The 576716-nt window shown below is 40.1% G+C and overlaps 1 protein-coding gene across 2 annotated transcripts; it reads right to left on the bottom strand.

Moving 5' to 3' along the window:
• Positions 1-277772: 277772 nt before the first annotated feature.
• Positions 277773-505160, bottom strand: LOC100774625 (angiopoietin-1). 2 transcript variants are annotated; one of them, XM_027431451.2, is made up of 9 exons: positions 504864-505160; positions 371534-371689; positions 360972-361093; positions 344559-344791; positions 326110-326237; positions 317774-317875; positions 310182-310348; positions 288541-288671; positions 277773-277933 (listed from the first exon to the last, which is right to left on the bottom strand). In XM_027431451.2, the coding sequence occupies exons 1-9, from the start codon at positions 505158-505160 to the stop codon at positions 277773-277775; spliced, it is 1497 nt and encodes a 498-aa protein (XP_027287252.1). The 2 variants fall into 2 exon arrangements, with proteins under 2 accessions (XP_027287252.1, XP_027287253.1); XM_027431452.2 differs by having other exon boundaries at positions 344562-344791.
• Between the last annotated feature and the right edge of the window lie 71556 nt (positions 505161-576716).

The following is a 576716-nucleotide window of genomic DNA, read 5'->3' as shown; positions in this document are numbered from 1 at the left end:
CAGGGCTTATAGGGCTAACAGAGACTGAAGCCACAAACGTGACCCTGTATGGATCTGAACTAAGTCCTCTGCTTATATGTTACAGTTGTGTAGCTTTGTGTTCTGTGCGGGACTCCTGACAAGGGAAGTAGAGGGTATCTCTGACTCCTCTGCCTACTCGTGAGGCTCTTTTCCCTCTACGCAGTTACCTTGTCCAGCCTGGATATTAAGTATGTGCCTAGTCTTATTATAACTTATTGTGCTGTATTAGGTTGATATCCCTAGGGGACATGATCTTTTTGGAGGGGAAAATGGAGGAGGAGTGGATTTGGGGGAGAGGGAAGGTAAAGGGAAGGGACTAGAAGGAGTGGAGGGAGGAGAATTGTGATTGGGATGTAATCTATGAGAGACGAATAGATAAATAAAAATAAATAAAAAATTATAAAGATTCTAGAAAAAAAAAGAAAAATGCTCACAGACTTGAGGCAGGTGGATCTCTGTGAGCTTTAGGCCAGACTGGTTTACAGAATGAGTTCCAGGACAGCCTGGTCTACACAGAGAAATCCTGCCTTGAAAAAACAAAACAAAACAACAAAAAAGTATTTTTTTGTAGTGAGATATCCATCCCGCCTGACCAGAGTGTGGGATGGATATCTCACTGCAATTTCTCAATTACAATTCCCTCTTTCCAGAAATGTCTAGGTTTGTGTCAAGTTGAGAAAAAAAACCCAACCAACCAACCAACCAAACAAACAAAAGCAACCAGCATAGCATCCAAATCAATAAAATGAAGGCCAGAGAAAAAGAAACAAAAAATTTCCTGCTGTGAAAGTACAAATATGATAGAAATGATTTAAACAGTTATCTATAATTAATGTAAATTATAAATGAAATGTAGTGTATAATTAAAACACAACAATTATGACTAAATTTAAAGGTCAACTTTATGGTATTTCTACAAGTGGCTAAAACAATTTTAGTGAAAGGGTAATATAAAATGTGGTTATATGTGAACTAAAAATGAGCAGCTAGACTAATATCAGACAAAATGCACTTTTTTAAAAATTATTTTTTAATGTTTACTACATGTAAACATGGGTGTCTTGTGTACACACATGTCTATGCACATGTGAGTGCCTGTTTCCCATCAAGGCCAGGAGAGGGCATCAGTTTCCCTGGAGGAACTGGAATTACAGATGGTTGTGAGCTGCCTTGTAGGTACTCAAAATCAAGCTGGGGTCTTCTTCAAGAGCAGCCAGTGCTCTTAACTGCTTAGCTATTTCTCCAGTCCCCAGAATAGACTCAAAGGAAAAATGGTTTCACTTGTAACTCAAGATGAATTTGTTCTTTTATGACATCATTCCATCACGACCAAAACCTTTGATTTACTTTGAACAAAGAACAATTCTCAATGGCAAACATGGTCCCCAAATATGTACAAATATAACATTACAGGATCATAAAGAGAAACAGAAAAAATTATCATGTAGCAGTGAATGAATCATGCTTTGGTATACAGTGTATGGGTTAAAGCAGCAACTGAAACACTAAATACTTCATGGATTTTCATGGCAGGAGAAAACAACATTGTACTGGACAATTTTAGCCGACAACATTGCCTGTGAGCACAACCTTTAAGATACTGCTGTTAGTTTCTGGTTAATTAATTAATTGATTGATTGGTAATTCTTAGACAAAAGCTTACCCCTGCTTCTAACCTTAAGAGTGTTCTCTTCTGGACTCCAAACATTTATACATGGTGAAGTTAGCTGTGTTTGACATGAAAGTCTGAAGAGTGAGGGCCTGTTTCCTTCAGTCTGTAAGAGTCAGATTTCTGTTCTCCATTGTCTTCTTGGTAGACCAAAGCTTTTCTACAGCAAAGCCAACTGAAAATTCCCGTTCATATTCGCCCTATGCCTATGTATACATAAAAAAAACTTGCTTACCTTATGATACCTATGAAATCTTTCACGGGTTTATGAGCATGTGGTCCAGTTTCAGAGGATCTGGTCTCCCTGGACAAGGCATGCATGTGGTATACACACATACATGCCAGAAAAATACCCATACACATAAAATAAAAAATTAACTAAAAATATATTTTAGCTTAATATCCATGATTCAGTGCCAGAAATTATTTTAGAAAAGGCTTCCAGGAAATGTGTAATGGAGGTAAGGATTAAAGTTATAGCTCCCTTTTTTCCCCTCTAGAGAGCTGCAAGTCCTTTGGCCTGTTCTCCTGACCAGGCTCTTGAGCTTTAAGGTGATTTATTTTATTTTTAGTTATGTGTATGTGTGTCTGCGTTTATGAGCATTAGTGGAGATGCCCATAGAGTCCAGGAAACAGCAGCAGACCTGGAGCTGGAGCATCGGTCAGCTGTTAGCCGCCCAACCCAAGTCCTGGAAACTAAACTGTCGTCCTCTGGATTAGCAGTAAGTTTTCTTAACCCTTGAGCCATAGCTTCATCCCCGGGCTCTTAATTTTTCAATTCAATATATTTCAGCCCCTCCTTTTTTTCCTGGTCTCATTCTCCACAAAAATCTTAGGAAATATTCTTGGCTCTTTGTTGACACAAAGGATAGGTTCTTACATAGACTACGGGGTGCAAGTCACTCCCCTTCACTGCAATGTCACTGACACACAAGCAGGAGGCACCAAGTTGGTTGAGAATATGAATTCCTTTCACTTGGTTGACTGGGCCAACAGCAGAGGTTGTCGGTGGTGCAGATTGGGAGACTCTACATTTTAAAGAAGTCCCGGGGGGATGCTGCTGCTACTTATCTTGGGACCACACTGTAAATAGCCAGGGCATGGAATGGCACATTGACACCAACTTCTCTTTGTGGCTGAATCGAATAGGAGTGACCACTGTACAGATGAAGAAACAAACACTACTCTGACTCAACCTTTTATTTTCTTATATTTTGACTTCAGTGCTCTTATAAATCATCACGTCTTCTTTGAGTTCTTGGATTGCTATATTTGTGTATTTGGTTTTCATATAGTAGTAATTTCTGGCTTTTCCTCAGGAATTTTAAGTCTTTGTAATTCCTTTCCCAAATAATGATTTTCAAGTATACCATAGCATGTGCCAACACTGAGTTTTGGGCATATTAACTTGTCCATTCCCTCAGAAATGACAACTCCACTGTATTCTATATATCTGACCTCAGTACAGCTCATATTGATGGATGTACAGAATACACTATGTTCTGCCAACATATGGCTGGGGAACTGATGTCTTCATAGTGTGTTTTGCTAAAGGAGAGTTTGGGATCTCCCATAAGTTTTGGAGATATCATTCTATGAGAGGTTCCTAACGTCAGCTCCCAGCTAGAAATGAGCTCTCTCTCTCTCTCTCTCTCTCTCTCTCTCTCTCTCTCTCTCTCTCTCTCTCTCTCTGTGTGTGTGTGTGTGTGTGTGTGCATGCGTGGCTTGCTTGTGTAGGACAATAGTAAGTTCCAGGGTCTATTCTCAATTGTTCTTGACTTGATTTTTTTGAAATCAAGTCTTTTACTAAACCTGAATCTATTCTGAATGGCTAGACTGGCTGGTGAGTGAGCTCCCAGCTTCTGCCTGCCTCTGTTTCCCAGCACTGGGACCACAGATGTCTGCCACCACTCTAGCTTTTATGGAGATGCTGAGAATCCAAGCTCCAGTCCTTATGTGTATGTGGCACGTACTTACCTGACCGAACCACCTTCCCTCTCCCTGCCACCACATGAAAGCTTTTTACAAACAATGAGGATGAAATATCATTCCCAGAGTCAGCTTGGCAGTAGGCTTGCTGTTCCATGGCTTAACCATTCATTATGAGATTCTGTTATATAAACTAGGGGCTGCGACCAATGGCTTGAAAGCACTAGTATTTCAGCAACTATTTACAAGACTAAGTACATCAAATGTCTGTGTAGAATCTAAACATGGTTTTGTTGTTGTTGCTGCTCACATGTTTTACATGTTCAAGTGACTTTAGTGTGCTATATGCCTGAAACCTGTACAGCAGTTCATTCTCCTAAGGAATTAGTTAACTGTGAGGTGTTTGAGTTCATTACTAGTGCCGTGATAAAGAGACCATTATTTCTCCCAAGAAGAATAATGAGAATTGGATAGAGGTAGCTTTCGTTGAAAAGGTGACATTAATTGAGCTCATTCAGTAAGAGAAGGGTATCAGGGACCTCAAGTCAGCTTCAACATGTTTTGACTCTATTTTCTAAACAAGGATGTGGCACTTATTTGTTGTATAATTGTCAGATAATCCCATGTGCGCTAGTCTTAATGTGTGTTTGCTGTACATTTTATCACTAAGAGTAATAAAACACCAATGGGAGATAAATATGTTCAATGCACAAAATATACCCACATGGCATGCCCTTTTGTAGCACAGTGCCCTATAAACTGATGACAGATACTGGAAAACCTTAAAAAGGATGGAAAAACAAGAGCAGCATAAATCAATTAAAAAGAATTCTCCTAGATCATTAAGTTACAGGAATTATGAAGTAAATTCATCATGCTGAAAGTCCGTTTCTGTAGTACTTTGGTCATGTCATTTTAAAGCTTATCCTGTGTTCATTTTCTTAGGATGTGGAGTTTTGCTGCTTTTCATCTAAGTAATTGCAGTACAGTGTTCTTGGTTTCTTATCACGTGGGTGCTACATGGTTTAAAAATGGCAGTTTCAACAAAACTATCATGGAGAGTGTCTTTGTTAAGTATCTATTCCTGTGAAGAGACACCATGGCCGAGGCAACTCTTACAAAGGAACATTTAATTGGAATGGTTCACTTACAGTTTCAAGAGGTTCAGTCCATTATCAACATAGTGGGGCGAGCATGATAGCGTGCAGGCAGACATGGTGCTGGAGCCGAGCATCTTGACTCAGCCGCAGCAGGAAGTTGACTGACTTACTAGGTGGTACCCTGAACATAGGAAACCTCAAAGCCCGCCCCCACAGTGACACACTTCCTCCAACAAGGACATATCACTCCATCAAAACCACATCTCCTAATAGTGCCACTCCCTATGAGCTTGTGGGGGCCAATTACATTCAAACTACCACAGAGGGTTTCTGGTTAAAATACACTGTGATTTTAATTCATTGCTCAAATTCACAGAGGTTGCATGCAAGGGAATAAGATACCTTTATGTTATAATACAATCTTCACTTTTCCATATGTGAAGCAGCCCTCAATTTAGTCCCTGCTTATCACTTTTGTTTAGAGGAAATTGAGCTTGTTTCTCTTTTTGCAGTAAGTTTAGTAAGTAACACAGTCCTTGCTCAAATAAAGACAAGTCAAGATATCGGAAGTTGCTTATCTTATAAATGCTTTAAATCATTTTATATGGTTTGAATCAAGTGGTAGGTGAATTTTAATCCCACCTATTTTAACAATGCTCAGATTACTGAACAACCACAAACATTTCTGTCCCACTCAACCACTCATCTTTCAGTAAGACTGCAGAAGTCTGAACTTCTGCATATTATTGCAGAATTGAGAAAGAACAGGCAAAAGGTTCTTCTAAATATTTTATTATAATTGTTATTTTTCTTTAACTGTCATTCTTCCAGTAATGTCACCTCGTCACAAAGGGACGCTGACAAAAATAGGTTTAATTCAAAAAAGATAAAAAATGGAAGGCTTTCATGGTGGAGGAGATGCCCAAGTTCCTGAAAGTGTTTCCTCACATTGAGAGATGTTTCCTCCAATTCTTTCCGTGTCTTTTCACCTAAAGAACTCCCCTCGTCCTATTTTGTGTTTACCCTAAATTTCCTTTCAGTTTTCAAGTTAGGGTTACATCATTTTTCATCTGTGAACTTTTATTGCTTTCTTTGCACAGACCGGTGATTCTCAAGCAGTTCTTTTCAGGCTCCCTTTACATACAAAAATGCCTGAGCTTTGTTGCCTCCTGCCGACCATAGGTGAGCCTTTGACCACAGGCTCCCACCATGATGTACTGCTTTTACCACGATCTCAGAAGTCACAGGTCCAGGAGACCACAGACTGAAACCTTTGAAATAACCGTTTCCTCTTTTAAAACCTCAAGCCCGGGTGTTTTTCTTTCATATGACAAAAAGCTGACAAAGAACAGTGGTATAAGGAGTGAGTATGTTCCTATGGCTAGTGTGGCTCAGAAGTTCATAGACCTTGTATACATGAGGTACTTGGAGCAGTCTAAGGAGGAGGCTGTGGAAAGAAAAAACATAGACTGTTGTAAGCATAGCATCGTGGGAATTTGCTGAGCGGTCAGAGAAGGAAGTGGGTAGAGGAGACGCACACAGTAGGTGTTCTGCTCATGAGTTTGCACAGGGGAACCAGCAAACTCAACTGGGAGCTGGAATAGAGACCCTTTGTGTTGCATTTTGATGAGAAGCTTGTGCGTACTTGGTCCATGTCTTGACAGTTTGTGTGAGGCTTAGGCAAATTGGGGGAAATAGCAACATGATGAAGTTTTTTTTTTTTTTTTAAGAAAGATTAAAATAGTACTTGGGTTCACACTGGATATTGTACACTATGTGAGAATTTATTCAGTAGTTTCTCTCTCTCTCTCTCCCTCTCTCTCCCTCTCTCTCTCTCTCTCTCTCTCTCTCTCTCTCTCTCTCTCTCTCTAAGACAGGGTTTCTCTGTATAACAACAGCTCTAGCTGTCCTGGAACTCATTCTGTAGACCAGGCTGGTGTTGGACTCATGGTTTTCTGTATGCCTCTGCCTCCTGAGTGCTGGGATTAGATGTGTGTGCCACCATTGCGCAGCTAATTAATTTCTTGACTGAATAATGATTCTATGTGTTCTCTTAAGCTTTAGCTGTGTTGTCATCTGCCACCTCTGGCTTTTGTCTTTCTCTTCTGCAATGATCACTGAGCTCTAGGAGGAGGTGTTGATGTAGATATCCCGTTTATGGCTGATTGTCCCACAGTCTATTATCTTCTGGCCTGTAGTGTGCATCTTTGTTAGAAAGCATCTTCAGCAAGAAGGTTCAAGCTGGTCTTTACTTGGAAGACTTACTCTTATTGGCTAGCTTTCACAGTGCAGGAAGGTGCTATGCATGGTACTGAAGAATCATCAGCCTTACCCTGCTTAGTTGGAGTGTTAGGAGAGACTGGAGTTCCTCTAAGTCATTGGTACCATAACATCACAAGGGGAGTGGAACAGTCTAGACTGGGGATGTCGAGGATCACCTGGAATCAGTGGACCTCCTTTCCCATGCTGTGTTGTTCTGATATGCTATGGGGAAAAGAAATTAAAAAGTCAAATAATTACCAAAGCCCAACTCTGTTTGCAAAACACTCTTTAGAAACCAAACACGTTTCTCCAGACATCAGCAATTCTATTTACTCTGCAAACTCCACTTATAAATGGGAAAATAGTTCAATAGTGGTAGATAATTTGATTACAGTAAATAAAATAAACTTTCTTTTACACTGAAGTAAATCTACTTAAATGGCCAGATAGTAAATTAACCTCTCAAGAATGTGGTTACAGTGGCATTTGATTGGTTATATTGCATCAGTTTCTGTGTTGACATGAGTGTGACATGGTGGCCTTTATGCATTTAAAAATACTTTCCTCAGGTCTTCTGTATCTGTAATGATACCCAGATGACATATACATCTGCTGCCGCCTATAGCAAAGTTTCTCAGCCTGCGGGTTATGTCCCTTATGTAACTGAATGTGGGAATGATGAAAAATTGGCAACAGTAAAGGTTTCTTAATGAAAAACAACCAAACATAATTTAAAAATAAATGCACAATTGGTCTGAGATGTTTCTGCCACTGGTGACCATTGTTGCATTGTCTGACTTCACCGCAGCCTTGGTTCTGAATGTGTGGCATGCATACTCCATAGTGTGTATGTGGTCACACCACGTATGTAAATGATGGTGTAGGGATGCTGTAGCCATGCCTGCTTAGGGGCTGGCTATAGGTGTGCCTGATCACACCTTCGAGGTAACTTCCCACATTATGATGGTGCCTGATACTTTGGCTCAGACTCAATACTATTGAACATTATGAGTTATAGTATGTTTTCCTAAAGATTTATTTATTATGTGTTTTGTATGCATGTATTCCTGCACACCAGAAGAGGGCATCAGACCTCATAACAGACAGTTGTGAGCCACCATGTGGTTGCTGGGAATTGAACTCATGGCCTCTGGAAGAGCAGCCCTGAGTTATGGTATGTTTTACTGAAGTAAAAACTTTCTGTTCCTATAGCAATGTAAAGGCTTCATTATGGAAAGCAAAGACTTCTAACACGTTCCTACCACAATTCCTCTGTGTAGTTATCAAAATAGTTAAACTTTGTAATGTATTGTGTTAGACAGATGAGCCCATGCATCTCAACAGAATGTGAAATAATTACTTTTGGACTTCAATGAATGGTAAGATTGTTTGTGTACGAAAGGATAGAATTTTGAATATGCACCTTTACGTTATTAGCAAACATTTGAAGAGCATAGCTCTTTCATATACATGAGTAAGAAAAGCCTCATTGAATTTTATAAGATCAGGAATGGAAATGTTTAAGGAGGCTTGAGAATTAGCTGAATTAATGGGAGTGTATGTGAGAAATGCCTATTGGATGTGACCAGATAGAAAAATAAGATGCTCTCAAAGATTAAACACTTTTTAATCTAGCAACTTGTGAAAACTGCATTGCCCTGGAAAGACGTCTCTCTTGGGCATTTCATGTATCCAGCGAAGGTTTGTTGCTGTGTATGCAGCATCTACCTGTTTGGGATGCGTTGGTGAACCATATGCATTAATGAACAAAACATAGGAGCAGTAAGCCATCTTTGGTTCCACGGAGATTTCATTGGAGTTTGAGAAAGTAGGTAAGAGATGAACTATGCAACCAATGCACATTGTATGTTACATTTCTAATGCCAGCAACCATCAGAGATAGAGGATCAGAGAGTCAGGGTTAGGGAGCAGGGAAGACATGTTAAACAGAGTAATAGGGATGTCTTCCACGGCAGCATGATATTTGAGGTCTGGGAGATGTATCAGTGGGGAGAATACTTACACTACACTGTGAGAGCCTGAGGGTGCACTTTGGTTATCCTTACTGAAGATGTAGAGGTAGGAGGAACTCTGGGGTTCCTTGGCCTGGCAGCCTAGCCTGGTGAGTGAGTTGCAGGAAGCAAGCCGTTCTCACAAGAGTGCATGGTTCCTGACCAAGGAATGACACCTGAGACATATAGCCTCCCCATGCTTATGTATACATACGTACACGTACACGCATACACACACACACACACACACACACACACACACACACACACACCATGCACACATGTGCACACACAACACATGAGTGCATACATGTCTACACACATGTGCACGCAAAAAAGAGAAGGTATTGGTGGTGATTAGGAATGGGTTCATGTGAGTATTTTGGGGAAAAACAACTTTACCTGTTGGGTTTTCAAAATTAACTTAATTGATGCACAGTTTGAGTATAGTACAACGAAGCCACTGTACCAGTAAAGCTGGAAAATTTGCGAATGTGTGTCCATTGCTGCACTGTTAATCTCATTTACCCTCCAAATACAAAGCATCTTTGCCAACTCCCAAGGCTCCTGCATCATTGCATTGCAGTTCATTCTGACTTTTTACAAGCCTCAGACAACTCTTGCTCTACTGTATACCTATGTTGCATTTACCTTCCTAGCATTTTGTAAAAATGAACTTATACTATATCTATTCTTATGTGTCTATTTATTTTTCTCAGTATGGATTTGGTTGTGATTGATTATCTCCTTAGTTATGAATCTCAGCAGTTAATTCCTCTTTTCATAGCTATTCACTTTTTCCATTGTATATGTACATAGTATTTTATATAAACAGGGGTGTATATTTCTGCTGACTTGTTGATGGAAATTTGAGTGATTCATTTCCAGTTTTTTCTGCTAATACATATAGGACAAGACTTCATGAAGGCATATACCCCTCCTCCTCTTACTGATACATAGATGCTAAATCTTGTTTGTTCATACATAAATGTATGTTTTATTTTACAAGAACCTATCAAACTGTTCCCAAAGTTTTGGCACTATTTTAAATTGCTACCATCAAAGTATGGATACTTCAGTAACTGTATCTTGGTAACCACAGGCAATTATAGTCTTAAATTTTTAGCTATTCTATTGAGTATGACATGATATATCAATGTGTTTTAATTATAATTTTCTTGACCATGGTTTGTACTGCCTAGTAGTAATATTTTAATTATTTTTTTTGAGTCATGATCTCATGTAGCTCAAACTGACCTTAAATTTTCTGGGTCGTGAGGACAACCTTTAACCCCTGATGCATTCTACTTCCTATTCCATAGGCTGGGATATGTACAGTACACTGTGTGATTGTTTCTCATAATATCTTTAAGTAATTTCCCTATTTTAAATATTCATTAGGAAGTCTTTTTGTTCTCAAGACATAAATACTTTGACAGACTGTGATTTTTCCTCCTCAGCCTGTGACTTGAATTTTTATTCTCTTTTCCCCCTCAACTTTTATTGATTCTCTATGGATTTCACATCATGCATCCTTATCATACTTATTTCCCTGTCCCCTCATGTCTACCCTCTGTCCATCAAACCTCCCCCTCCTCCCAACAAAAATCAAATTTAAAAGAAAAAACCAAACCAAGAGAGAGCAGCAGGGGTCGGGGGAGAATCTCCTCATAGAAGCTGCATTGTGGCCCATTGAGTCACACAGTTTACCCTTTAGTACACCCATCTTTACCCAAGTGATCGTTGCTGTAAGTCATTGGTGTGGTTCAAGTCCTCTAGTGTCTGCTCTACTATTGGTAATGTGTCCTGACCTGCAGGATGTCAACCTGGGGCAAGAGAGTCAGGGATAGAGAATGGGGACAAGAGACGCAGAAAGAACCACCACAAGACAGGATTCTGATCAAGTGGCAATCTTTACTTTTCTCAGGCTAGCTTATATAGTCAGTAGAGCAGGATATGGGGAGGGGTAGAATGGGTTGTTTGTGAGCCAGGTGTTAGTGTACAAAGGATATTAGGAAGCCACAAAGAGGATGTTTGGCAGAGTAAAGAGTTCATGAGTAAGAGGTCCAGGAAGGGTTGCCTAGGTGACTGAGCCTGTGGGTGGAGGGCTGGGTCAAGTTGTTTCTTTTCTTGAGCTGAGGTTCTAAGGAGCTGCTCTGTAAAGGTTAACTATATGACCTGCCTAGCATGGCCTAGGATCTCATGCCAAGCCCTGAGATTTGGCTCCCAACAGTAATGGACTTTCTCTGGGGCTCCTCTTGGATGTCCTGTTGTTGACCCGTGCTGTGGAGATCCTGCAGTTTTGGATCTGTAGGTTCAATTCCTTCACTTGCTCCTGCAGGTCAGAGATGGGGTGGTTGTTGGGGTGGGATAACTCATAGCCCTGGTTCTGGGCCTGGGTGGTAGCTTGGTTGATTAGTCCACTAGCATACTCATCCGTCACTACCTGGGAGAGCGCTCCAGCGTGGCCTCACCCAATGCAGCCTGCAGCAAGACATGGGACCAGTTCTTCTGCTCTCAGGTCCCCAGATCTGGATCATCCACATTTACATTAGTAGGACCAACTCTACTGTTTAGCCTAGATGAGATGGGTATAGGACCCTCTCTCCTGATTGGTACAGGAGAAGGCAGGGCTTGTGTCAGGAGCTGAGAACAATTCCATTAGAGAATTTCTCAGGGTCCACCTGTATATGGCAGCTCTGGTCTGCATTGTATTGCAGATGCTAGCTGATTTGCTGGTGAATGGCATAGCCTCAGTGTAGAGTATCCCCTAGTTTTGCATCTCTACAGAACTAAGCATTTGAATAGGCCTGCACCAGGAGGGCTAGGTCTTGAGGAGAGGCAGATTGGAGGTATCTGCTGAGAGGGTCTAGAGAGGCTGAAGAGAAAGGGTCTCTGGGTCAGAGAGAACTATGAGAAAGCAGTTAAGGAAAATGCTGGAATAAAGGAGAGACTCCAGTCTCTCCAGTCTCAGCCAGGGACTGAGAGTTCTTCAAAGATGACCAGATGCTTGTGTCTGGTCCTTATTGCCATTGGGTTGCTAGGAATTTCCAAGTTCATGCTCCCTCACTCAGGCTGAACCTCATGGCTTCTGTGGTTTGGGACTGAGACATGCTGGGCCATGACAGGCTTGGGTCAGTTTTCCTGCTCTGTTGCCCTATAGGCTGGCTCACCTGTGCCCCAGACAACAGGGTTAGCTCCAGTGTGTTGTCTAGGTGGGAGATTTTTCATTCTGTTATCATATGATAGACATGACTCAGATATTTGGATTTCAAGAGCACAAAAAATGGAATAAGATATGAAGATGTGAAATATTTGCATTTTATAAGCCCACATTAATGTCGATCAACCTAAATCATCTTTATACACTGAAGGAATTATTTACACCTTTCACTGTTTACCACTTGGTTGTATTTCTTCGCACAATTGCTGCTTTTTCTTTTTTTTTTTTCTTGTTTTCTTTTTTTATTTTTTTTATTAGTTCAAATTAGGAACAAGCTTGTTTCACATATCAATCCCTCTTTTTCTTTACTTATCTATAGAAGTTTCATTTTTCCTAAGCTAGAAAGTAAGCCCTCGTTTCTCTGGCTAGACTGCTGTGTTTGACATCTTTGCCCTTGAAACTCCTCTATTCAATAGATATTTAGGAACTTATTTATTTGTTCAATTAGTCAAAACTTTGCAAGTATCGGTGGTTTTATCATTGTTTTGGATGCTTTCTTTGTGTGGATATCAAGGATATCCAGAGAAAGGAGATGAAGAGCAAATCTCCATTACAAGTTCCTGGCTTACTTTAATAATAAAGAATGACGTGTCAATAGCAACAGCCAAGGACCTGCAGACTTAAGAGAATATGTGCAATGTTCCTGCCTGAATTTCAATGCTTGCGAGGCAATAGAGTGAATGGATGCCCCAGTCCTGTCTCAAGCCAAAAAAGGGTCTGTTTCATTTCATGTTGGAAGGGCAGACAAGCCCTTCATTGCAGCCCCCCTAAAGGCATCCTTTCTTACAAGATGTTAGTCTTTCTTTTCTAGTTGGTCCTTCAGCATTTTGGATGATAGCCATTGGCACTGGGGAAGACAGTCTGATTTATACGCTGTGTGAATTAAATGTTAGTCTCATTAGACAACAACTGTCTTCTCGGGTCGTTGGTGGGGCACGCCTTTAATCCTAGTACTTGGGAGGCAGAGGCAGGTGGATCTCTGTGAGTTTGAGGCCAGCCTGGTCTCCAGAGTGAGTGCCAGGATAGGCTCCAAAGCCACACAGAGAAACCCTGTCTAGAAAAACCAAAAAAAAAATAAAAAATAAAAAAATAAAAAAAAATAAAAAGGAAAATAACTGTCCTCATTGTGTCTAGAATGGTATTTGGCCCAATCTACCTGGCAGCTAAGTTGACTACAGTGAAAAACTCAGTCTCTGTTTGCATTACAGCATAGTGAACCAAAGTATTAGTCTATGAGAAGGAACACTGCAGCTATCTGAGGACATTGTACTTCATACCTATTTACACAGATGCATTTTAAATTAACTACTTGACGTTCGTTAATGCCTACTTCTAGCTATGACTCAGTAACACTGTTCCTACTTTTTGTAAAGAATGTTTTAGAATTGCCTTTGTTTTCAAGATAGCTTCAAATAGCCACATGCCACTTTGAAATCACCCAAAGTGAGGAGAAATATATTTATTCCTAATGCAGCCACTAGAATCTAAACATTTTGTAAATTTCACTTAAGCTTACTAAAGCAGATGTTTAGTAAGCAGATGTGGCTCTGTGAGGTGCCACAGTAAAGCCCCAAATGTTGTTTTTATAAACAAAGGTATTTAACTTGTTTCTCCTTCATGAATGGTGTAATTGGTGAACTCAAGCTTTCATGGGAAGTAGCTTTTGTTTTGATGTGTTAGTGGTTCCGGGTGATAGTTCAGGTGACAGAAAGGATGGGCATGTCATCTCTCAAAACCCATACACTATGAAAGAGAGTAGCATTTGTTAACAGAATCGAAAGCAGAGCTGCTTAACAGTGTGGACAACTATAGAAGATTCCAGAACTATCGAACTTAGAGTTGGCATTGTTTACAACCGTGCTTGCGTGCTCATGAATAGCATAATGAACCTGTCCTTAGAACTTCCAGAGAGATAGCCTCGTATCAATGGCAGCTGCAAGTATAAGCAGGATATGGTTTTGTGTAATAAAAATTTCAATTTCTTGGCACCAGCTTCAACACTAGGGAGAGCTGACTTAGTCTATCATGTCATAACTTTCTCTGAACTTAGCTGAGTCTCTGTTGTACCAGGTGAATACATTCTGAGAGGGATTCATTGGGATTTGGGCTTAGGGGTGGGAACTGGGCTAAAGTGTGTTCCCAGCTCTTGTTCTACATAATCACATTCTTTAGCCAAATGAAAACCACTCATTCCTTTGAGCTTGACACACAGTTGGGTTTTGTTGCATTTGGTGAGATTGAGTTTTGAATAAGGAGTGTGTCCCCATGGGCCATTTATGGCTGGACTTCCCTTCATGTCAAGCTGCAGGATGCCTGCCTCAGTGAGCCCACCAGCACTTTCAGCAGAACGAGGGGCATTTGACATTTTTGTAGCATGGGCGCTTTTGCTTGAGAGTGTTTCCCCTTCTAGAATATAGAGTTGAATGCCTTTCTTTCCTTAACAGAATCCTTTCAACAAGAGGGTTTTTATTCCTTAAATTAGGTGGATTCTGGTGGTATTTACCTAACCCTTACTGGCATCAGATATCCACATTAATTCAATTTACTTAAAGCTCTAGCAACTTTCTAAAAGAAAAGAGTTTCTCTGAGGAGATTTTCACATGATAAAACGTCTTTCTCCTTAGCATGTTTTTCCATAATTATAAATGCAGAGATAAAACAGATATCTCCATTGCTTTCTAGTCGTACTTACTACTATGCTATGTTTATAAATTTGGGGCCGAATCTCTTTTGTTGAGTTTCTCATTACCTAAGAGTTCTGCCTCACTAAGATTAAATCCATTGTTGTGGCTCTCTTATTTAATGTTAGATTCTCAATAACGCTGTGTTTCTATTGAATTATTATTTACTGCATCTTGACCATCATGGAAAAATATATTTGCTTACATTGTTATGTTTATGTACTCTTACTGCACTGAGGATACACATAGCAAAACACAGCAAACATTTTACCATTTAAAACATGCGTCTATTGACATTTGGTGGCAGAACAGAAATTTCTACAAGGTATTTCCTTAGTGGGAATCACAAAGTTAGTCTGGTAATCTGAAATAGGAATTCTGGGAATCTGAATTCCTAAAGATGTTGCCTCTGTTCAGAGATCAGGTGTTTTGGGTGGTGTAAGGGCAATATTGTGATTAATATTACAATGTTTAATCAAAGTGATTAATCATAAAGTTGACATAGAACCACTGCTTTCTCCTAAAATACAGTGTAGACAGAAAATGGTTTGTTTTCAATGACCCAGTCCCATTGTGCCTCCTCGGTAAACATCTGCTCTAGGGAAGTCTTAGTTCCTGTCTGTGGGAAGGACTCTGAATATCATTTGATCATTGCCATTCTTCAACTGCTGGAAAGATTGGCTATGCTTGGCTTGAGTTCCTTTAAGAAAATGTGGTCAGTGGCATTATGGGATGTGCGCCTTGTATTCAGCATTCTTGATTCATTTTTATGGCAAGCATAAAGATCGTTATTCAAAATTTAGCACCAAAACTTGTAATAATTCCACCTAGAGGGTACACGGTAAGACCACTCTCCTCTCTCAACAGTAGTTTATCCTACCTATAATGGTAGAGATGGGATTTCTTCAGCCTGTGTCCAGTGACATTGATTGACAGAAGCAATGTTGTTGTGTCATGTGTGAATTAGATGACCTTATAAATGTCAGAACACCAAGACTAACACAAGAGAAAACTCCAGATTGTGGCCAGTTGCTCCTAAGAACTTGCTTTAAGGAAACTTGGCTGTAGATGCACAGATTAAGATACATGGGATTTGGTTAGATATATTATTAGATAGAATATATTAGATATATTAGATAGAATATAGTTATATATATTCGGGGAGAAGTCATTTACACAAGAAACCAGTGACCCAAAAGTTCCAGCTCCAAGGATCCACACCCAGCTGCTCGCTGTTACTTGACAGGAACCAAGAGAGAGAAAGCCTGTCCTGGACCCCAGATCAAATCTCACATGCTAACATAAGCACCCATGACCACACTTGTTTGGGTGTGGTCAGTGCTACAGGTGAGGCTGGTTAGATCTCTCAATACACATGGCTTTGTTTAATCTTCTAAATTAATATTTTCTGAAATTTTGCAAAAACTAAGGAACACTTTCTGGAAGAGTGCGTGCACACGTCAGCTTTCAGGGGAGCCTCGGTTTTAATGAAGCCACTATAAAAACATGGATCCTGAATGTGCAAGTCATTCCGTAACTATGAAATATTCTTTCATTTTATTGAAGTCTTACAATAAACTTAGGAGGTTACACCCTGTGGAATTTATTGAATTAGATTCCATCAAAACTATTGTGAATTTGGCATTATAAAATGAATCTGAATCTAATTTCTCAGTGGACTCTCAAGTTCATTTTAGTAAATAATGTATTTCTGGTTGACTGTTCCATCAGTTTGACACCATACCGGAAATCATCCAAACTCAGTAATGCCTTAATTGCAAGAAGAACATGCCAACAAGGGCATTTCATGTAGGCAGTCCTCATTAGTTGATAGTAGTTCATAGTTATAGTTGGCAGTTCCTATAGGAAAAGGAACAAATTGAAAACAAAATCTGCTGTGTACTTGCTCTGGACCAAGTATAGACCACTGATTTTATAGTTAAGATCTCAGTTGTCTCAAGATAAATCTAAAAGCTATACTTTGTTACAAGTTAGGCTCCATGGCTCCATGACATGTCTTCCCAGGTTGCCTGGTGATAAGACTTGAACCCTCAATTTGTATTCAGTCTAGATCATTATTCTTGAGTACCACCACTCAATTAATATTATGGGATTACAGCCCTATTTTGGAGTAAGAAAAAAACATGGCAACACATGGTAGAGTTTTTTTTTTTTTTAATGGCAGGATCCAATTTCACTCACATGTTATGACAGAGCTATACCGGGAGAAAAGAGAGGAGAGACTTGGAAAACTGTCTCAGGGTAGTTTTGATAACGATAAAGAAAATGAAGAGAAAGATTTGTCATGCATATTAGTTAAATAAATCCTTATTTATTAATTACCTCATTGGACCTATCAGCTACCTTTTATCCCAGCTGCCTCTTTCACTTTTTGGTACCCTGTCTTGTCGGGTCCTTTTATGATGCTATATGTCTTTTGTTGTTGTTAACGTTTATTGATTCTTTGTAGATTTCATATCATGCTTCCTGATCCTTCATAGTCCCCTGTTCCCCAAACAAGCAGGAGAAGAATCTCCTTGTGGAAGCTGTAGTGTGGTTTATTGAGTCACACAGTTTACCCTTTAGTCCATTCATCTTTACTTGTAAATGTTCGCTGCCATGTGTCATTGGTTTGGTTCAAGGCTTCTGCTAGGCCACAGGTAATGGGTTCTCACTGGGGCTCCTCTTGATACCCTGTTCTTGTCCTGTGTTTTAGAGAACCTGCTGTTTTGGGTCTGTAGGTCTGTCCCCTTCGTCCTCTCCAACAGTTCATAGATGAGGTAGATGTTAGGATGGGCCGACTCACAGTGCTGGCTCTGGGCCTGTGTGGTAGTTGGGTCAGCCAGCTCGATAGCTTTCCCTCATCATCACTACCCAGGGGAACTCTCCAGCACTGCCTTGGCCAGCTCACCCAATGCTGTGTGCAGCAAGGCGTGGGGCCAGTTCTCCTGCTCGAAGGTCCCCAGGTCCAGATCACCCACACTCACACCACCAGGGCCAGTTCTGTTTTTCTGCCCAGCAGGTTTAAAGTGTGTGTGTGTGTATGGCAAGGAGGCATGTTAGCTTTCCTGCTCTACTGCCTTCTGGATTTGCTCACCCGTTCCCCAGACCACAGGATCAGCTCTAGTGTGCTGTGCTCTAGTGTCCAGGTTCCGTGCAGGGTTCTGCTCTCCTGTGTGTTGCAGCTGGTGAGGGGCAGGACTAGTTTTCTCACTTGCCTGACCACTCTCCTTAGCAAAGGGTAGGGGGCATCTTTTCCTCACCTCTGGCAAACACCTTTTTACTTCCTGTAAGATTAAGTTTTGTGGATTCTTCATATGAGTAACACCACATATTTTTTTCTTTCTGGTTATCATGAAAGAAGCCTAATGTATATTTGTCTTTTATTTTTCAAGTTTTTTCTTCATTTTTTTTTTCAAGACAGGGTTTCTCTGTATAGTCCTGGCAGTCCTGAAACTTGATCTGTAGACCAGGCTGGCCTTAAATTCACTGAGATCCACCTCCTCTGCCTCCTGAGTGCTGGGATTAAAGGAGTGCACCCCCACTGGTTGATGTTTTTTAATTTTATTCATGATTTTATTCTAAAGCTGACATTTTACACATGAATATTAGCATTAAGGTTATAATATCATAAAAAACTTGACTCCCTCCTCTTTCTTTATAAACACTTAGGAAGACTTTAATAAATTCTTCACTGTTTTAGTACGCTTCATTTAGAATATAGTCTCAAATGTGTTGGGATACCTAACTAGATTTTCACTTAACAGGGTAATTTCATATATATATATATATATAAAGAAACAATCTTATTTTACATATCAAATCCAGTTTCCTTTCCTCCCACCCTCCCTCATACATGGATATTAGACAGTGTAATTTTTTGTGGTTTAAAAATACTTACTGGGTTGTGTGATTGTGTCAGTGGGTAAAAGGCTTGCCTTGCAAGCATGTGGAACTGAGTTCAGATCCCAGAACCCACATAAAAGTTCTGTGGCTCCTCCTGACACTCCAGCATTGGGCATGCAGAGATCAGTGGATCGTGGGATAGTGTTGGTCAACTAGCCAAGCCAAAAAGAGAACGGAAGAGGAAATTAACTGATGTCCACCTCTGGCCTCCAGAGGTGCAGGAGCAGTTTATTGAGCCAGTACACACACACACACACACACACACACACACACGCACGCACGCACGCACGCACGCACGCACGCACGCACGCATGTACGTGCTCACTTGTGTACACACACACACACACACACACACACACACACACACACACACACCTATACACCTATGCTACACACTAGAATATTGATGTTTTCTGCCTTTTCTTGAGAGACCTTATTCTAAGTATGCATTTCCAGGAAATAAAGTTAAACTATTAAGCTTGTTAACATAATGACGCTTATTTTATTGCTTTTCCAATGAGAAAATATTTTCTGGGAAGTATGTAAATCAGTCTCCTGTTTGTTGAAAGCTATAAATATATGTTCACATTCAAATATGAAACCCACCCAGAGGAGGCTTTCATGTCTTAGCAGTACACTTCTGCAAAGAAACACAGATTGACATATGACAGACACAACAGGCATATTTTGAGAAAGTTGTTCTTTAAATTCTAGCCTTGGTAGAAGCTAAGTGATCTGATCATGAAAAGGATTACTTCACTCTCACACATTGACAGAGGTGTTTGTGTGTATACATTACATTGAAACATTATGAGAATATATACAAAAGAAGTCATAAGTATATAACCTCCCAGAAACAATTGGTTGGTTTGGACATTCATTTATTGAGCTGTAACTTACTAAATGCTTTGAAGGTTCCAGGCAAGATTCCAGGCATCCATATCATGAGACATCGCTTCTGCCTGGACAGTTTCCACAATGCCTTTGCAGACGAGAGATACACTGCTGTTAGAATCCTACCAAAAAGTGTAGAGTGATTCTACCGCCAAGATCAGCAACAGGATGAAAACAACGTGTCAAATGTTTGATGAAGACTAAAATGCTGGGCTTCCTCTCAGCCTCTGTTAGGTCTAAGACCTTGTGACGGGAATATGTTTAGACGTGGCCCTCTCCTGGTGCTGCTATTGCTTCTGTCAGATTGATGTCACCTAGTGGGAGGCTCATTTGTTTCATACCACTTAAATTGCAGGTGGAATCCGAGTAGCACACATATTTCTTTAGCTGTGTTATTCTTTTATTTGATTACTGTCACTTCTAATACATTGTGAGAGAGTTTTCATTACATAGCTACAGTCACTCGCACAAGGCAAAGCATAGTTTTGGTTTGCAGGAGTAATAGTCTGCAATAATATTGCCAAATCCGAGTTAATGGCCAGGGAGATGTGACTCCTCAGAGTTCCATTGTAACTGGTTTTGTGGTGTTCCTATTGTCCTTTGGTGGACTTCAGACATTTGTCCCTCTTTCTCCATTCTGAAAATAAGGAGAATTATCTGAGTATGCTTTGAACAAAATTCCTACCTTAATGCACAGATGAATTTGTCCTTTTGTGGAATTTCAGAAGTTGTTAAACATATAAGTATTGAAGTTTTTTTTCTTGTATATTCATTAAAAAATTATTAAACCATAATTCACTTTATGCATAGCAATATAATTTACATGCTTAACAACACTAATAGAATGATTTAATATAGTCTTCAGTAGAAGAAGAAAGGGAAATCTTTCAGGTGAGTCTTTTCTCAATGTAGTTGCTACACTAACACAACCAACCAATTCTAGGTATTTCTATCAGAAAGTAAGGTGCTTGTCAGGGGTTTGTGGGCAGGACAGCTTTGTAAAGTCTATGGAAGGCACAGTGGTCATCAGTTAGTTTGGGCATCATGGCAGTGTGGAGTCTATAGAAGGTAATGTACTCCTCATTGCTTTGTTTTGTCCTGATGAACATGTAAACTTCATACAAGTTTATACTCGTTAGTGTGTTTGTTTGGGCATGATGACAGTGTGGAGTCTATTGAAACCTCAAAGGCATCTTATTTCTGATGAGCACCACTCTTTCTTTCTTTCTTTCTTTCTTTCTTTCTTTCTTTCTTTCTTTCTTTCTTTCTTTCTTTCTTTCTTTTGGTTTTTCAAGACATGGTTTCTCTGTGTAGCTTTGGAGCCTATCCTGCCACTTGCTCTGGAGACCAGGCTGGCCTCGAACTCACAGAGATCCGCCTGCCTGGGATTAAAGGTGTGCTCCACCAACACCAGGCTCACACTTTATTTGAATACCCTTTTATACTTAAATATACTATTTTAGCTCCTAAAGATACAAAGTTGATTAAGATACAGCTTTGGTCAAGATTGTTGTCCTCTTTAAGTAGTTTTATTATCAGTGACTTTATCAGATAATTTCATTACAGAACAGGTTTTATGGAGGTGAGCATGGAGCAGGTGAAATGTACAGAACTTAAGCTGGAAATTAAAAGAAAGCATTCTAGAATTCGTTATCACTCTGCTAAAACATGAACAAGTACTTTGCTGGGTTAAACATGGTCCAGGTTATTAGCTGGTGGCTGGGACGAAACATCAGAAAAATTCAATCTTGTGAATGGGCCAGTGATGTGGGAGGTCCTTCTGTATGCTCTATGTATTGACTTTATTGGTTGATGAAGAAGGCTGCCTTGGCCTATGAGAGGGCAGAATATAGCTAGGTGGGAAATCCATGCAGAGACACTGGGAAAAGAAGACAGAGTTGGAAGAAAACCCCGGCAGCTGCTGAGGAAGCAAGACATATAGAAAATGAGGTAATGCCATAGCCACGTAGCAATACCCAGATCAACAGAAATGGTTTAATTTAAATGTAGGAACTAGCTAGTAATAAGCCTGAGTCATTGGCCACTTATAATAAATATTAAACCTCCGGGTGATTATTTTATAATCGGCTGTGGGACTTGTCGGTCACTCTTCTACCTTCTCTATGCTGCCAGTTGAAGTAAGTCAGTAAAGCCTGCATAATTTCCAGGATGCTACCCTCTCAGTCCCTTGCTACTTTCTTTGACTTAGAAGGCCTGCTGAACCATCATGTGTGCATGTTTCCCAGCATGATTGGATGAATCATTGGCTGCTGCTCACTCTGTCAGTCTCCATCCTTTTCCTTCCTAGAGTTCAGGACGGGAACCGACTCTGCCTTGTCTCGCTGGCAGCAATCTCCAGTCCCGAAGCTGTCCTGTGTCTGTCTTACCACTCATCTTATTATCATACAAGAGGCATCTTCCTCAGAAGTTTTGAGGTGCTTATTATCTAAACTGGGAACAACGATGAAACCAATACTTATACTCAATTTCCCTTTGATTCAACACAACAGAATCTTTTAATGATATATACTGGTTATGTTTATTACAATAACTGAAATATTTGGAATTATCTCTACCATTTTAAAATATTTGCCCATGGTTTTATTTTGCTGCTTTTTGGCCTAGTAGGCTTTTTTCCATCCTCCTTTGTTTAGTTTCTTGGGTCTCTGCTATATAGATTTTATCTAGGTTGCTCCTGTTTTATAGGGCTTTTTTTTTTTTTAATCTTAGTACACATTTTACTCCATAGAGCTTTAAGTCTGAACAGAGCCTTGACTTCTTTCCTGTATGATAAAAACACGTTTTGAGCTTTCCTTACCTACTTCCTTTAGTGCTGTCTATGTGTTTTATCATACAAGACCTTAAATAGCTAATGTGTAAATTAGAAACTCCTAGACCAGCATTATCAAGGTGTTTTATTCTTGAAATATGTTCTTTATAGTTTTAAAATTGGAGATCTCAGGGAGGCATGTTTGTGATTAGATATAAAATTATTCTTTCTTCTCATACTGCAGTAATCCAGTAGACAGTCAACATCTGCCACTTGGAAGTTATCTCTTTGTTTCAGTTTTATTTATTTATTTAGTTTTTTTTTTGAGACAGGGTTTATCTATGTAGTTCTGACTGTCCTGGAACCTCTAAGTAGGCCAGGCTGGCCCCAAACTCACAGAGATCACCTGCTTCTTTCTGTCTCCCAAGTGTTGGGATTAAAGATGTGTACCATCACTTCCTGGCTTAGTTTTATTTATTTATTTATTTATTTTTAGTTGTAAATTCTCAGTTTTTCTGATAATATTCTTTTGGGAAGGAAGATAATGTATGAATTTTGTCTGGTTATTAAGTTATTTTTAATAATTTATTACATGTAAAGTAAGGCATCTTCATACTACATATGTGAATTGTTATTTTATAAAATTTTCGGTCTAAGAATGTTTCAGACATTACTAATTTCAAATACACATTCATTTTACAGTTCATTTTTAGAGTAAAAGATAATGGGTTTCTCTATGCATTGTACTTTGCTCTTACTTGATGTTACTCTTTTTCCATCCCTCCATTTCTGATGGTCTCTTTGCTTTCCCTGCTGCCTTCGTGCCATGTCTGTAATGTAGTCATGTATGTGCATTTCGTGATTCAATCTAAACTGTGAATACAAGATAAAATGTTTATGTTTCTTCTCTTTTAGTGCTTTCTGTCGGCCCCCTCATCCCTTCTTCACACTCGCAGAGATTAAGCTCTCTGTTTGTGTTTCTGAATATGGCTTGCTTGCTTAATAGCTCTGAAGTGTTTTTCTTTTCCTGTACGTATTGTAAGTTCCTCATTTTATGGTTGAACAAGACTCCACTGTATGCATTTGTAGGGCGTTTTCTCTCCTCATCCATCCATCTACTGAGGGATACCTAGGCTGGCTCTGTAGCTGGAGTATTGTGAATGGTGCAGCAGTAAAGAAAGATGGCTTCTTTTCATCCTCAGAAAGAATATGTCTGAAACAACTGGAAATGCTTTCTTTGCCAAGAAAACAGAAGTAAACGCCAAGGCCAGTTCAGGACAAGTTTCCCATTTCCAAGTGAGGGCTTTCATTATTGTGTCCTGGGAACAACTCAGGGATGGATGAACAGGCTCTTTGGGAATGAGTTCAGTGGAGACCAAGAAATGAAAACAAAAGCAAACACATATTTGCTTTTATATAGACCTTTAACACAAAGCTTTAAATTTTAAAGAGACATTATTGATAAAAAGTCTTTTGGTTCTTGCATTATTGAAATGTTTGGAATTTCGTACCTATACATTTTTATGTGTGATATATATGATTTATATATGGATATAACTCATGAACTCTCAGCAGCTGTGGCTGCTTGTATAAGACCTGTACTAGATGAAGCCAGTTAACACTCTAGCCTTGAATGGGGGTGGGTTTACGAGCCTCTTCATTGTATCTGAGGAGCTATGGGCAGTTGGTTTCTGGAGGAAGGTGGTCAACTTACTTTAAGGGTGTGGCTATTAACAGGTCAACTGTGCCGTGTGGATGGCTCCACACTCAGAAGCATATGAGCAGCACAAATTAGAGTCAATGAAATATTTCTTTTTTTTTTTAAGATTTTATTTATTTATTATGTATACAACATTCTGCTTCCATGTATATCTGCACACCAGAAGAGGGCACCAGATCCCATTACGGATGGTTGTCAGCCACCATGTGGGTGCTGCGAATTGAACTCAGGACCTCTGGAAGAGCAGTTGTTGCTCTTAACCTCTGAGCCATCTCTCCAGCCCCGAAATATTTCTTAAAAGAACAACACAAAGTTGGGGGGGGGATAGAGAGGTAGTCACAGGTCTGGGAGGAATTCAGGGTGAATATGATGAAGATTCATTATATGAAATTCCCAAAGAATTGATAAAAGCATAGAAGGTACAATTTTACTATGAAAAATAATTGATACTTACATAGGTAGACCTAGATTCAGGAAACTCTGTAGCCTGCCCGAGTTATTGCAGAATCTCTACATGCACAGCAATGTGATGTGTCCATGGTAAACCATATTATTATTTAGGGACACAAGAGCCTATGTTGCTTCCATATAGCCATCACATTTAATCAATTGCCTAGCCAGTGATGAATTTTCAAAGCGAAGAAGAGCTTCAGAGAATCCAAGTCAGAAAAAACTATGGAATTGGACATGACAAGAGAAAAGCGAAGTGTCAACAGTAACAGATGTATAGACTGTCACACTGAATAAAGGAATATGATCGTGGGGACTTAAAATTCTTTCACAGATAAACCAGAATGCTGTCCTAATACCTAGGCATCAAGAAATTGCAATGCACACACCGTGAAACATCTGTAACAATGAGTAAAGTTTCCATCTTCATTTATTTATGTTTGGTGTTTGGTTCGGAATGTCACATGGAATACTGTACATGAACTTGATGTTGCCTAAATGACTACACACATTCAATGTAACGACGTAACTGGGGAGAGCTTACAGCCTTAGACTGGCCGTTCCCTCTCGGCATAAGATGAAACACAACTCTCAATAGAATGCAGAGTGGGAAGTCTTTTTCTGACTTTGGCTGTCATACTTGTAGAACTATTGATAAGGATGTTGCTAAGGATGCTATCTTACTGTTCCCCTTTGTGTAGAGTCACAGAAGAAACACCTTACAGGATTTTACAGCATGAAATGTTGTGCTCTCCATGAATGACTGACTTTAAAATTTTTTGGACGTTATATATATGATAAGTCATTTCGTTTCTACCATTTCTTTGGATATCAGGAACTTCAAAGCAAAAACTTAAAACAGATTTTAATAGCCATATAGTCTCTTATCATCAGATTCCAAGTTATGCACTCAGTTGAACTGACAGGAGGCCTGATTTCATTCTATTTTTCAGTCATTCCATGATTTGCTTTTGGCTCTGTGTTTCTTGAGCTATCTAAATTATTTTGAAGGCATGCAGGGTGTAATTACCTGAACAAATTACATGCTTTTTTCCTATCGAAGTATGATAAGCAGCAATAAAGAATGAATTATCAACTATGCCAAAATGACATACCGGAAAATCATATACCATTTTTTTTTCATTATGTTCTCCCAAGTATGAAAAAGATCAGAAACAGGAGAGTCCTAATTTCACACTGTTTCAGTTATGGAAAGGGATAAAATAGGTGATAATAAAGTATTTCTAATAATAATAATAATAAAAAATTCTGTATTACTGCTATTGTAGAAATTTAAAGTTTGGGTGTTTTTGTCTTATTTGTTTTTTTTTTTTTTTGTCCGTGTGTTTTGTTTTTATTATTTGGCTGGAAGAGAAACAGCATGAAGTTTGGTAGGTAGGGACCGGGGAGGAGGTGGGTTGGATTGGGGGAGGTGAAAACATCCTCAAAGTGAACTGTATAAAAAACTAAAGATAACTTAGAGTTTAAAATTTACAAACTGCCTCTGTATCTCAGAGCAAATTTAAAAACATTTTGAGATATATTAACTTTATAATATGTTTTACCTAATTATAAGTCAGCCTACTTGGGTTCCAGCATGAGCCTTGAGTGTTCATGGCACATAATGACATTCTTTTTGTTTAAAACTAAGTTTATTAGTGTAAACATCAGTGGTGGTGGTTCTGAGTCCGGGCAGTTTGGTGATGATCTCATTTTTTTTTCTTTCAGATTTGTTTTTTTATTTGAATTAGGAACAAGATTGGTTTACATGACAATCCCAGTTCCCTTCTCCCTCCCGTCCTCCCCTACCACCCCCCCCATCTAAAACCCTACCTATCACATATTCTTTCTGCTCCCCTGAGACCTTCCATAGGGGGTCATCAGAGTCTGTCATATCCTTTGGGACAGGGCCTAGGCCCACCCCTGTGTGTCTTGGCTCAGGGAGTATTCCTCTATGTGGAATGGGCTCCCAAAGTCCACACCTATGCTAGGGATAAGTACTGAACTCCTACAGGAGGTCCCGTAGATTTCCAAGGTTTCCTCACTGAAACCCATGTTCCTGGGGTCTGGATCAGTCCCATGCTGAACTGGAATCCAGATGCAGAGAAGGACGAGTGAAGAGCAAAGGGGTTCACACCAGGCTGATGATCTCATTTTTAAGAACACTGACTGGTATTGTTCGTATCTGGTGAGGCGGAGAAGTTAGTGTGAAGGAATAAATCCACGGCAAACTTAGGAGATTGAAACACCAAAGGTTTATTTCTCACTCTCATTCTCGTGGTTGCAGAGGGTAGCTGGGGCTTTGCAAGAAGTTGCCTCAATTCTTGGGCCTGGGAGGAGAGAAGAAAAGGGCCTGTGTAGGGGTTGTACCTCGGCTCATGAGGGAAATGAGCACACGGTAGCTCAAACTGAATCCAGTGCTTTGCTATATGTGGGTTTCCCTCTTCGCTGATCAAGGTGATATGGTTGCTTAAGCCTGTTGTGTAGTAGCATCTCCTTGCCCGGGAATTAGTGGTAGTGGCCACACCCCTTTGGGCGTGGCTTCAGGTGATCTGAATGTGGAGAAGTCTCTCCCTCTCTTTGCTCTCTCTGTTGTTAGTGAAGTGGAGATGTACAGAAATGGTAACGTTAAAATATGAATTATTATATATTTGAGAAGAAGGCCATATTTTACATTTTCATTTTGCTTTGTTGGGTCTTATACATTGTTTAGTGTGTAGTTTAAAAGTTCCAGGATGTCTGGTTTTGACCTTGACCTAAATAAGTCACATGCTTTGTAGGATGCCTAATTTTGAGATAATTTTGAGATGTTAGTGCGTGTATATGCTCGTGTGTGTGTGTGTGTGTGTGTGTGTGTGTGTGTGTGTGTGTGTGTGCTACAGATGTTCTTATTTGTGACTGAACACTCTACATTTATTAATCAGTTACAAGTCTCTGCATTAACTGTCCACTGCACAAAATCTTCTCTGAGGAGGTGGGTCTTAGAGTGGTATTAATTAATGGGTATAGACAGAGATACAAATTTAGAGGGCAGTTTGATATTTTATCTGTTTAGCAAAATAATAGTGTTAGGTTCATCCCTGGGGCCAATGGTTTCTGGGCCTGATTAATGGTACCAGGTGAGTATTATCTCTCATGGAGTGGACCTTGAATCCAACCAGAAAGCAACTGGCTACCCAGTGACATTTATGCATCTATTTCACTGATGGGTATATCTTTCTAAGATGACAGTGATTGTAGTGTGCAGGAGTCACAGCTGTATAAGACTGCTAATAGCCCCTGCCTTCATCCTCATAGCACCTTTTGATAGTATAGAATAGCTAGCAGGAAAAGCTTTCTAGTCAGTACCAACTTGATTTTTCCATGTCCATTGAACACTTTTAAATATGGACCATTCCTGGAATCAACTAAAACCCAAGCAAGCACCTGGGTATAACAATGAGGGACTCTCTTGATTGGATCATTTTAGGTGAGAGGACCCACCCTAAGTCTGGGCTGAACTTTCTGCTAGCAGTCCACAGAAAAGGGTACAGAAAAAGGAAGCTTTTGCCTGTTTGCATGCATGCCTGGTGCCCAAAGAAGACAAAGTAGGGTGTTGTAGCCTCTGTAACTCCAATTACAGGTACTTGTTAGCTGCCATGTGGGTGCTAAGGATCAGATATGGCTCCTCTAGAAGAGCAGCCAGTGTTCTTAACTGCTGAGCCATTTCTCTGCACGTGGTTTTAAAAAAGAAGTGCCAACATATCCCACATAATTTTTAAATTCAGTAAATCCAAATTATCAGAAGTTAGGATACCAAAAACATCAATATATATGCCAAAGATTAGCTTTTCTGGTTACCAGTAATGACATTTGTGTGCGGGTTTTTTAACTTAAAATGTTGTAGAACTATAATAAAAGAGACTCTTGCTTTAGCACTTGAAGGCTGAATATACAGGTGAGTTTACTTTGTTACATATTCCAAATACCTTGGCATAGTCCTTTTGCTTGTTTTTTTCCCTGTAGGTTGAGTTTTCCTGTCCTGACCAACTACTCCCAAATAACCACTTAGAGAGTCTTAATATTGATTATAAATGCTTGGCCAATAGCTCAGGCTTATTACTAACTAGCTCTCACAACTTAAATGAACCCATTTCTATTAATCTATGTGCTGCCCTAAGGCTTGTGGCATTTACCTCTCTGGCAAGTCTTGCTTACTCTCTGTCTGTCCTTCTTCCCAGTGTCCTTAGTTTGGTTGTCCCTCCTATACTTCCTGCCTGGCCACTCACTGGCCAATTGGCTTGTAAGTAAACAAGAGTGTTATTCCACAGCACTTAACCTCTCAAAAAATATTTTCCTACGGTAGAAATCCAATTATTTCTTTTCTGGAAAATTTTTAAAAATTGACTAACCTGGGTGCTTTGCATGAGTGTACCATGTAAATATGAATACCTATAGAAGCTAGAAGTGGGCATTTGATCCCCTGGAGCTCACATTACAAGTTATGTGGGTGTTGGAAACTGAACTTGAGTCCTCTAGAAGAGCAGAAAGTGATGTTTAATTTTCTTCTTTATTTGTCATATTTTGTGTGTGTGTGTGTGTGTGTGTGTGTGTGTGTGTGTTTTCCTATGTGTATTTCTGTGTACCATATACATGCCTGGTGCTCGTAGAAGTCAGAAGAGGGATTTGGATCTACCTGGAACTAGATTAACATTTGTGTGACACCAGGTGAATGCTGGGCCTTCTGGAATAGTAACAAGTGCTGTTAACCACTGAGCCATCTCTAGCCCTGATTTCTTTTCTTTGAGTTGACATTTCTCAGTTAACCTTGGGCCGAAACAAAGAAATACAGCTGAAATAGAAAAGGATAAGACACACTATGGAGGTATAGAAGAATATATAAGAGTTCTTCCCTTGAATATAAGGACTTTAGGCATGGGTGCCTATGTTCAGATACACCAACCCCACTGTAAACAAGCATTCTAACTGAAGTACTGTGTGCATTACTTTCTAAAACTGGAATAATGCTTTCCTTATGCTGTATAAGTAAAAGTATTTGATTTTTGCTTTTGATCACTTTTTTGCACTACTCTGTTTTGAAATGGTCTATCTTGTGTGGGGGACCTAAGGAATGGGAAGTGCATGTTTTAGAGCCGAGAGGCTTTTGAAGAATTAAATCAAGCAATTCGGTGACAGCAGTTAACCTTCAGCTGATCCCTCTAATAAGCTGTTCTTTGAATATTTGCAACATGCGGTGCTTCCTGAAGACAAGAGTCCAACATGAATATTCTGTAAGGAAAATATCATCAACCTGCGATGTTCTTTTGTGTGAGGGTCTGGGGAACAGTACAGGTTAAATGGAAATATGGAATGGACTAATAGGCTGAGTCAGAGGACTTTGCCAAAATAGCAGGCTCTTGGCATTGGTGGAGCTCAGAGCTCTGTAGCCTCATGCGTTTTGTATAAGGGAGACTTTTCACCTTGATGTGCCCTGGTTTCCATGGTGACTTGGTATACTATCGGTCTTTGGCATAACAGTGGAATAGAAGCATATCGTGTTAAGTAAGACACCACAGCTCAGCTACAAACCCTTTGCTCCCTGATTTATGAGACACAGCATGATTGAGGGAAAGAATTTGTAAGTGGCAATTAGTGGTGCAGAGGTAAAGAATTACACCAAGATTGATTTTTTTTTTTCAGCGAAGTGCAGTTAATGGAGCATGTAAATGAAAAGGATTTTCCATTCTTTGCCTGGCTGGCGTATCTTCTGATTTAATCAAATAAGATTGCGACATGCCTTTCGCTTTCTACACAGGCTGACAAAGGTAATTTAGAATGGAGCTTTCAGATGAATGTCTGCTACCACTGCCAGGGTTTCTGTCTTCATGAAGGAAACACAACTACAAGTGTCTTTTCGAGGTGATTGATAGGTTACAAGGAAGCTGGAACAATCTCCTAGAAACAAGAAAAAGTTGTGTTTGTTAAATGGGCCAGAAAGATATCTGTTATCCTCTTGTGAGTTTTGTGTCTAATTTAGTGTCTGTGAAGAACCATGTGTGGTACAAGAAACCAGATACATATTACCAATGTAATATGCTTCATTTGAATGGTAACATTTTCATTGAACTGCACCCACCACACTCCATGGCCAACCTACAAATTCTTCCTGATTAGAATCATCTCCGATTGTAAATCATTGATATTGAACCTGGAAAGGAAAGGGCTTTTTCTGGTCTAAGGGCTGTAGTACACACTGTGATTAACAGAAGAATTGGATTTCAGATCCTTGTTCTTATTCTTGAATGATTCCCATTTCATTATGTAAGCCTCTCTCCACCAAAAGCTGAAGGCAAATGCTGCGTGGGACAGAATATAGAGCCAGTGTTTATTACCCAGTACATTCCTCCTGCCATTCCTTCTGTTCTTAGAAATACTCTAGGCATAAGTAATGAACAGTGATAGAAAGACTTGAAGAGGTACGATACTTACAGTTGATTAGCTATGCCCAAAACTTCAAGGAAGACTAAAGGCACAGTGCGATGACATTCACCTTAGCACACTGTTGAGCTCTCTCCTGGCCTTGCTGACTTGATGCTGTGAAAGTGGATGGACTTGCAGGACAAAAGCTACCAAGAGAAGCAAGTCGTTGATATTAAAGTTCTCCTTGGAAAAATTCTCAGGTACCTCGATGATGACGTGTGCTGATAAAGAATCTCCCAGTATTTGCTGTGGAGCCAAAGCAGGTTCTTAAGTTTGGAGCGGGGAGATACTCCAATCATAAAGGGCTAGGCAGGCTGAGGTTATTGTCTTGGGGTCCTGACAACATGTCCTCAGGTCCTAGATAATCTTAAGTGTGAAGTATGGGCTGAACCAAAGCAGTTCTCTCACAATTAGAAGTTTGGGTTTCCAAAAAGAAATTGAGACTGCAGGTAGAAATTTGAGAGTGTTGATCACATAGCTGCTAGCTAAAGTTTGGGGAGTAGGTTGAAATATCCCAAACATGAAACTGTAGAAGGTCACAGAGTGTGATCCACGGTAGGGGAAAAGAGCTGAGGCTAGTAATGCCTGCCACTCGTGTGTATCAACCAAAAGCTGTTTCTCAGCTCCTCTTCATGACAGCACCTTGCTGGGAATCGTTATACATTTCCCTATCACGTTGCTGATGTGTTTTCTATGAAACCCATTCAAACCCACCTTCAGGTTTGATGAACTGGCATGATAATGGAAGGTAATGTTATCCTTTTGTAGTAAGGGTTGATTCAAGTCTCAGCATAATCAGAATGTGGCATTTTCAGGATGATGGGATTTGTTTAGGAAGGGGCAGAGACCTAACTTAATATAATTAGGCATGATGGGAAGTTTGCTGGAGGTTTCTCTGGGAAAATCTCCCGAATGACAGTCTTCATGTTTAGAAAGGCGATGGAGGTAAAGTTACAACGTGAGGTGAAATTGAGCAGGGAAGCAGAAGACAAGGGATAGAAGTTGGTTGTTGATGAGCTGCCTGATGAAATCAAATCTGAAATCAGCCTTAACTCACACATCTTTCTTACATAGGCCAAGTTGCGTTTTCTTTTGTTGGAAAGAGACTGCGTCCTGACTGATAAAAATGTAATTGGTGATCCAGTACCAAGTGGTCAGGTCTGAAATCATGTTCATACAAACATCAATCAACGCAGCAGGTTTTATTTATATATTTGTATTTATATATTTGTAAAATTAATAGAGGGAGAGGATATAGATTTGACAGGGAGTAAGGGAGGTATGGGAAGGGATGGAGGAAGGAAAGGAAGGTTCCTATATAATTATTTTGAATTAAAATATTAGAAATTAAAATTGAAGATATCTAGGATGAAGACTATAGATAATTTCATCATATTGCATAATTCATGGAATGACAGTTGATATTACCACAATAAAAGTTACTGTGGAAGTTGACAAATGGGTAATCTGCTTGACTATGGAAATGATTTCACTTTGTACGTTGTCTTATTTACAGTTTCTATTGCTGTTGTGAAACACCATGAACAAAAAGCAGGCAAGGAAGGAAAGGGCTTATTTGACTTACACTTCCACATTGGTGTTCATCACTGAAGGGAGTCAGGACAAGAACTCAATCAGGGCAAGAACCAGGCTGGTGTCAGGGGCTGATGCAGAGGCCACAGAAGGTTGCTGCTTACTGTCTTGCTTCCCTTGCTTGCTCAGCCTGCTTTCTTGTAGAACCCAGGACCGCCAGCCCAGGGATGCACCAGCCACAATGGGCTGGACCCACACATATCGCTCGCTAATTGAGAAAATGCCTTACAGCTGGATCTCATGGAGGCGTTTCCTCAGCTGAGGTTCCTTCCTCTCCAATGACTCTAGCTTGTGTCAACTTGAAATACGAAGAGCACATCTTTTTGTGGCCGACTTTGGAGATATAAAAGAAGGTAAGGTGCAATGAAAAAGACGTCAAGCACAGAGAACAGAGGTCGGCATGGGTTCAAGGATTGTGGTTCACTCCTGGTATTTGCTGGGACAGACCCAGGGATCCAAGTATATTTCGGTGGAAGGACAAATGAAGAGAGGGAAGAAAATGAAGACAGCTGGTACAACAAGAGCAGAAAGTTTTATTTTTAAAAATAAAGGTTGAGTTGGGAGTCGGTGGCACACGCCTTTAATTCCAGCACTCGGGAGGCAGAGGTAGGCGGATCTCTGTGGGTTCGAGGCCAGCCTGGTCTACAAGAGTTAGTTCCCAGGACAGCCTCCGAAGCCACAGAGAACCCCTGTCTCAGAAAAAACAAACAAACAAACAAACAAACAAACAATAAAGTTTGAATCATGAAAACCTAGAAGAGCTGCTGATGTGTACATTTTTTGTACCCCCCACATACGAGAGACGGAGTAAACAAGCAAACATTTAATACATGCTTCTTTTAATAAGTTCATAAAGTTGGGTGTGGTGGCTCATGCTTATCTCAGTGCTCCGAGGGCCGAGGCAGGAGGTTTGCTGTGACTTCATGGACTGATTTGCACAGAGAGTTTCAGACCATCTTAGGCTAAAGAGTGAGATCCTATTTGAAAACAAAATAATGGAGAGAGTGTAGCCACCTGTTGAGGGTATAGATGAGTAAACCATGATGATTTTAACATAGACATGGACTTTAGAAGAAGGAGCCTTACTTGAGGAATTACCTCTCTCTGATTGGCATGTGGGGCAGTTTCTTGGTTAATAATTCTTGTGGAGGACTCTTCTCACTGCCGGTAGTGCCACCCCTGGGCAGTTGTATAAGAATGTAACCCGAGCAGTTCTTGGGGAGCAAGCGTGAAGAAGAGTTCCTCCATGGCGTCTGCTGCCCTCCTTCCTTAGTTTCTGTCTTTGAGTTCCTGTTCTGGTTTCCCTTGATGGATGGTGGACTGGATCCAGTAGGCCAGAAAAAAATTTTTCATCCCCTAGCTTGCTTTGAGGCAGCATTTTATCACAGCAGCAGAAAACAAACTAAGACAATTCTATATGCCTTACACAGAAAAAAGAAAGTTAGCATTTTAAAATGAAAGTTGAGAGCAGGCACTTAATTTCAGTCACACTTCTCTGATTATCTGCTTCTATAAATCGGGTTTTTTAAGGAGTTCTAGATGAATTGCTACTAAGATGTGCCATTAAGTCACTTTTAAGTTCTCGAACTGTAAGGGTAGCATGCCTCACATTCTGGCATTGAGATGTAACTGCACAACTGGACCACTGCCTGTAGGACTTAGACTCCTCTGACATTTCCTATTGAATGTGTTTAGAACAAGGTGGCCACGTACAGGGAACCTACCCCACTTTTAATTTCCATTATTATGTAAATTTTTGGTGATTTTGGATTTTTCCGCATTTCAAGGCCTAATAAATGTGATCATAATTATCAGAAGGCAGGCAAGTTCTCCAAGCGTAGCTTGAGAGATAAATCTTTCATGAAAAAATCATGACTAATTCTATGCTATTTTTGATTAATGTGTCAGAGTTGAGATTAAATTTTTCTTTCCGTAGCTACAGGAGGAGGCAAGCTGGAATCTTCTCAGCTTAAGAGACCCTAAGAAAAATGGCAGTGCTTCTTTTAAAGAATGTTTCACAGTCCAAGCAGTTATCAAAAGCCTCTAGGTTGGAAGTTGCATTCTTTGTGATTAGAAAGAAAGATTAGTTAAGCAATTGAGTATTAGAGAGAGATGCTTTGATCACACTGATGAGAAACAGAGTTAGTATTGACTTCAGCTCAGGGAAACTAACTGCTCATTTGGGGCTAAATTCTATGTCCCAGAGTCCTTGGCCATGCACAATCAGAACATGGAAGTTAAGAAGACAATGAGTTTGTCTTTCATTCACACCCTACTCCCTGTTGTTCAAGATGACTGAAATTTGTCAAGGTCACCTTTCAGATGTCCTTTTAAACAAACTCTCTCTGGAGTCCAGCACCCATACTTCAGCCTGGGCATAGTGATGACTCCCCTGCAGGCACACTGCCCCAGTTTTCTATGAACATTGCTTGTCCAGCGTCTGCCAATGTCTCCTTACTACCCAGCTTGACTCTACTCTGTGAGTTTGTTAAGATCCAGACTGGCACCAAGTACCACAGTGTTCACTAGTGTGATTCCGACAAAGGGTGTTTTAAAAGATACATCAGCAGGACAATGGCTTTAATAAAATAAAATTGTATGCTACATTTCCACAATCAAGTCCGCCACCCACACGGGGTGAAACTGACTTATCAAAATTTCCACAGCAATATCCAATTTTAACACTTTAATAATCAGGGGTCATCCATTCATTCTGCGGATATTATTCTGGGCATTTCATTACTTATTTCTAGGTTTTTACTTTAGCTCTTTAGACTGTGGGGTGCATGTTTAGACATTTTTCCCCCTGGCAATAATATCTCTTTAAGAAAATCCTGAACAAGGCTGAGTGAAAATGATTTGTCATTTTTTTTGAGACAAAAAGGATGTCTCTTAGGATACACAATAAGGTACATATTCTTGCCACACTCTCACACCAATATTTCTGAAGCAGACATATATAAACCTATGGGTTGGAGGTGGCAATAAAGAGTAGTTCTGTCCATCCACGCATGCGTTCACCGAAGGCTTCATACACAAGAGAAATTTGAGTCCACAGATCACGACCTGGGATTTTCTCCTGACCAGACCCACAATTTCACTGATGACAGCAAGGTATTTCTTAAACTGGGAAAATCCCGAAGAGGTTGATGGAAGACAAACCTGGCAGCCCCAACACATGCAAATTGCCGCAGAGTTCTTGTAAGTCTTAGTCCTCGAGTTTGGCCTGTGTGTAGCAGCAACGATTGCCAGCACAACATGTTGACTGCGTTGCAGTTGGCAAGTAGCCTTCTTCTTGATGGGAAGCAGATGGTGGGTTTTCTGGATGTGATTTTGAGCACCTGATTAGCGTCGTACTGTTCAGTGCGGGCCTGTTCTGCAGAGAGCCTGCATACACACATAGGAACAGTAAAAAAATAAAGAAGATGTCCCAGCTAGAGACTTGGCTCTATTCAGTGGTGTCCTTGGGAGGAGGATGATGTGAAGAACAGAAGAAATTTGGAGCCCTCTGGGTAAAAAAGAAACGAGAGCTATTTTGGAAGACAGGAGGGCAGTTTCTCAACACGGTTTGACGGATTCTTCAATTTGTACTTTGTTTTTTATCCAGTGAGTTGAAAACTTACATCTTCATGAAGACTCATCTGCATCTGCACACAGCTTTTATAGCAGATTTACTTTTAATTAAATCAACATGGGAATTACCATGATGTCCTCCCACAAGTGAGCGCTGTGATACTTCTAGGTTATAGGATAGTATTCTACATTAAAATGAATGAGTGGTATGGCAATGAAAGGAAATGGAGGAATATGAAATTGATATTTAGGTGAATACAGCCAATATGTAAAGAGTCTATACTGTATGACTCCAGCTCCATGACCTTCTGGAAAAGAAAAGCTTTGGAAACAGGGAATGGATCTGTGGTTGCTAAGGGTTCGTAAGGACGAACAGACTTTTTTTCTAAAGCATTCTAGGGAACTAAAACTATTGTATGTAATAATGTAATTGTGGGGATATTTAATTAATCCATTTCTCTAAACACATAGAGTGTACAAAGACCAAGAGTGATTTTCAGTACCAGTTACAGATTTTGGACAATAATAGAGTGTCCCTGTAGGTTTATGGAATGTAACAAAAGTGTCCTTTGGTGTAGGGTGTTGACATTGAGAAAGACTGTGTTTTCTCAGTGATGACAGAAGATGGAGATACCGAGGGGTTCCATTCTTCCAGCATGCAATGCCGTTGAACTTAAAATGTCTCTAAAACTAATCTCCACAAGAAAGAAAAGAAATGAGGTCTCCACTTCAATTTTAATTGAGCAAGTGAAGCTGTGTATCCATTGGACATTTTTGTCACCTATCAGGTATTTGCATAGCCTTTGAGTGCTGTTATGAGTTATGGAACAAAGGTAACAGTAACAGAAGGAATCAGGGATACGAGTGAGCAGACATGGGTCATTATTTTTCTTGTCAATGTTCTTTCAAATGAGAATTCCCATGGCCAATGGAATCAAAGCCTGCTGATTTGGAGGTTCACAGAACACCTCCAATCTGCTTCTAAAAGTACTATTTATTTGAAATCCCTTGATTTTTTTTTTGATTTTTAAAACTACTGTCCAAATAATGACTTATGGTCCTCAAGACTTAGAAGTGATCTGTTCCTAAAGAGAGAATCCACCATGCACAGGGCCTTCCCAGGTGACCACGAGAAAAATAATTTGTTTTCATACCAAGACCCCCAAATAAAGTATTCTGTTGGATATCTTTGAAACAATGGGGTTTGGGGACAGTATTTTCTAGAGCCACTCAATAGCTGTGTACTGGCTAATAAAGAAAACAATAGTAGGAAATATTTCTACAGATTATTATAGCTAAATTCTGTAGCAGATAGTATATAGTTAGTCACCCCATCTTTGCAGAGGATTAAGATGGTTTTATAATGGTCAAGTTGAACAGGTTGACTACTAGATACTCCCAGTGCTGTGGTAGCTGCTACAACTTCTAGCAAAGCTTGCCTTGTTTGCACTGACAATTCGCTTTAGGAATGGAGGAAAATACAGGCAGCGTAAGTCTGGAACAAAGATGTTCCAACATCATGTCTCAAGCTGTACAGTAATTTGTGTCTCCTGGCCACTCACCCTATACCATTAACCCATTAGTGGTTGGAGAAAAAATCCGGTTACCATTCAGTCGACATGGTGTGTGTTAGTGTACTGAAACAGAGAAACAGAGGTAGTGATGACGTCTTTGCTTGTGCTGCACATATGTTTGAGAATCTTTGAACTCTGAGAACAGTTGTATGACAAACAGCTGAATCTTTCCTACTAGCTACTATTCAGAGGATTTTCTAATTTAAGATAAATTTAATGCAAACTGAAGAACGTAGAGGTAGATTATGTCAAAAAATTTGACTTTATGATGTTTCCTTTAAGTTTAAAACACTCTTATTGTGCATGCACCCACCCACCCACCCACCCACACACACACACACACACACACACACACACACACACACACACTATCCAATTGGTGTAAAAAAAGATGATGGATTTAAAGGAAAGAGGAGGGGATATATGAGAAGGTTTAGAGGAAGGAAAGGGAAGGGAGTAATGATGTAATTATATAATAATCCCCCAAATAAAAATTTAAAAAGTAAAACCCCCAAACATCCCAAAATCCCACGCAAAGACCTTCTCTGTTGAAATAATGTTGCCTGAACTCCCTCACCTCATTGTCTCAAGTGTGTTAAAGAAGCAAAACTCCTCAGTGCAGTTATACCATGCAATCTGTGTTTAGTGTTCAGCAAACAGGAGACATTAGAATATTCCTTTATATTAGTCCTAGGTTCCTAGGAGCAGAAGGCCTAGAATTGAACACAAGTGGCAAGGTGGGTATAGTTGTTTATACAGCACCAATAATGGGACCTAATCCTCTGAGCCAGTGAACATAAAGTTGGAAATTGAAAAACAAAATACACTTTGATGTTGAGAAACGACCAAATGTGGTCTGAATTATAATCATAAATTGCACACGCATGTATTTTCATGCAAGTTGGAGCTTGCAAAAACTTATGGGGCATGTGTTCATAGCATGTTTAAGGAGCGAAAATAAGGTTTTGGTTTTTAGGAAATTAATACTTCAGTGATTTCCTACTAATTGCAAATAGTTCAAGTCTTCTTGGCTTTCTCAAGGCAGGCAGTCATAGTGGCTACCTACTGGCATACAGCTGGTTGTGATAAAACTTAGTGGCTGAGAGCACTGAGTGCTTATTCTCTTAGAGCAAGCACTGAGTCTTTCTTCAATTAGAACACTGAGTGGTTATTCTCTTAGAGCACTGAGTGTTTATTCTCTTAGAACACTGAATGTTTATTCTCTTAGAACACTGTTTATTCTCTTAGAGCACTGGATATTTATTCTCTTAGAGCACTGGATGTTCATTCTCTTAGAACACTGAATGTTTATTCTCTTTGAACACTGAATGTTTATTCTCTTAAAACACTGAGTGTTCATTTCTTAGAACACTGAGTGTTTATTCTCTTAGGGCACTGGATGTTTACTCTTAGAACACTGAGTGTTTATTCTCTTAGAACACTGAGTATTTATTCTTTTAGAACACTGAGTGTTTATTCTCTTAGAACACTGAGTGTTTACTCTCTTAGAACACTGAGTATTTATTCTTTTAGAACACTGAGTGTTTATTCTCTTAGAACACTGAGTGTTTACTTTTAGAGCACTTATTGTTTACTCTCTGAGAATGTTGAGTGTTTACTCTTGGAGAGGTTCTGTGTTGAGGAGCTACACAGCTGACCTAGGTTGTTGTCATTCCAGATTTGTCAGGACAGTGTTGTCAGGTCTCAGCCTAGGGTCCTGAAAAAGAAAGCGTGTACGTTTATTATGCATTTAGTGTTCTGTCTGCATGTCTGGCTGCACACCAGAAGAGGGTACCAGCTCTCATCATAGATGGTTGTGACCCACCATGTGGTTGCAGGGAATTGAACTCAGGACCTATGGAAGAACAGCCAACACTCTTAAGCTCTGAGCCATCTCTCTAGCTTGAAAGTGGGTAAATTAAAAAACCAGTTTTCTCTAAAGTACAGCAATTGTTCTATACTCAAATCTCTGAAATTACAAAATACATTGAATTCTTAGGAAATGGATAGAAAACTCCAAACAATTCTTAGAGAATATTGAAATGTCTTGTCTGGACTATTGTTTTTTTTTTTATTCTCTGGCTCCAATCTTTGGTATAAATGCTTAGTTTTTAAGTTATTAAAGCCAGAAGAGATTTTATTTGATATATAAAACAGTTGATAGAGAATTAGGGTTGTAGTTAATGATTGTAATAATAATTTATCAACTGTCTCTTTTGACCTAAACAGACATTAGGCAAGAAAGACACAACTCACAGCTATGAAATGAGGAATGGAGAGCGCTTATTTCTGGGATACAGCTATTTACAGACTGTCGGGGTGCCTTAGGTTTGGGGGACTAGGCTGTCAGGAAAATTTGTCCTGCCGGAGATCACATTCTAATTAGAGAGGAAGACAGTGTACACCATGTTAAAGAGAAAATGGGGTTCAGGGAATTGTTAGAAGCGAAGAAAGCTGAATGCTTAGAGAGCAAGAGTTGTGAAGGGTTCATGGGGAAGATGCCCTCTGAGTGGGAACATCTTGGAGGAAAGAACGATCCCCCGAGAGACATGAGGATATTTTCAAGGAAACAAGGGTGCTGAGGTCCTGGTGATGGAGCCTTCCTGAATGACAGTGAAATAGATGTTAGGAGGGCCACCGTGGTTAGAGAAGAGTAAGAGGGTGGGTTTAGGGTTGTGGTAACCTATGCGGTGGGAATAGGAGACAGACACTGCAGAGTTCACACCAGAGTACCTAGGACTGTGTCTATACCTCTCAGAGTTTTCAAACCAAGGCGGTTTTCAAATTGCCCTCTAATTGCAGAGCTGTTTTGCACTAGTGAGTGCATATAGCCTCTATCCATTAGGTCATAGCCATGCTTCCCCAGTGTAAAGTTAAATCTGTTTTCCAGAACGCCCCAGGTGGAAAAGTCACCTCCACTGTGATCCGCTGCTTGAGTGATATGAGGAAAATCACCTCCAGTGTGATCCACGGCTCTAATGATGGGAGGATTATCACCTCCAGTGTGATCCATGGCTCTAATGATGGGAGAAATATCACCTCCAGTGTGATCCATGGCTCTAATGATGGGAGGATTATCACCTCCAGTGTGATCCACAGCTCTAATGATGGGAGAAATATCACCTCCAGTGTGATCCACAGCTCTAATGATGGGAGAAATATCACCTCCAGTGTGATCCATGGCTCTAATGATGGGAGAAATATCACCTCCAGTGTGATCCATCGCTCTAATGATGGGAGGATTATCACCTCCAGTGTGATCCATCGCTCTAGTGATTTGAGAAACATGGAACAAAAATGGGAGGGATGGAGCATAATCTAATTTAAAATTGACTAAGATCACCCAGGCCCCCAGGCCGCTATTTGAACTATAACCTGAAAAAAGGAAGATTGGTCATATAATCATTCTCATTAGATCCTGAATTTTAAGGTGGGTGTTGCCAATTTCGAATCCTGTAGCCATAAATCAATCAAGCCTTCTCCCTGTATAATGCATAATTTATGCAAAGAAACCAACATTAAAGAACATTGGGAGCAATCATGGATAATTCAAATAAGCTTATCTGTTCCTCATTCTAAAATAGAAAATTAAAAATTGTGCCCCTTGAGCCGTGCGTGTTGGTGCATTCAAGCATGTGGGAGGTGGAGGCAGGAAAGGGAAGAGTTAGAAGCTATCTTCGTCTATGTAATGAGACCCTGTCTCAAAACAACAATAACAATAGCAAGTCCTGAATTTTTATAACTTGTTATAGAAGTCTGCAATTAGTAGTATTCTACCCTACTGATATTGGAAGGATTTTTATTTAACATAAAAAATATATCCAAGAACTATAGTCTACAGTCAGGTAAACATTATATATATATATATATATATATATATATATATATATATATATATATGATCTTTGAATTCTTACTGACTTCTGATTTTTTTTGGCACATACGATTTTATATATCTCTGTGTTTTATATATCTCTGTATTTTATATATCTCTGTATTTTATATATCTCTACAAAGCATTCATTTACACATTTCTTCAATGCTAGCAAAAAGGAGCAAGACTTCGAAATGAAAAAAAAAAAGACCAGTTGTATAAATTAGAAGTCTATAAAATATTGATGAGTGACATAGAGAAGTTGTTAGAAATGCATGCTTAACGTCACTCAGAGTCATTAAGATGTCATTTGTTAACTGTCACAATGGCAGGGAGAAAAAGGACCTTGTTTGATAGCTGTGGGAAGCAGGCACTCCACTTGCATCACTTGGTAAAGAATCGACTGTTAAACAGTCATGAGCCACAAGTATTTTACCCCTGGGGATTTTCCTATGGAAGTAATTAGACAAGAGACCAATGACCCAGTATGTATTTTGTGGTTGCCACTTGGGGCTAGGATCAACCCCTCTCCCAAAATCGTTTCAGATGTGGAGATGGATGAAGCCACACACACCGAGATGGCATGAAAAGGTCTGCAATTCACATAACGAGACCCGCAGAGGAGGTGAGGGCAGACACCCACACTTGTGTGCACAGGCTTTGCTGAGGAAAGAGGTGATAGTTAGAAAGAGATGGAGAGCTAGGGGCTAGGGCTGGGACCAGTGTAGTGAGCAGGACCAGTCACATGCATGGTTTGAATTTCATGCCCACACTGAGAGGCTTTCCTCCTCAGACCTGCCCAACTGTGGGGTAAAAGTATTGAGAGGTGTGTGTGTCTTGATAGATGCCTGGATCAACATCAAAAATTGAGTCAGGCCATACCTCAGCTCACTCCTGTGATCCGATCAATGATGGAAAAAACTGTGCCATGCTCACCCTTCCACAAGCCTGATCTTGTCTTCAAGATGAAGCACACTGTCATCTTGGGAGGCCTGAACCCCTAGGCTTGTGAAAAAAAATGAAAGTTCCTTTAAATGCCTTCTTGGCATGGCTGGTGTTGACTCAGTTGAGAAGTAAAATGAGCACCTTGGTCCCTGTCGACAGTATCTAAACCTAAGGAACGAGAACGGGGCAAGCTTTGGTGAGGTCTGGAACTGTGGTGTTGGTTGATGTAACATGTGTGGTCTGACTGACGCTTTGATAATCTGCCAAGAAAATAGTTTCTAGAAATCTTTAGTCCAGTAGATAATCCTTGGAGGGCAACTGCTTCTGCCATCATTGATTGGAACACATAGCCTAGGAGTCTATAAAAAAAGTGTAGAAAGAGCCTATAGTTATCGTGGCCACCTTCAACTGTGGTGACAATTGCCTAAAGACTGATCAATTTGTGGAAATGAACTGATTCATATGTCTTGTCTTATCAGTGATGTTTATTTCTGGGTAGAAATAGCACCTGGGGAAGTCAGCATACATGTAAAGTGTATTACCCCCCTACCCTTTGTCTTCTAAGGACTTCCCATGTAGCCAGGGGGTGCAAAGCTGCACTCTGGAAGATCAGAAGGTTCTGACATCATAAAAAATCTTTCAGAAGAGAAATCCTTGAGCTAATCACTGTCAAAGTCAGATAAGTATTATGTCTTGGATTACGAGGGCAAAAATCTGATAGACAAATGAGGGCCAAAACCTCCTTAAAATGGAAATGGTACTTCAGCACCAAATCTGGACACTCATGTATGTTCTACCTGTCTAAGGCCTTTGTGGTATACAGTGACACTAGTGGAAAGCTCTGCTTAAATACCCTTGTATTTCTAGCTGACTCCGTATTGGTAATTTCCCACTTTACAACACTCTGCAGTCTATCTCAATTGTCTACATTAGGACGCATCAGGTACCGCCATCGGCAACTCCATAGACTGCTTCACCCTTGATGATGAATCCTTTGGTAACCCCTTCTCTTGCCTCCTGGAGATGGTAGGCTAGCTGCTGTGTAGCAGTTGGCCCTGACTGTGGATGAGGCAAGAGAAGTGTTGTACCTTAACTTAGAGACCATTCTAGAATCAAGAGACAGTACTTCTTTTGAGACATACAGATAGCACCCAGTCAAAACAACAGGGTCAAGGTGGAGCCCCTTCCGTGCATCTGAGTCTAATTACACACTCCTGAAACGTAAGACTCAGGTGAGATACATCTGTAACACAAGACGGGCTACAGATGCATCAGGGCACAGGGCAGTTGAAATGAAAGCTGTCAGCAGACAGTGCCATGGCTCAGAGCCCACTGTACACGCCTGCTCACAGCAGGCGGATGGGCCCGTTAGCGAGCCAAGGTCAACAGGCAGCGCAAGTGTGGCCCAGGCTATCCAACTTACTCTGCTAATTCTGCTGTTGTTGCCCCTCCTGGAGAGCCAAGTTAAACTGTCACTCACAATTGGTTCTGATTCGGAAATAGAAGATCCCAGACATGCTCAAGGAGGGCAGGAAGAAGTTTGACATCCAAATAACAGGACTGCATGGAATAGTCCAAACAAAAGAAGGGACAGGCAGGTGTCTTTGTGGTTGGGGATTGGGAACAGGGTGTGAGGGTTCCTGAACTTTGTGTGGTTTCTCAAGTTTTTTCTTTGCTGTCCAAAGAACCAGCATCCAGATTTTCTAGTTGGATTGTCCAGATGTGGGGAGACAAGGGAGGGAGGGAGGGGAGGGAGAGAGAGAGAGAAGAGAGAGAGAGAGAGAGAGAGAGAGAGAGAGAGAGAGAGAGAGAGAGAGAGAGAATTTGAGAGCAGCTGAATATCAAGAACAAAGTTGGATTTTATGTTCTAGAATATTTATCGTTGTTATATTTACATGAAGAATTCCAAACAACCCACATAGACATTGGTTGTGTAAATAAACCTTGTAACACTGTTGGTGATAGAGGTTGTTGGGTAGGAAAATTCAGCTATGCAAAGCAACTGCAGAACCGTATCATGCACATAAAATTACAGAGGAGCATGCACAGATGACAGCGGTGGTGTTGTTTCTGGTGGTAGAATTAGAATGATTTTCATTCTGATGTCTGTTATTTGTATTTTTTTAATGTCTGTTGAAAAGATATGTTTGTTGTTGTTGTTGTTTTTTAAGCCCGTCCCCCCCCCCTTTTTTTTTGTGAAAACCTAGTCATTCCTTAAAACCTTTGTTTTATGGCATTTCCATTACTGGAGCCATGCAGAGAGCTTGGGTAAACACTGGAGACTGACGATTGTAGCTTTGGTCCTGGCTGTGTGCATTTCACTGTTTTGCCTGGTTGGGTTTAAAGACGATCCAGATGGCCCCAAGTGATCTGCTGAGTGAATGGCTTTGTTGCATGGTCTGCTTGATTCTGATTTACCATGCTGCAGAACATCTTGAATTACTTTTGCATTTATTTTGTAATTTTATAGCCCCCTCACCACCGACAGAGGTAGGTAACAATTTTCAGTTCCTATAGTAAATTATCTTCTCTCTACTTTTCAATTCCTTGCCTAAAAAAAAAAATCATAACATCTTTGTAATACAACTATGGAATTCTGGCAGTTGACTAGGGTAATTAATTAATCACTTCATTAATTAATACAGCAGATGTTATTTAGAGGCCAGGAATATTTCAGTGCACAAATGAAAGATAACAAATGAAGCACATTAGAAGTGCTTTGCAATTTCAAAATAGCAGTTCTTTCTACTCAAAATGAAACACCATTGCTTAAAAATTAAAAATCATGAATCATTGTTTATGCTTCTCAAAGTGTTAGTACTGCTTTCTCAATCATAGTCACTAAGCAAATTAGTGTTTAAAACATGGATTCGAAAGAATTTAAAATGTTATCTGTAATACATTTAACAGCCAAATAATAATTAAAGGGGGATTGGGAGGCACTCATTATGTAGTAGGAAATTTAGCATCACAATATTAATTAAACATGTAAAAAATAATGCCAAAAGCATAATATGTAGAGGTTACTATATGTGGAAAATATTCATAAAATTAAACTCTGGCAATAATTGTACACCTTCCCCTCTGTGCTTATGCTGATATAATATGACGTATAGTTGCTACTTAAAATATCATAAAACTTATATTCTCATTGCCAGATAATAGAGAACCAATGGAAATTAATTTCTGGCATGACTGATAGGAGGCAAAGCACTCTCAACTCCTCCATCATGCGTACATAGAATAAGGGTTTTTAGTTGTGTGTTTCTCCATTCCTTGCCTTGAAATAGGCATTGCCAGCAGCTCTTACTCAACATCCATTATGGCCAGCCTTAGGTTAAAAGGACATTAGACTAAAAATCTCTTCTTTCTGTCTAAAGATCAAAGTCATCAGTCTTTCTCCAAGGAGGAAACCAAATCAGGTAAGTTATACCCAGGTCCCTTCCTGGCTACAATTGACACCAATATAATGTCAATATCACTGTGCCTGTTGAACACTGACCTCCTCCTTGACTTTCTCAGTCCTCTCAAAACTAAAATGTGGGCACCGGAACATACATGGTGGCATGATGCCTAAGAAACAGAGGTGTGGAAAACAATTTATTCAGGGGAATGATGGAAGCAGAATGGATAGAAGGAATGACCATTTTCCAGAGGTGGCCATGGTATCTAAGCAACAAATGTGGATATCTGCATGTGGTGGTTATTGCAGAGTTGGATAATCAGTAAATTTCACCCTCTATTGGTCCTGAAATTGTGTGAGCAGTTATCCTCTAAATGAAACATTTTTAAAATTAAAAATCAATGTCTCTTGCTAAAGACCTAAGTCATTAATCTTTCACCAAAGAGGAAATGAAATGAACAGATCTTAAATTCAGTTAAGATCCGTTTGCCTGTAAAACTCATACTCACTGTGTGTGTGTGTGTGTGTGTGTGTGTGTGTGTGTGTGTGTGTGTGTGTGTGATATGTGCTGCAGAGATGGAAGTCTCTTCATAAGCCAAACAGACCCTGCGTTCAATTTATTACCTGCTGGAAAAGTCATCCATAGCTAATTATAACCTATACATCCTCCTACCACGGCATCCCCAATGAGAGCAGGACAGGCTAAATCCTCCTAAATCAGCTCATATTCTGTCTAGGTTATGGAGACAATCTTCAGTTTCTTTAGTGTGCTGAGAAATTCAAAAGGTTGCTAGCTCAAAATATGGAGATTAAAAAAAAAAACCCAGCATTTTCAAAGTGGCCGATTGATGTAGTTGATACTTTAGATTTCAGGTCACTGTTTTGTCATTAAGTCTAAAATAACAGCTCTGAAGTCAGCCTGGTTATCTTCTAGTAGAGAGAGCAAAGGCATTTGAAATGTTACAGAGCTGATGCTGGGAGCACAATGGAACGTTCCACTCACTGATGCTGGAGTGTCTAGGACATGCCCTCAAGATTTATGTTCGTTTGGAAGTTAATTAGCCCAATGGAAACCTTATGGTCTTTTGATTAATTGGTTTCATACTAGCTGAGTAGGATTTACATGTATGACGTCATATCGACAGGGAAACGGGGCAGCATGTTTCTGTACTTGTGTGAAGGCAAAAGATGGGAAGTCTCCCGACGGGGATAATTCCATAACATTGCCTCTGAGGGGAAAAGACATATTTTAACTCCTCACAAGTTTCACACTGTATTTTGAGTCAGTCTTGCTGCTTTAGAAAAGGCCACAATAATGGTCCAGATGCAACAAAACAGTTGGGTCATTAAAGAGATGTTCCCAGATTTGTGTGTGTGTGTGTGTGTGTGTGTGTGTGTGTGTGTGTGTGTGTGGATGTGTACACACACATGTGTTTTCAGGCAGCTCTTCGGTAACTGGATATGTACATATTCTTCTGTACTTCATAGTTATACAGTGTCTCCTGACACCCTTTGATGGGGAAAGTAATCTGTGTATGTTTACCTTATTGATTGTTAAATAAAATACTGTTTGGCCAATGAGACAGCAAGTTAGACAGGACTAGGAGTCCAAGAGGATTCTGGGAAATGTAGTTAAGAAGTGGTGATCCAGGCCCAAAGTGACATAGCAAGGAGACTCAGATTTGAGCGAAGAGAAACAGGAAGTGCCCCTCTTTTCCCCTCCGCTCTTGCTCCAGCGGCGGGATGTGATCCACTGGCAAGGAGGGACGCCAATAAGGTGTCCGATAAAATAAGTCTTATAAAATATATAGGTTTATGATAGTTAACACTGAGCTAGCAGATGAGAATCCTAGTCATTGGCCAAGCAGCTTTGAACCTAATCCAAGTTTCTGTGTATTCATTTGGGCCCTAACTCAGGCAGGCGGCTGGCATAAAGCTCACACGTGGCGTTGGGGCTCGGCGGCTTTTGGCAGAAAGATTTATCGTAACAACCCTTTCTTTTGCAAAACATGCATTATGAGCACTTTCTAGGAAAGAGAGAGTGAGGAAAATGAGGACAAGGAGCCATGAGGGAAAGCTATATTCACCAGCTTCCCCCTGTCCTGTCCCCCAATGGGAACCATTTTTTAACTCTTTGTACAGTTTCTGGCCACATTTAATGGTCTCTAGATCCCTAAACAACAACAACAACAACAAAAACCACATCATTTTGAAAATGAAAGCTGTCAACTTGCAAGGAAGTGTGCCTCACCCAAAGGCGAGTCCAGCACCCTGTGGCGAGGAGGTGAGGAGTCGTTTCCACAATCTCTATGTAAACCGAGAGCCATCCATTCCTTATTAAGGGCTGATTACATACTAAATGGATGAGTACAGTTCTATTGACTGTGGTATGCGCGTTAGGCGTACGTAATTACTTTCAGATGTCTTCAAATACGGAACCACAGTGTTTATAATGAAGATTACATACATACAGTAAGTATGTGTGCATCACTGATAAACTACATGCTCGAGGCTTGTGATTCATGATTTGCCTTTCAGTTTCCCTTTCAACTTCATGGAGAGGGGAAGAATTTCTTCAGCTTCTTAATAGGAATAATGATAATAGATAGTCCTGGGCTGGGTTTGTGTGACAAAGCACAGCCACAATACACAAATTGGCATCATGTGTCCCAAACTAATAAGCAACACTTAAGCTTTTGCTGAATTGCATGACTTATTACATCCCAGGTAAGGGCTGGTCATATGGACCCCACTCTTCTTACTCCACTCTCAAGTGTCTATTCTTGCCCCCAACACGATGAGGCATACAGAGACAAGACAGTTAAGGGGAACACTGGACTGGATGGTTCTGTGGCTATTGGGCTTTGAATATTTGCAGTCCACTCTTTTTTTTTTTTTTTGGTTTTTCGAGACAGGGTTTCTCTGTGGCTTTGGAGGCTGTCCTGGAACTAGCTCTTGTAAACCAGGCTGGTCTCGAACTCACAGAGATCGCCTGCCTCTACCTCCCGAGTACTGGGATTAAAAGCATGCACCACCACCACCCGGCCACTGCAGTCCACTCTTTTTTTGTGTCTTGTTCTAGGCAGTTTTAATTGGTGGCTCTCTTAGTTTCCCTTCTTTTGACTCAAGGGACAAACTGTCCATTGGACTGACGACTCTGAGCCTCCTTGAACACAACGGACTCTGTGAATACTTTGACTTTTTGCTGTAAGATCTCCTCCTTGAGAACTTCCAATAAGCCTTCACACTAACTCTTTCTTGCTTAAGACATACAGGATGGGAAGATCATCTTGTATGGATGCAGATATGATATACATTCTTTGTTACAATAAATGCAATAATAGTGGAGAGCTAGTATCCAGGATCTGCAACCAGAGTGCCTAACCAGATGGTCCTCCTTTTACAGTACTCAGCCAAACCTACCTTTACAGAATATCATCTTTTCTCACTGGCATCATCCCATTTTGCCATTATTTCAACCCCAGTGGCCAAAGGTTAAGCTTTCTGTGGGACCCCTTGTTATAGGAATGTGTTCCACAGGATTTCCCCTTGGAGATGAGGTCTTCAAGCATTCTGTGGTCGTCTCTGAACATTCTCTTCCCAAAACGATTCAGTTTTTACAACTTGACCTTTTCTAGCCTTCATCTCTTTATGGATTCTTAAGAGTTATGAACTAGATCATGACATGGAATTTCACCTATGTACTTTATGGTTAATATTTAAATGTAAATAGAGTATCTTGTTGCATGTCTTGCTCACAGAGGTTGCTTGTCCTTTCTCTCCCACTTGAGTATAGCTTATGCCTGGTAGTTTTATCTATAAGGTTCAACCACTCTTGTCCCATGCTTCTCTTTTGTCTACTGTCATTAGGACCTTTGGTATTTTAACTAAGAGAAACCACCTGAAATTGGCTTGTGTGACTGTTCACTGATAAAAACTTTTCATGGGAGTGAAAGGCAGGAATGCAACTTGGCTGTACGGAAGAGTTGAGAACTAGGCATTAGGGAGCCTGGGGATTCTCCTTCTGTCTTCTCCATTCCTATCTTCTCTCTTTCTCATGTGTGCATAAATAAACAAATAACTCTCTATATATACATATGTATGTATGTATATGCATATATGTCCACCATTCATTTCTTACAATGCCATAACAAAGAGAAAATACTCATTTCTAGGAAATAGGTCCCATTAATCAATTTTTGGGAAGGCCTTATTTTTTGCTTTAGTAAGGGACAGTAGGTAATGTAGTAGCTGAAGCTTGTTACTAGAGAGCTTGTTTGGTGCTCTTGGTGTTTTATCCCCATCATAACCAAAATATTCAAGTAAATTAAATTTAAATTCAAAGCGTAAAATAGTGCAAGCATGGGCTGCCAGAAGGTCCACACAGTGGGTAGGAATGGGATCAGCAAACTCACTACAGATGGCTCAGGTAAGGGCTCTATCAGTTGTTGAATTGGCCACCATCTTAGTGTCACCATTGTTATTGGTTACTAGAATGTGTCTCCTTACAATCAGAAAGTCCCAAGTCTGAAATGAGGTTTTCTGGGCTATGAAGTCAAGGCATCACATGGCTATGGTGGTGTTCCTTCTAGAGGCTGCAGCATGGAATGTTTCCTTGATGTTTATTTTCTACCTTCCAGCTGCCCATGTCATTGAATTTATGGTTCCCTTCCACCCAAGGGATTTGGTTGAGTGTGGGTCGTGCTGTATCACTCTGCTGGCATCTGCTGTTTTGCCTCTCCTTTCCCCAGTTAGAACTCCTGTGATTAAATGGCATCTATTTGATCCTACAAGATAATCTTCCCATCCCAAGATGCTTACCCATACCTGCAAGGTCTGTTTGCCATGAAAGCAACAAACTCATCAGACTCATCAGTTCAAAGTCCTGTCATACAGGCATCCCCAGTGGAAGGGTGATCATTATTCTTACCACAGCTTTCATTTATGAACTTGCTTCTCCTTTCTGCTTTGCTTTATGTGAAGCTGATACTTCATGCTTCTTTCTTCTTCATTTCACGGCTACTTACCTTTGGCTGGTCACTGAACTTGGATACTGACAGAAATCATATTCTAGTCCACCATGCCCCTCATGTTATTGAAGATTTTCTATGCCCCAGGGCCTTGAAATATGGAGCTGGCAAGATTCATACAAGAGCATATTGTCACTTCAGAAGGAGGTGCTGGGATTTTCCTGTCATGTTCCTGCATGGATTATGCAGAATCTGATTTCACTTCTTCTATGGGATGCTTCATAATTTGGAGAGAATGTTATGATAGTCTAGTGCCTTAGGGTTTTAGAAACTCTGCAAGATCTTCTCCATCCTCTCTCTCTCTCTATTTCTCTCTCTCTCTCTCTCTCTCTCTCTCTCTCTCTCATACACACACACACAAACATATACAACATATACATAACACACACACACACACATGCAGAGAGAGAGAGAGAGAGAGAGAGAGAGAGAGAGAGAGAGAGAGAGAGAATATTCGATTCAATTTTTCTTTTTGAGATAGTCTTATACTATAGCTCAGGCTTTCTTAGACTCATGGTGATCACTCTGGCCAAGACTGTGTGTTCCTGAGCTAGCCTGACTGGCTTGGCTAGAGTGTGCCTTTTCTGCTATTTATGCTGCCCCTTGCAAAGCCCCTAAGAAAGGAGAGTCTGCTTTGTAGGTTGAAGTAGTCTTTCTAGGCTAAGTCTGTGGTCATGGAAAGCAGATAATTTCACAGCCCCAGCAATGTCCAAGAGCAAAAGGGTTTGATAACCCTAAACAACACAAATACAGCTAGCGAATGCAAAACAATCCAAGAGGCAATGATAATTCAATTCTGAGTTATATGTATTGGATATAACTTGAAAAAATAGGTTAGGTTCACGGGTGGCGTTATGATAAACACAGGCAACCCAGCCTCACCTCCTTCAGTGGCCCTGGAGAGTGTCACATACTGCAACCTGGAAGCAATCTTGAGGAAAAGAGAAAAATGGAAATGACTGAGTTTTTGCCACTGGGTGGGATCGGAATGGAACCACAAATTGACACAGAGAAACAGTACCGGGCTACACAGTAACAAAAGCCACAAGTTTTGTGAATTAAAACATCTACTTGATGCCTAGTTCTTGGAGCCAGAAGCCAGGCAGGGTGTGCCTTCTGTAGTTGTGGGCGAAATCTAGCTCATCTTTTTTTTTTTTTTTTTTTTTTTTTTTTTTTTTTTTTTTAATTGAAGGTTCTGGAGGGAAAATTCATTTGGAAGTTCATTCTTACTATGACAAAATTCAGTTCCTTTTGACTATGTAACCAAGGTTACCCTTTCCCTTGCTGTCTTTATCTAGGTGCTGTTTCCTCTGTTAAAGAATGTCTGACCGTGGGGCCCCTTTCCTCCTACTGGGTGCCTCATCCAGCCTTGATATGAGGCTTTGTGCCTAGTCTTACTGTAACTTATTATGTCATATTTGGTTGCTGTCTCTGGGTGGCCTGCTCTTTTCTGAAGGGAAATGAGGAGGCGTGAATCTGGGGGTAGTAGAGGTGGGTGGTGGGTGGGTGGGGACCGGGAGGAGTGCAGAGAGGAGAAACTGCAGTTGGGATGTAAAGTATGAGAGAAGAATCTTAAAAAAGAGAATGCTCACATATCTTCCACTCCATCCAACCTCAGGTCCTTCTTTTGTGACTCCAATTTGTGACTTCCTTGTTTCAGACATTTAGGTACTACTTTGGAGGACTGGTGTGATGAGGAGACCCCACGTGTACCAACTGAAACAAGCAAAGGGCATCTGAATTGTCTAAGACCAACATGGGGGGGGAGCAAGATGGATAGCAAGCCCTATAAGATGCTACCTCATCTACCCAAACCTACTAAAGTCAGAGAAAGGAACATTTGCCGGCAAGCATAGTCTTGCTCACGGTATTCTGGAGTCTTTAGCAATAGGATTCTCTCGGTATCTGTTATGTTTCTTAATCAGATCTTAGTCAACAGAACTTTATCACTGAAGGAAATGTTGATTCCTCAGCTCTATATTTTCCAGTTTGGAATAAATACATTATAATCTGAAGCCTCAGTAAGTAGAACATACTTGAGAATTCTATTTTGTAAAATGTGGTTGTTTGATTCGCCCCATAAGAATCAGTCATTTCCAGGAATACACATTGGAAGTAAAATAGCAACATACCTGTTTCCCCTGGATTACAGCTCAAAGTTAAGTTTGACTTATAGCAAAACGTGGAACCTAATTCTCTGATGGATATCTCTGAGGTGGCTATAATCAGTGGGATGTTGTAACCATCCTACTTAGATGTGGCAAATTTCAATTCTAACTCCAGCATCAGGCTTTCTTCTCTATTGGGCTGAAATCTAAGGCGTTTTCTCATGAACTGTTGTTAATGACCTAGTTGCATGATTAGATAGAGGGTTGGATTATCAAGGGCACACCCATAAGAGATGTCTGCTGGTATGGACTGGAGTTTGATTAAAGATAATTAATAGTTAAGAACTTAGATGCTGTTTGCTATGGGATAACATCTAGCAGAATTACAAATCACTGGAGCAATGTTCTTCCTTTGCAATTTGATAATGCATAGGTCACACAAACTTGCTTCTAAAAACTGTCCCAAGCAGTGGCTGAGAGAAAAAAATGCCAGAAAAGTTGAAAATGTTCTACATCTACTGGGTGAGAAAGTCTAAAATGAATGAGTTGCTTTAAGGAGAAAAGGACTGGAGTATCTCTCAGAGGACTTTTTATGAGCCAGTGATTTCGCAATTGGCTGTTTCTTTGTGACCTACACAAAGAATGGGCATTGGGCAATGGGCATTAGGGGACAATGCTTCTCATGACAGCATGGGTAGACAAGATGGCCATCTCCACAGACTCTGGGCATCCGAGGACAATTCTTTTCATACTTGCGTGAACAGACAAGATGGCCATATGCAGCTCCATTGTAAATTCACGACAAATCTGCAATCCAGTTCCTCATTCAGAAGCATTGTCCACAATGTGTCTGTCACTAAAGATCCAGTCCTCTCCATGGGTGGAGAGGCACAAGGATATCATAGGTTTATTTATCCACTGACTCCAAGTTTCTTGTGTGTTTGTCTTCACATGTGGTTGGACAAGCATCTTGTAATCTTGTTTTTCTCCTTCTTTTATTAGAAAGACAATTATTTTACATGTCAATCCCAGGTCCCTCTCTCTCCCCTCCTCCCCTGCCCCCCCCCAACTAATGCCCTACCTAACCCATAACCTTTCTGCTCCCCAGGGAGAGTGAGGCCTTCCATGGGGCGCAGGGGGGGTCTTCAAAGTCTCTCATATCCTTTGGGATCGGGCCTTGGCCTACCCCCTTTTGTCTAGGCTCAGGGAGTGTCCCTTCATGTGGGATGGGCTCCTAAAGTCCATTCCTATGGTATCGATAAGTACTGATCCACTACAAGAGGCCCCAGGTCTCCTCACTGACACCCACATTCAGGTGTGTGGATCAGTCCCATGCTGGTTTCCCAGGGATCAGTCTGGGGACCAAGAGCTCCCCCTTGTTCAGGTCAGCAATTTCTGTGGGTTTCACCAGCCTGGTCTGGACCCCTTTGCTCATCAGTCCTCCTTCTCTGCAACTGGATTCCAGTTCAGTTCAAGGTTTAGCTGTGGGTGTCTGCTTCTACTTCCATCAGCTACTGGATGAAGGCAATAGGATAGCATATAAGTCAGTCATCAATCTCATTATCAGGGGAGGGCATTTAAGGTAGCCTCTCCTGTTGCTTAGATTGTTAGTTGGTGTCATCTTTGTAGATCTCCAGACATTTCCCCAGTGCCTGATTTCTCTTTAAACCTATAATGTCTCCCTCTATTATATTGTCTCTTTTCTTGCTCTCTTCTGCTCTTCCCCCAACACAACCTCCCTGTCCCATCCTGTCTTCCTCACCCCTCCTCTTCTCCCCTTCTCCTTAATCTTTTAAAATCTGTCTCTGGAATGTGAAAACACAGCCTTTTTCAAATTGTGATCCCCAAAAGAAATAGGTCTGGGATCCGTTTGAAATTCTCCATATTTCGTTCTTACTTTGCTGAATTTTATCTTTCCAAAATCCAAATGATCCTTGTATGGTCTAGTTGGGGCAAGGCCAAGGGAAGGGCAGTTGGGAAGACATGGTGTTACACATAATAACCTGCTTCTAAGGCAAACTGACCAGGGCTTTCAAGTAGAAGCATCAGCGATAAGCATGTACTGTTTCAATTTTCGTTGAAATTTGACATCGTTCAAAAATGAGAATATGTTGCATGCAAATCTAATTGTGGGATTTCTCTATTTCTTTAAAACATTTTAAGCTGATCTTGATGGTACACACTTTATAAGCCTAACATTTGGATGGTGGAGTTAGGAGAGTCACCATATTCAATGGCAGGGACTGGAGAGTTGTCTCAGTGGTTGAGAGTACTGAGTGCTCTTCCAAAGGACCTGGGGTTGATTCTGAGAACCCACATGTTGGCTTACAATAGTTAGTAACTCATGTTCCTGGAGATCTGATGCCTTCTGGCTTCTACAGGCACACATGGTACACATGCATACATTTAGACAAAACTCCCACACATACAACAAATAAAACAATAAATAAAAGAATTCAAGGTTGTCCCCAACTATATAACAAGTTAAAGGCCAACCTGGGGCTTCATGGCACCTTATATGACAAACACAAACTTTTCTTTTTTCCTCTGCCTGCCTTCGTACCAACCCTTCTTCACACACACACACACACACACACACACACACACACACACACACACACACTCACTCTTACTTTTTGGTGTGTCAGTCACTTAGTGGCAATAATTGATTGTAACCAAAAATGGAACATATCCTCTCCCCTCAGCAAGATGTGAGTCAGATTCTAAATGCCATTATACATGCCCTACAAGTTTTCTTCTACAATATAAACACAAGCCTTTATACTTTGGCTATAGTTATAATACGGATGTGGTTGTTTCCCATGTTTCACTGGGTTTTTATAAAGATCAACGAACTGATTAGATGTTGGAAATGGATTTGTCCAAATAAAGGTAAGCTGATTGCACGTACCTATGATGAGTGGTGACATAGTCATTTATGTCTGCTCGCAGGCAGTACACTGAGCTCTCTACTACAAATGAAAAGTATCTCCCACTGCTAAAGCCCTTTTTGATGTTTTTCCTTTGAGCCAGCGACAAAGTGCGCATGAGAAATGCCTGAAGTCCCTTTCTCAGACTGTGGCATGACACATTTCATCATTCCTTTAAGCCTTTGCCCATCCATCATCTTGCTGTTGTCAAAGCCTCCCTGACCACCTTACATAAATTACAATGGTTCCCACTAGTCAGTCTCTTTCTGGTTTCTCTGCTTCATCCTCACCCCCCCACACACAAAATTATCACCTTTGCAAATGGTCATAGCTTAAAAAGATATTTATGTATTTCTTACCCTTTCTCCAATCACTACAATGTAGTATCTTTGAGGGTAGAAGGTTGAGTTTGTTTCCTTCTCCTGACCCAGAAAGGTGCCTGTGGTTTAGTGCATGTGTTTCAAATGGATAGTTGTTAAATGAAAACAAATACTTGTTGAGTCAGTGCCCGCTGCACAGATGAAGAGGGTGTACCAAAATATTCAGGATAGTTAGAATTATTTTCCACAGCAGATTTCTAAATTTGAGAGGTGTAAACTATTTAGATTAAGAAGAAAGCTATGTTGACTGATACATGTGAATCTCTAGATTCTACTCCTGACACAGGAAAACAAACAACAAACAAAACAACAACAAAAACTAAAATCAAATATTGATCAGCAATTTTCCTGTGTTTTTTTTTAATAATCTTTTTTCGTGTTGTTGTCCTTTGGATTTGGTTTGTCTTATTTAATAATGTTTAAATGAAATCGGGGTTACTTCAAAGGGGATTACAAAAGAATTCACTGTTCCTGCCATGTTTTTAAATGCAGAAAATTTAAAGAAAGATATGCTATTTTGTGGTCAGGGTTATAAATTTTTTTTTATACTTCCCTTTAATGGTTGTCATATTAATATCTGGAGTAAGAATGAGTTTTAAAGCCTGTTAACAAAGGCTGTATCGATTACATCTAAGTCGGCATCACCTAGAAACTCAGTATTTTTGTTTTTTTCTTCATTTTTTTCTATGTTTGTATCACAGCCTTCTCTGCCCATAACAATGGAAGCCAAATCCAGAAATCATCATCAACCCAGGGAAATTTTGTGTGCATCCTCGAAGATCATTACAAGCAAAACTAAACTAGTTATAATGGAAAGAAAGCAGCACAATTAAATTTTGTTCCCATTTTCCTTAATTCAGAGATTTTGTTGTTTTCTTTCTAAATTGATTTTGGCATGCAGTAATTTTATTTTTTTTTCCCTGTGGCTAATATTACTGAGAACATTGCTTGTGACTTATGCTGATTTGTATAGGTTTCTTTTATAATTGTTTTTATTTTATTAAAGAAGGAAAATGTTAAGATAACACATTCAATAATTTATATGTGGCCCCTTTCGAAAGGATACTGTGGTTATTTACAAAAATTGGCCTAACAGTGTGTGTGTGTGTGTGTATGTGTATGATTTTTGGTACATTTTAGTTGTGCTTATTTCCATTCTTCATTCAGTGAGTTCAGTCCTTCCATATACTTTATGTGACCCATACTCTACTGAAATCATTAGGAGAGCTTGCTGTGTGATAATTTAGGCATCGACTCTTTAGAAATACATGGCAGAGAACAAGAGAAGAGGCTGCTCCTCTTGGCTGTTAGTTGCTCACCTTTAATTCTCAATTCACTTCTATGGATGTGTTGGTAGGTGTGTTGCATCTGTGACTTTTTAATTATGGATATGGAGGAATGCAAACATCTGTCCCTGCAGTTATTAAAGGCCCCATTCAAGTATTAGACCACTGTGTCACATCAGTGTATCCTCAGCCTTAATTTCTCTGTGAATCAATTAGGGTTGCTATTTTATATGTATCTACCCGTTTGTCTGGACACTGGGTTTGTAAATCATATATTATGTTTAAACCATATAGATGAGACACTAGCTCTGACTTCATGGTGATGATCAGAGAAATCTAATGATCCCCAGACCTTAAAACTGGTTAGTGGGAGAGTCTGGTTAAGGCCAATGCTGTTTCCAACACTACCAATCAGCCAATGCTAGCTAACACATGTTAGAGATGACTTTTGTAGAATTAATGTAAATGTTTTTATGGATTAGACTAATTTCTGCAAAATATATTATTATTCATAGATTTGTGCCAACCCTTTCTGCAGAATGCACAAAGACTTGAAGGAGACTGAAGTAGATAGATTTTATACCAACACTCTTGTAAGTCTGTTGATTTCTACTTTGCTTATATTTTTGTAGTTTGCATACTCTGTTCCCCAGTGTCACACTAATTTCTTACCCAGGAAAGCCAGCTCTAGAAACTGGTGTATCTGAAATAGGCTCTCTACAACTTACATTGAAAACAACCCCATCTTGAAAATGATCTGCTCAGAAAAAACCTGAATAACTTACCCATTGTAATGCTTTGAAAGACTTGGAGGAAACGCGCCATCAAAATGCAAATATGTTTTCGTTTAAAAAGGAAAAGAATGTTTCTCTGTAGAAACTGGTTTACATAGGATTTGGAGCTAGCATTCCAGTTTTCCAACTGATTGAAACCATTGGCTATTTCATTTGCCGATGTTCTTTGAGCTTAGTACTGTCTGCTGTTCATTGTTGGAGCATGCAGAATTTCTGTGTGTGTTTCCTCCAGCAGATTTCTTTGTTATTTTTTTTTTTTTTCTGGGTAGGACCAGTATCGTTTTTTGCTGAGGTCTGTGTTTTGGTGTAGATCTTCCATGACCTGAGCTACAAATTCCTAATTTTGAAAAGAAATAACAAAGCACATGTAAAACATTATAGTTTAAAATTATTCTGACCCTGTTCTTAAGCTAACATTTTCACTGTTGATAAACACATTTGTTTTCCTTCCTCTCATTTTGTAATTTTCTCTTGAACTCAGACCACCTAATTTAAGCAGTTATCTGGTACTATTAGGCAGTACTTACTCTACTGGCCCAAACAATAGAGCTGTCACTCATCTGTGAGATGGAATATTGGAGTCTTAGTCTGTGGTGACTCAGCTTGTGACCATGGATATAATCAAGTTCTAATGAGGTCATTAGTATAGACCCTAAGCCAAGATGACCAGTGCCCTTATTATAAAAGGTAAATATTGGGAATCAGAGATACACACAGGGAAAATGTCATGTGGAGACTGAAGATACCTTGGCACAAGCGGAGACACCAAGAGAATCTGGAAGAGAAGTGGGGACCAGGGTTTCTTCCTTAGTGCTTGCTTGGAAGGCACCATGGCCCTGCTGCTGCTTTCATTTTAAATTTGTAGCTTCTGCGGCTGGACACTCGTGTGTTTAAACACATTTCTGGATCTTAGTTATTAGAACTGTAACTCTCTCTCTCTCTCTCTCTCTCTCTCTCTCTCTCTCTCTCTCTCTCTGTGTGTGTGTGTGTGTGTCTTTCCTTTTCTCCTATCTTCTTTTTCAATATCTCTTTCCTATCTAAAACAGGCTGGTCTTGAAATCACTACATAGCAGAAGGTGACCTTGAATTCATGACCCTCCTGGCTCCACGTCCAAATTCTAGCATTACAGGCTCATGCTACAAAACCCAGCCCATTCTATCTCTTGATGTCTGTCCCTGATTCTTTAGCAGGTAGGAAATTGACATTCAAGGGATGGTGAATAGTGGGTGGCATTCACTTAGTGGCTGTCCTAGTTAGTCTTCCTTGCCAATGTGACACAACCAAGACACACTTTGGGCAGGGCAATGGTGGCACACACCTTTAATCCCAGCAGCCAGGAGGCAGAGGCAGGTAGATCTCTGTGAGTTGGAGGACAGGCTCCAAAGCTACACAGAGAAACCCTGTCTTGAAAAACACGAGAGAGAGAGAGAGAGAGAGAGAGAGAGAGAGAGAGAGAGAGAGAGAGAGAGAGAGAGAGAGAGAGAGTTTGGATGAGGGAGTCTCAATTGAGATAATACCCAGATCAGATTGGCCTTTGGTCCTGTATGATTGTTGATTGACGTCAGAGGGCCAACCCCGTCACTGAGAGCAGCACCTTTAGGCAGATGGTAGATAGGGCAAATATAAGAAAGCTGGCTGAGCACAAGTCAGAGGAAGCAAGTCAGTAAACAACAGCAGTCCTCCATGGCTTCTGCTTCAGTTCCTGCTCGAGTCCTTGTCCTGACTAACCTCTGTGGTGTTATCTTTCTTGTCTCGACTACAGCGTCATTACTAGAATACTGTGCCAGATCTTGAATCCCACTCACGAACTGTTTATTTTCAAGACAGAAGGCTTTGCCGGTGTCAATCATTGCAATACAAAGCGTCAGGAGCTTATCAAGTTTTAGTTCATTTCTGCCACATTGCCCTCTAGTTCTTCCAAAGCAGCCTGTGTGAAAAATTTTCAATTCTTGAAGACTGTCAGAAAACCTGGTCAAACTTGCTTATATCTTTTTGTTGTTGTTTTTTTTTTTTTTTGGTTTTTCGAGACAGGGTTTCTTTGTGGCTTTGGAACCTGTCCTGGAACTTGCTCTTGTAGACCAGGCTGGTCTCGAACTCACAGAGATCCACCTGCCTCACCGCCCGGCGAAACTTGCTTTTATCTTTCTTGCACAAATAAAGCCTGTCTGGGGGGTGAGAGAACGGAGCTGGCCACTAGCTAACCATAGAGGTCTGGAGGTCTGTACAGACAGACAGGAAGTGAGGTACCTGGGTAGAAACAGGATGTAAGCAGGGAGAAACAGGAACTTGCTCTCTTCTCTGCTGAGACGCTAAGGAGGTAAGGCGTGCTGTGGCTTGCTCCTTCTCTGATCTCTCAGCATTTCCCTCAGTATCTGACTCTGGCTTTTTATTATCTAGACCACTTACGAACTCCTTTTGCATATGGTGAAACTTTGCATCAGATACAACTGTTAGTATTGGGTTCTGACAGGATTCACCCTCAGCTGCAGCCACTAATTGCACCCCCTGTGCACAGTCACTGTGTTCCCTTTAAAAGGGCCCCGCCCACCTCCTGTCTTTCCTCTCCCTTTCCCTTTCCCTCTCCCTCTCTTCCTCTGCCTCTCTCTTCTCTTCTTCTGCCTCTGTCCCTAGAGGCTGGTCTCCCCTCTCCCCTCCCTCCTTTCCCATTCACTTCCCCCCCCCAAAAAGAACCCCTCCACCCAAGCTCTGTTGCATGTCAACTTTCCCTTTCGTGTGTTTTTTTACAACATCAACCAAGTGGGAAACTCGGCTGTGGGTCTCAGGTGTTACCTGAGAACATTCTTGGCTTTCAGATGAGGGGAATCTAATGGTCTGTGAAGATATCTCAAAAGTTTTCACCTGATAATCCGAGGCCAAACACAGGGCTGGAGAGTAAATACTACTGAAGGGGATGAGCAAAGCCCAACATATAGATAATCAATCTTCAGGATTCCAACTCTTCACGATCATTGAAGTCCTCACCAATGAGCCAGCACTTTAGATCCTTTAGGATAGGTGTGCCCAGTTTTCTGGGGGCGAGGGGGGAAATCTGAAAACTTCAGTTGACACAATCTTACTAAAATTTCTCATTAACTATTATTAATTTATTTAGAAACTTTTGTTCTTGATATTGGATAATATTACCCATAAGGAAAACTTTGATTGTCTCCACCGTGATTTACAGCTTACTTAACCATTATTATTTAGAGTTGTAACACCACATTAAGCAATACTGTTGCTGGGGGATATTCTGGCTTGATTTTGAAGTATAGGTCTGTCTGATGCAAATGCCTTTTGCTTTCTCTTGTGTATTATTGCTCTTGTTACAACTTCCGCACAACGTTAAACAAAAGTGATGAAATGCAACACACTGTCTTTGTTTCTCATCTTGGAATAAAGCTTTCATTCATTCGTTCATTCATTCATTCATTCATTCGTTTTGTTTTTAAGTTTTCTGTGAGGTTTCCATAGATATTCTTTATCTGAGAAACTCTATCTATTGAGAGTTTTGTCAATAAAGGACAGTGTTTTTCTTTTTTTCTTTTTCAAAAAATTCCCTAAGTCTAGTAAGTGTTTTTTTGTTTGTTTGTTTTGTTTTTGGTCCCCTAAGCTATTTTTATGGTATGCTATCCTGTTGATTTCTCATATATTGAATCAATTCAATCAAACATTCATCAATGGTGTATATTGCATTTTAGATGTTGCTGAAATTGCTTTGCTCGTTGAAGGCTTTAATGTCTGTATTTATAAGATACTGAATGGTAGTTTTCTTGAGATGGCTTTGGGCTGTGTGGGGTCAGCCTGATAGTACCCCTCCTCTTCAAGTTTTGGAAGAGTTTCAGAAGGGATGGTATTGGTTCCCTTTCATCACTGGAGAGGTTGCTACTCTGGAACAAAGTCCTGATGGTTCTTCAGAGAATCTCAGTGGGGAACATTTGCGTTTAGCCTGTGATTCGAACTGTCTGCACCTAGTACTCCTTAAGCTTCACCTGAGAGAGTTCCCCCATCAGACTGGCCTGTAGACATGCACACGTGCCATTTTCTTGATAAACAGTCAAGTTGGGAAGGCTCAACTTTTTGGCAGGTAGTCCTGGGTCTTAAGATGAAAACCGAGCTGGTCACGGAGAACAAATGTGATCTCTGCTTCAGTTCCTGCTCCCAGATTTCTGCTTGATCGCCCGTTACAGCTCTCCTCTATGATGGACCTAAATCTGCCTGCCAAAAAAATCAAATAAACAAACAAACAAAAAACCTTTCTTCTTCAAGTTGGGTGTGGGTCATGGTGGATATCACAATAGGAAGAAAACTAGGACAACTGCCATGCCCAACGTCTGTCTGTCATGCTAAGTGTCCCTTACTGCTTGTTAACAGCTTTGCTATCCCAGCTCTGGGCAGCTGCTGTTAAGCTCTGTAGTGGTTTTATAAAGCCACCCTAAAGTAAGAAGGGAGTTTTCTAAATTTATATAGGGTGAGGAGGCAAGTGCTGCAGAACTGTTGAAAGGTTCTCAGTGGAGTTCCACGTCACCTCTTTAGCCTGGACTCATTTTTCTGCATGTAGTTATTATTCCCAAATATCTCCAGATTTTTTTTGTGGTAAATTTATAAATTTTATTTATTTATTTTTTGATTTTATTTTTTATATATTTGAATTACAATATCTCCAGATATTTAGTGGCCGTTTCACAGATAACTAGCCCATCACACTTTGAAATAGACTCTACCATTTTATTCTAAGCCTCTGAGAATCTTGTCATAGACCAGCTTCTGCCTTCCACTGCAAACTCAACCTAATAATCATATTCTCTAGGGACAAGGAAGTGAAGTTGGAGGGGAAAATGGAACTCAGTTTAAAGTTGATCCATGACACTTATGGGAAGGGTTATGTGTAGCTAAAATCATCAAGGCCTGTTAGCATAGATAAATAGATGAGTAGTTATAAAGCTAAGAAGCAGATGAACTATGGTACAAGGGCACTTTAAGTTAGTGAACTGAGAATTACGAATGTCCCTGGACTACTGATTGTTCAAAAGTGTAAAACATTAAATTTTTATCATTCAATTCCAAAAATTGAAATCAAGGTGAGCTAAGGAACAATTTTTCAAAATCACAACTCTAGATTCTGAGAAATACTTAACAGAGGATATTTATGACCCCAGGATAGGAAACCTTTTTAGTCATGACCCTGATTTTCTCTACTACTTAGAGAAAAGTGGTAATGTTAAATAATTTTAAATACTTACTTATATAAAAGCCATCTTCATAGAATTGGAGATAAATCAGTAGACAAAGAATATGAAAAGATATCTGTCTGAAGAGAAATGAGTAACTCATATGCTTCATATTATTCATGAAAGGAAATAAATTGAAAAAATATTATATTTAATATTCTGATTGACAGCCATCAAAATTGGAAAATACCAGGCACTCAGGTACTTTTAGGGTGTTCGTCACAAAGTATAAGAAATTGGGTGCCTTGGACGACAGAAATTTGTTCTACAGTTCTATAACCCAGAACTCTAGGATCTGGGTTATAGAACTTTGAGGGTTCTTTATCTTGACGGTCATTATGGGATCTTCTCACACCTCTATTCTTGCTGCAGGGGGTTTATTGCCATCAACAGAACTCTGCATGACTGTGAGGTCTGCTGTCTTCTTCACATGGATTTCCCTCTGCAAATCTGTGTTCAAATTTCCCTTTCCCCAAGAACGCAGTTAACTGGCCTGAAAGCCAAGCCTCTTCCAATGTCACCATCTACTTCTACCTGCTATTGAGTATTTCGTGCGCTCAAAGATGATCTGTAGTCCATAAGGCTAAGATTTCTTTATTCAGATAAACACCAGCCCAAATGCAAGCCAGAGTGTGCCCAGAGGCCGCAAGCTAGCGTGGCCAGAGAGAAGGGGATATCTACATGTGCTTGGTCCCTTAAGAATTGTCATCTTTGACCTCCCCTGACCACGCCCTTACAGGCGTGGCCAGGCACACCTGTAGGGGCTACTAGGAGGCGGGGCTACAGTGTCTCCCTACAACCTACTCTGACTCTTATTTCTGAGCACCACCACATTGTCAGGAGCTGTGGAATGGGACACCAGCATTGTGTTTGGAGGGACTTTCTAATTCAGTCTGTGCCATCATCTATCCCCATCGATGCAGCAACCTCCCGTACGTACTTGATGGGAACATAGGTTATTAAGATTGCTTTGAAAACAACCGCTGGTATGATTTCAGATGATCTGTGATCGTAACCCAGAAGTTTTATTGCTTGCTGTCTTCCTTTGAGCTGGTGTTATGCATGGACTTTTAAGATGCTATGTGTAAGACACATGCTGGGTGTCTGGGGGGTTAGAACTAGACAAGACTGATACAGTGGAGAGGAATTTACTGCTTCATGTTTCAACAAGGGTAAGTGGCAGAGATAAAAGATAAGTCACTTTTTAAGAAGTCGTAAGTTACAGGACTCAGATACGCACATGTTTTCATGGTTTATGCTACATGCAATCTGTCCATAGCAGCATTTGTGGGGTGAGGCATTGACAGTAGGCTGGAGAAGGTACATGAGAGAAAGGAGGAAGAACTTGAGATTTGAGCTGTCGATAGGCTGCAAGTATAGGCGATGTTTGCTTTTCTAAAAAAGTTAAAATTAAAGAAAATATAATATAATGTTAATATTTATTAAATCTGGAATATGGGCTTTCATTGCATTAGTCTCTAATTTTTCCATATGTTTGAAATATTTTATAACAAAATATTTTTTCAAAAAGCTCAGCAGGGCAGAACAATGTGCTGACAATAATCCGATAAAGTTTTCGAGGGAAGAATTTTAAAATCCTTAGTCTTGAGTCAAATGGAACTCTCACTAGTTGGATACGTACACAGTAGGGGGTATATGGGTTAAAATAAGAATTTGTTTAAATTTCTAGATTTGATTTGACTATAATTCCTTGTATCAATACTACGACAGCCTGCCAACAAGCCTAATTCATACCAAAGTTGAACGGGCTCCACAAGAGAAAATGATAGCACTTGCAACTCTGCAGAAGTCAGGAAGTGTTGCTCAAGACTGGAGGTCCTGGAAACTGTGTGAGGACAATGGTAGGAGCAGTTAGAGGAGTTCAGAGTTATAGGATAGGCTTAGGAGAAGGCTCAGGAGGGCTGGGGAAGCCTTCACTGAGGTGTTGGGTTTGACTCGTTTCATATAGCCTGAAGAGAATAGATGGCAAGGGATAAAACACAGATTTCTGGTATTCTGTGTTATCTAAATATAAAGATCTTTCCAAGGATGGGCAGACCTCGGGTTGGCTAAATTTGGCATGCTCTTCCCCTGAGATCAGTGGGCTTCTCACTACTAATACTTGATGATGACAGACATCTCCTATAAAGATGGTTGTTATTATCTAGATTCTGCTAAGGAAGATGGCTACCATCAAACAACCGAGATAGAAGTAGGTATTGCCGATTCCCACCGCCATGGAGAACAGGGCATTTTAATACCAAGATGATGAAATACATTAACACAGAGTTGTTTTTCCACTCTTCAGTGAAAGTTGGCCACTTTAAACTGACACTTTTTAAGAGTGTACACATTTAGGATTGGTGCCATAACTCAGTGAATAAAGGCACTGGCCACGAAGCCTGATGACCCGAGTTTGATTCCTGGAACTGACGTGGTAGAATAAGAAAACCAACTCCTGCAGGTTATCCTCTGACTTTGACACAGGCATAGAGACACCCCTGTACACAAGTGCACCCCTCCCACCCACAGAAATAAAAGTTTTAAAGTATATGCTGAGATACTTTAAAAGTCAGGTAAAATAAAGAGACTTTTATCAAGTTCTGCATTTTGATATATGGTAATTTTTCTTAATTTATCACTGTGGCAATGCATAAATGAAGCAGTATAAGGTGGAAGAAAAATTAAGTGTCTACACTATATTTGAAACTTATTTTCTGTGTTCTTCAGGCATACTTGTCAGTGCCTTAGAGGAAGCAGCACATTTCAGATAGAATTTCACTTCACTTTAAATGTCCCAGGTAGGTTGAAAGTCAGAGAACAACTTCAAAAACAGCTTTTGCTGAACCTTTGCCTTTCTTTTTTGGGCAGAACAGGTCAATATCTGAGAACAGAGCATTTTAGAAGAAAGGAACGAGGGGCTCCAAATATTTGCTTATGTGTAGTAACTCCAAGCTTAAAATAGGGGGAAAAACAAACAAACAAAGAAACAAACAAACAAAAAAACAAGCCCACAATGGTGAGATGGCTGCATGGTAGGTTCAGTGTAGCTCCTGATTACAGCTCATGTTACAGGACCCATAGGGTCAAAATCCATCTGCTCAGTGGACCATTCTCTCTTATATTGACCTGACTTGAGATTTTTCTAGAATATTCTCAACCCCTCCATTTGTCCTTTGTACAGAATTCTTTCCTGTACAGGATGGATTGCATTGTTCCCAGCTTATTCTTCCTGTAATTCCAATCTCATGCTTCTGATAATTCCAATTCAAGTTGCCACCATCACAAACAGTCTCTGGATGTGTAACATATTCCCTCTTGGTTATGAGCCCCTTTGGGGGACGGTCTTTACAGTCACTGGGATCAGTCTACCTAAGTGTCCGGATGGGTTGCCATTTGCCTGTCTTTGCCATCCCTAAGCACAGAGGACCGGAAGGCATGAGGGTGGCCTCGTTTACAGCTTGCCTTCCACTTAGAGAGCTTTGATCTTTGGGACATGGATAAAAATATATGGGAACAAATTTCAAACCAGTGAACCTCTAAATGCCATAGCTGCCCTTTTTGCATTAATCAGTTCTGATGAATGCTGGGTCTCTTTTATCTTGCTGTTTCTTCTTTCTTGGAAATTACCTCAAGGTATTTGAGAATACATTTAAAGTTTTTACTCTGACCATTACATTTCCATCATCCACCAAGAGCCCTCAAAACATTAACTTGATTATTTGGGGGAAAATCCTTACTTACGTAGACGACTTTCTCTCGAACGCATACATATGCATTCTCTTATTTGGGGTTTGGCTTTCTGCCTGGATAAAAAGCAGGAACTGATTTGTATTTTCCTTTGAGAAAAGGATCTGTGACCCTTTTGTTTTACATTGTTGTTTAAAAAAGAAAAACTGCACCCAACCACACAGATGTAAATACTCCCGTTTAGCTCATTGTAAAGGAAAGTGAATGATTTGTATGGGAAGGGTGGGACCCAGAACTGTGTTTGCCAACCTTGGGACTTGTGAGAAAAGCAAAACAGATTATGCACTCATCAGTTTAGTTAGTACTCTGAGGATTTGCTTTAATGAAGAAGAGGACAGAGGACCCAGATGCTGGGACAAAGCACTGTTGTGTGAAAGTAACTGTTACTCGAGCTTAGAATAAGTAAGTAGGTACTGCGATTTAGTTATGTGTCCAGGAATTCATGCACTGAAACTATTCCTTGGTGTCATACATTAATGGTAGTTAGAGTCAAGCCATTTGGGAAGGAATTATGTTACATGAGGTCATGAAGGCTGTGTCCCGCCATGATTGCATGGGTGGCTTTATAAGAGGAAAGGGACCTGAGGTAGCAAGCTTGTTTTTGTCACTTTTCACCAAATGATGCCCTGGCTGCCTTGGCATCTGTAGGATCCCTTCTAGCAGGGTACTCAACAGATAGAGCTTCTTAATCTGGGGCATCTAACCCTCTGAAACTTAAACAAAAACAATAGCACAATAGCTAAACCTTTTCTTGTAGTATTTTTCAGAAAAAGTTATACATGCTATTAAAGATTTTTTAGTAGGAGAGGGTCTAGTATGCAGACTTTTTAAACCGATAAACAATTATGCACTAGAATGCCACTGTTGTATTTGGAAATACAGCATATTTCCTGGACTATCTCTGTCTCTGTCTCACTCTCCCACTTTCTCTCTCCCTCTTATTCTACTCTTAACAGTGACCACTTTTATCATTTGCATGCATGCTTTCTCATAGGGAATCTCTGATGACACACCACAAGGTTCCTTAAGGTGCCTTCAGTGGATGGGCTCTAAGAGCACCGTTAGATGGGCAAGGTCCTTCAGGTCTTAGAATCCCTTCTACAGTCTAGTGTAGACTCTAGTTAAACGTGTTAGTTTAGATCATAGTTCCACCTTGGCCATAGAGATTTGCTTTTTGTTCGTCTTTGTAATTTGATGATAGTTGTGTTGTAATTCTTTCTTTGTGTTTTTGTATATAGGTGTGAGTATTTGTGTGTGCTGTATGTACATGCTTTTGTGGGTCTGGGAACACTCATATACATGTGTGGAGGCCAGAAGAGGATGTGTGTCCTCCTTCATTGATCTCCACACTATTCCTTTGAGCCAGGGTCTCTCACTGAGCCTGGAGCTAGGCTGTTGGATAGATAGACGCTGTGTGAACATCCTCGGTTCATCTTGTTATTTTAGGTGGCTGTAGGTATTTGTTCTGGTGTTCTTGTGTAGCACAACAAACTCACTTACCCCTTGAGTCATTTCCCTAGCCCCAATACTTGTGGTTGTTAACAATATTTAAAGACTTTTGTTTTACAAAAAAAAAAAAAAAATCTAGTCATTGCAATTCAATTGTAAGCAGCAACAACAACAACAAAAAACCAGATTATAAAGGCAAATTCCCTACAGGCGAGATCATCTTCCTGTTTGACAAAGCTCTTTATTGTGTCTGGATCTCATATTCTCCAGGATGCTGAGCCTAACTTGTGATTAAACCATTTATTTTGATAAAGGAAAGTAATGCAAGGCTCTAACCACAGTGGCAGAATGTCCATTGGTTTGCTCATTGGGCACGGGATACTCAAGAACCCAAATCGAGCAGCATTGGTATTTCTATGACTGTCTAACCCCCTGGGTTTGAAACCATTAACTGCTTAAGAGTGGGGTCATGGGTTAGAACGGAGTGATGGTTTGTTTGTTCATTTGCTTATGTATTTTATCTGTGACAGCAAGAATTATTTCAGACTCAAGGTATTGTAGAAACAACAATGAAATGAAACAGAAAACTCAAATGAAAAGACCAAATAAGTAATAATCAAAACCCAGCTGTCGGTGTTTAAAAATTCCGCAGTCGTTCAATTATCTGGTTCATTTACTTTTTCAGTATTTAAGACAATTGAGATCTCCCCTGTGTTTTTTGGCTAAAAGAATGCTATCTTTCTTAGTCTCTTTTTCTAGTCAATTAAGTAATCAAGATTCATCTTTTGTTTATGCTTTTCTATCTACAGCTGTCTAAATATAAAGCCAAATCTCATTGTGTTACTTTGATCACAGAAGGAGGAAATTTCTCAGCTATTGCTTATTTATAATATCCTCAAATTTAAAAGTTTCTCTTCTTTTACAAAGTTCTTTTCAGAGGCTAAGAATTTAATTATTATGAATTTCTTCTATATTTTAATTCATCTCATTCAAGTGTCCTTACCTAGAAATTTACCTTTGGCTTCTAGCTGACCAGTTTTTGTTTATAAAATCTATCTTTTACGGCTTTAGTAGCATTCATATAAAACTAGCATACCTAAGTTTCATATTCTTAAAAAAAATGTGTGTTAGGTGTATGAGTATTTTCCTGAATGTATGTGTGCACACCATGTGTGTGTGCTTGGTGCCTGTGGAGGCCGGAAGAGGGTATCCAATCCCCTAGAAATGGAGTTGTAGGTAGTTGTGAGATACCACATGGGTCCAGGGACTCAAACCCAGGTCTTCTGGAAGAGCAGCCAGTGCTCTTAACCATGGAGCCGGCTCTCCAGTCCTAGTTTTGTATTCTTAATAACTTACCATTATTAGTTTAGCATATTTCCTCAGGGTGTTTGTAAATGTGTTAATTTCACAGAAATGTGACCAAGTTTACCTGTCAGAAACAACTTAAGAGGGTAAGGTTTATCCCGGCTCATGGATTCAGAGAACTTTCAATTCCTCATAACAGCAAAGGCATGGCGGGAGACGTAGTCCTCGGTGTGTGTGTGTGTTTTGGGGGGTGGGGGTTGTTTCGGAGATGGTGCAGCTGCTTATTTATTTACTAGCTGACATGAAGCAAAGAAAGCTAAACCAGAATAAGAGAGGAAGAGAACCTTTAAGGCCGCTCTGAAGATCTGTCATCTTGGCCCCCACGTCCCATAGAGTCTACCATCTTCCAAAGCAGTGCTATCAGCTAACGATTTAAGTTCTCACACAGGAGCCATGAGACATGTTCCATAGTCAAACCCTAACAGTAGATGAGGATGTACGTCCTTGTTGCTCTCATTTTGGTCACATGACCTATCACATCTGATGTTCATGAGCATGGATGTGTTTTTGGTAAGCCACAGAGCATCTGTATCAGTGGTCTCGTTACTGCTTCCATATCTAAGAATTCATTAGAGTTGTCCCAGTAAAAGAAAGAGGCCTATAAAGAAAGACAAGGGTATAAGAGTAGAAGTAAAGTGAATTCTTTACTTTTGGTGATGCTTGGTAAGGCTGAAGAGGGTTATGAAGGTTAAGTTTGATTGCCAACTTGACAGTAAAGCTTGAAGAATATGTTTTATTATGGCACTGAGATCATGATACTGCAATCAAACTAAATTGATTTAAGATGACATTTTTATATTGATTTGTGTCAGTCTTGAGAATGTATGTTTCCTGTTATATTTATATCTTTGAAAAACAGCTATTACAGCAATTTCTATCTTTTCTCTGTTTCTTATAATTCCTCATTCAAAATAGGCATCTGACAGTGGAAATGTTTGCTATCAAGTATTGTTTAAAATTGTTTTCTAAGTTCATAGCCACTATCAGCACATTGGTTTTTGAATAGTGTTATTTAACCAAGGTAAGCACTCAATTCTAGTTATCTGTACATGTTTATATTTTTATGTGCATAATAATACCATCTTAAAAATAATCATATCTTTTGCCAGGCGTTGGTGGCACACGCCTTTAATCCCAGTACTCGGGAGGCAGAGGCAGGTGGATCTCTGTGAGTTCGAGGCCAGCCTGGTCTCCAGAGTGATTGCCAGGATAGGCTCCAAAGCTACACAGAGAAAACCTGTCTCGAAAAACCAAAAAAAATAAAAAATCATATCTTTTAATTGTGACAACTTAATTTCTTTCCATATTTATAATTCTCTTTGACAGTGACCAGAACCTGGAATAGAATATGTAATCAAGCGGTATATGTAATCGTAAGATATAAATGAATGCCTTCAGTGTCCCACCACTGATACAATAATGTTTGCTAACTTTGATTTGTACATATATTTTTATCAGTTAAATAACACCATGTATTCTATCCCCCCTTTTATGTAGAATGCTATTTAATTTGGTTTCTAAAAGTCTTGTATAATTTCAACCACTTTTTTGACTTTTAATAATCCTACCACATAAATTTTCTCATTTAACCTTAAAATACAGTGATTTAAATTTTCAGGTTTTGATGTTAAATCTCCTTTCACTTATTTACTTTTAGTTAATTTTCTCTGACGTTTAAATCAGTACATTTTGCTTTTTAAAAATACTTCAATTGACAGATACAGAAGTTGTATGTTATCACATCATCATAGGGTTCCTTTGGCTGTGAAACAAACACCATGACCCAAAACAAGTTGGGTAAGATTTGTTGACTTTATTTACACTTCACTTTAACAGTCCATCACTGACAGATTGTCAGGGCAGGAACCCGGAGCAGGTGCTGATGTACCTGCTCCATGGAGGGGAGCTGCTTACTAGCTTGTTCCTTATGGCTTGCTCAGCCAACTCTTTTATACCTAATGACCACCTGCCTGTGACTACAAACTTATGTAAGTTTGGGTCCTCCACATCCATCATTAAATAAGAAAATCCCTCTTGGGCTTGCCTACAGGCTGATTTTCTGGAGGCATTTTGTCAACCTACTATCTGTTTTTTAAGACAAATATAGTTTGTGTTATGGTGACATAAACTAACACACACACACACACACACACACACACACACACACACACACACACACACACACACACTTGTTTTAAGATGACTTACAGCTAACCAAAACACACATAGAGCATAATGTTTGACCCAGATGTACCTGGCGGACTGGCTCAATTGAGCTCACTAACACTTGGAGCACTTCTTATGCTTACCATTATTATTTTTGTGAGTTGAGAAACACAAATTTCAAAGACTCCTCCCTGCTACTAACTAAAGTTACTGAATTATGAACTAGATCTCTTGAGCTTTCTATTACACTGGGAGTACATTCTCTGACCAACATTGTCCCCTTCTCTCCATCTCCAGTCCCTTGTCAGTACTATTATTTTTTTCCCTGATTACACGAGCTCATCTTTTGTAGACTCCATATCAAAGTCACATCCTCTGGCATTTGTTCTTCAGTAAACCTGGGGATACATATGGCTCTCTGATGCACTGACTTAACTTTCACTGTGGGACTGCAACTGGATTATTAGCATTTTCTTTGGAGTTTTAAACTGACGCTTACAACACTGCAGTTGGCCTATACTTGTAGTAAGAGTGTGTTGTGGAATATTTGTACACTGTAAAGATGTGTCTTTGCCAAGGCGCCTTCTGATTGGTTTAATGAAGAGCTGAATGGCTAGTAGCTAGGCAGGTAGAGGCTAGGTGGGTTCTCCAGAGACAGAGAGGACACTGGAAGAAGAAAGGCAGAGTTGCCAGCCAGATAAAAACAGGAGGTGCAAAATGGAAGAGAGGTAATACCATGGAAGAATGTATATTAATATAAAGTTACTAGTTGAGACAACTCTAAGCTAATGGCTAAGCTTTTATAATTAATATGTCACAGTGTCATTGTTTGGGAGCTGGCTGTACAGAGAAAGACTCATTACAAATGGTGCCCAAATGTTTTGAGATATTTGATTACACTATATAAAGATTACAGTTACACTGTGATCAGTTTAATGAAAAGCTCAGCAGCCAATCGCTAGGCTGGACAGAGAGCGCTCTGGGGAAAAGAAAGGCAGTCTCCAGCTGGATGCAGAGGAAACATGATGAGCACAATGGAACATAGATGTAAAAATATGGGTTAATTTAAGTTATAAGATCTAGTTAGAAGCCAGGCTATGCCAAGGCTGAGTTTTCATAATTAATAGTAAATCTCCAAGTCTTTTTTTTTTTTTTTTTGTGAGCTGGCAGCCCAAAAGAAAATCAGGCTACAAGAGTGTATGTGCGGCCTGGTGTTGGTGGTGCACACCTTTAATCCCAGCGCTCAGGAGGCAAATCTCTGTGAGTTCAAGGCTAGCCTGGTTTCCATAGTGAGGATAGGCTCCAAAGCTACACAGAGAAACCCTGTCTCGAAAAACCAAAAAAAAAAAAAAAAAAAAAAAGTGTGGGGTGTGTGTGTGTGTGTGTGTGTGTGTGTGTGTGTGTGTGTGTGTGTGTGTAAGGTAAACTTAAAAGAACAGAAATCGATCCATTCTTTCCTAGTTTCAGAAGGATTTTGTAAGTGATTGAAATTTGCAGAAGTCGGTATTTTCCAAAAATGGTCAGAGCAGTTTCAGTACCACTTTCTGCAGAGTATTGTTTTACCTATCTTCAAGAAGTGACATTGATTTAAATTTCCCTTAAAACTTGATGGAACTTGTGGCTGTGTGGCTAAGTAGCAAGATGCCAAGTGACTTTTGTCTGACTGTTTCTCTGGGGGATGCTTACTCTTGCGCCTTTGCCATCTTGTTGAAGTCTGAGCCACATGAAGAAGTCACAGCAGGTGTGCTGGCTGACAGTTGGCTTCAACCAAGGTCTCACTTCAATAAGCCAGGTGCGTGAGTAACTGAGCTTTTGGAAGGTTCTTGGCTTCCTGCTAACTGAGTGTTTCAAGTGATGAATAGTGAGTGCTGAGAGGAACTGTCCCCACAGAGCCCCGCTCCAACCAGAGAGCTGGAGCAATGTGGATGCTGCTATTTTAAACCCCAAGCTTCTGGCATGGTTCATTCCTCAGCATTAAATAATTCATAATCCAAAACTTGTCTTGTTAATATTCCTCCTCAGAAAATATTTGGTTCTTCATAGTTTCACTCAAACTTTGTATTTTTAATAGTCTTTAAAAGGGTTTGTTTATAAAAACATTACCATTGAGAGCATGCTTACATTTGATTATCCTTTTATTTTAACCAAAACATCTTAATGTAAAAGGATAATAACTTTTATTCCTTACTGCCAGATCCATTTACGTCTTGCCGTGGTTACAGATGTTTGGGGGCTTGTTTCTCAGGATTTGTGTTCTGCTTTCGTTTGCTTCTGTTTTCTTAGTTGGGTTTTATTCCTGTGTTTGAGTTCTCCCCACTTTGCCATTTTAATTTTACTGTTTATAAAAATCTCACCAGCCATATTTAGCAATTTTAAAAAAAATCTAAAGATAGCTGGTCTCCTAAAAAGTATTCTGAAGAATACAGGGCTGTAAGTAACCTGACTCCTGTGAGCCCCCTTCAAAGAAACATTGGGTAACTTTGGGTGGGGGGTATCTATTTCTTTGTATTCTTTTTCCATTGCTGCTATTAATGATGAAAGAACAGACATGTGGCCAGAGTGACTTAAAAGCAGAAAATCATAGTTAATTTTACTTAAATTTAAATAGCATTTTGTACCTAGTAGACACCGTACAGTACAGTGTAAGGCTTAAATTTTTGTTGGTTTTTATAAACCTAGCAGCTCATTTTTATTGTTATTTTTGTTATTTCTGTTTAACGTGCACATTTAATTAAGTGCCCCAGCAACATTTCTGGTCATACTTCAGAATTTTCTAGAAACCCCTTCCCTTTTAGAATGACAATGAAGGTCTATATATGTTTGACTTTGATAGTATGTTATTGGAGGAAGCTCTTGGGGGTAGGGTCGATGTGTTTGGGAAGGTTTGTGTTCACTGGTGTGTGTGCATGCGGAGGCCACAAGAGGACATTAGATGGTGTCCTCTGTCACTCACTGCTTCTCTGTGTGTGTGTCCTTGTGGTTCTTGTTGAACCTAAAGCTCATCAATTTGGGCAGACTGAATGGCCAGCAAGCTCCTAGGATCTATCCTCCTCTGCCCCACCATTGCTGAGGCCACAGGCCATGTGCCCATGCCCAGCTGTTATGTGCTGGAGATTTGAACTTGGATCTTCAAGCTTGCAGAACAAACATCCTCACCCACCAGGCCATCTCCCAGCTCTAAACAATAAAATTGAGTGAATTCCTCTTTTATTCAGTTTCTTAGGACTCTTGGTTTCCAGAGAAGAGGCTGAAAATCTGCTTTCAGACTGCATCAGTTCTCTTGAAGGGCTTTAAAGATGGAGTTTCTGCAGCTGACCTGAACAAGGGGGAGCACATAGATCCCAGCATGGGACTGATTCAGACCCCTGAACATGGATGTCAATGAGGAGACCTCGGCACTCTATGGGGCCCCTGGTTAAGAAGGGACTTTGAGAGCCCATCCCACGTGAAGGGATGCTCTCTCGGCCTGGACACATGGGGAAGGGCCTAGGCCCTGCCCAGGATGATGTGGTGGACTTTGGGGACCCCCATGGAGGGGCTTACCCTCCCTGGGGAGCAGAGGATGGGTGGGGTGGGGGCTGGGGGAGGTGGGGGAGGGGAGAGAGAGGGAGAAGGGATTGACATGTGAAGCAAGCTTGTTCCTAATTTGAACTAATAAGAAAAAAGGAAGAAAAAAGAAGAAAATATATATTAAAAAAAAAAAAGATGGAGTTTCTGTCCTGCCTGGTCCCATAGCCATTGGGTCCCAAATAAACACCCAGAGGCTTATATTAATTATATTTGGCTGATGGCTCAGGATTCTTATTGTCTATCTCTCTCTTAATTGTTAATCAAATTTCTATTAAACTACGTATTGCCACAAGGCTCTGACTTACCTGTAATGCTCTAGCGTGCTACTCCTTCAGCAGCTCCATGGTGTCTCTTCAGAGTCTCACCCTTTCTGTGTCCTCTCCCCAGAACTCTCCTCATTTATTGGGGACTAAACAGCTGCAGGACCTGGTGGGACAGAAACTCCATCTTCAGGACTCCGATTTTCTAGACTGCATCAGCTTTCTCAAAGGGGCTCTGATTTTCTCTGTGCTTTGTTTTGGATACATTATCTTCAATTTCCTGAAGTTTTTTCATGCTTTCCCATTAGAGTTCTCCTTGTGTGTTAGGTTTCTTTGCAAAATATCTGACAAAAATAACTTCAGGATTTCATGGTGGAAAGAGGAAGAGAAATATAAGGATGCAGGAAGTAGCAAGGGCAAGATAAAGCTCAAACAACATATTCCTAGTGACCTACACCCTCCAGCCAGGAAGTAAGTTTCACCACTGCCCCATAATGCCATCATATCATGACCCCAGCAAGGACTAAAACGCTCACCACGCTAGAGCCTTCACAATATAATAGTCTTGGGATGTTTGCTGTGGGTGTCCCAGGTCTTTCTTTATCCAGTCAAGTTGACAGTGAAGACTGCCATGTTTTGCTTTCTCTGTTCACTATATACCGTGCATTCTCTACCTCTGGATTTTCTCCATCAGAAGTGATAATGCACTTCTCAGTCTAATTCTTAACCTTCCGCTATTGTCTCCCTTTTGTTCTCTTGGTATTGTTTTTAAGAATTATTATATTAGATGTAAGCTGGAGCTTATCATTTTATTCTGTCTTCCATACATGTGAACTCTCATATTGTCCTTCCCTTGTTATATTACCTTCAGTTTGGGAGTATGATTTGGTTTCATTGTCCTTGGTGGTTCTCTTTGATGGCAACGTATTAATTCATTGTTGGATGATTTAAAATGTTGTGCGTTTGTTTTACTTTAGTTATACTTCATCCCTGTTCCAAAGCCTTCAGATCTTATTGTCTAGTTTTTGTTTCCCTGGTTGTGTCAAATATATTACTCAGTGTATCCACTGAGTGTTTCATTTCAGTGAACCTATTTTTACATCCAATATTTGATATTTTAAGCATCAGAGATTTCTCATTTTTAAGTATTTGATTTTTATTTATTGTTACTGGAGTTTTACAATTCCTTAGGCATTTCAGAATGGGATCTTCTTCTGTTTTCTGTTAGTTATATTACCTTCAGTTTGGGAGTATGATTTGGTTTCATTGTCCTTGGTTGTTCTGTTTGATGGCAATGTATTAATTCATTGTTGGATGATTTAAAATGTTGTGAGTTTGTTTTACTTTAGTTATACTTCATCCCTGTTATTCTGAAGGCTTGATATAGTGTGTCTCACTACTAGATATGGTTTGCCACAGAGACAAAAATCTATAAGCATTTTTGTTCCTGAGTACGGTTTTGGGAGATTCTGACCTTGAAGAATTATCTACCTAGATGTGTCTTGAACCCAAGACTGTGTTAGAACTGGGAATCTTGATACTCATGTTGGTTTACTGGAATCACTCAGGTTTTAGGTCTCTGTGCTGTTTCTTCTTCCTCTCTGCCAACTTCTTCCTTTTGATCCTGAATGTTTTTATTTTTTTTTTATCTTTGGAAGTTTCCTAAGACCCTTTTAGTCCCAAACTCTACTTTTAAGCATGTTTGGTGATGTTACAGAGATCAGGTTGCACTGTGAGATCTGGACCATTTGGAACTTTATCCCACAATACCCCTGACATGGAGAGTAAGTCATGCCCTGTCCATAGCACCACGTTCCTTAGAGTTCTGCAACATGTCTGGAATATAAAGTGCCTATTACAGAGCCTCCAGCATTGGAATTAGATTGGTTCCATTCCTTTCCTTCATATGCTAGGCTTCTGATGGCTTCTAGAAAATTCAATTATGTTATCAGATAATTAAACTATTTTAATAAAATACGAGCAAAAACACTAAGGTGTGTTTGAAAACGAGACTAAGTTTTACATTATAAACCTCCTTGGAGAAATGGTTTCCAAGCAGGTTATACACATGTCAATTTCTCTTTTTCAAATTCATCCTCCTGGCCTATATTGGCTGAAATTGAAAGAAAAAGCAGTCCGTGGAAAGAATAGTGATTTTGGTGTCCAAAAGACTAGATGTAATTAATTTCTCTGGGCCTGTATCACCTCATGTGTATGCTGGAAATAATTTTGAGTTCACAGTTAATTATGAGAATTCAAATAAAATAAAATAACACACATGTAATTATTCATTGTGTTGTCCAACACATAGTAGACACTTGGGTACTACTCGTTTTTTTCCCTGCTTACAACACCTTTGAGTTAATATGACTAAATATATATAATTACTCATCATGATGTCCAGTACATAGTAGATACAGGATAGTATTCATTTTTCTCTTCCTTATATCTTTGAGTTAGTAAGACTAAATATATAATTTCCAGTGATATTTCTTGAAATTTTATTTGATTTCCATTCATTACTGGTGCAACCTATCAATTTTATCTCTATATTAAGAATTCTTTAAAAAATACTCTAAATGATAACCCCTACCTATACAAATTAAGCTCCTTTCTAGGTAAGGGAAGCCAGGGCTGATTGCAGTTAAAAATGTGAGCATTGCCTGTGTAGCTTTAGTCAGCATCTGGAATTGATCTTCAGAACTTTGATTAGCAGAACCAGCGTGATTAATCCCATATGTTTAAACATGGCTGAGCTTCTTAGACTGACTGGATCATGAGACTGAAGAAATGGTAGGAGAGTAAACATATAAAAGAACTAGGTGTCAAAATGGCCCAGGAGGTATTTGGTTATTGGCTTAGTTGTGGGGGATGGTCTCTTCCTCTTTAATTTAACACCCCCTCTAAGTTTTATGAATATTTTGAAAATGAAGGTCTGATACCCACTGAGTTACTGAGAAAGGCAGGCATGTGAACCAAGTCTAGAGTCAGTTATGTAGGCGGTGGTAGCCTAGAAAGGAACCACCTCTTCCAGTGAAGACTTTACAGAGGAGACATGAGGCTCACTGTTTCTGGTCTTTCTAGGAGTTGCACTTAGTTGTGCTGATATGAGGTAGAATATTATAAGATCCATATATAATGAGATGATTTTCCATATAATAAATTTGTATTTTAAAAAGTTTCCAAAAAAAGAATAATTTGAAGAATAAGGAAAAGAAGATGATGAGGAAGATGGAGCAGAGGAAGAAGGCAGGGAGGAGGGAGGGAAGGAGGAGGAGGAGGAGGAGGAGGAGGAGGAGGAGGAGGAGACGATGACGACGACGACGATGACGACGACGACGAGGAGTATCTGGACAATCCATTCCAATGTCACAGTGGCAAAAATCAGATTAGTTTTCATATGGGTGTTGCTTCCTTTAGTAAAACTTCCAGAAAGACAATAAGTATTTTATTCATTCTTTCAAACCAAACTTTCAGTCTTAGGAATGCGTTTGATTTTGCAAACTCTCTGCTTACTTTCATGCATGACCTCTGCTGTAGGCAGGATGTCAGAGGTGTTCTTAATTCAGTTACTTGAGTACCTCAGGGAAATGATCTATTGTTGCTTTGTGATAAATCTGATCCCTGTTTTCCCCCAGGAAATCAACACTGTGTAAAAAATAAGAAATGGTGCACCCTAAAAGAAAATTTCAAATGTCCCATTATTAACAGTTTTCTAAAGAATTAAAACGTGTCGTAAATAATGTATTTACAAAGGAATGAAATACTAAGATAATGGCATGTATTACATCTCTAATATTTTTAATTTTTATTACTCGTGTGTGTGTGTGTGTGTGTGTGTGTGTGTGTGTGTGTGTGTGTGTGTGTGTATGTGTTTCATGATTTAGGTGCAGTGGTTAGAGAAGAATCTTGTAGAATTGGTTTTATTCTCCTGCCTTACTAGGTATGGCATTTGGAATAAGGATGATCCCTATTGGCTCATATGTTAATGCCTGATCCCCAGTTGGTAGAATGAGAAGGATTAGGAGGTGTGGCCTTCTAGGAAAAGGTGTGGCCTTGTTGGAGGAGGTGTGTCACTGGGCTTTGAGTTTTCAAAAGCCCTTATCATGCCCAGTCTCTGTCTCTGTCTGTTCTTTCTCTCTCTGCCTGCAACTTGTGGAGCTGACATGGGTTCTCTGCTACTCCAGTGCTGTGTTTGACTGCCATGTTTGACTGCCTGCCACCTCATTCCCTATGATGGTGGCCATGAACAAACCCTCTGAAACTGTAAGCAAGCTTCCAACTAAATGCCTTTCTTTGTAAGTTGCCTCAGTTGTGGTGTCTGTTCATAGCAATAAAATAGTAGCTAAGACACTGGAACTGAGTTCCAGGTTACCAGTCTTGTGTGGGAGACAGCTTTGCTGCTGAGTTACTTTGCCAGCTAATAAAATTCTTATAAAACCTTTGCATGTTTGAGCCTCTTCCTTCCTTTTTCTAGTCTTTCATTTCATATTCAGTATGGTAGCCCCTCTGTGTCTATCACGTGTCAAATGTAAACCACTTATAAAATTCTGCACATTACTTCTTTGAAATTACAGATTTTCCTATCCACACATGTAGAAACTGTCCACCAGAAAGTTCTGGCCATTATGTTGGCAAGGAACCCTCTGACTTTTTATCCTTTCTAATTTGGGCTTGAATATCAATCCTGATGAAGAAATTGCTATTTCTTCCTAATGTTTCTGAATCCACTTGCTCCTTACATTTACTTTACAGAATCACAAGCTTCTCATCACAGGAGTAAGTTCCTATTTCCAGGTCTGTATCTCTCATCTTACTGTGAGATCCAGGTCAGAACCTGAGCTATAGATATATACCCACTCCTGCATTCCCAGCTTACTGTACTCATCCCAGTACCTGGTGAAGAGAACACATTCAAATATTTTCCTCATTGTGACATCCTAAGATTTCATAATGTCTGCCTGGCTATTCTTATTTTAGAGTCGTCATCACACTGTTTTTTTTTTTTTTTTTCTCAGAACCAAGATTAAAGTGTGATTCTTTGTGTGGCTGTCAGCTAAAACCTCCTCCCTTCATGGAGATATCCTTCTCCTAGCCCACTGTGCCAAGCTGACATAAAACTCTGCAGCACAGAGAGTAATGGTGACTGTGTTCATCTTTGGTGGATCTGAACTTCAGGGAGGAAGGGAATCTTCAGGAAAGAGTCCCATCTGGCTTCTGATGTTGCTCAGTACTTTTTAACTTAAATTGTCGTCGTAACTGTCAGTGTGGTATGGCAGGAATTTATATGGATGCTTTCAATGTCATGGACAGAGTAGCTCTGGTTGTTCAGGGCCACCATTCTCACAGCTCCACTCCTATAGGTATGGATGAATGGATATATAATATAACTTTTATTTAATAAATTTCAGTATTCAGTATGCAAAGTGCTGGCAAATACCTAAGGAAGAGACAGACCACCCACTGAAACGGTTTTATTATTGTGGCCCTTCCTTCAGTCTTTTAGTGTGTTATCCATTCAAAAATTTAGATGATTGAATGGACCTTGGGACATGAATAGTTAGTTACCTAGTCTAAGTTCCCAAGAGTGCGAGGGTCAGTATCCTCCTGATGCTCCCCTGTAGGGTTTGTGGGAAACTTTGAGCCCACAGGCTGGCCTGTTCTTGGAGTTCCTCTGGTTTTCTCACCACAGATCAGCTTTGGCAAGGATTAGGGCCGTTCTGAGTATCCACCAGGTCTGTAAGCTTCAGACTGACTCTCTCAATCAGCTTGTAACTTCCTGGAACTTTCTGGAACTGCCCAGAACTGCTCTTGTGAGTTTGAACTAAGAAATAGAAACAGCTTTGCTGTCTCTGTTCTTTCCCGAGACAAGGAGCCATTAGTCACCCCAATCTTTTAGTTAGCTAATGCAATTTTTAGCGATTGCCAGTGTGTTTCTTTCCGGAAGACATGGGAACTGTGTTGGTGTTTCTAGACTATGCAGTTCTGACCGCAGTCATCCACACTCAGCTATTTCAAATGGTGATGAGTCTCATCTTTTCCATCCCTTTAAACCCTTTACCAGTGGAAGCCAAAAGATCTCAAGTTCATGTAGCTGGACAATCCAAACATAGAAGTATCAGGCAAAGTTATGTAGTTGCAGACACTCAGAAATGTGTCTTGGTACTGAACAGCACAGGAATGTAGGTCTTGACAAAACAGGCCTCTGTGATATAGGGATCATTTTGTGCTAAATGCCATTGACATTTGGCATAAGTGAGCAAAGCCCTAAAAGGAGGACACTCATTTTCCTGTGTAAAGAAATTTTCCACGTATGGGATGTCTTCTCCTTAGCAACCAAGTAAAACTTGTTTACCATGCTGTCTTAGGACTTTCCTCCTTTGACTGTATGTTCTCAAACTCCCTTCTTTTGTTAAGACAACCCTGTCTAATGGCCTTGCTTTTTTAATGCTTAATAAAGATGTAAATACAGTCACTTGTTTATCCCTTGGCTTTGCCCAGTGCCATCCCTAGGATGCTAAGTTAGAAGATCTAGATGGAGTAAATGGAATTGCTTTTTCTTTTTTCTTTTTGTGATGTGACTAGAGGCTATTAGTAACAACAGGAGGCATAAGCCTTGCAGGTGAAAGAATCCACCTTCGCTTTTTGGAATCGGGGAGAAAGCTGTAAAACTGGTCTGAGATGTCCCCTCAACAAAACTTGCATCTGTGGAAATGAGGCTGGAACCTGCAGTTAGGTGGAATAGAGTACTTAAAAGCCCAGGTGAGGGGCAGGATGCTGTATGGCCCGGGGAAGGAAATGGCACTTGATTGCTGCAATCCGCTCTCGACATCCTTGACTGTCAAATGGAAGACTTGCTGAGTGAGTCATAGAAATTTGAGCAGGGCTATGATACTGAATAGGAAAGGTGTAACATAGCTGCATACTACAAAAAAAAATGTCCCCAAAGAGAAGCTTTTCGTTGCTTAAGGGCAATGAAAAAGGAAGGAGACGTTGGCCTGGAGTAGCAGAGGTTCATCGACTGTGTGGGGTGTGGCCTGGGTTGGATTAGGGTCAAACAGGCCTCTGGTTCCTGATGCAGAGGTCAGTGGGGACCACAGCGTGTTGTGTCCAATCCCTGGGATTAAGGTTCCTGTGATGTCATAGAGAGCAATGTTTTCTGTCTTCTAAGAGTTCTTGGAGTTCTTTCGAGACTTAGAAGACAATCTTTACAAAACAGCTCTTGCCTGCTCAGAGGACTTGGGGGGCTTTTCTCTCTCTGTCACTTGCACAGTTTTGCATGACCAGAAGGAGTTTCCTTTGGGGCATGCATCTATTCTTTAGAATCACATTTACCTTTTAGTTAGGAAAATAATACCTCTTCACCCAAGGCAGGTGTGAGGAGGGAACAGCACTTTACAAGTGGTTTTCAGTTTCTTTTTCTTATATTATCCTCTTCCAAACATCGTGAGAAAGACTCTCTTTTTGTTGTTTACGTTAGTATTCAGGCATCTGGACTGGCCTGCCCTTGGGGTTCTGACAGGATACGTCCTCAGCTGCAGCCACTAAGAGCACCACCTGTGCACATTCACCATAAAAGGTCACTGCCCACCTCCCATTCCCCGCCCCCCCCCCCCCCCCGCCTCTCTGCCTTGTGGCCTCTCTTTTCTCTCCTACTCTTGTCCCCAGAGGCCAGTCTCCCCACTCCTCCCCCCCTTTTCCCATTCCCCTAATTAAAAAAAAAAGAAAACAAAAACCCCTTCATGTTCCTCCATGTGAGCTCTGTCAACAAGGTGTTTTTCTCTCTTGCCCTGCTTTTAAAATGTAATTTTTTTTCCTGGGCAGGGTTTCTCTGTTTAACAGTTCTGGCAGTCCTAGAACTCATCTGTCAACCACACAAGTTGTGAACCCAGAGATCCGCCTGCCTCTGCCTCCCTAGTGCTGGGATTAAAGGCATGCGCCACCACCGTCTGGCAACTCTTACGCTTTCATAGGTGAAAGCTAGGGTGCCTTGTATGTCCTTATCAAAATTATATATAGGAAACTAATTGACTATAAAGGGCAATTACCCCTTACAGACTCAAGGCAGTGAAGCCCGTGGGTGCATATGGAATGCAAGAAACCACATTTGAACATTCTGTGTCAGAATCCAGATTTGGCAAAAAGACAAGAAAGAAAGCCTTTTGCTTCTGCAGCCAACTAATGCCTGTGCAGTGAGAGCAAATTACTCAGATTTTCTTAGCTCTTCTCTGTATGGTAGAGCTGAGTGATAGTCCTCATCAATGAAGATTCGAACTGCCACCAGTAAGAACCTTGTGAGCCCAGGAGATGGCACAATGGGTTAAGGCATTTTCTTCTAAGGCTGACTGTCCAGGTTCATCCATGGAACCCATGTGGAAGATAGAGAAAACAGACACCTACAGGCTGTCCTCTGATTTACACACACACACACACACACACACACACACACACACACACACACACACACACACACAAAATTGTTTTAAACTGGATTTGCTGTTTTACACATGTCACCTCAGTTAATTCTTAAAGTGGCTCTAGGGTAGAAACTAATAGCAGTTGTCTTTTTAAAGAGAAAATTGAAAGTTCTTTCATAGTCATTTGTCCAATTTAAAAACTGTTCATACTGTTCAATATGTTCATACTGAGGTCCATACCCATTGACTCATGTTAGATGCTCTTCTCCACACTTTATGCCCTTTTTGTGCAAATAAAGCACCTACTATGGGACCTGGAATGTACTAAATGCCAAATACAAAGTAATGTTACCACTTTTCTCTTTGGTCTCACATTACATCTTCACTCATATGCCAAACATACTTGATGAACTGTTGGTGGACCTAGCATTTAAGTAAGTGTTGCACAGTGTCGGATCAGAATAGGGGTATAGTTATATATTAATATACATATATATTATATATATATTTATATGTTAAAGAGCAACATGTACTTGACAATAGATAAGAAGATTAGGTAAGAAACCCGATGAGGAGGAGTCAGGAAGGTCGTTAGTTCCAGGTCCAGCTGGTACAATGTAGTAAATCCCTGTTCCAAACAAAGGAAATTAAAGGGTTGGGGAAGCTCCTCCTGCCTATGGGAGCCTTTCCTGCCTGTGGGAGCCCCTGATTTTGATTCCACAATGGGAAAAAGACCAACAACAAAACCAAATAAAGCAACAACGATGATGATGATGATGATGATGATGATGATGATGATGATGATGATATTAAATAGAAGAGGTGCCATCATGTTACATTTTTTGCCATCTTTTCCAGTGCTCTGGGAAGGCAGCGGTTGCCAGGGACTGGACTTGAGGCACACGAGTTTCTATTATAAGCAAGACATGAGTATGCTGCTGTCTTACTGTGCACACTCATTGCGGAGATGTTGTAAATCCTGTAGCAGACACAAGGGCTACCTGAGCCCTGGCAGGGATTCAAGGGAGACAAAACATCTAGACTTTTAAACCAGAGGCTTAAGGACTCAAGCCAAGTTATTTTTACTCACAGGGATGTCTGTAGCAGGCTACAACTTCTAGGGAACTGTGAATCCATCTACCGTGATGCTGGCTGGCAGGAAAGAATCCTTGAATTAAGAAAAGCAGAGGACTTTGTTTCCCTGGAGATGAGTTACCGCCAATGGCAGGAAGTTCTTAGGAGCCTTGACCAGGTGTTACTAAGTACCACGGGATGATAGATAAGGCTGGCATCTCAAAAGGCTCATCTCCATTATGAACTCAACTTCATTTAGCATCTCCATGGAAACATGGAGACAAGTGTAACTGAGGAGGAATGGCTGACCCTGAATGAAGGAGGAACCATTTGTTGGGCTGGGGTCCCCAGCTGAACAAGAGAACCAGCTGGGTACCAGGGCTTGTATTTCTCTGCTTCATGACTGAGGTTGCAGCTTGTTGATGCACCTGTACTGATGCTTAGACTAGACCCTCAAACTAAACTGTTAGACGGGGATTTGGTCAAAGTGAGAAGTAACTAACGGGGCATGAAAAAGTAGAGGGGCTTTTGTAACACCTCCATGTTGTCTCGAGAAGATCATGGATCCTGAGTGCCAGTAAGCAGGCACTCAAGGCCATGTTGTTCAGTGTGAACTTCCTAGTCTCCTGCTTCCTATTCTCTTGAAGATCCATGAAATGGTATTCTAAATTAAGCTGGGCCTCCAAATTACATCCATCTCACTGTGTTGGTTGCTGGTCTCTGTTAAAATGTCCAGAGCTCAGAGTTTCACAGAGACCCCTGGAGTTCTGAGCCAAGCTCCAGACAGTTGTATTGCTCAGACTTTCTTCTGTCCAATTAATGCTAACTTTCTTAAAGACAAATGTCACTGGATGAAGATAAAATGTCACCACACATGGTTAGCCGTTCCTAAACATCTGGTTGAGTCTGCATTTAAAGGTTTTATAAAAAGGATGCACACGTCATACTATTTTGACATGGTCTTTAGAAAGGTGGAAATTAAATTACCTAGGAAATTAATTACCTACTCAAGCTTGATTTCCATGGTAGAATCATTGCGGTGTTTTCTTGCACTGAACTCACCAATGTTTGGAGACTAAACTAGGTGAGCCAGTTATTTTCATGCTTTATTGGCTACAGAAGTTGTATCTGTATTTAGTGTAGACATGGTGCACATTAAATCACTCTAGCAAAAATAAGCTGAGAGCATGGTTTCCTTACCCGGGAAGTTCACATTTTAAGGTGTGATAGTTTCGTTCATATTCAAACTTTTAAGAGACCAGAGACTTCATCTAGCAACTGATGGGAGCAGATGCAGAGTCCTGTAGGCAAACATTAGGAGGAGGTAGGGAGTCCTTTAGAGGAGGAGAAAGAATTGCAGGAACCAGAGGGGTCAGTGATACATTGAGAACACAGAACACGGCCCACAGAATCAACGGACCTGGACTCCCAGGGACTCAGAGATCAGACCTAGGTCCTCTGCATATATGTTATGGCTGAGTGATTTGGAGTTCTTGTGGGATTCCTAACCCACAAGTGGCAGGGGCAGTCACTGACTCTTTTGCCTCCATGGGATCCCTTTTCTCCTATTGGGTTGCATCATCCAGTCTTCATGTGTGTGCCTGGTCTTATAGCAGCATACAGTGACATTCTTGGTACATGTCCCTGGGAGGCCTGATCTTTTCTGAGGGGAGATGGAGGAAGGGGGAGGGGGGAGGGAGGAAGAAACTGGCGGGGGGGGGAAGGGAGGGGAAATTGTGGGTGGGGTGTAAATATGTGAGAGGAGAATTTAAAAAAAAGAAAACCCTTCACTGGACCCTTGCCTGTGATTAAACTCAGTGCAAAAATGAATAGCATGGGTAATATAACACGGCTTTTAATTTTTTTATTTTTTTAAAATAAATTATATTTAAATATTTACATCATTTTCACTTCTCCTCCAACATACTGCAATATCTGTGTGTGTACCTATGTGTAAAAACCATATATATATATATATTATATATATGCATATATATTAAATGTATGGTATATATGAAACGAATATACTTATAAAGATAGCAATACTACTTACTCAGTCTGCTTAGGGTCACTTTTGTATATTTGAGTTTCAGGCTGACCTCTTGGTATTGGAGAAACAGGGAACCCAGCCCTAGAGAAGACTATTTCTCCAAGTCTCTGAATTCTTTCATTACCTGTAGTTCTTTTTTTTTTTTTTTTTTTTTTTTTTTTTTGGTTTTTCGAGACAGGGTTTCCCTGTGTACCTTTGGAGCCTATCCTGGCACTCGCTCTGGAGACCAGACTGGCCTTGAACTCACAGAGATCCACCTGCCTCTGCCTCCTGAGTGCTGGGATTAAAAGTGTGCACCACCAGTGCCCGGCACCTGTAGTTCTTTGTGTAGGGCATGGAACCCCATGAGATTTTTCCCTTCCATAACATTGCTAATTTTTTATGGAAAGCATCTTTTTATTTTGTGTCTCTTCTTCCACCCCTCACATTCTAGTAACAAATACATAGCTCCTCTGAATGATATCCTAAACAATTTGAGCTATAGAAAATACTGCATTGTTTGACCCTCACAAGGAAAACTATTGGCAACATTGGAGTGAAAACAGAATTATAATAGGAACCATCCCACACTCCGGAGCTGTTGCAAGCTGCTGCAGTCACCTGATGTTAGCCCAGCAGGAGAGCCTGGCTGAGATCCCAATGGCCCTGGACCACTTTGTGTCTTTCCTTCTCACCATAGGAAAATATTTCCTTTCCCTATGTCCCAGGGCTCACGAGGCAGCATTAGTCCTTCTGGTTCTATTTCTAGCTATGTATCTTTTCACATTCCTGTGTTTCAGTTCTAGTATTTCATTCTTTCTGCTTCTGTGTTTATTTTAAAGGTGGCAGTGGGCACTAAATTAAAAGCTGAGGGTCTAGTTGAGGCTTTTGAACACACATCATGCTCTACTATAGAGACTTTGCACATGTTATTTCTAATAAAGAGTCCTTGCATGTATAGTGTGAACATGCACATTTTAAAACCATGCGCATTGAGCCGAGGAGACTAAAGAGCATGTCCAATGCTATGTAGCCAGTCTGTAGCACAGTTGACAGAAGACTTCTAGGTGGTAACCTTCCTTCTCGGGTCTCCACTGTCCTTGCTAAGCTCTCTGCCATGGTCTGGCTTGCCATGGATTACAAACAAAGGCCTGAAACACTGATCTCTCATTGATGACCAGGGAGCTGAGAAGTTTCTTCTTTGATTTACTTGCTTTTTCCTAGACTGTCCAGAAACTGTTCCCTAACTAGGAAGCCAGTAGACTGTGTACCCCTGCCTCACTTCAAAGACTCAGCTCTCTGCACCCTGCAGCATTCCCCTATCAGCGTGATTAATCAGCTATTGCCTCCCCAACAGACACAGCAGGCTACAGCAAAGTTTGATCTTCGATGGCTGTGTTTCTTGGAAGTGGTTTCAAACTTCCAATTCAAGATTCCTGATTGACCCCAGCGATTCCTAAGCTGTTCTTTTTCAAGATGTTCTTTCTGTTAGCTGGAATACAGTTGCAGGAATCCTTGCTGTCTGGAGCAGAAAAAGATTGAAAAGAAGGCTTGTATCCCTCTAGATAAGTACCTTGAGCATGACACGCAGAAAGACAACGATGGATTGGATTTGCTGACCTGAAGACTACAGCTCACTGCCATAGTTAAGTGACTTGAAGTCATCATGCCACCTCATGGTGAAGCTGTGACTAAAATACGTGAGGGAACAACTTAAAGTGGAAAGGGCTAGCTTGGCTCACAGAAATTTCAGTCCAGTTTTGCCGTTATTGATTCCAAGTCAATGGTAAGGAGGGTTGTGAACATGGTGGGATGTTGGTGAGGAAAAGTCTGAGTCCAGAAGCAGGAAGAGGCCAAGACAAGGTGTGCCCCCTTGACAGCATGCCCACAGAAAACAGGAATGAAATAGGTCATGGGCCTCCCCATGCTGCTTTCAACTTCTAGATCTTTCATAGATCCCTCTTATTTACAAAACTTGAATTGCAAGGCCGGGTGGTGGTGGTGGTGGCGCACGCCTTTAATCCTAGTACTTGGGAGGCACAGGAAGGCCGATCTCTGTGAGTTCGAGGCTAGCCTGGTCTACAAGAGCTATTTCCAGGACAGCCTCCAAAGCCACAGAGAAACCCTGTATTAAAACAACAACAACAACAACAACAAAAAAACAAAACCTGAATTGCATTTAGAATCTTATCTGCAAGATAGAACAAGAACCTCTCAGGTGTATGTTACTGGTTACACAGAAACCCAGGCAGGAATGCAGGTGGAGTTGCAGCGAACTAGAGCAACTTTCTATACTAAGTGGAAAGGGTGTTTGGTAAACCCTGGATCTTTTGGTTTTTGAAGTACAGTGTAGAATTTTCATGACATATGCATCCCTCAATTATCACTATGATTGGTGTCTTATCCTATCGGGTGGGCCAGGTATTTTTTCCATATTGATTTTATAGCTTGAGAAAAGATTTTTCTTTGTCCAGTAGCAAGTGATCTGGAATATAGCCATTGTCATGCTGACTCCAGAAGATTTAAGATCTTTTTATGGTAAAGAAGCTGCGACAGGGGAGAAAGATAACTCCTGTTGGAAAATGCTGGACTTATGTGATAGTTCATAAGAATCCATCTGTAATGCAGGGGATTTGATCACTTTGTTAGTTATTGTAGAGGAGACAAATTAACCGTATAATAACCAAATAGCTTTAAAAAAGGTTTCAGAAGTTTCAGAAATATTAACCCTAATTATATAAATTAAACTAACAGTAGCATGAAGATTAACATAGAAGATGTTTTATGTTTAATGCTAATTATATAAATTAAACTAGCAGTAGCATGAAGATTAACATGTGAGATGTTTTATGTTTTAAAATGAGGACTGAGATTCATTGTCTGCCGAGGCATGGATAATGATTCATGGGACTAGGCTCAAATATAGGTTAAATATAATTTATTTTGGGGAGAAGTCACTTACACAAGTAACAGGTAGCCACCACAGGTTCCCGCTCTAAGGATCCACACAGGCTGCTCTCTGTGACCCGACCGGCTGCAAGAGAGAGCTACCTGCTCAGACCCCAGGCCTAAAACTCACTCTCCACCACCTGTGATCATGCTCAAATGGGTACGGGCAGGGTGAATATCTCATTACAAGTGACCCTTAATCAAAAGATTTTAGGGAAAGTTGTTTATAGAATAAGAAGGCACAGGGACTCCATATAAAAGAATTTTTGTCCTGGAATTATTTTCTTAACTGGGCTCTACATCAGTTACCTGAAACAGCTTTTTAAATGACTCAGATGTAGCTCTTACAGCATGTTTCAAATCCTGAAATGTTTTAATCTCTGAAAAATAGTTTTGTTTTAAGAATTGAATCTAAATACAACACCAGATTCTGGTAGATATATAAAGTAAATTTATGTTTTGGTTTCTTTTACTCCCTGTCTACTGTTTCTAAATGGAAAATATCACTATCCAACTCTGGTATATAGAGTCAATTTAAGAATGTTATGTTTTCATTTTATTTCCAGCTGAACTCGCAGTTCAAGGCTCCGAGTCTTGGAAATATTTTAAAAGTGAGTGGTTAGTATAAATGAGTTGTTAAGCTAGTTATAGTTCATTTAATTTCCTTCCCCAAGGGTTTTTTTGTGGCAGATTTCTCTTTCAAAATGAATTTTGCAGTTATTCCTTACCCTTTGGATGCCACTGTGTTTACCATCAAAATAGAGACTACGTTCGGGACTTGAAAACACACATGCTAAGTAAGTATTACTTCCATCAAATGTAGCTAGATGATTACTTCTTTCCAAGAGAGTCATGAGGGAGCTTGGCTTACTCAACAGCTTTCCTGAGTTACGTTTCCTTCAAACAGAACCTGACACAAGACAGAAGAACAGATTAACTGAGGTAATGCTATTGCAAAAAAAAAAAAATTATAAAGGAGAAATTTAAGCAAGAAAAAAAATTGATGACTGGAGAAACAGTGGTGCTCTGTGGGATAAGGCGGGTCCATGAACAGGAAGAGAACTCTGCATCTTTAGCATCCTCATAGGAGCTGGTGGATGGGCGTCTGAGGATGGGGGCTTTGGAGTCTCACATTATTGCATTCGACAGGAAAAAAGCAGCAAAAATCTCTTTGATTGCGATTGTTCCCCACTTCTTGTCCAGTCTACTGAGTGGAAAGCATTCAGAAAGAAGAGTAGAAGGGGCCAGTGTAGATGGGCATCTTTATAGTGACGCAGTGAAATGCATATGAGGGTTATCCTCAGGCAAAAACAAATCAAGCGGTGTGTTGACCAGTGATCCATATGACAAGACCATGGTTGAGAGTTGATCTGGTCAGGTTTCTTAGTTGTGGTATTCGAAACAGGCAGAGAGAAAGAAAAACAAAAAAAGACAGTAGGAAGGAAATGAGGATGGATGTAGAGGCTAAAGAGAAAAGCAGACACAGTGAGTGAGTGGCACCCATAAAGTAGAATCAAGGCAAATGACAAGAGCTGGGTGAACAAGAAATTGGAGAAATGGAGATAGCAGATACTCAAGGAACAGGTTACCAAAGCAGACGTTCGAATCGGAGACTGAAGAACTAAAAAGTCCTCCTCCTGGCATGCATCGTTTTCCTTTGTGGTGTGTTTGCAAAGATTGGGAAGAACAAGCTCAGAGAAGACAAAGCTAGACCAATTATCAGATTTCTATTGAGAAAGTGTAAGCATTGTTACTTGTATTGCCTTGTTTTATCCACCACTGATGGTGCCCATTATTTCTGGAAGTTCCGTGATAATGGAGTTGAAGACTCCTGGAGACCAAAACACTTTCCAAAGTGCAATTTTATGTTAATAGTTTAGTATGGTCTCTGAGCCTACTTAGTCTGATTGTTCCCCTCAGAAACATGATTAAACTATAGGACAAGGGAATAGCTGATGTCTGAAACACATGATGTCATTTGGTAAATATTTTGAAGAGAAGGATAGAGGATATGTGTGAAGGATTCCACACAAAGAACAAGGAAGATCCTTGTCAGCCAGTCGGGAATTTCTATAGGATCAGAAACCATCATGTTGGACAGAGGAGAGATCTGGTTAGTACCAAGGAGGAAGAGCTTTCTTGCCTTCTCCCCTGTAGAAGAGTACTTTTTGTTATGTTGCTAAGATTTCTAAAACTTGCCATTTAGAAGAGGGGAGAGTCTTGTTAATCATAATTTGTCCCTCTTTATTCATTGGGATCTTCTATCAAAGGTAGTAAATACATGAACTTTGTACTTCTTTTTTCTTTTGGTTAAGCAGAATGTCCATCTATCCAGGAGTTACAGTATCTTCTTTGTCATTTAAATGCTCAGCTCTTTGGCTCTGCAAGCATTCAGCACACTCAGGTTAATGTGTAAGAACACATCTAGGAACCCACTCTTGTGAGGTCAAGAGAAACTTAGGCAAATTGCTTCTGCTTATTTCAGAGTTCATCAGCTGATTTCCTTCACACGGCATCAAAACACGTCTCATGATACTGAGCAGCCTGCAAACAGACAACAAAATAAGTAAAATAACAACCAGCAAAGATGGAATGGACAGATTGAGAACAGGATAGTATAGTGACCTTCGGTACTCTCAATGGGAGTACCTTTGAGGATACAGTTCTGTGTTTAGAGAGGGCTTCCTTCTGATGAGCAGAGACATCAGTAGTATGCTCTGGTTTTCCAGCTCTTTGAATCACCTGGGCTCTGTGAATGTCTAGGAGAAATTTGCACATTCCTTCATGCTGTTATTGCTAACTGCGGAGTTACAGACCTGTAATTCGAAATGGAAAGTTTTCCCTGTCCTCACTGAGTTTTGTCTGAAACAAAATATGACCACTACTAGAAAAAGCACTAATCTTATCAATTCAAGATCTGGACTTCAGTGGAATTCTCTAAAAATCAAAACAGTGCCCCCTGATGCGGTAATGTGTGCTTACAAACAGAGCTCTGTGGCTGATGCCATGGACCACTTTCCGACATCTTGCCACTAACTTGATTGCCATGAAAATTGGAGAGCTGATTCGTGTGTTACTTAAAACTGTAATCCTAGCTTTTAGTGGATTTATTTAAATCTAATTTTAAAAGGTTCTTAATATTTATTTTAACAAAAGTTTACTTAGTAATTTAAGACTAGAAAACAGTTTCAAGCATTTCTGCAACTAAAAGTGATTGGGTCTAGGGCTTTCCCCAAGGTAGCTGTATTTCCCTCAAGACCAATTTGTCATCGAACAAGCATCTATCTGAAGCCATCCTTCTGATTGTGAAAGCCTAGAATAAATAAAGCTCAATTTGGATAGTCAGCTGTCATTTTTTAAGTAATGCTGGATGATGATAAGTGAGTATAATATTTTTTAGGCTTAACTTTAATGATGTCTATTTTTCTTGAAATTGGAAAAATAACAGGGTGGTATTTTGGGCCAGTGCCTTATCTCCTCTTTGAGTGCTTACCGGAAACTCAAGAAAAGAAACAGTTGAGGGGGATTTAGAAGTCTCCTGATTTTTCTTTTCATTTTGTGCTAATTGAACTTCCTTATGTAACAGTTCAAAGAAACTGCAGTGGATGGGACTGGATATTTATCAAAGTAAGTCAGTGAAGATTTTTTTTTTCTACTTTGAAATCCTCTATTTCCCTTTTCTAAGCAATAAAACCATGTTGTCATTTTAAAATTTGAGTCTTCATAATCTTTGCCATCTCCACATTTCCTTCCTTCCCCCATGGTAGCCTCAGATATAAATGAAGTATAGTGTGACAATATGAATATAAATATATGCAAACAGGAAATGTCTCCTCACACCAGGATGGGATAAAGGATAACCTTAAACTGGCATCTCTAGGAGACTAAGCATCTCACCTGGTCCCTTGCTGAATCCGTTGTTAGACATTGATTGAACATCTGCCCTTAGGGTATTTTAGATTGCACTGGTTGTTTAGTGAGACATCTCTTTTATCAGACTGTCTCTGTGGATAAGTCAGTGATTGCCATGTAGTCCTGAATGATATTTAGCAATAAAAGTAAAAGAGATACTTATAATGTACCTTAGTGTCTGCCTTATGAATAATTTTAAGTAATAATTATCTTAGAGGAAGTAGAGGTTAGAATAAAATAGGAGACTCAGTGTCTTGGCCTGTAAAGTTGAAGGTAGGAGCTGAATTCATATGTGCTTGATTTTAGTTTTCATATGTGTTTAACTAGTTACCTTCTGATTTGCCCAGAAGAGTAAGAAGATAAATTATTTTATTCTAGTATTATGTGAAAAAAAAAGGAAATGCCCTGGACCCCTCTGGCTCCTACAATCCTTTCCCCTCCTCTTCTGCACGATTCCCTGAACTCAAACTAAGGTTTGGGTGTGGGTCTGCATCTGTTTCCATCAGTTACTGGATGAAGCCTCTCTGATGAAAATTGGGCTAGGTACCAGTCTGGTTACAGGAGATGACCAGATCAGGCTGTGTATCTGCTATTGCTAGGAGTCTAACCTGGGGGGGGGGGGCATCTTTGTAGAGTTCTGGGAGATTTCCTTGTGCCTTATTTTTACCTGACCCCAAAATGCTCCCCTCCAGTAGTCTTTTTCAGTATTCTCCCTTTCTCTTCCCCCACCAGCCTGACCACTTATGTTCTTATCCTGACTCACCGTCTCTCTACTCACAAACTGTCTTCTATTTCTCCTTCCCAGGGAGACCTGGGTGTCCCACCATAAACTCCCCTTGCTACCTAGCCTCTCTGAATCTGTAGATTGTAGCATGTTTATCCTTTATTTTACAATTTATACATATATACCATGTTTGTAATTCTGTCTGTGTTATGTCACCCAGGATGATATTTTTCTAGTTCCATTGATTTGCCTTCCAGTTTCCTGGTGTCCTCATTTTTAATAACTGAGGAATTCTTCATTGGGTAAATGTGCCGCAATTTCTTTATCCATTCCTTGGTTGAGGGACATCTTGGTTGTTCTGATTAGTACAAATAAAGCTGCTATGAATGTAGTTGAGCAAGTGTCCTTGTACTATGGTTGAGCATCATTTGGGTGTATGCCCAAGAGTGGTACAGCTCAGTCTTGAGGTGGATTGATTGCCAATTTTCTGAGAAACTGCTGCACTGACTTCCAAAGTGACCAAACAAGTTTGCACGGAAGGAGTGTTCCCTTATTCCACATCCTCTCCAGCCTGAGCTGCCACTTGCGCTTTTGATCTTAGCCATTCTGACAGGTATAAAGATGGAGTGAGTCTCAGAGTCATTTTAACTTGCATTTCCCTGATGGCTAAGGATGTTGAACATCTCCTTAGGTGTTTCTCAGCCATTTGAGATTCTTCTGTTGAGAATTCTGTTTTTGTTGTTTAAGCCACACAGTCTCTGGTATTTTGTTATGGTAGCCCAAGGAGGTCCTGGCAGAAAAGATATTGGATATTTGAGAAGGTATGTAAAAATAACATAAAGTGAACTGACTCAGCAAATGGAATAGTAGTTTGGCAGCCAAACGCTTGTTGGATTTGTTGGGACTTTTACTTTTAAATTTAGAGTGAGATTACTTAGTACGGTTTCAGACTATATTCTAGGCATTTTCATGTAGGCATATTCATCAATTCATTTAGCAGTATCTAGGCATGAATTACAATAATATGCATACTGTATGAGGGGGAGTAAGAGCCTTTTTATTTTTTATTTTTATTTATTTACTTATTTATTTATTTATTTGGTTTTTTGAGACAGGGTTTCTCTGTGGCTTTGGAGGCTGTCCTGGAACTAGCTCTTGTAGACCAGGCTGGTCTCGAACTCACAGAGATCCGTCTGCCTCTGCCTCCCGAGTGCTGGGATTAAAGGCGTGCACCACCAACGCCCAGCTATAAAAGACCTCATCGGTGTTGGCCACATCTACTAACAGTTCTGAGTTTGACATGTACATGATTCATTTAAAAGTGCTGAGATGTTGGTGGGGTGTCTGTCTGGCCAGGTTGAACTAAATTTCCCAGAATTTCTTTTCCTGTGTGTTTCCAATTACTCTGAGCCCATTGGGATATGCTTAGGAAATTTTGAAATGGTCTCTAGGCAGAAACCACTATGCCATTCATACACCATGGTACTGTTGCAAAACCCCTGGGGACAGTGGCTTTCTAGGACCTTCTCGGATCCCTTCCCGCTCCTGTCACAGCTTTGCATCCCACTCCGTGAGGTAGGGTGCCCATGTACTGTGTCAGACACTCACCTCATCCAGATGACAGGTAGTGAACATTAACATGGGTTTTATTCTGTTTTACTTTTGGGGATTCCCGCTTGTTCCCTCTGTGATACGTCTTCACTTCCCAACACCGAAGATGGAGGTTTCTGCCTTGTCCTGTGGCCATATATTCATTTTAAACTGGTTTGGCCTATGGCTCAGGCTTTTTGTTGGCTAGTTCTGTCTTAATTATTAACCTATTTCTATTAAACTATGTTTTGCCATGAGGGAAGCTGTGGCTGACCTGTAATACTCAGGAATGTTGCTGTTTTGGTGGCTATAGGGCGTCTCCCTCTGGCTACAGCTCTCTCTGCCTGCCTCTCCCCAGAATTCTCCTTGTCTGGAAGCCCCACCTATACTTCCTGCCTGGCTACTGGGCAATCAGCATTTATTCATCAACCAATAAGAGAAACATATATTCCCAGCGTAGAGAAGGACACCCCCCATCACAACTTCCTGCTTTACTGACTTCAAGCTCTAACGTTGGAAGGAAGACAGAACAACACACATAAGGACACCACGATTCAGCAAGACTCAGTTCAGAAACAAATGTTGAGTTGCATGTAGTACTCCGGCTTCCCTCTGAGAATCTGCTCTGACACCACAGATCTGGAGCACGGCTCATGTCATAAAGCAGAGAGGATTAACTATCATACAGGTGTCCACTTTCGCCCAACTCACTCGGGTATTAATCAGTGCTAATATAAATCCAGCTGGCTAGGTCTTAGAATACAGACGATCAGGGAAGATCGCTGAGAAGGAGGCTAAGGCTCTTTGCTGAGACTTTGAAGGTCTGATGGGAGAGGAAGAACAGTACTTAGAATGGTGCCATATTCTGTATCATGACGTAGTTAATTTGTACAAAAGGTCTACAGAGAGAACCTATAAAGGAGCGTACAAGACGTTCATTCCAGATGGCAAGAATTCAGTAGAATTAAGTTATAATTAAGGCTAGAACAAATGGTACATGTGTAAAATGTGTTTTCTGTGCACAGAACAGCTCATGTCATCGTTACACTACCCTATTGAAGGAGGCAGTGATATTTTTCAGGTCAGAAAATGGAGTTATTTAGGAAAGATGTCTAAGGTCACAGTCGGATGATTAGGGAAATGTGAACTGGCTCATCTGGCTGTTTATAGTGCGTTTTCCATGAACCTTACCCTAGAGGAGCAAGTGTAGGTGATGGAGTGGCTAATGCCTCTGAGACTCTCTTCCAAAGAAAAAAGAAAAAGCAACCAACTGAAACAAACAAACAAACAAAACAGTAGCAATTTGATGTCACTGACTAAATCTCCATAGATAGCTGAAGATCAAAAGAGTCAGCTCCCAAAGAAAGCCCAATGCTAAGAAATGATGAAATGACTCCTTAGGACACTCTTTCAATAAAATATTAAGCACCAGTAAAAATGTTCACAAAATTGTAAGACAATGCTAATGCCATAATAGTAAGCAAAACAGAAAGTCATAAGTCACAAGACTTTTATAGAAAGATATTTATAGGAAGATAAAAAGTGAATTTTGAAGTGCATTTAGTTTTTAACCAAAGTCTTTAGAAGACAAAAACTAAGATTATTATTATTTTTTAAATAGATGAAAATAGCCAGGCAATATCTGGTTTGCTTCTACTGGTGTGAATTTTCAAATTTCTGTTTATTGAATATTTCAAATATAAAAAGAAATTGTATGAACTCACAATAGTATAAATTTAATTGTCAGGAAAGAAAAGTATAATGAACAAGGCTGATTCCTCACAATCTAGCATCAAGCCCAAAGGGAAGTTCCAGAAATAAAAAGAGTTAATTCAGTGCCCTTCATTCTTCTGTCACATTTGTTGTGGGATGGCTTTCAAAATAAAATACACAATGGAAATGAATGTTCTGTCTACATGATAGAGCTTGGTGTAATTTTAATCCACTGACTAACACACTTTGTCATGACTGGACAAACAGGGCATTAGCCTCACTCTTGTGTTATACTGCCTCCATCTTGCCTTAGTCTACCGGCAAAGCGTATCTATTGGGAAAGAATGGAGGTGTAGAGTATAGAGAAATTACAGACAAATGCATTTCAGGTTGGGGGTTTTTCTAGACTATGGCCCCCAGGTGGAATCTCTTATTGGCACTGACACCCCTTTTCTAAACTGTTTATGGGGCAGAATCTGTGGTTGGTTTATGTGCAAACAGGCCGACTGTTCTCATGCTCTTTCACGTTTTTGTAGTCACTTAACTGGGGCTGGATTGGAGATTGTTACCAGAACTTTTAATTTGTGACCTACTAGCATACTTTCTTTAATTATTTCTGAAGGACTGGTAGTTGTTATTGCTTAGTGTTTTAGAAATGTTGCAAAGTCCAGTAGATTGTATTTCTTGTTGATTCTCTTGAGTGTAAGTTGTTGGTATATTTTAAATAAATAGTAAGAAAATAAAACTGTGCTTTTGAATATATGAAGCTTAATTTTCTGAATGTGTTCAAGAGATAGCATGTAAAATTTTACTTCTACTTGAAAGTATCCTTTGTAATTATAAGAAATAAGAACCAAAAAAACATAACAGTATCTTTTTGGAAACTTTTTTCTTGTAGATGTAAAATGGGTCACTGCATGTGTGGTTCTTCTTGCTCTGTGAGGTAACGACATTGCAAGGGTTTGTACATTCTGTCTACCCAAATCCTACTATTTTTAGTTTCTGAGGTCCATGTTCAGCATTGTGCAATATCCGGTTGGCTGTGTCAGGAATTTCTTGTTGCTATAGACTTTTTGTTATTGATTCCAGATATGATTTTATATTGTTGTTTTTCTCAGTTTCTGGGGATTCTTCTGCCCAGCATCTTTCTTTTTCTTATAGAAAAGAACCCAGGAATCCTTACAAATCTGGAAGAGAAAGCTGTCAAAACAAGTGAGGACCAGTTGCATGGGGTCTTCGGAGAGAAATCTATCTACACAGTTGCTCAAAGGTAAATTTTGGTTAGCTATAAAATTTTCTGACAAACCGAGACATTGTCTTATGTATGTTCCCTCATCATGATTGCTGAATATCAAACGTTTTAAAAGAGAGTGTTCAGTGACAGGCTCCTAAATGGGTCAAAGAACCTTGGTGCACAAGGTAAGCTTGTGAGGGTGTAAATAACTCTGTATTTGCTGTCAAGAGAGTTTCAGTATGGCAGCAGTGGCCAGGACAGGAGCTGCAGCAGTTTGGCTACAAATAATGACAAGACTTATTTATATTGAAAGGCCACTTCTTTCTCATCTTGGCCAGAAGAAGTGAATTTTTTATCCCTCCCTCAATATAAGCAATATGTGACTATACACAAATCATGGGATGCAATATGTGACTATACACAAATCATGGGATACAATATAATTAGTTTTAACCTGTAATCCTAGGGAGGATGAATTATGGAGGGTTGTCATGAGCTTGAGCAAACCTTGGCTACATAGTGAAATTCTGGGTCAGAAAACAAGAATATAATAAAACCAACAACAACAACAACAACAAAAAACCTCAAGTAAGCAAACAAACAAAAGAACAGCAAGATCTAGTGTTTAGCCAGAAAAGTTTAGCACTTTTCCCTGTTAGTAGGATACCAATTTCACAGACCCCGCCAAGCCTTTTCTCACACAGATGTGGTCACTCTAAGAAACAAGACAGTTTTAGTATATCATTATAAAGTAACAACACAGGATATTAATAATTTAGTTGAGAGTAAAGCAGTGACTGAAACCTGCAGATGGCGGCAGGCTAAAGCTTGGGGAAGAAACCCTTATCAGGAGCTTTTCTTGAATGTGGGTTCCCCACTGTAATTCTGGATCTCACCCCATTGAAGAACAAAGCGGGGCTTGGGAAGTTTCTATGGTCCAATGAGAAGCACTGTCAAGCACATGGCCTCTCGCTGTAGCCCATTGTTTTTAGGGAATGCATCAAAAATACGTGTCTGGTAGCAGATTTCAAAACACGGGAAATATTTCTACCAACCTTAGTTCTGACACTAAAGCATCAGGTCAGCTCTCTTCCTCATACCCCAACATCTAGTACATGGGAAATGTACATGGTCTGTCTCTCTGTCTCTCTCTGTCTCTCTCTTTCTCTTTGTCTCTGTCTCTCTGTCTCTCTCTCTCTGTCTCTCTCTCTCTGTCTCTCTCTCTCTCTCTCTCTCTCTCTCTCTCTCTCTCTCTCTCTCTCTCACCTCTCTCACACTCATTAATTAAAATGTAGTTGTGCCTTGAACACGACCATCTCTTGTCTCTACTGTTCCTGCCTCGGCCACTCTGACTTTCTTAGTCAACCACTCGTGTTGCAGAGGAAATCTGCCCCCATGTTCCTGATTTGACAGTGGAGGAAGAACAGAGAACTCTCCTCCGACTGGGAGCCGGAAGTGAGATTAAACCCACCCAGTTTTATTCTCAGAAATCCTTCTCATCATCTCCTGCTCTATTGTCTTTAGATGATGTCACCATTTGTGTTCCTCATCTGAGGCCTGAGGAAGCCGAGGCCCAGATTCTGAGACTGGGACTTTGGCAGGGAGCCTCTTCGGTGTGTCAGGCGGACCTTCATGAGAAGCCGATTCTAAACCACAGCACTGTGGTGTTTGGGACTTGAAGCTCCAGGAGTGAGGAAACAGCAGAAACAGGACGCTCCCTTCTGCCTTTGACCATATCGTCCTTCCTGAGATCACAGCGTAAAACCCTGGAAGGATTTCCTGACCACCCCGCAAACAGGTAAGAACTTTCTGAAGGCGTTACCCAAGGACAACCGAGGGAGGAACATCCTCATCCATGAACACCCAGGGACACTGAGGAGTATCTGAGGAGATATTGGTGAGTCCTCCATTTGTTATGATTTTTGTTTGTTTGCTTTTGGGTGTTTTTTTGTTTTGTTTTGCTTGCTATAATTTTCTGCAACTTTATATTTCCCAGCAAACCTGTAAAAATGTAGGCTTACCTGTTTACAGAGGTGTTCATTTCCTTATGAAGGCTCTCGTATCACACTCAAACTACATAAATTTATGTGCCTCCAGTTTAGGATGTTAAAAGGAAACCTATTTTTTTCTTCTCTCAAGTAGCCTGAACACAAAATTTCAGCTAATTCTCTATTACTGATAAGGAATTTGATGAAATTAATGTCTTCAATCTTAGCCTAAGATTACCAAAATTAAAGAAAAAAACAGATGCACAGAAAAAATGAGTATCAAGTACTGTTTTAATATTTGTCTCCTGTCCATTTTAAAATGCGTTAAGTATTAAAATTGACTAATGGGGTTTCTAAATGTCTGATTTAAATGGGCATTGGTGCTTTATTTGCTAGGCGGGGCTGGCACCGCTGTTTTAGCTGTTTAAGGACGACAGAAAGACATTGCAAATATGGTAGATAGGTAACAGGATTCTATTCAGCTTTAAGTGAAAATGGAATCACAAAACTTTCAATAATTCAAAAAAGCTTTCATACGGACTTTGGTCCATTCTTGGTATTTTCTAACTACAGCTCTGGGACAGTAGAATGAAAACCTCGGATGTACGTTGTGCCTTCTGTGATGTAGTATTGCAACCCGTAGTTTGAATGCGATGCTAGTGATGCTTGACAACTAATACTGGTTGTCTTACAGAGAACTAGGGTTAGACCTCTTTAACTGCGAATGCCGTATCCACAGTTTTTTTTTTTTTTTCATGTCACTAAATTGTGAGGTAGACATTTCTTTCAAATGCAAGCACAAAAGTAGTATGTCTCATGCTAATAATTCTACATTCAGTGCACCTTTCTTCCTGTTTCTTACAGTTTAAAGAATGTGAATATATATATATATATATATATATATATATATATATATATATATATATATATATATAAACTCCACAGTAAATCACGATATGAATTGTAGTTCTGTTTAGATATTGTTCTTTCCCTACAAAGTAGCACTTCTGGGTTCATCCAAGGCAGTAATAGGAGGTTGATGAGTGCATTGAGACAGACCTTGCAATTTCAAATTCCGAGCATTAGTAAAATATATTAAATGCTCTGGATATCTTCTTTTGTGCTTTCTCCCTGCTTAAAAAAAAAAAAAAGTGTTTTCAATGTTGATTTGGTTCTTCTTGAAAAGACAAATTTCAGTAAAAAGTAATCAGTGTAGTTTGTTGAACTGATGTTGCTATATGTCTATTTTTGCTGATAACCACATCTTGTTAAAGTAAAAAGTTAGGCTTAAGTAAAGCGATGGATAACAGAAATATGGAGTCTAATTGACTTAAAAAATCTCTTTCTACGTAATTGGATTGTCAGTTTAAAAAACGAGTATGATAAAGGGTACGTCTGTGGTTAGAATTACGCTGAGGAGAATTTGATGTTTGGTAATTTCTACATTTGTGAGAATTTTAAATTAGGCTATCACCACTGATGGCTTTTGTACTGTGGATATTTTGAAGTTTATTTGTCGACACCATGGATACAGGGCTATCAATATGACTCAGTGGGCAAATGCGCCAAGCATTAAGGACGTCAGTTCCACTCCTGTTTTTCACATAGTGGAGGCAACTGCCCCCCCCACCTGCCCCGGCTAAAGCTGTCCTTTGACCTCAACTCTCTTGGCCTTTCAAATTAAATAAATAAATGTTATTTTTAAAATGAAGACTATTAGAGCTGGGAGAGCATAAAGACTTGACAGTCAAACTAACTAACTTCCTGGAGTGAGGTAAGTTCAGTCACACAGAGAACTAAGACCTGGTATCTGACTTAGTCCATGGATTTTCTTACAACTACACAATGATGAGCTCCTTCTGATTCGTAATCTTGACCTAGGATTAGCTTAATCAGAATCCTACCCAGAGCTAAGAGCAGCTATATAATCTTTGATGTCTTGAGGAGGTGATCAAATTGATATCAGATTCCTATGAATTTCAAATGCCAATGTTATTAATATAATTGTTCACTTAAGTTATAGACAACCAGAACAAGTTCGTCATCACACGAAGGGTATTCTGTTACTAAACTGAGAAAGGGTAACTGTGTGTGTTGGGTTTAAAAATATGACTACTCATACAGATGTCTGTGTTTCAACTTGCTTCCTATCATATGCAGCTGAATTTCTGTGGGTTTCTCTCCTGTGCATGTCCTTCCTAAACAGTGACAAGGCCTCTGAACTGATGCCTATATAACAAGTAACAATACAGGCAGGGAAGGTAGAAAGTCTACCTAGGTTATAAATCTCTGATGTCAAAAGCCAGAGATCACGGGGAAACTGGAGTCCATGGCAGGAATGTCATGGCTCAGCTTTTTCTACCTACATGTAGCCATTGAGTTTGTCAGTGGGACTTCTATCTGGTGTAGTGTAGTGATACTCAATCCTGAAGTTTCCTGGCAAACACTACTTGAGTTTTGTAAACATGAGTTTTGCATTATCATCATTTCCAGCCCTTGTCTTCTCACCAACTCCTCCAATGCCCACCCGTCCCCTCTTGAATGACCTCTTGTATTCTACAATTATTGTTACAGGATTTTAATAGATATTTACATTGAAACCTCAGGGTAGTTTATCATCTCTTTTCTTGCTACCAGTAAAACCCCTAATTGGGCATGGTTTGGCAGGAAGTGTCTCTTTAAGTCTTGGTCCATCATGCATGTTTTTCTAAGTTCCTTGCCTATCTCTGACCCAGTTGGTTATCTTAGATATCCTGTGTCTAGAGAGCAGCAGATACTTGCCACCAGTTGCTCAGGACATAGCCAGCTAAGGGTGCATGGTTTCCCTTTCAGCTCTTTGTGTTATATTAATTACAACTCCACTGCCTTTGGTCTCTGTCTAATGTAAAAGGGGGTTGCAGAAAGTACAGGTCTCTTATGCAGCTCCTTGTTAATTCTCTCAAGAAATAAGAATGGCTGAAACATTTTTAAAGAAGTTTTGTTAGAAAATACATTATTGTCTGGACTGAACTATTGGGAGCCCTTCCATCATGATTGAAATCTTTTAAAAGTCTTCTCTCTCTCCTAGTCATGGCTGCTTTTCACTTAAAAACACAACAGAAACAAAAACAAACCCATGATCAACAGTAATAAACTGTCACCTTGTGGTCTGATCTGTAAGTGCTCATAGGTTTGAGTTTTCCTTTTAGGTGAGTCACGTTTTGTCTCAAAATAGTTTTTGATGGATTTTATTCTCTTTGCTCTATGCACAGAGAAGAGACTCTCCAGAGGTGGAACAAGCTATTATAGTAGGGTCAGGCAACTCCGTGATACTTCTCAAACATTGCTATTTCTTGAGCTAAATGGATTCTAAGAGAAAGGCAGGAAAACAAGGAAGAGTATTGGCTTTTATAGGGGGACACAGATATAATTTTCCCAAGTTTAAGTTTCTTCCATCTGCTTTTGTGATTTTTAAGAAAATTTAAAAATTTGGGTATTTGTTTCTTTTGGAGAGTAGCAGATAAAGATAATAACATCTGGGAATTCTGGATTGCAGGAGGTGGGTTTTATATTTTTAAGAAGTAGAAACTGAAGTCTTCAGAGCAGACAATTATTACCATAAAAATCAGTCCTGTGTTTGCAGTCTTGACAAAGTTTGTCTAAATTAGACTGAGCAGGACAATAGTGAGGAAGTCCCAGGCATGGGTCTCTGCACTTGTGCTATATATGCATGCCACCGTCTCTGTGAGTTCACATGTGTGTCAGTCATGCTGTCTGGAAGACACACTTTCCTTGGAGTCATTGGATGTTTAGAGTATTTCTGCTTCCTCTTCCGCATGGATCCCTGAGCATTGAGAAGAGGGGTATCATAGGGACACCCCATTATGGGATGAGTGTCCCAAAGTCTCCCACTCTCTACACACTGTCCACATGTGGGTCTGTGTTAATTACTATCTACTAAAAGAAGAAGCTTCTCAGTGAGTGTTTTAGACAAGGAGGTATGGGTATATCAGTATATCATTAGACATTGTTTTATTGTCATGTTCATTTAGTAGAATGATAGTAGCTTTTTTTTCCTCTAGGGTCCTTGATTTATCTAGTCCCAGTTTTTGGCCTCATTGACTGTGTCAGATATGGGGTCCAGATCATGGAGCAGGCCTTAAATTTAATTTTAAAATGTTTGGTTATTCCCATGACGTTTGTGCCAGGATTGCAACAGTGGATATATTTTCAGCCCAGTTGTTATTGAAGCTCATGTGCTTCATAGCTGAGTACAATCGATGGCCGTACTTTTATTTTCCTATAGTGTGTATAATACCTTTCAGAACTGTGGATGCTAGATAGCTGATGTGAACCTTGTAGTTAGGCACTGGCTCAATTTCTCCATGTTCAACAACATAAGTATTTGGTGTTATCAACAATAGTGTCTTACAGTAATAGTGTTATGGGAGTAGCCAATAGCATGTAATGCCAAGGGGGAGCCTTATAGGACTATTTGGCTAACAACTCAAAATGATGTAACCTGATCCTGATCCTGGGTGATGGCATATGGTGTCTCCTGATCCTGGGTGTTTTATTTGATGGTATTATGGTGTCTAGTGGAAGTATTCGCTTTCCTATTATGTGTAAATCCTTTTAAATTAATTCATCAACATTTCTTTATTCATTTATGTAATGTGTATGCCTGACTGTGTGTATGTGCACCATATGTGTGCGGGAGCCAGAGGAAGTTAGAAGATTTCAAATTCTCTGGAACTAGAGTTACGTGTGGTTGTGTGCTGCCGTGTAGATACCGGAATTTGAATCTAAGGTCTCAGCACGAGACCCCCTGAGCCCTCTCTACAGGCTCTCTGCCAAAATCCTTGAAAAATTTTTATATTTTGTAATAGACCCTAGGTAACAATCAGGCAGACATAGCATCCATGAAGTATCTATACTGAGATTAGTAATCAAGTAATTACATTCCACTTAACAATTACAGACAGTCTTTCATTTCTGCACCCAGCCCCAAATAATGGCATGGGGACTTCTTATTAATTATGAAAGTTTGGTCTTTAGCTTAGGCTTGTCTCAACTAACTCTCCCAACTTAAAATAACCCATTTTTAAAATCTTCTGTCATGTGTCATTGCCTCTCTTTCATCTTGCTGGTGACTCTGCCCTTCTTCCCAGAGTCCTCTCTGTCCCTGGAAGTCCTGCCTAATTACTTTTTTTGGGTTTTTTTTGTTTTGTTTTTCAAGACAGGGCTTCTCTGTAGCTTTGGAGCCTGTCCTAGAACTCAGTCTGTATTCCAGGCTGGCCTTGAACTCGAAGAGACCCACCTTCCTTTGCCTCCTGAGTGCTGGGATTAAGGGTGTGCACCACAGCCTCCAGCTGTCTACCTTCTTTCTAGCTGTTGACTGTTTAACTTTTATTACACTAATCACAGCTATGTTTTTACACTGTGTACAAATATCGCACAACAAACAATAAGCTCAATGCTTTGTTGATTTTTGTTTTGCTTTTTTTTTTTTTTTTTAAAGCAGTGTTTCACTCTGTATGCCAGGCTGGCCTGGCTCTCATGACAACATTTCTGCCTCAGTTGCCTGAGATTTGGAATCAAATGCATGGATTACTGCACCTGGTTTGAATGCTCATGTTTTCAAGTTCATTCCAGAATTCTACTGTTTGTTTTGTTTTGCCACAAAGGATTTGAGGCCTGGGTTTATAATTAGGGTAGGCTTAGCTTTTAGACATTTAGAAACACAGATTACAATTTTCTCTGTACTTTTCTTATGTCAGCAAGGCTTTTGCTTTTTTTTTTTTTTTAACCATTTCCTTGCCAGCATGGACCTGTTTGCTAAGCATGGTTAGAGAACTATAGAATGATGAAGGTTCCAAACAAGGGGTTGCCTTCTGATGGTTGACGGGAAAGTGTTCAGGCTTCTGGGTGTCAGAGGTGGACAGGATAAACATTGATTCATGACAAATATGTCACTCATAGCACATGTGTGTATACATGTATAGAATGTTTGCCTATCAGTATGTCAGTCACAATTATTTCTCTTCACATGTGACTTTCCTCTGGCTTCCTTCCTTAGAGCTGTCACTCGGCCTTGAATGTGTCTTGGATCAGTCACTGCTTTGGGTTCTTTGGCTGTGAAATTCTCGTTTTTACCTTTAGATTGATGATAGGCCTTTCAAACCTTGCCACGACTTAGTTCCCATCATCTTGACTTACCTTCAGTGTGACATGGTGTCTAATTATGTGCTGTTGCTTCTGTGATGTTGCCCTGCTGGTCTCCTGTCAACACTGGCGCTGAAGCTGAATTCCTCTGGCAGCCGCGCCTCTGAAATTTATAGGATTTTTGACCTGGAGTTTGGACATGGACTTTAACATCTGGGTTTTCATCAAGATTTTAATTGTGTTTTCCTGGTGACTGCCAATAGCAAATTTACTACTTTCCTTGGACAGCAATTTAAAAAAAATATGATACATGAAGATAATTTTCTTTTTCTTATTAGCAGACATATTATTAATGTAATATATGCGACTAACAGGTATTTTGAGGGGACAGGGCCTCATTGTGTAGCACCAGTTACTCTGGAGCTCAAAGATCTACCCATCTCTGCTTCCTGAGTGCATGGTTCCCATGCACAATGGTTGTCACCATGCACAACTTAATATAGGTACTTTTTATCACATCATAACTTGATGGTTAAACTTCAGGTATAATTGAGAGGATCACCTTTTCAAAAAGTATTCCCCCTCATCTTATGGTTATAAATAAGTTTTCCTCAGTTGGGGCACAAAGAAATCATAGCTGAAATATTAATACAGTCCTTTCACGATGCTTTTGTATGCTTGCTTTTTAATTTTGTACTGTTTGTGAATTTGATTAAAAACAGTGGTCTACAAATTATTTTTCAGTCTTTTCCAGAAAAAAAAAAAACCCTTGATCTTATTTACAGAGGGATTTACCATTTTCATTGCTGACAAATAATGTTTCATGCTTAAAAGTCACCACTCAATCAATGACACTTTGACATTTTCACCATGTGCCATCATGCTCATTCCTAAGAATATAAAACTGAAAAAGAAAGTAACATCACAATGATGGCTGCATAGAGAGTGCCAGCTCTCCTCTCCTTCAAGGACAACAAGCACAGAGAACTCATTATAAATCTCACAGGAGACTGAAGGGTCTAATAAAATATCTTTATACATGCCCAGGAGGAGGATATTCTTTTTTGTTGTTGTTGTTGTTTGAGATAGGGTTTCTCTTTGTAGCTTTGGGGCCTATCCTGGCACTCACTCTGGAGACCAGGCTAGCCTCAAACTCACAGAGATCTGCCTGCCTCTGCCTCCTGAGGGCTGGGATTAAAGGCATACGCCACCAGCATTTGCTTTATATGTTTATATGCATTCCTTTCTATATTTACACAAATAGATATTCTAATGTATTTCTTTACACAGTCTTCCTTTTCTTGTTCCACAGTAGATAAATATAGCTGCCATGCTCTTGTTTGAGTCTCATTTATGTAGTGTGTATTTCTCTATTGTTTCAGTACCAGAATGCAAAAATGGATGCCTCTGAGGTACCACAGAATCAAAGACCTATTCATGACGTTAGCATGGCTCCAGTGTTGGGCCTTTCGCCCCTACCCAAGCCATCATCTCACATTTCAGATGTGTTTTTTTTTCTTACACAGAGAAACCCTATCTCACAAAACCAAAAAAAAAAAAAAAAGAAAAAAGAAAAAAAAAAAGAAATGAAAGGGTAACATGCACTAAAATAGTAGGATTCTCTCACCTTGCTGTCAACAGAGAGTCAGAGAATCATAAGGAAAAAAATACACACCATACTAAAATTCGTAGAATACAGAAAAAAAAATAGGTCTAAGTAGGCTGCTTGTAGCAATAAATCCCTACAACAAAGAGAATAAAGATTTTTAAGTAAAGAGGCTAATAGAAAATTTTAAGGAATTAGAAAAAGGAGCACAAACTTAGCTCACTTAAAAGACAATAAGAATGAAAGACCAGGTCAGTGACAAAGTAGAGAACAGAAAACCAATAGAAGTTGGGCAGATTAGTCTATGCAGTTAGAGGGTAGAACCCCAGCAAGTACAGCACAGGCTTAGGATGCTTCAGGTCTTCAAATAATACAGTTTGTCACACTGGTTTACAGAATGTCTTCATAACATGTGAGATTATATTAGCACATTTGACACTCTGTAAAACTTCCTTAAATATTGGGTTGTATCCTCTCAAACCCCGCTTGGTACTTTACCAGCTAAGCTTATATAAATGTCCTAAATCCTTCCTTGTTGTTTCACCAGTATTCACAGCCTCTTCGGGAGTAGATCTCATCTCCAGGGGCATTGTCTCTGTTCATCTATAAGAAGTAACTTATAAATATTTGATTTTAAGTTTAATTATGTGTATTTGCATAAACAGGTTTGTGGGTATGTGTGCGGGAGCCCGTGGGAGTAAGTAGAGGATGTCAAATCCTCTGGAGTTAGAGCTACAAGTGGTTGTGAGTTGCCTGAAACAAGAGCTGGGAACTTACCCGGAGACCTCTGCAAGTATAGCGTGTATTCTCACTGAGTCATCACTCAAGGCCCGGAAAGTAACTCTTCATCCTTTGAAGCTTTCCTGAGATGGCAGCAATTCAGGCAAATATTAAATCTCTAGGTCCACTCCTGTGTCTGCAGCTACTTCTTCCACTGAAGTCACGGGACCATCACAGTTGCCCATAAAGGTTAAATCAACTTACTCTGAACTTGTTAATGTTGGACTTTTGCATCCTTTCCTGAAGGTCCTCATTTTTCTTTTGCTCAGATCATTGAAAGAATGACTATCTGTGGTGTGCAGGGACTCAGTAGTCTATTCAATAGAGTAGTCAGAATTTTCTTTTCCATTTAATTTCTGAATGCTCATTGCTTTAGTCCTTGAGGAAGAGAGAAGAAAAAAAAAAAACTAGAAGCATACTAAACTAGACAATCATACTACAGAATATTACATAGGCAGACACATTTTGAGACTTTCTCCATGTAGTAATGAATTGAGGCTATTATTTACTTTCCTTTTTCCTCTGGAAATATTTCCATACTATCATCTTTTCTCTGAACTAAGTCTTCACAACTTTATTTTACATCTTTTGGAAAACAACCATATTGATCTATTCAGATGCTTTACTTTGCTGTGAAGATGAGGAAATCTATCCTCACCATTGGAGACTACTTGAGGACATGAACATCACATATTACAATCTCTACCTATCATAGCTACTAGCACTAGCCAAAAAGTCATTAGGGTTATAGATAATAGAAGGAAAACTGAACTAGGATTTTCAAAGAAAATGATTGCTTCCTGCTGAAAGGCCGAGTATTTCACAACAAAGATGGAATCCGAGCCAATCCCCTGTAGAATGGGTAGAATCTGGTCATGCTTAGATGGAAGAGCTGGAGGGCATAGAGGATTCTAGGCTGAGGGAGTAATGCATTCCAGCATCAAGACAGAAAACACCAACGCGTATGGACATTTTAAAGTTCCATGCAGAACAGGGAAGTTGTTGGAAACAGCACAATGAAAGTGTTTGCAGGCAGAGCATCCAAGAGTGACTGACAGGGTCAGAGTCAGAATATTATTCTCTGCCTAGAATCATGTCCGTTTTTAGACAAGACAGTGAATGCTTAGAGCTCAGCCCCGTGAGAACTGAGATGGTTTTGCTACTTTGATTCTGTTGCTGTGACAAATACTATTACCAAAGCAACTTATGGGAGGAAGAGGTACATTTCACTTTGCAGGTTACAGCCCATCCTGGAGGAAAGTCAGGGCATAAATGCAAGCACAACCTTAGAGCAGATACCATGGAGGAATGTTCCTTGCTGGCTAACTCTACAGATCCATACCCATTAGCTTTCTTGTATAGTCCAAAACTACTACTCAGAGGATGGCACTGTCAACAATGGACTTATAATCAAGACACAACCGACATAAACATGCCCATAATAAGCGATCTGGGCAATTCCTCATTCAGTTGGGTCTAGGCTAGCTATCATCTGTAAACTGTATGAGAGAGGAGGTCGTTAAAGATGGAGAAGGAGAGAGGAACCCGAGAAAGAGAGAATTAGAGAATCTCGGCTCTCAAATCTTCACGTCTTGTGATAGGCAAGGGTGAAAATGTGATAGAGTCCTGGGGTTTTTAAGCTTGAGAATATTAAAGCTTTAGTGATCTAAAGATGAGTATGAGTGACAGGAGCTGAGTGAGTTCAAGGGTCACCTATGATGCATTTTGTTTCCAGGCCACACAGGTAAAGAAATGCAGTTAGAAGGTTGCTAAATCCTGGAGTTCAGTACAGATGTCAGCTTGGATATACAGTGTGGGAGCTATCTATTTAGAAATGACAGTCATAATTATATTTACTGATCAAGATTTCTCCAGGTAAATGTGTGTAGAAAGACAGATGTGTAGAGAAAAAGAGCATAAAGGTCCAAGGCAATCTTTGGACAATATCTATTGACATCTCCTGGGGTAGACAAAATAAACAAGGAAAGAAAAGTATAGAGAAATTGACAGATATGCAAGTGCATTTGGGGTGAGAGACTGTGAAAATGGTATCTGAGGCCATATTCTCTGTCGTTTACCAGGGAATGAGTAGTGATGGAATCAAAAGAGACATGGACATTTGTCTTTCAAGGCTTTCAAGGCTCTGGGATTGAATCGAAAGAATGTGATTTAGGCCACCCAAGGTCAGAAGGTTCTGATTTGTGCTTCTTTACTCTTGAATGGGGTCTGATCTTAATCATTCAATGGTTGAGTGGAAGGATTCAGTGCAAAGAATGAAATTGGAGCTACAGAAAGAGTAGAAAACACTCCAAACAAGACTGTGTTTGACAGGCTCTCCCCACAGGCCATCAAGGCCATTATGGGTAAGCGCTAGATTTGGTCAGGAAACTAACGCAAATCTCTGAGTGAGGACAGCAAACATTGCCATTGAGATGTTAGTTATATGAGTTCAGTCATGAGTGGCTTTTGCAGATACCCTTGCTTTTCGATTTTTTTTACTGGCCTGTTTGGGAAGATATTCTTATAAACACAAGTTCATTTCCCAAGTCTTTGAAGTGGATTTTTATCAAGTCCTGGGCAATTCTAACGAGTAATCGGGAATTTGAATTCTCTGTGTGACGTGGTTAGTGGTGTGTCGCTGGGCATGGGCTTTGAGGTTTCAAAAGCGCACACTGTATCCAGACAGTTCTCTCTCTGCCTCTTACTTGCCAAGCAGATGGCGAGCTCTCAGGTACTGCCTTAGCCCCATGCTGCCCGCCATTGCCATGCTCCCTACCATGATGGTCATGGGCTCTATCCCACTGGAACTGTAAGCCCCTAATAAATTCTACCTTTTGTAAGTTGTCCAGGTCATGTTGCTTTGTTATATCAATAGAAAAGTAGCCAAGATACCACTGGGGCATCTCTCTAGCCTTTTGCCCGTATATAATTTGATATGCACTTTAGAAACTTCAAAATGCTGTGTTAGTTAATCGTTCTTTTTCCATGATAGAAATACCTGAGAAATGAAATTTCAGGAAGAAATGATTGCTTTTTCCTAACAGCTTGAGAGTGAAGTCTATCGTATTGAAGAAGGCATCGTGACAGGGAAGCAACACAGTTTGTTAAATCCCACATAGTTGGGAAGCTCCGACGGACTCCTGAGGTTCAGCTTACTTTCTTCTTTTTATTTTCCTTTTTCTTTATTGTTTGATCCCTGCTTATGTGATGGATGCATGCTCACTGTGGTTCTTCCTTTCTCATCTAAACTTTTCTGAAAATACCCTCATAGAGGTGTATTTTCCAAGAAATTCTTAATCTAATCAAGTTAACATTTAAGAGTTATCATCAAAGCTTACTCCTGGTCAACTTGACACAACAAGAGTGTCACTTTAACTGCTAAGTTATGTATACCTCTGGCTCCCGAGTTCTCATTTTTATCTCACAATTCAAAATGTCCTTAATGTCCCCCTCTCTAGAGTCCCCAGAGTCTTCAACACTTTCAATATTGTTTCGAAGTCCAAAGTATCATCTGAAAATAAAGACATCCTCTTAATTGCATGCCCCTAAAATGAAAAGCAAAACCAAAAACAAGAAACGTCGTACATATTCTTTCAATGAAGAATTGTAGGTAACAAAGATCCCTAGGCAAATAAGGAGGAATAGTGAATGATGTAAGAAAGACAAAGCAAGATCAAAATCTGGCAGGGAAAACAGCAAAGTCAGCAGTTACATGTTGGGCATCTGGGGCACGTGACAGAATCATCCAGTCTCCAGGGGACTTGGTTAGCCCCACCCCTCCAGCTCTGCCACCTTTAGCACATACAGCGTCATTCTTGGCTAAGCTCTACTTTGAGCACGCATCCTTCCTTTGTCTCATAGTCCAGGCATCCTTAACATCCTAGCATCATTATCACAATTTAGGCTTTACCTTAACCGCTTCATGCCGTGGTCTTCCAAGGCCGTTTTGAAGAGCTGTGTCTCACATTGCCTGTGGAATTCTGGAACTTTGCCACAAGCCTTCATGATCCCCTCCCTCTTGATTTTTGCCTGCCTGCAGAACATCAGTGCTTGCCTGATGATGCGGCTGAGGTCCCTTGCAAGATCAAGATGCAACCTGGCTCATTTGGGCCTCAGTTGTACTTTCTGCCATTGTGTGACGAACCAGGCAAAACACTTCCTGAGTGGTTGACTTTGAGCAGAGAAACCCTTCAGTGAAATTTCAATTTATGCTAGATCCTCTCAAATGGCATTTGTATTTCCACACTGTGGAGCCTTCCATGAGACATCAGTCTCAAGACATCTTTTCAAGTATAAAGCATGAGGTTTCTTGACAGTAAAATTGAGCCATTGTTGAGACATCTGCTGTTGGACCCATTGTGCTTGTTGGCAGCTTTAAATTTATATACATTCCTTTCCTGGACAGCTGCATACGTTCAGTGTTTCTGAACATATTTCCCATACTGCAGAATTGGGGAAAAGAAGTAAATGATAACCATCACCTAGACTGAATGATACCATTTCTTGAAATGACTTCCAACAATTGAATTGGCCCATTAACTTTTGAATTCAGCCTCAGGTTCCCAGGACACAGGAAGAATGCAGCTAGATTGTTTTCCAGATTGCAGTAGCAATACCCTATGGCTCAGTTCTAAGAGAGACCTTGACTTAGGGTTTCAGTTGCTGTGAAGAGACACCATGCTCATGACAATTCCTATAAAGGAAAATATTTAATTGGGGTGGCTCACAGTTTCATTGGCTTCGTCCATTATCATCGTGATGGGCGGTTCTAAGGCAGACAGGGTGCTGTAGAAAGAGCTGAGAGTTCTACATTTGGATCTGTTGGCAACAGGAAGTGAACTGTGTCTATACTAAGCATAGCTTGAGCATAGGAGATGTCAAAGCCCACCCCCACAATGACACACTTCCTTCAACAAGGCCAGGACTACTCCAACAAAGCCATAACTCCTAACAGTGCCACTCCCTATGAGCTTATGGGGGCCAATCATATTCAAATGACCACAATCAACTAGGTTTCCACTGCTCGTGAGTCTCTCAGCATTATAGTCTTTCAAATCCCACAGGGTGGCCCATGAGTAATTCTCATAGAATTATAAGCTTTTCCAACCCCGAAGTCCCATATATTTCCACATTCCTCCTACAAACCAGTTCTGAAGGCCCATGAACCACATGGTAAGGTAGGTTGCAGCAACAGCCCTAATTCAGCATATCTTTTTTTTTCTTTCCGTTAGTTACTTTTCTTATTGCCGTGAAAAAGTACCTAATAAAGGCAACTAAATGAAGATACAATTTATTTTGTCTCGTGGTTTATGAATGAATAAAATCATATCAGGAGAGGCAAGGCAGTGGGAGCATGAGGTACCTTGTCACATCACATCTGTGGTCCAGAATCAGGCTCAGAAAGAGATGAATACTGGTACTTAGCTTACTTTCATCTTTTTTTTTTTTTCACTAAGTCTAAGTTCCAGCCAAAATAGTGTGCTGCTCGTACTTACGGACACTTTCTTTCTAAGAATACCTTCATAGACGTACTTAGAGGTGTGGTGAAGTGCTGTGACCTGCATAGCTTTGAGATGACTCAGGAATGAAAGAAAATGACAGACACACAGAAAAGCTGGCATCAGGATGGCTGTGGGCTCTGATGGATGCTGAAGCAGCAATAAAGCTTAATACTTTTATGTATATAATAAAAGTTCTGAGGAGACAGATTTATCATCCACAGTTGAACAAGGCAGGTTAATGTAGGAAATGGTTCATTGTAGGGGAACAGTCTCAGGCTGCTATAATCTGGGAAGAGGAAGCTGTGGTTGGTAAGTTGTCTGCATACTGTGTTGAGCTCAAGGTCAGTCATTCATCAACAGTAGGGGAAGTTAGACCTTTCCATTTCCCTGATCCTGACCAGGGAAAGACCGTGCCATTCCCATGAGTCTGAGACACTGGCGTCCTGGATTTGGCTGTAACCATACCATTAATGCCCATTTGTACAGGGAAACACTCACTTTTCAGGGTGATACTGATTGTAGTCAAATTAACAAAGAAGTCTAATTGTCACAAATAGTTAATGTAAGTTCTAAAACCTAACTGCTAATATGTAGTTTCGAGCAGTAGAGTAAAACAGCTGTAATTTCAGTTTTGTTTAAAAGAGAAATGAGATAGTAAAAGTTGACTAGATAGCTACAGATTCTTACTGTAGGGAGAAACCTAAGAACATTTTTTTTTTTAACCAGATGCCTTTTTTTCTGGATGACTATATGAATGAGACAATGTAAATGATTTTTATAAGACAAGACATTCATATCATGTTCTCTCGAAGTTCTGTGCCTTGACTGATATGCAGTACACAGTATACACAATCAGTGACCGTTCTTAGACATTCGAGAAGAGGCGGCAATTTTATATCTAAGCTTATATATTGCGTTTCTGTGTTTCTGTTGGAGTATGCAACTTAAGGGATATTGACGTGTCAGTGATATTTAAGCCATGGGGCAGGGGAGGTTTTGTGGGGAGATCATGCACGTAGAAAAGATATTGTCAAGGTCAGCATTTCAGCACACAGCAATACCTAAAAGTTTGCTAGAGACAAAAGATCTTAAACAATGATAAAATAAGTCAATTAGGAAAAGGTAAAATAGGCAAGACTATTCAATCATGGAAGCTTAGTCTTAACAGCAAAGGAACTTCAGGACAATGGTGTTGTAGTCAAGACAAGCACATGATAGCTTGTGTCGGGGTTGGTCCCCAGAACCCCAAGAAATTCACAGGAGTGTTGTGCATGACAACATAAGGAAATATGTTTTGTTCATAATAATTAAACCAAATTAGCATAATTTCCTTCAAGTACTGGCCTACACTCGCGCACACACACACACACACACACACTACTCAATGGTAAAATGTTTGCAAAGATAATGAAGTAACCTTCTTAGACTGACTATGTCTTATACTATTTCTTAATATTTAAATTAAAACAGAGCTTTTTTTTGTAGTAGAACTGTGATTTATTTGGTGGTAACAATTAAGTTTCTGAAACTTAACAGACTGTGAAAGAATAGAAAAGCCCATCTGCAGTTGTATTTAGTGGCTAACGTTATGAGCTTATATTAAGCAACTTAAAGTATTTGTGCCATGACTGGAGAGCCAGCCCAGTCAGTAAAGTACCTGATTTGGAAAGTTACATACTCTTAAACCACACAAAGCTGGCTTCACTGGCACACATCTGCAACCCTAGTGCAGAGGGTGCAGGCACAGAGCACTCTGGAGCTCATGAGCCAAACGTCTTAGCCAATCATGGAGCCCCTGGTTTATTGAGAAACCCTGTTTTAAACAATATGGTGAAATGTGTGTGCGAAAGAAACACCAAAACTGACCTCGGGCAAGCACTCATTTGCACATATGTCCACATGCACATGCGTGCACCCACACCCACACACCCACCCCACTCCACCCCATACATACACACGTATTTGTATCTTGGACAAAATAACTATGGAAGACAGGTAAAATACAAAGAACAATGGGGAGATTATTATTATTTTTTAACCAAGAAAAAGAAATGCGAAGGTGAGTATTTGGCTGATTTTTTCTGCCTTTCTACCTAAGACTTACTAAATACTACAAATCCTATTCACAGTAACTGAAAATGTGAGCTGTGCAATGAATGATAACTAACCCTAACCTTTTCATCTGGAAGGAAACATAAGATGTTACTAGTGCAGCTGGTGTGTGTCTCCCCATTGAGACCTATTACAGAGAGAAAAAATGGCTGAAAGAAAGGAAACATAAATGGTGTAGTAAGAACCCTCCTATGATTTGGATGCAAGCAACAAACTAGATAACACTACTAAACCAGCATTAAATTCTCTAAGGCTGATTATTATTGTTAACTAAGAGAATGTACTTGTTCTGAGAAAATCTACAGGTTTAAATGGCAGTATACACAGCTTATTTGTTTAGGCAGAGTTTTTCATCTGGACTGATGGTTCAGAATAATAAATGGCACAGAAACTAAATGTTTGACTAATACCTTAGGCTTGTTACTAACTAGTTCTTACAACTTATCTTAGCCCATGTTTCTTATCTACTTTCTACCATGTTGTGGTAGCTTTTTTTTTGTTTTGTTTTTGTAGCTTCTCTCAGTGCCTCCCAGTAACTCCCCTCTTCTTCATCTCCATTCTCTCTTTTTCCCTGTCTGCAAGTCCCACCTAACCTATTCCTGCCTAGCTATTGGCCATTGGCTCTTTATTAAACCAATGGGACCAACACATCTACGCAGTGTACAAAAGGACTGTTCTATAGCATTTGAAAATGATTTCAAACTTATAATGTAGGTATCTATGTATAGAGGTAGTTACAAAGGTAGTGAAAAATTATAATATGGCAAGATTATAAAATTTTATAAATAAGACCAAAATGATTATAGCAGTTTTTTGTATGGTTCTTCCAACTTTTCTTTAGTTTTGAGATTATTTTTTTAAAAAAACTTATCAAAAAGGAACTGTTTTATTGCAACAAATGGCCTACATTCTCTGTTTTTATGTCTTCAACTATATTATATTGGGAATCTCTCTCTCATCTCTAGCTTGCTTTTTAAAATTTTTTATTTTACCCTTCAGATCCTTTTCATACATATCATGGCCTCTGTTTTTGTGTTTTTTGTGGGATTCCTGAGTCTCTGCATCAGTATTTGTTTCTTGTGCCCTTTTGGGGATTCTTTTCCTTCTGTTTGTTTTGTCTGATTATAATAAGTTTGTTTGTGTTTTATCTTTTATAATTATATTTAATTACTATCCCTTCAATGTTTTCTGATGAGAGAAGAAAGAAGGTTGATCAAAAAGGGGAGGGAGGAAGGGAGGAATTGGCAGGGATAAAGGGAGAGGAAATCAGAACTAGGATATAAGTGTAAAAAAAAAACAAACAAAAACCGCTGTTTTTAACAAAAGAAAAAAAGATAGGCTGGCTATTCTTTAGCAAACACATGAAAGTTACCTAGTTGTGAGGTATATTTAGAATATTCTGATAGAATGTAATTTGGCTTCATAGAGAAGAAAGAAACATGAGCCTCCTTTCATGCTCTTGCAATACCTAACATTACTCATATATTTGGAGTTGGACAGACACACTTCTGTGAGCAGCAACATTAGAGGACTTTTCTGACTGAAGATTTTGATTGACCAATCATCTTCATTTGGGGTTTAGAGAGGTATATTTAGAGTGATGGATACTTGGCCCACTCAACTGATTGCCCATTGGATAAAGAATTATGGATTTCCTGTGGGTTTTGGAGCTTAAAGAGGTATTTTTTCTCTGACCCTTAAAATATGGACCTCTGCCTTTGTCCAAGAACATCAGTATGTATTTATCTTGTGGAAGGATAACGTATCCTTCAAGCAATTTTAGATTCCTTCATTTTTTAGGCATGCGTTCTCTTTGGGGAGGTAATCAACTACAAAGAACACATACTTAGCCATATAAGAGATTAATAACACTCTACTTATATTTCAGTTGGACTGATGATAAGGATTATTAATACATAGATGTCAATTACAAGTTCAAGCTGGTTATCCTTCCAAATCTAATATAGAGTATTGGCTGTGCTCATGGAGTCCAAAGACATACTTCTGGATTCGAATCCAGGTTTCCATGCTGGTAGGCCTTAGCAGAAGTTCAGCTACCCTTTTGAAATTCAGTGATTCAGGTGTAATGATAAGATAAAGACATACGAGTGCTTTGAAGATTGACTAAGTCAAAGCATGTACAGATGACAGTTTCCACCATAGTGTAAGAAATGGAACAAGTTATCTATTTGGAATTTCCAGCACAGTGATTCACGATCAGTGTTACTTAGGCCCAAATTTTTCTGTGCACAAGTGTAGTGGTTAATCTTGACTGCCTTACTTGTACCAAGGGATGCATAAAGCATCTTTAAAAATGGTATTCCATGGCCATTAGAGAGCTTTGTCTTTAGAAATACTTGTTGATGTTCCAGATGACCCAAGTTCATGTTCCAGAGGACCCAGTTCCCAGCAGCTGTTTCAGGTAGTTGACAACTGTTTAGAACTCTAGTTCCAAGGGATTAGACACTAGTTTCTGGCATTCGTGGGTATCCTCAGACATATGGCACCGACACATGCATGAAAAAAAAAATACTAAAATCAACCTAAATACTTACATCCTGTCAAGATGTTTCCAGAGAGAAGCAACTCATCAGAGAAGGCCTGCTCTGATTGTCAGTGGCATAATCCTGTTGGCTGGAGGCCTTTGAGGAAAACACTCTGTAGACACAAGATGGTAATTATATCAACATCCCCCACCAACCTCTGTGTGCTTTCAGGCTGCCATGTTGGGAGCTGCTCTTCTCTGCCCTCTGTCATAATCTCCCTGTCTTGGGGAATGAAAACTCAGAAACAAATGGCCGGCTAAGTCTTTCTTGTACTGTTGTCTTATACTTGTGACAATGAGGAAAGTCCATGAACACTGTGAGAAAATCCTCAAGGTTGGTTGAGGTGTTTCCTGTTTTTTACAGTCTTGTTATGTGTAAGAGCCCTGCACCACCATCATGGAGACCCCGAGCCACAAAGCAGAGGAAACTGGCCAACTGAGTGACTGGGAGGCAATTTGTAGGGGTTGCTACTCCTTCGTGTAGTCAGTCTTGGAGGCTGTTTTACCCTTTTCATTTGCTAAAACTCGCCATCATGCTTTTGGACAGTTACTAGTATTGTTTTTGAGAAATCCCCATGCTTAGCCTGTTGGCAGATTCACTTGTATTGTACATAGGACACAGTTTGCCTGGAAAACACCAACTTTGATACACATGGTCTCAGTATAATTCTAATTTCACTCACTATAGTGTTGTAGCTTGGCCATCAATTACAAGTTTTCCTGTTAATAATGGCAGTTGAATACATGGTCTCTCCATTCCTATATTTCATCTGTCTCATATATATAACTCATACTTTCCTATCTTCCTAAAATTCACATGATAAATAATAAATAGCATCCCTTTAATAGGATTGTATTCTTATTTGTTTTCCATTTTATATAATTAAAACAGTAAGCCTCATAATGTGTTATTTGGAATAAAGCAGCATATCTAAATACATTTTTTTTTTGGTTTTTTGAGACAGGGTTTCTCTGTGTAGCTTTGGAGCCTGTCCTGGCACTCACTCTGGAGACCACAGTGGCCTCGAACTCAAAGCAATCTGCCTGCCTCTGCCTCCCGAGTGCTGGGATTAAAGGCGTGCACCACCAACGCATGGCTCTAAATACATTTTGACTTCCTGGAAAGTAATATACAAATCATTATTCCAAAGTATGAGGGAGTGTAATTTTACAGTAAGGTGGTTCTAAAGTTGTTTGTCAATATTGAGCAAAAAGATATTTTCCTGTCCACATCGTTACAAATTTATAGTCTCTATGAGTTGCAATTATAGCTTTGAAAGTGATGTTATCAATGTATAGAGTTGAATAACATGATTTCATTATAATAGAAAGTTTCCAATGTTTGCTTTTAAATTTTAACTCAATAATTAAACTACCTTAAAAGTGGAAATGTTCACAATTTCACAGATGTTATTCCAAAACAAAACCTAAAAGAATAATTAGCTTTGCTGCTTTATATACACGTTGCTTTAGTCCATATCATGTTTCTGTTCCCTCTTCAATTCTGACAGCTATGGTTTGACACAGTTAAAACACATTCAGGTATTTTATATGAAGTAACCACAGAGAGTTAGTTTGCTTTGTTGCAACTACAGACTCGGTAAACAGAATGCCCATGTACATATGTCTCTGTAATTTGTGCTTCTTTACTCACAATGCAAAGAAATGAGAAGTAAATCCTGAGGCTTATTTCTTTCTCTTAAAATGCAGCAGAAAACCACTACAGTAACAATACTGATTGAGATGTGGCTTCTCCCTTCCCGAAGCCCTCCTTGTCCATGCTGTATCACACTTATGTGCCTACATACTACAAATTAATGGGATCTAAACAACAAATATGAATTTGAATGCCCTTTCATTTTACGCTTGCATTATTTTTCTCTGATTTCACAAACACGTTCTTTCCAAATAGATTGCCTTTCTACAGTGAGCTTTTTAAATGGAAAGGAAACTGAGAAAACTTCATTTTGAATTCTTCCTGGAGAAGGCCATAAAACTTACCTTTTATTCACTCTCTCCTGGAAGAGATCACGACACCTTTATGAGGCAGGCAATAGTCTCATGCCCAGAGAAGAGAAGGCTTTTGTATCTGAAAGTCAAGGCACAGAAGAATGTAACAAGTAGGACTTGTGTATCCCCCAGTTGGCTGCTGTTAGATGCCCTCTGCCTGATGGTTTTCTCCTTAACACTCACCTCATAGGTGCTCAGAGCTTCCTCTTTGTGCATTCATTAATGAGGCCTCCTGTGTGAGCTAAAACCTGCACAAAACCAACATAGATTTCTCTCATGGCAGTCTGTCTTTGGAAGCTTATTTGGGGTTATAAATCTGAGGGTTAAAGACACCCCTTTCCTCCTGCAAGTTCCCAACAGTCTAAGCAGCAGAGCCACTAGTTAATTCATAATTTACAGGTTGAATTTTAATGCCATGCTTTACATTCTCAAGGACTCCACATCTGCACAAATTTTAGTTTTAAAATATTTTTAAAATGTCTGTGTTTCAGTCACCTACATCCTCACTGTTTAACTACTAAAATTCAAAAAGGATTGTAATGTTATGGCAGCCTAATCAAAGACTAAAAATCGTATCAAGGATGAAAATAAGAAGTGATCTTAATATATAAAATGATGGGAAATGTTCTCTTGTATATATGTATTTCTCTTATCGGGTAATGAATAAAACACTGATTGGCTGATTGGCCAATCAGGATATGATGTAGTTTGGCAGAATCAGGATATAAACAGGGACAACAGGAAATCGCTCTCTTCTCTGCAGAGACACTCACCAGTCTCCAAAGGAGTTAGAGGTTGGGACCCTTCTCTGGTAAGCCAAGACCATGTGGAAATACTTTGATTAATAGAAATGGGTTAATAATTAAGACAGAGCTAGCCAATAAGAAGCCCTAGCCAATGGCCAACAGTTTCATAATTAATTTATAGCATCCCTGTGTTTATTTGGGGCTCTCTGAGGCTGTGGTACCAGGCTGGCGGGAAATTGTACTACATATGAAGTGTTTGCCATGTCTTCAATGTATTCCAGGTGCTTCAGTGGTGCTGGGGATAGCCTGTTGGACTTTTCCAAAATTATGTTGTGTTCTCAGTCTTCAAGCTTCTTGTTATAAAATCTTTTCCATTGTGGGTGCCTGGAAACATCTAGGGCTTGAACTGCTACTGTCTCAGGGACGTTCAACAATCACCTGTCACGTGGCTGACTATAAACATCAGTGATGGCCTGCTCAGGATGCACTATTTGAACAAGCTCTTCCTGAAGCTGGGGTCCTTGGTGATGCGGCTTGACTGAATTACACAGTAACGCTACTTTAGAAAACTACCTTTCACTGTGTTTTTAACAGGGAAGATACTAATTGCTTTAAAGTCCCGGGTCATCAGTCCTGAAAGTGAATCTACTTTTCTCTCGGTATCTGGGAAATATTAGATCCATAGGCTCCTGTGTATATCAAATGCCATGGAGGTTCACACACTCTCACGGGGAATTACTTATCTCTGATTTATATAATCTTCCTGCATATTTTGCATCTTCTCCCAATTATGTATAATAGTCAATACGTGTAGATTTTAAGTAAAGAGCTGTCATCATGTAGAGTCGGGAGAGTAATTACAAGAAGATAAGTCTGTGATTATTTCATACAGATTCACTTTTCCTCCTGTAATGTTTCGTGCGCAATTAATTAAATTCTTGGTGTGGAACATATGGTTACCCAAGATCTGTTATAATTTATATACTGCCCATAGCCCAATTATGCACATGAATCCCCAAGTTAATGTATTTAATAGTTAATAGGCATTTCAGTGCTTAAGTTTTATTGGATCATTTAAATTTCCATTTTTAATATAGATCTGCCACCTTCAGTTATTTTCCAGGCAAATAATATTTTATGAAAACTGATGGGTAATGTCTTTCTTACTCACACAGTTTTGATCAGATTCAGCTAAGTTTTATAAACAGAAAAGCAGCCTAGGAATAGACTCAACCAGGGGTAAAGTAAATATGGTGAACAGATAAATACCCACTCTAACAAACATGGTATTTTTCTTATTGACTAGCTATTTCTGTTTGTTTTTTTTTTTTAATACAGTTCCAGAGTTTGGAATTAGCTAGTGAAACAAGCATCAGTAGTGCTAGTAGCGATGATAATTGATACCTATTGAGTATTACATCCTCTAATAGTGGGCATGAGCTTTGACTATACTCTTGCCTAATTACTGGTAAACTCCTGGATGAGTCTGTTAGTTGTATCCGTGTCCAAGCCTTACCAAATGAAGGAATTAGATTAAAGATACTTTGCTGTTTCAAGTCACCCAGCTTGGAGACTGTACAGCCAGGTTTGCACATAAAGCTGCCTTGGAGGCCTGTATTCTGCAAAGGGATATATTCATTTTGTTTGCAGTTATAAACTTCCTTCCTACTTTCATGGGGGTGTGTCTTAGTCATAAATGCACTTACCTAGTGTAGGTAGCACCCAGCACTCAGTCTCCAACATTGCTACACAGATGTCCAATAATGGCCTAAAGATTATTGCTGACTCATCATTAGTAGAAAAGTCATAATTTCTGTAGCTTATCCCTTCATTTCTCATAGTAATTATAAACTTAAGCCTCCATAAGCTATGCCTCTCTCATTTCCTATTTTCAAGTTTGAAGCATCTTGAAAATTAGATTTGTTTATTAGAAGCAACTAACTCAAATTAAGGAAAAGGCAAACTGAGACATGAATTAAAAAAAACAACTAACGTGCATCACAGATAACTAGTTTTGAAATGTGAACAAATTAATATTTTAGTGACAAGATACTTTCTGGGAATGCAGCTGACTTGTGAAGACGATGAAAATGATCAGTGATGGAACAATAAAAAAAAAAAAAAGATCAGTGCTATGAATTGTGTGCTGGTTGAGTGGACGTTTGTGTTTCCAGCAAAGTTTATTTTTGTGTGTTTTGTTGTCTTTCTGTGTTTGCTTCTTTCTCACCTGAGACTCCAGGTTACCCTATCAACCAATTATGCTTTAAGCCCGGTAACTGGGGATCAGAGCAGATGGGTTTCAGTGCATTAAAGTGAAGCCTGCTCTAGTAGTGAGTTTCAAACTAATCAGGGTTCTACCATTAACCCTTCCTTAAAAAATGAAAGGATCTCACTCAGAGAGACTTGGGAGCCTGTCCGTTGCACTGGTTTGGTGATCATTGAACTTAGCATATCTTGGTCAAACTTTGTACTTGTGCAAGAAAAATAAAATTTCCAAACAAATTTATTCTTTAGAAAGCTTTATAATGGTGTCGCCACTATAAAGTTCTTCAAAAGGGGAAAGAAAGAATTTCCACAACAGCTGGCAATACTTGGGAATATGTAACAATAAAAGCTTCTGTGTCTATGGAAACAAACAAGAGAATGAAAAGGCAGACCATAGGTCAGGAGAAAACATCTGTAAAGAATGCATGTGGCAAGGAATTAATATTTAGTATATATAAAAATGTTGATACAAGTAAAAAAAAAGGTGACCCAATATAAACACGGCAGATGATTTGAATAGAAAACTTTCTCAAGACTTAAAAAAAAATAAACAATAGATACGAGAAACAGTTCTTCCCATCATTAGTTGTCAAGAAAATATAAGTCAAAACCTCAATTAGCATAGACTTGTCAGAATGGCTATTAGTATAGATAATGAGGCTAGCGATGGTGAGGATATAGACAGACGTGTAATTGCCATTGCAGAATATAATATGGGCGTGGCCCATATTGCCCATCAAGCTAAAACTAGAACAGACATCAAATCCAGCATCTATCCCTCACTGAGTATATGTCTAAAGGAGCCTAATTATCCTTAATACATGCATTGTTGTTATTGTTTTATTGTCCACAAGGACTAAGGCAAGGGGATGATTTAATGCCATCTATGGATGAATGGAGGCAAAAATGTAGATTCTATACACCCAAAATATAAATGAGCCTTTAAAGGGAAGAAAATTACCATTTGCAATGACATATATAAGCCTGGAAAACACTGTGCTAAGTGAAATAAACCAAACACAGAGAGAAATCAGAGCAGGATCTCAGTTATGTGTGTAATAATAAAAAAAAAGAATCCATAGAAACAGAAATTACAAGGGTGGCTAACAGGAGAAAGAAGACAAAGGGAAGAAACTTGGGCAAATTGGTAAAAACTGGATGGATAACTATATATTTCATGTACATTGTGAGCACCACAGCTAATATCATATTACATTATGAAAAGTATGAAGAAATTCTATTTTATTCTCTTCTCACAGACACATACACACAAATGAATAAATGATAAAGCCTATAGTTAGGATAACTTTAATAATTTTAGTAATTTTTCAATAGATGACAGATAGGTATAACATCCGTTCTATAGAAGATTACATAGGATAGAAAGCAATGAGGGTGATTTTTAAGAAGGATTTTAAGTTCAAAACTTGATCAGCATGATAAGTCAGGAACCGTGATAGTAGAGTTAGAATGAAATGTAAGGGAATTAAAGACTAGTATGTGATACCTATATTTGGATCACTTTACTATTCTATGAATTTATAACATGCTTCATAGTGGATAATATCAAACATTGTCTCATATCTTAGCTAATCAAGTGTTTATGGCAAGCTCCGTAGTCATGGGGTTAAGCCCAAATCATTGTAAATCAAGCCGAGGACAAAGGGCGGAGAGGTAACTTGATGCAGAAGTGTTTCCCACCCTTTTCTGAACCACATTCAATGAAGTCTGGTATTCTGATTTAGAGCATCCGGGATCTTATATGAAAAACTAATAAAGATATCTTTCCCCGTATCACGATTCAAGAAAATTTCCTCATGTTTGTTAAAGGGTTGTTGACATTCCCACTAATAACACGAGACTCTGGTTATGAGGAATGTTTGATACACGCTTACTGAATACCAGTGTTGACCTCAACCTACTGACACTTGTCAGCTTCTAAAGGGAAGAGTGTAAAACTGCCCGGATTGCCATGGCGATTAACTCCGTTGACCCTTTTCATCAGTTCCTAGTTTTCAGGATTTGGAGTTCAAAGGAAGGCCCCACAGTTTAGCCCATGACAAAGGGGCAGGGGCTCAGACCTGTGTGTGCCTCAGATGTTTATTGAGCTTTGCTGCATTTCTTTAGCAGTGCACAGAAGCTGCGGATACTCAGAAAATATTTTCTAAATTTCCAGTTCACTTTTTTCCCCCCTGCTAGTTTCTGTGTGGTAGAAACACATCTCCACCTAAATTTTTTTTTTTTTTTTTTTTTTTTTTTTTTTTTTTTTAAGCGGTATAAATACATGTCCAACCAAGATTAGGAGAAAGTTAGCTGTCCGAATAATACAAGTGAAGTGTTTCATCCCGCTCCCTGTTAGTAACCAGGTTTGATTTTCCTTTTTTTGGAAGTGGTTTTAAGCTGCATCCCCACAAAATGTTAGGATAATGGTGGCGTTTAACATTCTTCTGCTGCTTTTATTTGGGTTTTCCTACCTGTAAATTGCTGTGCTTACACGACTTGGTAGGAGGGTAAGAGATGTTTGCATCGATTTATAAATGTCTAAACTCAGATTGACCAGCTGCCCGCATGTTTACTATGGAAGCTACATCTTTCTACTTATAATTAGATCATAGAAAGCTAATTGGTTTCCATGTGCAGACCATGAGAGTAGCAATGTAAAATAAAGATATTTGGTAGCATTAAGCAGGGTGGAGCAGAAGTAGGAAGGACGTGGCTCATGTGGGCAATATAACTAACTCTCTTGGGTCCTATCCTGGTTAACTTAAGCCTTACAGCTAATAGCTCTTATCACCGTCTGTGACATGGAATTGGCCAGAGGCCCAGACCCGGAGCCTTTAATTGGATGAATGATGATTAATCTGGAGACAGTATAAATCAAAAGAACCAAGGAACAGGGCTGCTCTGTGCATCGCAAGTGGCATCGTTGGCAAATTAATAGCCCCCATTCTCTCAGAACGGACACATGGAGTCCTGTTAATCGTACGTAGGGTTCAGCACAAGAAAAGGCTCGGCTTCCCAGGACACCCAGCTCCCGGGACCCAGCCTCACTGCAAGGTGGCTGTAACATAATCTGTGTGCCAGCAGGTGTCGTACATACATTGCTCATTCTTTGCTTTCCCTGAGTACAGAGTGAGTTCTGGAGGGAGCAAACTTGCTACAGCTGTTAAGTGATTCTACCCCAGCAGTGTCGAGTTTACTGGTAGCATTTACTTCCTCTAAAAGTGCCTGTGTGGCTCCTGAAAACCGTTTCATTCATCGGAAGCATTTTAATGACAGTGAAACATAATGGTTGCTTTTGTGATGGTTCTGTTTTCCTGCCCACTTTTTTAAATGTTTAATCCCCCCCCCCCAGCACCGATCCAGGATAATTTTAATTTTAATTCATGACTGATTGTTTTCCATTTAGTCACTTCTGGATAGTTTCTGACAATACAGGGCTGAGTAAGACTTTCCCTCTCAGTGAAGTGACTGAAGAAACAAGCTAACTAACAGAATACAACTATGGTGGTGTCTGAGGTCAGGAATCTCTGGACGGGGTACCTGAGGAAACACAGGTGGACACCTATGAGGAGATGGTGCAGGGAACAGAAATGTGCACAGGGAAAGCCAATGTGTGTTGCGTTCAGCCAGAGCACTAGCCAGCACTGTGGGGTGTCTGGAATAAATTTTCCATAAGAGGCCTGCCCCACTTCAGCCTGGTGCTTTAAATCTCTCCTTAGCCAGTGGCTGGGTGGGGATTGCCTTAGGAAGGTGGGACGTGGTTGCTGTGGGCTGGAGAAGCAGACATGGAAACTGATAGCTTCCGACTGCACATGGACCTTCAGGCTGAATGTGGCCATTCTCTCTGCAAGCTGCAGGATGCTCTTTCTTTGTATGGAGACTGGAATGATGCATCTCTGTGAAAACCATATATGTAGTTTGGTGGGGAACCTTAGAAGAATGGTATAGCTCAGCCTTTGGGATCTGACCATGGATTGTGAGCTCCCAATAAACCGTAGGAGCATTAACAATATTGAGCTGGGCTATGGCGGCGCACGCCTTTAATCCCAGCATTTGAGAGGCACATGCAGGCTGATCTCTGAGATGGAGGCCAGCCTGGTCTACAGAGTGGGTTCCAGAACAGCCAGGGCTATACAGAGGAATTATGTCTTGAAAAATCCAAATATAATAATAATAATAATAATAATAATAATAAATAATAATAATAATAATGAATATTGATGTTTACTAAACCATTACACTGTATCACGTATATTTTCAAATTCTCTCTGTGGATTATCTCATTTGATGTTTGTCACAAGCTTAGGAGATAGATATGCAACTCTGAATCTCAGGTTGTAAATGAGAATTCAGTGGCTGAAGAATTAAGTAACTTCCTGAAGTTTGCCCAGTTGGGTTCGTTCTGTGCTGTATAACTTCAAACCAATTGGGCAAACTTCCATATAACCTGCTTTGCAAGGGCTTGAAGTAGGGCATTGTGTTCATCCTGGGACTTGTGAGAGAAAAACCAGTTCCATATTTTTGAGCCAAAATTAAAGCAAGCTTTTAGTGATTAGCAGCCAGGTAAAAAGGACCCAGGGGTTCCCAGGGGATGTCCAAGACTCATATTTTACAGGGGCTTAAAACCCACCATTCATTGCATTTCTCCAATCGGAGGCCAGCATACATTTTTTCTTCCTGCCTATGTACCTCCAGTCTACAAATGATCAGTGTAGTTGTTCAAACAGACTTGTTGAGGGAAGTAAACCCATGTAGTCACAACTCCCAGAATTCCAGGAAGTTACCTCGTCCTTGGGCAGGTAGGGCTTACAGGTTAATTGAGCTCTTACAATTGTACTAAGAAAATAGTGAAAGACGTGTGCACTCTCCAGCAAAGCTTGTATAGAGTGTGCACAGGGAGAAGAAAAGTGTCATAGAAGAGAGTAGAAATCAAATGAACAGAAAGGTCCCACAGAAGATAGAGGTGGTTAAACAGCTGAGCTGTTTGTCTTGTGATTTCTGATGGACCTTCAGCCAATATACGTCGGTTGTCCAATCACAGCAAGGCTGTTCACAAAGGTCCCTGAACTCCGCATAACTACTTTATGTAGAGACCATCTGACTCTTGACTCACAGAAATTCCCACCACCCCTGGTAGGAGTCATTCATTTGCACAGCCTGGCTATGGGACTTGTGTTCTCAGAATCTGATGGCCACACGGTTTCATCTTCTGACTGTGTATCCTTTTCTCCATCTGTGCACTTGTTTTCAGACTCTGCAGCTAACATGCGGCCGCACTTGTTCCTCGTGCTCAGTTATGAAGGCCAAGAGGCGTGCGTTTCCACAGCCACACTCCTCGTTTCAGTGGCAGAGAAGACTTGCCCTGTTGCTCATCTCATCTGTCTTGACAACACAATGCCACTGCTTAGGGTACCTTCAAGCACAGATAGGGTTTGGTACTGTAGCCTCAAATAAAGGTTTGAGGGTTCTATTGAATAGTTTTTTCTAGTCCTGGACGTCTTTTTACTATTTTTTCAAAGCCCATCAGCTATGGTTTCTAGAGTTGGGAAGCACGTCACATCCTGGACTGATGGAAAAAGATAAAAGGAGTCAGTGAGCTGAGCACGGCATTGGTCTGTCTTTGCTTCCTGTCAGTAGTCAGCGGGAGAGTTTCGTGATGCTTCCATGCTGTCCCACGATGGACGATAGTCTCTATCCCTTCAAACCACGGACAAAACTTTTCCCTCCTCCCTTCTCCTCCTTTTCTACCCTCCCTCCCTCCCTCTCTCCTTCCCTGTTACGGTAAATCTTTCCGCCAAAAGCCGCCCGAGCCCCACCCCAACCTCCACGTGTGCGGTCTCCGCCAGCCGCCCGAGTTCTGCCCGCCGAGTGGATGGACAAAATAATACAGAGACATATTAGGTACAATGCTGCTTGGCCATTGACTGGGATTCTCATCTGTTAGCTCAGTCTCAATTATCATAAATCTATATATTTTATAAGACTTACCTTATCGGACACCTTATTGGCGTCCCTCCTTGCCGGTGGCTCACATCCTGCCGCTGGGGGAGGTGAAAGGGAAAAGCAGACATTTCCTGTTTCTCCTTACTATGTCACTTCCTGCCTGGAACACCACTTCTCTAATACATTTCCCAGAATCCTCTTTGACTCCTAGTCCCATCTAACTTGCTGTTTCATTGGCCAAACAGAACTTTAACACTTCCCTCCCTCCTTTTCTCCCTTATTCCCCTTTATTAGGGAAATAGAAGAAATAGAAGAGGTTGGGGACACCACAGCCACCTTTCTCCGGAATTTGGAAGACAGTGTGTTGGGGCAGTCCATTCTGAGAGTGCAAGAAGCTAGGCCTCTGGACTTCACGCTTCCAGCATTGCTACACATTCCCAGCAGAACCCCTTCTTTTAAATTAACCAGAACTTCCATAAAATATATAATCCTAGAAGTCGGGCCCGCATAATCGAGTAAGGCCACATCCCCATATAGACCACCTGCCACCCGGTTTAAGCCTGAGCACTTGTCATCTGGAATGACAGCGAAAGGTGTTCTGGGCCAGGGCTAGGTGTTCACCCGTGATGATTTAGGAAGCAAGGGGTAAACAGTGAGGCTTGGAGGGAGCATGCGCTTGTAGTTACACCCAATAAATGCTGCTTCCTCAAAGAGAAAAATAAGCACTCAGAGATTTGAAAGCAATGTTACCCAGGACACAGGCAGTAGATAGATTCCAGAAGTCTAGGCCTGGCTACCCAAGGCAAGGTTGGAGTGAGGGTTTCTATTCTGCCCAGTGAGGACTTGGTCTAAGTATATGTTTGTTTAATGGTTGCTGTGGAGGATTAATACATTTGGCATGGTAGGAGTGAAAGAAAGAAGCAGATGTCCCTGGGATCTCAGTAGGCATGTTCTACTTGGTGTTTTGCTTATATCTGGAACTACTCATGATTCTTACATAATCTTACATGAATCAGATGCACAAGTGATTTTAAAAGTACATTTCCCAATGCCAGTAGGCAAAACTGTACAAGTGGCTCCAGAACATAAAAGAAATAACAGTGAAGCTGCCTTAGTGGAGAGACAGTGGCTCTTAGTATCATTGCTTACTCTTCCTCCTGGGGGGAACCTTGACAAGAAGCTGTTAGTAAAGTCTTCAGCTGAATGGGCAAGAAGAAACATGGGGTCAAAGGTCAACACTTGATTTAAGTGAAATGAAAATTGTTGAATTAATAGCTTTACTTTATGTGCATGAATGTCTTGCCTGCCTGCATCTGTGTGTACCATGTGTGTGCCTGGTGCCCAAGGAGGTTACAAGAGGCCACTGGGTCACCTGGAACTGGAGTTAAGGTATTTGTAAGCTGCCATGTGACTCTTAAAAGTTGAATTCAGGGTCTCTGCAGCAGTAACAAGTGCTCTATACGAGTCATCTCTCCAGCCCTTGTTGAATGTTTGACCTCTATGGCTGTGGCTAGCTTTGCATTCTGATCTCCAGGCAAGCTTTATTAGATCATAAACAATAGATGACCGCATTTCAGGATTCAGTCATTTAGATTAACTCTACGTGATTTGTAGCATAAGAGTTACTTAAGTCTCAACTGTGTGGTTCTGATCCAGTTTCATTTCTATCTAGGTGAAAATTCTCTATTCTTCCCATCTCTCAGTTGTCTCACCAGTAAAATTGCATCTGCCTAAATAAGCAGATGCTATTATGAAGTTAAATCCAGAGAAAGTCCTAAGAGCCCTAGAGTCCCTGGCATATGTATGTGTTATTTAAATATATTTTTATTTTGTTAAAAGGTATTCCTCTTTTTATGCTTGTCATTGTAACAGCAAGATTCAAACTGTCTTGAGTCAGAGTCATTATCATTTTCTTTTGTTTTTGTTAGAAATAGGTTCTTACTGTGTTGTCCAGTACTGTGTTGGTCTAAAATATCCTAGAATGACATGATCCCCCTGTTTTAGTATCCTTAGTAGCTGGTGCAACAGAGCCACAGCCATGGCCAATGTCAATGCTTTATTTATGTTTCTTTTTGTCACAATGTTTGGAATATTTGCATATAGCTGATACCCAGGAAAACAGTGAACTGGGAATGAAGGGAGCTCTTATTTGGCTTAGGCAACCATAGGAGTTGAGGATATCCAAATGAACAAAATGATGCCCTTAAAAAATCTGCAAACCAATTATCTTAAACGCAGGCCAATCAAGTAAAATAAATAGTCTTCATTTCAGCACAATTTGATATAAATTAATATGATAATAAATATGTAAAATCTAAATACTTCTGGAGAACAGATACACTTCAACATGGGTTGAATTTTTTCCCCCCTTTGGCAAAAGTCCCCAGGATTTTGTTACCATTAAAGTATACGTAATGAGAGCAGACTAGCTCGAAAAGTGTGAAAAAGACACACCTCTTCACAGGGATACATACACGGAAGCACAGTGTCTAAGAGCAGGGCAATGTTTGGAAACAGCAAAGTGTATTACTTGACATGACAGGGGAAGGAAGAAACCTGAAGATGGAAACCCAAGCCTGAGGCTGCTGTGACATCAGTTGGAGTCTGGAGGGAACTGATTATCTGCCAGTTTCTGTGAATAGATACTTGCTGTGGAATAACCCTCTTGTACACTGTAAACACTTGTTACTCAAATTGGCTTAATAGAACACTGGCCAGTTAAAATGTAATGCAATAGAGTCAGAACTAGGTTGGCCACAGATAGTTTATAAAGAAAGTACTCACGAGACAGAGCCAGTCCTGTTCAGCCAGGTGGGAGAGGGAAAAGAGAGCCCCACGGTGCGTCCCTGATACTTAAAGCCTTGCTATATCACTCTGACCATGCGCAAGTGGGCGTGGTCAGCATTTCCCCTTACCAGTAGCCAGGCAGGGAGTGTAGGTGGGGTGATCAGACTAAGGATGATGGGACTAGGAAGGATGGATGGAGTCAGAAAGTCACAGGCAGAGAAGCAAGACTAGAATGCTTTACTGAGAAAAGGCACCAGGCCACATAGCTAAACATACATTGTTAGGAATTACGGGTTAAGTGTAAGAGTTAGCCAGTAACAAGCCTGAGCTATCAGCCCAGCATTTATTAGTAATGTAAGTTTCTGTGTGGTAGCCTGAAGTGGCTGCAGGGTATTTGGGACTAGAAGCTTCGGTACAGGGAAACATCCATTTACAGGTATTTGTGAATATGAGGTGTCTCTTTTGGGATAAACAGCTCTGTCTAGCTAGCTTCCTTTGGAGTTTTTCAATCTTTACATACAAATACATTTTTTTTTAAATGAAAATCTAAAATTTAAAGGCCTTGCTCTTTAGAGTATTTCATTAAGTACCCTTGAAGGTTGTGTAAGGTTGGACCACTCACATTTTCAGGTTAATTTTGAAATCCTGTAGAGTTTTATTTTCATGTAATGAGATGTCAGGAAGTTGATCAAGGGGAGTTTTCACTTGTGTGGAACCCACACTGATCCCAATTTGCTGTGATTTTGTTTCAGAGCTATTACTGAACTAGGCTGTATGTATTCTGCCCTTCAATCTGAGAGAATGAGAATGGGTCAAAGTATATAGAAGACCTGTGGGAAATTTTCACATTTCCTTCTTTCCCTTTGGTACTTGCCTTTATCACTGGTTTATATTTTTATGGTTTTAACAACTATTTTAGGCATAAGTTTCTTCTTTTTAATGTTTAGCCTCCAGTAAATATTCAATGATAGGTCCATTACTTTATGACTGTGTTACTTTCCACTTGAACTAATTAATCTAAATTTGATGAAAATAATAAAATTGCTAGTAACACATAGAAATAGGAACTCTGAGGATGGTGGTGGCACATGCCTTTAACTCTAGCACTTAGGAGGCAGAGGCAGGCAGATTTGTGGGTTCAAGACCAGCCTAGTCTACAAGAGGTAGTTCCAGGAAGCTTCAAAGCTACATAGAGAAACCCTGTCTTGAAAAACCAAAAAAAAAAAAAAAAAAAGTAGGAACATTGGAACTCTGCCAAATGTCCATACTCTGAGTGTGTATGGAAACTGGAGGCAATGATGAGGTTAACATCAAAAGACATGCTCACGCTACTTCCAAGGTTAAAGACTACCCCAGCTATCTGGAACCCAGGCTTCCCAATCCCAGGCCAGGGATGTTCACTTTCGCAGAGCTGATGTATAGCAGGTGCCATGTCCTTTTTTGTGGAGAAAGGGAAAATGGAAAGCAAAGTTTCTATCTCTGCCAGATAACAATTTCCTCCAAGTAAGAATATGTTTATCAACAAATGAATTTCAAAATTAGATATGGGTTCAAAATTGGACTCCAAGTCTCATTTGAATTTTAACCCTTAATTTCTCAACTATGAAATTAGAATTCCTGGTATCTACCTCTTAGGGTCACTTCAAAGATGAAAGAAATAACAGGTTGGTATCAACTTGTGGTATACCCATCTGGCAGTCAGTACACCTGCATGCCTCCTAACTTCCAGAAGGTTCCTTTTGCCTGAGATATGAATTCCCAAACTGCTGTAAATGAAGTTATCTCAAACATCCCACTGGATGCTTTATGATTGCTTATATTGAGGATTATGGCAGAGCTTTGTTAGAAGCTCTGTTTTCTGTGGCTCTTTATATGACATAACTGTTCTGATTCCACAGATATGAAAGGGTCATCTACATCCCTGACCCAGACATAGCCAATCAGGTTTCCCAAGCTTCAGCTGACGAGATTGGTTAAGAGGTAGACATGTGCCCTCCTATTGCACCCAACAAACTGTTATCTAGCTTTTCACCATACATGTTAGGCAAGCTAGTGATGTTACCCCTTTCTATTGGGACTGATAACATGGCAGAATATAGAGCAGGAATCCCATCAGTTAGCTTGCCTCCCATGTAGCAAAGAACTATGGGAATGAGGAGTAGGAGAAAGAAGAAAAGGAGACTCAGGAAGAGGAAAGGGGAGACAGACAGACAGAGACAACAGAAGGAGACAGAGAGACTGAGTGACAGAGACACTCAGAGAATCACATAGTATCAACTGGATGCCTGAATGCAAGTATTCCACCAACAGCACTTTTCACTTAATTTTTCATCTATCTTGAGATTCACTTGTAGATTTGACATTCTACAAATGAATAATTTTCTTCCTAAGAGAAGTTACTTCGGTTAAAAAATTAATCTTTTATAAAGGTACTTTAAATATTAAAAATAACTGTGAATTTGCTCCTTTGTAGATTCACAATTTGTAGAAACAACAGTACATTTGAAAGGGTTTGTTAAAATAATATGCTGGGCTTTTCATCTTTGAGGCCTTAACTATTAATAGCTAGGCTGGAGTTTACAAAGTGGGATGTGGATTTCTTGTGTTAGGAGTAACATTAATATTGGAATGAATGGCTAATTTTTTATATTCAGTTCACCTCTGGAACAAGAGAGGCCACTTGGCTTAAATCACCCAGAAGTCAACACCACTATGAAAGACATAACATAGACATACTGAGAATATTCCAAGGTGTTAATCAAGGCAAGTGCCTGACTAAGCTGCTGGATTACAAGCCTGACAGCCCCTCTACAGTCCTTCAAGTGTCTGCAGTGTGACTCTCCACACCTCACCACCTCCTGGTGACAAGGGATGTGGGACAATTATGGTGAAGATATCAAAAGAAGTTATTTTTTTTTTTACATGAGACAAGGAAAGGGATTGGTTATAGTGATGCATGAGATTAAACTGTTATTTCCACAAATGCCTAAAACCCGGGATCTCTGTCTTACTAGAACATTCTATGTGGTCTCACCTATGAGCATTCTGAGAATCATGGTTGTCGTCTTTGTCTCTCGGGGGTTTGCTGTTTGTTGAGTTTTCATTCAGTGTTAGTTACTCACCTGAAGGGAGAGATGTAGAAGCTGAAAGCAATCCCTGCCCTATGGACTCTGCATTCCCGGGAAGGCAACGGAGGATGGCAATGAGTGAACGTATGATGTCCTCCATGGTCCTTGTGCTATGGGACAGTCACACCGTGCAGAAGCAGGCATTGTTTAGTGAGAATAGAGAGTCTGGTGAAGGTTTCCCAAAGAACTGAAGGGACAAAACCCTGGATATCCGGGGCAGGGTTTGAAGGAGGTGGTAGCGAGCTTGGGGATGACCAGCGTGACTAACAAGCAGCAAGAAACTCAGCATGGTTGGCAAAGGATGAAGATAGGAAAGGTAACAGGGATTGATGTCAGAAAAAGAGCAGAACGTGAATCTTGGAGCAGACATGCCAAAGTGTGTGTGGGGGAGAAGATGAGGCCTAACCCTGCACAAAACACAGGAGATATAGCATTCCTTAAAGAGAACACAACAAAGGTGGCCAATAAACACAGGAGCCTGAAATCTGCATTTCAAATATTAAGAGAATGTAGATTCACTTTAGGACTACACAGGTATGTAAGTATGTACATTACATAATTAGTGTTAAAGACCCATGAAAGGTAATTTTCAAAGTAGTGGGTAGTATATGCAACTTTGGAGAGAGGAAGGAATTGAGAAATGGAAGAGGGTTGAAATGAGTCCATAGACCCAGATAGATAGGATTTTTAGGGAGCACTTACACAGGTAAGAGTTAAACCCATTGAGTCTTCAGCCAAGAAGAGTGTTTTTGCCCTTCTGATGCTCTCTGAACCCCAGAGAGACCAGCCCCTCTCTTGACCACATATGGGTCACATCTATCCCTGAGGCTACCCCAAACCCTGGCCACCACCAAACATCACTGACAAGGCAAATGCCACTATAGAGAACAATGTAATTATAACATAATCCAAAAATAAAAGAAATGGAAAAAAAAGGGGTTTATATTCTGAGCAGCAGGCTGCCTTTGAAGGAAGCCTTTGAAGGAAGCCTAGCTCTCCTCAATTATTAATAATTACTATTAATAAATGTGCTTGGAGCCTTGATTGGAATATATATGCGTATATTTGTGTACACACACACACACACACACATACACACACACACACACACACACACACACACACACACACACACAAGCAACACAAAATAAACAAATGGCCCTGCTGTACAGGGTGGATACGGAAACCGCTGTCTGCAAATAAGGCAGCAAGACGGGTGGATGGACACTCCACGCATTGCTTCCACTTGTGCTAAGTCCAGTGTCTCACTGGAATTCAGGGAAAACTCGCCTTCACAGATGAAGAGTTTCAGGGTGAAAAGAGTTGAGCTTTCGCGTGAATGCGGGGTGCCCATGCAGGTAGCATGTGAGTAAACACGTCCACATCTTCATCTCCCGATTCATCATGCAGCCTCAACTTTTCTATTCCAATTCAAGACACCTATTGATGGGACAGAGGGTGGGGCCAAGGATGGCGCTCACCATACCTCAGGTTGCAAGCTCAGCCTCCATTTTGACTGCAGTTCTCATTAACAATAAAATGTTGAGTTGACTCATGGAATTGACTCAAGAACAATATGACCTCAACAGAATAAATATTGTTACTTGAACCTGAAATGGCAGCCTCTGGTGGTCTGAGCATGCTCAACAGAACACACGTGAAATTATGTGAGGATATGGTGATTAGCTCAAATGTGTTAAGAATATCACAGCCTTCACATTTCTGATTCTTTCTTCTACTCTTCCTGTCTTCTCTTCCTCTTTCACTTTCTTTTTCCCTCACCTGTGAGTCTGGCCTGGAAAAACCCAAATCTTTTCAAATTCTGGAAATCACATAGTTCTGCTCTGTTTTGATTCCTCATCCCAAACCACCCAGCCAGACCCCCCAGCACCCAAGAACAATCTGCCTTCAGGACCAGGTCGCTTTTGGCTATACCTGCAGAATGACAGTCCTCCATTAATAGAGCTCCCCGCTAAGCAGATATAGACATATGTTAGTTTTCATCACCTTATTTTCTCCGAACTTTAATAGAAACATAATGTTCAACCATTTTTGAATATATGGCATGAGTTACAATGAGGGTACACATCTAATGTAATAGTGTTTCAAGGCATTTAAAGAAGTAATTAAAAGAAAACACGTGGCACCCAGTCCCTGCTGCCCTGTGATAGCTTCCACACCCTTAGGATCCAACTTCTCATTTGGAATTCGTAGTATTTTCACCACTTCTGTCTTTTTTTATTGCACTGTGAATACCCTGAAAGCACAGTTTCTGTCCTGATTTAAACCAAGAGCAATCTGTGAGGAGCTAACATTAGGTCCCTAATAGAAAGCACTGAGCTTGTATCCTTCAATAACTGAAGGGCTGTTTCTTATTTCTTGGCTATAATTTTAGTTAAGCTTTCAAAAATACACTTTAATATTATATAAGGCATTGTTTATATAGTGCTCTACTTTGTGGGTTGATTTATGTGATAAACCACATCTAGAAATGTCTATGAAAGTTTAAGACTACTCATGCAGAGTCTTGGGCATTGTTATGTTTTTTGTTTTGAGTACAGTTACTTTTAGTCCTTAAAAATCTCTGATATATATTTTTTACCAATACTAACATTAGCTAAGGGTTTGAAAGATGCCCAGCAAACTGTTCTCACAACACTACCCCATTTCTTCCTTCTGGGCACTGCTTAGTCAAAGTGTGCTTCTATTAGCAAGTCTAATTTCTCCCAACATTCTTGGGAAGAGCCAGAACAAGTCAGAAAGTAGAGTTAGATGAGTACAATTGTATAATTATACTAACACCCAGCTCATTTCATTTATCAAATATGGAATCCTTGGGTTGCAAGCCATCAGAAAGATATCTAGTTTCTTAATGCATGGACCTCTTGCATACCAACTCTGACCTATTCATTAAAACTTTAGCGTTGGGTTCTAGGCACTGAACCTAGATTCAACCTTGTGTGACTCTGTAGGATGGCAATCTTCATTAATCACAATGAGCTTTGGTTTTAAAAGACTCCAGATTTCATAATATATTAATTTTAAATTATCCTTTCCTTCAAGAGTTTGGGGAACTTGGCCTTTTGTAATTTATCCATCTTCAAAAGGGCAAATGTCATCAGTCTGAATACAACCATCAATTTATTTTGTTCATACATGTGAATGTTACCTAAGGAGGAAGTGTGTCATATGAAAATCCCTACTGACTTGCTGTCTATCAAGACTATAAGAGCCTTTGATTATCTCAGACACACAAGGCATCCTCGGAGAGCTTTTTATTGTTTGGGAAAGATAAACACGGAATCCTATAGACATCGAAGTGCTAAGGCATAGATGTGTACATTAGAAGGACGTACTTAATTTAGAGTGGCCGGGATCAACCTGGATGATAAACAGCAGAGATCTGAAGAAGCAGAAATTGCCATGGTGAAGAGAACAGAAATCCATCGCTTTGATGGCCCTATGAGGAGAAATACCATGGTAAGTTGAAGGGAGATAGGAACCAACAAGGACAGTGAAACAAACCCAGTGTGATTCAAAGAGGGGCAGACTATGAGATGGGAGAGGTAGCCATGGGTCTGATGGTCAAATATCCCTAAGGGATGTGATGCTTAGTGCAGATCGTATGACAGATGTTAAAAGTGAGTGTAAGTTGATGACAGAGAGCGGTGTGAATCGCCCTGTGCGTGGAAGAAATGCTTTATTTGAGCCAGCCCTTGCTGGCGTAGGCCAGCGACCCTTACACACTTGAGAGCATGGAGAACTTCTAGTGAAATTATTGGAGGCTCAGAACTGGACTCAACCTGAGTATTTGCACATTGGAAACTGGCAAGCATCCCAATGAATGTTTTGGTTTTGTTGTTCGAGTTCTGATGCTGTTGCTGGAAAGACATTTTATCATCCCACCACTGGAACAAGTTGTAAACAAGGCAGGGATAAGCAGAAACGTGTTGCCTGGACTCTGGTGACCATACTGGGGAAAGAAGGGGGCATTGATGCTTGAAAGATGTTTAGGGATGATTGCTCCTTGTGAAGCAGATACGGAGCTGGACAGAAGGCACAGCGTGCACCAGGCTCACAGCAGCCCATCCCCCCACCCTTGACAACCTTCACATGGCTCTAGCTTGAAAACTAATGTCAAAGCCTTCAAACATCCCATTCTGCATTGACCCAGACAACTTGCTTCTCAAGAAAATGGGTGTTACAGACTTACCATAGATTCTCGTGAAAGAGCAAAGAACACATACCTCATTTTCGATAATACTGTCAGCATTATAAAGCGAGTGGCACTTTATGTCCAGAGATTGTGCTGCGCTCATCTGTTATTTATTTCCAATGTCCTCCAAGCCTCTCAAAGACAATATGAATACCAAATGGAGAAGGCAAGTTGGACATTAAACTATATGTCCTCATGCAATTTTGCAAGGATGACTTTTCTCCAGGGTAACACTGAAGCAGATGTTACGATTCTGTGAAAGTTTTATTTGTAATTTTATGAGATTAGAAAAAAAGTCCCATATGGAATGTTCTCTTTGGTTTTCAGTAAGAATTATATATAGAAGAGAAAGGTAAGAAACAGAAAGGGAAAGATGATTTATTTTGGCTAATTCTGTTGCTAAGAAGACATATTATTTGTATCCTGGCTCCAAACTGCTCATTTTGAATATAGAACAGAATTATTTTTTTTCTTGTTCTGTCGGATGACAGAGGTTGAGACAGTTCAGCAATGGTTAGCCTTTCTGTGCCCGGAAAAGCCATATCATGTCATTTTTACACTCCAAAGATGATTCCTTTTAGATAGAGGGAAGTGTCAGGAATGAAGCCCTCTGACAGCAGGGTGAAACTCTCACATTTAAAGAATTCTCACCAGAGGTGTTTGTAATCTCCCTCTATTTTCCCTTCTTCAGAAAACCTGTTTGAAGATAAAGCAGAGTGTAACCTGTGCCCTGTCAGTTTCCTGCAGAGTGTTAACTCAAAAACCCCCATCAGTCACAGAGGACACCATTTAACAAGTTCCTGGCGACCAGGAATGAGTTCCAGATCACCTTCTGCACTATCTGGTGGTCTTGGTAGGCTGCCACAGCCCTCTAGTTATTCATTCAGTGCACAGAAGACAGCGTCTGGCTTCATGTTTAATGCTTTCCCTAACAAGGTCCAGTATGCTTGTGTACCTGTAACTTCTTTAGAAAGGCAGCTAATGGCTTAGCAGACTTTGATAATGTCAATAAAATGAGACTAGCAGGTTATCAGCCTTAATAAACCTAGTGTCTGTAGCCTGGGTTGTCAGCTAAATTTTACTTTTGGTATAAAGGGTAAATCAAATTTCCTAAGCGCTGTGTTACTTTATTTAAAACAAATTAAAAACTCTTCTCCTTGTACATTATGCCAAGGTGTTGGGGTTCCCATGCTGAACTGGAAGGTCCTTCCTCTTACGGAGCTTGCATTGTTAGAATGAGTGATTGGGTAAATTATCCCCTGGAAGGCGTGTTGTTGAATAGTTTTCTCTCTTCCTCAAGATTCCTTCTAACATTTTTTAAAAGGAATTATTTTATTTTGAAATAATCTAGTTTCAAGAAGGGCCACGAAGATGGTGCAGAGAGTTTTCTGCTTCCCTAAGTTGACATCTTGTGTCCTGCATAGTCAAATGATCACCGAGACCCCTAAGATTGGTGTAACACCATTCACCAGTCTGTGGCTGTTATACATGTTCCTCAGTATTTTTCTGCTCTTGCATTGCCCTAGTCTGGATATCACACTGCAGGCAGTTGTCATATCTTCCTGTACGTCTTCAATCTGTGACCATTTCTCCGTTGTTCTTTGCTTTTCTTTCATAACTTTGACAATCTTGAAGACTATTGGCCATGCCTTGTAGAGTGTCCTTCAACCTAAATTTGTTTGGTATTTTCCTGTGATAGGTCTGAGATTAAGGATCTGAAGAAATGTGCCAAGAAACTCTGTTCTTCTTATCCCCTTCTTAAAAGGATCATGATATCAACATTTTGTAAGGAGAGGTACTCCCCTTGATCACATGTTTAGGATCAACCTGCCCTTTTCTGCCTCTGACGTCACTACTCCTCCCTTTTTATCATCCTTCAGTTCTGAAAACTGAATCACAGAAAGCAAACTGCACTCAGGGGGAAGACCATTGACATTGATTTCCTAGAGTGGGGAGGAAGAAGGAATTTGTTATAAAATATGTTGAGGTGCTAAAAGCAGCGTTTAATAAAAGTCTTTTCTGAGTTCAGGTCTCTTTAGTTTAACATCCTTTGGTGAATATTACAACAGTTACTGCTGTAGAGTTGACATAGTCATTTTTTTCTATGTCTCTCATTCTTTCAACATTTATTAACTATAATTTGGAATTCTGCAAGGAAAAGCTGCTCTCCTCTTGCAGTTGTGTGTGTGTGTGTGTTTAAACAAATATTTGAACTGGTATGATATTCTGTATGTTATTCTTTGGGTTCTGGTACAGTCTTATTATTACACATTTTGATGTTCAAGTTGCCCCAACTGTGACCATTTCACGCTTTGCTGGATTTTCTGCTGTTGCTTAGAGTGCAACCCTGCCATTGGCTGCTGCAAATACTTTCACTGTGTCTGACAGCCATTTCCTTGCAGGCAGCTTTACATGAAGGTCTGTGATTAGCAAGCTTGGGAAAGAAAGCTGGAGGAAAAGCATTGTTCTCACGTTGAGAATGACTCACACATGTGTTTGAAACCATCAGTAGGGTTTTTCTGAGCACAAGTGATAGCCGTAGCGGAGAATACAGGCGGCATTCATGTTGTTGAGTTTGTTTATACATTACTAATAAGCATGTGCTTCCTAAGTGAGATACCACACACTCATCAGTTACTTCATTCCTCAAAACTTCTGTGTGAGCCTAGGAACATGTCCTATAAACAAGCCTGATTAACAATTACGCGTTAAGCTTTATCTGTTTCCTCTGCAGCATTCACTTTGTCACGGGAATAAATGAAGGATATATCTTCTCTCTTACATGAATGAAGATACATTGTTTTGCCTTTAAGAATTCTAAGTTTGGGCAGGCGACACTGATGTGTCGATTGCTAGAATCTCTGAGAAATACATTGGAGATAAAGAGAAACAAACAAACAAACAAACAAACCTCAACACACTATTTATAGAAGCAAAGTAGAGTAATAAAGCAAACTGTCCAGAGCAGAACAGAAAGAAATCAAGCTGAGTTCCTTCTGGGGGCACTTATTCCCCATTGTGAAGTGCTCTCCTACTCCCAGTGACAGGGAGCTCACCTGCAGAAGGTCAGAGCCATGGCGCAAGACAAAGAGGTACTTAAAAATAAGCACTGTAAATCAATAAATGTACTTTTTAAAGTACATTTTAATTTTTGAGATTGTAATTATAACACTTGCTTTTTTTCTTAATCCAAACAATTCCATGTATCCTGTCCCTGCTTGCTCTCTTTCAAATTCATGGCAGGCTTCTTTTCCTTTATATATATATATTATATATATATATTATATATATATATATATATATATATTTGTGTGTGTGTGTGTTTGTGTGTGTGTGTGTGTGCTATGTATGTGCATTCCCAAGTACACAAATATAATTTGCTCGTCTGTATGGTATTATTCGTATGTATACATTTTCAGGGTTGACTGTTAGGTGTTGGATAACCAATTGGTGTGCTCTTGCCTTACCTTGGGTAGACTATTTTTCTGCCCTCAGCATTCCTTATCTGCCTGCATTTCTTTGTCCAGGGTTGAGCCCTAGATGGTTCTCCAATATCTCCATTAGCATGTCTACTGGTGCTATGCTTGTTGAGGCGACCATGTTGGCTCTACTTCATGGGTATATCTTCTGGAATTTCTAGGAGATACAATCTCACAGTAAACTCTCTGCTCCTCCTACAATCACCTACAATCATCCCGCTCTGTCTTCTGCAGTGATCTCTGGGGCTTAGGGCTGGAGCTGTGTTGTAGATGGATCAGGCAAAACTGGGCCCCACAACTCTGCCTTTTGATCAATTGTAGTTTTCTATAATCGTCTCCCTATGAAGTTTCCTTCATCAGGGATGAGTACCATACTTATCTGTAGGTATAAGGGCAAACATTTAGAATGTAGTTAGCAATTATTCTGACCTAGTGAGGTGGTAATTGTAGGTTCTCCACTCAGATCCATGACTTCTCTAGCCCTGACTTGCTGGCTATGTTTCCATGTTGAGGAGGTCTTAAGTCCAGTCAGAGGGCTGTGGGTTACCACCAAGGTATGGGTGCCAAAACTGTACCCTTAGGGTTAACATGTCATGCTGGTCATTGTTATGGCTCATTGGCATCATAGCTGGGTCTGGTTGTTTCCCTCATTTGCCAATTTGCATGGCACCTTCTGGTATCATGAAAGCTAATTTTCAAGGGGGAGGATTTCAGGTCGGCCCTTGGGCCCTGTGTCAAAAGTGCCTGGTACCTTCACCAATAGGAAATTACTTTCCACCTCTCAGGGGCAACCAAGGGTATTTGCAATCGTGTGTATGTTTTTTGGAGTCTCTTGGACAGACATGATCACCAACTCAAAAAAGGGCTCCTCATGCCTGAAGTTGGAATTCTTGTTAGATGGTCTGTTGCTTTGGGGGAGAGTGTTGTCAGCCCAGACAGGAAATTTTCATTTAAACTATGTACACATATTTACACCCAACTTATGTGTACTATAAATATTTTGGTAGATAATTGATAGTATCATTACTTATACATTTTTTCAGACATGCACATTTGGGCGATTGCTTGTGCTGATGTGATCCTATTCATCTGTACATGTACAATAGATTTCTATTAATTTATAAATGTTTCTGCGGTGTCTGGATTCAGGAACATCTTGCTTCAATATGTAGACACAAAACCTCTTGGATATCTTAAAGATGATGTTGGGATTTCTAACTCTTGGGGGCTTTCAAGTTGCAAATTATGCAGGCTCACTCAGGAACATTGAAACTTGCAATTTTATATGCCATCTTTTTTTTTTTCTGAGGATGAATGAGACAAAGATTCAGAAAGAACATGTCTGCACTAATGTACGCATCTGGTAGAATCAATCTAGCAGGGAAGATGGCAGGGTATACAGGAGTGTCCCTGCCAGAGAATTTGACAACATAACCTCCTCTATGTCTATTACATTAAGTGTAATATAATACGGTGTAATGAATTTCATTTATCTACTGTAATGGCCGAGTCAGAAAAGGCCATATTTTGACAGAACACCATAAAGATAAGTATCTGAGATAGCTGATTAAAACACATGATATCACAAGAAACTGCCTTCCGAACATCATTTTTGGAAAAGAGGAGAAGAAACCACTTACATAAAAATCAAGCACTTTCTTTAAAAATGTAATTGGTTTTCTCTTGGCTGTATACATAGGCTTACTTACTCATAACTCCCAATTGCATATGTAACACTCCCAGCATTGATTGCTGCTGTTGATCTATTTCGCCTTTCTCTTCTGCTCACCCTCATCCAATATGAACTTTGGACTCAAGTAATTTTGCCTATCTAGAATTATCTATCTATCTATCTATCTATCTATCTATCTATCTATCTATCTACCTACCTACCTACCTACCTATCTACCTATCTACCTACCTACCTACCTACCTATCATGTATTCACCCTCTGTTTACTATCTGTCTATCTATGTATCTATGTATCCATGTACCTCTCTATGATCTATCTATCATCTATATACTAATAGTTCTCTACACTCATCACTTAATGGACTATTACCATTATCACTGTTTTATTAATAGTCCTTCTTATTCAGAATGATAATAAGTAAAAATGTGACATTTTCATATTACAATTATAGGTTTATATTCTTAGACAATAGAAAATTTGTTTTGAGATAGGGTCTCTTGTATTCTAGGCTGACATAGAATTTGCTTTGAAGCTGAGGATGAGGCAAACTTATGATGTCCCAGCCTTTGTGTCTGTAGTGCTCAGATCACAGGTGCTCAGCATCTCACTGGTTTTGTGAGGTCCTGGGTACTGAATTCAGGGTTTTGTGCATGCTATACAAGCACATTGTCAACTGTACCCTCATCCAAGATTATTTCCATTTTGTATAAGAAGAACTAGACAAAGCTCTTTATTTCTCATCATTTGAAGTCCCTTTCCATTTTAGTGCTAGAAATATCTCTTGGCCCTACTCATCTTTTAAAAAGTAGTTCCTGAAACAGGAAAAAAAAGAAGCAAAACAAAAACAGACCAGTGTATAAACATGAATGAGAGACTTATTAACAGCCTCTTCTTTAAATTACAGTTGCTGGTTTGGGAGGTCTGGCTCCAAAGGAGTCTATTTATCTAATGAAGTAGCTTTCATAAATTGTGACTTAACATTACCCAGGAATCTGGCTAAGTTTCATACTGACACACATCTTATTACTCTTAACTAGAATTTCAAGGAAACAGACATTTGCCTGGTTTTGATCACATAGCCTCAATTTCCAACAGTCACATTTAGATTAGGGAGGTTTAAATTACAAATTTCATTTAATATGTGAATGTCACAATGATAAGAAACCCATAAATATAAGCATGGAATGCATTAGAATAAGATTATGCTCTTACACGGAAACTCCAGGAACAACAGCCCGTTACATTCAGTTCTGTATGGGGCAATTTCTCTGATAGTCAGAATCATCACTCTGTTCAAAACTAATATTTTTCTTGACATAGCAAAAGAGACATTAACCTACAACTTACACTGTAAGTCAAATAACCCATTTATTATTCTATGAAAAAAATCCTGATGTAACAATATTCAGTTGATAGCATAACAGTTCTAAAACGGGATGCTTAGAAAGGAAGGAAGGAAGGAATGAGATGTTTGTGATAGTTAAAAAATTAAGAACAATTTATGCTTTAAGATTTTTCCTCTTAAATTCTGTGGATAGATACACTATTAATGTTGGTAAACATTAATAATGGTCTCTGATCCCCAAAAGCCTGCTTGAAAATTGAAACTTACAAGTACCAGTTGAACTCTTTAGGAGTTAAAAAATATAATAAAATCTTAAAAGTTGATTCTTTTCTGAATCCTCTCATTATTCATAATGTACTCAGATGTCAGTGTGTGTTAATAAACTATAAAATTAGTGCACGACAGTCAACTGCAGATGAAACTCATGCTCATAAAAAATGCCAGCTTTGGGTCTTTTAAAGTATATCATATATTGCCATTGAAGTGAGAGCACCTTCCTCAGCAGGAAGGTGTCCCAACAATGTTTGTCTTTGCCTGCAACAAAAACATGTTGTGCAGACCAACTCGTAATCCAAACCCCTCAGTTCTATTTGCTCTTTGCTTCTAACTTTCCTTCCATTCAGTATTGACACTTCCTCCAGACTAAAAGCAATCTAGAATGTCTGTCTGTCGGTCTGTCTATCATCTATCTGTCTATCTGTCATTTTCCTCACTCAGAAGTCTGTGATGACTTCCAAGTCACCAAGTCACAATAACTCTGTGACTCTTAGTGGAAAATGTCCTTTAGAATTCAGTTGGCCACTGTTCTTTCCACAATTTACTTTCACCATTCACTACGTCATCTAGGACCCCTTGCTATTTTTATGTAATGTTTTTTATATTGCATAACTACTTTATTGCAGTTTTTGTTCTCTCATTACTCTATTGTCTGGAATGCCATATCGAGTGGGTGGTTCTGAAAGTGGAGGCTTCAGTCTCCATTTGGTGTTATGACTTTCACCGTATAATTTCTAAAGAGAGGAAAAGGAAAAGGAAAGAAGAGGAAATGAGGGGAGGCAGGAAGAAATAATTGCAAAATTGGCCTAAACTCTTCTAATAATTAACTAGCTTAAAATTGAACTCCTTTGTATTTAAGTTTTTAGTAAAACAGTGTGAAATAAGTTAACTCAAATTAAAGTATACTAATTAAAATATGAAAGAAGCCTCTTTCATAATTTGAGAGTATAATATATTATACTCTCAAAGACAGAAAAATATCTTTTTTACAAGTTTACAATTTCACATTGAGGTGTCATAGATACTTCGGATACTAATGGGAAAAGATTAAAGTGGATGTCATCTTTCAACAGGCTTGATTTAAATTTTTTTAAATCTTTGTGGAGATGACAAAGAGAATAAGATACCTAAGTCAATCTAAAAATGTTTTAAAAGTGTTGAATTTTAGATTTAGGTTTTGATATATTTCTCCTTAAATCGTTCCTATGTGAAGAGGCTTTAGGCAAATCAGATTGAAGTAAGCAGACCCAGATGTATTGGATCCAGGAAGATTGGCGTGTCCTACACAGGAGAAAGACTTTCCGGGCTTGTGACATCTGCTCCAGATCTAGTTCTGGAGAGTACACAGGACCTTATTTGGGATCGACTCTGAAATAGTTAGCTCTCGAGTCCTAAATGAAGGAGCTTCCATTTGCAATTGGTACCTGCTAGGAAAGGGAAAAACAGTTTACTCCAGTGGAGTGTCACAGAGTGTAAGTGGAGTGTCACAGGGTATATCAGCCACACTCCAGGGCAGACCCCATGTCCAGTAGTAGCTAGCTAAAACATAACAGAATGTGAATCTTTTTGTTGTTGCTGCTGTTTGGTGTGTGTGTGTGTGTGTGTGTGTGTGTGTGTGTGTGTGTGTGTGTGTGTGTGTCCGCGTGTGCACACACGCGCATGCTTCTTGTTTTGGTATTTATTTCTCCTATATTTTGTGTTTGTATTTAGTTTGTCTTTCTTTTTTTCTTTTTACTATTCGAGAGAGAGAGAGAGAGAGAGAGAGAGAGAGAGAGAGAGAGAGAGAGAGAGAGAGAGAACATGAAGTTGGGTTGGTATGTAGGGGATTGAATTGGGAGAAGTTTAGGGAAGGGAAAGAATATGATCAAAATACATTTTATGAAAAATTAATTAAAAATAAGGTCATTGAAGAGGATTCCTGTGGTCGCCCTGCGTATCTTCTTAGAAGCAATTCCTAATGGTACATAAGGGCTAGAGAAAGGAATTGAGGTCATCTGGAGTTCTTCTGATTCATCTGACCACATTGGTCCTATTTTGCTAGGTAGGTCATAATCCAAGGGAGTAGATACAGATGTCTGTTAGTGAATTGGACTTTCACATTTTGTGACTCTATTGTTTGGACAGAGGAAATAAATGATGTGAAGTTAGCTTTAAAATGGAGATGACTGTGCTCTCCTCAGATAGAGAACTTCTGTAGGTAAGTCTAAATGGTATTTAAGACTTAAATATAATTACATCAAATATATTACATACAATTTTGACATTCATTATATCCTACCTCTTATATTTCCCACGAGAATAAATAATCAAGTAAAATCATTCACAAATGAGTAAGACATGATACTATCTCTAGCCATGGGTCAGCCTGTGGGTCATGACCCCCAAAAGACTATTGAAAAATGCAGATATTTACACTATGATTCACAACAGTAGCAAAGCCACAGTAATGAAGTAGCAGTGAAGATAATTTTGTGGTTGGGGTTCATCACAACATGAAGACCTATATTAAAGGGTTGCAGCATTGGGAAGGTTGAGAACCACTGATCTATAGCCTACAGCACCTAGATATATGAACCGTTTAGACAAAAACTGAAGCTGAGATTTTATGTAGACACCGTATTACCCAAATTAGGTAAATTCAGTATTAACACTGAATTTGAGCCCAAGTCTAATGCTATTAGTGGTAAATGAACTTTTGGTAGGGCGTATCACAAGGTATTAGGTCACTGGGGACATGCCCACAAAGGGACACTGGTCTTTATTGATTCTGGATCATGAGACAAACATATTTGATGCACTATATATTCCCCACTTATGATACACTGCTATTTGAAGGACCCAACAGCCAGTAACAATTAATCATGAACCGGACTCTCTGAAACCAGAAGCCAATATGAATTTTTATCAATGTATTCTCTTTATAAGTTGGATACTTGAGGTACTTTCTGTGGTATCAGAAAACTGAAATAGCAAGCAGTAGTTCACTTCCAAATTTGAAAGATCTCCTTGTACTCATGTAAGACACAGGGTAGGGGTAAAGAAGGGAAATGCGATTACAGATGGTTAGATATAAATGCTTCAAAAGGGGTCTGTCATAAAGCATAATAAAACAGAAGCCGTCATTACTCTGCATATCATGATATGACCTGCTACTTGCACTATTAAAATAGTTTCATCACTTTGCATTTTCTGCACAAGGCCAGGAAACAGTTCAGACATGAGTATATATTTGCCCCATTGGTTACATGGACAGAATAATTACTCAAAGTCAGGAAAGGTTTGACAATGATAGTGGCTGTATTTATGGAAACATTGGGGAAGCACACATAAATAAGGATTTTCCCCAGTAAAAACCTGTGTCACCGTTACCCAGTCTTTCTATGCTAGGTTAGATGAAGAGCAATGCTAAATAGTGGTATCAGTGTGATAGACAACACCAGTGTGGTCACACATTTGCTTCAGACCCACAGCATGGTCTTGATAAGTTATTTTAGTTGGATTGGTAGAGTATCAAAATTCCAGTCCTCCACATCCATCATACCTAATGGTGGGAATTGATCTTCCCTTTATGGTATTGGCAGCTGATACAGGATTGGCAAAAGTCTGGGGTGTTGGTGTTAAAGCCGAGTTCAGGCTTGACTACATGTTTTAGCATTGGTAGAATGTGGCATAGACCAGTCATAGACATGATGCAAAATACAATTGCTTTTCTTGTTGCACCTGGTTTTAATAATTCAGCATGCTTAGCATATGACAGACAGTCAATAAATATGCAGAAAATGAAATACAAGATGCTATCATACAAATTCCCTTTAAACAAAAGTTATCCATGCTCTGCAACAGCTGTACAGAACATCTGTGACAGGGAACACACAGCTCCAAAATGACATACGGAGTCAATTTCACTGGTAGTTGTTAAATCTTCTTGCTTAGATTATGATGATCTGAAGTCTGTCTTTCTGCACTTTCTATCTTTCCTTCCCCTTCTGAATTAAGAGTTTCTTTCCTTTCTTGGTATTCTAATACTCTTCTTTGGATCCTTAATTTTGCTCCAGGCAAAACATCACATTGATTCCAACACTCATAATACGATTTCCTAGTTGGAAGAAAAGTATATTACAAATAATCTCTGGATAAAGCATGGACTTGCTCTGTGTCAGAATTAATAGTTAAGTCATCCTATTTGTATTCTCTTCTGGACAGCACATTAATGTCTTGATTCATGAGCTGTAGTTATTACTGATAATAAATTTTCATACCCTGTTCTGTTCGCTATTATCTTTGCTTCATGTCATTTATCACTTTTTCATCTGCTTTGTGAACAGTCATTTCTGCCACTAAAATTTCAAGAAACTATTAAAAAGAACTGTTTTCTGAGAAAATATACCATCTACTTCACTGAAGGACCACTTACGTTTTAAAAATGGCTTACTGTATTCCTTTTCTATCTTCCCTGTCCCTAATACATCATTTCTTAGATTGTTAATCTAAACTTGTGTGTCCATACTGTGTGTTTTAACCAGCCATTATTTGGAAAATCATTTCACAAGTATGCTATATATATTCAGACTTGACATATGAGATGTCATGTTTTCAATAGGTAAATACAATCGCTAAGTCTAGTAACCCTTCAGCATACATTTTCAAATTACATCAAATTCTTATGGGGTGAGATGGAATGAAAGAATAATTTAGGCTAAATTGACAAACATAGAAAGAATCATTTATTAAGAATATTAAAGGTTAAAGACACATTTTGTTCATCTTACAAACAGGGAGAGAGAGGGGGGGCGGGAGAGAGAGAGAGAGAGGGAGAGAGAGAGAGAGAGAGAGAGAGAGAGAGAGAGAGAGAGAGAGAGAGAGAGAGAAAGAGAGAGCATGGAGATCATGCCTTACTTGATGCATCTACAACAGCACTCCTGAACCCAAGCTCAAGGAACATAAAAGGATCAGGAAATCTGCTGCAAGATTGTTTCTCTTTGATATGACAGTGAAAACCTTCATGCATGATACTTGAACAATATGGCTGCCCAAACAAGACCTGAAGAAATACATACTCAATATACATGCTAACATTGAAGGAAAAGTCTCATGAAGCCACACTCTAGACAAAGAACTATAGAAAATTAAAGAATGCTGAGAGCCAGAGAAATAATCTTCCCTAGATATGTTCCCTCAATTAGTTATCCAGTACCAAGTGGTCGTCCCTGAAACCATACATATCATGTGTGTACAAGAGTAAGCAGGTTATATTATATATTTAGAGTTGTACATATACGTGTGTGTGTGTGTGTGTGTGTGTGTGTGTGTGTGTGTGTGTGTGTGTGTGTGTGTAACAATAACAAAGAAAAAGAGACCATGGTTTCGAAAAGGAGCAGGGGGGTGGTGTGTGGAAAAGACTGGAGAAAAGAAAGGGATTAGAAAAATGTGTAAATTATTCTTTAACTTAAAAAATTAAAAGGAGAAAATGTATATATATTGAGTGATAGAAACTCTTCAAGTTCTTTGCACAGTTCAAATACTTTCCAAGATGTAGTTCTAGTTTTTGGAGTGCAAAGAGATGTCAACAAACCAAGAACAAAACCTTAACTTCTGTGGTCTTGTTTCAACATGTAGATCAAGACCACTGTGGCCACTCAGACATTCTTTGAACCCAGCCACTTTTATCTTTGGGTGTGTGGCTTAAATCCAGGGCCTCACATATCATAGACATGTGTGCCACTGACGGCATGTCCAGGTATGATACTAGTCATTTTTGACAATTACTGTTTTGAATAATTTAGTCCTCCAAGTTTAAGCCAAGAAATTTTCTATAAGCATTTGGTTGGGGGTTCTATTCATGATTGCAGTGGGTGACTCACCACAGGGTAAAGAGAAGCAATTGCTGATATGATTATTTAGCTGTTGGATGGCTGCAAATTAGGGGCATCAGAAGAATAATACTTAGGAAATTTGTTATCACAGAGGGTGGACTTTTTGAATATTTTACCACAAACACTTTAAATATAAACCCATCAATTTTTAAATAACTCTGTTTTTTGCAGTACACGTATTTTGATCTAAGAAAACAACTTAATGTAGCCCCATGTCAGCATGTGGGATGTAATTACTGATATTAGGTGAATACCAACCAGCCCAGTCACAGTGGCTCCAGAATGTTTTAGGGAGCCATGACTACCTCATAGCATATAGCCTCTTATACAAAGTAGAAAATTGCTATACAATAGAAGTATACATGGGTGAATTTCTTGTTGTTGTTGTTGTTGTGAATGGCTGTTTTATGTAGACAGTCATCAGTGATGCTTTCCCAGTAATCGTAGTTTGCTACCTTTAATTGCTGGCTTCATTATGAATATTGAGCCTTGAAAAGATAAAACTCATTGAAGGTTTCTTCCCTAACTCTGGGTTATATTGTTTTTGCTGCAAGCTGGACTGTACAGGATGGATGGTCCAGTGAGTTTTGTAAATGGTCCAGTGACTCTCAGCAGTTAGAATGTAATATCTGGGGCAAGAGCTATGAACTGATGGTGACGTTGGCTCTTCCATGAGTCAGATCTCTTCTTTGGTCCATAACTATAGTCAGAATGGCTATTATAAAAAATAATATCAAATTCTCCTAGTGCTAAGCAAGTTGTGGAGAAAGGGGAACCCCTATTCACTGCTGGTGGGAATATAAACTCATGCAGCCATTATGGGAGTCAGTGTGGGGGTTTATTCACAACTAAAAATAGACCTGCCGCATGACACAGCAATACTTCAGCATATACTTCAAGAATTCCATACCCTACAAAATATGTACCTGCATTTCCATGTTCATTGCTGCATTGTGGCTCTATTCATAAAAGAAAGGAAATCGAGTCAGTGTATATATGCAAAGATAAGTCTTTACTCCAAACCGCCCGAGCCCTGCTTCCACATGGGCACTTTCTGCCAGGCCGCCCAAGTTCCACCCACTGTCACGTTAAGGCCCCAGGTAACACACACAGACTTATATTAGGTACAAATGCTGCTTGGCCAATGACTAGGATTTCTCATCTGCTAGCTCAGTCTTAATTATCATAAATCTCTATATTTTATAAGACTTACCTTATTGGACGCCACTGGAAGCATCCTGTCTTCCCAGGCTCACATGTTTACTCCATAGAGAGGAGGAGGAAGAGAGAAGGGGCGACTTCCTTCTTGCCCTTTCTTATATATGAGTCTCCTTGCTACGTTACTTCCTGCCTGAATCACCTCTTCTTTACTACATTTCCCAGAATCCTCCTTGACCTCTAGTCCTGCCTAACTTGACGCCTCATTGGCCAATCAGTACTTTATTTATCATCCAATAAGACAAACACATACACTTCCACCATCATATATATCCATCAACTGATAATTTTTAAAATATATATATATATAATTCATATATATGAGTATAATACATATATATGTATATGAATTTTAGTCAGCAATGAAGAAGAGTGGGATTATGAAATTTGCAGGAGAAAAAAATGGATACTCCTGAAAAATATTAACCTGAGTGAGGTAACCTAGACAGTTGCCACAAATTTGCCCTCATATTTTGACCATAGCAAAACAGTGTGTTTAATTTTAGAACAGTGTCTGAGTGACAATAAAAAACAGAAATTAGGGGGCACTTGAATGTAAAGGAGTTAGTAAAATACATCAGACATAAAAGGGTAGAATGGTGAGTATGGGAATGGCTACTCAGAAAAGGGGTGGAATGATGGAGAAGAGATGCAGGGACAAGGGAACTACAACTGAGGACACAAAGTCACATGACAGTCTGTTACTTCATGAGCTTCATCAGTTATAATATAAAAATCAGTTGGAGCAGATGTGCCTTTAATGGATGAATAGACATGGATTGATTGTAGGCAACTTCCTTTCCCAGAAGTCCTCTAAACAAGAAAAGCCATTCCCAATGGTCTTGGTTGCCCACCAGTACTTCTGCTAAAGACAGTGAACATTTTTTTTTTTTTTTGGCATAAGACACAGAGAAATCGATCTATAACTAAGCCACAAGCTTCCTCCCTTTTTGCTAGCCCTCATAGTGCCAGAAGGTAAGCCTCTGGAAGAAAGCAAATCATTGACAATCCCACTCCGCTGTGAATCTGCTCACTCCAGTAATGACTTGTAAAGCACGAAGTGCCTTATACTACAATAATGGCATTGTGTGCTATGGGGTGAGCCAGATGCTTTCTGGGTGATTTTTGAGGCCCTCTCTAAGGCAGGATTTCTTGTTAGTTTTCTTCAACAGTACAAGGGATTTTGTATATTGTGTGCAAGTATTAATTGAGCAGCAGCACCAGGCACATCTTCTAGTTGGTCTCTAGTTTGTATAAATATGACTAGATAAGAAATTGCTCTTCACTTGAAATTCTCAATGTAGAAGGTAAGGTGGATGCAGAAAATGGTTATAATATAGGGAGATTAGTATGAAAGATGATTTTCATATTCTATAGTGCCAGTTCAGAAGGAATAATTATTCTTTGTCTTGAAGTAATATTTGGAGTTTCAAAAATATGCTTGATTTGGACCTTGAAGATTGAGTAGGTAGAGTTCTTAAAATAACAAGAAGTTACAACTTACGTGCCAACGTAGTTCAATCATTTATAGTCTTCTTCAGCCACTACAAAGATGGAATTAAATCCATTCAAGTGAACCATCAGAAAATATTATTTTTTATTTTGCATCTCTCTCTCTCCCTCCCTGTCTCCCTCTCTCCCTTCCCCCATTTCTCTCTGTCTCTGTCTCTCTCTCCATATATATCCCTCTCCCAACAAATCCAGTTAATTCATAAAGAAAATATGTGGTCTTAAGAAATGTCACAACAGGAGCCGAGCATTGGTGGCACAAGCCTTTAATCCCAGCACTCAGAAGGCAGAGGCAGGTGAATCTCTTCGAGATCAAGACCAGCCTGGTCTACAAGAGCTAGTTCCAGGACAGCCTCCAAAGCCACAGAGAAAACCTTTCTCAAAAAACAAAAACAAAAACAAAAACAAACAAACAAAAAAACCCCAGCATACCAAATACACACATGTATTTCCTGTCACTCATATAAAGAATATGCCCAGAATCATTTCATTCTGTTTTGTGACAGAAGTGAATGGCATCTGCAAAGGAGATGACTTCAACTTCAAGAGAACGAAAAGTTCTCTCCCTTTCTGTGTCATTTCTCAGCAATAGCTAGCACACCTTTGATAGCCATCAGTATACACAGATGATACCGGTGACTGCCCAGGGATGAACACCATCATTTTTGAAGTGTGGACATCAGAAGAGTGTAAGGAAAACAGGGCTCTTCCCCAGATTGTACAGGCACTAGAATTTTGTAGCATTAAGTTTTACATATCAATCACTGAGATGATCTATTAAAGCCACCAAATAAAAACTTATCAACAAACTATTTTATAATTTCTTTCTAGGAATAATTTGAAATTAGAGAGAAGAGTTAGGATTTGGGAATCAGTGGCATCTTGTCCTGCAACGTCCATAGGCTACATGAAAGCATAATCTGTCCAGCTGCTATTTCCTGTTGCGTCTCTCCGGTCCTCAGGTACCCACCTCTTTGCTCCTGTGTAAATGAAGAAATACATTCTCAAACATGCTAAACATCACTCAGTTCCAAAAACATAACAAAAAAGTTAGAGATCCATACCATGTTCCATGAAAATGTACTCTTGGTAAATTAAGGATGCATCTATCTAACAATCTTATCAACACACTAGTAATCAGGTAGACTCTGCAGTAACATGGGTATGATCAACTCCTTGAGCTGGAGAAATTCTTTTTGTTGTTGTTGTTGTTTTGAGACAGGGTTTTGTGTGTGTGAGTGTGTGTGTGTGTGTGTGTGTGTGTGTGTGTGTGTGTGTGTGTGTGTGTAGTGTGTGTGTGTGTAGCCTTGACTATCCTGTCACTCTGTAGACCAGGCTGACCTTGAACTCACAAAGATCCCCCGTCTCTGCCTCCCAAGTTCTGGGATTTAAGGCGTGGACCACTGTCAACTGGTTTGCTTGAGAGCAAACTTTCAGAGCAGCTAATAGAAACGCATTTGTTTGAATATGTTGTCTGTTCATCTTTGGGGTAGGGACAGGTCTTTAAAATTTTTTTTTCTTTTAATTATTTACTTATTCTTTTTTTAAATTTTTATTTTTATTTAAATTAGAAACAGGCGTGCTTCGAATGTCAATCCCAGCTCCCTCTCCCTCCCCTCCTTCCCTGTTTCCTACCAACTCTCTGCGCCCATCCCATGCTCCCTCCACTCCCCAGGGATCCCCAAAGTCTGTCATATCATCCTGGGCAGGGCTTAGGCCCTCCCCCATGAATCTAGGCTGAGAGAGCATCCCTCCATGTTGAATATGCTCCCAAAGTCCGTTCATACACCAGGGATAAATACTGATCTACTACCAGAGGCCATATAGATTGCTGAGGCCTCCTCACTGACCCCACGTTCAGGGGTTCAGGGGGTCTGGATCAGTCCCATGCTGGCCTCCCAGCCATTAGTCTGGGGTCCATGTGCTCCCTCTTGTTCAGGTCAGCTGTTTCTGTGGGTTTCCCCAGCTCGGTCTTGACTGCTTTGCTCTTCACTCCTCCCTCTTTGCAACTGGTTTCCAGAGTTCAGTTCAGTGTTCAGCTGTGGGTCTCTGCCTCTGCTTACATCAGCCACTGAATGAAGGGAAGGGCACTGTTGCTTAGTTTGCCAGTTGGTGTCATCCTTGTGGATCTCTGGAAATCTCCCTAGTGCCAGATCTCTCCTCAAATCTATAATGGCTCCCTCTGTTATGGTACCCCTCATCCTGCTCTCCTCTATTCTTCCCCCAACTCAACCTTTCTGATCCCCCATTTCCTCCTCTCCCTTCCTCTTCTCCCCCTCTCTTTCTGGGATAGGGACAGATCCTGATGAACAAAGTAACTCCGTTGAATCTGTATTAATATTCAGGTTATTAAATTGAACAAAATGTTAGAGCTTAGCTTTCTTTTAGCCCTTCAGTTTAATGTTAGCTCTTGATAGGTATTTTATCATTATATATAATAATTCATTGTAGTTACTTAGGATCTGGATATTCAGCTCATTAATTTGAATAAAGCTTTGAACTTTAACTTAATTTCAGCCTTACAGTTAAGCATGTGGTTGTTGTGTTGTTGGTATATTCTAGCATTTAATCTATTAACCATCTTTATATGCATCAACATAACAATTAATAGAATTTAAAATGCTGGTAGCTAAATTCCTTTAAATAGGTGCATATTTGCTAAATTTAATTTGATTCTGTAAACAATTCAGATGCATGAGATTTGAAACAAGTCATTAAATATATCAAAATCTACTATACTTAAACATTTACTGTATTTATCATGTCAAATATATCAACATAATAAACCAAATTCAGTGTCATTTCAACAATCCAAGTCATACTATAGTCACTATGTTTTACTCCGGTTAAAACTTAGAACCTGGAATGAGAGCAGAATTCTAAATCTTTGGACTGACTTTCTTAACCGTACAACTGAATTCTGAATTCCTATCTTCTTTATTTCCTCTCTTTTTCTTTCTCTTTCTCTTTTTCTTTCTTTCCTTTTTTCCTTTTCTCCTTCCTTCCTTCCTTCCTTCCTTCCTTCCTTCCTTCCTTCCTTCCTTCCTTCCCTTTCCTTTCCTTTCCTTTCCTTTCCTTCTCTCCTCTCTTTTTCTCTCCTTTGTTTTTTGGTAGATAAATAGTAGGGCCATGAAGCAAACCCAAGTCTTCTGTGTCTTACCCACCCCCCCATATTTGTTCACTGTGCAACTGATGGTTATTAATCTACTTGTGGTTGTTCAAAGTTGTACTTCCCCTTATCAGCCAGGAGCTTCATACTTCATTTTGAAATGGTAATCTCTTAATTTCTTTAGCTTGTCTGTGCCTTCACAAATATTCACAGTTCCTACCATTCATTCATTTTTCAACCATTCACCAAATAAGGAGTGTTTTCCATGTGCTTATTTACATTCAGATGCCTTTGTTTGTTTAAACAGACCACTTACTTCTCCCTGTATTTGTCAGGGGCACAACTCAAATTTAATATAAGTAGTTGATTTGTGTTACTAAAGACTCGGGACTTAGGGAGTCAAGCCTTCAACTGTGGTAGATCCAGAGGCCCTAATGAGATATCATGGTGTTTGCCTCTGCTACTCTTACAGTCTGTGGCTGTGCTCCTCTACCTCCACATTTCAGCTTGAGTTTGAGTCTGTTTCTTCTTTCCCACAATGAATGACTTCTCCCATGTGGTTCATGAAAATGATTGGAACTCCTTCGTTTGCATTTCTTTTCATCTTGTGATTGTGGTAAAACAAGAACATTTCTTACTTGCAGGTCTTGGAGAAGCAATCTTGGAATGACCATTAAGTCTTCCAGTAGGATCGACTTGACTATATATGAATAAATGATAGGGACAGCATGAGAATATGAGGGTCTGGTTGTGTCATATATGTGTCCTGGGCTGGAATATACTTAAGCTATGTGTCATGGCCATGGGTAGCTTTTAAAGGATGGATGTTGGCACACATACTCACCCTCCCTTCTCTCTCCCACCTCTCTCCCTTGTTTGTCTATAATATCAGGAGTAAAGCAAATACGGCATTTTTTCTGTTAAAACTAGTATTCATTGCATTCATTCTAATAAGAAATGTGGACTCAAGTGGCTAGTGATTATTTCAACCTTTTTGATGAATATTAAAAGGGAAAGTATAGGATTAAGTATAGGATTTTAACATGCGTTAGAATGAATATAGACTAGCCTGCAGGTAAGGAGGGCATCCCTTTGGAAATATTATTGAGGAATTTATTGGGTTCTTTATTAAAAGTATTAACTAACTAGAAAATAAAATAATGAAGAAGACCCACAAGAAATCTCAGGAGGGAGGAACTTGGGACAGTAGCTGAACAAGGAGACTTGACAGAATGCTTGGGCTGTACAGAAGGTGGGAGAAAACAAGACACAGAGCCCGGGGGATGGGAAGAGATAAAGGCCAGACCATGTCACGTCTCAAACAGTCATGATTCATGGCTTGTAGGGTTGTGTAATCCAAAGGAATGAAACTGATGATAGGAATTTTGTGCCACTGCAAATTGGGACAAGAAGATACAGAGGTGTCAAGATATTTGAAGACATCTGGACCTTAAAATTTTCCGGCGTCGTTCCATGACACTGGTGTTGGACCTTGTCTAGGGGTGGGATTACTCCAGAGTCTGAGGTATTGTTTAGAACTCTGCCCTAATTTTTTTTTTAATCTGAGGGTATATGTGGTGCATGTCAAGTAGATGAGTGATTCTACACACTGCCGAAACATAATCTCCCCTGCTTTCAGATCTTGAAAAATATTAAAAGTTTATAGCATCTTCGTGTGTCCTTTTCTCTTGAAAAGGCTCCTTTTCTGGGGAGCCAACATCTTTCCATCTTCAGGTTGGAAGTCAAGTACCAGCGGCTTGGGAAACCTCTGTGTAGTCAGAACAGTTCAAGTTCAGCCCACAGAACAGTTTTGACTTCGGTTCTCTTACTGGTCCTCATGTAATTACTTGTATACATCTCTGTGGTGATTCCTAATCACTAATGTCACTGGATTACGAATCCCAAGTAGGTGATGAATGTAACCTCCCATGTGCAGCCCAGTGCTAAAAGAATAACTATGAATGAACAAATAATCCCTCCAGTGTTTGGCCCAGACCTAAAAGAATAACTAACTGTGGATGAACAAATAATCTCACCTTCTGAGTTGTTTTTAGTTTTTTCACATTATTTAAAGGTGATGATGGTCTAAGTTTGGATCAGTCTCCCCTTTACAAGTTGCTTGTGATTAGCACGCAGTAGCACTTGCGGAAATGAACTAAATTGAGCAAAATAAATCAAGACTGTTTTTAGGATGCCTGGAACTATGTAACTTTTATATATAATTTGATTAAAGATCAAAAGAACAGAAAAACTATTTGCGTTGTCTCCTTTTAAATTCCTCTCTTTGTAGATACACACACATTGGTGACCTTTGTCCTTTCCTCAGAATCTCTCCTTCCAAGAGATGCCTGCTGTTGCAACCCTGGAGGGGACAAGACAGGAGGAAATGAGAGAAGGAGTTTCTGGGCCAAATAATAACCTCATCTCATGTGGTCAGGACCGAATGTTCTGGGCCTCAGATCGTAATTGTAAGAATCATACGTGTTATCATTTGTTAGCCATTTGGTGTGGTCCTTACATGCTGCTAATTGGAGGGGTAGTAAACACACACACACACACACACACACAGAGAGAGAGAGAGAGAGAGAGAGAGAGAGAGAGAGAGAGAGAGAGACAGACAGACAGACAGACAGACAGACAGACAGAGACAGACAGACAGACAGAGACAGAGAGAGACAGAGACAGAGAGACAGAGAGAGACAGACAGATGGAGAGAGACAGAGCGAGAGAGAGAGAGAGAGAGAGAGAGAGAGAGAGAGAGAGAGAGACAGAGAGAGATACTTTCCATTTCTGAAACTCTCATGTTGAGTTCCTGGGCCTAACCCTGACTCTCCCAATTTTGTGTGGTCCTTTAACCTTCAGTTTGCACTTGAATAAACAATACATGTAGGCCTCCAGCCGTAGCTGGTTGGAGCTGCTCTGTGGCTAGCGGGAGAGGAGATCTCAGTGATACAAAAGTATTCCAGGCATTTGGACTCAGTAGCTGCTGTACTCTTCAAGAAGGGGAGATTTTAAAGATGAGTTGACAGCTCCATCAGCAAACATCCCACCGGATGTTTTCTTAAGCATTCTGAACAAAGTTCAACTGCCCTTTGGGAGACAACACAGAGTTTTTCCTCATTTATAATTTTTGGAATGATACCAATCAAAAAAAATTTTTTTTTCGGAGTTCATTAGGGTAAAAAAGAAAAGACCAAACATAACAATGCCCTACTTGTCATTCATTCTCTAGAACTATCTAGTTCTTTTTAAGCTTCTCAGTAATCATTTAGAACCATCTCCCGAGGACGCACCAGGGTCATTTTATAGCTGTTGTAGAATAAACAGAAGAGCTTTACCACCCTGAGGTTAAGAGTCTTCCTGGAAGAGGCTGGCTTCTTGGAGGATGTGCTAATCATTTCAGAGTCTACCCATGGCTAATTTTAACTCCGCAAAGGACATGGCAATGCAAGGGAACCTTCCCAAGTTTACATATCTTTTTTTTTTTTTTAAGTTTACATATCTTTTCAAATGTAGATTGTCTCACAGGAGTTTACTTCTAAATGACAAAAGACACAGAGTTTCATGAAACTTGGGATCGTTACCATCCAGTGTGAGAAAATTTATGCTTCGTTTTAATTTGCTAATATTTAACAATACAAATGATGCTCTTCTGAAAAATCTCTACCTGTTTAATTCTGTGTAAATATGTGTGAGGAGTAAAGTAGATGGTGTAGAGCTGATAGACTTTTATTTGAACATTGCTAGGTGTGACTCTTTTGTTTTCCAAAGATGACAGCATTTACACGCCCAGCAATAGCATATTCTTTCGTGAACTGTGAATTCTCAATTAGAATTCTTTTGGAATTACAGTAGTTATTAGCACTTCATCTCACATCTAAAATTTATGCACCTCTACTTAGTGTGAAATATTGTTTCACTGCAGCAAAGTTTAGGTTTAGTGTGTGTGTGTATGTGTGTGTGTGTGTGTGTGTGTGTGTGTGTGTGTGTGTGTGAGAGAGAGAGAGAGAGAGAGAGAGAGAGAGAGAGAGAGAGAGAGAGATTAAAACTCTCAACTCATTTTTTTTTTTACATCCCAAAGTTTCTTCTTCCTTCCTGTCATCCCAGTCTTCCTCCCCCACTCTCCTCCTCTTCCTCTGCTTCTCTTCCTATAAGGCACTTGCCCCTATCAGCCAGCCATGGTATATTTAATTGTTGTAGTGAGACTATTCATCTCCTCTTCTAATAAGGTTGGATGAGGCAATCTAGTAGAAGGAATGGTTCCCCAAAACAGGCAGTGGAGTCAGAGACAGCCCCTACTCTCCCTGTTAGGAGTTCCACAAGAAGACCAAGCTACACAACCTTAACATATATGCAGAGGGCCTAGGTCAGTCCCACCCAGGCTCCCTGAATGTCAGTTCAGTCTCTGTGAGCTCCTATGAGCCCAGGTTGGTTGGTTCATAAAATGCTTTTCTCCCCTTTTGAAGGACTCCCAGAGTTCCACCTAATGTTTGGCTGTGGGTTCTCTGCATCTCTTTCCATCAGTTGTTAGATGAATTCTCTCTGGTGACGATTAAATTATGCTGGGCTCTTGTCTACCAGTATTGCAGATTATCATTAGGAATTATTTCATTGACTTTCTTTTTTTGCCAATTGTGTTTGATTCGATCCCAGGTCTCTGGGGTATTCCACCTCTGGGTCCTGGCCCTCAGGGATGAGCTCCCTCTCAGGGTATGGGTCTTGAGCTGGGCCAGTCATTAGTTGGTTACTCCTACAATTTCTGTGCCACCATTACCCCAGCATATCTTGTAGGCTGGACAAACTATGTCTAAGGGTTTGTGGGTGGGTTGGTGTCCCAGTCCCTTCCCTGGAAGTTTTGCGTGGTTACAGGAAATGGCTGGTTCGGGCTCTGTGTCCCTCCTTGCTAGGAGTCCCGGTTGGTGGTGCTGTCTGGGGGCCAGGATGTGGTAGGAACAGTCAATAACATTTGGGCTACTGGCCCATTAAGGTGTGGTCTCAGGTGCTGTGTGAGAAAGGGATCTGAAGGTGTTCCCACTCTCTTGGGTGGTGGTCGCAGATGGGATCACAGCTTCCAACTCCTGGACAGAAGACTGGGGCAGTTCTCTACCTTATTTGTCATCCATTACACCAGGGTGTTGAGAGCTGCTGTGGACACATGGAAATCAGAGCCTGATTAGCAGCCATAGGTCAATGGAGATGTGTGCTTAAAGGAAGTATGCGATCTCACCATCTCTCTGCATCCTTCTGCTAGCTAAAGTTGTGTACATCTTGCTCTAATACATGCTCTCACTGGCATCTTTTGTCACCCTTTCCAGAGATCCACAGCGTGGATGAAGCCAGATCTTGGAGTGAAGGGAGAGTCTAGAACCATGAACTGAATGAATTAACCGTTTTCCTTTCATGTGTTCACTTTCTCTGGTGTTTTTTTTTTTTTTTTTTTTTTTTTTTTTTTTTTTCCATTGGTCTGCCTGCAACTGGGAGCTGGGTCTTAAACCTCTCCTGGGAAACACCAATTTTGCATGTTCTCTCCCTGTTCTTTCCCTTCCCATGTAGTTCACTGATTCTAACCATTGTCTTCTATGTCATTAACTCTACATTAAATGTTGTCTTCTTCAGACTTTCCATTCTTATGTGTCCCTGCATGGAACTCTAACTAATTTCTTCAGTTTTATTTTCCATTTGACATTCAGCTCTCTCTTAAAATGACTTTGTCTAAACATCTGGTGCTGCTATTTGTGGAATTTTTTTTCAATTTCCATGATTTTGTTTCTAAGGAAAGTTTTCATTGGTTATTTTGAAACTGTGTTCGATCGGCCGCAGATTAACCGTTATTTTGAGCTTGATAACAACAATGTAGATAAATCTGGATGACCTCATTGTGCTTCCCAAGTCTGATCCTCAGTTGTACTCTTGCTGACTGTGTCTACTTGTGGCTTTTTTTTTTGCATGTTTTGTGATTTTATTTTAAATTAAGATGTTCTGCACAATTGTAGATGTAGAATTTCTGGGAAATCTGACATTAAGCACATTCCTTCAGATAGTGTCAGTGTTGGCTTTTTGAGGCTTGTTGGTTGCCCCCTCCTCACTTGGTGAGAGTGAATTCCCACACTCAAACCATCTGTGTATGGTCTGTGGCTGGAGGTTGTCAAGGGAGACTGAGTTTCACACTGACCTGTCTTTCAGTGTACCTAGAGCTAAAGCCAAGTCAGACATGATTTCCTACTGTCTTCGGTTATTTTTGAAATCGTTCATTTGCGGAAGATGGCGCCCCCTTGTTGTTTGTTTCAGCCTTTCCGACTTGCTGTGCTCACAGTGGCTTTTGTACCAAAACTGAGCCTCAAAGCTTTCGAGTTACTCGTATTGTCTAGCGCAGTAGTTTACCTGTGTGACTCATCCTTCTCACGACTGAACAGCCTCAGGGGAAATGTCAGTGAGTTCCTTCTTCAGGTCAGCGTCTCCATTTTCCCACCTGCACACAGGAACCCATTCTGTTTTATTATGCTGCAGAGATACAATGGGGGATGTGCTTCTTTATGCTGTGAATATGTTTCTCCTCAAGGTTGATGAATAAAGCTGTTTCGGTCAATGGACAGGCAGGAAGTCCAAAGAGGGATAGAGAAAGGTAGTGGGCCGAGAGAGAGAGTTGCCACTGAGATACCATGTAGCTGCTGAGGGAGCAAAAGGTTGTGGCATCACCAGTAAGCCAAGACCATATGGAGATACACAGATTAATAGAAATGGGTTAATAATTAAGAGAAAACTAGCCATAAGAAGCCTGAGCCATCAGCCAAACAGTTTATAACTAATAGAAGCCTCTGTGTGCTTATTTGGGACTGAATGGCTGTGGGACCAGGTGGGACAGAAACTTTGGTCTACGCTTACAGTCTTCTGATTTTGCAAGAGCTTACTTTCCTCCCAACCTGGAGTTTGTTCGAACCCCTGTCCTTACTCTAGGCAAGACTCTGTGGGCTGCCCTTCTGGCTTTGTTCCCCATGGCTGACATAAAGCATTCACTCATCAATCTATGGTAAAGAGGATGTTTTTAGCTCGCGAAGCCTTTTGCTACAGTCTCTTATTGTGTGGAAGTCATGAGGGCCACAGCCTGAAGCAGTTGGTCACAACCACAGTCAAGAACAGAGAAAAGGAGTATGCATAGGCTTGTACCCCACCCGTCTTCTGCACCCTTCTGTATTCCTGAATGCAAGCCAGGGGGTAGTGTTGCTCATAGAGGAGGGGTCTTCCTCCTTAATTTACTCCATCGGGCAAGTTTCTTCAGGCATGCCCATATATTGACCGGATCTAGATAATGTCTCATTCAAATGGTCTTCGCAGGTCAAGTCAACAGTGACAACATCACCATTGCATATTTGAAATTTCTCTCTGGAGTTTCCATCACATGAAACAATAAAAACATAGCAAAAGCAGCCCCCAAGTTAAGCATTCTCACCATGGGTTGACTTAACCTTTTCATGTGCCTCCCTTTGATGTCAGGGTTTGTGTGTGCATTTTCATCAGTCACTTTGCTTGCTTGCTTTCTTCTTTCTTTCTTTCTTTCTTCCTTCCTTCCTTCCTTCCTTCCTTCCTTCCTTCCTTCTTCTTCTTCTTCTTCTTCTTCTTCTTCTTCTTCTTCTTCTTCTTCTTCTCCTCCTCCTCCTCCTCCTCCTCCTCTCTCCTCCTCCTCCTCTCTCCTCCTCCTCCTCTCCTCCTCCTCCTCTCTCCTCTTTTTTTTTTTTTGGTGTGTGTGTGCTTTCTTTTTCTTTCTTTTTTAAATTTAAGTTAGAAACAAGCTTCTTTTACATGTCAATCCCAGTTCCCTCTCTCTTCCCTCCTTCTCTGCCCTCCCCCCACTGACTCCCTATCCCAGCCCCTTTCTGCTCCCCAGGGAGGGTGAGACCTCTCAAGGGGGATCTTCAAAGTCTGTCGTCTCATTTGGAGCAGGACCTAGTCACTACTTCACCATGGAGGTCTGGAGGTCTGTATAGAGAGACAGGTAGTGATATGGCTGGGCAGGAGGAGACAGGAGCTCGGTCTCTTTTCAGTCTGAGGATTTCATAGAGGTAGGGCCTCTAGTGGCTGCTGCTCTGCTTCTCTGGTCTTCCAGCTTTCACCGTCTAATATCTGACTCCAGGTTTTCAATTATTAAGACCAATTAGAATTTGTGCTGCTTCCCCAGGATTCTTCCTTCATGTTTTCTCAGTACTCAGTGTCCCCATGCTTTCTCGGCTGTCTTCACATCACTTCCTCAGAGATGCCCTTCTGACTCTCAGATTATTTAAACGAACAACCTTCCATCCTCTCATGTCTTATCTTGCCTAAAACACCATGTTATGTCTATGTCTTTGTTTAATGACTGAATTCCATGCTAGAACATAAGGGCTAAGGGGCCAAATATTTTATTTGTTCTCTCTCTCTCTCTCTCTCTCTCTCTCTTTTTATAAATCACTAACTCTATAGCTTTAAAATAAAATCCAACACAGATAGGCACTCCATAAGTATGTGCTGATATAATTAGTAGTAACCTAATAGCCGTGAAATTTTGATAAAACTTCTCAGATTCCAGCTTGGTGACTAACTAATTAATAGAGTATATTTAGATGAGTTTCATGGCTTTTCACAGGGGTATCTAATCAAGAAACTATTTGATTTGAAGAATTATAGCTAATCTAGATTATGTCTGGCAACATTAAAAATAACACTCTAACGCCGATATGGTCGAGACGCTATTTCAATGACCTTAGACCACGTGGTTAATAATGCGCTTACCAAATGAAGGCACTGAGGTTTAAAGCATTTAAAGTAGGCAATTAAAGTGTGATGTGAGCACAAGATGATATTGAAGCAGTGCATCTTACTCACCCACTTCTGTCCAGCAGGCTTCGCTCTCTGTGTGCCACTGTCATTCAGAAGGGTTCTGAGGACAGGTGGAAGCAAGAAACTGTGATCAAGATTCTGGGAAATCGAATTAGAGTTATTTTTTTTAATGCTATTGTAAGAATCTCTTGGATCCTAGGTCTTGATTACAGAAAGCTAACCTCATCCAGTTTCTAGTTTACTTGGGCTTTCAACTTAGTGCAAACTCTCAATTGTAGGTGGCACATTTGTTATTCACCTATTGAATCTGTGTGTATGTCTTCCTGTTTATGAAGACCCCCAGCCCTGATTTGTACGACCTCCTGCTCTCTGCAATGAGTTGGGTAGACATATTTTTTCCCCTGCCTTGTCTTTATACCAAGAAATCCTGCCTCTCCTTCAGAGTTACTGCTGGGGAATCCTGTAGGGACTTCTGCTGTCATGTGGTAGGTATTTTGTTTCGAAGATACTTGTTTCTCTGGCCCTTGAATACCTATAAATCTATGGGCATACCCACCCCCCAGGGTACAGATGGACCTAGTCAACTCAGTCAGGAGCACCCAGGATAGGCTGTGCTCACTAGCTTCCATAAAAAAAAAAAAAATTAATGAAGAGAGAAACATCGCTGTTGTGTTATAGTGGTATCCTGAGTACAGAAATCTTAAAAGGATGAGGGGGATTATTTGATTACTGTTTCCTTTGCTCATTGTTTTACGCTTGTTGATAGGATTGATGGATCTGAGATGCGTGTGTGGCAAGGAGAAGAAGGGGCAGAGATAGGGTGGTGACTAATAACTAAGCCTCAGCCATGGACGTACTTACAGGGGTGTGAACTGTGTGGCAGACTTCAAATCAAATGTACCATACTATTTTCAAGAGGCCTGCCCCTCCTGTGACTGCTGGTGTTAGGTAGGTCTCAAGTACCAGCTCTTCGATCTTTTCAAATAATGTCATTATCAGGTAGCTCCTTTCCCCACTGGGTTAAGAGGTTCCTTCTGGGACTTCCTACAAGCTCAGATTTCATTAAATAGACAGATCTCAAGGTAGAGCTGTGGCTATTAATTTTAGCTGGAACCTCCCGAGCAGCAAAAACTGGCCACTTTACATTTCTAACTTTAAAAGTCCACCACACGGTATCTGGTTCTTGGCCTCATCTCCTTCGTTATTTTGCCTCACATTTAATCACAGAGATCTGCATTTGTTATCTGGGGTTTCAGCTGCCCTAAACCTCCACTCTGCCTTTAAATTCCCAGCCTTCTCTTTCTGTCACTCGTTGTAACTTTCTTCTCTTATAATCTTTTTTTATTGTCTGATTTCCTGACTGGCATTTATAGATTTTCTAATTGCTTGTGAGTCCAGGGTTTGAAAGGTGAGTTTCTCAATCTCCCCTTTTCTTCCTTTCCTCATTCCTTTAGTTAAAAGATGTTTGTACTCACTCACATGCCTTTTTCTTTTCTTAATGTCATAAGACTTTTGGTACTTTGCTTACCAACATTTCCGCATATTTTCAAATTAGATGAATAAAGAAATTAGAACCGATTTCTGGAGTTAGATATATTTTTAGTTCAATTTTAACTTAAGGCTAATGCAGAGCTTTATAAATTCTAATGAAGCCTCTCTGCATCCTAAATTGAAAGTCAGGACCTGTGCTGACTGTCACAGCTGAAGCCTGGTAAATGATGCTCAACAACCCTGGCCTCCACCCAGGAAGATTGCTGTTGACCCCAGAGAAAATAAGAGAAAGCCTTTCTAATCACACACTTGGCTTTCACTTGAAGACATATGAATATGCTCTTCTTTATTCTCACTTCTGTACCACACAGTTCAACAGGAAAGCTTCATGCTTTGAATTACTGTCTACCACAGGGAACCAAGTTGTGTCTGAGAAAATAGAGAGGACATTAGTCAGTTCTTTTTAAGTGGAGGCAACCTTTTTAAGACAATCATCGAGAGAGAGAGGAGAGAGAGAGAGAGAGAGAGAGAGAGAGAGAGAGAGAGAGAGAGAGAGAGAGAGAGAGACAGATTTAAGCTAAATTTTTTAGTTTTTTAGATTTACATTTATTTATCTGAATAAAGGTGTGTGTGTGTGTGTAAGATTTAAGCTACATTTTTTTACTCTTTTAGATTTATGTTTATTTTTCTGAGTAAAAGTGTGTGTGTGTGTGTGTGTGTGTGTGTGTGTGTGTGTGTGTGTGTGTTCGACTCTCTGTGTATGTGTGTGTGTGTGTGTCTGTCTGTCTGTCTGTGTTGTTATATGCCACAGGGTATGTGTGGAAATAACCTGTAGGAGTCCGTTCTCTCCTTCCAGCATGTGGGTTCCAGGGTCAGGACCCCAGTCTTGGCAGTAAGTGCCTCTACCCAATGAACACTTTCATCAAAGTACTTTCCAATTAATTTTTTCATCATCTATTGAACTTCTTTATGCCTGATTTTTTTTTCTGTATACTTTGGTATCTGTATGTTTGGTATCTGTATGTTGTATAAAGTGATTTAGAATTTTATTCCAAATAGTTGTTCATTCTGTCTATGAGAGGATATATTTATTCTCCTAGGCTTTCTGAGGTGTTTTTCTGTTGTAATTCCTGTCATTTTACTGTGTGGCTTAATGGGTTTCACTATGACATATCCATAACCATGACTTGTTAGCTTCCATGCTCCTTAGCATTCTCATTGCCCCCTTCCCCCATCACTCTTTCTTTCTTTCTCCCTCCCTCCCTCCCTCCCTCCCTCCCTCCCTTCCTTCCTTCCTTCCTTCTTTCCTTCCTTTCTTTTTCAAGACAAGGCTTCTCTGTGTAGCCCTGTCTTTCCTGGATCTGACTCTGTAGACCAGGTTGACTTTGACTTTGAACTTAAAAGTTCCCTCCCTCTGCCTCCCAAGTGCTGGGACAAAAGGCATGAGCCACCACCACTGTCTACTTACAGATTACAGATCGTGTTTTCTTTTCTTTTCTTCTGTTAATTTTTTTTCTGCACACATGAGAAAAAAAAAAATCTGACACCTGTCTGTGCCTGGCTTGCTTTACTTAAAAAGATAACCTTCAGTTGCACCCCCTTTTTCTTCCAGGGACATGATTTCTTTCTCCTGAGACACGCTACGTTTTCTTTAACCATTCATGCGCTGACGGGTTAGGTTCTGTTTTTAACCTTTGTTAGAAATGTCTCTCATTGGGTCCTTAAAAGGCTTGAGTAGGATCCTGGGAAGACAAGTCACATCCACACAAAGAGGCAGAGAGCCAGCTTCCCTCCAGAGAGGATGCTCACAGCAGTTTTGGCCTTGGAGGCCCTGTCGGCCACCCATGTCCTCCATTCCTGCTTCACAGGGAGACTCTCTCTAGGGATTGCTCTCCTTCTCTCTGCCGCCTCACTATTCTGCGCAAAAAGCCTTCTTCCACCCTCCTGACCTTTTCCTTGAGGATTGGGATTTTATTTTTTTTCTTTCTGATAGAAGAAACTAGAGAACCTTCAAAACCAGGGGTGGTTGGAATATCTTAAAGGCAGGGATTAGAAAAAAAAAAATCCTGTGTTTCGATGTTGGAGAGATGGCTCAGCAGTAAAGAATCGTCACTGTTCTTGCAGAAGACTTCTTTTTGGATCCCAGAACCCAGATAAGAGGCTCAGAACTACCTGCAACTCCAGATTCCGTGGCTCTAGTGTCCCTGTCTGGATTCTAAAGGCACCAAGCGGGCACATAGCACACATCCACACATGTACGCAAACATGTATACACATAAAATGATAATAAATCCTTTCAAAAAAAACTCTTATTGTTCATTTTCTCTGAGTGCGATCTTTCTAAGAGCAAAAGAGACTGTTGCAAAAGCGAGAGGTGTGTGCCTTATAAGACTCTTTAGCTCCATCTGACCCCAGAGACCCTGTCTCTTTTGCACTCAGCTGCAGTACAGGGTAACTTTTGTCATTCGGTGTCTAAGGTCAAGTTTCAGAAAGGTAATAGTGTGATGTGTGTTCCAGTTTGGTGGCGTGATGAAAACCTCCCGTTCACAGCTGTTGAAAATAGTTCTGGTCCCATCCAAAAAAGCCATTATAGATGGCACTGGGCAAGTCACAAGTGGAAAAACCATACCACATCTTGCTGAGTTTTCATTTAAAGTTCACTGGCTCTGAATGAAGTTAGGAAATAGTTGTAAATAGGTCGGGGGAGCAGGAGTGTCAAGTTAAGCCATTGATATTTCCCCCGCTCTTTGTTGGTAATGTATCCCTGTGTGTGGTTACTGAGGGACTTGTGGCGTTTGAAAGAATTCTACGTTTGGAACAACCTTCCAGAGAGTTGAGGAAATAATAGCTCTCCTTACACCTGCCCAGTCTAAGAGTTCTGCATGCCATTCTGCCCTTGAGATGGAAATCATGGTGTTACGATTTGATCCTTGATGTATGTGGGCATTTGAAATATTCCTGGACACATCTCACTGGTTTCTGGCAGAACTTGTTTAGAACGTTAAGCCCAAAAATCCTGAAGAGAAAATAATGATGGGAAGGTAAGGGAAAAGCCAAGTTTAAAGTCCTGTGGAGATTCTTTGAAAATGACATCCCCTTACATGGAATTTGGTGCATTTGCAAAAGCATACATTTCAACTATAAATGGAGACACGAGTAAAATAATCACCGTTTAACAGGCTTTTTGCACATTTTTATGTGAACTTAAGAACTGACCCTGGGGTAATATTTCATTCTTATAATAATGCTTTTGATTTTCATTATCTAACGTAAGAATACACATGACTTAAAAGCCAGAACTGTATTCGTTAATGAGCAATGATTAAGTAATTTTTTTATTTAAAGGAGTTTGTACAGGTTTTTCAGTTTAGTATCATATAAATATCCATGTTCGTGGTCTTTATGATACAGTCCTCCTCACAGAAAACAGAAAAAGGAACAAATGAGTGTGCTGTGCAATGCCTTCTGAAATGATTGGGGTCAATAGAGTCAAATATTGCTGTTCTGTGAACTCATTTGAACCTCATTCAATGCTTAGACTTGTCTAGTGCTCATAAAGCTCCAAGCTCCAGCTTTTAGAGTTTAGTCATTAAACTACAAATAACCCAAGCCAAGTAGGTTTTCCAGTGCTTTTGGAAATTGAAGCTCTGTAGCCTGTAGTAATATTACCAAGTTTGAAACACTCAGAAAAGTTACTCTTTTTTTTTTTTTAACAAAAGAGAAACCTTGTTTTTGACAAATGTCAGTAGGATTCCTTCTTCGTACACTCAGATGCATCACATCTATGGACAGCCGTCTGGTAATAAATATTTATCTAGTCCCTACTGGGCTCCAGGAACATGGTTTGCTCAAAAGAACATCAACAAACCTACAAGGGTTCTGTCTTCATAGTTCCTAAAGTAACAGGAAGACAGGGACCAAAAGAGTAAAGATATAAATATTTGGACAGCAAATTGTAGTGTACTATGAAGAAAAAAGAACAAACAGTAAGAGGTATCAGTTTTATTAGAGGATGGACTTAGGGACAGCATCTCATAAGAACTGACATCTAAACAGAAGCAAGAAGTAAGATTAGCTAGGTAAAGAGGAACATATGAACAAGTTTGGTAGTACATGACTACAGAATTTGTGAGGTGTAATACAAACCTAGCCAGCCAGGTTTACATGAGGTTTTGACTCAAAAATAAAAATAAAGTACATAAAAAAAAACCAACAACTGTGGCATCCAAGTAGAGTGAAAAGCAAATCCTAAGCTTGAAGAATGTTGGAAGACAGAAAATGTCAAGATGATGAGGTCAATATTAGGATCTACATGGTGAGGTCTACATGATGGGTAAAAATGGTGAGGTCCTCATGATGGGTTCACATGGTGAGGTCTACATGATGGGTTGACATGGTAAGGTCTACTTGGTGGACTTACATAGTTAAGTTTCAATGAGTAACAGTCTAGGATGAATTAGGAAACATGACCATAGGCAAATTCCTACACATTTGTTAGGTCCTTTGAGTGGTTTTTGTTTGTTTTTTTGTTTTGTCTTTTCTGTTAACAGCAGAAGCTTTAATGAGAAGAATGGTTTTTAAAATTCTGTTTTCTTAAAGAACATACAATACGACATTTAGTGTTCCCAAATATAGTTAGCCACGAGAACAGACTTCTTTTCTAAAGTATTCTAGGAATCAAACTTGGGGACCCATGTGTGCCAGATAAACACTGTAGGGCTATATTACTAGTCCCTAAAACTGACCCTGTGAAATATTCCTGGGAGTAGTTTATGGAGAAGATCCTTCCTGCAATGCTTTTGGAAATCTTCCTGTAACTTAGGTCCTCAGACCCTCAGATTTCGATGAAAAACAGCAAAAGGGACTTTATTGCAAACTCCAGCAGCAGCATTCCTGGCATCAGGAATACTCAAAAATGGGACCCAGCTTCTGTGACTTGACTCAAATGCTGCCAACCTCAGATTCCTTCATCTAGCCCCATCTTTTTGGCCCCTGTATTGGATTTATTCTGCCGTAACAATATAACCCCTAAGCTCCAGGATTATCGAGTGTTGTGACATGATGACCAAGTCATATCCTCACAGGGTTTTAGATTGAAGTCTGTCTTGCAACATTCTCACACAAATTCTATCTGTCTTGATGCCTCTAATTGAGGTACTTATGGGATTCAATTACTCAGACCAAGGCAATGGGATATAGTTGATGGGGGAAGTACTTCTGTGTATGTTTATCTTATTGATTGTTTAATAAAGTTCTGTTTGGCCAATGAAACAGCAAGTTAGACAGGACTAGGAGTCAAAGAGGATTCTGGGAAATGTAGTAGACAAGTGGTGATCGAGGCCGGAAGTGACATAGCAAGGAGACTCATATTTGAGCAAGAAGAAACAGGAAGTGTCCCTCTTTTCCCCTTCCTCCTCCAGTGGCGGGATGTGAGTCACTGGCAAGGAGGGACGCCGATAAGGTGTCCGATAAGATAAGTCTTATAAAATATAAAGATTTATAATAATTGAGACTGAGCTAACATATGGGAATCCTAGTCATTGGCCAAGCAGCATTGTACCTAATACAAGTTTCTGTGTATTTATTTGGGCCCTAACTCGGGGGGGGGGGTGCACATGTGGTGGTGGGGCTCGGCAGCTTTTGGCAGAAAGATTAATCGTAACATATAGTGGCCATTTAGGTCCAAGTAATTTATAGCCGTGAGCATTTTTATTTTCAAATACAGAAAATGAATATTATAGGAAGGAAAAGTTGGGATAGCAGAAAAGCTTCCATGCAGAGGGCCTTTCTTTACTTTCAGTTTCAGCTTATGTGGATCATGTTTTAGTTTCTGTTAATGTATAAAAGTAAGGCCAGATGTATAGCTCCATTGGTGAAATGCTTGTCTAGCACACATGAAAGTTTGGGTTCCATCCCAGCCTTCATTGAAAGGGGTGTGGTGGTACGTGCCTGTAATCCCAGCTGCTTAGAGGTAGAGGCAGAAGGATCAGAAGTTAAAGTTCATCCTATGGTACCTAGGAAGTTTGGGGCAAGCTTACACTGTTGGAGACACTCATTTTTCTTTTTAAGTAAAAAAGAGACATTTACCAAAGCTAATACAAAACAACCTCAGGAACTGAGGACAACAGCAAGAGGGCTTTGTGTCCTCTTGGTGGTTGGGTATTAAAAACAGAAAACTCTTGGAACAATGAGAATGGTAGGCAACTCACTCCATCTGCCATTAAATGGGAGTTATTCTGCCTGACTAATAAATCATAAAGTTAGTTGTGTGTTTCATTTAAATTAGTGGCTCTAGTCCTCCTATTGTGTGTTTCTAAATAATATACCATTTGGTACAAGAAGCATGTGGCTAAATTTGCTTAGACTTTTAACATTTCTAAAAAAAAAAAAAACAGCAAAATATATACACTTATAAAAACAAATAAAATACACATACCTCAGAGTATATATATACTTATATAAACAAAGTGTTGAAGATTATATAAGATGGTTTTATAGTTAGTCTTTTCAATCAAAATATTCTCTGGTACATTTAAGATAACAACATTTGAATTTATAAGAGACAATGAATCAAATTTATGAGCACATAAAGTGCTTTTTAGAAGTACAAAAGGAGAGCATACCATCTGTGAAATGATAATATAGTCAGTGATAAAAATAGACTTGCTCTGTTCAGCTTGGATAGAACTATGGGTCAGTAAAAACCTTTGACCCTGACAACATTGTCTAGCAAAGTATTTTTAGTCTTAAAGACAGTGGTTAACACCTCTGGTTAGTTTTATTTTGTTTTTTTTTTATGTGATTACTGTTTAAAAATAGCTGGATTGCAATAGGTCTGGAAGTGATAGGGAGAGCTTTGTGTGTTAAATGAGACTCTGGGTGACATATTTTTTTATGGACACAAGGATTTCAAGATGGAAACATTTCAACAGGAGTGAAATGCACAGGAAAATGCTATGTAAATGAATTTTATTATTTCTATCTCAAAAATCAGGTTATATTTCTCCCAAATTCCCCAGGGATGATAGAACATCATGGACAGTCAAGTCATAGTTATATTTCTGATTCAACTTCAGGTTCTAGAGAAAAAGCAGAAATATAATGACCTTGAGAAGTGAAAAAAAAAAAAAAACTACATATCCTGACCTCACTTTTTCTCCTCTTTCCTGTTCTTTACATCCCACATTTTTAATTCTTCTTTTTGCCATTTAAAGCCAAAGATATAGGTATAAAAGTTTTGGTTGTAAGTGAATTTAAATCTAGAAACTGTGCCTTTTAGCTTAAACCATTATGAAAGTGTTATAATACTCAATATCTATTAGTTTTCCAATAACACTTTGATGTGCTCTTGTGAAAATATAAATTTATGTTTATTAGGCACCAATGTGTTTGGTTTTATAATAAGAGGAGTGATTAAGTGATTAAACAGTTAATCTCTGTGAAGTAAAGGAAATATACATGGAATTTCTATTGAAATTATATTCTTAATATAGACTTTGAAATTATTTCTTAAAGCACAAATAGTCATGCATATGTTATCCTGATGACAAACAGGGCTCTCTAACCAAGATATGTTAATTTGTGCCGTAGGGATAAGTGAATAATATTCCATTTTGAATAATTCCCAGAAAGTAAAGTACCATGCCATGCCCAGTTTTTGTTCGTATAGAATAGATTCCTATCATTTTTCATACAAAAGAAGCATATTAGCATTCATATATATTTTTTATATAAATTATGCTAAAAGGGTGCTTGAATGTAAAATATTTTAACAGAAACAGTGTGGCTAGCTAAGGTGTTCTCAATGTCATGTACTATGCATCAAATGTTATTGAAGATAACGTTCCCATTAAGTACCCTCAATCTTGACACTTGGAAGCCAGGCACCTTTTAATGAAGAGAGTGCTGTGATTCTTAGCCTTGTCTCATAGTTGTCTTTGACTGATTCAAACTTGAGGGCGTTCATCCGTTATATAAAGCTTTTACATAACACATAAATAAATATATAATGCCAAAAGCAATTTTCTGATTGATGATTCATGTTGCAAGGTAGAACTCAGGCACTCTGCCTTTCTCTCTGCTCATTCACGTCACAGTGAGGTCTGTCACATAGACAACCAGCTAGCTCATTACTTTTAGCTGTTTTTTTTTTTTTTTTTTTTTCTTGGCCTCTTCAAATGGTCAAAGAGAACAAGTGTCCTTCTTCAGTTATCATTGGAGTTTTCAAATCCCCTTTGCCAGGGTTGGCAGGCCCTTCGTCGTCTCTGCGTGAGCACCCAGTGTTCTGGCTAGATAGGATGCTCTAGTCCCGTGTAGCAAATCCGTCTTGACCTCAAAACATCTTCACTAAGCATAACACAAACAAGTAAACTGACCTTCCTGTGAACCGCACATGGCGTGGATCACGTGGAGACCATTGCTGCTTGACGAAGTTCCAGCATTTTGACTACTATTCTCTACCACCTTTTGTCTTTCCCTTCTAATGATTCCCTTTGTGTGTTTTCAGAGTTCTCTCATGCCTTTTTATTTTGGAGAATTTGTGTGGGCTTTGAAGGATGAAAATGGCAGCCTCAATAAACAAAATTTTTTTTGGAAATCACACCTCCCCGCAGCCCGCTACCATGGAATCATATATGGTGATGACTCTGCACACAGGAATCCCTGTCATCCCCTCCCGATTACACCAAGAACAGGAAAGTCAGAGATTTAGTAACTGGCCACACCCAACACCAAGGATGAGCCCTTCGCAATACAGATTGAGAGCCTGAGGCCACTAAGGGCAAGAGTTGAGTTAGTAAGTATGGAGCAATCAGAATGGCTCAGTATAATGGGAAAAAGACATTAAAATCTTCCCTTTTCCCCCTGAGCGTGGGTGTCAGTGAGGAGGCCTCGGCCATCTATGGGGCCTCCGGTAGTGGATCAGTATTTATCCCTAGCATAAGAATGGACTTTGGGAGCCCACTCCACATAGAGGGAAACTCTCTTAGCCTAGACCCTGTTCCAAAGGATGTGACAGACTTTGAAGATTCCCCATGGAAGCCCTTACCCTCCATGGGGAGCAGAAAGGGGTTGGGTTAGGGTGTTGGTTGGGGACAGGGGAGGAGGGGAGGGAGAGGGAACTGGGATTGACATGTGAAACAATCTTGTTTCTAATTTAAATGTTAAAAATAGGGAAAAAAGAAACAAAAAGGAAGTTAAAAAAAAAATAGGAGCCGGGCATTGGTGGCACATGCCTTTAGTCCCAGCACTCACGAGGCAGAGGCAGGTGGAGAGCGAGTGCCAAGATAGGCACCAAAGCTACACAGAGAAACCCTGTCTCGAAAAATAAAGGATCTTCCCTTTTGGGAGGGTATGAAAGGAACAGGCTCATATAGTAAGACTAAGCACAAGGGAACGCAACTAGGGAACAGCTCAGTGTTTACACTGCACCATGCCCCTCCAGGAATGACAATTGCTCTTATATTGCAGTGGAGTGTCTGGTCCTGAGAAGCCCTTTTCCTGAGGTCAGGAATTTGGGTGAGGGCCTCCATTCCCTCAGGGAACTGAGGAAAGTTCCTGCTTGCTATAAGTAGCCATTCCCCTTATCTCTGGCAGGAGGAACTTGTGGCCCTTTCAGTGATGCCCTTGGTGGAGTCACTGAACCTTTGAGAACATTAGGCATTTAGATACTTGCTGATCTTAGCACCTTTGTCTCTGGTAAAATACATTGAGTCTGATTTCAGTCTTACCTGTGGCTAAACTGTTGTGCAATTATAGAGTATAAAAAGGGTAGCCTTGGCTGGGTGTTGGTGGTGCACATCTTTAATCCCAGCACTCGGGAGGCAGACGCAGGCGGATCTCTGTGAGTTTGAAGCCAGCCTGGTCTCCAGAGCCAGGGCAGGCTCCAAAGCAATACAGAGAAACCCTGTCTCAAACAAACAAACAAACAAACAAAAAAGTAAACAGACAGCCATTCTGATTGACCCTCAGATCCTGTCAGGCTCCCCCTTCTCCGCCAACTCCATACCTTCCCTCTGGGACCTGAGCCCTGCTGGAGTGGTCTCTAGCATGAACTTTTTTCAGAGTCCTCACACTTGTTTTTAGGAGATAAATGAAAGAAATGTTAGCAGAGAAAACAGTGGATCTTCCTTTCAGAATCTCCCAGTACCTTCCCTGTCGCATGGTTGGTGTGCTAAAACCGAAAGCTGATAGAGAATGACGTAGTTAAATGACTCCGTACTGATGTGTCTCCAATCCAGGGTCAGCATGCACCTGCCCTCTCTCTCCATCACATGGCAGTCTTCCATCTTGACTCTTCCTCCTGCCTTCTGCATCTTGTTGTGTGTTGTTTGGTTGCCATCTCTTGGAGGACTCTCTTTTCTGAAGGGAAACAGAGCGGGAGTAAATAAATCTAGGGAAGAGGGGAGGTGTCTGTGGGTCCCGCGAGGAGTGCAAGGAGGGGAAACTGTGGTCGGGTTACATTGGATGAGAGAAGAATCTATTTTCAATTTAAAAAAAAAATTGAGTTCTACTATCTGTGTGTTACCATCACTCTTTTCTCTTTACTTTGGGAAACAGACATTGCTGCATTTCAAGTGCTTACCTTGTTCCCAGTTTCACTTCTCATGGAGTCCTGTTTTCGGAAAGTAGATTGTCAGGGATCACCTCTGTGAAATTTAGATTTCTAAGGAAGTTGTCCCAGCAGATTGTCCAGGACATATTCAACCACAACTAATACATAAAAATAATCAGAGCCGGGTAGCGGTGACACACGCCTTTAATCCCAGCACTAGGGAGACAGAGGCTGGGTGGATCTCTGTGAGTTCGAGACCAGCCTGGTCTACAAGAGCTAGTTCCAGGTCAGCCTCCAAAGACACAGAGAAACCCTGTCTCGAAAAACCAAAAAAAAAGAAGACCTGTTTTAATATTAAAGAAAACATCATACATAGTTCCACCAGGGTGTTTGATGTCAACTGAACTATTCATTCTGTTCTCTCTCAGTTAGGTTTCTTTCCATGTTGGTCAAAGGCTGAGGAAGTCTCTAGTACCGGACAGTGTAACTGGGGTCACCTGGAAAGAACCCCAAGGTTTTTCATTCTGCCTCCTATCCTCATTATTTCTCTCAGCGATGTCTGGTGCACCATCTGCCAAGTCTATGCCTTGCTGTCTGACTTCTAATACCTCTGACTAGAGTCATTGACAGAATACTTTGCTATTTCATATTTTCGCTGATAACCATAACCTTTACAGTCTGCAACTTAAATCCCTTTCTGATGCCCTTTGTCACTGTAAGGTGAAAGCAGGTGGTTTCATGGCATCTACATTTACACCTACACAGCACAGCTTTTTACCAGTTGGATGAAATCAGCGTTATCTACAGGGTATGTTGAGAAGGGCAGGTCATCTTTCCAAAGAGAAACACTTCAGACCCAGGAATAAGGTACATGTCAGGTATAGATTATTGGATCTTAAGTGGTAACTGGTGACTGAAAAACAGCCAGCTTAATTTAGGAAAAAGATAAGTAGGCTACAATTCTTGAGTCCTGTGTTCTGTCTTGACTTGTTTACTATAATGTTAGCTAAGGACTTAGCCTGTCTGGATTTTATTGTTCTCATCATTAACATGTGTGGGTGTGTATTTGTCAGAAGTGGTATGTATGTAGGTAATTCTCATCTTCTAAAGTATGATGAGGTGCCGACCATCTATAAAACATCAGGAGGAAAGAAAAGGACATTTTGGTCAGGTGATAGCTATGAACAACTGCATGAATGAAAATAGTTGTGCTCAAAACAAATGCTACAAAGGGTTTCATGACTGGTTAGGATGATGCTTCCATCTTAAGAAGAACCCTCATAGAAGAACTGGTCTAGACTGGGGATTTCCATGCTGTTGTAGAACATAGTCCTCTAAGCAAACCAACCACCATCTTTATCAGATCACTGTGTCTGCTTGTAAGGGCCTGTCCGGAATGGTCCCATTGATTGATTGTTGATACTCTCTCACAGGGAGTAGGTACACTCTATTGAACTCTCACCTGCTTTTCTACCACCCCAAGAAATTTGCTTGAAATTCTACCCTAATTGCACATGGGCATCAGGTGCTAGAAAATGTATAGGCTTGGTAAGGTTAGTTGAAAGCGACTCCATTTACGAGGCTATTGGGAAGCCATGATCCATGCTGGGTGAAGACTAATGTGACTGCCTTGGGGTTGTCCACATACCTTTCAGGAATCCCTCACCCATTCTCTGTAGGCCCAATAAGCCCATTTGTTCCCCACAGTGACTATTGATGGGATTTACTTTGGGTTTGTCACTGGGGCATAAAAAGAGAGCAGACACTGCTTATGCTTCCCTAGGGAAGTAGTTCTTGCAACACATGGCCACCCACAAAAATTGTTCCCAAGGAACTGTTTTTTTTTTCATTACTGCTAACCCCTTCTGTCAACACAATCATGGCAAATGTCTTCTTAGACTCTCAGGCCAGTGAACATGTGAAATCTTTCACCAAGGAGCAGGATTCATCATGGAAATGGACAATTTCCCTTCTTGAATGCTCTCCTTATAGTCCCTGGGGGATATTAATCATCGCAGCTTCCTCCATGTGGTCCACAGAAGGGGCAGAAACTGGAGAGGAGTTAAGGATACAGATACACAGGGACATAAAGGGACAAGATGCCAAATTCTATTCCCTGTTTTTTGGTTACTTTTCCAGTTGCTCTTGAGTCCCCCAGTGCATTTCATAAACTTGAACTTCGCTAGGATGACTCCATATAATTAATCATCGCAAATGTTCTTTCTTCCTTACAGTAATCAAGTTTATGTAACGTCATAAAAAATGGGTAGACCCTAAAGCTAGTTAGTATTTGATTGTGAAGTCTGGATATTTGGCTGGTTTGCTGGTGGATTATTACATATCAGAATTAATTACAGATTTAGTGAATGCCTCCCAAGCTCTGTGAAATGAATACTTTTCCTTCATCTGTACAGAAAATTTAAGTGACTTTCAGAAATAGGATCTAAACCACTTGAGACTAGTGGGTGTTCAGTGGTGAAGCACCTCTTCTAGGTTTGGGTTAGTTCCTCTCAACCCTTAGCTCCCAGGCCTATGCTCTTGCCATTACCTTATAAGATTAAACACAGTGTGTGTTCCAAGTGGTAAACATGAAGTCACAGAGATTTTGGTTTCCCTGGGGCTACCCAAGTTTTCAGGAAAGGAAGCCAGTGTGGCTTAGGAATGATGATAGAAGGAAAGAATGATTGGGTTTTAGAGGGGCCTGCTTTCAAAGCAAATCTTCCTGTCTAAGATTCTATAGCTCCTATGACTGCAGCCTTTGAGGAATTAGATGCAATGGAAAGGAAATTGTATAACGGCTCGTTTGCTCACAAGTGAAATCTGTTCATCCTTTGCCTGGTATTTACCAGTGCCAGAGGTCAAAAGCTACCAATTTGAGAGCTAGAGCTTTCTTCCTCAGTGAAGGTCTCCAGTCTGCAGGGCCTCCTCCTAACTCCTTTCAAGTCCATCTGTGTTGTCTTCCCAGTATTTTAATCACAAACATTCAGTCGGCCACAAACACATTCCTCCACCATTCCTTCACTGGTGTCTTAAGAATGCACTAAACTGTGAACTTACTTTAAAACAAAACTGAATAGTTGAAATGTCTGGCTGCTTCCTATCAGTGCAAAAGTATTGATTGGCTCAACAGCTGCAAGTCGTTTCTGGAAGGATTAACTGGTACCCAAGGAAGGGGGGAAAAAGTTGCCCGTAACAAGGACAGTGTAGTGCTGTCTGTGGAAAGAAATAGATATACCCATAGCCTTTAAAATCTTGTTTAAATGAAAATGGCCTTGAAAGTTTAGGGAGCATCCTTTGCTATTATAAGCCGACATATTCCCAGCAGATGAGATGTGTCAGATCAGAAACGTGGTGCAATTGGTAAAGAAAACAGGAGGCAGGACTTGAAGTGGATTGCAAAACCTGAAAGGCTCAACTGTAAGATGCTTGGTTGAATGTTATAAAATGCCAAGGCTGGTTTACAAAGAACAGGAAGCATGCCTTTGAGGTCTTTTCTCCTTGACAGCCTTTTCCCCATGAGTGATCTAATCAGTATCTTCTGGACTGACCAAAATTATGTAACAGTATGAAACACTTACAGAATCACTGTACTAGGTATTATAGATACTATGGCAATTGGTGAGAGGAATATCCCACAGCCGCTGGCAGGCCCTTACGGTCCTCAAATCCAGGCCGTCGTGAACTCCACTATCTACCCTTGCCCTCTGCATCCAGCACTGGGCATATTTGGCCCACCTAGAGAGGGTCTGTTTCTCAGTAGCCAGGCTGTTAATGAAATCGTCCAATTAGTCACTCAGGAAACAAGGCATGAAGAACGGGAGAAGTGAGTTGAGAGCCAGCTGCCAGATGTGAATCTCGGGTTGCTGCTTAACCGAGTGGCTCACGCTCCTGATGGTTCCTAGACAGGAACTCTGGGGGATGTGTGGATCTCAGGTGACTCCATGGGTCTGTGGGACTGAGGACGGGTTTTCAAGGAGATAGAGGAGTGGGCAGGGAGTTGATAACAAGGACCTAGAAGGTCAGGCTGAAAAGCTAGCGTTTCATCTTTAACTTTGACAAGATGTATTTCTTTTATGACCTTTTCAGTATTGTCACGGCTTACCTTGATTGTTAAGCTGACACATACATACCTGGGGTGATGCAATTTCGTCTAAGGAATTGCTTCCAGAAGAGTGGCCTGTGGACTTCTCTGTGGGGCATTAAAAAAAAAAAAAACAATTGTTTATTGTGATAACAGAGCCCATTCCTCTTTGGAAGGGGTCATCCCCAGGCAGTAGGTCTTGGCTGCAAGAAAACCCAAGTGAGCCAGTAACCTGCATTCTTTCATGACCTCTGCTTTAGTTCCTGCCTCCATGGTCCTGTCTTCAGCTCCTGGCCCAGCTTCTTTCAATAAGGGGCTGTAACCTACCTGTAATCTGCAATAAATGTTGTCCTCCCCGAGTTCCTTTTTGGCAACCACAGGAAAAAAAAATTATAAGAGATGAGTGGTAAAGAAATTTTAGGTGAGTAAAGATTTAAAATGTTTTAGCTTAGCACCAACAGCTAACGAAGTAAATGGAGCATTCTAATCCACGGATTTGATAGTAAACCCACTACGGATCGTCTCTCCATCTCTTTGCTAGTTCTAGTTTCCTTTCAGTCTTAAAGTTGTATCTTAACATTGTATCCTTTAATGTATTGACCATGGCCCCTACTGACACCTGTTTTATAGGTAATAAAAGTTTCTTAGGATAACTCTTATTGATCTAAACTTTACTGTTTTGATTTGTTGTGTCTGGGTAAACGTAGAGGCTCAAGCATCCTAGATAAAGGCTTCCCCAAAGGGGACTTTACAATTTCCTTTATAGAAAAAGAGGTGATCTCTGGGCAGAGGTTGCTAAAAATTTCTACCCAATATTTCAAGGTGTTTTTGCTAAGTCACTGTGATGGGCAGTGTTAATTGGCAGTTTGATGATGCACCTCTGGGCATGGTTGTGAGGGTTTTCTGAGGTTGTGCTGTCCGGGGTGTCCCCGACAAGAATGTAATGCTTGTGAAGTCAGTAAAGGGGCTCAGAGATGAACCCCTCAGAGAACGCTTCAAGGAACAGCATCTGCTTTATTGCCCTGCACAACCATTTCTGTAGTGGAAGCCTATCAACTGTGATTGGTTAGCATGCTACCTCGCATTGGACAGTGAACACTCAAATCGTCAGTGTCTCTATGCAGAAGACGAAATTAAAGGAGACACGGGGAGTGCACACTCCTCCAAGGGTCACCTACTGGCTACTCACATGACTTCAGAGTTCAGAGTTCCGACTTCTGGGGCATGGTGTGCCATGCTTCTTGTCTAGAAGTGCAATGTGACAGGGAGGCTGGCTGTCAGGTCACGCCTGCATTTTCTCCTACAAGCCTGGACCCATTCACTGTGAATGGCAGCATTCCCGTGTAATGGGTCTTTCTTTGGACTGTCAGCCCCAAAATAATGACAAGGAGACTTTTTATTAACCATGAAAGCTTGACCTTAGCTTAGGCTTGTTCCCAACTATTTATTAAAACTTAAATTAACCAATTTATGTTTATCTATAGTCCACCATATGGCTGGTTACCTCTCCTCAGGACTGTATGTCCAACTTCTGAATCTCCCTAGCCAGATTGTTTTTCAGAGTTCCTATCTCTGCACAGAAGTCCTGCCTATCCTCTCCTGCCTAGCTATTGGCTGTGCAGCTTTTTAATTAAACCAATCAGAAGGTGCTTAGGCAGGCGAGGAAGGAGAGAGATACATCTTCACATGTATGTAAAAAGATTACCCTAACATTCCCTTGCTGGGGCTTTGAACTGTGTAATCAGAGAATGGAAACTGAGAAGCAGTTTGCGTTCATTACTGTCGATTCCTGACTGTAGACATAATACTTCAAGCTCACCGCTGCCTTGACTTCCCCTCCATGCCAGGATGGATTGTATATATTGTAAAATAAGCTTTTTTCTCCCCTAAGCTGCTTTTGTCAAAATATTTTATCATAGCAACAGACAAAGAAACCAAGACATTTAAGTGATGTAGTTTTGGTTACATGTAATAGGTGAAATAGTTTTGGTCCACGATAGTTTTCATCCCAACTATGGTTTTCTTGCTTTTATACAGTTTCAAAAAGATTTTTTTCTCTTATACTTCCATTCTCTGATGGTAGAAAATGTAATCATGTCAATTCCAAGTAAACACAAACTAGGAATTTTCCCCTTCACTTCAATCCTCTCAGCTGAAATGGTCCGCATTCCAGGGGGCTTATGTAACAGCAAGACCTTAGATGATCGGGCTTGGGGAATCAGAAGCCCTATCCAAGTTCTTCTCATGTTCATAATGGTTTCCACACAGTGTATCTCACTCCTGCCTTTCTATGTGCTCTGCTGTCTGGCTCCATTGGCATCTGTGAAAAGCCTGTTCTAGTCCCATATGGTCCATACACACTTACTGACTCCACAGAGAAACCATCCCTCACTCCCTGTGACCCTTTTGTCCTTTTGCAAGAACTTAATGAGTTTTCCAATTGTTTGCAATATCACCAAAGGCTGGAGATGGGAGGCACGTTCAGCCTTTCTCCCTGTGCACCGTGGTACCACGTTCTAAGTTTGCAGACAGCCATGCTTAGGTTTGAGTATCCTTGGGAGGACTTTGTGTCCTTAGGCTCACCCAGAAGCTTGGCTCATGCTGTTGTCTATTTTTTCCTTGATAATTAATTTTTTGCTGTAAGGACAATGTGAAGAGAGTGGCGTGGAGTCCTCCTCAGGAGTCCTCTCTTACCTCTGTCCTCCCCACTCCCTTCTTAGGCCCCCTTTCTCTCTCCTGAGTCCGTATTGTTTTAAATTAATTTTAGAATAGAAAATGTCAGCTGTTTGAAAGAAAATGTTCTTCTCATCTCTACTGTTTACATATGGTGTGATATATTTTGACCATTAAAAGGCTGGTTCCAATAACTCAAGAAAATCCCTCTTTTTTAAAAAATATTTTCCATATCTTTTGATTAGGCTTTAACCTTGCTCTTTCAAAAGTTTGTTTGTTTTTACATGTAGGTGTGGGTGCACTGCATGTTTTCAGTGAGGAGAAGGCCGGAAGAGGGTGTCAGATCTCTTAGGATTGGAGTTGCAGACAGTTATGAGCTGCCATCTGGGTGCTTGGAATTGAACCCAGATCCCCTGGAAGAGAAGCCAGACAACTTGTAATCCTTGTGTTATCTCCAGTTGACCTATCATTTCTTTTTTCTTTAAAGAATCAATGCTTCTTTTCTCTGGGTGACTTCTTTCTCTCTGATATGATTACAGTGCACACTGGTTGACATCGATATAATCTGGTCTTGAGAAAATTTCTATAGAATCCAGGTGAAATCTTTGTTGTATCTATGGAGAGAGACCAAATGTGAAGCCCAATATAAAAATGTAGCTTTAGTAAGAGCCAAAAGATCTAGGTAAGGTAGATTAAAAGAAGACAAAGACAAATAAGAGGCAGCATGCTGTGGAAAATGGCGAGAAATCCACTCACGAGACGTCTCCACATAGCTTTAAGGGGAGACAGGAATAAATCATGTTAGCTACCTGTTCTTTCTCTGCCTTGTCTTTCATTCTGCCAACCTCCCTCTCTCCTTTCCTTTTCTATTGTTACCAATTCCTGAGCCTGGTAAGCTGGGAGTGGCAACAGACTTGTGTGTTACCATCACCAGGTTTCACCAGAAGTGATCGCCGCAGATGGATTCCAACAATTCAGCAATAACATAAACATACTCACAGAGGTTTGGAAGATTTTTCTTTTCAAACTTGTATAAGAACTTTTGATTTTTTTCTTTATAGTTAGTCTGCAAACATTTCCCATGCTCTGCTACCTTGTAGCTCTGGCCTCTTGTCACAGTAATGTGGGAAATGAAGATGGCATGCCTTGATGTGTATGTATGTGTGTGTTGTGATCTAAAGTATACTTCTATGTAAGCTTGCCCACAAATGTGTTTCCACTCAATCTGAGCTGCCTAGACTCAATGGTGAGAAACATGTCAAACACCGTTTCCCTGGTCTTAATAACTTTGTTCACAGAAGAACCCTTTCGATTTTAGTTGGATGCAGACCCAGTAACTTTCAAAGGGGTTGGGTGGCTGTTTGTTTTTGACCGGATGGATATCTTCTTGTGAAAAAGAAAGATAGCCTTAAATTAAGACGAAGATGCTTCTTTGTATCATCATCGGTGTCTGACCGACTACTCTCTTCTGATGCTAATTGTGCTGCTCATTTTAATGGTGGTACTCCAGCCAATCCTGATGAAAAATCATAGGAGAAAATCTATGCAATATAGACAATGCATATACATTGTCAAGTATATCATCATCTTCATTGTATGGGTCCCCAAATACCTAGTAAGTGGTATGCTGAGGTTTCAAATTGAGATGTGTTTTTATAAAACTTTACTGATGTTAAACAGTACAAAAAGTGACGGGCTAGGGTGTGATTTGTTAAAGGTATTTTGTAACCAGTACTAAAACTCACGACTGATGGTAGTGTTCAAAAATATATAGTAAGCTGCTCTGTTAGCAGGGGGACTTTTGCTAAAGCATACCAAGATACATGGTGGATCAGCTTATTTTACTTTACTACCAGAATGCCAGTTTGAACATAGTTGAGGGGAATGAAGATATTGCCTGTCTTTTTACTGCTGTCTTCCCAGCATTTAAAAAACAACCATAGCAATTGCTCAGTGAACATTTGTTGAATAGTGAGCACACATATAAAACCACAGCCATAAAAACAGCACTGTATCAGAAATGGTGAAAATTAGACCCTGTGCTCATGGGAAATTTAATCTGTTTTCTCTACTCTTTCAATTTTGCATCTCTTCTCTCTCTCTCTCTCTGTGCGTGTGTGCGTGTGTGTGTGTGTGTGTGTGTGTGTGTGTGTGTGTGTGTGTGTGTGTGTGTGTGTGCACATGTAAACATTGTTTGTGTCCTTTGGTAGGTTTAATGAAATTGTCATATATATATGAGAGAATATTCAATGGTGAATATCATAGTAATACAAACTATAATAGTGTAAGCATAAACATGCTCTCAGCATTAAAAGAATGTGGCACATGGAACCTACAAATGTGTCACACAAAAATGTTTAGAGGACTAATTATTTGAGGACATCATAAGACGATTAACTATTAGGAATCTGGCATAATAGCTTAATTTGAGAGACATTTAAATTGTAGTTGTTTATTTGTAGTCTCTTACACTTTCTATAAAATATAGAAATCTACTTTCCTTGATCGCAATGCTTTCACATTTTGTTTCTTTTTTAAAATTTTCTTTTACCTGCAAGATCTCACAGATCAATGTTGACTAGACGCTTACAGTTGAAATCTCATTCTACTCTTGATACTTTTTAGAGAGTGCTAAAACAGTTAAAAACAAAGTGGAAACAGATTATAGAATGAATGAAAAATTTAAAGTATTTAACAGGCTGTTAAAGTAATATACAGGCTGTTTAATTAACTGAAAAGACTTAACATAGCAATTACAAAATATCAAATCAGTGGCTGGATAAATGAACAAATAGTTCTCAAAAGTAAAAGTTCAAATGGCTCATAATTATACAAAAAGTTCAACTTTCTTAAGCATAAAATAAATGCATATTGAAACTGAATAAGAATCCATCTGTCCCTATATCAGAATGGCCAGCATATAGAGAACAGATACTGACAAGGGTGTGATGGCAAGGTAAAGAGACCCTTACATACTGCTGTAGCGTGAACGTATGTTAGTGCAGACACCAAGGAAATCAATACGGAGATTCCTCAAAATCTAGAAATAGAAGTACTATATACCCTACCTGTACCAGTCCTGCTTATAAAGCCAAGTTAATACAAGTCAACACCAAACAGAGATTCCCACACCGCATTTATTATTGAACTACTCAAAGCAGTTATAGAATCAGAATTTGTGTCCATTAGAAATGAATGGTGACCAAAGGGACAATTTCGTAATTAGCTTCAAAGAAGAATAGGATCATTTCATGTGCAAAAAAATAGATGGAAATGTAAATCACGATAAGGAAAATGAGCAAGGCCAAGAAAAACAAAAATCGAGTATTATATGCAGAACTTAGACATTGTATAGTATGTGTGTGTGTTCTAATTAGCATTGATTATCAACCGGATAGATGCTAAAATGTCAAATAAGGAGTCTCAGTTGAGTAGTTGTCTTTAGCATGTAGGTCTGTGATGGGTTTCTTGATGGTTAAAATTGACATAGGAATGCCCAGCCCACTGTAGACATGGGCTGTGTGCAAAGCTACCTAAGCGTGAACCTATAAATAAGATATGGGATGAGGTCACCATGAAGGTTCCTTTCTGCTTCCTGCCTCTAGGTTGTTACCTTGCTGTCTTGTCCTGACTTCCCTTAGTGATAGAATGTGCCCTAGGAGTGTAAGCTGAAGAAATCCATTTACTGTTTGTTCTTCAAAAATGATTTTGGTCATGGCATTTGTTATACCAACGAAGATTACACTGGAATAACACATGTGTGCTCCTGTATGCATGTGGATGAAAGAGAGACCAACTGAGTAGGAGAAGGGGACCAGAGGGGGAGGGGAGACAGCGGAGGGTAATGGGCGGTACGACTGTCAGCTAAGTTCTGTGATCGATGTGGAAATGTCATAATGAAACAAATCATTTTGCATGCTAATCAAAATTAATTTAAATAATAATAAAATTACGTTTGTTGGTATATATTCTGAGCATCCTTCTCATTAGATTTCTACCACTAACTGTGTGGTTCTTGTACTATTACTTCTCGGCTTTCAATTCACCCTTCATTGCTTATGCTGTGCAAATTTAGTAACCCCTTTATGAAGTTTTTTTTTCATTTTACTTTTGTCTTTTCTTTTTTTTGTAACATGACGGGAAGATGCTCTAGTTAGCCAGAATTTTTACAGAGCTGCAAAAAGAGTTTTCTTGCTTTAGTAGTGGGCTGTGTATTCTTCTGCTCATTGGATTATCCAGTGCCTAGTGCCTGCCACAAAGACTGCTGTTTTAACATTTCTCTATGCATTACAGACTTTTCTAGCCCCAGGGTCCTAAAGCATAAGTGCCTTCTCTAATACCAACTTCCCATGTATAATCCCTATAGCCCAGGCCATTTTATTGGCAGTAGGCTATTGTAGTAGTGTTATCAAGAACTGGTGATGCCATCAGCTACCCTGAAATCTCGTGTGCATGTGCGTGTGCGTGTGTGTGCGCGCGTGCGTGCGTGCGTGCGTGCGTGCGTGCGTGCGTGCGTGCGTGCGTGTGTGTGTGTTTAACTGCATTTCCCCCCATAAATGATTTTCTCCCAGCAGGGATATGAGGATTTCCTGGGGTTAAATTTCAGCCATTTTTTTTTTTTTTTCTGAAAGGGCATCAAAGCTTCTGCCACCAGCCTCTAGGTCTGATTCTCGGCTGGAGTGGACATGGCAATGTGGGGATCTTTCCTTCAATGTAACACAGCACCAGGTCTTAGTGTTGTAAGAGTAGGGACTCTTTAATATTTCCTTTCCCTTTCCTTTAGGGACCTGGACTGGTAATGTGGGCTTAGGTCAGTTTTTGTCCATATTTATTTTGATAAAACTTTCTATTGCAGAGATAAGTGTGAATGGACATTGAATTTAAAGATGGTTTTTCCTGCAGTAATTGAAAAGGTGTGTTTTACACAGTCTGCTGATGTGAAGAAGCACATGAATTTTCATGTGAATATCTTCTTTTTGGAGTGAATTCAGTGCAGCCCTGGATTTTTATGTGCAGTTGTCTTTGGTTCAGCAATGCTTTCCTTAGGACGTTACGTCTATGTACAAACAGACTCAGCCACAATTTTGTCTCTTGTTTGTCCCTGACTTATGCTGGTCTGCAGCACATATAAACCTTGAGAAACATACTGAGTAGACCACAGTCTACCCTCTAGATTGTTTTCCTTCTCTTCCTCAGGCAGCTGTAATGAAACCCCTTGCTGTTCTGTCTGCTTTTGCTTTGTGCCTTTAGGACTCTTTTTTTTTTTCTCCATTTTTTATTTGAATTAGAAACAAGAATATTTTACATGTCAATCCCAGTTCCCTCTCCCTCCCCTCCTCCCGTACCACCCCCCCAACTAAAATTCTACCTATCACATACCCTTTCTGCTCCCCAGGGAGCATCAGGCCTTCCATAGGGGGTCTGTCATATCCTTTGGGCTAGGGCCTAGGCCCACCTCTGTGTGTCTTGGCTCAGGGAGTATCCTCTATGTGGAAAGGGCTCCCAAAGTTCACACCTATGCTAGGGATAAGTACTGATGTAAGACCCCCGGGAGCTCAGACCCCCACGATATCAGCCCAGGACCACAGTCACCCCAATCACCAGGCGGATTCGAAAGCTTGCTGCAAACTGCATGAGGCTTTATTATTGTTTAACGAGCTAACCCAATGTTAGCTCGGGCCTTCCATCTACCCACCATGTGGATGGCTAGCAAAGACAGCTCCAAGCGTCAGCATAGAGATCTTATAGGGCAGCGTAAGGGGAGTGTCTAGGGGTACGCACAGGCTCAGAATTGGTGTGCCTCCAGGCTTGTAGGACTTGCCCTGTGTTGATTGGTCAACTGGTTGTTATTACCCATAGGCCCTCCTAGGGTGGTTGCTATGCTGTGTTCGTCATTGCTGTGCACTTGTCTGTAAAGCACACCCAGAGCCATAAAGCATAGCACCACCAGCTAACTTCTGATTGGTTCCTTGCCATGAGGCAGGCATCTGACCTCCTAGTGACCTAGTCAGACAAGCACGTGTTCGGCTGTTATGGCTGCCGAAATGGGGAGCTCGTCCCTTCACTTATCTACTACAGGAGGCCCCATAGATTTCCAAGGTCTCCTCACTGACACCCATGTTCCTGGGGTCTGGATCAGTCCTGTGCTGGTTTCCCAGCTATCAGTCTGGGGACCAAGAGATCCCCAATGTTCAGGTCAGCTGTTTCTGTGGGTTTCACCAGCCTGGTCTGGACCCCTTTGCTCATCACTTGTCCTTCTCTGCAACTGGATTCCAGTTCAGTTCAGTGTTTAGCTGTGGGTGTCTGCTTCTACTTCCACCAGCTGCTGGATGAAGGCTATAGGATGGCATATAAGTTAGTCATCAATCTCAATATCAGGGGTATTTAAGGTAGCCTCTCCTCTGTTGCTTAGATTGTTAGTTGGTATCATCTTTGTAGATCTCCAGACATTTCCCTAGTGCCTGATTTCTCTTTAAACCTAAAATGTCTCCCTCTATTATGCTATCACCTTTCTTGTTTTCTTCTATTCTTCCCCCAACTCAACCTTTCTGCTCCCTCATGTCCTCCACACCCTACCTCTTCTCCTCTTCTCATTAGGACTCTTATTTTGAGTTGTAACAAAGGCATTTCTTCTTCCCCATGTAGGTATCCAAACTAGCTTTCTCAGGCACCAGCTTAAAAGACCTTATTGTATAACTGCTAAAAATGTATCGAACAGGAATGTATGCAAGCCAGCTATGGAATTATGTGTTTCTAAAGTTTGTACAGTTCACTCTTCAAACACACTCTTAAATGCATTTTCCCATTTCTCTAACTTTGTTCATTTCCTTCCTAACCAGCCATGTAGTCAACAAGGTTGGGTTCAGTGAGTGTCCAGTGGAGGCTTCATGATCTCTGTTTGACCTAATGGTTTCCATGGCCATCTCCAGTTGTCTTAGCCCTTGAGGTCTTTGCTCATCGCCAAAGCCACCGCTGTTTCAAAGCCTTCTGTCTATGAACAAAGGTAAAATGCAGTTACAAAAGCATTTTAAAATGTCCGAACAAAAAGACGCTAACCTTTCTTCAAATAACCCAGCAGGCTTTGCCACTCAATGGTAGTTACCAGATGGACACTGACATGTGGATTTTGAACATAAATGCCAGGATGAGATTCCCATGGCTGATGTGGGAAATTGAGCATAGAGCCGCCCCTCACTGCTGCCAACAATGTCAGCTCATCCTTCAAACCTGGGCACACAGGTTCCATTCTGCTGCGTGCCTCCCATGTCTTCAAACGTGCCTGGTTCCAGGCTTCCCACTATGGTCATGAGTTCTGAGCCAATTGATTTTTTTTCTTTTCAATTTCATCTTCCTTCTCTCAAAATCACTCCAGTTTTTCCAGGTTTTCGAAAATGACCCGCAGCAGAAACCCTTCCTTGCTTCACAACAGCAACCCTAAGAAATATTATTGTTTCCCCTGTGCCATGAAACATTTATTTATTTGAAATTGAATCTTACAGTTGGGGATTCACTCTATTAGTTGGGGGATACGATGCTAATCACATATCCTTTTAATATTTCAGTTAAATAGCTTGAGTCATCAAATAACTTTCCCAATTGTGTTCTCTTACACCTAGGGCCCATATTCTAGAAAAGTCTGTGAAGCACATAAGTGCTAATAACCATTAACACTTACATAGTACTTAAAATATGCATTTTACATATATTTCATCACTGCTGTAATTCTGTTATTTATTGTTCTAACATGTATATTATACACCAAGATATCTTGTTACCCAGAGGGTAGAGAACTTGTTTAAGGTCATTGAACTGTTCTTTATGTCTCATCTATTATTTTCAGCTACATTCACAGAAAGCCACAGATAAAAGAGACAGAAAGTGGCTTTGTGAAGAATTCTACAAACCAGGGTAGCGCCAACAGGTTTGGGGCTCAGGTGACATAGTGGATAGAGTCTGAGACAAAGAGACTCTTTTCTCACTTCTGAGAAGTGTCATTCTGGCTTCATTGCAGAGAGGGTTCATAGGAAGACAGTGTCCCAAACCCCCTGGGGGTGTTCTCCCTGGCAGCGGTGGGATCCCATGTCCCCAGCACATTTCCTTGTCTTCTTGCATCAGCTGTGTGGGCACAGAGAAGATTTTGTGCTCAGACAATCTTTCTGAGGAAGATTTCGAGTGTTACATAGCTCCAGTAGATTCTTTACAGATGTCAAAAAAGACCTTGGTGAACCCGAAGATCAGCTGACCCGAGCTAGTGAGAGATCACTGACTCAGGTCTGACAAATGGGGAACCTGCCTAAGACGGAACTAGACTCCCTTAATATAGGTGACAATGGTGTGACTGGCAGTCTGTCTAAGATCTGACACGAATGCACAAACTGACTTAGTGGAGCCCATTCTATATGGAGAGACACCTTGCTCAGGCTAGACACAGGGGTGTGGGGGGGCGTGGGGGTGGAGAGGGGCCTTGGTCCTGCCTCAAAGAGATGATGGGACAGACTTAGACTTCCTAGGGGAGGCCTTACCCTCTCCAAGGAGCAGATGGGAGAGGGGGGGGGTGGGAGCGGAGGGAGGGGGAACTGGGATTGGAATGTAAAAAAATAAATTAATAAGAAAGTACAAAGAAAAAAACCAAAAAGAAGTGGCTAAGCTGTCAGAAGTCCTGTACGAGACGCTGCTGTCCATCTCATCGTCATTGCTGAGATGCCAGCACTAACAAGTGAGCTCTCTGGGTGATCTTCCCTGTGCCCCACAACTAGCTTTGAGGATAGCCTTTGCCATTTCTGCCTTGGATGTTTAAGGAAACGGGAGTCAGATAACTAACTCACTGAAGGTCAGGATTCCCGCAAGCTGCAGAACTGGAGTCCAAACCCAGCTATCTGAGTCTCATACTGTTGTCTGTTCCGCCGTTGAAGCCTGCCTTCTTGTGTTCATTTCCTTTAAGACATCTCTGTGTCTTCAGTTTGACCCCAGCACGCAAGACATTCCTTTCATGATACATAGCATTTCTCATGACCTAAAAATTAGAATCCATTGATCTTCCCATAAAATGAATTCCCCAGTGATTTGTTTTTCCTCATTCACCGTCAATCTGCCCTCCAATCTGGTTGCTCTTAAGCCGGCGTTTTTTTTTTTTTTTTTGTTTCCAGAAAGTGCGGGTTTCTGATGTAGTTATCACTTTTAACATGAGGGTAAGTGTCTGTGTATGCCACAGCTGTTTGGCTGTCATGTGGTCCACAGATGACGGGAACTCTCCCTTTCCCAGGCCACCTCACATACAGAAGTGAGTTTTTTTTTTTTTTTTTTTTTTGAATGTTCACAACAAAGCGAGTTTCCCAAGGCATTACGTCCTTCATAAATCAGCATTTTCCTGCTTAAGAAATTCTCCAAACTTTTTCTTTTATTGGGAAAATAAAAGGGAAATACAAAAATTGTGTCTCAAAAGTAGAAAAGTAGAAAGGGTTTCTAGAATGCTGTAGAAATTTATTCCCATGGGGGATTCCACCCCAGAGTGGTCTCAGTACTTACCAGTCCTGACAGCAGTGTAAGTTCATTTTTTCTTATTGGCAGTATGGTCCTGCAGTCCATATAACTGTTAAAATCTTCCAAAGAAACTCCAGTTTATTTCTTGCTAAAGGAGCGAGGAATGCCAGTCCTTACAGCCAGTGTTAGCCATGGTCTCATCTTGAACCTGTGCTGGGGTTTTGCTATTATTTGCATGTCGAGGAAGCATTTTTATTTATTTGGACACCTCAGCTGCCATATGTCTACTCCCCAGGGTGGGTTAGTTTAACCTTAAGTGCTTCCATTTTCCTCTGAGCTGCACTGAATGGCTTAATTTAAGCAAGTAAGTTGGGGTGGTATCTTCCTGGCTTGTACCAAATTCAGAAAGGTAAGACCCCCCCTCCAGGTAGATACAAATTTATATATATATATATATATATATATATATATATATATATATATATACACACACACACACACACACACACACACACACACACACACACACGGGGATGGAGATGACTGGGAGGGTAGCTTTGTCTCTGAGACATTGCCTTATAGCAATGCAAAATTTTCCAACTACTAAAAGAAACACCAAGTACAAGTACATTAGGGCAAGAATATTTCCCCCTAATATTTTATTTCCAATCAATGTTCTGAGAGTCAGAAATGGATCCATTCCTTTCTAATGTCTTGAATCTATTAATATGCAAGGTTTTGTAGGTTTTTAATTTAGACTGTTGTGTGACATGAAGCAACAGTTCAAAAAAGATGCGTTGGGCTTTATACTCCAATTCTAGTAGGAATTTCTTTGTTTTTTTAAATAATGTTTCCTTCCTTTAGCAATCATGAATACACCACTCATCCTTCACCTGGTGGATACGTAAAGGAAGTTCAGAACGGACAATGACAAGTGGTGAAGGGTTGTGCCAAGGCTGGGCTGTGGAGTCTTAGCATAGTGACTGTTACTTCTCTAACAACATGTCACAGCATCCAGGCTGGTGACAGACAGGCCACTGGCTGTGTTAAAGAGTAGCAAAGTGTTAAAACATGTTAAGGGGAGGAAATTTGCTGGTACACATTTTCATATATGCTATAAAGTCTGACAGCTTGCAGCTGAACACATGCCTTAGTACCACACAGAGCATATGACTTTCTGCCATGCCTGCCACCCCCATCGGCAGGCAGACAAGCTCTGTATTCCTGGATTCAGTTTAGGTCCTGCTTCTTCCCCAGATTCTTCAGTCATCTACCCTTCTTTCTCCTCCTTCAAGTCTGTTGTCATTCTCTGGGTTGAATTATAGTATTGTTTTAACCATTTTTCCTTTGAGGCAAATGTCCTTCCTTTGTTATGGTCAACTGAATTTATGTCTTAAATCCTCCATGGATTCTTTCTTTTTTGGCGTGTGGAGGTTGAGACAGGGTTTCTCTGTGGCTTCGGAGGCTGTCCTGGAACTAGCTCTTGTAGACCAGGCTGGTCTTGAACTCACAGAGATCCACCTGTCTCTGCCTCCCAAGTGCTGGGATTAAAGGCGTGCACCACCACCGCCTGGTCGTTCATCGATTCTTAAAGGTCCTGTAAGGAAGCTCTTCATCTTGTCCTTTGAGTTTTTTTCCAGTGCTGTAATGGAGCAGGTCCCTCCCTGTACATGCCAAGAAAGTGCTCTACCATCTTGGAATTCTTCACAAATAGTCAGTGTACTACCCAGGAAGGAGCAGTGCCACAGACAGCTGACATTCGCCAAGTGTTTGCTATGTCTCACTCAGTCTGAAGGAGTGTTTGATCCTTTAAATGTAAGTAAGCAGTTAGCGGTGCCATTTCTATTTCCCAACTTTGACCCAAGCCTTCAAACAAGGGAATAATCAGCAAATGCTCAAAGCGAGGCATTTTGACTTTGGAGCTGGTGTCCTTACAAGAAAGTCTCTAACTGAGAAAAGAAAGAAGAAAAACATGAATTTACCATGCAGTTGAGGGGGTCACAAAATGGAGTTGGGTTATGTGTTTAGGTCTCATATTATGCGAGCATTCAAATAATCAAAGCCCAACTTACAGAGTTGAAGAGAATCTGTAGAACTTTAGTTATTTCAGTTAGCCTCTAAAATATGTTCTAACCTTCTCTAACCATTACAAAAAACCAGGGGTGTGCTAACCCTCCTTAATGCATTACAAAAGCACCACCCATAGTTTCTCTAAAAAACCCACCTGGTCATTTTTACCCTAATCTGGCAGAGCAGAATACGATACACATCCAGAAATATTAAGACCCAAAGCCCTGTTATTAGCTATAAGGTTACAGCTTTTAATTCCTTTATGGCATATTCTGAACATCACAAGTGGCTCATTTTTGTTTTGTTTTGTTTTGTTTTGTATCAGGTTCCTCTGCCTCGCTGACCAGGTGCTGCTGTTTTCTGGGGGAGGGAGAGGGGACAGGGTGGGGGGTGGGGGGGTGGGGATTGGGGGGTGGAACCAAACGAACTTGTCTTCCATAGTCTTAGGTTTTAATATCAGCCTCCCTTTTCCAAGGTTGAGTAAGTCATTCTTTCCATTCTTCCATTCTCTCCACTTTAGCCAATTTTTTTTTTTTTTTTTTTTTTGGTTTTTCAAGACAGGGTTTCTCTGTGTTGCCTTGGAGGCTGTCCTGGAACTCACTTTGAATACCAGGCAGGCTGGCCTTGTACTCAGAGATCCGCCTGCCTCTGCCTCCCAAGTGTTGGGATTAAAGGCGTGCACAACAAACGCCCGGCAGCCACTTATTTTTTTTTAAAGTTCCCTGCAACGTTCTTGCTCCTCTTATTTTCCCCTCTAGGTTAGACGCATGAGATACTAAGTAACTGCCCGAGTGGTTCAATTGCTGATCTAAAACTTGGCTTTCCTTTGGCAAACTGCGCCGGGAAGATGATGGCACAGGCAGAGTCAGTAACTTTATTGTCGTGTACACGATGTGAAATCAGCCCAGCGGAGCAGATGGGCGAGCGATGTCACTGCCAGCTGGAACTTTAGAAAAGAGTGATGTTCTTAAAACCTCAGGAGCCGTTGAGCACAACTGAACCTTGTCTATTTTTGGCAGTGATTTCAGGATGCACACAGTACTCGGGCTTTTCTGCCCTGCTCTGTGTTTTGGGGGAACATGGACTTCATTTGGCGCACAGTGGGGTGCAGTCTGGCAATCTCGGGACACTCTGGGTTGGGACGCACTTTGGAGATATTTTTTTGGTATTTTCCTCCCATCAAGATTCGTCTTGATAACACAATACCAAAGACACATTTTTCTGCAGTCCAACATTTCTGTGCTTATTTTGTAGAAATAGGACAGCATGATTTGTTCTGCAAATGTGGCATGCAGAGTTGAGGGGAATCTGTAGAAATTTAATAGTGATTTCCACTTATTTCAGTTAGCATCTAAAATATTTGGAATTAATTGTAAATCTCAATTTTTCTTGCCCAGCCCATAAAGACATATCTTTGTCTTGCTCCAACAGTTTTTTTTTTTTTTAATATGATTTGTTCTGGCAAAAAGAGCATTTAAAGCAGGTATGAAGAAACACTAAGCTACAGTGCAACTTAACTGTTTACTGGAATTGCTATTTGTCTTAGGGTTTCTGTTGCTGTGAAGAAACCATGACGAAAAGCAAGTTGGGGGAGAGGACTTAGCTAGCTTACACTTCAGCATTGCTGTTCATCACTGAAGGAAGTCAGGACAGGAATTCAAACAGGGAAGGGACCTGGAGGCAGGAGCTGATGCAGATGCCATGGAGGGGAGCTACTTACTGTCTTGCCCTCCCTGGCTTGCTCACCTGCTGTTTTTTATAGAACCTAGGACCAGCAGTCCAGGGATGGCACCATGCACCATGGGCTGTGAACCGTCCCCCTGGGTTAATCACTAATTGAGAAAATACCTTACAGCTCCATCTCATTGAGGCATTTCCTCAACTCAGGCTCCTTTCTCTGATGAGGACTCCAGCTTGTGTCAAGTTGACACAAAACCAGTCAGTACACTATTCTAATTCTGTCACTGAGAAAGAGACAGTTTCATTACTCAGAGTCTTGTTACTGTATAACTTGTGAAATCCATTGTTGTTATTTTAGGGAGGAGTTTACATAGGATGTCTCCTCTGTGCACTCAAGCCCATCTTCATGAAGTTCTTAGCTATTACCCCTGCATTTCCTTTTGTTCTTTTGGATTCTTAACATGTTCTCTCTGTTTTCCTTTTTAAAAGAATTGCTTTGAAATAATAATATAATTAGATCATTCCCCTTCATTCCAAACTTATGTCTTCTTTTACTGTAATATACTTAGATATAATATACTTGTATGTTTACATTTATTATTATATATTATACAATATATTAATTTATATTAACATATTTTGGATATAAAATATATTTTGTTTAATATATTTAAATATAATAAATATTTGATATATATAAAAATATACATATTAAATTAAAAGTTCTGTACATATTTCTAAGTACAGAAATACAACCTGCTGAGTCTGTAAAATGCTATGTGTATGTATATGATTTCAGGCCTGATCATTTGATTTTGGGTCACCAATTGATATGCTATTCCCTGGGGGAAATTCTTTCTCCAGTTCTCAGGATTCCTTGGTTGTCTGTCCTTCGTTTTGTAGGGCTGAGACCTCTTGAGCTTTCCCTCCTCCAGGTTAACATATCCGTTAATGCCATCATTGTTTGGGTCATGTTTAAGCAGGCATGTTTGCTGAGAGTTCGCGTTTGTAGCTTCTAACATTTCTAGGAGACAGTCTCATAGCATACCCCTATTCCTTTGGATCTTACAATGTTTCTGCTCCCTCTTCAGTAATGTCACGTTCCCTGAGCCTTGGCTGCAGGAGTTGTATTGTAAATCTGTCAGTTGGGCCTCCATAACTCTGTATTTTGATTGGTTATAGTCTTCTGTAATGGTCTCTGACTGTTGCAAAAATAAGCCTCCTTGATAAGGGGTGAGAACTACAAGTCTCTGTGGGCATAACTAGACATATTTAGAATGTATCTAGGGATTATGCTGATTAAGTGAAGTGGTGATAAAGTCATTTAACAAACTCAGAGATCCTCCAGGATCTACGACATCATTAGCCCTAGGTAGTTGGCTGTGTTTCTAGGACAAGGAAAGATTTCTCTTTTATTTATCAGATATTAAGCTCAAGTTAGAGAGCTGTTGATTGTAGACAGGGTTTCTATTCAGCCTGGTCCTGCCACCCTTCATACCGAAATAAATACATAGAGACATACAAATTATAAACTGTTTGGCTGATGGCTCAGGCTTCTTACTGGCTAGCATTCTCTTAATTATTAACCCATAGCTATTAATCTGTGTATTCCCACGTGGTCTTATCTTACTGGTGAAGGCTTCAGCATGTTACTCCTTCAGCGACTACATGGTGTCTCTCTGATGGCTTGTCTCTGTCTTCCTCTCCCCAGAATTCTCCTAGTCTCATAGCCCTGCCTATACTCCCTGCCTGGCTATTGGCCAATCAGTGTTGTATTCATCAACCAATAAGAGAAACATATATACAGAAGCACATCCCCATCAGTTTATTGTCACCAAGGTGTGTGCACCACTGCTTTATACTTTGGATCATCAGGCAATGCTGGTGACAGTCATCTTAGTTGGGTAGGACTCTTGGTTTCTTCTCTCCTTTGGAAGCTTGCACTGTGCCTTCTGGTACCATGAAAACCAGTACTCGGTAAGGAGGTTTTAGGTCAATTACAGCTCAGTAGCCTCTGGGCTCTGTGTTTGGAATACATTTTGTCTTCAGTAATAGGAACTTACCTTCCACCTCTCATGGGACAACTAAGGACAATAGCAACAGGCTGCAAGTAAGGTTCTTGGATAACCCTGACTAACAACTCAAAGGGATTTCTCATGCCTGGTGTTGGGGTTTTTGTTCGCCCAGATCAGAAATTCTCATTTAAAATACAGATGTGGATTTATACAGTGAATTATTTTTATGTAGACATTTAATAGTATAAATCCTTAGCATGTAGGCTGGAGAGATGGCTCAGTGGTTAAGAGCACTGGCTGCTTTTCCCGAGGACCTGGGTTCAATTCCCACCACCCACATGGCAGCTTACAACTGTCTGTAACTCCAGTTCTAGGGCATCTGACACCTTCACACCAATACACATAAAATAAAGTTAAATAAATTATAAAAAAATAAATCCTTAGTGCTTTTCTCAAACATCTTTTCTCTTATTTCACTCTCCTCCCTCCCTCTTCTTCCCCAATTTGAGTCTTCATTTTTCCTATTTCCCCCTTTAGATCACTTGTACCTAGATTCCTCTCTCTTTACCGCCCCCCCCACTATGGTCCTGTTTTTCTCTACTGGCTTCTGCAATTACTCCACCTAAAGATGTGCCACTAGTTGCCCCAGATAAGAAAGAACTCAGTGTTGGTCTTTGTGGGTCTGGGTAACCTCATTCAAGGTAATCTTTTCTAATTCCACCCGTTTGCCTGCATCTCATTTTTCTCAACAGCTGAATATTATTCCTTATTGTATAGGTCCTTCATCAGTTGAAGGACATTCATGTTGTGCCCATGTCTTAGCCATTGTGACGAGAGCAGCAGCGGAGATGTTCTTTCAACGTTAGTGTGACTCTGTCTCACTAACACATCCCTCTAACTTAAATGTGTGTGCGTGCCCATTATCTGGAGATGTCAGCAGACAGTTCCTCTGTCTGTGTGGGGACATGGTCAGAGTTTGCATTTGTCAGGCGGTGGCAATGCGGCTGGTCTGATTAGAGAACACGTTTATGCGTAATGAATTCACAATTAAACCAGTGTGAGCAAGATTAATGGTCCTTCTCTAACTAACTTGTCAGTCATTGAAAAAGTGCACAGTGATGCTTCCTACATACTGTGAAAAGCAAGAATTCTTCACCCCATTGTAGACCCATTGAACTATTTATTTCCAGTTTTCCACGTACGTCTTGCTGTTCTTAATCTTCTCAACTCCTGCAGTTGCTGATGAAGGCATGTCCCTCCCCCACCCCATCCCTCCACCCCACCCTACCCCCACCCTACCCCCACCTACCCCACCCCTACCCCCACCCCTACCCCACCGTAATGTTGTACTGTCTTTGAGGCCTGCCTTGGCTACACAGCAACTTTGAAATCAGTCTGAGTAACAGGAGATGTTGTTTCTCTCTCTCTCTCTCTCTCTCTCTCTCTCTCTCTCTCTCTCTCTCTCCTCCCTCCCTCCCTCTCTCTCTCTCTCTCTCTCTCTCTCTCTCTCTCTCTCTCTCTCTCTCATATACACAAATTGCATATATAACCAGACCTCGAATGTGTCAAATACTTTAAATGTTTCTTGATGAGTTTCAATGTTGAAATCCAAACTTTTTAAAAATTTTTGAAATTAAAATCTAATTACTTCGATTTTCCTTTTCCACCTTCCAACATACCCTCACTTTGCTCCCTCTCTCTCAAATTTTCAGCCCCCTTTTTTCTTAATTGCTATTACATGTGCATTTATATATGAACGTATATCCCTAAATATATAAAAAACATTGCAAAGATTCTGCTGAATGTCTGAATTTACCTCTGCCTTCCTGTGTCTGGTGCTCCAGCCGTTCTGAGGTCAAGCTTTCTAACTTGGTTTCAATCTGAACCCTTCGTCTCTAGTTGCTCTTCTGCCTTGACTGCTTCTACTCTTTTTTTAAATATCTGATATCTCTCTTCTGACCTCCTATCAATCATTGCCTCAGATATCCATCCCTACTTGACCCTCCAAATTATTGGGGTGTGATGTTTTAGTGCTCCCTATGGGGAATATCATCATAGCCATGCCTATACAATGAAATGTGCAAATTAGCCTTTTCTGCCTGGTATTTTAATATACATGGATCCTCTTTGTCCCTTTTGTTTTAAAGACACTGTGACCAGCCAATGTCTGGCACAAAGCAAGTGCCAACAGATACTTAAGAAAAACATTATTTTTTTTAAATGGAAAGGGGACATAATAGTTTGATTCATCTACTTCCTTCTGCTCAAAACGGATGGTTTATCAGTTTCCAAATAACTGGGCTATTAGGAAAACACACATCCTTAAAATGTAGTCCCTTAGTTGTACTGTAAAGTGTATGAGGCCCCCCAGGATGCCTATACTATTCATATGTTATTATACTTTCTTCCCTCTGGAGTTTATGAGATGATTAATAGGAAACTTAAATTATTTACATATAAAAACCCCAGCTGCTCATGAATCTGAAAGTGTTTAAGACGCTGCCACATACAACCGCCTACTGCTTCATAAATTGTTTCCGGTGACACCCTGCCTTTGTATATGGTGAAATATTATATTTGCTGAAGGATTCAGTGTCAGAAAGGAAGATGAATATTTGAGAGCATCCCGGGAAACCTTTGTGATTTTACTGTTTGGGTCCTCTCAGGTGCTGTTGCCTCTTCCCTCTTCTCTTGATTAATTGCACGCCTATTCATTTGTGAAAATATGGGCTGAAACTCTTTCTTGAAGCTCTGCCATCGCTCTGGGGCACAGGGGAAAGAAACTCCAGGTGCCTGACAATGGTCTTGCAGCCTCTATGTCCTTCGGCGTTTTGGATGGACCACAGGCTCTCTCTCTGATCTATGAGGTCCCTATGATCTCTTTAGAAAGTGCTAGTTTATAATTGTGTTTCAGTTTTCCAAAAGGACCAGAGAATCAAATTGTTTCAAAAGATCCATACAGCCATCTTGGGTATAGTAAACAAGAAGATGGATCAAAGGGGTGACCGGAAGTGACTCCTTGGCATCCTGAGCCTCTCCATGACAGTGTCTTCAGTTGCCACGGGCATATGCATTCAGTTTCTCCAAAATGTTAATTCAGTTTTATTTTAGGCCCTGGGTGAATCAGGGAGAATTATTCTCTTCAGGTCCACTGTGGGCTCTAGGCCAGTGGCAGCTGTCAGCTCAGCAGGGTCTCAGCACGCTGTTCAATGTAGACTGACTCAAAGCCCTTGCCAAGGATGAATGAAAGCCCTGGGCTTATGGGAAAACACTTAGGTTGTCTATTCCCTTGGGTTTGCTGCTGCTTTGCAGGCCAAGTCTCACTTAAGAGATGTCAGGAAAAGCTGCTCTGTTGTCAGTGTTGGTGGAAATGCCCGTCTTAACCATGCAGCTCCAAGGAGACCCCAGGATTTCTGAGCTGAGACGTTCTGTCCCTGCAGGCACCTGACTGAGGCATGATACGGTTCCTCTCTGTCACATTTTTCTCTCGTTCTTACCGTCTCATATGGACACTTTACGCTGTTTTCAACAGTCTCATACTATAGCTAGAAAATGTGCTCTTCTTAATCCCTTTCTTTGTTCTTACAAATCCTGGCTTGGCTTTTGCCTTCAATTTATATTAATAATTTGTGTGAACACACAGAGATTGGTGAAGGTTTTAAGGCACAGAAAAAGCAATAAGGTAAGCAGTCTATGAATGCCATGGTTTGGATATAAAGACAACACCGATGACTCACATGTTGAAGGTTTGGGCCACCACATAACAGTCATTTTAAGAGGTGGCTGGGTTGTGACAATACTCGCCTCAACAATCACTTCATGCACTTACATGCTCATGGGTAAATGGGCTGTTAGGAGGAGGGCTCTGGCTTGAGGAAAGGCACTGAATGTATATCTTGCTCTGTCCCCTTTGTTGTCTGTCACTTGGCTTTTAGGCCAACCTGAGTCCAGTAGTCTACTGGGTCTCATGTTTCCATTACCAAAATGTCTGTCTTATCACAGGTCCATAACAGTGGAGCCCCTGATGGTGGAATGAAATATCTGAAACCGTCATCTGTAATAAACTTCCTTCGTTAAGTTGATTCTGTCAGACATGACTAACACAGATAATCAGGAGATCCACCCTTTGTAGGCTCTAAGGAGTTTGGTTTTTGTGTCATTTCAAGTGTTCTCTTCTGCTTTTTTGTTTTTGTTTTAAGGTCAGAGTCCTCAGTTGCCCATGTGGGGTGTTTTTGGAGAAGAGGAAGGTTTACAAACACTCACATGGAAAACCTTCAGGCCTTAGTTTGAATTCTCTTCACTTTCTTGTCTGCCTATATTTCTTTCATCATCATGTTTCTCTACAAAAATTTTCATAGTTCTTTTCATTCACATAGAGGACTGTCCTGAGTCATGCCATGTTTTCCAAGTGTGACTAGGCACAGGGACACAATGATAAACAAAGCCACTTTTTCTTCCTATGCCACACTCAAGTGAGAAGAACCCACAGTAAACAGGGTGCCAACCAGAAAGGTAATGGCACTGGCAGATACTACTGGTGATTGGTCTTTTTTCATGTAAAATAGACGTGATTTGCATAATTCAGAATCTCTTTGTAGAATCAGGTTTAAATCCAGCATATGAATAACAGGACTAATTCAAACATGTGAAGAATGGAGATGTCTCACACAAAAGAAAAGGGAAAGAAAAGGGACATGACAGGACACTAGCATGTCTGGATGCTAGCAGAAATCCAAGGTGCTGTGGGATTTCAGAGCATGTCCAGACAGTTTAGTGAGCCAGGCTTGGGAAGAGTCACAGGAGAGCTTTGAAGGTCATAATAAACCATTGAACAGTATGAAGCTCCATGGGAAGGATCATTTATTGGGTGATGACCCAAGGAAATCGCCTGCCTGGCAATTTGTGAATAGATATATTCACCTTCCACTTGAGATAAGAGCTGACAGAGAAACTCAGCAACTGCATTCATTGTTCATAGAAAAGTATTAGAACAGCTAAGGTCTGCCTTGTCAAGAGTACATCACATGTTAAATTTGTATACTGTTGTGTATTGGACCACCGAGAATGTTTCCAGTAGATACATTGACACACTGTGTTGTAGCAAGCTTTCTTGTCCGACTGTCTTTGGATAGCCAGCCAGCAAATAATGACACAGAGATTAATTATAAAAGCTTGGACTTTAGCTTAGGCTTGTTTCCAATGAGTTATTATAACTTAAATTAACTTGTTTTTAATTAATCTACATTCTGCCATGTGGCTTTTACCTCCTCCTCATTCTGTATGTCTGACTTACTCTGTGTCTCCGTGGTTGTCTCTCCACCTCTCTTCTTCTCAGAGGTTCTCTCTCTTCCTAGAAAACCTGCCTATCCTCTCCTGCCCAGCTATTGGCCATTCAGCTCTTTACTCAACCAACCCCAAGGCAGAGACCACATTTTCACACAGTGTAGACAAATATTCTGCAACATAGTATCATTTAATACCACATTCAAGACCTATGTATCTAGGTCAGGCAAATCAATGCAAATTTCTGGGCAGACTCCACTGAGTTAGACTTACTAAGAAATCATCTAAAAGAGCCTCAGGAAACTCCTTTTAGCTTTTCGTTTCCATGGCTCTTCTCCACATGGGTGCCTATCAGGCTTGGACTTCGTACAATATTCCACATCTGCTAGTATTTTACTCTTTTTTTTTCTTTCTTAATATGCTTTCACCACCCTCCCCTGTTCCATGTTAAAATATGATCATTCTACTCCTAAATCTTCCCCCTGCTTGGTTTCTCTGTGAGGCTGACCATTAAGCTATAAAGATGTAATACTTTGAAAACTTTACATACTAGTGCGATTTCTGTAAAATTCCGACAAAGCATTTTTAAACCTATTTCAAACGAATAGTTTAATTTGTTTCCTTAGGCTTTTTTTTTTTTTGAAATAGTAGGTTGAGCCAAAGGTAAAATAATATCTTATTATTATCTGCATTACTGTGCTTTGGAGCATGTGGCTAACTGGGGCAGGACTGGGAAGAGGCTCATATAATGAAGCCAGGTGGTAGAAGAGAGCCTGTTCCGTGTGTTCGTATGTGGAACACATCCCACAAGTAAGCTATTCATAGACATCCATTACACAGCCCAGGCCGGGCATAGTCACTGTGCTCACAGCAAGAGATGAATGTGGACAATAGGCATTGAAGTAAGGTTAACATTAAGGGATTACTGGACTATTTGTGGAACATAACCACATGTAATTAGAAAAATAATAGTTGTGTATGTCTTGCTCTTTTCTGCTGTCTGCTAAATATTTGTACTGCTTTTGATCCGTGTGTAAACCTGAGAGGCTGCTAAGTGGGATAGTGTTTAGAAGTTAGTAAAACTAAACTTAATTTGCCAGGTAGCTGTTGAAGAAATAGAATGTATAGAGAATATAGGATCTGATGTCTGAAAAGTACATGAAAAGATGCTATTGTCAAAATGTGTAAAAACCATGACTCTTTTCTGATATGTAAATGATTTAAATCAATTAACATATTTTATACACTCAGTGCAAATCGTGGTAAAATATATATATGCAAATACTGCTGATTTTTTTCAAGGCATTTCTTAACCCTGAGTTCCTGTTTTTGATTATTCTACCTGAATAACTCCTTGATGATCTGTCTTCAAGAGCAATGCTTTTATTTACTTTATTGAGGCCACAAAGATTATTTGCAGAAAAATTACAAAGCACGTGAGATCTTTGATTAACAAAACTGTGTGCTTTTCAGAAAATCCAAAAAAATCAGTTAGTAGACCAAGACTGATTTGAGTAAATTTGTTATTTTACCTGGAAGTGCCAAATAAGTGCGTCTTATTTTCCTTAGCGTTAAAAGCACCACTTCACTTGGCACAGACAGTCACAAATTAAGAACTGTACCAACAGCCACAGCTCTCATTTTTAAATTGTATTTGTTTTTATTAGGTTATGAATATATGAGTTATCCTACATATACCTGCATGTATAACACCTGCATGCCTGGTGCCTAAGGTGGTCACAAGAGAAAGTTGGATCCCCTGGAACTGGAGTCACAGGTCATTTGAATCTCCATGTGGGTGCTGGAAATGGTACGAGGATCCTCTGGAAGAGCAGCCAGGTTTCTTAATGGCTGAGCCATCTCTTCAGCACAGCTCCCTCAGTTTTGACAAATAAATCTGCAGTATTAGAAAAAATAGATCCTATAGTTCCCATATGAATTTGATCTTCAAATATCCAAATGGCTTGTCTTGCTTTGTTGATAATCTAATGAATTCCATAAATGTGTTGTGAATATAACGTAAGGATATTCTTTTCGCTGCTTTGTCAGTAAGTTTGCTACCTTTATGAAAACAAAATCTTCATAAAAATTCCTTTTCCTCTCAGCAGCCTGTTCCCGGGCTCTCCTTTTGGAAAAAAATGGTCTGATTTCTCTTCTTAGCAAGGGACATTTTGGTACAGCACCACCTCTTCGTAGTAACTTCCCTCTTGGGTTTCTTCTCATAAACTGGATTCTCAAGGGTAGCAGCAAGGGCTTCTTATGCCTCTTCTCCATTCCTCCAGTTCTCTTGTTCATTATGCACCAAGGGAATCGTTTCTTGTAGTCGTCTCTATCATGGCCCATTAGGTAACATGTGTGGTTTGCAACATTCTGACCCGTGCTGTGTTTCTGATGAACTTCTGCACCGAGCTCCTTGCTTCAGAATTATAGCCAGGGAATGATTTGGTACTATGAGGGATAGACAAGACTCCACCCACAGATCCCTTCAGGGCCCCCAAAACTTTATTGCTAGTTGTGGTTTGAGCAATACCTGCATCCAAATACTGGCCAGTACAATATACTGCACCATATTTTGGTAGTTCATGCTGCATAGACTATCTCTTTCTTTTTGTTTGCTTGTTTGTTTTTTGTTTTTTGAGACAGGGTCTCTCTGTGGCTTTGGAGCCTGTCCTGGAACTAGCTCTTGTAGACCAGGCTGTCCTCGAACTCACAGAGCTCCGCCTGCCTCTGCCTCCCGAATTCTGGGATTAAAGTCATGCGCCACCAAAGCCCAACTTTCTTTCCTTTCTCTATTAGCACAAGAAACCCAACAGATGGTATCTCTGTTAGTCAAATGAACAGTCATCCCATATTTAGGTGTATTGCTACAATTTTTTTTTGCCCCAGATCACCTATTGTTTATTGGCATAATAGTCAGTTTTATCCTGTCATAATCTCCCAGATTTCACTTGATATTTCTTAGCAGAGGCATTATTCTTCACAACTTTTGTGACTCAGTCCTGCAGAATTGAGACCTGCAGGTCTTATGGCAATGTGTTCCAGGAGTATACAGAAAGTCAGACGGAATAGAGCTTCAAGCACTTTTGGTAGTCTTAATTATGTACAATATTCAAAAAAGGAAGGTGAAAGGACACGGACAACATCATACAGGAAATGAGTGGCTTCTCATACTGTAGTCACAAATGTACTGAATCGGTTTCCTCTTCTGGTCAGGTGTCTGTTTTAAAGATGGCAAACTACTTGCTATTTGGTGCTTGCTCTTCAACACTAGAACCGTTAGGTCCCTTGGGGTTCTACTGGGTAACAGGTCCATTAGCTATAAATGGTGGTTGCCTGAGTGTTAGCTTTTCCCCAAAGCTGGATGCCCTGGGGTCAGTCTCCGTGTCTTCATGTAGTTCTCCAGACTCCTTACAGTAAGGTTACAGAGGTCGTGTTTTCACCATGTCCAATGGTCAGACTCAAGAAGGTCCAAGTTGCAGAAGCAAATCTTTGTGTTTTCTTAATTAGTGCTTCTACAGGAGGACTGAGTCTCTAACATATTTTTCCCAGGCTTTTCTGGAACTTTCTATGGCTTATTGCTCAGAAAGGAGGAAAACAAACAGAGACAGACCTTCTTTGTGTAAGGGTTCTCAGCCTGCCAAACTGGCGGGATGCAGAGGCAATTTCCTTAGCATTTTCAGCCTCACCCTGACTTCTGCACAGGGAAGTTGGGAAATATTTATTGTAGAATGGGGCCCTGGGAGATTATTCTTGGAAGGCACAAGCTCTGTGAACCTTTGTATGGTGACCTAAAAATGTCGTATAGCTAGAATTTTGCAAACGAGATGTGATGGCTTCCACCCAACACACACACACACACACACACACACACACACACACACACACACACATACACACACACACAGACACACACGAATACACACTCAGACATATACACAAACACACACACAGACATATGCACAAACACACACAGAGACACATACACACAAATATACACACAGACACACACACAAAAACATACACAAGAGATGCACACACATACACACACACAACAATACACACACACAAATTTGCACACAAATACACAAACACACGCATATTGCAGAAAATGAATCCTAATGTTTTGAAATTCAATCATATGGACTTGGTTCTTCATGCTGAAGATAATTTATATTTGTAGAGCAATGAGCAAGGCAGGTGTGTAATTTAAGAAAGACCTTAACATACTATGCTGTGCTCTCAAAGATTTTGTGGACCATGGCAATTGCAAAATGAAAAGAAATACAGGGATTCAATTTTAAGGGCTCATAAGATTCATTATTATCAAAAGTCAGAGTAAACATTTGGTATATTTATCTGACTCAAGTGTCCTATTTAAATTTTCCATTTTTCTTGAAATAATACATTTGGTTATTCTCACACCATCCCTTACCACTCTTTCTTTCTCCTAGGTTTGTGTCTTAAGGTAGTGACTGAGTATTTGGCTATACCAATGGCAAGTGTCAAGGTCCCCAGACACAACAGGCAAGGGTCAGAGTCCCCAGGCACGATGGTGTCTGTTATGACTAGACTTTAGGGCAAGTACATCCTGCAGCTAATTCTTCTGGCCATCTGGATTCATAACTGATCTACACCTGACAAGGTTTTAGGTTTTTCTCAGTGTGGTTGCATCTGAGCTACCTCTGCCTTAGCAGTGGCTTCAGCCATGCCGAGACCCTAGATTCAGTTCATTCCATCAAAGTCAGCTTGTTTCGTAGCTTTGGTGTCAATCTATGTTGTCAAACTAGTATGAAAAGCTCAGCTTACGTCACAGTTTCTTTTACAGAATCTCGGTTGCTTCTCGGCGTTTAAGTTAGGAGGCCACTCAGCCACACTCCTAAATGATGTCTGTTGCTATGGTCATCTGTAGCAGCTGGTGAGTCAGTGAGGTGATAGAAGTGGCCTCCGTTAGGATGGCTTAGTGTGAGGCAGATGGATCTCTACCTTTCTGGAATGTTCTCACCTCTTCACTAAGAAGGGACATCAGGGGACACCTGTTGCCATCAGACTTAAATCTGTATCATTCCTACAAACGTCCTAGCATGGCCAGTTTTGGGGATTGTTTTTATTGTCCCTGTATCATGTCCCTTCTTTGCATTCCATTGTCCTGCAGACCACGACCAACCCTTGAGCTTGCTTTTATTACTTAAAAGAGGAATGAAGTCTCTGCTGAAACACAGTGTTCTGTCGTGATGAAAACAGTCTGCCTTCATCTCAGGGACCAAACCTTGCCAAACTCCTCTCTTCCTGAGTTCTAAGCTCCCCCCACCAAGCTAATGAATTCTTCAGGTAAACAGGAGTGGACTTCATATTGTGGGAGGCAGAAAGGGGCACACATGGCTAACGTTGAAGGCATCACCTTATTTATATTTACGATGCCTGTCATGGTGGCTGGAGAGATGGCTCAGCAGCTAACAGCACTGGCTGCTCTTCCAGAGGACACAGGTTCAATTCCCAGCCCCTACACTGCAGCTCACAACTGTTCCAGGGTATCTGACACCTATGTGCAGACATCCATGCAGGCCAAACATCCATCAGGATACCCGCTAAGACATTTGTATGATTTGCAATTTCTTCGCTCCCGTCTCCCAGCTCGGCCCCCACACCCAGAGAATGAGGGGGGAGGGGACATTGGAAAGAGGTTTTGGCAGAGGCAGCAAAGAAGGCTCTAAAACCATGAATTGCTGTGGACAGAAAATGTGCTGGGTACTTTGTTGAAACTCAAGTCACAGACTACTAAAGTACTGGTAGGAAAGTCCAGCCAATGTTTAAGCGTGCTCAAGGCGTACCGTGTATGAGCTTGAATGCTGGGTACACTCTCTTTCCAGGTTTGTGAGTTTGCTAACCCAGAGGCCTGCTGCTTTTGTCTCAGTATCTGGATTATCTAGACATAGTGTCATTTAAGACACTGATCTCAGTAACCGTACATTATCTAAACAAAGTGCCGCTTCGGAAGCTGGAGAGATGGCTCAGAGGTTAAGAGCACTGGCTATTCTTCCAGAGGTCCTGAGTTCAATTCCCAGCAACCACACGGTGGCTCACAATCACCTTGAATGAGCCCTGGTGCCCTCTCCTGGCCTGAAGGCAGAAGACTGTATACATAATAAATAAATAAAATCTTTAAAAAAAAAAAACAAAAAAACAAAACAAAACAAAACAAACAAACAAACAAAAAAACAAAGTGCCACTTCAGACAGTGAGCTCAGTACATTCTGAATTCGTTTCACAGGGCCCTTCAGGCACAAGCCTCTGGTTCATGATTTTCAACAGCATAGCTTTTTTCCTTTAGTGCACCTGTGTAACACAGTCTTCCCTCTTCCAGGAGCTAAGAGTGCCAGCTGCTTGTGAGTAGAGAAGACCCATGGTTTGAAAATTGCACACCCACTACAGTTTGCATTCCAGAGGAAAAGCTGGCATCATCCCACTTTTGAAAGTCCTTTTAGGGCCCTTTGTAGGTGGAGGGCCCTTTTCTTGGCATTGTCACCAGAATCTGGCCCATGGTCAATAGTTGCCCTAGTCCAGGCTAGCACTTCAGTGCCTAGAACCTGGCTTAGCTTCCGTGTTGCTTACTGTGAGTTCCTTTCAGCCAGTTCCTGGGATGCCCTCAGCATTTTCCTCACTAGAATGCCTGCCAGCTGTTTACCATGTGCCTTAGACACATCTGTGTGGATCTTCATCTCTTTATTTCTGCACAATACAGCCTCCCTCGGGGACATCATCACGGTCTGTCTAGTCTCCGGCTCGCCATCACTTTAACCCCGCCCTGTTTATCTGGGTCTGCCTACCACATATATTTACGCAATTATGCCTTGTTTTTTTTATTGTTAACTTGAACCTACTTTTAATAGCTTCATCATGAATGAATGAGCTTATAAAGAGAGTAATGTGTCTTCCTTACAAACATTTTTATATGAATTCTTCGTTTATAGGCCCTGAATGACTTGATTTATCCAGGAAAACACAATAGAACACAGATGTGTGGGCCAAGTGAGCTTGCTCGGTAGTGCATTGCTCTCAGGCAATGCAAATATTCCTAACAAAAGATGTGCAGCTTTACCACACCCTTGGAGGCCTTTGTTCTTTTTCCCCCAGGCTTGTCAACAGTGGGATTGTAAAGGAAATTTGTGAGATATTTCCTTAAATGTATCACTACCAAAATGTGAGTGACTGTTAAAGCTTGCAGAACAAATCACTTCAATAAAATCATTAAACCGTTTAAAACTCGTGAAATAATCTCTGTTAACCTCGGAGCTTTTGGATCACATTCTTGCTCATAGGATGGTCTGGGTTTGTTTGGTTTTATTTTATTGTTTTTTTGTTTTCTCTGAGCCAATGGAAATCTACTCTGATAATGTGATGGTGTAGCATGGTATGCTGGAGTACTATTGGGTAGGACCTTCCTCAAGGATCCATTGTGTAGAACTCATTGAAAGAAAAACGATACTTTGAATTACAATTACGCTTGGGAAGAGTTCCTGTATCCAGGGTCACTGTGACCACAATAATTAGCAACTGATTTTCTTCTCCATACCCCAAGTGGAGGTGGGATAGTAATATACACTAGAGAATTAAACTTTAGTTATGATGGAAAGCTGTGTGCAGAAATTAGTCATAAACAAGTGGAATATTTTCAGTCAGTAGCAATATTTTAATCACATCCTTTTTTACAAAGTTTCTCAAACTATGGAATATTATTCTAGTGTGTGTGTGTGTGTGTGTGTGTGTACTAGGAATTAGAAGTACACAAATATTTTGTATATTATCTATACTATAACAAATGTATATTATTATATTACAATATGATCTATTATGAATATTATATTGTAATATGTACTTTATTTGTGATTCATGTGAATTGATAGTACCAATAAAATTATATTCAGTTACCTGTACTATTTCAGAAATTTCGGAAAAGTTCATAAAGGGAATACATCTGGAGAGAGAGTCTACTCTGCATTCTGGAAAACAAAAATGCCAGTTTGGAATTTCCATTTTTAAGACCCCCCCCTCCCCCGGCCCACTCAATAAAATTTAGGTTATATGAACCAGAGTTTTCAGTTAAAAGGTTTCTCTCTTAGAATAGAAAAAATACTGTACATTATAACAGTTTGTGACCTGTGGTTCATAGACATCATAACTGGGCAGAACTATTGATTATTTTTTTCTCCCTTAAAAAAGTTGTATTGCATCTTTTAGGACTATCAGTCAAAGAACCCAACTACTGTCTTCCATATTCATCCCCTTAAAAACACCTGTGCCCTGCTGGTTTCCTCTCTAGAGATACTTCTCTGCTTCTACCATATACCCATTGAACTTTTTGTGGTACCTGTGGGTAAACCCTGGATTGTATACTTACATTTACAGATTTCACAGCCACCGGGAACCACAGATAAGGGATAGCATGCGGTGTTTTCCTTTCTGCATCTGGATTACCTCACCCAGTGTAATAATTCAAGTTCCATCGCCTTGCCTGCAATTTTCATGATTTTATTTTTCTGGGAGGGATGAAAATGATATAAGAGAAGGTGGCACTTCCTTAAAAAGTTAAGCACAGAGTTACCACATTAACCAGAAATTCTACTCCAAGGGATGGACCCCAGGGAATGAAACTATGCATCTTTATCAAAACATTTCAGGAATTTCCATAGCAGCATGACTTGTGATAGCCCCCAAATGGAAAAACTCAAATGTCTGTCAACTAATGAAGGGCCTGATAAACTCCATGTGAGGTATCACTTGGAGAGGCCACTTAAATACAATTTTATAAGCAAAATGTCTTTTCTTTGTTATTCTTTGATTTTTTTCATACAGTGTATTTTGATCATATTCTTTCCATCTCCCAACTCCTCCATACTCCCCCACCTGCGTACCCTCAATTTCATCCTCTTTCTGTGTAAAAAGAAAAAGCATAGAAAAAAAATAATAAAACAAAGGAAAAAGTTCCCCCAAAATCTATGGAGTCCACTTTGTCCACTTTGGAGTATGGTTAATATGCCCAGCGATACGTCTTCAGAAAATACTGACTGTGGTCATATCTCCTATGTACAAATAAAACTTGACTGAAGATCAGAGGGTGGAGCTTGCCACTAGCTAACCTTAGAGGTCTGGAGGTCTGTACGGACTGACAGGAAGTGAGATGGCTGGGCAGAGACAGGAAGTGAAATGCCTGTGTGGAGAGAGGAATAGGCAGGAGGAAACAGGAGCTCTCTCTCTTTCCCCTGGGAAGCTAGTGAGGTAAAGGTGGCTGTGGTTTGCTCCTTCTTCTCTCTGATCGCTCTGCATTTTCCCCAATATCTGACTCCGGGTTTTTATCATTAACCTATTAGAACTGGAGTCACAACTGATTTTCCCCTTCCCAATAGACACCAATTGCAAATAGCTTCGTGGTGAGGGGTGGTGGCAATTTGTTCTCACTGACCCTTCTCCATTCTGGGATTTTGCCTCATGTGAACCTGTGAGTGTTCTGTGTGTGCTTTCACAATCTATGTGAGTTCATACTTGTATCCATCTGGTTGTGTCTGGATAACACTCTTTCCTTGGAGTCATCCGTCACCCCTGGCTCTTCCAAGGCTCTGACTTCCTTTTTCATAGAGGTCTCTGAGCCTGTCGGGGAGGAGTTTGATAAAGACATCCCATGTAGGGTGGAGTGCTCCAAAGTCTCTTACTCCCTGCACGTTGAATATTTGTGGGCTTCCATGCTAATAACAACACTGCAAGAAGAAGTTTCTCTGAGTGGGTTGAGCAATGCACTGATTTACGTATGAACATAGCAATATGTCACTAGGAGTCGTTCTATAGCCATGCTCCCTTAACATAATGGGAGTAATAGGTTCTCCCATGGGAACAATGACCTATCTAATCTCAGGTTCTTTTTTACACTGACAGGTATGTGTTCACTATACCACATGGCCTTGAGTCTGATAGTTTTTTACATTTCTCCATCAATGTTTATGTAAATTTTTATTCATTCTATATACCAACCAAAGTTTCCTCCCTTCCCCTCCTATAGCTCCTCCTATCTGCCCACTCACCCTCATCCACTCCTCAGAAAGGGCAAAGCCCCCAATGGGGAGTCAACACAACCTGGCATATCAAGTGGAGGAGGACCAAGTGCCCCCTCCCTGCATCAAGGCTGAGCAAGGCATCCCATCATAGGGAATAAGCTCCAAAAAGCCAACTCATGCAATGGGGATAGATTCTGCTCACACTGCTGGGGGCCCCACAACCAAACAAAGCCACACAACTGTCACCCACATGCAGAGGATTTACCTCGGTTCCGTGCAGGCTCCCCAGAGTCCATTTTGTCCCACGAGCTCGGGTCAGCTGTCGGTGTTGCTTTCCCCTTCGTGATCTTAACCCTCTTTGTTCATAGATCCCTCCTCTCTTTCTTCAGCTGAACTCCAGGAACTCAGCTGGGTGCTTGGGTGTCGTTTTGTGTTGTGGTCTGTCTCCTTTGCCTTACAGAAGCTTTTCAGTTTCAGGAGGTCCCAGTTATTAATTTATGCTCTCAGTGTCTGTGCTACTGGTGTTATATTTAGGAAATGGTCTTCTGAACCAATGCATTCAAGGCTACTTCCACTTTCTCTTCGATCAGGATCAGTGTGACTGGATTTATGCTGAGGTCTTTGAGCCCCTTGAACTTGAGTCATGTCCATGGTGATAGATGTGGACTGCAGTCTTCTACATGTCAGCATCCAGTTATGCCAGCACCATTTGTTGAATATGCTTTCTTTTGTCCATCGTACCGTTTTGACTTCTTTGTCAAAAATTGATTATCCATAGGTGTGTGCATTATGATTAGTGTCAGGATCTTCAGTTGGATTCCATTGATCCACTTGTCTGTTTTTGTACCAGTGCTAAGCAGGATCAGATATAAGCCTGGTGCAAGAGAAACTCCCAGGAATCTAAAAGGATAACCCCAGCTAAAACTCCTAGCAACAGTGGGTATATATCCCTAATTGGTCATCTCTCCTGTGGCCAGATAAGACTTCCAGTGGAATGACTGGGGCACCAACCAGCCACACAACTTTTGACCTACAGTCTGTCCTATCTGTGGGATATGCTGGTGTAAGCATAGCACAGAGATTGTGGCAATGTCCCATCAATAACTGGTCTAGCCTGAAACTCATGCCACAATAGTGAAGTATTACTTTAGCTAGGTAAATATGTGTTTCATTTGATTATGTTTAATTATGTCTAGATGTGTTGCTGTTTCACCTTGCCTGCCTAAGGTGCCTGATTGGTCCAATAGAAAGCTGAACCGCCAATAGCTAGGCAGAAGAGCGATAGGCAGGGCTGGTAGACTGAATAAATAGGAGAGAGGAGAGAGAAGAAAGAGAGGAGAGAATGAGGGAGAAAGGAGGAAGATGTCCAGGGGCTGCCAGTCAGCCAGCTAGATGAAAGAAAAGTCCCTTCTTTTTCTACTTAACATGCTGCCCCTCCCCCCGAAGCTCTCAATCCCTATGTGGAAATTCATGCCCCATGCTGTGTGCCTAATGTACCAGACTTTAATTTTAGGCCATCAGTCAGCTCCCAAATCATGACAGGAAATGGAGACTTAATATTAGTTATGGATGCTCAGCCTTACATTACGCTCATTTATTGCTAGCTCTTATAACTTAAGCCATTTTTTCTTTAGCTACATTTTACTTAGTAAATGAGAAATGGGTCAAGAGAGAAATAAAAAAAGAAATCAAAGGCTTTCTAGAATTGAATACAAATGAATGCACAACATACCCAAACTTAAGGGACACAATGAAAGCCTTTCTCAGAGGCAAGTTCATAACACGAAGTGCTATCTGAAAAACCTGGAGAGATGTTATACCCGCAACTTATACTTATATAGCAACTTATACTAGCACACCTGAAAGCTCTAGAACAAAAAGAAAAACGCACACCCAAGAGAAGTAGATGGCAAGAAATAATCAAACTGGGGGCTAAAATCAATTAAAAAAAAAAGAAACAAAGAGAACAATAAAGGGAATCAAAGAAACAAGACAATTGGTTTTCTGAGGAAATCAATAAGATTGACAAACCCTGATCTAAATTAACTAAAAGGTAGAAAGAGTGTATCCAATCTGGGTAGTGGTGGTGCATGCCTTTAATCTCAGCACTCAGGAGGCAGAGGCAGACAGATCTCTATGAGTTCAAGGCCACCCTGGTCTACAAAGTGAGTTTCAGGACAGTTAGGGCTGTTACGCCAAGAAATCCTGTCTCACAAAAACGAAACAAACATAGAGATAAAGAGATCGACAGAGACAGAGACAGATAATATATCAATTTAACAAAATCAAAAATGAAAAGAGGGCCATAAAAACAGATACTTAGGAAATTCAGAGAATCTTGTCATTCAGACATTTACTAAACAGAGAAAGGACATACTTTAAAACCTCTACCAAATTGGAAAATCGAGAGGAACTGGACAATTTCCTTGATGGGGACCATATGTCAAAGTTAAAACAAAAATCACTTAAGCAATTTAAACAGTTCTACATCCGATAGTTTAATAGAAGCAGTCATTAAAACTCTCCCAACCAAAACACCCAGGACAATATGGTTTTAGTACAGAATTATACCTGATTTTCCAAGAAGAGTTAACACCAATACTTTTCAAATTATTCCACAAAACAGAAAAAGAACATTTCCCAATTCAGTTTCATGAGGCCACAGTTAACTCTGATAACCAAACCACATAAATATCCAACAAAGAAAGAGAATTACACACCTATTTCCCTTATTAACATAAGTGCAAAAATAGTTAATAAAATACTTGCCAACTGAATCACTGTGATCAAGTCAGCTTCATCCCAGAGATGGTTCAATATAGGAAAATAAATAAATGTAATCCACTCTATACACAAGCTGAAAGAACAAAACACATGATCATCTCATTGGATGCAGAAAAGATCTTAGACAAAAATCTAACATGCCTTCATGATAAAAGTCCTGGAAAGATTAGTATGAAAGGGACATAAGTAAACATAATAAAAGAAGCTTACAGGAAGCCCACAGTCAATATTAATTCAATGGAGAGAAACTCAATGCAATCCCACTGAAATCAGGAACAAGTCAAGGTTGTCCACTCTCTCAATACATCTTTAATATAGTACTCGGCATCTTAGCTAGAGCAGTAAGGCAAATGAAGGAGAATAAGGTAATACAAATTAGAAAGGAAGAAGTCAAAATATCTGTATTTGCAGATGACATGATGGTATACATAAGTGGCCCTAATAATTCCACCAGGGAACACCTATAGCTGATATCCACTTTCAACAATGTAGGTGGACAGAAAATGAACTCATAAAAGTAAGTAGCCCTTCTATATTCAAATGACAAATGGTTTGCAAAAGCAATCAGGCAAACAATGCCTTTCACAACAGCCTCAAATAATATAAAATATCTTGGGGTGACGTTAAGCAAATAAGTGAAAGACTTGTATGATAAAAATCTCAAGTCTTTGAAGAAAGGAATTGCAGATCTCCTATGTTCACGAATCAATACGGTTAACATAGTAAAAATAGCTATCCTACAAAAAGCAGTCTGCTGATTCAACACAATGTCCATCAAAGTTCGGAAAGAAAGCATAGGATCTTTAGTGGACAGTGGACAGTGGACAGTGGTAGATACTGACCCCTCCCTGTGTGAATAATCACACTATTTCATAAAGGCTGTTTCCTCTTAAGTGGCTGCTATTTTGTCAAACCCTTTCCTACATATTTTAAAAGTGAGGATACTTTGGATTTGGCTATCTTTGCCAATTTTCGCACAGTATGAGGTAGAGCAAAAATGGAAATTATAAAACACTTATGGTATGTTGAACATTGTTATTTCAACCCTTTATGAATCACTAACTGGATAGTACCAACATTTTTTTTCACACTATTTGAGTCAAATTGTAGAAGGGCGAATTGAAATTAGTGGGTGGTCAAATTCAATAATTTATTGGTAAATTCTAATATGTATAAGCTTTAAAATATTAATCTGGATAAAACATATCCCATTCTCCAACTAAGTGACAGCAACCTGCTGTTTTCTTCCCCAAGGACAGTTAGCAAGAGCATGGGGGATGATAACCAGGATGTTTTTTAATTCTTCCTTTAATTCTTTTAAAATGTTGCATTAGGCTGGTCAGTGGAGAGATTTCAGTCAGTAATGAAAATTCCTATGTAACATATCAAATAGAAATATTTTTAAGCTTACTTTGATAGTATTGTCCCTTGTGCAGGTAAAATGTCGTAAGAGAAATGGCACATATTACCTTGAAACCGTGTTCATTTGTGTGTTTTCCATTCACTATTACAGGGAGGGAAGAACCTGGCTTATGTTAGATCTTCCTGCTTGTGTGGGCCACCAACAAACCCCTTGTTGTGGAGTGGAATCCCTGCTGTGATCATTCCTTTACTGGCTCATTTCACCAGCATATGCTATTAAGATCCGTTGGGTTTGAGGCAGGCAGGCTGATTCTGATAGTGTGTCGATTAATAGAGAAAGGGTATCATCCAATTAGAAGATTACAGGCAGCCGTGCCAAGGTTAATAGAGCCTTCGCTTCTGAGAACTGATTAATTTAATGCATTACTAATTTGTAGACTTGGCTCCAGTAGGGTGAGGGGAGCCCCCAAAAGACCGGCAAACAGGCCAACCAATGGCTTTGAGAACAGACATGTATAATGCATGACACGAGTGTGCCTTTTTCATACAAAAGGGCGAGCTTGCGTTACCTTTGAATTCGACGGTGATGTATTCTCTTTGGCTTCCGAGCAGAGATAACATGGATTGAGATGAAGGGCGAAAGGGCAAGGCAGAGCTGAGGAAGCAATCATCGGATGATAAAACCGAGCAGGAAATGCTGATTTAGATAAACGAGGCTTCTGAGAGGCTAAGAGGTCGTTCCCAGTGGTCTCCTCAACAGAACTGAAAATGCTTCAGCAGGTTGAGATTTAAAAAAAAAATAGCTTTAATATATTCCGGGTCACACAAACATACTCTAAAACTTTTTTTTTTTTAAATCTTACCTAAGAAAGATGGCATCAATTAAAATCCCTCTCATATACACACCAAAACAAATGCTTATAGAAAAACATGACCTTGGAGAAAGACATCCACGGCTTGGCCCTTTATCTAGAAAAAAAATCGTTATAAAAACACTTGCCAGCTTGAACTTTTGAACTCTGAGATTCTTTCCAAATTAGTTTTTTTTTTCTTTCTGATTGTAGGTAAGATATACTCATTATAATTCAAGACGTCACATCTACTGGGAGTATGTGAATTTTAATAAGTAATGAAGAACCTTCAGGATTCTGTGGCCAGACTCTCTAAGCATGAACTGTCATAAAGCTTGATGGGTTTGTGGTGGTCACACACATGAGGGAGGGAGACCTCACACAAGACTTTAACCACCCTGCCCTCTCCTACACAAACTCTAATAAAGAGTTCTCAGGCTCAGCTATACTCGAGACTCCAGGGAGCTTTAAATAATCCTAATGCCCAGGCCACACCACAGACCAATTGAATTGGGATCTCCAGGGTGAGACCTGTACATCAGTATTCTCTTACAGGTACCTGGGGATTCCACCGTGAAGTCAAGGATGAGTAACCCCGTGCCTCTTAAACTGAGAAACTCAGCTTGGGTCAGCCCATATGAACACTGGAGGCTAACAAGAGTCCATGTCTCCCCATCCTCCGTTATGCTGTTTCTACAATACTCATGTCTGCCTTTCATTCTTTCATATTGTATAACATGTAGATTCGGTGGTAGGTTTGATGGAGCTAAGTTAGTACACACCTGCTTTGCTTATCTGTTACAGATGGTTCTTCCTGCCAGCCTGGTCCCGCAGCCGTGTCAGCCCCAAATGAACACACAAACGCTATGTTAGTTATAAATCTTTTGGCTGATGACTAGGGTTTCTTATTGGCTAGCTCCATCTTAAGTATTAGCCCATAACTACTAGTCTGTCCATTTCTACATAGTCTTATCTTACCAGAGAAAGCCTGACTCGTGTTCTCTCTTCCCAGGATCCCATAGGGACTGCCTCTGTCTATACCGCCAAGAATACTCATCTCCTAGACCCTCCCATCTTAACTGCCCTATTGGCCAACAGTATTTTTATTCATCAACCAATAAGATAAACATATACAGAAGGACAACACCATCAAAATTCTTCATAGACATCTTTATTGAGTTTTCAGAAGGGAAAAGAACCCATAGAGTTGGTGTAGTGGTTGTTCTTACTGGAACTCAGTTTTGTGTGTAGGGATTTGAAGTTGATAATAGCTGCAGAGAGGAGACTAGTGTTTTAGTTAGACACAGCACAAATGATTTGAATCCTTTTCAAGTGGTTCTGGTGGAAAAGTTTTTTTTTTTTTTCACCTTCCAGAATTCAGGTGAGAAAAGTCTTTTTCTGTTCAATAATTTGCTCTGTATAAAGAAGACTTGAAGTCACAGCAGGTTAACTGTAAACTAGAGTTTATATGTAGCCAGCCTAAATTCATCACTCCTCCAAAATACCTGTTAACTCCAGAGAGTCAGAGTAGTAGAGATTCTCTATTATGGTCCAATGTTCAAAGTAGTGGGGGAAAACAGAAGAAGGGATTTAAAGAGCAGAAAGAAGGTAGTTTATAGTCTGTAATAAATACAGGAAATTTTCTGAGGCTAGCATTCTCATGCCTGCTGTCCATTCTCAGCCGAGCTTTTCCTTCCTAAGGACCATTCATGGTTCCTCAAGGCATAGGAGAAATTTCTGAAGGCAATGAGTTACTTGCTATTTCTCTTTTGAAATGCAAGGAAATAGCTAGATAGAAGCTCAAAATGGTCAATAACTCTAACTCTAGGGGATGAGATTCACTCTTAAGACCTCCTCTATACCTGGCAGGCCCATACATACATGCAGACAAAACATACAGATTTTTAATGAAAAAAGAGTTGAAAATAAGAATGAGAAAGTAAGCATACAGTAGGCTAACCCTCCTTTTTGTGGACCCAAGTTTGGTCAATATATCAATTCTCTTTGGGAAAGGAGCGAAGAGGAGAGAGAGAGAGAGAGAGAGAGAGAGAGAGAGAGAGAGAGAGAGAGAGAGAGAGTTGAGTTACTGTTACTATTCAGAAGTACGTATCTAGATTGCTCTTGACATTTTCTGTATTCCAGACCTCCTGGTTCTGAAAAAATTCCAGAACCCTTACAAGTTTGGTGAACACCCAATTTATCCTAAGAATTGTTTCCCTGCCTCATAGGAGATCCTTAGACAATGTCTGCTGTCCTGGTTTGATAAGCATTGTGTAGACAGGGTCCTTGGTTTCACCTGTATGTCCAAAGGGCAGCACAATTCCTACTTACTTTCAGCAATCAGAGACAATAGGTTTGCTTAACTGGAATCATAGTTGTAGCCGTGGGAGAGTATAGATCCAATGTGTTGGCTCTGAAACAGCTTTGGCAGACTTCTCAGAAGGCTATGTCTCTTCTGTCCTAGGCAGGAGGATGTTTCCAAGATATTTTCCTTAGTTCAAATGAGGTTACCAGACATTATGTCCCGTAACAGTGGCTTTGAATTACCAAATACTACCTTTTTTTTTTCCTGGCTATTGCCTTGCCAGCTCTTTTGAATTTCTAAGAGAGGTCAAATATATTGATAGAAGAAAAGAATTATTGCCGCTGTAGTAACTTGACTCTTGTGACATCAACAGCTACATCACTGTGAGTGCGCCATGATAACCAAAGGATGAGGACAGGGAGATTTCTCAAGCTTGCTTTGCTTCTCATGACATTGCTAATGAAAAACATTGGGTGATTTTAAAATCAGAAGAGTTCCGACAGTGAGACTTTTTCTACTGTTAGAAAAAAAGTAAGCAACTATGCAAATTTGATTACCCTATATATTCTGGGCCACCTCAGTGTGGGAAATGGTTTCCTAGTCTTCATGTTTCCCCATGATATCTCCTTTTCAAATCTGTCCTATTATTCTCACACCACTGCTAGTAAACTATAAGCTCTTTGCGGAGAAGTAAGTACATGTCTGATAGAAGCGACTGCAGTGCTCTGCAAATGGTACAGTTTCGTTGACTGCAATATTTTTCACACTTTTTAATGAATGTCAGAGTTCCTCATGTTTTGGGACTTACTCCAATATTTTCCATCTTATACTTCAGTTGTATCTTTTGATTTTGCAATTTAAGTTTTCCTTCCTTTTTGGGTTCTTTGCCTCCATTGTTAGACACATTCTGGTAAAATAACAAATAGCCTTAGGAAGAGTTAGCCCAAGGTGTCTACAGCAATGAATCTCTTCTTACCCAGGGTGTTTCTCTTTTGCCAATTGCTTCTCAATATGTGTTTTACTTTCTGGAGAATGGATGAAAACATTGGAAGTATTTTTTATTTCCATTGCAAGAAACACAAATTGCCATTTTGCATTAATGTACAAAGTCAACAATTTATTCTAATACTTTGTGAATATTTTGACTAGCAACTTTGACGCAGGCAAATATCTGTGGCTTAAAAAACAAATTGGACTTGTCCTTTCATAAGTCTAGAGCAATTTCATTTAGGGACTCAATTGTTTCTTTGAATACTTAGCTTAAATTGTGAACCATTGAGCCTGATTCTGAAAAACTCAAAACCCTTGAACTACTGTGGTGTTCTTTGTTGGTATTTTGAGAGGAAAAAAAAAAAAACCCACACTAATTTTCATAAAAACCCAAGAAGACAGAAGATTAGTCAAAACAGTTATGGTCCATATTTCTCTATTATGCATAGATATTTAATGTTGGAAAGGAGATAGAAAATTTCACAATTTTAAAACAGAGACATTCCTACTGCTTTAACCCCATGGGCCATGTCTGGCCCCAACAGAGCACAGGGCTGTTTTTAATTGAGAAGCCCAGTTCTGTTCACCAGCCATGCTGTCTGCAAGTCTGAGCCTTTCAGTGTTTTGGGGGAAATGCATTCCCTTGCTCTTGACTTCATTGTAAGACCTATGAATGGCTCTGTTTCTGAGGCTCCTTCAAGAATAATTAGTACCCTCATCAATTTCTCTGCCCTCGCTCAATTGACAAACAAGTGCCCCATGAGTGAAATGTTGGCGTTCTCCGCTCAACTGATTTTTGGTGTATTTTCTCAGCAGGCTTCACAATAGAAACACTCCCAGGAGGATCGTAAGTGAATACGTGGTGCTAACAGTGTAGCGTTACATCTTGGAACAGACCTTTCATTTTTAGTGATTAGCAGGTGTGGTGCAAGAGCCCTTTGCATTCAGCTCAGCCAAAATCAAGGACCTGCTTCACAGTCTCAGACACAGCATTAAGCTCTTAGCAAACGAAAGCATGGATCCTCATATTGAGATCATCTTTGAAAGGTTACAGCTAGGAAAGCCCACTGCAAAGCTTTGTACCAGGCACAAGTTCCTGCCTTTTTTCTTACACTTTTGCATACAGAACTGTTTGTTTCAAGGTCTACTACATCTTTTATCATTCTTTGTATGTTAGGATAGTGTTATGAGTGGTGATTATTGATTAATCAGATCAATTCTGAATCAGTCTCTTGAGAGTGGGTTATTTGCCCTCTTTTCTCTCCAAGTGCTCAGAGAAAGAAGTGAGGAATGTCTTAACAATACCAATTCACACTACCGTTCGTTACCTGACAGTGAAAAAGATCCCTGGCGAGGGGTCCCAGATTGCAATGCCGATTCTACCTTCACTCAGCCCATGTGGAATACTGACTGCACCCTTGGCATTTGGCTTGGAGCACCAGAGGGGAAAACCGCATTGTTTCCACTGTTCAGAGAAATGAAGGGTAGGCTAATGGCACATGAGATGAAGAAAATGCAAGTGGTTAAGAAGGTCAGGAAACGCAAAGTGAAAAGAATGGCATGCTGGAGCTGAATCCAGGTGTGTTTGTGTGTGGCAGGTGGGCATTTGAAGGGACAGAAGCAAAAAAGATAGTCTATGCACCCAAGTGAAAAAGCAACATCAGCTTTTCAGGTCCTACATAACAAGCAGGATGTTATTCCCAGGACTCTGGAGAGAGTCATTGACAGGTTATGAAGAATGAAATTCATAATAACAGAGAAAGAAGTCTATAATTGTAGAACTGACATACAGTGCATGCCTTTTGTGCATGCCCTTATTAAGAGGTGAATTAAACTTGATGCTTGGTAGGTTAAGGCTCACATACTAAACACATTCAATTCTGAAAACCCTTCAGTTTTGATTCTGAGGAGTTGCTATATTGAGATAGTAGATTTGCTTGAAGCTTTTCAGTGACATTAACTTTAAGTTCCTGCCCCCCATGACTACAAAAGTAAATAAAAAATTAAATTTAAAAAGTAGTTACTTGAGCCATCCATTTTCCCAAATGATCTCCCTTAAATAATTATGAGGCAAAATTTATTACCCGAGATGTGATCAAATCCAGACATCTAAGACAGGGAATCCACAGAGAAGGTTACTGACATACTCCATTCTTTATGGTGACACTTAGGACCATAGAAAAGAAGAGCTTCGTATTTAAAAGTTTATGGGATTCAATGGAACAGAGGATGACTTTGAAATCCTCAAAGTCAGCCTTGGGAGGAATCTTGCCAACAAAATAGCCATTTGAATGCAAAGTTGTCATTATAAGGTTTGGATTTAAAGCTGGGATTTATGATTGGCGTGGTGCTCCTGATACACATTGCAGGAAGAATTGGGCTGTGACATAGTTTGACATCCATGGGAGATATTTTAAATGCAAAACTTGGCTTTAGCTTTGGTCAATGGTTTCTTCTTTATCAAAAACAGAAGAAAGCATTTACTGGTATATCAATCAAGGCTTTTGAGAGTTCAGAATGTAAAGTTATTAAGAAGAATCAGGGGAGCCATTGGAAGCTGTCTGTCTAAAAGGACTTCAATGATATTTTTATATTTACTGTGAATACTAAAGACATTTATTTTTTGTCTGCTCTTCCTTGGAGTTACTTCGGAATAGATCCATGACCTTGATCATAGAGCAAGTTTAAAAACTATACTCCCAAAATTGATTAAAACATTGTAATCAATACCACCCTGACGAGACTCTGGTGAACAAATGAAACATTCCATTCTTCTAATGTAAAATCTAAATTAGCAGGTTGTTCAAAGTGTAGATTTCATGGTATGTTTTGGCTGTACCCTCGGTGATGTTTTCAAAACTTACAAATGAAATTATGGCTTTTGGATGGGAGGACATGGCAGACCTGACAGCTCATGGGAGCACTTCCACGTGCTATAGCTTCCTGCACGGTTGTGATGGTAGTGTCTTCATTCCAGGATTACTCACAATTTCACACTTGTTACACAACTGGGAAACTCGAGACATTGGGAGACCAGTTAATATTTACCATTCTCCATTTGTTCCCAGTATCTCTGGATACTTTTGTGTTCTGCATCCTTACCTAGTTTGGCCCAGGGTTCCACATACTCTTTCTTGGCCCCTCAGATTCTTAAGAGGCAGTCAGACTCCAAAGGAAGGTTACGTTTAATGCCAATGATCAGTATGGTCCCTCTCATTTTGGGGGGCAGTTTGAAACAGGGTTTGTCTGTGGTTTTTGGAGGCTGTCCTGGAACTAGCTCTTGTAGACCAGGCTAGTCTCGAACTCACAGAGATCAGTCTGCCTCCCGAGTGCTGGGATTAAAGGTGTGCACCACCAATGCCCAGTGGTCCCTCTCCTTTTAAGATTAGGTTCTACTTTGGTCAGTTATTGATCTCTTTTGAATGACAAGGGTTCCTAAAATTGTTTCTAACTCTAGAACAAGATTGTATCAGATTTCAAGAAGGTCATGCAAGTAAAGAGTAATAGGCTTGATGAAAAGTTTGGTGGTAAGAATCGTCCATCTTGACTCCCGGAAAGGAGTCATGACAGAGGAAGGAGGAATATGGAGGAGGACTGGAGGACGAAAAGGATATACATTTAGTCAGCTTGAGAGTCAATTATTTTTTAAGAGTTCCCAAATTCTGTGGAAAAATGGGGTGTGTGTAAGGTATGCGTGGGCGTGTATGGATCCAATTATTTGAGAATATTTGACAACTGTATTCGATGTGGACAGGAAGACCAATCCGAAGTTAATGAACTCAAGGAAAAGAATGCCTGTGTTACCACAATTCTCCCCTGGGATAAGTGAGGCATTGAGTTCTTCTTCTATGATAAACATAGAAAAATGCTAGTAGCAAAGAAGAGAGGACGAAGAAGAATGAGAAAGCCTAGTTAAAATGATTCACATGTTCGCTGCCCGTGAGAACTACAGTGGTTTTAATGGTCATCCTATCACGATAACAAGCAAGGAGAATGGCCTTGGAAGGAAATCACACACTTTACATTTGTCTATACCATGATAAGTTCATAGACCATAAAACGTTTGTCCAAACATATCTTTGAGCTTAACATCTAGGTCTAGACAGGGGGAGTAACAGTATGGGTTTAGGAGGGTCATCTGGGATTGATCTGAAAACCACACTGTTAAAACTGGGTGTGTGGAGGTGTCTGCTAGAGAAGGGAGGTGTGGGTACCATGCAATTCAAAAGGAAGCCACTTGGAGCCTTTCCCAGGGACTGGGGCTGGAAATCTGAGGCTCCAGTGCAGAGGGCACTTTTCTGGAATCTAGAGATCTAAGATTCTGCAGCTGAATAATTTCTTCATCTCCCCGTGGCCTGCCATTCAGAAACTTAAAGCTAGCAAAAGCAGTAGACATTAAAAAACCAGAGCGAAGGCCAATGCCAACAAGAGTGGGACCAAGAAATCCGAAAATGAGGGTGTTAGCATAGTCTCTAAGCTCCATGAGGATGGGAGCGTGGGATGCTTCTCAGGTATGCTGTTGTGGGTGATCCTCCTAGGATACCCCTTGGGGAGGCAGTGAGAAGACGCAGCACCAATGACCCAGGCACCGGGAGTCAGTGAGTAGCAGAGCAGGCTGCAGACTCAGGAAGTTAGGTCTGCCTTTATACCCCCTCCCAAGGTCCTATTGGCTAAGATGGCTGACTCGGCTGCATTGTCCTTTTCTCACTGGTGTCTCTGGTCAGCTGCCTCTTTGTCTCTGGGCACTGAGGCAGGCTTGGCTCAGGGAGGAAGTACCTGCTGTACATTCTCGTGTGGGCTGACCTGGGCACCTGAGCAGGGCTACTGTGGCTTGGGTAGTCTGGCCAGCAGTTTTTCCTACAGTATTATTATTATTACTTAAAGCTAACTCATTCCATCTTACTGTGACACGTGACATCTGAGCTGTTTCAGGATTTTATACTCTTGTTTTGTTGGCCTTATATTTGAGGCCAGCATTTGAGACTCTAAATGTTCTCTTCTGTGCAGAACACTTTGATAAATCCCTGAGTGACACAGAGGACTTACAGAAGTCAGTCTGGCTGACTACTAAAGAAAATAACAGAGGACAGAAGTATGCATGGCTAAGTGCTAAATTGTGTCTTGTAAGTCAAGCATGGTTATAGGGTTTCAAAACTGGCGGGATATCTGCACCCTGGAAAAGTGAAGGAAAAAGTGAAGGAAGGAGAGCCAGGCTTTGAAAGGTGGGTGGATATGACTGGACTGGGGAGGAAAATAGGCACGTCGGGTACAGGAAGTGACATAAAGGTGGGACTGACATGGCGTATGTGAGGACTCATAAGATAGCCAAACTCTCACCGGGCGTTGGTGGCGCACGCCTTTAATCCCAGCACTCGGGAGGCAGAGGCAGGCGGATCTCTGTGAGTTCGGGGCCAGCCTGGTCTACAGAGTGAGTGCCAGGACAGGCTCCAAAACAATACAGAGAAACCCTGTCTGGAAAAGCAAAAACAAACAAACAAAAAATATAACTCAACTCTCCAACGCGGTAGTCCTTGTTCCCTTTAAAAAGAGAGAGAAACAGAGGTAGAGTGAATCTGGATGAGACGTGAGGGCAGGGGACTAGGAGGGATGGAGGGAGGCGACCCTTTGGTCAGGATGCCTTGTATGAGAGAAAACTGAAAAGAAAGAAAGAAAAGGAAAGGTGGTAGGCCTAAAATGCAGGGGGTGAAGAGGACAGCCAAGCTTGGAGGACAGAATGTGCAGTTCATCCTTTGTGTTACGTATCTGACTTTCATTTGGAAGGTACAGTCTGTTTGTAGCTGCCAACATCCCCACACCTGATTCAGAGGGCAGGTGAGCTGTCAGAGGTAATGGTGGATGAATCTGTTCCTCTCCACCTCCAGCTATGGAAGAGCTGGCTTCTGGCTGTGCTGAGTGCCCGTTTCCCCCATTCCGATTGATCCATCCATCGCACTAGCCAGCCACAGCTGGTTCCTGCAACTGTGTCTCTGGCCGTGCCAGGAAGAACACCACTGAGCACTTGTTCTCTCTGTTTCACCTTCAAGTTAAAAACAAAACCTTCTATCTCCAAGTTACAGATGTATAAAGGTATCGTCGTCTCAACTCAAGCGTGGGTGTCACTTGGGACCTTGTCAGATGTATAACCTTGGACACCACTCCAGACTTGCTTAATCAGAAACTCAGCAGACAGACTCAGCGTTTTTATTTTATTTATTGCAAAGATGCAAACAGGTAACTCCTGCAAGTGCTTAAAGCGACACCTAAAGATTTAAAAGAAGTGGTGATATCTTCATGATCTTCTGAACTTCTCCGCTGGGCCTGACACACAGCCCCATGCACTCACCTCTCTGACTGTGTGCGAGTTACAGATGTATGACCACAGCAAGCCCGCAGAAAGCGCATTAATGCGTCTTTGTCTTCATGCTGTTTCTGTCATGTTCGTGACTTTAGCACGTCTCTGCTTGTCATTCCCAGCTCAGCTCCAAGGTCTCTTTGAATCCAGTGGAGCTTTACCTGTCCTGCAATGCAGTAATCACCACGATGAATTTGATGTTCTGTTCTGCGTCTGACTAAACTTGATGGCAGGATTCTCACGTCCAACGCTGAGCACCTAGGAACCCGTTAACACTCACTAATGTTTAAGCAAACAAAATGTAGTGATATTTAAAAACCGTATATTATAGTACACGTAGAGTTACGTGTGATATATGTATTTTATAAATATAAAATGGCAGAGCTTCTTCATGCCAAATCTTTCATGATCCCATTGGTCATCACAAGGGCTCAGCACCGCAGGCCCATATGCATACGAACTGTAAGTATATTTGTCTCCTTATGGGCAGTGGCTGACTTAGTGGCAAATATGGGCCACCCACGGTATGTTGAAGCAGCAGTTTGCAACCAGCAATGATTTGGTTAACCTTTGGTTAAACATAGGAATTTAAAGCATGAGAAGGTCTGGAACTTGACACAACCCTTTGACACCACGCTGTCTGTCATTAATGATAATCCCCATTAGATGTTCAGCTTTGAAAATGGAATTAGACTTCAGTTTTCAACCCTAACCCTGCTGTACTGTAAACTGAACCCTGCTGTGTTTGGAGACTTCCTGATTTACTGCTTTGCCTTTTAACCATTTGCAGGCACAGGGGGGTTGGGCGGAGGGCGGAGAACCGCAGGGATCAAGTGAGTACAAACAAGGCCCCTCTAGTACCACCTAGGGAAGAGACTTGCTGCTTAGCTAAGTCACAGGTCAGAAGAGCATCGTTCCCACAGTTGATTTCATCTGCTCTGCCCCAGCTAGGTATAAGAATGTCCTCGCTGGGACAGCATGCAAGAAATATTTGGTATCCCTTTTCACTTCCTTTCGAAAACAATGGCAGCAATGTTAAATTCCCCTGATCCCTCTTAAGTATCATGATTTTCTCTACTTGTTAATCAGGATGTGTTGGAAGGAGCTACATCTCATTTAACATACAGTATTGTGGTTGTGTTCCTTCCACAGATAGGTGTTATTGCTTCCTAAGCAACCTAACTGCCTCCTGTTTCCAGAGTTATGTTTTACATATAAAAGTGTATTTTGGACACCAGTTAAATTCTATACATAATAGATTGTTCCTGTTCACTTGGGGAGTGTATTTTGAGTCACTGACTGTATTAGTCATGGTTCTCTAGAGTAACAGAACTTATGGAATGAATCTGTCTGCATGTATAGCAAGGGGATTTGTTAGAGTGCCTTACAGGCTGTGGTCTGGCTAAGCCATCAGTGGCTGCCTATGAATGGAAGGTCGAAGACTATAGTAGTTGTTCAGTCCTCAAAGTTGGGTCTCTCAGCTGGTCTTCAGAATATGCCAGGATCCCAAAGAAGTAGACGCTAATGTCAGTGAAGGAATTTACTTGGTAGTGAGGCCTTTGCATAGGAGTGCCTTATCTTTGGGTTTTAGTTAATCCCACATAAAGTCAACTTGACAACCAAGAATAGCCACCCTACTTGAGAAATGGAATATCCCATATGTTCTTTGGGCAAGTCTCTAGTGAAGAGATGTTTTAACATAGTAATTTTTGTCTTTTCCAACAAATGTGAATACATTATATCAGTGACATACAAAGACTTCTAAAACTGTGTTAATCCTCAGAAAGTTTTTTTCAAGAAAAGCAATACGATACTGACATGAATACCTTAGTGAACACTGTAGCATTGTTTTGTGAATCTGGAAGTGAGGTCAGAATTAAGTCAGCGTTACATCAAGTGACCATATCACACCAAAGGTTTTGTTTTATTTAACAAACACACATAGAGCAGTTATTACAAAAATAGTATGTTTTATGTGATACTTTATATGTATTCATTTTATTTGGGGAATAAAAGAGTAGGACGCTGGTGCTACTGCTAGTCCCATCTTAAAAGACTTGAGAAATTGCCCACAATCTCACAGATAAGGGACGATGGAGCTAGAATTCAGTTTTAAACCCTGCCTCTGTAATCTGTGCTCATAACCATTTCATGTTGGCTATCCGTGATGAGGTCTGAGAGGAGAATTGCCTCAAATAATGTCAAGGCCGAGGGGGTCCTAAAACTTGAGAACGTTGAGTCTAGATAACTAACTCTACCGTTCAAGCCCTGGAGCTCCCTGGCTTGAGAACAAGGACCTTAGCTGTCAGAGGCAGAAAAAGATGAATGTCGCCTTTTAAGAAAAGAGACAGAGAATTGGCCTTTTCTGTCCTGTGGGAGATCCTTAGACGATGGGAAGTTTGCTCTTAGAGGAGATTGAGACGGTTGTGCCGGGACCCTTCATTAATTCTCATTAGCATCAGGAGAGTGAGTTGTAGCAAACTGTTGGATCTCATCTCCCTCCCTGCCCAACACACGCTCTGACTTCCTGTCATGTCTCTTCCTCCTTCAGTCACACACGTTTTGATATGGTCCACCGTAGGTCTCCTCCAGTGTGGACTTTCTTTGGGAGCCTCTAAAACTGCTCCCAAAATACATTTCTTTGGCTTTGTGATTTCTCTGGCTTCAAGTATTTTGTTACGATAGCAGAAAACCCATTGATAAAAATACTGTGGACCTTAGTCTTATTGTGTTCTTTAAAAATAAAGGTAATTTTTCTCTTTTAATTGGGCATTTTTATTTCCTCTTTTCTTTTGTTTAGTTTCCTTGACTAGAAGCTCAAGTAGAATTTTAATAGAATTGGTAATATCATTTTTGTTTTAATTCCCAATCTTAGAGGAAGCATTTAATCTATGATTATTGAGTGTGGCCTCCCAGCTTCCTCTGGACCTCAACTCATTTGCTTTTGCTTTTTGTGGGTTTGTTTTGTATCTTTTAGCGAAAGAAAAAAATACTAAGTCTGAGTCCAGGCTTAGTCCTCTGAGTCATCATGGTGAATTGTGGGATGGGGTGATGGTGATCCCCAGAATTCCTGGTATAAGATGCAGCCACTGGCTACCAAGGACAGGTCTGAAATTTTGACAGCCCCTCACCCTACTGAAGTAGAGTTCCTTATGTTGAGAAAAAAGAGGTGTGAGATGGTTGTGAGCAAGATGTCATAGGCTTCCTCTTTTCATATTGAGTGTTATTTCATTCTCTTAAACATTTCTCCATCATTGTTTTGAGACTTCAAGAGCTCCTGACTCTATGAAATTTTCATTTCCACCACCTGGTTAGTGACATTGATAGGGAATGAGTCACCTGAGCTCACACCTCTTGTCTGGGTATCTTGTGTAATTATTCAACAACTTTATATTCTTCTAGAATAAAATGTGCTCTTCTCAGCATGCTTTCCAAATCCCAGTGTGCTTTGGCTTCTTAGATTTCTGCCGTATTCCTGACATGGTCTCTCTGTCAAACTGCTCATAGCTCATAGTTGGTTCTTCCAATCCCTTCATTATAAAACAGAGACTCCTGTTATGTTCACTTTCAGTTCACCATTCTGTCTTCATCTTACATGGTGTGATAAAGTTTAACTATATCAATGACTTTTGCTTGTTTTACTTTCAAGCAAATTTAATAAATTTAAAACTCTTCCCTGTGCTCAGCAAGTTCTCAACAGAGTAGGCAGCCCAGAAATATTTCTTGTTTCATGACCAACTGGCTGAGATAAATCACTGTGGGAAGCCGTACCAAAAGCAACCACTCTGTTGTTTGGTGGGCATTTTATCACAAATGTGTGGCATATGTTTGTCCTAGTAAAAATATTAGTCAAGATTGTCATTGTCTTCCTATAGGGAAGTCGGAGCTTTTAAATTTGAGATTCCTAACCCCCATCATAGAGACACGAAATTGCTGTTTCAGATCTAGTGAGTTCAAAGTCCACCTTTGGTTCAGAACTAAGCTTCTTCCATCCTGAAAGGAGACCAGGAAAGCAAGAGTCTTTTACTGCTAAGAGGACCAAATACTTGCCCTTAAAATGGAGCAAGAGCAATTAAATAAGAATAAAACTGATAAAGGAATCCTTTCTGAAATTTTTTGCTTAGAAGCCTAAAATGTAAACTTGAGGCCTCGGTCATGAATGTTGGTTAGACAATAGATAGGAATAAAGTAAGTTCTAGTCATCACAAAAACTCTCTGTGCTGGCCTAACCCTTTGGCCATCTCATTACAGTAGCTGTGTTGTTTTGAGAAATAATTCATTCTACTGAAGATGAAAGATAACCAAATGCTGGCCTGTGGAGCAAAGAGGGAAGCTTTTGTTGTATGTGGGGCCAAGCCTAAAGTTGGTTGAGTAGGGGGAAAAGATCTGGAGAGGAATTAACTTGTGGGTGTAATTTTAGACATGTTACTGAGTTTTTTTCTTTTGGTCACTGAGTCACCTGTGTTGGTCATTCATCAAGGGCCACTTAACCATTCTTCCCAAAGCCCTGTTTGATTCTCAGCAGATTTGCTTTTATATTCATCTGGTTCCTCCATATTGACAAAAGAGTTATCAACAAAAGTAAGATGTTTGTGGGTGCTGGTTAAGATGGAGAAAAAAAAAAAAAAAACCTCTTATCAAGGACTTGAGGAGAAAGCACAAAGTATACAGTGTTGTGGTCAATACACAATGTGTGCACACAATCTTGCATGTCATTTTGGCCATCTATGAAACAGGCAAACTATATGTTGTCCTGGATACTTTCAACACTGAAAATTTCTACCAAAATGATTCATATTCTGTGTGTTCCTCTTTCTCGCCTCTCTTTCCACGAACCACTCGACATGTGGTGTACAGTCCCCCTGGTAGTGTTTATTAAATTACACAAAACTCCTCGCGAGAGTGTTGAGAGTCTGCTATGACGCAATGAATCAAGAAGGTAGGATTTCTCCATTATTCACTTTAGTCACACCGTTTAGTGACGATTGGGAGCTGTCGGGTGATGAAAGATGCAGTGAAAATTGTGTATTTATGAGCGAGGACTCATAAACTACTAGGTGATTTACCCCACGTGTTTTAATCCTGCAGGTTTCTGTGTACATCATTTGTCTTTGATTCTTTCAATGGTCTCATGAAACAAATGTTTTTAATTTTCGTGTTGTAAATGAAGACAATGACAGAGACAATGAGTTAGTCTTACACTGAAAGGTCAGGATGAAAACACTCACATAGACAGCCATTTTTCCATTAAGAGAATACTTGGTATTTCTACAATACTTTGAAAAAGGACATATTTCAGTAGTGACTGTACATTAAAGTGAGGTATCATAGACACATTTATTTTTGAGGATGAATAACAGAACTATTTTCTGATTGCATTGATAACTATGTAATATATACCTCTGATATCAGATATGAATAGTTTCTGTTCTCCTTTGGATATTGTTCTGCTATGTTTTTGATGACTGCATGCCACACTTTATAGAAAGACTGTATTTATCACTATAGATTCTCTTAGACCAAAATGTAAAAGGGATTTTTTAAATTTAAAATAAATCCTACGTTTTATCCATAACTTTTTTTTTTACTTTTAGTTTATTTTTTTTAGTAAATACATCACAAAGACCAAGCAATGAGGTTGAAATAGATAAATTTTGTCAATATATAGTGATTGTCTTAACTTTAAATTCAAATCTCTTTGAATGTTCTGGCCTACTGATGCCTTATTTGTTTGTTTTGAGACCACAGCTCATGTCCCTTAAGTTGATCTCAAAGTCACTAAGAAGTTGAGGGTGGCTTTGAACTGATCCTCTTGCCTCTGTCAATTAAGTGATGGAATTACAAGGACTCGCCCCCATACTGGTCAGTGGTCAGTTTGTTTTTAGTCTAATCTTAGAATAGTCTTAGGCCTTGTATTATTTTCTCTATGTGTTATTTGGTCAGGACAGTGGCATATTTCCAATGAAAATAGAGGGACATAATAATAAATGTTTGTTCATAGTTACCACTTTTGCAGAAACAGAATAAGGCAAGAAAATACTAAAAGATCAAGAGGTGTAAGTTCAAGAGCCCCAAATTTGAAACTTAGGCAAAGTTGAGTTTGGAAATTAACAGTGCTGAATATTCTTAATCTGTTGTCTTTTACACTATAATCTGAGTTATTTGGCAAAAAAATCTATTGTATATATTATTGAATTTAATAAAAACATAAATATAGAATGCAAATAGCTAGATACAGAGAAAAGCTTGACATGATCATTATGGAGCATTTCTCCCCAAAAATAAAGATCAAATTGTACTTTTGCTCATAACGTTGAAGACTTGATTTTTAGTCTGATTTTTTTCCTAAAACATTAATTCTCTCGTTCTTTAGATTGTTGCCTCTGACAACATTGCCCTGAACACTTGCTGAAGATAAACATAATGGAATCAACACAGTAATGTGATATTTCCTGGTGGAATACCAGGCTTGCCCCTTGTGGGAGACAATCCCATAATCAGCCGGCAGGGCTGTGAGTGTCTTTCTTACATGCTAGATTGATGTGATAATCCATACCATGTTTTGACATATTTTGTGTATTACAACTTCTATGCTTTTGCTTCTATGGCAACTGATAGCTTTGTTAACTGGGTGCAGAGAGCCGGGGAAAGAAATACATTGGCACAATGCTCTAGTTTTCATTTTTTCCATACGAAAGGAAAAGCCAGATACTTAACCACACTGCCTGTGATGATGTGACAAGAGATTGTTTAATTATTTTTGACAAAGGGTTACATTACCAAGAAGAAACTCAATTTTTCAAACAGCTTACATTTATTTAAAGATAAATCTAAATGCAAAAACCCCACCTTCCTCATTTTATTAAAGTAAAATTTTAGGCGTAATAGCATGCATATGAAACATTTGTACTATTTCAGCTGCAGTGTGAGAAAGAAGCTTTCCAATTTATAACTACAATAATTTTAGTCTGTGGTCAGTGTGCTTTGATGTTTGAAAGCAATACTAATTTCTGTGAGAAAATCATATGTTTATATTTGTTGACATAGAATTTGAATGCATTTTGGCAAAGCTTGATTTCCTCAAGTGGCTAGTAACTTATTGAAAGAGTTGAGGGGTTGGTTAGCTGTGAAGGACCTATGATCTACAGTCAGACATGATGTATTTGCATGCACTGTGAAGTCATAGCATTTGTTTTTAAATCATTAGAGAAAGCATTAAGTGTATTTCATAATACATGAAAATTAATTTATAGTCAAACTTTAATTAAAGGGTTTTTTTTCTCTTGGAAGATAATGTTACTCTGTTCCCTTGTCATTACCTATGGCTGTTATTGTACTATAATACCAGGCAGTGTTGTTTAGCTGACACAGTGACCATATGGCCCTCAAATATTTGCTGTCTGATCTATTACACAAATAGTTTACCAATGCTTGAGATACTTATATCTTTAAATCTCAGATGACCACTACACTGTGTACACATGCTCACATTCAACACATCATTAGAGTGTGGCCTGCAAAAGTACTTCCTCTAAACACATTGCTATTTACAATCATTTCATATTTTGAGCATTTTTCTGAAATTGTTAGTCACTTCATTTGTATATACTAAAACACAAGACATTGTATATAAAATACTCAGAAAATCTTTTATCATAGATTGATTGGGCATCTTTGTTTGCCTTCCTACTTCTCTACCACTACACCAAAACATTAATGCAGTTATGGTTAGGATGTTTATCAGATACATAGTTGATATTAATATTCATTTTGGTATTTGGATCATTATTGAAAAATGATGGATGCCAGATTTAATTTAATTTTAATAATTTGTATTATCTTGGCTGGAAATCTAATTACATGTTATTTGACTGTCAGATGCCTAATTGACATCCTATCCCTGTGGTATGATAAGGCCTAGCTGATATTTTACATGCTGATTTGAATTTTCCAGAGAAAGAGAGCTCATCTAGCAATGGTTTCCAGACTGCATAGAGTTCTCTGGAGGCAGTAGCCTGTGGGAGTTGTGTAAGGGAGCAGCCAAAGGGCTTAGGCTGTGTCTTTGCTGAGGCAGTTTTGCTTCCATTTTCTAATGGTACAGGTCCTACCTGAGACTTTTTTGTTTTGAAATGTTTTTACAGTTGTGAAGTGTAATGTTTAATTTATATGGTAGGAATTTAGCACTAATAGAACTACATTTCCCAGAATTCACTTTTATCTCTTTCTCTATGTTAGTGTGAGCCATTCGGGCATTGAATTAAGTATGGTAGACAAGAGGAGCAGAAACTTTCAGCTCTGGAATTTGGTAGACTCATTATGGCCTTAGCAGCCTGGACAGCCTTGTTTGTCCCCATAGTCTTTCTGTTGCTCGCTGCCCTACTGCATTTGTGGCAGGTCACTCCCATCGTCATAGTTAGAGGCACACGGAACTTATTCCAATATAACCTCATAGATTTTTGTTTTCCTTGAAATTTCCTGTTTGAGCACATTTTCCCCTCTTCAGCCTTTGCTTTCTTCCCAGATAAAGCTCCAGCAGCTGTTAACCTAAACTAACTCAGCCCACTAGTAGTCTCACCACCATCTGTACAACTTCTGCCACGGGAAAAGGCATGGCCCTCAAAGAGGTTCTACTCTTCGATAGAATCACGATAAGATATGCAAAACTGATAGAAAGTAGCTATTAGCCGTCTACAGTAATTTATACATGAGAACACTGTCATCCAAAGAAAACAGCATTAGCAGCAGCAGTAAATATTTACTGATATTTACTCTGTAAATACTTTAAACAAGGGGAACTTCCTAATCCTCATCTAAACCGTGAGTCAATGTGACTGCTTCTTCTCATTTTAAAGGAAGGGAACATTGACACAGAGAAAATGTGCGTTTAAGCCACAAAGTCATAGTTTCATAAATGATAGAGATGGATTATTGAATCAAAGCAGTTAGACCACGCTCCATCCTTTTAAAATCATACCTTATCTTTGATAACACTTTCGTAGAAAGGTAATGAGAAATGCCGTTTTGTTTTTCAGGTCTCTACTTCCCCCAGGTAATGGTTTAAAGAATGCACAAATGTTCGCTAAGTCCCTATTAAATGGTTTGTTCTAGACAAGCATGACAAAAAAAAATTTTGTTTTGTTTTGCTTGCTTGTTTGTTTTTTTGCCAAATGGTCAAACATATACCCACATTTGAGAAATGAAAACTGTGCTCTTGTATTAGAACACGTCTATATTTAATCTCTTGCTCTCTTTCTCTAGCTGTGCTAGTAAAGATCATTTGATGAGAAACATGGGAATTTAGAGCAAATGTATTGAATGGCAAGAAATAATAAAAATGTAGCTTCTAAAATATTTAATATAGAATTCCTACTTCCAAGTGTCATTCCACGACAGGAAAATTATGGCATGCGTTTTACAAGACATTTTTCTAATTTGCAAATGAACACACAGGCAAAATATGCACTAGGGCTGACCATACACTTTCCAGAGTCAATCACAGTAGTTGAACCTATGGAAATATTTGTAAATACACATGGCGGTTGGAGAGGTACATGGCAAAAGCAACTCAGAAGGAACCACATATAGTCAGAGCGTGGGGGAATGAAGTGAGGATGCAGATTTAATTGCCAGTTGGGGAAATAGGACATCATTCAAGCTTAACCTTTATCGTCACTAGATGATGGACCCTCCTCTTTCTCTGCTTTACGTTTTTTGCTTTGTAGCATCTCAACCTCACATGGCTCCCTGCCCTACTCTTACTTGTTAGGCATCAGTGACTCTGTAGCATGTGAGAGTCTTGGTAATGCTGTTTGTGGTCATTTCTCCTCTGGAGGGACAATCCTGGGTGCTGAGAACATGTATCCAGATCCACTACCAACAGTGTGTGGAGTTCATGTGACAAGATCCTGCCAACTCTGGAGGAAAGCCCCGGCATTACCCAATTATGTTGCCTATAACATGGGAGCAAATCTTTCTAAATCTGAAGTCCAGCATTCAGAATTCCACTATCTGTGCTCATGAGATACCCTGCTGGCTTGTCGCTGAACGCATATAAAAGCATTTGTGTTCTCCTATTGACAGGCTAAGAGATCTGGTCGTATTGAGAATGATGACTGAGTGGTGTGGCTGGCACCCTACTACTTCATTCTCTTGCAGTCACATGAGCAGGAGAGACTGCCCATGCCAAGTGAAGCCTGATACCAATACACTAAAACATCAGGGATGTCAGTCAGGGTACCGTATTACAGAGCGAGAGTGGTATCTCATATGAAGAGAAGGGCCCACATTTCTTTCTCTTGGGGTCCCCGTGACCTAGAAAGTCATGTAGGAAACCCCTGGGACAGCTCTGTTCTAGGCTTTAGGAGAGAGCCACCCTGGAGTAGGTTTTATCTTTCTCCTTTACCAGCATGCAGAATACAGCCCTAGGTAGGCACCAGTTCAACTACTCAGAATTCAGCCAACTCTGTAGGTGTTGTTAGCAGCAGTAGAGCCTTGCCAACACTTTGTGGTGAGTAACCAATAGCCTTGGCAATAGCCTGGGTTATTTGGAACTTCCCATAGCCTCGTTTACATACTTGTGAAAGATGATGACTTGATTAATGCATTCTTTTCAGATTTTTATCTTGAATGGTCTCTACAGTGTTGGATTTTGCCAGTGAATTGTAGCCATCATGTCCATATATTTGCTTGACCATGTATGCTTTTTTTATTTTTGACTGTCCTGTATGCTTTAGTCTACTTGCCTTCTCTGTGCTGGATTTGTTCTGTGGGCACCACAAATGGTTACCACTTCTCTACCAGTTAATACCAAATTCCAGTAACCTTGGCATAGAATCGTGTGTACATTTTGTTTAACAGCATTGCAGTAAATTTAGAGGTACTGGTATTAAAATAGTTCAGGCCATATTATGATTGCTGCGGGCACTGCCAAAGTGGTCCAAGACAAAGAACTGCACCGGGGACACAGGAATAGAAACAGAAACAGTTTATAAGGACAGGGAAAGCATACTGAAAAACAGTGAGTCAGTAAGCTGGAGAAAGGCATGTACTCAGAAGCGTTGTCCAGGCTCATGACAACAGGTCTTTTATATAACAGTCACCTCTGCCTTATTGGTATGCCACAGGGGTGTGTGTGTGTGTGTGTGTGTGTGTGTGTGTGTGTGTGTGTGTGTGTGTGTGTGTCTGTGTGTGTCTGTGTGTGTGTCTGTGTGTGTGTGTGTGTGTCTGTGTCTTTATCTGTGTGTGTGTGTGTGTGTGTGTGCTCCACTTATTGCATGTAGCTCAGGTGGAGAAGGGGGTTTAGTCCTTTTCTGACTAGTTTCCTTCGTGTGTTAATTTTGATATTGTCCCCTATAGCCCCCACAGTATCTGCCACAATAAGGGATTTGGGATCTGGAGCCTGGGTTATCTTGTTTCATTTCTGGATATTGAAAACATTAGGAATAATAAAGCTAGCCAGAAATTATTCATAGTACCTCTATTACCATCAGAATATTGGTTTTGTAGTAGATATCATATTTTATGGCTTGTAGTTTGTCCACAACTATATTTTGGGGAGTTTTAAGATTTTGGTCAAGTGTTTAATAAGGAAAATTCTCATGTTGGGACATGTTGAGTCCTATAAACTCTGTGGGAATCAGAATTATACTGACATAGCAAAAGCAATGATTTTGCAATCACTATAATTGCCAGTGTTGTTTTATCTGGCATTTTTAGAATTTATACTCTTTCTCCCCAAATCCTGTTTTATTTGGAAGATGGTATTAAATCAGAAGTGAAGTAGGTACATTTAAGAAGGACAGTGTACATCTATTTGGACCCCTGAAGTGTAATTATGGAGTCAATCATGCAAAATGACGTAGGTTCATGATTCATAAATTCATAAAATTTAAGAGAAAATAAAAGGAAAAATGGGGGAATCTCAAAAATCTAGTCATGGAAGCTATAGCTTGACACAGTAAGCCTTGCAGTAAGCCCTTTCGTCCATATATCTTTACTTGCTAGCCTTCATTGCAAAGAGTCATTGGTTTGGTCCAAGGCCTCTGGTTTTTGCTAAATATGAAGAATTAAATTTGAAGAATAAGAAAGTAGAGCATTTAGGCATCAAAAGAGCTCAGCACTATTTTGAGTGGAGATTGAAGGTTTCTACTAGCTCATTTCCATATGTGGCAGGCATGGGCAAGATGACACGCCTCAGGTTCTTCATAATTGATTGGGTCGTGTGACTATTTCCAGTCAGTAAAATGTGAACAGCAGCCACATGGGTCCTTTTTCTGGTTAGGGCAAAGAAAGACACTCTGGATGGGAGTGGCTCATTCCTGACCTTCTGGCGCTCCAGAGATAGCAGTGGGGGGATTGTGTCAAGTTCAGAACGATTGAAGATGACATGGCGAGTTCCAGGACAGCTGGGACTGTACAATGAGACCTTGTTTCAAAACGAGAAGGGGGTGACCTATATGTAATAACCCAGTCTCTTCATTTCCTTGTCTTTACAACCAAGAAATCTATAGGCTTCTGAACATGAAGAAATGGGCTGGAGGCGGCTCTTATAATTAGGAACCTTGATTTAGAGCTGAATGGGTCTCCTCTGTTTAACTCATCCCACTATTCCCCCCTTAACCTGCCTTGGATATGCACTAAATGAGATGCTTCTCTTGACTGAAATGACTCAGAATTTGTGGTTGCTTACTGCGGCATATCTTTTTTGAGTTTGAATTTCAGCAGGACACTGACAGTCCAGGACTTGTACTCTGGAATCCCTCTTTCAGTTGCATATAATCTAGGGCTGTCCTCAGAGAAGTTACCTAACTGTCTGGTTACCACAGTGGACCTCTCAAATAGATTTAGCTATAAAGGAAAATGAAGTCTTTCCATTCTCATGAGGATGGATGCTACCCGGAAGGATCAAAAGGAGTATCTCAAGCTTTAGTGGCGAATGAATGTGTAACAACACAAAGATGACCCAAAGGTCAGAAAGGCAATGGCCTTGGAACAAGTGACAAAGTAGGCAGAGAAATAATCACAATGCACACAGTATACACATAGGTATAGGGGATGCTGTAGCCACACCTGCTTAGGGGCTGGCTACACGTGTGCCTGACCATACCTGCGAGGGCGTAGTCAGGGTGACATAGGGAAGGTTTAAGAGTGAGGGACTTGCAGGTGGTGGACCTTGCTTTTGCTTTCATCTTTGGCTTGCTGTACTTACTGCTGTCCCACCAGCTGGCTAGGTCGCTCTGTACATAGGAACATTGCAAATCAGTTTGGACGATGAATTCTATTGCTAAAGACGCTGAACGTCAATGTTACTTATAATTCCCATTTTATATTCAGGGCATGAAGAAATTTAGTCAAGAAATTGGTAGAGTTACACCTAACCATCTAACCATAGTAGAAGCTGGAGAACATCACAGGTTCTGGTGTCCTTATCTTAATTTGACTCTACTGAACTAGAAAGTTGACAATTAACTCATTGAAAACTAGTACAAAGATAGAATAACAACAGTAGTATCCAGAGGCCCATCTCCTGAAACACACATTGTTTAGTCTCTCATAGTTTCCATTCTTGTCCCTTTGTAATTGACAAAACACCCATATATATTGGGTATCCCTGAATGCCAGGTCCTCAGTAGATAAAAAGCAGATTGGAAGAGTTATTGGCTTTGTCATGTTGTTCATGTCCTTTGTATCAGATTGCTGATTAAATACACTAGGGGCTGGAGTGGGCTTAGTGTTTTAATGAGTGTACTTCTCTCCCAGAAGCCCTGAATTTGGTCCCCAGAGCCCATGTTAGATGGCTCACACATGCTTGTAAGTCCAGCTTCAGGTCTGACACGCTCTTCTGGGCTTCACAAGCATCTACACTCCCACACTGTCATCCCACCCTGCTCCCTGACAAATGCATTTGAAAAATCTTTATGAAAAAGATTAAACATATATGTGTGGGATGCATAGAAAATTACCTGGCTATAAGAACATTTTAATACCAGCAATTTTACTTTCCAATTTCCTCAATTCCTGCTCACAACAAGCTCATACACAGGGCATGTCATTCATTCTTTTATGGATGATATGAAGGAGGATTATAAAAGTTAGTCATTTCATACATTACAAAGCCAAATGCAGCCACGACTAATCTGAGTCAAGTTTATTCATTATTTTTAATGAATCACATTAAAATGCACCATTCTGTGCATTGCTAATTTGTGTACCGATGTGAAGTACTTAAGCTATTTTTTTTATTTTTCACCTTTATAAATAATACTTAATGTACAACATGAATTAAATGTTTATTAAAGGTTTCATGGTATTTAACTGTTATTCCTTATGATAGGTTACTAGGAATGATAATAATTAGTAAAATGATATCTCTTTTATAAGTTATTTATGGACCTGGAGAGTTGACGCAGCAGCATTTGTTTCTCTAACAGAGGACCAAGTTTCAGTTTCTAGCATCTTTCTAGCTACTTTAGAGGTAAATGCCAAAGATGCAGTTCCTGAACTTATCCTGTATCCCATAATTGTATACTGCTTAGGACTGGGGAAAAAGTATACCTCATGCTCCAGGATTAGAAGTCAGCATCTTAAAGGTTGAAACTATTTACTGTCAACTCTTGACACATGAAGGATTTACACATGTAACTCCAGTTCTCAGGCACTGTATTCATGTTGGACACTGACTTACGTGCATGCCAAACATACACATAAAAATCAAAAGATTTCAATTTGTTTGTCTCAGCTTTTGTCTGAAACTGCCTTACTGAACCTACCAGTAGAAAATAAGAATGTCCTGGCTGGAGAAGTAATTGAATGTTAAAATTTTAAAACAGAGATTATGATAGTTCATCTCATGTGTTAGGGCAGGCATCTCATCTGATCTTGCCACGGCACATAGTAACGGTGCACTTACATGCCTCTGGAGTCCTGGATTCTACTAAGTGATGGCAGCAGTGACATCTTAGTTCTTTCATTTATTGCTACAGTGATCCTTGCAGTGGATGTTCAGTGTTTATAAAATAAAAGTTGCCAATAACCAAACCAGCTACACCAGTTGACTAACACAAGATCTACAAGTCTCTTGAAGACTTAGGTTGGTGAGCAACCAACCAATGAGGAAATCCCTCCAGCCTCCTGAATCTTGGATTTACATCCCAAGTTCATCTTAAGGTCATACTGCCTTTCTATTATCAATCTTTATTTTTCAGATCTTTGCAGTTTATGTGGGGGGAAAATCCATTCCATGTGTCAAGAGTTTAAATTAAATAGTTTCAACCTTCAAACCACTGGCTTCTGCTCCTGGAGCATGAAGTATACTCTTATTTTGGTTCCAAGCACTTTAGGAGCTCGGTGTATATATAATAGGTTCAGGATGTCCATCTTGCAAGCTTCTTTAACTCTAAATAAATCAAAGTAATGAAAAACCATTATTTACTGTGTTTTAATAAGGCTTATAGCCTTTAGACCGGGATGGACAGAAAAGCCCCCAATTTATTTCTGCTTTTCTTTGAAAAAAAAAAAAACTGTGATCCTTAATCTTAATTAGCTAGTAGGAGTATGTTTCTTTCTTCTATAATTCTAACAGAACTGAAAATGTCCAAGCTTGTTAGCGGATAACCCTGATCCTCAACCCTGGGCACTGTGATAAGCCCCTGTTAAGTAGCTGTCCTCCTCCAGGGCTGAGTTACTGAAAATAATTACAGCAGCAAAAATGATGCTGATAATAAAATACACTAATGCCTGTACCCGAACAGAGAATGAGCTACATTCATTTAAGTCATTGCCTCACTTAGACTTACTGTGGCAGTTCAAAGACAAAGTCGGTTTTGAGGGCTGACACAGGATGAAAGACATGACCACCATTGGAGCTCCCAGAAAGGTTTTTGCATGTATACTGGAGACAAGGAAATATCACATAGCAGTACAGAATCTGTATACCAAGACTGCTGAGTATACCCACAAAGGGCACCAGGGTTGGCATGGTTCTCCAGTAGCCACCAGTCCTTGCCTCAACAAGTGAAGGTGTCTGAATATTTATGACAAAAATAACTCCAATCAAAGCATGTTCTTGTGTTTTGGATTTCTTTATAACCCATGTAATAAAAAGGCTAGAGAAATGTTAAGACATTAATCACTGTAAATGATAAAAAGCCCTGCTTTCTTTTTTTCTTTTCTTTTTTTTTTGGTTTTTCAAAACAGGGTTTCTCTGTAGCTTTGGAGCCTATCCTGGCGCTCGCTCTGGAGACCAGGCTGGCCTTGAACTCACAGAGATCCGCCTGCCTCTGCCTCTGCCTCCCGAGTGCTGGGATTAAAGGTGTGCGCCACCAATGCCCGGCAAAGGCCTGGATTCTTAAAGTATTATCTTTCAACTAAGAAATGTCACAGAGAGCTTTTGATTGACAGCGAAGGCTTGTGTTTGTTGAAAGGACACCCTGGAAGGCAAGACACAAAGTCCAAAGGCAATTCTGAAAAGAAACTGTGGGTTCCGCTCTTGATGCTCTTGAGTCACACCTTAAATCTTTTCATTCTATGCTCTTTATTAATTAGCTGATTAGCTTGTAGGGGGTTAATATTATTTTAATGGATATATAGGTAGATAATTATCCTATCAAGGCTATGTCAGATCTTATTGTAGGATGGTAAAGAAAATCCATTGGCTGAGCCTCTCCTGCATGTCTGTCATGATATTTACATGCAATCCTGTCACTGAGAAGTCAAATGTCCAACAAGAAGCAACTTGATGAGGGAAGGTTTGTGGGTATAGCCCATTGTGGTAGGCAAGCATGGCTGCAGCTGCTTGGTTGCAGGAAGTATAAATGAATGCTAGTGTTCAGACTCTCTCTCTCTCTCTCTCTCTCTCTCTCTCTCTCTCTCTCTCTCTCCCATACCTCTCCCTCTCCATCCTCATCATTATATCTAGAGCCCCATCCCACGAAATGATGCCATCCTAATTCAGGGTGGGTCTTCCCACCTCAGGTAAACCTCCCTGGAACACTGTCAGGCATACCCAGAGGAGGCTCTTTTAGGTGATTCTAAATACAGTGAAGTTTCCAATCAAGATCGATCATGGACATTGGAAAACGAAACAAAATAATAACTACATTTTAGTACTTGATCTTAATTTGAATTTGAACATTAGTAGGGTTTTTTTTAATTATAGTAGTTAAGAAAGGTTTACACATACATTTTACAGTTTGAATAAATAATGTCACATTTAAAAGCTCACACAACTGCATGAGGATTTAAGATGCGATGTATGTGAACATGCTTGTTTCATAATTATATGGAAATGGATTCCAATGAATGTGGAGAGAGAATAGACAGATAGATGGTTAGAAAAGTAGAAAATACCTGGATAAATAGATGACAGATGAATGGATGGATAGACATGTAGGTAGGCAGATAGATAGATAGATAGATAGATAGATAGATAGATTAAAAACAGATGTTCAACAAATGTTAGGTGGAATCTAGTTGTTAAATGGCACTGTGACTTGTATAGTCCTACTCTTTATGGAGATTATGGAGATTTAGGAAACATATATAATTTCTACCACTAATTACATAGAAAAGTATGTGGAAGGTAGGTCAGAAACACCAAAGATCTGTACTGAGAGTCAATGAATGTAGGAAGGTCTGAGGGGAATACTATAAGCTCTCTTGTCTGTGTAATCCTTTTCTGAAATTATTTCTTTTGCCATGAACCTATAATTCTGTATTTAAGATACCATTTAGCTTATCTTATCCATTCATTTAGCTTATCTTACCATTTCATTTTTCTTTGTGTGTGGGACTCATGGGAAGAAAGTCTGACAGATAGTCACTATGTTAGATAGACTCCTGGACTTCCTGCAATTTGAAAATTGGTCAAACGTGAATTCTTTGACACCATCAGTCATTGGTAAAAGATTGGCATTTGGCGAATGCCTCTCAGAAATCTTCAGGAAGGTCTTGTTGACTATAACCCTGTTATACACACACATTTACACACACACACACACACACACACACACACACACACACACACACACACACACACACACACACAGAGAGAGAGAGAGAGAGAGAGAGAGAGACAGAGACAGAGACAGAGACAGAGACAGAGACAGAGAGACAGAGAGAGAGAGAGAGAGAGACAGAGAAGGGGGGAGACTCAGAGACAGAAACAGACACACACAGAGAGTTACAGAGACAGTCAGAGAGATATACTCTGAGTCTCTTTTCTTTATTTTTTATTTGTTTTCCTATTTCTCTCCACTCATCTCTACCTCCTTCCCACTGTCCTTTCTTCCTTTGTCTCCTTTCTTCTCTTCTCAATACATTTTCTGCTAGACAGGTTTAAATATGAAGATTCTGTCATTCTCTTTCATTATTTATAATGAAAAGCATTTCATTATAAACCCATACTCCTCTGTCACAATTACTTAGGACTATTGGGCTGAAAATTCTATCTCAGTCTTTTCCTAGTTTTTCCAAGCATCCCTTTTGCTCTATGAAGCTGTGGGAGCATTCTTGCCGCCCTCTTGCTGGGAGAGTTGAGAAGGGTTGTTTCTGTGAGACCCTGAGATTTAAAGACTATTCTTTCATGTCAAGCTACCCCAGTATATTGCCATGTTGAGTGTTCAAATTCAGAGCAAAATCTAAACAGACTTTGGCCAAATCTTCAGAGAGAAATAGAGTTACTCACTGGATGCTAGTGAGTCCCTTTCTGTTTATTGTAGTGGTTAAGCGTGATTTTTGCCTTCAGCTATCTGCTTCTAAATATGTTCCTGTGTGAGGCCAAAAAAGGAGAGAAGGTTAAAAGTGATGTTTGAATGGCTGCAAATTTTCAGCCGCGTAGCATCTTTTCCTAGCCTCAAGAGACCATGTTGACTGCCCCTGGAAGAGCATCCAGAAGCTCTTAGGCTTCTCTTTCAAACTTCTGGAACGAAGTGGAGATATGCTTTTAGTTTTTATTGTTTGTATCTATTTTTAGGGACGATGTCAGCTGGAAGCCATGTATCCTTGTCCTATTGTGACTCTGTACCTTTGGGGCTCCTTCTGCTCCTAGTCCACATTCCAGGAAGATTAATCATTGTACTCTCCCACTGTGTTCATGGTTTGAAAAGAAACAAGAATCATATCACTGTAGGAGCTTGTTTTCCCTAAAACAAGAGTCCATACTATGAAAATGTGGTTTTGCTTTGTACCCATTGATATATTAATCTATATTTCTAACTACTTATTTTTGAAGGCATAGTAATCAGATTGATTTATAAAATCTTGGAGCTTAAATTAGCCTTAATAAAGAGCAACAATCTTTTTTTTTTTTTTAGGCAGGTTGTCATTGTATAGCTTAAGCTGGTCTCAGATATACCATCCTCCTATTAACCTAAATAAAATTGTTACATACTTGTTCTCATAGCTGACATGTTTCATTTTAATAAATTAAGCTTTTGAAGCCAAAGGGGAAATTATATGATTTCAGAATCAAGTCTTGAGGCTGAAATAATGTCTATAAACAAAATTGGTATTGGTTCACCAATCTTGACTGACTCATAACATATAGCTATACATTTTAGAAATTAAAATTAACTATTATTTGCTAGAAGGAATCAATTCTTTGAGTACAGGGAAAACCAATAAATCACTAACCTGGTTGCACATGTGAACCAACATATGTACAAAAAAAATCAACAATTTTTTAGCCAAACCTAAAAGACTGTAAAACTGTATAATTGTATCCAGAACTTATAAAACACCTTTTGTATACTTTATAGGACTTACTTAATTTACTCTGGATATAACTCTGAAATGTGGGAATTGCTATTGTTAGTTCAATTTTACAGTTAAAGAGCCTGCAATTTTATAAAGGTTCATTAAGAAGCCCAAGCTCATTCATATACACAGTGAGGAAATAATCACTAAAATGGAGGCTGATGTAGCGTGAAGGTTGATGGATCAGAACCACGATGCTAAACGGCTTCTCAGTAGTCTCACCTTTCACATGGTAGGTGAATGTAAATCCACTTCTAATAAATCCATCTGAAGAAAAAAAGTCATTTGCAGTTCAGTTCAGATGTATTTGATATGGGAGGTTTTTAGACTTTTTGTTTTCTCTTAAGGCAAGTATTCATAATAGGATTCAGGGGGAATCCGTAAGGATATTGCAGGTCGCTGGTTGACTTGAGGAGAGTTGCTGGTGTTGAGTGTGGTTCTAATTAGTAACCCATTGTGAAGAACACTAAACACAGACAGGCACTTAAGATGAAGTGAAAAACCCAAAAGGCCATTTTATCCAATGGAAACCTTTTAAAGATTGTCTTGAATAAATGGTTTCAGAGCTAGCAATTTTCTCCTGGCTTTTGTTACAGGATATTGCCAAAGCTCTGCCATTTGCTTCATGGCCAGAAATTTCCCAGTTTCCCTCTGATGTGCAAACATCTTGTCAGATCTTCTCGTGAGTCATCATCTTTCCCAGACATCATACAGTTGAGTCAATAAAAAGAAAGTTAATTGTTTTTTTTCTTTGCTAATTAAATCATTGGATATGGAGCAGTTTGAAGATACTGAGCAAGGTGACGGATCAGATGCTATGGCCCAGATTCTGTAGTGCTCGCTTGGAAAGAGAACAAATAATGATTCTACTTCTGAAACCATTGTTTGAAAATTATGTAGATGCCAACCCTTGGCAAAGCAACCCTCTGCATTTCCTAGAGATTCACCGTTCACTTAACACCCCGACAGAGGAACTTGAGACCCAGTGGTGTAGAAAATCATCCTGAGAGGGAGATTATTTCCTTCTTAAATGTTTACTCCCATCGTTAGAGTTAGCCAGCATTAAAACTCCTAAGGCATGCAGTTTTGGCAGTTGAACAACTCTATAGCAAAAATTACACAAATTTTAATTTGAAATACTGCAGTGTTCTATAGCTTTTTGACTTTCCTCCTAAGCTCCTAAAAGGTGGCTTTCTGCATTTTGTTAGATAGGTCGATCACAGATAAGAAATGTCTACAAATTCACTGTGTGCCTTCTTTCTTTTTTTTTAATCTTTCTTTTTTTTATTTTTTGTACCTTATTTCTTTCAAGCAAAATTTACAATGGTGAGAAGTTAGTTGTGTTTTGTTGTTGTTGTTGTTGTTTTCTGTTTTTCGACACAGGGTTTCTCTGTGTAGAGAACCTATCCTGGTACTCGCTCTGGAACTCACAGAGATTCGCCTGCCTCTGCCTCCTGAGTGTTGGGATTAAAGGCATGGGCCACCAATGCTCAGCTGAGAAGTTAGTTGTTATCTTAGTAACTTTAATAATGGGAGCCATTTATTGCAACAATTCATGTGAAGTAAGTATTGCAGAACTTTTTTTTTTTTTTTCAGGTAGAAATCATCTTAGAAGGAAACTGAGGTCCAGACAGATTTCATTATTTACACAAGGACACACAGCTTTAAGGAAGATGGACTCAGCCCTCCCTTTGCATGTGGAAAGGCCATTTCCTGGGTGAGGAGGTGGTTTGGAGAAAGTGCTTGCTTGGCAAGTCCTAGGGAGGAAAGTCTGTAAATTTCTATAATCCCAGCGTACCTACAACGGGATGGGAGCCAGAGACAGGAGAATCATACAGAAGCTCTTAGATTAGCTAACCTGGAGTAAACACAGCACAGTGAGGGTCAGAAATATAGAGATCCTGCTTGAAGAATATAGATTGGGCGCTGGGCGTTGGTGGTGCACACCGTTAATCCCAGCACTCGGGAGGCAGAGGCAGGCAGATCTCTGTGAGTTTGAGGCCAGCCTGGCCTCCAGAGTGAGTGCCAGGATAGCCTCCAAAGCCACAGAGAAACCCCCCCCAAAAAAAAGAATATGGAAGGGGAGAAGAGGCTCCCCTAAAAGTCCTATGTTAAGGGCTGTGGGAACCCTCCCCCTAAAATAAATAATTAAAAAAAACTATGGCAAGATTATAAACCATAGAAGCTTTGGAAGACAAACAGAGCAGAGTGGGAAGAAAAAAAAAAGAGAATTTTCTCTTGTAAATTTTGGTGATTGTGACTCAGTTGATGAAACTGTTCAGAAAAATCAACTGTCTGCTCATAATTGCGCAGTGGAAAGGCCCTTTCTAAACGGGAGATGGAGTCTGCTGGATCACAGAGAAACAGTCACGTCACGAGGGTAGGCCTGGCAGCTTTGTGGGCCACAAAGGAAACTGTAGCGGTAGTGAAGGTAATTTTGGTCATGGTTGGAAACCTTTTTGGAAGAAGAGGCTATGGTGGTGGAGGTGCTGGCAGCAGGGGTAGTTATGGAGGTGGTGATGGTGGGTATAATGGTGACGGTGGCAGCTATGGTGGTGGCCCTGGTTACAGTAGTAAAGGAGGCCATGGTGGTGGTGGACCAAGGTATGGTTGCAATCTTTTAAAAAAAAAAGGTGGTATATGAGAGAAAGACAGAGCTCACATGGAGAGGATTTTTATTTGGGGAAGGGAATGGGAAAGAGGGGAGAGACTGGCCTCTGGGAACAGGAACAGCAGAATAGAAGAGAGAGGCACAGGGTGGGGAGAATGAGAGACAGAGAGACAGGCAGAGAAGCAGAGACACACACACACACACACACACACAGAGAGAGAGAGAGAGAGAGAGAGAGAGAGAGAGAGAGAGAGAGAGAGAGGAGAGAGAGAGGGAGATGGAGAGAGAGAGAGGGAGAGAGAGAGGAAGAGAGAGGGAGATGGAGAGAGAGAGAGAGAGAGAGAGAGAGGAGGAGGTGGGCAGGGCCCTTTTAAAAGGGAACTTAGTGAATGTGCACAGGTGGTGCTCTTAGTGGCTGCAGCTGAGGGTGCATCCTCTCAGAACCCCAAGGCAGGTCAGTCCAGATGCCTGAATACTAACAGATATGGAAAGCAACGTAGTGAGTGGATATGATGACAGGAGGCTGTGATGGTGACAATGAAGGAAGAAATGTTGGCAGGCAGAGTTATCCATGGCAGGAACTATAATGACTTTGGGAATTATGATAGACAACAGCACTCAGAGTATGGACCCATGAAGGGCCGTTTTGATGGAAGATCACGCGGTCCTTATGTTGGTAGCTATGGATGTGGTGGTCCAAGGGGTGGTATGATAACAGAAGGTTTTAAAACAGCACAAAAGAGCTATAGTTCTTAGCAGGAGAGAAGAGGAGTTGAAGGGCAAGTTGTAGGTTGCTTAGAGACAGTCTTCCCAAATGCATTGAAGGAACTGTAAAAATCAGCCACAGAAGGAGCAATGATTCATAGGCAGAAATGTCACTGCAGCTTAAACAGAAAACCCTCATTCTCAGGACTGTCATAGCCAACAGTTTGCAAAAAGTGCAGCTCTTGATGAATGAAGTATAATTTCAACTAGATGTACAGTCTTTCATCTGTTGTGCTTTTTTTTTCTTTTCATTTACATCAGCCACGTTGCCCTGTGAAGTGTGGTAGTGGTACCAGGAATAAAAGATTAAGGAATTTTTTAACTTCTCAAACACAAAATTAAATACACCTTTGAAAATTTTACCATTTATTCTGAGCATAGCATTTTATATAGGCACAAGGATATCAACAAAAATTACATTCATTCATAACAAGAAATAACAGGGACTTTGGACAGTGTGTACACAGAGTTAGGTATCTGAATGATCTGAATGAAGAAAAAATACATAGAGAGGAGTTAATTACTAAAACTGTTTCCATAGCTACATGATATTTTTAAATTGCAAATAGGAACCCTAATCATTTGTGATAGTCTTATAATATGCTATCAGGCAGGCAGTATCTTGATCTCAATATGTACACAATGTGGAATGGCTACTTCTAGCAAGTGACATGTCATTACCTCACATACCAGTTGTTTTTATTGTTGTTGTTTTTGTTCGTTTGTTTTTTTGTGGATGAAACATTTAAAGTCTGATCTCATCAGTCTTCAAGTACATCACACATCATTGCTAACTGCAGTCACCATGGTGCAGAACAGATCATTTATTCCTCCTGGGGTTTTTCCAGCAATAAAATTATGCTTGTCCTGGCGGCAGTGAGAAGTGAGCATGGCTGGAGCAAGAGCATGCCTGGATTATTTGCTAAGAAGTGGTGGCCTTTGTAGGAACACCACAGTTTGCTGAATCCAGAAGAATCTGCTTCCAACAGTTCTACTCCCAGGGGTTTGTTGTGATTCTGATCATGGCTCAAAATTCTCCTAGCAGTGGTTTAAGAAAAAATAATAAAAGACAAGTGTGCTTGACTGTTACTGTGTCCTGTAGCAACAGAAAGACTTTGCTCTCTTAGGAAAGATGTACACATTGAACATTAGTCTTCATGGAATTCAGTTAAAATTGTTTATGGTTCATTATTTTCCCTACATGTTCTTAGACACATAGTGTCCCCTAAAGAATGAAAAGCTCTACCTGATTCCACCTGCTAGGCATTTCTGGAGTAATATTTAGGAAGTTGTTTGACCCTCGATGGTCTCCATGCTAAGGGAAGTATAAAGATTATCCTAGATGAGGGGCACTCTATGAACAAATCATGATTCAAAGAACTAACAAGATCCTATCACTTCTTGGTCCAACTCCTTTATTACTCCTCACCCGAGCGGAAGCTCAAGTCCTGAACCCCTAAGGAGAAAGAGCAGCATGGTAGCTATCTTCAGCATGCTTGGCTTTGGCTGCCCAAATCAGTGTCTTTCTCCCTAAGCTCATCTTATTGGTGCCAGCTTCACACATAATGTGTCTTCACCTAAAGTCCTCTCTCCTTAACACTTTCCTCAGCTTTATTTATTTTTTTTTAAATTCTATGGAATTAACCACTCAATGACTTTCTCTAAATTGCATCCCCATCCCCTACACCTTTGCTTCAAGTCTTGCCCTGAAATATTCTATTAACAGCTGTTTTTTTTGTTGTCTGAATATAGATAACCAACTTATTTATTTGCTGTCTAAATCTCTTCTAAAATAAAAAAAAATTGTCAAACTCTATGAAAGAGAGACTACATCAACCTTAAGTCATTCCTAACTTAGGGCAGGATTCTTTGGCACACAAACAGAAAGTAAATAAACCTTTCCCAGGTGACTTGTAAGCCCATCTCACTCCCACCTGCAGCCTGTTGTCTCAGTCTTATAGTTGAAGCCTAAGGGGAAAGGAACAGTTAGCATCCTAGCTTAAGGGTGATCTTTTTTTCTTTCCTTTTCTTTACTTCATTTTTTGCCAAATTTGAAGCAAGCTTTAATTAAATACTGACCAGGTGGAACTCTGGCCAGGTTCATCCCTGGGTTCCCAGAGAATGACCTTGAGTCACGCTTTCCAAAGGCTTAAAAAATGCAAAACCCACAATTCATTGCATTTCCCATCAGGTCCTACCAGGGGCAAGCACGCATCTTGAGGTAGTTCCTGCTTACATTCATGCATACATTTAATCAAGCACATCCGGTGTAAACACATTTGTTTAGGGAAGTAAAACAGGAGTGACTTATTATTTCCCAAGAACTACAGCACCTCACCTTCCGGAAAGTTATCTGGTCCTTGGGCAGGTGAGGCTTGCAGGTTAACATTGGCTCTTACAGCCCCCCCCCCCAGCATCCCTGAGTTGCATCATGAGTTAAACCAATGACTGTGTGATGGGTTCTTGTTTATATAGCAACAATAATAATCATCATCTTAATGGTACCCAGACAGGAAGCAGAAGGTTCAAAGGACTAGTGATGGATGGCTGACATCAGAGTTAGTATCTGGAAGGAGCCTGGAAATGGACATGATGTCAGTCATTTATTTATTCCATCTCAGGCCCCCTTTTGGCGATGTTTCTTTGAGTATGGTCAGATTATAATCCTGAATGGTTTGTATAGGAACAATGATTTTCTCTCAAAGTTTGGTCTTCTAAGTCACTACTCCCTCCCCAGGGTGTTCACACCAATGAATACTGTGCTTTCAGTGAATGGTCCACTTTGAACTACACATTATAATATTTATAACATCTCCATAAAACAATTCTTGTGTGTTCTCAGTACCTTGCCTTACCTCCTCCACCCTCACTCCCACCTCTTCTGAACCAGACTTGGCTCTACTGACCACTTTATAGTCTATTTCCAAAACCATTTTGGGTGCTCTGTCATTTGGTCACATCTACAAAATGTGAGTGTGCTTACCTCCCTCCCCTAGGGCACAGGTGAAATCTCCTGAGTTGGTTCAAAACATACCCTACATATGCATTAGTATTCAGGACTTCCTTATGACAGCAATGGGACTGTTGTGACCTTTTGGGTTACATCTGTTTATGTGTATTCTATGTAGTATGTGTATGCTTGCATGTATACAGGCACACACACATATGTACAGACAATCATTCACGTGTATGTACACCCATGTGGATGCCCAAAGTTGATACAGAGTTGTAGCATGAAAAATAAAGACCCAGAGACGGATACTGGTGTTGATGCTCCAAGCTAAAGAGCAGAGAAGCAAAACAGCCAAGCCGCTAGCTCTCACCTCTACCTTAGACTGAAACGGCTGTCCTGTCCCCACCAAGCTTCCAACTATAAACCCAGACTGCTGCCTCTCCTCAACATGGCAAAACACAAATTCTCTCATGAGATCCTTTGCTTCTCCTTTTATACCTCTCTAATCCTGGGATTACAGGCGCAGTATCCAAAGTGCTGAGATCTCCTTTGTGTGAGCTGTTTCTCTTTCAGATTGGATCAATTTTTTGTAGCTCACTGTAGCCTTGAGCTAACAGAGATCCATCTTCTAGGTCTCCTGAGTCCTGGGCTAGAGGGTGTGTGCCATCATCGCCACCTAGCTCTATGGTTAGCTAATATGTCTGCTGGGATTAAAGGTGTGTATCACCGCCACGATTTCTCTATGGCTTGTGGCTAACTTTGCATCCTGAACCTTCAGGCAAACTTTATTAAATCATAAATAATATATAACCACACCCAGTATTTTTCTTTTGCTTTCCACTTTATTTATTAAACCAGTGGATGGGTGGTTCCGGCTAGACAAGCTAACCAACTTGCCCCAAGGATCTCCTATCTCTGCCTCCCAAATAGTGGGGTTACAGGTGGCTGGGCTTCTTTACATGGGTTCTGGAATGCAAGACTTCTACTCATGCTTATGTGGCGTGTGCTTTATCCACTAAGCTATCTTCCCAGCCCTTGACTGTACATGTCATGAGGCAACTCCTTTGACAATTTTGCTTCTGAGCTGAGTCTTCTTCAGTCTTGTCATGTTTATTCATAGCCTTTGCTGCTCATAGATGTAGAAAGTGAGGACGTGACTTGCCCAAGGTATGGTGAGGGAAGGTCTTTGTTGTAGATGCAAGGGAAAGTAGAGCAAACGAAGTAGGGTACTAAACGCGACCACAAGATTGGACTGGGCCATGGGAGGAGAGAGAGAAGGTAGGAGGGTGAGAGAGGAGGACTAAGAGAGCAAGACAAGAGAAAAAGAGGGTCAAGGGCAAAAGGGTAGGGTTATATAAGAATGGGAAGCTTGAGGAAAGGAAAACAAGGAACTAAAGAAGTTTAGGGTAGGGGATGGGAAAAGAAGAAACAAGATGCCTCCTCCCATAGACTTGGCAACAGGTGTTTGTGATGGTGAAGGAACCAGAAGACCACATGCAATTCGGAATGCTACAAAGGCCCACAGTTAGCTATTTGTCCTGAGTTTCTCGTGGGCCTGATAATAGATGGATATGTACCCATAGGTGGAGATGACACTATATGTCAGTGGCTTGTGCTTTTTATTTTTAAGCACCCCCACCACTGTGTTAGGGTAGCGTTACTTCCCCTGTCTTGTTTGAGTCATTCTGTCTTCTCTGAGAATCCCGCTCCACTGTGTTTCAGGAAAGAGATTAATTGTCCTTAAATAAATAGAAACTGGGAAATGTGCCTTAGCATTCTACTGACAAGGTAGGATGATGGATTATCTCTATCTGCATGCTCAGTACGTTGCAGTGCACCTTCCTCGGTGCTCTCCATGTGACAGGGTTATGGGTGAGACATTAGTATTGTGGAAACAGAAAGTCCTCAAGTGAGTTCTCTTATTAATATGCCATTCAATTTTATGTTCAAGTGGCTAGCAGTGAACTGAGGATTTGACACCGCGGTGTCCCAACTGAATTGCTCATTCCTCGTAATAAAATGCTTGCTTTGTTTTTATGCATGGTGCCACTGCGATGTTTCCCACTCAGTGGGTGCTCTATAAATATTGACTGGTTAAAAACTGGAATTTCCAAGTATCATAACTTCGAGGTTACTGGCTTCTTGTATTTGCCTTTGTGAGCTACAAATGCAAGTAAAATTGGATCTCTTTCCAAAGCATTTTTTTCCATGGAGACTTTGGCTATGTTATAGAGAAAAAAAAAATCCTTAAGATAGAAATGATCCTTTTTTTATAGCTTCAAGTATTATTTAAGGGCAATAAATAGTGGGTAATAATGGCGATGTCTTATGTTTCAGGCATGTTTTCAGAGACTCAGCCTACTAATATAATTAAGTGGAGGTCAAGAAATATTATTTGTTTTGGTCATAGACTTTAAATGTCCAAGAGAAACACACATATCATGCCCTAGTAATGACTTTGTGGTTCGACTCCTGCCTCCTTACATGTGGGAAATGACTTTGAGGAGAGCAGAATAACTTTTTTTTGTTTTAGGATTGGAGCCTCATTTTAAGTATCACAGATATGTGTGACATTCTGGAACTCATTTCAAATATACAGCAGAGATTATAATACACGGCGGAGATTATTTTCAAAGAACTTCTATGAAATATCACTAATTTTAAGGAAATTTATTGTGAGCTCTCTTTTTCTATCATCAGAATATTAAGTCAAAGGAGAAGAAATTGAAGGAGTTAGATGGGACCAGGCTCTTGAAGACTACGTTTGCCATTCTGAGCCAGCAACTTAAAATTGGGCTTGACTTGGAGACTGCCACTGGAGTGAGTTAGGAGGGAAGTATGTAATCCCGTTTCTTATCACTGACCATTGTAGTGATGGGCAGATGAAATTGGAAGCATAGAATTAGGTTTATACTGGTTCCTGAGGCATTGGGTATACAGGTAACCAGATTTTAAAAAATGGTTAAACAAAGAAGGCCTCTGCCCTGAAGTTGTTTCCAGAATGGTGTGCAGACTGAAATGATAGCCAAGTATATGGAGCCATGAAGACAGGAAAGGAGAGTTCTGCTGCTCAAGGGTCACATTATATCATACAGATATCACACCACATTATACCATTGCATAGCATATTCTGGCTTAGCATAAGCATAGCACATTGGTATAGAGACATCAGCGTACTCTTCTGGGTTCTTCGTTTTATTAATAAAATATTATAAAGTGGCCCAAGGAAGAAGCTCAAGAACAATTTTCTTAGAGTTTAAGAGGGGAAGATTAGGGAAGACAAGTAACAGGTCTTGGAAGGTGCTGTGGGGAGCGGGGACAGAGAAAGGGAAGAGGAAAGCCATTCTCGTTCAGTTGGATTCTAAGAAAGTGGGTCTGCTTATCAGTAGAAGTCAGCAACAGCAGCATGGGCATCAAAGAGAAAGCCCAGAGTAGCAAAGCAAGCAAACGTGGGCTCCCAGCCAGTTCCTGAAGGAGAAGAGATAGAAAGACAAAAAAGGAAAATTTAGGCTTTTATGAGTTAGAACTCAGAACTGTGGACAGGATTAGCGGTGTTTAGCAGAGTCTCCACCAGCATCAAGGAGGGGCTTGCAGGTAGGGTGAAAAGATTATCTCATCAAGGGACTAATGGTGCCTCCAATCGTGTCCTCCAGTCAATCAGATTTCCAATGGTGAAGTCTCCTGGTCAGACAGGCCCATCTCAATTGATGCTTAAAGAAGGAGACACAGTATGTAACGTAATTTTTAGAGATTAGAATGTCATGTATCCAACCAGAGCCCTCAGACTGCCAGTTTTTCATATGGTAATTTAAACCTTAAGGGGGCAATTTGATGTTTTTCTCTTTCATGTTCAGCAGAGAAACCAGAGGGATGGCCCAAAAGAGGACAATGAGGGATGAATTCTCCCTTAAGAGCTTCCAAAGCTATTCCCTGTAGCAATAGCATCATGCATAGCATGCATAAGAAATGCAGTCATAAATGCAATATGCAAAGATACAGAGATTGTAGAGAGTCGGGTAAATGGCACTCACTGGAAGGGCAGCAGTATGAGGATCTAGATTGAGGAGGGAAGAAAAATGATAGAAGTATTTCCATGAATATTTTCTTTGGTGAATCCTAACTGACAGAATTGAATTTTCATTGAGTCAGGAACGGGACAATTCATTATTAGCAAAGATCGTCCTACCAAGATACCCAGAACCTTCTGACAAAGAGTGATGGCTACTAATGAGTAAGGTTTCCACCCTCCTTGTTAGGTCTCCTACGGGTAATTAACAATATTGGTAAGAACTGGAGTCAGACAGAAACTGGTTAGGTCAGTTTTTGGAAAATGGAGCTTGGAAGTGAACAGTTCTAATTCTTGTCCTTGGTCACATGCCAGAAATGTCCTTGGTTCTATCCTGGACAGAGCCCAAAAGGCCAGGGTGAGCTCTGATTTCCTGTAATCTCCTTCTTCTAAATGAGAACACCCGCCCCCAGTCGCCGCCTAGAAGTTATGTGTGAGGGTGGGACTGAAACCCATTCCAGACCCCAATCCCTCAGGGAAAGTTTTGGAATTAGATCCCACGATTTTCATGGTAGAGATGAGTTGTATCTTCTTTTCCCGAGATTCAGCCCATTTCTTAAACGATTTCAAGTTCTAAACTGTTTTTCAAGATTTGCTTTGTAATGTTTATTTGTGGAGTGGCCAGGGTGTGTGGGTATGTGTGTGTGTGAGTGCAGGCTTCCATGCAGGACACAAGAGGGCATTGGGGATGGGTTAAGAAGCAGTTGTGAGTCACCGAGCATGGGTACCCAAGCCAAGCCCGAGCAGGAGCAACAAACACTCTTAACTTCAGAGCACCTCTCCAGTCCAGAGTCTCAACTCTTTGGGCAGGGGGGGTGTTTAAATAACTAGACAATGTTTAGCAGCCTTGGAGGCCACTGGAGATGGACCCTCCCAGTTCCAGGGTAATAATACAAAGTAAAACATGACACCCTCAGGCCTTCTGATCATAAAAGCAGAGAATATTTCTGTCTCTGGATAGAGGCATGTCATTCTGATAGACTTCAAAAATTAAAACCTGGCATAAAGGTTTCTCTCATTTTTTTTTTCATATGGCATTTTAAAATTTTTTAATTAAATTAAAAACAATCTTATTTTACATACCAATCCCAGTTCCATCTCCCTCCCATCCTCCCTCTCCCCCCACTGTCTCTTCATCCTACCCCCCATCCACTCCCCAGGGAAGCTGAGGTCTCCCGTGGGGGATCATCAGAGTCTGTCCCATCATTTGGGGCAGGACCTAGCTTCTCCCCCCCCCCCATGTATCCAGGCTGAGAGTGTCCCTCCATAGGGAATGGGTTCCCAAAGCCCATTCATGCACTAGGGATAAATACTGATTCCATGCCAGCGACCCTGTAGACTGCCCCCGCCCCAGGCTCCCAACTGACACCCGCCTTCAGGGCTCAGGGAGCCTAGTTAGGTCCTATGCTGGTTCCCCAGCTGTCAGGCTGGGGTTTCTGAGCTCCCACTTGCTCAGGTCAGCTGTTTCTGTGGGTTTCCCCTGCACGGTCTTGACCCCTTTGCTCATCATCACTCCTCTTTCTCTACAACTGGATTCCAGGAGTTCAGCTCAGTGCTTGGCTGGGAATCTCTGCTTCTGCTCCCATCAGCTACTGGATGAAGGCTCTAGGATGGCCTATAAGGCAGTCATCAGTCTCATTATAGGGGAAGGGCATTTAAAGTAGCCTCTGCGCTAATTGCTTAGATTCTTCTGCCAATCACTGGGCTCGGAAAGCACATGATAGCAAAGCTGACTCACCTGAGGACAGGTTGAGGCAAAGAAAGGAATAAGTAGCCCCATAAGGCAGTGGTCTTCAACCTATGGGCCCTGACCCCTTGGTGTGTGTGTGTGGGGGGGGGTTAAATGACCCTTTCTTTCACAGGAGTTGCCTAAGACCAATTATGAAGTAGCAATGAAATAATTTTATAGTTGGGGGTCACCACAACATGAGGAACAGTATTAAAGGTCGCAGCATTAGGAAGGTTGAAAACCACTGCCCCAAAGAGACAAGTTCTTTAGTCTTCTCAGAGACCTCTCTTGGTGCAGCCTGGGATAGAGTAGCCATGTGGCACAGCTAAGCAGGTCCATTTTTCTGAGTCCTTTCAAACTCAAAAAACATAACATTTCCTGTTCCTTCTTTCTGTTGCTTTTTCTTTTGGATATTGGCCTGCCACCCGAGCTTGCTTTCTCTGATGCTCTGGGCTTTCCCTGGTTCTTTGAAGCTCTCACCCTGTCCTTTACACAGTTCTTTGCTGACTTCTCCTGCTAGACAGACCTGCATTCCTGTACTCTAACTTGAAATGTTTGACATTTTCCCTTCCTTCTCTCCATAGCCCTGGGCCGCTGCTGGAATTTGTACCTGGCTTGTTCTGCTTTTCTTTCAAATTCTAATAAAACTGTGCCCAAGTGTCTTCCCCAGCCTATTTTGAAGCAATTTTATTAAGGAGGCTAATGGCAGCATCAATGAACCCAGGCTACCTAGTAACACGGGATGAGGCCACTGTGGTTTAGAAGAAATAATGTTCCATACAATCTGTAGGGATTTTTTACCAAGCTTCCTAACAGACACAGATATAGGGCAGAAAAAAGAATGCACTTCCCGTAGCAGTTGGGATTTATTTCCAGTGTGGCTATTAGACCTGTACCCAGAATGGCGGGCACCTACGGTTGGAGGACAGGTTGACTTCAACAGTGTTTTTGGTAATTTCACGTGCTGGGAAATGAGACCCTAAAACACAGTTTTGCCAACAGAACATTTAAGAATCACAAAATCATCCTACATTGTGTATAATGGAGGCTTTTTTTTATCCAAACCTGTTAGTGCCCCTCCCAACTTCTATTTAGATAACACTACATGCGATGTATTTAAATCTTTAGTGACTATTTATTGCTACTTAACTCTAGGCTGATGATCATAATTAATGAAATTTTTGGAAAATTACTTCAGGTCAGGTGTTCCATTTTCTTCTAAAGATTTTGTGCAATACAATGCATGTTTTAGGAAAGGAACAGGATGTTTCTGCCCATAAAGCACGATGTGGTCGGATTTGTAACCCAGTTGTGAATTGACAGGACCTGTTAAGCTGATCAGGGTGTTTTATGATTGATCTTGTTCTTTATTTGGGGGAGTGAAACTATTTTATCAAGGCTAGCTTGTAAGCTGGAAGGCATAAAATGCTAAAAGCACCAAAATGCCGTTTCAGCATCCTTATAGATGATACAATTTCTTCACGAAAACAGAATAAAAAACACTGGGTCAGGCAGCAAGACACCAAAGAATTCGCTACATAACACTGACAAGAACCTCCCCTGCCCTCCCCTGCCCTCCCCTCTCCCCTCCTGTCCCTTGCCCTCCCCTCTCCCCTCCTGTCCCCTGCCTCCCTCTCCTCTCCCCTGCCCTCCCTCTCCCCTCCTCTCCCCTTCCCCTCCCCTCCCCTCTCCCCTCCCCTGCCTCCCTCCCTGCCCTCGCCTCCCCTCCCCTCCCCTGTCTCCCCTGCCTGCCCTGCCTGCTCTCACCCCCCCCTCCCCTTCCCTCTCTTCTCCCCTGCCCTCCCGTCTCCCTTCCCCTGCCCTGCTCTCACCCCCTCCCTTCCCCTCCCCTTCCCTCTCTTCTCCCCTCTCCCCTGCTCTCACCCCCTCCCTTCCCCTGCCCTGCTCTCACCCCTCCCTTCCCTCCCCTTCTCTCTTCTCCCCTCTCCCTGCTCTCACCCCTCCCTTCCTCCCCTTCCCTCTCTTCCCCTCTCCCCTCCCCTCTCCCTCCCCTGCCCTCCCGTCTCCCCCCTCCCCTGCTCTCACCCCCTGCCCTCCCCTGCCCTGCTCTCACCCCCCTTCCCTCCCCTTCCCTCTCTTCTCCCCTGCCCTCCCGTCTCCCCTCCCCTCCCTGCTCTCACCCCTCCCTTCCCCTGCCCTGCTCTCACCCCTCCCCTCCCCTCCCCTTCCCTCTCTTCTCCCCTCTCCCCTGCTCTTCTCTCCTCCTCTCTTACCCTCTTCCCATCCCACCTCTCCGGTCTCCCTATCTTCTGCCCTCCCTCTCTTCCTCTCTGACCTCTCGGGGTCACTCTCATTCTCGTATGTACCCCTCTTATTCCCCCCCTCCTCTTCTGTCCTCCTCTCTCCTCCCATTTTCTGCTCACCCTCACTCTCCTCTGCACCCTCATCCCTATTCTCCCCTCTCCTGTTTTTCTTCTCTCCTCTTCTCTCCTTTCCCCCCTCTTCCTCCCTGTGTCCTTCTTCTCTCAGCTGAGGACTGAACCCGGAACTTTGCACATACAAGGAATGTCATCTACTTCTAAGCTATAGGTCCCAAGGCCACACTTTTGTTTCTTTATTGGTAAAATGCATGTATCCTTGTGTGTGTTTGCAAAACCCTAAATTAATTGCAGTAATTAGCATTGGCCCTGATGCTGTGTGAGGGTGTGGATTCTGGGGTCTATGTTTCTGGATGCCCATTTCTATAATATATATATATATATATATATATATATATATATATATCATGTGATGTGAAAGTTTATTATTTCCTGTCTGTACATTAAATAGAGTAGAAAAGAGAACAGATAAAGTGGATTAAAATAATATGTACTTAACCCTAACAAAGTATAAAATTAATGAATATAAAATGGACGAACATATCCTTTAGAAACTTATATAACTTTCTATGTGGAAAGTACGTTTTCTATCCCTTCTGAATTTGTATCAACCATATTTTAAGTGACAAACCGCGACACGCAGCAGCAGAAATAGACAGTGTAAGGTGCAAGTCATAACACTAGCTCAACTCCCAACATGTCTATTCAGTATCCGATACTGTCTTTAACCCTTTAGCTATCTGTCAGAATTACGATAAGCTTGGTTTGCACGCATGGTGGGCAGAGTCCTTTGTGGACATGCAATATTTCCTCTGACCTGTTGTCCTTATCTAACACAACCTCAAAGCATCTGACTTCTGGACATAGATCTAAAGGACTTACACAAGTTGATCAAACTCATTAAGATAATCTGTCCAAGGAGTATCCATGAGCGGATCTCCAGCAAGAAAATGGGACCTGAATTCTCCAGTCCCTCCCAGTAAATGAATAGCTGCCAGCAGAGAGCTTAAGAAAGGCCTCTGAGTTCCAATACAGCCTGATGACATTGATTTCAGTCATGAGACACTAGGCAGAAATCACATTGCATTAACAAGAAACAGCATGACAGTTTGAAATAAACATTTTGCTAAAATGTTTCTTGGAAGACACTGTTTTTATATTAGGAAACAATATTATATCTGGAAATTCTTAAAGCCAAATAAATATTTACCACTGAAATAAGAATGCTAAAACCAGTTTGAATTTGCATGAGTTTGAAACCTGTCTGTACTTTAAAGGATTGAGTATGTTGTGGCTGGGGACAGTTAGGGACAGCAGAAAGGGCCAGGAGGCAGAGTCAGGCATGCCAAGACTGCAGAATGGAGGGAGCAAATTGAAAGAGGTCATTGTCCTGGCCCCAGATTAATGTATCTGTTACATTTAAATTTAGGGTACATTTAAATTGAGGGAATAGTCTGTACAAATATCATGACTCTTTCACTACTTACATATTCCCAGGCTACAAGTACGGAAGTGACTTGTCACAAGGGAGGGTGGCATGGTAAACTGTTCTCATTCACATGCTTCTTGGGGAGTTTCTGATTCCCCACGGCCATAGCCAAGAAGAGTCGTTTCCCCTCTCTTAACACTGTAAGTCAGAGTGGGCACAAATCCCCGTCTCAGTTATCTCTAGTGTGTGCCTAGATGAATACACATGAGAAAACTTTATAAATGGATCTGTCATGGTGAGGGGAATAAATACAACACAGTTCACACTGACTTTGAGATGACTCCTTTGGGCCATCACCTGTTCCCTCCGTCTTCAAAGGGTCCGACTCTCTGAGACCATTTTTGTAGAGAACCTTTCTCCTGTCAGACAGGGGTAGTCTTCACAGTTGTCAGGAATACACCCTGATGGATATACCAAAGGGCAAGCAGCTTCTATTTGGGAGGAAATGCCAATAAGGATTTCAAATGAGACAATAAATGGTGTGTTAGTTACTAATTTTTCAAAACACCAAATTATTATAGCTTTATTTATTTATTTATTTATTTATTTATTTATTTTGGTTTTTCAAGACAGGGTTTCTCTGTATTGTTTTAGAGCCTGTCCTGGAACTTGCTCTGTAGACCAGGCTGGCCTCGAGCTCCCAGTGCCGGGATTAAAGGCGTGTGGCACCAAGGCCCAGCAAGGCAGCATCATTTTTAAAATATAAAAATACTTTAGTGATTAGGGTTCAAAAAACAAATAAAGCTTGGGGGAGCAGTTAGAATATACCCACAATTTCTTTATGAGGGCAGGGAGAGGCTGAGTATTAATCTACTAAATGTCATTCATAGGTTAAAATCCATTTATTGAGACACTAACCATTTAGCACTCCCAGCTTGCTCTGTGCCAGGTATGCTATGAAGAAAGGAAGAAGGGAAGAGGTGCAGGGGCCAGTTTTAGGTACAGAGCTGAAAGCCCTACCAATAAATGAAATGTCTGAGTCACCAAACCTTTGCTCCTAGGCTAATCTTGACACACATTTTCTCAGAGATAGTGGATGGGATTCACCAGTCTATGTGGACTAGGTACATTCTCCAAGAGGCTCACCCCTACCCTTACAAAGAGACTTTGCAAAGGCAATTTCAGCCCAACTGAGACCACAGTAAGAACATTTTATAACAATGGAAATTCCTTTATCTCCCCCTCTCTAGCTTATCATTATGGTCCTAGGTTTGATATTTTAGAGGCAGGGGGTAAAAAAATGAGACTGAGTCAGAGTCACTGCTCTCTGGCTAATAAGTGATTCTTTTTTTCATCATAAACATCCTTGCTATACAGCAGTTCTGCTATGGTTTCTTTCCTTCATGTTAAAAAAACAAAAGAACTACTTTAATTCTGAGGAAATGAAGTCCACATGATTCTCATTAGCACATAAATATTCTGATGTCCTTTTTACATGAACTCTTTGATGTTTAGGGAAAAACATGTGTCTTTATGATCTTTTCCTTAAAACTAGAAGGAATTTTTTTTTTTAAATATGAACTCAGGGGGGTGGGGTGCGTGACTTGGTAGACCATTTTGAGATCATGTTGTTTTATACATTTCATGTATCCATTCATTATTATTTAACTGGCCATTATTTATCACCATGTATTTTGCAGGGATTTTTACCAGGTAGCCATAGGCAGACACACACACACACACACACACACACACACACACACACACACACACACGACCAAGAATAAGAACTCAGTATTTTACTGGACCAAACAGTAGGTTTTCAGTGTGGATGCAACCACTCCACAATGGAAAAAACAATGAAGAAGCAGTTAATGCCTTATTTTGAAGCTTCTGGGGTCAGGTTAGCACTCTTGGCTGAGGCTATGGTAGCTGGCACCTTTAAGTCATTTGCCATTCTGAAAATATCTGTGCTCATTAAAAAAAAAATCTAGGCTCTAAATGGAACAAGAGCCCAGATGGTAGCATATCTTTTTTGCAACATGGTGATTAAATATCTTTATCTCACTGCTGAGACCTACAGTTTCACAGAGAAGATGGATTTCCAAGTCTCAATGCCCACTGGCAATGCAGCTGCCCACCTATGAGTTCTTACAGATTACCATGAAATCAATATTGTCTTCACGCCTGCAAACATAGTGTATGCTCTGAAGACTGTGGGTCAAGAAGGAATTTTGACTTCCAATCCCTATTCTTTAAGTACTACACATCACAAGGCTACAGTGATTTGTCTGGTACATTGAGGCTAAATAAATTGAAGATCTGGGAAGGAGCCAGACTCCATCCTTAGTAAACATTTTCTTGGGAAGGACAATATGGCAATACTAAGGGGAATCTGGAAGGTTATTTCCAAGCCTCTTGGATAAGTTTAGAGAGCTCACGACTGCCGTGCAGGAAGTGACTCGGGTGTCATAGAATTGATCTAGAATTGGGAGTTGAGGCTGAGCTTGTGAGCGAACCACTTGCTGCGACCTCAGTCTAGAGAGGGTGGAGAGTTACCTCTAGGTGAGCAGAGAAAGGGAGACCCTGAGATGGAACCTAGTCTTCCTGAGGATGGCTGTGGACAGGGTAGGATCTGCAATTGCATCACCCTGGTTGATTTCAGAGGTTTGGCTCTGATTCTCAATGAATTTCTGATCTCAGTAAGCTGCTATCAAACAACATTGCACGCTACAGAGGCCTGTCTCAGAAGAAGAAAAATACACTGACCTAAACACAGCATTGTCTTATTTTCAGCAACAGGTACTCCACCCTCCAGCAAGCACAACATTGATTATTTGGCTGCCATTAGCATCGCCGTGAGAGTCTCCACCAACAACATACCACCCACCGAGGTCTCAGTTGATTGGGAAAACTTTTTACCCATGAAGTATTAATGAAGTTATATACATTGTTATTTATAACAATATTACGGTCTAATGTTATTTGAGATTTACTTAATTATATAGTAGAGTATACATGGAACATATGTACCGAGAAACAACAACCATAACAACAAAAAACTCCGTTGCTCATTTTACTGTGACATTCCCTTTATTGTGGTAATAAACCACCAGACTCACAGTGACTCCGGGGCATACTCGGTAAGGAGTTTGGGATAATTAAGGTGGACTTCAAAGAGCAGAAAATTCTTTATGGGTTCACATTCGCAGACACAAATGTTACAAGCTGAATTACACACAGATGTCATAGTCACTTAGTTACTTATATGATAGACTGAAGCTTTCAAGTTGTGTTGGTATTATTTATAATAATAATAATTATATTATATTATATTATATTATATTATTATTATATCATGTGTACGTGTATGTGTACATTGAGGATATGAGTTAGATGTGGACATCATATTGAGTCCTTCTTCCTACAGTGGGACAGAGTCTCTGTTTTCTACTGTAGAGGCTTCTTAGCTCCTAGGCTTCTGGAGAAACTGAATCTGCCTCTTAGCTTCTGGTAGGAAGTCTGAGATTATAGACACTCTTGCTATTTATCTGTCTTGTATGTGTACTTTGAGATTCAAGCCCAGGTCTTTACATTTGTGTAGCAAACACTTCACCCACTCATCTGTCCTCCTGGCACTAAGGGGTCTTTATTTTATTTTGGGGGATGAAAATCCATCCAATCATACCACCCTAACTGCCTTCTTAGAAACACAATGTAACCTAACGATTCTGAAACACGGATGCCTTCAAGCCATTTGAGCGTCTTGCTCAATGTAATCAGTTCTGTAGGTTGGGACCCAAGAGTCTGCATTTGTCTCAAGTTCCCAGTCGGTTCTGCTACCCTGGAAATCAGAAGAGGTCCCACTCTTGTCCTTTTCACTTATCCATGACTGTTATTGTCATGATGTCAGAAGTTGAATCTCTCCCTTTCTAACTCTGCTCTCAGAAATTACCAGTGGCTTCTTGAATGATAAAAACCAGTGGGCGCTTGTGCAACTGGACTGCTGCTCTCTCTGGGGTAACATTTTTAATACTTGATGCAATGTTCCCAACAACATCTATTGTCTAATTTCTCCTTCCTGTCTAGTCATTCCACACCTTTGTTTTCAACCCCTTGCTTGCCTGCTCCTTAGAAAGCCTGATGTATCATTGCATGTGTGTGTGTCATCAAGTTCTCTTTCACTCTGTTTTCTCCTTTGAAAACAAGTGAGATATAATAGCTTGTTTAATTTCAGGTTTTTTTTTCCGTAGACATCCCTTTATCATGCTCCTTTCGATCAACCCAATGGCAGATGATTAGCAAGTAATTGATAAAACAATGGAAACAGAGGAAAGGGAAGAAAATGTTGACCTTGACTGCATTAGGAGAACCAAGTCAACAGTAAAATGGGCATGAGTGGGATTTTATAACCTAAGGCTGGCCTTAAACAAATAATAACAGCAAGCATATAAAGAACAATGATTACAGGGCTGGGGAGACAAGCTCACTGGGTAAAGTGCTTGATATGGAACCATGAGGATCTGATTTTAGATTCCCTAGACTGCACATAAAAACAAGCACGGCAGCTGGTAATAACAGCCTTTCTATGTGAGGCTGAGAAACTGAGACAGGAGACTTCCTGGAAGCTTGCAGGCCAGCTAAACTAGCATGCGCAGCAGTGAACAAGAAACCCTGTCTCAAATAAGGTGAGATGTGTAAAACAGAAATCTAAGTTGTTTTCTGGCTTCTGCTTGTGCAGTGGATAGATTTGTCATGGTTTTCAAACACTTCAACTCTACTCAACAAATAACAACACTGTGGAGAAATGAAAGTCAGTAAAAGATACCTTCTTGACTGTGAGTTGAAGGTTTGCCTGGGTTATATAATAAATTCACGACTGGTCTGAGTAGCTCAATAAGACCTGTCCCTAATTAAATAATAATAATAATAATGGTAATAGAATGTGGCTTAGGTACAGAATACTTTTCTACCTATACATCAGGCCCTGGGTTCAAATCCTTGAACTTAAACAATCAAAGAAATGGAACAATCTCTTAAAATAATATAAAGACCTATAATATTCAGACAAGAGTGGCAAATCATATCTGCATATATGTGTATAAATGGATGGAGGATGATGAGGAAGGGCGTGGATCTGAAAAGGAGGAAAGGTGAGGAGATGGAGAAAGAGTAGAGGGAGAGGAAATTATCAGAATAAATTACGTGAGAAAAATACCTGTTTTTGATAGAAGAAAAAAATAATTGGTCAACTGTTTTTTTTTAAAAAAAGGATTTCCTCAGAAGAGAGGGTCACGAATACTTAATATTTTGTTGCAACCTAGATGGTTGTTTTGAGCATATGGACTGAACAAAGAGACATTTCCTTCTAAAACCTTTGAATCCTTCGGAATCACGGTGGGGTGCATGAGTGAGGACTGTTGGACACCGTATCCTCCGTTAGCAATTGATGTTAAACAAAACACTCCAAACCAATGCATCGTAAAATAATCACCTCATCCTTTTTCCTCAAATGATGTATGTCATCTAGGGAATTCTGCTGCTCCGAGCCAAGCTCAGCTGACCTCGGCTGAGATGACTCATGGAGTTATAACCGTCCACAAGTCAGCTGGAAGTGAACCGGTCTAGGGTGGTCTCAGCTTGGTCTTGTCCTCTGAGGTCTCTAAGCTCTCATTAGTCTGTCCTGGGAAGAGAGAGGCAGAAGAAAACCTATCTTTCCAGTGCTCACCATTGAAATTAGTGAAGGGTTGAATGGATGTGGTGGCGATGGGAGACAGGACAAAGAACAGAGGTGACAATTTATTACTTTTAGATAAGTATGGAACTAGTAAGTCCATACAAGCTATGTAAGGCATAGGGATGAGTTGTGTTCCTCATATGCTCTTTCCTGTTCCTGTTTAGGCCAAACTCAGACATACTCAGATGACTTATCTTTTTCCAGAGTCCACAAATTGATAATTGTTGCATGACAATACATAATTTGATAATTGTTGGGACAAACATAAAACCATGCAGTACGGATGTAGGCTGAAGAAGACCCAACACTCTGGTCTTCCATTGTCATGGGTTTAAGCATTCCTATCCCCCCCACCCCCCGGAATCAAATGTTTTCAAATATTGAGGCTTTAGTTCATCTGGTTATTTCTACAGTGATTCTATTCTTTCACAGATTGTGATGTTAAGTTTTATAAAATTTATATAATTAAAGCAAGATGAAGTTGCACACATTATTTTCCATTTTATTTACAACAAATAATGTTGTGACTGTTATGAAGAAATTTTCATAGAAACCATGCAACTTTTAATTGAGATAGAAATTTGAAAGACACAATTCTAGTATCTAATTATTTTATCCCAAAATAATTAAATGCAAAAGTTGTGCATGTCAAATTGCTACAGACATGTTGGCATTACACAATGTACACAATGGAGTCACTAAACATTTATACTGCTTTATTATAAATAATTAGAAACAACATCTCATTTCACAAACCCAGATAGAAAAACAGTAAATGCCATGTTTTTTTCTCATTATTTCACTTTATTTTTGTAATATGGATTGAGAAGCAGTATACCTAATCCAAGACTGGTTTTTAAAACATCCGTGGGAACAACCACAACAAGAACAACGACAATCACAACCACAAAAATATTCCTTTCCTTCACCTAAATGAAAACAAGGATTTTAGAGGGAGAGGCTTAAGAGAGCTCTGAGCGAGTCACTAATGTTAGAAAAACTGTGTAATTCCTAAACATACCACTTGTAAGGCAAAACGGTATTTTATACAGACATATAAATATAAGAAAGACTTGATGGTAAACACTATAAACCCTTTTCTTAAAACCATGAATAGCTTTCTTCTCCCAGATGGAGAAAAGCCAGTAAGGCATTGTGGGTGCAGTGATAGAGACTGATACTTTGAAATATGTATTTCACAAAAAACCTTTCTTTTCTGTGAAATTGGGTACATATTTTAGTTTTCTCATTTCATAGCAAATCATGTTTGATTACATTTTTTTCTAATGTAACCATGGCCATTTATAGACAAAGAGCACTTCTTGATAGAATACTGCAGTAACGTCAAGTTGTCACAAAAACATGTGTCCAAAACTACAATAGGGACATCTTAGCTAAGGCACTTATAGCAGCGAATAATCAGAAGTTTCCTAGTCACCTGACTGTGTTTTTTTATATCTCTTATATATAAGGAGTTATGCCAAATTTCTCCACTAATATTATTTTACAAGATAGACATATCTTGAAGAAACAGAGCCAGAAAGAGAAAAAATATAATGTGAAGAATTGTACATTTAATCAACTAGTATAGTAAATGTCTTTGAACACTCATATTTATAATCATCAGTTGAGGACCAAATTGTGTATACCAGATTAAACAGGTATTGAGTTTAACACGGGTGGGTATAACATGCTATGTACAATAATATATAAAAATCTTCCATTCTTTTTAGACTTCAGAGTGGAACAGCGTTTATAAAGAACTGGAGCAAGATGGCCTTTTGTAAAGTAAATGAGTTAATTAACAAAAAATTAAATTAGCACAAAATCTGGATGAAGAATTAAAAAACTTCAAAAATTTTAAAAATAACAAGGGGAGCTCATGGACCCCAGACTGATAGCTGGGAAACCAGCATAGCACTGTCCCAGACCCCTGGGTGTCAGTTAGGAGTCCTGGGCAATCTATGGGGCCTCTGGTAGTGGATCAGAATTTATCCATAGTACATGGGAACCCATAGACTTTGGGAACCCACTCCACATAGAGGGATACTCTCTCAGCCTAGACACACGGGGGAGTGTCTAGGCTCTGTTCCAAATGATATGACAGACTTTGAAGATCCATTATGGAAGGCCTTACCCTCCCTGGGCAGCAGAAAGGGGATGGGTAGGGAGTCAGCCAGGGGCAGCGGAGGGAGAGGGAACTGGGATTGACATGTGAAACAAGATTGTTTCTAATTTAAATAAAAAATAGAGGGCAGAAAAAATAACATATGATAAAAAGTAAAAAAACAAAAAATAATGAAGCCGTAGAGAAGCAAATACATATTTGAAGATCTGTACAACAGGCTGCTCCAACTCAAGTACTCCACAGACATTTTCCCAGACACTGTCAATGAGACCATTAACTGCATGCGTATCGCTTTCAGAACTGGATGATAAAGTTTCCACTTGTTATATATACTCAGGCTCTAGAGATATTTGTGTATCAGCAAATCAGTTTTCAATGTAAATGAATACTGTAGCATCAGGCTAGTTTTTACCTGTTATATCCATTCTTGGTTAGATATTAACTCTTCTGAAAATGGGATCCCCCCAACTCAGTCTCCTTGAACCCCTTTCTATCTCACAGTTACCCTCCATGTACTCTGTTGTATCATGACTTTCAAGGACAGAATCTATTGAACGCAGTAAACCTAAAAACCAACTAGTAAATATGATGCTTGAAACGGGTTTCTGAAGCCGACTAACTCTTAGTCAATTCAGAAGACAAGGCTGTTCCTTATGTCACCTTCATGCAGTGACACCAGCTGTATGCATTAGCAGGATTTCCTAGAATGACACCACTCCACCGCTGCAATCTGTCGTCAACAGATTCTGGAAGGCCTGTTCTCACTCTCTTAGGCATGGGTGTCCTTTGCTGTTGATTCTTCATTTGGTTTTACAGAAAACAAGCCCCATGTGTCATCAGGGTGTTCCAGGTTCAAAGTCCAATCCAGTAGCACTTTCAAGTGTGGCGAGCTGAGCGTTTCCTCCCTTAAAAAGTATGGCAGTGAGTGGCATTCTCTGGGGACAGCTCACTAGAACACAGTGACCCAAGTGGAGACTGTCTTGAACTCAGAAGGCTCCACATCCATAGTCAAGAACCTTGGTGACATCACAAAGCCACCTGCTGCTGGCAGCAGACAAGGCTGTTTGTTTCTGAAGCTTCCAGGGAGCTCCTCATCTGGCAGTGCCCCCAGATGCCTTTGCGGATGTCTGATACTGGCATAGCGCTTTCAAAAGTCCAAGGGCCGGATCATCATGGTTGTGGACCGTAAGGAGTAACTAGGTCCTTTGAAATAGTGCCACTTTATGCCGTTCAGTTTCCCGTGATTTTGTCCCGCAGTGTAGAACATTCCATTTAGATTGGAGGGGCCACAGGCATCAAACCACCAACCTGAAAAAGGAGACGTGGGAGGGAAAATGAGAAGAAATAGAAGCAGGTCGGGCTTAACGTTTGAGAGTAACCGTCATGATTGGTGAGAGATTGCTCACGCTTGTTCTGATGATTTGCAAACAGGAAGCAATGAAACAGTGCCCTCCCAGAGGAAGTGTCCCAAATGACACTTACTGTATGTGTAAGTCATCAGAACCAAGGGAACTCATGCAAACCAACTTCCAGTGTGACCGTGTTGGGACTCACTTCCCACTATACTGATGTGGGTCCTCTCGGCTTAGATTTTAAAATAGTCAGGCCTGAATATAAATTCAGAATTGCACCTTATGTCCTAACTGAGAGCAGAACAATTATCAGCCTCATAGTAATGTCAGAACCTTAGACAACTGCAGTTAAAAGCTAAGAAAAATATTTTTGACTATTAGTGATATTATTAAGTGCCTATGAAGCTTACATTGTATTTAGCTAGCCTGTCTTAAAATTTATAGCAACTTGGAAGATTTTCCAATAGTGATCCTATAACTCATACTTAGCAGTATTTCTTCTATGATTTTCCAAATTGTTTTTAAATACAGTGGAAGGAAAACAAGCCGAAAAGGGATGGGGCGGCCAGTGCTTACACAGTGCGTTGGAATAACTGAACAAGCTAGCTCTGCTTCCTTGATGAACTAACGTTTTAGACTTTTCCGATAAATCATGGTTCTTTTCTCCTGAAGTAACACGATTGAAGTCTTCAGGGAGAGATTTATGCCAGAGACATTCTAGAATATTTTTATTTGGATACACTTGACCTCTATTTGATTGCAGAGCTGTACCTAAGGGACTAATTGCTAAAGAAAGAGAAAGCTGTCCAGCTGCTGTCTGACAGCAACATGAGCATTGTCCTGCAGAAACTTTAGAAAAACGTTAGATGAAGTAACGTTAGTTCCCCTCCCCCTGTTTTCAGCTTGAGAAGGTGAGTGCAGCTGGGGTATGTTTATAAAGTCACACCAGGGGCATAGCAAGCTGCATTCTTCACCAATCCATATGAGGCACAGTAAGGTACATCTGATGGATTGTGAGAGGTCCTGTATCCCATGTTGCAGGCCCACAGCATGGATGTTAACATGGTCAAAACACAAGGGACAAGAAAGACGTTGTTTGGCGAAAAAGGAGCGACTGTATGATTCTATCTTTCCATCCTTACAACTAATTCCCCAACATTTGGCCAGTATTTCTACTAAAATCCCATGATTTATATTGCAGAAGATATTCTCATTTTAAGAGGTTGAGCTGCCCCGAAAATTGTCTTTAAGGGACCAAGCTGAAGTTCTCAAATGAAATTCTATGTCATTGTTTCTGCGCTTTAACTTTCCTCCTTCCCTTGTAGTCCCTGGGACTCCTCTGTGGCCTTACTCAATCCTCAGTCTTGCCATTGTCCCTCCTTGTGTCTGAAGGAAGCAAAGGTTCTTATTCAGTAAGGAAAGCAGTAAAGAGCCACAGGAGCATCCCTTGAGTGGCATTCAGGGACTGGTGCTAAAATGTAAACTTTACCTGATTTCTAGAAAGTCAAGACGGTGCTGGGGAAAGCGGTGGAAATAGACCACAGCCTGGCTGTACAGGGAGAGGTGTACTTTGGCTGAGCTAAGAGAAGAGATGGGGCACAGGTATCCTGGGATAAAGTAAGGCAAATCTATCCTGTGCACTTTATCTAATTAGTAAAATAAGTGATCCTGATGAAGATGGCATCTTGGAGACAGTCCAAGAATACCATCACTGCTGCGTCACTTTCCACAGGAGAAATAGTCAGCTGAAGCTCAGAAGATCCCAGAATGAAACAACCTAGATTTGTTCATTACCCTAAGGGCAAATTAATACTTTGTACATTGCCCAGCTGGGCTTGCTAAGCAAATGGCACCCAGGGGCTACAGGCTTCTCATTCACTGGCTATGGCAGACGAGTTCTCTTTATGAAGTGATTTAGTTCACTACAGAGATGTTTTTGGTGGATGCCCTTGTACAAAATATTTGGTCTTACTGTATTCGGCTTCCCCCATCTCCATTCAAATGTTGCTGTGCAATAGTCAGCGTGACAGCCATGATCCTAGTCCTCTCAGAAACTACATGCAAAGAGAGAAGAAGCATGAGCAGAATGTAGTCATGGTCATGGTCAGGAGCACCATGAAGAAAAGGAGATACAAAGGAAAGATCAAATTCTCCTAGTTTTGGATGCAGTAGGTAGCCAGGTGAAAATGAGTGAGGACTCCTACAGCTGCTGCAAATACCAGCAGGAAGGTGGAGGCTCCCAGTGCAAGCATTTAGAGACCAACCCATCCTAACTGTGGCTGGCACTCAGAGAACAAAGAGACCTTTGGGAAATGAAGGTTGAGAATGGCCTCAGAAAGCTCAACAGTCTTTGTGGAAATATTTAGAATTTAGCCAGCCTGCTGGTCCATCATCAGTGAACAAGTACGGTATTCTCTAGCAATGGGAACTTGTATTTAACCAAAGGAAACAGGTCTGCCAGCTTGAATGTTTAGTCAAGCGTGGAGAACCTGTATTCTGTATTGTCTGCCAAATACATTCTGAGTGTATGAACCAGCATGATGAGCAGGAAAATTGTCTAGAATCAATTTCACACATCCTAATCCATGGGCAGACACAAAAGATAGGGGGTCAACCAAAACTTCATTTGTGACCTCAGGACATTTGTATTGATAAAAACTGTCAAAAATTAGGAGATAGTTATTAATACCTGTAGAATGGAAATTTTTTATAAAAAGGCTAGAGACTTTAATTGGCCAAGAAGCATCAAAAATTATTCATTTACCACTTGTGTTGGATCCAGGAACATAAATTATTGGCCAGAAAGCAATTCTAAATACAGTGTGTACCCTAGAAGAGCAGAAGAGTGTCTGCCAGTAGCTGGGATTGCTGAGTGCCCATGGGGAGGAGACTGGGGGGGGGAGGAAACAAGAAGAGGAGAGAACACAGAGTTAGTTACTATGTTTGGGAAACTTTCTGTGGGCAGTGGGGATCCCAGAGAGTGGCAATTTGATAGATAGAAAACCTTGATTAATACTGACCAGCTGATCCTAAGCAACAATAGGATTTGGTATTTACACCTTAGTTAATGTGTGCTGATGACTCTGTAAAGATACTTAGATACAGTTTCTTGTTCTCCAAACAGCCTTACAGAGTATGACAAGAACCACAATAGAGACACCAATGGCTCAGAGAGTTTAAAGAAGCTTTTTTTTCAAGGTGGCACTCAAAATACCTGGACTGTGTCTGAGCAGTTATATAGCCATGCAGTTAGAGCAAAGGAAGATGGTTCACTGCCTATGACAGCCTGCCCCATTCTGTCTAGGTGCTTAGTTGCACTTAGACAGGCAGTGGTAAGGGTTAGAGTGGGAAGCCCTACGGTACAGCCATGGAGATGAAGTCAGAGGTGCTAATGTTCTGTCTTACTTTTTTCAAGTAAGTCTGTTAGAAAAATAGGAACATAAAACTGACATTCAGATGAGTACAGTTCACTGTAATCACATTGTAAAACATTGTACCTATAACTCTAATGTTGATCATTTATTGATAGTTTTGATATGATAAAGGATGCAAACTTGAAGTATTGTTATCTTTGGGGATCAGTGGGACACAGGTAGTGGGATCTATTAGAGAGAAATTGATGAGAGCTAAAGGTGATGAATTAACATGACAGAAAGCAAAGTATAAATGTTTCTCCTGAAGATTTCTGTTTCGGTATAAAATGTTCTGAATTTCAATGTAGAGGAAGCTGTCACTTCTGTTGAGCAAGATTTGGATATACTCATTGAAACAAACTAACATTCCTAATAGTTCCTTTTTCACTTTTTATCTTTTTGCAAAAATTGCTCAGCATAACCAGACCTTTTAAATGCTTATATCCCAATGGTGTAAAGTCGCTGAAATGAGTAGCTACAGTGTAACATGATGTTTGCCTGTCTGAAATGCTGCAGGAAGACCTGCTGGGACAGACCTGGGTTTGCATCCAATGAGATGTGTGATGCCTGAATTGTAGCAATTAGGAATGGCAAGAAGTCATTAACTCTGCCCTTTGTCCTATACATTCTTTGGAGTAACAAACAGGAAATACATTATAACATAAACTGGGAGTTAGAGGAGATGGCGCAGTCAGTAACGCCTCTCCCTAAAAACATGAGGACCTGACTTCAGATGCCCTAAACCCACACTGGACGCAGGACTTAAGCCCAGCATTAGTGGAGTGGAGACAGCCAGATCCCTGAAGCTGATTGGCAGTCTAGCCTGGCCTAATCATGGCTTTCCGATTCAGAGAGATGCTCTCAAGAAACAGAGGAGGAGCGTGAACAAGGAAAGACATTGACATTGACATTGACCTCTACACCCCCACGCCCCCCCCACCCCCGCCACATTTATGTCTACATGTACTCGAAGGCACAGGCAGCACACACAGCACCCCCCCCACACACACACACACACAGGCTGAGTGGTATACTATGAAAGACACTTTGTGCTCCCAAGAACTCAGTCAGACAAGCAGAGGACAAAAGAAAGCAGCTTCTATTTGTCATTGTGAGGACTGATAGAATGTCTCAAATGTTTGATGGCTGGCAACTCCTCGAGTAGGCCGAGCCAAGTATTTTTCCTTATAACCTGTAACCTCATGTATATTTTAATAAGAAATCGGAGACGCATGTTTCTAATTCATTTACACTTAACTCATTAAAAGTTAGTTTTGCAATAACTATCTCAGGCTTCCCAGGACTTTAAAACTATTTGAGCCTTTTATCTTGGAAGCAGAAAATTCACATTTTATCACTAATAAATGAAACACTGCCCAGAAAAATCGGAATTGGATTCTCAACTCAGGAAGTTCAAATTTATTTGAAAGTCGGGAAACCTAACTCTCACAGTCCCTCTGATCCTAAACAAAACATCTCTCAGCACTTTTTTTTTAAAGGTAAAACATACAGCTATGTGAAAAGATATATCTGTGGATTTCTTTCCCTCATATTAATACACACAATCTAATAATCATCAGTATTTGGGAGAGTTGTCACAGAAAGAAAGGCCTTTGTCTTCATCAGAGAGGATGGGGGGAGGCTGGCTTAAAATGCTGGGTGCCGCTGCTAGGACCAAGGTCGTAATGAGGAAGTCCCTTGCTGACTTTACATGTCACCTCACCCTCAGCACGGCCAGGGACAGCTGCATGACTTTGTGTATGGCAGGCAAAGAGACCTTTCAGAGGTCTATCTTCTTTCTCTCATCTCTTAGTATGTCCCCTCAGGCCGCGTGTGTGTGTGTGTGTGTGTGTGTGTGTGTGTGTGTGTGTGTGTGTGGTGTTTCTTTTCCTTTTTGTTCCAAAGATGAAAAGTTGTTTACTCTGGCCAGTCATAGTGAATTTATTTAAATCTCGGATGTGTACTCTTTTTGTCTTGCCCCTCCTATGGACTTGAGTTCACCTTTAAGCATGTTGAGTGAGGAAGTGCTTGTGAAAATAGTCTTCCAACCTTTAAATGCCAGCCCTTCATTCTCTCTGAATGCCTTTCCTCCCAACAGAGGTAGTAGAAGCAATAGGATGATGACCTTGGGGTTAAGTACATGTGCAGCTCAGACTTCTGTGAACACAGGGAAACGATAAGCGATCTAACTTTTCTGTATCTCAGATCTTGTGAAAGGAATTAGTAGGGTCCATATTGCCCCTCATCAAAAGGGTTTGTAAGCTGCATCTGAATTATGAAACACAGATCATTTAGGCTAATGCAGAAAGGCCTGGCTGGAAACAGTCAAGGCTGCATAAGTATTTGCAACGCCAATCAAACTATTTATTTGGCTCTGTCTCACGTGCAATCAGCTACTAGCCTGTGGTTGTAGCATTTTGCCATCAGTATAATTATGCTATGTACAAAAGGCTAACATATTATAATCCTAATTCATTCTCGTCACAACTTGTGAATGATTCTGCTATTTTTGAAACAAACACACGGCGTACGGGGGAAATGGAAATTCAATTCTAAACATCGAGTTTGGGGAGATAACTTTATTTGAAAGTCAGAAGCCTAAACAATAAAACCTTTACAATTCTGGAGGTCAATCTTCTTGGGTTTCATGATTCTCAGAGGCTGCTACTGATTCTTGATTATTTAGCCATCCTTTTATTCCATGTTTGTCTATGCAAATACTGATATGTAATCACATGCTCTACATGGAACTTAGGCAAGAGGATCAATCACACTTTATTATTTCTCTGCCTTAACACAGGACCTTTTGTGTCTTGTTGGAGTTTGCGTGTCCTCTGGCAGTCTCAGATAACATAGTCATTGAAACGTACGCTCACTGAGCTTGTGTTGTGTGCAATGCTATAACAGAGTCTGGAGACAGAGTGGGAGGTAGCACACAGTTAGAATGTGAAGGACACATGCTTTTTGAGTTGAAATAAAAGGAATTCAGTGTAGGTTTTGTTCGCTCTGCCTCAGATCATCCCTGTGGATCTTCTCCTGACACATAAACATACAATGTGAGGATTGCCGCTCATCTCGTAAAGCTCGGCCTGGCCCTTCCTGAATTACTAAAAATGCCATCTTGACTACATTTTCCCAAGAATCCTGTCACTTCATGTCATTTGCCACATGAAGAAGCAGCTAGTGTTTTTCATTGGTCTCTGTCAAGGTTCGAACACAAGCAGAGAAAGCATTTATCAATTCTGCTGTTAGCATCTGGTAAGTCACAGGACGTATGAAAAAAAGTTATGTGCATGGTTTCATCCGCTCTTTTAGGACAGATCGCAAAAATATCCCTTGCTAGCTTTAGAAAGCCTTGCCTGTCAGCTGACATGGTTTATGCGTGGGAAAAGAGGGCAGAATTTCTACCGCAACAGATTCCTTCTGACGAAGGTTAGGTCACATTTTCACATAGTTTTTATATTATATACTAAATATGGAAATCATATTGAAGCAAAACTTAAAAAAGGAAATGGAAGTAAAATAAAACCAGGCTGCTTGCCTTTTGTTGTTAGCAACTTCTAATAAGTGTGTCTTTTTGCTCACTTTGATACAAAATTGTTTAGATCATTATTTGATACGTAGATTGATTGTATAACTAAAGCATAGTAATTGAGGCTACAGTGACTTTTAGAACTATTTGGAAGACTATACTCTAGGTGAAGATAAATTTACTTTGAAAGTGACCATCTAATAGTAGACATTCTTTGTTTTCCTAGTTTTGGATTCAGAAGCATTAATTTTTGCACCGCTATTTTAAGCCCAATAAATATAGACAAACTAAAGCATGCACAGAATGATGTTGCATTGGTTTTGTCTTAATGTTAAGTAGTAGTTAAAGCCGATCAATTTAAATGAAACTGATCACTCTCTTGGGTTTATGCATGCTCAGATAAGTCTACTTATGGGCTAAGGAGGTGTTTCCTGTCTCTTCACCAGTGTCTCCCATCTCCTGGGGACAGAGTTTCAAAGTACTGTCCGTTATATAGGGAGGAACCTATGGCAAAACTGAGAATACTTCTTAAGGTCAACAGCAGTCACAAAGCACAGATACATCTGACTTAGAAGTCCCTTGGTCATAAATCATTCTATTTAGTGCTGACTTGAGAAGTCATTTTCAGTAGAAAACTTTGTGTGGCAATGTTGATATTGAAATGCACGCTCTGGTGCACTAAAATATTTGTGATGAAACATAAAATGCTTTAGTAATTGAACCGGTTTCCTGGTAACACGTGAATAAGTTTGTATACTTGTGAGATGCTGTAAGACATCGTGCTGTCTGCTTCTGCACAAGCCAATGTATGATGCTGCCTCCGACCATGGTGTGTGCCCTTGCACCTCAACAATGTTGAGCCTACAAATTATCACCTCTGTGTTGCATTTGTTTTTCCTTGTATGTACTACAGTGACTACATGGAAGAACAGAAACACAGAACCAGAAGAAAGGTTGGGACTGTTTTTTTTTTTGTTGTTGTTGTTGTTGTTTTTTGTGACCATACCCAAACTACAGGAAGGATCATAACTAGATTCTGAAAAAAAAAAAAAAAAAAAGCCTTCTCTTCATTTCTTGCAAATGTCCACAATGGGGAAGGCACCACCCTTCCAGCAGGTCACTCGAGTGACTGACTCCTGGATGCTCAATCAGAAGTTTCTTCCTTGCTTCTTACAGTTCTACGTATTTCATGCTTTGTCAACAAAACTAGTGTGGTTCAAAATCACCTCGTTCTTTGTGTGTATGTTTTTCTGACAACCTCTTTGTTTTATTGAGATGAGCTCTAATCTACTCAGTTCATTTACAGGGTAGCAGTTTACTTTCTTGACCCATATGCATTACATATATGATCAATTGGTAGAAAGACCTAAGGATATCAGGAGAGAAGAAAGATGCTCAAAATGCTTTCCTTATTCTGCATCTCTCTAAAATACTGTCTGCTTTCAGATGAGTTTATCTTCTGGCTTCCAACCTTTAACAGATGGAGGTGACAATGACACCAGAGCCTTGGACTCAAACCCCTCCATGTCCTTAAATAAAATGCTCTAGGAAAGGTAGTGAGTATTAAATCTTACTTCAACTCTTTAGCAGATGACAAACCCTTGTAGGTCTTACTTTCAAATTGTGGACATGGTCCTTGCTTACAAGAGACACTGTCAAGCAAGAGTGAGCCCAAACACGATTTATAAAGAAAGGGAAAGGAAAAGCCATCAGACAACGAAGTGCTCTAATTTCTAAGGGAAAATGTGATGAGGAACAGACAGTGGTGGGCAGTAGCCCTGTAGGCCATATGGTCCAGGCCACGCACCAGTGACTTGGACAGCCGTTGACTTTCATGCCTCTGACTTCCAGTTCTCATCTCTCCGAATCCCACAGTTTAGCTTTTCAGTGTGAATGGCTTTGCAAGGCCTGGATTCTTTGGAAAGGATATTTGATAGGGTAGTGGTGTTTATTACAAAAACACATTCACGTAGACTATTCTAGCCCAAGCAATAAGTGGAGATTTTCTCTTCCCAACATATGTGTTTATTAGCTAGTGAGAAGCAAGTCCAAGAGTAATTATGGATGAAAGAGTCTGTCAGAGTTCAGTCACGTGAGGCAGAAGTAACTCTAAGCAGTGGTGATTTCTCAACAACCAAGAAGCGAGTTTCCCTCTTTGCATCACCCTGGACACAGAGGATGCTCTTCCAAGAACAAATTTGGAGAATCTCACTCTTGGTTGTTCAAGAACTGTATTCATTTACTAGAAAAATGTATCTGGCAAAATGTAAATGGCAAATATGAAGTCTATTTGAAAACTAGCAACAGGCCTGGAACTGGGACTTTCAAGTCTTTATTGGCAGAAGCTACCAATAATGTTAGTTATAGAACCAGAGTGGTGATGCAAGACACATCTGTGGCAACCCCAAGTTCTGAGACTTGTAATGTTTCTTAGGTGTAGATCTCAGAGTTACATATAAGTAACATGTATGTGCTTGATGTCCAAGTGACATATTCAGAACTGAAGTGTGATAGTGAATATGGCAGAAAGAGATTCATGTCATGTTGTCCTTGGTTCAAGGCTGATCGCATATTGAAATGATGTCACCGTAAGCGAAATAGGTTTGAGGCTGTGATTTGATAGTGCTAGCAAGGCAGGAGGAAAGCCACAAGGCCCCCCTCAAGGAAAGACGACTCTAAACTTTTCATGTTTTTCTGTGCTCTGGTAATGTGTGATGGAAATGCCAACTTAAAAAATTCATTTTATTAAATTTAAAACTTGAGAGCAATTTCATGGATGAAAAATTGTATACTCATTCACCAAGCACTGCATTTTCCACTAAGTTCCGTATGCATCACATTAGAGGAAGGACAGTTTCTCTACCTACTAACATGGAAAAGATTTTTCTAGAGTAACAAAAAAAGAATGTCACGGTACTCTTCTATTAAGAAATGGAATTATTACAATTCTGAGAAAAAGAGTCACTAAATAGAGGTTTCCTTCACAGTTTGGTTTGGGTACCAAGGTAATGTAAAAAGAGTTTGGAAATGACCTCTCTGCTTCTATTGTGTGGAACAGTTTAAGGAGTATTGGTATTAGCTCTTCCTTGAATTTCTGGTAGAATTCTGCACTGAAATGATCTGGCCCTGGGCTTTTTTTTGGGGGGTGGGTGGGTTGGGAGACTTTTGATGACTGCTTCTACTGCTTCTATTTCATTAGGGGTTATAGGTCTATTTAAATTGCTTACCTGTTCTTGATTTAATTTTGGTAAGTGGTATCTATCCAGAAAATTATTCATTGAATGAGTAGTTGTAAAGTATTGGAAAGAAGTGATGTTCTATATACCACCTACAGCAACCTAGGCATTTTTTAAAACTAGAGTACTTCAGGTAGCCTGAGAATTGACTCAGTACGAAGCCTAGGACACTCCCATCCCAGATGAAGGGGGAGACAAGCTTTTAAGTATGCCAGCAATGTCGTGTACTGGAACAGCGTAAACCCCTGTGCACAGCTAAATGATCTCTAGGGACCTGCTCTTCAGTTTCCTGACCAGGAGATCAAACCCTTTTCTTAGAGATAAGAAAGCCCAAACTTCAAACCAACAAAACCCAACTCAGGGAAAAGCCCCTGGGACTTACCTCCTGTGAGCATGAGGGCACATTTACACATACAGTTGTCATTGTCAGCGTCCTTCGTGCTGAAATCAGCACCGTGAAGGATCAGGCTGCTCTGTTTGCCTGCTGTCCCCGTGTGACCCTTTAAATATAACCTGCAATTAAACAGAAAGAAAGATCAGCCACTTGAGAGACCTACATAACCTAGATGACAATCTGTTGAATGTTTAAATTCTTTGGCCTCTTTTCTTTGAACTCAGCCCTTCCAACAAATCACTTTGTGAACCAAAAGTCAAAAGATAAAAGAAGGAAAGAGAGGGGGAGAAATAGAGAGGAGGGCTAGAGGAATAGATACTGTAGGTGTGTGGGGGGCAGGCATAGGCTCCAAATTACAAGTGGGTACATTTTCTGTGGCTTGGGCTTAGTGTTTATTTTGCTATGCTTCCAGGAACCCGTGCGTTTCTCTGATGTGACAGGACCCACAAACTATTAAAGTTATTTATTTCCAAACAGAAATTCCCATTAAAATGTCAATGCAGCAGACTATTTCATTAATATCTCATCTAGATTTTATGCCAAATATCATCCATATGAATGCATGTGCTATTTGAGTCTCAGTAACAGTCTTGTTGGGTACAGCTCATAGAAAAGACGAAGGGGACCCCATCCTGCAGGGAGTAGCCTCAAAACAAACATTGGCTGAGTACACACTGTAGGTCACACTTTCTGTGGCTCCTTAAGTCTTTTCACTAAGGTCACATGCACTATATCTGTATCTGAGAGATTTCTTTCTAGTAGCTTAACAAAAGCTATGTTCGGAGCCCCAGCCGTCGTTTAATCTTAAAACTGACACTATTTAAAGAACTCAACTTACTCTCTAGAGACATTTCCTACATGTATTTTTCAATAACTTAGACCGAATGGCTTTCTGATGATGTGTGTCCAACAAATCACCAGACCCTTTGAGTAATGGCCTGGTCAACAGGCGCCCAAATTGAGTTTTCAACATCATACATGACATTTGCACACTATCTTCGGATGACACACGGGAACTGTGGGAAATCCCAGAATGTGGCTGCTGCAGCTTCCTGTCTGGAGGTTATATCTCCTTCCATCTCGCCCCTTTCACTTTCCAGGCAATGTGAGCCTGCCCAGGTCCTTCAGTTTCTTCCCGCGGCTCTGAGTATCCATGCTAGGGTGCTCAGCATTGGCAGTTTTAGGGAATAACACTACTGTTTCATATATGGAGGGGTTTTTTGTTGTTGTTGTTGTTCTTTTGTAGATTTTAAGCCAGAGTAAAATGTTCAGTTAAATCGCATCAGTCTGGCTGCTGTCAGTGGCTAACAATTTCTCGTTTAGAGAAGCATACAGAATTTCTAACCGTGCCCTTCTAATACTAAATGGTTAACATATAAGCTTCTGTTTTAAAACTGGCAGAAGCAGGATAAATGTCCCTCACGCTAATGCAGGAAACAAAGAAACTCAACCCCTGTTCTTGATAATATGAATGCTCCGTCTTTTTCCTTGTTTCTCCTTTCCCAGTATAAGTGTAATTGGAATGTCTAAGTGCATCCCTCTAAGACTTTGAAACAGTGATTAGACATAGCCATATTTCCTTTCTCTTCCTCTTTGCTCTCACTCTCCTTTAAAGATGCCTTTGTTTTGCTTGCATGCTTGTCTGTGGCTCCATGTTTGTGTCTGATACCTAAGGAGGCCAAAAGAGGGCGTCAGATCCCCTGTAAATGGAGTTACAGTTCTGAATCACCATTTGGGTGCTGGGAATCAAACCCAGGGCTTCTGCAAGAGCAGCGAATGCTGTTAACTATTGAGCCACCTCTCCAGCTCATTGCCTCTCTCTCGAGAACAAACTGTCACTGTCCATTTTGCATCTTTCAAAGTCATTTCTCCTCACGTATGAATGGATATTGAAATGGCATCGCACTTTACACATACTCTACAACATGAATTTTATGTGCTATGTCATTACCATTTTCCCAGGCATCACGGTCTTCTCCACTGGAAGCTGTGGTCTGAGTGTATCGTAGTTGTGTTATGTTTGGTAGGGCCTTTATGCAGAAATGAGAATGCTATCTGTAACATCCATCCCTGTCCTTCCCTCTGAGGGAATAGTTATGCCTGCTGTCAAGCTTACTTCCTTTTATTATTCCCAGTTCTCTTTTGTCTCGGCTTTTCAGTTTTCCAAAAGACAAAACCATGTCCAACATATTATATGTGCAGATAAAGGAAGAAAGGCTATATTTTATTTCCTGTTAGTTCTTCTGTTTTAGTGAATGATTTGTTTGTGTTGTATGCATAGCCAACAGAGATTAGGAATATAACTGGAAGCCAAATCACGCTTAAGGCAATTTCTTCAGCTAACATTACTATCTTAAAGAGCAAAGAGTCTAATAAGGTAAATATTTTCTTAAGGTTCTAGTTGAGGGGACAAATTATTACAGCAAGGAACAAAGGCAGATGAACCATAAAGAAACAATACAAATACCAGTGTATCTGTTGGCGTGGTGGGAAGGTAGATGAGGGCCGGGAAGATGGCTCAGTGGGTAGAGTAGTGCCCAGGAAAACGTGAAGACCTGACTGAGTTAGGATGCCTGAACCCACACAGGATCTAGCATGGTGGTGCCGCCCATCATCTGAGAACTGCTTCAGTGAGATGGGAGACAGAGAATCACCAGATGCATTCAGGGGGGCAGGCTTCCCCTTGTTGGAAGAAATGAGTGAAAAGACAGTGTCTCAAACGTGGCCGAAAGTGAGCATTCTGGTCTCTGTGCATTCATGACTGTACTCGTAGACACCCTTGAGTATATCATACACACACCCACGCAAGATAGTTTCAGAAGTAGATGAGACCAGTATCTTGAGTCTAATGGATCTGTCCCCTGAATAAGATGAGACGCATTGGTAGTGTACCTGACGTGGTTCTCATCCCCTACATGGCTATGTCCTTAGTAGGTGAGAAGAGATACTTGTTTTAATGCCCATTCTCTTCTATGGGGAGTCAGGGGTAAAATTTCATGAAATTAGAGTTGTGAGTCTCTGGGATCCTACAGAAATCCTAGAGAAATCCAGGTCAAGGAACAGCCTCTTTTTTTCCAGGGACATATTCTATCTTCACTGTTATGTAGGCAGTAGAGTCACACTTGTTGACCCCAGGTCAACATCCACAGGTGACTAATTGCTACAGCTAAACAAAGACTGGCCACACATTAATGCCAAGTATTTGTATAGTTATATATGGAAATTCTTTGAATTCAGGGTCAGGAGATCATAGACTATTCTTTTGAACTGTAGGTGTGGCCACATTTTGGAATCCTTATATATAAATACGTACGTCTTCCTATCTCTGTTCAGCTAAGTAGTTACAATTGGACATTCACTCTACAAAAGTCAACACTACTTTTGCAATGGATTCTGCTGAAATGGAGCCTGAAGTGCGAGCCTTTAGGGATGACACTTCTTCTAAAACAACTTCATGGGACTCATAAGCACTTATCCTTTGTCCAGCCAGGGAAGAAGTGGCTAGCATGAAGGATGATGTGTTGGGAGATGAAATAAAAATGCTCTTCCACAGAGAAACATGTAGAGGGACAGCAATAGGGAAGCAGCAAAGGGTGAGTGTGGGGTACTCAACAACAAATAAGAATGTGCCAAAGGAGAAAATTGACGTGAACAAAGAAAAAAAATGTGATGGCAAAATGAGCCCAATGGTTATCCACTGAAATTAGTCACAGTTCTTCAGTTATCTGTATGAAAAAAATATAGTTACTGCCTTCCAGTTCAGAAATTACAACAAGTGGAAAGATGAAGCTATTATATTTCTTAGTGAATGGCTTGGCAATAGTACATTCCATTCTGGGAGAGCAGGCTTCCAAATGCCTTTATGTATTATATAATAGCTTCAAAGAATTTCTTCTCTCTTCCCTGTCCCTCGTGTGTGTACCACCACGTGTACTTGGACATCAGAGGAAACTTGATGGAGTCTTTTCTCTCCATCATGTGGATCCATGAGATACAACTCGGGTCATCATTCTTGACAGCAAACTCTCTTACCCACTAAACTTTCTCACCAATCTCACTCTCTTTGCTTTGGAATAGGCATCTCAGTTTCATAAACCCTGTTCCTCACTAATTTTATCTCCTAAAGAGACTTCCATTTCTTCCACCCTTTACTCAGTTTTCAGGATGCCATGAGTCTTTTACATTATCCAAAGCAAAGTGAGTTATAAATATGACAAATTTAAGGTTGGTCTTGAGTCTTAAAAAGTAGATGGAGTCTGAGATATGAAACCACAAAGTCTTAGGTACTCACGAGCCAAGCACATCTTTATTTTTGCTTCAAAGTTTCTACCCTGTCAACATATGCCAGTAATTTGTCTTAGCCAGGCATTGGTGGCGTACGCCTTTAATCCCAGCACTAGGGAGGCAGAGGCAGGTGGATCTCTGTGAGTTGGAGGCCAGCCTGGTCTACAAGAGCTAGTTCCAGGACAGCCTCCAAAGCCACAATGAAACCCTTTCTCGAAAAACTAAAAAAAAAAAAAAAATTGTCTTTCTTACACAGTTACTTGGAAAAAAATGCCTATGACACACACACACGTTTTTCATAACCTGGTAGCAGTAACTCAATCAGACAGAGTTTTTCAATAAAACCATGACACTGATGCTGTAGCTAAGGACTATTTCTGGTTCAACATCTTCCCCAGTCTGTACTGTAAGGTATCACCAACAAGGAAGGGTGTTGGAACAGGCCACGGTATCACAATTAAAAGATACAGGTAAAATCTTTTGCTGGAAATAAAGACATAATTTCTTTTGACCATTTACATAGAGACAAAACAGTGTTTGCTTTATTTTAGACTTCTGGAAAGTAAAAACATTTCTTTTTTAATTTTTAAAATTATTTTTTAAAAATATATTATCAATAAATTATTTCCCTTTTCTCTTTTATCACCCAAAATCCTTCCATATGCAACTTGCTTACTTTCAAATTCATGACCTGTCTTTGCACTGTTATTTAGGTGTCTGTATAATGTTACTTGTATGTGTGTGTTTTCAAAGCTGACCATTTGGTATTAGGTAACCAATGGGTGTGCTCTCCCCTGGGGAAGACTATTTCTCCTGTTGTCAGATGAAATTCCTTAGATGCTTGAAGCTCTGTGTGTCGTGTCGAAGCGGCTGAGCTTTTCCCCATGCATGTTAGCATGTTTCCTGGTGTCCTTGTTGTTCAGGAAATGTTTAGACAGTGATGTTGGTGAAACTTCATGACAGTTTTAGGAGATACAACCTAACAGAAAAATGCCTGTTCCTATGGCTCTCAACAGTTTTCCTGGCCCCTCTTCCTTAAGGAATCGACAGCATTAGTCACAAGAGCTGTGTTGTAGATGTATCAGTTAGTACTGGAATATGCATCGCTGCATTTTGGTTGGCTATAGTTTTCTGTGGTGGTCTTTATCTATTGCAAAGAGAAATTTCCTTAGTGAGGACCGAGGACTACACCTCTACATGGGTATATGGACCAATGCCAGCTATATATCTGATAAAGAGTCAAAACACAGATGATCTATTCAAAAATGGATCTGTGACTTGAACAGAGAGTTCTCAATAGAAAAAAAATGAGTTAGAAATATCTCAAACATGCTCATCATTCTTGAAAATTAAGGAAATGCAATTTAAAACAACTTTGAGATTTCATTTACCACAGTTAGAATGGCAAAGAATAACAAAAGAGCTGAAAGCAAATACTAAAAGAAGTGTGTGAAAAAAAAAAAAAAGAACACCCACTCACTGATGATGGGATTTCAAATTGGTGGAGCAACTCTGGAAATCAGTATGGAGAATCCTCAGAAAACTTAAAAAAAAAAAAAAATCTACCATATGGCCAAGCTATACCAACTCCTGGATATATGCCCCAAAGAATCTACATCCTACATAAATAATGGCTGAGCCATGTTCATTCGGTCATAACAGATCAGAAATAAAAGCAACATACATGTCCTTCAAGTGACAGATAAAGTACTGCATACATGAGTTATAAAATACATGGTCAATAAAAAAGCTGAAATGATGAACTTTGTAGATACAGGGACAGAACTAGAAAAGATTGAGTGAAGTAACCAGACCCAGAAAGACAAAGGGCATATTCTCTCATCTGAGCTTCCAGCTCCAAATCATCAGTAAATAACCTGGAGTGATTCCAGAAACCAGCAAAGTAAAAAGGGGCCCATTTATGGATAAAGGGAGGAAAAGCAATAGAAGACAATAACAGTGTACATGTGTTATTTGTAAAAAACAAATAAACAAAATAACCAGAGGGGCTCCAATTAGAGAGAGAGGAAGGTGAAATAGTAGTAAGGATGTCTGAAAAGAGTCAGAAGGAAGCATATTATCAATTACCTCCATAAAGTACTGATAAGTTTGGTGTATAAATATACATATGTAATTTAAATGAAAATTTCCAATCCAACGGGCAAAGAGTAACTAACATCCCAACATCAATTGTGAGAAGCCCTAGATTAAGTATTTGGTCAGGGTAGTCCAAGAGACTCCTAAAGTATTATAGACGATCCATTTGCCCTTGGTTACCCCACTCCATCCCCCAACCCCCCCCCCCGAATGGAAGACAAGTTCCAGTTTCTGAAGATATGATGCACTTAAGACACAGGGTCCAGAGACACCTAAGCTACAATTGACCTACAACCTTCCTCCCTGAGAACTAGCTTCCATGGTGCCATGTAAGCTACCAAAGGAGGAAACAGAGTCATGCCTAGCTATAATGCCTGTGAACCCAACAATGACCACCATGGCACAGTAACCAGAAGGGTACAGTAGTGGTATTCATATAATGTGGTAACCAACAACTCTGCAGTTGGCCTTAAGGCCTTAAGACCTTAAGGAGTGAAATCATGCCTGATGGAGACCTAACCTACTACCCAGGGCTATTGGAGGAAAACCTACAGCCACAAAATCCCTAGCAATATTCTATATATTTACCCTTATATTCACAAGCATTTCTGCTTTTGACATTATGAAGACATCCTGGGGAGTTTTACAAATGATGGCTATTGAAGGATTAAGTTTTATAAATGACAATTCACTGCAAAGATTTGGTAGAGATTAGTCCTGGAAGATAAGGAGAATGGGAAGGTTTCCTACCAAGCTTGTGAAAATCAAGCATAACTGTGTTTTCAGGTTATCTAACATGAAGGAAACTGAAGAAAGAATAAATCTCTCCAGTTAATTGGTTGTGTTGCAGGCATCATTTATGTAGTGATATCAAAAATCTTAGTACATTCTCATTCCTTGTCTACATTTGGAACTAAGACACTTTACATTTCTATAAAATTAGAATATATGTTCAATTATAGCATAAGGGTGACTTTGAGTCTTATATTAGATTTTGTTAATAGTGTTAAATTAGTTCTAGTTAAATGACATTTTGAAATTGTTTCTGTAATGACATCTCAATTTAACATTTGATTCACTCATTCCGGATTAATCAAAACTCATCCAATTGCATAGCCTATGCTAGTACTCTACCAGAGACTTACTGAGCACAGCCATACTCAGGTTTTACATGGGTGCTCTGGATCTGAACTCGAGTCCCCATCCTTGCACAGCAAGCACATTTTCCACTGAGACAGTCCACAAACCCTCTTTTCATTAAATTATCAAAACACATAAATGTCTTGCCTTTCCTAATGTAATATTAGTTATATATGTGCCTCATCAGCTTGACTAGACTGGACATTTTTAGCTCTTTATGATCTCATATCCCCCACACACAATAAACATTCAATAGCTATTTATTGAGTCAGTATGAACTAAGAGTTCAAATTGTTTGGAAGTTAAATGTTAGTCATCTCAAGAGACAGTGTATATGCTGTAACACCCTAACTCTAATAACATAATTATCTTTTAGAATTCAAGGCTCAGTGGCATTGTTTTTCATGATTTGACATTTAGCCAATGTTAATGATCTAATGGTCTGTTCACATTGTATTTGGGCATGGCTTTAATGAGTATAGATTTAGTCTATGGCTGCCAAAAGAGAAAGAGTTAAGGAAATAACTCATAAAACACCCCACTAAAATGACTATGTCAGCCCAAATGAGAAATGAAAGCATCCAATTTTATAAAGGAGCCTATATCACATACAAGTGCCCATTCAATTAGATAACTTCCTTTGGAACACAGGCATTGAATTTCTTAATGTGTCCCAACAGCTTCATGTTCTTTGCTAAAGAACAGAAGTTCTGTTTGTTGGTGCTGAATCTTGAGATTGTTATCTCTGCTGGAGAAGGCTCCATAAGCCTTCTGCAACACTTTCTCCAATGTTGGAGAAGTAGTGTTTTAACCTTGTTCCCAAAAGCCTATCAATGCACTCGTGAGACAATGATAGGAAAACCTATGAATCAGTCAGTGAATAAGTGTCCAGGAGAGACTGAGGTCTGATGACGAACGACATCCTCAGATACAAATCTCTAAGTAGAAGCACAGACTGAAAACAAGAATGGGAAGAAAAGAATGTATGGGGATGAACACTGAAACCACAGATAGGGTGCATCTTGACTAGTTAAGAGTTATATAAGAGTTATATATAAGAGTTATATGAGAGCAATTTATAGACACCAGAGACAAATAGAGTGAGGCACACGTAAGTGGAAAAGTATAAAATAAATACAAATTGAAAGGAAAGGCAATAAAGTCAGCAACTGGAGGTATTATTCCCTTCTTCTCACCCAGGAAATAAGTAAATAAACAAACCCTCTGCATCCATAGGGTGAGACTGAGGAAACATGAATAAGATGAAGGACTGCATGTAAATTAAACAAATATGCCTCCATAGGCAAGTGTCTGCGCTAAAATTTGTAAATATAGTGAGAGGGAGACATGGCCAATTAGTACATCTCCAGGGGAAGTCACAGATGGAAAGGATCAATTTTCTCAGGTTCTCACAGTTTTCTATTATTTGCAAGAGAAAACAGAATGCTAGGTTCAAAAGCAAGCAATTGAAGAGTACATGTTTGGACAGACTACCTAGCTTAAGGTCAACATTTTGACACACAGGAGCTGAAGGATTTATTCCAAGTTCGAGTTCTTAAAGGACTCGTAGGTTTATTTTGCTGTTTAATTGGAGTGCGTTGTTTCTGTACTCTAGAACACATTTATTTGTTTTCTTTCTTTACTCATGAAGGACTCTGGAAACCCTAAAAAGATTCCCCCACATCTAACTTGAACTTTAATTCTCATGCCTACTTCCTGAGTAGGTAGTCCCTGTAAATCACTCCTGAAGGTAAACTGTCATTAGAGGGAACAGAGTGGCTGAGCAATCACCACACTGATGCTAAGAAGCTGTTTTAATTTGCAGGATTCAGGCGCCTTGAGCAAAGCCTGTGGTTTATCTTTGCATACCTGTCGTGGAAGGTGTATGTTGTGGGGGTAGGATGGCAGACAAGCTCTGGATATTGAAGTCACTGAGGCTCTGCACTGTTAGGACTTCCAGTATCCCAGAATCCTTAGCCTAGATAATGACAAGCATTGAAACTCTAGTCTTGTTTACTCTCAGCCTCCACTGGTAACCTTTTGGATATTAACTTTTAGTCACCATGTATACGTTATGTACTATTTCTTCTTCATCTATTTAAGTTTGGATGTATGCTTTGAGTCTCCCTGCCATCACTTAGGACTCCAACCAAACTAATCCACTGCTCAGGACTTCTTTTTTTGATGGTTTTGATATGAAAAACACCGTCACAAGCAACTATTTGAATATCCCATCGCAAGTCAATTCTCAGTGACAGTCATGAGGCTGGCATGATTATATATATATATATATATATATATATATATATATATATATATATGTTCAAAGAAAACACTGACAGCTATGGTAATATCTTGTTTGTACTCTAACAAATAAAGCTTGCCTGAAGATCAGAGGGTGGAGCTAGCCACAGGTTAACCATAGATCTCTGGAGGTCTGTATAGACAGACAGGAAATGATATGGCTGGGCGGGGAGAAGAATATAAGGCAGGAGGAGACAGGAGCTCAGTCTTTTTTGGCTGAGAAGTTGGTAAGAGGTGGCTGTGGCATACTACTTTGTCCCTCTGATCTTTCAGCATTTACCCTGATATCAGACTTCAGGTATTTATTATTAAGAACAATTAGAACTCGTGTTACAGGCATCAAATGTTATTATCTTTTTTTCTTTTGTATAGTGATATTGCATCCTAGTTTGAATCTAAACACACACACAGGGAGAAAGAGAGATATGGAGAGGGACCTTTGTGAGTTCTAAAGAAATGAAATGTTATTTTCCCACGTACAGAAAAATAGTTATAATTTTCTGCTATTAGTTCAGAAACAAAAAACAAAAAACAAAAAGCCCTTCTAGTGCACCTGGCCTTTTCTAGTGATACATCACAAAATGTGGGTGTCAAGATAAATTGTGTCCCATAAAATCGCTACAAAACATACAGACAGTTCCTTAAAGTGTACTTCAGTTCCTGTGAGGTCTTACATGATTGACAAAGTCAACTCTAGATGAATGGCTCCCTAGCTGGGCCCTCTTTTGGTGCCTAAAATCCCAGGTCAATAGCCATCTCAAAGAACTTACGGATTTTTCCTTTTACCAGAAAATCACTTAGAACATTGTAAAACCTGAGATCTCAATTAGTGTTTTGTGGTATAAAAACCATCCCAGGGAAGCAGATATATTCTCACTGTTACTTCTATTTAGAGAGCAGAAAGAAAATTCCTTCCTGGCATCTTTTAGACTGAGGACAGCGAGGAGGAATGATTGTGATGCTAAAATCATTGAGAGGCATGGTGTGAGGTTTGCTGCAGGGGGAAATTCTTTCTCTCCTTGTGCTCCATGGAATGTTACAACAAGGTCTGCAATTAAGAACCCAGTGTGTATACGCAGATTCTTCTGCAGACCAAAACCACCCCTTTGTTTACTTCTCTTCACAATTAGTGTAATTCCCAACTCTTAAGCATGGATTAGGGTCTTCTGTTATCTGGGGCACAGTGAACCCCCACTTTGGAGGTGGGGGCTGTTCTCTAAATGAGTTGTGCTCTTCCCAACCTCTGTTCTTTTTTCTCTCTTTTTCTTTTTTTTGGTTTTTTGAGACAGGGTTTCTCTGTGTAGATTTGGAGCCTATCCTGGCACTCGCTCTGGAGCCCAGGCTGGCCTCGAACTCACAGAGATCTGCTTGTCTCTGCTTGGATTGGATTAAAGGCATGAGCCACCAACGTCCGGCCCCCTTCCTTACCTCTGTTTTTTGTCCACATAGCTCATCCTTGCTGGAATCCCAAGCTCCCTTCTCCTCTGCCGTCATCTTTCATATTTACCACACACATTTCCACAAAGTACCAGGTGTTTCCTCAAGCATGCCTCATCTATCATCAATTTCAGCAGATTTGACCTCTTATCTTTAGTACCTAACTAGAATCTAATCAGGTTCTTAATCAAGAGAGTGGAGCTAAATCGTGAATATATACAAGTGAAAGTTTAGTTCCTGCCTTATTCTGGGGGACAAAAGTGTACGTTCATTTTTTTTTTTTTAATAACTGATCTCTGATTGGATCTGAAGGCTACTATGTTGAAAGCAACTCATATCTAGTACTGTGGCCCTAGTCAGAGGCCTGTGACATAGGAAGTCATAGGCACAGGGTTGGGCTTAACACTCATGCTTTCTTAAGATGATAGGTTACCAAAACCCCTACTAAGTATTTGTGTTTAAGTCTATAAACTGTGCTACTCTCACTCGTGATCAGCAAACGGCTAATGCCGAGACTCATAGCCACACAAGATGCGGAGAACAAGCAACAGCCCCGTGTTCAGCATTAGAAGAGACCCCATCCCACGACCCTGAAACCTAACTTCTACACCAACTCTGTCTGCATTCCTCTCCAGATAATTCCTGTTTTCCCATTTTATGTTAATTTAGGCTACACTTGGTGAGTCTTCCCAACTGTCCTAAATGGTCCATGGCCCCTTACTCATGCCATGTTATTTTTGCTGGCGTTTGTGGCATTATATTGCCTGTGTGGCTACTGACTATCCATCTCTCCCATCCTCCAAAACTGTTGTACTTCAGAATCATTTCAACTCAGGCAAGAAGTCTATAATACAAATCCCATTCATTAAAACTGTTACCTCTGGTTTTTAGGAAATAGTCACAGCAAAAGCAAAAGGTTAGATAGAATTATGACTTGTACTAAATTGGAGAAACTATTTGTAGTCAGATATGGTGCCACATTTCCTGTAATCATAATCCCCAAGAGGCCGAGATAAGGGGGTTCACAAGTTCAAGGCCAGACTGGAATACATAGTGAGACCCTGTTTTAAAAGAGATGCTAAGGGGGACAGAGATGCTTTGTAAATTCAAATAAAACACTTTAAAGTTCAGTGTGGAAACCTCTGCCGGATATTTAAGAGAGCAATGGTATTCTGCAGAAATAAGTTTCTTAGTCTTTCAAAACATCTGCTACTGGTTCCAGTCAGGACCATAGGGCCGTGTAGCCCCAAGGATCAGAGACATGAGAAACATTTCACTAAAAAAAAAAAAAAGGAAGCAAGTTTTCCAATACGTCCAAAAATGCAGGGCTTGGTTTACATGGGAAGCTCAAGAGACTTCTTTCAGTTCATATATGAATTTGTTTTGTAGGTTTGGAATGAAGTCCAGCTCTACCTCCTTATTTTACTCCAGAGGAGCTGAGATTTAGAAAAGTAAAGCAATGTGCCCAAGGTCACTCAGAAAAGCAGCTGCAGATCCAAGTCTAGAGTTCATGTCTCTCTGAGTTCCCAGTGCATACTTACTACATCAAACCACTTCCAGAAAAAAAGATCCCAATCAAAAACAAAATTGGTACAAAAAAAGATGTATTTTGTGGCTGAATCATTTCAAGTCTTTCTCCACGGCTTTCTCAATATCTTATTCATCTATTCTTATAGGCTCTTTCCAGACAAAGCTCATGGTAGACACCAGTCGGTTCTGACTTGAGTACCATTCAAACCACACAAACATGGAGATAACAAAAGCAAATATCCAGCCACATGAATTATAGATGGCATAGCCATATCATGGTTAGAGGAGCATTGTCAAGTGTTATATGCTATCTGCAGATTTAACTAATTTAAGTTTCCCACTATGTGGAGAGGGACTCTTTTTCACTACCTGTAATACCTGTAAGATTTACTAATTATACCCAAATCACAAACATAACAAAAATTAAGTTCTGATTTTTAAAAATTCCCCATGATCTAATGGGGGAAAAACTATAAAACAATAATCTGGTAAAATATATGGTTTAAAATTTTGTTTTTGCATTAAAACTAGATAGTTTTTATTTAGTTGTTCTTTCCTGAAAGTAGTAGCAAAGTTAAATTTGTTTTAAAATAATAAGCCACACTTTCAGTAACTTATAATAACACAAAACAGTAGTTCTCATTGATATGTCACAAATACTCAAGATGTTAGTAACTACAGGAAGGTGAAAGCTAAAACCATTTCAAAAATTAGTCAAATAAATTTTATAAATCGTTTAACTTAGCCCAACCAACCATGGGACAAATGGACCTTTAATAGGTTTGAGTGTCGGGGAATGTGAAATATACAAATCGTTTGGACATAGTTGAATCTATTCAGGGGAAAACAATAATCAAGAAAAGAAATGTCCTGAAAAAAAATGACATCTTTAATAATACAATTTTCCTAAAAATAATAGGAATTTTTTTAATAATTTACATTAAATTTTGGTCAGCTTTTAGTCCATAGTAGAATGTCTTACATAAGAGGTATTGAGATAGTTACAACCAATGCAGTGAGTGGATCTGGTTTCGGTTCTGAATTCATATAATGAGTAAGTAAATAGTGAACAGCAAAGGAGGCTTTTAAGATAATAGAGGTAGATGTCAACACAGGTTATAGTATTATAATTACTTTTATGTGTATGTGTAATTACTTTAATGTGTCTGCATGTATGTCTATGCACCATGTATGTGCCTTGTGCCCATGGAGTCCAAAAGAGCTCATCAGATCACGTGGAAACAGAACCTCAGATAGCTGTGAACTGTAGTCAGAATGTTGGGAATCAAACCTGGGTCCTCCAGAAGAGCATTCAGTGCTCTTAACCGTTGAGCCATCTCTCCACCCTCCCATCAAAACATGAATTTTAAAACCTGAATACTTTTCACATTTATGTGGCTAAATTTAAGTTTACCAGACACAATAAAAGTGTACATAATATTTCTGATGAGAACATTTTCTCACGGGACGATAAGATAATTCAGTTACAAGTATGATCAGTGATTTGCCTAAGACACAGCTAAGTTATACTACTGTTGCATTACTTATTTTGGGATCTTCTTCCCTCATTTCTGTTTGTTTTTTAAGTACAAATCAAGTGTTTGTCCACATACTTGAACCACAGAACATGTAAAATGCCACTGCTAGAAACCTGGAAACTTCATCCTTACTAGTTACCTTTAATAGTACTGGAACAAACTATACAAGCTACTAGAGGAGAAAAGTAATAATAAATCATTTACAGATTGGCCTGGCAAGACATCTCCACTGTTGCAACAGTGGAAGTCACCAGCCACTCTCTGATCGGATTTCACAAGATGAAACCCATCTGTGCCACTATTATCAGGCTTAGAATGTATCCAGACAGGTCATCGACACTGGAAGAAAGCCTATTATTATGAATATGAGTGGACATAATACTAAATGTACTACTTCCTAATTGTTTATCTTGCTGTTCATAGATGAATGAATCCCTCAATCATCATTTGTAATGGTAATTAGCACAGTGACCCACACTGACCGAGGTGCATAGAAAAACAGATAGTAGACTTCTCAGCTCTAAAGGAATATATATACCACCACCACCACCCATCAGGTGTCAAGGATCATTGTGCAAGAGGGGTAGAAAGAATGTTAAGATCCAGGTATGGTGGATGACTACATGGAAACATTTTCTGGACACAGCAGGACAGCCAACGCTGAACCAAATTCCATCATGGGCACAGAATCCCACGTCTATCTTTGTAGCTTTTGACAATTGTTAGCTGCTAAGAGAGGAAGAGTCCATTCTCTCTCTGAGTGTCATCCATTATAAGTATACTATTCTCGAGTATACATTCAAGAATGTTTGGGCAGCACAAATTGATCTTGAAGGATTAAAAAAAAAAAAAGGGCACAAAGTTGGTTGGGTAAGGAAGGTAGGTAGATGTGTCGAGAGTTGGGGGAGAGGAGGTAAACATTGTCAAAAGACATTGTCCTGGGCTTTTCCACCATGCCATGTGGTAAGCATTTATCTCAACGTAATTTCTATAGCAAGCATCACAGTTCTGTTTTCCTGCATAACCATGACTAGCATATTCATGTTGGTTTTACAGACAGAGCCTGCACAGCTCTGATTCTCATTATACAATTGTTTTCTTTCCACTCCACTGAGCACAGCATCTTTTCAACTCCACAATTAATCTGTTATTTTGAAAGTAAAATTTATTGTTGTATTGATGGTTGTGTATTTGTTTTTCAACCGTGTTTTGATAGCAAACTTTTATGAGAAGTTAAAGGCCACTCTAATCCCTAAACTGACAGAAACTCCTAAATATTTATTAGAGGCATAAAAATCCAATTGTTTATCAAGCCATTCAAAACCCGTAAAATAAAATGTATGCATAAAAGCAGGGCCACAGCTGGAGTGATGGCTCAGTGGGTAAGAGTGCTTGTTGCTCTTGCACATAAGCTGGGTTTGGTTCCCAGCATCCACACAGTGGATACTGACCTCCGCAGGCACCAGATACTCACATGGAATAATACATACATGCAGACAAAAATTCATACTGTGAGAGGAAATCTTTTTTAAAGTACCAATCTAGAAAACATCTTTAAGCTTCAAGAAGCTTCACAAACACCTCAATTTACGGGGACTGGAAAGTTGAGGCCCACACCAGGATGTGGTGGTTCCCACCTGTAGTTCAGCCCTCGGGAGACCAAGGCAGGATCATTATTAGTTTAAGGTTATGGTGGGCTAAAGAGTTCCAAGGTCAGTCTAACTGGAGGAGTGAGACACTACCTCAAAGCACAGAAAGAATGGAAGACAAGAAAAGAAGGAAGAAAAGATAAAAGCAAGGGGAAAGACACTATTGTGAATGAAAGAAAAGAGGAAATGTGTGTAAAACAAAACAAGATTAGAAGGAACATGCTGTCATAGACTAGGCGTTTCTATTTAAATTTAGAAGACTAGCTAATGAATTGTCCTTTATTGTGGAATAGATCTCTCTCTCTCTCCCTCCCTCTCTCTCTCTCTCTCCTCCCTCCCTCCCTCCCTCTCTCTCTCTCTCTCTCTCTCTCTCTCTCTCTCTCTCTCTCTCTCTCTCTCTCTCTCTCTCCTTGTAGTCATAATAGTTCCTGTGACTTTTTGCAAAGTGCTAGACCCTGGTTTTCTGAGGTGAAGACATCTGATACATAGTGAGTACTTACATTGTTTATCAACAATTGGCAATTCTGCTAACAGTTATAACTTGCATGTTTATGCCAATTGTTCCTACATACAAAGAGGACAAAAATAAGAAGGGCATATAGAGAAAAAAAGAATGCCGGCTAGCATGAGTTCATAAATAGTTATTAATGACATGATAGAATATATGTGTTGGAGAGCCATTTACAAGCCAATAGAACCACAGAATCCAAATTGGCTTGAGAATGAGGGTAATAGGTTTCTCTGGAAACCAGTATGGGTGCTTTAGTGTGTCCTGCTCCTAGTTCACACCGAGTTTTCACTGCGTGGTAAAGGGATGAGGACATCATGGCTGGAGAGGGAGTCTAAAACCAGAGCACAGCAAGGAGATTGTCCATCTTGTCCTCAAATGGGGACAGGAGGGTTTTCACACTCCTGTGTTGGCTGGTCATTGATCATAACTTTCTACTGAAAGGAGGACTGACCTTGGGTGATGGGACTTCTCTTGGCCACAGCAATACTTAGAGAGGGAGCATCAGTTGCAAGCAGTCTGCCACCAACATTCCCAGGAGGTAGAAAGAGTGAGCCAGACCTCAAGGGAACAGTGGGCTGGCACGCCACAGCATTTCCTAGGGAAGGTCTGGGGATGATACCTCCCTTAAGACAGAATCTGAGCAGTAGAAAACATCCTTATAATAAAGTTTCTTTGTGTATGTATGATATGGAGGGAACACCAACAAGGCATGAAGGTTTCAGAACTTTGCAACTGTTACTGAAACATCATCGTCACAATGACGAACGCTTTGAATTTCAGAGGGCTGGTGGCATCAGCTGGAGTTCCGTTAGTGGTAGACTTCACTTGCAGATATTAAAATATCGTTCACATCTATGAAAGAGGATAAATAACAAGCCAGATGTCTATTGAAAAAAATTTCCAGCTATAGTGGGAAGAAATATTTGAGAGTAGCAAGGCTAGAGGCAGGGAAACTGTACAACAGCCGTGGCGTTAGCTGATGAGGACACGGATAATACCACCACCCCTAGGGGAGTGTTTAATAAATTTCACATTGATTGTGTGCTATTCCACATGATATGTTTATCATGACACTTCTACGTTATTATTTTTTCTGACTCATGTTCTCTTGGGTTCTGGGGAAATCATTTGAGGTTTCCTTGGAGGATAAAAGGGAAATATGTATATCATATACACATCTCTAACTAAGCTAATCTTTCTATTTGCAACACTTAGTTTTAATCAGCGTGTGTCAAGAACCCAAGGTCGGGTTTTCAGTTTTAAAATTATGACGGTGACTATAGCTAAAAGAATTTTCAGAATAAAAATTTTAAGAACTGCATGCAACTATTCGCTGTTGGGAACAGAGTTGGCCTTTTCTATGGACGAGCCCCCTTATTGGCTATTTAGTGCAGTCATCTTTGAGGCCTTATACACGTAAACAGCAAAAACAGACATAACAGGTTCTAGTTAGACACACATTTGTGCCTACATATTGTGTGTGTGTGTGTGTATAGCAAGTGTTTTGAAAGTAAAAGAGGCCATTAACTTGAGAGTGGAGGGGTTCAAATGAGAGTAACTGGGAGGGACAGTATTATTTCACTTAGCAACATCTGCAAAAGAAAACCCTGTGAATTTATTTCAAAACATGAATAGGGAGAGAAGCCTCCCTTGGCTTTTCTATGTAAGCTATTCTTCCAGGGTATAGGCTACTTTTCTCATGGTTGGGATAAACACCTGATAAAAAATCAACTCAGGGAAAGGAGGGTTTAATTTGGCCTATCATATAAGAAGTACTACAGGGGCTGGCCCAGTCCTTAAGAGCACTGACTGCTCTTCCAGAGGACCTGTGTTCAATTCCAGCAACCACATGGTGCTAAGAACCTACTGTAAGTGCAATTCCTGTGAATCTGATTCCCTTTGCTGTCCTCTGTGGATGCCAGCCTTATCTGGGGTACACAGACATACATGCAGACAAAACACCTGCAAACATAAAATGAACTGCCACCGTCAGTCTATCATGAAGGAGAAGACATGGCAGCAGTCAGCTGCGGTGGTTGGTCACATAGCATCTACACTCAGGAATCAGGGAGAAGATGGGAAGTGGAGGCAGGCCAGAAAGACTCAAGGGCAATTGTTCTGTCACTCATTCCATCCAGTGAAGCCTCCAGAAAGCTCTGCTACCCTCTAATCCAGAGCCACCATCTTGGTAACAAGTACTCCAACATAAGAGACTATGGAAAACCTTTTACACTCAAACTAATAGACTTTGGGGGGGATGAGTAATGTTTTCTATGGCATACTTACTTTAAATGTCTACCAAAGTAGGCTCTTGATTTAATGCAACATAATTTCCTATTCGATGAAAACAAAAATCCTACACTCAATACTGTGAAAGGCAATTATGGCAGAACTAGCTGTTGTTCGGTCATGGTAAGAGATAAAGCCAGAACTACCCACTTGGCTATGGCAATACTCTCAGAGAAACCACCGTGAAAAAGATTATAGCAAAAAAATGCCTCGCAATCCTTGAGAAAAATAGTGTACTTCTTAGACTCCCTTCCCCCCCTTTAAAACCATAAGTATTAAATTAAATCACAGTCCTAGCTTGGTAAATCTGATTCTCAAGTTTCAAGCATCTTTCGTGAAGAAATTCTATAGTGAACACCGTTCCAAAGGGAGGAAGACCTAATATTTTACCATTGCTCTAGAATCACATGTGTGAAAGAGATGTGGGCAAAAGAATCATAGATACAAAGCCAGTGGTCCCGCATGCATGTGCAAGAGTCAGGAATGCTTGACACCAGAAGCCTTGCAGATGCCAGCTATCTCAAGCTTGCCCTAACTGTATCCACGAAAGACCACCCAATTGCACATGCATGCGTGCGCACAACCCCTCTACCACAATGGCCTATAGCAAACCGAGTGGCATTTTGGAAAGGAACCAGGGCAAATTCTTCAGAAGCCTAGAAAAAGATTAGACTAATTACTTGCTAGTTCTATTGTCAAGCTGTCTGACATTAGCCAAGTTTCATAGAGTTTCAAGTTTCAGGTCAAAACATTTACATAAGAGTACCCCCGATGTTTTACAGTGGTTTTTCTTGTTTCAAAACTCTCAAGATACTGACTCCTTAGAAACATTTCTTCTTACAGTCCTTTGATTTTTATAAATGTCTCCTCTTCCATTTCTGGAGCACCCACAAAGCGCACCCTTGCTCCCAACCTGAAACTTCTACATCTTAGATTTATTCCTCATCGTCCATTATGTGACATCATCAGTGTTTGTTAAGAAAATGATTATTATATCTCCAGGGCTCTAATCATACATGAAATATACTAAATGTGATCCGTGCCATTAAGAATGCAGTTTTAGTTCCCAAAGATTGTTGTGACTCAAAAAAAGACAAACAATAATCAGAAATAGTTGATCTTGGAGGTCACAGCCAGCCACACTGAACGGAAAAACCACAAGGCTTTGTTTGGTAGCATTGCTAGTTACATGCAGCGTGTGCCACCCATTTGCTGTTCACTGACATGTGTAGACTATTGAGACTCAGAAGTCATTGCAATTCCTCTTTACCTGGTATGAAATCAAGACACTTGCAATTAAGGATCTGTTATATGTTGAGTATTGTAGTGTAGGTCATGAAATTTCACCAATTACAATAGGCTCCTGGTCTCAAGCAATGCTAACCAGGTTTTTAGGAGCTGTTCATCACAGAGCCTGACTATGTGGTCTGTGAGACTGACTGAGAATGGCCAGTGCCTAATCATGGTCTTAGAACATGATAGGAACACAATAAATGTTTGTGGAATAAATTTACAGTAGCTCAGTAGCCATTGTTTTCATTTTTCCTAAGCTATGAGCTGCTCATTGAGAAAATCAGAACCAATTGAAATTAGTAGATTAGTTTGTCTGCTTTCACAAGCTACTGTATATGTTTGGCCTTTATCACTTAGATTTCTTTTTGCAGTTTGTTATTTTTTTTTTAAATCCTCCTGATAATGCAGTCTCCTCTGATGGGAATCATTCAGAAATATAAAGGTTTCCTCTACTTACACTGGAGGGAATTTGAAAAATTAAAATTTAATAAAAGTAAAGAAGATGAAACCTTAAGATCTTTTGTTAGAAAGAGTAGATTATTAGAAGGCATCGAGTTACATAGTTTCTTGTATTATTCTTAGCTATATCACAATGTCATAGCAATTACAGTAGAGCCTCATAAGTCTCACTGAACTCGCTATCCTCTCAGACTGGGCCAACACCAAAGTGTCAATCTCTGAGACCCATGACACAGGAGGCACACCACACACACACACACACACACACACACACACACACACACACACACACACTGCCTGGAGTGCCAGGACCCAGAGGCTGGATTTCCCAGAGACCTTGCATAGAACTAAACATGACCAGAGATAAAAATGTCATTGTAATGATGTCTATCAATATTCTCCTGTATTCCTAGATTGGTGTCTTCATTCAGAAACTGATGGAAACAGATGCAGAGCCCCACAGCCAAACATTAGCTTGGGGAATCCTTATAAAGACAGGAAGGATTTCTAGGAGCCAGAGGGGTCAAGGACATCACAAGAAAACCAACAGAATCAACTAACCTGGGCTCATAGGGCCTCATAGAGGGAGCCTTCATGGAACTGACCTAGGCCCTATATGTTACAATTGCATAGCTTGGTCTTCTTGTGAGACTCCCAACAGTGGGAGCAGGGACTGTCTCTGAATTTTGCCACCCTATTCCTCATACTGGATCGCCTTGCCCAGCCTTAATATAAGTTAAGGTGCTTAGTCTTACTGTATATAACTTGATATGCCATGTTTTGCTGGCATCCACTCAAGGCCTCCTTTTCTAAATAGAGGAGAGAATTGGCAGGCAAAAGGGGGAGTGGTATATGGGAGGCAAGGTGAGGACACCGGTTGGGATACAAAATGAATTAATTAAAACAAAAGACTAACCTTAAAGCCTTCGAGAAGGCCTTTCAGGGTTTTCTCGGTCTCATCATCATAGGCCTACACAAACAAACTGAACTTTCATTGTCGGATCGTCGGGCAGCATTTACATTATTTCCTGCTTGTTAATTACAGCCCCTTGGTGGTAAAGCCAAAGACTGCTGGTTTTAGTTCAGAATGCAGCTTACCTATAGTTCTGCTTTTCATTTCCTATGTGGAATCTGTCGTACTGTGAGTAGGCTCGGTTCCCTTCCCAGTCCATCAGTTCAATCCTCAGCGTGTACTGCCTCTGACTGGTGATGGCAAAAATAAACTCATTCCCCAGCCAGTATTCACCAGAGGGATTCCCAAAGCCCTGGGAAAGAAGAGAGACACGCATATGTTACTCCAGAGGGAACTTTGTCATGTTCAAATCCATTTTCTAAGTAACAAGGACAAAGTATCTTTTAAAGATAGTTTGGTTTGTCTTTTTGCACCCGGTTTCAATTCCTAACTTATTCTGGTACTCTTCTACTGTGTTCCTCTCCAATGAAGTTGACATTTAATTCTTATCCCCAAAACCTCTTTATTTTGTTATTCTTGGGTTAAATTTATCTTGTTAGTAGGATTAACCAAAAAAAAAATCTCAATTCAAATTTCTTTTAGACAATTTTTTTAAAAAAACTGAGTTGACATTTTAAACTTAGTTTGATTATTTTCTAATGAACATTACCACGCTACATCCCCTTATTTAATAGTTATTTAATTGCTATCATTCTATCCAGGAGCCCAATTATATTATAATTTTACAGATGTTTCAAATCTTCTAGTGACCTCATGGTTAATTTTAATAGTCAAGTCTAGAAAGCAGTGGATGTTATCACTTAGATTCCTCATTGGCAAAGATTTGGCTTTGGATGGAGAAGGACGTCTAGTAAGGGCTAGATAGTAACTGAGCTGCTGCCTTCATACCCGAACCTCACTGTTTGTGTGTGTGTGTGTGTGTGTGTGAGAGAGAGAGAGAGAGAGAGAGAGAGAGAGAGAGATATTTGGGGCATTTTATAGTTGTTCAGAAAGCACTTCTTGGTGACAGCTGATGATGAGTTTAACTTCTTACACACATGTTTGTCTATGGAAGCCGTTTTGAGCTCCTAGCAATAGAAGCCATGCTGTATCTGTGAACTCTCAAACACTAATGAAGAACTGGCACACAGCTAGCAACACACGTTGAAAGAAGGGGAGGAGGGCTGAGAAAGGACAGAATGTTAGAGCATGCTGCCCTGATATCCAGACATATCAGCCATACAACCAGGAGCCGGTAAAAATACAAGTGTCAGCTTCCAGACTAAGTGTGTGAGGACATTCCATACAATTCCGCATCCAGACAGACTCCCTAATCATGCTTACACATGCCAACATTAAAAAGGTCAGGGCCCATAATCACAGGATATATGCATGGTTGTTTCATGAAGAAATTGACCATGGTAAATTGAGGCATTTACTAATGCATGGTTAATCTGTGCGAAGAAGTATTAGAATTACAGCAGCACCGATTGTCTCAACACAGGTGACAAAATGTGGAAAATGCTTATTTCCCTTCCAACTTAATACAATTTGCAGTATAATAGATGTTTCCTTAACTTTCCTCCATTAATCAACCTAAGAAATGAATCAGTGTCCCCTGTTTCTTTCATTGTGTCTACCTTACGACTTTCAGCCTTACTTATTGAGACAGGATCTCTTGCTGAGTCAGAGCTGACATCTTTGGAGAGAACGGCTGGATTGTAAGTCCCCAGGTTCCTCCTGTCTCAGTCTCCCATTGCTGGGATGTGGTTGCCAACATACAGCTTCTTGTTCGGATCCTGGGGTTTGAATCCCAGCCCTCATATTTTACTTCCCTACTCGTAAGATACTCAGGCCACCCTTGGCGAAAGCACCACAGTAGCAGAAAGTATCAGCCATGTTTAGGATGGGCTAAAGATTTTACAGCATCTTACAGGAGCCAGTGCTACATGCTAAGAAGTCCAATGTTTTCCAGCATGCACAGAATAGAGAGTTCCAGGGGGCTGAGACTCCAAGTTAGCACTCTTCAACTGCAGCTATGGCTTGAAAGACAAGGAGGACCCCCTGGGAATTTCCTTTGCAATTTTCAGCTCAGGCCAGCCATAGCTGTCCCTGTAGCCACTCTAGCAAGTCCGTGTGCCACACAGCACTGAAACAAGGCTTCAGCAATCCTATTAAATGTGAGGAGAGAGACTGGGGATGATGAAGTGTTAATTCTTAGGTCACATATTTCCATGCTGCTCCAAGTGTTGTGTGGATAAAACTCTGCAGCTTCTCCAGGGGAAAGAGCATCGATCCCGGGGGGATGAGCCTCAGAAATGGACAAACAAGAGAGCCATTCCTACAAAAGCCTTTTCCTGCTCCCTCTCAGCATGCAGGTCATGAGGAACACCAGAGAAGAAAAAAAGTGTTACTTGCTGAACGCTTGACTTTTTGTCTTTTGGGGAAGCAACTGAACGGAAAAACATTGAAGTTAACAGCCAGACACCAAATTAAGTTCATGCACCCCTCCCCCCCAAAAAACTGTCTAAATGAGCAAGATGTTTAACTGCAGTAAGGCAATATGGCTGTTGGAAAGATAGGGGAGGGAGGAATCTGTCTAATGGCCAAGTGCAATGGAGCAGAAACAACTGTTTGACCATCATCAAGATGACAGATATGCCAAAAGGGGGAAATGGAAAGGGGTTCCCACATTAGTCCGAGTTGGGTAGTTTATCAGGCACGCCCATGTATCTGATGGGGTGGAACGAAGGCGTGGCTTGGATTAAGGAACCTCTCCCCTTATCTCTGCTATCTCCCTTTATATATTTTCAGTGGAACTTTCTACTACACTTAAAAGACTTGGCTTCCCCCATCTTCAGAAGAGATGATTGAAAATATTTCCATGCCCACTGTTGCAAGAATGAAAATTAGCCAAGGTATCTTTGTGTTCATACACAAAAAAGCACTTAAGAAAAACCTATTGAGAAGTTCTGTCACGTTACACAGTTATGTTTAGTTTTTCGGTTTTCTTCTGTAAGATGGCAAGCTATTTGTAGGGGCCAGGTTCTCTCCTACACTGTAGGATCTAAGTATCCCAGGGTCTTTTGTTGGCTGGAAATTAACGTGTGTATCAATAGCATTTGTCAACAGGCTTTTGGACATGAAGCTGACTGTTGCTTTGAGGAACGAATGTTGTTACTTTAACCCAGGATCTCAATTGAGAAATGAAAACTCAAAACCAACTGTTGGCACAAATGGGGCTTCAGTGTGCCACAACAGCCCAAAGAAAATGATCGCCCCCCCCTCCTCAATCTTTCCTGCTCACCCGTGAACAGAAGTTCCAAGAATGAAGCTAAATCTTTAGGCTGAACCCTTAGCAAGCCTGATCAACCCATTAGAACATTGGTGATAATGCTTGTTGGAAATCCAGAGCCTAATTACAGTTTATCTGGAGCCATCTTTAGCCCTACCTACAAATAGCCATCCGTTTCCTATTTCTGTGTCACCTAATGTCCTGTGACTAATAGGTAAAACCATCTTAGAATGCATTAACTTAACAAAGCCCTAGTTTCCACTAATCAAACAGCTAACAATGCTAAGACAGCATCTCAGGCCTACGTAGACTCACCCTCCTCTCTCTGTTCATACTATGTCTTGGTCTGTGAGTTTCTTTGTTCGGGTAATATAAAAACTTCATGGAATTGCTTCCAGGGTGGAACATGGAATTTAGGGAAACCTACATCTGTGTTCCCAAGCCATGGATCCCAAGCCAAACAAACCATCTCTTATTTCCTTTGAGGTCAGGGTTGTCTCTTTGAGTCAACACATCTTAATGGAAGAGTACCTTCCATGTGTCTTTTTCCTCCCCTTTAACCCAATTATGCCCGTCTTTGTCTTCCCATATATCTATGTGCTTTAGGATCTAGGAGAGGAAATTTTAAGTTCATATACCCACATTAGTAACTAATGGATAATTCTGATGGTTTCTTTACTTGGAAGTGAGTATCAGACAGAACAGAAAACAGGGGTGTTACTTATGAATACCTAAAGATCACTATATTCAAACAGTTCCACTCACTGAAGGTGGAAATTCATATATATATATATATATATATATATATATATATATATATATATCAAATAACTATGTAGAAATTAGGATCAATGTATTCATCAGGTAAAATTATCTGATAAAGGAGGCATGAAGCCACCTCTTTGTCATGGTCTTGGTGCTGGAAGGCAACTTTTGATTGTGGGACTAATAGGAAAAAAATCAAATTTGTGCATAAAATACAGTAGTACATAGCTCAAAATGATTTTTAAAACTTTTTGGATATAACAACTTATCACATACCCTGTATGACACACAAAAAACATGAAAGTCATATGCAGCGTCCTGTTGTGATGTTAAGAAGGCAGAGGTAAGCAAATACTTGTGAAAGGAATAGATTCTTCTGTGTGAATGACACTCAAGGATTCTATTTCATACATAAATGAGTATAGTCAGTTGTGTCAGCTACGTGAATCATAATTGCATAAACAACTCCAATGCCTTGAATCAGGTTCACTGCTGATTAATTTCCTTTGTCTTCCAGTAGTTTAATAAAAGGGGAACACTGGAATTTAAATGAAAACAATGCTGCCTTCAAATTGGCCTCAAGAGTCACATTACACTTTTAAAATACAGGGAGAGGAAAGAACCAATATTCATTAATTTTGCCAAAACCTGAAGAAATGTTCAATTTCAGCTTGTACTTTCTCCAAGCTAATAAAATAATTGTCTCTGATACTTTATTTGTTTTGTCTAATAATACTCACAGGAAGTGTTGACTTTTTATAGAAGAAACAAAATTGAAACCAGACACAGTCCTTGTATCCTATGGGCTTCATCTTTCTTTCATGAAAATTATTAAAGAGAGCAGATAAGGCTGGGTTTCCAAAGGTTTTCCTTTCTTTCTTTTCTTTCTTTCTTTTTTTCTCCCCAGCTAGAGCTCAGGTTAGAAGTATCTCTTTTCATGGCTGAGACACCAAGCCCAAGGAAGATGGGAAGAAATTTTGATTTACAGAATTTTAGTTTCTTGTATATTATTTTCAATATGGGCATGAGGAAATGCAAGTTTAAAAGATGCATTTAATTTCTTCCCAGAAAGTACCTGGGTCCCCTCAAGGAAATGTTTGTTTCAAGAGGAAGCTCTGCTTATAGGGATAATTATCTTCAAAACAAACCATTTGTCCCTGGGGAGTTAGCGACTGCCCATCATAAAGCTGCCACTTAGAGAAGTTGTGGAGACTCTGGTTGGTTCACTGACTATTTGCAGAAGGATTGTCGGTGGTGACTGTGGTGTCCCCATAGTCCCTAAGTGCCCCATTAGAAGAACTCCCTCTCAGCAGTCAATGTCTTTACAAGTCTGTAAACCAGATTTGCTGGATTTCCTCCTCCTGAGGAAGGGTGAAGGGACAGCAAAGTTCAAAAGTCTTCCTTAGGGCTAAAGCCAACGTTAAGAAGCAAGTACTGAGAAACCTCCATGGTGGGAGGGACTTAAAAATAATTTAAAAAAAAAAAAAGAGAGCTAATTTGTTGTATCTTGGGTTGAGGACAATAACCCAAAATTCTGGAAAACCTATTTGGAAAGAGGCAGCCCATAGATACCAATCAGTAGGAAGTAAAGCACAGAGGGACAGCCAGCAACAAAAGCATGGCTGCATTCAACATCCTGAGTGGAGACTAGGAGAGTGAGAGAGAGGGAGGGAGGGAGGGAGGGAGGAGGGAGGGAGGGAGGGAGGGAGGGAAAACAAGTGTAGTTTTCCGTGAGCATATTCACACTCAGCTCAGGAAGCTTGCAGCCAGTGTCCTGCATGGAGGGATCAAGAGTTCATGAAACAGATAAAGAGCCGCCTACCTTTCTTGGTGGAATCAGACTAATTTGTTTTTGAGTGAAAGACAGTCTTTAAAAGAGCTCTAATACTTCTAACCCTGTGCTTTGCTGAATATTCTTCAAGTTTTAACACAATGGATTCTTTCAGTTTAGAAAATCCTCATACTCGTTTTTTTGCCAAAATGTTTGAAAACATTCAGAACTAATTTTACTTCCTGACCATGAATAATTGACATTGAGGTGGTACATTTTTCAAGTTTGAATAAAACATGATAGCTTTTCTTATTTCAAAATAAGAGGGAGGAATAAATGTCAATGGTTAACAAATAATTCCTGTGCTGTTCCAATAATGAAAAAAACAACTGTATAAAAATGGATCCATTTGGTAAATATTCAAAAGTCATTAATCAATTCCATACCTAACAAGTCAGCGTATCTTAACATCCCTAGTGCGTGAAGCAAACAGATATTCACAGGTACTAATTCGCCATTTTTTGATAACTGCATGATGACAATTTCACATTAATTTTTCTGTTATTAATTGAAGTGGTAATGTAACTCAAAATGATTTGAATCTGTATATCTAATTTTATTCTCAATTGCAGGCACTTGCTGTAGACATTTTTTACCCCTGAATTCTAACATTCTAAAATGCTACTTGCAAACTCCTGGCTAGACTGTTCCTTTGAAAACCTCCAGGATACAGAGCATAATGTACTCATTCTCATGATGTAATGAAGGCCATGGTAGACCCTGCTGAACTATGAGTGTTTGTGACTTACAGTTTACGACTGATGTACTCTGTGTTAATTCTTGGTTGTTCACAGCAGACAACACAGACTGAGCTCACAATGAAATGTCTTCAAGTCGCCACCTTTACCTTCTCTTTTCCCTGATTTTTTTGTTTATTTGATTCTTGCCAAAATCACACAGCTATCTGTAGAATGCTATTTTGTTCACTCTGGTCTATTTTTCTATGTGATGTTCATGAGTTTTTAAAGTCCACATTTCAAATTTGTGTGACTTCACCCTACTAACTAGCTTGCATTCAGAATGCTCATCGAGTTTCTCATCAAAATGCCATAGGTACAGTGACAGCACAAGAGACCCCATATGTTTCCTCAAACCCTTCGCTTAGTGTTGTTAATCATGAACTTAATGGGTAGGCTGTGACCAACCAACCACAATTTTTTGCATTGTTTGCTAAGATAATCGAGACGTAAGTTTGGCTAACTGGACATTCTGATCACCTTCTACCTTTCACTTTTGGGGAGAAGAATTGTTAGCAAGTCAAATCAAGAATTACCCAGAGATTTTAATGTAAAATAATGAGAACCACTTCATAAAGGAAGAGTTCTTCCCTTAAGCTCTAAGTACTCACTTCCGCACTTAATGTTGGCTTTGACATGAGAAACCTGGCCATCCTGGGTCGTCCAAGCTAGTCACATGCAAAGGTTTATATAGAGCCTCTCCGACTCAGAGGTCAACACTAACTTGAAGTAATGCAAGAGAGGCCTCAGTTAGGTAGTATCCCCCTTCTCCGTGACCTGTGATAGTACACAGCTTCCTGTCCTGTTCCTGTACCCAGCCTGGGCTGGGGTTCGAGTTTCTCCCACTAGGAACAAATGCAGATAGTGCCTAATAGATGATCACCAAATGATTATAATAATGCATTCTTCTTTCTATTACACATAGGGAAGTAATTTCCTGAACATGATTTATGAGCATTTTGTGTCTAATGAAAATAATGTCTTTAATGTAAGAACTGTTATTTTTAAATAACTCAAAGGCATCTAGAAGGTCAGGGTTTATCATATATTGCGGGTTAAGATAACCTTATGATAAAACATCAGAAAGCACTGTAAGTTTTTCCATCTTACCATTTTATATTCTTTCCAGCCCCTTTGGAAATCCAGGCTGCCATCTTCACGGTGTTGTATTACAGTCCAGCCTCCCCCATTCACATCCATATTGCAAAATACCTGAAAAACAAGAGGAAAGCCATGGTAAGTGGAAATTACATACATCTTAAAGAAATGTATATCTGATACGGTTCAAAATGTCAGTAGGATGGACAGGTCTATCCTGTAAGAAAAGGAAAAAAAAAAAAAACCCTACATTTCAGACATATTATTGGTGACTTCTCCACAGTCACATTTGTGCTGTACCTGATAAAGTTCCATCAGAAATCTTTAATTATTTCTAAAGATGTAAATTGGCCAGCAGAAAATTAAGAGCCTTAGTTTCAGACCACAATACAGTTTTGTAGGTTGGGATTTAGCTCAGTGGAAACATGCTCGTCTTACATTTGCAAGCCCTTGGGGCCAACCCCTAGTACTCTCCTCACCAAAAAATATTAAAATGTCACATTGAAATAAGCACTTGGGAAAGTTTACAATTAAAAAAATTACTAAAGTTCCCAATGTGACATACTATATTTTGCCAAAATATAAGGTTCAGTATTCTTTAATCTATTGCTGTAATGTTAATGTAATTAAGAACAGAAGATTCAAATTTTTATATTCAATCACAGAACTCCCATACGTGTATATACTACATTACACACTGTAATAATTACTCTTGTTTGATGAAGATTATGCTGGAGGGAGTGAATGGAGACTACATTATTTTAATTTTACTCATGGACAATAGAGCTTAGTGTTTGCCTCAGTGTGGCGGGAAAGCTTTCCTTTCCTATATAGAATAGTTATTAAAAAATTAATGCCTATTTCAAATTGTTGTACATGCAATAGCATTTATTTTTAAAACTGACTCATCCTGGCCATACTTCTGTAATGGTATAGTCTTTAATGATGTGCGAATATGCCAGTTTGATGTTTCAGGATCTGGACCACAGGGAAAACCATTCCTCCATCAATTGGCTAAAGCATATTGAAGGCTAGCACAAGGTGTGAAAATGAGGCAATGTGTTCCCTGAGGCAAAATGTGAGAGCACAAATGGCCAAAGGGTATGAATACAGTGACAAGAACTGTCACTCACAGAAGAAACTTTTCATGTACTTCTGAGCAACAGGAACTAAGACACACATGCCTGTGTGTGCACATGAATTAGGACAACTGGTCTCCTGAGGGCTCTACCTCCAGTTTGACACTTAGCCTTACATCTTTATTATATCTAGTAATCGACTCATCCCGAGATTGATACATTTTAAATGCCCTTTCTTTTTCCAAGATTACTCTTCTGCTCATCTTCTCTTCTCCATATGCTTGTCCTCAACGTGACTCCCAGCAAGACTGCCTTTAATTATAAAATATTCATTTACATCCCCCTTAATTCTAATATATTCATCCAGTTGTGTGGTTTTTTTTTCACTCAATAAGCATTCTTGGGCATTGAGTGATGAATATAACATGGACCATGTCCTCAAAATACCTTGAGGTGTTTCAATATTGACTGCTCTCACAGAGCTAAGTAGGAAATACAGTCCATAATCTTCCAACTTCAGTGACTTCAAGAATGACAGCAGTAATGGCATAAGAGACATAGAGCTGAGAAAAGTGAGAAAAGAAATGACTGATAGTTTGGATACTTGTTGCAATGTGGCATGGCCACCCAATAGAAGGAGAAGCAGATGGTAATTAGAGATGAGATAATCTCCTGGAGGCAGACTAAGGGTGTTTGAACAAGAAAATGGGAGAATAAGGGAGTTACTAATGACCCTTCAGGTAATTTGAAAACTTACTGTGCTCTTTCTGTCTTAACACCAGAACAACTTATGGAAATATGACTATGATGTGGAAGACTGGGGTTTAAAATACAACACTGGGGTTTTGTAAATGTAATCTACCACTGGTTATGCTTAGCAACTATAGTGAATCCAGGGCTTTGAGTTGTATTTTAGTTAGATCTAGGGTTTGAGACCTCTGTATGCCTAACTCAAAATGATTGGTAGTAATGTGACTAAAAGCAGATGTTTATATCATTAAGATTAATCTATTATTTAAATAAATAAATATAAATTGTTTATAGATGGGAGGGGTAATTCCATGAGTAGGTTTTAGTATACAATTGATATAGATACTATACATCAGTAACTTGTAAATGAGTACATATTTGGTTTGTTATCTCTAGTTTCTCAAGTAGTGGGTAACCTACTGTAGATAGTAAATGAGTATTTATTGTACTCATAAGATAAGAAAATATGATCAAATGAAACCCAAGAAAATGACCTATATATGGGGTTGGGGAGTAGAATAAATCAATGCACTATTTGAGAGAATTCAATTAAGCGAATGTTTTAAAATTGGAGGAGACATAGTGGCCTTGGCCAGACAAATTTCAGTATCTTTATGAGACTAAAGTCAGAAGAGTTTAAATGGAGCATAGATGGAAATTTTAGAGAAGCATCTGGGGCAGCTAACATTTGAAAGTAATGGAAGTAAAAAGATCAAGGAAACATTCTGCTAGGGGAAATTATTGTCACTGGTTTCTTAATTCAATTTTGTACCACATTTACTTAATCCAAAAAATGAATATCTATCTATCTATCTATCTATCTATCTATCTATCTATCTATCTATCTATCTATCTATCTATCTTCCACTCTTTCCTCTCTCATCTCTTAATAGAACTTTTGCCACCAACACAAGTTAGTATCCAAAGTCATTCTACATACTCAGTAAAGGACTTACTACGTGTGTGAATTTACAAACTGTAGAGGAAACTCACTATGAGGTTTTAAAGACAGTTACTTGTTAATGTAATCATATACACTTGTTTCAAATTACTCACAGTTTTTTTCCTCCCAAACACAGCTTTCCTTTTAAAAGGAGACATCCAGCAACTTGATAGATTAAGTGCTGAGAAGGTATTTTAGGGGATGACCCAGAGAAAGAAAGACAGAGGGGGAAGTCACCAGGTTGAGATGCAGAGAAATAAGTTAAGGGACTCAAAGTGGGTCTGATTCCTGTGAACACACGAAGGTGACTGTGATAGCAAATGTTATTGCAAAGATACGGAGATAACAGAGTTCAGCAGACTTGAGGACTAGATTAAATTTGCAATTCTGCTTTTTCTCAATTGTTTTTCTTTCTTCCCTTTTGGGTGTGTGAAGATTAAGTGTAGGAGAACTTACAGTGGAGTTTGGCATAAGCACTGCCATTAGTCTTAGATCCTAGATGTGCTTTACAATAATACAATACAGGTTTATGTTATGCATTGCATATTATATGTATTTAGCATAATATTGACTGTATTGAAGTATAAATATATGTGACATTGAACATGACTTATATTTGTAATGTTTTATGATTAGAATATTCAGAACAAAAACATGCAAGTATTCAACAAGTTTGCCCTATGAATATGATTCCTGGCTTCTGTTTATTAATACTGACACCATGGAGATTGATTATGTTAATTTGTGTTTTATATCTATTTAAGAATTTGGAATCAATATTGAAAAAAAGAAAAACCCATTTTTTAATCTATAGTCAGAAAGAAAAAAAAAGAGCCTACTCATAAAAGATTAAAGACCTTCCATGGAATAAACGATCAGTTATGGAAGGAATTGAACATGGGAGACCGGAAGAGTTCAGATGCTGGTCTTGTGTGGTCTGTGTTATCTGGCATGCTCTTTCTCCATTTGCTACATCTGCTACATCTATTGATTCGATGACTGGTGCTTAGCTCTGTCCAAGAAAAGACTAAGCTGTCCTCTTCCCCAGGCAAGGTCAAAGCTTTCAAGCATTCAACACCTTTTAACTTAATACGGAGATTTAAACTCAAACCAAAACAGGGAATTTGATTCACATACCTTTTATGCTTCTATGCTTTTTACAAATTGGAATGATTAGCCCTCTAGATATTAATTATTTTTCCTTAACCTTAAATGGAAAAGGCTTAGCACATTTGTTACAGTACTTTTTCAAGAATTAAAGGAATTATGAGTTCAGAACCAAATTTTTAATATTTTAAACTAAGACTTAACGATTTAATGGTTTGGTTTTGGATGAAGCAAACTGACAAACTGACTATAGGGCATTTGGCTTTAAACACTTGTGAAACAAAAAGACGAATTTCTGTTTCTCTCCACTATGCCTTGAAGGGAATGCAGAGGGAAATAACCACAAACCATGAACACTGTCAAACAAAAGAAAGATATAAAACCTTCAATTCTCATTTTCTATCTGCTTGAAAATTTAAATCATCCTAAGCTAAACTTTTGTCTTGCACATGACGTTTGAAAAACAACGTTTTTCAAACTTCAGCAAACATTTCCTTTTCTGACATAGAGCAACATCAGTCAAAATAAAATGGAGCATGCACAGGACTTGCAAAGGTTCAAATCCCTGTGCTGGGAGAGGGACGCAGACAGAGGCTTCCATCCCTAACAAAGATGTTGTCTCCAGTTGACATTTACTTGCAAAAGAAAAATTCTTCAATGCAATCTCACCGGGTAGATTAACAATGGTTAAGGGCAGGCCCTAAACCCCAAAGTAGAATGCCAGCACAAAAGGCCTTTTGTGGCATTTTTGTAGACATTTTGTCTGGATATTTTTTATATTACTGGTCCTTTGCTTGTATATTATGGTTTCTGATTTTGTTGTGTGTGCACACATGTGTCTTGTGTTTTTTCATCATTATGTGTGGGTGGGGATCTGGAAAGAGTGGAGGAAGGCAACCATGATCAAAATATAGTGTATGAAAATCATGTATGTAAAATAAAAATAAATAAGGAAACAGTTATGATATACTGACATTCCTACACTTCCCAAAGGATGAATGCTTGCTGTCATTTTCTTTCGTCTGTTGCCTTAAACACCCAGTTTTATTAACTGCTTCATATTCCATATCATGCATACTTAGCTCAATATTAGTATTGTTAGTTCTGTAGACTTGCGTTTCCTTAACTTCTGGTAAACTTGTGAAAACATTACAAAAAGAAAAAGATAACAAAGGAAAAAATGAGCTTTTGTTACATATATTCAGGGGTAGGAGCAACAGTTTTACGATGCCCTCGTCTAATTGGAAGGGCCTAACAATAAATTTTTGCAATGCCTTTTATTATAATTAGGAGAATGTCAATGATTTGGATCAAAAGGAAAGAAAGTGAGGTTATATAAAATATAGGGAGAACAGCAGATTTTAATAACCTGCTCACTCATGGCACACATGTGTCTTCTTCATGGGGCAATAAGTTCATATTAAAAAAATTTAGTCGATGAAACTTCAGTTATCACCAATGAAAATAATTATCTTTTTAGAACCCTGCTGAATCTGGAAACAGATGTTTGGTTTCAAAGCCAATATTCAATAGTTATCACATACATAATTTGAGCAAGTTATCTTTGTGAACTTAGGATTTCTAGAAGCACACAGCTCCTTGAGCTATTGAAAAGGAAAAGTGAGTGTGTCAGGTGCTCAGAACCTGGTCTGGGAAACTGTTAGTGATCAATTTATTTTGTATTCTATTAATGATCTTCTAAACTACTTGGATGAAATTCATAAATATTGGCTCTTTCCAAGGCCATGCTGAGTGATTACAATAAGGGATTTCAAATACATAGAAAGTGTAGGTATGCCAGTCTGAATCACAGAACAGTATTGCTACTTGTTAGAGAATCCTGTTAGGGGGAAGAAAAAATATTCTTTTAAGATTCTAATTATGCATACTTTTAACGTATACACTGAAAAGGCTTGGAAAACCCTATTTATTGCAGTAGCCCTCTTAGGATAAACCTCTCAAGAGAGTGTTTTAAAAATACATATCTACGCTGGGAGTTGGTAGTGCACGCCTTTAATCCCAGCACTCGGGAGGCAGGTGGATCTCTGAGTTCGAGGCTAGCCTGGTCCCTAGAGCAAGTGCCAGGATAGGCTCCAAAGCTACACAGAGAAACCCTGTCTCAAAAAAAAACAAAAAACAAAACATATCTACAAATAACAGGTTTGCATAAAGTAGGGCTTCCAAGTTAGACTTCAACACATGCAACCTAAATGATTAAATCCATAATGTCGAGTATCATTTGGATGAGACTTAAGTAAACATGAAATGTACACTTGCTGAGTTAGGGGGAAAAAAATCCTCCTCCTGCTCTACCTAGAGCCCTGGGTTAGCGTGCAGCTTGGGTGTCGTTTGCTCAGAAAGCAGTCTGAAAGGGAGCTGAACTGTGCTTCTGATTGGTCTGAATCGTATGAAATGGAGTTCACAGAATGCCACTTACCTGTGCTACTGACCTTCCTCAGTGGCAAGAGCGATGGAATGAAAACAACTCTAAGGACTTGCTCCCCCCATCTTCCTCCCAGTCTGAACACTTGAAAATTATTTTATTTTTATATTCATGTAAAGAGCATGACCTCCAGGAGTCCAAATGAGACTCCTTTAATTTTCTTTTAAGTTGTAAGATATAACTAGATGTCTAGGATTTTGTTTGGGTTTCCTGCAATGCTGCAGGTAAATTAAATACAATTATTTTAGCTCCCTTGCCTCCCTGAAAACAAATCGTCATATAATTACATGCTGTTGGTGTTGTGTGTGTGTGTGTATATTTATTTATAGAATATCAAAAGCCCCTCCTTACCATCCAGTATCCTTATCTCCTCATCCTTATATATTCATATTTTTGTATTTTTCTTTGCCTTATTTTATTGTAAGCCATAGAGGTCCTAATCCAAAGGCTAATGCCCAGCACCCCCCATCCCAGGAAAAGCAGGTGATGGCACAATGCCTTTGTCAGTGGCTGAGATGATGTACACATGCCACCTTTACCTTTCCTGAGCTCTCTGTCTCACCTTCCCCACTGTAGAGCAAAACTGAAGGTTCCTTCCAAGAAGAAACTTTTCTTTCAAGAAAAGAGCAAACCAGTGAGACAACTCTACGCAGTATCCCTTATTCAAATCAGGATCAAGAGACAAGGGCAGCAAGAGGTCTCCCCTTTGACTGGACCCTGACTCTAGGCCAGACACCCCGCCGGGGTAATTGCATGGCATCTAGCACACTGGTCTCCAAGATTCATTTCCCGTGCTTATCAAAAGACATGGAAATCAGAAAGAGTCAGGCTTTGTGGATGCCGGGTAGACATGGTGATGCTTTTATCATCAGTGTATCCTTCTCCCTATTTGTTCATTCTGGTGCTTATGGATCAAGGACCTACTAGGTGCAGAAGACATGATTGGACCTTGGAACTCAGAAAAAACAAACAAACAAAAAAGAGAAAGCCACAGCTGCACCTTGTAGAATGTTAGTAAGAGAAAGGTCATGCGGACCTCTCCGGGAAATCCAGGAAGGCCTCTCAAGAGCGTTTTCACGGGATTCAGGAAAATGAAGATGCTTGCACAGGGGTGGCAGAGGGCCATGGAAAATGTTTTATCCCAGGAGAACAGGCTTGTAAATCCAGGAAAGCCCTTCCTGTTAAAGAGCAAGTAGGTCTCTGGCCTCTGGTCCCACTCTCTTTGGCTGCCTCACAATTAACTAACGGTCCCTACATCACCTCCTTCAAAGAGACATCTCCAGCACTGCTCTTCTATAGTCCTTGCTGCCTCTGTCTTTTGGTCAACGCCTGTCATCTCTATCACACGTGGAACTGTTTTGTATTTGTGTTTAGACCGTGACTGGCAAATGAAGGCCACTTCGTTAATTGTAGTGAGTGGAGGCACAAAAAGGATGACTTAATGGACAAGTATGGAGGGGCTCTCTAAAAGAAAGAATAGCAAGATACTGCTATTTACATCGGGCACCGATGGACACAAAGATGAATCTGTTCTTCCAACTTGCACTCAAGCAAGTATCCTTTCACAATTGTGCGTTAATCTAGGGTACGTTTCTCGCCCTTCAACAGGATCAAAAATTCTTTAAGTAGCTGGATTTGGACTCTTTGTACGCTGGAAGGTATATGCCCCCCGACATCTTGGGACATTAGAAGATGATTTCTAATGGTTCCCCATGCACTGAAAGTCAATGTGGCAACAGCATGTAACTTGTGTGAGCAAACATTTTTGAGCATTATGATGTCCAAGAAATGGAAGAAAATATAATTTATATGATTAACAGAGTGGAAGTTAGAGGATGACTGCAAAATAGGGTTTTCTTCGCCTGTGGAGCAGAGTAACACAGACTCTGAGAACAGAAGAGCACAGCTGAGGGGTGTGTGTGCGTGTGTGTGTGCACAACACATACTGTGATTAGCAAACTCACAAATTCATTTGATTGTACAGCAATCTGCTTTACATTGCATAAACGCGCACTTCCGAGTTTACCTTTTTGGGTTCTGGCATATTATTGAAATAAATCGTGTAGATTCCACTCTTATTAAAACCAGCTTGATATACATCTGCACAGTCTCGAAATGGTTTCTCTTCTTCCCTTTTTCCTCCCTTTGGCAAAACTGCAAAATAAGAGGATACAATATATGAATAAGAACATCAGCATCATTGCCACCCAAATGAACTACAAATATAGGAGGTGTTTGCTGGCTTCAGGCGATATCTATATTGCATATACTGAAAAAAACAAAACATAACACTTGCTAAGTAATTGGAAAGTTGAAAAAAGTTAAAAGAAAAAAACAGTGAGTCAATATCCGAACACATAGCAATCCTACATCGATTTCTTAACTTTGGGTTCTCTGTATCCTCAAAAACTTCATCTTGATGGACAAATTATGTAATTCTTCCTATTGTTAGCAATTTATATGTATGTTTCCTATCAAATTATAAAACATCTCTGGCTACATTTCAGAGACAAGTTTATTTATTGCATTGTTGGAAATTTCACATATAGGTACATGCTCTCTATCAATGAGTCGTACCTCCAACTCCAGGGTTAAAAAATGTGAAAATATCAAACAACAACAACAAAAACAGAAATACCTTCTATGCTGGGTAGAGGTGGTGCACACCCTTAATTCCAGCACTCAAGAGCAGAGGCAGGAGGATCTCTGTGAGTTCAAGGCCAGCCTGGTCCTCAGAGTGAGTTCCAGGATAGTGAGGACTGCACAGAGAAACCCTGTCTCGAAAAACAAAACACAAAACAAACAGCAAAGAAGTGAAAACATTTAAAAATACAATATATGTATTAAATCTTTGAGACCTTCTTACATTCATATAGTGCATTTTGATTCATTACTCCACCCCTGCCAACTTTGTCCTTTGCTTTAATGATTCACACAATCCAGGATTTTCTGCCCCATACTGTACAGTATAGGGCTACCCAGTGCAGCATAGTTGACCTGCCAGGTCCACACCCTTAAAGAAAACTAACTCTCCTTCCTTCAGAAGTCAACTATCAATAACTCCTTAGTTACATGGATAAACTTGTGAATCCCTGATTGCCCCCATGCTAGAGTCTTGACTGGCTTGATCTCAAGAAGCTCTTGTGCAGGCGATCATAGCTGCCATGAGCTCATGAGTATAGTGGTCTGTCATGCCCAGATGACAGTGCGTTGCTCCAGTCTTCCCTAACCTCTGCCTCTTAGAAACATTCCACCCTCTCTTTTGCATTGGCTCCTGAGCCGTGGTGAAAGGGGTTGTTACATGTGTCCCATTTACAGCCGAACAGTCCACAAACATGTATTTTCTACACCTGGACAAGTTGTGAGTTTCTTTATTAATCACCAGCCCACTACACAAAGAAACTTCTCGATAATGTTGGACAGCTGCAATAATCTGTGAGTTAGAGAAATGCATTTAGAGGCAAGTTTGAAACCATGTCAATTTTGTATCCTCATAGTAGGTTCATCCACGAGGTTGTGAACTCCACAACCATGGGCTGTTGGACAGATTTATGGTATTGGACAATCCTTTCCTCCTATAGTGGGCTTTAGATGCAATCAGAATGTAACTGGCTACCCCCATGATATCTGTGCCATTATTACACTCTTGGGACCATGTTGAGAATTACTCTAATTAAATTTACAGGATTTATTTGATTTCTAGAATTTAAGGTGATGGATTTCTAAGCTTATTTCTAAACTTTAATTTCTAAGTAATATTATTTTACTCATTTTGTATTACCTGTGTGATGATTCAGTTTCAGGGCATTAAATAAAACACAAAGTGCAGCTAATTTTTCTTTCTAGGTTTCTAAACAATGTATGAAAAATTGTTTCATACATTTTCCTTTTTTTTTTCTGGATAGGGTCTCGCTATGTTGCCCTGGTTGTACTAGAACTCACCCTATAGACCAGGCTGGTCAAGAACTCAGAGCTCTGCCTACCTCTGCCACCTGTGAGCCAGGAGTAAAGGTGTTTGCCACCACGGCCTGGCTGCTGTTTTGTACTTTGAAAGTCTAGTTGTTTTGAAAACTTTGGCTTTGGTTTTTAAGAAAAGTTCTAGAAATTCTTTAAATTAAACCCACAGAATACTACTGCCCATGCTTAGTGCTTTAAACACCTATATTACATTTGATGTTAAAATTCTTTCTTTAAAAAGTGCTTTTGTCCATGCCAGTCATCATTCCATTGTAACCAAAACTAATAGTGAGTTCTTCGATGAAAACAGCCTTATTTTTTTTAACGGAGATTCACCCATTTCAAAGTTCTCATTAATGAAATCAAAATACAATTGACCCATTTAATAGCTCGTGGCTAAACAAATATGTGCTGTATCAAACCTTAATGAGTGAGCATTTTCTAACAAATAGTTAATATTTTCATAATTGGTTTCATCTAATTAAGAAATTTTGCAATACTAGTCCTTGATTAATGACTATATTTTCAGTCACTTTAATTCACAAATACCAACCATGAGTATCTGCTATTAAATAGATCTGAAAAATGTGAAAAGGATATAAAATACTGGCTTGAATTGAGTGGAATTGAATAACTCTTATCCTTTTATAAGTGATACATGGTCTAATTCTGTGGAATGAGTTATGTCACTGTAAATATTTTAAAAGTAAAACTGCAAGATTATGTTTTGAGAAAGTAAAGTATTTGTGTCAGATATGTTGCCCTAATGTAAAAATGAAAGTGTTTAAGAATTCATGGATTTATATGGAGCTAATGCCTGTGGTAATGGTTTTGCAAAGTTATACTGAAGCACTGCTATCACAAACTGCAAAGTCAACACAGAGTAAGTACACACTCACTGGAAATTTTTTTTTGGCTAAACATATGCAAAAAATCATTTAAACTTATAGGTAAATACTTACCAAAAAGCCATTTTTAATGGCACTGGGCTAAAAAGCAACAAAAGCTGGGTTTTGCTTAGAATAACTAAATGGTCTATTAGTTTTCAAAAATCAATTGTTCCTAAACACTCCATACTTGATCCCTTCTTATGTGTAAAGGTGAAATTGTCCCCATTAAGTGCCCCAACTAGGAATAATGTAAAGAAGTACTGGCTGAAATTTATGATGGCAGAAGAGAATAGAAAAACACAGGAAAATGTGGTGAACCCACTAGGGAAACTCATTTTTCTTCTTAGGGTGAGAGAAGAAGAAAGTCATTTATCTAAGAAGAAAATGTTTCTCTCATTGCGCGCACTGCTTCCGGCCCTAGTGATGTGGTTATGTAAGAGAACACATTCCTCTCTCTCCTTTCTCCACCTCCTGTGCCCTTTGCCTCTCCAGTTCAGGAAGATGTGGGTGAAGGAAGGGGCTTTGCGTGGTCAGAGAAGCCTGTTCACACACATTTTCAGAAACAGGAAGGGAAAGGTTGGCCATTATCTTCCTTTGTGGAATTGGTGTTGGTATTGTCTAAAGCAGCACTATAAATTCTCTGCGTGGGAAAATATACTATGGTTAGACTATAAATTTTTTTGTGGTGATGGCATGTGTGACATAGATACTTGGTTTGATATCCATTTGAAGCAACATTTTCTTTTTGAAATCTGACAGATCCTTTCATCTTAAGATGAGTTTTTCCCCAAAGACTACACTGCTTCCTCTAAATCATTAATGTTCAATTTTAATTTTAAAACTTTGATTTAGGCTACATTTCAGTGTGGTTTAAAAAAGAGTCCACCTATAAAGGTAGTTTGACTTCCAAGTTGTTTGTTAAAATCAACCTATAATCTGAAGTAGTCATAACTATTTCTGAGGTAGCCATGCCAATCACAAACAAAACTGAATGGAGCATGGTGACACTGTAGAAAAAGTAGTTATTACCACTGATATAATAATGGTCAAAATATTGAAAATAGCAACATTACATTTCCACTCACTTTTCTGAATTAAATACCACCAGAACACAGAAGTCTACAGGGATGGTACTGCTATGGTATTTCTCTAAGCCTGTAGGTCTAAAACCTGTAGCTTACTAAATCCAGGGAATCTGAAAGCACCTGGTCATTTTTAAGTTTTATTGATTTGGCTTCTTAAAAAAAAATTAAACTGCCTTATTGCATTCATTGACACAGCTGTGTGGTAGCATTACTTTGATCAAAAGGAAGGAAGTAGTTTCATGGTATGCCTTAAGCTTTATCTAATAGGAAAGATTCAAAGATTATTGAATATTAAATGATAATATCTTCATGATGCATAGGCAACATATAGTTTGTTAATGTTTGAAGAATTTCACTGTTTAGTACGAGAGTGTTCTGAAATTTAGTGTCCTGCCTGGAGAGTTTGAGAAGGGATAAGTGGTCAACATTTTAAAGCTCAGAAAGACCATCAAAGAAGATGAATTTGCTGAACTTCACAGGCATCAGGAACAGTGATAGACTGTTCAGTGAGGAGGTGTAATTAGGCCAGTAGAGCCTGGAGGAGTGTGGTAAATAGCAACAGGGCACAGGAGACTCCATAGAAGAGGCTCTAAGAGACACAAGTTAGCCAGAGCTGCAGAATGACTTAGAAACTGACTCAAGGTCTTTGTCTATCTTTTAAAGACTTTAAACGTACTGTTAAAACAGGCCGAAGTGAAAGCATGAATTTAAACATTGACCTCTATACCCGAAGGTACTTCTCTGACTGCATGCTCTTATCTTCTCTCCTCTCCTTTAGTTTCTAAAGGGTATGTCTTTCTTTCCTCTAACCGAGAGTCTTGAGCCCCACTGTCCTGACCTGCTCTTTCCCAACATCTTTTCACTTCCTCCCTAGCCACGATCATGAGTCAGGCATTGAAAAGGGGCTCAGGTGGCATTTGTCATCTGTGGTGATCTCCGTCTACATCAGTCACCCCCACCCACTTCTTCATTGCATACACTGTCATTTTTAGGATTTTGAATCCCATTTTCTGCACAGTGTATCTCAAATTTCATAATTTTTTCTTTTCATTCTGGTCTTTTGTCCCTTTTTATACACAACCTATATAACCACTTGGATTTCTGTAAGGATCCAAGGGATGTAACCAGTCTCCTCCTTGCCATTCCTTTGTATATCAGAACTCATTATTGTTTCTCTTTCCCTCGCCTTTCTCTTACAGCCCCCCCTTCTCTCTTCCTCCAATCTCATTGGCCATGTCTTCCTCATTGGTTCATTTGCATGCCACATACACTTGGCTGTGCCCTGGGATTCCATTCTCGTACCTTTACACATTATCTATCATGGCTTCAAAGTCCTACAGAGATGATTATAATATAAGAGCACTCTTTAACTTCAGTTTTTTTTTGCTTCTTATTTCTCTTTATCTGTCAGGCTGCTACTTTAGTTTTTATGTCCCCTAGGCTAGCCAGTCTGCCAAATGCCATTTTCTCTTACTGATCTTTTTCTTCTTCTGGTGATCATCAGTGAAAAGTTAACAGTCATATGTAACAATTATAGTAATAAAGCAATTAGCCTATGATTTTTATAATTAATTTTCTCGACTTTTTGTCTTTTCTTACTAATTAATAAATTCAACACATACTGATTGGACACCTCCTACATGTAAAAATCTTGTCTAGGCAATAAAGACACAGACATAAGGACTGTCAAAAATGTCCTTAATGAGATCACAGCCTGAGGGCAGCAAGATCTATTAATAGCAGTAGATCTTTCACGATAGTTACATCTATGACAGTTAGTTTCACAACAGCATAAAACTCAGCTCCCACTGGCATGAGCAGAAAGATAACTTTAGGTAAGACATGATCAGGTTTCCAACAGTGTGACCAGCAATGTGTTCCTTTATCTTCCTCATGAGTCTCTACCTGGTCACAAGATGGCTGGCAACAGCCTCTAGGGCTCTAGTATTACCAGTGTAAACAGAGTATCAAACAGGAGAATGCAAATCATTGTTATCTCTAAGACATATGTCAAGTGCATTGGGAGCTCTCAGGGAGAATGTACTCCATCTGCCAAGCAGACTCAGGAAGGCTGCCTCAAAGAGATAACACTTAAAATAATAAAACCTGCAGAACAGCTTACCGGAGGTAAAGCTTAAGAGCCTGGTATGTCAGTTCAAAGCCTTCACTCAGGCAGATAGCAGCAATAAATCTAGAAAGTCTTGGGAAAGAGTCATTATTCATTCTTTTCACTTAACCTTATCTGTACAACCAAATCTTTGTCATCTAAAGGGAAGAAAAGGAACAGGAGCAGGTGCATGTCTGTCTGTCACCAGGCAGCACTCAGTCAGCAAGCAACTGGAAGCTGAGACGAGCAACTATTGACTGTCTCTTGCTTTTCTCTTCATTTGACCAAGTGATACCAGCCCAGATGGTGTACCCACTACCCAACTGACACCAGGAAAGGGTCATGATAGCTGAGGCAGAGGGTCACTTCAATTCAGGTGAACCTTCAAGAGAAAACTTCCTGGAATGTGGGCTTATTAATTCTTAATCTCAGCCACCCTAGAGAACACAGAGTGTCATTAGCCCTGTTCCAGAGACAAGGCAACACACTCTTCTTCCTAGCCACCACCCAATGACTTGCTACAAGAAATCAATAACTCACGGATTCCTTTTGAAGACTACTGTGTGGTGAATGATTCAAAGCTTTTCCAGTTTTGCAACTATGAGATGACACGCGGATAAAATGATCTGTTCAAGGAAGAACCTAGTGGAATTTTCCAAGCTTACATCATTAGGGAGATCACAGCATATGGAATTGACCTAAATCTGTGATTTCAACAGGTCACTGAGGTTCAGTGAGCATAAGGAGAAGTAAAAATGGCAAACTTGACAGGGGCCCAACATGCTCCCAGTGTGATTGATTCGAGTCTGTGCTTCCCAGCCAGGTGTGTGGGCGTTTTAAGGAAATTCCACTTGAAGGCATTCTCCAGAAATCTAAATAACTTACAGGGACTTTCAGAATTAGAAGGTGGTACTTCTTTGCATTAACAAGTGTGGGAAACAAATTTACAATTTACAGGGAGTCCACAGTTCAGTATTTTATAGATATAGATATGAAGACAAAAGATACTTGCCAGTGATATTATAGTATATGCACAAATTTGCATAACTACAAGAATAAAGTTTTTATTAATTAAATTTTTCATTGATTTTATATCACAACTGCAGTTTCACCTCCGTCCTCTCCTCCTGACCTCCCCTCTGCCTACTGCGTCCACTCCCCATCTGTTTCTGCTCAGAAAAGGGTGTCAACAAAGCATGGCATATAAAGTTGAGGTAAGATGAAGCTCCTCCCCTTGTATCAAGGCTGGGTGAGGCAACCCAGTGTGGGGAAAAGGTTTCCAAAAGCCAGCTCAAGCATTCGGGATAGCCCCTGATCCCACTGCTAGGAGTCCCACAAATAGACCAAGCAACACAACTGTCACACACATGTGGAGGTAGGTTGGTCCCATGCAGGTCCCCTAGGTGTTGGTCCAGAGTTTGTGAGCTCCTATGAGGCCAGGTTAGTTGTTTCTGTGAGTTTCTTTTATTCTTAGAAATTGTAGGTATATTTGTCATGTCTAAAATGCACATTCAAAGGTAAATATCTGTGGATTGATAGCTGTGTGTGCAAAATTTAGTGTACTGAAAGCTGGATATATATTCATCTTAATATATATATATATATATATATATATATATATATATATCACATGGTATATGCAGTCTATTCTTAAATGCTCTTAATCTGAAGTCTGAATTAAGTTAGCTAATATTTCTTTTCTTTTCATAACTGCTGGTACTCCACACAATCTCTCTGACATCAGCATAAGGTAAACCAATTCCAAATATTATTTACTTACTACATTATCATCTCAATTGGTATATTTTGAAGCAATGAACTATTTAACCTTTATCTGAAATATTTGGAGATATATATATATATATATATATATATATATATATATGTCATATAATCTATAAATTCTGAAGTATTTTCACAGTGGCGCTATAATAGTCATAATCAAATCAACTGAATGCTACCAGGTGCTGCTTCTGAATTCTGTATGTACAGTTCGGCGTGTTTCAAACCATCCGTTTAGACAGCTCACAAGAACTTTTGCGGTATATTATTTAAGTAACCCGAGGACTAACGATGTGTTTAATCTCATTAAAACTTGTAGGTGGCAACGCTCAGGGACTACACTGATGAGAGGTGAGGCTGTGGTTTGCTGGCGTCTGGTGTCAGACCAAGCTGAAATGAAACTCCAATAGACTGTGTGACATGGATGCCCCGTAACTGCTGTTCTCAACTGCAGAGTCACACACAGGCCTTAATTCTGAATTCATGTTGGCTTTTCTCACGGAAGCAGGCCGCATAAGGAAGTGGTAAGAGGCAGACGTGACAGATGTTGACGTGGGGATAAAAGGGAGCCCCAGGCAGCAGAATTGACCATGAGACAGAATCCTGGTCAGAAATGTGCGTCTGTGATGATCCACAACTTCAAACGCTAATGGGATTAGGAATAAGAGGGCCCTGGAGCTCGGCCTAGGGCTGGGAGACAGTTCAGTGTCTTGCATGAACGAGGCTCGGCGCTGCAGAAGGACCTCTAGTTTTGTGGTGCATTTTTTTAAATATGAAATTACCGTGTCACATCGTTCTAGTGTAGTTTGGTTGATATATCTGAGCCCTTTCTCCAATGGCCCTCTCGTATGAAATAACTCCCATGAAAGACCTAGTGTATATATATTCACTTATCCAGTATGGAAATAAGAGTAGAACAAAAATATTTAGCTAAAAATTTAAAACGGAGCTATAATTTTGTTTAATGAAGTAATCAATCATTTTTCATAAACTCCTTTCTGTTGTTTTTTTTTTTTTCTCTTTGGGAACCCTACAGGCAGTTATGAATGCTGTGTGACCCCTGCCATTTGTTCGTAAGGTCACTTCATTAGCAAAGATATTTCAGGTTTCATGTGTGTTAATTTCCCATGTAATGTTTTCAGCCTGGCAGAAGTGTATTGATTTTACACAAAAGCCTTTCCCCACATGTGGGAAAGCTTAAAAGGCATATTTTTATGCTCTGTTATGAGTGGACAAATAACTGATTTCAGCAAAATCTATTAAAATGGAATGAAAAGTCCCCAGGCAATGCTGGATACCCCGAGAGTCGGAGCCAGATGCTCCTGAATGCTGGGACACCAGGAAGTCTTCAAGGTTTTAAAGAAAATAAGGGCTGACTGTCACCATGTGACTGTCACTTGGCTTCTTACACTTGTGATGTAATAAACCTGAATTCTTGACTGTTCATTCAGGTTTTGCATGTGACTCCATTGTGCTCACAGGGCTTCCTGGGGCTTTAGGGAAGGCAGAGAAAGATTGATTCAAACCACAAAGAGGGTCAGATGGCCTAGGACACTAGGCAAGCACTTAGATGTGTGCTATTTTATATTAAGTTACCTGGCATCCAAGCTGGAGCGAAAACTGATGTCCCTGATTCTGATATTTTTTTCTATCTATGACACACTGTACTGCTCTCCAGATGGCATACCCTGTAGCTACTCCAAGAAACTCTGAAGGAAACATCTAACTCGGATACATGGGATTTGAGGATTATCATGATTGAGATTAGCTGTGTGTATGTGTGTCTACAAGGTTAAATATCTGACTATACTCCTCCTCCCAGCTGCATTTCTACCTAAAACGAAACCCTAAGTTCAAATATAAACATAGATTCATGTAAAATACATAAGGACATGAAATGTTTCATTAGTGTGTGTTCACTTGTGTGGTTATGCGTGTGTGTGTGTGTGTGTGTGTGTGTGTGTGTGTGCTGCAGGCACACTATAGTATGTGTGCACAGCCCAGACAATAACCCTCAAACATCGGTTCTCTGTGTCACTATGGGATCAGGGGATTGAAGTCAGGTAAAAGGGATTATACATTAAATTCCTTTACTCACTCAGCCATTCTGTCATACCTTAAAGCTTTTATGGATTACTAGGGTTTTAAAGATATTTTGGCAGTTGACTTTTAGAAAAAAAATCTTACTCTAAAATACTTTTTATGCATTTAAAGCTAAGCGTATAGTGTGATGTGTCTCAGATCTTACTCTTTGTCTCCCATCTGAAGGTGGAAACATTTCCAGGACATTTTTACTCTCTATATGTGTATATTATAAGATGTATACATACTGAATTACTGCAGAACACTAATAACCAATTTTTCTCTCAGAGTCGTTATAGGTGTCCAGTCCTATGCCTAACTAATGTGTGCTGCCACGGTGAAACCTGGATTCATAAAATAGCTATGGAATTTGATTTGTGTGTGGTTGAGTCCAAGAAGTGATGAGTTGAGGCTCTACGCAAACTATTTGTGCTTCATTTTGCCTGAACTGAGCAAGCTATGGGAGCACCAGGGAACCAGGAATGTAGTCTTTTCATTGTTCTGTTGGAACATCAAGGGAACTCTTTTGAGGGGATTTTCATTGTGGAAATGCCCAGGCCTAGCTGGAACCAAGAGATATCACTTTGCATATAGCTCATGAAGTTTCTGAAGTAGAAACTAATTCTAAAAGAGAACTACAAAGCTTCAAATCTCCCTCGAAAGATGTGGTTTACAAATAGTTCCTGGATGAGGTCAACAACTGTAGTTTTTAATTTTGTTATCACTATCTCAGCTCTCCACTATTCAAACCCCCCCTTTTTTTTTAAATAGAAATTACAACTTTTCAAAAGGCAGATAACATGGTCCGTCTGAAAGGAGAAACACACTATGTCGAAAAGTAAACAGTCACTTTCCCCTTAAGCCACTCCGTTTTATAGAAGGAAGTGCTAGATAGCGTGGTTCATTTTACGGAAATTGTATATGTTTGACATGTAATTTTCTGTCAAGATAAAGCATTTCCCCCACTAAATGGGACCAAGTGCTCACTATAGCATGCAGCCGACGGCTGTTTATTTTCCTTTCTCTTTCCACCTAATGGTAAATTGTGCATTCCAACTGGTCAGCAAAAAAAAAAAAAAAAAAAAAAAAAAAAAAAAAAAAAATCAAGTGTTTCACTCAGTCAATGAGAGTGCTATTTCCTATTTTACCAATATTTATCTGACTGGCTTTCAGATACTTTTAATTTCCTCCCGTCACTTGCCTTGTTTTCAGAGTCGTTCTGAACTCAGGAGACAAGCAGTTCAAACTATCCATTCTCTTGACTGGGTGATTTACTTCAAAAAGTCAATAGACACTACACAGGAGGTAAATTCCTTTCAGATGGTAGAATTATTCTGAGAACAGAATTATTCTGGGAGGGAAGCGGATGCTTCTTCCATCCGTCCACCTTTTTAAAGAAGGCCAGAGGAATTGAAAATGATGGTCACATGCTCATACCATTGTAATCAGCCCCTGGGAAAGGCACTTTAGCCCAAATAATGCAGAGCTCTGAAAACTTGGTCTTATCAGTCATTATGGCTCTTAGATCATGTGAAAGAATTTTCTAAACAAACTCCCATGGGAGGTTCCTATAACATGTAATGTGAATTTCTTAGTAAGGAGCTGAGGATATTATTATGGCCTGTTCTTTGCATTTATTCTTGTTTCCTTTCTCTCCTATTCACTTGCCAACAGGAGACTTACCTACCCTTTAGCACTAAAGTCTCTTGAATGTAAGTGGTCTTCCATCTGGGCAAGCCACCATCATGCCCCAGCTCCAAAAACTCTTTGTGCACCATGTATGTATGTATGTATGTATGTATGTATGTATGTATGTATGTATGTGTTCTACTAGGGAGGGAACAGCACTCTTAGTTACTCCCTTGTCACACTGCTCACTAATAATTTGCTGGTCTTATTTTTTTCTATTTCTTAGTTTTGATTTCACTTTACATCCCAACTTCTCCCTCACCTCCTCCTAGCCCACCCCCAGTCCACGCCTCCTCACTGCTAAGGGCTCCCATGAGAAGCCAACATAATCACCCTGGGAAGAGAAATTAGATGATATCTACAGGACAAACCGAGGAGGTGGGGTAAGGGGAGGCAGGGGATGAGAACAGGAGGGAATTAGATGGCCTAGGCCAGGAGGGATACAGCAGAAAAGCAATGAAAAAGCTATCTTAATAGAGAGAGCCACTATGAGCTTAGGGAGGAACCTGGTGCTAGGTTAACTCCCAAGAATCTACAGGGAGGACCCGAACTAAGAGTCCTAGCAATAGTAGAGAGGTGTTTTTTATTTTTTACTCTCCTCTGTAAAGACTTCCGAATTTGAATTTCCTCTCTTAGTTTGATTAGGAGCTCATAACCTTGGTAAATAAATTCTCTGAAATACGTATATACATATTTCTAAATAATATGCTCAGTATGTATATAATGCTATTTGTGCGTATGCTTTTAGAGAATTTTTTTTCTAAAATGCAAAGACCATTCCTTCCCTTTACTGACAACTGTCATTGACTTAGAGGGGAAAAAAATCCTGCTTCCTTTCTCTCTCTCAAATTACCCCTTTTCCATCCTCTTCCACTGTCTCTGTCTTTATTCTAAGATTTAGCCTGTTGATCTATACACACCCGTCCTGTCCACAACCCTATGCCTACTTGACAACACACATCTCATTTGTGCTCTCTGTGAAGGGCTGGTCCTCGACTGTATGCCTTTCAAAGACTTAGCCATCATCTCTCTCTTAGAGCCAACCTACCTGGGCTTTAATACTGGTTCCATGTTTTTCCAGGTAGGAAGATAAATTGGTCATGTTTTTAAGTTACCCATAGAAGATACAAAAAGCGCTAGACTTAGTAACTCCTTCCTAATATTTCAGTGAGAAAACGGAATACCGATGAAGTTCACACAGTACTGGAGTCACACTAAACTTAAAATAAAATAAAACCATTTGGACAAGTCTGTAGATGCTAGATGGTATCCTTATTCTGTCCTGGTGAAGACATCTTGTGTGTGTGTGTGTGTGTCTACACGCGCGTGTGTGTATGTTTGCATTGTCCTGTATGTGCAGATGCAATAGTGTGTGCCCTCATATATACATGCCAGGAGTCCACCTCAGGTTTTCTTTCTCAGGTGTCATCCACCTTGTGTACTGAGATAGGTCTCTCACTGACCTGGACTTTGTCAAGCAGGTTAGGCTATTTATCTAGTAGCGTCCAGGGGAATAACCTCTCCCTGCCTTCCCAACACTGGGATTATAGAAGCTTGCCCCATGCCCAGCTCTTCCCGACCCCCGTCATTCCCGGGAATCAAACTCAGGTCCCAGTGTGCACATAGTAGGCCCTTTGTTGACTGTGCTAGCTCCCAGTTCTCCCTGCCATGATTTTAATAGATGTCGTTCACTAGTTCCCGAAAACCTGGGTTCACCACTAACAAAAAAATTCAGGAAAATAATTATCATTTAATTGGTTTCGATCAAACTCCAGTGTCCTAGAAGCCACTAAAATACTAAGATGTATTGTTTCTTCCCAGGCATATGAACAGTGTGAGGACATGCAAGAACTTGACAAGTTTTTTGCTACATAACAACAAAAAGAACCATTATTCCCTGAAGAGACTGTATAAAAGAGTAGTTGTTTGAAAACTATTTTAGAATGGACAGATAAAAACTCATGAATCACATTTTAGTACAGTAGGAATGTACTCCAAGCTGACTTGAACAATGAGATAATGAACGTATGACTTCATGATTAGCTAAATAGTGGTTCATTTTTTTTTCTTAGTTTTTCTTTCCTTTCCTCCCCTTTTTCCTTTTTACATTCTTTGCTATTAATTATTCAGTTTTATACTGTGATGTGGTTTCTATTACTTCCAATATAGGTGACCATATCTTAATCACCAGTGTACAGGGATGATGATGGCTGGTGACTACTGGTGATAGTCACGTGCTCAGTTATGCACTCTAAAGGATTTAGAAATTGCTTCTGTGCAGTGTGAGCTTTTTAATTGGAGCAATAGCTATGATCTGCTGAAAATCATGAAGCAAGCAGCTGAGCTCTGGCACTGCGATACCACGGACAGCAGTATTCCTCTAGTGGGTAATGTGCCTAAGAATAAATGTGACCAAATGTTTGCAAAGATGACGCAAAAATAAATGTGTTACCTGGAAGCTGCACAGAGGGGATATGATCCAGTTTGAAATGACTACTGGCCTAAGATACAACTGTTGCCTTCACGATTCAAGAAGAAAGCTTGGTGGCTTATTCCTGAAATTTTGTTTCTTAGCAGTATTTAGGGTAAGTGTGTGTGTGTGTGTGTGTGTGTGTGTGTGTTTAACAGTGTCATATCTTCTAGCATGAAAACACTGTGAAGTGGAAATGATTATTCTATGGAATGATCTGTTGACAGTTTTTGGATCAAAGGAACTCTGGGGGAAGTTACGTATCTACTCATTGTGTTCAGACATACTTTGCCATGAAACATGAATGCATTATCATGTTATTTTCATTTCTCTGTGGTAAAACATATCAAACTGATTCCCACACAAGCTTGAACTATCCAATAGAAAAGGATAAGCTGTATGTATTTATGATGTCCCATGTACTCCTTGGGTATTGTTGTGACTCCATTTTAGTTAGACATCAGAAAACTGAGGCTAAAAGAAGAAGCTTGGATGCCTCTTAGAATATGCCATCCTATAGCCTTCATCCAGCAGCTGGTGGAAGTAGAAGCAGACACCCACAGCTAATCACTGAGCTGAACTGGAACCCAGATGCAGAGAAGAACCAGTGAAGAGCACAGAGGTCCAGACCAGGCTGGTGAAACCCACAGAAACAGCTGACCTGAACATCCGCGAACTCTTGCTCCCCAGTCTGATAGCTGGAATACCAGCATGGGACTGATCCAGACCCCAGGAACATGGGTTTCTGTGAGGAAACCTCAGAAATCTACAGGACCTCCTGTAAAAGCCCAGTATTTATCCCTAGCATAGGTGTGGACTTTGGGAGCCCATTCCACATAGAGGAATACTCCCTGAGCCAAGACACACAGGGGTGGGCCTAGGCCCTATCCCAAAGGATACAATAGACACTGATGACACCCTATGGAAGGCCTCACCATCCAGAGGGAGCAGAAAATATATGTGACAGATAAGGTTTTAGTTGGGGGGGGGGTATGGGAGGACGGGTGGGAGAAGGGAACTGGGATTGTCATGTAAAACAATCCTGTTTCTAATTCAAATAAAAAAAAAAGTTGGAAAAAAAAGAAGTGAGTCTAGAACACTGTGTTCAGTTGTATACTGATGAAATCCTTCTTGTAGACAACACCGATTGTTGGTTTAATTGAATTTTGTTACTTAGGAGAGATAGAAGGGACCAAAGCTTAGTGCTGGATCTGCGTCATTGGGATTGGGTGCTTTGATTTATATCAAATATGCCATTTCATTCTTTACCTGTCATGGCAAAGTAGGCAAAATTATCTTGCCAGATATTTTCTATCTAACTATCAGACAGAAAACTCATCAAGTTTTGTGGGTTGTAGAGTACTGCATTTGAGTTCATTCCCCAAATGACTGAATTACATTGAACCCAAAGTTAAAATAATTTTTTTGAGTTGCACATAACTTGTTCATTATGACGCTGTTTAAACTTTCAGTATTTATTTGAGGAAATTTAATGTTATATTGTGCTATATTAAATTTTCAATATTTATATGCATGTACATTTAAAAGTGAAATAATTTCATATACCCATCTAATAAACATTAAACCTATATAACAAATAAATTTTGGGTCATAAAGGTTGGAAATGTGTTTCATAAGTAAAATAAAATCAGAGTTCATCTAGCAACTTCTATTTAACTCTGCATTATATGGTATTTGCACTATAAGATTTGAATGTACAGTAACTAAAGACTATGTATGGCTCAAATGAAAATATAAAGACAAAGAGGATTAACATCTTGGTAGGGGACCGTAGTGAGAGGTGCCCCTGTTGTTTGACTCCTAAGAGAACTAAAATGGCCAGGATACTTAACTGAAATCAAAGGAAATATTCACAAACTAGCAAGAACAAAGTCTGCAACTACAAGAGCACAAAACTCAGTAGAGAATCAGACAGTCCCTGTACAAAGTCTTAATTCTTATAGCCAAGACAAGGTTTGTTTTATGGCTGCACTCTTAAAAGGAAGAACTATATGTGAAGTGTCAGTGTCAGACAATTCAGTCTGTGTTATTATTGCCACTGGTCTTCAGATGTTCTCATCACAGAGCAGACGCTGACACCATTCCCACACCCTGAGTGGATGCTAAGCGTGGCTGACACCTGTCGTATTTGCTATCATAATTTCTCAATAAATGAACAAAGAAGACACTTGGTTACTGATATTGGAGTCAAACTTCAAACCAAGCAGAAACCACACCCCCTGCTTCTAACAGCTTAAAGACAGGTTTATTACACAAATACTGGCAGATGAAATTCAATTGTGATAAGCAGGCAGACATACGAGCTCTGTGAGAATCCCCAGTGCTGGACATCTCTGAAGCCATGCACAAAACACTACCCAATTCCATGTGCTTAAGTCTCGGGATGATAAGAAAAATATGTTTTCAATCTTTCTCCCAATGTATTCATCTCAATATGAGAAGAGATACATCTCATATTAATACTTAATTTATAAATACTCATGAGCTCTATTAAAATTCTCTGGCAAAATTCTACCATGCTTTGCTTCCAGTGGACTCTAGCTGGGGGTTTGGCAGGCTCTGTCTGATTAGCAGCTTTTTTTCTTCCCAATCACGTTACTGAGCACACCCAAATGGAGTTCTCCAGACTCACTGTTTAAAACAGAGTTCTTTACAAAGTATCTCTGAAGCTTGTTTACACTATCTAAAGGAGATACAATGTAAGGAAATGGAGTGTAACAGAGAAATGTGAAATGTTTCTAAAACAAGATCACTCCATGTAAAGTTATCTTGTGTCTTCCTATCTGCAAATGAAAGTATTAAACAGCTGCTGCTTCTTTCTTCTTCTTTTTCTTCTTCTTCTTCTTCTTCTTCTTCTTCTTCTTCTTCTTCTTCTTCTTCTTCTTCTTCTTCTTCTTCTTCTTCTTCTTTCTTCTTTTCTTCTTCTTCTTCCTCCTCTCTCTCTCTCTCTCTCTCTCTCTCTCTCTCTCTCTCTCTCTCTCTCTCTCCTTCTATTTTTTTTTTTTTGTAGCACCATGAGTCAAGGATCCACCACGTGTGTACAATACTGACCCACACTGAACTGTGACATGAATGGTCACACAAGCCACAGCTCAGGGACTACAATCACTTTCAGATGTAAGCAGGGCTCTCACCCATCTCCATTTCCACTCCCGTCTCTGCTCAGAAAGACTGATTGCAGAGTGGAACTGCGCAAGACGACCCCAGGCTCCAAACTTTAAAGAACTGGATAGAGCTGCCAGCCACGGTTCTGCTTCACCTGGATATGTGCACAAAAGGCATTGCTTCAGGAATGGCTGGGGGTGGGGGGAGAGTGGGACAAGATGTCTGAAAGGGAAAGGAGTTAAGTGCAGGAGCCTGGTGACCTGGATTTCATCTCCAGAATTCAGGTCAATGTGGAAACAGAGAAGCAACTCCATGAAGTTGTCCTTGGACCCACACACACGCACTGTGGCGCACATATGCTCACACTCATACATACATCGGCCCCACACCCAATCAAGAAAAAGGAATAAATGGATGGGTAGCTTCACAAGCCATACTGACTGGAAGCTTTGTGGTAAGGCGGCGCCAGCTATTCCAGTCATATAAAACTGTAAGTTCTACCATCACAAAGACATCTCCAAAGTGCTTAGATATCTGTTCCATGTGTGCACAGGTCAAGGACAAGGGATCTTAGTAGATACTTTACAACAACCATCCTTCCTTCCTTTAACAAGTATTCAGGAGGTCTCTTTTCCCTTTTTCTCTGCATGTAGCACTTTCCTACCCATCTCTCCTGAAAGGGGAACCAATTAAAATTATGAAACAGGTACACACCCAAACTCACTCTAGAACTTTTAACTAATTCAAAATATTGCCTAATTTCTGCCCTCGATAGAAGTATCTATCACCATAATGTCAAGTATATAACCATCACAGTATAAGAGATTTTATCAATGCTAAAAATACCAGGAATGAATAAAACCTTTTTTGTTTGTTTGTTTGTTTGTTTGTTTGTTTTTTGTTTTTCGAGACAGGGTTTCTCTTTGGCTTTGGAGTCTGTCCTGGAACTAGCTCTTGTAGACCAGGCTGGTCTTGAACTCACAGAGATCTGCTTGCCTCTGCTTCCCCAGTGCTAGAATTAAAGGCATGTACCACCACTGTCCAGCTTGGACGATAACTTTTATAGCATCCTTTAAAACAGACATTGCAGACACATGAATTCAAACTTAAATACCTATAACTTACTTGTGAAAATTGTCAGCTAAATCTCATGAATGCTTTTCAGACTAAAGTCCGTCTAAAGCATTTGCATTGGCATCAGTGCAACAGAGAAAACAGTAGCACACCTTTACTGCCTCGCATGAAACAAAATATTTACAAAGCCAGAAGGAGGAAAGTAACTCTTACCACCTTCCTTGCTGCAGAGGCTGACAAGGTTATGGACTGTATCCATAAGCTCCAGTTGTTGCTTCTGAAGGACGCTGTTGTTGGTGGTGGCTCGGGTCAGTTGCTTCTCTAACTCCTGGATGATGAATGTCTGACGTGTAACCAAGCCTTGAAGGTTTTCTTTCTCTTCCTTCAAGGTGTCCAGCTCTTCTTTGTGTTTTCCCTCCATTTCTAAGATTTTATGTTCTAGTAAGCTGCAAGGAAATGAAAATGAGACTTTATTCGTACAGTGCTAGAGCAACACTGCTGTAGTTCTCCTTGTTCCTGAGAGGAAGATTAGAAGTTTAAATTATTTATTATATATGTATGTGTTCATGTATGCGTGCAAGTGTGTGTTCATGTGTGTGTGTGATGTTCATGTACACGTGCACATTTCACGTGCCGTGGTTCGTTCGCAAATTTCAGACAACGATTTACAAGCGTTGGTCACTTCCTTACCCTATGTGGGCTCTGAGGGTTGACCTCAAAGCATCAGGCTTTGCATCAAGGCCCCTTAACCACGGAGTAATCTTGCTGGCCCATAAAAGTATTTTTTAAGAGACAAAAATCTATATACTGTCAGCCATGTGAAAAACACTAATCAAAACTACAGTGAGAGTCCATCTCACTGTTGGCAGAATGCCAGTCATTGAGAGAACAGCAGCAAAGAGCCCCAGTGGCCAAGGGCACTCACTGCTCTTACGGAGGGAGGACTCAGGCTCCATCCTCAGCACCCACAGTGCAAATCACAGATGCTTGCAATTCCAATCCCAGAGGATCAAAATGTCTCTTTTAACCTCCATGGGCCCATGCATGTGCCTGGCTCGTCTATACACTCACGCACGTATATACACAGAAAATGATTCACTGCAAAAAAAGAAAATCACTCCATTTAAAAAACAAAAAACAAAAAAACAAAAATAAATAAAAAACAAACAACAACAAAAAAAGAGTGTGCTGGATGTCTGTACAATTTTGTTCAAATGACTGCAGAACCTGGAAAAGCTGTTGCTGCTATTGGTGCCTAACATATTGCCATTATTGCTCTCTCTATATATATATGTGTGTGTGTGTGTGTGTGTGTGTGTGTGTGTGTGTGTGTGTGTGTGTGTGCTAATTGAAACTCAAATATGTGATGAATCCAAGGTGTTTCAGAGAGTGCTCACCTCTGCATGCAAATTTGATTTCATCTTTAGTAAGTAGTAGAGTTATATGCTTGCCAAGAGAAAAAAATAAGTGACACACTGGAAGACAAATGTCACACAATTTTATGTGTAACCTAGAAATGATGAGCTTATGGGAGCAGAGAGCAGAATTGTGGCTATTAGGCTTCAGTGTGGGTCTTTTAACAATGGGGAAACGATTGGTTTAAGGATATAAAACTGCAGTTGGACAAGAGGCAGGGACTCTGTGATGTTTTGACGTCTACTGAGAGCATGATAAATATGGTTGATAACAATATGCTATATTTTAAAAGTTGTGAGATAGTATACTTTAAGTGTTCTCAAAACAAAAATGATGAATATGTGTGATATAACATGTTCATTGGTTTAATTTAGCCATGCCATTGTGAACATACTGTATTGTGTATCATAATTGTACATGACTTTATTTATGATCTAAATAAATGAATAAAAAAGAAAATGACCTCAAATGCTGACAAAGATGTGGACAATAGAAAACTTGTATATAAGAAAGAATCTATGTAGGCAGATTCTGCAGAACCAGAGAGTAACTTAATCAATCCTGTATTAAACCTCTAGCTTGCTTTACTTCTGGGTGAGGTCTGTGGGCATTGCAGCTTCTGAAATCACCATGCAGGCAGCCCAGCAAAGGACGAACCCATTAGGTGAGTATCACAGCCCTACAGAGAACCATGGGCTACTTTGCTCAGAGTGATGCAACCTTAGGAAGCCTCTCTCAGCATTCTTCCAACGACACCCTCCTTGTACAGTGTACATAAAGGGGGACAAAGAATGCAGCAGCCCTTTTGGGATCTGAGCAACTGACTTGAAATAAAAGGCATTTTGCACTTTATAGAGTTTCTAATATACTAGCATTCTCGTGGGGAAAGGCTTACTCAGTTTTCTTAGTTCTGTATGCAGACGGTTCCAAGCAGTGCTTAGTTTACAAGGTGTTATTCCAATGCAGCACACCCAGAATGGGCACTCAATTTACCTTGGAGAAATACGGCACTGAATCATTCCTATAAGTCTTCAAAAAAGAAGACACTGGGGAGTGTTTTAAATTTAATACTTAAATTATACAATCAAGTGTGTTTGAAGAGTCAGACTTTCCAACTGTTGGCGCTAAGGGGCAAGATGTGACATCTGATCATCTCTGCACAGATGGAGAAGTGTGGCAAGAAACACTCAAGGACATTCCAGGTCTTCGCTAACAAATCTGATCACCAAATAGAACGTAGACTAGTACATGGCAGAGCAGCTGCTGGGAAGCTGGGCCCACATGTACGTCCCGCCTAATTCACAGGGCTTTGGGGAGAGAGGCAAGGGTCACATAGGCAAGTTGCAAGTTGATACCCAGTGAGAGAGGCCACCTTTCTCTCTGGAGTTTCCTCCATTTTAACTAGATGCCAATACAAGAGAGAATCCTTCATGTCTACGGCCCATATAGGGACCTCTATTTGGAAAGCGACTAGGAGGAATCACAAGTGTCATTTTTACTTGTTTAAATCCCTGCTCAGAACTGAAAAACAAAAGCTAGAAAAGGAAGCCAGAGTGAGATGAAAGTAAGGATCTCTGGGGGTTAAGTGCTGTGCACTGTGTTCTAGAACTTTCTTCTGTGCCAGTAACTTGTTGCTGCTAGAGGAACTCATGGGGGCAAAAAGCAGAGACAGGGTGGGGGTGCAAGGCAGTCAGTTTTTCTATCGTCTGCATTGGTTGAAAATGTCACCCACATACTTTTTAACTGAGGAGTTCTCTGCTGTGGGTGGTGTAGGAGCCTTCCTCTCTGCTTAGAGATTTTTGGCGTCTGATCTGAGAATTAACCACAAGTGATTCTTCAGCTCCCTTTCAGTTTACTTTTTAGTTATGTTTCTCCTATTTCTGGAGCAGTGATCAGATACACGACTCCCACCACTCAGAGTCATTAACTTATAAGAAAATTGTGAGTCAGACTGACATAGTTATAGCACACCACCAGGAGATCTTTAGGGTCAACTGCTAAAATGATGATCATGTATATATATAGCTCAGGACTTGGAAGCTAAGGAGTCATATGATGCTGGATAAAAGCTCTAAATAAACATTTTTTTGGTCCCAGAAGAAAAATCAGAACTGGCCTTCCAGGTTTCCTAATTAGCAGTCACTATCATGTTCTAGTTATAAGTCGCCTTTATTAGTTGCTAAGTGCCAATAGTTACGTGGAATAGAAGAAGGCAGTATTTCTACACTAAGGATTTATTTTTAGACAGCAAGTCTCCAGAAAAATCCTAAGCAACAAGAAACTTCTGTTTCCAGCATAGTGTATTTTTCATAGTTTGCATGACTATTTTTCCGCATCTGCTTCTGTCATGTCTGTACAGGAACATCACAGGTACCGAGGGAGGATGCTATTCTACCGGAAACATCAGTAAAAGCCTATTTTTCAGTATAATGTGGAAAGATAATATAATAAAAAATTGTTCAAGGAAATCTGTAACACAAATGATAGAAGGGCTTCAGAAGATAAAAATAAGAATTTCAGGAGAAACCATACATCAAAATTGATAAAAATTAGAATAGGAACCTTCCCCAAAGATAGGGCTGGGGAAGAGTTTTGCTTTTGTCCTTCCAGGAAAATAAAATAAAAAAAAACAACCATTTTGAAGTTTGCAAAGAGCCAACAGATAGGAAGAAACACACAGAAAAGATTGTCCAAATAAGCATCCTAAGAGGAAGAGAGAACTGCCCAGAAAAATTACCAAGAAAAGTAATAATACAACCTAATGCATTATCTCAAGTCCCCAAAAATAAGATGGAATCCCAGCCAGGTGGAGGTCTCTTAAAAGACTTTTCTGTTTGTTTCTTCCTACCTGTTGCCTCTTTGCAAACTTTGGAAGTCAATCCTGTTAATTCCAAAATGGTTTGAATCCAAGACCCACTTTCCAAAGAGGTATAGAAAGTCTATAGCTATCAACGCAATTGTAATATGAGAGTTGTATAACACCTAAGAAATTCCTTATCTCCTTCGAGGTGGGTGCCTGTGCCCCCAGAGACAGCCAGAGGCATCGTATCCGGGACGCAGTTGCAGGGAGATGTCAGTTTCCTGACATGAATACTAGGAACTGAACCCAAGTCATTTGAAAAAGTAATGTCTGTTTTCAATCAGAGAGCCACATTCCCAGTGCCAAGGGCTTCTTAATTATAGTTCTACCCTAAAATACCTGCTATCAAATATATTTTTTCATTTAATATACTGATCATAGTCTAGCTGGTCCCTGAATCTCTCTATAGATTCTCTATCTTTACTCCTAATCAGAAAAGTCCCAAGAACTTTTCTCCACTTGGCAAGAAGACCACTCAACAGAAAAGTCAAGTCTTTGGACATCAGATCCTAAAAGAGGACAGTCAACTTGTTAATTTCCCTGATGATAACATTTAACAGGTTTAACTGAGGTTTCAACTCCTAACAAAACACGAGACGCCGGACTCCAATCATCAGTGCCTGGGTTTTTAGTTCAGAGTTTAACAGACAGAAAGAGAGCTGCACTGTCAAGTGTTTGGAAGAGTCGGATTGGATAAACCCTTTGGCGGGGGATGCCTCTTTTGAGATGAGTGTTCGGCACAGTTTACCAACTGCACATTCAAGCCTCTACAAACTGAGCTGCAAATTCCCCAACAGAGTTTCTCACAGGATTCCCAGGACTTCCTGTCTCCCATCTTTCTGGGAGCACTTTGAGAAGAGACATGCATAGGATTTTGGCACTTAACTTCTAGTTTGAGGCAGAGGTGCACTTTAATGAAGAATAAAATAAACAAAATAATCTAGGTCTTGAACTTCAGTAAAAGCTCATGAAAGAGCATACATAATTTGAACGTTCTGGTTGATTTGCCTGCCCTGCGCACACCACCCTTTCCTGCCATCTATCTTCTTGGAAATATTTAAAACCAATGGAGACATCTTGAAACTTTCACACAAACTCTCTCCCTTTCAAAATTGTTTCCCACAATAGAATTCTTAACATAGCAGCCAATGAATGCCCAGTGGTGAGAGCTGCCTGTGTTGTGTGTAAATATAGCTCTTGACACGAGGAAGAGATGTTGAAAATATAGAAACCTTCTCATTTTTATCTGTCTGAGCTTATTTACAAATGTTTTAATTATTTCCATGTTCTGTGTCGCCATATGGTGCAAATATGGGCATGCAAAGGATGAGGTTTTTTTTTTCCAGATTAAATTTATAATTTATTACCAATTAAATACTAAATTCTCTTTCAAAATATGGTCATATTCCTTTGATAATTCAAGGCTGGGGAAGAATTATAAACACTATAAAGTCAACATCAGACAGTAAAGTTTCAAAACTTGAAGTAGTAGGAATAAGCCAAATATGTTGTAGAAGCCAGAAATAAGGAAGAAAAAAAAATACCGATACATTTCATGACTTAAAAAGCATGCAATGCACATATTTAAAAGTAAGTTGAAAAATAAATGTTTGACTAGATAAAATGTTTTCAATATATATAAGAGAATGTATATACCACAAAGAATTCATATGAGTTAGTAAAGCAAAGAAAGGGATGTCATAAAACAAAAGCACTTGGACAGTCAAGTCACAGAAAAATGCCAATAGCTAATAAGCATGATGTGATGTGATGAGACCCTAGTAAGCCTAGCAGGAAGCTTTTGGAAGATTAGAACATACATACACACACTTGGGGAGAATAGAAAATTCAAAATAATTATCTATGTCTGAAAAAATTTTTAGATAATCAAAATATAACCAACGGATAATATTTTACTAGTATAAAATTAAATACATGCTGGGTATTGTTGCACACGACTCTGGTCCCCACGTTTGGGAGCTGAAGCAGGAGTACTGTGGCAAGTTCAAGGCTAGTCTTTGCTACGCAATGAATTCCCAGCTAGCCTGGACCAACTAATGAGGCCTGTCTACAAAATGTAAAACAAACCACAACAAAATATAATAAAAATTATCCACAAAGAAAACAGTAAATTATGGTATATTAACATGGGTGGCTATGCATTCTTCCAAATTAAAAATGTATGACTGCATACAATTGCACAAGCATTAATGTGAGATATCCGTGACATATTTTATAAAAAAATAGGAATAAGCCTACATTTCAAATAATGTTTAAAATATATATACATAGGACATAAATATGTACATATGTATAATTGTATGTGAGTGTGTTTGTATAAGCCTGTGTGTAAAAAACATGAACTCTGGTTATACCGATAGTGTACTTGTAGAAAGAATAGAGGATTAAGCACTGATCTGCTTTCTAGTTGGTGCAAAGGGTACTCAAGAGAAGACGGTGATATGGAAACACACAGGCCTTCATCTTTAATTGTGTATACCTTTATATAATTTATAATCTGTCTTCCTTTATGAAAGTTTTCAATGAACGAAGTAGTTAGGAGTCTATAATAAAGACTTTGTAGACACTGTTAAAAAGTTGAAATGTTGGACTGAATTAGTGAGTCTTAGAGTGTGATTATGAACCTTGGCTGCTATGCATTGGGACATCAGGTGTACATAACTGTGATGCGAGCATCATGTTTTAATGTGCAAAGCAATGAAAAATTCAGTATTTAATGTAATTCATTACATTACTTGTGTTTTCCACTAAATGTATTTTTATTATGTGTTTGTTAGTCTATGTTAGGGGTGTGTGTGTACAGGTTATATAGAATGGCATTTGGGATGCTGGCACCACTGGTATGATATTGGCCATTATTCATTTGGCATTTGAAAAACATTTAAAACTATGTATACTATGTGAGAGGAATTGGGCCTGTTAGTACAAAGACTATACATAAAGTTCAGACTCTGTTCCAGGAAATTACTTCCGAGTGTTGTACATATAGTGACTAAATACTCATGTACACATACATAAACACATAAGTCATGGGACGCATTGAGTAACGGTGGGAAGACAGGTATCACATAGATCGTAATGAGGAAACCTAACTTGATGAGTCCAAGAATGGCTTTTGGAGCCCAAGTAGTGTGTGCATTGACTTTTCAAGGATGAACAGGAGTTTTGAAACCCAAATAAGGAATGTCAGCCATACAAGAAAATCCAAGCATCAAATTAGTATCGAATAACACTATGTGGTAAAGTGGGATTCATTTAACGTAATTAAACACAGCTACGCCTACCAGGCACTATGCTTTGTGTTTCATAGACATTCATGTATCAGTAATCTTCACATCAACTTCAAACAGTATTCTTATCATCATCATCTCCATGTTAAACATTAGCCAACAAGCCACAGAGAGCCTCATTAACTTGCCTAGAGTCACACAAATAATACACGATAGAGCTAGTTAGAGTAAGAATAGAGGAAGGTGAAACCCAGTCAGTCTGCTCTGAGAATCCCTGCTGGGCACTGTAAGTCTATTCCTTCTAAACTAAAACCAGTAGGGGAAAAGGCTGAAGAATGATTGGAGTAATGGCCAGGCGCCGTGTTCTGCACTAAAGAACTTGAACTTCTTTTGATCTGCTATAATATTCAGTGGGTAGAAAAGCCACACAAGGCAAAAGATTGCTATTTCAAAAAAGAAAAGGTGGTTTTTGTTTGAGATCTGAGTAGGTCATGCTAGCACAAAGCTAAGGACACCTAGGTCGCTGCAGTGGAACAGTTGAGAATTGATAAAAGTCCTACCTAAATATCATCAATCATTGGGGCTAGAAAGGATCTGGTGTATTTGAAAACTACTTCTGTGGTGGAAACCATCAAGATCAATGAAGGACCATGGAAGAATTAAGATGGCTCTTAGATTCCCAGTTGGCTCAGAACTCTCCCTTTTCTCAGTTCCCGGGGCTATGAAAACTGGGAAGAAGGACCATGTGTCTGCCATCCAGTTACAAGAAATAGGATAGCATTGCAGACATCAGGCTTTGCTTCTTCTCCTCCTGCTGGGGACAGAAGTGGGGGGTTTGTGCATTCTAGGCAGGCATTTTACCACTGGACAACATGCTCAACCCTGAGCACTTGACATTTTAACACACTTGTCCTCCGTCCATCCCATATACAGATAATATAATTAAATCCAGTTTCACAGCTAATGCTAGAATTCAGCAAGTCTGCACTTTACTACTTTTTAAAGGCCTTATCAAATACAGGATAGCTGCAATAAAAGGCTTTTCATTTCCTCAGAAATACTACTAAGACTTGTAAGACAAAATGTAGTACCTTACAACTGCATAAGATTCAATCAATAATTAGCTTAATGATCCCTCATGACTCCACCTGGGAGATAGACGAGACTTGGCAACTAAGTTCAGTGAGTTCCCAGTGTAAAATAAACAGTTTATATGTCCTGTTCCAAAACTGGAAGAGCTAAATAATGGTCTTTACCTTGGTAGGCCAAAAATCAACCAGTCTACCCCCCCTTTCTTCAATTTTATATCTGCTTGTTTTAAGAAAATCACTTCATGACCACTCCAATCATACCCTAGGCTTCGTCATGGTGGAAAATACTTCCTGTAGTAGTTAACACAGAAAGTCATCATGGAATCAATTGTGGGTTCTGCTATGTGCTAACTGTTTGTTCGTGGGCCAGTTATTTAACCTCTGTGAGCATCAGCCTTTTAATTAAGATGTGGAAATAAAATATTCTTTAGGGGACTGCTTGGAGGGGTAGCAAGAGTGAATGGCACTCACATGTTTACATTTTTAGAAGGCACTGAGAGCGGCTAGGAAGGTATTAGAACCGTCATCACGTATCTAGTCCTGTGTTACTGTCTTATTGAGGGTTTCCATTGTCTTCACTCTCTGGTACACTCAACCCAATCATCAAGAAAGCCTGAATGCTCTACCTTTGTATAAATAAATGGGTTACTGTTTTCGCTTCTGTTGTGACAGAGAATTTTTTTCTACAATATTCTTCTGCCTGTCTGTATTCTGAATTTGGAAAAAAATACTAAAGGCTTAAGTTAGATATATGGCCTTGAAACCTGGCAGGAGTCCCATGCAGGCAGGTTCTAATACAGCCATGAGTGTAGCAGAAAGCGGTAATCATAAACTTAACCAAAATGTCATGAGGTTTACAACTCTTCTCAATAATTCAATTTTGTTGTCCTTCAATGTGAACTTTGCAGATGGCAGTGTGGTGTTGCCGGTCAAATAACTGGGCATGCCTAATGGAGTGATTCCCACTCAGTCAGCTGAATAAAATTTCATTGATGTATATTTCCCAATATACCTCTCTCTCTCTCTCTCTCTCTCTCTCTCTCTCTCTCTCTCTCTAATGGGGTTTCTCTGTGTACCAGTCCTTGCTGTCTTGAAATTCACTTTATAGACCAAGATGGCCTTGAACTCACTCAGATCTTTGGGCTCCTGCCTTCCAAGTGTTGAGATTAAAGGTATGTGCCAACAGCGTAACAATCTTTATTTATTTATTTTTTTTACTCCTTATGTTTCTCTATTTTTTTCTTCCTTACACATGGTCTCAATATCTAATACTGCTTCTTGGCTATCCTAGAACTCATCATGCAGATCAGACTGACCTCAAAGTCACAGAGATGAACCTACCTGTGCCTCTCAAGTTCTGTGACTAGAGATGCTTGCCACCAGACTCACCTACTTTTCCATTGTCTTTGATCAGAAGAAATGGGATAATACTAAAAGAATGTTACAAAATTTGACACATAACATACTCCACTGTGTGCTTATACCAAGCCCATCACAAGCAAAGCCTAACAGATTTTCATTTGCTTGGGTTTTTTGTTTTGTTTGCATATTGTAAACCTAGAGATGGGATGCAAAATTTCTTCAAAGTCATTTTTTTTAAGGTACCATGTTTTGAAATTAGGGCAACAGTCAACCAATAAAAATAAAATTTCCTAAGAAAAGCAGACTAGGAGATTCTCAGTCACCTCTGTTAGACTTCTGGGAAAACAAACAGTAAAGCTATCCTACTCCTGCTTTGTGCCTTTGGGTATTTAGGGGATGAAAAAGTGACTCCAATGAGGCCAAAAATCCACACTCAAGCCTGCAAGTGCGGTGCTTAATTTTTCAGGATGTAAGTCAGAGAGACCTCTCAGCATGTGTATATAGTATAATCCTAACTATAAAACATGATTTTTTTTTTTCTGCCAAAGAGGTAGGAGATACCCCTAAAGCCAGCTCACTGACTTGGCGGCCAAGTCAGGGATCTTTCTGAAAGCTGCTAAGTCACACACCCAGACACAACTCCTGACATTCCTAGGGGAGGAAGCAAAGCTTAATTTAGATAATCCCCCCCTGGAAAGTGTATTAGCTGATTCAAACCAGACCTGGCTGACTTGGGCATGTTGTTCTTACATTTCAGAGATGCCTCCTTGTAGAAATGGCTCCTGTTGTATCTGGAGGATTAAGGTTCACATGAAGAATAGGTGGGTATGATCAATTCACTATTTATAAAATTGTAAACATTTGACATTGACCTCCTCTCTGCTTACTTGGGAGGACACTGTCTTTGCTGTTTTAGATGGTGCTGCTTGGCTGAATGCCTCTCATTCCACTGATCATAGGAAAATAAACAATAACAATAAATAGAATAGGGAAATATGCTATGTATCACGAAAGGGTATTTTTGGTTTGTTTGAAGAAAATCACATCTTAAAAATGGCACAGACAAGGAAACACGTGACCTAAGAGGAGCTGTTTGGCCCACACTCCATTGCATGAACTGGACCCTTCAACAGGAAGACGGACAGATAACTGTTAGAATACGGCCATGTTGGGAGCTAAGTCTACCAGCAAAATGCCCTTAAGGACCACATCTGAGGTAATATCACCCTTGGATGTTCCAGAATGAAAAAGAAACAGGTCTCAAGTAGCGATTTGAGATACATGGAAATTTTCGTCCGCATGAATATAAAAATGTATTTCATATTAAAGATGTCCAAGAGGCTTAACTCTTCTCAAAATGCCTTTCTTACTACAAAAAGGGAATTGCTATGACCCTGAAAATCTATCATTAATAGTAAATGGCTTAAGTTAAATACGGATGAAAACCTGACTTTTCTATAGAAATTAAAATGTGGTTAGCAGAAAAGAACCAGTTGTGTCAAGAATAGGATTTCCAAGAGGCTGGTCCACAAGAAGTCCTGTAAACTTGAGCCAGTTGAGAGTTTGTCAAAAAGAAGCCTCACTCAGTTTTACTGATAAAAACAGAGGCAGTTTTTCATCAGTTTACCTAATCCCAGCCACAAAAAATACCACCTTGTTCTGCAAATAGCACGCAAAACTCCTGAGGGCCAGCTCCCAGACTCAACAGTGAAAGCCCCTATCAGTAGCCAAATACAATCTGAAACATCCTTGGGGGGGTGTAAAGCTTAGTTTATATTACTCTCTCCTTCTTACATAAATGTATTAATTATGACAACATGACCTAATGAGAATACATGACTAGGAAAATGATAGTAGGTGCTATATCAAAAATCATCTTTTGTACACTCTTCCTAGGGTTAAGCTTGCAACACTCCTGTTGCCACATCTGTGTCACTAGTTCCATATGTGGGACTGAGACCCCAGTCCAAAAGGGGAAGTTTGCCAGATTTAACAAAGAAAAATGCAAGCAGCATGAGCAGACTTGAATAACCAACAAAAAGTGAAAAAGAAACTTAAATAATCATGAGGGAATGACTCAAAAATCCAAGGGATGTGTGTGTGTGTGTGTGTGTGTGTGTGTGTGTGTGTGTGTGTGTGTGTGTGTGCATGTGTGTGTCTGTGTGCCTGTGTGTTAGAGAGAGTGTGTGTGTGAGTGTGTGTGTGTGTGTGCCTGTGTGTTTGAGAGAGTGAGTGTGTGTGTGTTTGTGAGTGTGTGTATCTTTGTGTGTATCATGCATCTACATAGACATAGGCATAACATATTTTTAAGGGATGAGGGGAATAGATAAAATTAAATGGAGGAGGGAAAGAAGGAAGGGAGAAGGGGGCTATATGAATAAAACAGTTAAGAGTATCAATTGGCTTTGGAGAGAAGCATCCACCTTTTCATGTTTCTGATGGCGGATGTCCTTCTGTATATATATATATTTCTCTTATGGGTTAATGAATAAAACACTAGCCAATAGCCAGGCAGGAAGATAGGTGTGGATACCAGACCAGGAGAAGGCTGGGGAGAAGAAGGGAGGGTGAGGCCGCACAAGAGACACCATGCTGCCCAAGGAGTAGCATGAAGGATTATGGGAAAACCACATCCTCATGGCAGTACATGCATTAATAGAAATGGGTTAATAATTAAGATAGACGTAAGTAAGTAAGTAGGGCCAGTAAGAAGCCCTAGCCAGCAGTTTAATAATATAGCGTCCATGTGTTTATTGGGGGCAAAGCAGCTGTGGGACCAGGCAGGACAGAACCTCCATTTTCATGTTTCCCATTGGGAACCTGTGATATCCCAAGAGCGAAGTACGCATGCTAGAAACATTTTATGATATTTATCATAGTCGCTAATAATTCTGCTGAGAGATGATCAAAGCCATTCCAGTGCAGATCTGCACAACCATGTGCAAGGTAATAAAATGGCAGGGAGATTTTATTGACACTAAAGTATACTTCTATGATGTCCACAGCATCACAGGAAATAGACGGAAAGTAAATCCCTCTTGATTGACTGAATAAAATACTTCACACATAGATGTCTTCACTTTTTCAATTCCTGAATCATTTTTTTTATGGTGAAACAGGACAAATATAAACTAACTTGATGATGATAATACTTCTAGTATCCTTGGATTTCTACTTTCCTATTGTCAGTAAACTTCAAAACAACTTTCATGTAATTCTACTGGTGCTACAGATCTAACTCACTTTCATGCTTGTTAGGCAGTGATATGCTACCAGGCTATGTCTATAGCTCTTCATTAGAAAATAGATATAGTAAGTGTTTTTGCAATTCACTTCAACAAATTAAATTTTCATGTAGAGAAATAACGGGTGATTAAATTCACATAGTAAAGCATTAGTGTTAACTCTGAGGCCGTCTAAAATATTTTGGCCTCCTTGTGACTCTAACCTAATACACAGTCAATCTATCTTAAAAGGGCTTGTTCCTTTTACAACGGCAGAAAAACTCTGCACATAGCTTACTTTGGTAGAAACGTATCTGTTAGAAACTTAGCTGAATTTAAGAGTGGAGAAAGTTTGAGTTTACATAATCAGTCTATTTCTTTAAAACTACTCTGGGAACATAAAGGTCAGTGTCAAGGGTCTGGAGTCAGCTTCACTCCACAGAAGCTAACGTCAGCCAGTGTTTCTTCTAGAGTACACTCTATTGAGATGGAGTTGCTATTGGGATTTTCCTGATTCCTCAAAAGCAATCTTACTAAAGTTTAATTTAAAAAATGAAAAAAAATTGAAAATAGCTACATGATTATGAAAATAGCTAGTAACTCTGACCCATAGTACAAATTGCTGAGGTGAACAGGAGCCTGGTAAATATGCTTGAGAGAAAACACTGGTGAAAGAAATATACTCTCAGTCCTCTGGTTTAACTTAGAAGGGACAGGAAGTGGCAGGATTCTACAGATAGCATCTATTTGTTCCCTCCACGCATATTAGTAACCGTCTTGTTGCTGTAACAGCATACCTGGCAAAAGCCTTTTGAGGAAGGATTTATTTTGGCTCATGGTTTGATGGCACAAGCCATCATGACAGGGTCTAGCAGTGGTGGCAGTGAGAGAGAGCTGATACATTGGGTCCACAGTCAAGAGTCAGAGAGGGGCGAATGATGGGATTAGGATTAGCTGGCTTCCTCCTTTTTATTCAGTCTGGTGCTGCCCATATTCAGGGTCAATCTTCTGTCCTTTAAATTTCTCTGGAAACTTCCTCACAGACAGCCCAGAGATGTTTCCTCTAGGTGATTCTAACTCCATCAAGTTAAGAATGAAAATTAACCATTACTCCCAACCCCCAGGCTAGGCCTGCTTCTCCTGGCTAGTTCACCCCAGAGCTACAATAGAGCTAGTTCTACCTCTTTGCTCCTTGTAACAAGCCCAGGACAAACTCCTTGGGTCGCTATGGAGTGAACTCTGTTTAAGCCAAGGAAACAACGTTTTAAGTAGCCGAGTATCTAATGTAGTATTTCTTCATTTCTTTTTTTTTAATAAAGATTTTATTTATTATGTCTTCTGCCTGCATGCCAGCAGAGGGCACCAGATCTCATTCAAGGTGGTTCAAGCCACCATGTGGTTGCTGGGAATTGAACTCAGGACCTCTTGGAAGAACAGTGTACTCTTAACCATTGAACCATCTTTTCAGACCCTATTTCTTCATTTCTTACTTCACTTGTTTCTATAATGGATTTTCATTTCTCATTTTTAATAGAGCTTTTTACCACCCCTTTATTATCTGTATAGTGATAGAATGAATATATATATATATATGTACATATATATATATATATATATATATATATATATAGAGAGAGAGAGAGAGAGAGAGAGGTATGCTCCAAAATAAATGAGTCAACCTTATGCAAAAAAATGTATTGTTATATACTACTGAGCAAAATACCTAGCCTTTTCTGTGGGTTGGGACTGCTGCTTTAATTTTTCCTTTGTGTATTTTTCTCTCTTTTCTAAAAAGCTTTGAGCTATTTTTACAATCCTGAAAGAAAATAATAATCCAGATAAACAAGGTTAACATTTGAAGTGCTCTACATATTCAAAATTCCTGGACAGAGAATACATTAATATGAAATAAATTATTGTAAGTGGGACTCACTTCAGCAAGAATGGTGAGGCATTTGGTGGTGACCCTCAATTGATTGTAACTAAAGTAAAGTATACCTGCTACACACATGCATATCTCTGGTTATTGTGGAACTGTAGTGGAGTAAATAGTAATTTTCAAGAGGATTTTCAATTTCAGAACGTATCATCAAGCAGTCAGTTCAGGGTCAAGTTCTGTCGAGTTTATTTATAGTTACATGGTTTATCCCATATCGCCCTACAAGAATAAATAAATGTAACACTTGGCAATGTAAGTCATCGTGCATGAGTGACCCCTTGCAGATGCTAAATCAACAGTCAGATTTATTTTATTTATGCAGGAGTTTAATTTTAATTGTTGGCATTGATGTCTACTTCTTGCGTGAGGTCAGGAAAGCCTTTAGGTTCTAGATCATGGGAAGTCTTAGGTGAAGGGAAGAGAGCTACCAGAAAAGCAACCTGGATTCCACTCCTAGTCTGTTATTAGCAAGGTGTGTAAGCCTGGACACTCACTTGGTCTGAGTCTCTAGTCCCTCTGCAGAGTAGGAGGGACCACAGTCCTGTTGGATGCTGCCCTGCCCTGGGAAGAGAAGATGCTCCCCTGCCTTGAAAGAGAAGATGCTGCCTTGCTCTGGGAAGAGAGTTTAGACAGCAAAGTCTAGCTGCAGCAGACAGTGGTATTTGAATACTTTCTACGAAGACAATTGTCTTTAATTGAACAAAGGGTATAAGAGCTGAAACATTGTCAAGATATCCAAATATTCAAAAGAAAATGCAATGAAACAGAAGAAGATACTTAATTGTACAGGAGTTGGTGTTTTGCTCAAACTCCCCACAATTAATGTTTATGACTTTGAGATGAGCTAGTGTTTCATTGGCCCATCTTCCAAAATCTTAAATTTGCATTTCACTGACCTGATATGCCTCAAACCCCCACAGAACACACCGTATGGTGATATCTAGAAATCAACGAAGCAAATTTATTATGTCCAAATTTAATGACTTGAAGTGCAAAAAAAAAAAAAAAAACACTCTTCCTAGTTATTCTGTAGGCAAGTATTTTCTGAGAAATATTATACATCTTCTTCTTTCTAGTACAAGCTGTCTGAAGTTAACCTTCTTGCATGTTGTAAACATCCTAAGAGAGGAGTAAGTGATGCCTGAGTAAGAAGAATTCAAGAGAGCCTCTGCTATTTTCTCCAGGGTCACAAATTTGATACTGCTGAAGGATGTCAATCCATTCGGCCAAAAAAAATCAAATAATTTTTGTATACATCGTGTTATTTGAACCATTGCTCATTGCAGCAACGGAGGGCCAAGCACCTCAAGAATTGACGCAGGACATGGGCCACCTTGTTACCACACTGGCTGCACTTATGTCTCCTTCCTCTCTCGTGACTTTGTTCTTTAAATTACCACAACATTAAATTTTCAGTTTCCAGTGAGCTAGAGGATATAAAGAAGTGTACATAGGACCACTTATATGATACAATAATCCTGACCTGTTTTTCTCATGAATCTTCAGAATTTCGTTTGTTTGTTGGAGAAGTTGCTTCTCTAGCTTGTATGTTGATAGTGAATTCTCCAGTAGCTGTATTTCAAGTCGAGATGTTTGATTTAGTACCTGGGGACAGATTTAAAAATCACATTTCAAACACAAAGCAAGTAACAGGGGAAAAAAGTGAGCATTTTGAACATCATTTTTGTTCTTAGTATTTTTCAAAAGGGCTTAAGCATATGGTGCCCAATCTACAGTGTATTATAAATTGATATTTAATTGGAGGTGAACTAAGTTCATTTGCATACTCCAATTTTTATACCCTTACATACTAGGATATTTTACTGTGCTCGTTTCATATATTTATCTCCAACATTTACAAGTGCAAAATACATTATTTATACAAGGTCTTGATAGTACAGGTCATTTAGAATAACTAAGGGATGTATAAAACAAACCTTACTGAGACTTAACACCTTACTAAATCCAATTGGGAACACAAACAACTCTTAAAATAATCTGGAGGGACTTCTGACCACACAGTTATTGGATCGCTATTATGACAGAGTTTACCCAAGACAACTTGCATGTATTACCTCACTTAATTGACAGTATCAACTGTTGGTCTTGCCACTTTATGAACGAAGAAGACACTGGAGTCCAGAGTATTCAAGATCTCAGTTTCTAACCAGAGACTTTGAGTCTACATATTAAAAGGAATCTAAATTTTTTTTTTCAGTATCAGTATCAGGTAGGTGCTGCTCTAAAACTGGCATCACTGCGGTACCCCCATCCCCACTGTGGTAGGATTAAAGCCTGGATGGATCTGAACCTTTTGAAGGCACACTGAAGAGTTTGAGTTGAGCCATCCCTGCAAGGAAAAGGAAAAGGGGCTGTGTGTTTGTACCAGGAGGCCAGAGAAGGGACTAGGTCAGAGGGGAGAGACAAAGGCCTCAAAGGCAAAATCTAAAGAAAGGCTCCTTCCAACCTCAGCAACCAAGTTTAAGTACATGTTATGCATTTGCAGATTATTCCTGAGTAGAAGGTTTTCTTTTAACTCTAACACATTCCATAAACATTAGATGCGATTATTATGATTCGTTCTTGGAGTGGCTTCAAGTCTGTAAACATGAAAACTTAATAAATAAATGAATCATAGCAAGTTAAGTATTTTAAAATGTGCAAGCCTCATCTTACCATTTTCCCTCCCTCCTCATCACCTCATTCCTCACTAGGCTAGAAAGAGGGCAAGGTGAGTAAAACCACATGGGCCTGGACTATACACTTGCAAGGACTGTGTCTACAGTGAAGTTACTTTTCTGCTCCATTGGGGGTTTTCAAATGCATTGAAAAAAGGTTTTTAATAATGAATTTTCCTGGACACATTGGAATTCAGTGATTGTGATAGTATATGCAAGACCTGCACAAGTTCAAGACAAAGTCCCAGCACAGAGGGAGAAAAATAGCCATGAAACCACACACGAGTCACTCGCATTTGATGACTGCTGGGGGAGTAAGTTTTGTTTTTTGATGACTTGAGCCTGGTAGGTTGCACACACTCAAGGGCAGACCCTACTCCCAAGAGTAGTTACGCAACACAAGGTGGTCTCAATGGGGGAAAATGAAATAAAACTGAAAGCTGTAGACTAGTGGGGGAGCTTGAAAAGGGAATAGTTGGGGGGGGGATGAATATGATCCAAATAGGCTCCATACATTCTCAGAGCACTAATACAAATATTATTTTAAAGATCTATCCCTTATCATTTTATTTAAGGAAAAACAGAACTTCAATAGCAAGTGGTAGAGAATGTCAAGACCATTTTTTTTTAATTTTTTTTAACCAAGTCAGTTTTTTATTGTTTACTGGATGAGTAGTGAAACATTTGGGATTTTACTATTTTATTAATTGTTTGTGTGTGTGTGTGTGTGATTGAACAGTACCTAGCATAGAGAAGACACTGAACATTTATAAATAAAAAGCAGGCATGCCATCTAATGGAATGAAGTCAGTTGTTCACAGATATCTCAAACCTTCATTTGTTCTCATTGGCCTGACTCTCTAAGAGCAAACGGGCTGATTGACTTTTTGTTAACTTGCCACAAACCTAGACATATTTGGGAAGTGACTCTTAATCAAGAAAATGCCTTCTTAAGACTGACCTAGAGCGAAGTCAGTGAAGTAGTTAGTGCCTTGGTGAATACAGTATCACTCCTCAGCAGGTGGTCTCAGATGGTATAAGAAAGCAGGTTGAGCAACCTGTAGAGCAAGCCAGTAAGCAGCACTCCTCCATGGCCTCTGCTTCAGTTCCTGCCTCAGGATTCCTGCAAGAGTTCCTTCTCTGACATCCCTCCATGATGAACTGTGACCTTAGAGTTTGTAGGATGAAATCATCTCTCCCCCAGGTTACCTTTTATTATGGTGTCTTACCACAGCATTAGAAGCCCTAACTAAGACACACTTCCTCAAGGCCAATAAGATGCATTATTCTCTATGTTCCCTGGAAACAGAATGGAGTCATCTTCTGGAATTGATCATGAGGTTGCCTATATCTAACTCTTACAATTACTGTCATGATTTTCCATCCTCTGATTGTCCTTTGCCTCTAGTCTGTGCTATCAAAGAGCAATGAGTTTTTTGTTTTTGTTTTTGAACAAAACAAGTCAGGTTGTGGCACTTTCCAAGTCGGATATGCTAATGGACCTCTCAGCAGGTCCTTTGCATTTCAAAGAACTTAGGGTGGTCCATGAGACTGTGTGAGATCAGAAAAGCCCCATCTCACCCTTGCCACCCACCTGGCTCATTATGATCGAATTCCACAAGTCTTCTTTCTGCTCAATTTGCCAAATTCCCTTTCACCCCAGGGCATCTGTACCTGCACTTCTGGCTGGCTGTAATTCCCATTCCCTCCCAGATGCAGAGCTAGCTTCAGGGTCTGTTCTGGCTACTACTAGGAAAATATTTACACCCAATACCCCCATAACCCCCATCAGTTCACTCCATCTTACATTCCTTCTGGAATTGCCACTGTTGATGATAATCCTGTCTCTTCTCTCGAGGGATGATTTTCTGTCACACCATTATGTCAGTTACACAGGGACAACATTGTTGTCTGTGTCCGAAGCCCTCCCGAATAAAGTCAAGGATACTGGGGTACTCAACTATGCGTTGGATGACATGCTGACAGCGCACACTGGGTTGTTTCAAGTTAGATAATGATCACGGATGGTTACAGCCGCACATTCGTAGTTTGACTCTTATAGCCCAATTCTAAAGATTTTTTCTGACATGGAAGAAGGAAGCTGATCAATCTTTGAGATCCAATAAGTGCTCGTCAACTCAGCCTAGTTTTAAGTACAAATTCCACATCCTTCTCTTTTCCCCTCCTCTTGACTCATTGCTGCTTTATTTCAAGTCACCCCATTGATGTTTTCAAATAGGCTTGAAGTTCAAATCTGGGCATCCAAGGGAACTGTAGAAAACTATGATAAATTGACCACTGCCCTGCATGTCTATGGAACTTGCTGCTGGCAATAACTGAAGTATTCCATTAAAATGACAAAAGACATTTCCTTCTTAGCTTAAACACATCCCAAAAACACATCTCTGGGAAAAAAAAGTTTAAGAGGAAAGAAAAAAATGAAGAAAGGAAAGACTGAAGAATATATTCAGCAAGTCCCCAAGGACTGATGTCAAAGCTTAAATTTCCCAGAGTATGCCATGGAGTAAGGACAGTGTACTCTCTGAAATGGGGGACTTAAGTAGTTTAAGGAGTTTAGCTCTTTCTTCAAAAAGTAAAAAATAATAAATATAACTTTTCCAGAGAAAGTGATCTAGGGAATTTTAGACAGCTTCTTTTAATACTTTTAAGAGTATTTAATTTACAATCTACACTAACTGAAAGGTAGTTGCTAAAAGAGAAAACAGCAACTCCAAGAAGAAATCAAATCTCTTTGTCCATCACCTTGGCCTTGACATGGTCTTCACCCCAGGCACATGTATGCTATGGATTCTTTCTTTCTTTTTTTTTCTTCAAATAAAACAAAGACAACAATATATGATGTAGATGATATATTCCCATAGATGCTATGAGAGTATGGAAGCTGATCAGTGTATAAAGAATGAGAGCTACAAATTCACTGCTTGGCAGTAACAGTAAAGTTTCTGGTCCATAAGGGGCAGTGTGATCAGGAACACCCCATGGGTTATTTGTTTGCTTCATAGAGGGCGAGCATTTGAGATGGAATGATGTGGCCTCTGACGTCCTGACTGCCTCCAGACCTTACGCCCCTGACAGCATGATGGCAATTTGTCTTTTTACCTCCTGATGAGATGCCACAGGAAGTGATCAACAATTCCATAGGCAGCCCTACTGCTCAACTCGGCTCAGGAACTCATTCACACATAGTAACTTCCAGCTTAAAGACACTTCGGGTTATGGAAAAATAAATTTAAAAAATGGCAAATAAATATAATCAGGCAATCCCAGATATGAGAGATTACTCAAAGATTGTCTTAGTTTCTTAAAAATATTCTTCATTAGTGGAGAGGGGCAAAATAGTAAAAATTATACCCAAGTTCAGTGAGACCATGAAACTTGGAAAACATATTACCTGCAAAATTACTGTGTATTATTATTTTGCTTAAGTTAGAAATAAAGAAAAAGGGCACAAGATGAGACATGAGACTGAGAGACATTTTAACCAGTTTATTATAGGCCTGGGAAAGCTAGCCAGAGAGAAATAGAAGAACAGAGCATGACAGAGAGAGAGAGAAAGGAGAAGGGGGCAAAGAGAGGAGAAGAGTAGAGAGAGCATAAGTGGACAGGGGTCTGTCTTTTAAAGGGGTCCTCTACACCTGCTTGCAGACTTAGTTCCCATGGACCCCTGAGCTGACCAGCGTACTGCCTGAGTGGATTCTATCAGGTAACAGGGGCAGGCCAGCATAATGCCTGAACCTTTCACTGTGGAAATTAGGAACCTTGAAGAAATATTGTTATTATAGATCATGTTTTAATATATATTTAATACTGTAAAAATTATGTTTATATTATCCATATATATTAGCACTTATAATGTTTATAGTAACCATCATATTTGGTTATTCATAAATTGACTTCTCATATATCCTAATTATACATGAATTATCTAACTCTGTGCCATATTTATAATATTACAACTGCATTTGTAGAGTTGGGTAAATACGGTGCCTTTTAACAGGCACAGACATCGTAGGTTGAATAATTTTGTTTATCAGAGTTAACCACATACATAGCTCTTTGGATTTAGCTCAAATAGCTAAGAACAAACAGCTCCTCTGCCTAAAAAAGATGACCTCTTGAGCCGTAACTACTGCTACCAAATGTTTTCTTTCCACTCATCATTGGGTCTTTAATTTGTGACAGCCAATGACAGGATTTCACCTTTTATATACACTTTACATTGTCACAATCATGTGAGAAGGGGCCAAATTTCTCGTGTTCCTCTAAGTATAGAGAGAATATATTGGCCTGATTTCTTCTTCAGTCACTTTTTTTTCAGTAGATTACTTTTCTTCTAAGTCACGTTCTAGGCCATCAGCTGATTTTGCATATACATTACCATCAGCACACAATCTTGGGTTAAAATATAATTATATTATGATTAGGGTTTGTTAATTTAATTATTTAACTAGTGCTTATTGAGAAAATATATATATATATATATATATATATATATATATATATATATATATAGTCCTGTTACAAATCCTGATGATAGAGGCTAGAAAAGAAATTGAGTGAAAATCCTTGCTTTGTATATAACATGCATATCAAGAGTTGGTTAGCCTCTTAGTACAGGAGCAGACAGTCACCCTCTTAGCTTGGGGAGCTGTTATTACTTGGATGGGAAAAGGTCTCAAAAGGTTCATGTGTTTGGACATTTGGTCTCCAGCTGGTCTTGCTGTTTTGGGCAATTATAGAACCTTTATGGGTTGGGGACTCAATGGGTCCCTAGGGAGTTGGCCGTATGGTTTCTAGCTTGTCCTGGTTGTAACCTCAGATCCCTCTCTCTGCTCCCGGAGCCAGTGAAATATGAGCATTCCCAGCTACACACCTTTCATGTGGCCTTTGCCACACCCTGAATTTTGTACTCTCAAACTGTGAGCCAAACTCAGTTCTTACTGCCTTAACCTGTTTCCGGTTTATGTTTTGTCACGGGAATGAGAAAGACAAAAAAACAAAACAAAACAAAACAAAAACCCTGACATACAGGCCATTTTGTCTTTGCTCTAACACTGGTAGAGCCTGCTGGGAGAACAATAAAGCAGCCACAGATAACACCGACATGAATACATGTGGCTGTATATAAGATAGCTTTAGAAAGGAAAGGCCACTCAAATTTGAGCCATGGGCCAGAGGTTTTGAGCCTCTTCCAGTGGTTCACGCAAAGTAACTACCAATGCATTTTCCTTAGAAGACCCTCCGGCTCATTTATTCCACTATCTACCATTTCAGCTGGGTCAAGGTTAAAAGTTTATTAAACTATACCTTCATCAAGTTAAAGAAATACAGTTCAATTTGTAGAGCTGACATAAGAGGAAACTTACTATCGCCTAGAGAGATATATTCATTCAATAGACTACTTAGAAACTGCTTTCAGTTTCTGACTGTGCTGTTGTGAACCAAACAACAGTTGTCGTGGTTCCTGATGTCTGAGACACAGAGGAGAAGTGGGATTTATTTCGCAAGTAATTTATTAGAGCAAATGTCTATGAAGGGAACCTGTAAATAAGTGGGAGGAGCCAGAGACAGCCTTCAGATTACCTGCAGGCTTTACTCCAGTGAGGAAGAGGGGGATGGAAAGGAGCATTAGATGGAAGGTCTTAGTCCTCAGGACGGCTGTAATTATATTCAACAGGCCATGGGAAAACCTTAGCCGAAGTCGTGTGTCAGCAAAGTTCTCAAGCTCCTGGGAGCAAGACTAAGTAGCCTGCCACAGTGAGTCATTGCTTTGAAATGGCGGCTGAGAATTGTGGTCTCTGTACCAATACCTGATGGGTTTGAGAGCCCAGCAGCTGGTGGGGGTCACTGGGCAAGTCTACTTCCCACAGCAGCACACTGAAAAGGTATGCTTTAAAAATGACAGAAAGCGAAAAGAGAATTCATCTGGAGACTTTCTTCCCCCCCTGCACTAACTCCAAGTCACTGGACATAAGGGTTGCTTTAGGCATTAGTAGTCTACAAATCACCTACTCGAACGGCTTGCACCATGGAAACATGCAAAATAGTTCTGTTCCCATGTGACTGAATTCCATTTCTAATACTGCAGTGCTGGAGCTTATTGGAGACTGGAGGGAACTTGGGATGCCATCTAAAGAACTTCCCCCGATGGTTGACACAGCTGGCAGCTGGAAAGGGCATCACCAAAGCCGTAGTAATGAAGTCACTGGCACTTGTAAAAATGGAATGAGTTGATGGGCTAGCCTTTCCCACCAGCAAGACAGCCCTTTGTCTGAAATAAATTTCGTTCTGTACTGGGACCCACTGTCCCAAAGTCTTGCAGATAAACCAGAATCTGAGGAGAGAGATCAGCATTGGTAGAAAGAGGAGCATGGAGATTTGGATGGCAAAATGTTTAAGTTCTCAACCTAAATATTCATTAATTCTTTCATCAGAACTGACTTCCTGCATCACTCTTTAGTTTGGTTTCCTCATCTTTATAAAAGGAATGAAAATAATACATACATCTATAGAATATATCTGCTACTAATAGTTAATGTATGTGCAAGACTGCTTAAAAGAGAGCCAAGAAGAAGATTGAAAGTACACTTTACTAGGTTTGTTGATCTGATACTTCCCTCTACACCAAATTTACCTGAGGAAAAAGTGAGAAAGAGATTATGCCATAGGAGGGAGACTTGAATAGTTCCTGATCCTAGCTCCTTTATGCAGAAGAGGAACTTGAAGGAGAGCAGATGCTGGCCAGGACAGATAAGAGCCAGTGGTGTTCTGGGGTGCTGTAGGGGAAGAGCAGGCTTTCTCTGGTTTGGGCTTCTCATTATCACCCATGGACAGCAGTGTTTTGAGGTGTGCTCAAACTGTGACCCTTTTTCTGATTATGATGGTCACCGAATGTGGGGGCCTGTATACCCTGCAGCAAAACTATGGTTCTTCCACCTTCTGTGAAAGGACAAGTCCAGGGGGTCAACAGAGGACTAGTAAGCAGTAAGTTGCTCATCTTTCTGACATCATCGTCTGAGAGCACAGAAACGGGGCTAAGCCATTGCTACATGATGCTCAACCGTGAGAAGCAAAATAGAAAAGTATTAAGCCAAGTGAGGGGAATGTCGGAGAGAAATAGAAGAACAAACCTGGACAGAGCAGAAGGCTCCTCCAGCTTGTAAATTCTTAGAAATTAATCACATATAAAAGAACTGAGCTTTCAGTAGTCATTTTGTCAACTTGACCCTGCATCAAGACTGGAGTGCATTTCAGTGGTTATGTTGAAACAGAACATGTCCTGTCTCAATAGTTCACACGTACACCTGGTGATGTGGATACACACTTGCTTCACAAAGGTTTGGGGCATAAATGTCAATGACCGAAAGATGTTCTAAAGAAGATAATAAGAGCTGGGTGGTTAATCCCAGCACTCGGGAGGCAGAGGCAGGTGGCTCTCTGTGAATTTGAGGCCAGCAGGGTCTACAGAGCTAGTTCTAGGACAGCCTCCAAAGCCAGAGAAACCCTGTCCCAAAAAACAAAACAAAACAAAACAAAAAGAAAGAAAGAATAAGAAAAGGTAAAACTGGGTTCAGTTTGTAAAGTAGAATATACCCTGTCTCATTGCCACTTGTTGGTAATTCTGAAGTATTTGTGTTTTGTTTTGTTTTTTATTTTATCTATCTGAAAAATGCTCTTGCTATATCCAATAAGCTTTACTTGGTCTTTATGATGAATTTTTACTGTTCCACACAGGGTGTGTTATTTTGTCTTTGGCTTTTCTGTACTGTCTTTTAAAAAGTAAGTATCTCCCAGCCTTTAGATTGCAGAACAAGTTTTACTTTTAAAAACTTGCATAGCATCAAACTTCAGAGTTTGTAGAGACATAAAAATAAAACTCTCTTTCTCTCTCTTTCTCTCTCTCTCTGTGTGTGTGTGTGTGAGAGAGAGAGAGACAGAGAGACAGAGAGAGACAGAGGCAGAGAGAGAGAGAGACAGAGAGACAGAGACAGAGAGAGACAGAGGCAGAGAGAGAGACACAGAGAGAGAGAGAGAGCATGCTGGAATCCTTTCCTTCCACCATATAAGAAAAACCTCAGGTTCTCAGGCTTGGCAAAAAGCACCTTTACCAGCAAGCCTTTAAGGGTTTGAACTCACAAAAATATTTGTAGCAGGTGGTAAGCTCTCTGAATGAAATAAAGAGAAAAATATAATCATAGATGTCATACATGAAACCAATACTGTACAGCTCAGCATGCTTGCCCTGTGTGATAATGCATCTTGTATTGTTTAGTTAGGAGCTATAGTTCCTATCCCCTGGACTCTGTGTGGATCTCGTAAGGATCCACAGGAGGAAAAAGAGTATTTCCCCTAATCTGTATGATCAACTGTTATGTTTTAATTCCACTTGTCAGTAATTAGCACTATTAATCAATGGAAGAGGGATGAGCACTCCAGCTTTGAGTCCCTATTGTATAATCATATTAGTGAGAGAGATCAGTGCAACTTCCTTAGCTGCAGGCATGAAGTGGCTTCCCCAAATGTGTTTTGTATCCAGGCAACCTGTATTTTATATAAAATGCTTTATCCATATAAATCATCTTTGTTATTCTCTTTCAGTGTAATCATATGATCTGCAGTGATTCTGACACAGATGAAATAAAGTAGAAATAGTCCACCATTTTTGCCTGGGCATCTTTACATGTACACATTTTTTTTAGCCTTAGAGAAATCAACTACGTTTGGATATTCCGGTGGAATAGCTCTGTCCAAATACACAGTAGCCACCACCTAACAGCACTAAGAGATTATCTTGTATGGCTTTAGTGTGACATTGATGACAATGGCAATCAAAAAGCATCCTTACATTTTACTGATTTCTACTCAAATATGCAGGTATGTGCAGACTCAGGCCCATTCCTGTTCAATGCACACTGGATTTTCCTTTCAATCCATTGCACACACAAGGCCACTGCAGAGGCCACTGTCTCTAGAGCATTACCAGAGATAAAGCAAGACAGGTCGAAAATGACCATCAAAGATACCAGTTACCCGCACGGCTATTTTGTTTGACACAAGTCATATCACAGTTGGTAGCTGCAGTGTTTATTTGAACTTCAGACTGATTAGGGTTTCTTGGCTGCTCTGGTTTTGCAAACACATACAAAGCTAAATATACTCACCCTCATTAATGCAAAAAAACCATGCATAGCTTGTTATCATTGTTGTTATTGCCAATAAACAACAAAAAAATGTATGTTTCCCCAAGCCTCATGCTGAATATGCTCCGTGTTTATGGAGTAAACAAAAGGATAATTTCAGAATAATCTTCCAGTTGAGTATGTGACTCAGGGCCCTGGGGACCTACCTGGGTCTCAACATCTGTCAACTTTCGTGTCTGCTCTGCAGTCTGAGACAGGAGGCTGGTTCCTATCTCCAGCATGGTGGCCGTGTGGTTTTGAACCGCGTTCTGTTGTATCTGGGCCATCTCCGACTTCATATTTTCCACAATGTAATTCTCAAGCTGCAAGAGATAAAGGACAAGGCACGGTAGATTATAAGCAAAGCCTCCCTGTTTGCGGCATGCCGTATTTACAGTGACAAAACAAGACACAGCTGGCAGAGCAGCCAGCCATCTGGCAGAGATCCTCAGCATGTCAGGGACTTGAGAAATGGAAGCAGAACACACAGCGATCCAAACCTTTGATATACAGACACACACCCATGATAACACAAATCATAGTGAGAATTTTCACTTGGATCCCAACTCTCCTGTTGTGGACGTGTCTTGTTTAACCCTCACAGCAAGGATGTGAAGGAGGCCATTGGTTGCCTTGTTTTTGATTTTATAGCCAGTGACACAAACCGGAAAGAGCCAGTAATAAAGCCCACAGTTACCTAGCAAGAATGCCGGTAATTTAGCAAATAATTTAAAGGTAAATCTTACTGCTTTGGTCTTTTGATTATGCCATGCTAACCGCTGACCTCAGAATTCAGCATTCTGTTTCTATTTCCCATGATAAAAAGCAGGTTGCATTAGGGGAATGAGCCAGGGGATAAGAGGAGGAGGACTGGTACCCAGGATGAAAAACGCCTTCAAAAAATACTGAAACATCAGCAGTGATTACCATATGAGCTGCCGAGCCGGAGAGCTGGCCTTCGCCATTCTCTGAGCTCCTTTGCAAGCTCAAAAAGAAGGCAGTGCAACTGCAGTTCATAAAAACACCATTTGCCCTTCTCGTCTGGGTAAAATTGATTCCTTTATGATACCATCTCAGAGAACACAATGATCATAAAATAGATGGTACCATAGGGGCCAACAAGAATTATTAACTGACTGACTATGGGGTGGGGGTGCGGAGCTTGTTAGGCACCTGGGAGAAGGAAATAGCAGAGGCATGGCTTAAAGAATGCAAAAGAAAGCAGTACCTCCCTCCCGGGCAGTGCTCTCAACTCCCCATCACCACTGTGTGGTGACTGTATTTTATTACCCAATTTCTCATCTGAGGAAACTGCATCCCAGAGACATCACTTCCAAGGCCACACACCACCCAAACAGTCAGACTTGGACTTGAGCGCTGAAGTCCTTAACTCTGACACTAACACTTTGAACCACTTGCTAGTTCTGCCAAGTTCTGCTTAGCACGCTGAGTTTGAAATCATTAACAGCTACATGATTTTTATTGATTCAGTGAACTACAGTGCATCCATATTGTAAGCTCCATAGTGTCATTATCGTGCAATAAAGAGAGTCTAAGTGTAAAATCCCCTCAGAAACGTCGCCAAGTTGACGTTCTAACACCAGTCATTGCTTATTTCTACTTATCTAACTTGACTCTGGTCTAGACCAGCAAAACTAAAATCAAACTTATATTATCGTTGATGACTTCTGAATTGATATTTTATTAACACAAGACAGCCCTCTTTCACTGCAAATGCAAAGCAAGTCGTAAAATATCTGAGAGTTACTTTAGCGAAATAGCTGGTCTCAGAGCCAAATTTTGGGTTTATTCTCATTAAATTACATCATTTCCACAACCAAAGAATGGTAGAGAAGTGGAGGCTAGGCCAGAGCCCCGAAAGTCTCTCATTTTGGGTTCCATATTCCCGATGATAGAATTTTGCTGTCTTTTGTGAAATTGTCTTTGCCTCCTTCAAGACTGAGTGCTTTGGGTAGAGTTAATCCACGACAGTTTCTAGGGTATGTTCATGTTTGAACTTTGAAAACTACAGAGTTCCTCACTGAGTTTGCCATGAGAGTTGTTCAAAAATGGATAATATATATATATATATATATATATATATATAGAGAGAGAGAGAGAGAGAGAGAGAGAGAGAGAGAGAGAGCCACACCATTAAGCCTCAGTTTCAGAATTCTTTACAGAAAACTTCGTTTGCCTCTGAGATTCTTATACTAGCAACACAGATGCCTGGTACTGCAGATGTTCAATTTTGCCACCATAAAAGCAAAGCCAGCCTGAGAAAAGCAATCTAGGAAAAACAGACAGACAGAACGCTGATGGATGGTGGAGCCAGGTGATACTGATAGACTGATGCAAGCCCCTGGATCCAGGCATGTTTTTAATCAGATTGACCTTTGGACATTCACTTGTAAGTTGCATGATCCAATAATTTCCCCTGAGCAGCCAAGGTATTTTTTTCTTCAAACACATTGATTTATGTTTTAGCATAATCAAAAGATTATTGGCCCACTGCATTTGATAGATGTGTGTAGCATGAGAAGCCTCTGATGGACAAATATTCGGAGTATGGTCCTTTGTTGTCCAGGAAATTTGAGGCTTTTATGGATATTCTATAAAGTGGCATTTCAGATTCCACTGTGGAGACAACCGCTATTTGCAGCTAACATTGATCAACCACCTCTTGTTCAGCAAGCATTGCACTAAGCTGGTCCTCTTTATAGGATGAGATCTTACAGAGATTTGCAGTGCTGAGCTGCTTATACAGGTGAGGCCGTTGAGGCTTAGGAACCCCTAGTAACACGCTTATGATCAAACAATAACCTGATCCTTCAAACTCCACATGCCTCATACTTTATGTTTGGGGTTAACATTTTTAACTGCTAGTCTATCCGGCCAAGACTACCTGGGGCCCATGTTATTTTACATGTAACTCAAGACCCCCCGATTGTTGGTTAAAAGTGCAGGAGGAGGCTTTCAAAATGCAGATGAGATGCAGCATGGTAGAAAATTTGTCAGATAATTACCAAGATAGTATATGGTCTGAAAATCTCCACTGTGTAATTCTGATTCAGCTAAAGAAGCAGTGCTTCCTAAGGCCTTGTCCATAGAAGACCCACCGGCATACAAACCAATCGTTTTCGCTACAGGAAGAAACAGTGCCAGAATGGAGATTATATGTGTCACTAGCATATCGTTTAATTCACCTGATTGACAAATACAAAGACTACTTTCTCAATTTCAAAAAAGGGGGGGGAGCTGGGATTTACATGCTATCCCAACCGTATACTGTTCATAAAATGGGGGGAGAAAAAGAATTAACTGACTTAGACAACCAAACTTGTGCTAGTGTTTCGGATTTCAAGAAATACAAATGATAGTTTGACAAGCTAAGTTTCGCTCCATTACATTATCTGCTTGGTAATTATAAAATTATCAGTTTTTTAAGACAATTATTTCACAGAAAATGGTTCCCAGTGTTTGTGGTGTTATGCACATAAAAACAATTATGTACTCCAGGCATCCTGGAAGAGGACACGCTTGGGCTACATCAAGGTTTAGCTGCTTTGTGATCCTATTGCCATCAAATCAGAAAGGCTGCTTCATGTCAGCATCCATCATGACCACAGAGAGCCTCCCAGTTCAGCCGTCCCTGCTATAGAAATAATGTAGGTCTCCGACCCATACAGCAATCCTCATACGCTGCTGTGATGCACATAACTTTACTTAATTAATTTTTAATCAAACAGGGCTGCCATGTCTGACATTGACTGTCTTTGAGTACACCAAGTAATGGCACTCTTACGTAGCAAGAGCCAGATGCCATTGATTTAAAGCCTGAGGGGGAGACTGGAGTCAAATATACGATGTGTGATGAATAGGAAGCCTGCTTTCATCTTATCTTTAAACATTCCTCTAGATACAGAACTGTGAAATCCATCTTGATGCTCCCGATCAGCTCTGTCCAAGAACGATTTGTAACAAATTTGATTGTCTTCATAGATTCTCTGTGGACTCCAAAACATACATACATACGGAAGTATGGATGGCTGCAGCAAGGCTTAATAGTTTGAAAACATCTAAGGGATGATTTTAAGCTGAGAAGTTACTGACCACAGGAGCTGGGGAGTTATTCGGGGACACTGAATGATAAAGTTATTTGGTTTGTTCCCACGTCAGTGTCTGACTCCAGAGTTTTAGAAGGAATGGTGCAATAGGCAAGGAAGGGGGTGCAAGATCTGGAACAACTAATGAAAGAAAATTCAATGATGTCTTTAAACAAGGAAATGGTTTTAGCTTTGTAAAGTCATTTAGCATTTTTTTTGGGGGGGGGTGGGTTCCGAGACAGGGTTTCTCTGTGGCTTTGCAGGCTGTCCTAGAACTAGCTCTTATAGACCAGGCTGGTCTCGAACTCACAGAGATCCACCTGCCTCTGCCTCACAAGTGCTGGGATTAAAGGCGTGTGCCACCAACGCCCAGCCTTTGAACTTTGATGCAAATTCTCTGCCTTGATTCTTCTACTAACCCTAAAAAGGGAACCCAAGCAGAGGCCTTAGGTGATGGTAGAAATCAAACCAAGTTAGCCCCTCCTCCTCCTCCTCCTCCTCCTCCTCCTCCTCCTCCTCCTCCTCCTAATGTTCCTCTATCCTCAGGACTGGAGTCACTAAATTGGTTACCTGGCTGATTGATTTCACTGGTAGCTCATGAAGATTTACTTATTTGCTATTCATTGGGGTAAAAAGTATTGGCAAGTTCTTAATTTCGCTCAGCTTCCCTACAGAGGCAGCCAAATTAATTTGAGTGGGGTGCAAAGTCCTAAGCTGGGTATCTCGGGTAGTTGTTTTGTCAGCTCTATCAGTACAACTAACAAGTCATGTTTGTTCTGCCAGTTGTATTCCTCACAAACTATGTAAACCATATCAAGAGGAAGAAACTCCATACTAAGCTTCTACTGAAATTAAATATGCACCAGGATTTATCACTATGTAGCTCATTTGACTCTTGCAATAGCCCAGTTATGTTATTTTCTCATTTCACTAACAGGACTAATGGAGGTACAGAGAATTGCCTACGCTCACACAGCATGCGTATGGCTGAGCAATTCAATTACTCTGAAAGAGGGATAGAATAGCCAGCAGATTTTACACTGTGAATGAGGAAAGTGACCCCTTCCCCAGCAATACACAGGTGCCAGCATCACTCACAAATTCTTTAGCACGTAGTGTTTTTGCAAGGCATCTGTGAGGTGCAAGGCTAAGAAATTCTGGGCTGAAACTTGCTAGAAAGCAACTCTCACGTTTGTAATCTAAGTAGTACACACCTATTGATGGCTATACTAGTCTAAGAAATACTGCAGTTGGTGAAAAAGCACATATACAGCCAGCTATAAGACAGTTAATAGTGTTTTGAAAGAAAAAAAATTTAAAGTCAAGTTTATCAGCCATTTTGAGCTTCTTCATAAAATGCTTGTTTGTACCCAATGTCTAGTAGAGAACAAAAGGCTGGACTATTTTCCACTGTGACAGCCTTGGGGACCTTACTGGACTCAAAATGCTTGATGACCCCTGTTCATGAGGAGAGTCTTAGGGAGATTATGACATGGTTTGTATGTGCAGTGCATTCTGTCTAGCCCTGAACTGGCTCTTCAAGTGACATGCACAAAGAATATAATTTCTCCATGTAATTCTTAAGAAAACCACATCTTAGAACCTGTAAAATCTGACAAAGGAGTGCTGGCTTAAGATATGTTATAGATTAGGTAGACCCTCGTCGAGTCAGGGTGCATATGGTCTTACTCAGCTATGGCCAAATAACCATGAAACAAAATAGATGAGTAGATATGGGAAGGCAATAAAAATGTGAAATAATTCAAAAAATGTCTTAAATGTTGATGGTTTTATCTAATATCATGATTTCATAAAGCAGTAGGAATATTGAAAATTCGGCTATATCTAGGTTTATGGCCTTATAAAAAGAAATGCCTTAGGGCAACTATAATATTTGCAGCAATTTCTACCATTAGATCTCTGAATATACAACCATTTTATTTTACTAAGTCAAGAATAATTATCTTAAACAATAGGTAACATTTAGCTAAGATTCCAAACAATGTCTCACCTCAATTTCTTTGCTGTCTTGTACTTTGACATCAATCATATTACTCTCTGAGGTCTTAGGATAAGAGAGCCTATATATTATTCTGAGCTCTGTGGACTTCACTTTATAGACACAGTGGGAGAAGTTATAGAAAGCAAAGTGACACAGGGAATTAATGTCAGACATCAGGTTGCAGACAACTGATTCGTGGAAAAGTCAGACCTACATTTGAAGGTTGAGCCAATATTGGCGGCCATATTGGCGGCCATATTGGCGGCCATATTGTTGGCTCACTGCACATGTCTTATTAAACCCCAGCTCCTTGGCATGCTTTATTTCTGCTGGTTCCTGGTTTGGATACCACATTTCAGAATGCCAGTGTTGATGCTCTCTACCCAGCCTTTGCCTCCAGGCATTAAGGGTTTGCAGCTACTCCTCAGTCAATTAGCCCCAAGAACCCATCAATTTGGTTCTCTTACACACCACTCCACAAGTAGCAAAACCAGGAACTCAAACCTGTGATTTTTAGCTAATTAAAGCCCATGTAAGTGTAGCATTGTTCAAGCATGTGTTCGATAAATATATACTATGAATTCAGCCTGTGAGTGACTGCATGGAGACAGGGTCCAGCCCAGTAGGAAACACATATGTAGGAGGACACTGTGGAAACCTACTTCTAAGTATCTACATTTCTTCCTCTAGACATAATTATATCTGCCTAAAGGGACTATGTTCCTAGTTACTGATATTAAAATGTGAGTGGATATTTGTTATATCACCCGCAAAGGAGTATTAGAAAAAGACTTCAAGGGAGCACCACAAATCCTGATGTACAGATGCTCTCACAAAGACTGGTAATAGATATTTAAATGCATATTTTTGTTGACAGTTGTCAAAGTCATATACATTATTCCAACATTGGAGTAATACTTAGGAAGTCATTCTGCTTTTATACAAACAAAAGAGATATGATCTGGGCGCAAACACACCATACGGGCCTGGGACCTCTCTTTTACACCCTGCTTCTTATGCCATGAAAATATCATAATCAAGAAATCTCTAAGATATAAGTGTTTGCTTAATTTTTCCCTTGATACATTTTCAAAGGGAGATGATACGTGAAAGGCATCTTCAGCCAAGAAGGAGTCAGATAAGTGGATTTTAATCCAAAGCCAATCATCACTTTACAATTTTGAGCAAGTTATTCAAAGTAGCTGGGCTTAAGGTCTTTATCTACTCTATGGAAGACTGAGAGATTATTTGAAATGTTCCCTGAAGTGGTGAGGTATGAGACTGCAAGATTTCAATTTTTTAAATTTATTATAGAAGAAAGAAGCTGGGATGTATCCACTTATATCTATAAAATGCGTCCTACCTATCCTTATTGGCAGTAAAGAAGCCACGACACCAGAAACACAAAAGAAGAGCCCTGCACAGACTCTTCCGAACAGGAACATCTGTTTTAAGATAAAGAGTGGGAACAACGGACTCTCTTAATCCCCAGGCACCATTCTGTCCAAAAGACATTCATTGTCTTTTGCCTACACAGCGTGCTTCCCTTCCGTGTTTTTTCCTCTCAGTCAGTGAAAAATACTGCTGTACCTATCCATCCTTCTGAGCCACCGGGAATCCTCTTGTCAATTCTCTGTTTTCTCCAATCAATCTCTTGAAGGTAGCCTGGATCTGTGTTCCCATTCGCTCACTGGTGACATTATCCCTTTATCCTCCCAGCCTCCAGCTAAGGTCAGACTCATCAATTTTCTTCTGGATCTCTTAATGACTACATAACTGGTCTCTTGACTCCAGCTTTGCTGTTCCCAATCCATCATCCACTGTGTAAGCAGAGGGACCTAGCTAAGGACAAATTGGTCCTTTTCTTCCCATGTTTCAACTCTTGCAATGCCGTCTCCTCTCTGCTACTGAAATTTCATCTCTTTATCTGTATAGAAATGTTGGGTGTGGTTTTTCAATTGATTAAGTTTCTGTGTGTGTGGTGTCTACACAGAGACCTGTACGGGTGTGTGCAGAGGCCAAAGAGGGATGCTGGGAGTGTTGTCTACCTTGCTCTCAGGAGGCAGGTTCTCTCATTGAACCTGGAGCTAAGTAGCAGCTAGCAATCTCCAACTGTCCTCCTGTTTCGGCTCCCCACAGTACTAGAGTTACAGATGTTGGTGAAACCACATCTGGATTTTATAAGGGTGGTGACAATGCAAATCAAGATCTTCAAGCCATTCTTACCCACTAAGTTACCTCCCTAACACCATAATCGAGAGTTCTACAAACCCTGGAACCTGTTTTTTCTCCTCTCTCCTTGATCCTATGCTATAGGATCTCTAAGCTACAGATTGTCCATCCTTTTTTTTTCTCTACATAATGGTTTTGTTCAATGCCTTGGCTAAAATTTCTGGCCAGCCATGTTCTCTGTTCTCTTGGGCTAGATCCTGCTTTTTAAAATCCAACTCAAGCCTCCTCCTCTAAGAAATCTTTTGGGCATATGATAGTATACAAACAGAAAACCAGCAGATTATAAAAATTCACAAGCAAAGCAATATGATAAAAAAAAATCCACAAAAATCCCATTGAGTTCATTTTGTTGTTGGCTGTCTACTTCTTCACGTGGGGCCTTTCCTTATGTGTGGTTTATATACCCAGTAAGATGCTATTGGAGAAAACTGGCTTTTCCTTTGCAAGTGGTTGTCAACTGGAGATAGCATCTTGTTTACGGATGGAGATTGTGTGGATTCCCTGCTCTCATCACTGGACCATGTCTGGCTTGAACATGGTCTGTTCATGCTGCCACAGTCTCTACGGGTCCATATGTGCATCAGTACCAGTGTGTCTGGAAGACACCATTTCCATGGTGTTTTCCATCCCATTGGCTCTTAAAATCTTTTCACTTCCTTGTCCACTGAGCTCCCCGAGCCCTGAAGGGAGGGGTTTGATGAAAACACCCACAAGGACTGCGTGTTCCTACAGTCTCTCACTCCCTGACAAACATTTAAGTCTCCTTCAATGTCATTTTTTTAAGGGCTTAGAAATGAGGGAAGTCACCAAGAGGCTCTGACCACACACAGGAAACTGCTTGCTAACCCAACCTGTCTTTCCTAACTGACACCTGGAATTTTTTTTCTATTTTTTTTATAAATCATTTTTTTTATTTGAAATAGAAACAAGATTGTTTTACATGACAATCCCAGTCCCCTTCTCCCTCCCCTCCTCCCCTACCACCCCCCAACTAAAACCCTACCTATCACACACCCTTTCTTCTATTCTTTGCGAGACTCAACCTTTCTGCTCCCTCATGACCTCTGCCTCCTTCCTCTTCTTCCCTTCTCATTCTCGTAGCTCCCTCCCTCCTCTTCCCATGCTCCCAATTTGCTCAGGAGATCTTGACCCTTTCCCCTTCTCCAGGGGACCATGTATGTCTCTCTTAGGGTCCTCCTTGTTTACTAGCTTCTCTGGCAGTGTGGATTGTAGGCTGCCGACACCTGGAATTTGCTTCTCTGGAAATCAATGGATAAATCAGTAAGAACTCAGGCCATGTCACTGAGGCCATGCGGCAATAACAAGAACTTGATGTTGGGTTTTCCATATGATTAATGTACATGGTTTAAAAGGGTATTTTCCAAGCTGGGCATTGGTGGCACACACCTTTTAATCCCAGAACTCAGGAGGCAGAGGCAGGCGGATCTCTGTGAGTTCGAGGCCAGCCTGGTCTCCAGAGCGAGTGCCAGGATAGGCTCCAAAGCTACACAGAGAAACCCTGTCTCGAAAAACAAACAAAAAAAAAAAAAAGAAAGGAAAAGAAAGAAAAAGAAAAAGAAAAAGGTTTTTTCAATATTTCCAAATGCACTAAGCATGAGAGCATACACACATTTATCCTTTGAGAACATAGCCCCAACCTATGTCAATCTAGTTCTATATTCATTTTTGCTATGTTCATTTCTGTGTAGTTTTTTGTTGTTGTTGAAGATCTAATGAAAATAATAAAGGTATCACCTTTCTTTGGGATATTTGATCATAATTACACAAATTTGGAAAATAGAGGCTATGGAAGGAGTTGGTGAAGAAAAATGAATTTGATCAAATATATGAAATTCTCAGAAAGAAAAACCTTAAAAAGCATACACATGAGTTACTGAAACATGACACAGTGACTCATTAATATGAACATTTTTTGTATAAACACAAAAAATTTAAATATTAAAACTTATAATCACCATATATACTGTCTGTTCATCTTTTGAGGCAGGCCCCGTCTGCTAACAACCTAGAATTCCTATTCCAAAATTCTGAGTTTATATTTAGAGGAAGAGAAAGTGGAAGACCCACAAAGTAATTTAGTGTGTGTTGTTTTCCTAACAATGAAACGTACTATACAGAATCCATTGTGGTTTAGTTAAAGAAAGGAGGAAGGCTTTCACCTTTGAACAGTAGACCACCCACATGGACGGTAGGTTACAGGGGATAAGTAGGGTAATCCAGACTCCATACGGGAGGGTTTCTGTTTCTGAAAGTCATCTTCCACAAAAAAAAAAAAGTTCTCTTCCTAGCACAAGTAACAAAAATGAAAATGATAGCTTGATGTGGCAATTTTAAAGGAAATTACATTCAGAGACCTATTTCAGGATACACTATGAAATTTAACACTCAGTAGATGATAACACCTTCAATAATATAATTGCTTAAACCTTCATTAAGGGATATGTAAATTTTTTCAGAAATATCACTGTTAAGTAGAAAGCTGCCATTATTTACCTCTGGTATTTCATCTGAAATTGAAATGGTATTAGCTCTTCAATCTATCTTCATTCCAGGACAATCTACGAGCTCAACCTTCTGACTTATATGACACTTCTTTTCTCCTCATGCTACTTCTTTGCTTAAAACAAAATCCCCCTTTGGTTGTCTTTATCATCCAAAATGTATCTTGAATTCATGAGGCTTCCAAGTGTTCTTTCTTCAGCTCACACAGGCAAAACAAATGGTACAAATGTGCATGTGTGCTCTCCCTCAGTATGGGATTACTTAAATGGACTGGCAATAAACCTGCACGGGACTAACTATCAATGACATTATATAAGAAATATTCCAAGGAATGTGTGAGGTCCAACTATTTCTTCTTTAATCACAGTTTTGGGTCCTGCTTATTTAAATTACCCTTGGGAGGACGGGATGAAAATGGTCATGTAAAGCATAAAAATAGGATAATGATTGCTGACATCTTATAAATAAAATAGAAGTCCCCATTTTTCCTCACTTTGATCAAGGGACTATAGACCCCAGGCATCAGTTATTCATTCACACACACAATTTTCCCCTCTGGGGCTGTTTCTTTTGTGCTATTGGACAGGAGCTCAAGTTGACATTGTGATGAAGTATGGGTGTGTGTATTCTTGCATTCCTGTACACAAATACATTTATATCAATGCTTTTAAAGTTGCTTATATGTGTACCTGTACAGGGCTCACAACTTTGGATTAGATAATGTATTATGTGGTTTTCCCTAAATAAGGTTGTTTATCCCTCTCTTAGTAGCCATTAATTGTCTGTAGCCTTTCCTCCAGAGAAAAGGCCTTGGGAGATTTCCCCACCCATGTCAGCATGGTCAACTGATCTTGTTATTTTGCATATCTGGTTGGGACATCCTTATTGTTGAGATTTCATGGGCAGACATATATGACAGATTTCTCCTGTCACATATAGAAGTTAGACACTATCTCACAGCAGATGTCCTGATCCTCTGGCTGTTAAAATCTTTCTGACTCCTTCTTCTGTGATGTTCTGTAAGCCTTAGCCATAGGGGTTGTGATATAGGTGCACAGCTCTGGACTTGGCAACACATGGTCATTTGTGTTCTGTATTTTGACCAGCTGTGGAATTCTGTAATGGTCTCCTTCTACTTAAAAAGAAACTTCATTGATGAGGGATGAGAACTACACTTATCTGTGGGCATAAGGATAGGTATTTAGGACATATTTAGAAATTACACTATTTAGGAAATGACAGTGGTAGGTTCTCCTGGAGGCACGTGACCTAACCAGGCATGGTAGTTGGCTAGGTTTACAATCTCAGCCGTGAGTTCCTATCTATTTAGTGGTCCTTAAGTCTAATGAGAAAGCTACTGGTTGCCCCAAAATATAAATGCCACTATGGCAGCCTTGGGGTTATCTTTTAAACTGGTTTGTAACCATTACAGTTGAGTGGAACTATCCATTGCTTTTCTCTCTTGGCAATTTGCATATGTCCTTTCCATATATGAGAGCTTGTCCTCAGGAAGAGGGCTACCGTAACAGATCAAGCTTTATATCTTTGAGTCCTGTGTCTGAAATATGAGGTGACTTCAGAAACAGGGTCTTACCCTTCAACTTCTAGGAAGCAAACAAGGGCAATGGCAATAGTTTCATAACGCTGGGAGAATCTTTGGGTTCCTTAATCAACAACCCCGTGGAAACTTTTAATGCTTGGTACTGGAGCTTTTGTTAGATGGTCTACAGCTCTTACAGAAAGCATTTTCACACCATGTTTCCTTATGGGTTTTTAAAAAATCTTTAGTTTTATACTTTCCCCCTCCTTTCTCCATCCTCTGTATTGCCTTCCTTCCCTAGACGTATTTCTTAAATCATATAATGCCCATGATACATTATGTGAAACTACAACATATTTAGCAAATGTTTCATTTTGATGTATCTGCTTTGTGTATTTTATCTCCTAATAGGAAATAAAACATTGCATGGATGACCAGAATGTCTTTTCTTTAGCCAGAAACAATCTTTACTTGAAGTTCAAGCTGCCTTTTTCCTATACAAGTACATATCCCAAATAATAGTATCTAGTATATTTTTAAGATTTTCATGACTTGAAAGGCTTCGTCAAATACTCTATTCTTAATCAACACTGTGCTTTTTAGATATAGTAAGCATATTAGTTATAAAACTTTATTATGAATTAAATAACTGAGTTAGGTTCAAAAATTCTGACTGTTAATAAAATATAGCTGTACCCTGACCCCTCTGGAGAGACCCACAAAGCCCTTTGGGTTCATGATATCCTGAGTTCTATCTCAGATGCAAGGAGGAACAAATTAGTTCTCAGACTCTCACAAAGCCCCCAGGATTTCTTTTCCAAGGAGCTGGAAGAAAGTTGTGTGATGAATCTTTCCCCCCATTTAAAAACTACATCTCAAGAATCTGAATGAATATTTTTATTTTTGGCAAATAGCTATTTCCCAGAGAGAGCAATTAAGGGTTGAGAAAGAAAAAAGAAACAAGTTACCAGAACTAAAAATTGATTCTATAGTCCTCCTCAAACATAAATTACTACATTAAGGGTTTAAAATAACTACAACCACAATTATAAAGACAGCCTTCCCACCATCTTGGGCTTCTATTGAGAATGAGCCTACATTTTAAGGTACATAGTGACTAAAAGCTACTAGCTTTTCGTGGCTCAACAAAAAACCCCATTTTTGCTCAACATAATGATCAGTATACAATGTGATATATTTAGCATGTTTCAAATTATAGTAAGCATATTTAAGGGTACATTTGTATGCCTTGGCAAAAGGGAAGTTATGAATGGTACCTATATCTCTTGCTAGTGTAGAAATGGGTCAAATGAATTTTCTTTTACAAGTGGTTTGGTCTTTTCCACTTTCTTTATAGAAGCAAGAGTTTATTTAATTTTATAATCAGAGTACAAAACATGAGAGAGAGAATAAAATGTCGTCAGTGTGTATTCTTTGCTAGCAGTGGCAATCACCTGTCAGCCTTGGGTGGTTCCAGGGATGAGAAGTCATGGAGAGCACTGACATCATCCATGGAAAAACCCTGCTGGCTCAGTAAGTTCTCTTCTGGAATTGCCCCCCAACTCACAATACTCTGATCCCTGACTTCATGGGGAAGAGAAAAACACACACAGAAGAAAGCCAAACAGCTAAGACTATCTTCACTAAGAGTGACTTTTCATGGGTCAGCCAATGGGCTAGAGTCTTCAGACATTGCCTTTATTTTTAAATTTGATTATTTTATTTTATGGGTATTGATGCATGTGTGTTACACATGGATGTCAGGAGAGAGGGTCAAATGCCCTGGAACTGGATATATATATACAGTTATGAACTTACATGTGGGTACAAGGAATCCAAGCAGAGTACTCTGGAAGAACAGCCGTGCTTGGAACTACTGAGTCCCCTCTTTGGCCCATAGGTATCTCCTTTAATTCTCTTTCAGAGCCACTGTGTGGGACAGGTATGGCTATTATTTCAGCCTGGTCCAGTAGCACAAGTTAAGTGTCATGTCAGTCACAGAAGTCAAGTGTTGCAATCAGGATGTCCCTGGAGTTTCATGATGTATGTACATATGTATGTATGTATGTATGTATGTACGTATGTATGTAACAGTCTTTCTATGTTGCCAGGATCCTAAAGACAAGCAATGAAGAATGCCAATAGTTGGTAATCAACTTCCTACAAGAAAAAAAACCAAAAACGAAAAACCAAAAACCAAAGTCATAGTACTTGACTTCTCTTCCCAGTGACAAGAAAAACTCCCCTTCACTATTATCCTCCTGAAAGAATAATTAGGTCAAGACATAGTAGACCATTTGGGGCCTTCAAAAGGCAGCATAAATATTTAATGTAACTAGCCCGCGTCAAGATGACTTTTTCTGTCCTCACCAGAGTAGTTGTGTGTTATTTCAACTACATTAATTATCCTCGCTGAAAAGCACCAGTGCTCTCTCATCCACTCAGCAGAGCAGAGATAACATCAGTAGTATGCCCGTGGGTTAGTAGTATGCCAGCACCCTGTTCATTATGCCATCACCCTTCAAATAAACAGGAATCTAAGCAAACACTTTCTAACCCTCATCTAGGCACTTACATGCTCAGGACAATTATTCATAGAGAAAAAACTAGTCATTTGATTCCTGAAAATTTGCTTTTAGGAAACTAATTGGAATCACACTAGATGACTTCTGAACTGAACTGCTGAAATGCAGGAACTTTATTCAAAATCGTTGGATTGTCAATGGATACATTTTATTTAAAGCTAATTACATATATTCATAAAATCTTCAGTTAGTATATATGTATAATATCTATTATACCCAGCTATAAAACTTTGTCACAGGTAGGGTGAGGGGACTGGAGAGATGGTTTAGGGATTAAGAACACTAGCTGCTCTTACAGAGGACTTGGGTTCGATTCTACATGATAGCTCACAGCCATCTCAAAGTCCAGTTCCAGGGAATCCAACATGGTCTTCTGCCCTACATGGGCAATAGACACACGTATACTAATATGAAGGGAAACATCCATAAAATAAAAACAAAATTATTAAAAAAAAACAAAAACGTTCTCACCTCAAAGGCAAGAATCTTTACTGTCTCCTTAGTCTCTTCCAAAGTGGGGAGAAGATCCTACTGAAGTCCCTCAGCCAGGTGGAATCGTGCAGCAAGCAGGGCTATCTTTAGCTTGGTGTTGTGGAGAGCTCCCAGAATCTGTCATCAGGGGACCTAAGAGATGTGTTTGCTATCACTTATCTCCCATGTGAACTTCATGGTCATTCACTTCTTGAAGATAAATATTTCTCTTCAGGAGATCATCAGGCTGATCAGATGTGCCCTCGGATTATACATTCTCAGAAGTTTGCTGCCCTGATCAAATGAAGCAAGGCACGCCAAAATATCCGTCCTGTGGCAAGGCACTTGGAAATGTCAGGTGCTTCTGCTGTCCTATGATTAGCAAGCAGGAAGTGGTTTGGGAATCCTATAGAAGTGTGAACTCCTATTAGCGTGAGACTGAGGAGTAACCAAGTGTAGCTATGGGCAGTCAACAAGAGAAGGCAATGACAGCTAACAGTAACTGTTATTTTAGTTTTCATCAAGTCCATATCTATCTCCTGAGAGAAGTCTTTGGTAGGCATCATGTAACAGAGAGAAAGGTTTGAGCTATGGGAGGTCTATGCAGGGGTTTTTTCGACACCTTGCTTTTATTTCATGTTATTTATTTATTTAATATTGATTTAGGTTTTCTGATGAATTCTCAGACTCATAATTGAATGAATTTACAGCACTTCAGATCACTGATGCGAACTGTCAACAGGAAGTTATGGCCAGACATATGCGATGCTACGATTACAAACAAGGGGCTGGCCTTTGTGGTTTGCTACCAGACATTTGAATGACACTGAGAGGCCCAAATCTTCAATAGAGAAACATTAAGATATTCCAACCTCCAGAGAAAGCACACATACCAGAAAGGCTCAAACATTTGCCAATAATGAAAGGCTTATGAGTATACAATAATCAAGAATTAATTGAAGCTTGACTGCAGTGATTCAGGGCTGTTTGTGAAAGTATTCATCCTGGAAGCATCGGCTTCATGCAGCCCCCCTTCTGAACATACATCATGCACATTTTCTATCACGCATGCTCTAACAGTACCGAGATGCTGATCAAGTTACCTTAAACATCTCCACTACCACACAATAGCACTGCTCTTTCTTGTACTCAGAAAGTCAACAACTTAATCACAGAAAATAGACTTCTAATGTTTTCCCAACTTCACAACCCAGCATGCTAGTATACCTTTACACCATATACTATGTTTGGTTTTTACAAGTATTTGTGTTTCTGACTTAAGTTTTATTTTAAGAAATTCAATGAATTCTGGCGCTTGAAATTATGACAGAATGTTCAATGATTTCTGAAATGGTCCTGAATAAACTTCTGAAATATTGATCTAAGAATTTTGGGGGAGCAGCATCTCTACATTGGCAATTACAAAATCAAACTATTAATCAATTCCAAAAATCACTGAAGCTGTCCTACAAACTGCAGTCCCAGATATTCAGCCAAGGTTATTTGTATATAAACAAACAAATAATGCTCATCTCATACTATGAGAAAAGTTTCTACTATCAATAAATGGTATAATCATATGTATTTCAAAGAAACTGCCTTACATTACATTCCCTTAAGTTTACAAGCAGTAAGTATTCTATTTACAAACTAATTTTACACCCTTTATGTTCAGGCTCTCATAAAAGTATCTCCTATATAAAGAGACCCTGAGTGGAAAAGGCTTAGGAAGATCTGGATAATGGCGAATTTCTCTTGTGTTTTACTGTCAATCACAATAAGAAACAAAGTTATAATACAACAAGAACCTAATGCATCTCTCGGTCTCTCACTCATTCACGAAGCAAAGGTTTCATGAAAAGATTCTGAAATACTACAAGAAAGTCTAAAGTTTACAGCTCTTCTGCTATCTTCTACACTGTTGGGTTTTATTGAAAGCTAAACTCAACGCATTTTAAATTTTTCTCAAATTACTAAATGATTTTTAGATCAAAACTACTGGACTAAGCTGGGCGTTGGTGGCACACGCCTTTAATCCCAACACTCGGGAGGCAGAGGCAGGCGGATGTCTGTGAGTTCGAGGCCAGCCTGGTCTCCAGAGCGAGTGCCAGGATGGGCTCCAAAGCTACACAGAGAAACCCTGTCTCGAAAAACCAAAAAAAAAAAAAAAAAAAAAAAAAAAAACAAAAAACAAACAAAAAAAAAACCAACTACTGGACTAGAAGCCAGTATTCTGTTTACTGTCTATTATGTTCTCACTATGTGTTCAGCTCAGCAATGTGCTAAATAGTTGGCTAACTATGTCACTGAATCGTTAGGCAACCAGTGGTAATATATCTATTTTATAAATGAGGCATTTGAGATGAAAATTATCTCTCGTTACAGAGTCAGGAAACAGGAGATTATAAGACTATAAGTCAGTCCTTTGTACTTTTAATTCACAGCTGTATTTACAGAACCAAAAAGTCAAAGCTGACATGTCAGGGAAAGCTAGACCAAATCCTGACTGGTGCAGTATGGAGCTATCCCTGTAAAATAAATAAGTAAATACATACATACATACATACATACATACATACATACATACATACGTAGCTGACAGAAACTAAGATATGCCTAATTGCTGTCTTTAAAAATATTTTATTTTTAATTCTTGAATATGAGTGTTTGTTTGTCTGCATGTATGCCAGAGCACCACACGCATGCCTGGTATCCATGGAAACCAGGACATTGCATCCCCTGGAACTACAGTTATAGATGGCTGTGAGCTGCCATGTCCTGGGAACTGAATATGCATCCCCTGCTCTTAAAAACTGTGCTAGGCCTCCAGTCCCCTTTTATGTGTGTGTATGAGTCTGTGTTCTTGTATGTTGAAGAACATAAATACACACATGTGTGTACAAAGGTCAGAGTTCAACCACACTCATTCCTCAGGTGCTGCCTACTATTTTATATGGATGCAGGTTCTCTCGCTGACAAGAGGTTCACCCAGGCTCACTGCCCAGCTAACCCTAGTGATTTATTTGCCTGTCTTCCAGCTCTGGAATTCCAAGCTTGAGTCATCGTATTTTGCTTTTTGACGTAAGTTCTGAGATTCAAACTGGGGTCCTCATGCTTGTAGGGTAAGGGCATTCCCCTGCCTCAGCTAACTGCTCAGTCTTCTTCTCCTACTGATAGCTTCTACTCATCATTGTGCATGAGTATAATAAGCTCAACATAGCTGAGTATGTGAACACACATGTTACCAACGAAGCTGATTGGCACTGTTTTCAGTCTTCCAATGGCAAAGTTTATTTTGTATTGATATATGCAATTAATTTGGAGAGAGTTGTGTTTATATTTAATGCAATACAATGAGTTTATAAACCAGCAATTTGGAAAAGAGCCATCCATGCTCTAGTATGAACCAGTGCAGTCATTGTCACTGGCTGATACTGGTGGCACATTTGTAGTGTATGTTTTCTATTTTGCATTTACCCCTGTGTGTGTGTGTGTGTGTGTGTGTGTGTGTGTGTGTGTGTGTGTGTGTGTGCGTGTGCGTGTGCGTGTGCGTGTGTGCGTGTGTGTGTGTGTGTGTGTGTGTGAGAGAGAGAGAGAGAGAGAGAGAGAGAGAGAGAGAGAGAGAGAGAGAGAGAGTGTTTCTCTATGTCCACCCCTATATCAGTTCTTTGTGGGGAGAGATAATTGTATAAAGTCCTATGGAAAAGAACTGAAAATTTAGGTCCACCCTGGGTAAATGATCTTGGAATGGATGCCCCAGTCCCATGAAGGCCTTAAAAATTGCAGCCCCTGATACTGGCCCATGTAGTTAAGGAATATCCGGATCCCTGACACTTACAAATGATGTGAGATGATGAAAAATACTATTTCCAGCCAATGTGTTGTGGCCTCATCTATTTTTTCTTTAGAAAACTGTAGGCCAAAAGTTCAGTTACAGAACAAACCTTGAAGGATGCTAGCCCAGCAAGGTTTTGTCTCAATGCACTATCTGCATAATTAAACATAAAATCAGTGCAAAATGACAGGTTATATAGGTCATAAAAACAAAACTGAATCATGAATTATAAACACAGTCTGACAGTTTACTTCTGGCTTCCCACTGACTACACAGTGAGGCCACTTACGAATCATTGGGTTCTTAAGCCCAAGTGGCCACTAAAAGAATTGCCAGCTCATCTATTAATCCTTCGGTGTATCTTTCCTCTAGTTCTCTGTCTGGAGTATTATAAAAATGACGTCACGCTTGTCGGTGAACCAGAGAGAATGAGTTGTTGCTCACCTCTATGTGTTCAGTTAGTGGACGCAGGATAGTTGAACCTAGGCAATGACAGGTAGCATCTTCCTTCCCAATTTCCTTCCCTCTTGGGACTTCCCATATCTCATGCTGCTCTTTAGCTGCTGCAACCCTTCTTGCATGGCTTTCACCCATACCCAGCCTCTATCACAATTTCTCTCGCTGTATTGATACAGGAACATGGATTGATCATTTCCTTCTGGCACGGCTTTCACCCAGACCCGTCCTTTATCACAATGGGTCTGGCTGTACTGATTCATACAGGAGCACAGATTGATCATTTCCAAACTGCTTCTCCTTTGGCTATTTCAACGATCTACAGTGTTGTGTGTATTTAATTAAAGTCTGCAGCTTTATGTCTCAAGAATCATTACAGGCAGACGTGAAGATTCCTATGTTGAAAATACATGTCCTTGTTATATAAAAAGAAACCTAAATTTATTAGAAAATCCTAAGTTTGTTTCATGGCATCGGGACCCTGCCATTTACAAACTGGTAAAAGGACTCCTTGACTTCAGAATTATGACTCTCCGGGAAGTAAAACGTTCTGTTGTGTGTACCTGTGATTATGTGGGCATCGTATGTGTGCAGTGAGTTCAGTGAGATATTCAATACAGTCTCTATACATGTGGGTGTCAGGAGATGTTGCAGCTATGGCAACCCAAGAATATCTCCAGCCATTTTTCCATACACCCACAGGGATGAAATACCACACCTCAATGAGAACCACTGCTGCAAAATTATTGCTATGAGAATGTCTCCATGTATGTACATTTAGTGAGAGACACAAGAATATAACTTCAGGAAATGAGGGGGTCATTTATGATGAAACCACTCTCCAGTGTCCCCTAAAAAACCACAATCACAGAGTCAAATGTTTACCTGCTTTATATCCCAAATTCTAACGAAAAGCAGAGATTGAAACTACTACTTTTTAGCTCTGCCATTTACCTCAGCAGATAACTGAAACTTGGCCATATTTACAAAGCAGATTTGGAGAGTAACACAGTGCTAAAGATCAACGTAGTGGTACCTTCCATTTTCTGAGATTTCCCTCTTTTAAGACCCAGACAGAGTTCCCACAAAAGCTCAATAATATAGTCAAGACTAGAATTTGGGATTCTGGACTTGTTGGCTCTCCAATGAAGATGAAAGAACAAAAGATACTTTCTTCTGGTTTGGTGGTAGGTTTCTCCTGGGTTTGTGTGTTGGATACCAGCCTTGGTGTACCACGAACACTGGATCTTGAGTTAGTGACTTGAATGACCTTGGAGCACTGCTCAATTTCCTCATCTTTATTGTAAGTATAACACCACCATTTTATCATGAAATGATCTCTAAACCCTCAAGTGCAGTGAAAAACGTCATTTAGTTTACTGTCATACAGAAACATTTGCAACTAAGGCACAAATTGGAAAGACATGCTACAGTTATTTCAGAGAGGTAAAAAGCGAGCATCTCGCTGTGGTGCAAACTACATTTACAAAGAGTTTATGTTGTGCCTGTGATAAGGTGCTAAAAATGTCCTCTGACAATGTGTAAATCCTTTTCCATTTCCGAACGGTTCTTTCCAGTATCTCAATTCCCCACTCTCTTAAGTGGGAATTAACTTAGACACTATTTTTAGTGAAGTTCAAAATAGATTTATCTGTGTGAATCAGGAACGTATTGGGAGATACCTGAAGAAAACAGATGAGTTTTTGAAGGAAAATTGTCATTTTGCCAAAACATCTGCAAGTCACAGGTTAGCAGGCAAGACTCTAAAGTTGCATTTTATAGTAGGCTGCAACATGAAACTCTGTAATTGACAACTCTGAGAAGCGCCTGGCAAACACAGTCACGGTGCGTCTGAGTAAGATTATGTCTGTCAGGCTGGAAGATGAAATGAGTGATGGAGCCTGAAGCAGTGAAGTGATGGCATGCAGGAGGCATGACAGGAGCGTTCTACTCCAAAAATTCACTAGCTACCGAGTTCACACAGAAAACGAACCTGCTAAGTTCTAGCTCGACAGAAGGCTTTTGCTCTTGGTATTCAAGCATATCCTTTGGATCATTAGAAATTATTGGTGAACCAAGGACTTACGTGTTTCTATATGTGCAATGGAAGGGCTTTTGTGGGAATTTGGCTATTAGTCCTTATAGTGAAGTACAGGAGTAAGAAACATGATTATAAGTAAAAAATATGAAGCTAAGGAAACTGGTGGGTTTTTTTTTTAAAGACCTCTCCTTATTCTCTCAAAATGGCCTAGTTCAAAAGAGGTGAATTGGAGAGACATCACTGGTACCTGCACCCAATGTTTTAATTGCTTTTTTACTCTAGTGAATGCTGGCCATCTGGTTTCTCTACCAAAGAATTTCTGAACTTAGTACCATTTCAGTTGGCTGCCTTGAGAATACTGACCTTAATTCCCATTTAAGAGAGTGAAGGGTTAGAATTAATGCTCTTGTTTTGGGCATATTTCCTTTCAAAACCCTTTCCATTTACTCCTAATGGGGGTTGCCAACTTTCCTCTCTCTCTTCCTTTCTTTTCTCTTCTCTCTCTCTCTCTCTCTCTCTCTCTCTCTCTCTCTCTCTCTCTTTTCTTTCTCTCTTTTCTATTGAATGGATTAAGACCAGGTTCTTTCTATCCTGAGAGCATGATTAAATATATTTGTGGTTACTAAATAAGAAGCCAAAAGAGCCAACTGCAATGGTCTGTAATATAATGCAGTAGACTACTTTATGGGGTATATTTATAGGGAAGTTATTATAAGATTAGAAAGTATAGTGTTTACATTTAATTGTACTTTCCACAATGCAAGTTTTCATGAAAAAAAAAACCTCTAAAAATGGCAAATAAATTAAACCAGCATGCTTCCATGTACTGTATATTCTGTCTAGAGGTTACCATGCCCTCCTGCAGGATCTGGCCTGCCCAACACCATCCAACCACATTCATGAGTGAGAGTGGAAACCCGACCCACTGTTAGCTTGCTGGAGATGCCTGGGGTGAGAGCATTCTCAGAAGGCACACATGGATTTATAGGAGACACTCCCAAAGTACCTGTGGTTCCAAACTGTCTTTCAACAAACTGCCAAGAAGCACACCTTCTTAAGAACACTCTCACAGATGGAAGTGGGCACAGATTTACAGACTGCACTACCAAAGAATCAGCTTGGACTTACATTTCCCGGCTGGACCTCCCAAAGCATCTAAAGCAGGCTGTGTTGCACTGTTAGAAACTCCTGCACACTGGGGTATCATATGGTGCTCAGAAAAGAAAAAAAAAAAACAAGAGCTTAATCCTCCTTTTGTACAGCTACAATTTTTGGGGTAACCTAAGAAACTATGAATCCAATACCAATTCTTTGTACAGAGGTATAAAGAAAATGAAGTTCTACATGGTCATTGGCTCTGTTCTGGTTTGGCGTTGTGTGGGTTTTTGTTGTCTGTCTGTTGTTTGGTTTTCCAAGTTTGAGACAGGGTCTTACCATGTTGCTATGAGTGGTCCGGATCTCACAGAGATCCACCTGCTTCTGCCTCTTGCACTGGGATTAAGGGCGTGCACGCTGTGACTAGCTCTATTAGTTGATTTTTTTAAAATCAAATTCCAAAACAGAGCTTTTGGATAAAGCCTAGCTCTGAAGTGTGAGAGCTCCCTGTGCTAACATTAAACAGTCAGTGTAGTGTTCTACCACAATCTAGTCAGTCACAGGGAACAGGATCAATACACTGATCACACACTTGTAGGGGTGGGAAGTGGACCATGAGCTCCAGCCAAGCTCTCCACCGGAACACAGAAACAGGATGGTGTTGAGCATTTGGAATGTATGATGGAAAGAATAAATGGTAATACAGAGAAAAGCACCAATAACAATATGAACATATCCATACTTAAATCGCATTGAAACAGGAAACAAGAAATGTGGAGAACATGTCTGGTAAGAGAAAATAAAAGGTCTGGTTTGTTTTTTGATGTAGAATCTCACTAGGAAGCCTAGGCTATCCTCCTCCATGGGACATCTGCCTTCCTCTGCATCCAGAATTCTGGGATTATCAGCATGTAACACCACTCCTTGCTGCAGTGAACAAAGTTTTAAGGCAGTCTGTCTCTGATTTCTATAATATATTTTGTTAGAGTTATTGTCCCAGACTATAGCCTAACTGTATTAATATGTCTTCCTATTTTGGAAACTGAGCCAGGAGAAACAAGAGAAGAGAGGAAATTTTTATTCAGTTACTATTTCTACCCCATCAGATTCTTAAACCTACTGTACAAATAGACCAGTATATTCTTTGTAAGCAAATACTTGATAAGCATATCACTTCTCAATGCTATCATGCCTTTGCATTTTAAAATATAGACCATGTAACTGGATAAAATATAGACCAACTCAGTGACGAACTGTTTGCCTTGCACGTACTAATCCTTGAATTTGACTTCCAGGACTACAAAGGAGGGGAAAAATAAGAGGCGTGGAATAATTGAGAGAGATCATAATTTTCTTCTGTTTCTATGCCTAACATTCTGTGCCTAAGTTTCTTCATGTAGCTCACATTGAACACATTGGAAAAGAGGCCTAAATTCACAGTCTCACTGTAGTCTGCAAACCAAGGGCTAACAGAAAAAGATCAAAGAGCTGGTAAAGAGCTAGAGATTTTCATGAAAAAAAATTCAATATGGAAATGTGTTAGTTCTTGACATTCTCTTGCAGGAGAGATTATGAAGAGGTAGAGGGCAAAGGGAGACTTCTTGGGAAAGGTAGAAGTTAAACTCAAACCTGATGAATGCCTAGGGAAGAATGGAGGAGAATTGCTCATAGAAGGAACATATCTTAGACTCAGAAGCCAAAAATAAACTCCTTTTGGTGCAAGAGGAGGGACTGTTCATCTTCTGTTTATTCCAGCCACAGTCTTCAGAAACTGTAAGAAAAATGGTCAGGCCTGGCCAAACTGATGCAGGTGGTTTGTGTCAGCTAAACAGAATTTGAAATTCATTTAATGGGAGAAAAAGGGCAAAATCCAAGGATATAGGCCCTTGATTCTGACTCTGGACACTAAATTCCCCAAATATTTAAAATGTTACAGCTGGAAATATGCCTCCAGGATCTCAACAGGCTATTTGTAGTTCCTTGTGTCTGGGAAATAGAGTATTTCTATAGTTTTTGAACTTGGAATTAAGGGAATTTTAAAGCCTATATTCTCTCAATGTCTCCAAAGGTCAGTGCCAATGTTCTTTTTTCTCGTACTACTCTCATTGGCCGCACTCTGTTTCAAAGCACAGCTCATCACTGATCGTCCAAATACTTACAAGCAGAGTCCATTTTTAGCAGGTAATGAAGTGCAAGCATGATGCTTAGTGATGCAATATGCCCCGTGTCCACCCTTACATAAATAAATAAGGACCATTTGTTTCCTTTTACATCAATACTCACTGAGGCAAGGGAATGCTCTATTTCTTTTGGCAGCCCTAAAAAAAATTCTAAGTACATATCAACATCTTTTTTCATGGTGAAATATAGCCTTCATTTGTCCTTTATTCCGAAATAACTACACATGAGACATCGTAGACATTTGCGAGTGCTTATTGAAGTCAACAGGCTGAGCCCAGAGACTTCCAGTCATGATCATGCTTGGATGAGTTCCGTGTGTGAGTGAGGCAAAGCTTCCTTGTATATATGAAGAGCTCAGCCATCCACACAGCTTCCCTGAGGACTACCTAAGGGAAGCGCTGGAGTAGAAAATCAAAGACAGTTACTCAGGGAAACATGGTAAAGTTTTTGGGTCTTTGGAGAAGTGGAGGAAGGGAAGAAGAGAGGCAAGAAACTATCCAACACAAACTAGATTTCACATTTAATTTGCCTAATCCTCAGGGCATTCCTTCAGCTGTGTGTTGCTACAACTATAGAAAACAATGTTAGGTGGCAAGTCAGTGGAGGAACCATATTTTACCCTAAAGCCCCTGAGAGTCCAAAGCACACTTACGTAACCTTGGTAGGTTAGTATCAAAAGAGGTCCGTGGACAAGATGGAAGAAAAGATGACCCAATTATTAATATTTGTAAATTCCAACAATGTTTTGGTTAGGTTGAATAAGCTTTAATGTTTTCTTTTGAAGAAATCCATCAGTTGCCAAAATTGATGCCAGTACTTTTCTGTGCAGTGCTACTCAGGATGTCCTAAAAGAGCTGGCACTAAAAGATGATCCACTCAATTGCTCACTGTAACCAGTCAGTCTTGATCATTTGTCCCATAATGTGAGTTTCTGTTTCCCATATGAAGGTTGAAGTTTAATTCAGATTGATTCACGACTCAAAACAGGTTTTAGAGGCTGAGATATACTTTTAAAAATTTGAAAAATCTATTTCTGTCTGTTGCTATTGTAATGATTACTGATATGTTATTTTTAGAAATATAAAACACTTTAATCATGTCTACTCATCGTGTTTGAAAGACATAACTTACAAAGTGAGGCAATACAAATTCTTATCTCCAGTGACCATCTTATATATCACATAAAGGTAAAATTCAAAAGTCACTCTCTCAATTATTCTAAAAGGGAAAAGTATGTATATTCATATATCTGCATATATATACATAGTATTATATATGATATATGACACTATATCTTTTTATACTATGTATATTGTATACATATAGTATTGTACAAATTCATCGAAGAGTCTCTATAATCCTACATACATTCATATATTTACTACATTTTCAAAAGTTTTAAAAATCATTTGACTTTATTTGTCCTATTTTGTAAAATATGCAATACTAAAAATATTGAGGGCAATGGGCATTTGGGGATGAGGACTGTGAATATATACCTTCACAATCTATTATCATTGTGATTCTTTAGATTACTAATGGCTGGTGAGAATAAAATGAGGACCAGATTTGAGTTTGTTTTGGTATACTTTTTAAGTAATTTCCTAAGAAGGCAAGTATGCAAGATGTGTATGATGGACACCTTCATTGGAATACCCCATGGCTGGCCCTGTTGTTATATCATGGACCAAAACCAAAACTTCATATGAAAGTCACCAGGTTTACATGTCATGTTCTCATATCTTTAAAATAGAACTATATGCATTTACTTCATAGGACACCTTGAAAATACTTGAATCACTATTTAGAAATTGCTTAGAAAACTCAGTGTCAGGCATAGAGTAAGAAGTATAGCACTGTTCATTGGGATACATATGATATATCTGAGAAAGGCCCAAGACAGAAGGTGCCAATTTTATAAACAAAGAAATCAAGTCTAAAAAAGGATTTTTTAAATAGACTCATTGAACACCAAAGACAGGAGTAAAACCTTTCTTTCCCACACATAGCAAGTATTGTATGTTTCTATAACAAGATTATTTCTTTAGCTTTTATCAAGTAACCGAGCAATCCCTGTTGTTGCCAAAATAACTCTCCAATGTGCTTATTTGCATATGTATTTTTAACTTCATGTTACTTCATAGCAGGTACACTGACATAAGACAAAGGAGCTGCTGATATTAATTAAGAAACACTTAGTTTAATCCAAATTTTGAACTCTTGAAAGCATTCAAAATTGAATTAGTTTGTTGTTACTTTAAGAAAAAGAACACTTTATAAGAAAAATGTTTCCCTTTCTAAGAAACCACTACCCAGATGGGGTCTAGAGATACCCCAAAAGGGTTAGTGGTAAAATGTGATGAAATAAGTTACACACAAAAATCTAAGAAACTCTGTACACATGCTACAAATATGATTTTTTTTTACAAAAAAATTGCAAATGTGCTTTATCATCAGATACCAGAGCCCTAGAATACTCTTGTTTTCAAATTGTGGTTTAAGAGAGAAAAAAACTTACTAGGAAAATGTTACTGCAATAATTATACCATAAACTTAAGCATCAGTGAGATAATGAATTTATCAGTTTATAAATTAAGTAGAAAGGAGGCTACAGAGGGTGAGGGGAAGGGTAGAAGAGTAAAACCTGTCTTCAGGAGGATCAGAGGGAAAGGGAGAGGAGAATTAACAAAATCTAATTTTGTCTGAAGATTCCATAATGAAGCCTAATAGTGTTTACACTAAATGTCTTTTTTAAACAAAATAAAAAATCATGAAAAAATAAAGGCTACGTGATGGCTGGGGAAATGGCTTCATGGGTAAAGTATTTGTTGTACAATCATGAGGACACGAGTTCAATCCAAAGCATCCAAATAAACCCATGTGTGTTAGTCCAGGTTTATGACTTCAGATCTGGGAGGCAGAGACAGGAAGAACCTTGCTAAGTCCAAAAGTTCCATACACTGTCACAAACAAGAGAAAAACTCGCCAATACCAACCAAAAGATAACCAACAAGAGTGGTGTGACGGTCGACATTAATTGTCAATTTGATGAGAACTAAAGTCACCCAGTAGGAGGGAGACACCTCTAGATTTGGGATGGAAAGCAAGTTTTACACACGAAGAACATGTTTACACACACACACACACACACACACACACACACACACACACACACACACTTTGGGTGGTACCATCTCCTGGGTAAGGATACAGACAACATACAAAAGGAGAAAGAAGGCTGAACACAAGCATTCGTTGTTCTTTGCTCCTTGACTGTTAGGTGCAAGGTGACCAGTTGCCTGAAGCTCCTGGCCATGATGGTCTGTAACTGGGAACTGTGACAAAAACTAAATCTTTGCTTTCTTCAATTGCTTTTGCTTTTGTTAGAGTATTTTATCACAGACACTGGTAAAGTATCTACGAGCTGCCACTGGGAGGACACCTGAAGTTGTCCTCTGGTATACACGCATCCATGTGCATATGTACACATCTGTAGAAACATACAAATAAGTAAATGCTACATGTTCTATTTGTCAATAATTACCTGATGGGTATTAGGTCCAAACCTGCCCACTCTTTCTTTCTGTGTGTCTCCTCTGTCTCCTCTCTATTGCTCTATCTACCTTTCTTTCTTTCCTTCCTTCCTTCCTTTATGTATTTGTGTGTGTGTACACATACATACATATGTGTTGAGACATACATGTTTATATTCACTTATACATATATGTATATATCACGTGAGAGATGTATTTCTGCCTAAGTATTAGAAGGTACACACTTGTTTTCACTTCTTCTGAAAACCTTTTTATTCAAATTACATTTCCATTTTGATAATCGTGTGCTGATTGGTTGGTGTTTTTATGGTATAGATACAGCCAGCATGTGAGTTTACCTTCAGTGAACACCGGCACCCTTTACCAAACACTACTTTTTAACCGTAATCTGGGGGAAGGTCAATCCTTTCTTATTCTGTCAAACAGAAAATATGTCTCTAGAAACAGACATACCACCTTTTGGAGATGAAAATCTTTCCCATCTTATATTCCTCTTACCTAATATGTCTCTCGACCTGGTAAGTGAGACAAACATAGGACACAAAACATTCTGTCTTATTCTCATAGAGCCTTTGTGTGGGCCAAGTACATCAACGGACTCAACACTTACTCATTCCTGTTGTTTACAGAAGTTGTGTCTGTGTGTACTCATTGATTTGTCATTACCCAAATCAAAGCAAGCTTGTCTGTACTGAGAATCCATCTTGGTCCATACAGATATTACTGATTCTTGGGAAGTCCTGAAACTTAGTGCAGCAAGCTGGACTCCCCTGATCCTGGTTTCCTTGGTTTTTTAATTTCTCTCTTATTGGGCAGTTTTTTGTTTTATGTCATTGGGCAGATGGCCATTGGCTCTTTTTCTAGTTTTTCTTGGAAGTTTCTTCAAATGGCTGCAGATTATTTCAATGGACATTTTTTTTCATGCTCCCTTCATTTAATTTGGTATTTGGAGAGTTCCAAGTCAAACAGAAATTTCAGGCAAAATGCTAAGAGGGGAAAGCCTTGAATTCAAATCAGCAGGACCTAAAAGCAACAGTGAGTGCCGGGGAACTTTCCCAGCCCAGCCCCAGGAGTCTCTGATAGGCAGCTGGGACATTACCTGTCAATGTTTGCTTCTCCAGAGGTTCCCAGGAACTACTCCTGCTTACTGAGCCCCTGGTCAGAGCCAAGAGCCTGAGTAATTGGATATCTCTGATGAGATGGAGATGCCCCCGTGAAAGCGCCTTGCTGAGTCTTGGCAGAAGCATGGGTGCAGCCCCAAAGAGGAATTACACTGGCGAGGACTTCTGAATCCTCTCTTTGTGAAACCCCATATCCTTTGTTCCTCGATTCTGGCAAACTGAGAACAGCCTGGGAATGGGTCAGGGTCTTGCTGAGGAATCCCTGCTGGCCAGATTAAATCGCACTTCCAAAAGCCAACTGCAACATTTTTCCATGTCAGACTAGGACGTTATGACAACTGGGTGCTGAGGGGCCACATGACAAGAATGGCAGATGGGGCAGTGTTTTTCCAAAGCAAAGTATGCCCTTTAAGGTGTAATAAACTCATAAAACTTAACTGAAGTTCGTGATGCTTTTTTGGGCATCCCAACATTTTTCCTGCTCTTTACCTATTCTTCCTTATAAATTTTGCATGTGTGTGTTTTGTCTGTATACATATAATGATATTAAGAAGAAATCTTTCTCTATCATACACCTTTCTCACCTGTATGTCTCTCTACCAAGCATGGCACAGCCACAGACACAGAACATCATGTCTGACTGACTCAGCATAGTGACCTCAAAGAACAGTCATTCAAAAGACTTGAAGCAGAGGCAGGCGGATCTCTGTGAGTTCGAGGGCAGCCTGGTCTACAAACAGATTTCCTGGCTAGGAATGTTACATAGAGAAACTCTGTCACAAAGAAACAAAAAAACAGACAAACAGAGAGAAATACCCGAGACTTGATTATGACGTCAATTTTTAGGGTACAATATGTGATTCCATTACTTACTGCCCCGTACATTCTGAAGTGAACAAGAGAGATGCTGACTTGTTAGTTCGGACAGGAAACAAAAAGAGAAAAGCTTTCAAATTGCATGGATCAAAAGAAACTTATTTTGTACAGTTTATTAAAAGTTTGCTTCCCTATATTGTATTCCTTTTCTTCAACAAAGCAGACAAAACAACACAGGAACTTCACATGTTAATTAAGAACAGCCAAGTCAAGGTGAAGCACATTTGACTGTCTTCTGTGTCACCAGACAGATCTGTTGTGATTGTCGTGTGTTGGAATGGGTGCCATGTTCTCAGTTATTATGGTTGAGCTCCATGGCAAAATGTTGACACAGATATGACAATTATGTGCTAAGATGTTGGCTATTTGGAAAATATGACCTTTTAAAAAAAATTCACTGATCTCTGTGGTAAAAACACTCCCACCATGACAGATTTCTAGATGCCAATTGATGTCACTAAACATAGGAAAGATGTACATAGTTGGGTCCTGTGATCCTAGGCCACCCAATCATATGGACACTGAGACTTGAGAGGTATCTTAGAAATAATGTACCCTAAACATCTCATTTTTTGGAAGAAGGCATGAGTCTTAGATGTGGGAACATTTATTTAAAGCCAAGCAAGGATGGGAATTGGTACTCTACATTTTTCCTAATTCAGAACTTTCTTTTGCAGTAACTTATATATCTGCTTATACTGGCTAAAACCACAAAGAATAAAATGGATCAATAGATTTTAATATAGAAGAGTCTATTCAATCCTTACAACAATAGGTGATCGCTGGTTCCATTTTACCTGTAGAAATATAAGCTGATATACTTCGACAGAAAGCAGTATATACTGAAAAGGTATCTTTATTTCTTCCTAACTGAGGTGATTTGAATGAAAATAGCCACTATAGGACCATATGCTTAAAAACTTAGTACCCAACAGATGGAACCCTTTGAGGATAATTAGAAGATGTGGCCGTGTTGGAGGACACATGTCACTGGAGGCCAGCTGTGCCCACACCATTCCCACATAGCCCTTTCCGCCTTGTGTTTGCGGATCAAGATGTAAGCTCTCAGCTGGTCTAGCATGCCTTCCTGCCAGCTGCCATGTTCCCTGACTTGATGGTCATGGACTCTAATCCCTCTGTTTGGTCAGTGTTCTATTGCCGCAAAGATACACCATGACCACAGCAACTCTTATAAAAGAAGACATTTCACGGAGGCTGGTTGACGGTTTCAGAGGTTTAGTCCATTGTTGTCATGGCAGAGAGTGCATGGTGGCACACAGGCAGATGTGGTGATAGAGAAGGAGCTGGGAATGCTACCTCTAAATCCACACGCAGCGGGGGAAAAAAGAGAAATACGGGGACCTACTTTGGCTTTTTTGATCCCTCAAAACCCAAAGCCTACCCCTAGTACATACTTCCTCCAACAAAGCCACACCCTTTTAAATAGAGTCCCTCCCTCATTACTCAGCATCCAAATATAAGTGGCTATGGGGGGGGGGTCATTCTTATTGAAACCACCACACCCACAGAAGCTGGAAATCCAAAAAAAAAAAAAAAAAAAAAAAAAACTTTCTTGCATAAATAGCTTTGGTCGTGGTGTCTTATCACGGCAATAGAAAATTGACTAAGGCATTATTACTGTCACCTCTTCACATCTTGTTTGTCATGCAAATGCAGGGTTACAATAAGTAACTAGCTACTAGCCAGGAGAAATAAATTCCGTATTCCTCCATGTTGGACCACGGTGTACCACAGGGGGTTTGATATTGCTGACCGGCTCAGTATAGAACAGCTCGGACTTGTGTGGCCCTCAGAGACAAGAAACTTACCATAGACATCAACTTCCCAATTGATCCACAGCATTGGGACTCAAAAGACAGTTTGTAGGATCCACTGAATGCTCCAAGTCCCTTTAAGCGCCTCTCCAAACCCAAAATGATGTCTTAAGTTAAAATTAAGACGTTAGTTGCCCTTTCCACGTGTTAACAATTGCTTCCACAGTGCAAAAGCTGAAGTGCATTAAACTCTTGTTATCTCCCAGCAAATCAAGGTATTGTGACCCCTTAACTTCAGTCAGCACCCTTCACCACCACAAAATTGAAGTTTAAAAAAAAATGTTTTAAAAAGAATCTGCTTTCTTTTAAGAATGCTGTTTGGGTTAATATGCTAAGCATGGCCCGAGACATAGTCAGAGAGTAAAGAAGCCAACAGAGGAGGCGCCCAAAGAGCATTAGACTCATGAGTGTCCGAGCCAGGAAATGAGATTCAAGAATTCTAAGAACTGGGTAGGGGGGTGGAGAGTTGAGCCTTGTAAGGGGTGAGGAGGACCACATGCCTGCCATAACCAGAACAGAAGGCAAGCCTGGCAAGTTTCGTAGCTATAGCTGAATCACACAAGAGTTCAACTGAGCTGTTGGATAGCCAGCACACACGCACTGTTGGCCCTGATTCCATGTTTACTGTAGCACTAACCCTGGCCGCGCCAAGCCATATGTCAAGTGCTGTTGGGGAAGTGAGGTGGCACTACCTATCTCAGTCAGAATAACTCTCCTCAGAGGGAAGTTCTTGTTAACCCATACTTCCTCTAAGACTCTCTCTCTCTCTCTCTCTCTCTCTCTCTCTCTCTCTCTCTCTCTCCCTCTCTCTCTCTCTCTCTCTCTCTCTGTGTGTGTCTCTGTCTCTCTCTCTGTCTCTCTCTCTGTCTCTCTCTCTGTCTCTCTCTCTCTCTCTTTCTCACACACACACACACACACACACACACACACACAGTCTGAATAGACATCTGAGTGAGACAAATCAATCATCAACCCTTCAGAGAGACAGTTACCAGCCTATGGGGGGGAAACCAGAGATTTATTTATTTGTGAAGGGTTGGAAGACGAAGACACATTTGTGAACTTTCTCTTAAGGGGCATTTGCCTATCAAGCATGGTGTTTCACGTCAGGGGGTTTAGTTGGAAAGCTTTGTAGGCACTGAGGAGGATGTGGGCGGGAGTGGGTGTTTCCCACAGGCCTCACACGGCACCTCATTTTTCTATAATTTAAATGAGATTTTCAGAAGGGGGCAATTTAAGCCATCAGTAATTGATACTCTTCACCCATAGTTGCTGTTAAGAAGGAACAAAGAACAGTCCCTTTGCACATGTGGTATCATAATTAAGGGTTCGGTGATCTCCAGAAAAGGACACCCAAAATGGTTTCAGTTTGATGAGCTGGGCATGCATACCACAGTGGGAGAGTCAGAAGTCTGGAATTTAGGGTTCAGCTTTGTATTTGGCCTTTTGAAGTGCTGGACTGTGTGTGCCCAAGTACCTGCTTGTGTGCATACTTGTGTGGATGCCAGAGTTCAGCCTTGGGTGTCATTCTCCAGGAGACAAATTGAGGCACGTAGTTCTCTCCTTCAACCATGTTGGTTCTAGGGATCGATCTTATCAGTCTTGGTAACTTCTTTCACTCACTGAGCCATCTTACTGTCCCTTACTATGTTAGTATTCAATGGGTATTTGTTGAATATTCTAAAAACCATGTATCAGATATTGTGATGATTTGTGTGAGGTACCTCCCAAAACAGCTCATGTGTTGAAAGACTGGGCCCTAAGTGGTAGATCTAACCATTGAGAGGTGATTAGAGCATGTTGGATCTCACTTTATCAATGAATTAATCCACTGAGGATTCATAATTCTATGGCATCAGTTAGAAGTGCTGTGTATTTTTGGAGGTGGAAGCCAGTTGGTGGAAGTAAGAATTTGAGGACCATGTCTTATTCTGTGTTGCCGATTCTAGCCCCCATGAACTAAGCAGGTTTAATTGACAGCCCCATTATCCTATGTTCTCTTTCACCACAGGCTCAGAAACAGTAGAGCTGACTGATCCAACACTGATTGAAACCTTGAGCCAAAGCAAATCATTCTTTCTTAAAATATTTTCTCCCAGATATTTATTACAGCAACAAAAGAACACCAACAAAACAGACTCCAGTTACTGCACTAGACGCTATGATTTAAAGATAAATGAGGTATCTTTTAAGAATTCATAGTTTAAGAGGCAGGAGGATCTCGGTGAGTTAGAGGACAACCTGGTCTAACAAGTGGAGTTTCAGAACAGCCAGGACTGTTACACAGAGAAACCCTGTCTCATAAAAAACAAACAAACAAAAAAAACAAAGAATTCATAGTTTAATGGGATAAACTGATACAAAGGATAGAAAGATCCGTAGATGCAATGTATGAGCAGTGCTATGGAAACAGAAATAAGATAACCCAAGGGATAAGGAAAAGGTTTACAGAAAGAGTGAGTTTTAAAGGAAACCTTGAATGAGGTAAATAGAGGACAGAAAGGGTCATGATACTGATTGAAGGTACGGCCATCCATCATTGACATAATGACATGAAGATACCCTCATGCTCACTTTCCTTTGCCCTGATCCTTATTACATTCATGTGACATGAGAGTTTCTAAAGTATTAGAATAAACTCTTCTGTTGAGCTTATTGGTAAACCATTGATGATAGAAGGAATTTCACCAAACGTTAGCATATGTCTTCATGGGTACACTAAAAAACCACAAGGTTCCAAAACTCAAATACATTATTCTTTAGCCAATATGGTATGTGAGACTTGGTGATCTCTTGAAGGAATTGTAATTTTACCATTAGTCATTTTTTCACAATCTTGCAGTATAATTTTAGATAAAGAAATACCTAACAGAATAATGGTAGAAAAAGTTCAAGTTTAGATGTCCATACGTACTATTCAAGTACAATTATAATTGAAACTCTCCTTTACATTTTCTCATTAAACAAAAACTAAATTTCTATATTTCACACAACAGTAAAAAAAAAAACTCAATTCCTTTTTAAATTTTGCTTTCTTAAAGAATATTCATGGAATGTTAAATATTATTTTTGTTCTATGTAACAATATGAAATGGCAGAGTTGCTAATGATTTATTTCTTTATTCTTTATTTGTATGAGCTGCATTCAGCTTATGCAAATAGGGAGATTCTCTTTTAACTTTTGAGGACAGAGTTTCCCTCTATAGTTCAGGCTGTCAATGAACTCACTGTGTGGACAGGCTGGCCCCAAACTCACTAGCAAGTTCCTCCTGCGTGAGCCTTCCTAGTGCTGACATAGTAGGTATAACCTTCATATCTGGCTACAAAGTAGAAGTTTTCTCAATAGAAATTCATTTGTATTTTATGACCTCATTTCTAGAAACTGCATGAAAAGCATGGTCTAGCATGAAGAACAGGTTACAACATTGGAAACTTGTTTTCAGTGCACAGGCTGCAATCTCTCCAGAGGTGCGGGCAACAACCTACTGCTTCATGGTAGGTACTGGTGGTGCACCCGGAGTGATGGGCTGAGTGCCTGGGCCATTCCTTATAGTTCCTACTGTGGAAAAGAGGCTGCATTTTGTGGATCAAATGACTACTGGTGGGCTCCTGTAGTCTCTTTGATGTGCATACCAGTTACTTTCATCGTGGTTGTGACAACATGTCTCAGGGAAAGAACAACTAAAGAGAGAAGGGTTTACTTTGGCTCGTGTTTTGGGGGCACAGTCTGTCATGGCAGGAAAGGCTTTTCTGACAGGATAATGAGGCAGCTGCCTACATTGAATTCACCCTTTAGAAGCAGAGAGAGGTGAACGTTGGGGCTTTGCTTGTTTTCTTCGTCTTTTATTTTTTTCTTTTTTTTGAGACAGGATCTCTCTGTAGCTTTGGAGCCTATCCTGGAACTCGCTCTGTAGACCAGGCTGGCCTCGAACCACAGAGGCCTGCCTCTGCCTCCCGAGTGCTGGGATTAGAGGCGTGCGCTATCATTTCCAGCTTTCTTCTTTATTTACTTGGAGATTCCGTCCCATGTGAGAGTGTGATCCAATTTAGGATGAGTCTCCTCACCTCAGTGAGACCTCTGCAAATTCCTCACAGACACACCTGAAGGTGTGTTGTGTAGGTGAATGTAAATCCATCAAGAAGACGATGAGTCTAGGGAGAGGGCTCTGTGGCTAAAGCCTTATTGAAAAACCATGAAGCCCTGACATCAAATTCCTAGAACCCACTTAAAGCCAGATACAATACCATGCATCTGTAATTTCCATGCTTCTCCATCAATATAAAGATTAGAGGGAGGCAGGATATTCCTCTGAAAGTTACAGGACCACCTACATTTGGAGTAGGCAGTGGAGAACAACAAAAAGTCATTGTCTCAAACAAGGTGGAAGGAAGGGACTAACACTTCAGGCTGTCCTCTGGCCTCCACATTTTTCATGGCGTGAATGAACACAAACACAAATGAATGAGCACATGCATACATATAAGCACACATACCAGAAAGCACACACCTGTCTGGCAGTGGTGGCGCACGCTTTCAATCCCAGCACTAGGGAGGCAGAGGCAGGCGGATCTCTATGAGTTCAAGACCAGCCTGGTCTACAGAGCGAGTTCCAGGACAACCAGGGCTCAACACAGAGAAACCCTGTCTCAAAACACATTTGCCCCAAAAAGTGAGAGACTTACGAAGGCATTCTTCCTGTCATGACCATGGAAGCTGCACCCCTCTCTAAAAGAAAGAAGGAAAGGAAGGAAGGAAGGAAGGAAGGAAGGAAGGAAGGAAGGAAGGAAGGAAGGAAGGAAGGAAAGAGAGAGTGTAATGTAAGATGTAAATGTAAGAGTTAAGATGAACTAATTATATGAAATAATGAAGTTGTCCCTTGTAAGTCTTATTAAATTATTCTGCAGTGCGGTTAAGAGAAGTTTTCCATATTTTCTTTGCTGGTTTGCTGATCTACATCAAGGTGGATACATGCACAATGGCCACGGATCAGTTCACAGACTTAACAGTAGACTCCAGGAATTCAGATGGGCTAAGTGAACCCACTTCCTGTCAGCGGGACAACTCAGCCTTCGTATGACTCTAGTGTAGAAAAACAACCATGGTATCAGTAATGGAGAATATCTTCCAGGAAAACTGTGCTGTTGTTTGTCTGTTTGTTGTCAACCTGGCACAAACCTAGACCTGTCTGGGAAGAAAAAGCTAAGTGGAGAGTCTGCCTGCATTAGCTTTCCTGCAGCGAGTCTATAGGGTATTTTCCTGAGTAATGAGTGATACAGTAAGGCCCAGACTACTGTGAGAGGTGCTACCCTGAGCAGATACTCCTGGGTTATATAGGAAAGTAGGCTGAGCACATCACGAGAAACAAGTCACTAAGCATCACTCCTCCATGGCTTCCGCTTCAGTTCCTGCCTCCAGGTTCCTGCCTTGAGTTTGTGTCTTTGATTCCCTCAAAGGCCCATTACTCGGTATATGTAAGTCAAATAAACCTTTTCCTTCCTATGTAGCTGTTGGTCTTCAGTGCAGCAATGTGCCTAACTGTGACAGAAGCCAGCGTCATTACTAGGAGGGTTCTCCTTTCCTCGCAGTCTGTCTCATGAGCTTATTCTGATCACAGCCAAGTCCACAAGCTCTCTTTATTCAGAATCAGCTCTTGAGTTTGTAGAACGTGAGACCTGCATCTGTCATGAAAATCATGTTTCAGTTCAGTTATACAAAGTCAGGCTGGCCCTGGCAATGAAGGAAAGAATCCTCGTGGAGGAGACTGGGAGCATGAATTTGATATGCAAAGCAATTACACTTCATAATAATGTGTGTAACAGAACCGCCACAGGACAGCAATTAAAGAGAATTCCTAGTGTCTAGTAGATCTTTTGCAAATCCCCCACTGGGGAGTTTTCACATCCTCTCCAGACTGGAGAGTCCACTCAATTTTCCAGAACATCTTTTGTCTGTTTGGCTTACAACAAAGCCAAACAGAAGAAGATAACATACAAAAAAATTACATAGTGCCAAAGTAAACACCTGTGCAAGAAGAGGGATTTGTAGCTCTTCAAAACGTGTGTGTGTGTGTGTGTGTGTGTGTGTGAGAGAGAGAGAGAGAGAGAGAGAGAGAGAGAGAGAGAGAGAGAGAGAGAGAATTCTTCCATCTAAAAATAATTCTAACCAGGCAATATTACCAGGGTATTATAATATCTCCCTCAGCATATGACTTTGTACTTTGTTTTATACTTTTAAAAACTTAAAGATGTAGCGAGCATTTTGAGAATACAAAACCATCTTATAGTTCCTACTTGCTTCCCAAATGTGGGACCATTTACAACTCTCCAAACCTTTAAAACCAAAACTCAATCCCTTTAACCAGTCAAATGTGCCACAAAGCAAACTTCCCAAAATAATTTTGAACACATTGCTCTGCTAGTCAATATTTTTAGAGCTTCTTGTTTTTTATCTTCTGCTCAGGAAATATATTTTTTTTACTTGAAACAACTTTTAATCTCTATTAGACCCAGGTCTGAGATGTATGGAAGACAGTATGCTGGACTTTCACACTGATTTACAATAGGATATGTGTTTTTCTATGATCAGAAAGCGAGACACCTATTATCCTTTGTGTTAATGAATTTGGACCCCCATATTCATTCAGTGGGGTTCAGCTTTTAGGCTGAATGACCTGAAACTTCTCTTGCAGTAGGGGCAGTTATTCAGATGAGTGGCATAGCTCCTGCCCTCCTCCTGAATGCCACAAGACAGTTGTTGTTATTAACCTCTAAGGCAATCAAGATCAAATGTGGCATTTGATATATATGTGATAGAAGACCAAGCATGGAAGGATTCCTAAGACATGGTATGTAGAATGGCCAGGGGAGAATCCAATTGTTTATATTACAAACATAGGAAAAACAATTTCTGTTCACTAGTATTTCAAATATTTTATAAATAACAACTTATATAATTGTTAGGATTAACATCTCAGGTAGGTACTCTTTTATATTGACATATAGAAATAATGAGGTAGGTTCCTCTTCTATACTGACATATAAAAGAAATGAGGTAGGTTACTCTTCTATAATGACATATGGAAGAAATAAGTTCATGAAGAGATTCAGGAACTTATTCACTGATCTAGGGGCCAGATTAGTTGGAATGTGAACCCAACAAGTCTGACTCTAGAATATGTCCTCTGCTACATCTGTTCTATTGTCCACACTATTAGAATAGATGACAAGAACAAAGAGGTCCCTTTGATTCAGAATTCAAATGTGTAATAAATATTCACCAATACGTTTTTTTAATTGACGTATTGATGACCAGATATCACTGCAATGGATTTTTCTTAATTAAAGAGTAAATATTATTCAAGAATAACTTTACTCACAAACATAGTTGTTAAAAATCATATTTTAGTCTATGGCTGTGTCCAAAATGTTATGCATATTCAGCACCTCATTCTCCCATGACACTGTGGACTAGCCCTGCTGGGCATGGTGGAGTAAGCTTGGTAGAATCTGTGATAGCTAATTCGTTGTCATTTTTCCCAGATAGTGTGGAAGCCTAGTCAAAGGTCTTTATTTCCCCACTGATCCCTAACTAAGTTTAAAATTTATACTTTCTCAGAATAAAATGCATATTGCCTCATAGATATTTTAGACAACAATAATTTTCTTCACTTAACATCCTTGAGCTACCTACTTGATTGGCATCCTGCTGTGTATAACGCCACAACTTTCTCTATTTGCATAAAACACAACTATTTGCATGTTAATTTACCTGAAAACATATGCTTCCCATTTGAAAAATATGAGATTAATTAAGCAAAACTTAATTAAAAGAACATAGGAAATATTATCTGGGTAAAATATTTTAAAAAACAATCCATTCCTTTTCACAACTATATCATGTTGCAAAATGTGGATTATCACAATTGGCTCTGTTTTGCTCTGGCAAACAACTTTGGCTTGTCCTTTGCACCTTAATCCTTTGTTCCGTTTGAGATTCTCTTCCCATTGCTGTCTTTATACTCTGACAACTTCAACTTAAGAGAGTAAGGTTTACTTTAGCTCACAGTTCCAGGAATCACCAGTCCATTGTGGCTTGGAAGCCACAGCACCAGGATCATGAACACAGCTAGTCCCATCCAGAATCAAGAGACCATACAAACACTGTTTGTCAACTCTCCTTTTTATCTTAGACTTTCCAGGATCTCTTGCCCAGGAAATGGCTTCATGTTCAATTCAAGTAGGGCTTCTGCCATAAGTCAATGTAATCAAGACATGTACACAGACATGCCCAAGGGCCTCTTCCAAATGACTCCAAATCTTCATAATCCCACAGTTAACACAAACCATCCCAACACTGTAAATATTCTTGGAAGTATTCCTGCATAAAATCATGTGAATACTAGTAGGATAATTCTCATAAGAGATATTCCCCAATTGGTGTGTAAAAGGTCAATTTTGCCAACTTTATTTTAAAAACAATAGAAGCCATTTGTACCTATCACAATGTGTTAATGTATCTTTCCACTCATATTTAAGATACTGCATGTTAGTATTTCTCTTTAGAAAGCTGCCAATATAGCCAGGCGTTGGTGGTTCACGCCTTTAATCCCAGCACTTGGGAGGCAGAGGTAGGCGGATCTCTGTGAGTTCGAGGCCAGCCTGGTCTACAGAGCAAGTGCCAGGATAGGCTCCAAAGCTACACAGAGAAACCCTGTCTCGAAAAACAAAACAAAACAAAACCTACCAATATGATGAAGGAAAAAATAAATTTTATTCTTATTTTAAATTCTATTTTGACTAATAATGAGAATGGACTGTTTATCAACTATTAAGGTCACAAGTTTACTGAGATGATACTGTTACTATGGCATTACCATCATGACTACTGTTTTCATGTGTATCTGTGCATTTTTTATAGGAAAGATGTGTCTTTATCATGAGCCTGTGCTTTCTTCTCTTTGCATTGTCTTTCTAGGCAAAAGGCATGCGTGTTTAGTATGTGTGCCTTTCGAGTTTTCCATTTTTTTTTTCCAGAAACAATTTCTATACTCTTAGTTTTCTCCAAAACACTTACATAATACATTACCATCTTAAAATTCACACTCTCTGGACTTAATGTGATTGATGGGAGATAGATAATGGTCATAGAAACACAATTGATTTTCTTAGGCTGTCTACTTAGTATATATCATTTCTCATTTAATTAATTGCTGCTTCTGCCATATAGCAAGCTCTTATACATACACATTTCTGATCTTTTGAATTTAATTACATTGATCATTCTATCTAGTACTCAGCCAAACTTCATTATGTAACTCAATACAGTTGTATTGGGGATAACTTCAGCTCTATTCTTTCTAGGGACTCTATTTGAACAAGCTGTACAGAAGTAGACAGAAGGCTAACATTTTCCAAATCAGAAAATGCAAAGACCCAGCCACAATGGGTCTTTCCACCATCGCTTGTTGATCTCTTAAACTTTAATGTGTAAAGTACTGCATTCTTAATCAAATATGAGTGTGACCCTCCTACAAACAATAAAACTATAGGGACTAAATATAGATCAGCGTTCCCAAGATCTTAGGTTAGAGACTGACAGCACAGGGTCATAAGAGACTTTTGCAGTACTTGGAGACACTCTGGAGCTTCACTGCACTAAGGGCGAGGCAGCCATTTTTGTTTGTGATCAAAGGTTGTTTAAGAAGGAAGGCTTTACTGTCCAGCATATAGTATATATAGTATATGCTTATGCTAGCTCAGGAAATGACCCTTTAGAGTCTTCTAAGTGTAAGTTTAAAATTCGAGCCTTTGGAGGAGACTTAACCCAACCTGTTTCTTCCGTATCAAGAGCAAAACCATAAATAAGAACTGCAGTGACATCTACCACTGCTAAGTCATCCACATTTGACCTGGTTTAACTCGGCTACGGCTGTGGAAAACATTCATCAAGGAGAAAAATCACTCGCTCTTATGCAAGTCTGCCGAGCTTATTACTGCATCCAGCGAGCGTTCTCTGAGCTGTGTAAGATATCGCTCTTTCCCTGAAGTCAGGGCTCTCAGAGCACGCCTCTGATATCCAGGAGCATACAGGCAATAATTCCCCCTTGAGAAAGCAGAGTGAAGATGGGCCTGACAGATAGAGTCGCAGACGAATCGGTCCTATTCTTTCTCTGCTTTGATTGGCTCATCGTGAGGAAACTCTTCTCCTAGTTGACTCTTTCTAGAGAATCTACGCAAGACTTTCTTTCATCAACTGGAGTCCAGAGGCAAGGGAAGACAAATGCACATTTCTGCAAGAGTGGCCCAGGCTTTGTCCCTGACTGAGGGCCAGTAGTTTGGCATGGTGACCTGTTCAAATAGCTCGTATTTGAGAGCTAATGTTATCTGGGTTTATCCAGGAGGAGTTTGCTTTCAGAGTCAGAGAGAGGAAGGAGGGGTACTAAAGGAGAAGTTTAGGGCTATCAAGACAAAGTGCCTGTTTTATCTCACTTGTGAAAACATAGCCCATGTGGAGATAAAATGATAGAACCCATCTTGAGCTAACAGATTATAAGTAATGCCTTCAGCCTCTTATCCAAAGTGCAGAATATAAATATATGAAATTATTTTATTCCCCAAACTATTCCTGTCTTCAGGATGGTTGCGCTAAGTTTGTTCTGCTGTGTTTAATACTTGCCGCAAATTTTTAAATTCATCACTTGGAGAGGATACCATCATTTTATAGCAATATGGAATATTAATGATCCATTAACAAAATAATGTCTCTTCCTAGAGCTTCCTGATGGATCCTCCCCAAAAGCCCAAGAAGTCTCACGTTTGACAAATTTGTCTGGCTATTTCTTACAAGTGGGAACTCCCTATAGACTAAAGACCATCTAGATGATATTAATGATAAACACTGGAGAAGTAAACAGCATCAGGAAAGAGAGAGGACAACTGGAAAAGCAGAAAGTTCTTCAAAGCACAGTGAGCTCTTCCTGAAATGAATGTGAGGAATGCCGAGGCAGAGCCTGCATGCTTGCTTCTGATGTCTATCCAAGCACTGCATGGTCTCTCAGCATCCGTAGACTGCTACCTGCAATGCAGTGAGGGGCTTCATGTGGGGGTCGGGAACTGCAGTGACCTCTAACATTTCTCCCATTTTTACATTGTTGTTGGTTTTTTTTTTCCACTTTCTACATTTTTTATTTAGTAACTCCAGGAGGGCGGGATGGCTGGAGACATAGCTCAGTGATTAAAGAGTGCTTGCTACATCCTGAGTTCAGATCCCAGCATCCATGGAACAAGCCAGTCATGGCCTTGTGTTCACCTGTAACCCCAGCAGTGGGGGTGGAGACTGGAGGATCAATGGAGCTTGTTGGATAACAGTCTAGACAAAGGAAAGAGTGTCAGGTTCAGGAGAAACGCAGAGATGATATAAAAAGACTTCCAATGCCTACCACTGGTCTCTATACTCATGCGTATGCGTGCACACACACACACACACACACACACACACACACACACACACACACGAGAGACGAGAGCTAGGGAAGGAGAAAGAGTCTCTTATAGAAGATACTAGAGCTTTCATAATTTAGCACCTCATAATTTTAAGTTCTACTGAATAATTTCCCATAATAATATTCTACCAATTAAAATAGTAAAAAGAATTTGCACACCAATTGACATGAAAGTCATAACTAAAGTGGAAGATTCAAGTACTTCTTTCTTTTAATATTTAACTGATTTGAGGTATTTATAGGGGCATTTCACAGTATCTACAACAAAATATGTCACCACTTCTGTAAGTTATGAAAAAGCTGAAAATACTTGCATTTCTTTGAAACCTGTCATTTTTGTTTAAATTACTCCCCCAGTTGCTGCATTTTAAAACATTTAGAGGGATGAATCACCAGCTGTGATCACCCGTTGCTTTTGTAGAGGGCCTGGGTTCAGTTTCCAGTACCCACTTAGCAGCTTTCGACCATCTATAGCTGCAATTCCAGGGGATCCAACATCCGTTTGGCACATATACTCATACAGGGATAACAGCCATACAGAGAAATAACAAATAAATCCTTTATAAAACACATATAAAATTGGTAGTTCTCAGTGGTAATGGTTAGGTTAAAAAAAAAAAGCCAGTTTGTATTTCCTAATCATATGTGCCCAGAACTAGAAGCAAGATGAAAGAATTGATCTCAGGGTGTCATCAAAGGCAGCTTTCTTCCTTATTCTTTAAGGAACACTTTCTTTCATTCTGTAATACTTGAATAGGAAGCAGCATCATAGTTACACTTTTAGAAAATGTTTTCTGATATGATACACTCCAGGGACTACACGGTCCAAAACAAGCGTTCCTTTTTTACAAACTGTCATCTATTTATGAGCAAGGAAGCTCCGTGGTAAATAGGTTATGATAACATCATCAACTAGTGAATCAGGAGAAATTAGCTCTTGTCTACTGTGGAGATATTCAGAGATTGACTTAACACTATGCTGGAGAACTCAGGAGACATTTGTCTGTCTTTACTATTACTGTCCTATCACGCAGACAAAGTATTGCTTATTCATCTCCTTTAGATATTACTGTAAACATCATTTAAGCAGAGAGTCTCAACCATGAAATAGCAATAAGAATCCATCTGGTAGTTGTACTCATGAGCGCCCAGCAGCAAGAGCTTCCTGCTTCACACATGCACCAGACTAGGACCGTCAACATTCCGTCATGGAAAGTGGGGTGGAGCTCATAAGGCCTCACCCCTCCTTGAAGAGCTATAGGTAGTTAGCAATTGTTAGGGGAGGGAAGATTGTAACACCCAGTGGTGTTATCACTGATAAGTCACCATTACTCAATTTTACTCACTCAGGTACATTAGTTAAATGCCACAAGGAGACATGAAATTAGGGGTGGGAAATGCAGACCCAGTGGGAGAAGGAAGGGGATAGGAGAGAACAGTGAGTGGGGATAAGTTAAGGCACATTATTAAGAGACTACGAAGATTAAATATTTTCAAATGTTACAGCATCTGAGAGATGACTCAGTGATTAAGAGCCCTTGCTGCTCTTGCAGAGGACCCAGGTTTAATTTATAGCATCCACATGGCAGCTCACACCTATCCGTAACTACGGTTTCAGAGGCTCCAACACCCTATTTTGGTCTCTGTGGGCACCAAGCATACACGCATGCTGCACAGACATACATGCAAGCAAAACACCCACACATATAAAATTTTAAACCATCAGCTAAGCTAACAAAAAGATGAGATGATTTTGTAAGTTTTGTCTAAGGTAAAAGATAGTTTTTAAACAGAATTTTTAAAATGTGAGGACAAAACTAAAAACTCAAGCACAATGAAGAAGGTTTGAGCCAATCACAAACGACAAGAAATTTGCATGGCTAGAGAGCTGACTCAAGGGTTAAGAGCAGGCATTGCTCTCTCTCTCTCTCTCTCTCTCTCACACACACACACACACACACACACACACACACACACACACACACAAACACACACACACACTCAAACACACAGAGGCATGCACGCACACACACATATAAACAATACTTTTTAAAGTTTCTCACAAGTAAGACTTAAAATGGTACGCATGTGATAGAATTTATTGCATTGAAAGATGGGTTCTAAAAAGGTTTTTTAAAAGTAATTATTACATAGGTAATCATGATGAGATTGAAAAATAAGAGTTAATGGAGATATGTAAGAATATTTAATTCAAACATAACTGAGAACAACACTTCCAAGCTAAATTGTTTCAAACCCTGACTACAGCAGTCACTACTTGCCATTTTATGTCCTACTGAACATTTTATGAATCAAGGAGAACTGAACCGAATCAACTGACTGCCAATTCAGCAACTATCCTTTCATTCCACAGTGAAAACTGTCAACAAGAGAATAGTCAGATACTGTTAACAGAAGGGATGTTGAAAGACTACAGTCTCATCCTCTGAAATTCCAGAGTTTCTGGTACCTTAAGAGACACTCAATAAATCACTTGCTTTCAGCTTCTTCAAAAAATGACACCTGTTACCCACAGAAGAAACACGTGACTGTTTGTTTTATTTTTAAATGCATTATGGCCATACTTTTAAACCTTCATGTTGACTTGCTTTTCATCTATTCCCCCTTCTAGAAATGCCCAAGAATACCTAAACAGCCTATGACAAACAATACTGAAATGATGCAAACTGCTTCCACTTGAAATAGTTGCACAAAAGCCTTGCTTTGTACAAGTAAATAATTTTAAGTGGCTTACCTGCAGTAGTATGAGGCATCACTTATTGTGAACACAGTAGACTGGGGATATGGCTCCATCAAAAGTGAAGTGCTTGGCGTGAGAGTATAAGGACATGAGTTCAATCCCCAGCACCCCTGTAAAAGCTTAGTGGTTCCTGTGATCCCAACAATGAGGAGGCAGACTATGATTGCTGATCTGCAGCCTAATCAAATCATTAAACGCCAATCAGTGACAGATGATCTCTTAAATGATATTCTAGGAAGGCAACTAAAGAAGGACACCTGATGTCAGTCTCAGACCCCCACATGGCACACTTACTTATGTGGACACACATGCACACACATGAGCACACAAATATTTGGAATCAAATGTGCGATGCCCTGTCCACTAGTTTTATGTTCATTTTATGCAGAAAAATCTCCATCATGTAAATTGGAAAGAATGAAATTAACTGTCTTTAGTTTCTTTTAAGCTTTCCTTGATCAAGGGAAGCATGAAAAGTCTTCATCAAAGATTTTTCTTGGTTATAAAGGGCAGATCATCTTCTTTAAGCTGAAAATTCTTTATAAATTTCAAACTTTCTGCCAACTGTGAATACGATATTTGAGTCAGAGATCTTGTGTTTATGCAGGACTCACAACATGAAAGGTCTCTGGGTAGGTCACAGAATCCACTTCTGCTCTCACCACAGACTTACATGAAAACCTCTATGGACAGAGTGGTACCCAACACTATTTGGGAAATCTAAATATACATTCATTTATTATTATTATAGGATTGGGTTTTTCATTTTGTTTTTTAGGTCTTTTCCTGCAGGGGTAGGGTGGGAAAAGAGAAGAAGATTGATGAGCTAGAGGAACAAGAACAGCCACCATGTCACTAGCAAACAGGACCTGAGATGACACTGGGGCATTTTCAGGATTTCATAGCTCTCGCTGTTCTGGGAAAATCATGAGAAATATTCTTCCAGAGTTATTTCAGTAGCTGGAACAACCAAATTTGGAAGTCATAAGATCATTTGAAATGTAACAGAAGTTAGAATATGTATTTAAAACAAGCAAACAAAAGTTCAAAACTTCCATTGGGATTTTATAATATTCAGATTCTTCCTAGCTTGAATCCAATCAATTTCAATGTTTTGTAAATATACAATATACTGTTACAATCAATGGACAGAATGGACGCTCAGCAAATGAGGGGGACAACTTCCTGACCAAGGGCCTCACCCCACCTCCAACCTGAAAGTTTTGCTTCATGTTCCTAAGGCTTCTTTCTAACCTTCTCAATCACTAATAATAGTCATTGTGGAGATGCAAATGGGGTGGGCTTGGGGGAAGGAATCCAGAAATTAAGAGAACATGTCAGGTGGCATTTGAAGACCTGTTTCCTGAAAGCAGGATCGATCCTCACATGTTACAGAATGTTACGAAAAGAAATCATCATCAGAACTGGAAATAACTTCTAGTTATTGTACGAGAGCAAGTTTTTGCTCCTTTCAATACTGATATGAATAAACGGGCCCATTGCTCCCCAAATGTTTGTGTCCAGCTCTCGATTTTGTCAAATCACAAAAATGTATCACGTTAAAAAATGAAGACATGTAGACTTACCGACACAACACACTACCAGTCCTTCAAGATTTGTTGTGGACAATGACAAGATAGCTGGCTCACAGGCTTGCTCTAGTTAGCAGCTACAAAATCTTCTAGGGACATGCAGGGGTTCTGATTCCAAATGTGTTCCCATACTGTGAGAACATGGACCCTGATAATCCATGTAACAAAGTGATATGTACTCAAAATGGGCTACAACACTGATGAGTCATAGCTCAAATACTACCATTGGTTTGAGATGCCAGTTTCAAAGATAGGTAGCCATGAGCCACAGTGGCAGAAGAAACTTCAGGGAAAGCAGTTTATTTTCATACAAAGCTTGGGCTTCCTCACAGCCAAGTGAGGAAAAAGCATGAATGAGATTGGTTGTTTTCATTCCTTCCAGAGAGGACCTTTGAGAGAACACAGTGGAGGCTCCTGCACATCTCCCGAAGAATGGGATTTTTTGTTAAACCTTTATTTACAGAATACGTATCAACTCTCTGAGGCAAAACAACAGTCTTCCCATTCTCATTTATGAAAAATCAGATGAAGAAAGAGAGGAGTCTGTTCATTTTGAAGCATTTTCCTAGAAGCATTTGCTTGTCCCCAGTATATCCCACTCTCGTTTATTAAATATGCAGATCATAAGCCAAACCTGACACACCGATGACACTCTCAGAGAACTTGGCCAATCTCATCTCCACTGTATTATTTTGAGTGCCTCGAACAGGGGCTAGCACACAACAACCTAGTGTGCTCTCAACGAAGGGTCAATCAATTCATGCATTAAAGCTTTTACCCAAATAAACATCAAACGTCGCCCACGGAAAAACCGTTAATTATTAACTAGAAAATATAGGAAGACAATGCAGGAACTAATCAGGTTTGTTAAGTGGGGAACAGCACTGGTATGCTCTGGCAGGTCAAAGTTCTTTAAAAATAACTGGAACACATACAGATTTATAGTAGTTTGAGCAAGGAAGTGGCTGATCTTCAAAAAAAACACAAGAACGCCCTCTTCTCCCCGCCCCCATGATTGACTTCATCATAAAACACTCTTTCTAACTCTTAATCCTGCTATAAAAGTGTTACCTTTGAAGTGTGTTTCTGGTGCTCTTGTAATCTGGTCTGTGGCTTGCTGACTCGGCAGTCTCTGGAGTATCTAGATTTCTGCCATTCTGTGGCCCAGACCTAGATAAAATGCTCTATAGCTACTTCAGGCTTCAGGCCCCATGGTTCACATGCAATTTGCTTCCTTTTAAAAACACATTCTGAACAGTAAACTATAAATACCAACTGACCATACATCACTAAATGAAATGTAGATTAAGCATTTCCCTTCCTTTTACGCTCATTACAATAGCAAAATAGTAGCATTCACGTACGTAATAGCTATAAGATTATAATCATAAAATATAATAATTATAATAAAAATACCACCAGTGGTCACTTAATAATAATAAATCAAGTACATAATATAACAAAGTAATATTCACGTAAAGAATATTCTCGAAGGACCACTAAAGCGCAAGAATTATTCAGAGACCCACTGTGACTCTTGGTTGGTTCTGGGTTTGACAGTTATTGAGTAAATGAGAGAGAAGAGAAAATGATCCAACAATCTAAAGTGACCTGTTTTATAAATCCTCAAAGGATTATTCATAACAGAGGGCAATGTGTGGGATAAGGGGTAATCACTAGCCAAAGGGTATAGATTTCTTTTGAAACTTCTATGAAGTTCAGTCGCCCTTTGATGTGGACTCTATGACACACATATACATTGTACATATAGAAAAATGGGTTTTATTTTGTTGTGTTACTAGTTATTAATTTTATAGATATTTTGAGACAGGATTTTACGTAGCCCAGGCTGGCCTTAAAATCACTAGCTAGCAAAACAAGGCCTGATCATCAAAAAAAATGGTATCACCAGACACATTTTTGTTTTATGGCTTTTCTTCACTGAAACAGATTAAGGGAAAATGAACAATACAACAAATGAAATGTACCATCAACAGTCCAAAGTTTCATTATCTAAAAGATACAATTCTATTATTTTTTTCATAGTTAAATTTACAACAGTGACACCTTGATTTGCTTCTTTGCCATTTTGTCCACCTCCAAGGATTTTAGAATAATAAATGAGAAAAACAAACTCATGTAGACTTTAGGAGACTATCTGGCATGGTAATCGCCTCCTTGACTGAAGGATAGAATGGCATGTCCATAGGAAAGCTTCTCCTTGAAGGTCTCATGTCAAGACTCCATGATTTTCAAAGAACCTGTGGGAATCTGTATGTAGCTAACCCTTTGTGTTGTCTACTTGATCATAATAAGAAAAGCTAAATGTAAGGAAGGTAAATATGAGGAAGAAGTGAATGCAGACAATGGACTCAGGTTATGAATGAAGATAAAAAGCTAATTGTTTTTCTACTTCTAATTCTGTCATAGTTTTTTTTAAAATTCTAGTGTTGGATATGCCATAAAATAGAGTCAATACGTAATGTGTAGAATTGAATGTGAAACCTCACAACCTCTGTTCCAATGCCAACTCTAACAGTTCATGAAGCTGCATAGAATTTAGGTCTGGTTAATTGGGATGTTTGATATTCTTGTTTATTTGCAGTGTTTTATTTAAATAATAAAGATTATTTGAAATTTTCAAAAACTGAAGTATATTTCATAGTTGAGCCTCTTATGTGTCCAAAATCCATGATGACTTATAACTGTAACATTATATTCCAACCAAATTTATGTCTTGGCAGAAGGAAAAATAACAGCATCAAGAGCAAGGAGAGGGCCCTTTGTGAACTTACACAGAAGAAAACAATAGTCCAAATACAAACCTGACACATGTATCTCTTACTGGGACAAGATGAGACGGAGCAATGACCTGCATGAACACTTGTTCCAGTACTGGGCCTAGATGAGTCTAGTCTGTTTTCAAATTCTAACCTTGTAATCTCACTGAAACCCAATGGAAGGCTGACATTTTCCATCCTGTCTCTTAGGGAGACAGTAAACTCAGGCAATGACTGGTAGAGTGACATTCCCAAAGTCAACCAAGCAGAAAGCAATGTGTTTAAGAACCCAGTCAGTAGCACATATGACCTAAGGCCACACTCTTAATTCCTAATCCAAACCACTGTCACAGCTAAGAAATCTAAGAACGGGGAATAGAGTAGGACAATCTGGCTCATGGACACCAAAAAAAAAAAAAAAAAAAAAAAAAAAAAAAAATTTACATTTAAGGTTGACTAAGCTTTGGTAGCTGAATTCCATTTCCAAGAAGTTTTTGCAAGAAAACTTTCAGACAAGCTTCTACAATTACATATTGAACACTGAATATTTCAGTTTTGTTTGAAAGGCTGAAAATTCAGTTAGAAGGGTTTTGGATGCAGGGGAAAAAGTAATTTGATTAAGTTGGCTAAAACAGAATTAGTTTATTTGACCATAACATTCTTGAAAGGGAGACAGGGAGATGGCTCAAGTAGTAAAGTGTGAGCCCAGGAACTTGAGTTCAACCCTCTGGACCCAGAAGGGGAGAAGACACGGTAGCTCATACGTGTAATCTCTGTGCTGAGAGAAAGGTGGGGACAAGAGGATATTAAGGAGCTTGCTGGTCAAACAGCCTGTCCTAATGGGAAAGCCCAAGGCCAACGAGAGACTCTGTCTCAAAGAAGCAAAGTAGACCGTGCCTGAGAAATATCCCGATACTGACTCCATTTATTCATGCACAGGTACAAATACAGGCAGGTACACACATAAGCACGCGCGCGCACGCGCGCGCGCGCACACACACACACACACACACACACAGACACCTGTAAAGGAGATCCTACTTTTAGTTCAGTGATACATGGATGTTATCAAAGAGCCCACCCTCTCTGCCCCCGCAGCAAGCAATCTTTTTGTCTTCAAACTCTACCATCTTTATCGTGTTGTTGCAAGGTCTCAATTCTCATGGTCACAAAAATGCTTCTGTAGTTGCATGCATCAGATCCCCACAATTATATCCAATCCGGGTGCAGAGGAGGTGATTCCTCCAACCGGGTTTGGTTGGTTAACTGGAGTTTAGCAAAGATGAAACCTATTCTGAGCCTGTATTGTTAACCTACTGCTGAGATTTGGGCTCTGGGCCCACACTGTGGCTGTTAAGAAAACACCATGCAAAGCTCTCCTCTACAGCCTCTGCTATGGTAGGTAGGTTTTGTCAAGGAGGAAGGAGGGGCTAAGTCACAGGCAAAGCTTTAATCTCTGAGAAGGGAAGGATCATCTGGCAGAATCCCTTAATACTATTACAAATGACAAGGACAAGGAATTCTGGACATGGAAAAAATCAAGTCACAGGAAAACTGATGAGCACAAAGTATAGACACCATAGTGTGTGTGTGTGTGTGTGTGTGTGTGCATTTGGATTAAAGTTTTATTTCTCTGTATTTTACATAATATCTGCTATTTTTATATTAGCTTAACCTGCATCTGTAATAAAACAGTCGTATCTTAAATTTGAAAAGCAATCTAATTCAAAGAAAAAAAACCTTATTTTCTAACAAAATATAGGTACACTTTGGGTGTGCTGGGAAGCTGATAATTGAGCAGTCAAAAAATCGAACAAGACATTTTTATCAAAATTTATCTTGCATTACTGTCAGGAAGAAAGGAGAACTGCAAAAGAGGAATGGTCACTGGAGGGTTTCCTAATAGGAAGAATAAAAATGTTTTGTTAAGAGATGACGATACGACCCACAGCCTCAAAGAAAGGGCTGTTGCAACTTAATATATTAGATGCTTTCCTCGGCGGAATCCTCCCCCTGTGAGAACACCTTCCGCTCTTGCCAAAGTCAGCTTTGTGCTTGCCACAAAAATTAAAATAGTTTGAAGGAAGAAGGAAAAGCCTCATATTTTGTGGAAAGTAATTCACAGTTCTAACAATGTGTTGATATCTGCCAATATGTCAGTGTTTGTTTTGAGCAAAGGGATAACACTATTCTTGGGTCATTGATCACTTTAAATCATTTTAATTGTATGCTTCGCACTAAATGTCTCTTGCTACATAACCTTCAGATAGGACTGAAGAATCAAAGTTAAAAATAACAACCCTGCTGTGTGTGGAGGCCCATTTTAGTAATCTCAGCACTTGGGAGGTAGACCCAGGAAGATCAGGAGTTCAAGTCTACCCTTGGCTTCAGAATGAATTGGAGGCCACTCTAGGTTACAAGAGACACTGTCTACAAAACATAAAACAAAACCAAAAAAAACTTGAATCCATCATCTCAAATAAAACTCTATTCATTTTTCATTTTCTGTGAAACTTAGAATTTATCTCTTCAGATATCTCCCCCCCCCTTTTTTTTTTTTGTTTCTCAAGACAGGGTTTGTCTGTGGCTTTGGAGACTGTCCTGGAACTAACTCTTGTAGACCAGGCTGGCCTTGAACTCACAGAGATCCACCTGCCTCTGCCTCCTGAGTGCTGGGATTAAAGGCGTGGGCCACCAACGCCCAGCTGCCCGAGAGGATCTTAACACATTGTTGTGCCTGCCGTGTGCTGTTTTGAATTCCAGTAAAATATACCTTGCATAGCAGTCCATGTCATTGTATACCATTTGCTAATTTGATGTACACATTCTTCTTCAGATGGGCCCCATTATTTTGCTTTCATAAGAAGACACTGAAATCAGCATTTTTGAAGACTATGCTCAACAAGCATAGCTGGCACATTTAAAAATGTGATAGTGACATACTGCCCTCACCATGCACAGTACCAATCAGAGTTTGGGAATAACCCTTCTCTGTCTTCAGCTGGACTAAGTGAGAATTGTTGGAGAAATCTCTACACTTGTTTGAGCTCACAGCTCTGGGAGGAAGGCCAGAGCTGACCTGCTCCGAGCTATTGCTTACACTAATAGATGCCCTTTGGATTGGCACTGGGCTATAATTAATTGCTTGAGACATCTGGTCCTATACCTATTATATAACATGTAACATCTATATTATATAATGTATAATGTCATATAATAAGAAATTTTAATAAGAAATGTCCTATTGGGGTGTAAATGACATTTATAGTAATCATAGAAATAAAAATTAATTGTAGTAATTTTTAGGTAAAAAAACATTTTTAAAAGGGAGAGATTCCCTTAACATTCTATCACCATTAGTCAAAGGCTATTTTTCATATTTTATATTTATGTGTCTAGTACATTTTTAGCTACATAATGTAGTTTGTTTTACCTCTAATTTCATTTAGAAAGCATTTATTTATTTTCAAAATTGAAATCACATGCATATACATTGTTTCTTGTCCTTTGTGTCATTAGTGGTATACTATAAATAAGTAAATCATAGTTTTAAATGAATTAGTTTAAAACTACAGCTAGCATATAGTTATACTATGAATGTGTTAGGCTTTCATTTTTTGAATTTATGCTATTTAAGTTTTTGTTGAAAATATAATCATGGAAATCTTTTATGCAGACAAAAACTGATGAACCTCCGTGTTTTCTTGGCATAAATTACTATATATAGGATATTGGCTCCAATATTATAAATATTAAGTATTTAAAAGAATCCTACTTATTTTTAAACTGTTTTAAACTATGTATATCTTATCTACATTTCAAGAGTTTACATATGGTGTGTGTGTGTGTGTGTGTGTGTGTGTGTGTGTGTATGTGTACGTGTGTTGTAACTGCCTGTTTGTTTTCTAATGAGAGAAAGGGTATGGGTTTGTGTGGATAGGGAAGTGGGGAGGATTTAGTGGAGTCTGGGGACTGGAAACTGATCAGAACATACTGTATGAAAATGTTTTCAATATGAATTAAAATGATAAAAATAGAGTGTCTATATACAATTAAGTCCTTAAAGCGTTTAGATGATGAAATCACAATTTCTATTGTATATAATAACATTGTTATGAAACTTTGATTGCATCCATTCAAGTCTGTAAAACAATGTTTATTTTCTTTGGAATTCCTCATCATACTCTTTGGCCAGTGTCCTATCCATTTCCCTATATATTCATATTCATTCATGAAAACTCTTCGTATATAATGACATCAGCATTTGTCTTAGGTTCTTTTTATATTTAAGATATCACACTAACAAATACACATGTAGGGAATATGGATTTAACTTAAAAAGATTTTTATATTGGATATTATAAAATGAAAAGAAACATGGAAGAAAATGTAATAAAGTTAGATACCCTGCCATGCACAAGGACCAGGCAGTCTTTTCAGTGAAATTTTCTATTATACATGGCCATTAGCAGCTAAAAATGATAAGAAATGTCTTTTGTAAGGTTCCAACAATGAAACTATATCACCATCAGGAAACTGTTGGAGAAAAAAATAAATATTCTTATGTATCTCAAGTTAATTATATTGTGGAGTAACATGAATTCTCAAATTCTCTTGCTGTCTATGCTTCAGCAATACGCCTGAGCTTCCTTTCTGTTATTTATACCAATCCAGATGAGGAGTGATGATAATAGCGATCTTACAAGGTTTTGAAAATAATTAAATCATGTAATTTATGTAAAGCACTTGGCATACAGCTTGGAACAAAAGTGTTACTCCATAAATCATCGTAAGAATGACTGTTTTAAAAGTATTTTTATACTTTACAAAGAAATTCTCTCTACCATTAAATCCTTCAGCAAACAAAAAGCCATTTTCCATAAAGTTCACTCTTTTAGGAAACTCTGCTAAGTGAATTTGTGTCTGTTGAAAGCCTGCTAGTGCATTGGTCTTTTGAGAATGTGCAACATCTTTGAAGTGCTGGTGACTGGGATTGATGTGTTCCTTCCTCTTTGGTACCCATTCTTAGCTCTCCTACAATTGAAACAGAAAAGACAGGGCCGGGGGCGTTCTGTTCCACAATGGTGATTCCATAGAGCTAACCCAGGCCATACATATGGCCCCCAGTAGGTGGATTTTATTTAAATTAATAAGATTGTTCTATGTTTAATTCATGATGCAGGAACTTAAAAGCACTGTGAGAGAGAGGGAAGGTCAAAACTCAACTCATTGCAGATCATATTTCTATAAACGGCAGGCTACCCATTTTGAAGTGGATATTGCGAACATCAAAAGACACACCATGAAAAAAAAAAACAAATCAACCTATATAGATAGTATGCGTCACCGAGGGACGGCCTCTGAACTTAGGGCTCTACTCTGTGACTGTCATTTTTATTCTTAGCTTGCATGTCTTTGGGCACAACTCGGAATGCTGTGCTTTTTGGTCTGATGGAAAATGAGAATATTGGGAAAATGGTGGTCCCTTCTAAAGGGGACGTGTCAACAGAGAGGTCTTTCCTAAAAATCAACGTCCCCAAAGAGGCAATGAATTTGAAAGAGAGCAAGGAGAAGCATATTGGAGGGTTCAGAGGGAGGAAGGAGGGGGGAATAATGATGTAATTGTATTATGATCTCAAAAAATAAAAGCAATAATAGTAAACACAATGAAGGCAGCTTAAATGATCAGGACATGGAAAGCAGCCAACCAGCAGTTAGGGTTAGTTGCTTAGTTTGCTTTTCTTTCTTCTGCCTCCTACTTGCTGTCTTTGGGTCACTTCACTGCTCTTGGTACCTCTATTAGAGGGTGTGTGCGCACCCAGGGTCAAGCCGAGGAAGGGAAAAGATCATCAGTCAATTTTGCAGCTTTCTGGCTGTTAAAGAGAAAGGTTGGGTCCAAACAGATGAGCACATTGAGGACTGAGGATTATCTGTGACTTTCAAAAGCCATTGTTCCTTTATTAGGAAAGCCAGCGGGGGGCTGTAAGCTCACTTCCTCATTCACACCCACAGTGGAGAGTGAATTCGGGAAGCATCCCCATCGAGCTGGGGGAACTCAACTTTCAACCAAGAGTAATGTGCAAAAGCGCCACTCTGTTTAAAAACCAGTAATTAGGTCAGAAGCCATGAGGCAAAGGCAAACTCAGCTGTTTGCGGAGTTCACTGTCGTCGGTGACATTGTGGTTATACAATAATAATGTAAGGTGGGCCTTCAGCGGTTTTTCCATTTAATCCAGTCTTTCTTAGTGTCTGCCTTCTTACCCATGTGTTTCTTGTTGTGCACACTGCCTAGCAAAATAAAACGGTATCTTGCGGGAGCCGTTCAGTGTCCCGGAGGTTGTTTGGTTGTTCTTAGAAAGCAGAAATTGTGATTTGTTAGAGGGAATGTTTACAAGTCTGAAAAGGATTGCTTTTTGGGAAAGGCCTTGGTTTCCTTTATTTGCCTTGATACCTTTGAGTTTCACACAGGGCAGAGAAAGAAAAGGGTGCCTCCATGGGCTACTAAATGCTCATTCTGCAAGTGGAAAAACAGAGCCAGAGACAGGGCGGGGGAGGGGAGGGGCTCTGTGTCTTTATGAACTGCTACTGTTCAGAGTCACTCTACCCTGTTCCTTAGAAAGCCCAGTGATGGCAGGGAAAGATGTTTAGACAGTGATAACAGATTGCAAATAGGGGACTCTTATCTTCGGGATTTGAAAATAGGCAGGAGGAAGCCGAGCGTATTTTGTTTAAGGCTTACCCCCAAAGCTGAACTTTTATCTTTTATAGGCCATTCTCTGCTGCTGGGATTCAAACACGCATATGGAGCTTTGGAGTTCAGACAAAATCACATAGCAAAGAGCTGTGGCATTCGTGTAAAAATCGGCAATTCAGAGAAAGATTTAAAAAAAAAAAGTTCCCACCAGCAGTGTTAGGAGAACAGGGGAATACATGGTACTGTGCCATGTGTTTGCCAGGACCATCAGTGGACGAGTCCCACTTTATCGTCACTTAGTTCTTCATTCCAGGGGCCCATCCACACATCCAGAGACCCGCTTACAGTCAGTAGTAGCTCCTCAGATCTGAGCGGTGAGACTACTATGGTCAGACAAGAAGCTCATTTTTGTCACTATTCATGTGACTTTTCTCTCTCTGGCCCATGCAAAGGCCACTGAGCATCACAACAGGAAAGGGCTTCAGAATTTGGCAAGGGATATTTTAATCTGGAGCAAAGGCATCGTTCATTTTAACCACCCCCATCATCTCAGCTGTCCCTAAACCAGTATCCTCAATGCCATTTATTTCTGTCATCTCTAGATGATGCAATATTCACCCTCCTTCACACTTACAAAGAAGGGAAACAAAAGGAACAGCAAAGATCCTGACCATCTTCAGAGTGAGATTGTGCTCGTGCAGCTGGTCCGCCCAGCTGAGATGCTCAGAGCTATGTTTTCTTTCCTGTTCCTCAGTGGAAAGCCCAGCTGATTGTTCTGGAGAAGTTTCTGGTCCTTCAACCCAAGTTCTTTGGCTCTATGGGTCTGTCCCCTCATTTTCTGCTTAGACCACATCTGCTTAAACAGCAGTCTGAACACCCACTCGTTTTCCTGGCTTAAAATCTATCCCTTACATCAGAAAGTCTTGGGTCTCTGCAATCTGCTGTTACCCTTTCCAAACACCTAAGGGGACCAATAAGATCATGGTAGTTCTTCCTGCTCCTAGTGTGATACATCAGCGACGGTGAGGAAAGCATCCTTCTAAAGACCTTTCTACAACCAGGACCCTTGGCATTCTTCCGAATGACTTCTAAACTTCCACAACTACACTTACAATACATTGTTTACCTTCCTTTCTATCTACACCATGGGCCCCCTGCAAAGTAGGAATATTTTATTTGGATCACTTATATTTTACATAATACCTGGAATGCAATGGCCGTTATTCCTAAATATATACTGATTCTATCCATGCTTGTAAGCATCCATCCATCAAGATTTATTGAGTCACGTGCTGTGCTAGGTGACGGGAAGGTTATGACAGACTCAACGGAAACTAAACAGGGACAAGCAGGCCTCTCACTGCCCTTCAATCTCATTCTATTGGCCTTCTCCTCTTGTCCCGCCAGCTCTACACAAAGGGTAGAGGGCGAAGCAAGACCAGAACTTCAAAATTGCTGGATCCTACAGTAGCAGCGATTCTGAGAGCATTTCAAACTTCTCCCATCAACTTCAAGGCTGCTAGCACTCACCTGACTAAGGCTTTTGACACTTAAACCTCGTAAGGTCCCCACTCTGTGATCTATTCAATGGCAATTGGCAGCTAGTAGGGTTGAGCTTCTACGACCTGAGGAGAAAGTCTTTGGGACCGGATCCTGAGTGCTGGAGCTCCTTACAGCCTTCTTCATCTTAGACAGCGTCTAGAAGCCTGCCTTTCAGCATCACAGTCCACAAAGCACACAGGGCTGCCAGAGTCACTGCTGTTTCCTCAGCCTGCCACATTCTATGAAGGGAGCTAATTTTTTTCTGATGGCTGAAATTGTGTGTCTAAATAGCAAGGTGCTCAACTTGAACCTCACACAAAGGAGACTGTTTCAGAGACTAAGGTAATGAAAGCCCTAGCTGCTGAGTAATTTTATGTGACAGTGGCTTTCATAGTATCGCTCAACGGCCATTGCCTATTTCTCTGGATAGACAATTACGCAGTCAGGGTAAAATATTCAATTAGTACATGCAGTACCTACAGATGAAAGGACAATAGTGGACTTTTTAAAAATGGTACTTCGGTAGTTTGTGATTTTTCTCTCGGAAACTTTGTCAGTTATTACTGACGTCTTTTTGTTATTAAGTTTCTCAGCACCCAGAAAGTTAGGCAGTTTTTTGTGCCAATTAATTATCAGCTTAAGGTTTCGGAAGCCTCCACAGTTATTCTTATTATACTTATACCATATAGCTGTCTCCAAGGACTCACATAGCAGTTCACTATGAAACTGATAAGCAATAGACTGAGGATTATTGTATCATAGATAGATAGATAGATAGATAGATAGATAGATAGATAGATAGATAGATATAGATTTTCATAAGCCACAAAATAACAATGGCTCCAACAAATGTCAGATGTTTTCTATAGCCCCTAGCTGGAGAAGAAAAGCTTTCTAGAAAAATATTGGGGAAATTTCCAGAAACCCTAGGAAAACAACTTCCCATTCAACATGTATCTTACACGTTCTCAGTTCTCAAAGTTCTCCCTGCCAAGAAGGTTGGAAAACATTTGCATGAAGAATAGTGTGGTGGTTAGTGCATAGGTTGGACAGCACACACACACACACACACATACACACACACACAGACACACACACACACACACACATACACACACACACACACACACACACACACACACACACACACACAGACACACACACACATATCTGGCCATAAGGAAGGGGTCAGATTCCTTTGAATGTTATAGATTCCATGGGGAAGGATGGAATTTTAAAGACAATGAAAGCTCAGTTAAGAAGTTGACCGTTTTATGTCCACCTTAAAGGCAGTTTATCAAGAGTTTATCAAGAGCATCATTAACCTCTAAGCAATTTTTCATATTAGTGTTTGTGTCTTAATGTCTGGAGTACAGTTTTGCTCTTAACATTTTTTCAGTGCTAAGATTTAAAACTAGTACCTTGTGCAAAGTAAGCAAGGACTCTCTCATTGAGCTAACCCAGAGGCCTCTACCATGTCCTCTATTTAGACTAAATTATAGAGCTTTTCAACACATGACAAAGCAGTCAGCATTGACTCTTAATGACTTACAGCCAATTTTCTTCTAGGAAGATAAGTAAAGGGAGGGGCTGAAATGGAAAAATATCTAACGAATAAGTGAGTAAGCTTATGGAAAAGTATTAGAACTGGGAAATCTAATGTGCATGTGAGACACCCATGCTCTTCTCAAAGGGAACGTGTTGAGAAACCACATTTGATAAGTAAGAAGTTAAACATAAATCAGTGTTTCATGAGACATGCCAGCCAGCGAAGAAGTGCAACAGAAATAGAGTATTTGAAAAAGAAGAAACAAGTTATGCCTTAGAGACGGTTGACCTATTCATTCATTCATTCATTCATTCATTCATTCTTCCATTCATTTGTTCATTCATTTATCTACCCAATGCCTTTATACTGCTTTCTCAGAGCAGTATTCTACATGCAGGGAAAGTAATGAAAAACCAAGCAAGCATGTCTTCACAGACCCTTCACATACTACATTGCTTTGTCTGTGGTCTCTTGTTTATTTGCTGTTAATTGACGCTGTTATATAAGACATTCTTATGAAGAACTATACTAGACACCAAATATAACAAGGGTTTACCAAACAGAGAATCCTTCTTCTGTACCTTTGTCAATGATGCTTCTGATGAGTACACTTTCCTTCTGCTTGTGTGAGTCATTCTCCTGGAGAAAACTAGAACTCTTAGCTATGATGTCTAGGTCCGTTCAACAAAATGGAGGAGGAGAAGGAAGAAGAGGAGGAGGAGGTGAAGAAAGCAGGGAGGAGAGGAGAGGGTACAGGAAGCTAGCAGCCTCACTCAAACCAGGCAGTGGGGTAAAGGCATTAGTAGCCATCTTCAGCACAGCCATAGCCTCTTCCAAGACCCACTTAAACACTCCCTTCCAAATGAAGGATATAATTCCATTGTAAATACCAACTTAAATCTCCGAGCAACTGGCTGTACATTTGTCTGCTGGACAGGGGGACATCTAGGAACCTCCCGCTGAGCTGAGAGAAGACCCAAAAAAGGGGAGATAGTGATGCCTTCTGTGGCAGAGTTGCCACTTTTTGCATGTTGGCAAACTGGTTACAATTTCGATATTACCAACTCTTTTGGTCACAGAAGAGCAGATGATCATAGTGTATAGAATAAAGTGGATTTGGGGATCTTTAATTCTAAGTGGCTGCTGAACTTGGAGGTGGTCAGATCTCGTTCTCACAGCCCTGATTAAAAATGTGAGTGTATCACTCAAAACCAAAGAGATTTAACTGTGTTATATATAAAGGAGTTGGAGCTAAAGTTAGCTGCTTGTGGGGTTTCTGTTTGCCATGATTATATGGTCAACTACCCATGGGCTTGTCACACAGAAAAGGCTGTCTACGCAGACAGGTTTTCTTATAGGCAAAGTATTTGGGCAAAAACTAATTTTGAATGGAATGAAAGAGCTCAGTAACATCTAACATTATCTAGGTTTTCATTTAGAGTCAACTACAATTTCTTTTCCTAACATTCTACCCTAAGTGAAAACCATTGATAATTTTATAAAATGAACTTGAAACCTATCAAAACCCATACTCAAGTTTCCTATCATTGAGCTTTGTGTGTCAGAGTGAATGTGAATTTATTAAAGTATTCCCCATGGGCAAAAAGGGTATACTTTACCCATTAAAACCTCACTCGGATGGATATCAAATATCTCTGGTCCTGTTAGATGATGTAATCTAAGTCCGAAATTGTCTGTGCTTTGCTTTAAGCCAGGAAGTAGAATCTTTCTCAATGGGGGCAATAGAGAGCGTCACTGATAAGGAGAAAGCGATCCACCAGGTCGCTACTTGGTCCATTCTGGACAAACAGTGAATGAAACTCATCTGCTCCCCACATCGTGTGATACCAGTAAGCCCATTTATTTTAACCCATCATGTCCCTTTCATGATTGAAGCCAGCCCCTCCTTACACCCAGTACTTCCTGGCCATGTTGGACTCCCTTTTGTGATACAGTGGTGGTATAGCTATTGAACATTCTTTTCTGCAAGCACATACTAGGGAGAAAAATAAATGCATAACACATGATTGACCTTTTACTTGGTTAATAATGCAGAGAAGGAATATGACCGGAACACACGAGTTCTCCAACCCAATATTCTTACAACTGATCTCTTACTGCTATCATTATAGCAACACAGAGCTCAGTGAAGAAAGGAAGACCATGCTCTGAAGCCACAGTAGAACTCTTAGGGTGGAGGGGGAGTTATTGAAATAACAGTTATGATACAGGAAATTCGGGTTACCCTTAAGATATGGTTGGTTAGTTGTCAATGGGCTTGGTACAGAGAGCAAGCATGTCAGCATGGTGAAGGTTGGTCCACAGCAGGGCAGCCACATTGTAAAGGACATTTGTGGAGGAAAGGAATTTGACTGAGTGTATGAACCTAGTATCTGTGATGATTAATTTCAGTGTCAACTTGACACAATGTAGAACCACGTAGGGAATGAAGTTCAATGAGGAACTGTCTAGGATGCATTCATGCCTGTGAGGAATTTTCTTAATTGGGTTAACTGAGGGAGATTTGAGCTGCATTTACCTACTGGGCTCTGCTGACCCTAGACATTAATATGGTGAGTACTCTCAGCTTCTGTAAGAGAACACTTTGCTATGACAGACGATAACCCTGAGTTCTGAGCTAACCTGAAAGTCTTTCTTTCCTAAGCTGTTTTGCCAGGGGATTTTATCACAGAAATGAAACCGGGACATAGGAGCTATTCCAGATTTCTACTAAAAAGTCATAATCGTGATAGGTCTTGTATCAGTAGGTTTGGTGGCATTAATAAGAATGCCACCCATAGGCTCATTTATTTGAATGTTTAGTCAATCATTGAGATTGACATTATTTGAGAAGGATTAAGAGGTGTGGCCTTGTTGGAGTAAGTGGGTCACTGGGGTGGGCTTTAAGGTTTCAAAAGCCCATGTCAACCCCCCCCCTCTGCCTGTGGATCAGGATGTGACTCTGTAACCCTCAACTGCTTTGCTAGCACCATGCCTGCCATTCTTGCTGCCATGCTCTCCACCATGATGATAACGGACTAAGCCTCTGAAACTGTAACTGAGCCCCTAATTAAATACTTCTCTTACAAGACTGGCTGTGGTCATGATGTCTCTTCACAGCCATAGAATTGTTACTATGACAGTCATGGTTGCAAAGCCCTGTTAGAGACTGCCGCCATTGTTACCAAGAGTTATAACTCCAGGACCACCCTAACCACTTAGAGATCTAAGATAAGTGAGAAGGGGGCTGGGAGATTCCTTGCCTATGATGGTTCAACTCACTTTATAATACTCCAAAAGCCATATATTTTCCACAAAAGCCATTGCAAATTTTGACCTATCCTAGGGGTCAAAGTTTGTATATTGTTACTTTGCCCCAGTGTTGAGCATGGCCAGGGAGTGAGTTTCATCTCCAAGTAATTGGTTCGGATAAATGACCGATTCGCCATAATATACTGTATTGCCAATGCTGTTTGTGTAAGGCCAGTCAACAAATTGCATGAGATACATGGCTCTTCATTGTAAAGCAGACTGTGATTGGTCAGTTAGATGATTTAGCCAACTGTATAAGTGTTATGAGTAGGATTAAGGCAGGCTAGACTAAACTCTGATCCTCATTAAGTTAGGAGAATGAAATATATTTGGATATTCTCAGTGAGTTTATCAGGACATAACTTCATTCTAAGTGAGGAACATCTGTATCCCTCTTGGCCAAATCCCTCCTCTTGAGAAGGAAGACTGCCAGGCTTCAACACTGTGATTCATCTTCAGTCAAAAGTCTCTCCAAACCAGCATTTGCTCTCCCATTATTTTTACTTCCTAGAACAGAATTTTGCATCTGTCTACACTAACATGTTATGTTTTCTCCAAATAGATTGTGGCCATCCTAGGAGCACCAACTGTTAGCAATATAGTGAACATTATGTTATTAATACAAGCTGCAAACTCATCTTGTGGAATGATGTATGATTAGGAGAGGTTAGAGATATGCCTGTGTTGGTAAGAGCTTGCTCAACAAGCATGAAAAACAAAATATGGATGTGTGTGTCATAACCCCAATATTAGGGGCAGAGATGAGTGGGCCCAAGAGCCCACTGGACAGTCAATCTCCAGGAAAAAAGAAAGCTTAATGTTCACTGGGAGACACTGTTAAAGGTGGAGAGCAATAGAGAAAGACATCTGGCCTCTGTATGCATGTGTATGGCCTGATGCCCCCACATGTTGCCCTGTAACACACACACACACACACACACACACACACACACACACACACACACAAAAAAAAAAAAAAAAAAAAAAAAAAAAAATCTGACCAGAAAATGTCTGAAATAAAATAACATTAAAGGGTTCAGCATAAAGAAAGAAGTTAGAGAATGGAACAGAAATGTCCTACACCTATAAATTTCATCAGTTTGGTTCAATCTCAAGCCACCTAAACACAACTATTTAAATACCATTAAAATCATGCAGGAATATTTTTTGAAGTCATGGTTTTATTTAATTCTCTCTCTCTCTCTCTCCCTCTCTCTCTCTCTCTCTCTCGCTCTCCCTCTCTCTTCCCCTCTCTGCAAATCAGCCTTTCTATATCTGTCTATATCATCCCAGAGCATATACTAAAAATTAAAACTGTGTGTGTGGAGAGAGAGATGGCTCAGCAGTTAAAAGCACTGATTGCTCTTGCAGGGCACTCAGGTTCAGTCTTCAGCACCCAAATGGTGGCGCAAAACCATCTGTGGCTGCAGTTCCAAGGGGTCAGACATGGTTTTCTGACCTCCATAGGCTCCAGGCTTGAATGTGTACTCAGACATGCATGTGGTCAAAACACACATGCACATAAAAAAATTTTAAAACAAGAAAAAAAAAACTTTACATCTTCAAGAGACAGATGAACCATGCCATGCTTTTCCTTTTAATATGAGATGCATGCGAATATTTGGAATGAGAAGAGGATTGAGTCTTCTCTTGTGAAAGCCAGAGAACAAAAGACAAAACATGCAGAAAAGATAATATGGAATCATTGAATCAGATGATAGGGAAACTAGTGACTGACTTTATCTTTCCCAATTAATCCCTTTCCACAACATTATTACTTCTGTGATAATTTTATTTGGCTGGCCAGATGTGAGTTTCCAAAGCCAAAATCATTACAGCTTCAAGACAAAATTGGAAGGAGGACTTCAGAAAAACAGCAGCAAAAAAAGGAGCACACAAATTTCTGTGCTCTCTGGTTTGGGATGATAGCAAACTGGTTGACATTCAACTGACTTTGGCACTGCCCTTGAAAATCCAGCAGATTTAGCAAGCCCTCTAGTGTGTCTAGATGGTCAGTCCCTTTCTGCTTGTCTAGTTATTTGTGGAATATTCAAAAGGATGGAGTACATCATTTGCTGATAGATTGTAAAAAATTTGTAAAACTCAGTAAGAAAATTACATCATTTACAGGAACCTGTACATAGCCAAAGAACATCTTGTTTAACAAAATAACCCACATTCCAAAGAACAAATATTGCATGCTTTCTTTCATATGTAGAATCTGGATTTAAACACACAAACACATACATACATACATACATACATACATACATACATACACACACACACACACACACACACACACACACAGGAAAGAGGAAGAAAAACAATTTAGAGAGAAGACAAAGACAAAGGGTGGGGAAGAATGGGTAAGGACTGGAGAGGGAACTAAACATGAATAAAGTACAATGACATATATTTATGAAAGTGTCACCATAAAACCATTTATTTTGTATGCTAACTAAAGAAATTGGTAAAAAATTGTATTTGTATAAACTAACATCAATAAAAAATTAACAGAATGACATTTAAAAAAGCATCAGAATATAACATAGAAAGTAAATTTGACAACAGGCAAGAAGAGTGAAAATTCAAAAGCTAATGTCTTTGAGTGTGCAAATAAAGCAATAATTCACATGAAAATGACAGGGAAGAGAAAGGGCAATAAAACATTTTTCCTCACAGAAATAAGAACTTTGGATCCTACCCAGAAGTTTGCATTTCACCCACATAATGAGATTCAGCTGGGACCAGGCAGAGACAGAATAGCAGGCTCTGTCACCAGCCTGCCCTGGAGCTTCCTGCAAGGATGGAGATTTGATTCTCTTCAAAACCAGGAGACTGCCTGATGATAACACTTCACTCAAAAGAAAAGAAAAGCAATCCTCCAACCCTGCATTTTATTCTTCCAATTCTTTACAGAAAAGAAAGTGCAAGCTCTTTACTTTTTCCTTATAGAGACTTAAACTAGGATCCTAAAGCCAAGGACTAATCCACAAAACCACTAATAATATAGTCCTAAGTGTAAATCACACATGGTCTTCTCTATTTTGCCATGTATGCAGAGAGAGAGAGAGAAGAAGAAAAAAGAGAGAAACACACACTCAGAGACAGAAAAACACAGAGAGAGGAGAGAGAGAAAAACACACACACACACACACACACACACACAGAGAGAGACGGGGAGAGAGAGAGAGAGAGAGAGAGAGAGAGAGAGAGAGAGAGAGAGAGAGAGAGAGAGAGGTAACAGGAGGATTGGGATGTCAGACTGTAGTGAACTCCATGTTTTGATGATGTTCAAAACATGGCTTGGCTTGTTAATAGACAAGAGAACAGCAGAAATAAGGATGTCGTCTGCCCTTTCCCTACCCTTGTATACTGAAGCGAGCCTGTAAAGGTTTTATCAGTCCTTCTTCTGATGTCGATCATAAAACCTTCATTCCTAAACGCAGAGGAAAGGAATACCCTCCTCCTGGAAGCCACAGAGACGCCAAGAATTTGAACCACCAGTCCTCAGTGGATTCCCTTCCCATTTGTGTAGCTCCTCCAGCCCCTTCCATCTTCCAATTCCGGGTCTCTAAGATTGCCTACTCTTCATCAACCCAGCCCAACAACCACATTTCCCTGTTTCTTTGGATCTTTGTGTCGTCTTGTTTGGCACATCAAAGTATCAAATTTGCATGATGGTTTCCCTTAGGCTCTTCTGGTAGATCACAGAAGACCTTCGACTTCTCCAGAGACAAAGAGAAAGCTGGGGACACCAGGGGTGGGGGGTGGGGTGGGGGGTGGGGGAAAGACAAGACAAGGATCACCCAGCAGGGTCACCTTGAACCAGTCAGAGTGGTAGGTTAGTTTTAAGGTTTTATGAATTGAGATGACCAGATAAGTTAGGTTTGATTCATTTTCTAGGATTCCATAGCACGATGCTTTCTAGTTTTTTTTGTTACAGGATAAATAAACCTTCCTAGAAAGTCTTGGAACCAGAAATATTTCAAATTTCAGTATTTTTGCAATTTTGGAATATTTGCATAGACATAATGAATTATAATGGGGCTGGAATACAGGATTAATAGGAAACTCATTTCACCTATGCTTTAAGCACATACCTGATGATATAATTATAGACAACTTTTTGGAATGGCCATGTTTTGACTTCAACCTGACACGTAATATCGTGGTTGGAATTCCTGACTATTGGACAAACAAGCAAAAAAGACAAACAGAAGAACTTGCAGAGTACTGAGATTTCTGCATGCTTGCTCTGTGTAAATATGTCTCAAGCCACACCGCCATACTGTGCCAGCCACTATGATAAGGTTTTTAATGCACTGTCACCTTCTACTATCTACAGTAACCTCCCCAGCGTGCTGTGCCTGTTTATAATTGAAGACCCTTTTTTTTTTTTTCTGTGAGTGGATTAGAGGAGAAGCCAATTGATCAATTTAGGTTTGCTTTTTAGATTCCTATTGCTGTTATTACGAAGCATTCACAGTGTAAGTACTGTAATTAGTTGAATACATTGGCACTTGCTACTGTAATTAGTTGAATACATTGACACTTACTTGTTCATGGGTCCTACCAGTTTAAGCTAATGGGAAATTAATTATTCATTTGACTTGGCATCCGAAATTATGTGTTGATAATTAATTGAATAGCTTACAGGTGTGAAGAAAAACGCTCACTGCCATTACAACTAATGGTGACAATCCGAAATAATTTCTCCTGTAAGCAGCTCAAGTGAAATGTCTAGCTCTGCTCATTCCCAATCCAAAAGTAAATCAACGTTTTAAATCTCTCACTTTTCCACCTTAGAAAGTAAACAAACAACATAAAAGTCTGTTGCCGTTAACGAAACGGTCCATGGATTCCTAGATAGAAAAATAATACAAAATAAACCGAAACCTTCAACTGCTGTTTCACTAATGGAGGAAGTAGTAGGATTTAATACAGGGCTCACATGTCTCCAAGGCAAGCAATGGGACCCATGGGCAGCCATGAGCAGCTTCTTTATTTACTTGACTTTTCTGCGTGGTAACTTGGAAGGGTAAGTTGTTAACTTACCCTTCCCAAACAGGTGGACAACAGTCTCAGATTTCAACCCCTCTCCTCCACACAATGCTCCACTTGTCAACCTGAGAGGAATTGGGACATTGCCAAAACTTTTGTTTTCAATCTGTCACTTAGATCATTACTCATATATAGTCTACGGAGAATGAATCATGAGATATTTGAGGTATGCTTTCATTAAACTAGAACACACACGTAGCTCAAAAAATTAATAATTAAAGTTTTGCTTTTCCTAGTAAATGATAACTCTAAAAAAAAGCCCCAATCTATTTAAAAACATACAAATAGTACAGCAATTTCTCATGCTAGGAAATATTAAAAAATACAAATTGTATGTATTCATTACGTACAAATTATATTTATTCATTAATAAAGCTAGCACATCATTACATAAACTACGAACAGGCCAAAGTATTCTTGACTGTTGAACTTTAGCAGAATCTATCTGGAATTACTCTAGAGATTATTAAATTCTGATAATTCAATTGCAGTAGTTATTCTAGAAATAGCAAGACAATATTCCATTTTATTCTAGTAGACAAAATACAGTGTAAATATAAGTAAATATCATTACATTTCTTCTATCCCATATAAAACATATTGATACTATATGGAAAGGTGAGCAATCTGCATTATTTGTCAACCAGCCAGTGTTTCTCATGTGGTGAGTGAAAAATTAGTCTCTCTTTTTTCTTTCTCTCTCATCAGTTAACAATGGAAGCAGTATTAGTCACAGTACTTATGGAAATCTGCCAATAAAATAAATTTAAATAATGTTTCTCTTCAAGCCTCATAAAAACGTCTAGAGGCCTTTTGTAAGGATCTGAAGTATGGCTCACGTACTAGCCAAAACAGAGCAAAACTGGAGAAAGGGAAGAAACAGAAAAGTCTTGCTGCTTTAAGAGCTCTTGCAAGTATCCCAACCTTGTGGCAAAGTCCACTCCAGTATCTCTGTCAATTCTCTCCCAAGCTACCTACAAAAGAGAAAGAAAACCGCCTTCCCCATCACAAGTATACAAAAGAGGAGTCTTGCTGGCAAGGTTAGCATCTGTCAGTATCAGGCCTGGGACAAAAGCAAAGCTGCTCTTTGAATTGTTTGCTTAATAAGATCTCCCAGTGAATGGCCTGTATCTGGAGCCTGGGGTTTGCCGGGAACACAATACTGTGTTATTTTACATAGGAAAGCGGTTAGTTTCAATAAAACAAGTGGATATGGTCAGCTTGTCATTTTAATGTAGTTCGAGTGTTTGTTCTGAAAACAAGGTAGACCTGCTCCACATTGTCCATAAGTGCCTTCATGGTCATTCATGCACTTTGCCCCAGCAATCTGATTTTTCTGGGATGTTTATTTTGTAGTGGCTGCTATTTATTGTGTTCCATTTGTGACTTGCTGCTATAGAATTTTAATGAGCTCCATGCTAAACATCTATTAGAATTCATTCTTTTGGGCAGTCTATAGGGAACAAGCTCCTGTGTCTTTCTAGATTCAACACGTCCCTCTACTATATATGAAAAATAATTCACCCACATTTAAGGATAATTCTAGAGACTACATGAAGTAAAGGTAAATGCTGACTGAGAATACCTCCAAACCCAACAAAATGGCATTTGGTGTGTGCCTGATGAATGCCTAATCTGGGATAACACACTCATAGAAGGTAGCTCAGCCTTGGTCAATTACAGCAGCTGAGAGTCAGTCAGTCATCTGTGGCCACTGACTGAAAGAAGGCAAAACAGAGTGCTGCAACCAATTAAACGCCTTGTACCTCTCTTCCCCTCTCTGGCCATCAGTGATGTCTGACCACCTTATGGGGCCAAAATTCTTAAACTGTTCCTGGATCTGGGAGACACCAAACCTGCCAATAATTCTTTAAGTGATTAAACTGTCATGAATTTAACTGAACTAAGATATTTCCTTCCCAGAAATATGAGATGATTACTGTGGTCCACTGGAAGTACTTCACATAGATCCAAATGCTTAGCTTCCCCCATAACAACAAACACTGGGATTTACTATAGGCTTGTTCGGGAAGCAATCTGGTACCCCATTTGAACTTGTCAACAACCTGCAAAAGAGGTCTTGCCTTCTCACAGAGAACCCAGGGGTCAGAGAGTTGGAGCTTTGCCTAAGGATATGCACTCATGATTCCAATGAATCTTTCCATAAACCCTCAGTGTTCTCATTATACCACATTTTAGTAACTCAGTAATATTCGCAAAATGGTTTTTATAAAACAGTGACGGTTTACGAAAGAATAAGAGAGGTCCCGGGACCAATGAACCGTAGTAGGTGAAATTCCAAGCACAGCTGACGTTGGTTTGTTTTCTTGGTCTGCTGGCAAGTCTGAATTTGCAGTTTGGGAGGATCTTTAAATAGATTTTTATAGGCGTTTTTTAACATAAGCACCTGCATTTGTGAAATTGCCTTTGGTCTCAAACATTCAGAAACCCCTAAATAGCAGGCTCAAAGCACAAAAGACCTGGGCTAACTTGATTCATTAATTTTCTTATCATTCAGCCTAAATGTTTCAATTAGTGTAAATCACTGTATCTGCTGCCAAAATCTATACTTGAATAAAAATTTATAAGTAGAGTTTCCCCCAGATTTACATATAGAAGATGGGATGGAAAAAGGTAGGTTTGGATGCCACTGTGAATTTTAGTTTTCTTTTGTGGGGACCTTGTGACTTGAGGTTGTGTAGACAGAAGCATTGAACAAGACTTTCACAAATGCTATTAATACTACTTTTAATGAGGACGTCTTTCCAAAGACCAAAATACCACTAGAGTCTGCTCATAGTTTAGTGAGAAAACTGTGTGAATGAATTTCTTCTCAACCCCAGGTTCACTTACCTCAGACTGATAACCTGTAATTGCTCGCTGAGAATAATTACACCATGGAAATGGACAGACAATAGAGAAAGCAGACCCTAACCTTCCCCCTATTCAGAGGCCGTTTCTAAGTGTGCAGAGCACACAGGTGACAAAATGAGATGACGTCACTCCAGGTACAGAGATTGGGGGCTATACAATCTGTGAATTGCCCTTAGTGGAAGAGCAGTGTTTTTCCTTAGGATTTTGCCCCTTCCATGTTGGACGGCTCCTTGGACATGGGGTAACAAAGATAGGGGTCTCCAAAAGGAGATGGCAGAGGCACAGCTCCTTCCCATGTTAGCGCTGGGCCGGGTGACACCTGCACCGGAGTTTAGCTTCTGGACCGGCTTCGCCCTGCTCCTCTCTCCCTTTTTCTTTTCCAGTTTCTGTTTCTAAGGATAGATTCTCCCATCTCTAAATAAATAAACTAGATAAATAAAACAAACAAACAAAAAACAAAAGAAAAACTGCCTCCAGAACCTGACTTAAGATTTATGTCCTACCCAGAACACAATTAGTACTTAATTATTATTATTATTTGCCAGCAAGCAACTGTAGTCATTCTCTTACTGTAGTGTTAGAGATAGAAGGAAATGCTTTAGGTAGCTTCTATTTTTAACGCAAAAAAAGGGGGGGGGGTTCTGGTATGGACAAGGAGGAGCAACTGTTACTCATACAATAATAGTAATCTCTTACAATGCTCAATTTGAAAGCAACAGTCAACCACAAATATTCAAATCCAATTGATTTAGGTAACAAAAGACTTGCTTTAGGTACTAAAGGTAGTTCATCCAGTTTAGATGGGTAACTTTTAAACACAGCTGACTTCTTGCTAAGAATACGTGTAATCAGTAGTCTTTAACTAAGATACAAATACAAACTCCTTCACACCACAGCTCCAAGGATGGCCAGGAAGATGGCCTCTTCACTGATCAGTTCAGTGAAAACCTTCCTTGGTCAATTACAAAAACAGTTGAGTGTGAGGGCCATGTTAATCTCCCCTTGAAACTGCACAGTACTTAAGCAGATTGTATCCCTAGAGAGGATACAATCCAAATCACAGCTCAAAAACACTCGGCACGCATCTACAGCTATCCAGTGATGCAATATTCTGGGCACATCCTTGGTTATGCATGAATGTCATGATGACTTCTAAGGGATTCATTATTTTATTTTGGAGTCATAACATTTCATAGAACACTGTCAAGACCTTTTCAAAATGAATCCTTAACGAATCAAATTTTGGTCACATATTAAAATATCCCCCAGCATATTAGATGGATGATTTTTAACCATTTCCTTTCCATGCTTTGAAAAAAAATCACATGAAAAAAATCTGCTCTTGTTTCTGACTTTTAGTATTGAATTCAGGGAGTCAGCACTAACTACAGACAGACATGGTACTATAGAATCACCTTGACTTTCCCATTCCTTTGCTTTCTGATTAAGTTTCAGACAACTCTGAGCAAGACAAAGGCACCAAGGTGCTGAGAGAACCAAGTAAGGGTGTTCCTACGACAGAACCTTAGACACACAGATGAGACACATAGGCAAAGAAGTCCGTCATTTCAAAGTAGAACCAGTCATGTGGATTTCTTCAGAAGACCTCTGGCATGTATACCAGTCATTTTCTTGTTGCTATGATAAAATTCCTGGCAAAACCAGCTTACAGTAGCCTAAACCCCAAAAGCTGCTGCACCCATGGTGGATGTCGAGGCCTCTGGAAACCGTGCCAACAAGCTGGAATTGAGATGCTTTGGCATTCGACAGAAAGTAAACAACATTGTAGCCACCAGTAGTGACGCCAGGTCCCCTGGTAACATTTGCTCATCAACTGCCGTCACATCTATGTCATGGAAAGATGGCCATCCATGATGGCACTGAACCTTACACCATTTGAGAATCCTCTTAGAAAATGAAAACCAAATATAATCAAGTACAAGATTTTTGGAAGGCAACGAAAAATACAAGTCATCAGACTTGAGAAGGCGGCATCTTTGGTGATTTCCCAAAATGGGCAAATATAGAATCATTGTCCATGTGAAAAATCAGACCCCTCCCTTACCCCCACCTAGCTACACACAGAATTTTCCACAACTGGCCAGGAGGACGTATGTCCAGCTAGGACATAAATAGTTCTATGCCTGGGGCAACTTGGACGGTCAGGCTGAATTAGCCACCATGTATGTCCTAAGGTAAGTGAATGAACAAAAGGGGAAAGCACCACTCTACCAGGGAGACTTCCCAGAGAAGTAAGCTCTCCAAGATGATGAAAGTCCTTCAACAGCGGTGGGTGTGGGGACCCAAGACTGTGTAAACTTTTGTACTGTTTTGTTTCTAAGGAAGAACACCATGCTTCAGAAAGTTTATATGATTTATTTATTTTTAAGACAGGGTCTCCCCTAACTTGAGGCATAGTTCCACCTGATCTGTAACTCTCAAACTCACTGATGGGATTGTACAGTTGGCTTACTTTCTACAACATAAAACAAAGACAAAAATGACAAAGTGGGAAGGGGACTAGGAAGCACATTCAAGAATAGACCTGTTAACATGATCCATCTCTCCTTCCTCTTTCCCACTGCTCGGCTGCTCTTTGTCCTCCAGAATCCCTCCCTGGCTTTCAGTTCTGAGGAGGAGGAGGCTCCAGAGCCCAGCATCCAGGATTTTTATGTTCTGCATGTGCTTTCTATTGGCAGGATAGTCTCCCAAATCCCAATATTTTGTCCTTGTCCTTAAAACAAACATAGCACTCAAAAAACTAGAAGAATAAAGGAGTACAACAATAACAAATGACAGGGTGTTTTCCCTGGATGCCAAGATCCTTAAGACATCAAGGAGCTTAACAGGAATAACAAACTCTACTCTTTCCAATATAGTATCCATGTCGCCCAGAGTTCACTAGAGTGCCAAGTAGAGAAGGGTAGCAACCAAAGCAAAGCTTTTCCAGGGAAGAAAATGGCACTCTGTAGATGTAAATGTAGAGATTCAGATATTAAATTCAATAATTAAATAAGTTCAGCTTCTCTTAGAATTCCCATAGGAATTGTAACACGAAACAAAACGTGGGTCTAAACTCTGGTTGGCGTATTTCCATTCTTCCTGATACAGATCAACAACCTCCATTCACAAAGGCCAGGCTGAGTATGGGAAAGTCAGGTCCCTTCAGGCAGGACTGACCTGCTTTTGTTAGCAATATAATTACAAGCAAAGGGTCCCTGGTTTCCAAAACTATGAAGTGATTTTTTTTTTTTCTGTTCACCTAGATGAATGGATGTTTGGGGACTCTCTAGGACCCAAGCATGGACTTTGTTATGGAATTCCTCAGTAGGGGGACTTAAGATCTACAGGAGCCCTGCTGTAGCCAATAGTGAGCTACAAGTTGCTACCAGACACCTTCCCAGTAAGGCTGTGATGGCAGCTTCAGGTAAGCAAGAGGTCTGGCTAAGGATTTGTTTGGCTCAATATTTACTGGCTCTCCGATGTTCTCCTTTCTGGTGGCTGGCTGTTATGGCTCCTAATCTATTTGCAGCCATTTTCCTGGAGATGCTGTTTCTTCAGGATAATATGTGACATGTTTGCACCTAGCCTCAAGTCAAATTCAGCATCTTCTGTACGTTTTCATCTTCTTCATTCATAATCTCTCTCTCTCTGATTTTTGTTTAGTTTACGGATTATGTTCCAACATGACTGTAATCACTGGGGAGGGAGGTCTTTGCCACTGTAGGTTTGAAACTGTGACTGCTACTTGTCCCAGACAGTCTTCCTCCATCAATTCCAGGTATGCTCAGGTGCTGAGACCATGTTTCCGCAGAAAGGGGTCAGTGTTTTTCTCAATCAGATAGGAAAGAGAAATAGTAGCTCTATGTTTTAGTATCAAATATATGGATAAGACACCAAACCTAGAACATGTCCATGAAAGTAGGAAGACAATATATGTTAGAAGACCTTGGAGAGGCTAGATTTCACAGATGAATAGAGGAAGACAAAAAGAGTCCCACACTGAAGACTGAAGAAGCCCTATTTAGAAAGCCAGCTTTTTCTGTTGGAAAAATTTCAGAGACCATATAAAATTTTTGTTTCCATCTGTCCTTTTTTTGTGATCTTATTACTACCAGGAGATTTAGGGACCAAGAATGTATTCTTACAAGCTACAAAGAATTAAATGGTATGCCATTCACACTTTATGGCATCTAGTAACCAATCTGCACGCAATCCATTGGTGTGTGCAGAATGTCTTGTGTGTGCTTAGCACATGTTACATGCCTTGAACAATTACAAAGATGTAGAATGCCTGGAGCCTGCCTGGAGGAGACAGGGTTGACTTCCAGTATTTAACAGAATAGGCTTTGCTGAGTGTCAGATCTTAAGAGACTAAAATTTATAACTACCTCATTTATCAATATTACATGAGGTTTTTAAAATCTAATATAAGATGCTTTTGGATAGTCTGAATCATTTCTGTCATGCTAAGCTATGCAACCAGTGGTCTATTTGAAATCAAAGCAGGTAAAATCAACATGGGGGAATTGGATAATCGGGTTTCTTAAGGATAACTAGCTATCGGTCATTCTAATTAACTGGTGCCGATTCTGGTTACAGGTCAAGTTGTGAGATGACACTGTGCCCCTGGCAGTGTTGAGATGGAAATTGAGGAGGAGTCATTTAAAACATGAAGGAGTACAGCGAGTCCTGGGAGGAGACTGGCTACTCAGGGTGAGTGACACAGAGGCTTCCCAGGGAAGTCTTCTAATGGGCCTCTCATCGCTGAACAGCTCAGTTAACAAAGTTGGACAAAAAGCAACTGAAAACTTCACCCCTAATTATCAAACCCCCTTGAAGCTGTACATTTCCAAAGCCTTTCCTAAGAGAATAGGTGTCACTAATCAATAATGACACCTAGTGAGACACTCCCAAAGAGCTCTCTTTCCATGAGAGTCTGTTAACCCAGCAGGAGAAGTCTGAGGTAAAATGCTTCTTACTTCAGGGTTAATTATTTGCATTTTCTCCTTGGAGCCAATGGGAGCCTGAAGTATGAAAACCAATTGCTGAATTCCAGGAGGGCAAAAAAAAAAAAAAAAAAAAAACTCAACTCTGCAGGAATCCTTCAGCTCCTGGGTTTCTGGATTGCTTTTGTCTCTAGGAAGAAATTCATAGATCAATCAAAGGATTGTCATTCTTTTCATACAAATAAAGGCATTTCCCATAGACTAATATTATTTTAAAATAAGGCTTTGGTGAGTCTTTTGCTTTAGGACACTGGCAGCACAGTGACTTGCGATGTCTAACATAAAAGTAAAAGCAGGGAAAATTCACTAAGATACTCACAGCTGGGCATGTTTCGTGTCTGAGAGACAAAGTCCATTTGTCACGTCGGCTATTTTTACTTGCAGTGACAAAGTGGGCAGTGACAGATGCGTGAACCCTTGTTGGGAAGGATCGTACCTCTGGACTGGACTGGAGGGATTCGTGGCCGAGCATTTTTGTGTCTGTTGCTGTTGCGATTTTGCCTTGTATTAAATTCTAAATTTCAATGCACAGAAAACGTCTTGGGAGCACTTCGATTCCTAGTGTAGTATTTGATGCTTTGGGAACCCAATTCAGTCATGAAAATGAAGGTCAAAGTTCAGATTACTATTTTCCGGGGGAAACTGAGATGGGAGGGTGCAGCTGAGCCATTTTCTGTGACATCCTCGGGCTGATGTAAATAAACCCTGCTCCAGGCTGCAACGCTATGTCACATTCCCGTACCTTTTGCCAAATTACACAATTACACAACAGATATCTACGATGCTGGGGTGGGGGAAGGGAGCACCAGCAGAAGTGAATTCCAGACCTTTTGCTTGGTGACAGATGAGGGTTTCCATTACAACCAAAGCTCACAGACACGAAGTGGCAATATATAGTATGACAGGAACATCCCACTGCAAGTGGATCCCACTGGCCAGTTCTTCCCGAGGACACCAATCTGCCAATGGGACAGGTCTCTGTGTCTTCCCAACCCTGTGCAGTGAAGGGCCATTTCCAGAATAACCTTCATCAGAATTCTAATGAGGGGATGTTGAGTAGGCTTGCCCTGATCCCTTCCCAGACAAGACAGAAGCAAAATCTACAAATGAACGTTTGTAGCTAATCTCTGAAATGAAGGTTTGTTCTTGGTCATCTAAAAAAAAAAAAAAAAGATTGCAAAAGCTTATCTTTCAATTCTTTGAAGCTATGTAGAGTCGATGCCAATAACAGGATGAAACAGGGTAGCTAATCGCCATCAGAAACCTGACTTCTAGGACCAGGTCATCCAATAGCTTGTACTGTTTAAGATGATTCCTATCCTTAATAGAAAGAAAGCTTAAATGTTTTTAATCAGTATGCCTCTGCTTTTAAATAGATGGAACACAAAGATACAAGATAAACGCACTTCTGCTGGAAGGATGCAATCTTATGTCTCATCCAGATGTTTGAGTCACTCCAGGTTCAACGATCTTCAAAAGCAGAATTCCATAGAGTCCCTCAACCATTCACCAATCTATATATATTTTTTATTAATCTCCGACTATGCTCCAGATGCTATGGGAGGTAGAAGGGCTATATAATTGACTGCAGAAGAGACATTGTCCTCCCATATAGTCTTTCAGCTTAGAAATATCACATTAAGCAAATGGGAATTGAGAAAAAGAGGTCACTGTGGTGAGGACAGTTCCTTATCTAAGGGATGCAGAAAGGGGATACCATTCGACCAAGAGCGACAGCCTAGGCAAAGGTGTAAAGATTGTGTAACATACTTGGCCATTTTTGAGACAGGAGAGAAGTGTAGCATATCTGATAGGCAGGGCGGGAGTATGGTGTGTCAAGTGAAGAGACAAGAAAAAATTATGCTGAACACATGCTAGGGATTTTGGACTCTGTTGTGAGGGGTACCAGACGTCATGAAGGGTTTTTAAACAAGTAGTGTAGCACAAACAATAAAACCCCAGAGACAAATGTTGGGGTTAATACTGAAGACAGAGAAGCAAAGTGACCAGAAACTAAAGAGTCCTCACCTCAACCAATGCTCACACTGAAGGGGCCCTGGTGTCCTCTGATTGCATCTCCCAGACTGCACTGCTCCTCCAACTGCCTAGGCTCCACTGAGCTCCTGTCCTATATTCCTCTCTAGAGCTGGGATTAAAAGCATGAGCTCTGTTTTTCTTTTAGACTGATTCACTCTCATGTGCCCAGGGTGGCCTTGAACTCACAGAGATCCATCTGCCTCTGTTTCCTGAGTGTTGCGATTAAAGGTGTGGCCACTACTACCTGGCCTCTATGGCTAACTAGTGGCTCAGCTCTGCACTCTGATCTTCATGCAAGCTTTATTTGTTAGATTACAGACAAAATATCACTACAGAGTAGTTGTATGGTTGTCAGCTTGGAGTGCCAGAGTGAGGCCATAGTGCTCAGAATCCATGAAATTATTTATTGGCCCACTTGGAAAATCCAAGGGAAAGACCTTTGGGAACTAAATTCATAGTGCAAGCGAACGATTTGAGAAGACTATGCTTACAAAATTGATTTCAGCTAAGAGGAACATCAAAAGAAATGCTTTTAAAACTTCAAATAGAACTTAACAAAATTAAAAAAGATGAATGCTTGCTGAGACCTGAGCCTAATTAGATAGCAAAGATTAGTGGATTAAAGGGGGGTAAAACAATCCTTAAACTTCTAGTGTTCCCATTACTCTTAGAATGGCACTTTTTTTGTTTGCAAATGTGTACCCAGTGAGTTTAAAAACCAAACTCTTTGGAAGGATTGTGTTTCCTCAAAGTGGTGAACATCCACTTAAACACATTTGAATGTTCAGCTGTTTAGAAACAGTTATACACAAGCAGCTGCATTCAGCGGTCACTTTCATTTACCGGCAAGTAAACAAAACAGATTTGTTTGCCATGTATGAGCTGGGGTCTAGCAGCAATGCATGTTTCAATACTGGTATTTTAGTGATTCCTGTTGGGGTTGGCAGTGAGAAATGACTTCAAAGGAGCACGAGGGATATCTTCTGGAGGAGGCGTGCTAAAATTAGATTGCTGTACATATTTCAGCAGCAAATTTGCATACAGGTGTTGGCTTTTGCACTTAATATGGGTAAATTCTACAGTTGCGAATCACACTCCCATAAAACTGTCAAGAGCATTATTGATATACACCTATTAGGTACTTGAAATACAGTAAATGCTGTGATGAAACCTGCAGCCATTCATCTAGCAACATTTGCTAGAGAAATTTCTGGATATAGGTGTGTTCTCAGTCACTGGGGATACATCACAGCAAGAGAACAAGGTTATTTTCTTGCTCCCTTTACATACATGTAAACTCTCTAAATAAGTAAATAATGCTTAAAGGCAGCTTTCCTCAATATCTACCATGTGCCATGCATCCATCACAACAGGAACCAGAAATAAAACGATAAGCGCGTCACGATTTGCAATGTCACCAATTCTTGATTTCACTCATTGCTGAGACAATCCTATGAGGCACACACGAGATGCAATTCCCTTTCTTGTCTAGAGGAGAGCAAAAGAATCAGAATATTGAGTATGCTTTCTCCAAGACCACACAACTCCAGGGCTGGGTTTCAAACACAGGATTTCATTTCCAGGCTATGCTCGGCTGCACTGTCTCCAAGGTCATTGTCAGATGTAAGAGATGAGACCCTTATAGAGAATTTATTAGCACAGTGTACTATGTTCTTTGGGACTGTCGTGGGCTTGGCTAGCTGTATACTGTTGCTGTTGGCTGAGTGCTAGCCTTCTTCTGGGTCTTGCCTTGCAAAGCCACCTCTGGTGCTAGTGCAAAAAGATGCTGCCTAGAACTGCATTTCTTCTTCTTTGCTACCAGTTTAGAAGCTTCTGTGGATCTATTTTCAAGTCCTTGCCTAGGAATGCAGGGCTCATCTTGATTTCTCATCTGAAAGAGACACTTCCCAGGCTATACTTACTTCCTTGTTTCACTTGACTAATGATGATGTTGTTAAACAAAATAAAACTCAACACTGACCCAGGAGGACAGTCTCTGCATCTTTGTGCTCATTCCACATCAATCACCCAGGAGTATCTATGCTTAACATGGTTCTCCTGGGACAAGAACAGACTGCTGGGGTTCATTCAGAAGTAAAAATTCCAGATCCATGTGGGAGAAATATTTCAAGTCAAGAAGGCATTTGCCTTCAATAGGAACAACAATAGGAAACAGGAAATAGAAATATGCTGGTACACTTAAGCAACGTGAGACATAAACTACTCCACAGAAAACTGTCTGCCAATTATATTATCAGCATCTCCAATTGTCAAAGCCATCTCTCAGTATAATTACATTTGTCACCATAACTACGCTGATATTGTGATGATGAGGAAAGAGAGATTGTGAAGGAAGTCAAGCCAGAGTTCTCTCTCTCTAAAACTCACATGGTTTAATATTACATTTTATATTAATAAGTATATATTTGTTGGTCACTTTACTGGCCTTTTAAGAAACTAGCCATGTTTCCCTTCTAACTTGGAATGTGAAAATCCTCATACTCTCCCAAAGAGTACTCGGTTTACTAAAAGCCAAGCATATGTGCTTCCAAGCAACAGCTGACTTCTGCAAGAACCAGTGATTTCCAATGAAAATCTACAGCTCCACCTTGCCGACACAGAATTACCACCGGCTACCTGGAGGTAAGCGTTTGGAAGCAAAATTCAATTTTCACAAAGCTGTGGGGAAAAGAGAAGGGGAAACAAAAGAGGCTCAAGTATATCCAGGGCCTATAGAAACCGGACAGCTATGGTTTTAGGACAATTACATTAAGTACACAAATCTGGTTTTAATGGCCGTTCTTACAAGAGAGGCAAAGTGCTAAATATGTAAGTCATTATGAACTTGGCACAGTAGCTCTGTTTATTTTAGGCTCTTGCACTGGTTTTGCGGAGGGTGTTTACTTAACCAGACTCTATTAAACATGCTAAGAACATTACCGTGGACTCAGACTCTGTGAGCACTTTCCATTGACAAGCTGAGGAGGAATCCATAATTGGAATCATAGACAACAGCAGAGAGTCTCCAAGAGATGGAGGCAGGCGGGTATCTCTTTATCACGAGCTGGAAACATTTTCAGTTGAGTTAGTGTTTCTGAAAACCAAAGTCATGATAACCTTGGAGACAAGAGTGTATTGACCAGAGACACCAGACACATTACAGGGAACTGCTAGTGGGCATTGCCCTCACCACCTCTGACCTGCTGGCCCCGGATGATAGCACATTCTGGTGTCAACAACAGCCTATGCCTAGACCTGTCACTTCCATACAGCTGCCAGTCCACAACTAACTCATGACTTCCCCCAAGAGCTTGACAGGGGCAGGAGTCTTAGCGCTTGATAAAACTGCTGAACCCCAGGAAGAAGGCAGGTCCTTAGACGTGTTTCAGGACGCCAAGATAACCAACTGAAGAGTACAAGACTTGCTATCAGTGATTGTCATGTGTGGTCCAAGGTGCTCTGGGCACTGTGATTTCTATTTCTCCGTCTCCTTCCCATTCTTTCACCCCATCTCCCTCCCCTGCCCTCTCCCTTGCTACCCTCTCCTATGCCTTATTCCTACCTCCTACCTCCCCCATTTCCTTCTTTCCTTTCTTCTTCCGTTATACTCTCCTTTTTCTCCTCAGTCAATTTCAACTTCTATGCCACATATTTATCTTTTGAGGACACTTGTTTTTAGACGATTTCATTTTGCATCCCTATAAAGACCATGTAACTACACAGCCATGTAAAAAATCGATTAATGTTAAAATATTTCGAACAATTTGCATTTTGAAAATGTCAGGATCCCATAAAGTAAGTTTCCTAACAAAGAAGCAGTAATTTTCTTCTAAAAGGAGCAGTTGAAGATATTTTCCATGTACTGTAATTATTTATTAAAGCCATCCTAGAAGACAGATAATTGGCAGACAGGAATGACTAAAAATTAACACATGTTTTTCTTCGCCATTTACATAAATCTAAACCCCAAAGAGATCTTAGTCTGTGGTGTCACAAATAATCTGATATATTCTTTTGAAGTTCCTTGACAAAAAACACCCCAGACACAAGTCCATTTTATGTGGTGTGTGGTCTTGGAGCAAAATCTGTGACTTTCATTTAGTTGAAAAAAAAAACACCCTTGGTATTTCTAAGAAGGTCTTATAGAACAGGTCTGATATATAAAATAATTAATATGAGAGAATGCTTGTCAGCCACATACTCTTTAAAGTAACGCATACTATTAATTAACAAGCAAATATGCACATTTCTGAGGAGTTGGCTATTGAGATCCAAACACAACATCATTATTTTCTAACACTGTTCTTCCATCTGGACCCTACTGTAGTGTGGGGTATGCAACCTGGCACATGACAGTGCTTGCTATGTAAAGGAGGAGCAGTTCCTGTTAGCTGACCACAGCATCGGTTATTTATGTGGAATAAAGAGGAGTATGGATTTTTCCTTTCTACTTAGAACATTTAAAATCTTGCTAAGTTGTTACGGCTACCCTGGGCTGGAAAGGCCATTAATTTCAGAATCCTTAATACACATTACATGGCAGGCAAGTGGAACTCACAGTGCCAGGCTTCATGTCTCCCAGCCTTACTCTCATCTTTGAAATGGGGATGATGATTTTTACCCTAAAGCCTTGAAGAAGGTTTAAAGGAGGAAATGTGAACCAAGCCCAAAGGTTGGCATTTGATGTTCTCAACTTGTTTTCATTTCTTTTACTTTTAGAAGTGGAAATGATTTTCTGAAGGATCAGAGAGATATTCAACCTATATTTATAACTTAGGCCGCATGGCAGAATATTGGTTCCAAGTAGCTTCAGTCTATTAAAAATAACTCTCACTCGCTCATTCTCTCTCACTCATTCTCTCTCTCTTGCTTGCTCATTCTCTCTTGCTCGCTCATTCTCTCTTGCTCGCTCATTCTCTGTCTCTCTCTTACACACACACACACACAGACACACAGACACACAGACACACACACAGACACACACACACACACACAGACACACACACACACACACACACACACACACACACACACACACAGAGTAAAAATAACTAAAAGTAAAAGGGCCTACTTCCAATGTTAAAATAACTCCAAATCTAATTTGAGAGAAAAGTTATATGTATTTATACCTAAGTATTAAATGTAATAATAATAAAAACAATCCCAATGGCACATACAAACTATTAAAGTAGACTTATGAAATAAATTTGTCTTGCTACTCAAATGGCATTTGAATAAAAATATCCTACGAGGGTTTATAGCGTCTGTGAAAGAATACAAACCCAGGCCAGGATAGAATGGGGACCTGCAGAGAGAGGCAGGGTGTTGCTTAGACCAGGCCCAGAATACAAGAATTCAGACACAGAAGATGATACCTCTGAACAGGACTCTGCAGAAGCCATGCTGGCCTGGAGAAGATGGTCACTATAGACACGAGGTGAAGTCCAGGCTCCTTACCTAGCAAACCAGGGAGCAAGTGTAGCAGAAGAGATAATGAATTCCTTTCCCCACCATGTTTAGATTTAGGTGATGGAAGAACATCTAAGTAAAGATGTTCCATAAACAGAAAGAAATCTGTAACAAGGCAGAGTATAAAAGGTCAGGCCAAATCAGAAAGATCTGGAAAGTGTCTGCACAGTGCTGAGTGGTGAATAGAATCTGGGGCTTGTGGGGCACGGCTTACAGACCACAGGAGATTATTTTTTAAATGCTATTTTAAATGCATGCATTTAAAAACTATTGCTGAATTCTTTCTGTGGGTTAATTTAGAAGCACCTTTTAGGTACCTGTGTCAAACTAAAAGAAACTTGAGAGATTTCTGGTCAATTTCTTCAGTTTATTGGCAGACAAAAACCAAAGACAGGTGAGCCAACTGAGCAAATAGGTTTCCTTGTTTATGAATCCAATAAATACAAGTGGCCGGATAGAAATGAATGCAAATATCTAGTGATTTAAAATTCTGTGTAAGTATGCATTTCTGGTTAGAGCCCATCAATTCTTCTGCATCTGTTATTTAACAGCTATTGAACAGTCAGATGCTAACTTATAGCACTCATGCTTTAAATGACTGATCCAAACCCATAAATAATGCCATAATTGGAAAACTAAAGTGTTCCTTCAAACAAAATGTCCCTTTAAAAAGGCAGGCTGATGATGTGTAAATGTGCTCACATTTAGAAACACTTCCTTATTTTAGTGATTGTTAAGGTTTCAACTGTGAAATACTGACTACAGGACCACGTCTTCAAACACTTGGTTCCTAGTTAGTTGAGTCCTTAGGGAAGACAGTGGTACCTTTAGCGCTTGGGGTCTACTTGGGGGATGGAGACTGGAAGGGAAGGCTTCAGATGATATCCTGGTTTGACCTTTGCCGAAACCCTACGCTTCCTGTTGGTGTTATGTGAGAGCCTACCTCTACACCTTTCCCCACTATGGGCTGCCCCACGGCTGCAGCCATGTCTTACCCCTCATGATAGTCAGTTCCCTCTGAACCATGAGCCAAGATGAACCCCTCCTTGTTAAGTTCTATTTCTCATGTGTTGTGTTATTTCAACAAGAGCAGTAGCTAATGCAGTTGGAGGAAGTAGGAATACTTTGTAGGTCATATAGGATTCTTTTAAACACTTAACAGGAAGACATGCAATTTGTACTGTCTTGAAGTTGATCCCAGCTGCTCCATATGCTAAATCGGACATACGATGTTGAAACTCTAAACCAGAAAAAACAACACACACACACACACACACACACACACACACACACTTCCAGTCCCTTTATACACTTCGACAAAAGTAATGTAAAAGAAACAAATGCAGCAGAAAACCATGGCAAACCCATGCTAGCTTTCAGCTCTAATTTAGGCAATCAGTCACTCTCCTGATCTTTAGTCTAATTGCACTTTTTTCATCTGACAGTTGCCAGGAGAAAGGGAAAATTTATGAAGCTGAGAGTTTTCCATGTGATTGTTCTCTAGTAATAGATTATCAAATGATTACACAGCCTAAAACTAAGACCAATGACAGAAAACTGACCGCCTTCCAAGTCGACTCTGCCTATCTTGAATTATGGCGCTTTTGGAAAGTTCTTTCATAGAGTAGCGTTCCCCTGAAAGTTCCACATAGACAGTGCTTTATGTGCTTACACCTAGAGATCACACAGAGCCAGCACAATGGATGCTCTGGCCTAGGAAACTTTTCAGAATTTGAAGAAGCAAGCACTCTGAGTATTGCTCCAGGGAAATGTCCCAAGTCATTTACCATACAGCTTTCTCCTCACTCTGGGGATTTTTGTTCATGTATTACAGAGCTGTGGAGAGAAACTCAGCTCAGGAGTTGGACAATCTTTATTTGAATCTTTGCTTTGCCGTTAACAGTCTGGTTAGATCTCACAATTTATTTAACCTCCCTGGGCCTTGGTTGTTCTTATCTGTCAAGTTGGAAATAAGAATAATAACCTCAGTGGTCTGTTGTGTAGACTCAGTGAGATCATACATAGTCTAGCTCCTGGCCCAGTTCTCCTCCAAACCACACCCCTAGTAGGAGACTGATGCTCAGAGATAAGGGGAAAAAAAAGAGAATGTCCCACCACCTCTTAGATTCAGATACTGTGTACCAGCTGGAAACCAAGAAAAGCTGAGAGTTTATTTAAAGTTTTTAATGTTCTACATGAGCTCACACACACCCTCTCAAAATAAAGGTCATGAGAAGGAGTCCCAAATGCATTTCCTTTGAACATCTAACAATATAAATGAGACGAAACTCAAAAATAATACATTTGGCAAAGTTAGTTTAGGTCAATAAATACCAACGTGTACAGGTCATGTTGCAATCTTTTATTGTTGAATTATTATCTAACCTAGTTTCAAATTGGTATTTTACTCTGTAGCCTAGTCTATTTGTATTTTAAGTTTTACAAATGCATTTATACCATGCTGTGTTAAATTACTAGATAACAAGTTTTACTTTAAAACAACAACAGAGGATAAAGGATCTGGAGGGCTGACTCAGTGGGTAAAGTATTGATTTAAACATGAGGACCTGAGTTCAGGTCTCCTGTACAATCTAAAGACACAGATGGCCGTACATACATCTAACTGTAGAGCTGGAGGTAGAAATGCAGGGGTGCTGGGGGCTTGCTAACTAGCTAGCTAGATGAATATTTGAGCTCTAGGTTCAGTGAGAGATGGTCTCAAAAAAATAGAAAGGGGAGTGATGACAAATACAGCCAATGTCAATTCTTGTGCTCATCGGTGAGCATGTCCAAACACCCCCCCCTCTCTCTCTCTCTCTCTCTCTCTCTCAGTGTGTGTGTGTGTGTGTGTGTGTGTGTGTGTGTGTGTGAGAGAGCATGTGTCAGCATATACATACACACATACAGAGAGACAGAGACATTAATATGAAAATAAATGACAGGGAAAAATTAAGCTAAAAGTAAACCAAACCCTTTTAAAATATTGTCCAAAAGTGTGAGGTACACTCTGCAAGAGGAATTTCTTTCTGTAAGACAATGGATGGGAACTTTGTGTTAACTTAAAATGTGTTCCATGATTACCACCCCCCCCCCTTCTAAGCTTCCTATTTCTGTATCTCCCAAACACAGGAGCTTCATTCTATCGAATAGTTTGCATCTCAGAAGCACAAACAAAGGCAAAATACTGCAGCAGAGAAGTGACACTCAATGCTCAATTCCTCCCTAGGCATCTGTGTCCCGTTCAGTCTTAGTAATGTGTCTCCCTAGAAGATGCCAGGGTTCATTATGCATAAGGCAAATAGAAACCCTTCTTCTAGCAGCATTCACATTTGTGCTAACATCTGCTCAATGTCTTCCTATCAGAGATCAGAATAAATGTGTTTCCTCTAATATAGGATGCCCAGCTGTCTTTCTTTAAAAGTTCCAAGATTCATCTCCATTTCATTGGAATGTTTAAACAAGTTCCAATTGCCCACAAGTGGTTTTGATCCTTTTGTTTTGTTTTCTCATTTAATACTTCATTTGCTCTTTTTGTCCTACAATGTTGGAACTCAAACCTTGGGATTTGGGTCTCACACATGATGGGCAAACACACTACCACTGAACTATAACCCAGCTCTATACCTCACATGCATCTTTAAGACTATCTATGTATTTAAGATCTTTGCTTTCTTAGCAGCCTTTACTCTTTACAAAGACTTTCTGAGGACAAGGAAACTCATTTTCCCTAAGGACATTTAGGGCAAAAGATCATTCCCTTCCATAAAACCTGTCTGATTTAATTATGAAGGCAGAATTATACAGTGCAAAGATTGTGACTGGAATTTAGGAACCCTGGTTTTCAGGTTGGTTCTAGCTTTGTCATTAAACAACACATTTGGGAAATTTAATTAACTTCTGGGGACATCTAAAGTAAGTATATGCTATTATGTATACATCTGAAGTAATAGATGGTGATATGCCATTGTTAGCATTTTCTTGGATCCAAAGTATGGTTTCTAACTCGGGCATTCACAAAATACATGATAATGTAGTCAGAGCCATACAAAACTTTCAGACATACACCATTCTAATTGAAAGGACAAATGGATCTGGGTCACCAGTGCCATTGAACCTGAACTTAAAGTGCAGATGGACACACAAAGAGTTCTGGTTAAAATCGGCTCTCAGACTTTAAGTGCAGAGGCAGACTACTTGGTTATAGTTTACTACACTTGATAGTAGTGACATTAAGAGTGTCCAAGCAGAGTCACTGTCCTTCCAAAATTGTCTAAATTGCTCTCAGAATATCTTCTGTGCGGGAAGAATCTGGCTCAAATATCCATGGGTTATATGTGGATGTTCCATGTCTGAATCATTGGCACCAGGGCCTAATACCAAACAAAACTCTTAAACCCCAAGCTATTAACTGTTGAGCAAGCTATTTAGCAACACGGGAAGTCCGGAAAGTACATTTCATTTTGGCTCAGCTACCTAGGGGAAAGGACAGGTTTTTAGCATTAAACTGAACTTTGAGTATCATTATCCTTCCTACAGAGGCCAGATGTATTTAATGAGGAAAACACACAACACTCCCATTGGAGCACGTGTTTCTATGTCAAGGTAACAGGACAACCTTATCCTCCTGTCCTTCTGTTTACATTAACCAGCCAAAGCAGGCGTTAGATGATATGGCTGTGCACATGAACGAGTTCAGTATTATGGGTCCATGAGGCCCTACACTTATTCTCATTGAAATGAAATACACTGTGAATATACATAATGCTTTGCATAATGAGTTAAATAATTTTGAGGCTCTCATTAGTCGTATAAAAAAAACTTCATTATTAGTTGATACAAGCTGATATGGAGAATAAAAAGACCTGCAAACCTATGGACTGTACTCATGTACAATGTTCTCATTACTTATTTGCATGAATTTCCTTTAATCTCGTATTCAGACATCAGTTGAATGTTTTAAAATATGGGAATGAAAGATATTTAGCCGTATTATTCATATGCGACAATGGTTTAAAGATCAGATGGTGGTCATTCATTTATCACGGGAGAGAAGTTGGACCATTCTACTCTTTCTTTCTGAAGGGCAGAACACTCAAGAGATCAAATAACTAGCCAGAACCCTGTTGAGAGAACCATAAAGGCAGGTTTCTGCAGGTCAAGAGGAGATTTACATCAAATTAACATATCTTGGGGTACCATTCTTCTTCCCCGCAGGGGTATTTCTGTCTAGACACGCAATCTGGTCATTAGAACAGTGCACTTGGTGGAAGGAGACTGAGAATACATGCCAATTTTGCACACTCCCCTTTGCTTGACTTCAGAGGTGGCTCTCTGCACAGGCTCCCTGTGGTGAACTAGGAGGCATCTATCGAATCAGCATCTCATTTCTCAGAGGCACAGAGATTCTGGAACCATTTTGCTCATTTGTCCATTCCATCATGACGCTGCGTTGGGTTACTTGTTTTGATGGACATTGACCTCATCTCATTGCTTGGTGTATATTTTAAAATTGGATGCACGAAAATGCAGAGAACAAACTAATCTCAGCCTTATTTTTATCCTTTCAAAGCTTTTCGGGAAACCTGGAATTCCCTCAAAAAATGTAACTTTTAGATCAAAAACTATGTACGGTCAGCCAAAATTATGGCTGATTATGAGAAAGACCAGTGGTTTCTGAATTGCGTATCATAGGCCTATAGTTGATTCTTTTTCAGACTCTGTTTCTGGATACATTATAAGTTTTTTTTGATGCTTTGATGCATTAAGAGTAGCATCAACAGAAGTAAATAAATTTTCAGTTACTTGTTGACCTTCTAGTCATTTTATACATTCTAGAGAGAGGGATCAAATAAAATTTGCATTCCTAGGAACTCAGAATATATCAGCCAGCAGATGAGATACGAGTAACATGCATTTAATTACAAGTTGCAGCTCTAAGCCAGCCCTGTTCTGTAGAAATAAATAGCAAAAGTCACATACATCACTGTAAAGCTTATAGTATGCCAAATTTAAAAAATATGTCAGTGGAATTAATACTATATTTTATTTACATATCATTTCACAACTATATATGTTTTTCTCTTATATATCTTATATGAAGCCTTTGAACAGTAAGATTTTGACATTTACAGCACATTTCAACTGGAACCTGCCATTCTTCAAGTGTACAACTGTCAAAATACAGCTGATGGTTTCTGTGTGGGCAGCAAGGCAAAACACACAAGAAGTTCTGAGGAGTCATGGAAGAGGAAACAGATTTCCCCCAGGACCATCATGGACACTGAGCAGAAGAGCTGACCTTTGAGCCTGGCCTTTATAGATTTTATTAGAAAAACAGGAATACATCTCTGCCTGGTTATGAATCTCTGTATTAAGTTTACAAATGTCTTTTAAGCTATGGCTAAGCTTTAAAGACAGAATAACAGGGCAAGTGTTTTCCTCTACAAAAACAAATGCTGTCAAGATGAAAGATGCATTGAGAAAAGGGGAGGAGTGTAAGCAAATAACTAGTCACACGAATATTACAAAGAGCGAGAGAGATAAGTTTAAATACCAGCTACATTCTTTTTCCCCTCTAAACTGGGGACCATACACTGGGCCTTGCTTTTTCTGGGCTCAAGTCCTACTCTCTAAGTATCAGCCTCATTAGTAAGACTCCCAGATTTGCCTCTTCAACCCAGATCTCTTCTGAGTTCCAGACATGCCGGTTTCATGGCAGACCTTTTCATTCTAGTGGAATCCACAGGCAATTCTAACAGAGGACAGCAAGAACCCAGTTTCAAACTTTCTACCCAGATAAGATCCATCTACTGATTTTTTTTTAAGGTAGAAAACTACAATTCCTTTCATTTAAAAGAAAGAATAACATGAGGGATATTTATGATCAATATATATTATATGTATCTCTATGTACAAATGTATGAGAAATATACATGCACTATAAGACTCATCATGAAACTCCTTGCTTTGAAAATTAGCCTGGACTAATTGAAATAAATGAACTGAATTAATCGTTCTCTCTATATAGTGTCCTCTAGGTCTGTTTATGGTCACTCTTCCTTCTTGTCTAACTTCTGAGACTGGAAACCTTCTCTTCATCCCTAGAAGCTAACTTCTGAGGCTATCTCAGTAATTACACCTACACAGCGTACTCAAAATCTGAGCACTTCTACGGTTACTACCTTGACCTGGTCCATGACTATCCTTCACTGCATTTCTGGAATAGCATCCTACTTGATGGCTGGCACATGCCCTTTCCTTCCTGGACAGTAGTACAGGAACTAGACCAGCATTGTTAAAATTGAAGTTAGAGTACAACTTGAAAGCACCTAAGTATTCCCCTTCACTCAATTTATAGACAATGTGCCTGTGTGTCTGCTGGCATATTATTGGCTCCTTAATGCTTTTATAACATGAACTCATGCTTTCCTGCTTCTTTCCATGTGTGTTTCTAGTATTGTAAACAGGTAAGCAAGAATACGTTACTTCAATGCTAAATTTAAGCTTGGGCAAACATCTTTCTTCAGCCAATTGAATTAGAACAAGGGTGCTTGCATTAGGGCCTTTGCACAGGCTGGTCCATCTGCATACAGCCTTTCTTCTTCTTTAGCTGTTTGCCACACTCTGCATGGCTCTGAGGAGAGAACTACCTGGGGCTGTGAGGCAATGATGAGAGGACAGACAGACACACAGAAACCATAGCAGCCTAGAACTCAGCATGCTTACTATAAACAGTTGAACATGGAGTTATTACATGCAGATGAATAAGGAGACAGGGTTATCATGTATGGAATAAAGAGGCAGTTTTAGCTAATGTTAGTGGGACCATTCTTTATAGGGGAGCAGACCCTAAACACCTTGCAGGAAACATGGTCTACATTCACACTCAGACCAAAGGAAGATAGCCACCCCTCCAAACTTTACCCACAGAAAGTTCTATCCCTCCTGCTGGGTTGAGATATCATGGCTGTGACCTTGTCAATCAATACACATTGACTCAGGATTTTATTCTTCCTAGATATCTGAGCCACTCACGCAGATAACTTTTTTTGCATACAGATCAAAATATTTCCCTTTCAATGAGGAACCCAGTAAGTAATAACCTTACCCAATAGATCAAAGCCAATGTCATCAACATTGGGATAAAGCAAGATATTTTTGCACCAGTTATAAACCTAACAAAGACTGAATATCATTTTAATGTTTTCCCTATTTTTAAAAAAAGGTTTATAGCCTGACTCCATTTGATAAGAAGCAAACTAACTCAAAATCTAACGTCATTGTAAACACTTCAAAATGCCTTGATCAAGAAACACACAAAAAGGACCCAAACTGTTCTAGATCAGAGATAGGATTCAGTGATAAAATAAAACTTGTAACCTTGGAGTCAGTGCAGGGAGAAGAAAACCCTTTATGTAGAACATGACTGGGTAATTTAACGAACTTTGAATAGGGCTCTGATTGAGTAGGAGTCTTACCCTCAGCTTTAACTCTCCTGACTGGAAATTAAGATTTAATTGTGTTCCCAAATGGCTTTATTACTAACGACTGAACTCCGGGATGTTTGTGAGTTGAAGATCATGACACAGCCAACTTATTCAGAAGCTCATGAAAAATCTGCTTATACAGGCAAGTCATGACCTATATAAACATGTGTAATCAAGAAAATGCTTAATTTGAAGAGAACTCAGTGGCTTTCAAACTCTTTGGCAGATAAAGATTCTTCAGGGGTTTTTTTGTTTAGTAGGAGTGAGACATCAGGTTACAATCAAGTTGCACACACACATAAACACACACACACACACACACACACACACACACACACACACACACACACACCCCACCACCAGCAAATCAATAATGACATGAATTGTAAATGTCTACTTAAGGTTTCAAAACAAGAGTTTGAGGTTTATAAAAGTTCCAAAAGTCATATGTCTGAGGTTTTATTTCTTCTTTGGGCTCCCAGACAGAAGGAGCTCTAATCTTATTAAATTATGTGACTTATTTTTGGTTCTAAGTTAGTGGTAAAGCTTGGTATTTGTGTGAATGCTCAGACTCTGACACTTGCACAATAGTTACACGAATGACAACACTCATGAGTTTCAAATGAGTAAACTGTGGTTTGTTGTCTATAACGGGCATCAACGTCAAACTTCAACAATCATATCCCAGGGGATAGACAAACTGATTAAAGTATATATGAATTGACTTCTTAATATTCCTTACAACTAGGAATGTATTTTTCTATCTGAGAATAATTTTTCTGTAACAATGTTCCCTACATTGAGGAAAAGAATAGACTGAAGAGACTCATTGATTTTTATCCTCTTTTCCCCTTTGTCTTCTCTACTTCCAAATGCTCCTCACTTCATCAGTTACCAAAATCCAGCATCATTCCTAAACTTCTAAGAGGAGACAAAAAAAAAATCAATCATAGATTCCCTCCTCAGTTGTGACTTGGGTCTGTTATTTACACATGATGTAAATTAGTGCCCCGTGTAATGTGCTGTGTATGTTACAGTCTGGAATACAGACAATTTCTTGGGGCCTTTATGCATTCTCACTAGTCAAGTAAAAGCAAACAAACATTGGTGTTCTCAAGGAGGACTGTGTGCACAATTCAAAAATTTCACCTCTGATGCTTGAGCCCAAAGACAATGGGGCAGGTAAGATTCAATGTTTAGAGACTGCTACTAAAGCAATATATATATATATATATATAATATATATATATATATATATATATATATATGAGAGAGAGAGAGAGAGAAGAGAGAGAGGAGAGAGAGAGAGAGAGAGAGAGAGAGAGAGAGAGAGAGAGTTACAGAACAGAAATTGGATCTGTTTCTCTACTTATGCATCAAACTATGCAGCCAAGTTCATCTTAGCTTGGATTCACTGTCTTGAAGTCATGTGACTTCCCTCAAGTATCTAAGAAGCATTTTGCTTTTAAGCCGTACTGTAACATTTATTGATTTGGGGAATTGTGAAATGCACTCTTACTTCTCAATTTTTACATGCATTAATGAATACACAACACTTTAACGATAGATGCAGATAATGCAGATAATGAGACAAGAAAGAATATTAAAGTTGTATGTCAAACAGATTTCATTGGAATTCTTTTGTCTTTCCTCCCTTTCATATGACGTGGCTATACCTCCAAAGTTTACAAGTGTCGAACTATATCTGTTATTAAGATTATGGCTTCAAGAGCAAATACAAGAACTCCTAATTGTTTCAATCTTTAAAATGTGAAAACGGAACTAGATCAGTTAGTATTTCAATTAAATATATGGCATTAAACAAGATGGTAAGGAAACTTGTTACATTTGAACCCAAGTAAGATTGGCACAGAACTGAAGATGCCCTGGATTCCTAGTGGAGCCATGGGGATTTCAGAGCATTGTTGGGAAATGCTTAGTATTTTTGAAAAAGAGTTTAAAGCCATTGTCCTCAACCAGCTCATGGTGTTACTTCTCATTAGCGTCCATATTTCATGATCTCTACAGCTAGCTACACATTTAGAGCATCTGCTAAAGCTCAAATTCTGCTCCAGCTTCCTGCAGTGGTCCGAGGGTTATTTGCTTTGGTATGGTTCATTTCTGTCTGTGGTATGTGATAAAGGTGGTGATTTCTTGACACAGCAATATAGATGGGTTTTCCCCATTAAAAGCTCAACTGAGGGGGAGGGGGCCCTTATAAATCACTGTGTGGTCTTGTAAATTGTGCAGTGTTGAGGAATATTTTCTTCCCCGGTCTGGAACAGAATAACATCTACATATGAAATTGCCAAAAGCATTAAAAAAAAAGAAAGAAAGCAACCCCAACCAAAACAAACAAAATAAAGTCTAATATTATTTTACGAAAAATAGTCTGAAAAATTGTTTGACCCAAATTAAATATTTCCAAGGATATTGCCAAGAATATGAAAATTACAACAGGCATACCCACACACACATACCCACACACACATAACCCCACACACATACCCACACACACACACACGTACACACATACACATACACACAGACACACATACAACACACACATACACACACACTCATACACACACAGACACACATACAACACACACACACAGACACACACACATACACACAGACACACACACAACACACCCACAGACACACACATACACACACTCATACACACACATACACACACACAACACACACACACAACACACCCACAGACACACACATACACACACTCATACACACACATACACACACACAACACACACACACATACACAGACACAGACACACAAACACTCATACACACACACACAGACACACACACAACACACATACACACAGACACACACACAGTGACTGTACTTATAGCCAGAACTAAAGAAAAAATGGCTTCAGATGAGACTACACTTCTAGGATTTGCATTAGCTATTTCGTACCATCCTGTTTCTGAATGGTAATTACAAATAGTAGACATCAGTTGGGAACTATTTATATAGTACAAGTTTAGGAAAGAAATTTAAAAGGAGTGCTGCTTGCCTCAGACGTACATTTATACACAAATGTCACACACACACACACACACACACACACACACCATACCTTTTATTCTATGGATGAAAAAACTTTGGTTTAAATCATGATTTAAAACCCTCCAGGTTCAAATCCTACAATGCCAAGAGGGGTACGGTTTTTACCAGCCAACATTTTCTGCTTGTAAGGAATGGAGGACTGTGTGGACAGAAGATTCTATCTGCTTGCTAACAACAGTATGAACACTCATTACCAGGGGCACAGAGCTGCAATGACATGGTGACTTCCTTTCTGAAAATGACCCTTGTGAAAATGGAACTTTTTTATGAATTATTTGGACAGTGGTTTATGAGATGCATTTGATGAGGAAGCAGAGAAGAGTCTCAGCCACAGGTATGATGCTGTGGATGTCAACACATGTCTCCAGAAATTCCTTACTGTGAAACAAAAGGTATTTTAGTAACCTGAATATGGGGAAGCTATGTTCATTCTAAATTAGGGAGATTCTGGATATGGAGCATTTACTTTTAACTAAACTACAATGGGGTCTGATATTTGAGTCACTACTGGAAAATTTTAAGACTATTCATGTGTATCTCACTATGCAGATCTTTTCATTATTTACCTAATTACCAATTGTAATACTTTGTATGTGAATGCATTATATATTTATGTACAAACTATGTGCACATAGTTACATGTATGGATGGATGTGTTAGATATACTATCTCATAGAATAAATGTAAATGGCAAGGCATCAACATTTATAAGGACAAATCAATAAGCATTAGGACACAATGCCAAAAACAATTCATCATATTTTACAGACCACAGTTCTATTATTTATCTGTCATTTGAAAGTTTATGCAAATATGAGATATATCTTGATCATAGCTACCACTTAATCCCTTCCCCAATTCCCCTGAACCCTACTTCAAGTCCTCCTTTTGGAATACTTATTTACTTATGTATTTATTCATTTATTTATTTATCTATTTATTTATTTCAACTTCCCAAGTCCAGTTAGTGCTGCCCATATGTGCATGGATATGGGGTCATCCGTGGGACATAGAGAACCAGTAAGTGTCCACACCCCTGACAAGAAGTGACTTTTCCTCCCCAAGTGATTGATCATCAACTATGAAGAGCTCTTCATCTAGGGTTGGGACCTTAGAAATCCCTCCACAACCCTTGATGGAATTTCAAAAATGTTTAATGGTGTTACCTTGTGTAGGTAACCACAGCTGAGTTCCTGTGTGCTGCCCCATTTCATATCCAGTGGACATCCTTGCAATAGTATCCTATCGTCTTACAGCCTTTCTGGCTCCACTCACTGAATGTTCCCTGAGCCTTGGATGAGGAGGAGTTGACACAGGTATCTCAGGCTGAGCACTCACAGTTGCTTATTGGTAACTCTCTGAACTAGCGACGTATCTTTGTATTAACCACTACTCATACAGTAAGAAGCATCTCTAACCAAATGTTCTTTGACGTAAATGAAATCAAGGGCCATGCAAGTAGGGATGGTGCCATGGCTAAATGGGCAAAGGGCTTGCCATAATAAGCATGAGAGCCAGAGTTCAGATACCCAGCGCCGACAGACATACATGTTCCGTGGGCATGGTCCCCTCTTGTAAAATGCAACACTCTGAAAGCAGATCTGATGGTTCAATTGGGAGAATATACTTCAATAAATAGGCAGTAGAACCATCCCAGAAAACTTGTGGCTTCAATCTTAGGCCACTACACACACATGCACACATACTCACCCCCCCCAAGTGTGCAACCCCTCCCACGCCCACATGCACAACACATACAGACACATGTAAACAAATAGTAGAAGCAATAAAACATTTCTTTATAATTAACATTGTGTTGACCAGTCATGAACTATAATGTGACTGCATTCTTTACCGCTTAGGCTACTGAGCCAACTCAAGTTAATCATGCAACCTCCCAAAGCTTCTTCATCTCAAAATTGAGATAATTTATATTTATCTTGTGTCTATGGGAATTAAATGAAATTAAATTAACTTTACACATTGCACAAACTAAATAAATACTTGCCCCATCTTAGTCTCCTCATAGAAATCTCTGTTCCTTTGACTTAGATTCAACACACACATCCTGAAAAGTTTAATAATGGGAATTATTTAGTTAGGCTTTTGAGATAGGATCTTATGTAGCAGAGGCTGGACTTGAACTCAGGATCCTTGTACTTCCTCCACCTGAGGGCTTGGATATTGGGTATGCGCCACTAGGCCTGCTTGAAAAATAAACTCTGATGGAGAATATACATGTGCCTATTTTCTTTTATTGCATCGGGAGAAATCCACTCTAATTTTATATTCAAGCAGATGTGAAATTTTAAATGCTGCTAAAAGGCTGTTTTATGTTATTAAATGCTAATGTGTTTTTAAAATAATTTTAACATTAATTTATTTTTAATTGATGTAGCTCAATACTTACAAAGACATATTTATATGTGTGTTTGTGGTGTACACATTTATATATGTGCTTCTATGGGTTAAAGGGTGATCATTCTCACATAACACTAACAGAGTTATATGTTAAATTTGATACTAATTATCTGAAGTGGCCTTTCAATCTCTAAGTGCTATTTTTTATAGAATCTAAGCAGTGCCCCATTACAAAATCTTTCTCCACCTCTAAATATGTGTGCTTTTATGGTCAATTAAATATGTCTGTTTTGCTTGTCATTTTTATGAGACAAGATTGTAGAGCCCTGTAGGTTGTAATCAGTTATTTTCTAAACCCGTTGTTTTGTGTTGTGTCAGAAGAAAGGAAATATTGAGGAATTTGGACTTTAGGTAGTTAAAAATAATCCCGTATAAATTTCAGGAAAACACTAACTAAAATGTTCATTTCAATACTTATGAAAACTGGTCATGAATTGAGATATTTAACATTAGGCAACTGAGTAGAATATATGTAAACTACTGAATCTGAACCTGTCTATTAAGTGGATTGGAAGAGTACATTCCTTGACATAAAATGAAAAGTACATAAATAAAAGCAGATCTGGAAAAACAGTATATGCAATGACCCTCCTCTTTAAGAAAAAAAATAAGTTCATATATCTATCAGCATTTTCTGATGTTTTCCCTAATGAGCACATGACACTAAGGAACCAAGAATCATTAACTTTGAAGCAAAGTACTTCTAACTAAAGTCCAGTTCTTCTCCACTTCCAGGCACTTGAACATCTCCAAACAACTGGTTTAGAAAAGAACTCAAGTAGTATGCAGTGCTGCACAGCCTTCTCCTATAAAAACCGCAAACACATTTAGGTGACCTTAAAAGCACAAATGTTCAGCAATTGAAAAGGAGTTTTATAGGGAGGACACTGCTTAGATGCTATCTCTTTCAAGTTTCTCAAGACATGTTACTATTGGACTAGACTCTCCTTTATGTTTATTTGTTACAGCAGAAATGAGTTCCCAAGGAAAGCCTTTAACAACAAATTTCCAGTCACTTTTAATTATCTGGTAATTGTTATAAATAAGCTCATATAAACCTCCAAGTGTTTACTGTTAAAACCATTATAGTAACCTAATATCTACATGTCTTCCTACTTGCACAGTCATGCACTCTAAGCAGGGAGTTGTACATTTTCTTTTCAAGAGTAGTATCACTTACTTTGTTAGCAGTTCTAAGCTATAACATGTTAACGGACTGAGATGTAATACAAATTCTCAGTATCATCTCAATATTCACTTGAACTTAAAACGACAATGCCAGGTATTACGGACAAATTTTACCTACCTATCTTGATTTCTGGCTCTTTAATTCAGCTTAGTGCATCTCTAGTCTTTTAATATACACTTATACTCCAGTGTCAAACTTATCTGTTAATATATCTGCATGTTCTTATCAAGAAGGCAAGGAAGACAGTAAGATAACTGTCGAAGAGATACAGTGGTTCAAAATGGACATCCTCCAAGACCTTGGCTGTGCTTGTGAAGTCAAGTCATTTGGAAATAGGTCATACCCTTGTCTAATGACCTTTGCCTCCTATATGTCTTCTTCTCAGACACCTTCTGGACACATTCCTTCAGCTGCCTTTTGCTCAATCTAAAAATAGGCTACCTTATTATGAAATCCATTCCCCCCGCCCCACAGACTATAATATTAGCCAAGACATTAAAGACAAAAGCTTGAGTTCAAAATGAGATCATCACATTTCCCTTTTTTGTCTCTATGGGAAGAGTTAGGAAATGTAGAGAAATATTTTCAGTAATTTCCTATTTGAATAATGCTTGGTAATTGAAACAACCCCATTGGTTTAAAGTCAGATGTCAATGTTTGTCAAGATTTAGATGACAGCTACTTTACATATTCATCACTTAAGTATCTTGCATGTGCATAACAATGTTCTAATTAACTTCTCTGCTTCATTTCCAGAAAATTCCTTCTGTTCCTCATATCCTATGATTAATAACTATCTTTGGATTTTCTGACAGTGGTGGGCAAGTGATTTAACCTTGGCCTCCCATCCTAGATCTGTAAGTCAAGTGATCATGAGAGCTTTTGCAACGTGTGTCTTTCTGAAACAGCTTAGGTTAGATTCTCATGTGCAGTTGGTCTCAGGGTTTTGAGAGAAGAGTTTGCTTTGTTTATTTATTTTTTAATTCTTGGAGAATTTCATACATGTATACAGAGCAGTTTGAAAAAGGAGAGTTGACGAAAAAGAAAACAAACACTTTTGGCAATTCCTGGCCTCCCATGACCCATTTTGGGCAATTTTTGTGATTTGTTGTGATTGTTCAAGATTCTGTACTTGTGACAAATCAGGAAATACAAGTATTTCTCATGTGAGAAGCAGTGGGAGCTGACTAAACTAATAATCACAACCTTTATCTCTAAGAAGCAATCAGGTCATCCTTAGTTTCTTTTGCAAACCCTTTCAAGCATGGAAGCATGGGAGCAGCCTTCAAAAGATCCAAAATGCTTGACTCTGAAATTGGAATGATGCCACAGAAAGTGTGTTTGTGCAAGGACAAGACGTCCAAAGCTGATATTCATTAGCATTCTGTCTACCACATACAATGTTCTGGAGATGAGGCTCATGCCTGTTAGCTGGTCACAGGGCAGCATCCTTGAGTGTCAGGGGTCATGATGCCTCATTTAAAAAATGTTTAAAAGGTTCAAAATTAGTCTTGTGGTATTCTACTTAAATCAACCAAACATAAGTTGATCAACAATAAAAAAGAAAAAAACACAGAGCTGGGTAGCAATTGAAGTCACAAATATTTTTCTGTGAACTTGGATGACTTGAGCAAAGCTAGGATGCTTGCATAATCTTTTCTGTGGCAAGAACATTCCACACACATAGTTCTCTTTAAAAAGAAACTTCACACTTAGTGGTATTCTGCATTCAATGCCTAAATAAAAACCATCTCCAGTCAAACCTGGTTCTAAAAATTGACATGCATGTAAAAGTTTGACTCCTCCATTAAAACATCTGTAGATGACTTAAGGTCATGTTGACCCAAAGTGAAATTTCACTTAAACTTCTAAATCAACACTTACAACTATTTTGCTCAATTTCATCTCCCAAATATACTGAAATGTTTGAGATTTATACAAATGAAGTAAATCTCTATACATACTAACGGGTAAAGGAGAAGGTGAAGTTCACGTTCAATCGACTTGAAGAACCTTTCTCAAAGTCTAGAAACATGATCTACCATTCCCTTATATTTGCCTTCAACAAAAGATTCAAGTCTCAAACTGCAGAGTGCAGTTGTTTTAAAAAACAGAAATATAAAACATAGTTTCACAAATCTAAAATGTACAAAACTCTGGGTTATACATCTGTTAATCAGGAGGTATTTAAGATGGAATTTAATAAAGCAATACTTTTATAATGACAATGATTCCATTTAAGACAATGGAAAATGGGCCACAAATCATAATCGTTCCCCAATACAGCCGAGCTGCACATAAGCCCCTTATACTTTACAGATTCAAATGTGTCTGGTATCATGACCATACCTGTATGACGAATAATTATAATAATTTTACACAACAAAATATATTATACATACTTTAGCAAGCTTTCTTATTGGACTATCTTTGGACTGCCAGCCTGTAAATAAATGACCTGGAGACTTATTATTAGCTATGGAATCCTGGACTTAGCTTAGGCTTTTTCCCAACTAGCTCTTACAATAAGCCAGATTTTTTCATCTATGTTCTTCCAAATGGCTTGGTTACCTATTCTTAGCACCACACATCTGACTTGTTCTAAGTCTGCTGGTGAAATTACACACCTAGATTCCCCCCCACCCCCCATTCTCTCTTACTGCCCAGAAGTCCACATATACTGCCTACATAGCTATTGGCCATTTAGCCTTTTATTACAGCAATCATAGCCATACATCTTCACAAAGCCTACAGATATCCAACAACGACATACTTTTCATGAAACTGCTGCTGCATAGAGGCACACATACAAATACAGGATGTTCCAAACAGTCTTAGGTAGGCTTAACGGAGAAAAATAATGAACAAGTGCCACATCTTACTTTTATTTACAAGTAAGGATAACTTTATTGTGACGTGCTAGAGCCAGAGCCAACAGTTACAGAGAAAAAAAACAAGATAGTCAGACAAACAATTAAGCTGCCATTTTTTCAAGGACATTAAACATTGGTGTACATTCTAACCAGATGGTGTTTCCACATGGCCTTATTTGTGGTTGATAAGGTCAAAATTGATGCTGACCACTTCAAATTAAGTGTCATTAAGTAGAAGATTTAAACAATTCAATCACATCTCTCTTTTTCAAAGTCAAGTGTAGGACTTGGTGGTTAACCCGACAGCAGGGGAGCTGAGTTTTATATACGTCACAGTCTCAATTAATGGGAATTATGGGTACGGATTTTGGATATGGGTATAGGTTTCTTTACCTAAAAGAAGCAATTTATTTTACCATCAGAAGTATAATCTACCCATACAAGTTTCTGATTTGGCAAGTCGGTCATATAGCACACATGCTCATCTATGCATACACAAAATGAGTTTAAAAGCTTTATACCTTGAACCTGTAGATAGAAGTGAATTAGAATTGAGTCATACCAGCTCTTTCTAGAGGCTGCTTTTGTTCTAGAAAGCTATGTTCCTTGGGAGAGTGAAGCTGAGAAGAAACAGAAGCATCTGATTTCTGTCCTGATAACAACTTTCAAGTTTCTAACACAGAAGGCAAAGTTGCCTGTGGACGTTTTGTGTCCATGTGTGATTAATGATCCAGTATGTACTCACAAGTGGGCTGAGACTGATAAGGCTGGGGAGGGAGCGCTCAGTGGAAAGAATGCTTTCTGAGCAAGCCTAAGGACCTGAATTAGATCCCCAGCATCCAAGTAAAAGCTCAGCCTAGTGGCATATTTAGCCAGGCTGAGGAATGGAGACAGGCAGATCCTGCGATCTCATTGGGCAGCCAGAGAACCCAATCAGTGAGCTTCAAGAAAGCAAGATGAAGAATGACTGACAAAGGTCTGGTCACACACATACACACACACACACACACACACACACACACACACAGAGAGAGAGAGAGAGAGAGAGAGAGAGAGAGAGAGAGAGAGGAGACAGAGAGACACAGAGAGAGACACAGAGAGAAGCGAAGAGATGGATGCTTTTTTAAGATTTGACTGACACTGAATATAACAATTACCCACTGGCCTTTTGGGTTTTGTGTGATCCTCCAATACGCAGGATGCATGCAGGAGTGAACAGAACAGTGAGCTTGCTTTTGAGATTCCCATAACGACTGTTTTCCTATTGCAACACATTATGCTGATGGAAATCTGATTTCTGAGTCCGGTTTGTGACATTTTAGTCACTGAACGCAGGGAACGGTTTCAGGGATGTCCATGTCAAAGGGGAGCCTAATGTCTTTGAATGACTGCATATCAAAACCTGCGGTACGCGGCTGCGGAGCAGGCTCAGTGTAGAAAGAATTGGCTCCCCAAGCATGTAGACCTTCATTTGAATTCTAAAACTCATGTACAGCCACTCAGGAAGTGTTCGGGCTTCCACAGTCAGATGGGAGGTAGAACCCCTGCTGCCAGGAACCTAGTACACAGCAGTGAACAACACAGGGACTCTGCTTCAAGCAAGGTGGAGGGCAGTGATTGACACCTGACTTTGGCCCTGACTTTCACATCAGCACGTTCATGCCTGCACTCAGGCAAATGCAGTGTGCCCATATATACCGCATGTCCACACATACATACACACATGCATCATGTCCACTCATATGTGTATGCATGCATCATATATATATATATATATATATATATATATACAGATAAATTTATAAAAGAAAAACATTTTCTAAAGTGGAAGCAAAATAACTAATGTAAAGTATTCTGAGCACAGGTTAGCAATAGCATCTAGCATGTCATCTATTCTGATGAAAGCCAATGTTCAACTTGCCTAGAGAGTGAAAACATATGCAAAAGATTTCAATACACAAAAATGTTATGTTTGAAGCAAGAAATGTTCCTTATCAATGCGAGGAAGGGAAATTTATTACTTGAATTATCAGTTTCTTTGCCCTCCTGCTAAATTAAGATTGACCACACTGGACAGAATCTCGTATTGCTCCAATCCATTGCCATAACTTATCATGGTAACTCTTTATATATTTCTTCATGTAATTTTCCCAAACAATGTCAAATAAATTCTATTTTCTCAATTTTCACATCAAAGTCCCCCAAAGATTAAGTGCACTGCAGACAGAAATATGTCTGAACCCAAGTTCAAGCCTTTGATTGTCAAATATCAAAGCCAATGCATATGGCACCATCTTAAGAGAAACTGAGTCAACTCTGCCTGGCCTATAAGCTCTAGACACGTAAGCCTACAATCTTCTCCACCACCCCACAGGCCACACAAATTGTGTTTTGTATTACATGGGAGATTGTATTATGTGGGAGAAGCTCATCTCTCTAAGTGCTCAGTAACCACATGGAGGTATAGCATAAACTCCTTTTTGTGAAGGAAGCAATGCCAGTCAATCAAACAAGACCTAGATTACAATTTAACTCGTAGCAAATGAGAACTGGGCATGGATGAGAATGGCCCCTGTGGCGTACTATCAATGTGTGCACACGGTTTCAGTTCCTCAGGCTAATGGAGGGCCATTTCCACTTTATACGAACCAGCACATGTTTAAGACTTTAAATAAGTAATGTCTCTCCTTTACAGTGTTCGGTCTTCTAAATTATGCTTGACTTGCCTCCTACAGTAACATTTTAGTAGAGAAAAAGAAAGGTTGTTGGCTCCAACGCCACATGAAATAAAAAGCACAGGAAATTCAAGGAAAATGTAGATTTATTCTAAAACACAGTTTTCTGCCCTTTGCTGAAGAAATGAGTAACAAGAGAACAAAGCACTGTGAGGTGACTAACTGCTATACATGACTAACTGCTAATAACCTCTATCATAAACTTCATGGACCCCGGTGATTTTCAGTAGACTTGGCCTGCCCCATAAAACATGCCGGAAGTGTCACCAATTCCCCCACTTGTTTTAGGCACTGATGTCATGTTGTGCTTCTGTTGTGAGGACAAGGAGATGTCAGAGTTTCACAGACAGAATCTGGTAAGAGAATCCAGCGTTCCTCAAACTAAAACTGTTCAAGGCTTCCCAGCTGTGGAGGAGTGTGACGTGTTTCCGCCTATGCTGTACAACTGCATTCTGTAACATGCTGGCATTTCTCACTGGAGAGTGGAAACTAATGAGGAGGGAACCAGATAAAGATGGGAGGAAGCCGGGGAGAGGTTTAAGCAGCAGTTATATCTGGATGCCCATAAAGAGATTAAAAGCTGCTGGTGTGAATAAAACTAAAAGAGAAGTTGAGATTAATCTCTCATGAAGCAAAGTGGGCTAGCACATTTGTGGATGCGTGGATGAGCACCTCTCTTCAATTGCACCAGGGAACAGGTCATGCTGTGACTCTGCCACTGTTTTTAATGCTGCTCAGTTTTGGTGTTTGCTACAGATGGGAAAGAATTTCCAGGGAATTATTTTAGCAATATACACTCACAGTTACAGAGAACAGTATGTACTAGTTAGTTTGCTCCCTGATTAATGCGCATGGGGATAAGAAGAAAAATCACACTTCAATCCTATTAGAGGCTGTTATCAGACAAAGAAAATGTACTTATCTGTCTTTAAGATATGATTTTCACTTAAATCTTCACCAGCATATCCTTCATAAGAAGGCAGTTCATAAACAGACCCCAATGTAGAAAACGTGGGTTAATGCTGTGTAATGAGACAAAAACCACTTATTTTTGGCTCTTGGTCGCATTTAAAAAATAAATAAACAATCATGTTTGCCTTTGCTAAATCTATATATTGTCTTTAACTGCCTGAGTGTCTCCAGAGACCTTGGACCTCAAAAGAATGTTGCAATGTGACCAAGACATACAAAACCAAAGGAGAAAAGAGTGGCTCTTGTTCAGGGAAAACTACTTTTATTTACAAATACAATTTTATTTTATATCTAAAAGCATTATATAAAAATCATTTGCCCTTGTACTCATGCTTTTGATACTTAGATATTTTAAGTGAACCGGATGGCATCAGACTGCATCTGAAGACCTTTGGCCACCCAGTCTCTCACCATCTCTCTACTTGGCACATTTTATTGGGAAACCCTGGCAAGTCCTGGTAATTCGTCTAGAGCCCACAGAAATCAAATGCTCATAAAAGGCACTCATACTTTTCAACTCCTAGGCAGGCCTTGGCTATACTCATCATGAATACTAAAAGCAGACCAATGGTTCCTTGTGCCTGGGTTATTAATATCAATAAGTTAGACATTTAGTCCCTTTGCATCTACTGTCTCTAAATCAGGACACTTCTATAACCTAGCAAAAAGTAATGATGTCAGATGTTTGGCTCTGTGTTCCTTTTTTCACCTGAAACGAACAACGAGGCTTCCTACCATCATCGGCATATCTCAAAGTCAACCAAGTACACTTAAAATACAATTGCACAATTCTATCTTGATGTGCCCAAGCCTGTCATTTCAAACCCAGCCACTCCAGTATTGAAATAGGACATAAACGGTGTGACCAAAGTTACTCCAAAGTCCGTAGGTTCCGTAGCCTTAATGTACCTTCCTTGTGAAAGGCTCTGTTTGCACATAAAACAATCAATATCCAAGTAAGTGTATGTTGGAGCCAGGCATTGGTGGCATACACCTTTAACACCAGCAGAGACAAGTGACTTTCTGAGTCCAAGACCAGCCTGGTCTACAAAAGTCAGGTCTGGGACAGCAACAGCTACACAGAGAAACCCTGTCTCAATATATACATGTTGGTAGCATGGGTGGCTTTTTCTATTCATCAAAGCATATAGAATATGCTTTGTGATTTTCAAACTAAGTAGGGAGTGGCATGTTTATAAGCATTTTTATTGGAAAATAGAACAAACGAGTGCAATAAGTATCAGTTTAATTAGCAAACGGCTCACTGAGAACACTGACAGTAATCAGTGCATTTCACTAAGTGTCCAGTGACCACACAGGGTCTTCAAACGGGACTCCAACCTTAGGGAGGACAGTTAATCCAAGCTGTCTACTTCCATTTTCTCGGGGATTAAGTAAACCATTAGCACTTTGTTTAAGTGAAAAATAGTGTGGTTTTAGATGGTAATGACCGGGCAAAGGCTGCAGTTCCAAGCAGAAATTGGTTCTGTTTCGACTTCTCACAACTGTCTCTTAGGCAGCACGTCCTGCCTCACGTAGCAGTACCATAATCTAAACCTCTGATGAGGGAAAGAACACACCCCGAAAGCTTGGTTCTGATGCTTAGAATCTTAGTGTTGACGTGGAAAATCATAGGTTTCCGACTCAGGTTCTAAAGCAGGGAAGGCAGGCTGACTCTAGAGAGCAAGAAGCAAACGTGTTAGACATTTCAGGTGAGGTGGCAGTCACACATGCTCCTTCCACAGCTGCAGTCACACAAGGCTCCCAAGACTGCAGTGCCACCGGAAAACAGACTCAAATTTGACCTTTGGGTTTGGAGACTCGATTATTAACGAGACGTTTGTGATCACAACCAGAGCACACACAGAGATGCTGTACAGCAAGGCATTCCACACAGACAGACATTAAAAACGATTGGAAGGGCTTTTCCGTTTATAGTCTCTAAAGTAATAGCAAGCATACAATGGCAAATCAACCAATAATGCCCCTTACCCTCCCCCATACCCAAACTCACACAATACTCCTGAGTCAAAAGGAACTCATGGTTACCATGCTGGAAAGCTAAGTTCTTGTTCATACTCAGCCTCTTAGACCCACAACAGACAGCCTCTATTTGCATCCCCGTGGTAGGCAGGTTTCAACCATACCCCCAAATCTTTCTGGAATCATAAAATGTTCACTCTTTGGAATCCTCTCCTTTAGAAAAAGCACAACGACTTATTGAGTAGGCACAAGGAGATAAGCTAGGTGAGCTGCTTGCTATTCAGCCTCTCTGGGAGGAAGGATTCTACCGCAACTTTTGAGTCTTGAGTTCTTTAGCAGGACAGAGATTTAAGTAAGTTTCCTTTAGCAGCTTTGAAAGACTCGGTGCCTAGCAGATGCTGGTAGCTGTGGAGTGGCAGACGCTGAATTGGACGGCTGTATCATTAGAAGGCAGCAACAATTAAAAAAAGAAAAGTGACAGTATTGATAATCTCTTCATATTTAAATTTACCCATCTCCTCAAGTAGAGACGAAGACAATAACTCCCTCAGATGAGGACTATATTAGATGACATATATGTAGATTTGGTACTAGTCCTGGTATGTTATAGAGGGTTCAAAAGGCTAAACTACAGTGGTGATCACATGACGATGACTTACTTCCGTGTCATGGCTTTCTCAATGATAAAATACATGTAGGAACTGACATAGAAGAGCAATTTAAGGTAGTAGGGACGAGCCCAAGCAATGGACTCGGAATATGGATTTTAGGATTTTATGACTTGGGATAATTTTCCTAACTCTCAGCTCCCAATTTCTTCTTTCAAATGAATTAATATCTGATAAATTCACTGTGAGGATGAAGGAAAACCTATGGATGGAACTTGGAGCATAGCAAATACTCAGTAAAATATGACCTCTTCCAAAAGAACAAAACCTAAGTTACAAAAGCAAACAGTGTGGTAGATACGGTGCCAGCATATGGCTTCAAAATGAGTAAAAACAGAATAGTAAAACCAGACTAAATTAAGAGCAAGGCTGGATAGAAACATCATCCCAAATATCTTACTGCTCATAGTAGACACATTTAGAAAGTTTCGCTGGTAAATGCAGTGGACCTCTAACCCCTTCCCTCTGAAAATACATTTCTGCTGCAAATGAGCAACAATTTGAGCCAACTGTTGGGGCAAAATTATTATGTGAAGGTGTGTGGCTTTTGTTGATGCTGCATTTGTTAACTCTGTAAAGCTGTGATTCTTTGCCTGTCTAAAATGCCAAATGGTCCCATAACAATGTCGTGTTAGCTCCAGCTCCAGGGAACACAAGATGCTCTAATGGCCTTCCACAGTCTTCCCCAAACACACAAGCACGTACACACACACACACACTATGAAAGGAGTCCAGTAACACTCACAAGATGATATTCTCTACCAACTGACAAATTTTGGCAATGGGCATAAGAAGCTATTCTCTTCATTCTTGTCGTTTGTTTTAGAGTCAAATTTTAATGTTGAAAAGGAAACTGATGACCACATGGTATATGCAGAACCACAGTTACAAAATATATAGTACTCAGAGTAGGTGCTTGTTCCTTTAGGGGTGGGATCACAAAACTCATAGTTGCCTTTATAGAAACACAGAGACAGACACAGTATATGATAATAGGAATTGACCTCATCCATGTCATTCTTTCCTTACTTTTTTTTTCCCCCAGTAACTTTTTGTAGCATCAGTCATCAAAGTGCCGGTGCCCACTGTCAGAGCTCACCTTTAAGAAACAGATGTGAGCTCGTGGTTGTAACTGAGCGTTTTGCATATTGACCAAGCCAGATCCCTTATTTTACATTTTAACTATCCTATTTATCTCTTCACTGTGCTGGCCTAAAATGAACTCCAATGGCCACTGGACGAATGGCTGCTCCCTGCCAGACTGTAAACCCTATGAGGACTGCAGGATGCTCATGTTGCTTGTTCTTGTCTCCAGGTTGTTACACAATCTTGAGGACACACACGTTACCTGTCACTAATCGGTGAATAGAAAAATGATGATGCTGCAACCTTGTAGAGAAATATTACTAATCAAGGCTATGTAGCCATTCATATGTGATACAGAGAACCTCTACTGGACAACAACAAAAATCCAACCTCAAAAAAAATTACATTTAGGCAAAACGGTTCTGACACTGCTGGAGAACAATACCAATAATTATGTCATTCCTGAAGACGAAGGAAGGCATTAAACAAGGGCCCACAATGTAGCTTCAAATTGGCCAAAGTCTAGAATTGTTTTTCATTCCTGATTTATGCAGTTTCAGCATTGCAATCTACTTTATTTTTGGTAAAAGCTAAGCCAGATTGCTGGCATTTGAAATTTGACTTCACGAGCTCCTAGCTAACACACAGCAGGTTTGTCATGAGTTACAAAGCAATACGATTTGACATGAGGCACTGTGGAAAACAATGCCATACCACTTCTTAAAAATACCTTTCTGTGAGGCATACACAAGGATAACGTGATGCAGATTTTGCCCCGAATGTTGCTTTTAACCACTCTCTATAAGCTAAAATGTGCAGACTATTCCACAATTGATCTGTATACAATCTGTATAGTCTTCATTACAGCTCTTACAGAAAAGAGGCGTCGAAAACATACCCACAGTCACAAACCAAAATACTTTACAGATCTGATGTAATGTAATAAAAAAATGTCTGGGGGACGTTTTGCTTTACAGTAAATATTTCAATAAAATGTTGCTATAGTTTTGATTTCTTGTTCTGGCACAGATGCATTCATTTTAGGGATACAAAGAAAAATAACATGCTTTAAAAAATAGCACTTATCTTGAGAATTCTTGTGCAGTTTATTATTAGCCTGACTCCTCAAGTGCTTGGGAAAAAAATGACACTTTTAAAGAGTTTATGATATATTAAGTGTATGCTGTTAGCAAGTTTACTAATCTTTGACTTGTATTATTTCAGAAGGGTAATAAAATATATCATGTTACAGCTAAAATATCCTCAGTGACCTGTAAACTCATCCTTATATTCTGACAAAGGTCCTTGCTCTACACATGTGTAAACTGTCTTTCATATGATGGTCATGACCCTACACAAGTGAGGATGTACCCAAAGCTTTAACTGCAGGTGAGCAGAGGTTTTTACCTGAAGTTCTAGCAGATGCTTCAATGTGAGAGATAAGAATCATTTTGTTGCAATTATTTTATGCTCCCAATGACTCAGATCAAGCTCTGCTCAGTGAGGCTGTTCTCAAGGTCTCATTACAAGACTCATTCATGTTACACAGAATTAGAAGATGGATATGTGTTATTAAGAAATCTATCAGATAAGAGCATGCTTCTCTATAAAACTTGAAGAAAACCCTTTTGTGAGACTTGTGTGATTTATGTGCTCATTTCTATATTTTATTATCTAAAGTCTAATCTTTTCAGATTTCCGTAATTTAACCCAATATCCTCTTTTGGTCCAGGTTCCCATCAAGGAAGCCACGTGACTCATAATGTCTTCTTTTTCTGGTTACCTGAACATTTTGGAGGAGTTCCTGACAAGTATTTTGTAAGATGTAATGAACTTGAGGTTTTCTGATGCTTTTGTCATAGCTGTACTGTGGTTATGGGCATTAAGAAACCAACCACAGAAGGAAAGTGACATTCTTTGCTGTTCTCATAACAATGATAAATGGACCTATCCACAGGACTCAGTCACTGTTGATTTGAACAGTCTCCTGGCCAGAGGTCATGTTTGGTGAGCTTCTCCATCTCTATCGTAAAGCTAGTTGTTCTTTTATGGCGGTGCTCTAGAGGGAAAAAATTCACACTTGTAGTCTACACTTATGTGTAGAGAGTTTTGTTCCTTGACCTTAAGAGCAGAGTGACTACAAAACTGTTTCAAGTTTCCTTGATGAAGAAATTTGAAATCCAGTCCTGTCCAGTTCATATCAATAACCCACCTCATGTTAAAAGAAAGCTATAAACATGAGCAGAACATCTCTCCCTATAACCAAATCAGAAAGCAGGATAAATATTCTGATTTGTGTTTTAGCTAAATTGGTTATTAGGCATGACTAATTAATGCTTTCTATTTTGGCTCTCTTTGCTCTCCATCATGAAGGTTAATGGCTTCATCATCCCCATGAAACACTTGGGATGAGCCCTCATGTAAGGTCTGCAGTTCTCCAAGGGTCATCACCATTTACATGAATAAACTCCATAATATAAAAAGATGAAACTTCTAGAGGGCTGTGTGTTTTTAAAGGGTGTGAGTTTCCCAGTGAGTGTATGTTATTTCTGTAGATATGTATGTGTTTGCTTAATATCCACATGGTCCATATTATAGGCCCATTACTCTTGCCCAGCAAATGTGGAATTTCTGTTTTCACAGAACCAGATTTTTACTTGCACACTTTTTTTCAGAACCTTTCAGGATTGCCAGGGCATGCTGATGCCTAATACTAACCAGCAATCTCTTTGTGCTAAAATTCCAAGACAAAAGAATTCATTATGAGGCATCGTATACTTGGTAAATGTTGCTTTACTTCCACATTGATCACAGAATACGTATGCTAACAAATGTGTGACTTGGTTGCTACCAAGTTCAAAATCCAAGGTCAAACTGTTTAAAAGAAGGAAGATCCAAGATAGATCCATAGGTGAGTTAGCATCACTTAGTGCAATTTGATGCTTCAATAGATGAATTAGCATCTCTAGTCTGCAATGGTGGTCCTATAGATGAGTTAGCATCACTGGTGTACATTGATGCTCCTACAGGTGAGTTAGCATCACTTAGTGTGCCTTGATGGTCCATCACTTCTGTGCCCTGATGTTTCTCAGCCCATACTTTTGGAACTGAAGTGATTCTTCACTGAAATGCATCCCAACTTTATGTTCTAAGAAGGAACAGAACTTTGTTGGGTTCCCCCTCACCCCAGTGAGTTCATTTAAATTTCAAGCATACAACAGACTTATTAAAAGTATAGAATCATTCGCTTGTGTTTTATAACCACAACAAATTCCTGTTTATGTTTATTACTCAGAATAGTACAGTACCTATTCTTGATTGTACAACGGATGGAAGTCAAAAGCTGTGATTCTTAACCTGACTTTTAGTGAATAACTTGATACATTTCTCCAATACGTTGTGTCTACACAACCTGAAAAGGCATGGAAGCATTAGAAGCAATGGGAAAGTGGACATCTCTACATGTGAGTTAGTAAAACTTCAAGCACTGTGGGGTTACACTTTCCTCCTCTCACTTGGTAAGATGGATGGCATCAACCACATTTACTTCCCAAAGCTGCCTGAAGTTAACAGCTCAACATTACATGTCTGCAGTTTTCACAGTGGCTTCCCCTTGTACGATCCAACCATGCTAGTGATGTCATCAGTTTTAAAAATCTCTGTTATCTGGGATAGAGATTCGAATTATTCTATTAGCCTACATTGCTAGGTTTTATCCTCAGAATTTAGGTTTACTTTTTTTTTTTAACCTGACCTAGTTGATTTCCCACATGTTCATTTGTTCATCTTACTATCTTCTGGCTTTTGGAAAGGGTCCAAGTGTGTGTGGGTCAGTCTATTGATCAGCCCAGTTTCTGCTCACTCGCCATTTCTTAATGGAACTGCAGAATCCAAGTCCATTCTTCACTGTGATTACTTTTTATACCTGTGTCCAATGAAAGTCCACAGTCAGATTCTATCACTTTGCTTTTCACCTTGTCTTCACTGCCTGAGACAGTTTAGGACTTACATCACACCTGTCTTTCCATTTATCAGAAAACCAAGTCATAACCCTATCTGTCTCTTTAATCTATCTGTTTCCTGGACATTATAGAAAGGATAGAGCAGGAGAAATGGTCTTCGGAATGGCAAGCAAATTTACAATATTAAGGAAGGAGAATACACAGTGATACTGTCACGCGCTTTCTAGGATTTAGAGATGCATATCTGTGCATAAAATTTTGAGAAACAAGTAAAGTATATTTGATTTATCTGTCTCAGAACTTGACACGTATTAAAAATTCAAAATATTGGTAATTTGTCGTTACTATAATTTACAGAGATTAATCACCTCTTTGGTCATTCAACATCTCATGGACATTTCATGTTTTATAAATAAATTTATTTATTTTATAACCTGGACACAGTTTTCACTCTCTCCTCTCCTCCCTGTCCCTCCCCTAATCTCTCTCTGTTCCTAACCCCTAATCCACTTCTCCTCCACTTCTGTTTAGGAAACGGTGGGTCTTCCATGAGTAACAACAAAACATATTCTATCAAGTTGCAGTAAGACTAAGCACCTCATCATATAGTATGAGGAGTAGGGTACAAAAAGCCAGTAAGAGAACCAGAGACAGCCCCTGCTGTCACTATTAGGAGTCCCAACAGAGATCAAGCTACACATATTAATCTCACATAAATTCGAGTACTGAGGTCAGTCCCATGCAGACTCCCTGGCTGTCAGTTCAGTCTCTGCGAGTCCCTCTGAGCCAAGATGAGTTGATTCTGTGAGTTTTCTTGTGGCATCCTTGACCTCTCTGGCTCCTACCATCCTTCTTCCCTTCTTCTGCAGGATTCCTGGAGATAAGCCTACTATTTGCTCTGAGTCTGTTTCTATCAGATAAAACTCATTTGATGACAATTGGTCTAGGGACTGGTCTGGTCAAAGGAGATGGCCAGTTCAGGCTATGTATCGTATCCACTATTGTTAAACATCTTAGCGGGGGTCATCCTTGTAGATTCGTGAGAGAATTTCTTGCACCAGGTTTTCACCTGACCCAGAAATGATCTGCTACCGCTACCTTTCCAGCTAGGCCTTGCCATCTATCACTCATGGGGAATCGTTTAGAACTTATAATTAATGTTGCTTAGATCTCAAAATGTTTTTTACAGGGTAGAGATCACGTGTACCAGTAATCCCCATCAAGTACTGAGTGGATAACAATAAGTCCTATGGTTTCCAGTTTTTTTGTTATGATGACCAGTGACCATAACTTATATGCATTGCTGCTCCTTTCTGTTGAATTCTTTTCCTTGGGTATGATTCCTAAAAGTCAGAGTGTTGAGTCAAGGAACAGGTAAATGTTTAGGTTTTCTATATTTACTGTTATGCTACTTTTCCTGTAACATTCAATCAGAATGAATTGCATTAGACAAAGCACCTTATATGTTCCAAGAATGTTGCTGTGCCTGTTTCATTTGAGTCCAGATTCCAGGTTCATCAGTTGGGAAGGCAAGAATCTGGTATAAATTTTACTGCAAAAATTCCAAACCACTGGGATTTGAACAGATGCCTCTAACTAATTTTACACCAGGGGCACCACTGGTCATCCACGCTCTGTAACAGCTTTCAGAAACATCTGGGTTTAAACTTACAGTGTATACACGACAGGTTAAGTAGTATAGAGTTATAAAACACCTTCATGGCTATACCCTCAAAAGTTAAATTTCTCTGAGACTCTTATTCTTAACTTATCAGAAAAAGTAAGTAATATAAATGTGATGATTTATGCAGTCTATATATGCTGTGTATAGCAGTGTTCTGGAATTCAGCTGTATTTGAAGTTTGATAGTCTCTGAGGGTTTTGACAAATACTCTTTTGAAGGTTAAAATATCCTAACAACAATTTTACTTATGTAAGTAAATAAAATAAAAATATATTCTGGCCTCAAATTTTATATTTATTAAATCTTACTAAATGTGTATGAAACTAAAATGGTTAATTGCAAAGCAGTTAGGGCCAGCCCTCTCAACATTCTTTGTCTGTCTAAATCTTACTGGAATACCAAGTTAATTTCTAGCCCACTGCTGTTCAATAGTCAGCATTATGACAGGAACTTTGGAGAGCCCCATGCAAATCTAAGTAAACCTTGATTACTACTGAAGCAATGCCTTTTCTCTCTGATTGAGTAACATGTAACAATTACTTCCTAATACTCAGAAGGCTCACACTCATTCTATGTATCAGTTTCAGGCAAACTATATTAAGGATAGGTTATTCCCTCTCTACAACGTCCAGAATCAATGCTAAAGCTGGAAGTAACTTGGTGGGTGGAGACAAGGATTCTTGGGAGGCTCATCCACACAAGTCCATCTGGCTCTCGAAGAACTACAATATCTAGGAGCCTGCTCATCCATCACCTACAGTTGAATTAGACTCTAAAGCTTGACCTCTTTATACCAAGGTGGACGCTAGATAGACAGGTGGTAGACTTCCAGCTGGGTAGCTTAGAGTCCTTGGAATGAATATTGTGATGAAACTAAATGTATTTTATGAATCAGCCTGATGCCAAGTGAGGGTGACATAGAACTTGGAGGTGCTTGTCAAATGATCTCTCGGAAGTATACACCACAAGTGTCCTCAAATTCTCTCTCTACCTTCACTGTTTATAGCTAACCGAATTAAAAGGAAAGAGAATTTTCTTATAGTTATCATATTCAAATATAGCAGAAAATTTTGGGTCTCAAAAAGTAAAAGCTTTATATAACTTTTAAACTATATCTACCCACGAGACTGTAATACATGGGGAACAAATGTGATTTTGTAAATTTCCGTGACAGAGGTCACCTTCTTGCCATTGACTCCCAAATGCCCCTAGTCTGAGACACACAGATATTTTGTATACAATAGCAGAGAGGGTTTGATTAACTATTTGAGACATAAAAACCTTTAAGCAGACTTTTAAAGTTTATTTGAATATTTTAACTTGACTGTGACATCTTTCTAGTTATAGTTTTTAAAGTTAGATAAAAAATGGGATTTATTCAAAAGTATGAAACTAATAAATAAAATTAATGTTCAAAAGAATTCATTCATATAGTGTTCTTTGTCCCAAAAATTGCCCAAGTTTGACCTGGAGCTCAAAATACATAAGATTTTGTGTCATATGAGACATGTTGAAGATGAAATGAAAATTCTCAAGTGGAGCCCCTTTAGCTCTTCCGGTTCACAGTTCTTTGTTGGAGACTGAGTGTGGGGTTTCTCCTATTGCCATCTCTAATCATATATTTGACGCAAGGTCCCCTAAATTAGTCTTTGATGTCAGTAAGAGATGCTGCTTCACTTTCAGAAGTCTATCAATGCTCTAATTTTTCTGACTGTAAAATCAATACTTAAAAACATAAACATCCTGAGCACTCACAGAGTGTAATTTTTTAAAGATAATAAGTGGGGGTGGTTGGACAGATGGCCTAGTGGTCAAGAGCTGTTAGCACTTTTAGAGAAGACTAGAATTCAATTCCCAGAACCTATGTCATTCAGCTCACAACCATCTATAACTACAGCTTCAGGGAATTTAACACGCTCTTCAGGACTCCAAGGGCACAGTCACTCACACAGATATACACATACACTCACACAGACTCAAACAATTAAAAATAAATAATTCTTAAAAAAATAACGGTAACAAATGGCTGCCCCAAAAAAATTTTAAGCAGGATACTCTTTTCACTAACGTTGAAAAACTAAAAAATCTAGTCTATTGACTATATTTTCTTCCTATTTGATACTCAGATGAAAGAAATATAATCTGGCACTACACTGTAATTTTTCTAAGCAAAAAGTGTAGATAAAATAGCTTAAAGCATTATCTCTATTTGTATAGCCATATCAAAATAACCCCAATTTATGGCACTGTATGTAACAGGCTTACAAAAAGTACAAGTAGCAGTGGATTATTTTTCGCTGACATATTTGTGAAATTAAAAAGAAATACTGGGACAGGAAGGGTAAGAGAGAACAGTTCTCGCACAACAACTTCCTACAAAAGTTTATACACATGTAAGATAAATTATCCCAATCACCACAAAGGCTGTTTATCGAGGACGGATTCTCCGAAAGCGTCTAGGAAAAATTACTCATGGTCAGGACCTTCGCCCACCCCCACCCCCGATCTTAACAGTAAGAATGTATTTTCATTTGTGACGGAAACAGTCAAAGAGGCAAGAAGAGTTAAGAGTGCCAGATTTAACCACTCACAAAGTCTGAGTTTAAATTCTACACTTTTCTCAAAGTAAATATGCAAACTTTTAAGATGTAGTCAAATTCAATAGTCATTAGTTTCCTTGTGCACAAAATGGGTTTGATAATACCTACTATCTATAGGACTGTATGTAAGCCTGGCATTGGAGGCACTCATCTTTAATCCCAGCACTTGGGTGGCAGAGGCAGGCGGATCTCTGTGAGTTTGAGGCCAGCCTGGTCTACAGAGAGAGTTCCAGGACAGGCTCCAAAGTAATACAGAAGCACCCTGTCTCAAAAAACAAACAAGCCAACAAAAAAACAAAACCAAAAACCCAACAAATAAACAAACAAACAAAAAACACATACTTTTTGTATTTGGAAGCTGGCACTGCTTACTAGGGTAGGTACAGGAATACTAAATTTGTTTCTCAGAACATTTGGCTTTGTATTTCCCTGCGTGACAAAACACCCAACTGTCCGCTCTCCTCTTTTCAGATAAACCAATGCAGCAAACACAGAAAATAAGAGAAAATTGTTGGCAATAGCTGTAATTCTGCTATCACGATAAGTGACATCTTAATTGTGTGGCAAATAAAGCACAGACTGTGCAATTAATCATGAAAGGGTGCTTCCCAGTCTCCATAGTGTGCATTTACCATGTCGTCGGCTGTATCTGGAGAGGAGGAAATTGATAGATAAGGAGCAGGTGAAAGAAATGGCAGGGCAGATTGGGTGTGTAAAGAAATGAACGCATAAAACCAACAACACTGTACACCCTGATGTCATAGTTTTCTACTGACTGAGCAAAGGTCCTTACCATCCCGCATTATCTTGAGGATGCTGGAGCATTGCATTTATTCATGTGCACACTTTCAAAGCACCTACAGGGCACCTGCAATGTGAATATGCCACGCACTGAAGACACTCAGCTGTAAGGGCAGAGCCCAGGTCACGCAAGAAATTAAAGCATGAGTCGTTTGGTTTCTGAGGAAGTGTTTAGCCTATTCTACCCCACAGAAATCGGTTAGAAAGCTAAATTCAAATCTGTTGCCAATCTGTTTTGTCCTCTGTCCTCTGTGAGACTCCATGGAAGACGATGCATAGTGGGGAGTAGGATGGCCTGGAGTCTTCACATCTCACACAGCTCGCTCACTCATCCATGGGAAGGCAACTCTTGAAGCACAGACATCCAAAGGGCCGGGCCTCCAAGACCAGAAGAGGAGAGAAGACAGGGCGATAGCTGTCACCAGTGCCTGCAAGTAGCAGTGGTCTTGGCCTCAGACCAAAATACCAGAAATATTTTAATTAATAGCAACAATGATAAATAAAATAGGAAGTGAGATAAGAGGTCCTTGCCTGAGAAAACAAGGCTTTTCTTCTCAGTTTTACAACTCTCTGTGTGACCTGCACAAGAAAAGTGCATGCAAATAATATTTTAAGTTCTAGAATGTGCTTTTGCTTTTCCAAGCAAGACTGCCCACTGATAAATCCAAGAGGGAGGTCGTGAAATTGAATGGAAGCTATTTAAAATGGGCACCCCCCCCCACCGCACCCCCTTGTAAAGTAATTGTAAGCCTTTCTTTGGAGTTTTGGAGTTTTTAAGATAAACCGTCAGACTCAATTAAGCACTGTGACCTCAAGAAGATGGCATGTCTGCCGAGCAAGACAGGAGGGCCTCCAGACAGGGGTCTGTGTGGTCTGTCACCAGACCTGCGGGAGCGACAGAGCATGGCTATTGTGTTGCACCCAGCAACATAACCTGTTGCTACAGCCAATTTAACCATGGGCTTTAGAGACTCTGTGAGGACAAATGGCTAAGGGTAGAGCATGAGAATGGGGCAGTTCATTTGGTGTGAAAAAGCCAAGGCTTTGTCCACAAAGACAACAACGGACACTTTCAAAGACAGACTTGTAATTTAGGATTAACTAGAGGAGATGCCGGTAAAATCATGCAGCTAATTCCTTAGAGGGTTAAGAGCAGTGTTCATAGAGCTGGCCTGCCTGAAGTGTGCCCACCATGTAACCCTGTGAAAATGGCTTCCTTACTCTCTGCCTCAGTTTCCCCTTGTGCTAGGCAAGCCAGTCAATTGAATTCTCCCTTACATTAATTTTCACAAGTCTTCAGTAAGCTGACATATATATGTTAAGTTTTCCCAGAGATTCTGAAAAATGGGTAAAAGTGCCCAACACTAGATCCAGAATTAATATCGAATATTTAACTAATAATTACTGTGTAAACAGCTTGTGCAAAAGAATTTCTGTGAATTATGCTTAAACCTAAAATAACCCCATGGTGGAAATAGTATTATTACTTTGATTTTATCCATAATGAAATAGACGGAGAAGTGAAGAAACTTGCCTAAGGTCACATAGCAAGTAAGTAGCACTGTCAGGATTTATATTTAGGTGGTTTGGCTATGGCACACACAAGTTTATCATTGTGTTGGATCATCTTTAAGCTTACAGAGGATGGGGGGAGGCAGAAATGGGTGGAAATGTATTTGCTTTCATGTCTGTCCATTTCAGAGGGTTAGGCTTCTAAACTGATGCTGAAGTGGATTCATTCCAGCCTCCGTAGACCTAGAAGACAACCTTGGAGTGCCCTCCAAATGGTCAGATAATTGGCTAAAGAACTGCTTGCCTTTCCTGAGGGCTGAGCTCCTGCAGTTCCTGCTGCATCCTGGATTTTTTATGCCCTAACACTGCTGCCCTGCCAGAAAAATCTTGACCCGGCCCTTCCCCACCCCCAGCCTCCCCAGGATTGGACAGTCACTGGTGGCTCTGTTCATCCCACCCGCCTGTGAGTGTCATCTGTCCAGCATCTCACTCCAAGGCTGGTGGGTGGAGGCTCTCCAGGTACTTCATCACAAGCAGTTACAGAGGAGAGATGGAAAAGAAGAAGGGCCATGCAAAGACTCTGTAGTCCTGTCCTTCCTGCTCTGAGGACTGCCCCTCCTCCTCCTCCTCCTCCTCCTCCTCTTTCTCCTCCTCTATTTTCTGGGATTTAGTTAAACTATGGAGTAAGGGAACCTAGGTTTGGAAAGCACTATTCACTCGACGTCTGGAGAGATGAGAAAGATGTGGTGTGTGTGGGGGGATTGAGAAAGAGAGAGCTTATTTTTAGAGTAATAAAGTTATGACCCATCTCAGAAAAAAAAAGAAAAAGAAAAAGAAATTTACTAGTCAAGTTATGTGAGCACTGACATTAGGACCTTCTCTCCCTCTGGGTACCAAATGGCTACAGACTCAACCGTCCCACCCTGAATGGCAAGTCCCATCAGATGCTGTTCATTCTTTTACTGAAGACAAAGCAAAAGTCTCCAGAGATGACGCCACTAATGACTGTGTTCGTTCAGTGGTCCTCATTCAGAACAGTGGGGTATGTCTTAGCTTAGGTGAGAATCTTCACAAAATGGACACAAAATAGTTCCTTAAAAAATAAACATAAATAAAAGTAGAGGTGATGTGAACTTCAGCTAAGGTCAAACAAACCAGGATAAAAACCTGGGAATTATCGGCATGCCTACAGAAAGGTGACTTTTTTTTTAAAACTCTCATCAGAATTCTGTATGAAGTGAATACCATGCTTTCTGCTATTATGGAATCACCAAACATTACATAGTCCTAGAGTACAGACAGTCACAAATAATGTACAAACAGGTGATATCTAAATGAAGTAAGTACATACTTCGCCACTGACTAATCATGAGTTATCCATTATTTTAACACATTTCAGTCTCCTAAGGAGGGGTGGACCTAGACACTTGAAGGGTCTACAACAGTGTGTGTGTGTGTGTGTGTGTGTGTGTGTGTGTGTGTGTGTGCATTTCATTTTTGGCAACTTCAACATTTAATATCCTTAAAGTGCTTTGTATTTTGACAGATTTCATAATACCTTAGCAAAAAAATATTCAGACTAACAAGTATTGGGCTTTTTGTCCACCAATAGGTTGACTGGAGCTGCTGGACCTGCCTCTTATTTGATTTTCTGGCACTTTACTGAAGGTATTTTGAAATAATTTTTTTAGGATCTATGGTGTCCCTGAGGGTGCTTCTGGGAGAGGAGCCCTGGGCACCTCATTGCCCATCTCTAAACTATCCACCTGCTTCTAGATGACACAGGAAATTTCTCTCTAATCCTTTGTCTGAAAATCAAGTTCTCTCACTACAAATTATTTTAAATGCATCAGCTGGATTCCTTCAAACGCATCAACCATTCAAGACAGAGGTCGGAAGAATCTCAGAGGATTTGGGGTAGGGGAAACTCTAACCACAATATATGGACTTTATATATTCAATATCCATACTGAATATATATATATATATATATATATATATATATATATATATATAATCAGTATTATTGACTCTCAATAAAAGAGAAATAGAAAGAAAATAAAATTAGGAAAAAAAAAAGTAGGCCTGGAGCTAGTGATGGAGGAAAGCCAAGAAAGGTGATGTGTCGTGTGATCACTGCCTAGGGGGGCAGCTGGGGACAGATGGGTTGTGGGGCTCACTGACCAGTCAGCCTAGCCTACTTGACACAATTCAGGCCACTGAAATAACCAATCTCAAAACAAACAAACTAACTAACTAACAAACAAATAGAATAAAGTTGGATAGTGCCTGATGAATGACATGTCAGGTTGTCCTCTGACCAGTGTATGCATACATGTGCCTATATACATACATGCTCGTACATACACAAATTGTAAACTTCTATGGTTGGTATTTTTTGATTATTAAATATTTCAATTTATTAAATAACTGTTAAACTACCATTTAGTAACTATTAAAATGGCCGTCATCTGGTATTTCTATTCTCATCATTAAAAAAAAGTCAAATGAAAGAGGAAAAGGATGAACAGAATGGAGTGGGTGGTGATAACATACAACTTCTACATCTTGTACCTTTGCAAATGGGGCAGGATGCAAGGCCTCACACCTAGAGAAATTCTTAAGTAGGAATAAGTAACTACTGTGCTTCCAGTTAGCTATCTGTAAGTCAAAAATGACAATAGTATTGACATTGTTGTCATAGTATGATACCCTAGGACTCTCTTTTGTTTGTTTTGTTTTGTTTTGTTTTGTTTTGTTTTGTTTTGAGACAGGGTTTCTCTGTGTAGCTTTGGAGCCTATCCTGGAACTCACTCTGTAGACTAGGCTGACCTCAAACTCACAGAGATCCGCCTGCCTCTGCTTCCCGAGTGCTGGGATTAAAGGCATGCGTCACCACTGCCCGGCTACCCTAGGACTCTTCAACAGTTTAGAAGAAAACGTAATTTATGGTTTAAAATTATTTACTGGTTACATCTACAGTGACTTTTAAGGACTAAGATTATAGTTTACCTCATTTGATTTTCACAAACAAAACCTGAGACTACCAACAAATCCTACTCCCTTCCCTATCGCTAAACCTTCAAACATCCCTTATCCTGCAGGCAGCCTCAGCCATCCCATAAAGTTCCATGTCTGTGAATTTGATGGTATAAGCATGTTATGAATAGTTATGATACTCACATTAGCATCTTATATTAGCATCCTATTACTGTTTCAGCGTTGATGGACCTTTTACACATTGACATCTGTGGTAATTTTCGTATTCCTTCAAAAGTTTACAGCAAACAAAAAATACATTTCATTGGAGACTTGTAGTAAATACATTTCATTGGAGACTTGTAGTCAGTCAACTGTAAAATCAGACAGCATTTATCTTGCACCATGTTTTTCTAATAAAGGCAAAGAACGTCTCGGGAAATGTTAAATTAGGAAATCTAAGCTTCCTAATTCAGTGTGTTCTAGGACAGGGCTGACAATGCCCTGCATTTGACAAGCAACCACCCCACTCCCTGCTCGTCCTTTCTGACAACTGCACTTTCTAATGTTTGATCTGAAACAAACGACAGGGAGAACATCTTTTGCCCTTATTAGAGACTGAACGTATTGTTAATGGAATAATGAGCTACAGTAAGCTTTAACTGGCTCTGTGCTGCATTTGTATCCGAGAAATTGTTCTCTCCTTTACTTGGAGGAAGAGATTCCGATCAGGCCCAATTGACAGCTAGGCCCAATGGAGCCTAACCGCTCCCACTTGATAGGTCTGTGTAAGAACTAGAGGGCCGTGTTCAGAACCTGTGTGGAAATAACCTCCAAACACGGGAAAAATATTCCAGAGGGGGCTTTGCTCTTCAGAAACTCTTTTATAACAGAGGGGCCACGTCTTTTGTACACATTGTAAAAAGATTTAAACACTAAGGGGCCCTTCTTCCCTCAGACCGTGGGGCCAAAACCAAAGGGGGTTTGGAATTTCCCAACTGCATTGCAAAGGATCATCTTGTATTGGAACAAAAGCTGAGGATGACTCAGAATGTAATTAATATTGTGCATCTGTGCAAGCGGTACAGCATAGCTTGTGGTATTTTTAAAAAAGGAAAGAAAGAAAAAGAAAGAAGAAAAAAGACAAGGCCCAGGAAAAGGCCACTAGCGAGTCTATACCGGGGCAAAACACCAGGAAATCTCAACTTCTTAGTTCGCTGTGTTCTAGGAAAGGGTTGATAATGCCCTGAGTTTGACAACTGAGCATCCTACTCCTTTGTTCTTCCTTTCTGACATTAGAAAGTGATTTCACTTTCTAATGCTAGAGCTGAAACAAATGGCAGGGAGGCCATTTTCCAAGTGCCCTGAATGTGATTGGCACGCTGACTCAAGTCCTTGTCTAAGACCACAAAATGGTTCCGATGTCTTGTCAACATCCATGCTGGCATGTATCAGCTTCGAGACTCGTTCTCTGTTCCCTTGATGAAGAGGAGGGGAAAGGAAAGACACAGAATTCCCTTGTTTGCACTCGAAAATGTCACCTCACAGCATGCCAAGCACCACGCCAAGAACCGGCTTAGTCAGGCTTTCTGCCAACTGCCAAAGACCTCACTCTGCCTTCTGGAGGTCAATGTTTTTCCCACACAACCAGCCTCACAGCTTACCTTTCAATAGTCCCAGTATCAATGCAATTTCTTCTTATGATATAGAACCTCTTCTATAGACAGACAGACAGAAGATAGATAATCAGGAAACTTTTTTTTAAAGGGCCAGATACTAGTATAAATATTTAGGCTGTATTGGTCATTTAGTTTCAACTACAATTCCTACACTCTGACTTTGTAAGATAAAAACATCCTTGAGCAAAGCAAACAGTAATGAGTGTGGTTGTGGCTCTACTGCAATCAAACTATATTTATAAACATGGTGACAGACAGGATTTGGCCAAGAGCAATGGTTTGATGACTCTTCATATGGATCATTTAAAAGATTCTTATGTTGCATATCCAAAGGGAAATATGTAGAATATAGTACAATATATATGTATATATATATGTATATATAAGCATTATTGTCATAAATGTTGTTTGTACTATGAATATCTCCTTGGAATTATTCATTTTATTACTAATTGAATATTTTCTTCCATTAGTATCTAGAAGAGGGGTTGGTTCCAAGATCTCCCATTGGAGGACAAAATCTGTAGGTTCTCAAGTCTCCTATGTAAAAAATATCATGCCATTTTCATATGATGTATTTACATCATATACTTTAAAACAACTCTGGAATTCTTATCATATGTAATATAACCTAAATGCTGCATAAAAGGCTGTTTCACCATATTGTCTAGAAAAATAATAACAAAATGTTTATGTGTGTTTAGAAAATAATTTTTGAACTAAGGTTGCTTGAATTTGCTGGTATGAAAGTGCACAGTGTTTTAGAAATTGTTATACAAAAGTCATTATGCAACTGAAAGAATAAATGCAGTCAACAAAAATTAATCAACAATAGAGATACAATTTTTCCTCCATAGTCCATCATGCCTGGGAGAGTATCAAGTCATCCCTTCTGCAAATACTTACTGAGGCCCCACTATGTGCTGTGTACTCTTTCAGATTAAGGCAAATTTCACAATAAGAGACAAAAACTCTGTTCTAGGAGGGGTTCACATGCCCACAAATGTCTAAGACAGAAAAGTTTTCAAAGAAAAATACTTAATATTATGTAACATATCAGTAAATACTATTTTTTAAAAATAAGGTAGTCCGGGTTGCCTCACAAAGTTGAAGGTTAAGCCCCTTAATTTCAAGGAGATATTCATAGTATAATCACATTTATGACAATAATGCCAAATTATATTCTATATATGCTCCAAGAATCAAGCATTTTAGACACAGGGTCCTGTGGACCTGAGCTGGATCTGACCTGAAATCCTCCTCCCTGAAGACCATCTTTCATGGTACGAGAAGGTGCCATGCAAGCTTCCAAGGGAGGGAAGCAACCAAGACCCCACCCGGCTACGGCATCTATGAGCCACAACAAACCAGCATAGTGCAATAAACCCAAGGTTGTAACAGTGGTACCCACACCTTTGCGAATACCAACAGCTCTCTAATTGGGCTTAAGGCCAACTCCAAAAGAGGAAATTAAGTCTGGTACTAGAAAGCTAACCAGCTACCCATGGGTATTGAAGATGTGGATCCTGGGTGGGAACCTACCCATTCCACTCTACTAAACAAGCATCATACCTAACTACATTCTAAACATAGGATGCTATACCCACAGATAAGTGTATGTCTTAACCCTTATTAAAGAAATGTCTCTTTGTAACAAATGGAGACCATAACAGAAAACCACCACTGATCAAAGCGCAGAGAAAAGGTGATCCTGTGCTGTCCGGACCCCAAAGAAACATCTTTTCCTAGGAGAAGAGAAGGCAGAAAGAGTGTAAGAACCAGAGAAGCAGGGAATGTGATGTGAGAACCTGTCTCTTAGAAATGTCAGAGATGCTACACCCATACAATCCCATTATCATTGCTGCTTAGCCCAGACTTGAACACATGAACAAGGGCCATTGTTATTTACCATGTGCTAGAGCAGACCACAAAACATACAGCCAAGCCCACTCTAAGAGTTTTATTACAAGCGTGGGAAAGGGAGGGGTGGTGTGCACAGGCCTATCTGGAAGAAATGTGGAGGGATAGAGACAGAGACCTAGAGGGACAGGGAGAGAGACAGAGAGAAAGAGCGTGAGACAGACAGACACACAGACAGACACACAGACACACACACACACACACACACACACACACACACACACACACACACAGATTAGTGGGTGTGTCTACTTTTTAAAAATTTTTTTATTAGTCCAAATTAGGAACAAGCTTGCTTCACATGTCAATCCCTTCTCCCTCTCCTCCCCCCTGCAATCCCCCACCTGTCCCTCCCCCTATCTATCCTCGCCTCCCCAGGCAGGGTAGGGCCCTTGACGGTGGCTCCCCAAAGCCCACCACATCATCCTGGGCTGGGCCTAGGCCCTCCCCCATGAATACAGGCCAAGAGTGCATCCCTTCACATGGGATGGGCTCTCAAAGTCCCTTCTTACACCAGGGAAAAATACTAACCCACTACCAGGGGCCCCCTAGAGTGCAGAGGCCTCCTCATTGACATCCATGTTCAGGGGTCTGGATCAGTCCCGTGCTGGTCTCCCAGACAGCAGTCTGGGGTCCATGTGCTCCCCCTTGTTGAGGCCAGCTGTTTCACCAGCCTGGTACCAACCCCTTTAATCTTCATTCCTCCCTCTTTGCATCTAGGTTCCAGAGTTCAGTTCAGTGTATATCTGTGGGTGTGTCTACTTTTAAAGGTTGCTCATGGCATGCATCTGGGGACTTTTGTAGTCACACCACACATGCCCTGAAGTTGCCCAGGGCCCTGGAATGTCTAGACATCTTACCTGAATGCTGACGGCACATGTACAACTGACCCTAGAGATGCTAACACCTGGGGTGATTTAAGCCTTTTGCCTGAATGTTGACGGCTATGTGTGCAGCCGTGTGACCCTGGATGTTAGAAATGCTAACAACCATACCAGAGACGTGCTAACATGGAAAGAGGAGGCAGCTTCAATAGGGCTCCAACACTAGAGAGACTGTTACAAGCACCTGAGAAAAGCCGAAAGCAAGAGAAACAGTCTTCCTTAGCGAAGAGCCTGAGACTCGGTTATCAATGCCAAGTGCTCAGTCCCAAAACCATATACACACAGGTAAAATATAAACAGACTAAGCGTGTTGTATTTTACATATCCGCAAAATAAACAATGAAAGGCAAAGAGGTAATAAATTCAAGGGAATATGTGAAATGGGTTGGAGAGGAGAAATGGAAAGGGGAAATAATACGATTGCATTTTACTTTTAAAAAACCATAAAAATAAGGCACTGTATAACATGCTAGCTTGTCACTCAGCAAGCTGGGGAGGGGAAGGTGGCACAGGGAAAATGTCTGCGGCAGTGAAGACCTAAGTGGGACAGACGCATCCATGCTAATAGCTGGGGACCAATTTTCTGCACTGAGTAAATAGCTTGTAAGTGCCTGAGGGGGAATGAGCTTGTCTCTTGGAGAAATCACAAGAAAACGCCATGGCATTTGAGTGTCTGGAATGTCCTTTGAAGGTAATAATGATGAGGCCAGCGAGGGGTAGAGGGAGAATGGTGGAAGGCTTTGTGGTAAGGAACTGGGAATTTGCTCCTTCACGATGCCGAGTTCTAGGAGAATTTTAAGGAAGAAATCAACATTTTGTTTTTTTTTTTTTTTTAAATCACACACTCCAATAGTTGCCTATGGGGTGAGCACTGGTCAACACAAGTTCAATGTGAAATGGTGAGGATGAACAGCAGCCCTCTGGAAAAGGACTTGCTTTGGCCCTAAAGTCTGAGGTCTACTCAAAGAACTAACATCAGGCAGAAACTTGCACTGAGTCTATAGCATCTATAGGTGCCTAGGTTCTGTGGCCAGAAAGGGTTTTATCCCTACATATTGCAAAAGTGCAACAAGTAAATAATAAAAATGTATATATTAGTTGAAAAGTTAATGTAGATTAATTTTTTTTTTGCTTGGAAAACCATGTGTTTGTTCTTCAAATGAAATTGGTGGGGGCATTGCCACAACCTGACTTAAAAGCAAATTGTTGTTACTAACGGCTCTTGGCAACTGAGACTTCCTTTTCCCAAGTTCTACACGAATCATATCTTTATACTTTCTCCAGCATTAGAAAGAACTATTACTCCTTCGCTGATCACCTTCGTATACATAGGAAGTACTCCCACAATTAAGAGGGCCCCCTGGACCTCCTCTTAGCATTGTGGTCTAAAACAGCCAAAGATGGGCAAAAGCAAGGCAGAGTTTCTAAGGTTTTGCCCCAAATGAGCATCTTTGCAAACTTAATTTTTTTCATTCCTCGTTTGTTTATTCCAGTCCTGGGGATTGAACCTCAGGGCTCATGGTAGGCATGCATTCCACTAATGAGCTACATTGGACCCCAGCAATCCTGTGGACTTTGAGAAACAGGAAGAATAGACACGGCAAGCACACAGCTTCCTGTCACAAGAAGTCAGAGATGGGTGAGAAGAGAATACCAAAAAGATGCAAAACAGACAAAAACCAGCCATCAGGTGCTTGGGACACCGTCAGTCCACAAAGTGCTTGCCTTCAAGCACCAGGCTGTGAATCTGAATCTGCAGCACTTGCATAAAGAGAAACAAGCATGGTAGTGTTCATTGGTATTCCTGGCACTGGACAGGGGGCACACACATGAAGATGACCAGCCAAGTCTACCCTAGTTGGTGAGCTTCAGGCCAGCCAGAGAGCCATTCTTAAAGGTGGTAAATACTGATCCTGAGGAAGGTACTTGCAATAGTTGTCTGGACTCCACACATGTGCACACACACCTACACTCACAGACATGCAGCTGTGGTAACAACCAAACCTTCTCCAACCCTAGCATTCAGGAGGCTGAGGCAAGAGGATTGGTTGGTTGGTCAGCCACAGGTGTGAGGCCACCTGGCACTACATTACATAGTGAGTTCAAAGTGCTGGCTTGGAGTACAGAGTAAGACTTTGTCTTAAAAACCAACCAAATATAAAAACTCACAGTAACAAAACACAGTGGCAATAACAGCAACAGATCTCAGGAGGGGCCAGTGAGGTGGCTCGGAAGGGGAAGGTTTTTGACACCAAGTCTGAAGACCCAAGTTTGATCTCCGAAATCCACATGGTGGAAGGAGAAAACTGACTCTTACAAGTTGTCCTCTGACCTCCACAGGAATAAAAGAAAGAAGGAAGGAAGGAAGAAAGGAAGGGAGGAAGGGAGGGAGGGAGGGAGGGAGGAGAGGGAGGGAGGAGGGAGGAAAAAAGTTTTTTAAAACCCTTAATAATAGAAAAATCGCAAAAAAGCCAACATCCAGTTGTATTCACTATTAGGTGCCCAAGATGTGTTCACTTTCATTCATCTGGTGCCATTGGGAATAGTCCCTCCAAAAGCTTTGGAATATAGGAGCTTCAAATAATAAAGGACCCTCAAATCCAAACATATTCCGTGATGATGAACATAAAATTGCTCGCTCTCTGCTTTCTGGCAAGTACTGTTACCCAATGTCTCATTAACAACAGAAGATCATGGAAAATGATGTCTAAAGAGCCATACCAAGTTCTGAGATATACAGAGACTAATGAATCATTTGCTCTCTTGCATAACTAGCTTGTGGGTAGTAAGACAGAAAAAGCTGAGTAATTGAAAGTTGAGAGTCTTATAAAGTGAATCTTATGATAGCCCACTTCCTACAGAGGGTATTTATAAAGATCTACTGTACCAGTGTTTAAGGATAAGAACAGATTAGCACAAACAATCATCTGGCTTTATCTAGCCTGGAAAACATATTTATTCTGCATCAGAACCCCTGACAGTGATGCCATGAGATGCAAAATATTTATCATTCTTTGATTAATAATCTTGTTGAATCAACTGAACTGACTTGCTGTATATGCAGTTGGCATTGGTTTTTGTAGTACATTACTTCTTAAGCTATAGCAACTACTTACAATCAAAATAGAAATGGCAGAAGTTATAAATATTGTATTCCAGATAATTACAGTTTTAAAAAAATGTGCACACGAGTGTTCAAAACAAACATATTACATGAAGTTTAGAGTCTGAGGTGAAGAAAACACTAATTAAGGGAAATTTATGAGAGTCTTTAGCAAGTTCTTTGATGAAGGCATTTATTTGGTTACTTGATCCTCCAACCAATCACATTAACAATGACAAAAGATATGCAAATCCAAGCAGACAATAGCCAAGCCAACTGCTCTGACTCATACCAACTGGGACATTTCAACATATTAGGCTTGATTCATTCTTGTGAGGATTGACATAACCAAGGACCATTTTAATACTTATGTTTGGCTATAATCTGAAAACTATGCCATAATCTCTGACCAAGAACAAAGCAAACGAGAGTCAAATTTATTTCACAAAACAAATTAACATACGAAATGCGTGCATGATGTAACCTCGGCAGAACTGTGCATTTGCTCTGTCACTGCTGAAAAATTACATAGCAACAACAACAAAAAAATATGCATCGCTGTGTGAGTCACCAATTTGATTGTCTGTTTAAAGCAAACAAAACATGACATTTTTGGTAGAATAGCTCATTCACGATTTAGAACTATATTTCCCACTGGTGTCTCCCCTCAAAGAACCCAGACTAATTCATCATGATTTAATTCTCATCGAAAACACTGTGGATGGGACACTGACCATATTAACAAACGATTAAACCAAAGTCATTTATTCACTGTAGAATGAAATTTTGCCAAAGAAAAACCAGATGTTCTATTGTAAACTAATACTATGAATAGTGCCGGGAAATGTGTCTAAGATCCTTACAGACTGTTTGCCTCCTACTTTTCGTGCAGAGGTCTTAACTTTTCACCTGTGATCTGGAGCAGGAAGCTGCCATTCCAAGTTTCAGAACGCCAGACCTGCCAAGTTCCAGTTCACACGCCGAAAGAAGAAACTGTGATCTTAGTTCAGTCCCTAGTGGACAGAAGGAGAACTCTCACCAGTCATGATTCAGCAGGCACAGAACTAAATAAGTGACTGGGACCTCACAGAAGAGAAGTTTGTCTTTTCTCCATCTCACATCCTCTTAGAGGGTTCGCTGTGCTAGCCTCCTTGTGATCCTCCTGCCCAGTGTTTAGCACAGGTCCTGGGGGAGAAGAGTTTACAAACAGGAATGCTGTCACGTCTACAGAAACATGCTGTTACATAGCTAAACAGCCAAGAGGGAACGAGTTGGAGAAACTACACACCATTGAGAAGGCAGTCTTAACAACAGCAACGACAAAATGTTCTGTGGCTCAGGGAAAAAGAGCCACGTGCCCATCAATCTGACTTCTCTAAATTCGGATCAAATATGTATTCAATTAAACGTTGTGGAAGAGACTGGGGCTCCCAGGGGGCACTGTCTCTGTAACTAATCCAGGGAAAGGAGGTTTGTCAGGAGTTAGCACAGCCTTCCTATGTTCAGCCTAGTCTGCAGGTGCACTGAGGAGATGCCATGGGCTTAGTTTCTGCCCTCGGTGTGGGCAGAGCCCCTTTCTTATGCCTTCGTATCAGAATCTGTTCATTTTTTTTCTCATGCACAGATGAAATATATGACAAATGTCAACCTTGCTCGTCTACGGTTTGAGAAGTCCCCTTTACTTACAAATACAATCTTTCTAAGCAAACATAATACAGCTACTTGATATTGCTCTCACTCCATGATGGTTTTATTAAAAGTTGGGGATTGGGAACTAAACATTTTATGACCATTTCCCATGGTAGCACACAAACTCCTTGCTGTACAGACTGCTTAAACCCCAGTACGACTATGCTTTCTTTCTACAGCAACTTCCCTAAGAAGTGCGCGCTTTCTTTTCTGCAGTTGGGTTCTGACAGTCAGAATGCTCAAGATAAACTTTAGAGAAAACCAGCGCAGACATAAATTGTCTCAGTGTTAGATGCACACACGAGGAGCCCCAGCCACAAGATCAGAGGTTCGCACAAGCCCGGGGGATCCTTGGCTTACCCAGGAAGTGGAGCCCAGAGAAGAGAGAGCCCCTTTTCTTTTGCAAACACTGCCCCCCGGAGCAAAAGGTAAACACAAATGGCCCCCCATGGAACTCTGAGCTCGCTGCTGCACGGAGGGAGCGCGGAAAGGGCTCTATGCAATTAGAAACTGAAAGCGATCACTTACTTTTTGCAGCCACTGAGTATAATTTTCCATCACATGCTCCAGATGCTGAAGTTTCTGGGAAGAGAAATCAGGCTCCACGTGTGGAGCGTCCCTCTGCAGAGCGTTCGTGTTGTACTGCTCCGGGGCGCTCTCCCGGCAGTTCCCGTCGTGTTCGGGAAGAATGAAAGTGTAGGCACATTGCCCATGTTGAATCCGGTTATATCTTCTGCCTCCGTTTTCTGGACTCCGGCGCTGGTTGCTGCAGCCTATGTGAGTCACAATGGCAGCGAAGAATGCAAAGGACAGGAAAACTGTCATTGTGCTGCCAGCGCTCGCCTCCCGTGCCTCCTGCAAAGCTCGCTCTTCTCTTCTGACCTTTAAACTAGTTCTTTATTTCAGGTAAAAAAAAACAAAAAACTGCTTGTTTGACTCTTTCCCCCTTAAAGAAAGCGTTTGAAGGAGATCCACAGAAAAGTAGCCATTTGTTAGCTTGGTTCTAAAATGTTACTTTAAAAAAAAAATTTTTTTTACTGTAATGATAGTTTCCTACGTTAAAACTTGAGATATTTATTGCATAGTAGCTGAGATTTATTGTTTCCTCTCTGGGTAACCGTTCAGCGCGGAGGCTGCCTGAGTCAGCTGCGAGTACATGTTCTAGCCCTATCTGTAGCTCATCTGCTATTTTCTCCCAGTCCTCAGTGAGTTTTATTAAGGGTGCACATCCAAGCCAAGCTGGACGCAGGCAGCCTTTCACAAGCTGACTTGACAGGAACGCATGAGTGTGCCCCTATGCGAACGAAGGATTGCCGATGGCTTTGGGCGGAGGATCAGCTTACAAATTGGCTAGATGCGCATGACCTCGATCATGTATGGGCCTCCCACCCCTTCCGCAGACAATTGCCTTGAGCCCTCAGCAGAGGCACGGAAAATCAATAAACACAAGTAGTCCACCTTAATACGCTTGGGTGTGCATGCTGACCTACTAAAATCTATCATGCTAGAAATATGTTTCCAAAGTTACTGCCTAATTGAGAAACCCTAAATTGGCAAAGCTCCAATGGATTAATTTTTTTATAATTCTAGAAAATTATTAAATTAAAATTTCTTTTTTTTTTTTACTCTGGGGAAAAAAACATTAAAAAAAACTATTTTTAGAGATGTCATTCTTCCTTTGTGTTTACTTAGGCTTTTGGGAGGCAGGGAAAAACATCAAAATATCAACTTATCAAGAAAATTACCATAATTTGTCACTCACAGTGACATGGCATATACATACTAAGTAGCATTTTTTCTGAGTACCGTTTGGGATATGGATTTTAAATGAAGCTGGTTTCTTGCTCAGAATGCAGCCGTTTACATTCTGTGAGTATAAATTGAGCAACTTCCCTACCAAAACAATGTGGTTACAGCTTAAGACAGTGGCCTGAGAATTATTAATTCCTGTGGTACATGCTAATCATATATTTCACAAGAAGCTCTGGCATTGCTCTGGCTGTCTTTAACACTGCTATGGAAATTCCACACAAATCCTCTGTGGCTACAGAGGCCAACCCTCTGAGAACAGGCATGTATCAGGTGTGCCAATGGCTTATACAAGAGAAACCTCTGTGGTTTTCTGAAGAAAGACACGGTCAGAAGGTGTTTTCCCAAGTACAGAATATAAATATCTGAACAAGGGGACAGTTAAATACAAAGACCAGGAGATGATTACGGAATTTAGTATGGCACCAGGGTATTTACTGGATATGTGTATTAGGCATGTTTTGCAATGGGCAGGGTTTTCATTGGGACTGGATGGGCTTTGAAGGAGCCTCTCAGTCACGTGTACAAACACAAGCCACAGGATGACTCTAGTGTCCTGGAAGGGGAGTAGGGCAGTGGGTAAAGTTCAGTGGTGCTTACAGATGTCTTTAGAGGGAAGAAGAGAGGTCAACATAAACTCTAAAAAGTCTGTGGTTTGCCTGGGGGAAGAAGACCAGCCATGGCATTCTTCAGCCCTTTCCACAACAAATAACACATTTCTGATCAGATGATATATTATGCCAGGCATAGGAGTAAAAAAAATCTCTGACCACTACAAGAGGCTTGTATTATTGCAAGGGTCATGGGGGCTATTATTCTTAGGCAGCTATAGTCACTTTAGAGTTTGCTATTTGTCAGCTCATGTTAAACACTCTTTATATACTATCTCATTTAATCATGGCAAGAAACCTAAGATGTGGGTGCTATGGTTAACTCTTTTTTTATCATCAGGAAACTTAGTCACAGAAAGCCTGATCAGCTACAGCTCAAAGCATGGCTTGCCAATGATTATGCAGATGGGCTCTGAGACTGACTTTGTAACCATGGGGTCAGCTGTTTTTGAAAACCTCCGAGATGAATAAAGGGCTCCAGCTGAATTGCTCTCCACACTCAAAGTTGAGAACTTTCTGGTACCCAGTAAAGAAAGGACAGGAATATCTAGTTTACCTCTGTGCGTTTTAAAATGGTGTCTTGTGTAGCCAGGATGACATCGAACTTGTGATATTCATGCTTCTACCGGATACTTCTTTACTAACACACATCCTTTATGCAGTGCTTGGGACTGAACCCAAGGTTTCCTGCAAGCTGGGCATATGCTCTACCAACTGAGCTACCTTCCCAGCACAAATACGATTCAATTCTTTCTCTGCAGCCCCACCAAGTGCTGGGCACCCCCTACACAACCACAGGATGAAGCCGACCAGCAAAGCAGATTGCCTCAGAATGCTTCCCAGAGATGCTTACATTGAAAACCCTCCATAGAAAGACGAGTGTCCAAAACCAACACCTATAAGTGCTTTGTTAAGAACTAAAGGCAGCTGAAAACTGGCAGGGAGTTAATAGAGGACTGATGAGGTCTCTATGACGGCACCCCCGTGTTCCTGCCTGGTCCTGACAGACTGTTCTGTGTGTGTCTGCCCATGTGAACCTTCTGATCTGAATGGATAAAAGTGTACAGTTTCCACAAGGAGGCACAGATAACCAGGAAAAGGAACTGAAGCAAGTCTAAAAGAGTTCATGGTGACCAAGAGAAACAGATGATTCAGGAGTTTTGCCAAAAATAAAGAGTCTACAATAGTGGAAGAGCTAACATTAATCTAGAGAAAATGTCCACAGATCCGTCATAAGGAGTTTATAAACACAGAATTGTCTATACGCCCCTGTGTTCTGAAGCTCCAGCTAAGGGACAGTGTGTAGGCCTTGGGGAGTCCCCACTCACCATGGTTAATATGCTTTGGGGCCAAGGATCTGATCAAGGGTGACAGTTCATTGTCACTAGCTAGCTTTTCGGAAATATTCCACAATTCAGGAAGTGACAGGAAGTACAAGCTGTTAAAGTTGTTTTCTACCTCACCTCCAAACTTTTTATAATTCTAAAGAGATAAACAATTACATTGAGTCGAAGTTTGGAATACACTAGTTTTGAAGCCTGGAATAATGGTATGTGAGTCACGAGTCATATTGGCAAAAGTATATTTACATATAATTTACATATTTACGTAAATTCTGGAGTTTCCACAGAGACCAGGGACACCATTAAAATGGGTACTGAATGGCCTGAAATATGCCCCCCCCCCAAATTATGCTTTGTGGCTTTCACAGTGAAGCTTCCTGATTTTAATAATGCCCAATAAGTGGCTATATCTGTTAAATTTCAGTAACCTCCTCTTTATCTCTCTCACAGTCTCATCCTTCCTTCTAATGGTTCATTTGACTTGATTGCTTTTGTTTCTCTCCCTTTCTAACTAGGAGCGGTTAAAAATGAGCTCCCTTCTTTCACCATTGATTTCCCCCCAGGCCTTTATTGAAGGAATGAAGCATTAATGAATGAATGAATTGGAATAACTAATTACTGAACTCATGCATTTTTCTGGTTATTCGTATACTGTAAGACTGCCCACCCCCATTGTTTTTTGTTGGGTGAGTTTTCCTAGACCCTCTAAACGTAAGGAAGTATGGTAAATCTAAACGTAGCCTAAAGAACTACATAAAAACATAGCGAAACATCAGTCCATGTCTTCAAAACCCTTTGACAAATTATTTTCCATCTAATGTTTATCGAGCGCCCGCCACAACAGTATATTATTGCACCCATCTTGCATATTAGAAAATTAGGTCACATAAAGGCTCATTTCCCAAGACAGCGGAGCAAGAACTTGAGCTGTAACTTGTCTCTTAGTCACAAGTATCTCAACGGAACTAGGCTGCTGACAAGAATGCTTCAGTGTGAGGACTCAAGTGGAACTTAGCTCTTAGAATTTAGGATGTAGGAACAGCAGACACTACTGCCAAGCACAGCCACGTAGATTCCTGTTCTGGTCTTCGCAATCAGGGCGAATCCTACCTCAGAACACACTAGTATTGTTGTCCCATCTGCTCACCAACACAGAAGCTGATTGCTTCGTCAGGCAATTCTTTCAGTCCATTCCGAATGATTACTTCCATGACACAATACTCACGCCCTTCTGTCATCTCTAAGTGGCAACAGCATCCACAGCAGATGGAGATACTACGCCAAGCTAATCCAGAAGATGATGCCGGGTCTTGCCTGCTAACTAGCCGCCCATCCGTGGGTACATGTGACGTGTCCCTTGCTCGAGCTAGTTGGGAAAGCACTGCTGAAATCTGTAGACACAGCAGTAGATGAGCTGAGGGGCTAGAGACAAAGGCAGATGAGGAAATTATTACTTAAACGTAGACTTGCCTTCTGGTGGAAGAAATTCCTAGCAATTAGTGAATGTCTTGCTTGCAAAGTTAATTTTTAACCAGAACAAATCAAGTTAGAAAGAGCTAAGGCAGAATTTGCTCTAAGAAAGGCTGGAAGGACTAGGAGACTCAGGGAAACAGAGGTCTGGAGGGGTAAGAGAAGTCTGGAGGGGTTGGTGGGAATTGGGTCAAAGAAGAGAGGGCCTTGTGGCTGTGTGGCCATAGGAGAACAAGAGAAGGGGATGCTGTATTAAGTAGGCGGATTGTGGTGAGTTGGCATTTCCTGTGGATAAGAAGAGCCATTGGTCCTTGTTTTGCACATGGGACAACATGTGGCTTGTATAAACTACGACTATGCACACAGGCTCCCTTTTCTATGTTGGTTTTTACATTGGATCAGAGTTCTGGACGCAGGCAATCTGCCTTTCTTATGAATGGCTTCTGCCTTTCTTATGAATGGCTAGATCCTCTGTTTCCTGACACAGAGTGGACACTGGGTGACTGCCATATAGCATGCTGACTACTGACACACCCACTTCAAGTTTCAGTGCTCACAGTGGAAGGCACAGAGGTGCCATTTGGGTATGCAGATTCCAAAAGGAAACCCAGATGTGATAGGATATTGATACCTAAAAGTTCCCACCATGTTGTATGGACATGGAAAAGGATGAAAAAAACATTCAATCAACAGCTCAGAATTACTTTCTGTTGTGTCATGACTTGTCATCTATACAGTGGAGGTACAGCTAGCAGCTAGAAGCAGAGAAGAGATTTGTATAAAGCAGAAATTCAGATGCCAGAATTTCATATGCACCAGAATAGAGACAGACTACAATTGGGATACCCATTAAGAATCTATGGGTCTTCTGGCAGTGGAACCAGTGTTTATCCCTAGTGTATGAATGGGTTGGGAAGCCCATTCCCTATGGAGGGATACTCTCTCAGCCTAGATACACAGGGAAGGGCCTAGGCCCTGCCCCAAATGATGTGACAGACTTTGATGATCTCCCATGGGAAGCCTCACCCTCCCTCGGGAGTGGATGGGGGTTGGTGGGGAGAATGGAAATGAGATTAATATGTAAAATAAAACTGTTTTTAATTTAAATAAAAATTAATTTAAAAAGAAAAAAGATATTAGGGTAAAAATTATTCACTTTGCAGTTACAAAATGCCATCCTCTCTCTCTTTTGCTCTGTGGAGATATCATTGCCTCTCTCTCTCTCTCTCTCTCTCTCTCTCTCTCTCTCTCTCTCTCTCTCCCTCCCTCCCTCCCTCCAACTTTTCCAACTTATAAAAGAATATTTTACATGTTCTCTAAAACAAAACTGTTTTTTAGCAATGTTGAGAATTTCATTTCATGTATCATGAGCACTAGTGGTAGCTGGTCTTCCTAGGACAAGGGTGATAAATACTTGACCTCGCCCTCCGTGGGGATCTTTAAAGCCTGTCATATCATTTGGAGCAGGGCCTAGGCCCTTCCCTGTGTATCTAGGCTGAGAAAGTATCCCTCTATGTGGAATGGGCTCCAAAAGTCCATTTGTATACTAGGGATAAATACTGATCCACTACCAGAGGCCCCATAGATTGCCCAGATCTCCAAACTGACATCCTTGTTCAGGGAGTCTGGGACAGTCCTATGCTGGTTTCCCAGCTATCAGACTGGAGTCCAGGAGCAACCCTTTGTTCAGGTCGGCTCTCCCTGTGGGTTTCTCCAGTCTGGTTCTGACCCCTTTGCTCATCACTCCTCCCTCTCTGCAACTGGATTCCAGGAGTTCAGCTCAGTGTTTAACTGTGGGTGTCTGCTTCTGCTTCCATCAGCTACAGGATGAAGGCTCTAGGATGGCATATAAGGTAGTCATCAATCTCATTATTGGAGAAGGGCATTTAAGGCAGCCTCTCAACCACTGCTTATATTGTTAGTTGGGGTCAAACTTGTAGATCTCTGGGCATTTCCCTAGTGCCAGAATTCTCTTTAAACCTATAATGGCTCCTTCTATTGTGATCTCTCTTTTCTTGCTTTCCTCAGTTCTTTTCCTGCTCTCTCATGTCCTCCTCTCCCCTCCTGTTGTTACCATCTTTTTCTTCCAGCTCCCTCTCTCCTCCCCCCATGCTCCCAATTAGCTCAGGAGATCTCGTCCCTTTCCCCTTCTCCAGGGGACCATGCATGTCTCTCTTAGGGTCCTCCTTGTTTCCTAACTTCTCTGGTGATGTGGATTGTAGGCTGGTACTCCTTTGCTCTATGTTTAAAATCCATATATGACTGTGATGTTTTCAATGAGAATGCCCACATCGGCCTGGATATTTAAATACCTGGCCACCAGTTGGTGGCACTGTTTGAGGGAGGTAGTGCGGCCATGCTGCAGATCACAGGTGTCAGATGTTGAAACTTTCTAGTCTTGCCCAACTTCTAGTTTGCTTTCTGTTTGGTGTTTGCAGGAGAGGATGTCAATGTTTCCTGAAAGCTCTCCTGCTAATACAGATTCTCTCTGGAAACACAGGCCACAATAAACTCATCCTTCATTACATTGCTCCAGGTCATGTAATTCATTACAGAAACAAACAAGTAACTAATAAGGCCCTCAACCATTACCACTCATCTAAAAGTCAATGACTTGGGACTTTCTGTTCAGAAAAGTGAAATGAAAAAGTGACTTCCACTCCCTCTTCAGTGAAAAGTCTGTCATTCACATGTACTCATATTTAAAATTATTATGGAGACAATAAGCCTGCTGTTGTGGGAAACTTTTGTGGAGAAATAGGAGCAATGTCTATTCAACCCTAATAAGGCACCAAAACCAGAGTTAACTAATGGTTCCACCAAGTCCATTTTCTCACATGAATTAGCTTACTGAGTCTCCTGACTGAGTATGGCGTAGGGGTTGTTTTGGAGGCTGAGTGGCCCTCAGTGCATCTGTACTGCCCCCAAATTTCTCACACCAGTGTGATTGGACAGCTTCCTTGCTGAACAGATGGGCTGCCCTTTCAGTTAGCTTTCTGTATTCTATAGACTCCATTAACTCCTAAAACCATGAGACCATGAACAACTTGGGCAGAAGTACATACTGCTGGGGGTGGGGGATTAATAAGGAATGGCTGGACTCTCAGGACAGAGGCTAATAACCCACTCCCTTTCTCTTGCAGAGAATGTCAACAGACCCATCAGCAGAGTCTCTTGCAAATAACGCAAGCTGCTGACAGAGTTGGTATAGGTTTTATGTTCAGAGGGCAGTACTCCCTAACACCTGCAAACTCAGATTTTAACACAGTATGGAAATAGATTCCTTGATTTTACTAAGCTGCTGCTTCTCCTCCTTCTCCTTCCTTCCTTTTCCTTCCTCTTCCCTCTCTCTCTCTCTCTCTCTCTCTCTCTCTCTCTCTCTCTCTCTCGCTCTGTCGTCTCCCTCTAGCTCTTCCTCTCCCCTCTCCCTCATTCTCTGTCTCCCTCATTCTCTCTCTCTCTCTCTCTCTTCTCCTTTCTTAACCTCATTTTTATGTGCTGATAACTTAGACTTACTTCCAATGTAGCGTTGTCTCAACTGTCTCCCTCTTGCTTGCCTGGATGGACTCTTCCATTGGAGACAAAGTAGGACACACACACACACACACACACACACACACACACACAACACACACACACACACACACACACACACACACACACACACACACACACACACACACACAAAGATTGGTTCTCATTTTGGCTAGTTTATATTATTTCCTGCCTGAGCTATTGCAGTGTTGGACAACATTAGACAAGACAGTTCTTTTAGACATGGCCTCCTCATCTGTAGAAGAAGTAGTGTAAACTACGTGAAGGTACTGAGTCAGTAATACGACGAGTATGAAGTTCTGAGTTCGCTGCTGAGAGGGTATGAAAAGATATAAAAGGTAAATGAGAATTCTTGCTTTTCTCCATGTGTGTCCTCGCTTGTCTTCAAAAATCTGTCTACTTTTGACCTTGTTTAATTGAATTTTATGACTATGTTTATCTTAATTCTGTCCCCTATCATTTCATCCTCTTAAACACTTAAGATCATTTCTGAGCCCCATAAAAATCACAGATTTAAGGAGGACATTTGGAAATGAGAGGGTGGTCACATCCAGAGTCATAGCTCATGTAAACAATTCTACTTCCTTTGAGGGCAAGGACTTTCATGTTCCCCCTCACTGCAACGTCCCCTTCACCTGGAACAGTGAGGGCCTGGCACACAATAGGGTCTGAATAAATATTTGTTGAGTGGATGAAACAACGTGGGAACAGTTTAACAAGGATCTTCTGCCCTGAGTAGTCAGGCCAGAGAAGCAACTGGTAAGGCAAACAGACAAGGAACCAGTCACGTTGGGAAGTAAGAACTGAATGTCCAGATAGTCCATGGGAGCCACAAGGATGTCATCCAGAGCTCCACCACCATGACTTGTTATCCAACTCATTTCCAGCCAATTCAACCAAATGACTTTATTTTTGAGATCGAGTTTTATGTCTGGACTTGAGGCATCTATTATTTCACTCTGTTTCCTGGGAGATAATGTTTGCCTCTGACACAATGAAAATGGAAGGAAACATTCTAATATTAATCTTAGGAAAAATATGCACTGTGGCTTGACTTATACACAGCAAAGGAAACCATATTTTATCAATTCCCGCCCATAAAAAAAGTCAATTTTAGGCCCCACCACCACCCCAGGCTCTAATCAGATTAGGAATCTGGCAATTAAATTAGGAAATAAATTCCAGTGGTATTTAAAACTATGAGTGCCTTAATCAGATTCTTAGTTCATGTATTGCCTGGCGAACACTAGGCCTTTTCATGGTAATCTTAGTCATAATACCTTTAAGTCTGAAAAGTTACTGCTTCCTTTTCTACTAAGTGCCTAATGTGGTTCATTCCCTTTGACATTTCTTTTAATTAGTGAAGGTCTTAAAAGGAATTTACTCAGTTGACAAAAAGGATAGGCTAAAGGACACCTGAAATGAAGATCGTGATAGCCCTTTTTTTTCTCTACATTATCTTCTACCGTCTCGTGATATGGACAGTGGGATCATTTCAAGCATCAGGGATACCAAACCTGTGCATTTTGCAAATATTTCTAAATTTATACTATACTCACACCACCTTCTGACTTGCCATTACCACTCTCCTATTGCATTCCTAGCTACCTCAGATTTTAAGCTTTTAGCTTTCTTAGATTTACCCTAAGCAACAGCATTTGGAAAATAAAACACTCATATTTTCCCTGGTGTATGCTGAAATAAACACAGAATATTACAACGAATATCGGCGCAGGAATAAGCTATCCAACACTGGAATCCTTACTGGAATGTGGGCTACATGCTGGGAAATACCACCTAGTTCTCCTCTTAGAAAACAAATGGCCCAACGTCTCCTGTCAATATATCTATGGAAAATAATACTGTCCAGCGGTTTCTTAAGATGAATTTGCATTAGGTCCAGAATGTTTAAGGATCGTTTTCATTCTGCTGTCACTTCAGCAAAACAAATAATTCTTTAGAAACAGGTTTATCTGTTTATCCTGGCAGAGAGCTTGGGAGGGACTCCCCTAGGCCTCATAGAGGGAAGCCATTGCAGGGCTGGCAGCAGCTGTCCTCAGGGTTGAGCACCAATAGCAATGCCCAGCCAAAGGTCTGGAATGAAAACCACTGATGGAACTGATGCCAATCAGACTTCTTTTGCATCCGGCAATGGGAAGGACAGTGGGTTTCTTAGCCTTCATGATAATCCTTCACTCTTCTGTGGTCTTGCATTTGAAAAAGCGTTAGGGGAATAGTAAGTTTCTTCTCAAGAGTTTCATTCCCTTGGGAGAACAGACATTCCTAACTCAAACCCTTCAGAAAGCCACAAAAACACTACAGTTTAAATCAGAGGGAGGGAAGTTGATATTTGAAGAACCATTTGTGAACCAATTAGCCTCAGTGCAGCAAGAGTATTTTTTTACTGAGTCCCTGAAGTCTATTAGGGACTGTGCTAACCACCGTGCCAGCATAAACCCCATCTGTTCCGATTATCGCAACAACCCAATGTGTAGGAAATGTTTTTTGCTGCCTTTTTACATAGAAAACAATAAAGGATTCCAGGCACAATAGACACTCACTGTTTGCTGATTTCAGATCATAAACTTTTGATTGCTACATATATACAAACCTTCAGTCAATTCTGTTATACATCTGCTCATTTAGATTCCCAAATTAATTCTTCCTGGTTTGAGTATACATTCCCTTATTTGTTAATCCAATAAGAAGCAGAACACTTGACAGAGAATTAAACAAAGGCAAAGTTCTAAGAGTTGAAAATTAAAACATTGCTGTTACTCTCAAAAGTGAATAATTATATTTATTGCATGTCAATTGGTTTATAAGCATTACCAAATTTAATTTAAAAATATTCATATGTGCATGTGTGTGTGTGTGTGTGTGTGTGTGTGAGAGAGAGAGAGAGAGAGAGAGAGAGAGAGAGAGAGAGAGAGAGTCGGTACTGGAGGAGATCAGAAGAAGGCATCATATCCCTGGAGTTGGAGCTCTCTCCCCACACACTGGATGTTGGTTCAGGGAACTGAACTCTAGCCCCTGGAAGAACACTCAGCACTCTAAACTGCTAAGTCATCTCTCTGGCCCCTTGAATTTAATCATTCAGAATATTATTTACCTGGTTGCAGTTGTCAGATGAAGAAATTGAAGACTCAAGAAATAAGGAACTTGGCTCAGGCTCTATAGGAGTAATATTTTTGCCTGACTGCCTAACGAAAGGTCCAGTCATCATAACTAATACACCAGGCCAATTTTCTCAAACACGGGAAATAATCATCTTAAGCTATTTGTATGGATATCTATGATCAGCTGTCTCCTTGTGTTTACAGAATGCAAGGAACAAAAGAATTCAATTATTCACACATTGTGATCCTGACTGGCCGGCACCAGGACCACCTGAGAACCTACGTGTGATGCGAACATCCAGGCTACCTCAGATCTACTGAATCTGAAGAATGAGCATGTTGCATTCCCTTCTATGAAGATGACTTGCAAATAATTATGATATATGCTTACCACTGGGTTGGTTCTTCAACCCTTAAAACTAGTGCCCTCTTAGTATCCTTATGACTCTCACATAAATAAAAAAGCCTGGGTTTATGCTTCTGATTTGGATTCAGAAGTTCTGGACATAGCCTTAATATTGCACATTTTTTTCAAAGCCCTAAGTTTCTAACGTAAGCCATGGTTAAGAACTACTGATTATAATTGAAAGGGCTAAGACCTAAATGCTGTAAAGACAACTGAGTCTGTTTGCTATAGGGAAAGAATTAACTTCCTTGGATATGCATGTGTGCTGTATTTCTGGAGTGTCCTTTTAATTTTAAGAAAATAAACAACGACCTGAATGCCTGTAAAAAAAAATTGCTGTCTCGTTTCTGTTTAAAAATTAATTTAAAAATTAATGTTTATTTCTGGAGCATTTAAGGACACAAAGATTAGCACAAGGAACATTCGAGAGTTTATTACTTTGTTGAACTAATTTCTCTCTTAAATTTGTATTTTAAAGCCTTTACACACAAGGACACAGTGTTTATCTCAATTAATAATTAACAACTGCAGTTACAATGACATACTCTTTTTTTTCTCATGAAGCAATTTAGTTTCTCCCAAAATAAGAGACAAGTGTCCATGTTTTCATGATCAACTGTTCCAATACCTAACTTTACACTTGGAATGAACACAGTGTTTGGGAAACCAGCGTTAACAAGTTGTTTCTCCTAAGTAAATTAGAGAAGGTTCAGCATTGCTAATCATCTTCGTTTCAGTTATAAGACCTTTATGGGTCGCTTAATTTCTGTTATGAACCCATGATATTTGGAGCAAGTATTTCTTTACACCCAAGTGGCACCATGTAATTCCAAGCAACAGCATTCATCCTGTCTGCAAAATGGAAGCAACCCCAATGTCCGCCATCACAGTATAGAACGAGGGGAGTGTGGGAGATCCATACAGAGGAATACTATTTAGTCACACAGACAAATGACATGACAGGAGGAACTTAGAAAATGCTGACATGGGAAGGAGTGGCGGGTCTTTAAGGGTGATGGAGTTGGGAGCCCTTGGTCATACCAACCTTCCACTCAGACAGTAGTGCTAGGAACTTGTCATGTAAATCCAAAGAATGAAATCCACAGACCACGGAAGAGTGAGTTTTAGAAAGAAATTTTACTAGAGGGAGGGAAAAAGAGAGGGGGGAGGGAGGGAGGGAGAGAGAGAGAGGAAGGGTGGACAGAGGAAGGGAGGGAGGGACAGACGGAGGAAGGAAGGAAGGAAGGAAGGAAGGAAGGAAGGAAGGAAGGAAGGAAGAAAGGAAGGAGGCACAGCTCCTGCATCACAGGAGTGAGTTTAGGAAACAGGGTTCCACTGAGCTACTGTTCTGTGGGTTTTTATAGAACTTACAGCAGAGATTTCAGTGAGGCACAGGGAGAATCTGAATCCAGTTAGACCACCAAGGAGGTGCCCAGGTACTTCTCTGTTTGGGTCATATTCTCACATATAGGTTCCAGTAAAGGATGGTCTTTTAGGGGAAAAACAACAACAACAACAACAAAAAAAAAAAAAACAAACAAGAATGGACCAGAAATCGGAACACTGTCTGGCATTCTTGGCTCCCATCAAGGACAGAATTGATGACAGATGTTTTCTGAACTGTTAACCTCAGGGTCTCGGCCACAGCACTGCCTTACCAGTTTCTATCTCTGGTTCTGAATAATATTACACTGAGATAAAGAAGCCAGATACCAATTTCATGCATTGTATAATTCCATTTACACAGTTCCAGGGCCTCTGCGTAGGGAGGCTCAGGGAGAGACTGACTACAGGGCCTCCTTTTGCTCTGATGAAAAGCAGAAAGAGGAAATAGTTATACAATATCGTGAATGTATTAAATGCTAATGAATTTTGTGCTTTGAAATGATTAATTTTATATATTTCACTCCCATAAAGAACATTCCATAAATAATTGATAGAGTATTTCTACAGAACCCATTGACACCTGTATTTTCTTCAGATTATATGGAATGCATTGAAATAAAAAGCCCACTAAAATAATTTATTTTGGAGGTTGGGGAGATTGTTGAGTGACAGAACACATGCCTAGTACATACACACAATGCCCTGGGTTCAATCCCTTGCACTGAGAATCTAAACGCCAGGCCTTCATGTAATTTTGTGACAGATGGATTAATGCAATGACAACACTCTCATAGTTCAGCCTCTCCCTCTCTGAGGACCCTCATTCCAGGTTCATGAGCATTTGCATAAGTTCTTGTCTTCTACATTGATAGTAAATCCAAATCCCGCACCCTGGCTACTTACAGGTTGTAGTATAGATAATATATCATGTAATGCTGAGACATTAACGAGAGTAGTAAGATAGAGTTTTAGTTACGTCCGATAAATGTGTGAGTAGGGGAATGTTACATGTTCAACTCATCCCCTGTGTCACTGGGTACACATGGATATCCAATCAACTCCATAGAAATGGGTATCATCTGTAGAAAGTAAGGGCCACCGAAATGAAGCACATCTCCCAGTTCTACACCCAACCCATGGGGATCTGTAACCAAAATGTGTTTCAGCCTTTGATTGGACAGTTCCTGGAAACAAGACTGGTTCTTTGTGTTCCCTGAGCTAGCGTCTATAACACACACATGGTTCTAGATACAGGGCTTTAGCAGAATGGCGCCTAAACTTTATTGACAGCATACATATTTTATGCAGGAGAAGAAAATGAATGAGGAACTATTATTGATATTTACAAAATGAAGCAGAGAAGCTGAAGATGGGTTAAAGGAAGTCCATGCATTGCCTGGATAAAGAATTAACTGATATTTATTTGGGGAGCACTCACACAATGACAGTAAATAACCACCCTGGTCCAGGGGGTGCAGAATTTGCCCTGAAGGATGCTCCAACCACAACCCCAGAGAGCTCTAGTGAGCCCTTCCTCTTCTTTATAAAGGCTCAGGTCCTCACACCCAAGCCATGCCCTAAGGCCATTACCTCAAGTTTATTGGTAGAACAAGAGGCCACTACAGGGAGCAACGCAGTGAGTGTGTACTGTGGGGATGGAGGAGATGAATTAACTTTGTAAGGAAGAGGTTTCGTGAGGGAGGCTGATAGATAGAACAGTATCTTGTATCCAACTCCTTAAAAAAAAAAAAAAAAAGACACAACAAAAGCCTTAAAGTGTTGTGAATAGGTTACCTTAGACGAAAACTAGTATTTTGGATACACTTAAAATTTCCAGTGTCAAATGGGGAGGTCATTCATTTGAGGGCATGTAACCTTGTGGTTCATTAGAATCAATACATCCTGTCCAGCTAGGACCAGAGGGAGATATATAGAAGAAGGGTCAGACAGATGCACTTTTGGACTTTGAAGGTAGGGAAAGTTCCCACAAGGCAATGTATGTGGGTGGCCTTCCAAAGTTGGGAAAACAAGGAAACAGATCCTTTCCTAGATCCTCCAGGATAAAAAAGAAGAAAAATATAGAAGAAGGAAAAACACAGCCTTCCTAACACCTTGACTTTAGCCCTGTGAGATCAGAGATTGACTTCTGACCTACAAAACCGTAAGATAATAAATCTATGTTTCCTTAACCACTAAGTTCATGGCAATTTGTTACAATAGCAACTGAAGACTAACACAAGAGAGAGCTTCTAACTTGTTCAAAGAACAGCAGGGGCAGTCACAGAATCTGGAGAAGAAAAGAGAAGATGGAGTTAGAGAAGAAGGGTATGTGTGAAGGGCTGGTCAGCCATCGTAACAATGCTGGTTTCCACTCTGAGATAGGATGTCCTTGTAGGTTCCAAGAAGAGGAATGTTGTTGTCTATCTCACCTCTAAAGGGACACCATCAACTCCTTTGGGAAGGAAAAAGAACAAAAGAAGTGAATGAAGAGAACTTTTAAATGACCCACAGGAAAGAGAGTGTTTGACAGAACAAAGAAAATGGTCATGGAGCTAAAGTCATAGCATAAACATCAGGAGTGAGGAAATAGTCTAAGCAAATAGGGAGTTGAGCTTTCTTAACTGAGGAAGGGAAGCCTGTGAGAGAGAAAGATATGGACTAGAGAGAGCAGAATTGAAGTTTCAGACACGTTGAGCTTGAGATTCACATTGAAGAGTAATACTAAGCAGTTGGGGTGAATGACTACAGGGTTGGGGTAATTTTCTACAGGGGAGATTAAATTGGGGTCACTGTTAGGAGTGTGTAGACAGTCCTAGACAATGGAGGCAATTATCAAAGCAGGAAGTACAAAGAGAGTGTTTTGACATCCAGGCTCTAAGCAACTCTCATGTTAAAAGATGAAGAAAATGTTGGGAAATTAGCCAGTGAGTCTGAGGAAGAGTGGCCAGTATGGTGTGGGGGAGGCGACAAACACAAACAGAAATACCAGGAAGGTGTATGTCCTGGGAGTCAAGGGAAGCATGTGTCTCACCGTCAACTCTCAGAATAGTGGCTTTCAGGTAAGAAGGTGAGGATGACAATTGGCCAAGGACCTGGGTTCATGACCCAGAGAAGGCTGTTTGAGGACAGTGGTTGGGAACTGTTGATGTGGCCTGCACTTGGCTGAACATAGGGTTCTGGCTCAATGGCAGAGGCCTGCCTTGCATGAGCAAGGCCTTGAGGTGATAAGTTCCCAACACCATGAACAAACCAACAGTAAAAGCAAAAGGAAAACTAACTCATTGGCATCAGCAAAAACACTACTCATCAAATCTTCTCTTGGAGATTTGCTTTAAGTTGGGACACAAATGCTAGAAAATGAAACCTTGGAAAAAGTCGGCATTTTCTGATAATGCTCTCAGATCACATGGACACAGAACATGAGCAATAGCCCTGGTGAGAAAGGCACTAACTTGGGTATGTTGACCTCAAGGATGTTGGCTTTGCTCTTATTTTTATACCTTGGCCAATAGAGTTACTAAAACAATATCTTTGAACTTGCCAGTGTATAGTCCTAAACTGTCTTGCACAAATAAACCACCTTTTACTCCACGCAGTAAGGCTTCCAGAGAGTCATTGTAACTGTAGACAAGTGAATCCAGTATCACCTTTACTTGACTTGGTAAAGTCTTTTGAAGTGTGAATTCCTTTTCTTCTCTTTCATGATGAAAGATTTATAGTTTCCTATTAAAACAAGCAGTGACTACCAGTGAGATATCTATCCTTGTGTGTGCATGTATGTATATATGTTCTCAGTTTCATTCTCCCCCATTAATTCAAGTATGTCCCTACCCTTTGACAGGTTGTGGGAATGGACAGGCTGTGTGTACTCTAATGGCTTGGAAATGCTTTCTGGAGAAACAGAATAGCACTGTTTTTGTTTACTTGTTTTGCTTTTTTTGTTGTTTGTTTTTTGATAGAAATGGTGTCTGCATAACTGTTTTTTAAAGGTACTCAAGACAAATGATTTCAAAACACCTGAATTCCCTGATGCTTGAGAAATTTAACACAAGAGCAAAATTATATCTCAAACAGTGTTCAAATGACCTTTAAAATAAATGGCTTTAGAGTAGTTGGATTGTCCTGGAAAACCTAAGAAGAGAGGATACTGGCTTCATGCTGGACAAGATAAACTCAGCATCAATTGATATTTTTGTCTGACAAAATGAATAGCCCGAAGGCTACCCAGAGTTTGATTTCTCGGCCTTGGGAATTGCTAAACCAGATTCACCAATCACATGTTTTGATTAGTGAAGTTTCAGAAAAAAAAAAAAGACAGTTTGTTTTCATGTTTCTTAGGGTGACTTGCTGACCAAATGAATTTTTTAATGTGTGATTATTAGCTAATTGTCTCTGTACCTGGATAGGCTGATATGGCCCCTCTAATGCCAGTACTCACTCAGTTACGGGATCAGTTAGAAGAGACCAAAATGGCATTTTAAAAATGAGGCTTGGAGATGGCCCAGTGGCTAAGAGTGCTTGCTGTCTTGTTTGGTTCCCAGCATCCATGTTTGGCAGTTCCCAACTGCCAGGAGCTCCATCTCCAGGGTATCCCAGCCTTGACCTGTGAGGGCACTTGTACCCACTCACCATCACACACAAACACAGACGCCATATATATAAGCACATATGTGCAAAATTAATGTTAATTCAAAATCAGCAAATTTTCACCTTTTGTTTTGCTTTTCGAGACAGGGTTTCTCTGTATTGATTTGGTGCCTGTCCTGGAACTCACTATGTAGACCAGGCAGGCCTCGAATTCACAGAGATCCACCTGCCTCTGCCTCTCAAGTGCTGGAATTAAAGGTGTTCGCCACCAATGCCTGGCTTAAATTTCCACTTTCTAAGAATAATCTATTTCAGGTTTTTTTTTAATTGAAAATAAAAATTTTCATACTGTATATACTAATCATGGTTTCGACTTCTGAATCACCTCTCAAATCCTCCCTACCATCCAATGTCTTGCCCTCTTTCTCTCTAACATACACTTTTTTTCCCAACTAATTTCTTTTTTTTAAAATGTTAGTCTTCTTTTTTTCCATTCATTTATTTAGTTCATAAATAAAGTCATGCACAATTATGATACAGAATACAGTATGTTCACAATGGCATGGCTAAATTAAACCAATTAACATGTTACATCACACATTCATCATTTTTGTTTTGAGAACACTTAAAGTATACTATCTCACAACTTTTAAAATATAGCATATTGTTATCAACCATATTTATCATGCTCTCAATAGACTTCAAGACTTCAGAGAGCCCATGCCTCTTGTCCAACTGCAGTTTTATATCCTTAAACCAATAGAATCTAAAATAGCTGAAAGACACCTAACATATACTTTTTAATATAAACATTATATTAGTAGTAGTAGCATTTAGCAGTGGTGGTGGTGGTGGTGGTGGTGGTTGTTTTCCCAGGCAGGATTTCTCTGTGTAGCTCTGGCTGTTCTGGAACGCATGCTTTCGTGCTATGGTGTATATGTAGAAGTTATAGGAGAACTTAAACTTGGTTTGATCTTTTCCACAATGGGAACTCCAGGGATAATACTCAGGTTATCTGGCTGGTATTGGTCTTCATAAGGACTCCATGTTCAGCGGTCTTCAAGAATATACAAGCATCCTTCCCTTCGCTGAAATATTTGTGTTCCTTTCAACTCAGTCTCTAGCAATAGTAAACCTGTATCAGATTTATCCAAAGACTCCAGGAAGAACTGAGGCCATAGAATGCCATTGGTTTCACTTCAAAGATTCAGAAAAGTCTTCAAAATATTTCTAGATTACACTGGAAAGTATTTACTAAAACCACTGCTTTAGGCGCCAATCTTCCAGCCTCCTAAAAAGAACTCTTTTCTTTCTGCTCTTTACTCATTACTGAAGTTTTGGCTTCATTGCTTCCTGGATGTCATGCCCTACAACCTTGTGCTCTGACTGCCCTGTGACAGCTGTCCCATGGTTTTGGCTAAGGCTGTTGTGTTTAGCCACCAAAAGGAGCAGGCCATTGGCTCCTCTCACTTCCTGTATGCCCACTGCTCCTGGCTGCTGGCCCCCTGACAGGTTGCTCTATAACGTTTATTAGGTAAAAGGTCCTGAGAGAGGCTCAGCCTGCTGCTCATGACATCTTTCCCACAGGACACTAAGTATCACTTCCCTTCATATGAACGACGTGTACATGTGTCTATTACCCACGGAGAGCCAGGAACCATGAGAACAATTAAATCCACACCAACGTTGGATGATTGATGGATTGGATTATTGAGGTGTCTGTCTGTCTGTCTGTCTGTCTGTCTGTCTGTCTGTCTGTCTGTCTCTCGTGTGTGTGTGTGTGTGTGTGTGTGTGTGTGTGTGTGTGTGTGTGTGTGTGTGTAAAATTTAAACAATCATACAGATTTGGAGTTGAATGATATAAATAACTTTTCAGTTTGTACTTATTAAGAAATCTGCCCTAAAGATTTCCTACAGGTTATAGTGACATTCAACTAGAAGCTGAGGGACTCTTGTCCTTTGTATCCTGAAAGAAAGCATTTAAATTAGAGCTTTAATCGCCAATTACCAGCAGCAAATTTGGTTTTTCATTCTAGATTTTTACTAGAACCTTTTCCTCTTTCTACTCTCTATATTCTTCCTGTGTTTACATTAAGAAAAAAATACCTTTCTAATAACGATGATAAATTATCTGACACCTGTAAGGGACTTGGAAGTCCTCGGGATGAAGTCCTACGTGGCAAACCAAATAAGCTACAACTATAAATAAACACGGACATGAAATCCAGACTGCTAGTCCAGGGACCAAGAGGAATCAAACCAATAAACAGATATTAAAAGATATGAATGGCATTAGGCAGTAAGTGGCTGTGTGACCTGTAATTCTATTCATATCCATCTGTATTTCTGGTGTGTGCTGAAGATAGATGGTAATGCTGCATATTCAGCTAACTTTGTGGGGAAAATGAGGGCATGGATTCAACCCCCAGTATAGCATGCTACCTTGGACACACTGACCTCATAGATACCAGCTCTATTTTCAGACATCAGTTTTCTGCCTGGATGTTCTCACCTGAATGACCCTAGACTTAGTAAGGGACCTAAAGGGCCATTGAACTCAGCGTGTTGTCAGACAGATCTGCTTCGATGCCTAGCTTCCATGAACTCTGGGGGAAGGGTCTCCATTGCTTCACATTGTCTCTCTACCTTCTCCCTGTAGGGGAATAACTGTGCCTTCTCCCTGGGTCCTTTGTGAAGTTTAATAAAATAGCATAATCGGATCCCTGGTGTTTACAGAACCCCAGTAAGTGCTGCATTCACACATTAAGATTGCCATAATAAATAGGAAGGAAAATGCAAACAGCATAGAGCAAATTAGATAGTTTTTCCTGTCCGTTCCTCTCAAGACCAGCAATGTTTAAAAAACCCTTTCCAAGAATACTATAAATTCTCCTAACTGCAAACACAGTGGAATTTCTTGTAATGTTATTTGAAAGTTCACCGGGTTGGAGAAACTGTATCTGGGGTCACCAAGTTTGATACGAGAGCCTGACAAAACAATTTTTAGTCTGGTTCTCTTTTAACCTTCCTAAGATTTATTTTTTTCTTTTTTTCCCCTTGTCCCTCTTCCTTCTCCCACTCCTCTTCTTTCTTTCCTTCTTTGTTTTTCCTTCTTGGCAGTACCCTGATAATTTCCTGGGCAAAACTTCCTATTTTCTGCTTAACACCACGCATGCCCTCCTGTAACAGGAATATCAAGAATTAGGGCAGGAGGAGCCTACAGGGAAGTACAGTCTTAATCCACACATGCTCTCACCCTCTCTGAGCCAAATAGCACTCTCCACTAACCTTTGTGTCAACCCTGCTTTCCTTTCTGGATCCATTTGTCTATCTGTGCAGAGCAAGGGTGAAAGGTCTCAGGGTGGAGCCTTCCCCACTGCTGTAAGAACTCTCCCAGTAGTGCAACTGCATTGGGGAAAACCAAAAGAGAGAAAAAAAATAGATGCACAGAGGAGAGGCCGTGCCAAAACATTGTTATTGAATCCCTCTGGGTTTATTTAGAGCATCTTGCTTTGCATATAACTACGAAACCAAACAAACCCCCAGGCCAGCCCTGGGTAGGCCAGCTTGACTTTGCAATGGAAACTAAATCTGTGCCTCTGTGAGATGCCAAAATATCTGGATAAAAAGTGAAAAGCCATGTCAATAAACAAATATGTGAAGCTTATTAGCAGAGTTCACCCTGTGCCCTGGTGTTAATAAGGAAAGAACAGTGGGGTCTTTCTCTTCAATGTGGCAGAAGAGGGTGACAAAATTGTCCCAACTAAAGTATCAGCCCACCATTATGTGCAGGCTGACCGTTCTCCCATGATTTTTCTACTGAAGCCTTCTGACTTCTCTATCGTCAGCCTCTTCCTTCCATCCATCCACCCAGCCGCCTAGAACTCATCTTTCCCTGAATCTCTGTCTACATCTGCACCCCTGCCTCTCTATACCTGATTTTTATGTCCGTCTTCATGTATCTGTGGGAAAATGGGTGACTTATTTTCTTAAGTCATTGTTCTTCCTCAAGAACATGATCGTAATGAGAGAGGAGGCCTTGAGTTCTTTCACTGCTGTGCCCCTGATCCAAGAATAAAGTCAGGCATATAGCTAACACTCAGTAGATTAGTTTTTCCTTCATCAAATAATAAGAGGACAACAATTCACCGCACACAAGAAAAGCCAGGAAAATCTTGTCAAATAAAGATAACATCAGCTAGGTCATGAAGAATGGATAGAATTTGAGGGGAAAGGATGCATACAGCAAGGTACCCCAGCTGGATATTCCAAGTCTACCTGAAAGAATAAGAATTATATCAGTGTCTAGGTGCTTTTTCAGGAAGATATTTCCTCAATTCATAGATGTTAGATCATCAAACATGACTTTTTTTTTTTTTTCTGAGACAGGGTTTCTCTGTGTAGCTTTGGAGCTTATCCTGGCACTGGCTCTGGAGACCAGGCTGGCATCCAACTCACAGAGATCCGCCTGCCTCTGCCTCCTGAGTGCTGGGATTAAAGGTGTGTGCCACCAATGCCCAGCCTCAAACATGAGTTTCTAATACTTCTTCTAACTTTTATTTTAATAAGGGCCTTCATGTAAGGAACAAATCCTGTGTGTGTGGGGGGGGGGGTGTGTGGGTGTGTGTGTCTGTGTGTGTGTGTGTGTGTGTGTGTGTGTGTGTGTGTGTGTGTGTGTGTGTACCTGTGTGTGTGTACACCTGGGTGTATGTGCATGTGGAGGTCAGAACAAATGATTATGTTTTTAATTCATTTCCACCTTATCTCTTGAGGCAAGTTCTCTCACTTGAAGAGTCGGCTCACTCTTTTAGCTAGATTGGCTGGCTAACAAGCTCCCAGACTCCTCCTGTCTCTGTGCCATCTCCAGATACAATGTGTACCAACACGTTCAGCTTTTGACAAGCATGCGGGAGATACGAAACACGGGGACTCAAACTTACAAATTTTACTGACCGAGACATCCTGGGATCCAACTCCCATGGTCTCATGACTCAACGAATAATTGAAACTCAGACTTCCAACAGCTGAGGTGGAGAGTTGCTCCTGTCCTTTGCCACTCATTTCCAGATTGGTCTCTGATCTCTTCTATCCTGTTTGCTTTAAGACCAGCGATGACACTCAATATAGCTAACTTTCCTTCCTTTCCACAAAAGCCAGTGTCACATTTATCAATTAAAGAAATATGGACATGGGATGGGGGGATGGTTCAGTGGGCAAGAGCACTTGCTCTGCAAGCCTGCGGAGCTGAGTTCAAATCCTCAGCACCTATGTCAAAAAGCTAGGCATGGCTGGCAATGCCTGTATCCCCAGGTAACAAGACCCTGCGATCTTGCTGATCTGCCAAACTAGCTTAAATGATGAGTTTCAGTTCAGTCAGAGACAATGTCCTGAGCTTAAGGCCAAGGGAAATATATGAGGACACATGACAGTTTGTTATTGACTCTGCATGTATGTACATGGCCACAGACATCCAAAGACATGTACTCTGGTGACTGCATCACATATAAATCACATATGTACACACACACACACACACACACACACACAGAGAGAGAGAGAGAGAGAGAGAGAGAGAGAGAGAGAGAGAGAGAGAGAGAATACATGAGCTGGACACTCTTCTACTTGTTCTATTGTCCTACACAAGGAATCATCATTTGAGGCTGGAGATCTGAGGCAAGGAGGTTTCGGCACTGCAGAAGCCATCAGAGTTAATTCTGAAGGTGGCTGATCATTGCTGAAGAAATTCATATTTCACATGGCTTTTAAAAAGCCAAAGTTAGAATCTAAGAATCATGCTCATTTTGTATTTGAGGAATCTCCCAAATAAAGGACTCATATCATTTTCATCTTAAAACACACTGGCTGCTATGAACTGTACATGTACAATGTGTCTTGCTATGCACACCCAGTGGTATTACAGACAGCAATGGTCTAGGTTTAGCTTGACCTGTCCTAAAAGTCAATAATAGCAATGAGTAATGAGGGGAACAGCAAACTATTGTTAGAAATCCAAGGTCCAGTTAATCCTAAACTTGAATCATTTAAGTGCCGAATGAATACACTTTTCCAGCTATCTTGCAGCTCAAATATGTTAGTCATTTTACATGGAAAAGTATTTGTTAGATTGCATAAATTATGCTACTGGTAAAACTATGAGGGCATCTCCAAACCCTTCTTTTTTCTCTTTTCCAGTTTCTCTTTTTCCTGCCACCTCTTCAAGGTTTGTCCTTACCTCGAGCTCTTCTTACATTGTGTGGTCTTCCTGCAAGTTCTAGGACTGGTAACACAATGACTTGCCAATGAGCGATTAGCCAGAAGGCAATTTTGTAAATGGCTTAATTCTCTAAAAGCAATTTCTTAGAAAGGTCCCTACCACCATCCCCAGCAAATTGCCTTGGGGTAAATTGTGCATGTTTTCCCTAGATGAGTGACCTTACCCACTCCCAGAGAGTGCACTGCAGGAAGCTTGCATCTCTCACACCTGTGCCAGCTAAGCATTCCATTTTATGTCCCATACACACAATAAAGTCTCAACCTCTTCATGGCAGCTGTGTTACAAATGTTCTCTGAATCTCAACAAGGAGCTCCCCTTAGGACTCACTTTCCCAAGGGGGGTAAAAAAAAAAAAGTTATCAGAGTCATTTGTCCCCTCAGCCTCTGAGTCCAATCTTGCTGATTTTCACCTCCTAATTAAACAGGAGAATGAAATCCATCAGGTATGTGCCTCCTATGGTTCTGGAGTGTTTCTCAATCCCTTGCGTCCTCGTCATCACTGCCATCTATTAATGAAGGTCAGAGCTACTCCATCTCCCTTCAGGCCACTGCAGGGCTATTACAGTGAGATATTGATTCATCTACATCTACCGAATAATTTCTTTCTCTCATTCTTCCTCTGTGCTAAATGTGGAATGAACTATCCCATACTTGGTCTTATTAAAAGATTGTCCTATGTCAATGTACATGGCTCTCAAAGTATCGTCCTCAAGATGGTCTGTCATTGTTGGTATGCAAACCCACTTAGAAAAGTATTCATTCTGCATTCCCTACATACAGAATCATAAAGATTTCTTTACTTCAAGTCATCAGGGGACCTTATTGTTTAATGTTTTTTTTTTCCATTAGACGGAATACTCCTGCCATTCTAAAATTCATATAGCTAAAGTTTAATCCCTGTTGGACGGCATTTGAAGATGGGGACTTTGGGATGTCATTAGGTTATGAGGATGAAATGAATGCAATTAATGCCATAATAAGGGAGCTGACCAACCAGCCCGGAAGTGTGGGATTGTAATGCCAGCCATTTGAAAGGGTGACAATAAAAGCCAACATGTCCATGCTTGCCCAGGCTACAGATTAAATTCAAGGCCAAAATGGGCAACTCAATGTAAAAAGTAAAATGAGAGCTGGGGGTATATTGCAGGAATGGAGTGCTTTCTTAGTATATCTGATGCTTCAAACTCAATCTGCAGAAGAAGCAGGGTAGAAGGGGTCAAAAAGAAAGGAAGAAAGCAAGAGAGAAAGAAAGGCCCTTTCTCTTATGTGGGTATACATCAAGACATCTACAGCCTACTGTTACGATAAATCTTTCTGCCAAAAGCCACCTGAGCCCCACCACCATGTGTGAGCTTTATGCCAGCCGCCCGCCCAAGTTAGGCCCAAATGAATACACAGAAACTTGTATTAGGTTCAAAGCTGCTTGGCCAATGACTAGGATTCTCATCTGTTAGCTCAGTCTTAATTATCATACATCTATATATTTTGTAAGACTTATCTTATCGGAGCCTTATTGGCGTCCCTCCTTGCCAGTGGATCACATCCCACCGCTGGAGCAGGAGCAGAGGGGAAAAAAGGGACACTTCATGTTTCTCCTTCTTTAAATATGAGTCTCCTTGCTATGTCACTTCCTGCCTGGAACACCACTTCTCTACTACATTTCCCAGAATCCTCTTTGACTCCTAGTCCCGTCTAACTGCTGTCTCATTGGCCAAACAGTATTTTATTTAACAATCCAAAAGATAAACATACACAGTACATTCCCCATCAGCCTACAGCCCAGCAAAACGCCCCCACAAAGCCCAACCTAACTGAGCCCTTGACTTCAAATTTCCAGCCTCTATGATGACAAGCTATGAGCCACCATGTCTGCATTACTCTATTAAGGGAGCTCAAACGGACCGAGACATTAGAATAATCCAGCATGTCCTTTGTGCATGTAACTAATGACTCTTGTTTCTCAACTGACAGCCATTAACAGCTAGCGGAACAAAATTTGAACATGCAGGCATCTGGCAATCCGTTCATACTGGGGAAGGAAAGGGCAGACTGATTCAGTCTACTGCTCCTTCAGTATTTTCCTTTCTCCCCACCCTCCCTTTGAATTCTGGGAATCCTGTTTGACTTGCAGTTCCTCACAGGCAACATGTCCCCTCCCATTTATCACTGGCATGCTGCTCCCCTTACCTGAAGTGGCCTATTCCAACCCCACCCCTACTTCCATCACTGCCGAACTGCTCATTTGTCAAAATACAACTCAAGTTTCATCTCGTCTAGGAAACTCCGACCTGTCTAATCTGGTTATGTCTTTTCCTCACAATGTCCTCATAGCATGTATTCCCTTTTAACTAAAGCCAACTCATGTCTTTCAGTTAAGCACCCTCCTCCATTTCTAAATAGCTAGAAAGGGCTCAAAAGATAATGGTTGGACTCAAGCAAAACTGGTCTAGGCTAACAGTAAAATGAAATAGTAGTGACATCTTTCTAAATATGTAAAATGTCATAATTCCTCAATATTTCAGAAATACATTTGGGAAGTTTTCCTTTCTAAGAAAAAGCAAATATATTTTCCATCATATTTCAATCAAGCATGCTTACTTGCTAGTGCCATTAGTAGGGTTTTATGCACTTTTCCTTTCTCATTTGCATATTTCGAGCATCGTATCAGATATTCAAAAATGTATTCTTTCCTAGGAATGAGGAAGATGAAGAAACAAAATATTCATTACAGCAATGCTCTACTGTGACAATTAGTGCACCATCTTGGGTCTTGGACTCTGAACAACCCTTTTAATCAATATAGGGACCGGGGACCCATCTTTGCCAGCTTGAACTTAATCCACAATGAATTTATAGCTCTTCTATCAAGAGCTACGAAGCAGACCTGAGCCAAGCCTACTGTGTAGCTCCTTGTAAAGGACGACTGTTTGTATTGTGGGTAAAATGACCGTAGGCCATTTGTTTCTGCTAAACGTCACTCCCTTAGATTCAGAATCTAGGTTTCCAAGAGCAAGCAGCAATCGCTAATTACGTGCTCAATGATCAGTTTATTTATGGGTAAATGTTATGCCTATAGATGTAATGTATAGTAAAAACTTAAGCTGAACATTTATTCATTCATTCATTCACATGATAAATGCATGCTGAGGACCCACTATGTGCTGCCATCACAGAGACTACCATAGTATAACAATAAGCCCAGCAATGCTATAAACAGTAGCTACTTGTGTAGACACTGTGAGAAGCACCATGCTAAGCCATATACATGTCTTAGATCATGGCATCTTTATAACACACTTGTAAGATGGGTATGCTGCTGCTCTATATTAGGATTCCAAAGCTGAGAGATACTGACACATTATGCAAGGTCAGAGCTGGCAAACATCACAAGCACAGTTTGAACACAGACAGCACCTGGCTCTCCTGTACTCCGTTCTCAAGTATGACAGTTACCAGTGCCCCTGAACCAACACTTTCCCAAGTCCCCCTCCTCACCTGTACCACCACTGTCCTGCTACAAAACAAACAGCAATAAGCAGGAATCATGTCAAGGATTTTCAGGTGACAGAGGCAAGAAATGAAATTAAAATGTTAATTTTTTTTAACTTATACAAGTTTTGAGCATATGGTGATGTTAGTGTCCAATGAATATTAACTGATGGTAGTTAATGGAAAACTGTGTACCGCATGACCTTTGAGGCACCTTCCAAGCAAGAGATTCTGTGATTAAAGAAGTAGCTGGATCTAGTTGGCCCTAGATTCTACGTCTAAACTGTTTCTTGAAAAAAAATCACATTTTATTCAGGCTATTTTCATAGTCATAAACCGGATTAAACAAGACACATCTTTATTTAAAGAGAGGCTACCAACACAGGAGTGGCTCCCGGGGCCAAACTTTGTGTCTAATTGGATCCCATGTCAATAAGGAACTAAAGATAAAAAACACAGCTGATATATCATTTGGCAGGATGGAAAGACCAGAGAGAGAGAGAGAGAGAGAGAGAGAGAGAGAGAGGGGGGGGGGAGAAAGTATTAATTTGTCTAGTTGTACAAGCTCTCCTAAAATGCTAAGGTACATTTTTATAGACCCAATGTAGAGACCCAATGTAGAAGAGGTTGCTTCCTAAGGGTGGTCAATTTAATGAGTTTGTAGGAATTGGATTGGAGCAGGAAATGATAGTTGATTTGGAATATACTAAAAGGGCAACTCTTAGAAATCTTCATGGAAATTTCTTGATGTTCTGTAACCTCCATTCCCACACCTCACTCATTGAGATATATCATCCCCCATATACCACAATCAATAATGCTTCAAGGCTATTCTCCCTAGCTAATTTCTTAGGATGGTTTACTGAGTCATACAATACTCCCAACCCAAAGGTGAGCTCTTTTGTAATTAACAAGAAAACAAAACCAGACAGTATTCCAAGCTCTTTGACCATACTGACCTGGTCTTGACCTTATTTTCATATTCATGAGCTCAGGAGTGAAGTACATTAAGTCCTGTTAATCTATTGAAAGAAGTCAATCTAGCTGTCCCACAGCCTGAATGGCAGTAAGGTAATAACCTGGTACCAAGGTGACAAAGTCACTGTAACATACGAGGATCCAAACTCCATTTATGCACAAAACAATTTCATTCTTGGCGTCATGGCAAGGATTGACATTCTGTGTGCCAGTTCATATCTTTAACGTGTCTTTCCCCCTGTTGGAAACAATATTCTCACAGGAATTTTGGAGCTGGGCCAACCACTGATCTAAAATTATATTTAAATCCAGGGTCCCTATGCTTTCTTTTTTTAAAGGAGCATTCATAGCAACCAAACGAAATGCTTACATAAGCCAGGAAAAGTTGCAGCAACAATATGATCATGCTATAATTATTGCCATTAAAGAAAAATAGAGTTTGTATGAGCAGAACCAGAGTCGACCAACTGTTTAGGCTTCAGATGGAAGCATTCCAACTTAAATCTGCCTGGTGATTAAAGCGCCGACCTTGAGAAACACAAATCTCACTTCAGATCCTACCTCTGTCACTCACTGAGTGACCTTGGCTGTGTTACAGACCTCTCCTTTTCCACAAGGCCACCTCACAGAACTGTAATATGCTTCCAGTGTGTTAACAGATTTAGAAGCTCTCAGTCCCCTGCCGGGCACACAAGACTCACTCCACATAGTCTGCTAGGTTTTATTCACTCAAACAATTACTGAAAGTCTACAAATGTCAGGGATGGAACTGTGTAAAACAACAATCCAGGAAAATGACTACTTTGGTGAGAAATGGTTTTGTTTCTTTTTGGGGGAAAAAGTTTTTAAGTTTTGTGTTTAGATATTTTTTGCTTAGACCTTGCTTTCTTGGATAGCTGGCTTACATCCTGTCACATGAACTGTCCATAGTTAATTTCTTTGACATCTAGGATATAACAGTTACTTTGTATTGACATAGTCTCTTCTTCTACAGGTCAGGTCTGAAACATATGAGGTACATGCTGGAGCAGTAGTAAAGTTAAGGCTACCAGAGTCACACTCTGTTACCTATGAGCCTTGCGACTACTGAGAACATACGGACATTTGAAAGAAACAAGAGGATTAAAGGCAGTTCTGAGGGCAGCAGCTCTAGAAACTCATGAGTGTCTGCAAGGAGAAGCCTTAGCTCAAGCACACACCTTTAGTTCCCAGAAGTAGAAGTCAAGAGAGGCCATCTCTTTAGGACCCTGCTGCTGGCCTGTTCTCACCTAGGAACTTCAAGGGATACATGCAAAGACTTGCTAGTCACTTAGAAAAGAAACTTTGTATGTGCCTGTATGAGACACAGAACATATCAGTCATAGATACATACACACATATACATAGCTTTAAATGTCTATTAAATATTAACAAAAAATCAAATATACAACATTTTAAATACATAAAAATTGAATGTAAGTTTAATTTTATATATAATTTTATGTGTGTGCTTATTTTGCACATACACACATATATATATGAGTACCATGTGCATGCCTGGTGATCACAGACATAAGAAAGGGATACTAGATTCCTTTGACTGTCATTATTAATGGTTATGACCACACTGTGCATATTGGGAACCAAAACTGGGTCTTCTCCATGAACAGACAGTACACTTAATGGCTGAGCACCTCTCTAGCCCCAATAAATACAAATTCTGAGACAGAGACGCTACCTCCTTTGCTAATGAAGTTCCTTGAGGTATATATTTTGAACCTTATATTTAGATGCAGCCCAGCACATGCAAGGACCAACCACCAGTAGTAACTGGTGCTATGATCAGAACCTCATCTTCAACACCCACAATATGGTTCAATTTGATGGTTTATCCAACTAAAATAAAACCTCTGCAAACTTGGTGCTTGCATCATGAATTTGAACACAAAGGACTTCTCAAACACCTTTTACTGCATTTTGAGTTGTAAATCCATTTTCTTTTTTTGTGTGTTAGAATAAAACTCATCTTTCATTTTTAGGGCATGGATAAAACCCATTACTGGCCTCCCTAAATGCCTTAAGCTTACTAAACTCAGCATCACATTAAATAAAGAGACTTGAGGGTCACATGTATATTTTTTTTATTTTCTTTTATTAGTTCAGATTAGGAACAAGCTTGTTTCACATATCAATCCCTTCTCCCTCTCCCTCCCCTCATCCCACCCCTCCTCCCCCACCCCAACCTACCCCCCACCCCATTCACCCTCCACTCCCCAGGCAGGGTAGGACCCCCAAACTGGGGCTCCCCAAAGTCCACCACATCATCTGGGCCTGGGCCCTTCCCCATGTGTCCAGGCCAAGAGTGCATCCCTTCACGTGGGATGGGCTCTCCAATATTTTTATCTCTGTTTAAATTAGTTTTGAAGCAGAACAGAGAAACCTGTCTTCCAGGTTTAGAGTGGCTTGCCTATGTTCTCATTAATGAACTAGAAGAGAACAAGCAAGTCACAGTCTCTTCTAATCCCAGTCTTCTCTTCCATAAAACATGGCAGTTAAACCAAAATGGGTAACCAACGCATTCCAGTTTGCAGACAATATATGCCTTTATTTTATCAACTAGTGATTACCTTTTAAATTAGCTGAAGAATGAAGATAAAACAAATGATTTTTGTTTACACACTAGTCTGAGTATGTACACTGAAAATGTGTGCTGTGGATGATGGTTTGAGGTGATGTTTAGAAGGATCCTTTACAGATGGCATTATTGAACAAATAAATACACACGAGATTTTATTTCAAGGAAACTCACTAGGATGAATAATTGCACAAAGTAGAAGCAGATTAGATTTTTAAATCAGGAAATCTAGGTTTCAATCCTAGGCTAATTCATTATCATTATTATTATTATTATTATTATTATTATTATTACTATTGGGTAGATGGTGATCATAAAATCTCTTTGGCCCATCTTTTTTGGCAAAGCGTGGCATATACGTGGTGTATACTGAAAAGATCAGGGACACAAAGGGCATCCATCATGGGGACTGGTTCATTGAACACCTTCAAATATTATCTGTGCATTCATCTTCTCTCAAACTGAGGATAAGAAATTCGGGCTTCATCAGAAGCAAGAGTGAAACCAGCAGATGGGAATTCTCTTGGAAGTAGGCCCTCCACAAAGACCATCTGCTTGCACTTCAGGGCTTCACGTTTGTATGAAAATTCAAGGTCTTATTGATGATTTAAGTTCTGGGAAATGAAGTCTTTCGCCAACTAACTGGTGGTAGTGAAGGTTATGAACGAAAGAAAGGCACAGTATCTAGCATGTAAGAACCACTAACTGGTAGCCATTTAATCACACTTATATTCTTCAAGCTTGAAATGGTCAGTGGAATGAAGACATGTCGATCGGTATTTCTGGAGGAATTAATAGAAAACCTAACATTCCCTGGGGTTATGATAAAGCGTGTGGGGGACCTTGCTGGATCCCATGGCAGGCCAGAGTGAACAAGGTGGAGGGACAAACGTGCCAGGCAGACAGAGCTTAAGTGAGAAGTTTTATTACCAAGGGGAGGGAGGGGGAAGGAAAGAGAAAAGAAGAGACACAGAGACAGAGGGTGGACAGCAGAGAAGGAGGAGACAGGGAAAGTCCTGTCTGCCCCAGGGAACCGCAGGAAAGAGAGGGAAAGAGAGCAAGAATAAGAGCCTGAGTCGGCGGGGTGGGGCAGCCTTATTTTAAAGGGGTCCTTTGCACCTTCGTGCAGACTACACAACCATGGAACCCTGGGCTGACCCGGATATGGCCTGAGTGCATTCTGCCAGGTGACAGGGGCGGGCCAGCATAATGCCTGAGTCCTTTCACTTGGTTCTTGAACTGCACCCAGAGACTCAATGTCTTCTGGGAGTGAGGCAGGCCCTGGGATCCCACAGCTCGCTATGGAAGGCATGTCATTTTGAAAGACGTCTTTCTTGACAAGTAAACAATGACCTGTAAACCTCTTGTGCCCTTTATATGGAAGCAGCCAGGGATGGCCTGTTTTTTGGGTTTTGTTTTATTTTCCCAGTTATAAAAGTGTTTCGTGACTTCTTGGGTGTGCAGTCGAATGGAAGGGGGAATTGAGAAGGGAAAGATGTGGCCAAAAGCCTCAGGAAATCGAAAATGAAGGCCTATCAACCCCCATTGAGTATTCTTGAACTAGATATAAAAAAAAAAGACCTGATGTATGAAGTGTGCACTTCATACATGAACCTAAGTTTTAAATATATATATATACATATATATATATGTATATATATACATATATATAGGACATTAAAAAATTAAAAGAACAAATCAACATTAAAAATTTATACTTTACTGGGTAACCTATAGTCTCTAGAGCTAACAAGGATTGTATTAATAAAATCTCTAAGTACAATTAAATCATTTTAGACCAACATTTAATCATCAATAATGTGTGGGCTCCCTCTGCTGGATCTTCACACTCTGAGTACAAGAGAGAGGTTTAGTACTGTACACTCGGTTACCTAGCCAAATACTTTACTCATGGTGTTAAAATCAACATAAAATGACAATAAGTCATTGCAAATCCATGGTTCAATATTTTGTTAAATAATGAAGTTAAAATAAATTGTATTTTCTATCAGCATTGAAAAACAGGGCTTTTATTTTGCTTTAGGTCAGACTGATTTAGTTTATCTTTTGAAGAGATGGAGATGCTCTTTGTAGAGGGGTCACATGTGGTCCATGGTGCTGGTTGCCAGGGTAACCATGCTCTCTGTCTGTACATGTCAAAGCCAGTTGCTTCTTTGGAGACAGTCAGGCTATCAGATGCAAGGACACAGAATGAGGCTGGCATTTCTTCAGAAAGGTGTGATTATCTGCTGTCAACTCAGAGGCATCTTCATGTCCATAGTAAATTTCTTTAATGCTAATATTGTCACTTTGTCCCTTGAATAAGTCCTCTCTGGTGAGTGCCAAGCCACTTCACTCCTTTGCAGTGAGGATGCTTTATTTACTGAGCTTGGAAAGCGATGGGAGAACAAAGTGTTCGTTCAGTAAAGTTAGAGCTTTTCTCCTCTTAGTGTCCCCGGCTATGAACCCAAGACACTGCAGCTTTCAACATATATTTAACGAAGTTTGCTCCTCAAAAATATTACCCAGTGATCCTGAACGCAGGTGTTGCATGGTAACAATTGTTAAAGGAAGGCTGTAATCCATATACCATCTGCTTGAAGATCAGCAAAATACTAGTTAGGTTTTCTTTAAGAAGAACATACTTGAAATGTACAGTAAACTAGAATCTGATTACATCCTTCTGATATAGATGGCAAAAATTAATGTTTTAAAAATCTATTCATGCAAAGCACAATTGAATTTTTTATTTATTTATTTATTTATTTATTTATTTATTTATTTATTTATTTTATTGTTGAGGCAGGGGCTGGCTATGTCCCCAGGCTGCTTGAAACTAGTTATCCGGGTTTCAGCTTCCCAAGTGCTGTAATTACAGGCAGGAGACACCATCCTTGTTTACTTACTTAACTTTTATCACAAAGTTTCCAAACCTGTTTAAAATGGTACATTTTACTTCTTAGATAACAATAGGGCCTTTGTACCAAACAGGACCACAAATATAATAATGTATCTAAAATGAACCTTTCAGACTATCTTCACAAAGGTAATTTCAAAGAATTCCTTAAAGTGAAAAGTCTCATTGAGAATTGGTGCCACTTTGACTGACACTCTGGACAAGCAAGAGGTTGATAAATGCAGGTGGGGGCCAGTTTTCAGATCTGGACCCAAGCACTAATGTCAGGGACATAAACGCCAAAGCTATGTTATCCGAGACAGGAGTTAGGAGCCTACTGAGACTATTGAATACTAGGAATAGAACCAGCTCAAGTCAAGATGTGCTGTGGAATTTTAAAGACACAGTACCAAAATTAGATAAACGCTAGTTTATGATGTTCAGATTAATTACAGTTTAGAATGATAGTATCAAGAATATATTGAGTGAAGAATAGTATATTAAAATTAATGCCAATAATTTGTTTAACTCACAACTTTAAAAACATTTAGGTGGTTTTCACAGGGTCACTGTCAGATAGGATGATTCCTTTTAATTTTTTTGATCAAAAATAAATATTTATTGAAGGAGTGAAATATAGAAGACAAGAGGAGTAAGAAAAACCTACTTTCTCCAAGGCTGTTTAGTTATAAGAGAGGCATCTTGCCATGATTTTAGTTTAGAGAATTAAAATTTAAAGTGCAAAAGAATGAAATCCTATGGTAGCTTCCCCTTGCTGCCTCTCTCTCTCCCTCCCCCTGCCTCTCTCTCTCTCTTTCTCTTCCTGTGTGTGTGTGTCTTTTTCTGTCTCTCCTTGTCTCTCTGAGTGTGTGTGTGTGTGTGTGTATACATTTGTACTGCAAAATTAGCATGTTGATTCTAATTGTTCTCACAGAGGAACTCTTTTAGAGGAAACGTGTAAGACAAAGATTGGCGTGAGAAGGCCACGGCGTGTTGACGAGCATCCATAATTAGTAGGTGCATAAAGAGAGGACACGAAAAACAGATCAGAGTGTAACCTGAGACTAGCGTATCAAGGGATATATATGATCAGTCACGTGTTGCAGAAAGCCCGGGAGGAAAGGGTGGTTAGATTTGCTAGACGGAAGGCAGGAGGCTATTGACCATTGAATCGTGACAGAGTGCTTACACGGGAAGTGGGTTTGATAAACCAGCTAGGGACAAGGCTCAAAAGTATTCTTTCAGGACAGAAAAAAAAAAAAAAAGTGAATGTTAGTAAGATTAGGGGAAGAAACTGGTGGGGTGGAAAAGACTAAAGATTATTAAGGTCCCTAACACCATTTTTCCCCCCAAAGTAATTCACTTAGGAAGGATTTGGGGTACAGACTCTAAGGACTTGGGGTACCCTGTATCTGTGCTTACACAGAAGGAAAAGAGCCCCCAGGGTTGTATTACCTTCAATTTCTACCTAAAATGTCTATGCATCATCTAAGACACCACGCTGTGTTATTTCCACCTCTGAGATGGTGCGGTCTGAGAGCGACCAGCAGGAGGCCAGATGTGGGAGTTTTGAGATATGAGAAAGGCTTGGAAGAGTCACTGGAGTGTTGTAGCCCCACATCGGTCACCATTTTGTTGTTGTCTCATGTTTTTTGCTCTTTTGGGCTCTTTTTTGATCTTTAGGTCTTTTTAAGGGGCCCACCACCCAGCTCCCAAACAAATCACACACAGACTCTTATTATTACTTTTGAAAACCTGGCTTTCAGGAACTGGAAGCAGCCTAGATGCCCCTCAACTGAAGAATGGATAGAGAAAATGTGGTACATTTACACAATGGAAATTACACTAATTACACTAATCAGCAGAAAAAAAATATGGAATCTTGAAATTTGCAGGAAAATGGATGGAACTAGAACAAACCATTCTGAGCGAGGAAACCAATCATAAAAAGACAAACATGGTATGTACTCACTCATATGTGGATTTTAGACATAGAGTAAAGGATTACCTGCCTACAACCCACACTGCCAGAGAAACTAGTAAACAAGGAGGACCCTAAAAGAGACAAACATCGTCCCCTGGAGAAGGGGAAAGGGTCATGATCCCCTGAGAAAATTAAGAGCATGGGAAGAGGGGGAGGGAGCTATGAGAATGAGAAGGGAGAAGAGGAGGGATGCAGAGGTCATGAGGGAGCAGAAAGGTTGAGTCAGGGAAAGAATAGAAGAAAGGGTATGGGATAGGTAGGGTTTTAGTTGGGGGGTGGTAGGGGAGGACAGGAGGGAGAAGAGAACTGGGATTGTCATGTAATTCAATCTTGTTTCTAATTCAAATTAAAATAAAATGATAAAAAAAAAACCTGGCCTTAGCTTGGTTTGTTTCTAGCTATTTTCTCATCTTAAATTAACCTGTTGACATTTTTCCTCTGGGCTGTTATCTTTCTTACTTCTGCATCTCTTACTTTCCTTCTTACTCTGTGGCTGGCTGGGTGGCCGAGTGGCTGGCGGGACCCTGGCTCCTCCTCTCCTGGTTCTCCCGATGCTCCTCCCTTCCCCCTTTCTCCGCCTGCCTGCTTCTACCCTCTCCCTGCCAGCCACACCTATCCTCGCTCCTGGCACACTATTGACTGTTCAGCTCTTTATTAATACCACCAGGGGTTTTAGACAGGCACAGTAGCACAGCCTCACAGAGTTAAACAAATGTAGCATAAACACAAGTCACAGCATTAAAATACTATTCTACCACACTGGAGAGGCAATCGCTCTTGGACGAAAATAAAGGGCCGGGAGTAACCAGTAATGAAAGGAGTGGATTTGGGGTACTCTGACATGATGCTGCTTCCAGGACACCTAAGCTTTCTGAGACTGACCCCAGAGCATTCACTCACAAAGGAGACAGAGACAGAGAGCCTTTCAAAGGTTGTTGTGTGATGATAAATAAAGTTTACCAACATTCTTATACACTGGTCATGTTTTTTTTCTCCCCAAAGTTAGAATGTAGAAGTCTTTATTTCCAAATGCACTTACATTTGGAGATGGGAACTCAGGCAGTAATCAAAGTTCCCTAACAGTGTAGGATTATCTTTAGAGGAAGAAACACCAAATCCCTTCTTCTTCCCTTCCTCCATCCCTCCACACTGTCTACCCCAACCCTGCAAGGAGGCCTTGAGACTTGACCATAGACTTCCAATTCCCAGACAGTGAGAAAGAAAGATCCTGAAGGTAAATTACAGTCTGTGACATACTGAAATGTGTGGAGAGAAGAAAGTCATCACTAACTTGTCATCAAAATCTAACTTGTTATCCCCCTCCCTCAAACACTCTGCATGCTGGACTTGTAGATTTACTATCATCTGAGGCTTACACACTGATTCACAAAAAAGAAAGAAAGAAAAGAAGAATGCATTCAAATCTAAGAGATCTGGATGACGTCAGGAGTGAATAGCCATTATAACACAGCGCTGCTTGCTCTGTGTTCATCTCTGTGCTATGGAGCACTGAGTCAGAGACACATGTTTGGCGCTACAAGTTAAAGGCTGCACTTCTGCAGAACACCCCAGGTCATCAACAGGTCAAAGACAGAGGAAATTTTTCTCCCGTGGTGCTGCCTGCCTACCATGGCCTAATCTTACCAACTGCCAGTCCTGTGTTTTCCAAATCTGCATCATTCACGAAACAGCGGTACTGGGACTCCAAACCCATTACCCACCATTGTGTGAGCATTTTCTCGGTACTTAACCCTCAAAACGTATACTTTAACATGTATACTGCATTACAGATTTCCTACCCCTTTGGCCTCTCTGGTTGAACACCGACTGATGAAGAACCAAAATCCTAGTGAAAAGGAGGTCAACATTGGAAATTGAGAAACAGAGATTACAATTTAGTTGTTCGTGTATGCATTTATGCTTGGTGCCGTACCTCTATGTCATATGAGAAATCATTCTTGACAAGTTTACATTTAAGCAGGCAAGTGCAATAAAAGCTGTCCACATGCTTTGCAAGAGAGAGTCCAAGACAGTCACCATCTTTCCACCTAGCTTGGATTTCAAAGGAATGCTGATTGGAGACTGTGGTTTATTGTCTGTAGGTACATTAGGGGACAATGAGAAAACTAATCTCTCCTTTGGGCCCCAAGATTCATATGAACAAGTAAAAGGATCGACTGACATGTGGTAGACATTTAGGGGGGACCTCGAGGGCTCTGAAGTTTTTAAGCTGTTATCCGTGTCCAACATCACCTATTCACTGTCTTCCGTTACTAAAAATCAGCTCACATTGTGGCCTAGTTTCTGTTCCATTGCTGTGATAATATCTTAACAAGCAACTTGGGGAGAAGAGGTTGGCTTTGGCCTATAATTTCAAGCTATAATCTAACTGTGGAAATTGCACAAACTTGAATTATCTAGTCACATCACATCTATAGCCAAGAGGAGAGGGAAATTAATGCATATGCATGTAAACTTGGTTTATTATTTGTGCTTATCTAGAATTTTCACTCGTCTATAGTTTGGGACCCTCTAAGAAATAGTATCACCTGCAGTGGGCTGGATCTTCCCATGTCAATTAACTGAATTCCAACAATCTTCTACAGATGCTCCACAGGCCAGCAAAACATAGACATTTCCTCACCGATACCCTTTTCTCCAAGGTGACTGTCCACTGTGTCCCGTTCCCAATTAAAGCTTATCATCACACATTCTGATGACAACAATTTCCTAGGCACCCAAAAACACATCATCAGCATCTCCTGTTTTTCCTCACTTTTTCCTGGTACCCACAGTGTCCTCTCCCACTGACCACTGAAGCATGTAACCCCAGCAAGACTGTCTCTGGAATACATAGATTCCTCTGACGGTCTGCAACCACAGTCTTAAGTTTGCCAGTGTCCAACATTACGGTTATTTTCATGATCTTTCTGATAAATTTCTCTATCTCTAGATACCTTTTCCTTAGAATTTCTATGAAACGCACTGAATCTTCTCAAACTCCCACCTAAACATCACCAAATTCTTTATAGAAGCATTTAATTTTTCTATCCCCCCCCTCTCTCTCTGTGTACAGCTGTATGCCTTTTGCATGTATTTAGACAAAGAAGAGTAGGTGGTAAACATGTGAGTGTATGAACTGAGGCTGATATTGGGAGTTTCCATCATCCCTTTCCTAACATATTCACTGAAGAAGTTCTCCCAGCAAAACCAGAGCTTCCTAATATGATCTCTAATATGTCTAGTCTTGCTATCCAGCTTGATTTGGTTATTTCCTGTCTCTGCCGTCCAATGACAGAATTACAGATGGGTGGCCATGTCTTCCTGACATTTCAGTGAGTTTCTTCGGATCTGAACACTGGCCCCCAGACTTGGATGGGAAGCTTCTAACTGCAGAGCCATCTCCCTGGCCCCAGAAACATTTCAATCCCTTTAACACAATGAACAACAACTATAATTATATAGATGCCTTTGGTTTGTTTGTTTTAGGACTGTGATCTCCTAAATGGTCATGATAGGAATACGTTGATTGGCATGCAGTACTCTGATTGGCATACAGGAATGGCTTATAGATGTTCATCAGTCAGTCAATTAATTAATGTTTTGTGTGTGTGTGTGTGTGTGTGTGTGTGTGGCATGCAGTACTCTGATTAGCATACAGGAATGGCTTATAGATGTTCATCAGTCAGTCAATTAATTAATGTTTTGTGTGTGTGTGTGTGTGTGTGTGTGTGTGTGTGTGTGTCTGTGTGTGTGTGTACACGTGCATATGGCAACATGTGTATAGGTACTCACAGAGGTCCGAAGAGGGTATCCTGTCACCTGGAGTTATAGGTAGTTGTGGGATGTGTGCTGTAGATCCTGGAAGCTGACCTCTGGTTCCCTGCAAGAGTAGAAAGAAGTCTTAACCACTGAGCCAAGCCTATCCCTAAGGACAGTTCCTTAACTGAACACATTCACATGAGCCACATGCAATGCCACGACTCAGAAGGAAGCTTAACACATTCTGATGTGTACAGTGTCCGTGTGAGTGTGTGTGCATAACTGACAAGGGGCTGAGCGCGCGTGGATGTGAAGGTCAGAGGTCAACAGCTCCCTCAGTCACTCTCTACCTTACCTTCTGAGACAGAGTCACTAAACTTGGAGCTCACCAGTTCGGGTAGACTGGCTAGTCAGCAGGCTCCAGGGATGTCCTGCCTCCACTTTCCCAGTGGTGGGGTTACAGTGTGTATCTCTATGCCTGATTTCACATGGTCAGAGGAGATCCCTTCCCCAGTGGTGGGGTTACACCGTGTATCTCTATGCCTGATTTCACATGGTCAAAGGAGATCCCTTCCCCAGTGGTGGGGTTACAGTGTGTATCTCTATGCCTGATTTCACATGGTCAAAGGAGATCCCTTCCCCAGTGGTGGGGTTACAGCGTGTATCTCTATGCCTGATTTCACATGGTCAAAGGAGATCCCTTCCCCAGTGGTGGGGTTACACCGTGTATCTCTATGCCTGATTTCACATGGTCAGAGGAGATCCCTTCCCCAGTGGTGGGGTTACAGTGTGTATCTCTATGCCTGATTTCACATGGTCAGAGGAGATCCCTTCCCCAGTGGTGGGGTTACAGTGTGTATCTCTATGCCTGATTTCACATGGTCAAAGGAGATCCCTTCCCCAGTGGTGGGGTTACAGCGTGTATCTCTATGCCTGATTTCACATGGTCAAAGGAGATCCCTTCCCCAGTGGTGGGGTTACAGCGTGTATCTCTATGCCTGATTTCACATGGTCAGATGAGATTCTCCTTCCACTGAGAGCATTTTCCAGTAGCGCCATCTTCCAGCCCCCAACATGTTATGGTTATTAACCAGTCTTTCCCACTAGCCGAGCAGTTCTCTCTTCTGTAAAGCACAATAATATAGATAACATCTCCTAATATTTCACACAAGGACTTTCATTTCAGAGATGATTCCTGTCATTATTAGTAAATTGTCCTCATTAAACCATAGGCTGGCTCAGGCAGCCAATCAAATGATGGCATGATTATTATCTGATAGAAAAAATCCTAAAAATTCATTTCTTTCTAAAATGTGGTCCCATTCAATTTTGTATCACAGCCAATCTGCAATGAATTGTACCAAACACCTTTCCTTTAATCTCCTCTTTTGTATCTACCTCCCTGTAAAAAACATCCTGACTTTAACCAAATGACCTTGTTGACTTTTAAAAAAAAAAAAATAGATGCCAACTTTTAACCAAGTGCACTGGGGCTGAGGTCGCTTCCAAAACTATTCCTAACTTTTAGCCATTGTGGGACAGTCACCAGTAATAATGACAGCTTGCCCTCCCTATGTCTCCAGGGAGATGGACTTGGCTATTGGAGGCCACACAGACACTGGAGACAGAGAATGACAGAATAAACATTTCAATGTCATATTTTCAAGGAGAATTTATTTACTGAGAGACCAATGAACCAAGTAGAAAGAGCAAATTAAGATTTTTGTTCTTAAAGTTATAAGAACATTTAAAGGGCCAAGAGCAGTTGTGAGGGAAAGTATACAGGAATTAAATGAGGAACATTTTGTGTGAGAAAGAGAAAGAATTTTAGAACACTTTTGGGAGAGAAAAATAATAGATATTTTTTACATAAAAAAAAATATGTGCTTGCAGCCTGAGGAGATGGCTCGGTGTTTATGAGAACTCATGGCTCTAGCAGATGGGCTGGGTTCAGTTCCCAGCACCCACCCAATGGCTCACAACCACCTCTAACTCCATTTCTAGGAAGTCTGACATACTCTTCTGAACTCCCAGGGCACAAGGTACATGCATGGTACACACACATACATGCAGACAAAACACGTATACATGTAAAATAAATCTGAATAATGCAGAAGAAAATATACATTTCAATGATGTTTATAAAAAAAATCATTGACCGTGTTGTGACAGCAGAGACACTCAATTTTCTGAAAAGCAAAATGGTGTTATAGCATGAGCCTGTGGTAAGAGTTACAACAGAAATATAATGCCCGTGCCACGGACACAGGGCAAGCAGATGGGTGATGAGTAGAAACTGGTAGACAAAAGTGACACAGGCCTGGCCAGAGCCCTTACAGTCAAACAAGGTCCAAGCTGGGGGAATAGAGGCTGATTTGGAAGACCAAGTAAGACAATGGAAGCCAGTCAAGCTTGTATGAGAGGGAAAGTAGGATTTCATTGTCAGGTAGGGGCTTGGTTTTCCTTTTCTGCTCCTTTATCTGTTTTCTTACAAAACAGACATGCTTAGAAAAGATGCCTGCATGGTCCTTCACATAAAAAGCTGAGTTACTTCGGTTCACAAGAGGACACACAGGCAAACACGGCACCAATAACCGAACTGACGACAGATTTGAACACAAATTCCCACATGTTAGAAGAAATCTCCTTCTGGGTCCAAATCATGGTGTCTGGTTACTGGAAAAGATTTAGTGGCGACAGTGTAAACCCCTGGAAGGTTACTGTCTTACCCAGTGAATAGCAAGGAAGGCAAGGACTATATTCTAAGTTAGACATGCTGGATTTTTAAAACCACACACACTAATCCACAATGTTCCTCAAACTGAGAAAGACAGAAATGTATTGTGGGAATCCTATCAAAAGAAGTCCTAGATAATTAGGCTTTAAGTTGTCTTGCCTGTGAAATTCATCCTCATTTTAACTAAGTACTTTTTAGCTGGGAAGAATATGCCTCCCCACATGGTACTTCAATTAAGTCATATAAAATAAGAAGTTGTGTATGTTTTGTTTTGACATTTTCATGAAATGGAATTATAGACTGACATCACCAGGTTGTATGAGTGAAATGGGTTTTGAGTTCAAGGCTTGAAGATTCTTTAAGCTTCTGACTCAGTTTCTGCGTCCTCACGTCCTGCTGGATTAAGGGATCTGGCTTGGCAATGCACCTCTCCTCACAAAAATGTGACATTTCAACAACATAGTTTCCGTAACTGTTATTGGGGGCGAGTTTCTTATTTTAAACACTCACCACAAGTAGGCCATGGCAGGGGTTTGGGCAGAGACAAAGAGAACAAGTGGTTTGTAACTTATCTCCTAAGATATTAAACAAAGCCCTTACTAAAACCAGTATTAAAATAGAATGTAAAAATTGATTTGGTCCAACTATCACCTTTGCCGAGTCAAAGTTAAATATGAATTTCACAGCCACTGAGATGAAGAATCCACTTTGGCACAGGATAATCATCAAAACAGTATGATTCTGGAAACTTTTTTTTAATTTATTATTTCAAGTTAGGGAACAAGCTTGTTTCACATGTAAGTCCCTTCTCCCTCTCCCTCCCCTCACCCCATCCCTCCTCCCCCATCCCCAACCTACCCCCCACCCCATCCACCCACCACTCCCCAGGCAGGGTAGGGCCCTCAATGGGGGCTCTGCAAAGTCCACCAAATCTTCCTGTGCTGGGCCTGAGCCCTTCCCCATGTGTCCAGGGCCAGAGTGTGACCCTTCAGGTGGGATGGGCTCTCAAAGTCCCTTCTTGCACCAGGAAAAAATGCTAATCCAACACCAGAGGCTCCCTGGAGTGCAGAGGCCTCCTTATTGACATCCATGTTTAGGGGTCTGGATCAGTCTTGTACTGGCCTCCCAGACAGCATCTGGGATCGATGTGCTCTCCCTTGTTCAGGCCAACTGTTTCTGTGGGTTTCTCCAACCTGGTACAGACCCCTTCGCTCTTCATTCCTCCCTCTCTTCAACTAAATTCCAAATTTCAGCTCAGTGTATATCTGTGGATGTCTGTCTCTGCTTCCATCAGCCACTGGAGATTCTGGAAACTTCTATAAAATGGTGGTTAGTCTGACCATTAGAATGCTAGTGATCAGACAGGTATGCAAAGCTAGTACAAACTCTCCATGTGACAAGTAGTCTCAGAATCGAAGTCCCTTTATCTCATCCATATGCCATGCTACTCTTTGACACCTGACAAAATGCAGACACATGGCAGATGCAGCAATGATGTTTCTTAAAACCTGTAACTATAACAATCCTTGTAAGCTTTGTAAAGTTTCTCACACACTGCAGCCGACACTCACAAAATAGTTGTTGAAAGAAACAATTTACTACAGAATTTATATTCGCTTCAATGCTCACTGGATGTCAAACTCCGTAAACTATGAATCTTGGGCCCTTATAAACATTACAGTTGCTATTATGAATAAACAAGCAAGGACACTCTTAATAAAGTTGAAGAAAACAACCTATTCTATTCACACATGCTCCTATCTATGACATATCCTTCTAGGATGAGATGTCTTTGGGACTTTTCCACTCTGGTGTTCAGCTTAACAATGTTTTTAGATACATGCTGAGCAACAGAATGCTCACGGCAGCCATGCTCCGTGGGCTGTGCCAAAATTAAATGCATTTTTCTATAAGTTTAAACATTTGAAAAGAGAACCCAGTTTCATCCTAGTGAAAACTTAAAATCTGAAGTATTTTGGAGATGTGACTGACAACACACACGGCTTTGGGAAGCTGCTCTTCATTAGGAAAAAGTCAGGAACAGAAACAGCTGTTTTCTTAGCTCCGATGAAGTGAGAGTTTCCTTCTCTTTCTTTCTTCTTTTTTTTTTTTTTAAGACAATCAAATTATTCTTAGGGAAGCTACAGAAAACTTCTCAGTGTGCTTGCATCAGGCCAGCATTTGGGCATAGGCGTGCATTTGCATTTATGCAGGGGCTTTGTCACTAACTATGGTAGTTGCCACACTGCATCTCAAAAATCATTTGGATTTTTAAAAGTATTTTAATGTTTGAGCCTTCCTGAATTTCCCCTTTCAAAAAGAATCTTTGATATGTGGGGAAAGATCATTTGCACAATTAAACATGTTTCCCCAAAGCCTTTAAGTGTCAGTTACTAAATTCACATCAGCTAACTCCAAATAAGGTGCAACTCAATTTTCTCAGCTAAGATAAAGAATGTCCGATTTCTCAAGTCTTTGCAATAGGCTGGTGACATAATGGCTATCATAAAGCTAGAATGCAACACACATAAAAGCTGTAATAGGTGCATAATGAATTTCAAATGGCTGCCTTGTACAATATAAGTATATGTGTATCTAAGGGCTCACAATAGATGATGAGTCTACATTCTCAAATACGGCATGTTTCAGAGAAAGTTGAAGGATTTGAACTTTCTAAAGGGCAGCCAAGACTGGCATTCCATCTTCACATGCAAACTCAAGAAAACATTACCAGCAGAACTGTAGTATAATGTAAGAGCCATCAAAACTAAATTTAATTTGAAATACAATCAACCTAACAGACAAATCAGGAGAATCATACTTAGTTATTCTTGACAGGGTTTCTCTGTGTAGCCCTGGTTGACCTAGAACTTATGGACCAGAGTGGCCTTGAACTCACAGAGATATATTGCCATTGCCTCCCAAGTGCTGCGGCCCTGATTTGGTTAGATATTATTTTTCAAGGTGATTATATCAATACACTTTGAAATTCTATTTTTCAGAGTTTTTTTCCAAACAAGCTGGAACACTGAACAAAATAAAAACATTTACATATGAAGCTAAGATGCAGGAGAGACCGGCATGAAGAATCCTATCCCTAATTCTCACCATCACTTTGAAACAGAATTTATCACCAAACTACACACTTGGATGGTCATGTGAAATTAAAATAGCCTTCTTATAAATTTTAGGAAGTATGAACAAATAAGGAATTTAATTTCTTTAAATGTCTATAATCAAACTACCTCTGCGCTTATATAAAAGCGATCGTCGTATATTGGTGTAGTGTTTGCTAAAAATGCTAACAAGATGTGCAGGTTATATGTTCAGTAGTGCACGTTTTCCAAACAAGACTGAATAGAAAAGGCCAACTGCAGAAAATAAAAGGGGAAAGAGGAAGAGGAAGGGAACGGAGGGAAGGCATTCTTTGAAGAACATGCATCAATGTCTAATTGGAAGTAAAAAAAAAAACATCCAAAAGGAACATCAGACTATTCTCTCTAATTAAACACAGTGGGGGAGGAGCCTCCATATTAAAAACCCAAATTGCCAGTTTTAGTAGAGACCATCACCTTTTCAAATTTAGCAGACTTGTAGATACACAATTAGACAAGCGCGCGCGTGTGTGTGTGGGGGGGGCAAAGTAGTATTTATTCTTTTAAAGGGCTTTCTTTATTTTCTTTCTAAAGGGTTTACTTTAGGCAAATACCACACTACATGAGAGTTCATCTGTTCAGGCATGTTTCTGTTGTAGCCCTTTAAACTCTTGAAGGGTATTCGTAACTTCCTTAAAGGAGCATGTCTGTGAAGGTCATTGGGACAAAGTTGCCACATTCCTAGGACTTCTTAGAAAAATAAATAGCACTTCATGGCCACTTGTGACTGAATAACAACGCTTGGAACTAGTATGGGAAATGCTGAATCTCTACGGTAATGCCATGGACCCCTCTAAATTTTATGTGCATTTTATTTGCCCCAATAAGTAGCGTTTCCCCCGCTTGTTTCAACGCCCCACTGGTTATCTTTTTCCAAATGAACACAATGCCATCACTTTGCATCAACTATAACTTTGTTTCAAAGCAGATGCCTTTACTCATGATGAGGAAATAGTTAAAGTGGGTTTCCTGATACCACTTTTGTCTCTTCCCGGAGACTCTGCAACTGAAATCTTTGGTTAGGTCTAAGTAGTAGCTGAATTTCTCATGAACAACTCCAAATCATGGTTACAGGTTACGCTTTCCCAGTTGCCATGTCTGCCAAAAGTTACATTTGTTTCCTAACCTTGGTGCCCAAGAGGAAATAACTTGAATACTAATCTCATGTTTGTTTTTGTAGCCTTCCTTTTAAAATAACTTTTACTTTCTGTACCAGGTTGTAGTAATCTCTTTTTTTTTTAAATTTTGTGTATGTGAGTATTTGAATGTAGTGGGTATGTGTGGAGTATGTACACATGTGTATACCTGTGTGAACGCATGTGGAAGGCAGAAGAAGGCATCGGGCATCTTTTTCTACCAGTTTCCACATCATTCTTTTGAACTGAGTCCCTCACTGAACCTAGAGCTAGGCTGGCAGCCAGCAATCCCTACAAATGCTCTGCCTCTACTGAGAGGGCTGTGGTTACAGGCACCAGTGTGTGGGTTCTGGGAACTTGAACATAGGCCCCCTCAACTGAAGAGCAAGCACACTTAGCTACTAAGCCCTTCCTCTGTTTTACTTTTAAAACTTTGAGTTCATTTTGTAAAAAGCAAACGGTTGTTACAAAAAAATGTATTTTAATTGCCCACTAAGTGATCTCTGTGTGGTATAAATTACTGGGTGATGCCTCTCTCATTGGTGCATTCTTTATAACTATGAGAAACAGAAAATGAATTAAATGGATTGTGTCAACACAGCACAATTGCTGCTTTGAATTGCTCAAATAATTTTTCGATATAAGCGAATTGAGGAGTTCAATAAATAGTTCTGAATTTAAGAGTTACAATTCCAAAATTTTAGAGGTGTGGATGGCAACAGAGTTACAAGAAAAGGCAATGGTATTCTTAAAAAAAATCACTTGGAGGAAAGACTTTGGTCACCACTTGACTTAGACCTTCACTAATATCGTAAATGGTCAATCTGAAATAACCCAATAACAAATAATATGTGTGAGCTCTCTAGGCATGCAGACTGTAACTATCTCATTTTAGGTAGCCCGGTATCTGATAACTCACAAAATGTGTCTTGGCTTCAACCATCCTGAGAAACTCTGATATTGCTTTTTCTCACTCTGAAGAAATAGTAATGCCTACCTACCTACCTTCTCTACAATGCTTGTAGGTAATGTAGTAATTCTCAGTTGCAGTGATTCCTGGAGACATTTTGTTTGTCCCAGCTTGGGTAGACTATTGGCATCAGAAAAAGATGCTGTTGGTGACTCTTTCTGCACTGTAGGTGGTGGCCTGGCTTTTCAACTCTCTGCGGAAAGTCTCTTTTGCTTCCTCCTAAGGAGTTCTCACAGTAGTCAGCAATATAGAATAGCTATAATTAAGGTATTTAAGGGAAGATTTGCTTAAAAATTATATAAAATCTAGCACCTGTGCAATCCCCAGACAGCTACTATTTGAGACAGTCTGATGAGTATAGTTACAATCTCATCCTCCAGATGGTTGCAGGACCCTGCATTTCTTATGAAGTCTTGAGCAGCAGAGCGTGAGGACAGGATGACCCCTGCTTGCATGAAGAAATGCTAGGTTAAGTAGCATTTCTATACTGAGTGTGATGTAAAAGCCAGGTGCCCAATTAAAGCAAGAATCCACTGCTATTATAATATGCTTTTATGCAAATCTCACCATGCTACTAACCCACACTTTCCATTTATGCCAAGGAAAAGACATCTGACTTTATTATTTCTCTCGTTAAAGACACAAAACCATGAATCTGACTGTTTTTCTCTTTGCTTAGCTACAAGAAAAATAAGCCGTCTGAAATCACTTGCTCTTTCTGAGGCTGGTAACAAGGACACACTCTGGAGCCAGGCTGGCTGCCTAGATGTGGATCCCATGGCCATCACTTAGCAGCTACAAGGGAGCCCTGGCTTTAGAAAGTTCTCTGGGCCCCAGTTTCTTTCTAGGTAAAATGAGATTAATCATTGTACCAAGTTAAGGTCATGGCCAAGGTTAAGATTGTTAATTGTTAAAGACTTAAAATAGTGTCCAGTGTTTATTAAGCACTTGGGGAGCTCCACTTAGTATTTTTCCTTCCACAGGACAACTTGAAGTCCGCTGTCTGATAGCTCTTGCCTTACCACTTTATGAGGCCAGAGGTCACATGTAAGTCCCCAGGAACTGCTGATTTGCAGCAGAAAAATTGAATGTAAACTACATCTTTAAGACTAAGTGACCTGAGACAGTCTGTCAGTCTCCTGGACAGATATGCACAAGCCCAAGGGCAACAGGATCAGTATTTGTACATGGGAACAGCATTATTTTCTGAGCTGTTTCTAAGCAACAGGACCCGGCTACTGCCACTGCTCTTCCTGGTGGTCAGGATGACTTATCCTCCAAAAGCCAGAAGGATTTTACTTATTGTGACACGTCGTAAGATAGAATCTCATTTATAGCCCAAGATGGCCTCTAACTCATGGCAACCACCCTGCCTCAGCAACCCCAAAGATCAAGTTTGCCAGGAGTGAGCTGCCATGCCAGCTGAAAGTGGCTTTGTAATCAAGGGTTGTTGGACTGGGTCATCATTTCTGCATGGGAAAGGTGGGGAAACGAACCAAGAAGTCTTTCAAACTAGCATGGGGCCATTTTGCTGTGGAATTCAGCTTCCCAGAGCGCTCACCAAAGCCCATCACTAAACTGTGTGGAGTTAGCACCTACATTCTTTGAAAACCCTGATTACCCTATTGCTAGTAACTTTGTGTTGGCCTCTTGGCATTTCAAAAACCCACAACAAAGAACTTGTGGTTAAGCCCAGTTACCCTGTCACATGGTTTCATGTACTAGGTATCATGGAAGGCCATGCTTCTTAGCTGCCTCTTAGTTATGTCTATATTCAGCTTGTGGAATGTTTTGCAGTGTCTTTGGGGACTTCAGAGAACAAAGTGTCACTATGTTGCCTAGGCTGGATCTTAAACTCCTGGGCTCAGGTGTTCCCCTTGCCTCAGCCTCTGGAGTTCCTGGATGACATGTGTACAGACATAACCATGTCTGGATGTGCAGAATCTGTCTTCACCTTGCAAATAATTTTTACAACGTTTAGGAACAAACGACTTCTTTTTGCCCCTTTCTTTTGTATCTGCAAAATAGCAAAAACCCACTGTAGATATTCCGTTTAAAAAACAAAAGAGGCCTGAATAAGACAAGGCAGGCACACACTTAACCTCAAGGTACACAGACATAAGAAACAAGTCCAGAGAACTAAGCTGACCCCCACACCAATCTGAAAAAGCCCAGACTGTAAGCGGTAATGAGAGAGAATTTTATCTACCACATCTAAATAGTACTTTCAGCTTGATGTGAGATCCAGGATGATTAAGTGGGAAAATTGCATTCAATATTCAACTACAAGCACTACTGAAAGCAGTTTGTACCAGACATGGTGGCACATGAGGGTAGCCCTGGCAAGTCATTAGGCTGAGGTGGGGATCTTGACACAGCCTGGGCTGTGTAACAAGACCTTGGGAAACAAGGAAGGAAGAAGGGAAGGGAAGAAGGGAGGGAGGGATGGAAAAAGGAAAGAAGGAAGGAAGAGTAAACCAGAAACAGTTCTAAGTTTCTGTGGACACTAATAGTAAAATATTCTGCTCCACACGATGCATGCAAAGAATAAGAGAGAATCTGGCAGACTGTCATCTATAAGGAATACAAACTTAATGATTGGGTAGGTTCAGGTGTGTCCTGGAACTATGCTGCAGAGGGTCTCTTTTGTTAAGAATTTGACAGTTTCTGTTTAAAAGTACTTTTATGTGAACATCACACACACACACACACACACACACACACACACACACACACACCCTCTCCCAGATAGGACCTGAACTTGTGATCCTCTTGCTCAGTTCCCCAAATAGCTGAGTATGTGGGACCCCCAGGCCTGAGCCACAAAGCCTAATTAAAAAATCTGAATTTTCCTAAGCGATTACTCTTGAATTATCTGGACTCTATCTGCATGACATCTTGCCAAAAGCTGAAACTGAGGCTTGGGATCTTGTCATATATATATGACCAAGAAACAGCATTAACTGAAAAAGTCCTACCTACTGCAGATATTTAACTAATTACGACATGTGCTGGCTTATTTACCGGGGTGAAACGCTATGCAATAGACAATGCCGAGCAAGGAAATGATCCACGAGCCAACTGAAAGGGCTGCGTAAGCAAGAGGAGCACATCAAATAAGTGCAGATCTGAAGGATGCCATGGGGAGCACAACACAGACACCTTCAGCTCCATGGAAGAGGCCCCTGCCCACATCAGGCACAGTGATGCCAACCTCTGTCTCTCCAGTGGCCCAGGCATTACCAAAGTTGATTATTCAGCGCGATGTGTTACCAACACCACGTCTTATTTTAGTTTCATTCCTCTCCATTTCTCTGTCTTGATCATGTCACAAATGACAAAGGCTGAAAGGGCTGATTTTTCCACCATTTAGCTTGATTCTGCCAGCATTCCCAATTACGATGGGACCTTTGAAAATGAATCCGAAGTAACATACCCCATCATCCGTCTGACCTTTCTGGATAGTGGACATTTACATGGTGATTTTCATTCTTGCATATGAAGTAGAAGCAATTGCTGGCCCTCTGTGAGTCACATGAGGTTCGTTTTCCTGTCCCCTTGGGTTTCTACTAGCAAAGATCTCCCCTTCCCAATTCCTCCTGATCCTTGCTTTTTGACTTAACTTTTCTTTTCTAAAGAACCTGGAGATTATTTCAATATGCATTGAGGCTTACATGATAGGATAAAGAGGCTCAGATAATCTTTTGGTTGAATATCAACAACTATTAGGTGCTCTGCAATACAATATCATCTTTTTTTTTCCATGATGATTTGTGCTATTTGTCTTGTTACTGGTATTTATAGAGGGAGAAAGGGAGCCTTGGAAATATTAGGTTATTTGTTCAACTCTTGTAAGCTTACAAGTAACAAAGATGATTCCCTCCCCCGCCCATAACCCGTATACTAACTGCATCCCATGTACAAGCTAGGAATAAAACGTAGCTTCAATGTAACCTGCACTCTGCTAACCTCTTACCAGTGGTTACGGAAGTGATAGATCCACCCCCCCCCCCCCCGTCTCATAGGGCCATCAAATACTGCTCTTCTTCTTTCCTAAGACCCTTCCAGGTGGGATGACAACATGAAGCTCAAACAGGAAAGTTGCTCCCAGAAAACAGAAGGTACACGCCAATGCTCATTATCGAATTCCACGAGAAAGACCTTCAGCTCCAAAGATCTACTGCGAGACTACTTCTCAAGGATAGAGAACTCAGAAGGGTCCAGTATGTCCCCAAACATCTCATTTTTCCAGACTCAACTTGATCTCTGTGCAGATGGAATCTCTTTAGAGAGAACATATTAGATAGGTGCTATAATTATAAGCATTTGCATGGTTATCTCAGAAAACAAAGGCTTAAGATAAACGCCTTAGTAGGTGGTACAGCTAAACCTCTACAGTGAACTCTAACATTACATCATGCTGGTGTATAACCCCCATTTGCAGCTCCTGAGAAATTTCCCTTTTTCTTTTAATCAGCACTTTTTCTTACTTTCATCCCTCGAACCTCACTCTACATGACTGTAAACCTTCTTCCTACCCCATTGACCTGAGCTCTACACTTCCTGCTCTTAGAACGTCTCTGGGTATACCCAAGGATTCCACAGGAAGTTTCTTCCATCAGGACAGTGTAACCAGAGAACTCCTTAAATCTTAGGCTCCACAAATAGTATCCATGCACATAAAAGGAAAGGATGAATTGAACTTCTTTAGTAAATATATATATTATTTTGCTGTTGTTGTTTTTGAGATATGTTCTTGCTATGTAGCTCTGGCTGGCCTGATATGTAAACCAGGCTGGCTTTGAACTCATAGAGATGCACCTGCCTCTGCCACCAAGTGCTGGGATTGAGGGCATTCACCACCATGCCCCCAATATAAATATTTTTATTCACACAGTTATCAAAAGGGCACTTATAACCTCATGCTAATCTATTTCTTTAATAAGTTGAATGTCTTACTCATTTGTTTTTATCAAAAGCCTCTTGAGACCAACCATTGTGTCTCATAAGACAAAAGCCCATCAAGAACCCAGCCCCTACTTGTGGATGACTAATGACTATGCTGAATGGCCAACTACAGCACACTTATCTGATAGGAAGAGTTTCAATGGCATCGATCTACTCATTAAAGAGTCATTATCCAGCAACTAGAATGTTTAAGATTCTGTCTCATGTGCTCATATGTGAAGAACCAATTAAATACCATGTGATTAGTGTACACCGGTTGATTCCTTGGTTGAATACAATTGCTAATATGCCAGGTGCCCTCTCTGCTCTGCGGTCCCTTTCTTTGAAATGAAGGACTCAGATAAGTCTTGGAATCCCTTCTATATCCAAGATTCAATGTGGTTATGTTATTCTCTAAACTGAGAGCCCATATCATTTAAGTTTCCAAATTAGATATGATTTAATCTTCATAGCTACATAACTTAAGGAAAACTCTTCTAAAAATAATGCATGAATGACAAGAACTATCTTGGATGAGCTTTGGGGTTCCTCTCAGTGGTATTTGGATTTAAGTGTAAATGAATCATAAACATTAGGATTGTATTTCTTCTAAAACAAACAAGCCTACAATCATAGATGATATTTTCTTGGCAAAATGTACTTCATATTTTATTAAGCCCAGGACATTTGAAAATCAGATGATATCCTGAGAACAAGACATGTGCACAAGATCTATACCTTTGGAATGAAGTAAATTAAGGCAATTTATTGGGTATTTGAAGCTAATGTGTTCTGTTGCCCATCAGTCTCCTGACAATTAAACAAAAGTAAATGTGAAACACAGTCCGTTTTAAGGATCAAACCACAAAGATCTTACTTTTCTCCACATTCCCCCTATGGGCTTCCATGACCATAGCCAACAAATTCCTCTTTATCACATGCCCCTATGCAGACCATTTCCTTGAGACTAGCTTACCTAGGTTCTAGTTCTCTTGTTAATTTTCTCAGTTATCTTAGGTAGAGGTGTTCTTTATGCCACACCGCACATATTTCAGGCTTTTCACACCACACTATGACTGTCTCTCCTCAGATCTGTAAATAAGGGGGAAAATAACCTGTCTTTTAAAGATCTTGCTGTTTAACTCTAAAAAGCCTTTACCTGTTTTACGTTGGTGACATCCCCTGGTTCGATGGAACTTTTGGGCCCTCTTCAAATTATCTGGTTCCCACTACTTTGAATAATATCAACTCAGAGGCTCTTTTGACATTGCACCTAATAAATCCTGAGTTTGCTTCACTCTGCTTTCCTTCCCTTCTCTCTCCATTTCATGATGTTTTACTTTTGCATGCTTGGAGTGGAGCAGAAATCAATCCTCTTCATGAGCAGTGACAGAAAGCCATCTATTAGTGTTCATTGATTTCCACAGGAATCTGTAAAGCCTACTAAGAATAGGGAAAATCTGTTCTCTCTTTAGAAACTTCAACTCATCACAAGAATTAACACAGAGCACAAGTACTACTTTGTTGAAAGTAAAAATAAGTGGTTAATTGGGGATCATGGGATTTTTCTGAAAAAATACATTTGTGACTTAAAACATCCAGCTAATCATTTCAGTTTCAAGCTTGCTCTATATGGCAGCACAGTTTTTTTTTAAACTATCTCAAGCCATTTTCGTGAGTCTTTGGTTTTAACATAATTCTGCCAAGGACATTTCTCCATATTTTTTAAACATAAGATTTTTTCAGGGGAAATTTAATACTAATATTTATGAACCATCTACATTTAAATCATCAAAATACCCCTATAAGAGTCCCACTTAGCTATTTAATGTTGAGATTCCCTAACTGGATAATTATTTGTATATTTAAGATAAAATTATTATTTGCCTACAGTGATTCAGATAATTATCTTAATTACCCATTGGAGCCTTGTGTGTAGACAAGTCATAATCAAGCTAAAATATCCCACAATTGCAAGGTATTTTACCCTTTACATTTGGGAATATATTTTGTCAAAGAGAACCGGCCCAGCAAATGTAAAGTTTAAGAGTGGTTGTTTAAATGGAAGCCTATTTGGTGATTAATGTATAATCCATATGTCACTCCTAATACAGAAAAATATTCACATAACTTTAGCAGTTTTTACTGTTCCAGGTTACTTTAAAATTAAATCAATTGTAAGTACTAAGATAAAAAGGAGTGTAGTCTAAATTGGGGCAGTGAAAGCCGATAACATTATCAATATATCAAACACTGAAAGAATTTATATTTTCTTAAATATTTCTTTTTCTTGATTTTTTTAAAGTAGGCACCCATGTCAATCAAACTTTAACCCTTCCCTTCCTTCTTCTACCCCTCTTTGTTTAGCAATTCAAAATCATTTCTTCCTAGGAACCCATTTCCATTCTACCTCCTGGATGTTTTGCTCTGTTTAATTACATCAATCATGTCAATTAACTTTCCATTCCAAATAATTCCATAAGAGAAGCTATCCATAGGTATCCTACCTAGCCAAGCTAGCCATTTCCTCTCAGCTGATCATACTGTGTTCTTCCTTCTCATGGCATTTGTGACTAACTTCACTAACTCAATCTGTAAAATAGACTTACTAATGTTCTCCTAAAGAGTAGGAATCATGTCTTCCCTACTCCTTCTTATGATACCTGTTGAATGGACAAATGAAACTTCATTGTTGGTACTTATATTCTTCTTTCATCATTTCAACCTATATTAATCCAAGGAGAAAATATAAACCTCTCTAAGAAGGAAGAATACAGTTACAGAATTTGTTCTATCTCTATTGCTGAGCCAATAGTTTTCCATCATGTTTTGTATATAGGTTTACTAGCTTTGTAGTAGAGAAAACAAAAGAAATAGTTAATTGCCTTCATGTAGGAACCAAATTCTTAAAATATAAAAATAATGGAATATTTTAGTCTGATATAAAAAATAAATGAGTAAAGACAAACTTCTTGTCAATTACATTGAATAATATAAATTGGAATGTAACCAAAATAATAATTTCACCTGGTACAGCATAAAATATTATTAACTTTCATAAAATACTTATTTTTCAAAATACTAGAATCCTAGGTAACGGTTACTGTTGCTGTGAAGAGACACCAGGACCAAGACAACTCTTATAAAGGAAGCATTTAATTGTGGTGGCTCACAGTTCAGAGGTTCAGTTCATCGTGGTGGGAAGCATGACAGCATGCTGTCAGGCATGGCGCTGGAGAATACCCAAGTGTCCTATGTCTTGCAGGCAACAGGAAGTCAACTGCCAGTCCCACTGATGGAAGCTTGAGAAAAAGAGACCTCAAAGCCTGCCCCACAGACACACACTGCCTCCAACAAGGCCACAACTCCTAATAGCGCCACTCCCTTTGTGGCCTGTGTTCTTCTGAACCACCACAGACAGGGTGAGACTATTTTAAACATTTTAAAAAAATATACCTAGAGTGTTTTTCAGGCTTCACTATGTTTGTCTAAATTGAAACCTGAATGAAGCTGAGGAATGGCTGTATCCATCTGTCATGGACATTTAGTAGGTTCCAGGAATTTGACATGCTAGCATGTCACATATATTTCCTATTAATCCTAATGTCAAGAAAGAAAACCAAACATTATAAAGTTTATATGACATGATCAATGTTGTTTTGAAGAACGCTAGTAAATTTGAATATCACCTTGAGCATGGGCACTCCATCTCAATACTGTCAAATTCAGAGACACAGATTCAATTTCCATAATGCTTTGAAAATGGTTGTAAAATAAAAGATGCACACTTCACTAGTGTGTATATAAACACAGAAAGCTGGCCAGGTGTTGGTGGCGCACACCTTTAATCCCAGCACCCGGGAGGCAGAGGCAGCCGCATCTCTGTGAGTTCAAGGCCAGCCAGGTCTCCAGAGTGAGTGCCAGGATAGGCTCCAAAGCTACACAGAGAAACCCTGTCTCGAAAAACAAAAAACAAACAACAACAACAACAAAAAAAAGAAAGTTTTGAAAATTGTATTTCTTCCCAAAGAAGAGACTATGTGTTATGTTTTGAAAATAAATCATTTACTTATTTGTTTTTTTATGTATTCATTTTTTTGAGATAGGGTTTCTTTCTGTAGCCCTGCCTGCCTTGGAAAAATTGCTTTGTAGTCCTGCCTGCCTCTGCCTCCTGAGTACTAGAATAAAAGGCATGCATCATCATGCCCAGCTATTAAAATAGATTTTAAAGTATAAAAATCTCCCTCATTTTCACACCTTGAGGCACAGCAGGAAGAGCATGTAGTAGGGGTGATGCCGCACTCTGTCATAAAATGTTAGGATTCAACACTGGAAACAGACTATAATCTGCTCTTCACCATGCCTGTGATGGTTTTTGAAGCTACCTATGAGCCTTTGCTCATGATTTTGACATCCATGGCACCGAAGAACCATGTCTTCGAATTTGTTGTTCTGAATATACAGATGGGCATGTCTAACCTGAGACTGAGCTGTTAGTCGATCTTGTTTTCAGGCGTATAGCACTGACGACTTCTTAAAGGAATGATCAGAGGTCTTAGCAGATAACAACCATTTGTTCTCCAGTAGGCCTCTGATCCTTGTCTAGATTCTGTCATCAGGATGTCAAAAGATCAAACTTAAGTATGTTCCATGCTACCTTACTGTGTCAAACAAGTTGGCAATGGAAAATAACAGATGTTATGACTCAAATGGGCTTAACAGACATCTACAGAGCACTCCACCTAAACACAAAAGAATACACATTCTTCTCAGCACTTCATGGAACCTTCTCTAAAATTGACCACATACTTGATCACAAAGCAAATCTCAACAGATACAAAAAAATGGAATAATCCCCTGTATCTTATTGGACCACCATGGCTTAAAGCTAGAATTCAGCAACAACACAAATTACAGAACATCTACAAACTCATGGAAACTCAATAATGCTCAACTGGATTACCATTGTTTTAAGGAAGAAATAAGGAAAGATATTAAAGACTACCTAGAACTCAATGAAAATGAATATACAACATATCCAAACTTTATGGGACACTATGAAAGCAGTGCTAAGAGAAAAGTTCATAACACTAAACACCTATATAAAGAAGTCAGAGAATCCCACACTAGTGAATTAACAAAACACCTGAAAGCTCTAGAACAAAAAGAAGCAAATTTACCCAGGAAGTATAGACACCAGGAAATACTCAAATTGAGGGCTTAGATCAACAATATAGAAACAAAGAGAACAATACAAAGAATCAATGAAACAAAGAGTTGGTTCTTCAAGAAAATCAACAAGAGACACAAATTCTTATCCAAACTAACCAAAAGGCAGAAGAATAACCAAATTAACAAAATCAGAAATGAAAACGGCGATATAAGAACAGACACTGAGGAAACCCAGAGAACAAAAACTTGTACTCCATAAAATTGGAAAATTTAAAAGAAATGGACAATTTTCTGGATTGGCACCATATATCAAAATTAAATCAAGACCAGATAAACAATTTAAAGAGACCTATAACTTCTAAGGAAATACAGGCAGCCATTAGAAGTATCCCAACCAAAAGAACAAAAAGCCCAGGGCCAGATGGTTTCAGTGCAGAATTCTACCAAAATTTCAAAGAAGAGCTAATACTCCTCAAATTGTTGCACACAATAGAAATAGAAGGGACATTGCCACACTCCTTTTATAAGACTACAATAACCCTGATGCCCAAACCCCACAAAGATGCAACAAAGAAAGAAACAAGACACGGCTGTCCACTATCTCCATTATCTACTTAATATAGTACTCAAAGTTTTAGCTAGAGCAATCCTACAACAAAGGGGGATACAAATTGGAAAGGAAGAAGACAAACTTTTTCTATTTGCAGACGATTTGATAATATACTTAAGTGACTCCAAAAATTCTACCAGGTAACTCCTACAACTGATAATTACCTTCTGTAATGTGGTGGGAGACAAGATTAACTAAAACAAAAATTAGTAGCCTTCCTTTGTACTTCTGGAGGCATCACCATGCCTGACTTCAACCTCTATGACAGAGCTATAGTCCTGAAAACAGCTTGGTATTGGCACAAAAATAGACAGCTAGGCCAATGGAATAGAGTTGAAAACCCTGATATTAACCCACACACCTCTGAACACCTGATTAGAACCCTATTAGAAGACAAAGTGGGAAATACCCTTGAATTAACTGGTACAGGAGACTGCTTCCTGAACATTACACCAGTAGCACAGACACTGAGATCAACAATTGATAAATGGGACCTCCTGAAACTGAGAAGCTTCTGTAAGGCAAAGGACACAGCAAGACAAAACGGCAGCCCACAGACTGAGAAAAGATATTCAACAACTCCACATCTGACAGAGGGCTGATCTCCAAAATATACAAAGAACTCAAGAAGCTAGTCTCCAAAACACAAAACAATCCAATTAAAAAGTGGGGTACAGAACTAAATAGACAATTCTCAATAGAGGAATCTAAAATGGCTGAAAGACACTTAAGAAAGTGCTCAACATCCTTAGCCATCAGGGAAATGCAAATCAAAACAACTCTGAGATACCATCTACTCCTGTCAGAATGGCCAAAATCAAAAACACCAATGACAGTTTATGCTGGAGAGGATGTGGAGAAAGGGGAACACTTCTCCACTGCTGGTGGGAGTGCCAACTTGTACAGCCACTGTGGAAATCAGTATGGCGACTCCTCAAGAAAATGGGAATGAGTCTACCACAAGATCCAGCAATTCCACTCCTAGGCATATACCCAAAAGATGCACATTCATACAACAAGGACATCTGTTCAACGATGTTCATAGCAGCACTATTTGTAATAGCCAGAAACTGGAAGCAGCCTAGATGCCCCTCAACCGAAGAATGTATAGAGAAAATGTGGTACATTTACACAATGAAGTACTACTCAGCGGAAAAAAAACAATAGAATCTTGAAATTTGCAGGAAAATGGATGGAACTAGAACAAACAATTCTGAGAGAGGTAACCCAATCACAAAAAGACAAACATTATATGTACTCACTCACATGTGGATTTTAGACATAGAGAAAAGGATTACCAGCCTACAATCCACACTGCCAGAGAAGGTAGTAAACAAGGAGGACCCTAAGAGAGACATACATGGTCCCCTGGAAACGGGGAAAGGGTCAACATCCCCTGAGCAAATTGAGAGCATGGGAAGAGGGGGAGGGAGCTATGAGAGTGAGAAGGGAAGAAGAGGAAGGGTGCAGAGGTCATGAGGGAGCAGAAAGGTTGAGTCAGGGGAAGAATAGAAGAAAGGATATGGGATAGGTAGGGTTTTAGATGGGGGGGTGGTAGGGGGGACGGGAGGGAGGAGGGAACTGGGATATCATGTAAATCAATCTTGTTTCTAATTCAAATAAAAAAATGATTAAAAAAAAACACTAATGACAGTTATGCTGGAGAGAATGTAGAGCTGGTAGGAGTGAAAACTTATACAGCCACTTTGGAAATCAGTATGGTGGTTTCTCAGAAAACTGGGAATCAATATAAATCAAGACACAGCATTATTACTCTTGGGAATATACCCAAAAGATGCTCAATTATACCACAATGATACTTGCTCAACTATGTTCATCGTTGCATTATTTGCAATAGCCAGGAAACTAGAAACAACCTGGATGCCCCTCAGCTGAAGAATGGATAAAGAAAATGTGCTACATTTACAGAATGGATTATTACTCAGCTGGAAAAAATAATGACATCATGAAATTTGCAGGCAAATGGATGCAACTAGAAAAACTCACCCTGAGTAAGGTAACCCAGACTCAGAAAGGCAAACACAGTTTGCAATCACTCATAAGTTGATACTAGATGTAAAGCAAAAGATAAGTAGACTAAAATCCATAGCTCCAAAGAAGCTAGGTAACAAGGAGGACCCCACGAAGAACACGTGGATAACTCTGGGAAGGGGAAACTGGGGGCATGGGTTGAGGGTAATGGGGTAAGGTATGGGAGATGAGAACATGAATGAATGGGATGCTTAAGTTGGAGGGGGGATGGAGAAATGATACAGGAAGCCATGATGGGGTTAGGGAGAAAGCTGGTGTTAGGGAAAGTCCCAGGAATCCCCAAGGATGAACCCAGCTAAGACTCCTAGCAATAGTGAAGCGAGTGTCTGATCCAGCCTACCCCTGTATTCAAATTGATGACTACCCTAACTATCATCATAGAACCCCAATCCACCAAATGATGGAAGCAGATGCGGAGATTCACAGCCAAGCACCAGGCCGACCTCCAGGAGTCCAGTCAAAGACAGCGAGGAGCGATCATATGAGCAAGGGGAGGGGTTCAAGATCATGATGTGGAAACCCCCAGAGACAGTTGACCCAAGGTTGTGGAAGCTCACAGACTCTAGACTGACAGCTGGAGATCCTGCATGGGACCGCAGCAGGCCCTCTACACACGGGTGTCAGTTGTGTGGCCTGGTCTGTTTGTGGGGCCCCTGGCAGTGGGACAAGGTGCATGAAGCCCTTACCCTTTCTGAGGAGTGGGTAGGGGGTAGGTTGTGGGGGGAGGTGGCAGGAAAGGGGAGGAGGGGAGGGAGGGAAAACTGTGGTTGGTATGTAAAATGAATACAAACTTTAAAAATAAATAAATTAAGTAAAATTAAACCAAAAGAATGAAACCATACTTTTTCTTTCCACAAAGATCAGCCAGTTAATTTAGAACAATGCCATCCACACCCAGGCAGGAGGCCCTGTTCCCAAAGATCATTTGTACACTGTGTGACTAACCAACAGTGGTGGGAATCAGAGCCTCGGCAGCAGAACTGCACTGGTTATGATTTCCCAACTCAGCCGCCTCCCGATCGCTGCTTTAATTGAAACATTGCCCCCATTTAATCAAATTACTATCAAGGGAATTCCCACCCTATAAGAAACACAGCTTTCTACAAGTTTCCTTATTTTACTAATCTAAGAATGTCATAATTTTCATTCCAAAGTATTTCTCTTAAGAAGCAAAACCCAAATAATATCATTTTTGTTTGGTTGTTTTAAATCCATTTAGTACTTTCCAGGCCACCCTTACAGACTCATGTTTTATGTGGGATTTTTATGTGATTTCTGTATCAAATAAATGGCTGTAAGTTGGAGATATGACTAAGTCTATTTCTATATTATTAATCTATTTATCCTCATACCATCAAAATTACTGAAACGTTATAATTGTGAAGTCAGGCAAAATGATTGCTCTCATGCTGTCTTCTTTTCCTTTTTGTTTTACATTACTTGAAATATTCTGGATCCTTGGCATTCCATAAACATTTAAAATCCTTTTTTTCTTTTCAAAAAATCTCACTCTTCCTTATAACTTAATTAAAACTATACAATGAATTATATAAGACACAAAATGCTAATGGAAGCCATTATTGTGTCATTTGAATAAATAGAACAAATAGGCATTTGAATTTTTGGTGTAAGTTTTCCAAATATTTTATCTGGAAAAGGTGTGTGAACATATTGAAGGTCTACGACTCCTGTAGTTAACATTTCTAATGCTGCAATGAAACACCACGACCAAAAAGCAAGTTGAAGAGAAAAGGGGTTACTTGGCTTACACTTCCATATTGCTGTTCATTATTGAACGAAGTCAGGACAGGAACTCAAGCATGGCAGGAACCTGGAGGCAGGAGCTTATGCAGAGGCCATGGAGGGGTGCTGGGGTTTTTTGTTTGTTTGTTTGTTTGTTTGTTTGTTTGGTTTTGGTTTTTCAAGACAGGGTTTCTCTGTGTAGCTTTGGAGCCTATCTATCCTGGCACTCATTCTGGAGACCAGGCTGGCCTCGAACTCAGAGAGATCCGCCTGGCTCTACCTCCTGAGTGCTGGGATTAAAGGCGTGCACCACCAACGCCCGGCTGGAGGGGTGCTGTTTACTGGCTTGTTTCCCCTGGCTTGCTCAGCCTGCTTTCGTATAGAACCCAGGACCACCAGCCCATCAATAGCACCACCCACAGTGGAATGGGTCCTCCCCTGTTTCGACTATTGAAAAAATGCCTTACAGCTGGATCTCATGGAGGCGTTTCCTCAGCTGAGGCTCCTTCCTCTCCGATGATTCTAGCTTGTGTCAAGTGAACACAAAACCAGCCAGTACAATGCTGCAAAAGTTAAATATCCCAACATACAGGCACAGTTTACCTACTCATTTGACATTTTCACTGAGTATCTAATGCCACGTTTGTCTGGAGTCTCTAAACACTCATGGGGCAGTGTTTGGAACTTGTACAAAATTTAAAAGACACTTGTTCAGTGAGGAAACGAGAGATGCCCTCCACAAAGGATTTGTGGTCTAGTAAGAGAGGCAAAACCAAACAAGTGATTATAACGCAAAGTGAAAAGACTTAAGGATGGGTTTGGAAGGGAGTTGCTCAACGTGCTAGGCTATCTAGTTGCAGCATAAAATTGTTTGTTTGTTTTTTTTTTTTGTAAAAGGAATTTATTACCCTAAAATGTTCTCCGATCCTAATTGGTACTTAGGGATAAGAAGTCGCAAGTTCTTTCTCCAATTTATTCCCACCCAGCTATATTAAGAAAAATAAAAAGTATACTGAAAATGCCACAGCTATTGAAATCAAAATAAAAATATTAAAAATGACTGACAATAAGACTATCTAAATACAGCATTGTAATCCCTGTGAAAACTGTAGTCAATAAAGAACATTAAATTATACTAAATATTTTAATGTAATTAAGAAAAGACAATAGGTATCCTGTTTCTATGATTCGAGTTGATTTAAAGACCATGGTTTGGTTGGTTTCACGTGAAAACATAGTTGCTCGATTATTCCATCAACTGAAAGCAAGTGTTTGCTTCTCACCTACTACTCATCAGGAACAAGCATGAAACCTATTGTCAGCTGTGCACGGTGACATACAAGCACCTTCTGGGAAGTTGCTAGACACTACTTGAAATCATTTTTAGGATATTTATTACATTAGCAAGAAGGGTAAACCTTCAAGTGTTGGGAGGCCTTGCTGGCTGGTCAAAGGTTGCAGCCTGCCATGTCCTGGCAGCTTTTTCCAAAGCCCTGCCTCCCCAGTAAAACTTCCTGGTATCTACCTGCCTTTATCTGGAGAATGTCTCTGGGCCGCTGGACTGACCTTATTTGAAAGACGTCTCTAACCCAGACGTCATATATCTTTACTTGCAAGTGTTCCTTACAAAGAGTCATTAGTCTGGTACGAGGCCTCTGGTTCCTGTTACATTATTGATCCTGGGACCTCACTGGGACTTCTCTTGACATTATTGATCCTGGGACCTCACTGGGACTTCTCTTGGATAGCTGGCTCTTGCCCTGTGTCATGGAAATCTTGCAGCATTGGTCTGAAGAACTAGCCCCTTGGAATGTTTCAGCAGATTATAAATGGAGTGGATATGGGAATGGGCCACTCATTACCCTGGTTCTGGGATAGTTCTAGGCCTGGGTAGTTGCAGGGTTGGTCAGCCTGCCAGCTCTCCTCAGTCCTCACCATGGGGGTGGGCTCTCCAGCTTTTTCCTGGCTAGTTTGCCTCCTTGAAGTAATGAGCAAGGGGATCAGTTCTCCCAGATTTCATGCCTTGAGGATTGGCTCTCCCACACGTGGACCATCAAGGCCAGCTGTAGCTGGCATTTCTTTCTTGCCTGGTCCTGCAAATCTTTAGCCCCACAAACACACAGAGGCTTCTATTAATTAGAAACTGCTTGGCCCATGGCTTAGGCTTCTAACTGGCTAGCTCTCTCTTACTTATTAACCCCTTCTATTAAACTATGTATTGCCAAGAGGCTGTGGCTTACCCATAATCCAGCATGTTACGCCTTCAGCCGCTATATTGCTCTCAATCGGCTGCTCTCTCTTTCCTCTCTCAAAATTCTCTTCCTCTCCTAGCCCCACCTACCTTCCTACTAGCCAATCAGTGTTTTATTCATCAACCAATAAGAGAAATATGTATACAGAAGGACCGCCCCGTCAGCCAGGTGCAGACGCAGGTGCAGCGTATTTGTGAGATAATGTGAGAGTCAAAGACGTCGATAGAGAAATCAGTAAGAATCATGTAATTATCTCACAAACCACATAATGTAAAGCGCACTCTCATCTCATTTGTGATTTAGGGTGTTATTTCAAGCCTAGTCTCCCTTTATCATAAGAACACATGGAAACCCTAAGACAGATTTATAGTTGATTTTTACACCACGGTTCTTAACTGTACTTCTGACTGTGACAAAATTATAAATAAATTTTTTTTTTTACTGTAGCTATAAAGTTATGTCTAATTCTTTCTGTCTTCACATTTTGACCTCCACCCAAACCAATTGTGAGAGCTTTTCGCAACGCTTTTTGTCACGGGATCAAAAACATAACACATAAACCACATTAGCAAGACACTGCAGCTCAGCATTAAATAACACTGTATTGGGCATGCATTGTGTATAGATACAAGTGGTAAATATTCAAGCCAGGTTTGATGGAAGACTCCCATTCTCCTGTGGTAGTCTGTGCCCATGTTTTGGGAATTTAGAGGATTTTTTTTCTTCCCAAGAAGTATTTCCCCCCCCCCTCTCTCTCTCTCTCTCTCTCTCTCTCTCTCTCTCTCTCTCTCTCTCTCCCTCCCTCCCTCTCTCTTTCCCTCCCTCCCTCCTTCCCTTCCTTCTTTTCTTCTTTCCTTCCTTCCCTTTCCTTCGCCTTCCTTCATTTCTTCGTCCCTTCCTTTCTTGAATGCTCAGTCATCGGGCTACAGGGTTACCTGGGGTTCACAGTCCCTCCCACTTCAGCCTTCCTGGTCTGGGATTCCAAGTGTGCCACTGATGCAAGCTCGTTATCACGGTTCTCTGGACGTTTATATACAATGCTAAGATCTCCTTTGAAGATAGTTTGAAATTATTTGCACTCTGAATACAACTTATCTCAATTTCATATCCACAGCATTTTGGTGTTTAATTTTTTAAAACGGGTTTGGCAAGTTCTCTGTTTGTAACTACTAGATGGGGAAAATTAGAACAAAAGCAGAGCCTGCCTTCCATTATGATATAATCCCCATGGATGCATTTCTAAAGTTTAAAGGTAAAGTGTGAAACTCAGCTAATCTGTTGTACTTTGAGAGATGACTCCAAGCCAGCACACACAAAAAGCTGCTTGCTTTTTTTTTTTTTTTTCCATTTTGATATTCTGCACTATTGGATTGGACCCAGGGCCTTGTCAAGTGAGGCACCCACCCTACCACTGAGTTACACCCACAAAATTCAGCCTCCTCTATATCAGAAAACTAAATAACAAACCCAATAATCTTAAAAAGAAAAAATGCAAAGTTAAAAATAATAAAAATCAGGGGAAATGCAAAATAACCCAGACTAGTACCTAAAATGTTAATTGATAAATTTGTAAGTTTTGAATTGACAAGGTATTTTTAAAAACATACAGATGTATTGATTTGTGATAGATGTTTTGATTTTGGTTACCAACAAAGTCTCTAGTGCTGGCTGCATTCAAAGGCCCTTTAAACTTCTTATTTTATTATTTTCATGTCAACATTTTTTATTAATTGAAGTTTTGCATTTCTTTGCCATACTGACCACAGTTTCCCCTCTCTCCATTCCCTTCCCCTGCTTCCCGTCTCCCCCCCTCCCCTGCCCACTCCTCCCCTGTCTCTGTTCAGAAAGGGGCAGGCCTCCAATGGGCACCAATAAATCATAAATGGTACATCAGGTTGCCTTGCCCAGCCTTGATGAAGGGGAAGGAGCTTGGTCCTACCTGACTTTAAACTTCTGATCCTCCTTCCACCAGTGTGGATTAAACCCCAATTTCTGAGGTGCTGGGGATCAAACCCAAGGATTCTGCAGGCTTCGTAAGCATCCACCAACGGAGTTACACCTCTAGAGTTTAATTTTTAATTACGATTGATTTAAGATCTCTACTGACTTTTGTGTGCTACTTTAAAAAAATGTAATTCTTGAAGCTTGATGTGACTGAGACTTTATTAGTGATTTTCTTATTGGGAAGTGCTTTGAATTAGAGAGATTTATCTAATTTTGCTTTTCTCGAAAATTATAGTTGTTGTGTATGTCCATCAATTTCTCAGGCATAATCTGAATAATTCACTTATCAATAGTTTTCTCCTTTATTCTATGACTACATATGTAAATGACTCTGCCTTTGTATCCCTAATGATTATTGTTGTCTTGGAGGAAAAGAAAAATTTTGGGATTGGATGAGTAAGTGAATTTAAAAGTAATTCTTCTAGTGAAATGGAACTTTAATGTACATATGACAGACAAAATGACCTGAGTTTTTTGTTGCCAAATTTAATATCTTCATGTTTGTTTCTTTTAATGCATCAGAAAACATTTAGTTTGTTTCCTTCCACTGACTGTAAAAGCAACTTCAAAACAGAAGGAAAATTTAAAATCAACATTAGTGCAACATTTGTAATAACCCCACATAGTATAGAAATAATGGGATAAACGGGTGGATTGTTGAGTCTACTTTTAAACAACCACAAGTCTCAAGTATTTTACATTGATCTGGATTTTTGTATATCGATACAAATTTAAGGTTATTTTTTGTTTACTTTATATGTTTCTAATCTTGTTTAAGGTACTGCATCAATGCAATTCATGTAAAAATGTATAATTAAGAAATACAGGTTAGTAGTTAACCATCTATAACAATCAAACTTATAGTCATGCTGGGTGTGTTTTCAAGGTCAAACATACATTTTAAATAGATAGACGGTCTTTTCTCCAAACACTTCCAAGCTTTAAGATGTTTCAATAACCTAAGGCTTTCATGACAGTAAGTCATGTCTGCTTCTGGCAGCAATTTCACTTGGGGCTGCTGGGCAAGTTCAAGGCCAACCTGTGTTGTAATGAAAAAACAAACAAACAAACAAAAACAGCATGAGAGACTAAGGGAAAGGCTTCATAAAAGGGGGGAGGGGAGTGGGAAAACCACCTCCAGGGACAGGAGCATTGGGAGAGAGAGAAGAGAGACACACAGAGAGAACAAGAGAGAGAGAAACAGACAGAGGGAGAGAGAGAGAAGGATGGGAGGTGGGCGGGGCCCTTTTAAAAGGGAACATAGTGAATGTGCACAGGTGGTGCTCTCAGTGGCTGCAGCTGAGGGTGAGTCCTGTCAGAATCCCAAGGACAGGACAGTACAGATGCCTGAACAATAACAACTTGGGCTACAGAAAGAAAACAGTGTAAATAATATAATTTTGAGCTCAGGATTTTTAAATGAGAAAACATCAGGAAGAATAAAAATTTATCCTTTTTAGTTTTTGTTGAAATATGATGATATAGAGAAGAATTCCTAAAGACCAGTATCAATGAAACTATATAAATATTGTTTAGAAATTCAAATAATTTTATTGACATAATTAATTTACTTGGTTAAATTTAAATTTAACATAATAAACTTAAAATTTTAAATTTATATTTAATATTTTAAACTGTACTTTAAATCCGAAAACAAAATTTGGAATACCCTTTCTTTCTGCAATGGCTAAAAACCCTGTAATTACAAAACACTTAAAACTAAAAGTATGTTTTGATAGGTTTAAAGACCTACTTTGAAAAAAAGGGATGCTAGCAAGATAATAATGTAATAGTACTGAACTAAATGAATGAGGGTAGAGAATCTCCATGCAAAAAATGAAACATATTAGATTTTTTTTAAAAAATCCACATATTAGATTGACAACTCTGATGTTAGCAATATGCAAAAAGAACCTAACCCTGCTTTCATAGATTTCACTGTTCAAACAGGATTTCTATCTTGGGTCTCCAAGTTTCTTTTCTCTTAGGAAAACAAAGCATTCTGATTTAAGAGAAAAGGGATTATTGTAAAGACAGAGAAAGCAGTCTTACATTACAATATGCTAATGATTTAAATGTAAGCCAATCAGCAATATATGGATTGAGTTTCCCTCAAAAAGCACACAGCTTGTACGTTAAAGGAAAATCCCCCCAGGCTGTTTGTTTTATCAAAAGTAGAGCAAACCAAAATAGTTTTAAGATGTTAAAAATTCCCAAACTGTTGCCAAAACACCCTTCTCGGAGTCAAAGAAAATATCATGATCATAAAAATTCTATTTATACAGTTCACAAGAAAATAGCATGGGAAATGCCAACAATTACTAGAAAGAGAAATGTGTTTCTTCGGGGAAATCTGAGGTTACCTATGTGCTCTTCCAAATACAAGCATGCATCACTCACAGACAGGAATCTATTCGGAGGAATGTGTCCTTCAGTGGCTTCACAATTCTGAAAGCATACTCATTGCAGAGGCCAAGATAACTATCATGTCAGCAGGTGATTTAGCTTCATGGAGCCCTTACTGCATATGTCATTGATATGAATGTCCGTATAAGGTCCTACGGATGTTCAAAGTATGTACACATAGTACTTCAGAAAACATTTCATCAAAGCACCAATAAATGAATCAAACGTGGTAAGGGATCTCCTCAAAGATTCCAGCATGAAAGACAGTAGTGTTTCAGGATCTTTGCTTTATTAAGAGTCCCTTCCTTTTATTGACAACCTTTAATCCCCTCTGAGATAGACTGTAGGAAGCCTTCCTCATATGCAAAGACATACATACAGAATACATGTATACAGTGTGCATATTAGCCTGCTCTACCTAGCACATTCCAGGCCAGCTAGAGTAACACGATGAAACTCTATCTCAAAAGGGTGGTGGTGGTGGCAGTGAAAAAGGAAACATGTTTAGAATGTATAGCTGTATCTTGGTCTACTTTGCCTACTGTTTCCTTTCTCTCTTCATTAAAAGATGAGACTTAGACTCAGTGTGGGATGAAAAAAAGGAGCCATAAGCAAACCCTGGTTGCATTACTACAAACAGATGAACGGAGATAGTGTTGAGTTCCTTTCTTCTGTGATTCTATACATTTTATACCTTACAAATTAAGAAAAAAATCATTTTATCTACATTTTTTTCAACTTAATTACATCCAAGGAAATGTATGATAGGGAATATTAAGCTGGATGTTAAGTATTGTTAAAATGGTTATATCAGTTTCATTTGATCTTAATATATTATATGCAACATTGTGTAAAATATGTAAATTGTTCAGACCCTTATTTTCAGAGCTGCACTATCCATAATAATTTTGACTGAACATCAGATCACTAATGGATAGCACAGTGATTATAATTTGATAAGTAAACTTCAGCCATGATGTTTGCTTAGGAATTTCTGAATTTTGACAAGTCAAGAAGGGTAATAGAAAAAAATATGGAAAGCACACATGTGTACACATGTACACACACATACATGAACACACACATGTACACATGCATGTATACACATACATGTGCACATACATGCACACACACATGTACACACATGCTCTCTCTCTCTCTCTCTCTCTCTCTCTCTCTCTCTCTCTCTCTCTCTCTCTCTCACCACACACAACACACACACACACACACACACACACACTTCCATGTCATCCTCCAACTATGTTAGAAAATAGGGTGGAAATTCCTGCAGCACAGATCTGGAAAAGAACTGGAGAGAAAAGTCATCTGGTCCCTGCATCCCCAAGCATCACCTCATCACCACCTGCCCACAACTCTCAACTCTCTTCTCTGACAGTGCTGAGGGAGGCAATGGGAGCCGGTCTGGCCTTCCCAGAACCAGTGACTGGTTCACAACCAAATGTTTGTGGGCATATATTTCCAGACCTCAGATCTCATTGGGAAATGTCATCAATTCAGAGGAGATATTCAGCAGGGCTGTTTTCAAAAAAGTGGTTGGGTAGAAGGTCAAAGAGACAACACACATGTTAAGTAATAGAGATTGCAAATGAATATTGCCCTGGGCCTGCCAGCGGGCTGATGCAACTGCAGACTATGCCGCCGCGTGCCCTGGGGGGTGCAGGACAACGGTGTGGCTGCCGCAGTTGTCCCAGAGCCTGTCACAGAGGATGGTGTGGTGTGCAGTTTTGGAGCTCCAAAAGAAACATGCCATTACTGAATAGGGCTCGCCCTAGACCTACCAGCCTGTGGCTGTGGCTTGTGCTGCCAGTGAGCTGAGAGGCAGGTGGCACCGAGCACAGGGTGGCATGCATTAGCCTGGAGCTCCCTTGGAAACATGCTACCCCCCCAAAAAAAAAAAGTTTGGTTTTATTTCTCATCTTTTTCATTGTGTGTGGGAAGTCACCAGGTTAGGGGGATTGACTTGGAAGGAATGGGAAGTGAGCAGGATTGGGGTCTATGATGTGAAGATCCCAAATAATCAATAAAAATATTATGTAAAAGATAAAATGAGGGGCTGGAGAGATGGCTCAATGGTTAAGAGCACTGTCTGCTCTTCCGAAGGTCCTGAGTTCAATTCCTAGCAACCACATGGTGGCTCACAAACATCTGTAGTGAAATCTGGTGCCCTCTTCAGGCCTGCAGACATACATGCAGGCAGAACACCATGGACATAATAAATAAATAAATGTTTTTAAAAAAATGATCTCTTAGCCAGGCGTTGGTGGCGCACACCTTTAATCCCAGCACGCAGGAGGCAGAGGCAAGCAGATCTCTGTGAGTTCGAGACCAGCCTGGTCTACAAGAGCTAGTTCCAGGATAGGCTCCAAAGCTACACAGAGAAACCCTGTCTCTAAAACAAAAACAAACAACAACAACAAAAACCAAAAAAAGATAAAATGAATATAATAAAATAGTGACAGGATTGTGAGAAATTATAATAAGTGGAATAAATTGAAAGAGCATAATGTAGATAGCATAAGGAAAAGTAAATATTAATAAAGCAACCAGAGATCAGTTGGTAAACCGACCATCGCTGTGAACTGATAAGGCTGACGAGATGATAACATTGAATTATAGAAGGACATGGCCTGCTTTTGAGGTTGACTGTTGATAGTCAAAGCTAAATGTGATCCATACATTGCTCAGCCGCCTATTTATGCAGATATATTTAATGTTTCCTTACTGGATACATGCCAGAAATTTAATATGAGGTGATTGAGATCAAATAAAGACACCGATGCATCTTAAAATCTAGCATATACATAAAGCAAATGATACCATATTTGTGGGAATGCCAAAAGCAAACAGACAGTGGACGCTCTTGGAATTCTACGAACTTGGGCAGCAGAGAAAGT

The sequence above is a fragment of the Cricetulus griseus genome, chromosome 10 (genome assembly GCF_003668045.3).
Source record: "Cricetulus griseus strain 17A/GY chromosome 10, alternate assembly CriGri-PICRH-1.0, whole genome shotgun sequence".
NCBI lineage: Eukaryota > Metazoa > Chordata > Mammalia > Rodentia > Cricetidae > Cricetulus > Cricetulus griseus.
This window is presented reverse-complemented; position numbering and strand designations above follow the sequence as displayed.

Coding starts and splice junctions, on each gene's coding strand:
- LOC100774625 (XM_027431451.2), bottom strand. CDS start 505,160: ATGACAGTTTTCCTGTCCTTTGCATTCTTCGCTGCCATTGTGACTCAC. Junction 326,238..344,558: donor CCTCTGCAGCAAGGAAGGTG/GTAAGAGTTACT, acceptor CTTATTTTGCAG/TTTTGCCAAAGGGAGGAAAA. Junction 310,349..317,773: donor GCTGGAAAGAATATAAAATG/GTAAGATGGAAA, acceptor CTTCTTTCCCAG/GGCTTTGGGAATCCCTCTGG.